The sequence below is a fragment of the Tachypleus tridentatus genome, chromosome 1 (genome assembly GCF_004210375.1).
Source record: "Tachypleus tridentatus isolate NWPU-2018 chromosome 1, ASM421037v1, whole genome shotgun sequence".
NCBI classification, from domain to species: domain Eukaryota; kingdom Metazoa; phylum Arthropoda; class Merostomata; order Xiphosura; family Limulidae; genus Tachypleus; species Tachypleus tridentatus.
Genome location: NC_134825.1, coordinates 18,671,249 through 19,217,135, shown reverse-complemented (window position 1 = coordinate 19,217,135; position 545,887 = coordinate 18,671,249). Strand labels below are relative to the sequence as shown.

At 34.1% G+C, this 545,887-nt stretch overlaps 2 protein-coding genes, 1 long non-coding RNA gene and 1 pseudogene across 7 annotated transcripts; 3 read left to right on the top strand and 1 right to left on the bottom strand.

Moving 5' to 3' along the window:
* Nucleotides 1-41,063: 41,063 nt before the first annotated feature.
* Nucleotides 41,064-52,747, top strand: LOC143244149 (uncharacterized; annotated as a pseudogene). Its single transcript, XR_013024924.1, has 3 exons — nucleotides 41,064-41,559; nucleotides 44,106-44,198; nucleotides 50,693-52,747. The product of XR_013024924.1 is annotated as an uncharacterized LOC143244149 (transcript).
* A 72,210-nt stretch (nucleotides 52,748-124,957) lies between these two features.
* Nucleotides 124,958-138,069, top strand: LOC143244142 (uncharacterized). The gene is made up of 7 exons (XM_076488329.1): nucleotides 124,958-125,089; nucleotides 128,804-128,894; nucleotides 131,885-132,043; nucleotides 132,508-132,658; nucleotides 133,544-133,755; nucleotides 136,468-136,754; nucleotides 137,442-138,069. The coding sequence occupies exons 1-7, from the start codon at nucleotides 125,052-125,054 to the stop codon at nucleotides 137,665-137,667; spliced, it is 1,164 nt and encodes a 387-aa protein (XP_076344444.1). The 5' UTR covers nucleotides 124,958-125,051; the 3' UTR covers nucleotides 137,668-138,069.
* A 66,361-nt stretch (nucleotides 138,070-204,430) lies between these two features.
* On the top strand, nucleotides 204,431-539,126 carry LOC143244137 (dipeptidyl peptidase 4-like). 4 transcript variants are annotated; one of them, XM_076488283.1, is made up of 22 exons: nucleotides 204,431-204,667; nucleotides 256,512-256,761; nucleotides 451,309-451,423; nucleotides 455,079-455,177; nucleotides 456,727-456,821; nucleotides 458,924-458,998; nucleotides 465,379-465,431; nucleotides 467,701-467,779; nucleotides 469,515-469,638; nucleotides 471,384-471,553; nucleotides 472,004-472,110; nucleotides 481,305-481,431; nucleotides 487,346-487,492; nucleotides 489,770-489,849; nucleotides 493,112-493,338; nucleotides 494,714-494,812; nucleotides 495,919-495,994; nucleotides 516,543-516,737; nucleotides 519,123-519,280; nucleotides 529,841-529,978; nucleotides 532,084-532,157; nucleotides 533,906-539,126. In XM_076488283.1, exons 2-22 carry the CDS (start codon nucleotides 256,663-256,665, stop codon nucleotides 534,056-534,058), a joined length of 2,490 nt encoding a protein of 829 aa, XP_076344398.1. In that variant the 5' UTR covers nucleotides 204,431-204,667; nucleotides 256,512-256,662; the 3' UTR covers nucleotides 534,059-539,126. The 4 variants fall into 4 exon arrangements, with proteins under 4 accessions (XP_076344398.1, XP_076344387.1, XP_076344412.1 ...); XM_076488272.1 differs by lacking the exons at nucleotides 204,431-204,667; nucleotides 256,512-256,761 and adding an exon at nucleotides 279,822-280,222; XM_076488297.1 differs by lacking the exons at nucleotides 204,431-204,667; nucleotides 256,512-256,761 and adding an exon at nucleotides 383,007-383,199.
* On the bottom strand, nucleotides 328,026-330,200 carry LOC143244111 (uncharacterized). The gene is made up of 2 exons (XR_013024904.1): nucleotides 329,820-330,200; nucleotides 328,026-328,563 (listed from the first exon to the last, which is right to left on the bottom strand). It is a non-coding gene; the product is annotated as an uncharacterized LOC143244111 (long non-coding RNA).
* Nucleotides 539,127-545,887: the final 6,761 nt, after the last annotated feature.

Sequence of the window (545,887 nt, the reverse complement as noted above, 5' to 3'; positions counted from 1 at the left end):
TCAGTTTAACAGATTTAGGTTAAAGCTAAACCCACATATTAACACCATTAATGCGATGAAAGCGTTAACTGTGAGAAAAAATGTTCAAAAATTATTTTATATATTAAACACTGACTAATAATGAAAACTAGTGTCAAAAGAAGAAGGGAATATAAGTTTATTTACTTTTTTATCATTAAACAAATTCTACCATATTGAAACTAACTGAGATTAAAGTAAAAACCCAAAAGTTTTCTCTCACGTGTCTAATCTAATTATTTTTTTTTAGCCAATGGAAAAGATCCCTGTCACGTGTCTAATCTAATTATTTTTTTAGCCAATAGAAAAGATCCCTGTCACGTGTCTAATCTATTTATTTTCTTAGCCAATAGAAAAGATCCCTGTCACGTGTCTAATCTATTTATTTTCTTAGCCAATAGAAAAGATCCCTGTCACGTGTCTAATCTATTTATTTTCTTAGCCAATAGAACAATTTTACAGTTTTTCTGATTAATATATATGTAAAAACATTAAAAAAAATTCTCAACCCAAACCAGCCGTTTTTACATATTTATTTCTCTACAAGTACAAGAAGGTTTTCTCGTCATCACTGATTAGTTTTTCTGATTGGTTTTTGTTCCATAGAGGACCAATTAAAATTGTTATCAAGATTATATAAAATCGAATTCTATTGTTCAACTGATCTGTATCTTTTCGAATGACTTTGTGTTATTGTTTCAAATACGAATGTACTAAAATCAAACACTTTCCAAAACCTCTAAGAAGATGTCCTTGAAAAATATGGGATTGTTTAGTTATATCATGACAACCTCTACTCAATATTGAACATTTTTTTACTAAAATTTAGATGCAAAATTAACTGTAAAAAATGAAATTTAAACAGGAACAACAAAAATAGATTCTAAAGGGGTATTTTTATCAGGTGATTGTTCAAGTTCAAAGAGAATGTTAAATAAGTGATTACTTAAGATAAAGGGGGAAAATGTTTTATATTATACACTAACTTATAAAAATGATTATGATTATATTAAGCCCTAATCGAATTTCAGAATTACTATCCTCCTTAAATGAAGCATCAATGTAAGGGAAACACATGAAGTGAACATCATAGTTACAGGGAATCATACTATGGTACTTCTTGGACAAATGACATTTGTGTTTCCTATATTTTCACGAGAGATGGCAGCAGTATCACGTGCTCACGAAGAGGATTGTCCAAATGATTATTTCAATACTCTTGTTTAAGACAAAGTCAAAACTGTATAATAAAGTGAGAACATTTATTATTAGCTCAACTTTATAGAACAAGTGAACTCTAATGTATTTCAACTTTGTAGTGTATTATAAGATAAAATTAACATTTAAAAGTATTATTAGCCGTAGCCCTAACCTATAATTTCAACTTGAGATGTGTTTATTTTCAGAAAAAGAAAATTGGATTGTTTATTATTCACTAAGTCTTTCAAGTAACACTAAGAACAACACAACAGTTAGTATTTTAAAAACACGGATTAAATAAAATCAAACAATTTTATTTTTCACATTCTAAACTATAATTCCAAATTTTTAATTATGTAAAGACACCATAATGAGACATCGCTTTAAATTACCCAAGGTACTTGAATTCCAATTGACAAATAATAAAATTCAATAAATACATAATAATTAAGAACTATGATCCTAATTTAAGTCCAATTAATTAATGATGGAGAAATTAAACCAAGTTATTAGTAATGAAATGGGTGTTAATTTGTAGCGACAGATTTTGAGTCTCAATTATAAATGTTATTTTATACTATAGACAATGGATAGAAACCATTTCCTCTCTTTTAAAAAAATTATCTCTCAGATACAATAACATGATATTTTGAGAAATCATTTTAAAAACTGATTTTTGTTCGCTTGTTTTTTTCCTTGTTAAGCACAAAGCTTTATCTTAGAACGGCTGGTATGGGTACTAACATTTTTTTTTGATAAGGAGAGAACAACATGGATTATTTGTGCTATGTACTCAACACGTGTGTATCAAAACGTGACACTGAAACACTGGGAGACAAAAACTAACAAACAGTTATGATTTTTGAAACATTTAATAGTTGGTAATTGTTTGTTTGTTTATTGAATTTCGCGCAAAGCTACACAAGGCTATCTGCGCTAGCCGTTCCTAATTTTGCTGAGTAAGACTAGATGGAAGGCAGCTTGCCATCACCACCCACCGTCAACTCTTGGGATACTATTTTACCCACAAATATTGGGATTTACCATCACATTATAACGTCCCCGCGGCTGAAAGGGCGAGCATTTCTGGTGCGACGGGGACTCTAACCCGCGACTCTCGGATTACGAGTCGAGTGCTTTAACCACATGGGCCCTACTGGCCCATGTGGTAATTGAAAACTGAAGTTTTTCCTTCTACATAGTAAAAGATAACCTACTTTTCTATTAAAAATAACATCAGTAAAAAAAGATCACAACAAGTACTGTCCACATATCAGTTTATATTCCATCATTTGTAAACACCTCATTTTACTATTTCTTTGAGTTAAAACGCCATTTTCTTACACATGAGTTCTATTTTTCTCCACTTTTCGTATGATATACACCTCAATTACACACTGATATATGCCTGCACATCTTTAATACAAAACTTAATATATTTATTGGGTTGTTCATATGGATATTCCTATCTATAAGTGCTTTGAAGAAGGTTGCTAAGCCTTTTAGTAATATTCAAAATTATTATCAAAAGCCGTACTTTTTTATTGATAAAAAGTTGTTTTATTTATTAATACACTCTTGACGTATTTCCTAAACTTTTCACAAAATAATACGTACGAAACGTATTGACGTGCATGGAAAAATACTCAAGGCTTTACAATTTTTAGGCCTTGCGAGAGATAGCTCTATAGTAATGGCAAAGTAAGCGTTAAAATACGTTTTCTTTAGCAGATTATACAACGACGCTCTTCGGTTCCTTTTCTTTGCTATAGAGAAAATCTTTTGAAATGTTCACGAACCTTCCAAGACCTTCATGAATAAAATAAATAAATAATCGTAATGAGATACGTGTATATATATGAATAATTTAAAGATATCAAGGACCCATTGCTCTATTTAGAACTCACCCATTCTTTAAGCTAAACTTTAAGACAAATATAAGCCATTCAAAGACATCTTTAATTTTTCAGATGTTCATAAAGCCTTCTCTTAAACTTTCTTAGATTGACTGCATCCACTATATTTAAAGGCAACCCATTTCAAAGACCAGCCATTCTGTTACAAAATAAATAAAGCTGTCTTAGATAAAGTGACTCTAGTCCGGCCAAAGTTTATATTTTTGTCCCCTGTCTCTAACATCTTCACCATTATGTATAAAACATGATGACGCACTAACATCATCACATCATTTAACAGTTTTAAACTCCTCAATCAGATCTTCTATAACTCTTTTTTTCTTCAAAATAAATTAATATCCTCGTGTAACAACCTCACTATCTCAGATAACATCACCATCTTTGTAGTTCTCCTCTGAGCTTTTTCCAACAACTCAATGTCTCTTTTGTAAGAAAAGGCATCTAATGCCGAACCCAATACTCCAAATGTGGCATAACCAGTACAATCAAGATGTGGTATCTTTAGACTCAATATTTCTGTAGATACATCCTACAGTTGTACTTGCTATACGACTAACAACAGCGAAGTGTTTAGATCATTCATTGGATTAATCAACCATTACACAAAAAACTCTTTCTTTCATCACTGTTACAACAGATTTCAGTCCTTAGTGAAATCCAGGCAAAGATGAGAAGATAAACTTGTTTAATATACAAGGATATGAAATTACTATTGTATTAGATATTATAATAACTCTGGAGATATAATAGTCTTTGAATGAAGTAAATAAATAATTACAAACTTCGGTGTACCTGAAGTAATACATATATATTGAACATATCATATGAATAGGTTCAATTCGGTAGCAGTTTACAGATTACAAAAATACAATATACAAATGTATATGACGCAGTTTAAATTTTGTTAATTGAAAATAAAACGAAAAATATATGTGTTTGGAAAAGACGTACATGTCAGTAGAAAATATGAGAACACCATTGTAAACAAACACGTAAACGTATTAACTGTTTTATGGGTTTATTCATATATAATTATGATGCAATGTGGTTAATGCGCTCGACTCATAATCTGAGGGTCGTAAGTTCCAATCCCTGTCACATCAACCATACTTGCCCTTTCAGCCGTGGGGGTGTTGTAATGTGACTGTTGGTAAAAGAGTAGCCCAAGAGTTGACGATTGGTGGTAATAACTAGCTGCTTTCCCTCTATTCTTACCCTGCTAAATTAGGGACGTCTAACCGAGATAGTTCTCGCGTAGCTTTGCACGAAATTGAAGAAAACAAACAACCCAAACAAGAAAACATACTTCCTGGTCGCATCACGCACTAAACAACCGAAAGAATAAAACAAGAACTAACTTATTTAGTTTTACCGAGTCAACTCTTTAATAAACACATATTGTTTTATACGGAATTCAACTTCAATTGCACGAACTACTTGTGCTATGCATTAGCTAAATATAACTTGAAGAGCACTTTTGTCAAGTACTTGCTCTGTTAAGTGACGTATTGTCAAGAACTAAAGCTACAATAAAAGAAAAATACGAATATTTTTAGACTAGTGTTGTTTTGTTTAGCCGCGGAGGAGGAATAAATTTATGTAAATAAGCCCAAGGTATGAAAAACGTAAAGCCAAGAAAAACCTCTTTGTTCAATCACATTCACTTATGTAGTCCTACGACTTAAGAATAAGCCCCCTGTGGCACGCTTGACCATTATTGTGACTAGATGTTATCGTTAGCACGATATATTGAATCATACGATAAACTGTCCACATTCTAACTTTTAACGGACAATAGACACAGAGATCTCAGAAGTTTCTTTATAAGTAATACCCTCCCCCCAGTGGCACAGCAGCATATCTGCGAACTTACAACACCAGAAATTAGGTTTTGATAGCCCATTGTGTAGCTTTGGGTTTAACTTTTTAAACAAACGAGAAAAAAATTATACTTTTGTTCAAATTGTCATTGGAACAGATAAATTCGAGTCAATACAAATATCAATTGTAAAGTAAAATTACAATTATTTTTATACAACATTATTAATTAATCTAAAAATTTAAGTGTGTATAATAATTGTAAAAAAAATTAAAATACCAAAATTAAAAAAAAAATTATATATTTCAAGAAACTGAGGTTTGTAGTATTTATATATATATACTGTATGATTATAAAATATTATTACAATATTGGAAAATATAATTAAACAAACAAACAAATTGGAACATAGTAATGAAATGTAGAGAATATAATAAAAAATGGAATATCAGCCATATTGAACTATTTGTTGAATTTAAAAACTATAACAATTCTCTAACTATCCCTATAAAACAAATAAAAATATTATTGTAAGCACAAATTCTTTGACAGTAAAACCGATATAAAAAACAACTGACTCATCGTGGGACTCGTGACGACGAGAAACCCACTTGGAGTAAAAATGTATTCTAAAGACGGCTGATATGGCTGTTACAACTTTCATTAAAATAAAGTACAGAATTATGTTTCAATCGTTTAGGTCATTTATAAATTAACAGAATTTGTCACTAACCGTTGCTAGGCACTTGCTTTACGGATGAGAGTTTGAACGGGTACGAGATTGTAGATGGCGTTTCAGTTAGATGTTAGGTTAATAATTAATATAGGTATAAAGGTGTTCCTTTCTATTGGTTTAATTTTGGTTTGAGTTTTTACATAAGTAGGTTTATGTTATGTTTATATTTGTTTCCCTACTTAGTATCTGAGTGTTTTTTTATGGTTATGTTGTATTTATATGATTTACAATGTTGACAAATGTGTGAAGGTGTTTTTTATATTATTTGAATGTGGTTTCCATTATCCTGCTTATTCTGTACTTTATTCTGTTTGTTTTGGAATTTCGCACAAAGCTACTCGAGGGCTATCTGTGCTAGCCGTCCCTAATTTAGCAGTGTAAGACTAGAGGGAAGGCAGCTAGTCATCACCACCCACCGCCAACTCTTGGGCTACTCTTTTACCAACGAATAGTGGGATTGACCGTCACATTATACACCCCCACGGCTGGGAGGGCGAGCATGTTTAGCGCAACGCGGGCTCGAACCCGCGACCCTCGGATTACGAGTCGCACGCCTTACGCGCTTGGCCATGCCAGGCCGTACTTTATTCTAATACAAGTCTTATTTAAAATACATAATTAATGGAGCTGCTCTGGAAAAAAATTAAAAAGTAAATAATATTCTAAATTAATTAAACAACAAAAATGTTACATTTGATGAACATTCCAATTATATGGAAAATCTCTCTAGGAATTTTTTCCATATTTAGTGCAAAGAAAATTTCAAGTAAGATTTGCTTTAAATGCTTAAACCAAGATCAGTTAGATAAGATACAGCATAAGAATTATATAACTTTAAATTAAATGCATTTATCAACTGATAAATGTAGATTTATAAATCTTACACATTCTCTAAAAAAACCAGAAAAGCTGCAGAAATGGAAAACCATAATAGTGATAACTTGTCTCCAATAACAACCTATTTAATTAATTGTTTGTTTGTTTTGAATTTCGCTCAAAGCTACTCGAGAGCTATCTGCGCTAGCCATTCCTAATTTAACAGCGTAAGACTAGAGAGAAGGCAGCTAGTCATCGCCACCCACCGCCAACTCTTGGGCTACTCTCTTACCAACGAATATTGAGATTGACCGTCACATTATGACGCCTCCACGGCTGAAAGGTCGAGCATGTTTGGCGCGACCGAGATTCGAACCCGCGACCCTCGGATTACGAGTCGAACGTCTTAACACGCTTGGCGATGCCGGGCCATTTAATTAATATGTCAATTAGAAAAAAAAATTATTTTTATCTGGGTATATGCTTCCTCTATACCAAAATGTAAATAACAATTACCCAGATATACCCAGATAAAATCGTCTTTTTTTCTAATTGACATATTAATTAAATAACAATTACCTTACTTTCAGTTACATCAAAACTTACTGAAAGGTAGTTAAAGAAAGATTTATATCATTTTCAAATTCAATAAATGCTTTCTCAAATTCTCAACAAAATAAAAATACAGGGGGCGCTCTAAATAATAAGGTTAATAGTTTAAATAATCATATTAATAATATTAAGAGCTTAAAATATACTCTTGCTTTAAGTGCCTTAAAAGCTTGTGATACTATTTCACAAACATTAGAAATAAATTGCATAAAAATACAATAAGAGGTAATGTTTATATTAGTTAAAATTATGCGTACCATAAACAATGGTTAAAATTTACAAATTATAAAGAATGAAATATAAATTAATTCAGTAGCCCCTCTAAAAAAAAAAGAAAGAACTTTCTGTTTAATTCTAAACTAACCCTGTAAAATAACCAAGACAAAAAGCTGAAAATAATACAATATATTACAACAACTGTAAAAATAAGAAATAAGCATAACTTAAAGTATCTTGGAATAACAATATATTTTAAATTCAACAATAAAATTCATATTATATAATTGTTGTTGTTTGATATTAAGTTAAAAGCTGGGTCTGGCAATGCCAGGTGGGTTAAGGCGTTCGAATCCACGTCACACTAAACATGCTCGTCCTTTCAGCTGTGGGGACGTTATAATGTGACGGTAAATCCCATTATTCGTTGGTAAAAGAGTGGGCTGTGGATGGTGATGACTAGCTGCCTTCCCTCTAGTCTTACATCACAAAAAAATAAAACAAATTAACAATTACAAAGCTGCACAATGGGCTATCTGGGCTCTGCCCATCACGGATATCGAAACCTGGTTTCCTGCGGTATAAGTCCGTAGACATACTACTGTGTCACTTGGGGCTCGTAGTGAATAATAAGAGAAATGTATAATATGGTGTGAATAAGATATTATCTCACAACAAATGTGCGTATCTCTTAATGAAACGTTTGTTTGTAGACAAGTATAAATTTAATCAACGGGCTATCTGTGTAGTGCCTATCACGGGTATCGAAACCTGGATTTTCAGTGTTATAAATCCGCACATTTACCGTTGTGCCACACATTTATTTCCCTGCTTTTATTCTATCCTAAAGTACAGTATAATCTATGGGGTAGGTGCCTATTTAACAAGTTTAAGTTATAGCACTGTTACAAAAAATATTCCATGGAGTGAGTTATGATAAGGGCCTGGCATGGCCTAGCGCGTTAAGGCGTGCGCTTCGTAATCTGAGGGTCGCAGGTTCGCGCCCGAGTCGCGACAAACATGCTCGCCATCCCAACCGTGGGGGCGTTATAATGTGACGGTCAATCCCACTATTCGTTGGTAAAAGAGTAGCCCAAGAGTTGGCGGTGGGTGGTGATGACTAGCTGCCTTCCCTCTAGTCTTACACTGCTAAATTAGGAACGGTTAGCGCAGATAGCCCTCGAGTAGCTTTGTGCGAAATTCCAAAACAAACAAACAAAGAGTTATGATAATAATAATATAAAATTACATTTTAAAACTCTAATATGTTACCGTTACATAAAATAAATATTAGTAAAATATGTTACCGTTACATAAAATAAATATTCGTAAACAATTAAGTAAATGTAGGAAGGATATATGGAGTTAGTATAATACAAAATTAATAAATTACCAACTGTTGAAGATCTCTTATATTTAGGGGTTTCTAAACTAAAAAATAATAATAAGGAAACGTGATTTCTAGCAATAATAATTCTCCAGAAATAAAGTAAGATAACTCTTTAATGGTTTTATATCTACGTATGTATGAAATCTTATTCGATAAAATATTTGGTTTATAATCTATATATTTTGTTGCTCTAGAAAAGTACTTGACGTTTCTACCCCAAAAGTTGAGTGAAAATCTTACAGTTGTAAATCCTACTGTAGTTAATAGAGGGCGCGACGAAAAGGAATTAATTATCGGATTTGTTTGTTTATTTCTTCGTTATTAAGAACAAAACCACTCAACGAACTATTTATTTTTAACCATAGCCAGAATTTTCGCCTTATAAACTTCCAGACTTACTGCTAAGAAGCAAATTATTATTTGACCTTAACAAGACTATATATTTGTGTATGTGCAAAATAAGTAGATAAACTGAATAAAACCATTGTAGGTTTCAGTGAACGTAAGAAGAAATATTCTTTAAAATATATGCTTTTGTCCTAATATTTCATGTGATAGTATTGGAGAATACACAACTTCAGGTAGCAACCAACACACGCACAAATATACATGTCCACAGAAAGATATGTAATTAATGCGATACAATCTATATAAAGATACGTAATTAATGCGATACAATCTATACAAAGATACGTAATTAATGCGATACAATCCATACAAAGATATGTAATTAATGCGATACAACGATGATATTAATGACTAAGAATTTGTTATTTCAAGCAGACGTTTCAGGTGATTAAGGCGCTCGACTCGTAATCTAAGGGTCACGGGTTCGAATCACCGTCGCACCAAACATGCCCGCCATTTTAGCCGTGGAGGCGATATAATGTGACGGTCAATCCCACTATTCGTTGGTAAAAAAGTAGCCCAAGAGTTGGCGGTGGTTGGTGGTGGTGACTAGCTGCCTTCCCTCTAGTCTTACACTGTGCTAGTGCTAAGCTGCCTAAAAAAATCAACAAACTCGTATTGCAAAGCCACATTGGGCTATTTGCCGAGCCCATCAAGGGGAATCGAACTCCTGATTTTAGCGTAGACTTACCGCTGTACCAGTGGGGCAACTATAGGTTTGTAAGAAGGTTTTTTGGTCTGATACGCTATTATCAATGGAAAACAGACGCTCTCCTTTCGTTTCTATTGGTCGTTAACTTTTAAACTGTAGATTTGATTAAATATTTCGAATAAACTAATTTCTCACTTGTTCAATAATTTTTCAACTTTTTTCTCCGTCTTAACATGCCCTACAATTCCATATTTAATAATGTTGGATGTTTCTCTGTCTAGACGATCTTTGAGTGTTTGTCCCTGATGTCTCTCTGATTTTCCTAAATGTTTGTTTTTAAAACTACATGATATTTTATAAATTACCTTTTGGTTTTAAGTCAGTTTGTTGGTTGTTACGTGAGAGTAAAGTGATTCAAGAGGGTTGGACTAGATATAAATCGGGCCTTAAATGCCTTTCAAAACTTCTGGATAACAAAATTTTATTCCTATAACAGAGTGGTTGGACTTTACAATTGGTTGGTTTCAGATGTGATAGGTTCATGGAGTTATTCTAAGGGAGTTTTAAGAAAACTGTGATAAACATTTGAATGAAAAGAATTGCCTTTTAGTTCTTGTGGTTAACTTAATCTAGTGGATACGATATTTTAGGCAGACAAAATGTGAATTGTTGTCCTTTAATCTTATGTCATACAGAAATGTGTGACGATATTGTTCTTCCTAGTTAAACTTTCAATCAGTTTGTTAACTTGTTTTTTTTTATTTCGCGCAAAGCTACTCGAGGGCTATCTGCGCTAGCCGTTCATAATTTAGCAGTGTAAGACTAGAGGGAAGGCAGTTAGCCATCACCATCCATCGCCAACTCTTTGGCTACTCTTTTACCAACGAATAGTGGGATTGACCGTCACATTATGACGCCCCACATGGCTGATGTGGCGAGCATGTTTGGTGCGAGAGGAGTCAAACTTCAACCCTCAGATTAGGAGTCCAGTGCTTTAACCATTTGGCCATGCCGGACCTTTAATCAGTTAAAAGATTTTATTGATTGTTCTGATCCAAAGATTTCTCCTCATATTTCAACGTTTTTGTCACATTTTAAACATTTCTGTTTATAATATTTAGCTGTTTAACTGTAATAAAGAGTCGTTAATTCTCACAATCATTCAGTCTCCTTACAGACCAACCAGTAGTTTTCAAGTCATATCAATCTATAACTATTGAAGGACTCATTTTGATGTGAATGAGAAAATTTCTAAGCACACTTTTAAGCTGAACTAGTTTATCAAGATGACCTAATGAAGATTTGGAGTCTTAGTTGTCCAACTAATATTCCAACAGGAGAACGAAATCTCATCTCCTTGGCTGCTCACTTATCTATTAACATGTTTCCTCTCATCCATATGTCAGTACCAACAATCTGCACGGTAATGTGTGTCATTTGACCCATGAAGATGCTTCAACACTGATATAAGACTAACTTTCTACATATGGAATCTACCGCTTCAAATTAAATTAAGTTGAAATACAAACCATTTCTTCATGGTTGTTGTTTATTCCAAGCTCAGACACCTTTATTTAGATAGATAATCTTAGATTTTCTTAGCATGAGAATGGAAGGACCTCATATGAAAGACAAAAAATGGCTTCAAAATGGCCACCACTTACACTTAGTCTCACAATATTTCAATCCAATAAATTGATCCAAAACCTTGTACCTCTTTCCTTGTTTGTAAACCGCTTTTTAACGTAGGAAAGTACGTTTTGTTACGTCATTGACCCTAATGGCGAGCTTTCGATTGTTTGTCTTGGCGTTGACGAAACTTCTAAATTCGTGCGTTAAGGGAAACATTATTTGCTTTGTTGGGTATTTAACAAGCACTTGTAATAATAGAACTCATGGCTTTTGTAAATGTATAAGGATTTGACATGGTAAATTAATGCTCTAAGTAAAATAAAAAAAAAATACAGATTTTCTCTCACTTTGTTACGAAGGTTTGCCTATCAAAGTTATTTTGTGAAATCTCCCACCAGGGTGTGTAGGTATGGATATTGAAATAGTTCCATTGTCGACTTTGAGTTGAAATCATAATCACAATTATGTCTTTAGAAATCGACGATCTTTTACAAAAGTTCCGTTTCACTTATACTTTAAAGTCTAATAGAAAAAATTAGCTATATTATGTACATAAGGTACATATATATATAAATATATACATAGTATGTTAATTATTTTATCAGTCTTAGCTCAAACAGCATTCTGAATACTGATAAAAATCCTTCGTTAGGTGTACATTTGTGGGCGGAGAATTTCATAGGTGGCCATATCCAAACAGTGACATATAAGTTTACCTTAAAGTGAACCCGGATCTTATTTTCTATCAAGTTTCTTTATTTTTATTTTGTTTTAAACAGACAACACCTCGTAACAAGAAGCGAGGAAATTTAACACCCCACCCCACAATAAGTGTCTACAACACTTAACATGCCGTGTCTGATAACTGCTAAGCATATAAAGTTTAGTTTGTGTGGCTGAATCCCCTCGTCTTTAAGAATACTAAATTGTACCTGTTGCAAATACAGAGGGCGTTGTTTCAGAACAATAAAATTTTATTGAATTTGGTACGGCCTTCTTTCTAATAGAGTTTATTGGGCGTATACCTTAATGATGTTACACAGCTTAGAAACCGAAACTAATGCCTTAGTGATGTCATTCAGCTCAGAAACCGAAACTGGTACTATTGCCGCCTGTTAATGTCATCATCTAAATACAAGTGACGAGTACGGTTGTGACAGTATGGTTGGTCTCCTGATTTAATGTCAGATTTACAACAACAAGAGAAACAATGTTAACCTATCAGAAGATGACTTATCTTCAAGAAACTCCAGTTATGAATGTCTAACAGTCGTGAAGAAAATTTTTACAAGATAAAAGTGTTATCTTTTCTGCACCGTTTTGCCCAGAAGACGTTTGGTATTGACTGCTTTTGTTCTTTGTTTCATCGCAATTAAGAACACAGCTACACGATGAGCTATCTTTGCCCTGCCCTTCACGGCTATCGAAATTCAGTTTCTAGCAGGCGTGCTGCTGTGCCACATTGATTGCCGTCCGAACGAAAACTAGGCCTGGCCTGGCCAGGTGGTTAAGGCACTGGGCTCATAACCCGAGGATCGCGGGTTCGAATCACCGTCACACCAAACATGCTCGTCCTTTCAGCCGTGGAGGTGTTATAAGTTACGATCAATCCCACAATTTGTTGATAAAAGAGTAACCCAGGGGTTGGCGGTAGGTGATGATGATTAGCTGCCCTCCCTATAGTCTTACACAGCTAAATTGAGGACGGCCAGTGCAGATAACCCTCGTGTAGCTTTGCGCGAAATTCAATAAACCAAACCAAACTGAACAAAAAGAATAAAACCGTAAGCAATATATGTGATCAAAGAAAAACTATGCCCTACAATAAACATGATTACCTCTCTTATAATAAACAACGTTGTCTATTTGTGTCAAAAGGGAGGCAGATAAATGTTCCAGAATATTTCCAGCTAGATCAATGTTTATTTACGTTTGTTTTAATGTACTGATATATTTATGAGTCTTTCTTCAGTAAAGAATTTTAATAACTGAAATATTTCAGCTAAAATTCATGTATTGAGCTTAATACCTTTTCCATGTTATTCTATATTAGTTATCTTGACCTGGAATGACTCATTAACCGCTGTTTTTTCATTTAATAACCTTTCAAAAAGATATCGCTCCACTAACATAACTGAAATTGTTTGTTTGGTGTGAATTTCGCACAGAGCTACACGAGGGCTATTTGCGCTAGTCGGCCCTAATTTAGCAATTTAAGACTAGGGGGAAGACAGCTAGTCATCACCACCCACCGCCAACTCTTGGGCTACTCTTTTACCAACGAATAGGAGAATTGACCATCATATTATAACATTCTTATGGCTGAAAGGGCGAGCATATTTGGTATGACGGGAACTCGAACCCGCGACCCTTAGATTACGAGTCAAGTGCCTTAACCACTTGCCCCCCCCCCAGTGGCTCAGCGGTATGTCTGTGGGCTTACAACGCTAAAAACCAGGTTTCGATACTCGTGATGGGCAGAGCACAGATAGCCTATTGTGTAGCTTTGTGCTTTATTCAAAACAACAACAACTTAACCACCTGGCGATGCCGGGTAGTAAGTACATTGTTAACATAAAGTGAGCTGAAGTAAATAGCACAAAAGTATCAGTTTTAGGACAGAAGTATCAGAGAAGTTACACATACGTGTGAATTTCGTTAATTATACAAAAACTACGTAATACACTTCCCGTAGTTCAGATTTCTATATGTAAATTTGTCGTTCAGTACGCGTGTTGTGCTCGACAAGCTATTTCTATTTGTAATGTTTAAAACAAATATTCTTTTAAAGCACCTTTCCATGTTGTCCAGCTCGTTGTATTAAGTTGTAATTCTGTTTAAGATATAGGCTTTGTGTTATAACTGTTGAAACTTAGCATTCTGTTGTGTTGTAAAGAAATATTTTATAAGTAATAAGCCAAGTGGCTAGATCTCTGGACTTGTAATCTGAGGGTTGTTGGTTCGAAACCCCATCATATCAAATATGCTCGCCCTTTCTGCCGTGAGAGTGTTATAATGGTACAATCAATCCCACTTTTCGTTGATAAAAGAGTAGCCCAAGAGTTGGCGGTGGGTGGTGATGACTAGCTGCCTTCTCTTTAGTCTTATACTGTTAAATTAGGGACGACTAACGCAAATATCCCTCGTGTAGCTTTTCGCGAAAATTCATAGTAAAACTGCATCAGTCTGATTAAAAAGGCCTGCGACGGTTCTATTGTCTTGAATTTTGTATATGTTCTACATTAATTCAAAAAACCAAATCAAACTAGTCTTACACTGCTAAATTAGGAAAGGCTAGGGCAAATAACTCTCGTGTATCTTTGCCCAAAATCCAAAACAATCAAACCTTTAAGCTGGATAATCCATTAGTGTGTATAAAAGTATTCAAACACAAACACGTCACCGAATAAAAAGTAATCAATGTTGTAGCTTCATGAACGTTTTCAAACAACTGGTGTTCAAAAGCTTTTGGTAACAGACTAGAAGATGCTGAAATTGTGCATTGAACTTCTAAGTGCTTAGTCATTAAATACATTGTGCCTCCAATGTCAATAACACTTTTACTCCGACCTGACCAATAAAATTCACTCTACCGTTGGCTAATGAAAGTAACCAAGAACTCGCGCTGAATCTAATATATAATTAAACGATCCGTATCAAGGCCAAGGAAAGTCAGGGACCTAGAGTAAAGCGTTTTTATTTTTTCTTCTTGATTTTCTATCAGCTGGTACCTAATAAAGGCGTCTTATGACAGAATTTTTTTTTTTTAATTAGAACCAATCACGACACTCTTTTTAATGCGAATAAGATCGTGAGTAGCCGGAACTTTCAAGTTGTTCACCTCATCTCCTAGTCATTGCCAGTACAGTTTTAAACAAGCATCTAGTGCAGAACATTTCTTTGCCCTTCACCTAAATATACTGAAGGATACTCCTCTGTTCCTTCTAATGACGTCATATGATTTCTCATTTAATTCGCTTATTATAAATAGTAATACCCAACGAAACTGACTGGTTGATTGCTCTAAAAGAGGGCAGAAGACCATTATACAGTTGTGTATTGTCCGTTAGTCAGTCAGTAGATAATAAAATGACATCATCTATTAGACGTTTAACTTTACAATTTGCACTGTCCTGACGTCAGTAAAACGAGAGCATGTCGTGAATCACGAGAAGAATTATGAACTCTGTAGGTTACAACACAGCATGATATATGAACTTCAAAGGAGGAAATAAAAATATTTGTTACTCTTAACTTTGGTTTTATTTACACTTGAAATAGGATAATTTCATGGACCTAACAGAAATACATCTGGTATAGTTACCATGTCAGAAGTACCAAGCATAGGCGAGTTAAAGCAATCAGCAACCCTCATAGAATTCACCACGATAAAGACAAACTTCATGTTCAACAACCACAACTATATACAAACAAATGGCTTAAGCATGGGCAACCCAGTATCACCAGTTCTAGCCAATATTTTTATGACACAAGTTGAAACACAAGCAATTAACACAGCATTACATCCACCACGATAACTGGTACAGGTATATAGATGACACGGTTGCGGGATTCACATCTACAGATCACACACTTAATTTTTTTCAATCACATTAACTCTATACATCCCAACATTAACTTCACATGTGAACGGGAAGAAAGCAATCAAATATCATTTCTTAACCTCATGATTACAAGAACTGATACATAATTTAAAACAGAAATCTACCGAAAAATCACCCATACTGGACTGTATATTCTTTGGGACTCAGCACATGAAACAAAACAAAAACGCAACATACTAAGAGACCAAATAAACACAGCCATAAAACTATGCTCACCAGATAAAATTAACGATGCATTAGACAAAATAAAACAATACTTCATCAACATCAATAAGTTTCCTCCTCAAACCGTATAAAACATTATACGCATACAACTAGACAGAAAGCAAAATCAACCAACAAAAGCAAATATATCTCACGAATCAAAAAAATCACGAAACCATATACTGCTGCATACCATGTACTCCCGACATCAGCAGAAAAATAACCAACATTTGGCAAAAACTAGTAACAAAATATGACATTCCAGTTAATACCAAATTTATTCAAAAACCAGGCACAAAACTGAGGTCTATACTATGTGTAAATTACACTAACAAATACCACACCAACATTATTTATAAAATACAATGTGATAACTGACACGACTTCTATATTGGAGAAACAAGTAGAAAAATGGAAACCAGATTTAAAGAACATAAAAAGTCACCTTCACACGTTTTCGAACACTGCAAGTCAAATAAACACAACATAACCATAGAAAACACTCAAATACTAAATAGAGAAACAAACATAAACAAACGCAAAATTAAAGAAGCCTTACTTATACAACAACTTAAGCCCAAGATAAACCAATACAAAGGAACACCTTTATACCTATATTAAAAAAATGATATAATAAAAAATAATAATAATAAAATAAATAATATAAAATTATATATTCAAACATCTAAGCACGCCCTCTACATCCCAACACTCAGTTACATAACCCCTTTCAAATATGTGGTCAGCTTCCGGTCGGTTACTTCTTTCTTTCTTTGTGAACCTGACTATGACCGAAGAAGGTCGAAACGTTGTTCGCTCTTCTACGTAAAATATTTTCTCAACCCAAACCAGCCGTTTCTACATATATATTTTTCTCTACAAGTAGGTTTTCTTGACATCACTGATTAAAGCAAATTTTGTGGACTGGTGGCATAGTATACACACGACATTAGCAATAAATAAATCAGACTTCACCCCCACATCTCAACAAAAACATGTTTTGGTCTCAATTCCCGCTCAATTGGCCTCAGTAATGGTACAAATAAATGTTTTATTTATAAGTTTAGTACACCAGTAAAATAATCAGTTAATCAAATAATCAATTAACTTTTTACTCTTTTTATCAGAAGAGAAAGATATGACAAATTCTATTGTGATGTTCAGTGGGTACAAATAAACTACGTTAGAAATTAAGTAATTTGGTTTAAAGTGCTGAAAGTTTATTCTACAATGAACTGCACTGTACAAATAATATGCACATAGAATAAAGTGATAAAAACCCTAATTATACACCAAGTGCTGTCGAAAGGTGGACCTTTCTTCTTCACAGGCAAACATATAATCACTTCGGAACTCTGCAGATTCCAACTTCGGTGTCCAAATAAAAACATAAACAATCAGTGATATCGAGAAAATCCGCTTGTAGAGAAAAAAATGTATAATAATAATAATAAAATAAATAATACACGTGTACACAATTATATATTCAAACATCTAAGCACGCCCTCTACATTCCGACAGTCAGCTACACAACCCCTTTCAAACATGTGGTCAGCTTCCGGTCAGTTACCTTTATCTTTCTTTGTGAACCTAACGATGACTGAAGCAGGTCGAAACGTTGTTTGCTTCTCTACGTTTAATAATTTCCTCAACCCAAAGAAGCCGTTTTTACAGATATAAAAACCTAATTAAACAGCTAAAGTACATTAATATAGTAACGATCGCATAGACAAAATTACAGTTGAGAAATAACAACAACAATACTGTACGTATTAAAGAATGTGTAAGTTAAACAAAGACTAACAATAATAATACTCTACATATTAAAGAATGTGTAATTTAAATAAAGACTAACAACAATAATACTGTACATATTAAAGAATGTGTAATTTAAATAAAGGCTAACAACAATAATACTGTACATATTAAAGAACGTGTAATTTAAATAAAGACTAACAACAATAATACTGTACATATTAAAGAATGTATAATTTAAATAAAGGCTAACAACAATAATACCCTACATATTAAAAATGTGTAATTTAAATAAAGACTAACAACAATAATACTGTACATATTAAAGAATGTGTAATTTAAATAAAGGCTAACAACAATAATACTGTACGTATTAAAGAATGTGTAATTTAAATAAAGGCTAACAACAATAATACCCTACATATTAAAAATGTGTAATTTAAATAAAGACTAACAACAATAATACTGTACATATTAAAGAATGTGTAATTTAAATAAAGGCTAACAACAATAATACTGTACGCATTAAAGAATGTGTAATTTAAATAAAGGCTAACAACAATAATACTGTACATATTAAAGAATATGTAATTTAAATGAGGCTGTATGTTATTCAAGACTGGAGAACTTTGTTTTATGAGAACAGTTTCTTTAATGAATAATTGTAGATCACAGAGTACTGGAATTTTATGAATTCCATGGCTTGTATAGCGGTAAATCTATGGATTTACAACCCTGAAATCAGGAATTCGGTTCACCTCGGTGGACTCAGCAGATAACCGGTTGTGGCTTTGCTACAAGAAAACATGTGCGCGCGCACGTAGAGAGTAAGTATAGAATTCACTGAACTTTTTACGTTGCGTTTTCATGAAATTTCCATACGTTCACTGGCTCTAACTTTCAGATGACGTTTGTTATAATATCTTTCTACTTTTTGGGTATTGCTTGTATATTTTAATATTTATATATACAAGAATGGATTACCCAACTTGAAATACACTGTCTATATGGCTTCTTCTATAACATCACTTTAGAACACAACACAGTATTACTTCTCGACGGTTACAAACATAACATCACGCGAATTCAGGACAACTTAAAACCACATTAATTACAACAGATATGTTCCATGTGCAACACTATATAACCATAAACATATACAAGATCTATATATATCTAGGCCTAATACATTGCCAGTACAAACCTATATAACCATAAACATATACAAGATCTATATATATCTAGGCCTGATACATTGCCAGTTTAATTTACTTCATTATATGATAGTGTACAAACCTATATAACCATAGACATATACAAGATCTATATATATATCTAGGCCTAATACATTGCCAGTTTAATTTACTTCATTATATGATAGTGTACAAACCTATATAACCATAAACATATACAAGATCTATATATATCTAGGCCTGATACATTGCCAGTTTAATTTACTTCATTTTATGATAGTGTACAAACCTATATAACCATAAACATATACAAGATCTATATATATCTAGGCCTAATACATTACCAGTTTAATTTACTTCATTATATGATAGTGTACAAACCTATATAACCATAAACATATACAAGATCTATATATATCTAGGCCTGATACATTGCCAGTTTAATTTACTTCATTATATGATAGTGTACAAACCTATATAACCATAAACATATACAAGATCTATATATATCTAGGCCTAATACATTGCCAGTTTAATTTACTTCATTATATGATAGTGTACAAACCTATTGGCTATCTGTCGTTTGATCCAGCGAGGAACCTATTTCTATGGTCATAAATGACGTCATTAAAGAAGAAATTGATTTAGTTTTCATGCTATCATTAGACAGCTGACCACATGAATTCAAACCTGTCCTTTATTATGTGACGTATACATAACGTATACATTACCGGTTTAATCTAAACCATTATGTATATTGTCTATATTATATGTATTTCAAGTATGTCGCAAAGCTTTAGAGGCTTTAACACTTACTAAACTTATTAGGTGCCTAAATGGCCTACTTCATAAATGTTTTATGTATCTAATTTCCCATTGTCTAGTTGTTGGATTACCAATACCATATCCATATCTTGAATTCCCCACACAATACTGTGAACGTTTTAAAATAATATTTATGATACGCTATACTTCTACACAAACAGATATAGGTGTTTAGGTACAACCCACCTACTAACTGATACATTTACATTTAGAAGCCTGATGTAGGGGACGATTTCAAACAATAGTTTATTACGTTATTTTTGTATAATTAACTGGCTTCATATGAACGTGTAACTTCTCTGGTAATTTCTCTAATAATTATTTTCTAAAACTATTACATTTGTACTGTTTACTTTAACTCATTTTAATATCATTTTATATTTACATTTCCAGTGTTAAATGCAATCATTAAAATGTATTTAATAAAAGTTTCAGTTAGACTATTACAGCGACATCTTTTGAAAGGTTATTAAATGAAAACGATATTAACATAAAAAAAAATGCTTCCCAGTGGTACAGCGGTACGTTCACGGACTTACAATGATAAATTTCAGGGTTTGAGTTTTCGTGGTAAACTCGGCAAATGTCTAATATGGCTTTGCTCTAAAACAAAAACATTGAGAAGCAACTGACTCATACCAGGTTAAGACCAAGACCAAGTGTGTTAAGGCGTTCGATTCGTAATCCGAGCGTCGCGGGTTCGAATCCCGATCGCACTAAACATGCTCGCCCCATTTTAGCCGTGGAGGCGTTATAATGTTACGGTCAATCCGACTATTCGTTGGTAAAAAGTAGCCCAAGAGTTGGCGGTGGATGGTGATGACTAGCTGCTTTCCCTCTATTCTTACACTACTGAATCAGAGACGGCAAGAGCAAGATAGCCATCGAGTAGCTTTGCGCGAAATTAAAAACAAAACAAAAAAAAAACAAACAGGTTTAGGTAGACATTAAGAAATAACCTGAAAAAGATATAGGTTTGGAAGAATGATGTAATTTAAAGCCTAAAGCACCAGCTTTAGCTATTAGTATTTCTTATTTCAGAAAGTATGTCAATACGTTATTCATGAATTAAGAAGTTTACCTAATGTCCAAATATTGTGACACAATACTTGTACGTTTAAAGTATGTTCAAATATCAATTATCAACAATTATACATGCATGTATGTACATATATTATTTCTTTGTACACAAACATTGTAACGGAAAACCGTTTCGAAATAAAAATATCTTTTCTCGCCTTGATTTTTATATAGTAAAGTGCAATAAGTAACAACACGTGATTTTGATTCTAAGAAGCAAGAAATGTTCACGAAAATTGACATAACGGGTTCTACAACTCACTACTTGGTAAGAAAGATAGTTTGTTTTTGAATTTCACGCAAAGCTACTCAATGGGTTATCTGTGCTCTGCCCACCACGGGTATCGAAACCCGGTTTGTAGCGTTGTAAGTCCGCAGACATACCGCTGAGCCACTGGGGGGCAAGACTAGAGGGAAGGCAGCTTGTCATCACCACCCACCGCCAATCTTGGGCTACTCTTTTACCAACGAATAGTTGGATTGACCGTCACATTATAACACCCCCACGGCTGAAAGGGCGAACATGTTTGGTGCGACCGTGGTAGGAAAACTTTTATTATAGCAGATTTTGTTTTGCAAACAACTAAACCTGTATTATCAATTTTTATGACAAGCCATCTTTTCCCTTTCACTCGAATCTATATTGTAAAATTTATTGCAAAAGAATGAAATCACATTTCTTCTAAAATCTGTAGATATTTGGTTATAAACTGCTGTAACTTTCCTCATGCGAATTAGTAACTTAGTTTGTTCTTAATATCACGTTCACGCTCACTGCTCTAGGGGAAATAAAATCAGGTGAAACGTAGTATCATTAGTCACGTTCAAAATATAGGGGGAAGAATGGGGGATATTTAAAGAGTGTTTACAACCTGGTAATTCCAAGTTCGTTATGAGTAATGCTTGACGGATAGTTAGACTTATCTGTAAGCTCGATTAGGATGTTCAACCCACTAGAATAACCAATAGTGTAATTCTAAAAACACACAGGTTCAACTTTCCGACTGAAGTGTGGCATTTATCAATTTATAACCTTTAGGTATTCTATTGTAACGTGACAAAAATAATAAAATTAGACAATAATACTAGATTGGTTGATTTAGTGTTTTATGACACAAAGCAGCTAAGCTATCTGTGCCAAACATCCAGTGAAAAGATAAAAGTAAATTCAGTAAAATTCATAAAAGGAAATTAAGGTAAAACAAATCAAAGTTAAAAAATAAATAAATAGCATAAAACCAAAGTTTACATCTAGTCTACAACGTAAAGAGAAAAAACTACAGTAATTCAAGTTGTAGAGGACTTTTTGTAGAATGACTAATAATCATAACTCGCCAGGAAGACAAACTGGTAAGTACAAAAACCACCGTCAGTCACCTGAAGTTGACCTTTCCAGTCCTGGTCGAGTTACTTACTGTTACGGCCAGTTTCTAATTTCAAATTGAACTATATGAACCGTGATTTTTAAAAGGAAGCCACATTAAAAAGGTGTAAAGTATATATTAAAAAACTCAGATGTTAGAATGGGCCGGGTTTATATCTCATGTCTTTAAGGGAAGGTCTATAAATAAATGAAATAACATATTTATCTTTACTCACTCAAGTAGCTTTCGTATAACATATTATATGTGTACTTATGGAGAACAACGGCCGTACGTCTTCAATACTGTTTATCACATAATAGTGACCGTACATCATCAGTGTGTACTGTTGGAGAACAACGGCCGTACGTCATCAGTAGCGTTTATCACACAAGAGTGACCGTACATAACACGTTCTATTGAACAACAACGGCTGTACGTCATCAATACAGTTATACAGAATAAAAGCGACCTCATATCATCGAAAAGACCTGATACACAACAGTGACCGTACATCCTCAACTCGGCTGTTAACCAGACAGTTTTAAAACTCTGTTATCCATAACTGAGAAATATAACGTTAGTGACTGATGGAACTATTACTTGCATGGAAATATGTGTGGGAAGTTTACAGAGTTTAGTGGTCTCATTTTTAACTGTATATATTTTGGTGGACCTTGGTGAATTTTTCATGTCCGTTGTTAACTGTCCTAACAAAACGAACTTCTCCATCATTTGCTTCCTATCTAAGACTAGCATGGCCTGGTGGTCAGGGAGATCGACTCGCAATCTGTGGATCACGGGTTCGAATCTACATTACACCATACACGATTGCCATTTTAGGCGTCGGTGCGTTATTATGCTATGATCAATCCCACTATTCGTCAGTAAAAGAGTAGCCCAACAGTTCGCGGTGGGTGGTGATGACTAGCTGCCTTCCCTCTAGTCTTACACTGCTAAATTAGGGACAACTAGCGAAAATAGTTATCGAGTAGCTTCGTGTGAAACAAGAAAAAAACGAAAAAAAACCTTCTATTGAAAAAAACCTGTTAACCCAACTAATTTTGGACCACATTCTTTTTTCATACTGAAGTGTTCTATTCATAAAGTGTCTTCAACTTGAAGTCATTTACACTATGATCCAACATCTGTTCCAAGTCTATCATTATAGACAATATTTCGTTTACATGCGACGGCTATATTTTTTCCAAGACCATTTCTCAACCATTTTCTTTTCGACTTATCCTTGTTTAAACTGGTTGAACATTTCCTTGTATACATGGTGCACGTGGCTGTCTTAGTCAGTGACGTCATAATTTATGTTGCGCAATAAAATCGTGATGTCATCGTTATTTTGTTCGAAGAAACGTTATTTTTAAACTTGTTTTCCTCAAACCTCACCAAATGAGGTAAATCATATGTAAATTAATCGCTTGTCCCTTCGATGAGTAACAGAAATATTAATATCCCGATTTGTTTTTAATACTGTTCCCCTGATTGTCCTCACTTAAACCAGCTTTTCTTAATCACCCGGCTCCACATAATCAGGTGGTTTGGAGGCTCGATTCGTAATCCGAGGATCGTGTGTTCGAGTCCCCGTCCTACAAAACATACTATCCATTTTAACTGTTGGAGCGTTACTATGTGATGGCCTATCTCACAATTCGTTGACAAAAGAGCAACCCAACAGTTTGGTGACGACTAGTTTCCTACCCTTTAGACTCACACTGCTAAACTAGGGACAGGTAGCATGGATAGCCCTGGTGTGGCTTTGTGTGAAACTTAAAAGAAAACAAAACCTAACCATCCGGTTGTTTTCACACTGAACTATCTATACTATCTTATTGAACTTTAATTTACTGCGCGTTGTCAGCTGATATCGACGGAGACAATAATAATGAGAGATACTTGCTTTAAGAGATATTTTAGTAGAGGGAAATTACTGTTGTTATTTCTGCTGAGAAAAGCTGTCGTCAGAGAAGTTATCTGACAAGTGACGTAAGTTTGTGAACTTATAGCCCTTTACGTCAGTTCAGATCAAGTGATAATTTTAGTTGGAATCCCACAAAAATCTTAAAATAAAATCAATGGACCATAGAGAAGGTTTTCACTTTATTACTTATAATTTATTTGTTTGAAATTAAACACAAAGCTATGCAATGGGTTATCTAAATTCTGCCAACCACGGGTATCGAAACGCGGTTTCTAAGGTTGATAATGTGCTGACACTGGTGGGTATTACTTAGAAGGAAATTTCTGCAATCTCTTTGTCCATTGTCTGTCACACATCAGAATATGGACAACCTATCTTATGATTTAACGTATCATGTTAACAATAACATCTAGACACAATAATGTACACAAACACTGTTAGCTGTAATAGCAGCCTCTCGCTTACGTTTGGTATTGACACAAACACTCGTTCTGCCTTTTAAGTGTCCTCTCAAAATTCTTCAAATGTCTGTAAGTTTTTTTAGTCTATTAAACTTTATTTTCTGTTGGTCGTCTAATTTGATAAAACAAGGAGTATTTTTATACGTGCACGAAGGAATTATTTTCACAAGACTGACACGAATGTAAATCAGTATATATTGCGCTTCTGATAAATTTACTGATTGGGTTTTCTAAATAAATCGAAATGTTCAGCTACAACAAGTTTACACAGAAATTTGATACATGTGGTATACAATAATCTGTTTACAGAAGGGTAAAACCGGTTGAATGTGATATACAATAATCTGTTTACAGAAGGGTAAAACCGGTTGAATGTGATATACAATAATCTGTTTACAGAAGGGTAAAACCGGTTGAATCTAACGTGATTCTTCACAACAACAGTTTTCGAACAGGTACACGTGCACAGGAACGTGACTCTTCACAACAACAGTTTTCGAACAGCTACACGTGTACAGGAATCACTTAGTATTATTACGCATGTTTGTATTTTAGCTGTTAAAAAAGTATAATGCAGCATACATCAAAGTTATTGAAAGACCTCTAATCAATCGTCTTCCATTATTTCAACGAGCTCATCCTAGGATTTTTAACATCAATCAATTAACGGTGGGATGAAATTCCAAGCTAGCATGTCAATGCTCCACTGAGGTCATACAGTTGTCCCTGTGAAAGAACTTAAAAACTGTATTATTTTTTAAACATATTATTCCTCACTAATTTTTGAATAATGCTTTATTATTCTAAAGCATCATAATCGCATTAACCGTCTCTAAACTTTATCGTTAAAAATGTCTTCGGTAGTTATTAAAGATATATAGGAAAATATGAAACATCTGATCATTTTGTCCAAACTCTGTTTTTATTTCATTGTAACTATAGATTCATATTTTCACAGTACTGTTCTAAGTAAGATAAAATGTTTAGACAGTTTTTATTCACAACACTAGAAGTTTTATCCCCACATAATACATTTTCTTCTTGATTTATAAATGAAGCTGCTACTTCCAGAAACTCTATAACACTTCCTGTAATATCCTTACCACACCATAAACGATTTCTTTATCTAGATTACTTCCATTCTTTAAGACCTCTTACCCTTACCTCCACAGGAGAAATCAATACTTTACCTATCATGTGTCTTACATATTCTATGCAGTATATCCAAAGATAGCCTTTACCTGGTGTTACTCTTACGTCTAGTTAAATCAATTTGTCTTGTACATTCATGAACAATCTTAGGTGCTCATTCTAATTATTAAAGTTCAGGCCACTGTCATCTAAATAACAATCTTAGGTGCTCATTCTAATTATTAAAGTGTAGACCACTGTCATCTAAATAACAATCTTAGGTGCTCATTCTAATTATTAAAGTGTAGATCACTGTCATCTAAGTAACAATCTTAGGTGCTCATTCTAATTATTAAAGTGCAGATCACTGTCATCTAAGAAACAATCTTAAGTGCTCATTCTATTTATTAAAGTGCAGGCCACTGTCATCTAAATAACAATCTTAGGTGCTCATTCTAATTATTAAAGTGTAGATCACTGTCACCTAAGTAACAATCTTAAGTGCTCATTCTAATTATTAAAGTGCAGGCCACTGTCATCTAAGAAACAGTCTTAGGTGCTCATTCTATTTACTAAAGTGCAGACCACTGTCATCTAAATAACAATCTTAGGTGCTCATTCTAATTATTAAAGTGCAGGCCACTGTCATCTAAATAACAATCTTAAGTGCTCATTCCAATTATTAAAGTGTAAGCCACTTTTATCTAAGTAACAGTCTTAGGTGCTCATTCTAATTATTAAAGTGCAGGCCACTGTCATCTAAATAACAATCTTAAGTGCTCATTCCAATTATTAAAGTGTGGGCCACTTTCATCTAAATAACAATCTTAGGTGCTCATTCTAATTATTAAAGTGTAGATCACTGTCATCTAAGTAACAATCTTAAGTGCTCATTCTAATTATTAAAGTGTAGGCCACTGTCATCTAAATAACAATCTTAGGTGCTCATTCTAATTATTAAAGTGTAGATCACTGTCACCTAAGTAACAATCTTAAGTGCTCATTCTAATTATTAAAGTGCAGGCCACTGTCATCTAAATAACAATCTTAGGTCTCATTCTAATTATTAAAGTTCAGGCCACTGTCATCTAAATAACAATCTTAACTGCTCATTCTAATTATTAAAGTGCAGGCCACTGTCATCTAAGTAACAGTCTTAGGTGCTCATTCTATTTATTAAAGTGCAGGCCACTTTCAACTAAATAACAATCTTAGGTGCTCATTCCAATTATTAAAGTGTAAGCCACTTTTATCTAAGTAACAGTCTTAGGTGCTCATTCTAAAGTATGGGCCACTTTCAGTGAAATACTAGAGAAAAGGCAGCAACTCATCACCACCCACCGCCAGCTCTTGGGCTACTCTTTAACCAACGAATAGTAAGATTGACAGTGATATTACAACGTTCCCAAAGCTAAAAGGGTGAGCATATTTGATAGGACGAGATATGAACCGGTGACTCTCAGAGCCTGCGTGAAGTACCCTAACCACCTGGCCATACCAGGCTCTAACACTAGATCCTCTAACCCTCATAATACGTTATACATTAACCTCTGAAATATTACTGAGCATTTAATAAATTCAAGTAATCCCATAAGGTGGAACATACTGTTTGTTCTTTATCTATTTTATATAACTCGACTTACCCCATCAGTCTTAGGTGCTCACACTACAGCCGATACATAAGGACTAGATTTCTTACCGTTTCATCCTTCTAACAAATTTTTCATTACCTGCTTTATGGCTTCCCAGAAATGGTATGTCACACTTGTTATAGGATCCTTTATCACAACATGTTTAATTATCCAGTATTCATAATCTTTTCAGTCTCACGTATTTTCTTTTGTTATTCAGGGGCAAATCCTTCCAATTTTTTAACATGTCTTGTCTGTACATAATGATCTCAGATAGTTTTCTGTTCAATCTCATTGCTACTAACCTATAAACAGGTCATAACAAGTTTCAGGTGCAACCCTAATGTTCTGCGACGTTAGTCGATACAACTTCTCCATTGCCATATATTTATAACAAAAGTAAATATATCTCATGAATCAAAAAATCACGAAACCATATACTGCTGCATACCATATATTCCCGACACCAGCAGAAAAACTAGTAACAAAATATGACATTCCAGTTAATATCAAATTTATTCAAAAACCAGGCACAAAACTGAGGTCAAAACTATGTAAAAACTACACTGACAAACACCACACCAACATTAGTTATAAAATACAATGTGATAACTGACACGACTTCTATATTGGAGAAACAAGTAGAAAAATGGAAACCAGATTTAAAGAACATAAAAAGTCATCTTCACACGTTTTCAAACACTGCAAGTCAAATAAACACAACATAATCATAGAAAACACTCATATACTAAATAAAGAAACAAACATAAACAAACGCAAAATTAAAGAAGCCTTACTTATACAACAACTTAAACCCAAAATAAACCAATATAAAGCAACACCTTTATACCTATATTAAAATACAATATAATAAATAATAATAAAAAATAAATAATATAAAATTGTATATTCAACATCTTAGCCCGCCCTCTACATTACACAACCCCTTTCAAACATGTGGTCAGCTTCCGGTCAGTTACCTCTCTCTTTCTTTGTGAACCTGACGATGACCGAATAAGGTCGAAACGTTGTTCACTCCTCTACGTAAAAATTTTTCTCAACCCAAACGAGCCGTTTTTACATATATACTTCAATCTACTGATCTGCCCAATCATAGGAAAGAAATCTATCCACCTTAACACTAATCTACTTCCATGTAGTGAGACCAGAACTGGAATCAGTTGACCCTCCTTCGATTGTCTTTCTTTGGCATTCTTTTCATAGCAAAGTTTTGTTTACTCTTACACTTCTAAATGTCTTAACGTGCTGTCTTCTGCCTCTTTTGTCTAAAGCTGGTCATATGTGCTAACACATTTCGTGACTTGACTTTACCTCTGGAACAATTTATTTTTAATACGTATATTTTAAATCAAAATCGTATTGTAGCTTTGAGAACTTCTGGATATGCAAGTAATGCAATACGAAATATTATACCTTGTAACATTACTCTCAGCATGGTTTTAATTGTCTCATATGCTTGAAGTCTATAATGTCATTTCGTCTTCTATAGCTCTTAGATTATTTTTGATTGAATCTAGTACTACGGCTCCAATCTATCGAGTAGCAGAATTAACCACACTATCGCAATATATTCATTCCTTTGTTCTGGTACCAATGGTAAATTAACCATTAAACCTTGACTCTTTCAAGCCTATCTTACCATATAGCTGTCGAAACGTTGTTCGCTCTTCTATGTAAAATATTTTCTCAACCCAAACGAGCCGTTTTTTCATATAAATTTCTCAACAAGTGGGTTTCTCGACATCACTGATTAATACGTTATACACTAGTACTGCCTGTCTATATTCCTTTAGGAATACGATTCAATTCTCTTCATTTACACTTCATCACTTCTTTTAGTTACTGCCTGCTCCTTTATCATCACTTTACTGTAGCAGTTATCCGACTTATCATCTTCTAAATATTCATCACTTCCTTTAGTTACTGCCTGCTCCTTTATCATCACTTTACTGTAGCACTTATCCGACTAATCATCTTCTAAATATTCATCACTTCGTTTAGTTACTGCCTGCTCCTTTATCATCACTTTACTGTAGCAGTTATCCGACTTATCATCTTCTAAATATTCATCACTTCTTTTAGTTACTGCCTGCTCCTTTATCATCACTTTACTGTAGCACTTATCCGACTTATCATCTTCTAAATATTCATCACTTCTTTTAGTTACTGCCTGCTCCTTTATCATCACTTTACTGTAGCACTTATCCGACTTATCATCTTCTAAATATTCATCACTTCTTTTAGTTACTGCCTGCTCTTTATCATCACTTTACTGTAGCAGTTATCCGACTAATCATCTTCTAAATATTCATCACTTCTTTTAGTTACTGCCTGCTCCTTTATCATCACTTTACTGTAGCAGTTATCCGACTTATCATCTTCTAAATATTCATCACTTCTTTTAGTTACTGCCTGCTCCTTTATCATCACTTTACTGTAGCAGTTATCCGACTAATCATCTTCTAAATATTCATCACTTCGTTTAGTTACTGCCTGCTCCTTTATCATCACTTTACTGTAGCACTTATCCGACTTATCATCTTCTAAATATTCATCACTTCTTTTAGTTACTGCCTGCTCCTTTATCATCACTTTACTGTAGCAGTTATCCGACTAATCATCTTCTAAATATTCATCACTTCGTTTAGTTACTGCCTGCTCCTTTATCATCACTTTACTGTAGCAGTTATCCGACTTATCATCTTCTAAATATTCATCACTTCTTTTAGTTACTGCCTGCTCTCTTTATCATCACTTTACTGTAGCACTTATCCGACTTATCATCTTCTAAATATTCATCACTTCTTTTAGTTACTGCCTGCTCCTTTATCATCACTTTACTGTAGCACTTATCCGACTTATCATCTCCTAAATATTCATCACTTCTTTTAGTTACTGCCTGCTCCTTTATCATCACTTTACTGTAGCACTTATCCGACTTATCATCTTCTAAATATTCATCACTTCTTTTAGTTACTGCCTGCTCCTTTATCATCACTTTACTAGTAGCGGTTATCCGACTTATCATCTTCTAAATATTCATCACTTCTGTTTAGTTACTGCCTGCTCTTTATCATCACTTTACTGTAGCACTTATCCGACTTATCATCTCCTAAATATTCATCACTTTTTTGGTTGCTGCCTGCTCTCTTTATCATCACTTTACTGTAGCACTTATCCGACTTATCATCTTCTAAATATTCATCACTTTTTTTTAGTTGCTGCCTGCTCTTTATCATCACTTTACTGTAGCACTTATCCGACTTATCATCTCCTAAATATTCATCACTTCTTTTAGTTACTGCCTGCTCCTTTATCATCACTTTACTGTAGCACTTATCCGACTTATCATCTTCTAAATATTCATCACTTCTTTTAGTTACTGCCTGCTCCTTTATCATCACTTTACTGTAGCAGTTATCCGACTAATCATCTTCTAAATATTCATCACTTCGTTTAGTTACTGCCTGCTCCTTTATCATCACTTTACTGTAGCAGTTATCCGACTTATCATCTTCTAAATATTCATCACTTCTTTTAGTTACTGCCTGCTCCTTTATCATCACTTTACTGTAGCACTTATCCGACTTATCATCTTCTAAATATTCATCACTTCTTTTAGTTACTGCCTGCTCCTTTATCATCACTTTACTGTAGCAGTTATCCGACTAATCATCTTCTAAATATTCATCACTTCTTTTAGTTACTGCCTGCTCCTTTATCATCACTTTACTGTAGCAGTTATCCGACTAATCATCTTCTAAATATTCATCACTTCGTTTAGTTACTGCCTGCTCCTTTATCATCACTTTACTGTAGCAGTTATCCGACTTATCATCTTCTAAATATTCATCACTTCTTTTAGTTACTGCCTGCACCTTTATCATCACTTTACTGTAGCAGTTATCCGACTAATCATCTTCTAAATATTCATCACTTCGTTTAGTTACTGCCTGCTCCTTTATCATCACTTTACTGTAGCACTTATCCGACTTATCATCTTCTAAATATTCATCACTTCTTTTAGTTACTGCCTGCTCCTTTATCATCACTTTACTGTAGCAGTTATCCGACTTATCATCTTCTAAATATTCATCACTTCCTTTAGTTACTGCCTGCTCCTTTATCATCACTTTACTGTAGCAGTTATCCGACTTATCATCTTCTAAATATTCATCACTTCTTTTAGTTACTGCCTGCTCTTTATCATCACTTTACTGTAGCAGTTATCCGACTAATCATCTTCTAAATATTCATCACTTCGTTTAGTTACTGCCTGCTCCTTTATCATCACTTTACTGTAGCAGTTATCCGACTAATCATCTTCTAAATATTCATCACTTCGTTTAGTTACTGCCTGCTCCTTTATCATCACTTTACTGTAGCACTTATCCGACATATCATCTTCTAAATATTCATCACTTCGTTTAGTTACTGCCTGCTCCTTTATCATCACTTTACTGTAGCACTTATCCGACTTATCATCTTCTAAATACTCATCACTTCGTTTAGTTACTGCCTGCTCCTTTATCATCACTTTACTGTAGCACTTATCCGACTTATCATCTTCTAAATACTCATCACTTGTTTAGTTACTGCCTGCTCCTTTATCATCATCACTTTACTGTAGTAACTTATCCGACTTATCATCTTCTAAATATTCATCACTTTTAGTTACTGCCTGCTCCTTTATCATCACTTTACTGTAGCACTTATCCGACTTATCATCTTCTAAATACTCATCACTTCGTTTAGTTACTGCCTGCTCCTTTATCATCACTTTACTGTAGCACTTATCCGACTTATCATCTTCTAAATATTCATCACTTCTTTTAGTTACTGCCTGCTCCTTTATCATCACTTTACTGTAGCACTTATCCGACTTATCATCTTCTAAATACTCATCACTTCGTTTAGTTACTGTCTGCTCCTTTATCATCACTTTACTGTAGCACTTATCCGACTTATCATCTTCTAAATATTCATCACTTCTTTTAGTTACTGCCTGCTCCTTTATCATCACTTTATTGTAGCACTTATCCGACTTATCATCTTCTAAATATTCATCACTTCTTTTAGTTACTGCCTGCTCCTTTATCATCACTTTACTGTAGCAGTTATCCGACTTATCATCTCCTAAATATTCATCACTTCTTGTTTAGTTACTGCTCTGCTCCTTTATCATCACTTTACTGTAGCACTTATCCGACTTATCATCTTCTAAATATTCATCACTTCTTTTTAGTTACTGCCTGCTCCTTTATCATCACTTTATTGTAGCACTTATCCGACTTTATCATCTTCTAAATATTCATCACTTCCTTTAGTTACTGCCTGCTCCTTTATCATCACTTTATTGTAGCACTTATCCGACTTATCATCTTCTAAATACTCATCACTTCGTTTAGTTACTGCCTGCTCCTTTATCATCACTTTACTGTAGCACTTATCCGACTTATCATCTTCTAAATACTCATCACTTCTTTTAGTTACTGCCTGCTCCTTTATCATCACTTTACTGTAGCACTTATCCGACTTATCATCTTCTAAATATTCATCACTTCTTTTAGTTACTGCCTGCTCCTTTATCATCACTTTACTGTAGCACTTATCCGACTTATCATCTTCTAAATATTCATCACTTCTTTTAGTTACTGCCTGCTCCTTTATCATCACTTTATTGTAGCACTTATCCGACTTATCATCTTCTAAATATTCATCACTTCTTTTAGTTACTGCCTGCTCCTTTATCATCACTTTACTGTAGCAGTTATCCGACTTATCATCTCCTAAATATTCATCACTTCGTTTAGTTACTGCCTGCTCCTTTATCATCACTTTACTGTAGCACTTATCCGACTTATCATCTTCTAAATATTCATCACTTCTTTTAGTTACTGCCTGCTCCTTTATCATCACTTTATTGTAGCACTTATCCGACTTATCATCTTCTAAATATTCATCACTTTGTTTAGTTACTGCCTGCTCCTTTATCATCACTTTATTGTAGCACTTATCCGACTTATCATCTTCTAAATACTCATCACTTCGTTTAGTTACTGCCTGCTCCTTTATCATCACTTTACTGTAGCACTTATCCGACTTATCATCTTCTAAATACTCATCACTTCTTTTAGTTACTGCCTGCTCCTTTATCATCACTTTACTGTAGCACTTATCCGACTTATCATCTTCTAAATATTCATCACTTCCTTTAGTTACTGCCTGCTCCTTTATCATCACTTTACTGTAGCACTTATCCGACTTATCATCTTCTAAATATTCATCACTTCTTTTAGTTACTGCCTGCTCCTTTATCATCACTTTACTGTAGCACTTATCCGAATTATCATCTTCTAAATATTCATCACTTCTTTTAGTTACTGCCTGCTCCTTTATCATCACTTTACTGTAGCAGTTATCCGACTTATCATCTTCTAAATATTCATCACTTCTTTTAGTTACTGCCTGCTCCTTTATCATCACTTTACTGTAGCAGTTATCCGACTTATCATCTTCTAAATACCATTTAAAGTTTACTATTTATTTTCACAGTGACTTATTTATTCTCTAACTTCTATTCCTGTTTCGAAATTAATTTGTTACCTAGTTACTGCGTTTACGTATTACCACTACTACTGATATATTTTGCAACTGGACGACATCTACCTCATGACATATAACTATTTAATCTTTCCGTCTGTGTTTAAAGCACTGTTAAGTTTAGTGTATCACCTGTGAGTTAGCTATCTATCACTAACTCTATTTTTTCTCCCAGAGTTCTCCATCCGCTAATATCCCTTAATTCGTTTATAACTTACCCATTTAACATTACTTCTTTTATATATTTATTTGAAATGTTCTCTGTCTTTAATACAACACATTATATTTTCCATTATCTCTTGTATACAATTTGTAAAGAAATTTAGTTATAAGCCTAACTTGTTCAGATATAAAACATTTTTGCGGAAATTTGTAATTTTTCCCTTACTTACATCAGGGAGCAATGATCTAGTTTTGTTTATTTGTGGTAAATAGTTCTACTGGCTTGAATTTCACTAACTTTTACCCTGGTGACGTCAATACTTTGGTTTGTTTTTAATTTCATGTAAAGTTACACGAGTGCTATCTGCGTTAGCCGTTCCTGATTTAGCAGTGTAAGACTAGAGGGAAGGTAGCTAGTCATCACCACTCACCACCAACTGTTGGGCTACTCTTTTACCAACGAATAATGGGATTGACTGTCACATTATAACGTTCTCACGGCTGAAAGAGCGTGCATGCTTGGCGTGAATTTGAGCTCACGATCCTAAGGTTGCGAGTCGAGGCCCTAACCACCTGGCCATGCCGAGCCTCTGATGTCACTGTCTCATGTGTATTTCCTGGATTGTTATCACATAATCATACCGTTAATAGTAATTTTGTCAAAAATTTGCTCTTGCAAAATCAAATCTACAGTCTTGTTTGTATCTTCACTACAGTTAGAGTCATCGATTTATTTAACTAGCAATTATCGTAGCTTTTGCAATGAGTGCAATCTCTTTAAATGTCTCATTTGATATTATTCTAACTCTGTGAATGTTCTACAATAAATCTATGGACTTAATTAAAACATCCCACTTCACTACACTACACTTTATCTTCCAGTCTTCTTGCTATGACAGTTCCAGGTGATACAGGAAACAATATTCTCACCATATCCTATGTTTTCCATTATTCTGTTCTCGCTGTGTTTTTCAGAAGCACAGAAAAATATATTTATATTGATTACACATGGAGTTGCACGTGTTTGCCTCTCTCGTGCAAGCTAACTTTATCAATAGATACCCAATTATTCCCTGTTCAGTACATTTATTTACCGCTTGACATTTTGTCAGTTATCTCCACTTGTCATCCATGATATAATTTATTTTCCGTTCTTAAACAACAAAACTCAGAATGTACAACCAGTAACAACTAACTGAATCTCTGCCAAAAGCAAAGTTAGATAATAAAACAGCACATTAAATGTATTCTCTTTCCTGATTTTGGTGTTTCATCCAGTTGAGTTCCGGTTTTTTATTGACGTGGTTCCATCTTCAAACTCTCCCTTCATTATCCCACGAAGAATTATCGTACGATATATCATACACAAATTAGACCACGTTTGAGGTTATATCAAATACACATTTTATGGTTTGTGGAAAATATCTTTAATTGAAAGGTAGCTTACGCTGTTAAATAATTTATTTAGTTTTCTAGTTTATAGTAAGTATCAAGGGAACTTGATGAAGATGACATTCAGGAAGTATCTGATCTTGGACTGAAGGTAATAGTTATAAATAGTTTTATGGTTAGTAGAGATGTGAAAACTAAACTTTGTTGCTCTAATGAACAGAACTATAGAGTACTCCAGTAAACATTCGGTGTCTTCTAATTTACTCGTCGTTGGGATAACGGAATTTAAAAGTACTATTTTTTAGGTCTTTAATATTCAAGCACCTTTACTTATGTAGCTGTCTTTGCATCTACTGACTACTTGTATGTTATTATCTTTACGACAGCTATAAATGTTTCAAAGGGCAAGTTATCCAATATGGCTTCATGTTTTTCAAGAGATTAGATTAGAACGTTGAAGAGACACTCAATTATTTGTATAATTCGCTAAATAATATTGTTCTAACATTGTTTATAGTGACGCTTTCCTTGTATTTGCTAACAATTACTTTACGTCACTGTCCTTACCACAACAACAGCAGTTTCACAGTATCAAAATTACTGGGAATATGATATCTTATTGCCTAAAGAATGTTCTACTAAAGGAACTAAAATGGAAAACAGAAGTTATTCTAATGTTCTATAAAACAAACCTACTGGGATAACCATATATAAGTAGCATGGTAGCAACTAGTCACTATTGTCACTAAATGTCCGGATAATGTGGTACTTTTCAAAATAACTTGCAAGTATTTCAGTTCAGCGTCAAAAGACAAGGTAAATCTGAGCCAGCCTTCCATTATTGAGAAGTACAAGAAAATAATAACCGTGAAACGTACAATGTAGAAGTCCTGAGCAAAAAGTGGTCATGACAAATATTACATTTTTCTGAATAATGATATTGTAAGTTCCTAGCTGCTTTATAGGCACACAGAGCGCAGATCTCTGTTTTAATATACTAGACAAATTATTCACTCACTTTTGACTGTCCCACAAAGAGAAGTAACCTGTTGTAAAAGCCAATACAGACAGAAAAAATACTGGCACGTACGACGCATACGTCTGGTATATCTCTCTTAAATGCTAGGTTGGTCCTAACACTAACTGTTTTGTGGAATATCATAGAAGCTGAAGATATACATTACTGAACAACTTTGTAGTATGCAGAAAATTCGCAAGTACCGCTTTATCTCTTGAAATATAAGTTACTTGTTACCTTTAGATATTCAACTTGTGTTGGTAAGCATAATTAAGCAGAAGTGATTTATAAAGTATATAAGTTGATTCCGTGTAGATACGTTGTATTGTTTTCTTAAACGTCAGTAATATATAATGGAACACATTTAATTGGCAAAATATTACTAAACATTTTTACATTAACTAAATAGTATATTTGAACTTGTTTTTCGTGTTCCACTATTAAATATACACGATTGTTGTTGTTGTTTTGAATTAAGCACAAAGCTACACAGTGGGCTATCTGTGCTCTGCCCACCACGGGTATCGAAACCCGGATTTTAGCGTGGTAAGTCCGCAGACATACCGCTGAGCCACTGGGGGGGCAAATATACACGAACTGTATGTTTTCGATGTACGAAACTAAATTAAAGGTACCGGAAAATGTATTTTTCTCTCACAAAAAGAAAACTTAAAAAAAAGATTTCAAAGTACATGACCTTTTCTTAACCTTTCAAACACATTTACTCGATCCCATGTATGACCCTCCCAAAGATCACGGTATGATATGTCACACATTTGAAATAACAACAAACAAGCTTACTGTTCTACTAAATCTTTTTTTTATTGATGAATTCAAACATATATACAAACAAAGTGTTTATCCAGCTTCGATTGAGGTTCAGTCCTTAATGTGCTGTTTGAGTCTCGATTCCTAGTGAACTGCTGTACCCCACTTCTGACACCAGTGATTAACAGCTTTCGCTACTTCGTTGCTCATATATGTGTGACGTGGTTTCACTGTGATGCACTTCATCACCCACACGTGAGTAACGCACAAAATGTGGTTAAATCCATGTCACACAAATGTGATTCACAGCACTTTAAATTTGTAAGGGACTATTTGAGTCTGGTTTATAAAGATTTTGTTATGGTTTTAAAATAATGTTTAGGTAAAAAATCACTTATTTGTATGCACATGCCACAATACAAAAAACGGCTGGTTGGTTGGTTTGGTGTTTGATGGTGCAACTAGAATATCTGCGCCATGTTATGTATGTATATCTATTATAAAACAAAGAGTTGAGTACTACATCGATGACAAAAATAATGTTTTGTTGTTTATTTCTCAACTGGGTTATTTATTAAAAAATAAAATATAACTCTTGTTAGCACAAAACAATGTGCTAATAAACGGATTTTCATAGAGACCCATGTTACAAGTTCCTTTTTTTTTAAATTAACAAAATCCACATTTATATCAAGTAACCCTAAATCTAGTAAAAATTAAAATTCGGTGCAAAAAAAAATGAAATTGGGTCAAAGCGAAATTTTACCTTGGGAGCGAATGTGTTGAAACGTTTTCATAATATTTTAATCATATTACATGTTTGTGTGATCATAGCGAATAACGTGATAAGTAAAAACAAAATCTCGGTAAAACCAGAGACATTTTGTGTCACAACTAATTTGAATAAAGACAAACTAAGTCCAGAAATTGGTACTGGATGGAAAACTTTTATGAAGTGAGAAATTGACACTTTATGATTTTAGTTAGTGTCGCAAGAAATGACAAGGCCCTGCACGGCCAGGTGGGTTAAGGCGTGCGGCTCGTAATCTGAAGGTCGCAGGTTCGCATCCATGTCGTACCAAACATGCTCGACTTTTCAGTCAACAATCAATCAATGATCTGCTGTGTAATATCGAGTAATGGATTAAGCGCAGCGTTATTGCATTATTCACATTACCGAATTAATTTAGGTTACTGCATGGAGTCCGTCACGGCCAGGTGGTTAAAGCACTCGACTCGTAATCTGAGGGTCGCGGGTTCGAATCCCCGTCACTCCAAACGTGCTCCTGCCTTCAGAAGTGGGGGCCTTATAATGTGACGGTCAATCTCACTATTCGTTGGTAAAAGAGTAGCTAAAGAGTTGGCGGTGGGGGCCTTCCCTCTGGTCTCACACTGCTAAATTAGGGACGGCTAGCGCAGATAGCCCTCGAGTAGCTTTGCGCGAAATTCAAAAAATGAAACAAGAAATAACAAACCGTGGAAACACGAGGAAATAAAAGGACCATTGTCAATATTCCACAAAGTGATTTTCTTTAATTGTGTATTTATGTAAGATTTAATGATTCACGTTCACCAAACTTCTGCTTGAAGAACTGGTTTAGATGTCTTGCTTTGATCATTCGCTATATACATTGTCTTACACTAAAAATACTACCTGAACATTTTCGTGAACATTTGAACAAACTTGAAATAAATTAAAAACAAAATATATTTAATTAATTTTTTAGTCGCTTTTGCGTTATCTCAGACGGATAAGATATCAAAACGAAAGAAAGTAAAGCTGTTTTATTTCATTTTTATCTTGAAACCACGTTTGATCACAAATTAATTAATTTTTATAGATAAAAGTAGATATAATGTATAAAACCTTGAAATTTTATTCTCATGAGTTGGCAAAACACTTAACATAGTTTCAGACAGTAGCATACTATGGATTCACTCTGAGTGCTTGTAGATGTGCGTATACATTATGTTTGTTTGTTTTTGAATTCTGCGCAAAGCTACAAGAGGGCTGTCTGCGCTAGCCGTCCCTAATTTAGCAGTGCAAGACTAGAGGGAAGGCAGCTAGTTATCACCACCCACCGCCAACTCTTGGGCTACTCTTTTACCAACGAATAGTGGGATTGACCGTCACATTATAACGCCCCCACGGCTGAAAGGGCAAACATGTTTGGTACGACGGGGATTCGAACCCGCGACCCTCAGATTACGAGTCGAAAACAGCAACAACAGCAGCAAAACAACAACAACACGTACAGTAATAAAGAACACCCACAGAAGTTTAATAGATTTTTTTTCACTACCAGTTATTGAGGTTAAGATTCACTGGTTCATTTATTCTGATCTTGATTTTGAATAGATAACTAATATTCATAGAAGTTTGCTAGTCTGTATTCTCAAGAATACTGGTATGAGTATTAATATTTTAATTCAAATAAAGTATAGAACAACATTAACAACGTTTACCTGAAAACGACCTAAGAAGGGTCGAAATGTTGTTCTGAACTTTATTCTAATTAAAGTTTTAGTACCCATACCAGCCGTCTTGAGAATACAGTTTTATTTCAAGTGGGTTTCTCGTCATCACGAGTTTGTTAATCTCTTTGTTATTGAGACTTGTGTCTTCCTAATGGAATAAATGGTAAGTCTACGGACTTACAACATAACAATCCGGGATTCTGGTACTCTTGCTTGACACGGCAGACAACCCAGTGTGGCTTTGTTCTGAAACAAAGAGACCTTATGATGAGGAATTTATTGAAATTGTAGTTTTGGGTAAAAATTTTCTGATTTAGTCTTATAACGGCGGTACTGTTTTTACAAATTATACTGGGCCTGGCATGGCCTAGCGCGTTAAGGCGTGCGCTTCGTAATCTGAGGGTCGCGGGTTCGCGCCCGAGTCGCGCCAAACATGCTCGCCCTCCCAGCCGTGGGGACGTTATAATGTCACGGTCAATCCCACTATTCGTTGGTAAAAGAGTAGCCCAAGAGTTGGCGGTGGGTGGTGATGATTAGCTGCCTTCCCTCTAGTCTTACACTGCTAAATTAGGGACGGCTAGCACAGATAGCCCTCGAGTAGCTTTGTGCGAAATTCCAAAAACCAGAACCAGAACAAATTATACTTATTATTTCACATATCAGTATTTAAATATCTAATTACTGATCTTCCATCTGGTGTCCTGAATTATTACACTCGATTCAACCAGGAATATTGGTGCTAAGTAAATTACGTCTATATTTTGTAGCAACCAAAAATTCACCCAAATTTTTTTTGATATATTTTATAAATACTTGTGTTTTGAATTTAATATTTTCCTCTTCGTCTAGTAAAGAAAACGATCTTTTCCGAATGTTCTCGATTTCAGTTCGTCAATTAAAATCTAGTGTAACGTAACAAAGAAAATTTGCGAATATTCTTACTGACATGCTGAGTCGCTTTCCTCTACCACGTGCACTCGAACAGTTGCTGTGGGAGGGGAGGGGGTGTTTTGAACCAACCTACCAGTTCTTGTACGTGTCCCCAGGCTGAACTGGGACGCCACAAGGTCGCGTGCTTTCACCAGGTGAGGCAGGTATTCGTTGACTGACGTAAGTATGAGTTTACCACTAATCTGTTCAGGTGGGGTAACACGTCACCGTCTTGCGCATTTCTTAGAAATTGCGAGACTCTACTAAACGAGAAGTTTTGCATTACATTGAATAAATACCGTGGGGCAGAAACGTTCGCGTCTTATATACTTGAGTGTTCGGGGCACGCGGACTTGGTTAATTAGATGACTACGCTTGACTTGTTAATAGTTAAAACAGTTGCACGTGCTCTCATTACTGCTAACAGCCCTGTGGTTCAGTTATGGTGGTCAGTATTCATTGTATAAGTTAACGAAAAACAAAGACTTAGACGAATCAATACTGCGTATATGCTGAGCTGTGTAACCCATAATTGCGAGTACAAAGCAAAAGAACCGATGAAGACTTTCACAGGTAAGCAAACTCTTTAGTTTTTGTAATTTTACTAACATTTAATCGAACAATAAATAGTCTTAAGTTAACCTGTTCCAATGTGTGTTTTTTATCATCATTGTTTTATATATATTATTGTTATTATGAGTACACGATGCTAGTTTAACAACAGATAACTGTCACTAGTAAAGATGTTATTGACACGGGCATTTTGAGAAGTTTATTGTTTATTGTTAACAAGGTAACGCACGAACTTTGATATCAGGTGTAAACAGTCAAATAACTTTGTTTGTAATTAAGCACAAAGCTACACAATAAACAATCTGTGCTTCGACACCACGGGTATTGAAACCTGGTTTCTAGTGTTCTACTTCCGCTGACATACCGTTGTACTTCCGGGGGGAAACATCCAAGTACTTGGCTAAATACTATTGATGGCTTACACTATTTTTAAAGTTACTTATTTTTACAGGGGTGGAAATTCATTTAAAAACACAGTAATAATACATCAGGATACCTACATTAACACTTCAGGATACCTATATTAACACTTCAGGATACCTGTATTAACACTTCAGGATACCTGTATTAAAACTTCAAGATACCTATAGTAACACTTCAGAATACCTATATTAACACTTCAGGATACCTGTAGTAACACTTCAGAATACCTATATTAACACTTCAGGATACCTATAGTAACACTTCAGAATACCTATATTAACACTTCAGGATACCTGTATTAACACTTCAGGTACCTGTATTAAGACTTCGAGATATCTATATTAAATTAATTAACGAATAAAAAGTAGTTACCTTTTTTTCTTTTTTAAAAACTAAAGGATGGTCCCTCGAAACTAATCGGGTTATGTTTTAAATCTTTAAATCACTTATACATTATTACACTGTTGTGTTATTCCTGTTGTTTTTTTTACACATTTTAATACATTTCACTGTTTCTGTTGTTTGTAGTTTTGTGAAAGAAGTTAGTTCACATTGTTAATTTACTATATGAGCATAGGGTGAAGAAGTTAGTTCACATTGTTAATTTACTATATGAGCATAGGGTGAAGAAGTTAGTTCACATTGTTAATTTACTATATGAGCATAGGGTGAAGAAGTTAGTTCATATTGTTAATTTACTATATGAGCATAGGGTGAAGAAGTTAGTTCACATTATTAATTTACTATATGAGCATAGGGTGAAGAAGTTAGTTCACATTGTTAATTTACTATATGAGCATAGGGTGAAGAAGTTAGTTCACATTGTTAATTTACTACATGAGCATAGGGTGAAGAAGTTAGTTCACATTGTTAATTTACTATATGAGCATAGGGTGAAGAAGTTAGTTCACATTGTTAATTTACTATATGAGCATAGGGTGAAGAAGTTAGTTCACATTGTTAATTTACTATATGAGCATAGGGTGAATCTGTATTTTCTGTTTGACCAAATATCATGAGATTTCGGTTCGAGGCAGTAACATCGCCTATAGCTTGGGTACAACCAAATGTATTCTGACTTTTATAAGTAAAATATAATCACAGTGTAATTAATTGGTTACATTTAACCACAACGTAATTAATTGGTTTCATTTGTTACTTGTTTTTGGTCTCAATATTTGACTTGTCCTGATTGGAAGCTAATATTAATAACAATCGAAAGTTCGGTTAGCTTGTTATTATTTTTATTCCTGTACTGATATTAAAACACTCATCAAAATGCATATAAAAAGAGTGGAAGTTCTTAGTTTATTGAAAGAACCTACATAACGTAACATATCGTAAAGTACTGGTTGTAGTCTGGTTACAACACACATAACGCAACATATCGTAAAGTACTGGTTGTAGTCTGGTTACAACACACATAACGCAACATATCGTAAAGTACTGGTTGTAGTCTGGTTACAACACACATAACGTAACATATCGTAAAGTACTGGTTGTAGTCTGGTTACAACACACATAACGTAACATATCGTAAAGTACTGGTTGTAGTCTGGTTACAACACACATAACGTAACGTAAAGTACAGATTGTGGTCTAGTAACAACATACATAACGTAAAATATTATAAAGTACAGGTTACAATCTAGTAACGACTTGTTTTCCTCTCTCACAAGATAAACTACCAAACCTTTACTATGTAGATCAATATTAGACACAGCTGGTTTTATCTTCCTTATGGCTGTTGTTAATGAGTATATTCCGTGTTATCTAAAGTATACAGAGAAGATAAAACCGATTACACCTAATACTGGTACACTACCTTATATACTGGTACACTACCTTATCACTCGTTCAAGTACCATACCATAATACTAGTTTTATTGATGATGCACGATATTCCAAGGTTTTTGTACAATATTCTAACCGAAAGTTGAAACAAAGGTCTACACTTATTTGTGTCGTTCTTTCATAGTTCATTGGTCAGTCTGAAAGTAGTGTTTTTGAATGAAATACTTATATTGTAATTCATTTGTCAGTCTGAACAAAGAGCTTGCGTGTACAGATTTCTTGTTTTGGCTTTAAATAATACTAAAGTAGTATATAACGTTCTGTTCTAGAATCAAGTGACGAGTCTGACCATACGGACGTCTCTCAAGGTCTGATTGAACAACAATCAAAGACAATGATCCACAGCTTTAGCGACATACGAAGTAGGTGGCTTAAGATTAGTGAAATTGTCTCTTTTTTATATTACATTTGCGTAGGTGTCTTGAGAGGTAGGTAAAGATGTGCATATAACAGTAAGTGCCTCTGTGTATTTAGGCCTGATTTTCCATCGAGAAGTTTACTTTTAAGATGTGAACACACATTTCATTTACACAAACTCATAAACTTTTCGAGTCGTACTTTTATTTTGAAACTCAGGCGCTTGAAATTACGTACAAATAGCAATAGGAATAGGGCAAAGTGCTCAACGAAGTGCTTTCCTAAGTTCGTCTGTTTCAAGACAACGGGCATAACTTCAACGAATGAATTTATATCGGAGAACAGAAGTTAACACAATAATTATTCTTAATAAGTAAGTAAGTTGTTTCATTCAAAATGCCTCGTTAAAAAAAAAATTGAGATGCACAATCATTCATTTAGGTATTTGGATGTGAAAGAATTAAAACCTTATTTCAACATCCGTAATCCGTTGATTGAAACAGAATATTTGCCAAGCAGGAGAAACGTGTGTGACAACGTTTCGTAAATACTGCATCGAGCACATAATTAGTAATAACTTGTGATGAAACGAAGTAAGTTGAAACCCATTCTGTAAGACCACTGGGCAGTAGTACTTAACCTCAACGATTAGAGTGCACTGAATTACCAGTCTAAGGCTTTCTCTCTGTGTTAGAGATACTTTCAGCTGCAATGTTATGTTTTTTATAACACATAAGAAACCCCCACCTAGAAAAATGATGTCATAAAAGAGCCCTTTGTACATGAGTGGTTAAACAAAGTAAGCAAATACTTATCTAATTCTAATATTACAACGTTTCAATGTAAACAGTTACATAAGCTCTCAACGAGTCATACCGATCAATAGGAATAGAAACTGGTGTGTAACGTTAATCATGATTTATTGTTTTTCATACCACTGAACAGACTATCTGCATGGTTTTTTTCTACAGTACCTCTTTACTTGCAGGATTAAATGTGTCATTTTTATAGATACCACCGTTACTGCTTTTAGCTGATAAGGATTTCAGCATATAGCATAACGCTTGCTATTTTAAGGGGCGTGGAGAGATCCAGGAACTTCGTACAGACATAATAACGTGACTGACTTTTCCTGGTAAGTCAGTGTTCGTGAAATTAGGTACTTTGGATTCTAGAGATCTAGAACGTCAAAGAACTGAGAAAACAAACAGAGCAAAGAATTGTGTTCAGTTGAAGAAGAAATACTTTGATGCTTAGTAACAGAGAACAACAAAAACGGTTATCAACTTATTTGGTAGTATTATAAACATAATGTGTCTCCCGCTGAGTCAGCGATAAAGTTAGTTACAACGCTAAAATACAAGGTTCGATTCTCCGCGGTGGACATAACACAGAAGCCTATTGTGTAGATTTCCAATAAACCGAAACAAATCCATTGTAATTTAAAGTTCATGGTTTTCGTCTCTTTTTATGTTAAAAGATTTGTTACACTTCTTTGGTCAGCGTATGCAGTTTAATTCCTACCTAACTACTTAAGCCTAGTGAAAACACGGATTAGAATTGCGAAACGAAAACAAGTTCCGTCTGAAAAACAAATCGTATAAATTAATAAAACGTTGCGTCACTAGACATTTTTTTTCGATGATTGCACTTTCTTTTTTTGCTTGTCGTGATACAACTGTGAATTTTTCTCTTGAGAAAGGTGACCATATATGTTATTTCTGTTCTATCAAACAGTATATGTAAGAATGATGTAACTGTTACGACAATATTTAACGTGTAAATATAATCTTTGTGACAACAGCATTTTCGGTCATTTTTTGCCACATGGTTAAGTTATTCATTGTGATATGTTTGTAGTTGTGTTTGCACGAAAATCAACAGGGTGTGTCAAAAGAATTGTTTGTATTTCAGAATTATATTATTAGATGTGCTTGTGCAGGGTCCCTGAAAGTGTTCTGTTTCAAGAATAAATAAAATGTTTATTTCTTGCTTTTGAAGATCGTGTGCCATGCTGTATTACAGCTGTACAGTGTGCATAACTATTCTCGTGATTCGTGGTCATGCACTCATTTCACTGACGTCGCGACAGTACTTTATGCGTTTGTTTATGCGTTCTTTATGTCACATCTTTTATTGTCTACTGACTCAGCGACAGACAACACACTACTGTATTGTGGTGCGAATGGTTAAAACAGGTGAACTCCTCTTTTTCAAAACATAGACTCTGTTGTAATAAGCATGACATATATACTAAGAGAGAACAGAAAAAAAAATGAAACGAACTACTTTGTCGAGTTTAAGAATAAGATTAGAAAGCAATTTTAGCTTCGTAACCGTATTTTACAGCGAGAACCCAGTGTGACCATAAAGAACATTTCTATTGTAAACGATTACATCTTAAAAACTAACTCTCCTGATGGAACAAAATTATAAGATTTTATCACCACCAGAAGCGACACCAGATGTTTTAGGACTAGAACTTTTATAAAATCAGTTGCACTCCATGGTCCATAACAAAGGTCATGTCACATTGAACAGAAATACATTAGCAAAACCTAAAGAGCTTATGAACATAAAATAATAAACACCGCTAGATTTAACTTTCCATGATATCAAAATACAATTGAGGTTCTAAGGGGTCTTTCGTAACACCCACCTCCCTCCCCTTGGTGAATCCCATGTCGAGAATCATAAATGTTATTTAAAAAATTGTTTTCAAATGTTTTGTTTTGTTTGTTTTTGGAACCGCGCTAGCCGTCCCTAATTTAGCGGTGTAAGACTAGATGGAAGGCAGCTAGTCGTCACAACCCACCGCCAACTGTTGGGCTACTTTTTTATCAACGAATAGTAGGATTGACCGCACATTATAACGCCCCCACGGATGAAAGGGCGACCATGTTTGATGCGACGGGGATTCGAACCCGCGACCGTCAGATTACGAGTCGAACGCCTTAACCCACGTGGCCATGCCGGGCCTTTCGAGTGTTTTAAATATTAAATTGTCGCAAAATGTGCTAAATAAGCTTTTCGTCCTTTTCAATCAACATGTCAGTTCTTACCATTAACACAGTGTTACCATAAACACCATCTGTTTTGGACAATATTCTGTTTCTTGAAATACATCTTACTGAAACTTATTACATCTTATTGTTGAAACAGAGAGACAAAAATTGAAGGTAATAAACCAATATAAAGGAACGCCTTTACACCTATATTAATAAAATAAATAAAATTATATATTCAAACATGTTACCGCAAACTTTATCAAATAAAAACTATGATTCAAACATGAATGTCAGCTTCCGGTCAGTGATATTTTCTTTGTGAACCTGACGATGATTATAAGGTCGAAACGTTGTTCGCTCTTCTTGTAGTCACCCCGTTTTTGCATATAAATTAAGTGTTGAGACACTGTTCGCTCAGCAAGTTTTGTTATTAGAATATGTTATGGTTCACCTGAGCGTGAAATCTTCGAACACGCACAGATATGTAGATAAAAGGGCGGATATATACAAATATTGATAAATACTCAGTAGTTCTTATTTTATTTTAAAATACGCATTTAAAATTAAAAATGTTACGAAAGCGTAAGTCATATCACTATTCATAAGTTTTTTTTTATCCTATAGGAGGTTAACTCTTTGTGCCGTTTTAAGATCTAAGGAAATACTGTTACAGTAACTCCCCCCCCCCGTTTTCACGTTGTTTAAATAAAATGTAGCCACCTTACGGAAGTATATGTGAAAGTCACAGATGTAATAACATTTTAAACATAATCTGCGAAGAGTTTAATGGCGCCAGACTTCCTGGACTATATCTTTGAGATTTAGTAACATCAGACACGTAACATCATATCTCTCGTGGTAGTTGTCCAACGTGTTCTAAAAGCAGAACTGGTGAACTGGGTGAGCAGCCTGGGTGCTCACGAGCTCGCTTTCTTACCTTTATTAGTTGTAGTTAAGACCTACTTGTGTCTTCACTTGATTCTGTATCTCCACCCTCGTTAACGTCTCTAGAGAGCTTCGTTTAAGCTTCCTAACACAGAGCAGCATGGGGTAAACTGGGCCTATAAACAAGGTAATTGTTCCCTGTTGGGATAGCGGTAAGCTTTCGGATTTACAACGCTAAAGTCATGGGTTCGATTCCCCTCGGTAGATAGCCCATTGTGGCTTTGCTATAAAAAGACAAACAAACACAAGGTAATTGATTCCGAAGCTCCAGTATCATGTGATCAAGATCTAAAGACAAGGTAATCAATTTCAAGTCTTCAGAATTGTTTGATCTGGACTTTCGGACAAGGCAGCAAATTGAAATCACCATCTAGATTTATAAACAACGTAACAGATTCCAAGTTTCCAGTATGGTGTAATCTAGATCTTCAAGCAAGGCAAAGTAGCCAATTATAAGCATGTTTTCATGCGTAATAAATTCGATGTATATTAGTTAACTGCTTATTATCATAAAATTCTCTTATTGGTCCGTACAGCGGAAGTTTGCTACTAAACGTTCTGCTTTTTTTTAAACTTTTCTAATCCTTATCAATTGTTTTGCTCGTTTTTAATGCTATCTGGATCAACACTGTTCGGAACAGGCGGTCTGATTTAAGTATTGTTCGACGAAAAGGAATTTTAGTGTCTGTAGATTTACCGTTAAGACCATGGGAATAGATGATCTTTGTTGTAGCTTTGTTTATTGATAGGTTAACTGACAAAGAAATGCCGTCATCTTCTGTTGCAGTCTGTAAAACAACTTTGCCACGTGCAACTTTTTCTAAATACGACGTATTCTCTAAAGACAAGAAGTTTTGAAGTTAATATAATATTCTGTTGAGGTTTGCTCTATAATGACTCTGTAAATGTCTTTACGTTGGACATGAAATCGAAAAACAAGTACATAATTTTTGTCACTAATTAATACAACCTACACACATATTTAATGTATTACTTGCCATCAATGACACTTTATTTTCGCTGCTTCAACATTTGCCTTAACTGGCAATACATCCATACTTTGTACTAAGTCACTTTCTTGAATATAAGTTCATAATAATTTCAAAAAATTACGAAAAAGGCTTCATCGAGTAATATTATTTTTTTGAACGATACATTGAAATAGATATTCAACTTAACCGCAGAATGAGCAAATTCGATTTATTAAAATCATTTTCCAGTGTTTTTTTGTTCACTGGAAACTTGGGATTTTTGTCCAGTTTCTTCTAATATCAGACTTCAATAAATGGAAAACAACTAAGTCGTAAAGTATTCTGTACTGACAGAACTCAAGATTTTGTTTAATATAAATGATCGAGTGTAACTTGTTATATTGATGAAATGATAATGCGTAAGTAAAAAGTGATAACTGATTTTAATGTTTATGTAGTGAGTAGTGTTTTTGTTTTGTTTTTGAATTTCGAACAACGATACACGAGGGCTATCTGCTCTAGCCATCTCTAATTTAACAATGCAAGTCATCACCACCTATCGCCAACTCTTGGGCTACTCTTTGACCAACGAATAGTGGGATTGAACATACCATTATAACTTCCCTCCCCACAGCTGGAATGGTGAGCATGTTTGGAATGACGGGGATTCGAACTCGCGACCCTCGGAATCGAGTCGCGTGCCTTAAGCACGTGGCCAGTGCCAGTGTACATGCCGGGGTCAGTGATTAGTGAGTTTCAATTATTTCGAAATTCCTGCCATTTAACTCGATGTTAAATTTGAACGAGCAGCGTGTGCATCTATCAAGTGTTTGTTTTTAATAGAAGTACATTATTATTCTCAAATTGCTTCTATTGTTTCTAGAATTTCGTTATTTACGGATGAAGAAATAAGTTATTTATTTCAATCTCCATGTTTCTATTTTAAGCCAAATTTTATTTATTATTTATCGCTGGTTTTGATCACAAAAATTAACTCTCTTATTTTATTATTCGAACGACAAAGTTCTGATGTGTTTTTATCAGTAAATATATTAAGTATTTTTATCAGATTTCACTTTATAAAGAATGGTTCTGTTTGGAAAGAACCGTCATCAATTCCCTGAGAACCCATTTAATTTCGCACTTTATAAATATTTTATTTAATCTTTGAGATGTACAGAGTATAATATTATGTAATTCGTTAAACACGGCCCGGCATGGCCAAGCGTGTTAAGGCGTTCGAATCCCGGTCGCGCCAATCGTGCCCGCCCTTTCAGCCGTGGGGGCGTTATAACGTGACGGTTAATCCCACTATTCTTTGGTAAAAGAGTAGCCCAAGAGTTGGCGGTGAGTGATGAGCCGCCTTCCCTCTAGTCTTACGCTGCTAAATTAGGGACGACTAGGGCAGATAGCCCTCGAGGATCTTTGCACGAAATTCAAAGAAACAAACAAACAAAACAAATCGTTAAACACTGATACAATGTAAACAAAAACATTACAATAGAAATGAAGATAAGAATTAGTTTGGAACAACGTAATGAAGTTGATAAAATATGTTATTTGTTTCTCTCATAGGTATGGACACGAATATCACTCTGTGGCAGTTTCTGTTAGAACTTTTACTGAGCAATCAGTACAACCACATCATAACATGGACAAATAACGAAGGCGAATTTAAACTGGTTAGTGCAGAGGAAGTGGCTCATATGTGGGGACTGAGAAAAAAACAAACTAAATATGAATTACGATAAACTAAGTCGGGCCCTTAGATATTATTATGATAAAAACATTATCAAAAAAGTGTTGGGACAGAAGTTCGTTTACCGTTTCGTATCTTTTCCTGAAATAGTCAAAAAAGAACACAGGGTCCCATTTCACGCAAAGTTAGAGACCATATCGAAAACAAGCGAACATGATTTCCATAATTCATACTTTGTTCCGTCTACAGTGTATACGTCGTCTACCTCTCGAGTTAAACGGAGTTACCAGCAAATCTTACCCTTGGACTTGAGAGAACATAGCGAAAACGCTCAGTCTACAAACAACGGATTAGAAGTTAACTGCACGAACTCATCTATTCACCAAAGGCAAACTTTATCGTCTGTGGTTCGAAAATCGTCGAGCCAGCAAAGAACCGGATCTGAAGAAACTGGGACGAAACGACTGGACGAGAAAAATGAAGTCTTGAAGATGGAACACAAAGAAAGTAGGCCATCTTTTGTGTCGCCTGCTAAACGCATAAAAAACTGAAGTTGATACGGATTCCCCGTCAACTGATTTTCTATCAACTAAATCTACTTCTCTGCCTGTATCTTCTACACGTGTTGTTCCATCAGTTACCAAAATTAAACGTAAGCCTCCGCCCATATCAACTATTCCGTGCAGCCCAGTAAGTAGCCCCAAATTGTTTGCAAGTGGGTTCCATTCCTTACAAACTCCTTTAATCACCTTCACGAGTCCGTTTTTGTCGCAAGGAAAAACACCTCTAATTTCTCTCCCACTTTGGAATCCTGTAAGTCCTATATTCTTAACAAGTCCCCACTACTCCCCAACAACAACAACTCACTTTCAATTCCCACCTCATGTTCCAAGTTTTGGACTTAGTCCATTTTCCCCTCTGACCCAAAATTACACCGACCCGAGTTTTGTTTTTGAACAAACAAAAGTAGTAACGTCACCAACGAAGTCCATTTCAGTAGAGCAGTGATTAATTTAAGCAACACCCCTTCTGTCACTCATCTTCCGGACATCTCTCCCAAGCAGCACAAGTTTTGTGCAATTGTGTAATTTAAGCAACACCCCTTCTGTCACTCATCTTCCGGACATCTCTCCCAAACAACACAAGTTTTGTGTAATTGTGTAAGGATTACAAATTATGAACCAGGATACTGCCGACGACGGATATATAGCTTATGAAATAAAACCATACTACGATTGTCGAATAGTATTTCATTTGTTTATTGTATACAGAAATAAGTGCCTATATATATGTCTACATAATCATAAGATAGAATATATATATATATCAGTACGCCAGAAAACAACAAAAGACGCAACATTTCATTAGATTCCCCACTGAGGTAAAGACATTTACAACTACAAACGAGTCTTGGTTCTCACAGCTGGTTCGAATAACAACCATCAACATCCATGGGAAGAATAAAATTATATACTGGTTTTCGTGAATAAACAGTACGGTTTAGAAACCAGTACGTCTTTCACTTGGAAACAAGCTCCAAAAATATTGATTAAAATAACAGTGTGGAAATTTTTATTTTTTTGTAAAAAAAACCTGAACAATCGACACGTTTTTGGTAATTATACGAGTGTGCTATGATAAAAATTAATACATACGTGTATATAACAGTTGACATATACAAGTAACATAACCAAAGGTATGTTTAGGCCTACCAAAGTCTGGTGGATTTGCATTAAGTTCTGTCTATTGTTGTATACGAAAATTATTTTGTATAGGAACATAATTCTTGAATACAGGGTTAAAACATATTCAATTGGAAGCTTTAGACGTGTTTGTTACGGAGAGTAACGGGTATTTTATTATGAAATATGGATCTTTAAATAGTTTTTGTATCACGTTTGAATAAAAGACTTTTTGTCTTTAAAAGACTATTAAACTGTTTGCTTCATATCGTGTAAGTACCATGAAATTAACAAGAGACGTTTAAACAATGTTAAAAGAACTATTTTGACAATACGAACCCACAAGACAAAGAAAGTTACACTGGAAGACAAGTTTTAGTTTGGGAACAAAATGTATCTGGTTTATCAGCCTCCCAACCTTATCCATAATGTAAATCTGTTATAATTAATGCAAAATTAACCCTACTTGACATTAGTGTGTGTGTGTTTAATTATAGCAAATCCACATCGAGCTATCTGCTGTGCCCACCGAAGGGAATCGAACCCCTGATTTTAGCGTTGTAAATCCGGAGACATACCGCTGTACTGGCGTGGGGCGACTCATTACTTTACCAGCGGGGGACGTGAACTAACAATTCGATTTTAAATATTCTTAACCAAAAAATGTTGAAATAAAAACGTCTTTATTTGAAATTTTATTTCTTTTATTTTAACTTTTAGTCCATACTGAAACTTCTTTCATCTTTTCTTTAAAACAGAATTAAATAATTCACTCATATAATTCAGCAGTAAGTCTGTAAACAGATAACGCTAAACATCAGATTTTCGATGACCCTAGCTCATTATTTTAACAAAAAAGAAAAATATTTATGCAAAAACGGCTCGTTTGGGTTGAGAAAATATTTTACGTAGAAGAGCGAAAAACGCTTCGACCTTCTTCGGTCATCGTCAGGTTCACAAAGAAAGAAAGAGGTAACTGACCGGAAGCTGACCACATGTTTGGAAGGGGTTGTGTAACTGAGTGTGGGGAATGTAGAGGGCGGTGTTATATGTTTGAATATATAATTTTATTATATTTAACATAGGTATAAAGGCGTTTCTTTATATTGGTTTATTTTGGGTTTAAGTTGTTGTATAAGTAAGGCTTCTTTAATTTTGCGTTTGTTTATGTTTGTTTCTTTATTTAGTATTTGAGTGTTTTCTATGGTTATGTTGTGTTTATATGACTTGCAGTGTTCGAAAATGTGTGAAGGTGACTTTTTATGTTCTTTGAATCTATTATTAAATATAATAAAATAAAATTATATATTCAAACATCTAACACCGCCCTCTACATTCCGACACTCAGTTACACAACCCCTTCCAAACATGTGGTCAGCTTCCGGTCAGTTACCTCTTTCTTTCTTTGTGAACCTGACGATGACCGAAGAAGGTCGAAATGTTGTTCGCTCTTCTACGTAAAATATTTTCTCAACCCAAACGAGCCGTTTCTACATATAAATTTCTCTACAATTGGGTTTTTTCGACATCAAAGAAAATTATTATATTTTATAAATAAAACTTTCTAAATTCTAGGTGTGATTAAACCTTATAAAACATTCATTGAATTACATTTTTTTTTTTATAAACATCAATCAACAGTCTACACCTCTGTATTTAGAGGAATAATAGCAAAATTCATGAGTAATTCTTATTACAGTTTCAAGTTTCACTGTGTCGGTATTTGGGTATTGATGTTAAATACCCAGGAGGGTCAGGTACATTTGACCTCTTCCTCCCTCCCGAACGATTATAGCGTCTATCTTTAGGGTTTTTTTTTTTTAATCTTTGGGCCAGAGTAAAAGTATAACATCATACTCAGGCCCATTTCAGGGCACAGTCCATGCATGGACAAACAAGAAGTTTTTTTTGTTTTTTTTCCTTTATTATTTCTCTTGTGTTTTTTTTTCTTCATTTTTTTTGTATTTTTCTCCTTTTTCTCCATAGAGAGAATGCTACTAGTACTCTATTACAGTACACAAAGTTATTGTTTGTTTTTGAATTTCGCGCAAAGCTACACGAGGGCTCTCTGCGCTAATCGTCTCGAATTAGCAGCTAGGAAAGCAGCTAGTCATCACCACCCACCGCCAACTCTTGGACTACTCTTTTACCAAAGAATAGTGGGATTGACCGTCACATTGTAACGCCCCCACGGCTAAAAGTGCGAGCATTTTTGATATTATTGGGATTCGAACCCGCGGATTACTAGTGGAGCGCCTTAACCATTTGGCCATGCCTGGCCCGCGTGGTTATTATTCAGAACTGTTGTCTTTGTTACATCGGTTGTTGCTTCAGTTTATTGTTCTAAAAAATGTTCAGTGTTTTATATGTTCCTCTTTCAAATTAACTTTATTTATAATAAAAGTTTTCTTATAACTACAGTCTAAGCTTTTCATACTCGGTTGTAGGCTATTTAATTTCTTATCTTCACAAGTACTATAAACGTTTATTATTCTTGCCCCGATGGGACAGCGGTAAGTTAAGTCTTTGGATTTATAAACCTAAAATCAGGATTTCAGTTCTCCTGGGTGAGGCCCGGCATGACCAAGCGTGTTAAGACGTGCGACTCGTAATCTGAGGGTCTGCGTTCGCATCCCCGTCGCGCCAAACATGCTCGCCCTTTCATCCGTGGGGGCATTATAATGTTACGATCAATCCCACTATTCGTTGGTACAAGAGTAGCCCAAGAGTTGGCGGTGGGTGGTGATGACTAGCTGCCTCCCCTCTAGTCTTACACTGCTAAATTAGGGACGGCTAGCACAGATAGCCCTCGAGTAGCTTTGTGCGAAATTCAAAACAAACAAACAAACCTGCGGAGTGTCTTCCATCTCACCACTCAGTGAGGAAACTCTTCGAGTGATCGAGAAATATTGTTTGAAAAGCTAGAACTTAAACAAAATTAGGCTTAAAATAAAGAAAAAAACAATTATGCGAAAAAACAACAGAAAAATTGAAATTCGACATACAAAGTGTATTAATAGACATTTTTACAAATTTCTTAGGTCGTGATCTTTATTTGTCTCTAATTCTGTTATCAAAACTTATCTATTGGATGCTAAATAAATAAACATGGAGAACGGCTTCCAAGAATTCTAACCTCTTACCCTTAGTGTCTACTTCAGTTTTCATCCTAATAGAAAGAACACTAGTGTCTTGTCGAATCTTATAATACAGTTGAGTTTCTGCACTTAAAATCACTTAAGCACAAAACTGCACGAGAGAATGGTGGTAAAATTATACTGTAGAAAGTATTAGGCACATATATATATATAAATGAAATTTGCCACCCACCCTGAAGTTTTTTTGAGTGTTCTTCAAACTCTTAATAGCCTGTAGGTCAATGTTATCATCTGATTCAACCTGAAATATATGTAAAAATAAATAAACTATTCTTACCATATAAACAAGCTTATTGTCGTACACAAAGTAATTGGTATTTATGTAAGTCCTTGTGGTTGTTGAATTTCACGTGAACTTATTCAGACTGCTAGCCATCCCTAATTTATATGTGATAGACTAGAGAAAAGGTCCCCAGGCGAAAACAACACCTATCACCACCTGGGGTATTATTTAACAAAGCAATGCGCGAATGATCGTCACATTATAAAATTAGCTACCAGAGAGTGCGTATAACAGCCCTTTCAATAACTCTGGAGTTTGAAACCACCTAAGCAAAAACTGTAATGAAAAAAATGAACGGTGAACACTTCAGAATAATGGACTCATTAAAAATGAATGGAAGCGAAGAAAAAGGAAACACATCTAATTCGTAACTTACAACTTAAGCTGAATAATCAACTATCTACGTGACTGCATCTCAAACTCTGATCAAGTCATCAAGTCTGAGATAGGCAGAAAATGAAACTTCATCAAATAAAGTTTTGGCTTCCACTGAATAAGAGGTCTCTTCAGTGAGGGTTTTGTTATAGCCTGGTGGTTAAGGCGCTCGATTCAAAACCTACGGGTCGAGGGTTCGAATCTTCGTCACCTAGCATGCTCGCTTTTTCAGCCGTCGGGCGTTGTAATGTGACGGTCAATCTCTGTATTCATTGGTAAAGAAGTAGCCCAAGAGTTGGTGGTGGGTGGTAATGACTAGCTGCCTTCCCTCTCGTCTTACGCTGATAAATTAGGGACGGCTAGCGCAGATAGCTCTCATGTAGCTTTGCGCGAATTAAAAAAAAACAAAACAAACAAAACAAATGTGGCGATATGTTAGATTCCAGCAAAGGTTGCGACGAATAAAGACTACTTGTTCTCTGCCCTCTAAAAACAGCTAAAAAACCGAGTTTCTAACAGATTCATACTTCGGTTTGAGGCGAGCTAGTTAAATTTGAACTCCAGGGCCAGAGAAACGAACCCTTGTTCCACTTTTGGCGGTGAAAGAAGTAGTTTCCACACTTTCAGTTCAAAACAAGACTTCTAGGAACAGGAAAAACAAAACAGCGAATAAGATAACAAGATAACTTCACGGATGATTATAAACAAAACAGCAAAGTACATGTTTAAAAGATGGCTTCTATCTTACGTAATTTTAACACTTTAATTACAAAGTACGTTTTTTATGCTAAATTACTGTTGTACGTCAACAAAAATGTTAAATTAAATTATTAATGTAACTCTATACAAAATAAGGGTCATAACGTATACTTTGTCCCCACTATATACAAAGGAGCAAAGATGATAAATCTTTGATAGGTCACTAATATTCTATCAAGTAAGTCTAGTCTGGGTTGCCTCGGGAAATCCTTAAACAAAGACACTAAACTACGACTAAGTTCTGACTTATACTTGTTGGCACTAGTAGCTTAAAAATAATAAATTAGTATCAATAAGAAAACAAAAAAAACGTAAATAATTAAATAGCCATACAGAACTTTGGAAAACACATATAAAAACACCGAAGAACATTACTCCAGCAAAATGATACTATAAACTTAGATCAGCAGACACACACATATATCAAAGTACAAGAAATGACAGAAACACCATTAGATTTGGAGACAGAAACATATACACAATGAATGAAAGACACACACACATGATTAATGATGGATTTGCTCTGGTCGCGCCAAATAAAATAAAACTGAAATTGATTGGTCAGAAGAACAAAGTAAAAATGAACACACAGCCACCCAAACATTCAATTATTACACAAATAATCGCAGTAAAACAATACAAATCAAAATTCTAAATGACAAACATCAAACGGATGAATCCTGGTGAACAGAACAGAAGTGAGTGATGTTCACAATCTTCTTAAACAACCGCCAGAGGGCGCCTTTAAACCAGGCCACAAATCAATACACCTACGTGATAACAAAACGAACAGATAGGCAACTGTAATTAATAGCATTCGCTCAGTAAAAACGTAGAAGCACTCTTGCAAAATAACAGAAAGTAGAACACAGAAAAAACAACACAAACATGATTAAGGTACACACAACTGAATCATAGATTATACAGAGTTTGATATCTAACGGTATCTATATGGTATGGAAGATTTATAGTGGAAGAACAAACAACAGTTGGACGTTATCGTAACGTAGTAGCAACTTACAAATCTCTCTCACAATGTGTGAGCTGTGGTGGCGAACATCACAACTCAATGTTCACCTCGGAAAATAAAAATAAATATACTACTGCAACTGTAAGAAACAGCATACAGCAAATTACAAGGAAAATCAGAAATATAAAGACAAGCTTCTATAATATTCATAACAATTAACACACTACAGTACTAAATATGCAGTACACCGCACAAAACCACACATATCAATGTTAAACAAATACGACATTACTACCAATACCAACAACACAGCCAGAAGCTATATGTAAATATGTAGTAACAGTTTGACAAGAATCAGGGAACAAGAAAAGAAACAAGATATTTCAGCCACCAGAGGGATCCACTGTGTCACCAGTGAATACAATGGTTTGGTTTGGTTTTTGGAATTTCGCACAAAGCTACTCGAGGGCTATCTGTGCTAGCCGTCCCTAATTTAGCAGTGTAAGACTAGAGGGAAGGCACCTAGTCATCACCACCCACCGCCAACTCTTGGGCTACTCTTTTACCAACGAATAGTGGGATTGACCGTTACATTATAACGCCCCCACGGCTGGGAGGGCGAGCATGTATGGCGCGACGCGGGCGCAAACCCGCGACCCTCGGATTACGAGTCGTACGCCTTACGCGCTTGGCCATGCCAGGCCGTGAATACAATAACTGACCGAACGAATAGCCCAAGAAAAGATATTGTACACGCACATAATATATCATAAAATTATCCTACAAATAAATAAAATAAATTAATAAAATAATATGCTAAAAGAAAACAACGCCCAACAACATTTTGGAACTTATATGTGAATATGAAAATCATGTAGTTGTATTGAACTACTTTTAACCTTAGCCAAACAACATGTTAACCGATCACATCAGACAACACACAGGAACTCATGATTACTGTTACAACATGTGACATCAAATAATGATCAGAAACAACACAATGTTTGTTTGTTTTGAATTTCGCACAAAGCTACTCGAGGGCTATCTGTGCTAGCCGTCCCTAATTTAGCAGTGTAAGACTAGAGGGAAGGCACCTAGTCATCACCACTCACCGCCAACTCTTGGGCTACTCTTTTACCAACGAATAGTGGGATTGACTGCAACATTATAACGCTCCCACGGCTGAAAGGGCGAGCATGTTTAGCGCGACGGGGATGCAAACCTACGACCCTCAGATTACGAGTCGCACGCCTTAACATGCTAGGCCATGCCGGGCCAACAACATAATGATAGGGCATATTTGACAAGCTCTTCAACATCAACGGATTATGGTAAAATTAGTGGATTATAAAGTATTTATGTTAAATATGTTTTTGATAACTTAATCCTGTGGAAAGTGGTCTAATTGTGGACTATAATGCGATTAAACTAAAGAGTGAATAGCGTTAAACACAAAATAAAATGGCTCTGAAGAAGGGGGGAGACTCAGTGTTTAAATATAATGTTAAAATCATGACTTTCTGAAGTTCTTACAGCATTTGTTAAGTGTAATTATGAATAAACCTTAAAGAGGGAAGAAGGGTCTAAAATGTATCCGATGTTCGCGAACACGACCAAACACATACCCAGTTCAGCAGTGACATTTAACGAGGACTTTCTGATATAAAACTATATACAATCTAAAATATTTTCTGACAAATATTTTTATCATTACAGTCACTTGCCTTAGATATGTCATTTATAATGTTGTGATTATTCAAGTTCACCCTGGAAAGGTAGATTTCTACTTCGGTTCTTTACTGACCAAAGACTCGCACAATATCAATTATAATTTTACAAGAATACACTTTAAAAATAACCGCAGACCTCAGAAGTCGACTGTCCAGTTTTATCTAGAAGTAGGTTTATACTGTTATAGCGAGGCAACTTTAGGCCTAACGTCAGCTTGGTGACTAGGTTTGTTATCGACCTCCAAATTCTTCTTCGTTGAACAACAAACTTCCCTCTAGCGGGTGTTCGTGCTTATTTGTGTTAAATTTACCACTTCAAGTTCATGTAATCGATCTATCCCGAGTTAATTATTGATCGCTACTGATGTTTCTCACTCACACGATCTTCAAAACCTCTCTACTAGGCCTAAGATCAGCTTTTTTTCGTCAATGTCATAAATATTGTCGATTAATTTAATCTGAATTTCAGATTTTGATGTTCTTCTCTAGGATAGTACATGATGTCTTGAGTAAACATATTTTTAGGGATAAATAATCCTTTTCTCTGTGATTACTATCCTCAAGCCGTTGTTTAAAGATTCTGCAAACTAGGCCCCTAATGGCATACCTGTACGTCTGCGGACTTACACCACTAAAAACCAGATTTCCATACGCGTAGTGGGCAGAGCACAAATAGCGCATCGTGTAACTTTGTGGTTAAATTCAAATAAACAAACTAATCTCAGTTTTTGTAAGACTTCACATCTTGCTGTATAATAGGTTTCCAGCTCAATTAATATGATAATGACAAATAATTTATTCAGATACAGCGACATCTATTGGTGATATAAAAAATAACTAAACTACAATGTCACAAAGTTCGATCAGTCAACAGAAGCTGATAAATGTATACCTTTCTCCAAACTTTAACGATTATCTCTGTATTTAAAGTATTTATGAGTGCAATCAAACTTAATCTAAATTAATATTCTACTGAGTCGCACAAGACTAGTTCCCACGATTGATAGCTTTGACTCTAAACAGAAAAACAACATACATAACTTGTTTTCAATTATCCTCTGATTTTGGTTCTTTCTATAACTAGTAGTTCTATTTACTTTTAGTTAAGGTCTAACCTATAAACAGAATTAGGTTATGTTATTCGTACATTTCATCAAGTAGAACACCGATTATATTTTGTTTGTTTGTTTTAAGTTAAGTACAAAGCTACACAATGGGCTATCACGAGTATGGAAACCCAGTTTCTAGGAGTGTAAGTACGCAGAGTTATTGCTGGACCCATGGGGTTGGGTCACCTGTTGTAAATACTATTCTTTCTTACAAAAACTTGTAATAATAAACCGTTCAAAAATTAACATTAAAACCGTTAGTGCACAAACAGTACTTGAAATACAAGGTGTGACACCGATGTTTGTTGCTTGAGCTAATACGGGAATATTATGTAAGTTTGTTTGTTTTGGAATTTCGCACAAAGCTACTCGAGGGCTATCTGTGCTAGCCGTCCCTAATTTAGCAGTGTAAGGCTAGAGGGAAGGCAGCTAGTCATCACCACCCACCGCCAACTCTTGGGTTATTCTTTTACCAACGAATAGTGGGATTGACCGTCACATTGTACGCCCCCACGGCTGTGAGGGCGAGCATGTTGAGCGCGACACGGGCGCGAACCCGCGACTCTCGGATTACGAGTCGCACGCCTTACGCGCTTGGCCATGCCAGGCCCTATTATGTAAATAAAACAGTATTTGAAGTATTGTGGAAGACGTTTTGTTACACTGACGAATCTCAAATTCCAGATATTCACATTTTTAGTTGGAAGAGTCACTGAAATAAACTAACTAGTCTCACCACAAGACGAGCAACATGTCAATACATTATCTACTCTGATTCAGTTTATTACGTTGGTTGTAGACTTAATTTCTCAAAAACAAGTATAAGCTGATTAAAAAACAACAACAACTGAAACTCGAGACATAAGAAGAAGAAAAACGAATAGAACGTTAATAATATAACAGTAATTTGAAACTTTATTAATGTGGATCTAATAATTTAAACAAAAACGTTGTTAAGACAGTTAAGCCACAGTCTTTGTGGATCGTCTTGAAACCATATCTAAGTTTTCTGTTCACGTTTTTAAGACAGTTAAGCCACAGTCTTTGTGGATCGTCTTGAAACCATATCTAAGTTTTCTGTTCACGTTTTTAAGACAGTTAAGCCATAGTCTTTGTGGATCGTCTTGAGACCATATCTAAATTTTCTGTTCACATTTTTAAAAAGTCAAGCCCCAGTATTTGTGGATCGTCTTGAAACCATATCTAAGTTTTCTGTTCACGTTTTTAAGACAGTTAAGCCACAGTCTTTGTGGATCGTCTTGAAACCATATCTAAGTTTTCTGTTCACGTTTTTAAAACAGTAAAGCCCCAGTATTTCTGGATCGTCTTGAAACCATATCTAAGTTTTTTGTTCACGTTTTTAAAACAGTAAAGCCCCAGTCTTTGTGGATCGTCTTGAAACTATAGCTAAGGTTTCTGTTCACCCCCCCCCCCCAAAAAAAAAATATTTTGAACAAGACAAAGCACACTTCGTCTCCTCAGTGCAGTGCTGTTTGATGAGAATTCTTCATTGTATCCTCTGCGACTGTGCCTTTGTAAGTATTCAAGTTTAGTGGCGGAGACATTGGAGGATAAGAAAAAGTAATCTTATTTAAGACCCGGCATGAGCAGATGGTTAGGGCGCTCGACTCGTAATCTGAGGGTCGTGGGTTCGAATCTTCGTCACACCAAACATGCTCGCCCTTTCAGCCCTGGGGGCGTCATAATGTGACGATCAATCACACTCTTAGTTGGTAAAAAAGTAACCCAAGAGTTGGCGGTGGGTGATCATGACAAGTTACCTTCCCTCTAGTCTTAATTTGTTTGTTTATGTAGAAGTAAACACAAAGCAACAAGATGGGCTATCTGTGCTCTGTCCACCATGGGTTTTTATCAGTGTGACTCTGCAGACATACCGCTGTGCCACTGGGGGAGGTGCTATAGTTTTATACTGTTAAATTAGAGACATCTAGCTTTGTGCGAAATTGAAAACAACAAACAAACTTATTTTTAAATAGGCATTGTTATAGAAGTTCGCCTTTTTATCTTTTATTCGGGTAACATTTAATTTAAGCTCTTGTCCGTGAATTAGTACATCAGAGAATGTTTGAAGTAGCAACTTTCTCTTTCCAACTTTCATGTTCTAATCTCATATTATCTTGTGGTTTTAACCTACATGGTCAACTTCAGTTTGATTTGAACTGACCGAAGTCTCTCCTGATAATGTAACAACATCTGGTAACAAAGAATTAAATTTCTTTAATTAAATTAAATTTCTTTTGTCAAGCTTAATCCTGTCATCAGTTAAAAATTATCGTTTTAAGACAACTAATGTAAACATTTCTACCATATCAGAATTTCCATGAAATATGTTCTTGTTACATCGTTACCTACAAAGCTGGAAACGTTATATTCAAATTCTCATTAATGAGCAAATCAACAAGTCACGTGACAATCACAGCCAATATTAAAGCGCGGTGGAACGAGATCTATAAGAACTATATTTTGGCGTTGTTTAGTATTTGGTAGGTGGTGTGACGCCGCCAAAAAAATAGATCGTTTGTGAAAGGGTACATATAATACCCCTTTCCACTGCAAAATGTTCATTCATTCAGATCATAAAGTATGTTGAGTTTAGGGATTTATAATATCCAAAACATGGGTACACAAGCAAAGGTGAGGTAATTTAAAGACGAGACAATCAAGAAAAACATGGTGTACACATACCGTGATGAGTGTGTTTGTTTCCGAATTTCGCGCAAGGCTACAACACGAGGGTTATCTGCACTACCCGTCCTTAATTTAGCAGCATAAGACGCGAGGGAATGCAGCTATTCATTACTACTCACTACCAACTACAGGGCTACTCTTTTACCAACGAATAGTGGGATTGACCGTAATAGTATAATGCCCCACAGCTAAAAGTGCGAGCATGTTTGGTGTGACAGATATTCGAATCTGTAATCTGAGTCGGGCGCCCTAACCACCTGGTCATGCCTCTGAGTAACGTGAGACATATTGTACAATCCTTCAACACATATGAACCCCACAATATAATTAAATAAATATCTTTATGTAGAAAGCAACATCAATCACTCGTGCACCAGCACTTCCACAGCATATTTGCTTAACTGTTGCACACCTCGTGCTATTCCATAAAATATATATATAAATAGCCATGGATTTCTGGTCAGCAATAATCTTGAAACAGGCACTGTAAAATATTTGTTCTCGTACACAGGTGAAACATAAAAAACTAATATGAGAGAGTGGAGCGCTTTGGAAATGACACCTTTATGACCTATTGTTAAGATAAACAGTCCTTTGATAAAGCATTACTGGATGTAGCAACATGTGCTGTAACGACGTAACGAAGCTCCAAACTCATTTCAATGTAATAAACTCAAGATTTATGGAAGTTTAAAGCATTAGGTTAGGTTGTTTTGGAATTTCGCACAAAGCTACTCGAGGGCTATCTGTGCTAGCCGTCCCTAATTTAGCAGTGTAAGACTAGAGGGAAGGCAGCTAATCATCACCACCCACCGCCCACTCTTGGGCTACTCTTTTACCAACGAATAGTGGGATTGACCGTCACATTATACGCCCCCACGGCTGGGAGGGCGCGAAACTGCGCCCTCGGATTACGAGTCGCACGCCGAACGCGCTTGGCCATGCCAGGCTCTCAAAGCATTAGGAGTGTGCTCAAAGCTCTAGGAAACTTTCACTTTTTATTAATTATATTCGAAGTTTAACTTCCTAATTTATATGTAATATTTTTCTGTTTTTTAAGGATGAAAGGTTATTTTTCAATATCACCTTAAACAGATGAGCAGAAATTATGTTTTACGACAAATTAAATACATCGATATATATTATGGTAGCGATACTATTGCCATCTATTAACAACTAACAGTGATACATTTTGATACAGAATTTTATGGGCGTACAGTCTTGAGTGAACAACAGCGATTTTAAAAAACTTTTCTGTAATGCTGTTAAATTAACTGTTTAAGCTAAAGAAACAAGATGTTTTTTTACTTTCATTTGTTTGGGATGGTAAATATTTTAGCAAAATACAACTTCAACACGAAAATAAATAACGCAAAATATCTTGAATTTGTAGCTGTTTATTTGGATGTATTATAAACGTTTTTTTTTCAATATCTGATATTTTGGTACAATAAATGTTATTACACATGGGTGAAATAGTATATGGTTAGGCTATTTTAGCGATATCAACGTGGTAATTGACAACAGTAAAATTGCTTCCAGCACTTGTTCCGAGTATAGCCCAGTATTAGTCGTACATAGAGTTTCAATCATAGGGTTCAGGGTTCGAGACGTAATTCCTGCCGAAAATGATCCATACTTTTAAACGTGCACACATTATGAAAGATCAGTACATTCCGTTGTTTGCTTGATAAAAGTGGGACAAAGCACTTGTGGCGGTTGGTGCTGTGATTAACTGCCTTCCATTTTGTCAGTAGCTCAAATTTGTGACGGCTTTTCCTGAACTAACTGTTTATATCCCTTGTGCATAAGTTACTGTTCAGACCGAAAATTCTAAGTATCCAGTGTTTAAAATGTTTATTGTTTGTTTCTTTGTTTTTTGAATTTCTCGCAAAGCTATATCAGGGCTATCTGCGCTAGCCGTCCCTAATTTAGTAATGTAAGACTAGAGGGAAGGCAGCTAGTCATTATCACCCACCGCCAACTCTTGGATTACTCTTTTACTAACGAATAGTGGGATTGTCCGTTACAATGTAATGCCCCACACGGCTGAAAAGGCGTGCGTATTTGGTGCAACGGGGATTCTAACCCGCGACTCTCAGATTACGATTTGAGCGCTTTAAGCACCTGGTCATGCCGGGCCCTAAAAATTGGGTTGGTTAAAATGAGTAAATAGTTATTATAGGTATGTGAATATATCCATAGGGATTACGCATACAAATTACTCTGAGTTATTTGAAATAAACAGTCTCTTAAAATAACAAGACAAATGGGCCTGAACTTTATAAAGAAATCGTGTTATTCAATGTATTTCTTGTCATTTAATTTCGCTTTATACATAATAAAAATTTAAAGCAGAAATACGATAAATCGGAGGTCATTTGAAATACTTGGAAAAAATTTTACACATTTGAATATCGTTGTATTTGACTATATTAACATTATAAGTTATGTGTGTGTGCGATTTTATTATAGCAAAGTCACATCGGGCTGTCTATTGAGTCCACCGAAGAGAACCGAACCCCTGATTTTAGCGTTGTAAGTCTGTAGACTTATCGATGTACCAGTGGGGGGGGGCTTATAACTTCTAATACATATACCCACCCTAAAAAAACACAAGTCCTCCTGTATAGGAATAAATACACGACAACCCTGAAAATCTCTTCATTTACTCTCTAAGTTTCACTTCTCAGTATGGAACAGTTAAGGCTCAATTCATCCTTGCTCTGATTGGCCTAAAATTGAAACTTTTAGAAACAAAGTTATTAGACTAGTAAGTTTACAAATTTGCAAGTGTAAGATATAAGGTTCAATTCTCTATGTGCTTGTACTCGAAAATAAATAACCAGTAACTTTTTTACTCTCATAAGTAGATTTTGTAGATGTTTATGAAAAACAGGTTTTAATATCGATCGTCAACCTCTTTAGACTTAAATGTAATATTGTTTGTTGTTGATTTTATGTCCTGCTTTCATGGGATCGAACACAGATAACAATCAGTTGTACGCTGGCGGATTGCTTTATTAGAATCCTTTTCAAACGTATAGTATGACACATACAGTGACATGGGTTACAGATGAATGTGGTATTCATGTTCATCACAAAGTTACCAACTGGAATAAGGTAGGCTATTGTTCTGGCTAAGAAAGATGAGTGAAGTTCCTGTCAAGCCCTTCTGATTAACACGTGAATGTAGTGAATTGCAACATTATCATTTTGGAAGAGAACTAGTCCATTAGGGTACGTATCCATTAAGATATTCCCCACACCTTTACACCAACTCAAGCAGCCTGTAATGTTGGAGCAAGAAAAGCACAGACAAGGACGAATGCGATATTGAACTCTGTATCTCATAAAATGTGTGTTTTTCTTACAGCAAAGCCACATCATGCTATCTGCTGAGCCCACCGAAGGGAACAGAACCCCTCATTTTAGTGTTGTAAGTCCGTAGACTTACCGCTGTACTAGAGGGGGGAGCTGTATCCCATAAAGTCATTAATTATCTACTGTTTACCTTATAAACAGTATTGAAATACTTTGTACCTGGATCTGATATAAACCGTCTTTCCTGTTAATGTTTGGCTACCTTATGTAATTTCTTACAACGTTATTTGGATGTAGGTAGTTTGGTATTTCTCATCAGAATATCATATTCAACCCAGTAAGCTAGATCCTATGTTCGGGCCTGGAATGGCCAAGCGCGTAAGGCGTGCGACTCGTAATCCGAGGGTCGCGGGTTCGCGCCCGCGTCGCGCAAGACATGTTGGCCCTCCCAGCCGTGGGGGCGTTATAATGTAACGGTCAATCCCACTATTCGTTGGTAAAAGAGTAGCCCAAGAGTTGGCGGTGGGTGGTGATGACTAGCTGCCTTCCCTCTAGTCTTACACTGCTAAATTAGGGACGGCTAGCACAGATAGCCCTCGAGTAGCTTTGTGCGAAATTCCGAAAACAAACAAGATCCTATGTTCAAAAAAATAAAAAAAAATAAAAGCTACTTTCAATTCGATGTATTTTATCATATTAATTGTGAATTACCAAACAACATTTATACTGTTTTTTATTAATAAAAATTAAATATTTTGGGTTCAGTGTTTTTTCTAAGGAAAAAGTAACCGCTAGAAATTATAAACAAAGATGAATGTTTACAAAATCAGTAAAATATTTATAAATATACTCAAAACACTTCACACAGGTTAGAAGCTGAATTCTAATTCTTAACAATTCCACAGTGTAACGTTAATACAACTTATCTTCAGGTGTTACCTATTTACCATAACTAATATCTCTTATATAAAAATATTAATTTATATTCTACTATGCAGATTTAAATTTTAACGTGACAAAAGTTATGCTATAAAACGTGTTCAGTCATAGCTCTAACTTCACCAACAATTTTTAGTTAACTTTAAAAGATTTACTCTCAACGTTCAGACTCAAGACCTTCTGAGATACATAAAAACAACTTGGTCCTTTAGAGCATGGCCAGGTATTTAAGGCACCCGACTCGTAATCTGAGGGTCGCGGGTTTGAATCCCCGTCACACCAAACATGCTCACCCTCTCAGCCGTGGGGGCGTTATAATATGATAGTCAATCCCACTATTCGTTGGTAATAGAGTACCCCAAGAGTTGGCGGTGGGTGGTGATGACTAGCTGCCTTCCCTCAAGTCTTATACTGCTAAATTAGGGACGACTAGCTCAGATAGCCATCGTGTAGCTTTGCGTGAAATTCAAACCAAACAGTTAGAGCTGTTGTCTCGTCTAAGGCAGTGTAAAACAGCCGTTAAGGTAAAAAAAACACACTTTTTTTTCTCAAGTAATAAGCCAATCAGATTTCATTAACATATTAAAACATATAAACACTTTGTCCAACGAGTAAGAGCGAAAACCTAGTTTTGTATGTATAAAATCACGCTGTATTTGTACGTTTATACACATGACTTAATTTCTATGACTTCTGAAACGTCACAGAACTTTTAAAACTGTGATTACCGTACGACTATGGTATAAAAAAGAAAACCACAACATGTACTGCTTAATGGACAATTTACTAAACCTTTCTAGCTTAAAAACCGTATAAAGGAACACTTAAAACAGTTAGCAAAATCTTTTAATATTCAAACTGAAACACCGTTTGATAAGCCAGTACATGTACTTCACTTAACTTTTAAAATTACACACGAGTTCTTATTCGAAATTGGCGAAGCAGTTAGGCTTAAGCTTCATGTCTCTTCGTGGCTTAATTCGTTTGGCGTTCCTAACTTAATTGTATACTTTACTTAAGTAGATACAGTTATAAACTATGCATTTTCTTAATTAAATTTGGTTAATCACTTAAGAGAAGTAAGGACAATTATCCAAATGTTGTAGTTAGTCCTAATGACATTAATATTGTCTTACCAAAATTCCGCCAGTAACGAACACTGTTTTTAGCTTATTTAAGGATAACTTTCATCACTAGATGTCACTAAGGTCAAAACAAATATTTAACATTTTTTCTAGAAAGTACCATGCTTTCAAAACAAAATTAATTAACAAGCGATCTTTAACACAAATTAGAATAAGTGGAAGGAAATTTTTTTAGGAACTATATCCGGCATTTATTTGTTGTTGTTTTTTCTGAAACATTTCGAAAATATGAAGTATTTCATTAAAATCCAGAGGTTTACGCCTATTAATAATTGGATAACATAATTGGAGGTTATTACTAGTTTTCGCCAGTATAATTAAATACCTTTTTTGCCCTAATTCAGGTAATAATCATATCATCGTTGTAGTACTTTATTTATGGACTACTTACCATTCTCAAACTTGTTGCGAAACCTGTAATTAACTGATAAAACAAGAAACCATAATCTCTTAGAGTTTGTTTTTTGTTCAGATGGAAACTAGGTAGATTTCAAATCTAACTAAAACTAAGTAGAATAATGTCCGAAGTGTGGCAGGTGTGGATGTGATTACGACGACACACCAGCTGCTCAAAAAGTTAGTCGTAAGAGAGGTCAGAGAAACTTTGGCAGAAGATGTGATGTCAGGCACGTGAAGAGAGATTTCTTTGTGAACAGATGTGACAAAATTACGGATATATCCGACGACTTACCCTCAAATGGAAATGAGAGCAGAAAGAGGATAATGATATAATATTAATTAATTAACCGATATTTTTTAAGTGACTGCAAAAATGTTACAAAGACAAGAAGGGTACTAAAATTAACGGCTGATTCATGGACACGTGTTGTCCACTTTGGTAGGGTGAAAACACCTTAAGGACTACTCGGATGAAAGAAATAACAGTAAAATGGCATATGGATCACGTTCTATACAACCATAAAATCCACTTTTAGAATTCCAGATTTACTATTGTGTTAGACTACAGACTTGGCATGGCCAGGTGGTTAAGGCACTTGACTCGTAATCCGAGGGTCGTGGGTTCGAATCCCGTGGCATCAAACAGGCTCGCCTTTTCAGCCGTGAGGTGTTATAATCTGATGATCAATCCCACTAAACGTTGGTAAAACAGTAGCCCAAGAGTTAGCGGTGGGTGGTAATGACTAGCTGTTTTCCCTCTAGTTTTACACTGCTAAATTAGGGACGGCTAGCGCCGATAATCCCCGTGTAGCTTTCCACAAAATTAATAACAAACAAACTGACACAATACTCCACTACCTACCAATATAGTCAGATATTGATTGTTAAATGAACCATTAAGTACCATATTATCCTTAATAGGGTCATGTGCGGCACTGTTGAATTTTCGATCAAATTTGAACAGTTTGTTTGTTCGTTGAAATTCGTGGAAAGATAATAAGAGGGCTGTATACACAAGATGTCCCTAACTTTGAATACAAATGCAGCTGGTCAACATTATCAAATGTAAATACTTGGTGAATTCTTGTCAAACACACCCACCGGATTTGTTTATTTTGTGACGGTAACAAAGCGCAAACTACAGAAAATCCCTAAATCCACAACCTGGCACGTTAACCTCTGGGTTGACATCTAAACATGCAGGTGGCAGACTCTTTCAGATGAACAAGTTTAATGAAGACTACATGCACTTATTGTTTTCGCGCTAAGCTACTCTAATGCTTCTTCATTTTGTAACCTCTTTCGTGACGCCATTTTGGATCGAAAGTGAAACAATATGTAAGTCAAATGCATGTATGTTGCTGACATCTAGCCTTGAAGTTAGGTATTATTGAGAACGAATTAACTCGTCCATGGCACTGTGTTACCGATCGGCTTGGACGAGTTATATCGTCTACGGCACTGAACAGGTTAAACCGAAAAATGATTGTACAAAACTAAACACAGTCCTGAGCGCGTACATTGTGTTATTCATTTCCAATTAAAACAGGAATCAAGGAAGATACGTCAAAATTTAATAACATTCAAACGCCCTTTCTATGTATATTTTCATGAGGAAACAGGGAGGTCAAAGTAGTGATAGAAGACCTGGAGGATAATGAAGAAGAAATAATGTGTGAACATCTTCTAGATTTAACAAAATGTTTTCTAAGAGTAAAAAATTTGAGAGCATTAAAACATAATTAGAACTACTTTTATCTACACTATTAATTTACGACATGTCTACGCATCAAAAGTAGGTAGGGAAAAGAAAAGTTGTGAAAGCTTGTTATGATACTTGTTATTTTGAGTTATGCTTTAATAGTAAATAAAAGTATTTTGTTAGTTAATTAATATATAGGAAATAAAAGTAGGTGACTGTTTGTTTTGGAATTTCGCACAAAGCTACTCGAGGGCTATCTGCGCTAGCCGTCCCTAATTTAGAAGTGTAAGACTAGAGGGAAGACAGCTAGTCATCACCATCCAAACTCTTGGGCTACTCTTTTACCAACGAATAGTGGGATTGAGTAACATTATAACGGCTGGGAGGGGGAGCATGTTTAGCGCGATGCGGGCGCGAACCCGCGACCCTTGGATTACGAGTCGCACGCCTTACGCGCTTGGCCATGCCAGGACAAGTAGGTGACTGTACAAGCGAATTTAGGATGCTAGCATAAAGCAGAACTAATAAAGGAGCTTAATTGGAACATCGTGTCTAATCGTGGTGGCATACCGATTAAATTAATCTATTTTACCCTATTATTTAAGATAAATAGTCGATGTTGTAAATAAAATAATCAAATAATAAAATTGCATTGTGTTTTTAATCCCTAATCTAAAAATTTGATTTCTAAACGACTTCACTAAATTTATAATAATTACATTTTACTCACTAAATCTAGCTCACACCATACCAATCGTTGTTCATGAATACTGATGATATAAATAGCACATAGGCTACAAATACGTCTCACGCATCCCAACCTGTCTGATGAGCCGTGTTATTAGGTGTAAGGCCTCATTGTTACTGGATTTGGCAGGTGTAGTGAGTTTGACGTACTATAACATAACCTTTTTGTTACTTTCGCTTATAAGTTCATATTCACGATGGCCAAACCAAATTTGTTTCACAAGAAAGAACACACAACATTCCCAAAGACTTTGTTATAACCGTTTTTTTTATTATTATTGAGGAATTCAGTGCCACATTTTGTTATTGTTTTAAAAATATAAATGGATTTAAAAAATCAAAAACGTAAGAAACATTATACATTTATGTACTTATATTGGTAATATAGGTTACGTGGGAAAATAATATGTGATTATAATATTTAAAAAAAACAATTACATTTTTTGTAACCATAAATCTGGCTGACCTCCCCTGCCAACAAGGAGCAGTTGAATGACTTGTATCGAATAGGAATACCTTACACGTTTATTAACATATTCCATTTGACGCCAGAATGGACATATTTCGATTCAGAAACGTACTAGATTGTCGTATATTCTTAAAAATCCCGCCTATCCATATGACGTGATAAGTTTGCAGCCAATAGTAATGGAGAATAATATCTAAAGCATTTTAACCAAATATTTTGTGGTACTGTTTGAGTAAGCTCCATTGACTTTCTTCCTTCCTCATTGGTTGTTTGCTTTCATCTGGTAATATGGGTAATATGAAAGGTAGTTTTGGCTGAACTCGTTCACTATGTTCGTTTCTGTTTTTTGAATTTCGCGCAAAGCTACACGAGGGCTATCTGCGCTAGCCGTCCCTAATTTAGCAGTGTAAAACTAAAGGGAAGGCAGCTAAGTCATCACCACCCACCGCCAACTCTTCGACTACTCTTTTACCAACGAATATATGTAATAGTAATTATATATATATATGCGAAAATCTGCCTTTGTAAAATATAAGATAAATTCACGCGTAAAATATTATGCCAACTCATAAAGTCAAAGTAGTAAAAGTTTTATCACATAATAAACATTCAATTGACGGTATAAATTGTTGTATGAAGTCAAAAGTAGTAAAAATTTTAACTCATACATAATATGATATCACTCTTTTTAGGGTGATTTAAACCTATAGTTATGTATCATGGCCGCCTGTCATGGTGGCCTAGCAATATGTTCTTTCATTCGTGGATGATCTAGCAACAGGCAGTACGTTCTGATTTGTAGAAGTGGACACTCGTTAAAATAATGAAAATTAAATGACGTGTTCGTGTTAATATGTTCTTAATAAACGTTAATCTGGATCTGATTGTAAAATTGAGAAAATAAGTAATTTAAAAAATATTGTGTCAAGAACTTCCAGTTGTATTTACGTTACTCAAAATCTTTAATCACTTGATTGATTAAAATATAGTAAGAAAATGTAAATAACTAATAAAGTAATACTGATAAACCTTAACCACTTCATTGTGCAAGTTTTAATTAAGATATTTTCCTTTTAGGACAATTTAACTGGTACGGAAATGTAATTAGGTTAATAAAAAGCATACTTTTATAACACAAAAATTATAATTGACTTAATTAATTAATGCTAAGCATCCTTTTACGGGATTTAATTTAATTAGAATCCAATTAATTACTAACGAATTGGAGTTAAGTGTCCTTTTTAGGACGAATTAATTATAAATGATTTAGTTAAGTATTGAATTAGTAACCAAAACTGATTAATTATAATTATAATTAACTAAAAATTAATACTGAATGTCCTTAAACACTTGATTGAGTGAGCTTTAATTAAGATATTGTCTTTTTATGAGTATTTAAATTTTAACAAAATATAATTAATTTAATGATGAGCATCTTTCTTTTGAACGAATTAATTATAATTGATTTAATTAACTAAATAATTAATAATTAATTGTATTTATGTTGAGACATGTATTGTATGAGTCATTGTATTGTGGTTGCCTAGAAACACGTTCTCCACTTCTATTCCTATCGTCTCCAGCTGGTACAGCAGTAAGTCTACGGATTTACAACGCTAACATTAGGGGTTCGATTGGACTCAGCAGATAGCTCAATGTCGCTTTGCTATAAGAAAACACACACTATTCCTGTTACGTAATCTTACATTATGGTCGCGTGTCATTGCGGTGTAACAACGCTTTCTCTAGTGGCCATTTTAAATAAACTATGACGTATTAAAAACTATGACGTATTTATCTTCCCCTTTCCTGAGGCAGCTGATCAGAGTGACGCCGTATTTTTAGGATGCAGGAGTAAGGGGATATCTAGTGTCAGCCTTCTGGTTACTTGTTCAAGATTTAATGTCACATAATTTTACATTATTTGTAGACTATTCGGCATATCTTGATTACGTTATGTTTGTTAAGAATTCCAAAAACATAGATTAAACTTACTGTTTAAGTGAAGCTGTGTTCACTCTTCCTTCTCAGTTACTTTTTACCAAAGGACCAACCTTGTTTGATATCACAGATCAAATTACATCGAGTTGAGGTGACGTTGTTCTGTCTTCCATCTTAGCTTAGCATCATTATTTTGAAGATTACTTTAATGCATTTCTCACTAATCTATTGTTTTCGTGTTTGTACGTTTGTGTTTATGTGAGAAAAACCGTATTCGAGGTGAAAGTGATAATCTTATTCAACTATATAACACTCTACAATAGAGGTCTTTGATACTCTTAAGCCATATGGTTGGTGGTTACTGTAATCAGATGGAGGTGTCAACTCACGCTCTACAATAGAGGTCTTTGATACTCTTAAGCCATATGGTGGGTGGTTACTGTAATCAGATGGAGGTGTCAACTCTCATTATAATAAAACTGTTTGCTATGCATTTCAATGACTGACTTAAAACTTAAATTTTAATCTAGGGAAAGTAATATCCTTTGGATTGGATGTATGTGTATGTGGTCGATCTAAAGCCAAAACTTCATTCTAATGGAAATGTATTCTTCTGTATTTTATTAGTTGGGTTAAAGCCAGTTTCATTTATTAATGTTATAAACTGGTTCTGCTGAGAAGACTGTGAAAGGAATTTGTTGCTGACTCCTTTATTAATTCTGAGGACTTTAAGGACTTATACTGATAAAGATGAGATGAACACAGGTGTAACTTTGTGCTTAATAATAAACAAACAAATCGTTATTTCTTAAAATAAATTACTGTTTGGGACTTTGAAGTGAAATACAATTTAATCCACATTTTATCATATAGATGTATGTAATGGCTTAAACAAATGAGCTTAAAATGCTATCAACAAAGACGTACAGCTAAGATACATATTTCAGAAAAAGATAAAATACAACAATTTGTATTTCTGGTAAATAAGTGTTCGGCGAAGCACCCTTTATATTATATTCATAAAGTAACACAGGCCTGCAAATTTAAACTTCATAAAAGTTGTTTTGGTTTTAATAACAGTATTTCTATAATTCAGTACAGTGATCGCAAAACAATATTAATTTTGTCGGGAAGAAGTAAAACTCTTACTTGTATCAAATTATTATTTCGCTTACCAGAATGAACAAATTTAACAAAAATACAAACTAATTGAAGAGCATTGATGTCTGACGATTGTGTATCTTCACTCATCCTGATTCGCTATGAAATCGTCGTCTTTTGATTTCAAAACTACGTGTCGTGGTCTTTATTTTATATATTGCGGGCCCGGCATGGCCAGGTGATTAAGGCACTCGAATCGTAATCTGAGGGTCACGGGTTTGCATCCCCGTCGCACCAAACATGCTCGCCCTTTCAGTCGTGCGGGCGTTATAATGTGACGGTCAATCCCACTATCCGTTGGTAAAAAAGTAACCCAAGAGTTGGCGGTGGGTGGTGATGACTAACTGCCTTCCCTCTAGTCTTACACTGTTAAATTAGGAACGGCTAGCGTAGATAGCCCTCGAGTAGCTTTGATAGAAATTCAAAAAATAAACAAACATATATTGCGTCTGGAGGATCTCGTTTCAATAACCAACAGTAATCATCCATCCTTCCCACATCCATGATTCCTTTATGAAACCTTTGTTTCATAATTGTTAATATGTGAGGACAGGAAGTATGAATAACACATTTTAGAATCCAACTCGAGCATGTTATCCACCATATTTCGGTAAGTTAGGTCCTTGTTGTCAATAACGTCTTAAAACCACAATCTATGCCTGTTTTTTAACTTACTCATTGTTCTTTCTAACTGTTTACCTGAAGTCAGATTCCTAATCCGAGGCTCAACAGATACAACAACCTCTTGTTGACAGAGCGACTAATAAAATACATAATGTGCACGTGCAAACAAATACTATCCAGAATGACACATAATGCGGCCTGTTACTTGTTTATATACTAGTGGTGTGTTTCTAGTGAGTTCTGAAACGTTGGATAAAACTCTATCTTCGCGATTCCTTTAGAGAAGTTTGTAACCAGTGGTTATTATCATTTTAAATTTTAAGCATAACAAAATGTGACCTGATTTCAGTGCAAATTATTTACTTTACTAAAGGCACGTCTGACGTTTCGTGTAAAATCTGGACGCGATGGAGAAAAATGGATATATTTTTTTCAAATTCGGCATAAAGGAATTATTGTGGAACATGTAAAAATATCAAGACAACAAAACCACCTTAGATCTGTGTGTCATGGTTAGTGGAACTATATGTGTAGCTGATAGCTTATTGACATGATCTCTGTATTATTTCTTTAAAACAAAAGAAACAAAAACATTTTTAAACTATTATGATTGAGATGGAGAGTCACTTCTGCTCATATCCAGATTTGATAGAGAGTAGTTTTTCTCTTTCATTAGCGAAATGACATGGTGGCAATTTCTTACCAAGTGGTTCTAGCATCCAACTATTTTCCATTCTTGTTTCCTTTGTAGGCCTTATTGTTTTTATCACATAATTGTTTGCTCATTCTTAAGTCTTATTCCCCAGACTTATTCTGTTTCATTTTAACATTTTTTCATTTAACAAGTATTTAGGTATTTTCCCACTGATTAATTTGCTAGTTATAATTTCGGTAGAAATGTGAAAATATTGGTTTTCACATTTAACGACCTTGTTCTTCTGATTAAGAGGTGGCATTTGATGAAACTAAGACTGATTGTGTACCATTCCTATGGGAGCATCGTCAGATGAAACTAAGACTGATTGTGTACCATTCCTATGGGAGCATCGTCAGATGAAACTAAGACTGATTGTGTACCATTCCTATGGGAGCATCGTCATAAGACGCAAGATCTGTTACTGAATTTGTTTTTATATAGTTATCGTACAATACTTTTATTGTATATATTGGTTAATTACACTTCATGAGGTTGTAATCACGTGCTTATTCAGGATGTGTGATTTTACAGGAGCGAGCCATAGCACCATAGACAGTGTAATTAGTATACATAAGTTTGGCACTGACAAATTTATGATCATTTGAATGTGCAATAAAACCTTAAATAAAATCATGGTTGGGAAGAATATATGTCACAGCTCTTTGTAAGAGAAACAGTAAGACTTCCAATGGATGCAGAGCCAAAGAGCAAAACATTCTAGAAAAGACGGATTTTATTGTTAACCATGGAAGTGGAAAACGAACCCAAAAGATCACGTAGACCAGAATTAGACACCAAATCTCCATGCTGAGTTAATTTAGAGGGCCAATGTATCTCAACAAATGAGGCTTAAGTTTACGGAAGAAACTATTCGATTCAAATGCCATTTGAATAAGAGTGTGTACCATTCCTGAGACAATAAGCAAGAATTTGAAATTGAGAGACAGAAGCTCACAAACTTTCAGCCACACCTCAAAACTAATGTCTTTTTTTTTTATACAAGAGACAGCCAAATAAGAATTATTTTTTTCTAAATATTACAAATCCCGGCAAGAACAAAATGTGAGGCTTAGTCTATTTATTCTATTCGCTACATGTCACTTAATTACACCGGTTTTGGGAAAGCCCATTCCTCGTTATTAGAAATGGACTACGATATATCAAGGACCAAGCTCAGGCTCCTTATAGTAATATTCATTTTCGTGTATATAGTATTTGATCTGCCTTCTTTTCGTCAGCACAACTAATATCTATTTATAGAGACATTTGAATAATTTTGAGTATTAAAGACACTGATGTTTTCTTGTAACCTCCTTGGCAAGCAAATTGTGTTGAATAAAATGTTTTATTAACTCGATCCCAAAACTGCACATCTCAGCAAAAAAGTAGATGCAGTGATGTTATCCTTTTACTTACCACATAGACTGAATGAGATTAGTTTTGTGAATTTCACTCCATATTTTTTTATCCACGAATAAATCGCGTCTTAAGTTTTTTTTTTGTACTTAAATTTAAAGAAATACCAATTAAAACAAAAATCCCATTTGACTATAAACCAGTCACTTTTTGTAAAGCTTACTTTTGTACTTTGGGCCTAATGAGGATTTGCGTAAGATTCATGGTTTGAGACTGTTACAGTGAAGACTGTGGTGTCAAGTAATATTACTTATTTTGACCATTTAACATAACTGTTGACAGAGGAAGTAGCTTCAGGAGCATCCTTGGACTCGAAGCATCAATCGTATGAAATGTGATTAACATAGTGATAATGTTTATAGAGTTTTATTATTAACAGTGGTTTCATTTTTACGCTTCAAGAATTTCTTTTTTTTTCAGTTTTGGGCATCAAACTGCCTTTATTATACAACGTATGTAGGTTTGCTGTTTCTTAAACACGCAATGCAGACCTACGTGGAATAAATTTGTTCTCTGTCTCAGTTATAAGTAGGAAAAAAGATAATTATCCAATTTTTTTCATTGATTTTCTCATAAGGTATCGGAGACAAGTCCAGGGTCTTTCTGAACCTAATGAAATTCTACTATAATCTACCAACGTCCAATCAGAGAGATATGAGATGATAAAAGAGGCAAACACCATTGAAGAATTGATTGATGAAAATAAACTGAAAGTAAGATCACTCAGATCAAAGAGGAAGAAGAAGATGACAAGCAGATGAAGGACTGATATTTTATTATTTGGTAACATTTATTTAACGTAATTAACAAAGAAAAATATAAAAGTTGTTCATTTCTGCGCATCTACTAGGAGTCTAGCCTGTAAACGACACATTTATTATTTTTTAAAGGGTATTTCTGTTTATCTCCAAGAAAAGGTTTATATCGACAAAGAAATTTTTATCCATTGAGAATACAATTAATCAAGCTTCGTTTCTATCGTGATTTCTTTTTCTGTCTGAAGATTTATTATTAAAGCCTTTGTTTATACATATAATGTGAGGTCATAAAAGGTTTAAAAGAACCACTAATAAATAACATATTTGAAAAACACTACAGACAGAATTTGAATATCAATGAATACAGTAGATTATAACATATGTACATCAGTTTAAGGTAGGGAAATTGATGATGTAAATACTTTGTTGCTTTGAGAAAAAAATGATTAGATGTAGCTCCTAATGATAAGAACAAACGATTTTAGTGTGAAGTTTAGACGACTTAGAAAGAAACCAAATAACTTTGATTTCTTATAGTGTCTTTGGACATTCTTTTTATTCCTAAAAATGTTTTAGCGTCACATCATATATGTTCGAAGACTGTGTTAATTTTCATCAGTGACAAGATTTATTAGGTGTGGAGTACAATAGCGACGGTAAAGTATTTCTTCAGAATGATTATTTATTGAATATTATTTTCCAGTTTTTGGTACTCAAACAAGACACATACATTAAATAAGTTTATATTTTGAAAACAAAGTATATTTATTAAATATAAGTGAATTTCGGTCAGAAGTGGACTATTATCTAGACTGATTGAACACCATTTTTGAAAAATTATATTTCAGCGCCATTTGTAGCGCCTTCCATCAGAGATAGTGACCACAGGAATCAGCAAAATAAGTTTCAAAATAAATATGTCAACTGAAGTAAAAAGAAATCGAAATTGACTAGATATATAAAAAAACAGGACCTTGTGATCTACAATAATGATATGAGACTATAAAGAAGAGAATGTATTTTAGTGTGTCATTCAAAAGTATGTTACAACAAATAAGATTATAGAAAAAAAACAAACCATTTTGTATGAATTTTCAAAACCGCTTCTAGATATTTTTGTAGTAAGTTTATGATACTTTCCATGCGACTTGTATAAACATTGCGCAAAGGAAAGAAATCAATGGATACAAATAAATCACTTTTATTTATTATTGTTATTATAGTGATACTTTGTTTGCAATCTGAGCTACGAGAACTTTGTCCAAAATAAGTGGATCAAATCTTGCTTTTGCTGCTACCTCAATAATTTTCGATAACTGAATTTATCCACCAATGAAAAGACAGCTTCTATTAGATCTTTTTTAATGGTTCTTGTTCTTAAAGTCAGCCTCTATTAGATCTTTTTTAATGGTTCTTGTTCTTAAAGTCAGGCCCTCTTTTAGATCTTTTTAATGGTTCTTGTTCTTAAAGTCAACCTCTATTATATCTTTTTTAATGGTTCTTGTTCTTAAAGTCAGCCTCTATTAGATCTTTTTAATGGTTCTTGTTCTTAAAGTCAGCCTCTATTAGATCTTTTTTAATGGTTCTTGTTCTTAAAGTCAACCGCCATTAGATCTTTTTTAATGGTTCTTGTTTTTAATTTCATCACCATTTTATATTTCATTTATAAAGTGTCCAAATTATTTGCGTACTGTTCTATATTGATGTCATATTCTATATTCGTGGATAATTACTGAGTACATGCCCAAGTCGTGACAAAGAAGGTAACATCTGATCGGACAATCACTCACTTATTCTGTTCTGTATAAGTTGTTTTGAGCATTTGTTTGTTCATACACACACCTGTTTTATATAAAAGGACGTGTTTTTGGTTAATTTTTTTAGAAATAGATCAATCCTTTGTTCGGACAATCTCTCAGTAATTGGTGTAGAGTTAGGCCTATTCATCCTGCCAGTATTTATAGAAAGTCAAATTGTACTACTGTCCAGAAATGATATGAAGCAAACGGATATTGTCATACGAGTAGGGTATTATCGTATTCAGAATCTTGAAACATCATCTGACTGCAGGAAACATTTTTCTAGAAATTTCTATGAGTAAGTGCTGAAAAACTCCTGTCCGAGATGACCATGTTTTGATCAAGTTAACACTTCGAGGCCGAAAGAAGTGTTTTAACACTTTATGAGAGGAATTACTTGAACACATTCATTACAGTGGACTGTGGATAGAATCATGTTTGGTCAAGCCAATATTAATTATAGTTAATCACGTCACCGTGTTGTTTTGTCACGACAGCATGTCAAGTTACAATTAGAACACTTACAGGTCAGTCCTAATTCTGGCTTGTTAAAACTAATAGTTGGAATCGTGTTTGTTGATTAGCTGGATAACCGATAAAGGAAGATTTTTTTCCCCACAGGGACCACATAGTACGTGTTTGGGTACCTATTCATTATGGTGGAAAGCTGCTATTTATATCTTCCAAGGAAACGTTAATGACGCCACCTGTAGACATCACATGCAGCCGATATTTCTTCCATACGCTAGGGCAAAGTTTGGCAATAACTATATGTTCTAAGACGATAATGTCACTGCCCACAATGCGTATATTATACAGAATTATCTGGACCAGAAAGATCTTACAAGGTTGCCTTGGCCACCAAAGTCTCTAGATTACAATCCCATTGCAAACCGTTAAACAAAACTGAAACAGAAAATTAATTACTGCAGCTGATCTGTAGCGTCTTCTAGAGCCAATATGTGTTGTTTGTTTGGTTTTTGAATTTTGCGCAAAGCTACTCGAGAGCTATCTGCGCTAGCCGTTCTTAATTTAGCAGTGTAAGGGAAGGCAGGTAGTCATCACCACCCACCGCTAACTCTTGGGTTACTCTTTTACCAATGAATTGTGGGATTGACCGTCACGTTATAACGCCCCCACGGCTGAAAGGGCGAGCATGTTGACGCAACCCTTAGATTACGAGTCGAATGTCTTAACCCACCTGGCCATGCCGGACCCAAGATGGGTTGAAATAGCGGTGGATTACATCAATAATTTCATTGACAGTATTCAACATCGCCTTGCAGAGGTTATTAGTGTAACAAGAGGACAAATGAAACACAGAATGTTTAATATGAACTGATATATGTTTACAGATACCACTGATAACAATCTGTTGCTTTATTTTGGTAAAGATTTGTTATGATAGGTGAAATGCTGGATTACATATCTTCCTATACATGTATGATAAAATTGTTTGCTGTCCTAATAAATCGTTCATGATTTCTATGTATAAATTACATATCTAAATGTTTAACATGCATTTGTCACTTTCAGAGCTCTAAGTGCATTTTTATTCCACCTTAATAAAAATGATCTTATTTTATATAAAATATATAAATAGATTGGCCAAGACTGTATTAAAGAAAACTTCTGTACTGGCATACTACACACCTCCAATTCAAGCTTTAATATATTTGAAGGTATTTTGCTTTAAGTAGATGGTATGATATTTTTTTTTGCATTCGTGTGTTTCTCTTGTTCACCATTCTAGTCTGTTTGTTTGTCTTTTCTAGAGTCTTTTCTTTCTAGGTTATGATTTTTGAATTGTAAAGGGTACACCTAAATTTATTATGTATTAGGATCCTTTTTCCCAAAGAACACCTTATATCTGATAATGTTTTACGAAAATTTCTTAGTTTTTAAATAAATGTCAAGCTTATTGTTTTATGGTTAAAGTGTATGGATGATTATTTTTTAAATGTTTTCTCTAATTGCTAAAATAAAGAAAATTTTGATTACTTGTGCAAAGTGAATATTAATTATAGTTTTTTATTATAGTAACTGATGTTTTTTTGGTTTTTTTTGTTACCAACACGAATTGTTAGTAAAACTTTAATCACTTGGTCCTTGGACTAATTTTGTAGTATCGCGAAATATATTTGTTCGTTTTATGATTTTTCACTTGACATTCTTCATATGAGGAAATCAAACGTAAGACCCTTTTTAGGGCGATTTAAATCTATAGACATGTAATGTGTATGTGGTAAAAATCTATGTGACTGTGATCACGTTATGATAAATAATTTATCATTTTATTAAGAAACACTTGATAATTGAAAAGTAAGTTTTATTTAATATATTGTACTTTTAGGATAGAGAATTAAATTAACTGATGAAATAATGTTAAGCATGCTTTTAAGGACGATTCAATTTATTATTAATTAACCAAAATGATGATACATGTATTTTATGAATCATGGATGCCTATCATGACAGTCTGGAACTACGTTCTCCACCATGCGGTACTATTATATGATCACCAATTATTCTCGCCTGTCTGATATGGAACTATAATTTCAGCCCCCCATAAATTAATTGCGCCCTCCTGTGAAACTTTGTTGAACTATAACATCGTCATTTTAGGTGACACTCCTCTCCCCCTCCCTTTGCAACATGTGGCGCCCTCTTGTGTTGCGTTTGAAGTGCCAACCTCACTACTCAGAAGATTACTATCATCGATGGTCAAGTTGATTTTTAGCTTATGTGACATATATATATATATATATATACATATGTTAACACCCATTCACATCATTTTCAAAATTTTGGTGATATTATCCTCAGTGCTGGATAAAAAAACAAAGGATAAAGGTAATTTTTTATACCCATGGATAGGTAATACAAAAATCTCAGATCTAATGATATTTTCATCAATTTCAAGAGAGCTGCAAAAGGAAAATATAAGTGTGTTACTTATTGCCCAATTTTAATTGTTTTAAAACTTGAGAACTGAAACCAATGGATGAGTAACCATTTGGACAAAAATATCCCTGATCATCCCATTTCACAATATGTTTTATATACTATTATTTTTTGCTATCTTTAGTTGAGCCATCTACATGGTTTGTAGCTTGAAATGATAATTGTTTCACTGATAAAGTTTATACTTTTAGAGCAGATGTTTGTGATGTGCTGAACAGCAACGGTTATCCCATCTTCTGGGCCAACAAGTTACGAAACTAAAGCCAATGAGAATGAATTCTTTAACGTGTCTTGAAAGTTTGGGACATCATAAAATTCTGAGGGTTTCTCAATGCAGTATTTGTTTTTTCTCATCTCATTTTCGTGTAATAATCTATCAAAGATTTTTAGACCACAGAGCACTTTGTATGCATAAATTATTTAACATATTAGTATTTAGGTCTGACTTTCACCAGTTTTTACATTCACCAGCTGGTCAATTGAAGTTAATTGTGTCACTCTGCACCAATCAGAGTACTAGTGTTTAATGTATTTACTACTAATTGTTCAGAACTCTTGTTACAGACCCTATTTACCCTAAATAAACAGGTGGGCTAGTAACCTATTTGAATAGTGCTATCACTGTTAAAGTTGATGTATATTGGCCAATAAAGTGTTAAGATAACCTCCCACCCTCAAGAAGGCTCCCATGTGCAGGTCTTTACGTCAGTCAGCCTTGTTTCTAACCAGTAACTATGCGTCTACATGTTATTTCGACTGTCATCAGAAATCTTAAAAACATAGTGAAGTGTCATCGTCACCTGATGACATGTTAAACATACCCAGTACAGCTTGAGTTCTAAGTTTTATTGACCATTGATACCATGTACCATAAATTAATCTCCTAATGATACCCACAACTAGTCCCTAGTTGGTTTAACACTGAAACTGATCTGAGGCTTGATGGTTTGTACATGTAATAAAGTTAATTATAACAAGAAATATGTTATTAATATAGTGTTAGTCCTGTGCTTGTGCGTGTGCTTTAATTCACAGTAACTGTTTGTAACTAAAACTATTCACTAGATCTTTACTGGACACACAGTAACACAAATCCATGCCTTTAACTGACCACATGGTAACGCCATATAACAAAATGAAATGCAAACAAACTCTGAACTTGAAATAAATTACGAAATTGTATTAAACCTAAAAGTCAACAGTGTAGCCACAGTAAACTTTTGACACATTTGTATTTAAGAGTGTAATTCGTAGTTGGTAACTGTTGTACCTGTACCTAATCATGTTAGAAATCAGTATCCATTTCAACAACTTGTAGACCATAAATAGGCTAAATATTTAGATGTTGTAATATTTCTTTTTGTCCTCTATTACTTGTCAATATTATTCTTTCTCTGTTTTCCTTTCTTCTACAGGTTTTATGTTTTTGCCAGTATATATTTGTATCATATACTAGTCCAACTAATTCTTACTATGATTAATTTCTCAGTTGTGGTCGGTCATTCTGGGATCTATAATGTCTCAACTTTGGTCGGTCATTCTGGGATCTATAATGTCTCAGCTTTGGTCGGTCATTCTGGGATCTATAATGTCTCAGTTGTGGTCGGTCATTCTGGAATCTATAATGTCTCAGCTTTGGTCGGTCATTCTGGGATCTATAATGTCTCAGTTGTGGTCGGTCATTCTGGGATCTATAATGTCTCAGCTTTGGTCGGTCATTCTGGGATCTATAATTTCTCAGTTGTGGTCGGTCATTCTGGAATCTATAATGTTTCTGTTTTGGTCGGTCATTCTGGGATCTATAATGTCTCAGTTGTGGTCGGTCATTCTGGGATCTATAATGTCTCAGTTGTGGTCGGTCATTCTGGGATGTATAATGTCTCAGTTGTGGTCGGTCATTCTGGGATGTATAATGTCTCAGTTTTGGTCGGTCATTCTGGGATCTATAATGTCTCAGCTTTGGTCGGTCATTCTGGGATCTATAATGTCTCAACTTTGGTCGGTCATTCTGGGATGTATAATGTCTCAGCTTTGGTCGGTCATTCTGGGATCTATAATTTCTCAGTTGTGGTCGGTCATTCTGGGATCTATAATGTCTCAGCTTTGGTCGGTCATTCTGGGATCTATAATGTCTCAGTTTTGGTCGGTCATTCTTCAGTTTAGACACTATTCCTAATCATTGAACATCATGTTCTCTGATTTTGTATGGTCTATTAAGGAAATAATGAAAGCATTACGAAGAAGCTTCTCGGTGAAATGAGATTTATGTCCTTTGTGGTCCATAGCAATACGACACCAGGTATTATTTTGCATCAAAGCAAAGCCTAATCCAGTTGCACTTTTGAGAGGCTGTAAAACTGGATCCAGTGCGACATCGATTTATTTATCTTCAATGAATAAAGTAAACTCACTCCTTAAAGTCGCAATGAATTATATATATTTACTGATATTTATGCCTCCTATTTGCATAATAAATTATTAAAGTTAAAAGAGAAATATTGTTTTGTTTTTTAATTTCGCGCTGTGCTACACTAGAGATATCTGGGCTAGTCGTCCCAAATTAAGCAGTGTAAGACTAAAAGGAAAACAACTAGTCATCACCACGCACCACCAACTCTTGGGACACTGTTTTACCAATGAATAGTGGGATTGGCCGTCACTTTATATCATTCCCACAGCTGAAAGAGTGAGCATGTTTGGTGCGACGGCGATTTGAGCCTACGACCCTGATATTGCGAGTAGAGCGTTCTGACCAACTGGCCATGCCGGGCCAAACGTGAAATGACGGCACTGTTCAAGGCTTGTAGCGAGTGCAAAATACTTCAAAACAGTTATGCATTTTTCACACTCTCACGTGAAACGTGCACTCAGTTGATGACGTAATTTTGGGAATTATTTTTGAAAGTAATTTTTAGAAGCAGCAAATACTTTTAGATTATTTGCTAGTGTGTTAAAAATTATTCCTTTTTAATCATTTAGATTTGTTTGTTTGTTTTGAATTTCGTGTAAAGCTACTCGAGGGCTATCTGCGCTAGCCGTCCCTAACTTAGGAGTGTAAGACTAGAGGGAAGACAGCTAGTCATCACCACCCACCGCTAAGTCTTAGGCTACTCTTTTACCAACGAATAGTGGGATTGGCCGTAACATTATAACGACCCCACGGCTGAGGGGGCGAGCATATTTGGTGCGACCGGGATTCGAACCCGCGACCCTCAGATTACGAGTCGAACGCCTTAACATGCTTGGCCATGCCGGGCCAATCATTCAGGTACTTATGCCTTTCACGTTACTTGATTTTAAAGTGACATTATAGATTTCATTAAAAATCGGATGCCATCCGTTAACATTGAAACAGAAAACTGTTAAGAGCACACTACTAAATCACTTCCAATACGTTCTTGTAATTTTAAGCTTCTTAAATATTAAATTAAAAAAATGCTTAAAACTCGAGCGCTTTAAGGTAGACAACTAGTCGGATGTGGTCTAATTTTGGATGTTTATTTTGTAATTCATTACACCGTTTATGTGTTATCCTGCATGAGGATAACATGAGAGCTCTTTTATCAGAAATGTAACCTCAACATTCTGGGCCTATGGTGACTACAAACGTCATCTCAAACCTGCCAGTTCACGTTTGTCGTATGGTTACTACCATTCTTCTTACTACCGTGTTTCTCCGATAATAAGACCTACCCGTAAAATAAGACCTAGTGTGATTTTTGGGGATAGTTTTAATATAAGCCCTACCCTTAAAATAAGCCCTAGTTAAGAGTGGCAGGAAGAGGAAAAAATAAAAAATAATAATTTATTAATTAGTTTAATAGTTAGTTAATTAGTTTGTTTAAGTATTAATCAGTTAGTTTAATAGTTTAATAATAGTTTATTTTAAATGGTTAGTTTAATAGTTTTACTTTGTAACTTCATTTTTTTAATATATCAAAATAAGACATCCCCCGAAAATAAGCCCTAGTGTCATATTTTGGAGTGAAAATTAATATAAGCCCTGTCTTATTTTCGGAGAAACACGGTAGTTATCATCAAAACTACCAGCACTTATGAAATATTTTTTTTACACAAACTAATAATCTAGTTTGAGCCAGAAACACGTGTTCTACAACCGTCGTGAAACAGCAGAATAAACAGAACCATGTTTACAGAGTTAATATTTACGTATCCAGATATTTCCTTGCTTCATGGTGATCCTTTGCAGACCAATAACCACAAGTAAACAAACTGGTTGTTTTGAACATGCGCAAACTGCAGCGAAAATAAAAATTTCTCCAGTCAAAGCTGTTTAGACTAAAATACCGTACTTTTGTAACTATAGTAACGCGATATAGTTGTTAGTTGCATGTCACATAACAAGATAATTTTTTCTTATTTAAAACACGACGAAATTAATTTTTTTAGTACAATATTTAACGTTATTAATGCTGACAGTAATATAAGTTACTTAGAAGTGAATGTATACTAACAATACACAACCTGTATTAATTCAAAATAATCAAACCATTCAGCAACCTAATAATAGAGGGGTTTATTTAGTTAAAGACGTAGCGTAATGATTAGCCAACTTCGAGGATTCGTGATTCGCGATCCGTTACCGTAAAATTACCCTCCATATTTTGGAGGTGCGTTAGAAGAGTTAGGAAAAAAGTTTCCAACATTCGATCGGACAAGAACTGGTAATAAGTGCAATTGACCACCTGCTCTCTCTCTCTCTGGTCTATTAATGGACAAACATGCCAAAATAGCTTTTGTGTAGCTTTGCGCGCAATTCAACAAACAAATCAAATACACTTCAAAAAGTGCAAATACTCCCAAAGTACAGTACGCTAATCACTAGGTTCTATAGTTCGGCACGCTGACCACTTGGCTACAGATAGTGGGCTCCATAATACGGCACATTAACCACTTGGCCCTGGAACCTGGGATCCATAATCGAGCATGCCCTTTACTCTGGACTTGAACTCTATAGTCCGGCGTGCTACCCACTTGGCCCTACTTGGCATTTTTAATGTGCAAGATTTATATTGGTGTGAGTTTTGATATAATGATAAAATAAATATTTTATTTTCTGAGCATCGTGGGTTAGTCGTAGCCTAGAAGCTACTATCTGGAGCTGTGATTCAACGAGTCCAAGTTTTGTGACATGATGGAAATGCATAACACGGTGCATTTTCAGTTGCGGGTGTATTAATAAAAATGACAATCCTTCACTTGAATTCGGAATTTTATATACAATACTTACGTTTGTTAGCTGCCCCTAGTGTAAAGGGTGTTCAAAAAATCCGGAACCACATATATTTTACAAAATTTTGTTTAACTTCCTGTCCTTGTGATTCTAAACAAGTTTAGATTAACTCATGCTTTGACAGCGCCAAAACTACTGACGTAAATGATATTAAAAAACAACACTTCAAATCCTCTATGGTTCTACACTGTTTAGACAACTTGTAGAGGTGAGGTAGCTAGTAGGATTTGGCACTATGTAAAACTATAGACTGTAACGTTTAACGGTAACGGGACACGAACCATGCATCTGTGATACACAGCCCAATACATTCATTAGTAAGCTATAGAAGTAACTATCCAGGGGCTATCTACAAATGATCATACTTAATTTTGAACTAGTATATAAGGGAAGAAAGGCAGCTAACAAACAGCACTCACTGTCAAATATTGATCTATTTTCGTCTGACCAAATAATGGAACTTGAATATCACACTTACAACGCATCCATATCAGAATGAAGAGACAGACAAATTTTAAGAAAGCTTACTTGTTTAACTTCAGATTAGGGTATTAATAAGTTTGAAGCTGACCCTCTGATGGTTTACTTGTAAAGGAAATTGTTGATTTTGCTAATACAGTCAATAAGGCTGATAATAAGTAAGTGTATACACTATCTCATATGAATCTAACAACGTTTGAACAGCTTACGTATCTAAATTCTAAAGATATCTTACAGAATAGTAATTAGTTTATTTACACGTTGAATGTGATTAACTCAAGTCTTGAATAGTGTTAATTTAACACTTCGAAGTAAATTCCAAGAACTATTTTCCAAACAAGTAACTGTATTCATTAATTGTGGAGTCGTTAACTTCAGAACAGTTTATCCCACTGTATATGTTGTAACTTCAGAACAGTTTATCCCACTGTATATGTTGTAACTTCAGAACAGTTTATCCCACTGTATATGTTGTAACTTCAGAACAGTTTATCCCACTGTATATGTTGTAACTTCAGAACAGTTTATCCCACTGTATATGTTGTAACTTCAGAACAGTTTATCCAACTGTATATGTTGTAACTTCAGAACAGTTTATCCCACTGTATATGTTGTAACTTCAGAACAGTTTATCCCACTGTATATGTTGTAACTTCAGAACAGTTTATCCCACTGTATATGTTGTAACTTCAGAACAGTTTATCCCACTGTATATGTTGTAACTTCAGAACAGTTTATCCCACTGTATATGTTGTAACTTCAGAACAGTTTATCCTACTGTATATGTTGTAACTTCAGAACAGTTTATCCCACTGTATATGTTGTAACTTCAGAACAGTTTATCCCACTGTATATGTTGAATTCAGACGTTTTTTCTCATCATAAATATAATTATTTTTTGTTCTTCTTGCTGTTTTTGTGCAAAACTTTACTCTGGGCTATTTGTACTCTACGAATGACGAAAAATCGAACCTCGGATTTTAACGTTGTACGCCTTATCACTGATTTTACCAGAAATCAAACTTCTAGTATACGTTAGATGCTCAACATCGAAATATATATCTGGGTTCTGTACGCAGTTTAATTAATTATATATTATATTTATTTTCTTCAAAAAATTCTCTAATCTTTTAATAGCTCTTTCAACACGGGGTCGTTCTTTAAGAAACAAAGAAACTCAAAACTCTTAGAAATATTATTAAAGACAAAAGGAGTGAAACTGTAAAAGCTGGGGCTAAGCTATACTATGTATCTCAAGACGGCTGATATGGGGATTAAAATGTTTTATTAAAATAAAGTATTTAATACCCTTACCAGCAGCCTTGAAATACATTTTTACTTCAAGTGGGTTTCTCGTCATCATGAACAAACTATATTATACACAGACGTTTTTTATACAATACGCCTTGAGCTGTTCAAAATGGGAAAACGTAAGACTAAAATATAAAATAATTCGGAAAATAAACTGGAAATTTAATATATACTAAAGAGAATGAATTCCCAGTCGACAAAGAAAAGAAACAAAATACAAAAATAATCCAGTTTCCTTGTTATTTCTTACACTAGTAAAACTTACTTTATATAAGAAACATTTTTCTTATCATAATCAAATTTCCAATGTATGGTTACATTTTTAATTTAATACCATATGATATGCTGTTTAAAATGTACAGCTGAACTTTGATGTTTTGTAATTTTGTTTTGTCAGTCGAGTGCTTACCACGCCATCTATATATTAGTAATAGTTCTGATGCTTGCAGTTACTATGCTTATATCAAATAAAGCTATCTTGTGTTTGGCTTTGGTGTTCACATGGAACATTTAATTCCAGTACAACCCACGATTTGATTTGTTAAAGTACTCTTATATGTAGAAAACATTTTATCGTAGAAGTGAACTATTATGCAAAGGCTCTGAGCCTATTGGGTCAATGAGAACCAAAATTTCTATCTGAAGACTCTGAACCATGAGGAATGTCCTAAGGCGGTTAAAATTGAACTTAACCATATTTTTTATTTTGTAAAGCCTGGTGGTTAATTACTCCCAGCCTAATGGGTCAATTTCGTACACAATTGTCAGATTAACGCTTTAGACAGTGTTTAATATTGTAAAGAGATTGAAGTTCACAGTATGAAAGTCACTGGACTGTTTCTCAAATAACAATAGTTTTCTCATGGTCAATGAGATGTACGGTGTCTAAGTGTGAGATCAACTTGTTGGTAGATGAAACGCAAACCACAAATATTGTTTAGGATTTTTTAATTTTATAATTTTTTTAAATGAGATAAGGCGTATGTCAACTTATAACTTTGAAATATATGATTGCTCTAGATGTTGAAATGAAGAATAACAATAGAAACAAAATCTGCCAGTGATTAGTAATCATCAACAGTTTTAAAATATAGGTGGCTGTGAGTATTAAAATTATAGGTGACTACGAGTATTAAAGAATATAGGTGGCTTTGAGTATTAAAAAATATATGTGGATATGAGTATTAAAGAATATAGGTGGCTTTGAGTATTAAAGAATATAGGTGACTTTGAGTATTAAAAATATATGTGGATATGAATATTAAAGAATATAGGTGGCTTTGAGTATTAAAAAATATATGTGGATATGAGTATTAAAGAATATAGGTGGCTTTGAGTATTAAAGAATATAGGTGGCTTTGAGTATTAAAGAATATATGTGGATATGAGTATTAAAGAATATAGGTGGCTTTGAGTATTAAAGAATATAGGTGACTTTGAGTATTAAAAATATATGTGGATATGAGTATTAAAGAATATAGGTGGCTATGAGTATTAAAGAATATAGGTGGCTATAAGTATTAAAGAATATAGGAGGCTACGAGTATTAAAGAATATAGGTGGATATGAGTATTAAAGAATATAGGTGGCTATGAGTATTAAAAGAATATAGGTGGCTATGAGTACACAAAGAACATAGGTGGCTATAAGTATTAAAGAATATAGGAGGCTACGAGTATTAAAAATATATGTGGATATGAGTATTAAAGAATATAGGTGACTTTGAGTATTAAAAAATATAGGTGGATATGAGTATTAAAGAATATAGGTGGCTATGAGTATTAAAGAATATAGGTGGCTATAAGTATTAAAGAATATAGGAGGCTACGAGTATTAAAGAATATAGGTGGATATGAGTATTAAAGAATATAGGTGGCTATGAGTATTAAAGAATATAGGTGGCTATGAGTATTAAAGAATATAGGTGGCTATAAGTATTAAAGAATATAGGAGGCTACGAGTATTAAAGAATATAGGTGGATATGAGTATTAAAGAATATAGGTGGCTATGAGTATTAAAGAATATAGGTGGCTATAAGTATTAAAGAATATAGGAGGCTACGAGTATTAAAGAATATAGGTGGATATGAGTATTAAATATAACTTACATTTTCATTCAGCTTGTTACTGTTATTATTTTCATCAAAGTTTTTTTTTTTTTCACCTTCAAGGATTAGAACTAACCTTAATTCTTCAAACCTAACTTACCCTCCTGGTATGTTATTAGGTTTACGACCGAAAATACTGTTAACAGGTAAAGATGATACCCGAATTATGAGGTCATGCACTCTAATCATTATAAATGTCTCGTAATCTGAGTGTCGCGGGTTCGAATCCCCGTAACACCAAACATGCTCGCCCTTTCAGCCGTGGGGGCGTTGGTAAAAGGGTAGCCCAAGATTTGCCGGTGGGCAGTGATGACTAGTTCCCTTTCCTCTAGTCTTACATTGCTAAATTAGGGACGGCTAGTGCAGACAGCCCTTGAGTAGCTTTGCGCGAAATTCAAAACAAACCAAACCTTTATAAATTTCTGTGTTTTTTTTCTCTTGGTTTTCACTAATGCATTGGTTTATATATTTTATTTATATATTTTAACTTCATTATTTCATAAGTTACGTTATTAGTTATGATATATAACATTAGTTTATTTTGGATATAAAGTTATTGTTAAAGACTCGTCCTTTTCATATTGAGTGAAACTAATTGGTATTTAATTAAAATTATTTAAGTTATGAACATGAAATAATAAGGAGTAAATTGCCCTTTATATCATACATATAATTATATATCATTTTATTAAAGCTGGGACAGTGGTAAGTCTACGGATTTACAACGCTAAAATCGCGGGTTCGATTTGTCTCGGTGGACACAGTAGATAGCCTCACGTAGCCTTGCTATAAGAAAACATACAAACAGTTACAAACGCTCTTTTATTAAAATATCCCACTGACCAGATTCCCATTGCATGCTAAAATAAATTACTGCGAAACGCTAGAGAAGTAAGTGGCATATATAGCTGAAGATACCACATCTCCAGTTTCGTATAATGTTGCAAACAGATCACGATATGTGTTTTTCTATATGCAGTTTATTTTTCTAGGGTAACTCACGTTTCACTCAAATAGAACGTGTTTCACGATTGAAGATTACTTCAAACATCATGACAAACACACAAAAAACATAAAAAAGATTTAGTTAAGAAACACTGAAACAACAAATGCAATGGGATATTTTGTGTTTCAAAATTACAGGAGATGGAATCACCAAGGCAACTCTGAAATAAATACACAACAATATGGACATCTTGAATCGAAGAAATGCATGACTTCGTGTTTGATTTTTATTAGACCAAATATCTCCATGCCAGCTAAAAACAAGATAACGAATTTGATGCAGTGTTTTGTTTTTTACCCAAGAGATAATTCATGCATTCACGCAATATTTTCATCTGCAAAAGATCCATAATTATGTTATAGAATTTAGGAAAACAACAAAAATAATTATACATTTCACAGAAACATAATTTATTAAGAACAATAGTTTCGTCAATAAAAACATCATCAGGTGGTGGTGAAACCGTGGTTGTTAATAAAGGAAGTATTTGTGAAAATTCTTTGTTTTTTTCACACTTGTGTAATTACAGAGTTTCATCACATACCGGTGGTTTTAAGTATAAACCAATTATCATACTCCTTCCTCTATACATCGTACATACTTAATATACTCCTTCCTCTATACATCATACATTCTTATCATACTGCTTCCTCTATACATCGTACATACTTAATATACTCCTCTATACACCGTACATACTTATCATACTCCTCTATACACCCTACATACTTATCATACTCCTCTATACACCGTACATACTTATCATACTCCTCTATACACCGTAATTCTTATCATACTCCTCTATACACCGTACATACTTATCATACTCCTCTATACACCGTACATACTTATCATACTCCTCTATACACCGTAATACTTATCATACTCCTCTATACACCGTAATTCTTATCATACTCCTCTATACACCGTACATACTTATCATACTCCTCTATACACCGTAATACTTATCATACTCCTCTATTTACCGTACATACTTATCATACTACTCTATACATTGTACACACTTATCATACTCCTCTATACACCGTACATAGTTATCATATTCTCTATACACCGTACATACTTTATTATATTCTCTATACACCGTAATTCTTATCATTCTCCTTTATACACCGTACATACTTATCATACTCCTCTATACACCGTACATACTTATCATACTCCTCTATACACCCTACATACTTATCATACTCCTCTATACACCGTACATACTTTATCATACTCCTCTATACACTGTACACTTATCATACTTTCTATACACCGTACATACTTATCATACTTCTCTATACAACGTACATACTTATCATACTTCTCTAGACACCGTACATACTTATCATACTTCTCTAGACACCGTACATACTTATTATACTCCTCTATACATCGTACATACTTAATATACTCCTCTATGCACCGTAATACTTATCATACTCCTCTATACACCGTACATACTTATCATACTCCTGTATACACCGTAATTCTTATCATTCTCCTTTATACACCGTACATACTTATCATACTCTTCTATACACCGTACATACTTTATCATACTCCTGTATACACCGTACATACTTATCATATCCTCTATACACCGTACATACTTATTATACTCCTCTATACACCGTACATACTTTATCATACTCCTCTATACACCGTACATAGTTATCATACTTCTCTATACACCGTACATACTTATCATACTTCTCTATACACCGTACATACTTATCATACTCCTCTATACACCCTACATACTTATCATACTCCTCTATACACCGTACATACTTATCATACTCCTCTATACACCGTAATTCTTATCATTCTCCTTTATACACCGTACATACTTATCATACTCTTCTATACACCGTACATACTTATCATACTCCTGTATACACCGTACATACTTATCATACTCTCTATACACCGTACATACTTATTATACTCTCTATACACCGTACATACTTATCATACTCCTCTATACACCGTACATACTTATCATATCCTCTATGCACCGTAATACTTATCATACTCCTCTATACACCGTACATACTTATCATACTCCTCTATACACCGTACATACTTATCATACTCCTCTATACACCGTACATACTTATCATACTCCTCTATACACCGTACATACTTATCATACTCCTCTATACACCCTACATACTTATCATACTCCTCTATACACCGTACATACTTATCATACTCCTCTATACATTGTACACACTTATCATACTCCTCTATACACCGTACATACTTATCATACTCCTGTATACACCGTACATACTTATCATACTCCTCTATACACCGTACATACTTATTATACTCCTCTATACACCGTACATACTTATCATACTCCTCTATACACCGTACATACTTATCATACTCCTCTATGCACCGTAATACTTATCATACTCCTCTATACACCGTACATACTTATCATACTCCTCTATACACCGTACATACTTATCATACTTCTCTAGACACCGTGCATACTTATTATACTCCTCTATACACCGTAATACTTATCATACTTCTCTAGACACCGTGCATACTTATTATACTCCTCTATACACCGTAATACTTATCATACTCCTCAATACACCGTACATATTTCTTTTTGTACATACATAAGATTATTAACTTTCACCTCACAAAATGGTATGTAATTGTACTATGTTTACTTCGCCACAGTGTACTCAACTGTATGCTTCGGAAGATGGTTTATTAACAACTAGTCTTACAGGAATGTTTTGTTTGTTTATAAAAAACCTACGTTATACCAGCATGAGGGTGAACCGGTTTAATTCTTATTTACACATTCTTAGTTTATTATCTGTAATATATGCTGTTGGGATTTTCTTTCCTTTATATACGTTGGTTCTTTTCCAACATTAATAAATATTTCATTTTTTTGCTATAGCGTTCACTTTCTTAACATAAGCTTCCTTATTAAAGATTTATTTTCGTTAATTGATGTGGTTATATTCAAATCAGCACGTTTTTCAAATTTCACAAAAGCTCCTTTTGAGATATATTGTAAGATTTATTTGCAGGATTATAATTATGAATAAAGGTAACAAAGCTAGACTGTTAGCCCTTGTCCTCATTGTACAAGAGCTTTCGTCTGTTTGAAACGATGCCTTGTTAATCCTATAAACATTGTATCTAGCTTCAAAACTGTCCGGCATGGCCAGGTGGGTTAAGGCATGCGATTCGTAATTCGAGGGTCGCTGGTTCACATCCCCATCGCATCAAACATGCTCGCCTTATCAGCCGTGGGGGCGTTATAATGTATAGGTCGATTCCACTATTCGTTGGTAAAAGAGTAGTCCAAGAGTTGGCGGTGGGTGGTGATGACTAGCTGCATTCCCTCTAGTCTTACATTGCAAAATTAGGGACGGCTAGCGCAGATAGTCCTCGAGTAACTTTGCACGAAATTCAGAAACAAACAAGTGAATGTCTGTCGGACCAATGATAAATCAAAGAATCTAAAGTCCTCAAATGTACGGTTGTTGATAGTGAAATATTTATCTATAGGTGTATCTTGATTCTACATTTTAAAATGATTTAAATGTTCTCGTGCTCGATCAATGCGAGTAGGTGGCATGTTTGTCCAGTGTATGAACTATTGCATCTTTATAAAGATACAATAGCTGATACTGTCTTATGTCGAAAGTTGTGATCTTTCCTCGTATGTATGTAGTGCTGTTTATGTGTAGGCAGGTAACACACTTGTTACCTGTGAGGCCTGAAGTATCATTTTATTTTTGTTTATGGTTACTGTGCCACAGGATTTCTTTTAGGTTTTTGTAATGTCTGTAAGAAATAATTGGTTAATCCTTGAAAAGAGATCTAGTGGTAGGGTCTTCATTAAATAATGTGTTGAGTGTAATATCTTTGATCTTTTTGTTGGTCTGATAGTTTGTTAACACAAGTGGAATACGATCAGTGTGTTATTTTATGGTTTGGTTAAGTGTTTGATCTTTGGTGCATGAGCTAGCTTTGGTGGCGACATCTAGGATGAGAGACACAGGACAGTATCTTTAAAAAATTTTTTCTTGTCTTTGGATTTAGATTTATAATTGTTTTCCTCACTACATAGTTGATTATACTCTTCGTTACTGGAAGATTCGAAACCTAGGTAAGTATGTAAATATCTGTTCTTTTGTACTGTATACCAGCGGTCAGATGATTGTCTTCAATGTATATGTTAATGTACTGAAAGTGGATTGTTGTGTCGGATATTTCCCAAAGTCCAGCATGGTCAGGTTGTTAAGGCGCTCAACTCGTAATCTGAGGGATGCGGCGGGGTCTTACCAAACTCTTCGGCTACTCTTTTACCAACGAATAGTGGGATTGAACGTCACATGTAACGTCCCCACGGCTGAAAGAGCGAGCATGTTTGGTGTGGCGGGATTCGAACCCGTGACCCTCAGATTACAAGTTCAACGCCTTAACCACCTGGCCATTCCAAGCCTAAGTTTTAGATAGATGTAACTCCTTGCTCTAAAATGTGACTTCACTTTTGTCTACTGGTTTTATAAAAAAACGTTCTCTGTTTGTTGTATGTAACAGTTGAAAGACAACTGTTCATTGTGAGGGATATATTTAGATTTAGTTTTCAGGTTTAAATCTAAACCATTTATTTCATTACTACACTTTCGAATGAAGTAATCAAGTGTGAGGAATATTTTGAAGAAAATTTACAAGAGGAATCATAGCGAGAAGTAATGTTAGAAGAATAGGTTTCCAATATTTAAGAAAAATGGATTTTCAGTCTTAAACCGCAATAAAAACGTTCGATATTTTCCATTGCGCAAAAGGCGTCGACATTGCTTTTGGTAGGGAGATAACTAAATCATTCATTAAGGATATTTTGTTAATTTGGCGACAGCTCGAAATCACTAGGAACTATGAGAATATGAATGGTTTCGTTTATTGTCTTTTAAAATAGTTTGATTTGTTTTGATCTTCGCGCAAAGGTAGACTAGGGCTAACTAGGCTAGCTATCCTTAATTTATTAATGATGTCAGAATTAACCGCCAACTCTTAGGCTACTCTTTTATCAACGAATAGTGGGATTGACTGTTGCTTTATAGCACTTCTACGATTTAAAGGGTAAGCATGTTCGGTGACGTGACTCTGACATTGCGAGTGAAGAGCCCCTTTCATAACAGAGTAAGTTAATTAATATCTAATGACACACATGCAGAGACATGTGTTCCACACTACTAATTTCCTATATTACAACAAATAACCTCACATATTTTTAGTTAATCTAGATGAATTCATACACACGACGAAAGTTAAATTTACTTTCTTAACTTCATTAACTGTTCACAAGATTTACTGGTAGGTTTATGAATAACTTAGCTTAATATATAATTTATATGGAAAATTCTGACACTGATAAACCTGTTGTCTTCCTCTTTTTAGCTGTATTGCTTATCACCACTGAACGTTTAATAATTGCACTTGACCACCCACGTTTTTGTTGGGTGCTTTTTCTTTTGCAGTTTGATGGAAAACTTAGGTTCATCTTGATAAAACGTGTAACGAACCGTTTGTTTAGAAACCAACTAATAAACTATCTTTCCTGGATGCAGCTGACATTCTGTGGAAAGTTGTTACTTTATCACTTCAGAATTAGATTATATTAACCCTGGATTAAAAAAGAAATTATTCATGTGGATATAGGACTTAATTAGATTTCTCAGCAGTGATTTGTATGCGTCTGTGCGCGAGCGCGTGCACACGAGAAAATTAAGCAACATACACAAAAGTACTGATGTTCTATTATAGCAAAGGAAGGGACCTTCCCTCTATTTCAAAATTGTATTTAATTTCGTAAACATACACACACAAAGAAACAAAGTTTATATCGTAATGCAGCCTCTTTGTCCACCATGTAAGCACAGTAACAAACCAAAATTAAACATGGAATGATTTCAAACATATTACTTAACTAATGCTAAGCTGCCAACCAGAATTAGCTGCTAAGGTGTATATTTTACATCAATGTTGAATCACACATTATGTTTGGTTTTGAATCACGTACAAAGCTACACGAGGGCTATCTGTGCTTGCCGTCTCTAAGTTAACAGTGTAAGACTAGAGGCAAGACAGCTAGTCATTATTACCCACCGTCAACTCTTGGGCTACTCTTTTACCAACGAATAGTAGGACTGACCGTAAAATTATAACTCCCCGAAAGCTAAAAGGGCGAGCATATTTGGCAGGACGAGATTTGAACCCGCTACCCTCAGATTGCGAGTAAGGCGCCCTAACCACCTGGCTATGCCGGGCTACACACATTCTATGAAGAAGTTTTAAAGAGCAAAAATGTATTATTGCACTAAATAGAGCTCTTTGCGGAATAATATTGTGTTGAAACCATTTCTAGAGCCACATACATCACGGAAAACCTAGGATTAACAGCTTCTTAATATAAAATAATCTTAAAAGTAAAGCCTTCAGTTTTCGTAAGCTTCAGAATGTGATAAAAATAAGTTTTTTTTCGTGTTGTATTAACCTGTTCAGTGCCGTAGACGAGATAATTCGTCCAAGCCGATCGGTAACATAGTGCCACAGACGAGTTAATTCGTTCTCAATAATACCTAACTTCAACGCTTTGTCAGCATCACACATACATTTGACTTACAGATTGTTTCACTTTCGATCCAAAATGGTGCCACGAAAAAAGTTACAAAATGAAGAAGCATTAGAGTTGTATTGTAGCAGCTGAAATACTTGGCTGTCAAAACGTTAAATCCCTACATGAAAATTTAGTAAGAGCTTAGAAATAGATGTCAGAACATGCACCACTAGCACACATCTGGATGTTGCAAAAGGATTGCAGTAAGTAAGCCAATCGTTACGACTATAAATGCAAGGTATCGGCACCCAAGATGTTGATTTTGCAGCAAAGAGTTGTGAAAATCGTGGCACAACTAATTCTTACTTTCTTATTTAGTTTCCATAAATATAAGGTGCTCATTAATTTTTGAACCACAGGGGGATTAATTTAATAAGAACCACACGAAATAAGTAACCGAGGGTTTTAGGTTTAATGAAGCTAAGCACTTCGAGTCTCTTTGTGGCTAACGGCACTATCAGTGAACTTTGACATTGGCATTATTTGCGGTTCAAAGAATTTCAAGGCAATTGTTGACCTCAGTCCGTGTACGTATCAACATCTTTAGGTTGATCGTAGCAGTTGTTTTGGATATTCAAAAGAGAAGTTTTTCTCTATCCAGTACCTTTGTCATATCAGCATTGCACACACACCTTTGTCATATAAACATTGCCCTTTACATAAGATCATCTAAACAATTGGGAAAATCTTCAACGTGCTGTATAGTCGCATGAGTTCAGTAATTTATGGACACTCATAATTATAGCTTTTGTATTAACAGTGCAGAAGAGGCCCGTATCCTGTAAGTAGAATCTTGTAATGTGCCCCGTATCATGTAAATACAATCTTGAAAGTGTCCCGTATCATGTAAATACAATCTTGAAAGTGTCCCGTATCGTGTAAATACAATCTTGAAAGTGTCCCGTATCGTGTCAGTTGAACCTTGTAATGTGTCCCGTATTTTGTCAGTAGAATCTTGTAATGTGTTCCGTGTCATGTCAGTAAAGATATCCAGAATCTTGTAATGTGTTCCGTGTCATGTCAGTAAAGATATCCAGAATCTGGTAAAGTGTCTGCACTTGTCATATTCTTCATATAATTTTATATACGTCTTGATTCATAGATACAAGTGATGGTCCTATCTTGCAGCTGTTTTGCTTTTGACATTTACTGTGAATGTTGTGTAACACCGTTTAGTTAGTACCTCTGGTTGTCACGATATTAATGTGGCTAAGAATGTTTAGTTAGTACCTCTGGTTATCATGATATTAATGTGGTTACTAATGTTTAGTTAGTACCTCTGTTTATCATGATGTTAATGTGGCTTCTAATGTTTAGTTAGTACCTCTGGTTATCATGATATTAATATAGCTACTAATGTTTAGTTAGTACCTCTGGTTATCATGATGTTAATGTAGCTACTAATGTTTAGTTAGTACCTCTGGTTATCATGATGTTAATGTGGTTACTAATGTTTAGTTAGTACCTCTGGTTATTATGATGTTAATGTGGTTACTAATGTTTAGTTAGTACCTCTGGTTATCATGATATCAATATAGCTACTAATGTTTAGTTAGTACCTCTGGTTATCATGATATCAATATAGCTACTAATGTTTAGTTAGTGCCTCTGGTTATCATGATATCAATATAGCTACTAATGTTTAGTTAGTACCTCTGGTTATCATGATGTTAATATAGCTACTAATGTTTTCTTAGTACCTCTGGTTATCATGATATTAATGTGGCTACTAATGTTTAGTTAGTACTTCTGGTTATCATGATATCAATATAGCTACTAATGTTTAGTTAGTACCTCTGGTTATCATGGTGTTAATATAGCTACTAATGTTTTGTTAGTACCTCTGGTTATCATGATGTTAATATAGCTACTAATGTTTTCTTAGTACCTCTGGTTATCATGATATTAATGTGGCTACTAATGTTTAGTTAGTACTTCTGGTTATCATGATATCAATATAGCTACTAATGTTTAGTTAGTACCTCTGGTTATCATGATATCAATATAGCTACTAATGTTTAGTTAGTGCCTCTGGTTATCATGATATCAATATAGCTACTAATGTTTAGTTAGTACCTCTGGTTATCATGATGTTAATATAACTACTAATGTTTAGTTATTACCTCTGGTTATCATGATATTTCTATATATATTAGATTTTAGTTGATCACCTGTCTTAATGTTGTCGATAAGCTCTAATCAAACAGTTTCAACTACTACTTGCTCAACTGTATATGTACACATTGTTATTAATTATTTACTCAACTGTATATGTACACATTGTTATTAATTATTTACTCAACTGTATATGTACACATTGTTATTAATTATTTGCTCAACTGTATATGTACACATTGTTATTAATTATTTGCTCAACTGTATATGTACACATTGTTATTAATTATTTGCTCAACTGTATATGTACACATTGTTATTAATTATTTGCTCAACTGTATATGTACACATTGTTATTAATTATTTGCTCAACTGTATATGTACACATTGTTATTAATTATTTGCTCAACTGTATATGTACACATTGTTATTAATTATTTGCTCAACTGTATATGTACACATTGTTATTAATTATTTGCTCAACTGTATATGTACACATTGTTATTAATTATTTGCTCAACTGTATATGTACACATTGTTATTAATTATTTGCTCAACTGTATATGTACACATTGTTATTAATTATTTGCTCAACTGTATATGTACACATTGTTATTAATTATTTGCTCAACTGTATATGTACACATTGTTATTAATTATTTGCTCAACTGTATATGTACACATTGTTATTAATTATTTGCTCAACTGTATATGTACACATTGTTATTAATTATTTGCTCAACTGTATATGTACACATTGTTATTATTTATTTGCTCAACTGTATATGTACACATTGTTATTAATTATTTGCTCAACTGTATATGTACACATTGTTATTAATTATTTACTCAACTGTATATGTACACATTGTTATTAATTATTTGCTCAACTGTATATGTACACATTGTTATTAATTATTTGCTCAACTGTATATGTACACATTGTTATTAATTATTTGCTCAACTGTATATGTACACATTGTTATTAATTATTTGCTCAACTGTATATGTACACATTGTTATTAATTATTTGCTCAACTGTATATGTACACATTGTTATTAATTATTTGCTCAACTGTATATGTACACATTGTTATTAATTATTTACTCAACTGTATATGTACACATTGTTATTAATTATTTACTCAACTGTATATGTACACATTGTTATTAATTATTTGCTCAACTGTATATGTACACATTGTTATTAATTATTTGCTCAACTGTATATGTACACATTGTTATTAATTATTTGCTCAACTGTATATGTACACATTGTTATTAATTATTTGCTCAACTGTATATGTACACATTGTTATTAATTATTTGCTCAACTGTATATGTACACATTGTTATTAATTATTTGCTCAACTGTATATGTACACATTGTTATTAATTATTTGCTCAACTGTATATGTACACATTGTTATTAATTATTTGCTCAACTGTATATGTACACATTGTTATTAATTATTTACTCAACTGTATATGTACACATTGTTATTAATTATTTGCTCAACTGTATACGTACACATTGTTATTAATTATTTGCTCAACTGTATACGTACACATTGTTATTAATGTTTTGCTCAACTGTATATGTACGCATTGTTATTAATTATTTACTCAACTGTATATGTACACATTGTTATTAATTATTTACTCAACTGTATATGTACACATTGTTATTAATTATTTGCTCAACTGTATATGTACACATTGTTATTAATTATTTACTCAACTGTATATGTACACATTGTTATTAATTATTTACTCAACTGTATATGTACACATTGTTATTAATTATTTACTCAACTGTATATGTACACATTGTTATTAATTATTTGCTGAACTGTATACGTACACATTGTTATTAATTATAATTGCTACTTTTATTTTAATTTCAAAAGTTATTTCTCTCTTACTTAAAGTGTTTTACCTTAGAGACACCATATTTTTATAAATCGTAAATGTAACATAATAACAAAACTCAGTGAAATGAACACTAGTAGAACCATTGACATTCAAATGCGTGAATATTTTTTCATTCACTATAAATATATTGATGAGATATCCCATTTCTTTGTAAAAAATATAGTTGTTTATTTAAATATTATAAAATAAAAGATATACCATAGACAAGCGTTTATTTTAATGGATCTTTCTTCAGGCTTGAAATATTATCAGATAAAATAGAAGCGTAATCTACAAAGACTGAATTTACAAAAGTTTACATTAAGACTTGGAATGAGTAAACAGACCTTCAGTAACTTGTGATTCCTGGAATAGATAAAAGAATGAATTTTTGATGACCATATGTAACAAAGTTTCAAAGAAAGGAAATCAACAAAAATCTTTATATATTTCACCTTGCACTACGGAATTATTTTAAAACTCTCAGAATATTATGGAAAACGAAAACGTGAAAAAAAATAATATATTTACTGATGCACTTGTGGAAGATTAAATTATAAATATTTTATTAGATGACCGATTATTGGAAAGCTAAATTTAAGGAACTTATGGTCTCACGTCTTTGTAACTTCGTAAAAATTATTTGCTTATTTTACAAAAACGTAACTGGTACCTCATTAGACGAACATAATCCTTAATTTTTTATGATCAATTTATAATTTCTTTTACTGACACCAAAAGCACTTCACGTCAAAGACAGTAGGTACATGGCAAACCAGAGAAAATATTGCTTGCCAAGATGTAATTATACGTGATTGTATCAATGAACGGTTAAAATTTTGCGATCTCTCTCCTCTGACCAATAACTTATTTTAGGCTTTATAGTTATTTTAATAATATGCAGTTTGTTCAGTTGAATATATGCACAAAACTACACGATGTGTGGTGCCGATCACGAGTACTAAAGCCTGTTTTTGTTTTTTTTTCCGATGTGAGCCCTCAGACTTTCCGGTAAGTCACTGGTGAGTAAACTCTGTTGGATATAGTGTCAGACAAGTTGTCATGGTCTAGTAGTCACTTTAGCGTTTTCAATATTATTTAGAATTGTTGAATTAATTGTGTGGATTTAGAACCAACTTAAATCTGTTCAACTCTCCAAACATCTTTATGAAATTCACATAGTTTAGAAGATTTTATTCTATTATCGCATTTTGTACACAAGAAAACTCGCTCTAAGCTGTTCCTATTTATCTATCTGGCCCGGCATGGCCAGGTGGCTAAGGCACTCGACTCGTAATTTGAGAGTCGTTGGTTGGTTCGAATTCCCGTCACATAAAACATGCTTGCCCTTTGAGCCGTTAGGACGTTATAAGGTGACGATCAATCCCACTATTCGTTGGTAAAAGAGCAGCATAAGAGTTGGCAATGGATGGTCATGACTAGCTTTGTTCCCTTTAGACTTACACCGCTAAATTGGAGAGAGCTTGCGCAGATAGTTCGTGCATAGCTTTGCACGAAATTAACAAACACTCACTTTATCTATCCTCCACAGAAACAGAGGTCAGTCTTTGGATTTAAAACGCTAGAAACCGGGTTGCGATACCCGTGGTGGGCACAACTCAAAGAAACCTTATGCTTCATTACAAATAAACTCATATTTATCTTTGAAAACGTAACTTTGTTTGACTCTTGAAATAGTTGAAATGTTATTTTAAATGTTTACAATTTTTTATCTTAAAACTTCTCTTGCATTTTAATACACCTGTAAATGAAGTTTATTGTTGGAATTTCGCGCAAAGCTAACGAGGGCTTTTCACTCCAGTAGTCCCTGATTTAAGACCAGAAGGAAAGGATTTCTCATCAACACCCACCGCCAACTCTTGAGCTACTCTTTTACCACCGAATAGTGAGATTGATCGTTACATTATTACGCCCCTTACGGCTGAAAGAGCGAGCATGTTTGGTGCGACGGGGATTCGAACGCACGATTCTCAGATTGCGTGTCAAGTGCTCTTAACCACCTAACTAGGCCAGGCTCATATCATCTTTGAAAGCCAATTTTGGTTTAATCTGTTGTTATTGTGGCATATAAATTTTGAACTCAACTTAATTTAATAAAATGTAGATTTTAGCACCATTCCAACAAGAAAGGGTTGGACGTAACCTAATGGTTGGTGCATTGGAGTGTATACCTCTTGACATTGAGGGTCGTGGGTTCGAATCTTTGTCACACTAAACATGCTCGCCCTTTCAGCCGGGGGGGTCATTATAATGTGAGGTGTAGCTATGCGCAAAACTTAAACCTCAAACAATAAGAATGCGGTTAAATTATAAATAAAATATTCAGTTATATAACACAATAAACTAGAATAGAGAACCATGTTTCGTCATAGATTAGTAAAAGGTTTATTTTACACTGTTTATGATAAATCAAAGTTAAAAATTTACAGTTTTTTCTTTCCAAAATATTAAATTTTAAACAAAATTTTTCAGGAATAGTTTCATTTAAAAATCGTCAAACAACGTATTAAGTTTCTATAATTTATGTTTATACAAAATTGGTTCATTTTTACAATATGATATTATACCTTATTCTCACTAATACACCCACTGATAATTTGGCAGGTATATTCTGCACAAAACAACGATTACTAGTAATATTACACACTACTTAATTTGTTTACTGGTTATAAAATTCCCCATATTTATGTACAGTAGTTTTCACCTTTTATGACGTCATGAGTGACGTTTTTAAATATGTTTTTACATTGAGCACTTCCCTCGATGGTAGAATCTACACTCATTGTTGAATCTAAATATGTTTGCCCAACTAACTTGTTTCATTATAGTATCTTGGTTTCGCTTTACCACTGGCTATATACAAGACATTCTTTTGTCTCATAATTGCAACAAAACAGTTGTTCTGTGGTTGGCACATGTTGTATTCTACAGTGTAACACAAATAAGAAAAGCTAAAGTAAACTTAAACCACGTCCTAAGACAGTCTGTTCCACATCCTGTATAAAAAAACAACAACAAATAGTCGTTTTCGCTCAGTATGGCCTTTTTCCTGCCAAAAAATATATTTTTGCCCCTTAGTCACACCATTAAATATCAAAAGAAGAAAGCAAAAAATACTATCATTTCCCTTAACCTTCTTACACTCGTCAATCAGATCCCCTCTAACTGTGTTTTTTCAAGATAAAAGCTCAGAGATCTTAACCTACGAGAGTAGGTTAACACTTCTCTCCACATATAGTCTTGGCAACTCTTTTTGGAATCCAATACGAAAAATTCAATGTTCTTCCTTGCTTAAGTAGCAGAATGCTGAGAAGATATCCCAGTGAACTATAGAATACAATCATAACTTGTTTAGACTTACATCTAATATTTTTGTAGATAAAAGCTTGTTTGTTTGATTTAAATTTCGCGCAAAGCTACTCGAGGGCTATCTGCGCTAGATGTCCCTAATTTGTAAGACCAGAGGGAAGGCAGCTAATCATCACCACCCACCGCCAACTCTTGGGCTACTCTTTTACCAACAAATAGTGGGATTGACCGTCACATTATAACGCTCCCACGGCTGGGAGGTCGAGCATGTTTTGGTGCGACCGGGATTCAAACCAGCGACCCTCGGATTACGAGGGTCATGCCGGGTCCTGTAACTATTTTAAAAATTCATAATTCGATCAAACAGTAGTTGATCCACGTCTAGGGATTCGAACCCGCGACCCTCGGATTATGAGTCGAACGCCTTAACACGCTTGGCCATGCCGGGCCCTAGATAAAAGCTAAAACAAATATTTGTTCTGCTATTAGCAACACCAAATTACTTAGATGGCTAAAAAGACTAATCACCCATGAAGTGAAGATATTTTGTTCGATATTACTGCGAAACTTTAAGAAATTAAATAATATTATCTTTAACTTGGTAATTAATCATTCTTTTTAAGGACTTATGTTTTAGTGCGCACGTTTACATATCAGAGTATTAAGACCATTTTGGTGAATATTTTCTAACAAAAGACTATTACCAACATCATTCTAAACCGTAAGAAAATTAAACTGCAATGTAAAAAAGTGACGTTCATTTTTGGTTTGGTTTCTGGCCAAGTCGCTCGTGTTCGTCGATTTATTTATAGAACATACCCAGAAAACATATGTGTGCTATAATCATGTTAATGGACCGAATGTACTGTGTTTTAAATTGGGCCAGTTAATCTAGTTAATAGTTAATCTGGTCAGCTACAAAATAAAAGGTCCAAGGTTAAGCTTTTTCAGCTATCGGGTGGATATAACCATAGTAGTTGATCCTGCTATTCGGTTATAAATAGTAATGCCGGCAGTGGATGCTTCTAATTGGTTTCCTCCTTTATAGTGGTCCCACAGAGGCATGCCACTGGACGTTGACCGCTAAAACCCGGACACAGATGACCCATTGTGTATCTTTGTGCTTAATAACAATCAAGGGAAGTTTTAAGAGGTGAACTTCTACATTAAAGGCTGTTTCTACTGGACCATAGGAGCCTCTGACCTGTTTGCTCTCCCATCCCCCAATGGCTCAGTGGTATACTTGTTGACTCACACCGCTAAACACCGAGTTTCGATACCCGTGCTGGACAGAGTACAGATAGCCCGTTGTGTAGATTTGGCTTAATTCTGAAACAAAAAAACTGACCAGTTAGCTTAATTCTGAAACAAAAAAACTGACTAGTTAATTTATTCCACGTGTCACGTAAAGTACGCATTAGGCTATGAATCACGTTTTACAAGTAATTCTTTGTGTTTCAACAGTCATTTCGGTCTTTTCTAGATCGTATATAAAGTACTATAACTAATCAAGACTTTTCCCAAATAACGTTTTTACTTTTACCTTCAGGTGACATTAAACTACAATTCTTTTGTTGTTGTTCCTTTAACAGTTTGACAATGGGTCATGTGAGCTGTTTCTGAAAAAAATGATCGAGCCTGGAATTTTAGCGTTATAATACTCCAGAACTTATCGCTGAACGACTCCACTTTAATTAGAGAAAGATTAACTCACCAGGTTTTTAAGAAACTAGTTTTTTTTTTTTTATTTGACCAGAGACTTATTCAGCAACCATCCAAACAACTCGAACACGTTCCCTGGGTAGACGTATTTATGTACTTTCATGATGAAGGAACGAACCTATGTTTACTATACTTGTGAACGTTCGTTTGCTGAAACGTTTGTCTAGCTCCAGAATTTCGGTCCGTTTTCTTTACTAAAAAAGATAAAACACTGTTTTAGATGGATCTTACGATAAACTTTTAGTTTAAATAAATATCTCATGTTTATCGTCTTGTTTTCACTACACTAAGAAAACATTAAAACTTAAATCATACAACGTAAACTCTATTTTATTCGGACTCATCTTTTGATTACAGATAGATTGAAAAGACACATTACCTCTAACATCAAATTACAGCAGGTCATAATACAGTTAAAAAAACCCTAATGACTTTTCGCATTGGAATAACACGTATAGTTCTATCCACCCGGTTAATAATAATGATGTCCTAAGGCATGCTCATTGTAGACAGAAATTTCGTGCAAACAGTAACGTATATTTTTAGTTCATCATGGGTTAAGTACGGATACAAACCACGAGATTTTTCGAACCTTTTGACTTTTGGAAGTTTAAGTAAGAAATGTTCGAAAATTATACATGTACACATGTAATAATTGTTATGTTATTGAGTAAGAAATCAGTTACAAGTTTTAATTATTTAATTTTTACACGAGTCGTCGAAAAACATGGAATTTATTGTGTTCACAATCTGAATGCAGAAAAATTCTAATCTCTTGAACTTAGAGCAAATGTATGCTGATTTAACTCTTGGCTTTGAATTATAAATAGTGTTTACTATTACATAAGTTTCACTCCCAATAACTCCCAATATAACTTCTTATTCTTACCTACATCGATTTATTCACTTAGCCCCGTCTCCCACTGGTACAACGGTAAATCTACGGATTTAAAACGCTAAAGTCAGGGGTTCGATTCCCCTCGATGGACTCAGCAGATAGCCCGATGTGGCTTTGCTATAAGAAAACATACATAAACTTAGCTCTAATCTGAAAGGAATTTTTTTAAAGAATAATAAACAGAATAGGCGATCGAACTAAACACTGATTCATTGTCAAGAGTGCTACTAGCTCAGCCTTGAACAGGCATGTGAGTCTGGTTTGGTTAACTTTTCGGTTGGTAAGTTTATGTCCACCTATCTGGCTTGGTTTGGCTACAGTTTTTATACTACATTTTTCTAATACAAAGCATACGAGTTTCCATCTAACAGACCTTTGTTTATATTAGATCAAATTGCTTTTTCCTAGTGTGAGAATGATGCATGATGTAGCTTATGAAACTTATAAACAGTTGTTGTTATGTAACGTTGTTCTTTGTACTCACAATCTGGAAGGTTGGCTGTGAGTACAGGTGGAAACCATTGTTCGTGTGAGTATTTAATATCATTCAGTGATCACCACCGGTGCTTTTTTCGTGGCAATATCAGTTTCGGTTTGAAATACTGACAAGTTTGTAGTGTACCCTATAACATGTCAACAGATATAAAAACTGTCTTATAGTATATTCTATATAAAATCACCAAATGTAAAAAAACTAACCTCGATTTGTAGTTAGCTATAATATTTATCAAAATTATTAGTTGAAAAAAATTCCCGTGTACATGGTATTCCAGCCCTAGTGTTTTGCCCCTTCAGTGGCACAGCGGGATGTCTTCGGGCTCACAACACTACAAAACGCGTTTCGATAGCTGTAACAGACAGATCACAGATATTTCGTGATGACGAGAAACTCAATTGAAGTAAAAATGTATCTCAGAACGGCTGTTATGGGTATTAACACTTTTGCTAATAAAGCAGAGAACAACGTTTCGACCTCCTTAGGTCATCTTCAGGTTAACAAAGAGAGCTTGCAACTAAACGTTAACCTGAAGATGATCTAAGATGGTCGAAACATTGTTGTTCTCTGCTTTGTTAGTAAAAGTGTTAAAACCCATAAGAACCGTCCTGAGAGACATATCACTGAAAACCCATTGTGTGGCTTTCTGTTTAACTACAAATAAACCCAAGCTATTTCACATGTCAATATTTCTTCATTTTTTTAACTTTACCTTTGACCCCTCACTGGAACACATGTATGGTAGTCTTATTCTTCCATTTTACTGGCAGACAGTTACTATTATCTTACCGCATATATTACAATCTACCTTAAAATATATGACCACACATGCATCACAGTAAAAATCGCGGTAAACACAAACAGTCATTTATTATCAAAAATAAAAAGTATTCTGTAAACTTGGATTTATACTAAAGTTAATAATAAAATTACAGATTTTAGAATTTCAAAGGTAATATTGCTTGGGTATAAACCTATAACTATATGTAATCTATAATAATATGAAACCAAACTACAAAGCAAACGGAAACTTAAGTCTTTATGATGCATTAAACTAAATGAGCTTAATTTACATCATTGGCTGATAAAATAAAGTTATATTGAAAAAAATACGAGGTTAAAAATGTCAGTAAATAAACAATATTTATAAAATATGTAACATGAAACTTAAAATATGTGGTATTATCTTTCAAGGCATCTAAGGGCTTTCGGGTGGAACAATTGTGAATAAGTTGGAATAACAACTGTCCAGATGGATTCGTTTCGCTGTACAGACATGAACGATGTGCTATGAAACGTAGAACAAGCCACACATGCACTAATGACTGGACCCAAACTACAAGACGTGCTCTCAAGAAGATTAGATTCTCGCAACAACAACAACAAAAAAAAACAACTGTTGGAAAATATTTTTTCATGTTTCATTGCAAACAGCGTGAATTAAAAGTCAAGATTATGTTTCTCTTACGTGGGCCTGGCATGGCCAAGCGCGTAAGGCGTGCGACTCGTAATCCGAGGGTCGCGGGTTCGCGCCCGCGTCGCTCTAAACATGCTCGCCCTTCCAGCCATGGGGGCGTATAATGTGATGGTCAATCCCACTATTCGTTGGTAAAAGAGTAGCCCAAGAGTTGGCGGTGGGTGGTGATGACTAGCTGCCTTCCCTCTAGTCTTACACTGCTAAATTAGGGACGGCTAGCACAGATAGCCCTCGAGTAGCTTTGTGCGAAATTCCAAAACAAACAAACAAACAATTCTCTTAGGTTAAGTTTAATATAAATGTGCGCCTTTTAAACGCTATATTTACAGAAGTACTTTCAAGAAATGCAAGGTTTAGAATATGAAGAAATACTCAAAATTGACAATGTATGAAGAAATATCTGTTTCGGTAGAAGTGTGTACGGTGACGATTCCTTTTAAAATATACCAATATTTCCCTACAAGAACAGTGACTAAAAGTAATCCATGTTTATCTTTTTTCTTTTGCAGTCTAAATGATAAGTTGTGATGACGAACAAAAAGTCTCACAGTTAGAGGCAGACAAGAAATAAATTCGAAGTGTTGATTTTTATTATCAAGGATTAATCTGATATCAGTTATAATTATATCAATTATTTTTTGCTTTGCTTAGAAACTCGCATAAAAAATTCGAAACATTAAACATTTCAGATTATTAATATCTACCTATCTTAAAACCAAACAAGCAAATGTTTAGCACTTTCTATCTGAAGAACACTTCTTGCAATACGATAGCTAAATGTCCAAGTTAGAGAACAGTAAAGCTCAGTCTTACCTCTTCGTAATTTGTCGGAAGGTGGACAATAAATGAGCTGTACTCGCCGCCTACGCATCTGCTTATAGCATAGTAACGTTAATAATGTGATAACTTTCCTAGATGTTAAGCTTCCCTGTTATAGCTGAAAATTCTTAGGGCGTTTAATGGCATATCGCGGTTGGAATCTCTCCATCTACAGTTTTGTATGCTAGTCACAAGATCATGTCTAGCCATGAACAAAGATACGCCTCAGAAGTGTGAAAATCTACTATTAAATGATAGTAAGTTTTTACACGATATTTGTTATGTTTGTTTATTTGAAGTTAAGCGCAAAGCTCAGAGAGAACGGGCTATCTGTGCTCTATCTACCGCGAAGGCACAACCACAGAGAGAAACAAAGTGTTTTGGTTAAATTATTACATATATATATAACTAACAACATGATACAACATGTTTTGTAAGACAGAGGTGATTTAATTGTTTCTCGAATCCTGAACCTTTCGACCTACAGGTCGAAACGTTGACCACTAGAATATGTCCCGGCTCTTTAACATATAGAAACCCTCTAATTTACAGTTATGATTTGTCAATTGTTTTCTGGTGTATACTGTAATAAATTATTGTTGGAAATTACTTGTTTTATGTAGAATGTTCCAAAGAAAAACTAACACAAGAAACGAAGAACAAATATTATAATTGTACACGATCTTTCTCAAATAATAAAAAACACAAAGCAACAAAAATATAACAATTCATTGTAATGTAAGCAAATTACAACTAGATGTCGCCTAGTACCAAAGCGTTAAGTTACGGACTTGTAACACTTAAGTTTGTGGTGGACACAACAGATAGTCCAACGAGACCTTGCTGTAAAACAAGCAAGACAATTACTAAGGTCTTGGAACATTTCATTTAGAAGGTTTATTAGTGACTATTTATCTGACATAAACTTGTTGTCGTTGTTTTTATTTGAGGAATATTAGTAAGAACAATAGCCCACCAGCCCAAATTTAAAGAGGACACCTGTTAGGATTAAAAGAGAAATGTGGTTAATTTTTAACTGAAACCATGAAATAAAGTCTCACTTATCAATTTTAGCTGTTTTAAACTATTACTCAGATGTCCATTTAAAGTTGAAAATAAAATAAAGGTCACCAAGTTAATGAAATAACATTTACTGGTCATTTTAAGTAAGAACTGTACATTAATATCTTTATTACTTTAGATATTTTGCTTTTACCCAAATTTATTTTACTTGTAATTCTGGTTTTTGTTACTTGGTTTAGTTATTTCTTAAATAGTTAGTTTAAAAAAGTACTTAAAGAAGAGTGGTTTCTTTTGTTTCGGTGATATCTGATAGTCTGCTGTAAACAAGTTACTGTATTCATGCACAAAAACAAGATTCGTTTTGTATTGTGCAAACACAGAGGTAGGTAACACCATTTGTGTACTTGCTGTGAAAAATCTATAATACGTAAGATATGTATTACACGTGCATCATAATTAGTTCACGCGACTACTAGCAACCTAACTGAGTTTCTGTACAGAATACGTATGTCTTTCAAGCTTGGAAGATCATTTTAGATAAGTAATATAATAAGGAAGCTTTACACCTTTCACTCGTAATATCCGACAGTAAACAGAGTAATTATATTACTACATTCTTAGGCTTACGGAGTGAGATATATGTGACTATCGTTATATCCTAGAATACTGACACAGTTAAAAAGGTATAACTGAAGGAGACTTCCTTTCAGTCCAAACTAAACTCCTGATTCGGTGAGAGCATCGAATAGCACTGAAGCATAAGTTGTATTTATATCTTAATATAACCTCAAGTCTTGGGATAACTGTAAGAAAAGATGAGGCAGTGCAGTTTTATAAGACGTCAATACTGATAGTCCAAAGTAATCTAAAACGGGAATAATGGACAGTTACTGATAAGTAATGCTGATGTTGTATCGAGTATTATTTAATGGATTATCATATTCGTCCACTCAGAATAGCTTATATTGAAGTAAGTATACTCAAAATTGTTATGAATTAAAGATATAATGTTATATTGGACAGAGATGCACCTAAAAACTAATTAAAAATCTGATGCTCAAGGCAAAACTAAATATCTGATTGCACTCTGTTTAGATGAATAGTTTATTTATCATCTAGTGAGACCTAGACATATAACGTGGTAACTGGGGGTGGGTATAAAATAGTATAATACGAACTTAGATATTTTAAAATGTTTTCAGAACGTATTTTATGTATAAATAGCTTAATAGCGTAATAATGTTTAATGACAATTACAAAACCTAAAAAATAAAACATAGAATTAATTGGAGTTTTAACGTATGATAAATTTTGTAGTTGGTTAAATAGAAATAAATCATTATAAATCATAATACAGCATCTACGACACAACATTTACAGTAAGAAAAACATTTGAAACTGCATATTAAATAAAAACAAAACAAAATAAATCATCTGAAAACTGTTTGTAATTCGGCTTTGAGAATTGTTGTCTATAACAATTATTGGTTTGACATTTGGGACATTTTTTGATAATATATAAACTTTTCTTTATTATAGCTAGTTATTCTGAGGTAGCAGTTATCAATCCTGTTCACGATCTAAAGGACGCCCCTCAGTGGGGACTTAACAAGTGAGTTGAGATAAAATGATGCTGTCTGAAGGTTACATAACTATTATACAATATGTCAATACCTAAGGGTCCCACAACTATTACATTACATAATATGCTGATACCTGAAGGTTACATAATTGTTACATAAGAGACACCAAAGGGCGCATAAGTGTTAAGGACATAGTTCCAAGACGTGGTATCAGAGGGCATGTTGCTAGAACATGTCATGCGACATCGTAGTTTGAATGTTTATCAAATTGTGTTTGCTGCTAAAGTCAAGAAGTGGCATTAGAAAGCGTGTTGGCAGACAGTTTGCGTGCGAACCACCAAAGGGTAATATAGATTAACGTATCATCAATTTTATAGTAACATTCTCCGTTATAGAAACACGATCCGCCTTTTTAAATGCATTTAATGTTTCACTTATAAAGCTAAACTGTACTTGGGATAAAACTTTTCACTACTGATAACTGTAAATAAAACATTATGTAAATTATATTAAATTATTTATATTAAGACTTTGACTGTTACTGACACCCTACATGATCTACAACCCCTCTGATGGTTCGATTGCGAACGTCTCATGTACTCACCTTACCAACATGACGCACCCTCTAGTGCCTATTACTTAACAATCATGTTACCCTCGGATGTATATACTACGCAATAGTTATGTAACTCTCATGAGGCATCCTTTGATCTCCAATCCTCACCTGACGACCCCCTCATTAAGGCAGTATCCTTGGGTGGTGAATAGTCTTAATAACTACTTGGAGCCTAGTGCCAGAAAATGCAACTATAACATAATAATTACCAATGGTTGATGTGTTTAAACTACTAGGAAAATGCAAGTTCTGACATATTATCGAACTTTACAAATTGACCCTTATCAACTCAGCATCAACCATAACAACTTCATTGTGGTTCACAGTCCAAGTTCTTTTTTTAAGACTCCAGTTAAAAAAATTTAATTCAATATAAAGCTTTGGAATTTCTTTCCTAGTAAAGCCATTTTACTTAAATTTGTATAAAATACAATCACAGCAAAATGAGTTTCAATAGAATTATATTTACCTCAGTTACTTTTATTAAATCATGTGTTCTCATGTCCACCTAGTCGTCGCCTTGGGCTACTGTTTCGAAAACACAAGACAATGGCACTTTGATTGGTGGAGTTATAGATATATTTTGGAAGACGCTGGCTCCTATCTTGAAAATCAAGTACGTAAAATTCTATAATTACAACATATCACCACAAAATGGTGTTTAAAATGAAAAATTATTTTAAAACTTGAATAACAGTACAATAGAACTTGATAAAATAGTAGAGTATTGTAATACATTTATTGTGATATAATTTATTATATTATTATAATATAAAAAGTTTGAGACTCTATATATTCTGTTCTTCGAAATTCCAAGTGTGCAAATACTTAATAGGTGTGTATTATTCTACCTCATGTATGTTATATGTATGTGGTTCCTTGATAAGACTGGAACTATTTCTGTTGATAGAATTACTCTACCAGTTAAATAAATTCGTTTGTTTTGTTTGTTTGTTTTAAATTTTGCGCAACGCTACACGAAGGCTATCTGCACTAGCCGTCTCTAACTTAGCAGTGTAAACCTAGAGGGAAAGCAGCTAGTCATTACAACCCACCGCCAACTCTTGAGATACACTTTTACCAGCGAATAATGTGAGTGACCGTCACTTTATAACAACTCTACGGTTGAGAGGACGAACATATTTGGTGTAACGACGATTCGAGCCCGTATTCCTCAGGTTACGAGCCGAGCGCCAACACCACCCACTGGTCGGTCGTGATAGTGTTCCAATAAGTCCCACACGATCCGCCTGTGAGGCATACTGTATTTTCTTTTTAAAGGGCTACTTATTGGCTAGGACACAGCGGATACATATACACTATTTCTAAAAAAGTAATTGTGAACTAGAGTAACCCTGGAATTTATCGGCAAAACAGACTTACGAGTAAACGTTTCAACCATCTAGCTTTGCCAGGCTAATATCTTCTCTGAAAGACAGATTTTGATTTAATATGTTATTATGATAAGATATAGATTTTAAACTCAAGTTAATTTATTTGGACGCAGATTTTAGCACTATTCCTATAACAAAAATGCTGGTGTAGCCTAGCGTTTACATTGAACTGTAGACCTAATATCACTAAACATGCTGCATACTTTCAATTATGTACGCGTGATAAGAGTGGCAGTCAATCTCAGAAGTTGGATCTTTAGGACAGAAAAAGCCCTTATGTTGACTGATGCTCGAGGTTAGCTGTCCTTCTTCTGCTCAGTAGTTTAAAATCAGGTAACACAATATTTGAAACATAATGTGCCTAACGTGGATGCTTAGCCAAGTTTCGTTTTAGGTGTTGGTTAGTTTCAAAATTACATTTCTTCCGACAAAATACTTCCGAGTCAATTTACAAAAATACAGTAAACAAGACTGTATCCGCGGTGGGTCATTGGTAAATTTAGGAACGTACAGCGTTGAAATTGGGAGCTCGATTCCCTGAGATTTAAAGAGCGCCTATTTGCATGGCTTTGCACTAAAACAATCACATAAAATACATCGTTTGTTTGTTTTTGAATTTCGCGCAAAGCTACACGAAGGCTATCTGCGCTAGCCGTTCCTAACTTTGCAGTGTAAGACTAGAAGGAAGGCAGCTAGTCATCACCACCCACCATCAACTGTTGGCTCACTCTTCCTCAAACGAATTGATGGTCACATCATAAAGCCCCCACAACTGAAAGAGCGTTTCTTCGCATTACGATTCGAGTGTCTTAACCACTTGGCCATGCCGGGCCACGCACAAAATACATGATTACAGCTCGATTTTTCGTTTCGTGATCGAACGCAATCTTCAGTAACGTACAAAACCTCATGAAAAAAATAGGATTTAAGAAAACTATTTAAACCTCGAATTACTAATAATTTTCTTAGGGACAACATTAGACGGTTGAACACATTTTGGTAAACTGTGTCTTTACCATAACAGTTATAGACCCATAATTTCGTTGGTTACGAAGTCCCTAATAACATTTGACTCGCACAAAAAGAAAAACAAATATGCTGAAAATATAACTTCCAGTTAATTAATCAATATTATGATTTTGACTTTTAAAACACTTATTAAAAATGTCTATATCTAATATTCTTTACCAATAGGCCTGATTAAAATATCGTGTTAAACATAAATGAAAGAAATCTGTGAATGATTTTGTATTTAGTTTGTCTGTTTTGAATTTCGTGCGAAGCTACTCGGGCCCGGCATGGCCAGATGGTTAAGGCGTTCCACTCGTAATCCGTGGGTTCGAATCCCCGTCACACCACACATACTCGCCCTTTCAGCAGTGGGGGCGATATAATGTGACGGCCAATCCCACTATTCGTTGAGAAAAGAGTAGCCCAAGAATTGGCGTTGGGTGGTGATGACTAGCTGCCTTCCCTCTAGTCTTATATTGCTAAATTATGGACAGCTAGCGCAGATAGCTCTCGAGTAGCTTTGCGCGAAATTCAAAACAAACAAAGAAACCTACACGAGAGCCATCTACGCTAACCCTCCTTTTCTCAAGAAGTAGTGGGATTGACTATCGTATTTTAATGCCCCCACACTTCAAATGGAGAGCATTTTTGTACGACGTGGATTCGAACCCGCAACTCTCAGATTACGAGTCGAACGCTATGGCCATCTGGCCATGCTGGTCTGACTTTGGGGTTAGAAGAAAGAGAAACATTATTAACAAAATTCCTCGAATATTGTAGACTTATCTTCTTTAAAGTTTTTAATAAATATATATTTAAGAGTTAACTCAAACTGACGAAACAAATCAACTAAATAAATTGACACTTTTAGTTATTACCATATATTTTACTTTCCTTTTACAAACACTAGCGACTTAAGTTTACCCAGAAGTATTGATAAAACAGTTGTGGCTCGCAGTCAACCACTCTTTTAGACTTATGCTTAGTTTGAAGATTGTGACGTGCCAAGTGTATTAAGGTAGCGAGTGCATAAGGTTTCAAGATTGAGTGCGTCCGTGAACAAACACAGAATAAATTATTTTTGGTACGTTGAAACTACATGAAAAACACTTTAGCTGACGTAACTCTTTTAAATTCTAATATCCACGTTGTAAACATCGAAGTAGTATTGGAAAAATAGCCTCAGTGTAGCGTGAACACAATCGAATACAAATGATGACGTTCTATGTAATTGAATATAACAGTTTAAATTTTGTATTTGTTGTTTGAGAAATCGATAAAAGAGTATTGAAGTTTTGTGGATTTTTCTTTCAATATGAACATATTTACATCTTTGTTGAAAGCAATGTGAAATAATATTGATGACCTCTGGAATAGTCCGTTTTTTACACTTAGTGCTAATATGTGTCACATACTTTTGAAATAATTTCAGATAAATGTTTAAACCATTTTATTATTTACTGACCCAATACGGGATTCCAGTAACAAAAATTTATACTAGCTATTGTATTCGTTCAACGTACAGGCAAGACACAGGATACTCCGGTAATAAAATAGGGAATCTGTTTCAGTACGTCGACTCTATCCAAGGGAACCTAAAATCACTTTCCAGGGTGGTTAACAATAGGTCTAGCAGTTCGCCAATTATGGTAGCTCGCACGTACTTTGGTCTAAGAGTGGATTATGTTAATAGCTTTACCTTTATATTTGATCAATACCAAAATATCATTTTGACAATTGAGTTATAACGAACAAAGTCTCAGTTGCAACACTGCTAACATAAGTTGCTTAAGATGAAACAAATAAAACTACTTGAATGTGACAGTTACTGATAAACAAAGTTTACTTTAGCAGTTAAGCTAACTTCCAAAGAGATAAAACAACACTGGCACTCGACGTTTCGCTTCACAGATTCTTCAGGAGCGTTAACTGAAACACAAATAGAAACTGACAGTACAAAGTTTCAGCCGGTTTAAGTGAATTTTAACCAAAGGCTTTCTACACTGTACATATTGTAATAATAACAAATAAATGATAAATTTATCATTTAAACAATTTTAAGCATCGCAAATTATTTCATCATAATTATCGTAGAATAATAAGTGATATTATATTTAATGTTCATCTTTTGTGTCCCTTTGTCCTTTTATGCGACTCGTAATCCGAGGGTCGCGGGTTCGAATCTCTGTCGCACCAAACATGATCGTCCTTTCAGCTTTCGGGGCGTTATAATGTGACGGTAAATCCCACTATTCGTTGGTAAATGAGTAGCCCAAGAGTTGTCAGTGGGTGGTGATGACTAGCTGCCTTCCCTCTCGTCTTACACTGCTAAATTAGGGACGGCTAGCCCAGATAGCCCTCGAGTAGCTTTGCGCAAAATTCAAAAAACAAACAAGCAATTCACGTTTACAATGTCTTTCAAACGAAAAAGAATCGATGGATTATCTCTACACTGTCGTTATACATACTAACTTAGGATAAAGAATCCAAGAGTTTATAAAAGACAAGATAAGGTTTTTTTCTCTTTCTCTTGTTATTAAAATTTTAATAAACGCATCAAACGCTAATTGCATATTTTGCTTTATGAAATATATTAATAATTCAATAATTTTATTAATTAAGTAGTTGCTTCTTTAAATTAAAAACCAAAAGTGTTTAGGAAAGGTGCAAATGTTGTCTATTTTTTGAGTGTGTATTTCACTACCCTTCTCGGAAAAGAATCATAAAACAAAATAGATTATGTACATAATTCAAAATTTTCATAATTGTGGCAGCCACCTATTGTTAATGGCTGCTAACACGTGCATAATGAATCACCTTTATAGTAACATATCTATAATAACAAAAGACTGTATATCAATGTGTGCAACCTCTATAGCTCCCAAAAGAAAAAAATCCTAGAAACATAAAGTTTTGCACACATATTAAGTGGGTCTTCAAGGTGTAAATCTGGGTATTACTAATTATGATTAAGAAAAAAAAATACATAAATATCTTGCCAGATGTTCTGACAAAAACCCACTATATACCCATAAACATTTTAACGAATGCATCTTAAAAAAAATTAAAATTCAACAAATAGACTGTATTTTCATGTTTTCTCTTTTAGAGCATATAATGTGAAACCTAAAATATTATTTTTTAACAAATATTTTATAATTTTTTTCGTCGACACTATAAATGCATTGAATTAAGAGATCAGAAGTAACTTATCATGTTATCACCACCCACCGCCAACTCTTGAGCTACTCTTTTACTAACGAATAGTTACTCGGATTACGAGTCGAACGCCTTAACACGCTTGGCCATGCCGGGCCTGAAATAAGTGAGTATAAAAGTACGGAATAAATAAGTTGTGTTTTTATAACAACAAAAGGAAGTATAATTAGAAACAATTCAATCTAAAAATGAAAACATATTGGATGAACTGTAACTAGTTTTTCGGTTTTTGAGCATTTTTTAAATACATAATTTATACATGGAATGTATTATGTATTTGTGGAATTAGAGAATCCATCTTTTGATTTATTATATTACTGGTGTTTACTTATAAAACTGTATTTGAAAGTGTTTGTTATAGATTATTTCCTTTGAAGTAACGAAAGCTGACGGTTAATAAAGGAGAGAAAACAAAGGAGTAAATCATTTCAGTGTTTTGTTATTCCGATCCAGAAGTTAGTTTTATTTGGTTTTTAGGTTATGTATATACCTATATTTATATATATGTATGTGGATAGGTGGACAGATTGCTAGACATGAATTTACTATTATTATCTTGAAGTATACTTTGTTAATTTTAATTTAAAATCATTTTCTGAAATTTTAAGATCACATTAACTTATTTCAAGTTTGTGATCAAGGAAGGAATTGATGGTTGAAATTAGAAATAAAATTCATTAACAACTAGGATGAATACTTTACGATAGTTTTCTAGAAAAACTCTTAGACCTTTTTACTGGATAAAATAAACAATAATATATTCATATTACTGCATGAAAAAATGAATAAATATCGAGCATTCTGTTTAATTACAGAAAGGAAATTTAAGCGCTGCCTAATTTTTAAAAATGGATTTTTTAATTTGTTCAATTTTAAAACTTTTTAAATTAATTATACAAAAATAAAGGTATATATGATTCATGCTATATTTAAATACTTTGCTAAACCATAAGGTATTCACTCCCCTTGATGAACAACACTTGGAATACGTGTTTAACTTTTATATCCATCCAGACAAAAGTTCAAATTTGAATCATCAAGTGATGTCACGTAATAAAATAATAAATAACCTGACCTGAATCAATGTCTTGTATCTCCATTTGTATTGGATATAAAGTACTGATAACAAAAGAAGAACTGAAGACAGTAAAAGTGGTGTTCGTTACTAATAATACAGAACTTTAGTACATTACTTTCGTGGCTAAATAAGGTGTTAACTGTTAAAACAATAACCGTTTAAGTTCACAAGAAAGCATTAAGTATCACATCTCAAATGTGTTAAATATATCTTACTTTATTATTAGAGACTTTTCAGTACTACAACATGTCTTACCTTATTATTAGCGACTATTTTGTACTACTATAAAAACGACTTTTCCATGATTGTACTGTTTAAAAGTACTGGAATAACTCGTAAGAGATACCAAACATGGCTCAGACCAGTATTTTATTGCATTTGTGGTAATGGAACAGTAAAATTAAAATAAGTAATTAAACTCAAATTTTGGTAAGAGGGCGTATTGCTACTTAGCATTAAAATTTTATTTTAATTCGTATCATATATATATATATATTTCAAATACAAAAAGATAACCTCATAAAACCATGAATTTAAAAGTTAAGCTTACTGTGAGATCAGGAATGGTCAAAAGATTACCATGCACGAACTGTGATTTCGAGGGTTCATGGTTCTCATTCCGTAGCTTAAAAAAAAACATCCTATACATTGGAGCCGTACAGTGCGTTATAGAAATGACAATAAAATCCAAATATTTAGACAGACAAGAGCTGCACAAGTCTTAGTGATTTATGCTTTCTACTAGCTGCCTTTAGTTTCATTATGAAATTAAGTCACATGGAAAAGGTATTCAAATTTTAAAAAAATTCCAGTATATACAATATTAACATGTTGCAAATTTTAGACCAAACTCTAGTATTCACAAGACAATAACATCGGAATTCTAAACTTTCGATATTTGGAGGAAAAATATTTTGAAGTGCTGAAACATTTTGGTATTGATAGGAACAATAGGTTGACATTTTCAGATCAACTTGAAACATTCACGATAATAATATGAACACTTTTCAGATCAACTTCCAACATCCATGAGAATAATATAAAAACGTTTTCAGATTCAGTTCCAATATTTACTAAAATAACATAAAAACTTTTCAGATCAACTTCCAACCTCCACGTGAAATATATAAGAACTATTTGAGATCATTGAGGCCCGGCATGGCCAGCTGAGTTAAGGTGTTCGACTCGTAATCTGAGGGTCACGGGTTCGAATCCCGGTCGAACATGCTCGTCCTTTCAGCCATGGGGGCGTTATAATGTGACACTCAATTCCACTTTTCCTTGGTAAAAGAGTGATGCCTTCCCTCTACTTTTACACTGCTACATTAGGGACAACTAGCGCAGATAGCCCTCGAGTACCTTTGCGCGAAATTCAAACAAACAAACAAACACATCAATGTCCAATATCCACGATAATAATATAAAAACTTCTTCAGATCATTCTATAATGTTCACAGAAAAAAAAATTCTGAATATTCTAAATCAGCTTCAACTACTCAGAAGAAGAATATGAGAGAAAGCGCTAGGCCCATGAATTCTGGAAACCGGTTCAACGTTATCCTTTATGAAGTGGCACAACAGAATGCTCCCCATTTACACAGCGGAATGTCTGAGGTATTACTACGACAGAAACTGGTTTTTGATAGCCATTGTGGGCAGTGCACAGATTACTCATTGTGTATCTTTGTGCTTAACTTTAAAACAAACAAATCTATAGCCTTACATTTTGAAGATAGTTCTTGTTTAGCTCTGCCAGAAATTCACAACAAAATAGATCGCCTTTCTACAGTTTAGAAACCTAACTTATCAGTAAAGTTCCCGCCAACACCAGGAATTTTGTGAGACATGTTTAAAGGTAGAAACAGACTAAATGAGTGCGATAGGTAAATATAATGCGAAAATTTTGTTTGTTTATTTATTTTGAATTTCAAACCTGCGATCTTTTGATTACGAGTCGAGTGCCCTAACAACCTGACCACTTGAGACCTTAAAATGCTGAAGTTCAGAGTTCGACATTTGCAGTGAGCACAACGTTGGTAGCCTATGGTGGATATTTGTGTGTAACAAAACACTATGAATCTCGTATTTCGAAAAGGATGAAGTTAAGTCAGCCCAAATAAATTAAATAACTAGTACCGAATGACAATAACGTGTTAGTTCAAATGAGTAATTAGAAAAGTAAAAAAAAAAAAAAAACGCTAGTAAAATCGATTTTTCTAATCAATATATAAGTATCTTTAAAATAAAATAAATACCATACTGATAAAAAATGACGATTATTTGAATATGAAAATAAACTGAACATAATTAACAAACGTATAATCGCATCGGTTGTTAGGTATTATAGGTCCGACATGGCCACGTGGTTACTGCAGTCGACTCGTAATCTAAAGGTTACAAGTTCTAATACCCACTATACCAAAAGTGCTCGTCCTTTCAGCCGTGGGAGCGTTATTAAGTTACGGTAAATCTCATTATTTGCTGGTTAAAGAATAGCCCAAGAGCGCTGGTTGGTTATGACTAACTGCCTTCCCTCTAGTCTTACACCGCTAAATTAGGGACGGCTATCCCAGATAGCCCTCGTGTAACTTTGCGCGAAATTAATAACAAACCAATAATTAGGTGTCATATCTTTAAAACTCAGATCTAATTACAACGAGAACAAACACAATAAGAAACTGGAAATCAATAAAAATATTTCTGTGCGTATAAGTTAATTGCATATTGATATGCTCAAGTAACAAGAATGGAAAATAACAAATGAATTCTTTAAAACATCAATTTATAGATACATCTTTATTTGAATATAAATGAAAATCGATATTTACAGACTGACGTGTTACAAATAAAGGGACAGTGACGAAGACTGAAGCTGAAGGATGGTTAATACATCTGAATTACATGGACGTTACGTGGTTTTATTATGTAATACAAAACAATATACGATTTTATTGACCGGATAAAATGACCAACCAGAGATGCTACTTATCTTTTAGTGTTTCTTATATTCAAATTATCCACCAGTGTCATCCTACCACTAAATTCCATTTAAGTACGGTTGGCCTACTTTTCAGCTTATTATTCATTCCAATACGACTGCATTTTCGTTCACTATAAGTTATTCGAACTTAAACAGACCAATTCGTATTTAAATTGAATTTACATAGATCTCTTATTCCATTCATATGATGAAATCAGGTTTCTCATTAGTCGATAGAAATAACTTCCAAAATTTAATCTTTCTAATATAGTCCTCTTGACCAATCAGCTCGCTAGTTATTTCCATGCTGTTTCAATAACATAGTTTCCACAGCGCTTCGAATCCTGATTTCGAAATAGGTTTCTTTAATCTTGGCCTGTTTCTATTGCACCTTCCCACCTCTTGGTTTCGATTAAGTCCTAGCCAATAGTGTCTTATCAACGACATTCGCTTCTAGATCTTTTTAATTAAATTTTTCCTAGGTCTTATAAAGGACATTATTTCTTAAGCCTGATTAATTACATAATACTAGCATCAACCTAGTATCTTAATAACACTAAAGTAGTAATACTTTGTATAGTTCTTATATTATTAATGTAATTTATAAATAACATTTTGTCCTAACCGTTTTTTAGTAACATTCTTTCCTTGGTCTGAATAACGCCAGTTTTCCTAGGTTATATTTTTTAATAACATTATATCCTAGGCTTAGTTATTTACACTTTATTCTATATCTTATAAGTAACATTGTTTCATAGCTGTTATTATTTAAATTCTTGCTTTTAATTATACGATTTACGTATTCATTTGATTGCTTATTTAATATTTTGCATTTTCATGAATACTAATTCTTAACACTATAATTGGAAGGCCCGGTATGGCCAAGCGTGTTAAGGCGTGCGACTCGTAATCTGAGGGTCACGGGTTCGAATCCCGGTCGCACCAAACATGCTCGCCCTTTCAACCGTGGGAGCGTTATAATGTTACGGTCAATACCACTATTCGTTGACAAAAGAGTAGCCCAACAGTTGGCGGTGGGTGGTGATGATTGGCTGCCTTCCCTCTAGTCTTACACTGCTAAATTAGGGACGGCTAGCACAGATAGCCCTCATGTAGCTTTGTGCGAAATTCAAAACAAATAGGTAAAATTAGAAATGTCATGTTATTGACTCCACAAGTAATAAAGCAACATGTGTTGTTTTCTTTTATCTCTGACGTCAGAAACCTTTGAGGTTATACCCTCGTAACCGTTTAATGAGTTTTCTCTGAAACATTAAGTCTGACAGTGCTTGAGGCTAATAACTAGGGTTTGAGTGTTTCCTGGAAATAAAATATAGTATTTTACATCGTCGATGTTCATTTAATAAACACGATTCGTTAAAAAGGTTTAAAATGTCCATTTTTATTATTTTTCATTTGTTCAATTATATTATTGAGTACTATTTGTTCAGTATATAGATTATGGATTTCAGAACTATCCATAATTCACTAAAGACGCACAAAATATCGTTAACGGTGAGAATACGCAACACATAGAATAATACATTATAATTATTCTATATAATATCATGACTTTATCTAAATTAAAGTGCTAATACCCATACCAGCCATCTTGAGAATACATTTTTACTTCAAGTGAGTTTCACGAATAATATAAGTGTATTTAATTATGTTCGTTTTTAATTTCGTTTCTTGTAAAAACTTTGTTCTGATCAGAAGATAATATCAATTACTAATTTAAAAAAGACCCGAAACTCTAACGCTTTCAAATAGTTGATTATTATTCTTCGAGAGAATAATAGTTAAATATTCGAAAGCGCTAGAGTTTTGGGGTCTTTTTAAAATTTCAGTTCACCTTTTCTATGTGTTCCTGTGCACTAACTGTTATTAGAATAAGTTACTAATGATATTTTTCCTGCACCTTATTAACGACATCCTTTCCTAGGCGTTAGGTTGATATTCCTTTAGGTGTTAGGGTGATATAATCGAAGTTCAGGCTAAGCATCGTATAAGTTAAAAAAATATATTTAGTTTGTAATTATAAACTACGTTAAAATTAAAAATGCATCATCGAGTTATAACGTGTTTAACATTTTAAAAACTAAACACGCGGTAATGAAATTCGTGTAATGAGTTTAAAGTCAATATAACAAAAGGTTCTGGAAATAAAACGTGATACCAACTTTCACTGTATTCCGAATATTCGTAAAGTCGACATTAGGGTTAAGAGTTTTATATAATTAAAAATGTCATCGCCAAGCGTCGTAGCATTCTGTATCAACTACAAACACTGTTATTATTTGTTTAACTCGTACTGATTTTGTGTGCTATGAATGTGATGTGAAAACGTGTGAAGAGGACTAAGGTAGAAATTGTGCATAATAACACTAAACAAACAATATTTATTGTAGGACTAATGTGATTGTTCGCTTAACGAACTATTGTATATGTCATAATAGATTAATGATTTATTGGAGTCGATTTTTTAATCATACCTTGGAAATCAGTTCTCCCTGAAACATGAAACAGTTATTTGACTACATAATGGTATAAACTACAGGTTACAACTGCAGTACGTCACGCCTACATTGACATTAAACATTCATTGTAAATATAGATATGAATACGTTAACGCCATGGAACCGAACTTGTGTGTTGGTGACAAAATTGACACGTGGGGTCGAATGTTAAAGCTCCTGGAATGTGGGGTAAGTTGCTATGGCACTTCGAATATTGTATTCTTAAATTGTGTTTTCCTTTTTTTACCAAATGGCTCATGAAAATCATTGTGACATTTAGGTAACTTAACAGAACATAAATTACCATATGTTACCCCCTTAACGAGAAAAGAAACGTTTATAATGTAATGTATAACTCACTTTGAATCAACTAAAACTGTTTTTCATAACCGATCTGTTGAATTATATACTTTAAAAAATGAATGAATTGATGTACTTTTGCGTTTTAAGTAATTATTCAGGGATATTAATGTCTGTTTAAAGTAACTTTCTTTCAGCTTCTAACTGTTCAGAATACTAATAATAATCAATAATACTTTATTGATCCAAAGAAATGTTACTCTTTAAAATATATGTAATATTAAAAAATCTAGACAGAAAACAGATACGCGAGAAGATTTTTAAATAGCTTTGCATCCAGAATATTCAATAAAAAAGTCGCACACCTTGAACCAACGTTATGCAGATTTTGAGGACATTTTTCTATGTTGCTATTGTACAAAATTTATTCAAAACTAAGATCTTAAATTTATGTCTTTCCAGAGATTTGATATTAGTTAAGATATCTTTAGGTTTAGAATAATAGTAAGAATGTTGATGACTTACTTAGGACTAAAATAATCAATGAAATATTTAAATATGAAAACCTAGAGGAAAATAATGCCATAAATTATGATAGATTTAAATAAACTGTCAAGTCTTTCAGAGTAAACGAATAATTTGCCGAGTATTCTAAAGAAAGTAAAAAATAGAGCTGTTATTTAACTCCAGATAACTGGCCCCCCAGTGACTCACAGATAAATCTGCAGACTTAGAACACTAACAATTGGGTTTCGATACCCGTGGTGTACAAATCACAGATAGTCCAACATAGAATTTTTGTGATTAACTACGAACAAACAATCCGAGATAACTGAAAGTTGTGCTCAGTATTTCAAAGGCCCAGTATGGCCAGGTGGCTAAGGCACTCGACTCGTAATCCGAGGGTCACGGATTCGAATCTCCGTCGCACCAAACAGGCTCGCCCTTTCAGCCGTGGGACGCTATAATGTGACGATCAATTCTACTATTCCTTTGTAAAAGGGTAATCCAAGAGTTTGCGGTGGGTGGTGATGACTAGCTGCCTTCCCTCTAGTCTTACACTGCTAAATTAGGGTCGGCTAGCGCAGATAACTCTCGTGTAGCTTTGCGCGAAATTCAAACCAAAGCAGTATTTTAAAATCGCATTAACTGGCTAAGATTCAATTTATTTATAAAAAAAAACAACTGGGTAGATTCAACCTGATGATGACCGAAGAAGGTCGAAACGTTGTTCGCTCCTCTACATAAAAATTTTCTCAACCCAAACCAGCCGTTTTTACATATATAATATGTGTATGTGTTCAAGGGGTTCGAACCCCCATACATTTTCATATTTATAGAATTCTTGAACATCTCTTTCTTTTCAGTATTGCTATCTTTGTGTATTTATGTTGCACTTTTACCATTTATTATGTTAAGAAAAAGAACAGAAGCACGGCTTCTGATCCTTTGTTACAAAGAGTTTTAATTTGAACCGTCCAAGTGATGGACGTTCAGGTGGTTAAGGCGTTCGACTCGTAATCTGAGTATCGCGGGTTTGCATCCCCGTCGCACCAAACATGCTCGCCTTTACAGCCGTGGGGGCGTTACAATGTGATGATCAATTCCACTATTCGTTAGTAAAAGAGTAGCTCAAGAGTTGGCGGTGGGTGGTGATGACTAGCTGCTTTTCTTACTCTGCTAAATTAGGGACGGGTAGCGCAGATAGCCCTTGTGTAGCTTTGCGCGAAATTCAAAACAAACCAAACCAAGTGATGGTTACTCCGGCTAGCATTCTAAAAGAAGTATTTAACATTTGTTACGTCTTTATTGTGGTGGTTGAATATTATAAGAGTTAATAAGTTTGTTTTTGTTTTTCGCACAAAGCTACTCGAGGGCTATCTGTGCTAGCCGTCCTTAAATTAGCAGTGTAAGACTAGAGGGAAGGCAGCTAGTCATCACTACCCACCGCCAACTCTTGGGTTACTTTTTTACCAACGAATAGTGAGATTGACCGTCACATTATAACCTCCCACGGCTGAAAGGGCGAGCATGTTTAGCGCGACGAGGATGCGAACCCGCGACCCTCAGATTACGAGTCGCACGTCTTAACACGCTTGGCCATGCCGGGCCCGAATTAATAAGTATGTGAAGGTAGAACAAGCTGCTATGTTCCTAGTTGTGTGTGTATGATTATGTAAGGCAACGTTTGAATAGTTTTTGTAGTTTTGAAAGTTGCTGGATAATGTAATTAATTAATTATAAATCGTGCTCTTAAACTTTAAGTTTAAATGATCAGTTTAAGTTGTTTCGTTTTATTCACATGAAATAATTCCTTATTTTCGGTTCGAACACCTTTTGTTTATATTGAAAAGTAATTTAACGTATTTAATAAAATACGCAATTTTTTTTTCTCATAAGTTCGTGAACTGAAATGAAATTTATTATTAAATCACTGAAAGAAAAAGAAAGTTAACCATAAACCGCTAATTTCTCTGTAGAAATAACAATAATGTACCATCGGATATTTACTCATGCACGTGTATAGGGTTTGTTTGAAGTATTAATCCAAAGGTACGTGAAGGCGTGTCTCTGCTCTATCCAACACATGTATCGAAACCCGGTTTCTAGTGCTATAAGTCTGCAGACATACCGCTATGCTTCTGGGGAGAGCGTGTATATGAAACACTTTTTCAGAACTCATAAAGTTACATGAAAGACTCGCATGTGTAGTATCCTTTGTGGTATGCATAAACTGTACTCACAACGAATTGTTTATCACATCCTTTAGTAATTACATTGTAACTTACCTGCCGCATTAAACTTTGATAAACCACTTACTAATAACAGATTACCACATAAACCACTTCGCAGTAACTGATGTTTCATCTCACTTACAGGGAACAGATATCGCTTTTGGGCCATTTTCTTCAAGACAAATACACGGCTACAAGGTCAACTTTACGGAATTTTTATACGTTGATGACACGTCAATTTTATTTGGAAACACTCGGGTTATACGTCAGAAGTTGAGGTACTTGAGTATCTTCAACTGGGAGGTGAGGGTGAAATATGTTTAAAACGAAATTCATGCGCCATAGTTACTAAAAAGTGGTGAATTAATATACTATCATGTTATACGGAAGGTTTTTAGAGCTTTACTTGTAATAAAGAATATATAAAAAATATTGTGCTTATAACCTAGATATACAGATATAGTTAACCCTAAATAGGATAAAGTTTTACCGGTTAATTATACTTTAGTTACTGGAAGTAACGAAGGCATTTAACATAATCTGATTAAACAGAAAATAACTTAAAAATCGCATAAAACCGTAAGACAGCCTTTAATCGAGAAAAGGTCTAAAAGCTTAGGATATCCTTTAGCCGAAAATTACATTGTTAAAAAAATGTTTTGAATATTGTTTTAAATGTATATGTATATCTAGAGTCAACAATAGTTTTATCTAGTCATAGCATAAAAAAAACACATCAAAATTGTATTTTCCGAATTCTAACCTAGGTATGGCTAAGCCTTTTACTGTCAATGCTTCTGGTAGCCGTCGTCTCTACTGTCATCACTAAAGTCCTTCAACAACAAAAGAGAATAACTGACAACAAGTTTCTGTTTCTAGAAAACCTTTGGCATGTTTCAGTAACCTTCTTGAATCAAGGTAAACATGGTTAACAGTACGGTTACATTCTGAATTCTATTACAAGGACATGTATTATGTTGTTGTTTTCGTCGTACATAGCTCCGAAATGAGTTAGATTCATCATGTCCATCGCAAAGAATCGAACCTTGGATTTTAACACTGTAAGTCTGTAAACCTATCGCTGACCCACCAGAGGGACACATCCATCTGGAACAAAGTTTCAAGCTTTATCAATGCCCTTACTTATTTTTACTGCATTTGTTCGGGATTAGTAACCAAACCAAAATGTGGGAATATTCCCGTGTCACTTTCACTCGAACATTCAAGTTTGAACAAATAGACTTCCTATATGTGTTACTTTGTCTGTGTATCTGTACAGTAAAAGTCAGGCTTAATCTTTAATGTATTTAGTCCTAGTGAAGGAAATACTAACTTACTATTCTCTGCTGCTGAAAAGAGTAGGAACTCCATGCTTATAGAGAGTTAAGCTGTTATGATGTAAAGACATTCAAAACAATCTCTAAACCCGTTACGAAGTGTTAAACAGGTTAGCCCTTTTTTTTTCTCTTCACCGTTGTTTAATGTCACTGTATTGAACTACAGCTGTTATAGGATAACAAGAGCTGACAGAGTGTAAAATAACGAAAAATAGATGTTTTTTTTATATTATGCATTTTCATCACTTATTATATTTATCGTATGAAAATATTTTCTTTCAAAGTAAATGCAATTTCACTTGTTCTGTATTGTCAACAACAATAACTAAAATCGTTTTTATTCCACTTCTACTAACGTCTACTCACTTTTAAAATAAAAATATTTATTTCATGTGTGTGTGTGTGTATATATATATATATATATACCTTTGTTTTTTTGATTATAATTAGTATTTGATATTTTCAGGTTCAACCCAAAAAGACCTACAATGTTTCTCCCATAGCGTGCTTTTAACCTACTGGTATCTAGCAGTCGTTGTTTTGTTATCTACTATCAGTGGTACAGTGATCCTTTCAGTTCTCGGAGAAAACAAAGAAATAGACCTGGAACTACTTTTGGATAAACCTGAGATTCAGTTAACTGTGCCTGCAAACACAACTATCATGTGGAATTTTAAGGTGTGTTTTAACGAGAACCCATTTTAATTCAACTTCTATATCAATGTTTCAAGTGTTTCTTCCGGTCACATTTATATTCTATATAACTCGTTAATCGCACAATTGTTGATGGAATCTATGGCCTTTTTTGTGACTTTTAAAATTATTTATGCACCAAATTACTTGTGAATTCACGAACTTTGTTGGTTAAACATAGTAACACAAACCACACAAAGGAACATATTACCGTTAGTTTAATACCACTACTAATCACTGCTTGGTTAACGTTTGTTTTATACATGGAAAGTAAGTTATGTTCTCCTAAATTATTCAGCTTATTTCATTCCACTGTGCGTTGCAACAATCCAAAACGTTACTTAATAAACTGTGATGAAAAAATATATAAACAAGTCATTAGTATTAGGAGAAGAGCTTAATATATTTACCTAACTTATTGTTAAGAGATATACGTCAATCTCGTAAATATACCACATAAATAAATGACATTTCTGTAGAACAAACTAGTTCTGGTTTAAAGACAGACTAAGTGACGATCTCTTCAAGGTTTTAGCAAGAGAACTCAAATCAATCGTTTTGAAATTAAAGTATAATTCATTCATAAGGGACTTTCACATCAACTAAAATTCAAACATTTATATATATATTGTATATTAAACTATTATAAAGATAATCATCATAATAAAGTGTGATAAAAGTATGTGTTTTGCACGAGAACATGATATGGAAGATATATAGGCTATTTTAAAGGAAAGTGGGTATATTCCCGTTTCTCCTGGACCATTTTATGAACTATTTGGGCAAAGTAATTTGAGCCTTTAACTCTATCAAAACTCATGTGTTTCTTTATGTTATTTATGAATTATAACTATTTTACAAAACTTAGGCTAACGAAACAGAAAAAAAACAAATAAAAATTTACTCTAACAATGTAATAGGTATTTACTTTATCTTTCATTCATGTTTTCCGTCTCTTTCCGGTGAATGACTTTTAATTAATCCAAAAGCCGGGAACTCAAGCAACCTCTTTATTTCTGTAACACGCCCACTTTTATGACGGTAAATTGGTTTACTACATCCGGATTATCACATCTGTGTATTTCAGTGAAATATCACCTGTGCTTCACTATCGACTTTTTTGTTGCTGAAGCGTTGTGCATTAATAATTTGCAGTGCAATTTTGCAATAGGCGTTACTACAGAACGTACGTTTTGTGTTCTCTGCTTCCGTGTTTTAAATACATGCACAGATATCTTTAAGTAAAGTTGGGCCCAATAATAACATTGTGTTTGAATTTTTCAAAAAAGGCTATGTTTGTGGTGGCCACTCATATTCTGCATCCAGTTTGGTAACTTACGATAATAGATAGCACTCAAAAACCTACTTTCTATCTTATCATTATTTACTTTGTGTTCATAACTGTACGTCGGATTTCAACTTGATACGCAGTTTTATTACACTGTCTAAATTAAAAGTTTGAAAACTAAAACAAGTGTGATGATTTTATTCTTATGTTGTGTGAATGGGGTTGTTTAGTTGATGAGTAACGCTATAATTGTTTGGTATGATTGTGTTAACCATAAAGCTACACAATGGACTACCCTGGTGCTCTGTCCACCACGGGTATCGAAACCAGATTATTAGTCACGCGAGCCTTATGAGTTACTGCTCAGCCAGCGGAGAACACATTATTTTACAAACATTCTTATTAATTTGTTTTATTTAAAACGTTGCTTTCGTTCGCATTCAATGAAATGTTAGAGTTAATCATAAAAAAAGCGTTACAATAATATTTTTCATATGTAAATGGTGTCTGATTAATAATTCTTTATATACATATACATACAGGCTCACCATGGCCAGGTGGGTTAAGGCGTGCGACTCGTAATCCGAGGATCGCGGGTTCGCATTCCCGTCGCCCCAGATATGCTCGCCCTTTCAGCCGTGAGGGCGTTATAATATAACGGTCAATCACACTAGTCGTTGGTTAAAAAGTAGCTCAAGGGTTGACGGTGATGACTAGCTGCTTTCCCTCTAGTCTTACACTGCTAAATTAGGGACGGCTAGTGCAGATAGCCATCGAGTAGCTTTGTGCGAAATTCAAAAACAAATAAACAAACAATATATATATATATATATGTGTAAGACCATAAGCAACTGTAGCAATAGAAAACACGATTTTATGTCATTCTAACTTTAAATAACACGTGCTCGGATAAGTGACAGGAACTAAATCTCCTTACTTTAGTGTTACAATTATCTGTTGCAGGTTTCCACCGATAAATCTCCTCAGTTTAGTGTTACAATTACCTGTTGCAGGTTTCCACCGATAAATCTCCTCACTTTAATGTTCTAATTATTTGTTGCAGCCTTCCACCCATAAATTTCTCACTTTAATGTTTTAATTATTTGTTGCAGCTTTCCACCGATAAATCTCCTCACTTTGGTGTTACAATTATCTGTTGCAGCTTTCCACCGATAAATCTCCTCACTTTAATGTTCTAATTATTTGTTGCAGCTTTCCACCGATAAATCTCATCACTTTAATGTTCTAATTATTTGTTGCAGCTTTCCACCGATAAATCTCCTCACTTTAATGTTCTAATTATTTGTTGCAGCTTTCCACCGATAAATCTCTTCACTTTAATGTTCTAATTATTTGTTGCAGCTTTCCACCGATAAATCTCAGTTTAGTGTTCTAATTATCTGTTACAGCTTTCCACCGATTACAGAATGAGAGATCTTTGGCTGAAAATGGAAAACAGCCCCGGCAGTATTTTCACTCACGAGGTTAGTGTTGACACTATTCTTGACAAAGTAGAACAAGGCACTCATGCATTTATGAGTTGGACGAAAGAAGTAGAGGCGTTGCTTGGACGTAGAGTCTCACAGGGAAAATCCTGCAAATTCCAAATGTCTAAAAGGAAATATTACCCGTGGCATTATTCAATGGCTGTTCGACAAAACCTCTCAAGAATATTTGTTGAAAATTTGAATAAAAAGTAAGCTTTTCTACATGTATAATACACTTTTTTAAAAAAAAATTATAAGTAAACATTAATGTAAAACTTTAAACTGTCTTGTAATATTATGTAGTTACAGGTAATTATTAGACTGTGCATGTACAAATAATTCAAACAGATCTTAGTCAAATATAAATAAAAAAAGCTATGTTACAATAATTCTTCTAGTCAAAAACCTCATACGTTTAGGCTTATCGGTAATGAATTCAGTTATTTTTCACCCACGTTCTGATTATGTTACATTGAAAAATAGTCCGTGTCGCGAAGTATTGTAAAACATTCCAGCTTATTAATGAAACGAATAATAATAATTCATAGCCTGCAAGAACATTAGTTATTTGTTCATCTAATAAATGCTATTCAATCACGTGTCGTATCGTGGTGACCTGTTTCGTATGAAGACATGTCCTCAAGTCAATGTGAGATAATCTTTTTGCTTGTAAAGGCTACTGCTAAATACGTCTAAACTTCTTATTTCCAAAATAATTATCACTGTAGTTATTTAGAAGATGTTTGTTTAAAGTGCCTCCTAAAGCATTCATGTGACAATATTTCTACTACGTTTAAAAGCTTTTACACTCAGTGAAAAATTAAATATTGAAACCATCTTCAAGAATTATACTTCTAATTTTACTAATGTATAGAATTATTGTTTCAATAATGTAGGATCGTGTGGTTGAGAAAATCGTATCTGGTTTCTATGTGGCTGAACTGGGAAATAAGGAACTCCACATTCTGTCTGACGAACGAGTCTCCTGGTGACAAAACCCTCAACTTTAGTGACGTTAGAAATTTCTTTTACATTTGGTGTTCTGGTATAGTTTGCGCTGTTGGAACTTTCGTAGTCGAGTATTTGATTAGCAAAATGTATCTAGTCAACAAGAATCGGTAATTAGGCTTAGACTGCAACCTGTCTTATGAGCTTTTTTTTTTCTATTCATTCATTATTAAGTTGTCCTTCTTACGTGAATAATTTAGTGCGATTGTTTATAGTAGCAGCATTTTAAAAATTACATACATATATGAGTAAAATCAATATTTGCCGGTTATATTTCTTCATTCTATAGCTGTTTTTATTTCGAGAATACAGTCTATATAATAGTATCTAAAGAATGTTTGGTTGGCGTGTAAGTGTTAACTAGTTAAACAAAGTTTACCTTTGTCAATAAAGCTATTTACCACACTGCTATCTGTGGGTTACATAAATAATTAATTTTTTAAATGCTTAAGATTAAAACTTACTAAGCATTGATACCTAAAGTTAATGACTATTTGAGGAAAAGTAGGTTTTATTCAAAAATTGAAAATAAATTATCTATTAATATCAATAATTTATAACTATTTTGCACAAACTTTTAATCATTTCATTTGTTACTACGTAAATTATAGTCAATTAATTTCATCAAATGTCTTTACAAGCTTATCTGTTTATGGATCTTGGTAGTTTCACTTATAGTTTCACACGTTGAGGAAGTTTCATTTAGTTTTGGTTTCAATAGTAGAACCACTTTTACCGGAAGAAAGATTCCGTTATCTGTGGATCAGAGAATACTGAAACCTGTATTATTACCAGTTTTGTCACGTGTATTGCATCAATGTAAGTAAATACTGGTACGATATAAATATTTCTATTGTAGGTTGATTTCTGACGATTGTGTTTTGTTCGTAAGATAATGTTCGTTCAATAAACGTAAGTAGTGTATATCTTCAGTCTGCACGTGGATGAAAAGAACTAGTGACAACTATTAAGTTTATTATTACATTTTGAAAACAGAAAAAGAAAATTAAACTATTTCAAACCTAGGTTTTTAGAGGTCAATAAAGTTTTAAATCGAATCGCGGTTTAAAAAATTGTTTTGTCTCCCTGTACTGCTCTCCGTGCTTACAAGTTAAATATCGGTGTTTGATTACCCGTGGTAAGTAGCTTGTTGTGTAAAAACCATAACTTACTGTACCTGAATCTGTCGATTAAACGTCTTCTTGCGCCTTGTTAGGCCTTTTAATTAAAGAATTATTTGAAATCCTCGTACCAATAGGATTATTAATTTGACATGAAAAATTATCCTAATTTTTCTCTTGAGATTAAATGAACATGTTCAGTAAACTCATAACTGGTAAGAGGTACTTTAAGTTATTCAACCATAAATTGTATTTAAAGGAGAAATTTAAATCTCTCACTTAGTATTCATATATGATGTGATATTTCTAGAGTGTGTATATTCTAATTGAAGCTGGCATAATGTATATTCAGCGTTTAAACAAAAAATAGAATCTACCCAGAACATTTTACAGAATATCACATAACAATGTGTAAGAACTAGCGTTTCACTGAAACTCAGCATCCTTTCTCTTGAGATCAAAATCAGATGTTAAACAAAAACCAGATGAGTATTGCTATATGGGTCGACAGCAATCATTTCCCATGAAATGTCTGACAAGTTTATTGCATTAAAACTTCCACGTGACACATTAATCCCAAGTCGCCACCTATCAAGTTAGCTATAAGAGCTCGTAAAATTCTTCTTGGTCGTTAAGATATGAGCTTAAATTAGCGTTCTTATATCTACTGAGAATACATACCTTGATACTCACTAGTCTCCTTGGGATCACTGGTGTGATGGATGAATGGAAGGATTTTGTTTTGTAACGTTTCCTGTTACATGTTATAAAACGTTCATACTTTTATTTTTAATTTTTTCCTGGTTGTTTTTTTTTTGTTTGTTTTTGGAATAAACAGACTTTAAATAATGTGACGGTCAATCCACTATTCGTTGGTAAAGAGTAGACCAACAGTTGGCGGTGTGTGGTGATGACTAGCTGCCTTTCCTCTCGTCTTACACTGCTAAATTAGGGACGCCTAGCGAAGATAGCCCTTTTGTAGCTTTGCGCGAAATTCAAACCAAACCTTTATTACAAACTTTCGCTGAGTTAACGATGTAGGATAAAGTAAATGGTATGTAACTCTTGCATCAAGTACATAATAACGTGTCTTCGCTTGTGCACTTTGACCCCGCTCGTTCACATAGGATTATAAACTAAACTACATCTAGATATTCATTTTGAAGACTTAAAAATACTCAATAGCACTTTGTATTTGAGTAATAATGTTTACCTAGATATTTTCATTTATATGAAAACAAAAACGTCTAGCTTGCAGCATGAGACAAACAAATTGGTTGAAACAAACAGTCCGCAATGACACAATCAGAATTTTACTATTTTTCTATAATGTGCAATAAGTATATATATCTTACACGTGTAAGGCAGTTTTGTTATTCTAGTAAAGAAAATAAAAGTCTCATAATCTGAGTGTATTTGAAAAACATTACCACATGTCATATTAATAATAATTGTATTCAATGTCCTATTTTTGTACTGAGAAGAGAAGCAAATATTCTTTATTCTGTTGATTTTAGGTGATGCAGTCTCTCCTTTTAAGAAAGACAAATAGTTCCAAACATGCAAGCGTAACGCATGAATTGTTAAAGCCATGCTTGTAATTACTTTTCCCAGTATTTGATTGGTCGTTGGTGAATGCCAAACTACAGAATGATATATCTACGATTTGCTCACTACTTGTTTGTTTTTTTAATTTCGCGCAAAGTTACTCGAGGGCTATCTGCACTAGCCGTCCCTAATTTAGCAATGTTAGACTAGAGGGAAGGCAGCTAGTCATCGCCACCAACCGCCAAATCTTGGACTACTCTTTACCAACAAATAGTGAGATTGACCGTCACATTATACCGTCCCCACGGTTGAAATGGCGAGCAAATTGGTGCGACGGGGATTCAAACCTGAGACCCTCAGATTACGAGTTCAACACCTTAATCCACCTGGCCATGCCGGGCCATCACTACTTGTCTTTTAGTGAAAATGGAGTCTCCAGATGGAGAAAATTCACTGCATTGTAATAATGAAAAAAATCATATAGCAAAGTCACATCGGGCTATCTGTTGAGTCCGGACAGAAAATGACCAAGAAATAAAATCATCAGATATAATGTAACAAATATATTTTGTTCATTGTCATAGAAACCAAAAAAGTCAAAAATAGTATAAGTGATTAATAACATATCAATCGCGTCTTTTTTATAGTAACTCTGTAGAAATAGGTTTGGCACGGGCAGGTGGGCTAAGGCGTTTGACTCGTAATCTGACGATCGCGGGTTCGAATCCCCGTCGCACCAAATATGCTCGCCCTTTAAGCCGTGGGGGCGTTATTATGTGACGGTCAATTCTACTATTCCTTAGTAAAAGAGTAGCTCAAGAGTTGGCGGTGAGGGGTCATGACTAGCTGCCTTCCCTCTAGTCTTACACTGTTAAATTAGGGACGGCTAGCGCAGATACCCCTCGAGTAGCTTTGTGCGAAGTTAAAAACAAACAAACTGTAGAAAGAAGGCCGGATAATGTATTCTTCTTACGTAATCAACACAAGTAAACTTATATATGGCAGGTTACAGGTCACTCTTGTTATTACATATAAAAAAATGTTTTGTTTTCAACAAATTTAGTCATTTGTTGAATTTAAGAATAACATTATTCAATTAATTAGAATTATGTAAAGTAAACAAGAATGTCATTTATCTTAGAAAATTCTTAATTTAAAAACAGAAATGTTGTAATATATATATATCTATTCACTCATTTATGTCACATTACAAACTATGTTACAGTACATTAACGTGCGCCCCTGTATACGATCATAATATGGTTTAAATAGCAATTTTATTCTGTTAGGCCAGTGGTTCCCAACCTTTTTTATGCCCCTCACCCCTAAAAAATTTCGATATATTCTCGCACCCCTCACAGTAATTATTTATTTAAGAATGAAGGTGAAGGTGGCCAAAACAAATGTTATCTCGCACCTCTGGTTGGGAACCACTGTGTTAGGCCATGTAGTTAGGGTGTTCGACTTGCAATTTGAGGATCGCGGGTTCAAAATCCCCTTGACACCAAACATGCTCACTTTCTCAGCGGTGGGAGCATTATTATGCGACGATCAATCCTACTATTCGTTTTTGCAAGAGAGCGTCCTCCTGAATTGGCGATGGGTTGTGATGACTACCTGCCTTCCCTCTAGTCTTACACTGCTAATCTAGGGACGGCTAGTGTAGAACTAGAGTTATCGACTAAGAAATCTCGCTTTTTAGATCCAAGACATGTGGCACATCCATAGCAGTTCTTTAAAAAAACCTGAAATATCGAAATAATGAAACGTTAAGTTTATTTTCCTTTACTGAAATCCCCCAGTGGAGCTTCGCTAAGTTTTCGGACTCACAATGATAAAATTAGGGTTTGATTTCCTCTCTGGACATAGCAGATAGTCCGATGTAGCTTAGATATAAGAAAACACACACTATTTTAGTGAAAGACAAGGGTCTGAAATTAAATGGGCTACATCTGCCTAGCCTCTTGTTTCATTACTCAGGTAATCATAAATTTATTCGAAATTCTCACATTTTATTTTTAAGGTAAAAGATTTTTGGATTTTTTTTTACATTAACATCTCTTCTATTAAGCATCCAAAACCTGCTAACTCTCACACTCGTTGGCCTTAATCGAAAATAAAACCAACTTGTCCCCCCCCAGTAACTCAACGGTACGTCTGCGGACTTACAACGCTAAAATCCGGGTTTCGATACCCGTGGTGGGCAGAGCACAGATAGCCTATTTTGTAGCTTTGTGCTTAATTAAAAAAAAACAAAACCAACTTATTGTTCAACAGGTTAGCAATAACTTACGTCTCTGTCTTTAGGTTAGAGACAGTTTGGTGATTCGAAAAATATCTGATAACAATTCTCGTTTCTCAAAATTATTCATTAAGATTAACTTGTATTTGGACTTAAGAGTTTTTAGGTTTACCATGTTATTTTATACGAGAAGAAAGCCATACCGGTTGACCCTATACACTTCTTCACACAACCAGAATAAGGAAATTTGTAGATTACCATCAACCGCTTATTTCTAGGGATGATTCGTACTTAGATTTTTGGTGGTTATGTAAAGCTTTTATAGTTACTTGCCATTGTCCCTAATTTTTCATCCACTGACCAGAGGGAAGACAACCTGTCAACAGCACCTTAGGACCCATCGTCCACGTTAATGGTTTGACTGTCACTCTTATAATGCACTCACGCTTTAAGCCGAGGGTTAAAAATTTGTGTATCTTTTATGGATTCGAAACCACTTTTCGTCACCTTCGAATTTTGAAACTTTCCAACAAGCCAACTTCTAGCAATAACTTTCTTAAATTGAAGAGAAAAAATTGTTTGACAACACAAATTGACATCTAACTGTCATTTGCACGGACTATATTCAGAACAAACTAAATGTAGCAGAGGAATCGAAACACGTTAAAAAGAGAAGGGATTGTAACGAACTTGAACAAGCTCGAAACACATACGAAAATTAAAATCTCTGGTGAAAATAAAAGGACCGTTCTTACATTTTAACACTAATGTACCTTAGAATAAGCGGTCGTACACTATATCACAGCTGCCTGCGCGGAGGAATACATAGGTTGCTCCACTATCCTTCCAGTGCTTCACGGCTTGTCTCCAGCGAAAGTAATGTTATTATTACAGAGTTATTACTTTATTTTCTGCACAGGTTACAAGACTTTGATATCACATTTGAATGATATAAAAACGTTCGGGTCGGCAGACTGGTATCTGAGATTACAAAATAAACAGTATAAGTTTGTGTTTTAATTTCGCTTAAAGCTGCACAAAGGCTGTCTGTGCTAGCAGTCCCTAGTTTAACAGTGTAAGGCTAGAGGAAAGGCAGCTAGTCATCACCAACCACCACCAACTCTTGGATCGCTCTTTTACCAACGGATAATGGGATTGACCGTCACCTTATAACGCCCCCACAGCTGAAAGAGTTGGAATGTTTTGTGTGACGAGGATTCGAACCCGCGACTCTCAGAATACGAGCCGACCATCCTAACCACCTGGTCATGCTAAGATTTACTTGTCTGTAGCTAAGCACAAACCTACACCATAGACTATCTGTTTTGTGGCCACCACGAGTATCAAAATCCGATATTTAGAGTTATAAACTCGCAAGACGTCACACACGAGTATCCTTTCTCTTACTTTGTACAAGCATCATAACTGGCTTTGGTGAAACTTTTCCTCACATTGTTCAAATGTTGCGTTTCATTCGATAACAAAAACTAACGAGGTTGGTTGCATCATTTCATTTTCGGTATAGTATCATTTTCGGTATAGTATCATTTTCGATATAGTATCATTTTCGGTATAAACATACTCGTTCCGTTTTGTGAGCAGAATGTTGTTTCTTCCATTTCCACATTTCCCAACCGTTCAATACGTGTACAAATTTGTTTACCAATTTTTTTCTTGTATTTAAGCAAATATCTGCACATTTGGCTACCTACGCTCTGCCCACAGCAAACATCATAACTCGGCGTTATCGAATCACAAATCCTCAGATTTAGCGCTGAGCCATAATGAGCAGTTTATCAAGAAGAAAAAAACCTTCGTGATTAGCATTGCACAATATGCACATTCAACAAATACAAGAAATATAACTTAGACAGAATTCTACTCTAATATTGCACCAAGGTAGTTCTTCACCTCATGGGTGTTTTTTCAACAATAAAAGTGTCCGGGAAGACGATATAGCTATATTTCTAAAGGTTGTTGTTAGTTTTTAACTAGCCATCCAAACATATAAACGACAGATACTTTCAGTTAAATAACATTCTTCATCCAACTTTGGAAAGTAAACAGTGACGATAGAGCTTTAAACGTTGCTTGCTAAATACCGAGCAAAAGTTAGGCTTAAAATTGCTTATAGTAATTAATTCTCATTTACGGAGTCCAGAAGTGTGTAAATGTGACGTTAGATGGCAGGTCATTCTTCTATTATATTTTTAAATTTTCAGGTGACATAACCATAAGAAATCTTGACCCTTTTTTGGTGTTGAAAGATAAACGATCCGGACCTGACTTATGACACATTTTCAGTTAAACAAGAGATAACCTTCTTCAGCTGTAAATTATTTAGATTAAAACAGGGGTCACCAAACCTCTTTCACAGGGGGCCAGATTACTTGGGGATTGTGAAGCGCGGGCCGCATGATCATTATGTTCAATACTCATAAGCGAGAACGAAAGTGCTCTGTAAAAGACTTAACATTAAGTTTATGATGGCATATTAGCCATGTGGTAGTATCATGCAATACACACATATAATAAAAAACAAACAGAAATAGAACCAAATTTTTATTTACCAAAAGGTTATCAAAGGTGACATTAGCAGACAGATAGTGTGTACATATCTGAATTTCACTAAGCCGCAAAAAAGTTAGTGAGATTTATGAAATTGGCGTTTGGCTTTCAAAATATCTTTAATGTTCGGTTCTGAATTGCTGCATCCAATCATTAGAATTGCTTTCAAATGTTCATCAGTCAACCTTGATCGAAGTACCGACTTCACATACTTTATTTTTGAAAATGTTTATTCACACAGATAAGTTGTTCCGAAGACTGATGCCATACCAGATGCGAACTGCTTCAGCTTTGGAAAATGATTTTCAGGTATGCAGCTGTAAAATTCAATAAGTAGCCCCTCTCTGTGTTTTGCTTTCAACAAGTCATTTCCTTGCAAATCGATGACCTCCAGCTGAAGTTCCACTGGCACGTCATCAATGACACAATCAAAAGGATTTTGAAAAAGGAAAATGTCACTTTCGATTCTGTCGAGATCCGAAAATCTCTCTAAAAATGCTTATTTAAATCACCAATAATATTTTTCTGAAACTCCAGTTGACATCTTCTATGATTCCAGCATGAAACTCATTGATACACTGAAAATAAGAGAGGTTTCCTCCTTCTAAATGTGCTTCAAACAATGACAGCTTTCTCCGAAATCCTTTAATGATTCTATAGAGATCACAGACAAGGTTATTCTTCCCCTAAAGTTTCAAGTTCAATTCATTCATGTGGGATGTGATGTCAACCAAAAATGACAACTTTGACAACCAGGTTGGATCCGACAGAAGTGGATCGGCTCTGTAGTTCTCGATAAGAAATATATCTATTTCTCTTCTCAGCTTATAAAAACGAGACAAGATTTTACCGAGCTGAGCCACCTCACCGCCGTGTGATAAGGCAAGTCACAGAAATTCGAATCAATTTTTTCAAGAAACGCTTTGAACTGGCTATGATTAAGTGCATGACCCCGAATAAAGTTCACTGCAGAAATGACTGGTTTCAGTACGCAAGAAATATCTAAGTCTTTTCCGCAGAGTGCTTGGTGATGTACGAACAGAGCGCTTGGGAGTTGGATATCTTCCAACTGTTTCCTGATCAGCCTCATCAGGCCCTTCTTTACTTCAGCCATGTTTTTTCCTCCATATACTGTTACACCTCTAAGCTGATTCCACTGAAGGTTATAGTCTTGCAAAGTTTTATGCACTTCCATGAAAATGTCTTCTTCAGTTGTTCTTCAGTGCATGCTGCAAACTGATGCGAACTCTTCCGTGTTCTGAAAGTCCATATTAACTCCACGAATGAACACGAGAAGTTGTGACGTACTCGAGAGATCAGTAGACTCATCCAGTGCCAGAGAATACCATAGGGAGTTTTTAGTTTTTTGGCGTATCTGTAATGCGATGTTCTCTCCAAGTTCTTCTGCTCTCCGTACAACTGGAGTTGCTGAAAGACTGATACTTTCAAAGAAACTGGCTTTTTCAGAACACAGCTCATTTGCTGCTTCCATCATACACTCTTCGATGAAGTTGCCTTCAGTAAAATGTTTTTCCCGCTCTGCCATCCTATGCACTATTTTGTAATTTCTACGAGTGACAGATTTATTTTCAGCAAACTTTCTCGTGAAGAGATTCATTTGAGATTCAAAAACACGTTTCATGGATTCAAATTTCTCAGAACGGAACTTTCCTGAAAATTTCAAATATGTTGATAGGTGTTTTGTTTCATAGTGACGCCGAAATTGTACTCTTTCAAAACGACAACACTTTCGGCGCATATCACACAAGTAGCTTTCTGGTTTTTTGTTTCCACAAAGAAGTACTTTTCTCCCCATTCTTCACGACACTCAGAGTCCACTTTTCTTCTTTTAAAAGCAGCCATAACGATGGGTGAAAAAAAAACAGGATCTGAAGATGAAAAACACAGAGCGCTGTGAGAAAAGTATTGTACTGGCCCAAGAACGCACAAACAAAATGTATTGAAACTTACGTTTGCCACGACACTTACCTCATAACGAGTTACGAAAAGCGCATAACCCGACTACTAAGAGAAATGAGCTTGCTGAAGCGGTAACCCTACCGCTGAATTTACAAGACGAGTCGATAGGACGAGGGTTAAGTCTGTACTTGTTTTCGAAATCCTAATGCTTTCATAGATACGTGCCTCGATATGAATAAATGGGCAGCAAGGACAAAAGAAGAATTTTCCTATTGGTTAAAAATGCGTGTGACAGCCTTGTTTTTTTTTATCATAATGTCTTGTGTTTGCCAGCTTAAAGCGACCATCGGTGTGATTTATTTTGTGATGACAGTCGGACATTTGATGAAATGTCACTTTTTATTTCCAAGCGGCTAGCTGCTGGCGGGCCGGACAAAATGACCTCGAAGGCTGTAGTTTGGTGACCCCTGGTTTAAAATAATCCTACGATGTAGTTAAACACAATTGATTATAAATTGTACTTTCGCATTTCGCCTCATAACCCTAGCTATTTAGTATTTTGCTTATTTTAGAAGTGTATTTTATTGCATCTATAATTTCTGGTCTGGAATAAATTATTAATACATATCTGCATATGTAAGTCAAAATTATAATAATTTTATAATTTCTTGGAGGACGAATGAGTCTTGTTAAATATGCATATAGTAAAGCATGAACGGTGGTAATTAATTCAACCAATATTAATAATTTATTATATGCCTAGTGTTTCCTTACGTTTGCGAATAAATTTTTTTCCCATTCAGAATGAACATTTTAATCACTGTTGAGACACCACACTTAAAAATCAGAAACTTAGTTTAGTTTAATACAGATAACTGAAATAAAATCGTAATTACAACTCTGTTTAGTTTAATACAGATAACTGAAATAAAATCGTACTTACAACTTAGTTTAGTTTAATACAGATAACTGAAATAAAATCGTAATTACAACTTAGTTTAGTTTAATACAGATAACTAAAATAAAATCGTAATTACAACTTTTCTATTAACATATTGTACTTCAAACAGATAGTTTCAGAGGCAGCATTTTAGTGACCTCGATTTGACCTTTATATCATGACATCACGTCATGTGACAGGCAACTCCTAAATATGCGTAAACAGCTTATGTCAACATAGTTTCTACATTCCACGTGCACTTCACAACAATGGGGAAAATCAGGACGTGATATATATGAATAATAAGAGATTAGTCATATACAAATTAACATAAACAAAGACTGTTCGAAAACACCTACCTTATTCACCACTATGTTTTGAGGAATAATCCACTTATACCTTAGTTGACAAGTCTGATGGATTCTACACATAAGGCAACGAGATATCCTAAATTGTAAGTAGGCTTAACTAATCCCATAATTAAACACGTAGAAGATTAATGGATTAATACGTCAACTATGTTGATAGACAAAAACACTTGAAGAGCTTCAAGAGATGAAATCTAGTTCAATGTGTTTAATTCCTAAAATACATTGATATCATCAAAACCTAACAGGTAAACACTTTGATATCATCAAAACCTAACAGGTAAACACTTTAATGTCATCAAAACCCAACAGGTAAACACTTTGATGTCATCAAAACCCAACAGGTAAACACTTTGATATCATCAAAACCCAACAGGTAAACACTTTGATATCATCAAAACCCAACAGGTAAACATTTTGATATCATCAAAACCCTAGAGGTAAACACTTTGATATCATCAAAACTCTAGAGGTAAACACTTTGATATCATCAAAACCCAAGAGGTAAACACTTTGATATCATCAAAACCCAAGAGGTAAACACTTTGATATCATCAAAACCCAAGAGGTGTCATCAATTTTATGGTTAATTTTTTACCAGCCAGTGTATAGCAACTCACAAAGAATACGCACATAATATTTCACAGTCGCGATACTCGTATGATAAAAACGTATAAAGTCTTTTGCTATAAAAACACAACACGAACCATAAAACATATATTTTAAAACTTAGCTTTAAAGAGCTAATTATTCTTATTGATACATTTTTACACTGAATAAATTAAATAACAGAATTCGATGTTGTTTGCTAGAATATGAAAACACTGATTAATATACGTATTTTATTGAGGAAAATTATTCCCCTCAAGCATTTATTTCAAATTAATATAAATATGTTTTTATGTATTCTCTCTTTTACTTAAACGATGTTCTTATAAAGCCAGAATAGAGAAACGCTAATGATAAGTTGATGTGAAAAGCAAGCTATATTTGTCGTTCAAAGTCTAGCCTTAAACCCTTGTAATAAAGGTGTCAGTTATTTTCGTTTTACACCTGTATCAGGTTACGTTTAATATGTTCACGGTTCTTCAGCTGATGAGTTTTCTCTTGATCGAATTTCATTAAGTAACATCGGTTGTTTCCATCAACAAAGAGAAACCCATACAACAACGTCTAGTTGTTCATTGGTATTTTGAATCAACTGTTCAGCAATGAAATATATAGAAAAAGTCAGGATATTAAATTGTTTAGTGCTAGATTTAACACGTGTAAGACTCTCCTCTCGCGTTGAGCAAATACCACAGTAACTACAGTGAACACGTTCAAGACACTTCTCTTTCGTTATAAAAATACCACACTTGACTACATACAGTTAGTATGCACAAATTCTTCTTCCTCGTGGAACAAATGGTTCAGTAAACGTATTCATGACTTAATAAAATCAGTTGACACCGAAGCTTTAAAATGCTCAGCAATTTGCTATAAAGTGAAAAGTTTGTTTGTTTGTTTTTGAATTTCGCGCAAAGCTATACGAGGGCTATCTGCGCTACCCGTCCCTAATTTAGCAGTGTAAGACTAAAGGATAGGCTGTTTGTTTTTTGTTTTGTTTTTTTAATTTCGCGCAAAGCTACACGAAGGCTATCTGTGCTAGACGTCCCTAATTTAACAGTATAAGACTAAAGGGAATGCAGATAGTCATCACCACCCACAGCCAACTCTTGGGCTACTCTTTTACCAACGAATAGTGGGATTGGCCGTAATTTATAACGTCCACACGGCTGAAAGAGAGAGCATTTTTTGCCTGGCAGGGATTCTAATCCGCGACCCTCGCATTACGAGTCGAGTGCCTCAGCCACCCGGCCATGTTGGGCCTAAAGTGAAAAACAACACGTGTTGGTGAAACATGTTTTTAAATTTTCACGACACGAGAAAAACAGGAAATTTCATTTATAGACTCAAGTAAATAAACATGACTACTTGTGTATCATAGAATGGTGCCACTTACAAAGTTGATTTCCAGAAATTTACTTCCGTGTCGCCAGGACCAAAGTCTATATTGAAAATCACTTTAGTTTTAGCAATTTTCTAACGATTCTCTTACATTCAGTTTATTTTTTAACTTATTTCTTTAATTATTTGCACATTGACCAACTCAATAATATATGAACAGTTGCCACATGTTCTACAACTGCCACGTCACTAGTGTTTTTAATTTATGACAAAAAATATATTTTAATTCGAAATTCAAAATTTCTACGTGTTTCTCCATTATAATATAAAGCACAACTACAATACATTGTAAATTGTATACATTCTACGTCTATCTTTACTTTAGTTTTGTCCCCCGCTGGTACAGTAGTAAGTCTACGGATTTGCAACGCTAAAATTAGGGGTTTAATTCCCTTCGGTGGACTCAGCAGATTGCCCGATGTGGCTTTGCTATAAGAAAACACAAATATTATTAATATTAATAATTAATATCAATTGTGGAGCAACTGTTACTTAACAAGTTTCATAAATACATTACCTATTTTGTGTTGACAATAATAGAACTTATATATGCAAAAACGGCTCATTTGGGTTAAGAAAATATTTTACATAGAAGAGCGAACAACGTTTCGACCTTCTTCGGTCATCGTCAGCCGTTTTTGCATATATATTTCTCTACATGTGGGTTTTATCGACATCACTGAATAATAGAACTTGTGGCAAATCAATTCTATTTTTTACCTTATGTATTGTCTGTAATTTCGCACATTTAGAAATTTATAATTTATTATACTGTTGTTTCTTTCATGAATCCTAACTATAATATTAAGTTCACAATCTATATCAATTGCTATGTATATCAAACAGTTTAGATCTAACATTAAATCTTCACCACATAAAGATACTTTAATGAGCTCATGAACAGATGATGAAAATGAAAATTTTTTTTATGATAATGGGTGGCACTACCTTGCACGTGACCTCATGGCAACTGACAATGGCTTTCTGTAAACATAAGTGGACAGAAAACCTCCTCTCTCTTTTTGCAGAAACATGTAAAAAATTAAAACAGTAACCTTTGAAATTAATTGTAACGTGAGACCGACAGAAAGATGTTTCTAGAAATTAGCATTTCATTGTACAGTACGTAAATTGTTCATGAATTTACTTAAAAAGAAATGTAATTTACCGTATTTCTCTGGATGATGGTGGAGCGCGTTCCACCGAAACATGTAGTCATTTCTTTTAGTTTTGTAATACTTTAACTTTACACAATACAATATTGTGCATGTTAAAGACTCTGGAGTCGTCAACTGATAATATTTTAAGTTTTGCTACTAATGTGTTTTACGACGACTTGGATGCAGGATATACACAGGATTTCAAGTTATAACTAGAAGTTAGGAAGTCATTAAGATGTCAAGTTGCAGAATTTTGGTCATCAGTTAACTCCTGTTTGGGTAACTGTGCCATATTACAAACAAAGACGACGTTTGGAAGACAGATCTACGATCAAAACACTATGTGGCATCGAAGTAGACAATGGAAGGTGAAAAAGAAAAATTCTGGATTTTCAACAAACGTAAAAGTCTACACAAAACACAATTTAACCAGGTACAGTGATGTTAAAAGTATTATGTTCTACATAACAGAAAAAGAGTAACACGTAATTTAGGAAATAATGTGATTAATTTTTTATTATTATTAAACAAACGCAGCTTAAACCTTTTAGAAATATTATTAAGGACAAAAATTGTGAAAATGCAAAAAGTGAGGCTAAACTCTACCATGTACATTTAATATTACCAACGAATTTATAGGTGTTTTTTTATATAAAAGAATACACTTTGAGCTGCTGGAAATGGGAAAACGTAACTAAAACATAAACTACTTTGGAAAAGAAATTGAAAAATTTAATTAGGAAAGATGCACGTTATGAAAGTAACTTACAAAGTACGATTAAAAAGGTTAGAATGAATTCTTTCATAAGTCTAGTATCTCTACTATTAACGATATTTTAGGCCATATTTACAATAACTTCTCACAAAGTTTGACCAGCTCAGGAAATTTAGATTAGTTATAAATGTATATAATGAACTGACAATGGGAAATGAGATCTGTATTAGTAGCATAATAATCAGACTAGACTTATTAAGCATTATAACTTTTAATGGAAGGTTTGTTTTGTTTTAATTTCGCGCAAAGCTCCTCGAGAGCTATCTGCGCTTGCTGTCCCTAATTTAGCAGTGTAAGACTGGATGGAAGACAGCTGGTCATCGCCACCCACCGCCAACTCTTGGCCTATTCTTTTACCAACGGATAGTGGAATTGACTGTAACATTATAACGCCCTTACGGCTGAAAAGGTGAACATATTTGGTGTAACGGGAATTCGAACCCGCGACCGTCGGATTACGAGTCGAACGCCTTAATACGCTTGGCCATGCGTGTTACTAAAATGTTTGTTTGTTTTTTTGAATTTCGCACAAAGCTACTGGAGGGCTATCTGTGCTAGCCGTCGCTAATTTAGTAGTGTAAGACTAGAGGGAAGGCAGTTAGTCATCACTACCCACAGCCAATTCTTGGGCTACTCTTTTACCAACGAATAGTGGGATTGATCGTCACATTATAACGCCCCCACGGCTGAAAGGGCGAGAATGTTTGGCGCGACGGAGATGTTACTAAAATACTACACTCACGGATCACACAAAAATTAGTTGTTAGCTCGAAGTACTATCGTAGATAGTAACGTCTGTATCACAGTGACTAATTAAAATCCATTAAATTAAATTAACAGAGTAAATTAGAGGATTCTAACACCTATGATAAATTGTTACACCACGTGTCAATTGCCAATAGTACAATTAAAATCTAATGTTTATCAAGGTAACTGTAGATCAGAACTTAAACCAATATCGTGTAATAAATAATTATAGTTATTATTAGAGTAAGTACGAATAGTAGCTTGTTTTATTTGTTTGAATTTCACTCAAAACTACACTAGAGATATCCGTGTTAGCCGTCCCTAATTCAGCAGTGTAAGACTAGAGTAAAGGTAGAAGGCAGCTAGTCACAAACACCCACCGCCAAATCTTTGGCTTCTCTTTTACCAATGCATAGTGGAACTTACAGTTACATAATAACGCCCTCACGGATAATAGAGCTCCCATGTTTGGTGATACTAGAACTGAAATGCGCAACCTTCATGTTGCGTGTCGAGCATCCTAACCATCTATCCAGCAATATATAATTAAGATAAAACGGCATATTGAAAATATTTTGAGGTGTCTCAGAAAAACCCAATCCGACTTGAACCAACTTTTGTTTCTTAACAAAATACCTGGTTTCAACAACGGAAGTAACAAAGTATATTTATCTATAGTTGAGTGGTAAATATGAGAAATTTCAAGAACGTTCAGTAATGATTATAATACTTAAAAAGGGAACTTAAAAGCACAGTGAATGTGAAAACTAAAGTACACAACTAAACCTAATGTAATCTAGTTAACAACGTAGTTTAGACCATATACTAAACTGTTCTACACTTTGTACGAAGTGAACAGAATGAGTGCTAAAAATAACGCTAAGTAAAACTACTGTTGATCAATACATTAATGTGTTTCATTATTACCTTGAACAGTTTCTAGGAAGATAAAATGTAAACTAGAAGGCCTTGAAAAGGCAATGACATTTATAAAACTATTAAACCTGTTTTTAGTAGCAAGCCATGACATTTTATAAAACTATTAAACCTGTAGTTAGTAGCATAAAGATTGTCGTTAAAGTTAAACGAGTTGTATCAGTGAGTTTTGTATTATGAAACAAGTTCTACTGTATCTAATAATATGCGATTGGAGCAGTGTAGCAACTTCTCTGTTATTAAAACTAGTACTGATTAGAAGATTGAAGTAACTCCTTTGTTATGAAGACTGGTACTGATTAGAAGGTTGTAGTAACCCTTTGTTATGAAGACTGGTATTGATTGAAAGATTGTAGTAACTCCTTTGTTATGAAGACTGGTACTGATTAGAAGATTATAGTAATCCCTTTGTTATGAAGACTGGTACTGATTAGAAGATTGTAGTAACTCCTTTGTTATGAAGACTGGTATTGATTAAAAGATTGTAGTAACCCCTTTGTTATTAAAACCTTTGTTTTGAAGACTGATACTGATTAGAAGATTGTAGTAACCCCTTTGTTATGAATACTGGTATTAATTAGAAGATTGTAGTAACACCTTTGTTATTAAGACTGGTATTAATCAGTGGATTGTAGTAACACCTTTGTTATTAAGACTGGTACTAATCAGAAGATTGTAGTAACACCTACCAACTGGAATTACTTTGATTTGTAGGATAACATGCTGACCAGGTTGCAAATTGTATTGAGTAAAGACAAAAAACAACAACAGTGAAAAACAGAATAATTTATTTAATGTAAAACTGGAGTAACTTTTATAATAAACGTTTGTGTTAACGTAAAATATCAGCTTATAAGAGTTAATAAAATATCTTAAAAATTGTTGATGAAAAAGTGATATTTAATTTTACAGAAACTTTCCTTAGTAATAAATTAATATTTATTTTAATAATTAGTTGTTTAAACGTTTGATATATGTTGTCTATTCTGTAAGAATTACAAACAATGAGTATTATTGGATAAGTTGTTCTATTCTGCCTACGTTGGATCCAATTAAGAGAGATGAGGAAAAACAAAAGTGTCGGAAACTGTTATTTTCACCCATTGTTAGGATTTGATAAATCTAATAATGTCAATGTGTGAATGCGTTTATTTGAATACCGAAATAAGGACTTCCGTGGCAATTCTCCAGTGGAACTTCCACCAGTTTCTACTGTCATAAAAGCGCTTTACTGTTGGGTTAGAGGAATTCTGTATTAAACAATCTCGAATTTATGGGACCTGGAAGTAACAGGACGATCAACTCTACTGTACAAATAAAAACATGGTACGTGTGAATACTATAAATCACTGATTATATTATCAAGTAGTTGTAATATTGTTATAAACTGACACTATAAACTTAACACTCCCATTATACTTAACAAACTATACTTTAACTAGTGCATGAACGCAATTAGAAACAGACATATTTATAGTCTTAGCCATGAACGTAATGTATTTCGAGTGCGAAAATCTTCATGACGCGTCATAAAAAATCAATAACTGACAACCAATCATAACATAACCATATAAGTATTTTTATATTGTAAATATCGGAACTGGTTTATTAATTCAATCCAGTTTAGGTGATAAATATGATTTTTCACTTACTTGAAATTTTATAATGAGTATCTTGCTCATTTGGAACCCTTTTAACAAAAACTTCACAACCAATTAGAAGACCCAGTTACGTTTTTGTTTCTCAAAGTTGATATAACAGCAGCGTATTTGTTGATCCGTTGTATGTACTCTCCATCAGCGTATTTGTTGATCCGTTGTATGTACTCTCCATCGTAATCTGCATAAATTCTTGTAAACAAATTATAAGATTTATTAGATGTGATTTAAAGCACTCGTTTCCTAAGTTAATCTACTCATAACGAATAAATTTGCTAGTCTTTTGTGATGATTCGTGCAAAACGAAACTGAAACTTAAATTCTAAAGTATCATCCATATAAATGACGTCCAATCCCATCACAGACCTTCTCTTAATTTAAATTAAAACTTAGAATTGTAAATCTCTTCACGCACAACATATAAGCCATCATGAATATTCTACTTGGAGTAGCATATGTTCGGTTCTCACGGTGAATAACAGGTACTATCCGTTTGGTCTGTTTATAATAAGGCCATTCCAAAACAGCTTTGAAGTCAGACTTCTCATGTGAAGCTGGTCTCTACTGTTACAATTTTTAAATCCTTGTCTTATGAACATCAGTTGAGTATTTTGAAACCAGTAAATTCACGTTTGCCCCCGCTAGTACAGCGCTATATCTACGGATTTACAACGCTAAAATCGGAGGTTCGATTCTCCTCGGTGGGCTCAAAAGATAGCCCGATGTGGCTTTGCTATAAGAAAACACACACCAATTCAAATTTGAGTGATTTTAAAAAAATATTTCCACAAAACATCTGTCAAGATGAACAGGCAAACTCTTCAGTTCTGTTTTTTTTAATTTTGGTGAAGGAATGAAAACTGGTTATTATAACGTTATAGGAGCCCTATTTTAGTTTAAAATTGGTATACGTCTTCAAAGGAGAAACTGTTAAAAGCATTGTGAATTTTATTACTACTGGTATAGAGTATGCAAAGAAAAAACTTTATATCTCACTGTTAATAATTAAAGAATTATATGCAATAGAACCATCATTATTTAGATCGTGACTGTACTATTCGGTCTGGTCTTTCGTAAAAGAGACTGATAAACAGACTACTCTATGTCTTCATCGCCACCAAACTTAATCAGTCAGTAATTACACACATTCTAAATTGCATTTAGTATGTTCGTGTTCATTCATAAATTACAGTCTTCGTTCAGTAACCTTCTCCCAGACTTCAATCAGAAGAGATTATGAAACTAATCGTTAAATGATGTAAACAAGGTTTATCGCTTCCCTGATTAGTAACTCTCCATTATTCTCTGAAAAACCTGATTAGTAACTCTCCATTATTCTCTGAAAAGGAGGTTTTTTGTTTTTTACATAATGGATATTTCTAAAGTATTTTTTAATTCCAACTATCAACTCTCCACGGAAACTCAATGATGGAAAGAGATGGTTCATTGGAATATCTTAAAAGAAAACTGCATTAACCTATTTTGATCTGTAAGTGCAGTTGTAAGAGAATATTCGTGGAAACTCGTGAAATATCTCGTAATTTTCGTTCAGTCTCATTTCCGGAGATGAACTTGTCACACATGGGTAAACTATGTCGTCATATTTAATACAAAGTGACATTTGATTACTTTTATTCAAAATTCTACCACTTGCAAGCCATCAAATAAGGTATACAAATTGCCTGAAAGGTTACATTGTGGACTTGAGAACATTGTGGACTTGAGAACATTGTGAGTTTCCAACCCAAAGTATGAAAAAAATAACACTTCAGATATCCGTTCTTGGATTTGAGAACATTGTAAATTTCCAACCTAATGTGTGAAAAAAATAACATTTCAGATATTCGTTCTTGGACTTGAGAACATTGTAAATTTCCAACCTAATGTGTAAAAAAATAACATTTCAGATATTCGTTCTTGGACTTGAGAACATTGTAAATTTCCAACCTAAAGTTTAAAAATATAACTCCAAATATCCGTTCTTGGACTTAGTGTGAAGTGTGAAGAAATAACACTTCAAATTTATCTCTCCCCTCTCTGAAAGTAAAGAACATAAAATACTCCTGATGTATGTTTCAGCGTTTTTATCAGACATAAACAACTATAATTTGTGTATATATAATTTGTTTGTTTGTTCTAAAGCTACACTTTGGATTGTCTATGCTCTATTCACTGCAGGCATCAAAATCAGATATTTAACGTCATAGCCTTGCTAAAATACAGTTAAGACAACGATAATTCTTAAGCTAGCTTATACACGTGTTCCATAAAGGAAAGTATGTGCAATTCTAATTTGAAACACTGGTTAGGGGTAAAAAACAGCAAGGATGTACAAACTAAATTCAGAACTACTTTATTTTCATTTTTAACGTCGAATCACAAAATCACAATGCTTTAAAAAGCGCTACATGTCCAAACACATCTCAGTTTATTTTCGATCATAAGAAAAACAAAGGGTCATAGAAGGATGTGGTAGTTTATAATTACAAGTGATTTCTTCACAAGATCTGTGGAGAAAATAGTCTATGGGATAAATAGTGAGAAAATAATCAGACAATGTTATTCAGGGCACAAATGGAAGATATAACTGACAGAGCAGGATATATAATAAGTAGGGGCTAGCATAGATTAAAGTTTTTTAGTGCACGTGAAGATAATGACGTGGGGAAAGATAAGTCAGAGGAGCTAATTAATAAGTACAAGGGGTTGATAAAAGCATTTAAAGTGAAGGATCATAATTTAGTTTTTGTCAGGGATACTGCCCAGGATAAAATGTTGGAATGAAATTACAGTAGGTCACTGTGGCTAAATGTTAGGCTTAGGTTACTATGTAAAGATTAGTAAATAGGCTAGTTGGACTTGTGTGATTAGTTCAGTTGAAGAAATGAGTTGTTTCTTAATAGATGGCTTGCATTTAAATGGGATGGAGAAAAGTTTATCACAATAAATGAGTACGAGTTATATGGACAGGTTTAACTGTTATTATTGTAATGCTAGAAGTACAAGAAGTAAAATGACTTTAGGGCACTGTCAGGAATGGAGGATTTGATATGATTGAAACAACTGAAATATGATTAAACAGAGATGAATTTTGATGACAGAAGTTTCTTTGAAATAGAAGGTTAAAGGTTACTTAATATGGATAGAGCAATAAAGAGAGGGGTAAGTGGCTTCAAATGTCAAATGTAAGTTACATCTAGTTGAAACTGAGAAGATTAAAGACAATAAGAAGTAGATCAGATCCTTTTGGGTTTCCATTAGTCGATATAATCTTTTGGTGGAAAATTATGATACAGATGAAATTAGTGAGAAACTTTAAAATGAGATTATGATTTCAGTTGTTATAGAAGACGTAGTTATGGGTGATTTTAATTTCAGACATATTGATTGGGAAATGCTGAAGTCAAACCGTGTAGGTGAAAAGTTTATGAACACTGTTCAGGATGGATTTCTTTACCAGTCAGTCAAGAAACCTACTTGAAACAATGTCCAGAAATAAATGTCAGAATTCTTATGACAACACTTAGAAACTGAATATTCAGTAACTTATCGTTGGTTCGTTGGTTCAATACAACTTTTGTCGCTTGAAAGGTGTCTTAGTTGTCTACTGTTTCAACTCTATTCAGAATAAGTTTTGCAACCCATGAGGCAGCATAGACGAGATGGATTTTCGTCTGATTTTCTTCTACGACTTCAAACTTGGACTAAAAGCTACTGAAACTACACGTAATGTCAAGCAGGCAATTTGGCCATAAATCTGTTACTGAACGGACAGTTCAGCGTTGGTTCCAAAGGTTTTGACATGAAAATGTAAGTCTTAAAGACCACAAAGGTCGCGGAAGGAAGCCATCCTTAGATGAAAACACATTAATGGAAGCAGTTGAGACAGATCCTGGCAGAACAGTACGTGAGCTTGCAGAAAAGCTAGGCACAAGCAAATCAAACATTACTGACCAACATTATAAGACCTGTCAAGGATAACGCTCCAAATATTAAACGAATTCGGAATCGAGTTTCTGCCTCATCCATGTTATTCCCCAGCCCTTTCCCCTACAGATTTTCATTTTTTCAAGTAGTTTGACAACTTTTTGAAAAATAAACACTTTCAAAACCAGGCAGCTGCAGAAAAAGCTTTCACGGAGTTCCAAGACTAAAGAAACTCTGATTTATACAACAGGGGCATAAACACCATCGTAACACGTTGTCGAAAGTGTGTTTAAGCAAATGGTGCTTACTTTGATTAAATCATGTTTTACAACACTGGTTTATACTCTTCTAAACTTTGCAGTTCAAAAATGACATTTGTTTCTGAACAACCTAATATTTTATATTTATCGTTGACTTCTAACATAGAAAGTGTTGAAAGGATGGAAATTGGGGAAAATTTGGGGCAAATGAATTTAAAGAAATGCTTGCTAGGTATGTGAAGGATAATGGCTGTTTTTAAAGTTAATTTACTTTAGAGTATGAAACAGCCGAGATGGACCAATAGTCACCATGTTGTCCCAAAACGTTATGTTATACAGATAACGCTACTTTCTCAAACATACGATATTGTGCAAACTTTTACACAACTGAATATCTTCATAATGTGCAAAATGAATTTCGTACAGATCAACGTGCAATGTTCTTCCTTATGTCTTTGTTTTAATAGCCCATAAATTTGTTCTGTTAAGACAAAATATTACCCTTGATTACACCACCGCTGAAGCTGGAACTTTGAAGCTATAACTGAAACACTTTTAGTAAAAGCATGGATGTTGTTGTCAAGGCAACACATTACGTCTAACAAGCATGTTTATGAGGTGCTACGAGGAATTATTATGCGTTTCATGTTACCTTCCATTATTGTGAGAATCTTGCAGAATTACTTTCATTACACGGAATCAAACTACAGTTCACTTGATGTTTTTAAGCATTGTGTATTATTCGATGTTCTTTCGGAAGTTACAAAATAAGAATCTGTACACTGTAAAATAGACAAAACCAAAGAAAACAAGTCCTGGTATTTGGAACAAGTGGTAACTACTTTAAGAATGGTTGGAGTCGTTTCTCTTTTTTTCATTTATACGATAAGTTGAAACGACAAAGAAAATTGAGCCACCCCGCTAGTGCAGCGATATGTCTTCGGATTGACAACGCTAAGATCAGAGGTTCAATTCCCCTCAGCGGGCTTAACAGACAGCCCGATGTGGCTTTGCTGTAAGAGAAAACATACACGCAAGAAAATCGATACATTGAATTGATAAAGTATTTCAAAATTAAGTAAGCATGCTTAAATAACGATAAATTAATTGCACACTGTCAAAAAATTTGATATCTTAAATAATAAATAAATACAGTGTATCATTACACAAGCCAGATGGTTTGGAATATAACATAAGTGTCAAGTAGACACTTTGTAGCTTGAAAACAGAAAAATAAGTTTTCCGGTAACGATATAATAAGGCCTAGCAGCAGAACAACAACGAGTGTATTACTAGTAGAAAGGCATTAATACACAGAATGATAAATAAATATAGTTGTTTTGAGAAATAGAAAACGAAACCTACAGCGACAATAAACAAACCTGCTGATTCTGAGAAATATATAGTAGGCTTAACGTGTAGTAACAATAAACAAACTGATTCTGCTAAGTTCTGAGAAATATATAGTAGGCTTAATGTGTAGTAACAATAAACAAACCTGCTGATTCTGAGAAATATATAGTAGGCTTAACGTGTAGTAACAATAATATTGAGAAATGACAAGTAGAGAGAGTAAAGACCAAGTAATAGATTAGTCCTTTATGAAATTTGCCAATTAATTCTGTTCTTCACTGAAATTACACGTTCTGAGGAAGAAAAAAAAAGTACAAATAATTTACCAGCTAGTTCGCAGAATAATTAATTGTGAAAACATAGTCACATGTTATTTAACCATCTAATATAGTTTAGGTTCTCAGTAGTGACTACAATACTTGTACATCAAAGCCTACACAGATAGCCTAGCTGCTTTGTGCCATAAAACACTAAATAAAAGCCTACAAATTACTCACGAGTTAGTTTAATATTTAATTGCAAGATCAAAGTTAGGAACGAGTGATAGGAACGAGGAATTTTCAACAGAAAAATGGATTTTAAATGAACGTGATATTGAGAGACTTAATTATTTTCCGATGTTATGAAATTATAGTATTTTATTTTAGTGAATTAAAATTTTCTGATTCTATGTTTTATTATGCCTATTTCAGTTACTTCCGAAAAGTGTATCGCGTTTTTCAGCCTTCCTGGTGCGTTCAAACTTTCCTTCTTGGTTGAGTTTAAGAACCTTGTGTAAAACTATGTCGTCTGCCACCAGATCCGACCCAGAACCCAGTAAAGTAATGCCATCTATATTTCGAATTTTTTAACCATTTCATCTGTTGCCATCTGTTTCTTCACTGACATATGTCGCCATACGTTCTGAGACTTGAAGTGACATCTATTCAGTAATAGATGAATATCATTCTTTGGTTTCAATGTCCTAGATGTATTTACCTTATACACCTTAGGATAATAGTTCTTTCCTACTCCCTAGCTTTCAATGTGTCAGATTTCTAATGTAGATTCTCCCTTCTTTACCACACGAACGTTCTTTCTAGATATCACCAAATATTGTAATAGAAATGGTGTCATAGACAAGACAGTCAATCCAACCTTCTATGACAACCTGCATACCAAATTAGAACTTACTTGCTAAACTAGAAACACGGGCGAGATGGATTCACTGTTACCTATTTATTTCAATATCCATATTTGTTTCTGTTAAATTTATATGGTTACAATTACATGTAATTTATACTGTTAAGTATGTATAGCGATATTCTTACCTATTCACTAAATTTGTAAACGCTTCTCGGGTGCAATAATCAACAATGTGTTTATATATGTAAATACCAGTATTGTTGCCTTAGCTGAAATTTCTAGACTCTTCTCTCAAGCTTATAACAATGGTCAAAACAACACGCGAATAGACAGTGTGTATTATTGGTTTGCTATAGTTGGTAAACTGTAAACCTCGAAAACTATAACTGTGATTAACGCTTATTAATCGGAAAACTACAGATATTTGACATGGAACGTTTATAGATTCCGAAAATTACAAACTCTTTAACTACAGCGGACTAGCATCGGAAGCTAGTATTCTTTGTAAAGACATTATATAGCTTCAGCGGTGAAAAATCAACGTGTGATCAGCAAAGAGCCAGCTAGCTTTCTCTTCAAGGGAATTGTACCTATATCAACTCAGAATTAATTAGCTCATTGTAAACCCTCGATAGGATATGAAAGAAGTTCCGGATTAGATAGAAGACTCAACACTGTTTCTAAATTTTTAAACTTATATGTATAAATCATTATTTGTAATAACCTGTGCCACTGGGGGCTGGTTATAACTTGTTATATTTGCCAATAAGATTGACACACACAGTTTTCTTTTTTAATATAAACATATTTTAATACACAAACAATAATACAGTAAGTTTGATAAGTATCGACGTTTAATTAACTTTTGATTCCAGATTACAATTTATTTCAGTTTCAGAATATTTAAAATCGTAATATGAAACATAATAAATTGGAAACTTGTTCGAAATAAATTGTAATGTGCAACATGGGTCAGAAGCAGCTGACACCATGTAAATCTCCATTGATTTATGTGTTTTCATGGAAAAATAAATGATATCCAAAACATTTAACGATAATTTTTTATTGAGAAAGCTCTTGAAATTGATGGTACCTACGGCCCAGTATATCTGATCCAGATTCTAATTGACAGTTGAGATATTATTCGAAATTTACTTTAACACGAGGATTACATATCCAGACAACAACATTATGTGGAATCCTTTCAGACGTCTCCTCCACCTCAGCCTTTACAGTATGAGAAATTCCTAACCTATACTATTGATTCCAGAGTTAAATGTCAGAAATTGTTTACGTGTACAAACTGCCAACGTATTCACTTTGTTCGTCGTTGCATTCAACTAGACTTATCTACAATACATGTCGACTAACTCATCTAACCCACTAATACAAATATCACAGGAGATTTTCACCCCAACGTAATAACGTTACTACAGTTCTTACAGCAGGTCCTACCAATCCTTTTAACTCGCTCACCACTAAAGACATTCTCTTTTCATGTTTCAGATTTTTCATTCTGATCAGGAATTTTTAGTTATCAACTTTCGAAACTATGCTTCCGAATCGTTATTAGTTTTTGAAGCTACCTATGACGGTATTAACCCTCACTTTCTTTTTATTCATTTATGGTATCCTGCTGAACCAAGTTATCAACACGTGGAAATTCTTATTTGTTAATATCCCTCCTTCATCACGAACCAACCACGTTTGAAGTCTCTTTCAGCAGCATCGTCTTTAATGAAACTTTTGTTGAACCAATTCAGTATTACAAGTTATGTGGACACACCCTTTGGTCCTACACTCCATAAATGTTACAACAGAAACATGTTGGTCCATCTAGGCTCTCCTCTTTTCTAAACTAAACGAAAACTATTAAACATATATAAATAATAAAGAAAAACCTCAAAGGCACGCCTTATCATTCACACAAATATAAGTATTTCACTTAAACACACTAAAATGTACTGAATTTCAAAGAATATTTTCCAAAGGTCGACAACCCTTTTAGAAAAATAAATTTTCCTTAACACAACACGATTTCTCTGCCACTAAAACATATTTGTGTCTCATAGTCTTACCATTGTTACTACTAAGTATGAAAAAAGATGGTGCTTTAAGTTTCCTGAACAATCTTCAACACCTCAGTCAAATCCCCTTAGCTATTCTTTATTCATTACAAAAAAAGTTTTAGAGATATAAACATCTCCTTCTTAGGCACCACTTTCGAAGCCCTCCGTAAAAGCCTTTCCAATAATTCAATATATTTCCTAAGATAAGTAGCCAACGAATGAATACAATATTTCAAATGTAGCCTAACCAGTGACTTATACAGTTAAAATTATAACATAGTTAAACTTGTATTCATTATTTCTGTAGATACAACTTAAAATCCTAACTGCTCTTCCACTTTTGTATTCAGTTTGCTATCTTATCCTCCACACTTAAAGAGACAATTTCTTACAAGCCTTTTATGTGTCACTTTTACAAACATGTATTTATGAAAATCCAAATACACCAAATGTACATTCATACCCTCAATTACATGAGAGTAAGTTCAAAGAATCTCAAAGAATTTGGAAGGCAAGGTTTTGTTTATCAAATAAAATTCTAAATTTTGTTAGTTAAATAAGTTTTCAAAACATTTTTATCCAGCTTTCCAAAAGTTTTTCACACTTCATAAAATATTATTATAACTTCTGGAACATTTGCAAACATCTCTTTTGAAAAAATAAATATATATCAGCCATCTTCCAATCCACTGAAACCTGTACATTGTTTAAGGGTTGACTAAAAGAGATATAAAGTGGCTCAAATATCAAATCCTTCAAAACCCTTGGAGAAATATTACCTTATAAATATTACAGAAGTCTTACCGTTCTCTAAACTTCTCATGTCTTCTTAAGAATATCAGAATTAATGCAATAATCTTGTTTGATCTTTTGTCCATCTATCTACTGTTCAAGATGAGGAATAGAACTTAAATGATCATTAGTAAAAGCTGAAGAAAATAGTAAAATATGATAACCTATCAATCTCATAATAATCAGATATGAACTATCTTCTATCGTCCCTCAAAGGCTCTACCTAATCCTAACGTTTTGTTCAACGTTAATGTGTTCGAAGATATCCTTACTGTTAATTTTTACATTGTCAGCCAACATTTTTCATACACCTTTTTCTGATGTTCTAATTTCCCACTTTATTAGTTTTCTTGATCTTCTATCATATTTTAAGTCTCATTTCTGAACAGTGAATTTAAATTTGAAAAGATTATGATATTTTTCTACAATGTTATTCCTTATAGTCTTTATGAACCATCCTAGATTTTAATTGGAGTTACCCTTCCCTGTTTATAATTGTCATGTTTATCTTGAATATTTAAAAGTTTAGTTTTTAATTTTCTACTTATGATCAGTGTCTCCAAATAACTCAAGTGTCCAATCGATAACAGATAATGTTTGTTGGATCTTTCAAAACAAAATTTTTTTTAAAATTTGTAACCAAAATATAATCATTTTTGATCCCTATATGAAAGAAAACATTAAACGTACTAACGCAACGATCACTTGCACATAGATGTTCCTCAATTTCCACGCTCTCAACAACTTCAACATTAGAATTTAACAACAGATCTAAAATAACGTTGTTTTCTAGAAGATTTCTTGACGAGATTGGTGAAGAAAACCGTCTTGAACAGTTTTCAACTTCATTCTTCATAGTTTGACTCAAGCATATCTCAGTCTCCATATTTGAAATTACAATCACCCATAATTATGACATCTTTATGATCTTAAATCGTAATTTCACTGTAGAGTTTCTCATTAATTTCAACGATGTCATCTGGTGTTATGTAAACATTTTCAATAGAAGACTTCTTTCTTTATATACATTAATTAACACCCAAATTGGTTCAACTGATCTCCAGAGACCTCTGGTCAAATACCATGTTTTTTAAAATAATTAAGGTTGTATTATTTAATGCTTTACCTTAAATGCCAACCAACGTTTTAAAAGATTAACGAACATTTATAAAGATCATTGTAGTAACGGAAACATGATAATGTTAACACATGGCGCTCCTTTCAGTTACAATCATACACAATCTATATTATCATAATAAGGACCCACTTGTGTCTGGTGGGTATAAAAGAATGTTATCTATTCTTTGTAATCATGGAATCATCGTGTTTTGATGGTTAAATAGGTGTACAACATAAAACATTTTGAGACCTCTAGGCCACATATTAAGACTGTCTTGGTAAGCAGTCAAACCTCTGTAAAATATCAACAAGCACACTGATAGAACATAATAAAGTTTTCTTGTAATCAGTCAAACCTCTGTAAAATATCAACAAGCACACTGATAGAACATAATAAAGTTTTCTTGTAATCAGTCAAACCTCTGTAAAATATCAACAAGCACACTGATAGAACATAATAAAGTTTTCTTGTAATCAGTGATGACGAGAAAACCCATTTGTTTGTTTGTTTTTGAATTTCGCACGAAGCTACTCGAGGGCTATCTGTGCTAGCCGTCCCTAATTTAGCAGTGTAAGACTAGAGGGAAGGCAGCTAGTCATCACCACCCACCGCCAACTCTTGGGCTACTCTTTTACCAGCGAATAGTGGGATTGATCGTAATATTATAACTCCCCACGGCTGAAAGGGCGAGCATGTTCGGCGCGACGGGGATGCGAACCCGCGACCCTCAGATTACGAGTCGCACGCCTTAACACGCTTGGCCATGCCGGGCCGTTCTGATTTGTAAACAAATATTTAATGTGTATGTTTGAAACATCATAAAGTGGTAACACGAGTCATGTACATATCATTATAAACTATGAATAACATATTTTACCAAAATACGTATTTTCTGTATATTAAAAAAGTTTCTCATTCTAGATCTTTCAATGTTATTGATCTTTTAATACCAGTTTAAGTTGGCTGGCTATTCGACTACGTGATGTCTCTTCATGACAGTGACCCTTTCTACGTTCTAAAATTCAAAGTAGGCCCAGCATGGCCAGGTGGTTAGGGAGTTCGTTTCGTAATTTAAGGATTGCGGGTCCGAATCTTCGTCACACCAAACATGCTCGCCCTTTCAGCAGTGGGTACGTTATAATGTTACGGTCAATCGCAGTATTCGTTGGTAAAGAGTAGCCCAAGAGTTGGCGGTGGGTGGTGATGACTAGCTGCCTTCCCTCTAGTTTTAAACTGTTAAATTAATGACGGCTAGCACAGATAGCCCTGGAGTAGCTTTGCGCGAATTTTAAAAATAAACAAATAAAACTCAAAGTTTATTAACACCATTTGAGTTGGGCTTCAGATAGTATTAGTGTGAGTGAAAAATATGTGTAATATGTTTGTTACAGATATTTTATTCATATAAAGTTCGCTTATAGGCTGTACTCTAAAACCATAAAGTTTTATGACTTTTTTGTTTGGTATGTTTATACTGCAAATGAATGTTCCATATAAAATAGTAAGATGGTGAATGTTGTTATTTTAACATAGTTTATATAACAGTAAAGTAATTCATTTGTCATAACTGTTTGTAGAAAATGATTTATTATATAACTTATGAAACATATGTTAAAATTAAAGCTATAAATGAAAACAGAACTACATCTAATTCGGGCTGGCATTAGAATATGTTTTAAACCAAATATTATAAGTGATAAAACATGTATTATTCGTATGTATGTGTGTATGTACATATAAGGTGAAACAGTTAGCTTGCATGTTAAAATATTATACATTATTCTAATATTTAAATAACTGTTATAATTAAACCTTCGACCTTTACAGAGCGATAACTGCAAAAAGTGTGTTATGCAAATTAAATACTGAAGTGAAAAGTATATATATATGTTGTTATAGCAAAACCACATTGGACTATCTGCTGTGCCCATCGAGGAGAAATGAAACCCTCGTTCTGGGTTTATAAGTTCGAAGACTTAATGCTGTCCCACAATGGGACTAAATGCGTAGTAAATCGAGGCTTAAGTCCTAAAAACACAGTAGGCAGCAGAACAATAATTTGTCTTTTTAAATGTTTGTAAAATAAAACATTATGTATCACAAATTTCCTTCAGAACAGGAGGTAATCTTAAAAATATGTGAACCATTGACTGTGCTATAATATTTCTCCCATTCAGATAATGGATAAACTAAGATAGTATGTGTGATAAGAGCTGATATATGTTATACAGTAGACTTACTTGTAACTTTTTAAACATATAATTAAATCTAGACTACAATGTTGATAATGTAATCACATGTGCAAATAGATAGACAATCGTAAGCTCATCATCCTATTAAACTATCCATTAATATCCACCATTAACCTTAGAAACGACTGACCATGTAGTGTCACACGCCCATAGGACCTTAGTAAGACACATGTAATATAATTAACATTTAGAAATGAAAACAATAAACATAAGTTGACACGAGTCGAGCCCCCGCTAGTACAGCGGTATGTCTCCGGATTTACAACGCTAAAATCAGGGTTCGATTCCCCTCGGTGGGCTGAGCAGATAGCCCGATGAGGCTTTGCTATAAGAAACACACACGTGACACGAGTCGAAATCTGTATATGAGAAGAGTAATATTGTCTCCTTATAGGAATAATATTCCTCTTCATAAAAAGTACATAATACTACTAGCAAGACCATCTGCCTATAGAAACGCTATTCTTTATAAGACCATCCGCCTGGTAACACCACCCACCTGTACAAACACTACCTTTATTAACTAAACCCATCTATAGATTTTTTGGCTTGGTATGTCTTGAATTTTGGGCAAAGCTAAATGAGGGTTATTTGCGCTACCCATCCATAAGTCAGCAGTGATACACCAATGGACAAGCGTCGAGTTAACAACATCCACCGCAAACCTTTTGACTACCCGTTTATCCAAAACAGTAGGATTGACCATCACATCCTTTCCACACAGGTTTACCGTCATAATTACTTATGTAAGTTAAAAATACCAAACTGCTTTGATTTACGTCAAGTTTATGACGACTCCTTGTCTGGTCACATAATGGGCCAATCAACACGTCTTATTGGACATGTTTATCTGAAATATTCTCGTACACAGGAATTACCTTCCCCTGTATGTCTTGATGTTAGTTTTCAAAGATGAACTCGTCCATTAACGGTTAGAACTAAATACTTACATAACGGATACTGTAGAATTTTATCCTGATGATGACATCAGGTATACCGAAACTAGTTGGCTGTGAGTTGTATTAAATGTCTTTACTTACTATTGTGAAAGAAAAATAAATGGTTTTGTATCTGTAAACAAGGAGTCCTAAAACTGTCAGTTTTTACTTGCCTGTTATTGGTTTTCTCTTTGTGAATATAAAGCTGTTTGTATTCAAACAGTACACTGAAAGAAACGCTAAAGAACTAAGGGTTTCAATAAGACTGTTTTGAATAAATTAAAGTCAACCCTTTTAGTGGTGAATGCACAGGGGGTCTGTGGATTTAAATTATTGAATATCGTGAAGACGTCATTACTCTAAAGAGGCAGAGATTGAGTTATCTCTGAGATATTGGACAACAATATTACCTCATGTACACAAGGCTGCTTCAAATAAAAACTTTAGTAATTCGTTGCCTTGGTAACAGTCCCTTGTGGTCTCTCCTGTTACGCCCCAAACGTTTATGGATACTCTAAATCTGTCAGGCGTACTTTTATATTGTTCTGCACGATTATAGATCAGGAAACCCGAACAGAATGAATAAATCGGTAGGAACTATAGCTTTATGACGCCAACATAAATCAGGAAAGACGAACGTCCTTTTCTCGTTTTTTTTTATTACTATGGTTCCTCTGGAATATGTTAGTGTCTACCATACGTGTATCTTGCCATCCAGCTACACATCTATCTATAATTCGCAAATGGTCGATGAATTTTGTATCCTATGGAAGTTGGAAGTCATAAATTCACTGGTTCTTTTTACCAACTATGTTTGTAATTATGACTAAACTATAACAAGTAGTCGAGTCGTATTTCTTACATTTTCTTCTTCGTTTCAGTTTCGCACGAACCTCGGGATAACTGTGCATTGCCTTTGTAATTTTGAATAGCCCCCAGTGGCACAACGGTATGTTTGCGGACTTAAAACGCTAGAAACCAGGGTTTGATGCTTGTGGTTGGTAGAGCACAGATAGTCTCTTTTTATTCAGATAATCAATTTATAATTTGTTTGTTTTTATATTAAAAACATAGCGCTGTGTCTACTGAGTGGAATAGAACTCTGGATACTAGAGGTATGAATCCTTAGACTTACCGCTATTTCACTGAAGTATCAAGTTATACCATCACTATATGAAAATAACCTTCGTTCGTTTTATGAGAAAAATTAGTACCTGTATTTTTAATGGTTATGGTTCAGAATATTAATCTTAGCTTTAATGTAATTAAATCTTGACATTTGCATAAATAAAATGTTTTGATTATTTTAGAATAATCTGTAAAACTACACGAGAACTATATAGGTAAAGCTGCTCTTAATTTTCATCTAGCAGACTAGTGGGAAGGTCACCTAATCAATGCCACCTACCTCCAACCTTGGGTTTCCTTTTCTATTTATTTGTTTTCTGACTGTCGTGCGAAACTACATCAGGGCTGTCTTCGCTAGCCGTTCCTAATTTACCAGAAATAAAGACTAGAGGGAAGGTAGTTAGTTATCAATACCGACAGCCAACTCATAAGCTACTTTTTTACCAACGAATAGTGTGATTGACCAACACATAATAACACCCTGACGTCTGAAAGGATGAGCATGTTTAGTGTGACGGGGATTAGAACCCGCGACCATCAGATTGCGAGTCGAGCACGCTACATTTTTTTATGTGGGTTTGAACGCTACTCTCGTGGCATACCCGCTGCTCTAAAAGTGCGGTTTGTTTGTTGTTTGTACTTATTGTTTGTAGCACTGGGTTAGAAGGAGCTTTGTATCATTAAGTCGTGCTCCGACTAAGGAAGCAAAGAAACTGTTTTAAATATTACAAAAAAAATGTTTTTAAAATGTCAGTTTTGCGATTCAACAATTGTTTACTGATTAACAAAAATTGTAGCTACACAAATGAAACTGGATTAGTCGAGAAAGTAAGTCCAACTTTTTCTGAAGTACAAGTTAGCTGGACATAGCCTTTGTGGTTAATATACCTTGACTGTAAATCTGAGTTCAAGTCTTGAGTCTCATTGTCACAGAAATACTTTCCGAACTTTGGGGCCATAGATGCGTAACAATACTCACTCTTAAAACCACTACATTTTAATTTGGCAAAAGAAAATCAATTTTTTGTCTGTATACTACAACGCGCTAAGCCACAGAAACGGCTACCTGCGATGGCCAAGCGTGGTAAGGCGTGCGACTCGTAATCTAAGGGTCGCGGGTTCGCATCCCCGTCGCGCCAAACATGCTAGCCCTTTCATCCGTGGGGGCGTTATAATATTACGGTCAATCCCACTATTCGTTTGTAAAAGAGTAGCCCAAGAGTTGGCGGTGGATGGTGATGACTAGCTGCCTTCCCTCTGGTCTTACACTGCTAAATTAGGGACGGCTAGCACAGATAGCCCTCGAGTAGCTTTGTGCGAAATTCAAAACAAACAAACAAACAAGCTACCTGTGAACTGTCCACCACTGTATCGAAACCTGGTTTCTAGTGTTGTAAGTTTACAGACTTACAACTGTGCGACTGAGGGCTATTCAAAATTAGAAAGGGCTATGCAAAGGTAGCCCTTGTTTGGGTTGCGTAAAATTATGAACTAAAGAAGAAAATCATGGAAACACGTCACGCCTGAAAAGATATAAACCCAAGTTTTAATAGAAAATTCCACCAGAGTGTTTCTGAAAGATCAGTATAAACTAAAAATTATTTTTAGTTTGTGCTTGTTCTTAAAAAATTCAAAAGACAAGAAAAAGAAAGTAGACTATTATCTTTTACCTTTGGTATGTGTTTTTAAATTCATATCTATAAATGTAATAACATATTACTGTTTCACATAAAATATTCTTCCTCCGATATCTCTTTCTCTATAGAAAAATCATTTGCTTTAAAAGTGTTTCTGTCTACTCATCCCACTCCTGACTATCGTGATACTTCGATTTTCTTACGGAATTTCACGTGAAATCTCAAGTGAAAGTTAACTATGAAAAGGTGGTAGCAGAAGCATGGAAGGTTAGCTTAATTAATGATGCTGAGAACGTAGCTTTATTAATATGTACTTAACTTAGTACTAGCTAATATGGAGATTTGAGGATTTTGTATTTCCCTAAAAATGTATTAATTACCAAACGAAAATGTGTTTCGAAGTTGTTTTAAAAAGATTCGTTTGAAATCATTTTCTTTGTCGTTTTGTAGTGTAAAGAAACCCCGTGGCTTCTGATGGAGGTGTTAAAAATGAAAACGTATGTCATTCTTTTATAAAGTATTCATTATTTCTTTCGGTTCACTGAACTTCTTCGCATCTTTTGCAATTTAATTCAGATTAAATGAAAACGCTAGTTGGTTGGAGCTTGCGATAAGCTCCCTTACTCTTATGGTTAATAAACAACTTTGAAGTGAAGATGTATCTTCCGTAGCATATTGGTTACAAAACACATACCTGCGAACATATTTACAGAGAAAAATGAAAATTAAACTAATACGCATACAGTGACCGCGTGTGTGTGTGTTTCTTTAGTAAAGTCACATCGGACTATCTGCTGTGTCCACAGTGACCGTGTGTGTGTTTCTTTTAGCAAAGTCACATCGGACTATCTGCTGTGTCCACAGTGACCGTGTGTGTGTTTCTTTTAGCAAAGTCACATCGGGCTATCTGCTGTGTCCTCAGTGACCGCGTGTATGTGTATTTCTTTTAGTAAAGTCACATCGGGCTATCTGTTGTTCTGTTGTATTCACGAAGAGAAATCGAACCCCTGATTTTAACGTTGTAAATCCGTAGTGGGGGACATGACTGTGTAGATAGTTAGATATTGGTGTTTTCAATATGAAAGAAACCTTATGCTTCACGAGAACTAATCGGTCATTTCAGAGACCTCAAAGACAGCGATTCTTAATTTTAAAATGTTCACCTGAAAGACCGCAATAATTCATCACTTATTTAAATACATTTATCTGACTAATAACATTGACCGAAAGTCTTGCAACACCCTCATAACTGATAGAGTGAAACGGTGTTCGCTGACCTTCAGACCTGTAACTTTCGCCTTAACAGTTCTGCCATGTCAGATTTTCGAATAGTTATTTAACACTAGTGATAACTCAAATACAGACTAATTTTTCACGCGACAACGGTTCACTAAGAAATTGTTGAAGGTGAGAGATTAGTGATAAGAATGTAAGTTACGCTTAATCCATTTAAGACTCATCCGAAGTACAATACTAACGGAAAAACTAGGTTACAAGTTCCGATCCGACGTGAAAATCAAATGTAATTATTATGCTAAACTTCCTTTGAACAATGCTATTCATTAAGTTATTAAAATTTCGCGCTGTCTTAGTTTCATCACACATGTCTCAAGTTGATTTAAACTTGTACACGAAGCTGGCTGCTATAATAAAAACAAATCCTATGATTGAAATCTGTTTTAATACCACATTGTTTTTTATTATGAGAGTATTGATTAGATAGTATCAATTCTTATAATTGATTAGGCATGTCGAATATTAAAACCGGATACCTGAACCCAAACCAAAATGTCGAATTAAGAACGAGACTTCAAGAAATGTGTGTCAAACTTTTAAAGAAAGAATTTTAACTAAGTTATTAACATTATAAAAAACACACATACACATAGACTGTAGAATGTTAGTTCAAACCATACAGTTGTTCTATAACTTATAAAAACAGACACACATATACAAAGACTGCAGAATCTTAGTTCAAATCACACAGAATTTCTATGACTTACTAACATTATAAAAACAAAAACACATACAAATTATGCCTGACACACAAACAAACATGGATTTCTATAGACATTAGGTTCAGCAACAATTTGATAAATGTTTCTTGTTACTACTCAGCGCGTCTGTGTCGTGACTACAAGAATTTATCGTTCGCTTCCTGTTAATGCATAAACGCGCCCTGAATTTCGGAGTGCGAGGCGCATCATAAGACGGACAGTCAACTCGCACCTTTTTTAATTAAATAAAAGTAGTTTAAGAGTTGGTGGCAGTCGGTGCTAATTTACTGAACGTCCATTTAATCTATAAGTTTAAAATTGGGCACTGATATGTACAAATTGCGCTTAGGTGGCTTGGAGCAAAATTTCGAAAATAAAGAATCATAGAGAAATCACACCAAGTCAGCAAGTTCTCATGTTTTGACGTGTTTGATTAATTAACATGCGTTGGAAAATTCATCATTTCAATATTGCACATTTTTCTCGCAATTATTCAAGACATAGGAAAACTTTTTAGTTTCACTTAACCAATACTATTAATAATAAATTCACTTGGAAACAACTCGTACTAACTTTTCCATCTAGTCTTTTATTAAAACCCGATGATGAGTCGTTCATACGAAGTCGACTGAAATCTAGTGGTTAGCGTGATTGTATTATAAAGCTGATGATACATGGTTCGTGACTCGTTACAACAAATATACGTTTACTTTTGGTTAGGCTGTAAGTATGACAGTCAAATACCGCTTTCTGATTAGACAAGAGCATCAAACATTAAGCACTGTGCATTACTGACTAGCTGCCTTCTCTATGATATATAACTTCAAAATTAGAGGCTTTTAAGCGAAGATAGCTCTTGCGTCGTTGTAAGTGAAAATTCTACAGTAAACAGTTGCTACTACCATAAACCATGTGTTAGTTATTGCTTGCTATTTCAGTATTAAGATCTAAAATGAATAAATTATTCTTAACACTGGATAATGAGGTAATAACTCGAATGTAATTCATAAACCTAATAATAGTAGGTGGAAACCTTGTTTTAGAAGAGGACTGTTTTTTTCACTTACAAAAGATACAAGTAAATACATTAACATGTGCAATAGCTCATTCGTTCGCTACACATTGTTTCTTGTGTAAATGACCCGAGAATGACTTGCTAGTCTGGTTGATGTTTCGTGTGAAAATGACGGAATGTTACATCATAGATGAGTAACTGAAACGTTGGTTGTATGTTGGTTCTAGTCACATTAAAGTTAGGGACAGTTTGTTTAACATAAGCCAAATATATGCAACTATCCGATATTTCAATCGAAGTCCAAATTCGAGCGCTGTAAGCTTGCAAACTTACCGTTCACCCACCAAGCTTGTAGCAAGCAAACCTGCTTGAGATATATTAGCCACCTACTGGTGTTTTATGAAAACATGAATACCCTCCTCAAAGTGTATGTTTTCTTATAGCAAAGGCATATCGGGCTATCTGCTGAGCCCACCGAGGGGAATCGAACCCCTGATTTTAGCGTTGTAAATTCGTAAACATACAGCTGTACTACCGGAAGGCTCTCTCCTCAAAAGTGTGTGTTTTCTTATAGCAAAGCCATATCGGGCTATCTGCTGAACCCACCGAGAGGAATCGAACCCTGATTTTAGCGTTGTAAATACGTAGACATACACCGCTGTGCTATCGGGAGCTCCCTCCTTAAAGAACGAGGAAAAGAAATTAATAAATTATTTAAAATACCTATCGCAATGTTAATTTTTCGTAAAACGTGTTATTATATTATAAAAAAAAATATGATTATTGTTATTCATTTGTTAGATAACAAACAAATATTATTTTGTTGAGCTTGAAAAATATTTTAGTCATTTGCAAAACACGACAAATATGAGAAGAAGTGATAAGTCATCAGTGGTGTATCTGTGGATTTATAAGACTAAAAATGGAGTTTGGATACTTATGGTAAGTACAGCACGAATGGCGACTAAGTAACATTGTGCTTAACCACAGAGAAAGAAATGGAAAACATTTCCTTCTTACAAGCAGAAATAAAAGCTTAAAATAACTACATCTGGAAAAGAAGAATGAAACAGGAAGTTTGTAACTTTCAAAATCAAAACGCTTTTTATAAAGAATTTAAAAAAGGAAATTTTCAAAAAAAACCACGAGCTTATCTTGAAAGGTTTATTCTTTATATTTCCCCTGTAGAGAGAAAATATCCTCTTGTTGAAGCCTTCGTAGATGATACAGCTGGGCTACAACAACCATATATAGAGAAAAACTCCTCTAGAAACTCCGATGTACAAACTGGACTTCCTATTGTTTGTTGGTATTCATATTTTCAATCTGACAGTTACATACATATGGACTAAATAGGACAAAATACCTGAGATTCAGATATAAGCGTCTGGATTTAATAATACTAAATAGAAGAAAATGAATCAATAAAAGCACCCATCGTCTCAAGGGCCTTCTTTGAACCAAATAACGAGATTAACTGTAGATATAACAACACACACAGCTTTATTTGCACGGTGTGTTAAATGGCATTAGGGCACGAGTCTTAGAACTATTAGTAATCAGCCAGGTATGCTAATCACTGGACCACACTTTTATCAATAATACTGTATGTATATATATATATGGATAGAGTTGTATTTGTTATTACAGTACTCTATCGCTAAAGTTGATAGTCAAATGCCACTGGCAACATATTTTTATTTACTGCATATTTCCAACCATTAACCAGACAGTGCTGCTACCTGGTGACTTCTTTTCCAGCTCCTTCTGAGTTAGCTTTGAATCAGTTAACAATCGACAGAGCACTTAAAAGAATAGAATGTTTTTCATTGAATAAAATACTCGTGTAATAGCAACAAATAATGCTACAACATTAAAAACAATTTGAAACAACGCCTCTATCAGCAAATTGAATGCTTCTTTGCGAAGGAGAGTCGTCTGACTCGAGAAGCCACTGTAGTGTATCTTCTGTAACAGTTAAAAAGATAATAGGTATGGATTTAACATACAAGAAATCACAGAATCAATTTTTTACCATCTTCTGGATATCTTACTATGCATACTGAAGATTGTAGAATATCCTTTGAAGAAATGTTTTAAAATACATATGCAGGGTTGAGCAAAAGTGCCTATACAGTTGTTTAGTTGAGAACATAGTTTGATTTCTAACGCCCTACTATGAAGCAAACAACAATTCAATTAGTTTCAATCGTTTTCGTAATTTTATCTTAGTATCAACCTTATAATTACGAATTTTCCAATCGAACTAATAACGATTACTTCACATTGTTCGTGAACTTATATTCTAGAGGGCGCTTGAATTTGAGCTTCTGATTTGTTAATGTCTTTTCCCATTCTCGATTTTTTTTTCATCTAGTATCTAATAAAAAGTTAATATTCCAGCAGAGGCGTAGCTAGGGTTTTCAGCGCCTCGTGACAAAATGTAAACCATAATTCCTAATTATGTAACATCAATTTGGCGCCCCCCACTCCCAATGCTGAGCCCAGGGACAGATGTATCCCCTTGCACCCCCTAGCTACGCCACTGTATTCCAGTATGGATTTGTTATCTATATAACAATGTACTTTTAGAAATAGAACAAGAACAGTATATTTTCACTATCTTTACCACATTTTTTCAATGTATAATTTATTCATCATCTTCGTATTGTATTTGGTTTGAGTAAAATATATTGTTTTAGCAATAGTTTCAAAATAAACCTGGTAATAACTCGTGGCGTGTATTGTAAATTTCTAACTTTAATTGCTATCCCTTTCTAAATAATTGCCATAACTTTGGTGTGTACAATTGCACGTTTCTAGCTTCGGTTAATGCTCTATAAAATAATTTATTCATGTTGGTGCATAAGAATGGATTGAAATGATCTATTAAAATTAAGGCCCGGCATGGCCAAGCGTGTTAAGGCGCTCGACTCGTAATCCGAGGATCGCGGGTTCGAATCCAGATCGCACCAAACATGCTCGCCCTTTCAGCCGCGGGGGCGTTATAATGTGACGATCAATCCCACTATTCGTTGGTAAAAGAGTAGCCCCAGAGTTGGCGGTGGGTGGTGATGACTAGCTGCCTTCCCTCTAGTCTTACACTGCTAAATTAGAGACGGCTAGCACAGATAGCCCTCGAGTAGCTTTGTGCGAAATTCAAATCAAATAAAATATTTTGTAGGAAAATATTTACCCAAAATGAACTAAAACTAGTAAACATTTTTCTGTAATTTTTCTGGTGCGAAATTCAAAAAACAAACAAATAATATATATATCAGAGAACATGTGAAAATAGAATACGACAGTATTCCTAATTTAGCGTAGAAACCTTGAGACAAATTCGTCAGACAAATATGAATAAATCTTTAATAAATCAGTAGATAAAATAAATAAGTGAAACATAATGAATGAATTTAAGGCGTAATTATGGTTACCTCTAATGAATATGAATTATGCACTGCAGGTATAACGTCATTTTTCATATAACACGTGTTTGTATGGAGAAAAAACTCGGATACGTGAAATTGCCTATACATTTTCCATAGAAGATAAAGTTATATATAACTTTGGTGACGCTCGTGCAAAAAAAAAGAAGCATGTCATATGAAACTAGAGGTAACACACGATAAACAATCCGAATAGCTAAGCAGATCACACATGGCCGAATTAATTTCAGTTTTAAGACAAGCCAGTCGTCGGAGTGGAAAATGAAGATAGGAAGAAGTGAACCGTTAAATGTTGGAGCCGAAAGTGGAGTATTATCCTGAACCATAACCAAACACCGGCGATAACGTGGCTGATAAAGCAGTTCACGTGCGCTTTCTTTTCCATCGAACTGTTCAAGTTTTTTAGAACCGACAGCCCTATTTCGAAGAACGCTGAAACAACAAAATGAAAACTCCATAGATAAGAACTTTTAGAGTGGAATAAGACAAGTTAATAAGATTCAAGATGTCAGATTAGGCTTCGTTAAACGTTAAAAATATTATTTAGATTGTTTATGTCAAATGCGAAAATTAATTTCCGTTATTTTCATGTAAAATTACTATAAATAGATCGCAGCTTCTTTTAATATAGACCATTTGGCATACGACTCGCACAACAATGGTGAGCCTCTCTTGTCCGCTAATGTGTGCAATTCTCAGAAACTGTACACCAGAGACTCGTTCTATTTCCTAGCAGTTTCTAATGGTACCACTTTTTATAAGTCTCGTTAAATATATTGATCTTTCCAGGAGATAACGAGCTACAAAAACGCTCCTGTTATACAAAAAACAATTTCCCTGGGTGGAATAAAGCGTCTAAATAAGATTTTTGTTTTCATATTCTTCAAACAAAGTGTAATGACAATCTCTTGTATCGACTGTATGCGAATTATCAGTGGAGCAATTACTTATACTAACCAGTTTGTTTGTTTGGTTTTGAATTTTGCGCAAAGCTGCTCGAGGCCTATCTGTGCTAACCGTCCCTAACTTCGCAGTGTAAAATTAGAGAGAATGCAACTAGTCATCACCACCCACCACCGCCTCTTGGTTACTCTTTTATTAGCGAATAGAGGGATTGACCGTCACATTATAACGCCCCCACGGCTGAAAAAGCAAGCACGTTTGATGGGAAGGGGATTCAAACCCTTGACCCTCTGATTACGAGTCGAGCGCCTTAACCACCTGGCTATGCAGGGCCGCATTCTAACTGGATTTCATCTAGAAATATCAGGCATTTTGTCTTTAACTAACAGAAGTACATTCAAAATGCTGCCAATGAAAACGAAATTCTTGTGAATATAAGTTTTCAGAATGAATAGCATATTTTATTGTTTTAAAAACTTACTAAAGCCGTAGACACTTTTTACAAGATACGTATGTGATTTCAACGTTTTCAAAATAAATGTTCAGCATGTATTTTGCTTCTTGTCGAACCATACGAGAAACACGATGCATGTTTTAAAATATAATTTTATTTACGTTTTTTCACACACACCATTTTATTAAGTCCTGAAATATGTATAGAGAAGAAAAAACATGAACTTTAATCGTTTAGTGTAACAGGTTACAAGTTTTGTTACTTAACGTAGTGTATAGTTACATTTAGTGTTATAGCTTGGTATAGGGTTTTAATGTTTATTATTTGAGTTTTGTTACTTAACGTAGTGTATAGTTACATTTAGTGTTATAGCTTGGTATAGGGTTTTAATGTTTATTATACGAGTTTTGTTGAGGAAAACCTATGAGATAACTGTTATCGCCCAAATAGACAAGTCAAAGCATTTATTTTACTTTGTTGAAATGTTTGTTGCGAAAGGTAAACTCCAGTCATAACTGATATACATTCTGTGGAATGTGTCTTAGACTGACATTTTATAGAATTCATACGTCATAGGTTAATTAATGTGAAGACTATATAATTCTTCTTGAGGTTCCATCTTAGAGAAATAAAACTCGATAACAACTTCAGCTGAGTTGGTTTTTTTTTTGGGGGGGGGACAAAGGGAGGAGGCTTGTAATCTAGTAATGTGATTATAATGTAAAAATTCATTAAGTTTCTAAGTTCTTCTGAAAGGCTTACGGTGTGCTTAATTGACAGCTAGGTACATGGATTCACGTGGAGTGGTGTAATGAACTATATACATTTGTGGTAGGGTGGAAGAGACATTTAAAACACTTGCTTTAATCTTCGTGTAATAAACTACAATTTATAACATTTATATATTCGATTACAAGGTAGTTTTCTTACTTCTCGTTTAACTGAGTCACTGGATAAAGAAATACGTTTTACAAATCTAAGGCGTCTTTCTCGCTCTAAATCTAAACAGTTGTTCCTAATTAAATGTTACATTTTACTTCAGAAACACTTGTTCGTTTAAAATCTTCTTCATATTACCAGTGTTATCAGCCAGTTATAACTCAAATAAGTTGGATGTCAGATTCAATACCTGCTTCGTAAAGGCTTGTTTGTATATAATAATAAGCTACATTCAGGCATCGAAGCCCGATTTTTAGTGATATACGTTTTCAGGATTTGAGCTACTGCAGTGTCGATTAACACAAGTACAAAATAAACAAACACGATAATCAATTATAACACATTATCCACTTTCTTCCTCATTAACAAACATTATTTTCTAATTATCACGTACCTAAGGGCCCGGCATGCCCTAGCGCGTTAAGGCGTGCGCTTCGTAATGTGAGGGGCGCGGGTTCGCGCTCGAGTCGCGCTAAAAAATTCCAAAAAAACTAAAAAAAACGTAACTAAGTGTAAACATTTTTACACACAAAAAAAACATTCATAATTTAAACCTCAGAACATTTGTCTTTAATATTTTAGGGAAACTTCCCTTACACATTTTTTTTTTGATCTAGTTTCCTTTAAATAAAACTTCCATTAAGTTTCAACATTGTTTGCTGAAGTTCCAACATTGCGTCTCTACAAAAGCATGGCTGTTGAATATACAAAAATTTAATTTTGCTCTTGTCATGTCATGTCGTGTCCAATTGGTTACCCAGTGAGAAGATGTGGGTCATGTAATATAAATTACAATGAAGATGTCATGTTCCACTTTCAAAGTGTGGGAAACAACCGACCAGGCGAACAAAATGAACGTTCTATGTTTTTCTCTCTTCGTTTCTTTAGAGTACACCACTCATAGAGAGCCAAAACGAAGGAGAGAAATTAGAATAACAAAACTCTACCACTTAAACAAACTTTGAGAACGAAGAGTTTTCTTTTCTTTGACTACATCACATTCTAAGTTTCTTTGTTTCAGAGCAAAGTCTTACTAAAGTATATTCTGTGCCCACAGCGGGAATCTAACCCATTATTTTATCACTTTAAATCTGTAGACCGGCTTCTAGCATTATTGTTTAACAGACTTTGCATGATTAATGTGAGGTGAAGTACAACAAAAAAAACAAACAAACAGACACCGTGCGAAATGTATTTATAGCTTGACCTCTTTGTTTTTAATCTACTAGTTATATCACATTTAAAAACTCGAAATCATGTTTAGCATCTATATTAAATATTTATTTATAATGAGTATATGACAGGTTGTCTGTATAAAACAACTTTCGCTGTTACGTTTACAAACATCTCACATATTTAGTGAGAGATTATACGGTGTATTTGTGTTTGTTTTATAGCAAAACTGTAATGGATTATCTCACTCTGGATTTTAGTGTTCAAAGTCCACGGACTTACAGCTATTCTACTGAGGAACACATTATACAGGGGCTGAACACGTTATATTAAAAAGAACTTGGAGCCCCATCACTTTGTTAGTATCCTGCCACAACGGTCGGTTGTGCTCTATCTAATGATTATGCATTTTAACAATAGCCCTATAGGTTACGTTTTTATTATAAAATACCAAATAATCTCTATTGTGATACATATCATTGTTACCAAATAACTTCTTCTGTGATATATACCAGTGTTACCAGATAACGTCTATTGTGATATATACTCTTCAAAAAAAGAAACGCAAAAGGCAAAATTTGAGACAAATTGTTAACAAGTTTATTCCGGGTAGTTCTGTATGACATGTGTGAAACTTTGCACATTCACTGCTGAACATCCAAAGTCTGCAAAGACGAAGTCCACGCTTACTAATTGAAGTTTAACGTCACTCAACGTCAATAACGAGTATGCCCCCCGTGAGCATCAATAACTTTTTGGCATCTCCTGCCCATGGAAGCGATGAGATGACGAATCACATCCTGTGGAATGGCTGTCCACTTAGCCTGCAAAGCTGCTGCAAGCTGAGGTAGAGTCTGCGGTTGAGGTTGTCGCCGTCGCAGACGTCGGTCCAACTCGTCCCAAAAATGTTTGATGTGGTTTAAATCTGGTGATCTGGAGGGCCAGGGAAGAACGTTGATGTTGTGGTGTCTCAAGAAGACAGTGGTGAGTCGGGCTGTGTGAGGACGGGCGTTGTCATTTTGAAAAACGTCGTTGACGTTCACCATGATGGGTTGCACATGGGGCCTAAGAATCTCGTCGACGGTTGCGTACGGTCTGATCGGAAATCCTACGCAGCCCTGGTATGGTTGAGGCAGTAGACATCGCAGTGGTGGTCCTATCCCGAAAGTGACGTAACCGGATGTAGCGATCTTGTGCGGGCGTGGTCACACGAGATCTGCCAGATCGTGGACGGTCACGAGTTGATCCATGTTGTTGGTGACGATTCCATAGCCTTGTGATGGTGCTTGGGTGGACATTCACAGCTCTGGCAACATCTGATCGAGATTCGCCTGCTTCCAAGCGACCAATGGCGTTGTTGCATTGTGCTTCAGTCAGTCTTGGCGTAACTGTATTGCGTGTCGGTAGCTTAACACTGAGCTATGGAAACCGAGAACCCGTCACTTTTATAGGGATTTTGCACATGTTGCACTTGCAGAACATGCAGATCTCTCAAACAAATTTATTGGACACGAATACGTTTTGGCAAAAATCCGTTGTTTTCCTCCATTTTCAAAGTGCACAACTTTTATTGTCATTTTGGTCTGACAATCAGTGCCTTAACACGTGTAACATCACATACTCTGAGCTTGTAACGTTGGTATATATACCAGTGTTACCAGATACCTTTTACAATGACATATAGCACTATTACTAGATCACCTCTACTGTGATATATATACCACTGTTACCAGGTGACCTTTACTGTAACATATACCGCTGTTACTAGATAACCTCTACTGTGGTACATACCATTGCTACCAGCTAACCTTCACCATGCTATTACCATTACAGCAAGATAACCTCTGCTGTGATACACACCACTGTTACCATATTACGTCTGCTGTGATATATACCAGTGTTACCAGATAATGCCTACTGTGATAAAAATATACCGTTTCTCATTCTTATTAACACTTTATAGTTAAATAACAGATTGGAGTTTATGATATTATTGTGTAATAATGTTAATTTTTCTGTTAAATTCAAGCAATACTTTGGAAATAAAAATATCTAATCTGACAAATCAGTCATTAACAGCTCAATGTATACTGGGGCCCGGCATGGCCAAGCGTGTTAAGGCGTGCGACTCGTAATCTGAGAGTCGCGGGTTCGCATCCCCGTCGCGCCAAACATGCTCGCCCTTTCAGCTTTTGGGGCGTTATATGTGACGGTCAATCTCACTATTCGTTGGTAAAAGAGTAGCCCAAGAGTTGGCGGTGGGTGGTGATGACTAGCTGCCTCCCCTCTAGTCTTACACTACTAAATTAGGGACGGCTAGTGCAGATAGCCCTCGAGTAGCTTTGTGCGATATTCAAAAAAAAAAACAAGCAAACATACACAAACAAAAGGTGCAACAGAACAAAGAGAATTTTCACGAACAGAACATTTAATGAACGCAAACAAAAATATTCACATATCTGTAATTTCGGTAAAATACGAATTGACTTTGTAATAAAAAATCTAATATAAAATGTATTCTGTTTCGAATATGTAAGACTCGAAATATTAAAGGTACATTGCATTGACAAACAAAATTCAAGTGAACATAAGAGCAGATGGAAGGAAATGGGGAACCCAAAAGATGCCAAAGTTATAAGAAAAACTCTTTTCTTAGCAACACTTAACCGTTTCCTTTAAGAACTGACTGTATAACTTCTTCCGGCATTTTTATTATTTCTGCTGACTTCAGGATATCTAAAGCCACATCGCTGAGAACCTTTCGTATATAATATAAGAAAGGAAAAGCCCAAATATAACGTTATAACAAGAGTTCCGTGTTTCCTGTGTCGTAAGTACCAATCGTAGGCCTAGCGGCAGTTCACTCTAGACTCATAAGTTGTTTTCGCGATCTTTAGACACCTTCTGCAAATATTTGGATTTTCTCTCTAAATCTACATAATAAAACAAACACTTAACGAATATTTAAACATATGCGTTATATAATGAATGATAACCCATAAAAGGTATTAATTGCGCTTATAAACTTAGAAAAAAGTAATGCTGGTAAGAAGTAAACAGATTCGTAGGTTAACAAAGTATTGATAAATTAATACTGAGGTTACTTGTATTTTATAGCATTCGTAGGTTAACAAAGTATTGACAAATTAATACTGAGGTTACTTGTATTTTATAGCATTCGTAGGTTAACAAAGTATTGACAAATTAATACTGAGGTTACTTGTATTTTATAGCATTCGTAGGTTAACAAAGTATTGACAAATTAATACTGAGGTTACTTGTATTTTATAGCATTCGTAGGTTAACAAAGTATTGACAAATTAATACTGAGGTTACTTGTATTTTATAGCATTCGTAGGTTAACAAAGTATTGACAAATTAATACTGAGGTTACTTGTATTTTATAGCATTCGTAGGTTAACAAAGTATTGACAAATTAATACTGAGGTTACTTGTATTTTATAGCATTCGTAGGTTAACAAAGTATTGACAAATTAATACTGAGGTTACTTGTATTTTATAGCAATGATGCATTAGTCATTAGACCTTCCATCATAACTGTGTTCTTTCTGTCGGTCATTATTTCGAGCTGTTATCTAACACGACAATTTACATTGCAAAAAACAAAAGTTTCCGAATGCAAGTGACGTCAATCATAGATTAAACATTTAAACAGAGTTTAAGAGATTCTCTGCTTGTACAGAGATGCTTCAGGGACCTTCAAGTTAAAATTCTGAAAGGGATTGCTGTGATATAAGGTTATCAAGTAATCTTAACTGTACCAGGAAATGTGTCTAGTTATATTTGAAATATTCTATTCTTAAACACTACATCGTTTAAAGCTCTCTTTAGGGGAATATACGTGAACTTTCTGGGATAGGGTGAGATGTATTCCTCCGGTTATAAGGCTCATCACGGCGGTATCATTCCTAGAATTTTCCTAGACCTAAATACTTTGATATATATAATCACCGATATATGTCATCATATTCTTAATATGCACGATGCTGTTAACATTAGTTAACAACAATAAATTTGTTTCAGAAATAAGAGTAGCAGTTCTGATACAGGAAGTTTCAGATAAATTTTTAATTTCTTCATAAAATCATATAAAAACAAATTATCAGTAAGCACTCACAATTATATGTATGTGTGTGTTTTAATTTGCTATAGTAACGTTAAAAAATTGTAAAATGGAATCATTAAATGACTATGTTATTTAGATACCAGAATGACCAGAAAAATTTCTAACAAAACTTGTTATAGGAAAATAGTTTTTGGATCAGATTTTTGGTAACGTTTACAACTTAATATTTCTCAATGAACAGCTGGAATATAATGAAGCATTGTAGAATAAAAATATTAAAAGACTACATATATATATGTCAGTGCTGATCTGAGAGTGTTGCTCTCAGAAAATTAATGTACTGGATAACATAATAAAACACTTTCGTCCTTTGAAGAAAAAATATTCAAAGTTAAAAAAAACGTTAAAAGGTATAAAAATTTATATCTAATTTAAAAGAATAAAATACATTTACATATATTAAGTCTGTAATTTGATGTCACACGCTCTTCTCTCTCCTGCATATATATATTAAATCTATCATTTACTATCACCCGCTCTTCTCTCTCCTGTATACATATTTTAAGTCTGTGATTTACTATCACTCGCTCTTCTTTCTCCTGCACATATATTTTAAGTCTGTGATTTATTATCATTCGTTCTTCTCTCTTCTGTACATATATTTTAAGTCTGTGATTTACTATCACTCGCTTTTCTCTCTTCTGTATATGTATATTAAGTATGTGATTCAATATCACTCGCTCTTCTTTCACTGGTATATATATTTTTAGTCTGTGATTTATTATCACTCGCTCTTTTCTGTTCTGTATATATGTTTTAAATATGTGATTTGCTATCATTCGCTCTTCTCTCTACAATATATACATTTTAAGTCTGTCATTTACTATCACTCGTTCTTTACTCTCATGTATATATATTTTAAATCTGTAATTTAATATCACTTGCTCTTCTCTCTCCTGTATTTATATTTTAAATCTATGATTTGCTATCACTCGCTCTTTTCTCTCCTCTATATATATTTTAAGTCTATTATTTGCTATCATTCGCTCTTCTCTCTCGTGTATATATAGTTTAGGTCTGTGATTGGCTATCTCTCGCTGTTTCTTCTCCTGTACATATATTTTAAGTCTGTGATTTGCTATAACCGACACTTCTCTCACCTGTACATACATTTTAAGTGTCTGATTAGCTATTACTCGGTCTTCTCTCTCCTGAATATCTATTTTAAATATGTGATTTGCTATCACTCTTTCTACTCTATCCTGTATATATATTTTAAGTCTATTATTTGCTATCACTCGCTCTTCTCTGTCGTGTATATATATTTTAAGTCTGTGATTTGTTATCACTCGATCTTTTCTCTCCTCTCTATATATTTTAAATTTTTGATTTTCTATCACTCGCTCTTTTCTCTTCTGTAAATATATTTTAAGTCTATGATCTGCTATTACTCGCTCTTCTCTCACCTGTACATACATTTTAAGTGTCTGATTAGCTATTACTCGGTCTTCTCTCTCCTGAATATCTATTTTAAATATGTGATTTGCTATCACTCTTTCTACTCTATCCTGTATATATATTTTAAGTCTATTATTTGCTATCACTCGCTCTTCTCTGTCGTGTATATATATTTTAAGTCTGTGATTTGCTATCACTCGCTCTTTTCTCTCCTGTATATATATTTTAAGTCTGTGATTTATTATCATTCGTTCTTCTCTCTTCTGTATATATATTTTAAGTCTGTGATTTACTATAACTCGTTCATCTATCTTCTGTATATGTATTTAATGTCTGTGGTTTACTATAACACACTCATTTTTCTCCTGTATATTATTTTAAGTCTGTGATTTGCTATCACTCGCTCTTCTTTCTTTTGTATATACAATTTAAGTCTGTGATTAACTGTCACCAACACTTCTGTCTCCTCCATATATATTTTAGGTTTGTGATTTACTTTCACCCGCTAATCTTTCTCATGTATATATAATTTATGTCTGTAATTTGCTATAACTCGCTCTCCTCTCTCCTCTACATATATTTTAAGTCTGTAATTTTCTACCACTCGTATTTCTCTCTTCTGTATATGTATATTAAGTATGTGATTCAATATCACTCGCTCTTCTTTCACCGGTATATATATTTCAAGTCTATTATTTGTTATCACTCGCTCTTCTTTCACCGGTATATATATTTCAAGTCTATTATTTGTTATCACTCGCTCTTCTCTCTTCGGAATATATATTTTAAATATTTGATTTGCTATCACTCGCTCTTCTCTCTTCTGTATATATATTTTAAATATTTGATTTGCTATCATTCGGTCTTCTATCTGCTGTATATATATTTTAAGTCTGTGATTTACTATAACTCGATCATCTTTCTCCTGTATATGTATTTAAAATCTCTGATTTATTATAACACACTCAAATTTCTCCTGTATATTTATTTTAAGTCTGTTATTTACTATCACCGAAACTTCTCTCTACTGCATGTATATTTTAGTTTGTGATTTGCTATCACTCGATCTTTTCTCTCCTGTATATATATTTTAAGTCTATGATTTGCAATCACTCGCTCTTCTATCTCCTGTATATACATTTTAAATCTGTGATTTACTATCACTTGCTCTTCTCTCTCCTGTATTTATATTTTAGTTTGTGATTTGCTATCACTCGCTCTTCTCACTCCTGAATATATATTTTAAATTTGTGATTAATTATTTACAATCACCCGCTCTTTTCTCTCATATATATATATTTTAATCTGTAACAGGCTATCACTCGCTCTTCTCTCTCCTCTCTATATATTTAAAGTCTGTTATTTACTATCACTCGTTCTCTCTCTTCCTCTATATATATTTTAAATCTTTGATTTATAATCACCCGCTCTTCTCTCTCCTCTATATATATTTCAAGTTTGTTATTTGCTATCAATCACTCTGCTCTATCCTGTGTTTATATTTTAAGTCTATTATTTGCTATCACTCGCTCTTCTCTCTCCTTAATATATATTTTAAATCTATGATTAATTATTTACTATCACCCGCTCTTTTCTCTCCTCTATATATATCTTAAATCTTTGATTTACTATCACCTGCTCTTCTGTTTCCTTTATATGTATTTTAAGTCTGTGATTTACTATCACTCGCTCTTCTTTCTCCTGTACATATATTTTAAGTCTGTGATTTATTATCACTCTCTCCTCTCTGTCCTGTATGTATTTTTTATGTCTAACAATCGCTATAACTCGCTCTTCTCTCTCATGTATATATATTTTCAGACTGTGACTTGTTATCACTCTCTCCTCTCTGTCCTGTATATATTTTTTATGTCTATCAATCGCTATAACTCGCTCTTCTCTCTCATGTATATATATTTTCAGTCTGTGATTTGCTATCCAGCGCTCTTCTCTCTCCTGTGTATATATTCTAAATCTGTTATTTGCTATCACTCGCTCTTCTTTCTCCTGTATGTATATTTGAAGTCTGTGATTTGCTATCCATCGCTCTTCTTTGTCCTGTATATATATTTTAATTCTATTATTTACTATCGCTCGCTCTTCTCTCTTCTGTATATATATTTTATATCTGTGATTATTTATTTACTATCACCCGCTCTTTTATCTCCTATCTATATATTTTAAGTATGTGATTCAATATCACTCGATCTTCTTTCGAGTGTATATATATTTCAAGTCTGTAATTTGCCATCATTCGCTCTTCTATCTCCTGTATATATATTTAAAGCCTGTGATTTACTATAACACGCTCATCTTTCTCATGTATATTTATTTTAAGTCTATGACTTGTTATCACTCTCTCCTCTTTGTCCCGTATATATATTTTATGTCTCTCGTTCGCTCTCACTCGCTCTCACTCGCTCTTCTCTCACCTGTATCTATATTTTCGGTCTGTGATTTGCTATCCATTGTTGTTCTCTCTCCCGTATATATATTCTAAATCTGTTATTTGCTATAACTTGCTCTTTTCTCTCCTATTTATATATTTTAAGTATGTGATTCAATATCACTCGCACTACTCTCTCCTGCATATCTATTTAAATATGTGATTTGCTATCACTCGCTCTTCTCTGTCGGGTATATATATTTCAGGTCTGTGAATTTCTATCTCTCGCTCTTCTCTCTCCTCTACATATATTTTCGGTCTGTGATTTGCTATCACTCGCTCTTATCTCTCCTGTATATATATTTTAGTTTGTGATTTGCAATCACTCGCTCTTCTCACTCCTGAATATATATTTTAAATTTATGATTAATTATTTACTATCACCCGTTCTTTTTTACCTCCTCTATATATATTTTAAGTCTGTGATTTTCTACCACTCGTATTTCTCTCTTCTATATATGTATATTAAGTATGTGAATCAATATCACTCGCGCTTTTTTCACCGGTATATATATTTTAAGCCTGTGATTTGCAATAACTCGCTCTTTTCTCTTCTGTATATATAGTTTAAATATGTGATTTGCTATCATTGGCTCTTATCTCTACAATATATACATTTTAAGTCTGTCATTTACTATCAGTCGTTCTTCTCTCTTCCTCTATATATATTTTAAATATTTGATTTACTATCACCTGCTCTTTTATACCTTTATATGTATTTTAATTCTGTGATTTACAATCATTCGCTCTTCTTTCTCCTGTATGTCTATGTTGAGTGTGTTATTTGCTCTCACTCGCTCATTTCTCTGCTCTATATATATTTTAAGTGTGTGGTTTGCTATCACTCGGTCTTCTCTCTCCTGCATATCTATTTTAAATATGTGATTTGCTATCACTCTCTCTACTCTATCCTGTATATATATTTTAGGTCTATTATTTGCTTTTACTCGCTCTTCTCTGTCGTGTATATATTTTCGGTCTCTGATTTGCTATCCCTCGCTTTTCTCTCTCCTGTATATATATTTTAGTTTGTGATTTGCTATCACTCGCTCTTCTCTCTCCTGTATATATAGTTTAAGTCTGTGATTTACTATCACCAACAATTCTCTCTCCTGTATATATATTTTAAGTCTGTAATTTTTTATCACTCGCTCTTCTCTCTCCTGCACATATATTTTAGGTCTGTGATTTTCTATCACTCGCTCTTCTTTCTCCTGTACATATATTTTAAGTCTGTGATTTATTATCACTCGCTCTTTTCTCTTCTGTATATTTATTTTAAATATATGATTTGCTATCATTCACTCTTCTCTCTACAATATATACATTTTAAGTCTGTCATTTACTATCACTTGCTCTTCTCTCTCCTGTATATATATTTTAAGTCTGTTATTTACTGTCACTCGTTCTCTCTCTTTTTCCAAATATATTTTAAGTCTTTGATTTATAATCACCCGCTGTTCTCTCTCCTCTATATATATTTGAAATCTGTGATTTGCTATCACTCGTTCTTCTCTCTTCCTAAATATATTTTAAATCTTTGATTTGCTATCACCCGCTCTTCTGTCTCCTGTGTATAGATTTTAAATATGTCATTTGCCATCATTCGCTCTTCTATCTCCTGTATATATATTTAAAGTCAGTGATTTACTATAACACGTTCATCTTTCTCCTGTATATTTATTTTAACTCTGTGACTTGTTATCACTCGCTCTTCTCTTTTTTGTATATATTTTCTAAATCTGTTATTTGCTATCACCAACAATTCTCTCTCCTGTATATATATTTTAAGTCTGTAATTTATTATCACTCGCTCTTCTCTCTCCTGCACATATATTTTAGGTCTGTGATTTTCTATCGCTCGCTCTTCTTTCTCCTGTATATATATTTAAAGTCAGTGATTTACTATAACACGCTCATCTTTCTCCTGTATATTTATTTTAAGTTTGTGACTTGTTATCACTCGCTCTTCTCCCTCCTATATATATATTCTAAATTTGTTATTTGTTATAACTCGCTCTTCTCTCTTTTGTATTTATATTTTAAGTCTATGATTTGCTAACACTCGCTCTTCTCTCTCCTCTATATATATTTAAAGTCTGTGATTTACTATAACACGCTCATTTTTCTTCTGTATATTTATTTTAAGCCTATTATTTGCAATCACTCGCTGTTCTCTCTTGTTTATATATATTTTCGGTTTGTGATTTGCTATCACTCACTCTTCTCTCTACAATATATACATTTTAAGTCTGTCATTTACTATCACTCGTTCTCTTTCTTCCTCCAAATATACTTTAAATCTTTGATTTATAATCACTCGCTCTTCTCTCTCCTCTATATATATTTAAAGTCTGTGATTTACTATAACACGCTCATTTTTCTTCTGTATATTTATTTTAAGCCTATTATTTGCAATCACTCGCTGTTCTCTCTTGTTTATATATATTTTCGGTTTGTGATTTGCTATCACTCACTCTTCTCTCTACAATATATACATTTTAAGTCTGTCATTTACTATCACTCGTTCTTTACTCTCATGTATATATATTTTAAATCTGTAATTTACTATCACTTGCTCTTCTCTCTCCTCTATATATATATTTTAAGTCTATTATTTGCTATCATTCGCTCTTCTCTCTCGTGTATATATAGTTTAGGTCTGTGATTGGCTATCTCTCGCTGTTTCTTCTCCTGTACATATATTTTAAGTCTGTGATTTGCTCTCACACGCTCTTCTCTCTCTTGTACATATATTTCAGGTCTGTGAATTTCTATCACTCGCTCTTCTCTCTCCTCTACATATATTTTCGGTCTGTGATTTGCTATCACTTGCTCTTATCTCTCCTGTATATATATTTTAGTTTGTGATTTGCAATCACTCGCTCTTCTCACTCCTGAATATATATTTTAAATTTATGATTAATTATTTACTATCGCCCGCTCTTTTTTACCTCCTCTATATATATTTTAAGTCTGTGATTTTCTACCACTCGTATTTCTCTCTTCTGTATATGTATATTAAGTATGTGATTCAATATCACTCGCTCTTCTTTCACCGGTATATATATTTTAAGCCTGTGATTTGCAATAACTCGCTCTTTTCTCTTCTGTATATATAGTTTAAATATGTGATTTGCTATCATTGGCTCTTATCTCTACAATATATACATTTTAAGTCTGTCATTTACTATCAGTCGTTCTTCTCTCTTCCTCTATATATATTTTAATTCTGTGATTTGCAATAATTCGCTCTTCTTTCTCTTGTATGTCTATGTTGAGTGTGTTATTTGCTCTCACTCGCTCATTTCTCTGCTCCATATATATTTTAAGTGTGTGGTTTGCTATCACTCGGTCTTCTCTCTCCTGCATATCGATTTTAAATATGTGATTTGCTATCACTCTCTCTACTCTATCCTGTATATATATTTTAAGTCTATTATTTGTTTTCACTCGCTCTTCTCTGTCGTGTATATATTTTCGGTCTCTGATTTGCTATCACTCGCTTTTCTCTCTCCTGTATATATAGTTTAAGTCTGTGATTTACTATCATCAACAATTCTCTCTCCTGTATATATATTTTAAGTCTGTAATTTATTATCACTCGCTCTTCTCTCTCCTGCACATATATTTTAAATATATGATTTGCTATCATTCACTCTTCTCTCTACAATATATAGATTTTAATTCTGTCATTTACTATCACTCGTTCTTTACTCTCCTGTATATATATTTTAAATCTGTGATTTACTATCACTTGTTCTTCTCTCTCCTGTATTTATATTTTAAGTCTATGATTTGCTATCACTCGCTCTTTTCTCTCCTCTCTATATATTTTAAGTCTGTTATTTACTGTCACTCGTTCTCTCTCTTCCTCCAAATATATTTTAAATCTTTGATTTGCTATCATCCGCTCTTCTGTCTGCTGTGTATAGATTTTAAATTTGTCATTTGCCATCATTCGCTCTTCTATCTCCTGTATATATATTTAAAGTCAGTGATTTACTATAACACGTTCATCTTTCTCCTGTATATTTATTTTAACTCTGTGACTTGTTATCACTCGCTCTTCTCTCTTTTGTATATATATTCTAAATCTGTTATTTGCTATCACTCGCTCTTCTCTCTCGTTTATTTGTATTTTATGTCTGTGATTTGATGTCCCTCGCTCTTTTCTCTCTTGTATATATATTTTAATATGTTATTTGCTATCATTCGCTCTTCTCTCTTCTGTATACATATTTTAAGTCTGTGATTTACATTCACTCGTTCTTCTCTCTTCCTCTCTATATATTTTCAGTGTGTTATTTGCTCTCACTCGCTCATTTCTCTGCTCTATATATATTTTAAGTGTGTGGTTTGCTATCATTCGGTCTTCTCTCTCCTGCATATCTATTTTAAATATGTGATTTGCTATCACTCTCTCTACTCTATCCTGTATATATATTTTAAGTCTATTATTTGCTTTCACTCGCTCTTCTCTGTCGTATATATATTTTAAGTCTGTAATTTATTATCACTCGCTCTTCTCTCTCCTGCACATATATTTTAGGTCTGTGATTTTCTATCACATGCTCTTCTTTCTCCTGTACATATATTTTAAGTCTGTGATTTATTATCACTCGCTCTTTTCTCTTCTGTATATCTATATTAAATATATGATTTGCTATCATTCACTCTTCTCTCTACAATATATACATTTTAAGTCTGTCATTTACTATCACTCGTTCTTTACTCTCCTGTATATATATTTTAAATCTGTGATTTACTATCACTTGCTCTTCTCTCTCCTGTATTTATATTTTAAGTCTATGATTTGCTATCACTCGCTCTTTTCTCTCCTCTCTATATATTTTAAGTCTGTTATTTACTGTCACTCGTTCTCTCTCTTCCTCCAAATATATTTTAAGTCTTTGATTTATAATCACCCGCTCTTCTCTCTCCTCTATATATATTTGAAGTCTGTGTTTTGCTATCAATCGCTCTTCTTTTTCCTCTGTGTCTATTTTAAGTCTGTTATTTGCTCTCATTCGCTCTTCTATCTCCTGTATATATATTTAATGTCAGTGATTTACTATAACACGATCATCTTTCTCCTGTATATTTATTTTAACTCTGTGACTTGTTATCACTCGCTCTTCTCTCTTTTGTATATATATTCTAAATCTGTTATTTGCTATCACTCGCTCTTCTCTCTAATGTATATATATTTACTATGTGAGTTGCTATCACTCGCTCTTCTCTCTCCTGTATATATAGTTTAAGTCTGTGATTTACTGTCACCAACAATTCTCTCTCCTGTATATATATTTTAAGTCTGTGATTTACTATCACTTGCTCTTCTCTCTCCTGTATTTATATTTTAAGTCTATGATTTGCTATCACTCGCTCTTCTCTCTCCTCTATATATATTTGAAGTCTGTGTTTTGCTATCAATCGCTCTTCTTTTTCCTGTGTGTCTGTTTTAAGTCTGTTATTTGCTCTCACTCGCTCTTCTCTCTTGTGTATATATACATATTTGAAATCTGTGATTTACTATCACCAACAATTCTCTCTCCTCTATATATATTTTAAGTCTGTCATTTACTATCACTCGCTCTTTTCTCTCCTCTCTATATATTTTAAATTTTTGATTTACTATCACTCGCTCTTCTTTCTCACGTACACATATTTTAAGTCTGTGATTTTCTACCACTCGTTTTTCTCTCTTCTGTATGTATATATTAAGTATGTGATTCAATATCAATCGCTCTTCTCTCTCCTGTATATATGTTTTAAGTCCGTGATTTACTATAACTCGATAATTTTTCTCCTGTAGATCTATTTAAAGACTGTGGTTTACTATGACACACTCAAATTTCTGCTGTATATTTATTTTAAGTCTGTGACTTGCTATTACTCGCTCTTTTCTCTCCTCTATATATATTTTAAGTCTGTGATTTACTATCACTCGTTCTCTCCCTTATTCTATACATATTTTAAGTCTGTGATTTACTATCACTCGTTCTCTCTCTTCCTCTAAATATATTTTAAATCTTTGATTTATAATCATCCGCTCTTCTCTATATATATTTAAAGTCTGTGATTTGCTATCAATCGCTCTTGTTTGTCCTGCATGTCTATATTAAGTGTGTTATTTGGTCTCACTCGCTTTTCTCTCTCTTGTATATATATTTTAAGTCTGTGATTTTCTACCACTCGTATGTCTCTCTTCTGTGCATATATATTAAGTATGTGATTCAATATCACTCCCTCTTTTTTCACCTGTATATATATTTTAAATCTTTGATTTATAATCACCCGCTCTTCTCTCTCCTGAATATATATTTTAAATCTATGATTAAGCATTTACTATCACCCGCTCTTTTCTCTCCTCTATATATATTTTAAATCTTTGATTTACTAGCACCTGTTCTTCTGTTTCCTTTATATGTATTTTAAGTCTGTGATTTGCTATCAATCGCTCTTCTTTTTCCTGTGTGTCTGTTTTAAGTCTGTTATTTGCTCTCACTTGCTCTTCTCTCTCGTGTATATATATATTTGAAGTTTGTGATTTGCTATCACTTGTTCTTCTCTCTTCCTCTATATATATTTTAAACCTTTGATTTGCTATCACCCGCTCTTCTGTTTCCTGTGTATAGATTTTAAATATGTGATTTGCTATCATTCGCTCTTCTCTCTCCTGTATATATATATTTTAAATATGTTATTTGCTATCACTCGCTCTTCTCTCTCCGGTATATATATTTTAAATATGTTATTTGCTATCACTCTGTCTTCTCTCTCCTGTATATATATTTTAAATATGTCATTCATTATCACTCGCTCGTCTCTCTCCTGTATATATATTTTAAATATGTTATTTGCTATCACTCGCTCTTTTCTCTCATGTGACCTAATATGTTTTCGTCATAAAAGTTTAGCCTTGTTAATCGCAGTACATTTTCAGTTCAGATTAACTGTTTTTGTAGCTTCACATTGAACAGTATATATTGAAGTATTGAGGTAAGAACAGGAGAACACTACGGTTTCTTTCAATCTGTGCTTGTGAATTAAAGATGTCCATTGAGGTTGTATAAGGTTCGTTAAAATTTTATGTTCAGTTGAAAACAAATCATTTAAATGTACAAAGAGCTTTGAAATGAACTTAATTTGTCTCAAAATAAATAGAAACTCGAACTTTTTTTATGTACAATTATGTATTCAGCTAAGGATCGTATAAGGTATTTAAAAGTATTTTAAAATTGTGTAAGATTATAATTGCATATTTTACTTTTAACTTTAAACAGTGAATTTCTGTGTATTTTCAACGTCAAAGGTATTTATTATTCTACTAAATCTGTGCACAAGAATGTTTATAGGATATATTGGTAATTAATTACCATTATTCATTACCGTGTGGAATTTCGAGTATAACATTTTAATGATATTGTAACAAAGTGACAGAGTTTGTCACAGGAAATATTGTTATTTCCTGATAAATCTAATGTTCTCTGAACAGATGAGAACATCAGTTGAAACACAATATTAATAACTATATCTGTGTGGTTTGTCTTTGAGTCTTAACTTTCACTTGCTTTAGACAAACACTTATTTTCCAGGAAATTCGCAGATGGTTTGTTATGTCGAGAACGGTTGTTTGTGTAGTTAAACGTGTTCCACCAACGGAATCATGCTTACCTTAACAGCTTGTAATCTCTTCGTGTTCCAGACTTTTCTAAAACAATCGTACTTTGTAACTTCACGAAAAATCTAGAGCAACTAATATAGAGAAGTACTTTAACTGCCACAGTGTATCTAGCACCCATTTCTGTCATTTTCGATGAATAATTTGCGAAAGCACGTTACAGCATGGCGTTGTATCGAGGTGAATGTATTTGTACAGGCGTAGTTTTGTTTGTGTAGTTATCGAAAGTAACTCGTGTTGTCACGAAACATCAGTCACGCCCTAATTAATCTCCCACACACACACTTATATACAGAAGCAAAATTTGTATTGAACTTTAAAAGAATTAATTATTTATTTTATAAAAATTATATCATCAGTGTGGAGCTTAAATTTGTAATAATTCCACGGTGTCTGTGTTATTATCTTCCAAATTATTTTTGAGTTCTCTTAAGTTTCCAAAATGTTGCTCCATGCAATTAAATAGTTTGGATTTCGCCATGGACGGGAACATCTAAGATATACACCAAACACTTAGTTTATAAATAAAATTACTCATATAATAAATGTAAGGTACGTTTTATAAAGTACCAGACATATGAAAAATTGTAAATAAAAATATGATATTTTATATTGTATTATAAACAAGAGTGAATCATCAACAGCTGCGCTACTTCAAATTCTTAGGATTAGAGTAGATTCATCTATGATACTTTCTTATATTTTTTTATTAGCTATGTTTTAGTACACCAGCTATATTAAGCGTGGTGATGGCGTATATCCGATTCAATTTCATTACATCTCTTCCAATCTACCATCAAATTGAAATCCTTTTAGGCAGATTTAAAGTAAATTAATAAGTGGGACCTTGAATGTGATCAAATACATCAATCAAAATTGTTTTCTCCCGCCCAAAGTCCAAAACTTTAATTAAATCTCAAATCGGTCAAGAGATGGCGGAGTTATGAGCTAAACGTTTGTACTCGAAGACAAACTCAGAGCCATTCAATGAACCATTTTGCCTCGGCTAAAAATCAGTGGAATATTTCATTATTATTAAAAGGGCTACCGAATTAGTCTGAAACACGAGAGTGAAGGTAATTATTTGTCTTATCTATCACAATTGAACAGTGGGATTTCATCGTCAGTTTTTATGGCAACAGGCTACGAGCCATGGACTCTCAGATTAACAAGCTGGTGCGTTAACCATTAGGCCATACCGGGTTTGCAAAAGAAATTAAGTGCACGTGTGCTCTTTTGTTTATTGCTGACGAAAACTAATAAACTTTCCAACAATATTTTAGTGTATTGACGAAGATTTATTGTATATTAAAAAAAAACCTTATTAGCTAACATTTCAAATATTAAACAAATGCTTCATCTTATTGTTATATGTTTTAAATAATTTATTTTTAGCGGATATTTTTATTAAACGTTCTGTATTAAAGTCACACATGCCACTTGCACATTAAAACACTGTTATGTATTCATTCATATTTTACTTATATCATTATTGTTTATCAAAGAAAACTATAAACATATATTAATTCAAAGATTAACTTGAACTGATAACGTTTTTGTTTATGTCAATGTTTTAGAAACTCAAAATAGTGTAAAATAGACTATATATAGAATATAATGTACGTGACTGATTAGGACAGTGGAATAATTTTACATAGCACAACGTAATTATTATTAGCTAGGAGTTAATAGGAATAGTAACACGATAATGATACACCTTACATAACAAACACTTTCACGAGTATATGAAATAAGCCATTGCAAGTTAATGATAGTGAGTGTTACAAACAGAGGTATCGCTACATGTTTATTTTACTTATACACGTTTCTACTACAGTTAACACTCGTCAAACTAAATTTTGAAGAACAGTTTAACTGTTTTTTACAAAGGGATTGAAACTTTTCTTGTTACATTATGAATCTTTCCTTCCTGTTATTCTTCGTGTTCTAAGAGTTCTAGGTTTCAAAACGAAAATGTGAACAAAATGTTGTTTCGTTCATGGCTAAAACACACACGAACATATCCATCAGTATTCTCCAAATCTGTATCTTTCTTTCTGGGTATTAAAAAAACTGTTTGAAATTTATCAAAACGAAGCTATAATAACAAATCATATAGGAATTTATGGTGTTTTCAATTCAGTAAGTTAGTGGACATTTTAGGCAGATAAAAAATCGATTTATTTTCGTATCGGGGCTAGCAAATACATAGAATCTGATAGGAATCACTAAGTGTTCGTATTAAAAGGAACATTGACGTGTACTGAAACTTAACCTACAGGGAATCGCTCAATATATTATAGCAAACCCGATTATTATACAGACGTAAGCAGTTTTAACTGGGACATTTCTAGGATTCTTTCGTGTTAAAATGACTAATAAAAAATAACAGTTATCTATAAAGGTGATATTGAACGAGTAAACCCCGAAACTTTATGGGACGTTATATTGACGATGTCACTATTATTTAATTTTATCATATTAATACAATGTGGATATGAGTTTCTAACATTGGAGTCACGACAGGGGCTGAAAGATCCCTTGAACATAAAAAAAAAAATTATTTATTTCTTTATTGAAGTTTGCGCAAAGCTATTACGGTTATCTCTGCTCGTCCACCCTGATTTTTAAGTGATAAATTCCTACCCATTTTCAAATATTGAGCTACTCTTGTTAGATCGATAAGTGGTATTTGACTGTTACTCTTATAGCGCATCAATGGCTTCAAAGTGCATAGTGCGATTATTTTATGGGTTTTTTTTCCATACCATCGAAACCCTTTTAGACGGTGGTTGGTTCTATCTCTAATTAAATTCATTTATTTCAGAACCAATCACGAGGTAAGAAGTGTAGTAGAAACCAGTAAAAATAAACTACAGCAGTCTAAACTTATCTGCAATGTTCACAGTTTCCTAATAATTCTCCAAAATGTTCGAGTGCGAAACGTCAACTATGGATTAACATTATTACTTTTTAACACTACAGAAAGTCCTCTCAATATTGTTAAACTCATGAGAATGTTTCTTCAGCAGAAAGTTTTTTACAGATTTCAATGTTCTGTCTCTAATCTCTGATACGTAGTGATTGATATTTAATGTTCCTTTCCATCAGTTTTGCTCCTATTATCCCACTCTATCTTTAAGACTTTTGACGAAGTTAAGAGTCTTCATTAAGGATTAGTTTCGACTTAATGGTGGGTATAAACATCAAACATAAACCACTGCTCGACTATTGGTAATATTTAAAAAATAGATAAACAATAGTTCTTTATATACAAAAAATAAAATATTTTTATAAACACTTTACTCACATAAGTCTGATAAGCACGAGAAGTCTTGGAATTCTTACTTACATTTAAATATTTAATACTTTCATGTCATAAACACTGGTAATATATAAATATATTACTGAGAAAAACAAGAGTGCTTATAACTGTAACAGTAGCTATTGGCTGCATAATATTGAAATCAAACAAACAAATATTTTTCACAAACCAAATAATAAGAATAATAAAAATACAAATGTATATTTTTATTATTCTTAATTTAATGTTCAATCTTAATGAATAACAATTGTATCAGTCTCAGCGTCGTATTGTGTTGGAACAGAATTAAATGACTAACAGTCGTATCAGTCTCAGCGCCATATTGTGTTGGAACAGAATTAAATGAATAACAGTCGTATCAGTCTCAGCGCCATATTGTGTTGGAACAGAATTAAATGAATAACAGTCGTATCAGTCTCAGCGCCATATTGTGTTGGAACAGAATTAAATGAATGTATAGGCAGAAGTGACATCCGAAATGTTCATTAAACGAAAAAAAAATTTCGAAAATCGTTTCTTAGATTATCTTAAATTTGTAAATTTTACACACAGTTGTTTTATAAATGGATTTCACTGTATTAACATTTAATCATTGTTGAGTGTTTTTAAATTATATATCTTTAGTTATTTTATTTTATATATATATATGTATATATATATACTTGTTTCTTTTCTACTTGTTTCTCCAATATAGAAGTCGTGGCAGTTATCACATTGTATTTTATAAATAATGTTGGTGTGGTGTTTGTCAGTGTAGTTTTTACATAGTATAGACCTCAGTTTTGTGCCTAGGTTTTGAATACATTTGGTATTTACTGGAATGTCATATTTTGTTACTAGTTTTTGCCAAATGTTGGTTATTTGTTTGCTGATGTCAGGAATATATGGTATGCAGCAGTATATGGTTTCGTGATTTTTTGATTCGTGAGATATATTTACTTTAGTTGGTTGATTTTGCTTTCTCTATATTTTGATCGTTACCTTTACACACTAGCCTCGCTAGCATTATTACCGCTACGTGGCGCCTTTTTCTGCAGACGTGACTTTTAGTGGCTCAGCAGTGAGTCTGAGGGCTTATGATGAAAAACAGGGTTTCGATTCACGTAGTTTGCACAGCAGGAGTTGCTTTTTGTATCACTTTGTGCCTAACAGCAAACAAATTTGCAGACAGTTTTAGTCCTAGCCTTTATGTTGCTGTTTTGACCTTGTGTTTTTCTAAGTGTATGATCTATGTAAACCTTTGAAGAAATGTACTTACGTCGATACATTATAGATGGATTAAAAAGATCGTGCTTTTGAGAAATGAAAGATGGTAGAACAAAATCTGGGAAACACTGATAAAGTTTATTTACTGTATTTTTAACAGGAAGATATTTTCCCCGAAACCTTTTAAAAACATGCAGGAGTTTTAGGTTTCATATTTTTCAAAAAAAATTCAAATTGTAGTTTTAAGTATATTAGTTTCTTTAGTTATTACAAATATTCTATACTAATCACAAGTTTCTGACACTAATACGACTGAAGTTTTATTTGTAATTAAGCACAAAGCTACACAATAAACTATGTGTGCTCTGCCCACCACGGGTATCGAAACCCAATTACTAGAATAGTAAGTCCGCAGACATGCCGCTGAGCCAGTGGGGTGAGTAACTGAAATTTTTAAATATAAATATATATATATATATTGGAGCGATATCCAGTCACTTAGATTTTAACTGGTTAAAAACATGTTTGATTGGAGCACTCAACTGCGAGTATTTTTTGTATATTTGCTAAAGATATGAAAACAAAGATGGATTTAGACTAAAAACTCAGGCTTGGCATGGCCAGATGGTTAAGGCGTACGACTCGTGATCTGAGAGTCGCTGGTTCGAATCCCCATCATACCAAACATGCTCGCCCTTTCAGTCTTGGAGGCGTTATAATGTTACGGTCAGTCCCACTATTCGTCAGTAAAAGAGTAGCCCAAGAGTTGCCTTCCCTCTAGTCTTACACTACTAAATTAGGGACGGCTAGCGCAGATAGCCCTCCTGTAGCTTTGCGCGAAATTCCAAAACAAACAAACAAACAAGATTAGAAACTGCGTTCGTGCTCACCATAAAGGCACTCTACCAAACTAAGCAACTCAATGTAGGTACATCAGGATGTTTAGCCTTTACTATGCTCATCGAACGAAAACATAGTCTTAGCTCACCGTATCATAATAGTCTGATTATGACATTTAAACCGTCAGCTTATAGAACTAAAGAAACGAATCAAATGCAGTCTCAAATGGGCTTAAAATCCGATAAATTAGCTTGTTAAAGAATCAAACTACAACGTAACTTAAACTTTAGCTCAATTTAAATGTTCACTATATTAAGAAAGTAAATATAACAATCATGTTGGATACTAGCATTTACAGCTTCATCGTAACTACCACAAGCTTATCAGGAAAGTGTTTAAGAGAAGTAATAAACATATTTAGGACCATAATAAAAATATGCTTCATTTTATTATTTATTACAAAACAGAAACGCGTAATTTAATGTACATATGATATTGGTTACATACGAAGAATTTTCACTATTTATTGATTTCAAATAATGTCTCACAAGAAACAGACCCCTCTAAACCAGAGGTACTGAAACTTGTTACGATGTCATGTTCATTTCACAACTTAAAAGACAAAAACACCTCTAAGCCAGTGAAGCAAAGCTGATTATACAATTGGCAATGCTAGAAAATACAAACACACCCACGACACCTAGGATAATGCGTCTAAGAAAATCTAGGATAAACAAAAACGTGTCCAAGGCATCAAGACATTGATTTCAGCAGATTAAACTTAATGTGAATTATAATATCATAAAAACTAATTTACCAAGACCTCTTAGATAAAGAGGAAAGATTGTGTTGTTTGATCTGAAGCATCGTAGACGAAGAAGAATGCGAGTTGTTTGATTCTGATAACAAATCATTGATTATTTGCTTTATATTTGAAATTCATAAGAAAAGCGTTTTGTTCCCGAACGAAGGATGTTTTCACGAAAGTCAGAAGATAGAAAAGCCGGTATTGAAGTATTCTGTTCAAACAGATAATAACATAGGAAACAGATACATTCTTTCTGATAGTCCTTGAGAAAAAAGAACAACACCCACCGACAAAAACTTGAATCAACAGAATGACATCATCTATAAGAACGTATACACAAAGTTATGTGGTACAAGATCCCTTTTGCGCACGTGGTCATGAGCACCAAAGAGCTGTCACAACTGTTGCTATGGCAATATTATCACGAGCTTCTTGGTTTGACATCTCCAAAATAATCACTCATGCTCCGTTGTTCGTTCGTCGAGCGTCGGCAGACAGCGTCACGCAAAGTTGGCTTGTGCAAACAACGACGGCTCGCGAGGCACGCTATTCATTCTCTAAAGAAATTACAACTGAGTTGCAAAACTTAAGTATGAATATTCTCAAATACAAGTATTCATAACTTCAGAGGTCGAAGAGCTTTCAATAAATTCATCGAATAGTAAACCGTACATCAGTTTTTTTTCCATTCCAATAAGTGATTCCAAGTCGGTCATGAGAAAACGTCTGGAAGGTAACGTCTTTAGCAATCATATCTTCAATTTTTAGCTTTAAAATTTTTCAAATATTTAGTAAAATTTATCGTCAAAGAGATTTGAATACTTAGTGAAAGAATACATTTTACAAATAAATGGGGCCTAGCATGGCCTAGCGCGTTAAGGCGTGCGCTTCGTAATCTGAGGGTCGCGGGTTCGCGCCCGAGTCGCGACAAACATGCTCGCCCTCCCAGCCGTGTGGGCGTTATAATGTGACGGTCAATCCCACCACTCGTTGGTAAAAGAGTAGCCCAAGAGTTGGCGGTGGGTGGTGATGACTAGCTGCCTTCCCTCTAGTCTTACACTACTAAATTAGGGACGGCTAGCACAGATAGCCCTCGAGGAGCTTTGTGCGAAATTCCAAAACAAACAAATACAAATAAATATAGCCTTGTTGCAACAGAAATGTTTTGTTATCCATTACTGTGGAAGAAACAGTTAATTGTTTATTTTGGACGCCAGTATAAAGCTTCTTTTTTCCAAGTGTGAGAGTTGTTATAGTTAAATAAGTGTTTCTTTATTTGTACCAGGTCATAGGTACGGTACAGTAAATATATCGTAGCGGAAATGTGTAATATTAAGTACAAAAACGAAATATCTTGAAACAATACGTACAAAGACATGAAATAATAGTTTAGTGCATAAAGTATAATGTAAGCATAATGGACTTGATTAACATGGAGTGAAGTAAAATATAACATGAAAGTAAGCATAATGGACTTGATTAATATGGAGTGAAGTAAAATATAACATGAAAGTAAGCATAATGGACTTGATTAATATGGGTGAAGTAAAATATAACATGAAAGTAAGCATAATGGACTTGATTAATATGGAGTGAAGTAAAATATAACATGAAAGTAAGCATAATGGACTTGATTAATATGGAGTGAAGTAAAATATAACATGAAAGTAAGCATAATGGACTTGATTAATATGGAGTGAAGTAAAATATAACATGAAAGTAAGCATAATGGACTTGATTAATATGGGTGAAGTAAAATATAACATGAAAGTAAGCATAATGGACTTGATTAATATGGAGTGAAGTAAAATATAACATGAAAGTAAGCATAATGGACTTGATTAATATGGAGTGAAGTAAAATATAACATGAAAGTAAGTATAATGGACTTGATTAATGTGGGGTGAAGTAAAATATAACATGAAAGTAAGCATAATGGACTTGATTAATATAGAGTGAAGTAAAATATAACATGAAAGTAAGTATAATGGACTTGATTAACATGGAGTGAAGTAAAATATAACATGAAAGTAAGTATAATGGACTTGATTAATGTGGAGTAAAGTAAAATATAACATGAAAGTAAGTATAATGGACTTGATTAATGTGGAGTGAAGTAAAATATAACATGAAAGTAAGCATAATGGACTTGATTAATATAGAGTGAAGTAAAATATAAAATGAAAGTAAGTATAATGGACTTGATTAACATGGAGTGAAGTAAAATATAACATGAAAGTAAGTATAATGGACTTGATTAATGTGGAGTGAAGTAAAATATAACATGAAAGTAAGTATAATGGACTTGATTAATGTGGAGTGAAGTAAAATATAACATGAAAGTAAGTATAATGGACTTGATTAATGTGGGGTGAAGTAAAATATAACATGAAAGTAAGCATAATGGACTTGATTAATATAGAGTGAAGTAAAATATAACATGAAAGTAAGTATAATGGACTTGATTAACATGGAGTGAAGTAAAATATAACATGAAAGTAAGTATAATGGACTTGATTAATGTGGAGTAAAGTAAAATATAACATGAAAGTAAGTATAATGGACTTGATTAATGTGGAGTGAAGTAAAATATAACATGAAAGTAAGCATAATGGACTTGATTAATATAGAGTGAAGTAAAATATAAAATGAAAGTAAGTATAATGGACTTGATTAACATGGAGTGAAGTAAAATATAACATGAAAGTAAGTATAATGGACTTGATTAATGTGGAGTGAAGTAAAATATAACATGAAAGTAAGTATAATGGACTTGATTAATGTGGAGTGAAGTAAAATATAACATGAAAGTAAGTATAATGGACTTGATTAATGTGGAGTGAAGTAAAATATAACATGAAAGTAAGCATAATGGACTTGATTAATATAGAGTGAAGTAAAATATAACATGAAAGTAAGTATAATGGACTTGATTAACATGGAGTGAAGTAAAATATAACATGAAAGTAAGTATAATGGACTTGATTAATGTGGAGTGAAGTAAAATATAACATGAAAGTAAGTATAATGGACTTGATTAATGTGGAGTGAAGTAAAATATAACATGAAAGTAAGTATAATGGACTTGATTAATGTGGAGTGAAGTAAAATATAACATGAAAGTAAGTATAATGGACTTGATTAACATGGAGTGAAGTAAATATAACATGAAAGTAAGTATAATGGACTTGATTAATGTGGAGTGAAGTAAAATATAACATGAAAGTAAGTATAATGGACTTGATTAACATGGAGTGAAGTAAAATATAACATGAAAGTAAGTATAATGGACTTGATTAATGTGGAGTGAAGTAAAATATAACATGAAAGTAAGTATAATGGACTTGATTAAAATGGAGTGAAGTAAAATATAACATGAAAGTAAGTATAATGGACTTGATTAATGTGGAGTGAAGTAAAATATAACATGAAAGTTAGTATAATGGACTTGATTAACATGGAATGAAGTAAAAGATAACATGAAAGTAAGTATAATGGACTTGATTAATATGGAGTGAAGTAAAATATAACATGAAAGTAAGGATAACGGACTTTACCATCATAAAGTGAAGTAAAATAGAAACATTAAACTAAGTAAAATTTACAGAATAAACATGGAGTGAAGTAAATTAGAAAAATGAAAATAAGCAAGATAAACAAAGTAAACATGGAGTGAAATAAAATAGACACACGAAGTAAACATAATGAACAGAATAAACATGGAGTGAAGTAAAATAGACACACGAAGTAAACATAATGAATATACGTATATAAGAAGACATTACGCATGACAATACAAATTAAGTACAATAAAGAAGACGAACACGAGACTTTATAGCACAGGGACATGATATAAGTAAAATAATACATAAGAGCAGTAAGTTTCTTTACAGTCGTAATTTGAAATAACATATAACTGAGCATAAATAACGTAAAAAAATACAATATTTACAACGAACGTGATGAACATATCGTATGAACCATAGAAAGAAAGATACTGATATAAACCATCAAATTAAGGCTTAATGACACTGAACAGCAGTGAGGTCGTTATAAAGTTAAGTTCAATCCCACTATTTTTTGGTAAAAGAGTAGCCCAAGAATTCGTTGTGGGTGAGTGGTGATGACTAGCTGCCTTCCCTCTAGTCTTACACTGCTAAATAAGGGACGGCTAGCGAAGATAGCCCTCGAGTAGCTTCGCGCGAAATTAAAAATCAACATCAAACAAACTGTTAGAACGCTACTAGAAATAAATACATTTGTAAACGGTATGATGCCTGGAGTGATTGTTAAAGAAAATACGCCTAAGGCTTACTCACACTGACAAGCTTCACAAAGTGGTGCTAGTGATAGTAAAAATGCCCCGAAAAGTCAAAGATTTTCCCTGTGTATCTGTTTTACCAACTCTGTAACAAAATATTCTGACAGGTTCTTAAATGAAAATGTTTCATATGTTGGTACACCACCAACACATGGATGGTTGTGTAAATCTTCAATTTAGAAGTGTTAGCTAGCCTAGCGGGATCTCATTTTTCATTGGTTATTCTTATTTTTCGCGCGCTCCATTTTAAACAAAACACAAATGACTGAAGAACATTGAAACACAACCGATCTTGTTTTGGTCGATAGTCACATCAAAGTCTCACAGAAAATAACAGATTTTAATAGGCACAATTTCATTGGGACATCTCCTAAAGCTTGCAAAGATTATTTAACAATCCAATATATGATTTTTATGTGCTATGGGCCACATACTGAAATACATTACAAAACATATTAAATTTACTAAACGAACTACTAGATCTGTTCGTTTAGTTCCTCATTCTATTAAGGTTTGTTTGTTTTGGAATTTCGCACAAAACTACTCGAGGGCTATCTGTGCTAGCCGTCCCTAATTTAGCAGTGTAAGACTAGAGGGAAGGCAGCTAGTCATCACCACCCACCGCCAACTCTTGGGCTACTCTTTTACCAACGAATAGTGGGATTGACCGTCACATTATACACCCCCACGGCTGGGAGGGCGAGCATGTTTAGGGCGACTCGGGCGCGAACCCGCGACCCTCGGATTACGAGTCGCACGCCTTACGCGCTCGGCTATGCCAGGCCTTAAGAAAATATCGCATTCAATTAAGGAAGAGATCATAAAAGAATCCAATAACGTGGCACAGAATAAGCGACAAATGTAATGATATGTTAAAAATCAGCACAAGTTTATAAATAAGATGAAACGAGTTTTAATAATAAATCATAGGTGGGTAAAGATAATAAAGATAATATCTTCTTTGATAAAAGAAGATATATTTTCTATTGAATCAGTTTCAGATATAACTGATAGAAACCAGATGTCAGAACATGTTAAGTTAGCGTCGTACAGCGAATTGTAAAGAAGTCAAGTATTATATTTTGTTAAGCCAGTTTTGCACGGATTGTATAGAAATCAGGTATTCATGTATGTTAAGCCCATGCAGTACAGGGCATTAGACAGAAGCTAGGTATCAGAACATATTCGACAGTGAATTGTATAGAAGCCAAGTATTAGACTTTTAAGCCAGTCTCTAACGGAGAGTTGTATGAAAGTCAGATAGTAACGTATGTTAAACCAGTGTCGAAAAATAAATTGAATGTAAGTTATATTTTTAAGCGTATTAAATCAGTGTTGTATGAAATGTTGTGTTGAAGCCAGATACTAAAACCTGTTAAGTAAGTGCAGTATAGAGCACTTTATAGATTTCAGATATTCAGGTTTGTTATTATAGCATCATACACAGTGATGCATAAGAACTGCTGTGTCTAACGAAAATCTCTATGAAGCGAGATATTATATTACATTAAAGCCAGGTATTACAGACAGGCATGGCATGGCCAGGTGGTTAAGGCGTTCGATTCGTAATCTAAGGGTCGCGAGTTTAAATCCCCGTCGCATCAAACATCCTTGCCTTTTAAGCCGTGAGGACGTTATAATGTGATGGTCAATCCCACTATTCGTTGGTAAAAAAGTAGCCTAAGAGTTGGCGGTGGGTGGTGATGCCTAGCTGCCTTCCCTCTAGTCTTAGACTGCTAAATTAGAGACGGTTATTGCAGATAGCCCTCATGTAGCTTTGCGCGAAATTCAAAAGCAAGGTAGTATAGAATGTTGTATAGAACCAGAGATAGCATTCTATAAGAGTACATTTGTATAAAATGCTGCATCAAGCCCAGTAATCATGATATAGTAATGTCATGTTTATTGTTGTTTAATAAGTATTACGTACAATTCATATAGAACTTAAATAATACAGCTGTTTAAGCAATGCTATATAAAAGTCATGTAATATGTTCTGTTAAGAATGGTCTACGGATGTTTTATGTTCTATTGAGACAGTGGCGTGTCCAGTACTATATAAAACTTAGCAATAACTTGTACTAAGTCATTGACTGGTAGTGTTTGGTATGTGATCATAATATTACAGTCTGGTATGACAGTTTCATATTATATAGAAACTTCAAATACGGTATTATTTTATGAGCGTATAATTACGGTCTGTAAAGGGAGTAATGTTTGAAGTGTTATCTAAAAATTAATTATTACCATTTCTGAAGGCAGTGTCATATAGAATTTTGATTCCAGAATGTATATATGTGTGAAGTTTAAGAGAAATGAAATAATAATAGTAATAATATATACAGTAATCAAAGGTTGTTCGTCCGTGTTCGAACCTAGGTACAAGAACTTTTAAAAGATAAGTTAAATTGTATCTTACTCTTTTATGTAAAGTCGCTGGAACGCAATATTGTATATATGTTATACAGCAACCAATCAATGTGTTTGGTTTGTCTTGAATTTCGGGCAAAGTTACACAAGGGCTATCTGCGCTAGCTATCCCTAATTTTGCAGTGTAAGGCTAGAGGGAAGGAAACTAGTCATCACCACCCACCGACAACTCTTGGGCCACTCTTTTACCAACGAATAGTGGGATTGGCAGTTACATTAGAACGCTCCCACGGCTGAAAGGGCGAGCATGTTTGGTGCGACAGGGATTCGAATCCGCGACCCTCAGATTACCAGTCGAGTGCCTTATCCACCCGGCCATGCCGGGCCTAATTAATACGTCTTTAGAAACATTAAAAAGTAACCGATTAATGAAACTACCTTTATCTTTAAGATACTTAGAAAAACGTCAACACAACGAAACGCTAACAGTGATGACAATAATTTAAAGGTAAAAGCATACAGTGCATGTTCTTTACAAAGTAATATACTGGGCCTTACCAGTTTCGGTGATCTTACTTTTTGTAATCTAACCACAAAATCTTGATATCTTATATGCTATAATAGCTTCTTAACTATTAAAAAACGTTATGAGTAAATACAAATGAAAAATATTAGTTTGACATTGGTAGATTTAATATGCTTAAAATATAAATAAAATTACGTGTAAGGAAGTTAATGTTAAAAAAGTAAAGGAGATTCTGTTGGAGTGATGTCACGAGACGTAATGAGATGTAATCAAAAGAAGTTTCTATTGAAATAATGTAATAAACCGTAATAAGCATCAGTGATAGGAAGTGCTTGTTCAGACGAAGTAAGTAGCTATATTTGGTAGTACATTGAGGAAGTGCATGTTAGACGGCGTTAGTTATAACTAACAGTAGACAGTGGAAGTTTATTCTGAAACGGCATAATGAGTTATGAAGTGTAGACAGTAGACTGATGAAAGTTCTGTTTAAATTAGACAGTAAGTTATAATTTTAGTAGACAATGGAGGTTTCTATTGAAAACAAGAAGTCAAAACCAGTGGTATATTGTGCGGGTTGCTGTTCAAACAACATAACATGTTTTAAATACTTCTATTGAATTACGTAACTTTTATGACGATTAGGATAGTGTGAAATTAAGTATCTGCTAAAGCGACATAAGTCGTAAAACATAATAGAGTGAAGAAAGTATTTGTTGTTGTGACTTAACAAGTTACAACGACTGAAAAGTTTCTGTTGGAATTATGTAAAAAGTTATAACGAGTGGAAAGTTTCTGTTGGAATTATGTAAAGAGTTATAACGAGTGGAAAGTTTCTGTTGGAATTATGTAAAGAGTTATAACGAGTGGAAAGTTTCTGTTGGAATTATGTAAAGAGTTATAACGAGTGGAAAGTTTCTGTTGGAATTATGTAAAGAGTTATAACGAGTGGAAAGTTTCTGTTGGAATTATGTAAAGAGTTATAACGAGTGGAAAGTTTCTGTTGGAATTATGTAAAGAGTTATAACGAGTGGAAAGTTTCTGCTGGAATTATGTAAAGAGTTATAACGAGTGGAAAGTTTCTGTCGGAATTATGTAAAGAGTTATAACGAGTGGAAAGTTTCTGTTGGAATTATGTAAAGAGTTATAACGAGTGGAAAGTTTCTGTTGGAATTATGTAAAAAGTTATAACGAGTGGAAAGTTTCTGTTGGAATTATGTAAAGAGTTATAACGAGTGGAAAGTTTCTGTTGGAATTATGTAAAAAGTTATAACGAGTGGAAAGTTTCTGTTGGAATTATGTAAAGAGTTATAACGAGTGGAAAGTTTCTGTCGGAATTATGTAAAGAGTTATAACGAGTGGAAAGTTTCTGTTGGAATTATGTAAAAAGTTATAACGAGTGGAAAGTTTCTGTTGGAATTATGTAAAAAGTTATAACGAGTGGAAAGTTTCTGTTGGAATTATGTAAAGAGTTATAACGAGTGGAAAGTTTCTGTTGGAATTATGTAAAGAGTTATAACGAGTGGAAAGTTTCTGTTGGAATTATGTAAAGAGTTATAACGAGTGGAAAGTTTCTGTCGGAATTATGTAAAGAGTTATAACGAGTGGAAAGTTTCTGTCGGAATTATGTAAAGAGTTATAACGAGTGGAAAGTTTCTGTTGGAATTATGTAAAGAGTTATAATGGGGGGAAAGTTTCTGTTGGAATGAAGTGAGAAGTTTACCATAAGCACATTTATTCGAGACATTTTCAATCTTTATTTAGGCCTAAATAATGAAAATAATTAATTAAATTTTTGTTTTATTTTAATTGTTTATTCATTTTTACATTGAGAAAAACAATTTGTTTAGATTATATTTTGATATAAAGTGTGTGTGTTTTCTTATAGTAAAGCCACGTCGGGCTATCTGATGAGCCCACCGAGGGGAATTGAACCTCTGATTTTGCGTTGTAAATCCGAAGACATACCGCTGTACTAGCGGGGGGCTTGATAAAAAGCAAGAATTTGTTTATAATATTTTTTATATATTAGTGAAGGTTTTTAGAAAAAAAATGAATTTTAATAAACGGATTTTAGAAGAACAAAACATGAGTTATTGAGAAAATGTCTTCACATCATTTAAATAGATATATTCAGACAAACTTAAGTTCAAACTGAAACTAGCTTTCCGTGATGACGAGAAACCTACTTGAAGTAAAAAAATTATCTCAGAACGGCTAGTATGGGTATTAACACTTTTACTAATAAAGCAGAGAACAAGGTTTCGGCCCTCTTAGGTCATCTTCAGGTAACAAAGAGAGAGTTTGCAACTTGCCTTTGCGTTACGGACGAGAGTATTAACGTGTAGGTGGCGTTGCAATTAGATGTTGGGTTATTAATTAGTATAGGTATAAAAGTTTATATTGGTTTAATTTTGGTTTTAGTTATTGTATAAGTATGTCTTCTTTCATTTTGCATTTATTTATATTTATTTCCCTACTTAGTAAAAGTGTTAATACCCATACCATGCGTCCTGATATACAATAAAACAAGCCTTGTCGGTATTACGTAGCCGGCCTCAAATACAATGAAACTAGGTTTGTCGGTATTACTTAATTTGCTTTTCTTAAAACTGCCTTTGAAAAACGCTAATAGTCAAATAAACGGAATCATATTATAAAGGCCAATCATGATCAGGTGGTTAAGGCGCTCGACTCGTCATCTTAATGTTGCGAGTTCGAATCCCCGTTGCTCCAAACATACTCGACCTTTCAGCCATCGGGGTGTTATAAAGTCACGGTCAATCCCATTATTTGTTAGTAAAAGAGTAGCCCAGGAGTTGGCGGTGGGTGGTGATGACTAGCTGCATTCCCTCTAGTCCTACACTTCAAAATTAGGGACGGCTAGCACATATAGCCCTCGTGTATCTTTAAGCGAAATTAAAAAAAAAACATATTAAAATGTTACCATTCACAAATAATAATCCGACATTGTGGATGTTTACCTAATGAAGTCGAAGATATGTGGAATAATCACAGTAATAAAATTACATGAAGAAGCTCTGACTACATTTTCCTCCGTTAAAGATAGAAGTTTATTATGTTTCTTTTTGGGTTAATATTCACTTATATTTTGAGTCTTGTGTTTCCAGGTTTGTATGGTATTTTGTTCATTCAATTTTTCTATTTGTCTGCTACAAAATCACACATGGTATTTTTAAAAGTGTGTTAGAAAATGGGTTTTCTTTTTTCCTTTTCTTTGTAGATTTTCCCTTGATAACTTTGAACAAGAATAGTTAATGAGTTATTTTAGTAATGGGTATCATAATCCATATTTATCGTTTTTTCTCAATCATATTAATATCCAACGCATTTGGATGTTATATTAGTACATATCCACGCAGTCACATTTATGGTTACTTCTACGTTCGTAAGAGTACTTTTAAGTTGGTGTTTCAGTTATAACTAAGCCTGGTAAGTATTGGGTTCAAACTTCAAGACATCACATTGGGACAGTCGAAAGTCTGCGGACTTAAACAATAAAATCCGGATTTTGATTCACCGCGGTGTCACAGCATATAACCCAATCTGTCTTTGTTTTTTAAAAAAATAAACCGTGTTTCAAAAAACAAGCACAGGAACCCAATATTTCTTTCAGATGCAAAATGATATTGGTAATGAATGAAACCAGTACACACTGCTAGTTTCATAAGGGTCTTTCTGTATACTGCATTACACCTGCGTTTATCCTGAAGCGTAGCCTGAAGGATTTTAAGCATGATTTTAATTATCACTGTTTTTACTCAGACGTAATCTCTTTACAAAAGGCCTGGCATGGCCAAGCGCGTAAGGCGTGCGACTCGTAATCCGAGGGTCGCGGGTTCGCGCCCGCGTCGCGCTAAACATGCTCGCCCTCCCAGCCGTGGGGGTGTATAATGTGACGGTTAATCCCACTATTCGTTGGTAAAAGAGTAGCCCAAGAGTTGCCGGTAGGTGGTGATGACTAGCTGCCTTCCCTCTAGTCTTACACTGCTAAATTAGGGTCGGCTAGCACAGATAGCCCTCGAGTAGCTTTGTGCGAAATTCCAAAACAAACAAACAAACAAACAAACAAATCTTTACTAAAATAATATATAACGAAGCAGGCGCTGGTAACATTCTTGACATGAAGAGAAGATATTTAAGAAAGACTGAATTTGTTTAAATACAAACACAAAACATTACACTTTTCTCGTTAAGAAATCACACTTTGGTAATAATTGTTCTATATTCACTATGTTGAAGTAACGCAATCGGATAGTAAAAAAATAAACACTATAGAAGAAATCTCGGTACGTAGAAACCTGAAGTACAATAATATGAAAAATAAATGAAAGCCAGAAACAGACACGTACGTCTTTATGGTAGAAATAAGATAAACGTTGAAGCTGATGGCTTCCATTGAAGTGAAGACAGGTTAAAAAAATTTTTTTCCACAGAAATTGAGGAATCTGAAAGGTCTAATAATCAAGGCTTAAAGCAATAAAAAATAAACAATATTCTAATTAGTACTTTATTACTTCTACGATAAAGATCTCTTCGGTGAAAGACATTTCATGGCTGGGTGGTTAAGGCGCTCGAGTTGAAAACTACCGGTCGAAAATTCTCACACCCATTTCACCAATCATGCTCGATCTTCCAGCCATGGGGACGTTATAATGTGACGATTAATTACACTTTTCGTGGTAAAAAAGTAGGCCAAGATCTGGGGGTGGATAGTGATAACTAGCTGTTGTCTTCCGTCTAATCTTCGACAGCTAAGTTAGGAACGGCTAACGTAAGTAGGCCTCGTGTAGCTTTGCGCGAAACACTAAACAAACTAAGCCAAAACTCTATATATTTTAGAACTAAACTCGTTGAATTGGCTCCTAAATATTTTAAAAAAAAAATACATATATGTTAAAGCAGAAATAAATAAAGGGCATATATGTTTAACAATCACTCCAGGCATCATACCGTTTACAAATGTATTTATTTCTAGTAGCGTACTAACAGTTTGTTTGATTTTTAATTTCGCGCGAAGCTACACGAGGGCTATCTTCGCTAGCCGTCCCTAATTTAGAAGTGTAAGACTAGGGGAAGGCAGCTAGTCATTACCACCCACCGCCATCTCTTGGGCTACTCTTTTACCAACGAATAGTGGAATTGACCGCACATTTTAACGCTCTTGCGGCTGAACCCGAGCATGTTTTGGTGCGACGGGGATTCGAACTCGCGACCCTCGGGTAAAAGACACAAGGGCTAGCTGCGCTAGCCGTCCCTAATTTAGCAGTGTAAGACTAGAGGGAAGACAGCTAGTCATCACTATCCACCGCCAACTCTTGGGCTACTCTTTTACCAACGAGCAGTAGAATTGACTGTCACTTTATAACGTCCTCACGGCTGAAAGGGCGAGCATGCTTTGGTGCGACGGGGATTCGAACCCGCGACTCTCAGATTACGAGTCGAGTACTTGAAAAGCAACCTGGCCATGCCGGGCGGATGTGAGCTGAATGTATTTTCATGTTTTTATTACTCTACGTTTATTCAAATACAGATAACTAAACATGATATTCTAAAAAATAAAGTTATTTTTATTTTGTTATTAGCAAAGGTTTAGGAAGTTCTGAGGATTAAGAAAGACAAGATGCCTTCGATTAGTTGACATAAACTATTACACAAAAAAGAACTGGGATTAAAAATTATAAGGTAAAAACCTTTCTACATACATAACCATATAATAATTTCTTTCTTTATTACCCTTACGACAAATTGAAAGGGGAGCGAATTCTGATTAGTCATAACAATTACAAATTGTTAAACCACGTAAGAATTACACTACGTCTCTACAATATCTCGTTGTGAAAAATCGTTGATTATGGTCATATAACCAATAAGTAGTAACTGTAGTGACATTTTCTTTCATGATAATAGTATATACATGTTTATGAATGTTTGTTGACACTGAATTTTTAATAAGATATAATTCAACAGAGAATTTTATAAGACACATAAACTAAAGGAAACATTGTTCCATAACGTGTGTCATCGGATAATTCTTAGCATTTCTTTTATACTCTGGATAGAACATTTGAAACCTAATTAATTAGCTATAAAAATAACTAAATATTAAAAAACTGGATAATTTCTGATGAAATTCACAAGAGCTTCTAGCTTTAAGCAATAAGAAAACCTCAGTACATTAAAACTTTGTAAACGGTAAGTTAAAGTGCATATGAATATGCAACTTTAGTTAGACGTAAGTAGAAATCCTATAGACTAGCAAGGAAGAACAAAGAGAAATTTTAGCCTAAGAAATGTAGCTACTATTTTAACTTTTACTTATCATGTGTTTTCGTGGTAAGCCTAAAACTTGTGTATATAAAACCTGATATTTTCTATTTTTATTATAACTCTTGTTCAAATTCTTTATAAATGAAAACACATGATACGTTAGCTTTTGTGTTGTAATTATGACAAAAATGCCTAAACAGGTTGTCCTTCTTTCATCTAAATATATAATTGTTTCTTCTGTCTGTGAAGATGTTGAGTGAAGAAACAGAAGTGTGAACTTTGTTTCTGTGTAGTGTTAGAAGTGTGAACCTTGTTTCTGTGTAGTGTTAGAAGTGTGAACCTTGTTTCTGTGTAGTGTTAGAAGTGTGAACCTTGTTTCTGTGTAGTGTTGGAAGTGTGAACCTTGTTTCTGTGTAGTGTTGGAAGTGTAAACCTTGTTTCTGTGTCGTGTTAGAAGTGTGAACCTTGTTTCTGTGTAGTGTTAGAAGTGTGAACCTTGTTTCTGTGTAGTGTTAGAAGTGTGAACCTTGTTTCTGTGTAGTGTTGGAAGTGTAAACCATGTTTCTGTGTCGTGTTAGAAGTGTGAACCTTGTTTCTGTGTAGTGTTAGAAGTGTGAACCTTGTTTCTGTGTAATGTTGGAAGTGTAAACCTTGTTTCTGTGTCGTGTTAGAAGTGTAAACCTTGTTTCTGTGTAGTGTTAGAAGTGTGAACCTTGTTTCTGTGTAGTGTTAGAAGTGTGAACCTTGTTTCTGTGTAGTGTTAGAAGTGTGAACATTGTTTCTGTGTAGTGTTGGAAGTGTAAACCTTGTTTCTGTGTAGTGTTAGAAGTGTGACCTTGTTTCTGTGTAGTGTTAGAAGTGTGAACCTTGTTTCTGTGTAGTGTTAGAAGTGTGAACCTTGTTTCTGTGTAGTGTTGGAAGTGTAAACCTTGTTTCTGTGTCGTGTTAGAAGTGTGAACCTTGTTTCTGTGTAGTGTTAGAAGTGTGAACCTTGTTTCTGTGTAGTTGCAGAAGTGTAAACATTATTTTTGTATAGTGTTAGAAGTGTGAACCTTGTTTTTGTGTAGTGTTAGAAGTGTGAACCTCATTTCTGTGTGGTTTCAGAAGTGTGAACATTGTTTCACTGTAGCGTCAGAAGTTTGAGCCTTGTTTTTGTGGCGTCAGAACAGTAAAAACTGTTTCTTTGTGAAACGTGAAAAGTGTAAACTTGTTTCTTTGTAAAGCGTAAGAAGTGTGAAACTTGTTTGTGTGCATAACGTGAGAACTGTGAACCCTGGTTTTGTGTAATATCACAAGTGTGAACCTTGTTTCTGTGGAGTGTTAGAAGTGTGAAACTTGTTTCTGTGCATAACGTCAGAACTGTGAAACCTGGTTTTGTGTAATATCACAAGTGTGAACCTTGTTTCTGTGGAGTGTTAGAAGTGTGAAACTTGTTTCTGTGCATAACGTCAGAACTGTAAACCTGGTTTTGTGTCGTATCAGAAGTGTGAACCTTGTTTCTGTGGAGTGTTAGAAGTGTGAAACTTGTTTCTGTGCATAACGTCAGAACTGTGAAACCTGGTTTTGTGTAATATCACAAGTGTGAACCTTGTTTCTGTGGAGTGTTAGAAGTGTGAAACTTGTTTCTGTGCATAACGTCAGAACTGTGAAACCTGGTTTTGTGTAATATCACAAGTGTGAACCTTGTTTCTGTGGAGTGTTAGAAGTGTGAAACTTGTTTCTCTGCATAACGTCAGAACTGTGAAACCTGGTTTTGTGTAATATCACAAGTGTGAACCTTGTTTCTGTGGAGTGTTAGAAGTGTGAAACTTGTTTCTGTGCATAACGTCAGAACTGTGAAACCTGGTTTTGTGTAATATCACAAGTGTGAACCTTGTTTCTGTGGAGTGTTAGAAGTGTGAAACTTGTTTCTGTGCATAACGTCAGAACTGTGAAACCTGGTTTTGTGTAATATCACAAGTGTGAACCTTGTTTCTGTGGAGTGTTAGAAGTGTGAAACTTGTTTCTCTGCATAACGTCAGAACTGTGAAACCTGGTTTTGTGTAATATCACAAGTGTGAACCTTGTTTCTGTGGAGTGTTAGAAGTGTGAAACTTGTTTCTCTGCATAACGTCAGAACTGTGAACCTTGGTTTTGTGTAATATCACAAGTGTGAACTTTGATTCTAAAGAAATTAAAGATTGTGATTTTTCGATTTTATCTTTCTTTTTTATTAGAGTCAAATGTCTCAAGACTGCTTGGTTCCAATGTCATTAAGACTTACGATTTTTATATAATCAAAGTTTAACTGAATTACAGTAAAATATATCAAATATTTAAAATTCTCAGAATATTAAAAACTTAGCATATCATTTTTTTAAATAATTAATGAAGTGATTAAAATGACGTCATTAATAGTTAATTAATGTTCAACCGAAACGACTCAAATAAACAGTCTTTAAGGTTGCTATGGTGATTAATATAATATATGTGTTACATAAGGGTGTTATTTATTCAGTAGAATTACCATTAATCTTTTACCTTCCACGAAGTAAAGGTATACAAAGCTGATAAACTACGATACATGTAAAACAGCACGAACTATAACCCCAGTGTGATTTATTATCCAACTTGCCTATTATATTTCTTTTCATGTGATACTGGAGCACTTTTATTCAATTACGTATAAAACAAACGAACTCATATTATATGTCCTCTTAAGGTGCAACTTCAAACATTTTCTCAATCTGTATATCCATACAGATATATCTGTGTTTAGATAGTTTTTTTAAAATCTTTGATTCGTACTTCATACCTTATGTAAATTCGTATGTTGTGTTTTGCACATTACGTAAACTTACGGACTATGTTTTGCACATTTTGTAAAGCCGCTGATCAATGTTTCACACATTCTGTAATTCGTTTTACACTTTTTACAGGACTTTAATCTGTAGTTTATACACTGTATAAGCTTTGGATCTGTGCCTCTTCCTCCAGTCGCAAAATGATATGTAGGCGAACTTACAACTCTGGAAACCGAGTTTTGATACCCGTGGTGAAAAGAGTAAAACTTGTCCATTGCACAGCCTCGTGCTTATCTACAAACAAACCTTAAATATATAATATTTATTCACGTTTAAGTCGTCTGTTTGACCCATTATCATTAAGATAAAATAATTAATGTGAATAATATTATGGCATGACGACAAGGGTATTAATTATCGGTACAATTCAGTGAACTAAGTGTTTACTAATTATATCACAGACTTATTTTCTTATTCAAACAAATTATATATTAGGCCTGAACGTCGCATATATTGTTTTCATACTACATTTATTTAAAAGAAAAGAAACACGTGATATCATAACCTTAAGTTTGTGGTTTAAGACATCTGTCAGTCTTATATCTGTGGTTTGTACATTTTGTCGGCCTTGCGCCTTGGATTCTACATGTGATAATGAATGCGTTGTTAACAATTCAGGCCATGCATTAGCTCGAAATTGAAGCTTCTACTAATCAAATCAAACTACAATTATTCTTACGTTAAGTACTTAATCATGATAGCGTCAGGTTGACTGTTAAGATAATCTAATCCTTTGTGTAAGAGTGACTTGAATGAGAAATGGCGTAACTTGTCTGGAAAGAAAATTCTTCATGGGATTTTTAGGGATTCCGCGTAATGTTCAACCTTTCTGTGTTAAAAAAAAAGGTGAAATAAAAACAAAACCATTTTTCTCTGTTTTTAAACATTATCGCGAATAAGCGTATTTGGGAAGTTAGATAAACAGTGAGTTTTTACAACTTTTCGAATTTATCCTATTTTATCAAGTTCGTAAAGAAAAATGACACATGCATTAAAACAATGTAAATGTATATAGAAAGAGAAAGATAGGTGGAAGAAATGCTACATGAATCTTGATCAATGAGATCATCTAATATAAGTTCATAGTGGAGTATAAGGTAGGGGAAAAGTAAACAAAATACAGTTTTATTAAGTGGTGTCATAGTAAAGTATAGAGTTATATAGTGTAGAACTATAGTTACATATAGTGTCGTACAATATAGAACTATAGAAAAGTGTACAGTTACACAGTGTAGAATTGTAGCGAAGTTTAGTGTCACACAATGTAGAACTATAGTGAAGTGTAGTGTTACACAATCTAGAACTATAGTGAAGTGTTGTGTTGCACAATGTAGAACTATAGTGAGATGTAGAGTTATACAGTACAGAACTAAAGCAAAATGTAGTGTTACACAATGTAGAACTACAGTGAGTGTAGTGTTACACAATGTAGAACTACAGTGAGTGTAGTGTTACACAATGTAGAACTATAGTGAGATGTAGAGTTATACAGTACAGAACTAAAGCAAAATGTAGTGTTACACAATGTAGAACTACAGTGAGTGTAGTGTTACACAATGTAGAACTACAGTGAGTGTAGTGTTACACAATGTAGAACTACAGTGAGTGTAGTGTTACACAGTGTAATGCCATAATGAGTGTGTGAAGGTAATTTTCCGAAATGCCATAATAATTGTGACGTCTTGTATTATTGTATTATTTTACTACTGCTGAAATATATTGAACTCATAATTCTATTTTCGCCTTCACCATATAATAATGACTCGTTACTATATAACGGTTTATTTCTCCTGGAAAAGGTAAATCTTCTCTATCAAAATAATTTCTTAAAATTTCACTAAACATTCTATAACTTAATACATGTACTGGGTGAATAAGTGGAAGTATTTTCTTCATAGTATGTATTTAAAGACAATAAAACATTAAAATAGGGCCAGTTGATTTGGTCCAACTTCCACCATCCCCCAGTGGCTCAGCAGTATGTCTGCGGACTTACAACATAAATCCGGGTTTCGATATCCGTGGTGGGCAGAGCACAGATAACCCATTGTGTAGCTTTGTGCTTAATTCAAAACAACCAACTTCCACCAACGTACGCAGGTCGAGTGGCGTCTACCACGACCAGTCTCATTCAAAATAATAGAAAAACAATCACTGACCCGTGGATCACTGTCAGTTCTTCAAGAAAAGCGAAGAGTAATGTATAAAGAGATCAATAGCACTGAAAGACTGACTACACGCATGACAATTAGTATAAGAACCAATACTGATGAAAAAATTGTGATTCGAGAGCATGTGCTCTATGGAACGACCACTGTCATCAATATCAGCACAACCCTAGAGGTGATTATGTCTATTAAATTCTCCCAAGATTAAAAATGTAAATCACAGTTATTCAATGAGAATATCAAGGTTTGACTAATCATAATTCTCTGCAGGAGAACAAACAATGATAATACGACCCAAGGAAACACAGATAGCTAAGGCCTCTAAGGAAGTATCAAGTGGCAAAGACAGGGCAGATACGTGCTGGTCGACCAGCAGTGCCACTCCTCCATGCACTGGTCCAGCACATAACCTGTTATTGTAGTATAAAGAAAAATGCTGAAAGCCACGCCATCTTTCTTTAGTAGAAGGACGCCTGTTGACTTTCATGGATCCTGCTCTGGATCGTGTGGGTAGGTGTCAGTCAGTAGAAGCGGAGTACAGAGACTGGGAGCATGAAGTAATAATCATTTTGCATCTCGGAGCTAAAGAAGATGGAGCCGAGCAGACGCCAGAAACCAGGTCCAAAAGAAATAAATCTCGGGAGCCACTGAAAGGAATACTGGGAACAAGGATAAGAGTAGACGTTGACTTGTCAACTCTTTTAACCACGTAGGGAAAAGGACTCTTCACATGGCTGAAAAATGACTCTGTTGGAGGCACAGAATTGTTTATCTGCACTCCTACAGTAGCAGCGTAATGTAGTCCAACAGCGTATGTCTGAAATGGAGTGAAATAGAATTACTTCCGAGTGTCAGCGTAAGAGATATTGTTTACAGTCTTCAAAAGTTACACCTCTTTTGCCTCCATTAACTTATGGCAAGAACGAAAACGGAATGTGTGGGAACCATTACATTTAACACAGTGAGTTTCCAGTTTGCACTCGTAGGTGTCGTGGTCTTTACCACTACAACGAGAACACGTCAAAGAACCTCGAGAGGCTTGCGAATATGTGACCGTAACTTACAGTTCAATAACTTGCCTTGATAGTGGTTGATCAACGTAGCAATGTTAACATCAAAATAGGAACATTTATAAACAGAATAATTCCGTTCTGACGAGTGCATCTCCTACTCGGGAATTTTCTTTAACTCCCTCTGTTGAGAAATTCAAAGTACCAGGAAAACTAGCACCGAAGGGTATATTCTCAATGACCTTTGAATTCTGGAGGAACTTGGTGTAGAAGTTTCTACCAAAGTGTTGCCATAGTACAGCTTCCTGACTGACTTGGATGAGGCAGCAAGCCCCTCTTATCCCTTTTGAACGAATAATGGAGACATCTGCACTAAAGACTTATAATGTTATGAATAAATGATGAGTAATCAAGGTACTGAATCTGACTGTGAAGATAACCGTGTAACAGAGTCGTTCATGCGTGGTTGTTTTCTTATTAGCTGTTGTTTTTTTACAATCTTATTTTATGATTTTGAAGGACTAGGGTATCTATAATAAATGGAGAAAAGTCCAATGTCTTCTGATCCCACCCACCATGAAGTCCTATGAGGGGATGCACTACAATGTCCAACAAGGATATGCTAGGGTTTCGTAAGCACTATACCCAAACTCCTGCGTCAGAGACAATGCCCAAAACACCCGTTGAGAATGTCGGACATTGGTACTCAGAGACCCTAGCTCTGACATAACCAGCTGACTGACACTGGAGGGAGCACCCCAAGGCCGCTCTTCATCAGGGATTCAAGGCTAATGTGATGTGTTCGGGTTAGACCCCTCAACCACCAGGATCCTCTCCTTCCTTTCTGAGTCGCCACGTACACTAACGCGTGAGTGGATGTTGAGATCCCAGAGGAGGTAACCTGAAAGTACAGTACCTAATCTGGAAGGTCCCCTCATCACGTACAGGGGTCCACCTCCAGGGTTTATTTGCTAAACTTGCTAGGTTTTTTTTATCATTTTCATTGTGATTTACCAGATTTTTACTGTTGTACTTTCCTGTTAGATAAGGACTTAAAGGTTACACCATGAAGACTTATTATGTAGATTGCGGTGTAAATGTCAGTGAATGGTTCTATAATATATCCGGATTTACTGAAATATTTATTAAGCACCTTCTTATACTTAAAAATACGATATAGTTGCAATATATTTTACGAAACACTGTCGATTGTTTAATACTGGACATAAATTGTAAATGTCCTTGCAAAAGTTAATTTTTGTAATTTGACGGCATATCGCACTAATTTCAATTTTTCTATTTGAATATGTTATGAGCATGAAGAAACTCAAAATAAATAGCTTACCTCAAAAAGTTGTGCTCGCGCACGCTTCATGCATATAAATAAGTAATAATACCCAGATGCACACCCTCATGATCCACTTAGTACGTGTGCAAAATTTCAGTTTCCTAGGCTATTTCCTCTTGGAATTATGGCGGTCACATACACACAGTCACACAGACTCGCCCTTTTATTATTATAAACGTAGTTTTATTTATTTATTTTTTGTTTCAGGCATAATAACTACCGCCATTGTTAGTTAAATATAGTTTATTTTTAAAGATATGCATTATTCAATATTAAGGTATGAATAATGAAGAATGTTCTTCACCTAGAATTAGAATACAAATAACTCTAAGCATGAATTAACTTTTTGTAAAATTAGTCTTGAACAATATAGAACAGAACCACCTACTAATATTACATGAAATAACTTTGTCATGGTTAGGAGACAACTGAGACAGGTTTAAAATGTGTCCTGATGACACAGGATGATCACCACCCACCGCTAATTCTTGGGCTACTCTTTCACCAACGAATAGTTAGATTGATTTTCACATTATAACGCCTCCACGGATGAAAGGGCAAGCATGTTTGGTGTGAGAGGGATTCGAACCCGCGACTCTCAGATTACGAGTCGAGCGCCTTAACCACCTGTTCACGTCGAGCCCACGTGCTATAAAACCACTTTTGAGTGGAACAATGATTTGTACGTAGAATATTAACGCGCAATAAATAAAACAATTGTTTGTTTTGAATTTCGCGCAAAGCTACAGGAGGGCTATCTACGCTAGCAGTCCATATTTAGTAGTGTAGGGCTTGAGGGACCGCAGTTAGCCATCACCACCTACCGGCATGATTTACTTCGTACGTTGTTTAAGACAAAACATTATATCACACTCTGATTTCTATTTGTATTACACGGACGCCTCGTACATTATATGAAACGATATACTCCTGACGTTACTAACACGTGGTGCCCAAAATATGCGCGTGTGTGTGTGTTTTCTTATAGCAAAGCCACACGGAGCTATCAGGGGAGCCCACCGAAGGGAATCGAACCCATAATTTTAGGGTTGTAAATCCGCAGAATTACCGCTGTACTAGCGGAGCGGGCCTGAAAATATGCACGTCATCGTTTATATATGTCAAACACTTTCGAATGGGGTGGATGGGTGGTGAGAGGAAGCACTAACTTCATTATGAGAAACTGAATATAACAGTTAACAGTTCTTGAAATGCAGTGAATATTGATTATTAATATATCTCATATTTCTTTGTATTTGCTTTGTTTTTATTTTTTGAGCGAACTCTTCAGATTATATAGAATAACCTATGAACTTCATCTAATGTTTATTGTACCATTATATATTTTACTTTTACAAACAAATGTTACCAATAATGTGTCAGTTCATTATTTTTTCACGCCCTTAAGTAACATATTATAAACACGAACAAAACAAACAAGAACACTGCTGTATTGAACCTCAACTTTGATTTTACTCAGTTTAGTTATTTATCTAACTGAGGTTTGCAGTAAGAACGAACATAATATTACCAAAATATATTTCTTTTACGTGTGTTTCATGCGTCAAATTAAAAAACAAATAACTGTAAGCCTACCCACCTTCAGACATAGTATTTTTATTCTGTGTGAAACTGTATAACTGAAAATTCCCGAATTGTAAACATTGTTGTCTACAAAAAAAAGTTCCTTAAACGTTAGCACTTTAAGCAGCAATTCATTGTATTCATTGTAACGTTGCAGGGGGGTGAAAGCAAAAATCAGCGCTTAAGAAATATGGCGCCAAAGTACTTATCTGTTAAGAACGTTTATCGTAGTTAAAAATTGTAATCTATTTCAGTGAAATCCATCAAGAAACTGGCATTAATCTCCGTATAACTCCTTCCTCAAAATGAATTTTATCTGTTATGTAAGACTGTTGACATTTCACGCCCGCAGTCTCAGGTATGGGATAATATTAAATGGAATGAAACGAATGTGGAATTTTATCTAACTTCGTAAGTGGAGTAAATATGATATTTAATAGGTATTTCTTTTATCCTCGCATTTCTTTAGCTAGGTGTCCTCACAGTTCCTGCAAGTCTATAATTTCACAAAACCTACACAAAAAGTAGTTCACACTTCGTCACTAAATTTTTAATTAAGTCCTTTGACTGAGTGACTGCGTGTCTCACAACTTCGGATCCCCTGATTTACACAACAGTTTCACGGCGTGACTTGAAATGAAATAACTGATAGGAACATATCGTGGAGGAAACTGACAATGTAAAGAATAATACGTAGCTCCACGTCGGCTCTCTCAGCCTTACTGGATAACGTCGTATAATGAGCACTAGAATCGAATGAAAGAAAGCTCCAAATTTCCAGTAAAATTTCTCCTGTTCAGATAAGTTGCATTATGTCCTCTCCAGTTTTCCGTCTCTCTACTCGTCTATCTATTTTTCGAAACTTGCTGGTCATCCTATATCGTGCTTTATTCCGAGTATGAAAACTAACATGAAATAATTACCTTAATTAAAGGGCTGAAATAAGGATCAGGTTTTAGGTAATATGACAGATCGTTTGATGCAAAACGATTTCAGTATCTCCTTAACAATCTACCTTATTAAGTTTTGTTATTGTTACTAAGTTACTTAATTGTTCTAATTGTAGGGTGTCAGAGACAGTCATGTGTTCATACAATTTCTTGACACTTTGTAGTTTCTACGAGGGCTGTTCAAAAAATACGCGGACTGACGTCATAAAACAGAATGTACTTTATTTAGAAGTTACAGGTCTGGGACTTCTTCAAAGTACTCTCCTCTCCAACGCACACACTTATCCCAACGGTGTTTCCACTTGTTGAAGCAGTCCTGGTACGCTTCTTTTGTAAGGTCCTCCAGCTCCTTCGTCGCATTTGCTTTAATCTCGGGAATCGTTTCAAATCTTCTTCCTTTCAAGGGTCTTTTGAGTTTGGGGAACAAGAAAAAATAGCAAGGAGCAAGGTCAGGTGAGTAGGGGGGTGGGGAAGAACAGTGATCGAGTGTTTGGCCAAAAACTCACAAGTTCTGAGGCACAAATTTCGCAGCAACGCAGTGCATCTTCAATTTTTCGGTCAAAATCTCGTAACAAGATCCAACTGATATCCCACACTCTTTAGCAAGCTCCCTGACAGTCAGACGTCAATTTGCCCGCACCAGGATGTTGATTTTGTCGACGTGTGGGTCGTCAGTTGACGTGGAAGGACGTCCAGGACGCTCATCATCTTCAATGAACTGTCGACCATCCTTAAATCGTTCATGCCACTTGAAACATGCCGTACGCTTCATAGCAACATCACCGTAAGCCATGTTAAGCATAGCAAAGCTTCAGTCGCAGATTTTCCAAGTTTAACACAAAATTTCACAGCAAGTCGTTGCTCCTTCAGGTCATTCATTCTGAAATCCGCCAAACGAAAAAATCGCACTTCACTTAAAACCGCGTAGCTAATACATAAATGAAGACATCTGCAATCGGGAAATGGCGTCGTAATCAGCTGATCTGTGCAAACCTAGCGACACCAAGCGGATTCCCCTGGAACCAACTGGAGCCGCGCAATTCAAACAGTTCGCGTATTTTTTGAACAGACCTCGAATGTTCTCTTATATAAACATTTTAAAATTAAACTTGAATGTCCGGAGATCGAAACTCGTTTTAGTGGAAACTCGTATTTTCTCTCTATATTTTATAAATTGGCTAACTGAAAATTAAAAGCAGTAAGTTTTCCTTAGTAACTTAAAATATTACGTGATCTAGAAACAGTAATTTCTTCTTAATAGCTCATGTCTGTATGTTTTCTTCCAGCAAAGCCACATCAGGCTATCTAATAGCTGTTAATGTTACGTGATGTAGGAACATTTAATAATTTGTAATTAGTGCACAATTATGAGATGACAACTGTATGAATAATTAAAGGTGTTTGTTTGCTTTGCAAATTGTCGGTTTTCATTCGTTCCTCTGCTCCCCGTGTTATAGCTGTGTGTCTGTGGGGTTATACTACTAGAAAACGGGATTAGATACCCGTAGGGGCAGAGCGCAGATAACCCTTTCTGTAGTTTTGTAATTAATACCATAAAACAATAATATAATTATTCTTCCAATTCAAAACTCACCTACTAATACATAACTGGTTCATTAGCTTGGCTTTTTTAACTCTATCTGTTATTTGTTGACTTCCTGGCTTGTTTTTCTTGACTCTGGGGCCAACGTTTACAAACAAGGAAGTCTCATCACTATCTACAAACGTTGTTGTTTTAAAATTCAGACTGAATAGATGTGGTTGTGTATGAATCGCCCGGAACGACACGCGGTCCTTGATGTTAAACTGATAAAACACAGAGAAGACAGTTACAGCAACTGCCTCCAACTCTTCAGATATTCTTGTCTGACCGAATAGTGAGATGTGACCATCGTTCTTACGTTGTGCACTCACGACCCCTAAATTCTGAGCGAATTTTTGCGGCAATGGGACATGTAAAATGAGCCTTTGCTAACTCTATACCAAGCCTAGCCAGATTGAAAACCTAAACTTTCACATTTATAATATTGTTGATTTTCGAGATCACGTTTCTATTGGTATTAAAGGATTTATTGTTAGTATTACTTTTTGTTTGCAATTTATGGATAATTGGTCTGTTTTTAATTTCGCGCAAAGTTACACGAGGGTTATCTGCGCTATCTGTTCCTAATTTAGCAGTGTAAGACCAGAGGAAAGGCAGCTAGTCATCACCACCCACCGCCAACTCTTGGGCTACTTTTTTACCAACGAATAGTGGGATTGACCGTCACATTATAGCGCCCACACGGCTGAAAGAGGGAGCATGTTTGGTGCGACGGGTTTCGAAGCCGCGACCCTAATGTTACGAGTCGAGTGTCTTAATCAACTGGCCATACCGGATCTTTTTTAATGGAGAAAAAAAGGTATTTCTTTTTACCCTGTCGCCAGATATATTTGTTTAATATATTGTAACCAAATCGTCTTTCAGTATAAACAGCACATAAACATTAATCAAAATAGTATTCTCTGTCAGCTCAAACGAAACCTGGCGGTCTTGAAACACTAAAAATGGGTTCAATTCCCACAGTGGGCCAGATGCGCTTGTGAGTATATTTTATCTTAAAAAATCCAATATCAAACCAAACTCATGACCATATACGAGTTCTCTAATCGCACGAAGCCTTTACAAGCAAGCATTATATAAAACAGCTGACGCCAGCATCTCAGTTAGATTTGTCTATCTCTCGTTAAAACGTGTCTATATTACTTTGAACCAATAACCGAAATGGCCAAACGAGTAATGGTTAAATCATTTATGAAGTGCATGCCTAAAATAACATTCAACTTGCCAGTAGTCTCCACCCATCATTTAATGTTTTACTATTAAGTGCCACTAAATAACGCTTTAAAGGAGTTTCCATGTAGTTCCACATTTTGTGTATAGAAGTGGACGGATATTCGTTAATATCATATATTGCAGACTACTTTTCCAATAAGGACGTTATTTTTAACGTTGGCAGTTGTTATAAAGCCCAAGCGGGTATAAATTATAATCATAAACTCATCTGCGGAAGAGCACAATCTATACTGAAACTTATATTAAACTAATTTGATTGTAACTTAACATAAAAAACATATCACAAATAATGCGTTACAAAACTAACTTTTTGTCATAATATATCTTCTTAGTTAAATAGTTCAACGAAAAAATATTCATTCGCAGAACGTATGGAAAAGAATAGAACAACTTCTTTATGACAAACGCTAATCCAGACCTTGTTATTGTGTCTCTTTTTTCCAAAATATCCGGTTATTTTCAGTGGTATCAGCGGTACCTATGATGGTACTGTAATGGCTCAAGATTTAATCAATATCTCTTTCGATATTGACTTGAGTGGGTAAAACTTGAAGCCTGAGAGTTCTCAACCATGATGGATCAGGTTAACCCGTGGCAGCACAGAGAACCCTCCAAAAATCTGTAATTCATACCAGGAAATCAGACGCGACTTTATAAAACAATCGTGTTTAGTGCAAATGGGAAAGTCATCTTTCACAAAGAATGTAATATGCGTGCGGAGAATCAGAGATAACTCACGTAGAGTAAAAGATGCTGAATCCGGCAAAATGATCATAGCAGTGATTGGATAGTGGATACGGAATAGCATTACTAACACTTTAACAAGATTTATTTACAGAATAGCTTAGGGATTTTTGTCTCTCTATTCTTTTTGTACTTTTCTCAATATATTCTTGTTATTTTTATGTGATTCCAACTATCTCAAGTAGTTTTGAAACCGTTAAGTTTTCGCCGAGTCGTTATTTTTTAACGAATTCGACAACAACAAAAAACACCTGAAATCTTCAGTTTGATAATTCTTAATGATGATAGTGACTCGCCCAATAGAGGGAGCCAAATTCAAACATTTTATTTCTTCACATACATTTGGTTGGATAACACCAAAATTAATGCTGAATGCGAGAAGCCGAAAGACAACAGCTCCGATGAGTGTTTTGCATTCAAGTTGTAAGGAATCCAGCGATTAAATATGATATCATTGAAGTAGTCTAGAGACGTAATGGGAAAAGCAAGGATGCCAGATTTAAACGATAAATCCTCTGTACTTAACACAGCGTGAAAGGTTGTATGATACTTAGTGAAAGACATCATCTGCTGTATCCAGTTTTTAAAAAGCAGAAAACCGATATATCGCAGTAGTTTAAATATCACCACAGGTGTTTTACTTCACTGCTGCCTAACAGTGCTACAAATACAAAGTATTTTAAACTGCACTCTAGACGAAATTATGTGAACCCATTAAGGAAAAGTAAGTGTAGCGAACTAACACAGCTGACACATAGAAAACAAGATTCTGATTAAGAATGGTTTATTTTGAATGTCTGTCAAAGTTACGCAGAAACTATCTGCACTAGTCGTCCTTAATTTAGCAGTTAGAGAATAAAGAAAAACAGATCGACAAGATAAAACAAAGAAGTTGTTACATTATTGTACGTCTAATCCATATAAATGGAAAAAAATATTTAAAAAAAAGAAATTAAAAGTGTAGTAATTGGTGTACCAAAAAGTGAGGAAACAAGGTAGGAATGGGTGTGTTAAAAATATATATATCTGTACAACCATTGGTCCGGCATGGCCTGGTGATTAGGTCGCTCGACTCGTAATCTGAGGGTTGCTTGTTCGAATCCATGTCACACTAAAGATGCTTGCCCTTTCAGCTGTGGGAGAGTTATAATGTGACGTTCAATCCCGCTATTCGTTGCTAAAAGAGTAGCCCAATAATTGGCTATGGGTGGTGATGACTAGCTGCCTTCCCTCTCAACTTTAACTGCTAAATTAGAGACGGCTAATGCACATCGCTCTCATGTGACTTTGTGCAAAATTCAAAAACAAACAACTAGCCAAAAGCACCCATTGTCACCTCTTTTACCAACAAAAAATGAGAGTGGCTGTCACTTTGAAAAGATGAACAAAATGTTTGGTGACGGGGATTCCAACTTGGAACCTTCAAATTGTGACTCGAGCACCTTAACCACCTGGTCACACGTCTAATGAAAAATATAATTAACGACTGCTTCTGTAGTTTTACTATATCACTAGAGTTATAATATTTTAAGTATCCATAAACTAAAATAAATCCTTCAAAACCATTTTCAAGAAAGTTGTTCGAATAGCGTAGATAAATAAGTACAACAGTCCATGGCGTAATGTAGTGTATCCAATAGCATGTTTTATATGTTTCATGTGCACGTAAATCATCTGTTACAGTAAATAAAACACAAAATCCACGACTAAAACATTTCTCGATATACATTCAGAACAAATAAAAACAAGTGGATATATCAAATTTCACTGTTCAAACTTTGTTGTTATTGTTCTAACATCAACCATATAATTCTTACAAAAACACGCCATACCACCATAACACATTGTCAGTGAATAATTGTTAACTGTTAAGTCTTCATAACACCTTAACTTCGTGAGAGCTGGAACTATCAGTGTTCTTCGGGGCCAAGATAACGTGAGCAACATTGCGGCTGCTAATGTTAGGTATGACAGAGCGGAAACTTCAATACAAGCATTCCTTACAGTGTGACAAATACAACGTTACCTGTAACAGTCAGAAAGCTTTAGTGGACTAGAAATGTCAAGTTTAACCTGCTAGGAGATATACTCACTATATGTTGCTCCAAGGCATGACGAAGATAAAAAAGTGATATCATGATATTTATTGTGTATTTATTCGTATTTTACAATACTGAATTTGTGAATCTTCTATTTGTTATCCCAATCACTTATGTCAATCGAAAAGTAAGGCAAACTGTTAAGTTATTTTTATAGCATACTCAGAACTTTTGATATTCTTGGGTTACAACTCCATACTATAAGTGCTCAAAAATCCCCCGAGGAGACAATTAAACGCTATCTTAGGATTGTTTGGGCTTACGGAATTTTGCACCGTAAGGCTAATGAACAGAACCACGGTACATTGTATACACGTACATATAAACATTACCATCATTTTGGTTGTTTCATAAGATTTCTTTATGTTCTAATTATAGACGAAGTATTTCTAAAGACAGAACGTAACCCGTGTTTAGATTATATCAAGCCATTTTCCATTACAGTAGCAAATCGGAAAGTTTAGCTATTAGCATAAACGCTATACTGAGAAAGAGAGTATAGTCGGTTGTGTGACTGTGCCTATTAGTTTTCCTTCATGAGTTCATCGGAATTTTGCCCTTTACTTACAGCAACTAAACAATAATGCGCTCAAGATATGTTCAGAAACATTTTTACAGGATGCACGTGCAGCAGTAATTTTAGTATAATCTAAGTAACAAAATGATTTTTTTTGGACGCTAACTCTCTCCGCTATGCATTATTAATGTCTGAAACTAAAACTTCTTGAAGAGAAATAATATATGTTGTGCATTACGTTAACAATCGCTAAACTTAAAATACATGGGAAGGTTATAATGTAGTGGTCGATCTCACTATTCATCGGTATAGAGTATTCCAAAGTTGGTAGTGGGTCGAGCTGAGTAGCTTCCTTCCGTACAGTAAAGTCCCTCCAGGGGCACAGAGTTGTGACTGCGGACTTACAATGCTAGAAACTGGGTTTCGATACCGGTTGAGGGAAGAACAGAGATAGTCTATTATGTAGCTTTGTGTCTAACTTCAAACAATACTAACAATAATAAGACATACGCAATACATAAGTATTAACATTTCATGAAAGTTCAGTAGGTTTATTTTTTAAATAACTACCGTTCAGGAAATCTAATTCTAATAAAATTACAAAACGTAAGATTAAATATTTGCATTGATGGGACTCACATTTCTACTTACGGCCTAACTGTTTCTATTTCAGTAGCCTGGAAAACTGAATCGAACTAATCTCTTGCAAATTGTATGAATTACCCGCTCATTTATAAGTAAGTACTTATCAGTGACAATCCATGCACAGAGAGAATAATCTATCTTAAGCTTATTAATTATAAAATAGATTTACAATATATGAAATAAAATAATGTATTATAACATTCATTAATATTATTATATCCTTTACTTAGGTACTTTGATTTCCTAAAAGACACAAAAAAAAAACAATAATTTATCGATGGCTAAATGTTAAGCCTATAATTTGTAAGAAACTGTACTTCTCAGCTTTAAGACTCGAAAGTATTAAACTGAACGTAATTATAATTGCCTGGGCTACATTTTATAACTTGCCTAGATTTAAGTTTTGAAAGAGAAACTAAAATAACACAAATAATTCATACAAAACCAATAATCTGACGTTAATAACTGTAAATGTACTGTTACAAATGAAATTTCAGTACAAACAAAAGTCTATATTCAATGAGGATGTGATTTCTAAGTTAGGCCTAAGCTGTTGACTGGTTGCTCTCTAACTTTGGTTTGTAGTTATAAATTAGAAATGGCTATTTCTTGATATTGGAGTTTTTGAACTAACCATTTAGCCCATGTATCACGTAGGATGCTTTTCTATATGAGTAGCAACGTAAAGTTTTCGTTGCTGTTTAATGTTATTCATTGAAATTGGGGAATTTTAAATGTTTCGTCAGACGTTTCTTGAGAATGCTAATAACATTTTGATTAAACAATTTTGAGTTCATAAAGCAAACAGTTTAGGCAAACTCATTAAACGAAAATAGGATCACGTATGTTGTACTCAACGCAGTCACGTAGCGATGCAAGCACTGAAAAGCTAATGCCAAATAATTCTTCTATACATACTGCAGTACGGTTCACTTAACATTCGTTTTACATAAAGAGGAACAATTTCAAATAGGTATAGAAATAACATGTTTCCTGTATACCAAGAATGCATTTGATAAAAAAAACAACAATGTGTTATGGATCACAAAATTGAAGGTTCAAGTCTCCAATATTCCAAATTAGGTCCTCTGAACTTTCATCCGTGGAAGCGTTATAAAAGTGACAGTCAATTCCACTATCTAGGGTTAACCTAGGTGTGAAATGAGATTCTACTGAAATTGAAAATATCAAATGGGTTATAATGTTATTTTCAATTTCAATAGAATCTTATACGACACATAGATTAAATAGCCAGTTCAGAGATCCCAAAGCTCAGACATAACCATTTCTAATTTAGAGCAATAAAACTATATAATTTAATTATAAATAGAAGTTTACCATAACAAGTTTAAAATACTTAGGATAAACAACTGTAGTTTTACACTACATTTGAAGTTATTCTAGAAAGTAGAAGAGGGTGACTTAGTCGTTTGTTTTTTTTTTTCTGATGGTTATAAGGTTGGTCAAACTGATCAACCATGTATGAAGTTAGAATACAGAAAATAACAAATAAAATATAAAATTTTACTTAAACAATGACATTGTTGATTATGTTAGGAATTATTTTCGTATATACTGAACTTATCAAATTCGGTTCAAAGTAAGAATTGTTTTTCTTTTTTACTGCGACATTCGTAAATATTTGTGTACTGTTTCATATTGATGTTACTGCTAACTTGCAAGGAGTGAAGGCCCGGCATGGCCAAGCGTGTTAAGGCGTGCACTCGTAATCTGAGGGTCGCGGGTTCGCATCCCCGTTGCACCAAACATGCTCACCGTAGGGGCGTTATAATGTGACGGTCAATCCCACTATGCGTTGGTAAAAGAGTAGCCCAAGAGTTGGCGGTGGGTGGTGATGACTAGTTGCCTTCCCTCTAGTCTTACGCTGCTAAATTTGAGACGGCTAGCGCAGATAGCCCTCGAGTAGCTTTGTGCGAAATTCAAAAAAAAAAGAAGCAAGGAGTGATTATTGAATAAATAATCGGACAAACATGTTAAAGTTGTCATCCTGGTATGTATAAGTTGTTTGGAGCATTCGTTCGTTCAAACACACATAGATACGTATAAAACAATGTGGTTTGGTACAATATTTTTTGAAACGGATCAACGCTCTCTTCACATAATTTCTCCATACTTGCCACGAACCATAAGTTATAGAGTGCCAAGTTATTCAACTGTCCAGTCCAGAAAAGGTATGAAGCAAAAGGACGTTGCCAGAATAGAAGGGTAATCCTGAAACGCCGTCGGACGACAGAAATATTTATTCCAGAAATCTCTACTGGAAGACACTGAAAAGTCACTCCCTGACGTGACTGTGTTTTCATCAGATTAACACGTTAAGGCCGAGAAAAGAGTGGTCTGGCAACATCTTACGACATTAACACATTCATTCAGGAAGAATAACGGAAAGAACACTGACCAAACACAGTTATGTTGCAAGAAGGACTATCTACAAATCCACATTAAACAAAACTCATCGCTCTCACCATATTACTTATGCAATACAGCGTGTCAGCTTACAGTTAAAACATTGGCAGCATGTCATCTTTACAGATTAGTCCAATTTTCAACTTGTTAAATTTAATGGTAAGGTTCGTGTTCATCGTTTCTTTAAAGTATAGATGAAGTAAAATTGTTTTTTCCTTCTAAACAACACACAGGAGGTGGCGCAATACATGTTTGGGCAGCTTTTCATCATGATATCATGATAAAATGTTGCTCTTTATATCTTACATTGAAATGTCAATGATGCCTCCTAAAGGTATCACGCGAAGGCGATTACTGTGCCATATGTTATGGCAAGGTTTGGCAATAACTTTGTATTCCAGAATGACAGTTCCACTGCCCACAGTGTACGTATTGTACAGCAAGACATTACAAGATCGCTATGGTCTGTGCAGTCTCCAAACTGTAATTATATTAAAAACTGTTGGACAGAACTGACTCAAAAAACTGCTAATCACGACCATATATCAGCCACTGTAGTTGAGTTGTAGCACATTTTAGTCACAATTATTTTCTTTCAACAAGTATGGAGATAATTTGACATAGGATGAGTATAATTCTCCTAGCATGAATTTTTATTTTGGAATTTAGAGAAATGCCATTTCTGTGTTTAATGTTGTAGTTTACTTGTTAGCTAGCAGGCGTAGAATGTCTTGAACATTTCAGGTTAACGTTAAGTTTTTCTCCTCCATTCAAAGCTAGAATGAAACGAGCGAATTGAAACATATTCGATGATGTAGTTAAGAGACAGAGTTATTTAACTATAGAAAGTTGAATCACTCAGTGTGTTATCTGTGTTTGTCGCGTTGATTGAATTACTTTGTACAAGTTAGCTGATTTTACTTTAATCCTAGTGATGTTATAAAAGTCTGAACATTACTTGTAACAAAGGCTCGCAACAAGTTACGACAGTGTGCAAGTGTTCGAGGTCGTAGAGAAATTAAATAAGAAAATATACATATTTATGGTGGTTTAGTAGACTGCATGTAGAATTATTTTCACCAGATAATTTTACGAACCAGCGAAAGAAAGATCCACGATTCAGCACAGCTTTTCATCTAACAATTATTCTTAGATTAATCAGAATGTGGTAAAAATTCAGTGTGAAATGATAAAAGGTAAATTAAGTTACGTATAATAAAAATTCAAGTCCGAGGAAACTAAACTCCAATTTGCAGAAAAAATAACGTCAGCCTTTGTTATTCGAGCTATAGAGAATCATTTATTCACACATTTTTATATTCATATATGTATCTTGTTTCCCGTTACTCCTCAGTTCTTATGACTATCTATAATTTTTAAAGGTGAGCTGACTGCTCATTTTATGAAAGTTTCACAAAATGGCGTATATAAAACACTCCTTTACTTTGATATCATAACGTACGAATAACGATTTAGTCTTTCAAGGCTGTCCTTACATACCCACAGTAAAACCTTAGCTTCACTTTATAGGAAGTCGCCAATTTCTCTCCTATAAAACGCTGTCCGCCCTCCAGCTTTACTGACAGCAACTCATTTCACAAGTCTGTCACCTGTAAAAAAAAAAAAAGCACCATTTTTACCAAGTCTGAGACTTGGGTCTCATCATCCTATTATCTTCACAAAAAAACACGAAAAAATCATAGATCGTTAACGTATTAGATCCCAGATGAATCTGTAAGGCTTAGATAATATCGATTTTTTAACCCTTTTCTTTATCAAGATAATAGAAGTTGAAAGATCGCAACTTATCCATGCAAGATAACCCTTTCATCACTGGGATCATTTTAGTATCTCTCATCTAAACTCTTTCCAATAAGTCAATATTCTTTCTGAGATAAGGACATCAAAACGGTACACAGTATTCCAAGTGATGGCTAACTAGTAATTTGAAAATAGAGATAATTAGTTTTTGGCCTACGATCGACGTGTGTATAAATACACCTTAAAATCTATAAACTTTCTACTAACAATAGAATGCTGTTTTTATTGTTTGAGTGACTATCCTACCCCACAACAATTTCCTTCAGTCACAATTGGAAGTTAGTTTCCATCTATATTAAACGTGTAATCCAAATTGTGTTAACCCTAGGGCAGGGCAGGCATGACCAAGCGTGTTAAGGCGTGCAACTCGTAATCTGAGAGTAACGGGTTCGCAACATGCTTGCTCTTTCAGCCGTGGGGGCGTTATAATGTGCCGGTCAATCCCACTATTCGTTGGTAAAAGAGTAGCCCAAGAGTTGGCGGTGGGCGGTGATGACTAGCTGCCTTCCCTCTAGTCTTACACTGCTAAATTATGGACGGCTGGCCCAGATAGCCCTCGAGTAGCTTTGTGTGAAATTCAAAACAAACAAACAAACCCTAGGGCATTACCTCATACTAGGTACAGCTATAAGTAATATTCCAATCCAAATTGTGATAATCCTAGGGCATTACTTCATACTAGGTATAACAAAATGTAATATTCCAAATATTTGTCGAACTTATAGATTGATACAAACCGTTCTATTATGTTACTCTCATTGAGTGGAGTCAGAAATACCCGCGAGTTCAATATAATCAGAAACGTTACTGATTCACTAATGATTCTCTTATCAGTATTATTGACTTAAGCAACGAAATGGAAAGGTTGAATCGAAGTATTCATTCTCAAGATACTACGTTTACTAAAAGGAACCAGTTTCACTATAATCATTTAATATCAACCAGTTACTTTATATTCCAGTAACTAGACTTTCTCCAATCCCTATCGATATGGTTTTCTCACCTAATTTTTTTTGTAAGGCACCTTATTAAAAGTAGTACAAAGATCAAAGTTGTTCAATTCCAACACTTTCTATCGTGCATATAAAAATTAACATACTTAGAAAAGATAACAGGTTAATAACATAAAACCAGTGCATCCACGTTGACTTATGATCACATTTCACTAAATGATTCTGTAAAGAATAGATTATCACACTCTAGTCTTTCTCACTAAAGAAGTAAGATTAATCTTTCTAAGGTGCGTCTTTATTTCCACTTTGACAATTTTACAATTTCAGGCACCTGTCCCAAAATAAACGATTGAGAATCGCATATATGTTTCTGAACTCTTGTAAAAAGTACAGAGTAAATATTATCTGGTCCTGATGCTTTATCTACTTCTTGATTTCTCAGCCTTTCTACTTACCAATAAGATATTAGTAATGGTAAATATTATCTGGCCCTGGTGTTTTACCTATTTTTTAATCTCTAAGTGTTTCTACTTACCACTAAGAGATTAGTAATTACATTATTCATGTCAATTTTAATATTCTCCATAGAATACTCACAGTCAAGAATAATGCCAGAGTCCCATCTTGTGAAAGCAGAATAGTTTGTTTGTTTGTTTGTTTTGGAATTTCGCTCAAAGCTACTCGAGGGCTATCTGTGCTAGTCGTCCCTAATTTAGCAGTGTAAGACTAGAGGGAAGGCAGCTAATCATCACCACCCACCGCCAACTCTTGGGCTACTCTTTTACCAACGAATAGTGGGATTGACTGTAACATTATAACGCCCCCACGGCTGGGAGGGCGAGCATGTTTGGCGCGACGCGGGCGTGAACCCGCGACCCTCGAATTACGAGTCGCACGCCTTACGCGCTAGGCCATGCCAGGCCTCAAAAGCAGACTAGAACATTTCATAGTTTTTATCAAACCTTTTGCATGCAATACTGGTTATGATAGTTTTGACATTTTAACATTATCAGCCATGTTTATTCTCATAAGCCCCTTTGAATTCTCTATTTCATTTATTCATTTTTACCAAATCCTTCATACAACAAACACTTATGTTTAATTAAAAACAGGTTATAGTTTCCTAAATCTATTTCACATTACATTATTTCAATTAATTAGAAATCTTGTCTTACGGCCTAAAATTAACTTTCTAAAAATTAGAAACTAAAAATTTATTTTACTTCTATCATTCAGCAAAAGATAACAAAATAATTTAACAATGAAAACTTTCCACTTACCTACCCCAGGAAAATTCACTACTTTAACCACATCCTCGTAAATGGTGAGCAATAAATCTAAACCGACGTCCCTATGGTTTGTTTTCTGGACATTTGATTTAAAAAAATAACTTAAATAATTTAAGTACTTTTTTTTCTCATTATTTAACTCGAAACAACCCGAATCAACGTGACTAAAATTAACGTTTGCCATATTATTTCATCAATATATTTGTTACTTGCAACCTTTATATCACTAAACAACTTTTCATTAACTTCGTCTTTCCAATCTCATGGTCTTTAACACTTCAAATTAAAATATTTCTGCCTTTGAAAAGATTCAAGATTCAACCTCTTGTCAGACAGTTTTTATGTCTTAGTTATAACAGTCTCTAGTTCATTCCTTATACATAATATCAAGATATTCTCTATTTATAAAGGTGTATCATATAACCTGGAATTTGAACTTTGTTTCTATTGTCAGTATTTTCCAAATTTAACTATGTTTTAATACTTACATTAACCATAGTCTTCCATTTCAACTATAGCCCTGAACTTATCAGCAGTAACTTTAGAATAATAATAACTACTTTTGTTCCTGAATATCCAACCGTCAGTTGACCTATTCCAAATTTTCTACGTTTCTTCATCACTATGTAAATTTAAATTATGATTGATTACTTCACTCAGAACTTTCTCAAACATCCGGTGAACTCGGCAGAACAAACAAATTCTCACACATCCTACTACCTAACCTGCTTAATTGGGAGCTTACCATACAATGCTAAAAATTGGGTTTCGATACCGGTGAAGAACAGAAGAAGAACATGGGAAGAACAGAAACAGTCTATTGTGTAACTTTGTGTCTAACTTTAAACAAACAACACTGACAATAATAAGACAAACGTTATACATAAATATTAATATTTCATCAAAATTCAGTAGGTTTCATTACTTTAGTTAAAACTGTCTTAAACATCCTACTACTTAACCTGCTCAGTTTAGAGCCTACCTGTAGTATATAATTCACCATTACTCTGGAAATTATCACATGAGTGTAGCCAACCCAGCTGTTTCTCTGAGAATATTCTTAATAATATTTTATTTAACTGTTACATCTTGATGATTAATTCATTCTTATGTCTAGCCAAGGGGGCACTTCCCAAAGCGCCGTACATATATACACTGCTGGCCAAAATCTTAAGGCCAATGAACATAAAGACAAAATATGCATTTTTCGTTGTTAGACTCAACCACTTATTTGAGCAGAGCTTCGAAAGATGAAAATAAGAAAAGGGAAAACAAAAATAAAAACCTTTTTAGCATTTAATAGGGAAAATGTGAACACTATGAAATTAGCCTAAATACTAGCTGGTCAAAAGTTTAAAACCATACTGAAACGAAACGTTAATCGGTAAACACGTAACGAAATTTAGTCATTTGTGTTCAAGCATTAGTATTGTCAACATCTTCCACTGACATCTCCCGTGTTACATTGGGTAAAAACATGGCAAAAGCTAAAACGTTTACAGAGTTTGAACGTGGCATAATTGTCGAGCTGCAAAAGCCAGGTCTCTCTCAACGTGCCATCGCTGGTGAGATTGGGCGTAGTAAAACTGCTGTTTCAAATATCTTAAAAGACCCTGAAAGATACGGAACGAGAATTTCAAGTGGTCGGCAAAAAAATATTTGGTCGGCGTTGAGCAGGAGGATTCAACGGGTTGTCCTGCAAGACATCAGCCGATCGTCGAACCAGATTAAGGTCCTTATGGACGCAGAATGCAGCTCAAGAACAATAAGACGGTATCTACGAGAAAAGCTTTAAAAACCGTAAACGTCTTCAAAGGCCACACCTCCTTCCACACCAAGAAACAGCTCGGTTAAACTTTGCTGAGAAGCGCTAAACATGGACGTAGAAAAGCGAAAGAAAGTTTTGTTCTCTGGTGAAAAAAATTTAATCTGGATGGTCCAGATGGTCAGCAGGACAACGTTGCAATCCACAATGCCCGTAGGACAAAGAACCTTTTCATGGCAAATAACGTGAGTCTTTTGGACCATCCAGCGTGTTCGCCCGAACTGAATCCCATTGAAAATGTTTGGGGGTGGATAGAAAGGGAAGTCTATAGAAATGAACGTCAATTCCAAACAGTGCATGATCATCGTGCAGCCATCTTCACCACTTGGAATAACATTCCAGCCAGCCTTTTGCAAACGCTTATAACGACCATGTCAAAGCGAATTTTTGAAGTTATTCCCAATGACGGCCGTGAACTCGCTACTGAGACCTCTTGTTGGGCAATTCCTACCCTGTTTAGGATTTCTTTTTGGTATAGTCTTAAACTTTTGACCAGCTGGTATTTAGGCTAATTTCATAGTGTTCACATTTTCCCTATTAAATGTTAAAAATTTTTTTTATTTTCCCTTTTCTTATTTTAATCTTTCAAAGCTCTACTCAAATAAGTGATTGAGTCTAACAACGCAAAGTGCATATTTTTTCTTTATGCTCATTGGCCTTACGATTTTGACCAGCAATGTATCTATCCCAAAACTTCTAAAAGTTGTTTTTTATATTTTTGCCTCATAGCGGTGCAGCACACTTATAACGCTAGAAGCCGGGTTTCGATACTCGTGGTATACAGAGCACAGGTAGCCCATAGTGTAGCTTTGTGTTTAATAACAATAACGAAACAAACTTTCAAAGTAACTATCCTGATTTACAAGTTCCTTTTGTTCGTCACCTTTTTACCAGAAACTAAAGTACACTTTATAATAACTTCTGGTTTGGGATCTGGCAGTTAAGTCCTGCTCCTCACTACAACTAATTCTAATAATATCATCAATACATAATGATCGGTAAACCTCTTCTTCAATTCATACGTCATCCTAAACAGCCAAGGATCTACATTTATTCATTCTATATTTCTAACTTTGTTATTACTATTCTCTTTTAAAAACCAGTGTTGTCAATCAGCATTTTCCAAATCAACCCCTATCATAACTTAATACTGTTCTTTTAAAATATGTTTGTTTCCTTTGTAGTTCAGCCCAAAGCTATCTGTGTTCTGCCCATCACGTGTGTTGAAACTCGGTTTCTAGTGTTGTAAGTCTGCAGGCATACTGAGAGGCCTTAAATTATGCTATTTATTTGCTACTCCTTATTCCTAATAGCACAATCTTAAAAAAAAAACACCTCAACTTATCCTCAGATAAGTACGTTTTGCATTTGTTGTGTGCTTTACCTTTCTGTGCCTTTTTTAAAAACATTTTTGATCGAGCTAAGATTTTCAAGCACAATTCAGTTCTGACATTCTATAAATTCTACCATATCTCCTTAATATTTAATCATATGGAAGTTTATTACTCTTTATTCTTTATTTTTGATATATTAACTATGGAGTAAATTACATTAAGTACACTATTATTAGGTGGATATATTAGATAATATAATATTTGTATTAGTGCAACATGTAACTATTTATACGTAACTCTCTGCTTATCTAAATAACATACTAACATTAAATTCTCAGAACCTAACAAAACAGAAACAGTAATTTCTATTCTTGAGGTAAATATTTTCCTTCTTACTTAGCTGATGCCAATAATTATTTATTTTATCTAATACTTCAATGTTATACTTCTGATACTAAAATGTTATGGCCAAGTATTACTATCACAAAACAACACTTTGTTAAGCCTAACGAACTTGTATTAAAACTAACGTCGTAACTTTAGGCTTAGGTCTGTTTTCAATAATAAAACATAAAAGTGTTAAATTGTAACAAATCCAACTAAAATAACTGATTCTAAACCTTAATAATAACAAAAAATATTTGAAGAAAAACGTTATAAAACTACGTCCGTTATTCTCAAAACCTCTCTCTTAAACACCTAACACAGTCATGTGTTCACAAGTGATAAGTTGTGAATCATCAAAAAGGTTAAAATTATGTGTAATCGTCGAAAAAGTAGAGTAAAAATCAAGGTATTTACTGTCTTCCCGGTTAAAATCGCAATCTATGTATAACGGAACTCTTCGTTTGGTCGTCATCGTAAGACTTACATAAAAACTTGTAGCGGTAAAGAAAAGGTAACAGCAGTTGACTAAATGACATGTCCTGCACACCTTATGGTTTTCCCAAACTCGTTAAGTCCATTTTTTTTTCAGGACAATCATTAATAACCGACACCCGACGAATTCTCGGTATATACCACCATGTTTTTTATCAGTTTCACGATTGTATCGGAAATAATAAAATAGAACAAAAACGAACCTTTCTAAAGAAATCAATACACCCGTTTCGTCCTTTATGTGCTTCGTGTTGGAGTTCTTCAGATACCAACTCGTCATATTAGAACCAGTGAAGTCAGCTAAACGACGACAAGTCTTCTTGAAATATTTCGCAGTTTCTTTGAGGCTGAACGTTTATGCCGTTCGAGTTTCTTTTATTTTTTTTCATGCTGACTGAATGAAGGTACTTCTGGCACGTTTTTCAACAATTATGTTCGAAACTTTTCCATTTAACTTTGGTCTATAGCGCGTATTAATGCCTTGTAGTTGTTTGCCTGTTTGATGTTACGCACAAAGCTACACAAAGTGCTATCTACGCTGTGCCCACCATGGGTATCAAACTTCAATTCTTAGCGTCATAAGCCCTCAGACTTACCGCTAAACCATTGGAGGCTGTATTGATGCACGAATAAAGAAAAAAACCTGAGAGATAATAAGTTTTCTGATTTCCTAAACATGTTGATTTATTACAACATCTTGGCTACCATACTTGTAGTGTCGAACTCACAGCCAGCGTCAATATTGCTGTTAACAGGTGAAACTAAACTGTATAGATTTTCAAGAGTTGGCGGTGGGTGGTGATGACTACCTGCCTTCCCTCTAGTTTTACACTGCTAAATTAGGGACGGCTAGCGCAGATAGCCCTCGTGTAGCTTTACGCAAAATTCAAAAACAAAAAAATCCACAGAATAAAAAAATATAACAAAATGTTTTTTTAAGTTTAATTTGTTTTGTTATTTTTAAATAACAAACATTTGTTGAGCATATAAGTAGATATACTATATTTATATATCAGTGTTAGTTTATATACAAGTATCTTATGTATAAGTTACGTTAATAAACTGAAAATAGATTGAGAAAAGATTGAGGCTCAAACTTCTGACACTATAGTGAAACAATGTTCACACTTCCAACACTTCACAGAAACAATGTTCACACTTCTAACACGACACAGAAACAAGGTTCACACTTCTAACACTTCACAGAAACAAGGTTCACACTTCTAACACTTCACAGAAACAATGTTCACACTTCCAACACTTCACAGAAACAAGGTTCACACTTCTAACACTTCACAGAAACAAGGTTCACACTTCTAACACTTCACAGAAACAAGGTTCACACTTCTAACACTTCACAGAAACAAGGTTTACAATTCTAACACGACACAGAAACAAGGTTCACACTTCTAACACTTCACAGAAACAATGTTCACACTTCTAACACTTCACAGAAACAATGTTCACACTTCTAACACGACACAGAAACAAGGTTCACACTTCTAACACTTCACAGAAACAAGGTTTACACTTCTAACACTTCACAGAAACAATGTTCACACTTCTAACACTTCACAGAAACAATGTTCACACTTCTAACACGACACAGAAACAAGGTTCACACTTCTAACACTTCACAGAAACAAGGTTCACACTTCTAACACTTCACAGAAACAAGGTTTACACTTCTAACACTTCACAGAAACAATGTTCACACTTCTAACACTTCACAGAAACAATGTTCACACTTCTAACACTTCACAGAAACAAGGTTCACACTTCTAACACTTCACAGAAACAAGGTTTACACTTCTAACACGACAGAGAAACAAGGTTCACACTTCTAACACGACACAGAGACAAAGTTCACACTTCTGTTTCTTCACTCAACATCTTCACAGACTGAAGAAACAATTATATATTTAGATGAAAGAAGGACAACCTGTTTAGATATTTTTGTCATAATTACAACATAAAAGCTAGCGTATCACTTATAAAGAATTTGAACAAGAGTTACAATAAAAATAGAAAATGTCAGGTTTTATATACACAAGTTTTAGGCTTACCATGAAAACACATGATAAGTAAAGGTTAAAATAATAACTACATTTCTTAGGCTAAAAATTTCTCTTTGTTCTTCCTTGATAGTCTATAGGATTTCTACTTACGTCTAAGTAAAGATGCATATTCATATGCACTTTAACTTACCGTTTACAAAGTTTTAATGTACTGAGGTTTTCTCATTGCTTAAAGCTAGAAGCGCTTATGAATTTCATCAGAAATAATCCAGTTTTTTAATATTCAGTTATTTTTATTGTAATTAATGAGGTTTTAAATGTTCTATCCAGAGTATAAAAGAAATGCTAAGAATTATCCGATGACACACGTTATAGTACAATATTTCCTTTAGTTTATGTGCCTTATAAAATTCTCTGTTGAATTATATCTTATTAAAAATTCAGCGTCAACAAACATTCATAAAAATGTATCTACTATTATCATGAAAGAAAATGTCACTACAGTTACTACTTATTGGTTATATGACCATAATCAACGATTTTTCACAACTAGATATTGTAGAGACGTAGTGTAATTCTTACGTGGTTTAACAATTTGTAATTGTTATGACTAATCAGAATTCCTCCCCTTTCAATTGGTCGTAAGGGTAATAAAGAAAGAAATTATTATATGGTTATGTATGTAGAAAGGTTTTTATCTTATAATTTTTAGTCCCAGTTCTTTTTTGTGTAATAGTTTATGTCAACTAATCGAAGGCATCTTGCCTTTCTAAATCCTCAGAACTTCCTAAACCTTTGCTAATAACACTATAAAAATAATTTTATTTTTTAGAATATCATGTTTAGTTATCTGTATTTGAATAAACGTAGAGTAATAAAAACATGAAAATACATTCATCTCCTAACCGGTCTCGTCATGGCCAGGTTCCCCATCGCTCCAAACATGCGCGCCCTTTCAGCCGTGGGGGCGCTATAAGTAACGGCCAATCCCACCATTCGTTGATGAAAGAGTAGCCCAAGAGTTGGCGGTGGGTGGTGATGACTACTTCTTTCTAGTCTTCCACTGCTAAATTAGAGTCAGCTAGCACAGATAGTTTTGTGTGAAATTCAAAAAAAAAAATATATAAATTACCTCCTAGTCACTCTTATTAATACAGAGCTCTAAAAGTATTAAATAATTTGATAAATTGCTCTAGTAAAACGTCTGTACGATAATTAACAAAACAAACACACAATGAATATTAGACATTTACTACAGATCTCACGTAAAACCATTAAGAAAATTAGCATTGTCGCGTTACGAAATGTCTCAGAGCAATCACTTACCTCAACTCTTCTAGGTCTAACCTAATTGTTACAAGGGAATTATTTTTACATGATATGCTTGAAGCCTCCAACTCTTATCTTTATAATTATCAAGTCATGTATAGCTAAACAATTTAACGAACAAGGAACGCAATAATCCATAAATCGTCTATATTATCATTGATAAATAACCTGTAGTTGCACAGCCGTAAGAAATAATCTTTAAAGGTACTGATGTGGAACTGGTAATAAAAATATTATGTTTTCTAATGTTGAAACAATTGATCAAAATAAACTAATGAAATAGAGATCAAAAAGCATCGAAATACGATCTGTAATAAATGAAGATTAACTATAGAAGTTCAGGATGACGTTTGGAAAAATATAATTATACTGAGAAGAGGTGTTGTATTGATTATAAGTATTCTGAGCCAACATTGTCTAAGACTGATTACTTTTGGTAGGTTTTAGTATTTCCAAATTGGGTAAATTATTATGTCATTTTATCTTGATGCTGTTTAAATATTCTAATAAAAAACCATTTGTTTCATCTTGATCCATACGTAATTTATCTAATCATCTCATCTTTCTCATCTTGACCACTTCATAAATAATCTAATGTCATCTTTCTCATCCTGACCACTACATAAATAATCTAATCATGTCATCTACCTCACCTTGACCACTACATAAATAATCTAATCATGTCATCTGTCTCATCCTGACCACTACATAAATAATATAATTATGCCATTTGTTTAATCCTGACCACTACATAAATAATATAATTATGTCATCTGTCTCATACTGACCACTACATAAACAATATAATTATGTCATGTGTCTCATCCTGACCACTACATAAATAATATAATTATGTCATCTGTCTCATACTGACCACTACATAAACAATATAATTATGTCATCTACCTCATCTTGACCACTACATAAATAATCTAATCATGTCATCTGTCTCATCTTGACCACTACATAAATAATCTAATCATGTCATCTACCTCATCTTGACCACTACATAAGTAATCTAGTCATGTCATCTGTCTTATCTTGACCACTACATAAATAATCTAATCATGTCATCTATCTCATCTTGACCACTACATAAATAATCTAATCATGTCATCTATCTCATCTTGACCACTACATAAATAATCTAATCATGTCATCTATCTCATCTTGACCACTACATAAGTAATCTAATCATGTCATCTGTCTCATCTTGACCACTACATAAATAATCTAATCCTGTCATCTACCTCATCTTGACCACTACATAAACAATATAATTATGTCACCTGTCTCATCTTCACCAGTACATAAATAATCTAATCATGTCATCTACCTCATCTTGACCACTACATAAATAATCTAATCATGTCATCTATCTCATCTTGACCACTACATAAATAATCTAATCATGTCATCTATCTCATCTTGACCACTACATAAATAATCTAATCATGTCATCTATCTCATCTTGACCACTACATAAATAATCTAATCATCTCATCGTTTTCATCTTTACCCCTACGTAAACGATCAAATCACCTAATGTTTCATATCGTATCTTTACATAAGTATTATATCAGTACATTTTGATTCTTAATCACATTACATTTCTCATTTTTATACCTAAGTAAATAATCAGTTATATTATCTTTATGCATACATCTCCTCTCTTAATTATAATTTTGCCATCGTATAACATACTTATGAAAGAAGTTTCCAATTATTTTACGATTAGTAGCCTGATAATGTAGATCCAGCAACTTAAAATCCTAACAAAAATTGTATGGAAGTTTGAATTAACGACGATAGCAGATAGAAATGTCAAAACCTTGTTTACATAACTATGTTTCAGAACATGACTTGACGACGATAGCAGATAGAAATATCAAAACCTTATTTACATGACTATGTTTCAGAACATGACCTGACGATGATAGCAGATAGAAATATGAAAACCTTATTTACATAACTATGTTTCAGAACATGACCTAACGATGATAGCAGATAGAAATATGAAAACCTTATTTACATGACTATGTTTCAGAACATGACCTGACAATGATAGCAGATAGAAATATGAAAACCTTATTTACATAACTATGTTTCAGAACATGACCTGACGATGATAGCAGATAGAAATATGAAAACCTTATTTACATAACTATGTTTCAGAACATGACTTGACGACGATAGCAGATAGAAATATGAAAACCTTTTTTACATAACTATGTTTTAGAACATGACCTGACGATGATAGCAAATAGAAATATCAAAACCTTATTTACATAACTATGTTTCAGAACATGACCTGACGACGATAGCAGATAGAAATATGAAAACCTTGTTTACATAACTATGTTTCAGAACATGACCTGACGACGATAGCAGATAGAAATATGAAAACCTTATTTACATAACTATGTTTCAGAACATGACCTGACGACGATAGCAGATAGAAATATCAAAACCTTATTTACATAACTATGTTTCAGAACATGACTTGACGATGATAGCAGATAGAAATATCAAAACCTTATTTACATAACTATGTTTCAGAACATGACTTGACTATGAAAGCAGATAGAAATATGAAAACCTTATTTACATAACTATGTTTCAGAACATGACCTGACGACGATAGCAGATAGAAATATCAAAACCTTATTTACATAACTATGTTTCAGAACATGACTTGACGATGATAGCAGATAGAAATATCAAAACCTTATTTACATAACTATGTTCCAGAACATGACTTGACGATGAATGCAGATAGAAATATGAAAACCTTATTTACATAACTATGTTTCAGAATATGACCTGACGACGATAGCAGATAGAAATATCAAAACCTTATTTACATGACTATGTTTCAGAACATGACTTGACGACGATAGCAGATAGAAATATCAAAACCTTATTTACACGACTATGTTTCAGAACATGACTTGACGACGATAGCAGATAGAAATATCAAAACCTTATTTACATAACTATGTTTCAGAACATGACCTGACGACGATAGCAGATAGAAATATCAAAACCTTATTTACATAACTATGTTTCAGAACATGACCTGACGACGATAGCAGATAGAAATATGAAAACCTTATTTACATAACTATGTTTCAGAACATGACCTGACGATGATAGCAGATAGAAATATGAAAACCTTATTTATATAACTATGTTTCAGAACATGATCTGACGACGATAGCAGATAGAAATATGAAAATCTTTTTTACATAACTATGTTTTAGAACATGACCTGACGATGATAGCAGATAGAAATATCAAAACCTTATTTACATAACTATGTTTCAGAACATGACTTGACGATGATAGCAGATAGAAATATGAAAACCTTTTTTACATAACTATGTTTTAGAACATGACCTGACGATGATAGCAGATAGAAATATCAAAACCTTATTTACATAACTATGTTTCAGAACATGACCTGACGACGATAGCAGATAGAAATATCAAAACCTTATTTACATAACTATGTTTCAGAACATGACCTGACGACGATAGCAGATAGAAATATGAAAACCTTATTTATATACCTATGTTTCAGAACATGACCTGACGACGATAGCAGATAGAAATATCAAAACCTTATTTACACGACTATGTTTCAGAACATGACTTGACGACGATAGCAGATAGAAATATCAAAACCTTATTTACATGACTATGTTTCAGAACATGACTTGACGATGATAGCAGATAGAAATATCAAAACCTTATTTACATAACTATGTTTCAGAACATGACCTGACGACGATAGCAGATAGAAATATGAAAACCTTATTTACATAACTATGTTTCAGAACATGACCTGACGACGATAGCAGATAGAAATATCAAAACCCTATTTACATGACTATGTTTCAGAACATGACCTGACGACGATAGCAGATAGAAATATCAAAACCTTATTTACATGACTATGTTTCAGAACATGACCCGACGACGATAGCAGATAGAAATATCAAAACCTTATTTACATGACTATGTTTCAAAACAGATTATCTTCTGATCTATTATGCTTCTGTTTCACTTTCTCCAATTGAGAGTTCTTTTTTCATGGTGTATCCTCCAAAAGTAACTCGGAAAGCGCTTTTCTCCACTGCTTTTGTCCAAAATAAGCAAATACAAACAGATAGTTAACAGAATGCGCGGCCTGTTCAGGCAGGTTGCACGTGACTACTTAACAGCTAGAGACGTTCATGACACACACACGTGCATAGCCATATATGTCAGTGAGGTCGGTTTTACATTCCGTATACACCTCTCTCACTCCATTTATACACGCAGGTTTTGTCTTACTTTTATTCATTTATTTTAAATGTACTGCACTCGCTTCTTCATGTGTACTTATTTAAATTAAAAATAAATCAAACAAACCATCCAAAGCCATTACCTTCTAAATGTTAATATTAACATAAGTCTGGTGTTACGGATTTATATCTATATAAATAGTGTAGAGAGAAAGAGAATTTGTTTATATATACATATAGACAGAGAACTAGAGAGAGAGTTTACAATAAACTACGGTAAGATCGAGCAAACTTTCAGGAAAACAGGAACACAGAAATAATCTTACGTTTAATCCATTACCAAAAAGCAGTTATAAATTAAAATCTAATTCACTTGTTCTATGTTTTGCACATCATTACATACATAAGTAAATCAGTTGATACTGTAGTGTATAAACATGTTTTTGTCAGTGTTTCTTTAATCCCAAGGAAGAAGAAAAATCTCCGAATATACATATTTTTTTAAATCTATTATATGTCTATTTTGGTAAGATTTTATAGTCTGTGCTTTCTGTTTTATACCTTGTGCTGGAACAACATGAGACAATTCGTCTCCATTGAAAGCCATACCAACTTACAAGTTTCGTATTGAGCTCGATAAAAGCAAAATTCCCTGGGGTGTGTTGATTTCCTTTCAGAGCGCTTTGGTTTTCAAAAGGGATCTCTGGAGAATTTCGGAATTAGGTGTATGTCACATGAATTATATCGATGCATTAGCTTTTCCAGGAACTGGATTCATGTTTGGGTTACTTTCCTTCCGACGACAACTGTGTTAAGTATTTTTATCTATTTATTTTGTGTCACACAAGACTGTCTCACATGAGAAGGGGTTTATCGCAGACTTTAATTGTATTATTTACGTTATAGGTTTCTGCTGTGTCTTAAGTTGTACGTGACGTAATTTCTCCTGACCTAAACTGTATCATATCTGTATATCTAACTGTAACAGGATATATATATATCAAGAAGGCTGATATGGGTGTTAAACCTGTTATTAAAATAAAGTATAAAACAGCGTTTCGTGACACAGATTGAATCTCAAGCGATCAATTCAGCTTTACACCCACCACTATAATGGTACAGGTATGTTGATGATACAATTGCTAGATTTACATCTACAGAACACATACTTAGTTTTTTCAATCACATTAATTCTATACACCTCAACATTTAGTTCATCTGTGAACATGAAAAAACTAACCAAATAGTATTTATTACCCTCAAGATTACAAGAACCGATACATAATTCAAAACAGAAATTCACAGAAAAATCACTCATACTGGACTATACATTTTCTGGGACCCAGCACATGAAACAAGATAGAAGCTGAACATATTAATAAACCAAATAAACACAGTCATGAAACTATGTTCACCTGTTAAAATTAACAATGAAATCAACAAAATAAAACAACACTTTATCAACATCAACAAATTTCCTCCAAAATCAATTAAAAATTTATACACATACACTTAGATCAACAATACGGTCAGCAACAATAAATCTCAAGATACAACAAGCTACAAAACTTTAAATTGTTGCATACCATACGTTCCCAACATCAGCGAAAAAATAACCAAAATTTGGAAAAACAAACTTATAACAAAACACAACATTCCAGCAAACACCAAATTTATTTATAAACCAGGTACACAACTAAAGTCCATACTATGTAAAAATTACACTGACAAACACCACACCAACATTATTTATAAAATACAATGTGATAACTGCCACGACTTTTATATTGGATAAACAAGCAGAAAAATGGAAACCAGATTTAAAGAACACAAAAACACACCTTCACACGTCTTTGAACACTGCAAATCAAATAAACACAACATAACAATAAAAAATACCCAGATACTAAGTAGGGAAACAAATATAAACAAACGCAAAACCAAAAAAGCCCCACTTATACAACACCTAAAACCAATATAAAGAAACACCTTCATACCTATACTAAGAAATAACCTAACATATACTGCAACGTCCCCTACAATCCCTTACCCGCCTATGCTCTTATACCTAAGACATGTACTCGGCAAAGGTCAGTTGAAAACTCTCTCTTTGTTAACCAGAAGATGACCTAGGAAGGCTGAAACGTTGTTCTCTGCTTTATTAGTAAAAGTGTTAACACTCGTACCAGCCGTTCTGAGATACATTTTCCCTTCAACTGAGTTTTCCGTCATCACGAATTATAACTGGATTATATTCAAGGGTGTTTGTCATTAAGTGTTTTTTTTATATAATTATTCTGAACTTAAGATACATTAAGTGATCGTGTTGTGAACATCAGTTGCATTATGTGTAAATATTTATTTTGTTTGAAAACTAGCACAAAGATACACAATCAACTATCTCTGCTCTGCCCACTACGTGTATCAAAACCCGGTTTCTAGAGATATAAGTCCAGAGACATACCGCTGTGCCACTCGAGGAGCAACTTTTTAATAATGTAATTGCATGTAGGTTTCTTTTGTGCTTTTGCCGTTTTCATCATATCACACGCGTGTATTAGTTTTAATTCAACTTAAAGCCTATCACGGGTAGTGCAGGTTTTTATGTATATCAGCCAAATCATGTGGATGAATTACTATCGTTTGAAATATATTTAGGTCACATGTTAAACAGTTTCAGTTTGTATTTCAAACTTATTATATGTTACGTAGTCTCTCTCTCTGTACTTCAATTTTATTACGTGTTAATTAGAAATTTTGGTTTGAATTTCACACAGAGCTACACGAAGGCTATCTGCGCTAGCCGTCCCTAATTTAACAGTATAATACTAGAGGGAAGGAAGCTAGTCATTGGCACCCAACGCCAACTCTTGGGCTACTCTTTTAGTGTAATGAGATTGACCGTCACTTTATAACGCCCCCACGGATGAAAGGACGAGCATGTTTGGTGTGATTCGAACCCACGATTCTCAGATTACGAGTCGAGTGCTTTAACCACTTGGTCATGTGTTATTAGCTGTTGTTCGTATAGTATATAAACTATAGCACAGTATCTTCACAGAGTTAAAACTTAACAACCAAAAAAGAAATGAAGCTAGCATGGGTTTTAAATAACTGTTCATGATATATTGGCATTCTAATAAAATACTTTAAACGTAGATAAGAAAATATGAAAGACTGTATTGCGTGTATAATAAATTTATGTATGACCTGGGTTTTAGGTATATATTTTTATTTAAAAAACAAAATGCTCACCGTAAAAAAAAAAAAAAAAAAAAACTTTTAAAAAGATATAAATTGAATTTTCGAATATTAAGTTGCACTTATACTTGTAAAAGGTAATTTTACAAGTAAAATTACAAGTAAAATTACAAGGTACTTGTAAAAGTCGAAGCCGATGATGTTCGATGAAAGTTATGTAACGTAACTCGAAAAGAAAACACAAGTAGAGAAATCTAAAACCTCTCTGAAACAGCCAACTTCGTTATCTTTAATCGATATACAGTAAAGATGCGATAGCTCTCCTGGAATGGCATTTTCAACAAAAACTCAAGCACGCACGCGCACAAAGACAAATGTCTTTGAGAGTAAAGGTCTCTCTCTGTCCACTCGGATATGCGAACATAAAAGTAATAAAACGAAAAAGGCAACTTTTTATACAGTGACAAAATAATTAACATTTTAGGTGTTTTTCTTCTGCGATTTGAAACAACTTAAGTATGAAATATGTTCCACGTCTGTCTGTTATTAACGTTTTATTAACTCGTGTAAGTAGAAAATTAAACACCAATTTAAGATAAGAAAAAATAAAAATGTGTGTGAAAATACCTCGCTAAGCGTAGGAACTGTAAGACATTTCCACGCACACACAAAATTAGGATTGGAAAGATATTGACAACAGCGCAAAAGAGAAACAAACAAATAAATAAACTGGAATGACCATTGACGTCACATCATCAAAAGGAGTTCTTTAGAAGTAACAAATGTATCTGTAGATGTTTTATTTTTATAATTTTTCTTTAAAAATAATATACAAGTTCAGGCTTAAAAAAACGATTAGTGTTAGCAAGTGCATGATCATTTTACTGAAGGAAATGTAAATAATTAACTTGAATGTTACTTATCACGCCTAGGTGTTTATAAAAAATAAACATTGTTATTTAGATTGTCATTTGGATAACGCCGCCACAGTTACCAGGACACCCATATTTTGAAGAGAGTCTTCAGTTTGTAAGATGTCTGACGGTGACGTCATAATGTGAAATGAGCACAGTCCCTCCTTGGCTGTGGTCTATTTTAAATGGCTAGGTAATCCATGGACCATTCACAAAACGGGTCAAAAAGACTGACAAGCGACGTAGGGCAGGCACAACCACAGGGAGAAATGGACGCATTACTTCTGGGACGAACAAAGGTCAGTATCAGTTTTCACCATATTTCAACTAGAAATAATCTAATAATGTTAAACCATATATATATATATATATATATTTTTATTTCTCGAAATAAGCCTGTTTTTTCTAATATATATAAACTAAGAAGTTGCGCTTTCAGTAGCGTCTTATTTACTAGAAGTGTCATAACAATTAAAAACAAATTTAGAATATTTAACTTTGTATATTGCGCTTAAACTAACAAAATATGATTTTAATATTTCTTCAGGTTTTTGTTAACAATCGTGTGATACAGTCAGCCAGTTAGAAAAGGCTTAAAAATACTTACCTTGAGAGTGATATAAATAACACTATTTCAGTTTCACAGATAATATTATAAACATATTTTAATGCCATTTGAAACATAGATGGCTTAGAGTTATAACTGAATGCAGTAGGAAAATCAGTTGCGGTTGTAGATATAAACTGTCAAGGAGAATGAAAATTATAAGTGTAATAAGATTCTTTCAAATCACAAAAGTGGCAATATAATACGATTTTTTTTTGTATATTGTTTTGTTATAATTGTTTCTAAGAAAATAATGGACTTGGTTTTACCGTTGGACCTGTTAAATCACGATCTGTATATACCATCTCGATGCGTATTTCGTCGGCGATGCCACACTGAATTTATTAAAGCAACTGCAATTATGATCCTATAATCTGATAGGTCACTGTATATTCACTATTAGTGAAACAACTGGACTGATGCCACTGAGTTATTAGTGGGTTATAAGCAGACATTCGTGATATCATAATAAAAGAAGCTGGGTAAGTGGTTAACACAGAACTAAGGAATCATATCTGTTCGTGTTAACACAAAAGAAATGTTCTAAGCTACACTTTTATGTTGTAATTTATTTGTTTCCCGGAGGCGTACCAAAGTAAAATAAACCTAAAACGTTGGAAAATTCTAAGATGACGTCATTTTTATTTGTGCATTCAAAACGCGATTGTGAATACCAGTTAATTGTAAATATTGTAGGGTTTTTCAAGATAGAGAGTTGAATTAATCAATTTTCCTCGCGAAATATTTAGATTTGTGTCTCTGTCGTGCTTATTAAGTCGATGTGTACAAATTGGTTTGTATTAAAGAAGTTTTAATGTCACTTGTAAGTAGGCTTAAAAGAAGTTACAACACAGTACAAATGTTTAAGTTTGTAGAATTGTTATAAAAGGAAATAAATTAATTTTAGATGTTTTATGTGAAATTTAAACTTACAGGCCTAGCCTGCCTATCTTTTTTTTTAAAGGACGAAGGGGTTAGTAGAAATTTACAAATTTAAATAAAATGTAATGAAATAATTAAAATTTTATAACTTACTCAATATCAGTAAAGGCTTGTTGTTTCCAGATGTAAGAAAAGCTAATAATAAAAAATTAAGAAAAAATGTCACTATTTTATACTTTAAAAATTAATTTATGAAGTGTCGATCTTTGTCACTCATAGACCTGCACTTCTTACAAAATTTTAATATATATACGTAACTGAGACAGTAAAAATATTACCAACTCGTATTATTAATTGTTAACATGTAAAATAAAGAAAAATAATTAACACTCAGTAACAGTCACCGTTAGGAAGCAGCAAGCACAATGTAACAAGCATGTATGACTAGATAGATTGTTAGGCCTAATGGAGTTGATGCGTAAAACTTTCTTTCTACGTACGTGTTACGCTGTGTGTAAATCTATGAGTGACAAAGATCGACACTTCATAAATTAATTTTTAAAGTATAAAATAGTGACATTTTTTCTTAATTTTTTATGGAAAGGGGAAATTGAACCATAAGTTTTTGTTGGATAAGGACGAATATTTTTCTTTAAATTATTTTAAACCAGGTCAGTTTTTCTTTTGGATGGTAAGTATATAATACAGTTTCAATGCTTCAAAGAAGCCAGTCTTTGTGGTCAGCATAGGCCTATATAAATTTTCGACAGAAATACAAGCTCTTCTCGTTAACACTTGAGTAGATTCAACACTTCTTCACCGAATATCATTTATACGGCATTTTTCACGTCAGTAGTCTTAGAAATTTATTCGGATCTCAAAGTAAGTGAAAGATGTCAGCGAATTTACAACACAAACTTTAAAGTCTTATAATCTATGACGATTCACGCGACACACAGCGGTTTAAAGAAAGAAATCTGAAAAAGGCTTAAAGTGCTAAGGTTTTAATACATATTTTTTATTCCTTTCTAACGTATTTAAATTTCCACGTGCCATAGACCGATAATTTACATGTTACAAGCACATGTAAAGTTTTTTTCTTTTGTACCACAAGAGACCTTTCAAATACATCTTTATCGAACAGAATACAACCAATCACATAGTAATTTGAAACTTCTATTTCAAGTAGACATACATATCTGTATATTGCCATTTCAATTAATTTACTAGACATTTGCCTTTATTCTAACGAGCATTAGTACTGCTTCGTTTAACCTCTGCGTTATTAGTGATAATACGATACCACATACACGTTAGGTTTAATAAGAAAGAAAGCTTAAACCTGAAAGGCCTATTAGCTTATTGACGATTTTAATGAACCATATTCATATTGCCACTTCCGCTAACAACCTTCATATTATCCAAAATAATGAATCAATAATTTATTACGCACGTCTTGTAAAGATTGATATACGAGGACTGATTTATTATTAAAATCGTTTTATTGAAAACGTACAGAGTAGAACAAAATATTAAAGATGTTGGATTCTGTTTATCTTAATACGTTTCCCTCTGAGTTTATTAGAAGTTGAAAGATGTTCTTTCAGATACGAACTTTATAATTTATTGAAGGAACTTGATCAGTATGGAAAGTAAATCGTCCTTCGGTGAGAATATATAATAAATTTTGTTCACACATAAGTTCACCACACTCTTTATGGTAAGACACACCTTTTGTTACAAAAGTAACTTTTGCAGACTAACTGCAATACAATAATTTTTGTCTCGTTAAAACATATTTTGACCGCTCTAGGTCACATACGTGTATATTGGCTTTTTAGCGACTCAGCTGTATGAAGATTTATAACGATACAAATCAAGTTTCGATACCTGCTGTGAATACATTACAGATTGGCTTAAGAACAAACAGGATATGTATATATATATATATATATCCTGCATATTACAATCTTGATTTTGTAAAGTTGTTGTTTCAACCGAATTTTATATGTAAAGACTTTTTTCTTTCTTGTTAAAAAAGCACAAAAATTGATTTTTGTATTCTGCCCCCACAGTATAGGTAGAACCATGAGATTTAATACAGTTAGCTTTCATGCTTATTTCTAAAGGCCCGGCATGGCCAAGCGTGTTAAGGCGTGCGACTCGTAATCTTAGGGTTGCGGGTTTGCATCCCGGTCGCGCCAAACATGCTCGCCCTTTCAGCCGTGGGGGCGTTATAATGTGACGGTCAATCCCACTATTCGTTGGTTAAAGAGTAGCCCAAGAGTTGGCGGTGGCTGGTGATGACTAGCTGCCTTCCCTCTAGTCTTACACTGCTAAATTAAGGACGGCTAGCACAGATAGCCCTCGTGTGGCTTTGTGCGAAATTCAAAAACAAAAAATTATTTCTGAATTATCGAAGTGCTTATTTGTGAAGAAGTCCAATTTTAAATTTGGTGTAGGAGAATTTTACAAGCGTATCCATTTCACGGTTTAATTACAAGCGGCTATTGCGAATTCCTACTGATAAATGTCAAATGCAAAGGAAAAAACCAATGATTAATTGAAACTAATTATTCCACATCGCCTTTAATTCGTGTCCACTTGCTCACAGTCGTTTTATTTTCTTTTACTTAAAAAAAAAGATTAAAAACTTTTGAAGGTGTGAGTAAATGTAGTAAATATTTCCATCATTCGTAACGGAAAACATTTCTTTTGCTCTCGAATTGTACGTCTAAACTTCATTCTCTGTGTCTTTCCTAGACTAAAGTTAGTGCAGCAAGAAAGATCAGTTTTTACCCTCATTTTTTACTTGTAGAAAATGGACAAGGTTCACTCGAATTTCAATTAGATAAAACTGTTTGGCAGTTAGTGTATCTTCGTGTTTTGTTGTTTTTTGAGAACAAGCCAAGTTTGAAGCAGACGTATTGCTATATATTTTATATCTGTTTATAAATTTCTTTATTTTGTTTATCTGTTTATTTATATAAGCCCAGGAACAATTCGTTCAAGATTGCCGTTATGGACCAAATGTAAATGTGATTTTTGTCTGCGTGAAACAAATATTATTTTATTTATAACCTCTTGTTATTAAATTTATCATTAACAAGTTTAACAGCTGCGTTTAACAACTTCTCATTTATCTGTGTATATAACGTATCTATTACATTACTAATAAGGTATTTGTATACACACACACACACACACATAATGCTCTCGTTTGTTGATATATACAAGTATTGCCATCTATTGACATTTTAACTAATCTTATATTTTTATGTTGATACGTGAAACCGCGTTGCTCGCTTATTAAAACACAATTATTTTGCTCAAATTTATCTTCTGTATAAAGTTATTATCAACATTTAATGGCAATGTGAAATAGCAGAAACTGTTTAACTATCCATTTGTTACAATAATTATTCTTTTCATTAAACTTTTATTCGAAAAAGGGTTCATTTATAAAACAAAATTATTTGTTAAACAAATAGATGGAGCTACTAGTGCACAGATAACTTGCTATTAAATGTTACCCAATTTTATTTTATTTTTGAAACAAAATATATAATACTATTAAAATCATGTATGTTCCTTGTTCGTGATATAGTTTTCTATTCACTAATACAGATACATAGTAGAAATAAGGAGGGCTGTTTGTGGAACTTTTTCAGCTTTTCAGTGATGTCGAGAAAACCCACTTGTAAAGAAAAATATATTTGTGAAAACGGCTCTTGGCCCAGCATGGCCAAGCGTGTTAAGGCGTTCGACTCCTAATTCGAGGGTCACGAGTTCGAATCCCGGTTGCACCAAACATGCTCGCCCTTTCAGCCGTGGTGGCATTATAAAGTGACGATCGATCCCACTATTCGTTGGTAAAAGAGTAGCCCAAGAGTTGGCGGTGGGTGGTGATGATCGGCTGCCTTCCCTCTAGTCTTACACTGCTAAATTAGGGACGGCTAGTGCAGATAGCCCTCGTGTACTTTGTGCGAAAGTTAAAAAAAAAAAGCTTCTTTCCTCAACTCAAACGAGTCGTTTTTATACACACAAGTAAGCTTTTATACTAGATAATTGTTTTGTTTGTTTTTAATTAAGCACAAAAGTACACGCTAGGCTTGTTACGTATTATAATTTATTCCGCACGAGTCTTCGATCTATTATTACGCATGTTACGTGTTATGATTTCAAACAGCCCGAAATTTGAAGTTTCAGGTTAAATGTCGATATGTATTGCATTTATAATATTTGTCAACAAGATTGATACAATTTTATTTATTAACACAAACCTAGTTTAGTACATCAAATAATCAATACAATTTATAATAACGGTTATTACAAATAGCTAATATAAATAATTACTTATATTCAAACTTTTACAAACTCGCAAACAATACTCAGTCTTCTATCTGGTATGAAACCTAATATTTTGTTGACGGTCCATGTCCAAGAGGAGTAGGTTTCTTTTAATACACAGATATATTTCACTTGACAGGAATGTTAACCAGCTCTATTCTTGTTTGGCTTAACGCGGTTTACAAGCTTACTTCTTTCTGTTGTTTCAGTAGAAATACTAATATCCAAAGATAATTATCTGAAGTTGAACGGTTCGTAATGTTCCTGGTCAAATTCTGTAGTTTTCCAATTAATAAGCGTTAATTACAATTATAGCTTTCGAAGCTTATAGCATATTGACTGTAGCTAACTAATAAATATTCTATTACTGTCTCTCGGCTAGCTTTTATACAAATCACACATGATTCCCGAACGTTTAACAATGTTCGAAGACACGCTACAATTTTCATAACCACATATTGTTGATTCTTGCTCTCGAGAATTTTCTACAGATTTAGAGAACAGGTGGGATTTGCGCAATACACATCCAGCAACATACGTCACATGTCTCAAACTGAAACAAACGTAGGTATTAAAATAAATGTATAACAGCAAACGTATTATACAATATAACAATACAGTATAATATAACCATATAATTTGAAATAATTTTGATATTTTACGACATGTTTAATTACAAGCCGAATAAACACAACATTTGTTATTTACAACAGAATTCTATTTCATGTAGCTCTTTGGAGCTGATAAATATAAATTGTTCTTATTTATTGCATGCAAAAGTGTATTTATTATAGTAGTCGTGATATCATTATTTTATCAAAACATAAGAAAAATATGTAAGGTTTTTGTTTGTTTTTGTGTGTTTTTTTAATTTCGCACAAAGCTACTCGAGGGCTATCTGTGCTAGCCGTCCCTAATTTAGCAGTGCAAGACTTACTTGCTAATCTTCTGAAGGCAGCTAGTCATCACCACCCACCGTCTACTCTTTTACCAACGAATAGTGGGATTGATCGTCACATTATAACGCCCCCACGGCTGAAAGGGCGAGCATGTTTGGCGCGACCGGGATGCGAACCCGTGACCCTCAGATTACGAGTCGCACGCCTTAACACGCTTGGCCATACCGGGCTAAAAATGTAAGGACAATATATTCAGATCAATATTAAATACAACTAAAACTCTCAACTATTTTTACTTGTCCCTAGAGGGTTGCGAGTTGCAAACCTTAGTTCACAAACTACATCAAAAATTGGATCCTGGAAAGTTTTTTTTTTAACTGAAATACCACACCCTCATATAACGATAATTATAATACAATGTTCTGCGTGTTAACGTGATACTTGTATGAATATTATTCAGGTTAAATTCTATTTTAGTCACACTTGTCAGTATACCTATGCCATTCGTGCATACAAGTACAAGAAGTAACCAATCACTCAGCGTGAGTGGCTTCCAAACGTAACTGCAATTTGTTCAAAACGCCCCTGCACGTGAAGAGTGCCTTCAATCACGGGAATGAATATATTGTATTTTCTCATCCATTTTATATTCAACATTCATATCCCTGCACAAAACCAAGTACAGCACAATGGCTAGCATATTCTGGTCGTCAGTTCTAGGACACATGGTTCTTGGCTCGTTGCTCCAAAAATGTATTCTACATTTTGTAAAACAGGTGTGCTCTAAGAGTGACACTCAAATTTCACTATTCGGTAATGCAAGGATTTGTGGTACGTGCGAATTTTATTCTAATCTATCAGCTCAAAATTGAAGACAGCAACTTAATGATTCTGTCTTTCAGATCGGTTAGCAAGAATTTTTTTTATATTTTTTTATTCAATAATTCATTAAATTTGATAAAGGATTGAAATATGACCTTAACTGAGACCTACAATGGCTTACGAACTTTTATGCTATTATGAAAAATACCCAACAAAATTTAAACCACTTTATTACTTATATTAATATTCATTATTAACTTTCGATCAGTGCAACGTACTTACATAGAACGAGCCAAAAACATAACATCAAAATAAATGAAGTTTCATATCCTGTTCTTACGGTTTTCTTTACATAAACTGTACGGTATTACATGGGTTAGGTATCCTCGCTTGTAAATGTGACATTTCAGTGTTAAAACATGTTAAGAGATGCCATTTGTTTGGAAGTGAGTACTTAACATAAACCAATGTTTTCTGATTTTTTGTCTCATTCTGGTAGTTATATAAAAGTTGAATTTAAAAATATTTTGGCAAACGTTTTAACAGTTTACAGTTTGACAAGTTACTGTAAGTTCCTGTTTTACAAGAGTAGATCGTTACAATTCAAACAACTAGAACTGTGATATATATGATGTATTATTACTTAGATTACATGTAAAGATCATATAAAGTTCCACATAACTTTTATCATTTAATGTGGATGCTTCAATATTTAAAATAACATTTTTTTTTTACAATTATGTCCATAGAAATTGAACAGTAAATATTATTGACTACTTAGTTCTGATAAAGGGCCCGGCATGGCCAAGCGTGTTATGGCGTGCGACTCGTAATCTGAGGGTCGCGGGTTCGCATCCCGGTCGCGCCAAACATACTCGCCCCTTTAGCCGTGGGGGCGTTATAGTGTGATGGTCAATCCTACTATTCGTTGGTAAAAGAGTAGCCCAAGAGTTGGCGGTAGGTGGTGATGACTAGCTGTCTTCCCTCTAGTTTTACACTGCTAAATTAGGAACAGCTAGCGCAGATAGCCCTCGTGTAGCTTTGCACGAAATTAAAAAAAGCAAACAAACAGTTCTGATGAAATTTTTTTATGTAATATTGGTTTCGAAATTTCGTACATTCTGCACTCAACAGTAAGAAGACTTGATGTCGCTCAACGCCCCCAGACTTATAATGCTATAAATCGAGTTTTGACACCTACTGTCGGCAGATTACAGGTAGCCCATTTCGTAGCCTTGCGTTTAACAGCAAAGTACACAAAGCGCGACATAAGCAGGTTACTCAAGAAGGTTATTATACGAAGTCAGTGGTTGTTCCATCTGTTAGGTCGTGTACAGCTTCACTGAATTGCAAGTGCTTATATATCACAGAAACGTCAATAATTTTATTAACTACGTATTCAGGTCGTGTAACATCTTTATTTTCTCATACATAGCATAATATTTTGGTCCATCGCGACTGTCATATACTCTATTTTGAATTAAGCACAAAGGTACACAATGGGCTATCTGTGCTCTGCCCACCACGGGTATCGAAACCCGGATTTTAGCATTGTAAGTCCGTAGGCATATCGCTGAGCCACTGGGGGTCATCATATACTCTACACCAAACTATTAAATAAAAGAAATTAAAATCAGCTGTTACATTTCATATATCTATCAAACTTTCTTTCAAACTCACTCAAAGTTACTGCCTCCATTACATTCCATAGGCCAATCACCCTATTTGAAAAATAAGATGTTCTTATGTGAAGACGGCTTCTACCTTACCTAAATATGTGTGTCCACTAGTTCTACACTTCTCACTGATAAATACTAAGTTAGAAGTACAATGTATCACTAAACTCTCTATATAAATTTCATATAGATCATTTTAAATCAAAACTATTTTATTATATGTGTTTCATAAAAGTAAAGTTTTCACCCTCATATTCCAAATGCGCTTATACACTATATGTCTGTCCAGCTGTTAACTGAAAGTTAATCTGTCATCCCGTCCGGATGTGTCACAATTAAGCAGTAGTTCGACACCTGATCCCATGTTTTGGCATTGGAAGGAGTTGACCTCAGCAAATCGTTTATTTCCGTGATCTATACGACGCGCTATAAAACATGTCCTCTGTCATATACTATATATATAAAACCCACCTATACCATACACTATACAACGTTTCTTATGAGACACTGTGTCCTATACGATAATTATGTTATATTCATGTGGCTTCTATGTTTTCGCTTCCACCACAGTGTTTTCAGAACCATATGTCATTCTTCGCTTACATTGAAGCAGTAGTGTATTATTATAATGAAATTTTAGAATCACACTGGATGTAGCACGTATAGTGTGGTTTCCATATTATTAGATGCTTTTGTTCAAGTTTGCGCGAAGCTACTCGAGGACTATCTGCACTAGCAGAAATAGACTATATGGAAGCAGCGAGTCAACATTGCCCGGAGTCAGCTTGTAGGTTACTGGAATAGTTGGATCGTACTGTCTCTTTCATAAAGTATCCACATCTCCAAAGTACGGTCTCTCTTTCATAAAGTATCCACGCATCCAAAGTACGGTCTCTCCTTCATAAAGTATCCACACTTCCAAAGTTCGGTCTCTCTTTCATAAAGTATCCACGCCTCCAAAGTACGGTCTCTCTTCCATAAGATATTCATGTCTCCAAACTACGGTATTACTTTTATAAGGTCGAAGGTTCGAATCCCTGTCACACCAAATATGCTTGTCCTTTCAGCCGTGGGGGCGTTATAATGTAACGGTCAGTCTCATTATTCGTTGGTAAAAGAGTAGCCTAAGAGTTAACGGTGGGTAGTGATGACTAGCTGTTTTCCGTGTCTTACTTTTCCAAATTAGGGGCAACTATCGCAGATAGCCTTTGTTTAGTTTTGCGCGAAATTCAAAACAAACCAAACTAATACTTTCATAAGGTATCAATGTCTCAAAACTACGGGCCCCCCCCGTTAGTACAGCGGTATGTCTACGAATTTACAACGCTAAAATCAGTGGTTCGATTCCCCTCGGTGGGCTCAGCAGATAGCCCGATGTGGCTTTGCTATAAGAAAAGATACACACAACACACTCAAAACTACGGTGACACTTTCATAAGGTATTCACGTCTTCAAAGTACGGAGCACGGTGTTTTGTTGTTGTGGTGGTGGTAACGGGACGAGAACATTGATATCTCGGGTTACTAATTACGAAACTCTCGCGTCACTCGTATCTCTTGAGGTTACAGTAGTCAACACATTGGCTACGTTCAGTGATATTACGATGACTCAATACAGCTTAATATTAGCTTGAATCAGCTGTAGCGTTAGATATTGTTATAAATTAGTCAACATAATGATCAGGGACCACAAGAGACCTGTAGGCCCATTAAGGCTGTCACAACCTCTTAGCTACGCTAAAACTATTAAACATATTAAAGTCAGCCCTTATCATTCATATAACTATCAAGGTTTTTTTTGAACTTACTCAAATTTATTACCTCCACAACGCCCCCCAGTGGCTCAGCGGTAACTTACTCAAATTTATTACCTCCACAACGCCCCCCAGTGGCTCAGCGGTAACTTACTTAAATTTATTACCTCCACAACGCCCCCCAGTGTCTACATTTACAAGGTAAATGATTGCCGATATGTATCCAGTTTATGGTATTTGCCAACAATACTGATACAGACAGTTTCTTTTTTAATACAAATATATATTTTATATAGAAATAACCATACAATCTACAGCAACAGTTATTACAAATAATAGATAATCTATATACAAAAGTTTTACAAGCTTACAAATGGCATTGAGTCTTCCACCTGTTCCGAAACTTCCTTGATGTCTTATCGAGTGTTCACGATGAGCGAATAAATTTTGAGTTGAAGTAGATACTGTTCACCTGTTCGGTGCTCTGAGCTTTTCTTTCTTCGCTGATCCCATTTACGTTTTTCACCACTAAATGGTTTATAATGTTTGAAATCTATAAACTTTCCTGATAAAATATCTGAAATTCTTAGCTAATAAGCGTCTATCGCAGGAATAGCTTCCACGGTTTATAGTGCACCAACTATCGCAAATCAATAATATATAGTCTCTTGATGCGTCGTGTTGGTTATATTTATAGACGTGAGGAGAGTTTCTAGAAATTTCAGCATGCACAACAATATTGACGATACACTAATATTTACGTACACACATATATTGTTGATTCTTACACTCGAGAATCTTCTACAACTTTAGTGAACAGGCGGGAACGTTGCCATAAAAATTTAACAGTATAAGTTATGTAGATTTGTAAATATAAATTTAACTTAAACAAACACCGATACTAAAACAGATATATGATACTAAATCAGTTACAATGTGTGCGTACTTATTGTTAAATATTAATCGGAAATAACAAAAGGAACAGCAAGTATCTCTTTTTAGTATATCAATATATATATACATGTATATATATGTAAATTTTATATATATATATATAAATGAGACCCGACAAGGGCAAGTGGGCACTCGATTCGTAATCTGAGGGTCGCGGATTTGAATCCTAGTCACACCAAACATGCCTACCTTTTCAACCGTGAGGGCGTTATTACGCGACGGTCAATCCCAGTATTCGTTGATAACAGAGTAGCCTAAGAGTTGGCGGTGGGTGGTGATGACTAGCTGCCTTCTCTCTACTCTTACACTGCTAAATTAGGGACGGCTAGCGCGTATAGATCTCGTGTAGCTTTGCGTTAAACTCAAACACAAATATATGTTTGTGTTTGTGTGTGTATATATATACGTTCGTATTGTTTCGTATTGATCGAAATATAAATTTAAATGGGTTATTTTTTGAAGTAACTTAATTATGCAGAATAGTTCTTCTCAGTACGAGTTTCTACGTTTCTGTATTACAAAACGTATAAGAATATTCAATGTTTTTTAGAGTGTACAATATACAACTCTTTCCACACTAATGAAATTTCGGCCGGCGGTGACAGAGGGTAGGTTCGTATATGGCTTAAGCATGCGTGAATCTAATCTTCCAAATTCTGTCGAAAATCCATGGATCATTTACCACTCTGTCTTCTATTAGGAGAAGATTAAAAACACCTTACGATTCTTTTTTTCCTCATGATGGATGAGAGAATAATGACGGTAGTGGGCTGCGAGGTAAATTTTTATTCTATAATAGTGCGTACAAACCTGATTTAATAAGAACTCTGCACGGGTCGCACCTCCATCGTCGAGGAATTATTTGTCTGTACATCATTCGAACTTTAATTTCTCGATATGCATTTTAATAGTGGTTATTTTATTTTTTTCGTCAGTTGATTATAGCGACACGATTTTCTTTGATAAATATATTCTTGGAATAAAGTTAACAAAAGCGTGTTATCTCACGTGCATAAGAATGAAAACCGAACCGTGTACTGAATAATATATTAATCAATGCCAGAATATAGAGCTTCATTGAGCGAGAAAACAACAGCATAACAAAGCTAGGATTCTGTGTATTCTTGGCTCGACTACATGTTAATAACTTCTTTCCTCTTCCCCAGTGGCTCACCAATAAGTCTGAAGGCTAAACACTAAAACCTGTGTTTTGGTACAAAGTTACGCAAGAAAGAAGCCGTCTTTGGATGGATAATTAGATACATTCTCCTAATGAAACGTCCGTAGGTTATTTATCAATTAGCTCTTCTCAAAGATTATGTGGACAGTTCTTCTTAGTGAAATATAAACTTATGACTACAGCTGTAGTGTGTTATTGGAAAGGCTAGAGGACACTGTTCTCAGCGTCATTCGTAATAAACTTCTTTTTGTTAAAACTATTTTATCATAACGTATTGACATGATTTCCGACAGGGTGTAATAAGTCAGCTGGTGGTGAACATTCTCGTTTTTATGGAAAGTTCAACTGAATGTTAAACAATGTGATTGTCGTTAATTACGTATGTGACGTGAGCACACTTAGTGATAATCCTTACTTAGGTAAGGGTATATGTGATGTAAACAGGCGTTACATAGTGGTGTGTGTTACTGAGGCTAAAATACTCTCTTATAGCTCATCTCTTCAATTTCAAGAAGTTTTCTAAACACGGTTTTCAGATAGTAGAGTTGAAACAAATTAAACGTGTAAGTTGTTGACATACAAGTTTCTCACATTGTACGAAATACAGGTTCATGTAAGTATTTATTAATGTGAATGACTCTAAGTTTGTGACTTTAAGGATTCGTGAGACAAAATATGGTAGTATTAACATTTTTATTTATCAAGAGATTGTTGAATATAGGAAACAGAATAGTAATCAAACTTACTCGAGTTGTTAAAACGGTCTGCTATCGAGGTTAATGTGCCAATATTGTGTATTTGTTTGATTTTTTTTAATTTCGAGTGCTATCTACGTTAGCATATGAAAGACTAACTGTTAAACGGATTTTCCAGAATATATTATTCGATAGATATTTAAACAACTTGCCAGAAAACATTTAAAACTGACTCTCTCATCAATATTCGTAAATGTATACATATAAAACTATCTAGTTTAGCAACAGCTGAGGTATTCTTCGCAATATGTCTTCAGAATATTACACTCGCAATAGTTAGTTAATAAACATTATTCTTACTTACCGTTTAAAATATTGTTTTCAAGTACAGTTAAACATTAACAGTGAGAAATAAATAAAACGGTGGAATCGTTTTAAACAGTTTTAAACAGCTAGAAACTTTAATAATTAAACAATTAACATAAATCAATGGCACCTTTTATTTCCAATTAAGATATAAAATATAATTCAAGGCCATTATTATCCCATGTTCAGACATATATTACTATAGAAACATTCAATTTCCGATTGTTAGAACATTAAACGGATAGATACCATGAAACATAATTACAGTATGTAATAACTAACCACCAAATTAACTTACAATTTGTTAATAGAAATAGTTGATGTACTGTTTATTTGTCACTGGGCCCCTTACGCCAAACATGCTCGTCCTTTCAGCCCGGGGGGGGGGCGTTATAATGTGACGGTCAATTCCACTATTCGTTGGTAAAAGAGTAGTCCAGGAGTTGATGGTGGGATGGTGGTGACTAGCTGCCTTCCCTCTAGTCTTACACTGCTAAATTAGGGACGGCTATCACAGATAGCCCTCGAGTAGTTTTGCGCGAAATTCAAAACAAACCAAAACCAAATACAATTGAAAGATGATTGTATGAATTAAAACGATTCTGGAAGGCTCTAACGCATTCAGTAGTTTTAGTCCTGCTGAAAGAAACAAAAATTAAAGTGGGTGCTACAATAAGGGGAGGAGGACAATTATATATTACCTACAATTCTCTCAATGGCAAAAATGTCCATCTGGCAATGTAATAAGAAATAACTTGAGTTAAAAAAGATAAATCATTTCGTGAAAAACATAATAACTGTAATCTGAAGTACTCTTCGGCAAGATTGAGGGCCCTGACATGGCCAGGTGGTGAGGGTCGTGGATTCAACTAGCAGTTCCATCAAATATGACTTTTCAGCTGTGGGGGCGGTATGATGTTACCGTCAATTCCACTATTCGTTGATAAAAGAGTAGCTCAAGAGTTGTCTGTTTGTTTGTTTTGAATTTCGCGCAACGTTACACGAGGGCCATCTGCGCTAGGGTTGTCTGTGGTTGATAACGAATAACTACCTTCCCTCTTGTCTTTCACTGCTAAAGTAGGAATGGTTAGCGCAGATAGTTCTCGTGCAGCTGTGCGCGAAATTCAAAACAAACCAACTTTAAAACTGAATTGTAAAAATCGGGTCAAATTAGTAAAGTGATCGCTGATGATTTGCTTTCTTTTTATTAAGTTTTGTTTCATTTCATTGTATACAACAATGTTTGTATAATCTTTATTAATAACGCGGTGTTTGTGGTTGTATTTTCTTACAGCAAAGCCACATCGAGCTATCTGTTGAGTCCACCGAGGAGAATCGAACTGCTAATTTTAGCGCTATAAATCCGTAGACTTACTACAGCTATTCCCTTTCATTATACTAATTATTAGTTATATACTATGAGATATGAATTTTGCGCCACGTTGGTCCTGAACAGAGTCCACAATTTTGGCTGTGAATGCGTCATAGGTGTGAACGTCAGTCCACTGAACATTGCGCAAAACCATTGTGACAATAGGCGTTACTGGCTGGATACATTCCCTTTTGACGATAATTGAAACTTTAGCATGGATATACCTAAATTTAACCCTTATGGTCATAAAGTACAGTTCAAGTTCCATGCAAACGTCTGCCTTCAATAAACGGCTTATTAGCTTATGCATAAAGCTAAAGGTAGTTGTTTGTATATTTCATCTTGCTTCTACCTGAAAATATATTTTACAAGGTGAATTTGATTACAATACTCTACTAAATGTCTGCCTTCATTAATTTATACGGTTTTCTTACCCGTAACACTTTAACTGACCAATCATATCTTTCCTTACGCCTTCGTGACAAGTGGATTACAATGATACGAGGTCCAGGAACACAATAAATTATAATTTGTAGTATACTCGAGAATTCGGCACTGTAGTTCATAGTTTCTTAACCGAGTGAATGATTCACCCAGGAGTTACTGAGATGAGCATCAGAGTGAATGAGTATTATTAATTATACAACGAAATCAACAGCAAAATATTCATGAGTTATTATTATTTATCCCAGTTGTAGTCTGATAAATACATTTATTTTTCCTTTGTGTTATGCTGTATTTATCCCAGTTGTAGTTTGATAAATACATTTATTTTTCGTTTGTTTTATGCTGTATTTATCCCAGTTGTAGTTTGATAAATACATTTATTTTTCGTTTGTTTTATGCTGTATTTATCCCAGTTGTAGTTTGATAAATACATTTATTTTTCGTTTGTTTTATGCTGTATTTATCCCAGTTGTAGTTTGATAAATACATTTATTTTTCGTTTGTTTTATGCTGTATTTATCCCAGTTGTAGTTTGATAAATACATTTATTTTTCGTTTGTTTTATGCTGTATTTATCCCAGTTGTAGTTTGATAAATACATTTATTTTTCGTTTGTTTTATGCTGTATTTATTCCAGTTGTAATTTGATCTATACTTTTACATCATAATAAATTATCTTAAATTTTAATTTAGTTTTTTTTTATCAATTTTTAAACTGGATGAGTGAGTTAGTGTAATAAACTTATAGAGGTGAATGATATTAGAAAAGGTTGAGAAATACTGGTTTAGTTTCACCGCAGACAAGTTTTCTATTTGAAGATCCCAGAGTTATACAGGAGTTTATTTAAACCGCAGGGTGCTTTTTAAGAAAAGCAGGGCATAGTTTTGTTGATATGTATCTATATGTATCACCACTAATAAGTATCTTGTCTAAACACATTTATAATTCGAATTTTTAGGCTTCACAAATTAATCGATTTTTAACTTGTTTAAAAAAAAAATATGTTCGACAACTTTCCTGGTGGTATTTGTCAGATCTCTATAGGTTTCACTATTGAGGAAAACACGCACACACTTTGAATTAATTGTAAACATGTTCACACAAAACAATCAGTGAAATAATTAGATAATATTAAACTTCATATTGCACCTTAGTGAGACATTATGCCCCAACCAGTGACTCAGCAGTAAACCTGAAGATTCGCAATCTTAAAAACCGTTTTATGATACTCACGGCGGGCACAGCATAGATAGCCCATTGTTAGTAGAAAATAATGAGTCAATTTAAATAGCTAAAGCTCAACCGCACGTGCGTTTCCTGGTGAGAAATAACTAACACTAAATCTTATAGCTCTACCAGTGGCTCAGCAGTAAATGTGAACGCTTACAGTGCTAAAAACCGAGTTTAGATACCCGTGGCTGCACACCACAGCTAGCTCATTGTTTAGTTATGTACTTAACACTGCTTTAAACATTGGACAGCTTCTACGGAACTCTCTAAGCAAAATTAAATGCGTCAAGCTTTGTTTTATGATGAGGGACTGTGTTTGTTTATAAAACAAACACTTTATAAATGCGCGCTATCCTATCTAATGTCAACAGTAAGAAGATGCTAAGAAAAAAGTGTGAAACGTGACTTTTCAAATAATCTTTTACGAATCCTAGTAAATAACCGAGACGGTTACACGTCACAAGTTCGATACATGAGAATCGTTTCCTATTGGCGAAGGAGTGTCTTCAAAATGAGCGTGTACTATATGGAGAATTTCCTTACATTTCTAGTCATGATTTAAATCGACAAGGATTGGACGTCGAAAATTATTTTGGAAGTCATTCTCGGATGATATCTTAAAGAGATCCACTAATATAGTCAGAAATGAACGAGGAAGCAGAACCGAACGCTGATATTAAAAAAGAAAAGTCCGAAACTGTCAAGTTCGTGTCCCTCGCTCTACCTAAAGTATGCGAAATTTCTTTGAGGATGATGTCTTTTTAAAGTTCATATAAATTTTTTCTTCAAGTTTATTCCACACAAAAAACGGTATTATTTTGTTTTTTGTCTGTTATAGAAGCCGTTAAGAAACTAACGAATTTCAACAGCTGTTGCGAAAGCTTTATGTTTTTACGCATAACGCTTTCCAATTACGTGAATACTCCAAGCTAACCCTAACACTATACTGTCTAATACCGAAAACAATACATGATTTTGTCGAGCGTTATTCTAATTCACCTCGATCGAGTTTAACCTCGGGAGTTCTTTTGTTTACAGAAGTTGTTACAATATAAACCTTAAGCTCAAACTGTGACCTTCAGAATTATTATTACATCCAAAGATCACATCTTGACCCCAAAAGCTGATGCTATTTCAAATAATTTTGCTTTATTTCTGATTATAAGCAGGCACTATTTAATGTTCCGAGTCGGTATTCTTTGAAGTGGCTCTTCTTTCTCATCCTTAGCAAACTTACACTTTTTCTTTGCGTTACAATTTCGGAGCAAAACAATCTGAGACAATCTGCAAATAGCTGTTCGTTACTGTGATTTGATAGACTAGAAGGAAAGCAGCTAATCAACAGCACCTACGACCAATTCTTGAGTTATTTGTTCTGAATGAACAGCAGGAATTCATCATCAATCTTACAGCACAACTACGACACTAGATGGCGATGCGTTGTGTGTGGCAACTGATTGCGAACCATGAACCATCAGATTCACAGATTCGAGCGCACTTCCCACTGGGTCAAGCCTCTACTTTTGAATTTGTATATTGAGAATATTTGTCAAAACATGCCCTCAAAAATTTATTTTCTTTATTTCGAACCTAATTTATAATACTGACTTATGTACAGCCTTGTGCCCTTTAACCTTAATGTTTTGCTCTTACAGACATGCCCTTTAACCTTAATGGTTTCTTCTTACAGACGTGATTTATTTTATATTGTATTAGCTGGAGCACCTGTTCGTTGGACGAGTGAAATAAAAATTCGTTTGTAACATAGGCTAGAAAACTGTTACTAATATTTTTAATACATTAAATATTTAATGTGCGATACAAATATACTAACTGAAAAGAAATACATTGTTCTCAAGAATTCTGTTAACACTGGTTCCACAGTTTATTGACGTTTACTTATGTAAATAATAATCCACGAATTACTTAAGATATTTTTAACAGCACATATAAGTATTCATGTAGAACGAAAGATAATTAGATAGCTGTAGTTTACTATTAGTTAAGAGAATATAAAATATGTACATTGTGAAGATAACACTGAGTCAATGTTTATAACATATTTAAGTTGGTACTAATTTCAATGCTAATGACGATTAACGCAGTAAATTACACCGTTACCTCTAAGTTAAACCATTACAAGAATATATGTTTTCTTGTTTTAGCACAAAGCTACACGGTATGCTATCTGAGCCTTGTCTAGAACAGAGAACTATGTAATCCCTAGATTAGCACTGTAAACTAACGAACTCACTGCTGACCGTTTGGTGAACTACAGAAATTGAAAGGCCAATTACAAAATAGTTGAATATTTATACGTTTGGGTCACTTGAATCATGACTAGCCCCGGCTATGTCAGCAGTAAGTTTACAGATTTGCTAAACTCCGAAATTGATCCTCAGCAATGACCATATTTCAGATTGTGTAGCTTTTGATCGAGAGAGTAAAACAAGAATGTCTTACAAATGTCAGGTCAAGTTTTTTTTTCTAAAAGCTCTGTGAAGAAAGTTATTGTTACGTAATATATCTCTCTTCAGTCCCCTAGTGGCACGACGGTATGTCTTTGGACTTACAACGCTAGAAACCGGGTTTCAATACTCGTGGTGAGCAGACCACAGATAGTCCGTTGTGTAGCTTTGTACTAAGTTACAAACTCTTTATTCACTGAATTTATAGAAGCTTGACCCAACCTTTGTGAATGTATTCCATAAACCAATAATGTAATTCTAATTTAAACACTGAACTTGATCATTTTGCACGCTTTAGAAGCTATGTTACAAATTTCCAGTTTACTTTTCTTTTGAGGAGGACTAATATAAGTAGTTATACTGACTGACACGTGGCGTATGTTAATTGGTGCATAATTGTGTAGGGTTAACGCACTAACCTTCATACGCTTTCATAAATAGATGTAAACGCATAAACACCTACAGTTTCTTGCAATTAAAACAATATATGCGTAACATATGTATATATTGTATAAATTGCAAACATATATTACTTCGTAAGTCAAATTATATCTTGTGTTTAAATATGTTATTCATATATTTAGAAAACTGTACATACAATAATTAGTTTAGTTTTAGGCTTTGTTTAAGCCTAATATTTACATGCAACTAAAGCAGTGTATATCATGATTAAATATATGTTTACGGATAATTCAAACACTTTATATGATTTAACAGTATATTTTACTAGCTTCAATTCCGAATGTACTTCATGTATAGTGTACGATCTTAAGTTATATGTGTATTTGATGTAATTACATACTTTATTAATTTAACTTGTATAGTTTTCTGATGTAAACATATTTTAATTTGTAACTCAAGCACTTTTCTAAATCCAAACGCATCGCAAAAAATATCAAGTAATTAATAATTCAATTCTATTTTAATAAGAGAAAACTTTTAAACCTTTCCAGACTTTTTTGTTATGTTAGTGATTCACTTCATAAGCTTCTACTTAACAAATGTTCACTTCATTAAATTAGCTAGACAACAAAGGAAGGGTAAACAATTACCAAACAAAGCACGTGTACACCTAATGATGCCGAGATAGAACTCATTAGAATAGATTATTGATGGGGGTAAAACAGGGAGACCTTTAACACATCTAAACATCCTGTGCCTCACGTATGACATCACTGAAGATATTCAAGCTGCAGTGTGATTTACAAAGTTAGTGTTAAATGTTCATATATATAAATATATCTGACTTATAAGCCCAGGCATGATTGTGTTCGAAAATAAAATGTGTCACGCATTTACGTTCTTTGTGCCCACAAGAAAAATAAAACAAACAAGTAATATTTATTGTTAATGTTTTGTAAATTCATAGAATGGGAATATATGAACAAAATAAGTTTATAAAAATACGTTTTATGGCTATTTTCTTTGATTACATTTCGTTAGACCGGTGTTTTCGGGACACGAATGTTCCTACTGGCAGCTCACTCGAGCAAGGTTTATTGGAACACATATATAAAACATCCTGACGTCCAGTATGTCATGATAAAGATAAAGAAATAGAAAAATGAACACACTTTGAAGTATCTGTCCGGAAAAGTGTTCCAGTAGAAGGAAAGGCCTGAACAAACAGGAAGATAAATGTACATCTTCTGATGATGGTACAAAGCTGAAACTGCTGGGTTAATTCTTTCTTGTTTTTTCCTGTTTTTGCATCGAGTGAACGGTTTCTACCTGTTTGTTCGCTGTGTTAACACCTTCCTTAGAGGTAACAGAAAGAAAAAAATAACAGTGCCGTGTTAATGAAGGTGTCTTCCGTGAACAAAGTTTGGTTTGAATTTCGCACAAAGCTACACGAGTGCTATCTGCGCTACCCGTCCCTAATTTAGCAGTGTAAGACTAGAGGGAAGGTAGCTAATCATCACCACCCACCTCCCAACTCTTGGGCTACTCTTTTACCAACGAATAGTGAGATTGACCGTCACATTATAGCGCCCCTACGGCTGGGAGGGCGAGCATGTTTGGTCAAAAGATTTATTTGTTTGTAGTTAAGCATAAACACTTACGATGGGCTATTCGTACTCTGCCCACCACGGGTATTGAAACTCGGTTTCTGGTGTTGTAAGTCCGCAGACGTACCGCTATACCACTGTTGAGCTTTAATATTTAGATAAATTTGTATTAAAGTAATATATCTGATTTCATTTCATAACTGAGTATTCATATTTTAATATCTATCTTGATCGGGCGCAACCCATGCTTATTGTGCCAGGCTGTGTGTTGGAAGGTCTTACATTCGAGACACTAAATATGCCTATCTCTTGCACATATGCCCACGTTATAAAATTGAGAGTCAAACTAATTATTCGATTTTAAAGAGGGTTATATTCCTTACTGTCGTCCTCTTAATAAGTATCTCAAAATAAATGACGGCTATGCCTTAACCATAATAGTTTCTGACTTATCCGTTTAAATCACAAGGTATCGTTCAAATGTGTAACATCATAACAAACAACCGTTTACCTGTTATTAACTCAAAAATCTTTATTTTGCTCATAAAAGTGCTTTTACAGTTTAGTTTTGGGCTATTTCTGGTAGAGTAATTAAGAACAAACAAAATTAAATATGTTACTGTTTATTTTGGCTAATTTAATGATAGATCCATTATCATAAATACCTGTTATTGAGTGAAGTATGAAAATGTACATGTCTTATATAAATCTAAATTATAAAATGTAAATAACAGGTACTTTGCGTCTCAGATTCGAACCCGTGAGAGCCTATCATGAAAATTAGTAAGATGGATCAATAGAAAGCAAATTATAGCTTCCAGAAAGCAGCCAGTATTCTTTATTAGAACAGAGCCGATTTTGTTTTGTTAGACGTAATTGATTTTCATTAAAAAAAGACATAGTATCGAATTTATTATACCGGCGACTTGTTCATTCGAAAACAAACAAACTGCAGTTAAAAAAGTTTTATTCACACAAAGTTTCAGCATAACAACCTTGTCTGCTTTCTTCACAAAGTTATCTATTGGGTTGAGGAATAATTCGTGAGCGTTTTATCAAGTTAAAAAATATATTCATAAATGAAACGCTTTCGCAAAATATTTCATGTCATTTGGTAGATAATTTTTTGCTCTAATAGATGGTGTGTTTGATTTTCATATGTCTTTAATTTTTGCTTTCATTTTCAGCTCATTAAATGGAATGTCAAGTGGACAAAATCGAGCATTTTCGACACCATCTGCTTTTCGCATTTAATTTCTTGCAATTTCGTTTAAAATAATGCATACTATATACCTAGGTATTACATGAAATAAAGTATCGTAATAAATGTTTTGGGTGTAATGTGTTCATGCATTGAAGTATTGTATAGTCTTGCATGTAATGCTTGAATGAAATTATTTAAAAACGCTCACGAATTATTCCTCAACCTAATATATATATATATTGAACTTCATATCGTAATGAACTTACCAACCAAGTCGTGTATTCACTACAGGTTATAAGTTTTTAAAATTTTCTTCACGTTGTCTCATAAACTTTACATATTAACAAAGAGGGCGTAGCATGCGTTTGCGCGTAAGAAGACTTCCGGTAGAAGAGACGTTGGTCAAGTTATTTAATTGAAGTCTGACTTCCCCGCCGAACTTCTAAGTCCTTTCAACGCGGTACATTTTGCAGGCGTAGCCCACGCCCATATCTGGCTAGTGAGAGACGTCGCGGTAATCTTCGTATGACCTTAAGGACCGTTTCATAAATGCGCCGGTGACAGTTGCCAAGTCTTCGATTCTTGGTTCAGCCTTCGTTAAACGCTTACTGCATGTCATTACTGGAGCTGAACGGAAGCTGAGGCGAGAGTCTGCTGGGTGCCAGCCGACAGAAAACTTTAGTTACTCGGCCGAGCTTGTTGCTTTTCCAGAGTGAGCTCCGAAGATGAATTATAGCAGTGGGGGTGTTCAATCCTTTTCCGCTAAAGTCGTCTCATCCTCCGGGTTAACAAGACAGAGCAAGAGAGAAAAGAAGACGGAAACGTCGTTCACAGAGCAGATAGTGGTAGGTCTGGTTTTATAACAAGTTGTAGAGTTGAGGGTTGTAGCGAAAAATAATTCTTGGGAACAAGAGAAGAATAGAAAATATGTAGAAAGATGGCGTTGCAACATGGGAGTTTTCACACTGTGCTGAATTTCTATTTAAGAAATACTTTTAACTTCTTTCTTTACGAAAGAACTTATTTAAGTTCTACGAACAAGGCTTGTAACTTGGTAACAAAATAATTTCGGTCTGTCCTTATTATAAGAAATACTGTTTTTTTTCCTCGTAGCTCGTTCATTCACTTAGAATACGAAGAACTAGTTGCAAACCTAATCAGTTTATCTCTTCTTTAAATTATGTGCTGTTGTATTACAGTTCATAGTTTATCAGAGTTATATAAACTATTTCCGTAATTAAAAAACAACTAAGTCTAACTTATCGAAATGAGGACAGTTCATACTTTATGTAACATAAATCATTGTTTATTCACTGCTTGGATGAAACTTAAGCATAAAAAATCATCATTCATTTCTCTTTTTACGCGTTTTTTAATAACTGGAAAAGTTGCTGAAAATACATAATATGCTTTAAGATATCCTGATGTATTCCGGTATGTGAAAAAATGTTTTACTGTATATCAACTACTGTTTGTTATATTTTTTTATATCTGATAAAGTTACTTCTTTGCAACGCAATGCCCTTCCCAGGCACAAACACATTGTTTAATATCACAATACGTAACTTCGGATGCTTCTATAGGCTTTTGGTGATATTCGATATCATGATGTGTTGACTGTCCAGATGTGTTACTAATATAGAATGTTGTGTCTTTCCGTGACGTTAACATGACGTTCACAATCCAGATGTGTTACTGACATGAAATGCGGTGTCTTTCCGTGGTGTTAGCATGGTGTTCCATGTCCAGATATAATACTAACAGGGAAGGTGCGATCTTTCAGTGTCTTTCCATTATTATTCGGTAACAACTAAGACTAGAACTAGAAAAACTAGGGTAGTACAGGTAATGGTGTTTATAGAGTACAACAGGTGTCAAATTTAGGTTATTTGTTTGGGAATATAAGCTGTCTTATGAGGTTTAGAAATATTTATAACACTTCGCTATTGTAGCCTACTTATATCATAATTTAACATCTTCAAAGTAAGTTTAGCATCTCATCTAATTTGGGGCAAGCATTGTCACAAAACATAACAACTCAGAACATTTAGAATCCATTGCAGTATATTTTATGTATATCACTGCTAGTAATATTTTAAGCCTCAATCCAAATAACATTTCATAAGGTTTGACTAGCTTAAGAGATCAAGGTTGTATATTGAACCTGTAATGAAAAATAACCACGATACTACAAAAATATAAACAAAATGTAACAAACAGAAGATTATGAATAGAGACAAAATTACTTAGAAGGATCCAACGTTTAATTAAAAGAACTCTAGGGATATGCTTAGAGTAACAGGTTAGCCAATTTGACCTGTGGGATACATTCCAAGTTGAGGCCTAAATATACACTAGAAATGATGTGTAACAAATAAGGCCAGTCAGCACGATGTTCAAAATCAATTTATTACACTTTCAAAGTGGTGTAAGATTTGAAAAATCAGAAATAAACAGATTGATAACTAGGATAAAAAGGAGACCGAGGAAATAGGAGAACATAACAAATTAAGTAATAGTTCTAAAGATAAGTCCATGCGATTTAAAGATAAATATAGTAGATTGAAAAATAAACCTAGTTACTGTTATTTTAATATTGGGTGTACTTGGAACAAAACAGATGAAATTAGCGAGCAACCTGAAATCAAGGACTATGATATAAAGTCAACTATTAAAATCTAGTTACATTTGGAGAATACTGATAATAGGAATTGTTTTAGAATTTCCGGGGGGAGTGTAAATTATATGATAGTGATAAATATTTTGGCCTGGCATGGCCTAGCGCGTTAAGGCGTGCGCTTCGTAATCTGAGGGTCGCGGGTTTGCGCCCGAGTCGCACCAAAACATGCTCGCCCTCCCAGCCGTGGGGTCGTTATATTGTGACGGTCAATCCCACTTTTCGTTGGTAAAAGAGTAGCCCAAGAGTTGGCGGTGGGTGGTGATGACCAGCTGCCTTCCCTCTAGTCTTACACTACTAAATTAGGGATGGCTCGGTGCAGTGGGCTAACAACCTACTCACTTAAATTCCTGTTCATGAAACCGCAAGTGATTGCGGCCCTATGTTCCTTGATGGAATCGAGTGGTAGATGATGATGATGATAAATATTTTAAAAGAGGAGCTGAACCGGTTTTTTGTACCAAGATAAGCTTCACCCTGCGATAATCTGAATATGAAGATAAATGGTTGTCAAGAGATTCAATCTACATGTATTACAATCAGTGGCTTCAAGGATAAAAATGTTCCAACTGGTAATTGTTACGTGCCACTTGATCAGAGAAATGAAAACATTTTGAGGTTGGTACTAATAATGATACTGATGCAATTATCGTGGGACTTGTAGTTTCGTAGTGTATAAAGTGAAGTAATGAGAGAGAAAAATGTTTTTGGAAGTAACTCAGGATGTTTTTCTATCCCAACTGCTCATGAAGTCAACCAGCGGGATGTCATCTTAGATTTATTGTTAACCACTAATGAGGGCGTGTTTGAAAGAGTTGAAGTGGGAAAACACTGACGGAAGTAAGATTATTATATAATTAGCTTCGATGTTTGGCTACGTGTTGAATAAAAGAAGTATTTTAGTTCCTAATTTAAAAAACAAAATAGCTCATGACACAGGATTTATCATTAGTGATTTGGAATAATAAGTTTAACAAGTTGTGTGGACAGGAATGTCTAAACGTAAATTGATATAAATTCAACCCTAGCCTTTTCGTAGAAAGAGGAAACTATCTATACAATGCAAAATCCAATCCAATTAGATTAATAAAACATGAAGGAAAAAAAATCACTGATTGATAATCTAAATTGAAGGACTTCGTATTGGCAGTTAGTCTAAGTAATGAAGAAGTTCGTTTGCTTGTAGCTAAGTGCAAAGCCACCCAAAGGTTTCATTACGGGTATCGAAACCCGGTTTCTAGCGTAGTAAGGCCGCATACGTGTCGCTGTGGCAACGGGGGGGGGAGAAATTAATAGGAAAGTGAGGAAAAATAAGTTAGCAAAAATCAAAAGGAATTATGGGAAACAGCTGTCTGATAACGTTAACACTAAAAACAAGAATGTTTTAAGGAAGCTAAAAATTAAAGCAATCTGACTGTACAAATAACAAATGCGTCTTTGAAAGATTGTAATGGCAAAATCTTTAAAACTATTAGATTTGTTAACTACTATATTGTTCTGTTTTATTAGAGAAGGTGTTAACAATATTTCTGAGAAGGAGCAGTTTAGAGGAAATATTAGAATCAACTTGAGTTGGTAAGTTGTTAATCAGTTGCTGGTTTGTTTGTTTGTTTTGTTTTTGAATTTCGCACAAATCTACTCGAGGGCTATCTGTGCTAGCCGTCCCTAATTTAGCAGTGTAAGGCTAGAGTGAAGGCAGCTAGTCATCACCGACCACCGCCAACTCTTGGGCTACTCTTTTACCAACGAATAGTGGGTTTGATTGTCACTTTATAACGCCCCCACGGCTGAAAGGGCGACCAGGTTTGGTGCGACGGGGATGCGAACCCACGACCTTCAAATTACGAGTCGCACGCCTTAACACGCTTGGCCATGCCGGGCCCAGTTGCTGGTAGGTGAAAAGATTTAGAGATTGGGAACAAACCACCAGGACCAGGCAGAAGTGTTTCTATGGTTTATAAATGAGGTCAAAGATGTGATATTTGAGTGTTTACCCTTACTTTTAGTTGACCAATAGAGATCACCTGAGAATTAGACGGTCATTGTAACTGTTATAACAAAATTCTGAAAGTCTAGTGAAAAACTTTGTAAAATTATTCAGCGAACATATTTATTTTTGTATTTATTACAGAGACGTATTGTCTGATTAACATATAAATACCTTGAATATTTTAATTGTTTCCTGGTTAATGTATAGGGTGTAGAGTTGGTGTACTTTTATTACAGAGACGTATTGTCTGATTAACATATAAATACCTTGAATATTTTAATTGTTTCCTGGTTAATGTATAGGGTGTGGAGTTGGTGTACTTTTATTACAGAGACGTATTGTCTGATTAACATATAAATACCTTGAATATTTTAATTGTTTCCTGGTTAATGTATAGGGTGTAGAGTTGGTGTACTTTTATTTCTCAAAAATATTTTGTCAAAGTACTTCACAGAAGAATATCTAAGAAAATCACATCAATGGATGTAAGGGAAAGACTTGGTTATTGTATTGTTGGGAGACTGAATTAGAGTCAGAAAAGGGTTCTTATTAGCGTGATCAAGTCGTATTAGTCAGTTGGTACTAGTGTTGTGCCTCAGAGGTTGGTGATTGACCCTATTTACATTTATGATAAAGATAAGTCACATTTATTAAACTGATAAATTTTACTGATCACATTAAAGTCAGTAATACTTTATCAAGGATTCTCAGGTGTTAAAAAGTTGCATTGATCCGTTCGTAAATTGCGCATGAAACTAGTAACTAATATTCAAGAAATGAAAATGCAGAATAATAAATTTGGTTATAATAGCTCGGATCACATGTTTAATACAGATGGAATCTCAGTTTAGCAGTATGACTGAAGAAAATAACTCATCTAAGAAACGGTATGTGTTTGTGTTTTCTTATAGCAAAGCCACGTCGAGCTATCTACTGAGCCCACCGAGGGGAATCAAACCGCTGATTTTGCGTTGTAAATCCGAAGACATGCCGCTGTACTAGCGGGGGGCTCCAAGAAACGGTATCAAAATATTAGCAATGGTTTATAAGATGCTACTAAGACTATTTCAGGGATATAATAGTTTCATTGTAGGAATAGTTGAAATTCGTAAGTTATTTCCTCTCCATAAAATATTAACAGTTGATATTATTGAAGTTTTATGAGATTATCCAAAGGGATCCATAGGATAAAGGGCTGAACTCCACTTAAGACAATATCGTTTTCTTTTAACATAAATTATTGTTAAAATAAATTAAGAATATTCAACGTTTTAAAATGGACAATTGTTTTAATGTATAAGTTAAAGGTAAAATATTCCATTCAAAACTTTATATGTTTCGGTGGGGAAAGCTCCACCATCGTCAGGAGATCAGAAGAAACACACGAAATGATAATTTTTTTAAATTTTTATACCAGCACGTGCACGTGTATAATTTGCATATTATACAGTGCTACCAACAAAGTGGGTTTACAAAAATTCTCTTCTGTGACACCAGGGCCTAGATCTCTAGTCAATATCATTTTCTGTTTAATACTTTTAAGAGATTCTCAAAAACTAGAAGTGAATTAAATTCAAGATAATCTCTTGAAGTTATTAAACATAAAATTATATTGAATATAGATCTAAGTCCTGGTTTTACAGAAATAAATTATTGTAAATCTATTCTATAGATGAGACTTATAATATGCAAGTTATACCCGTTTAGTTGCTAGTATTAAAAATAAAAGACAAAAACCTTTGTTTGCAATTAAGCACAAAGCTATACAATGGATTATCTGTGCTCTGCTCACTACGGGTATCGAAACCCACTTTCTAGCGGTGTGAGTCCGCAGGCACACCGTTGTTACACTGGCAACAAAAAATGAAACTATTGTACGAACTTTAAACGCTGTATGTTCTTACTTATTTGATATGACATGTATCTTTCGTCTTTTCTGTTTTCAATTTCGCACAAAGCGACACGAGGGCTATCTGCGCTAGCACTTCCTAATTGATACTAGATGGAAGGCAGTTAATTATCACTGGAGCCCGGCGTGGCCAAGCGTGGTAAAGTGTGCGACTCGTAATCTGAGGGTCGCGGGTTCGCATCCCCGTCGCGCCAAACATGCTCGCCCTTTCAGCCATGGGGGCGTTATGTTACGGTCAATCCCACTATTCGTTGGTAAAAGAGTAGCCCAAGAGTTGGCGGTGGGTGGTCATGACTAGCTGCCTTCCGTCTAGTCTTACACTGCTAAATTATGGACGGCTAGCACAGATAGCCCTCGAGTAGCTTTGTGCGAAATTCAAAAACAAAACATAATTATCACCACCTACTCTTCCACCAACAAATGGTGGGATTGACCGTCACATAATAACGACACCAAAGATGACGTTTGAGATAATGGGGTTCGAACCCGCGACTCTCAGATTATAAGTCAAGCGTCCTAACCACCTGGCCATGTAGGCCTATGAAAAATATATGCACAAGAAAATTCACAGAACATAATGAAGGAATGAATGGCTTATGGAATGAGCTGACATCAGCAATGTTAAGGCAATCACCTTACAATAGTTCAACAAGAGATATCGATTAATTAGTGAAAAATAAAAATTGGTTTATGTTTTTCCTGATTTGATATGCAAAGACAACCATACATGATAAAAATGATCCTTGTTATACGTAACATTATGTTAGCGCTGATTTCATATCGTAACGAATTATTTCTCAATTTACCACTACAAGGGGAAACACTATATTTTATAAACGTGATCTTTGTTTTATCTCACACTTCCTTTGGTAGTTATTTAAGAGCTAAACCTAAGAATGTAAGCTATCTTAAGAAGACATTTTGTTGAACACATGCTGTTTCAAAGTTTTGTTTTAAACATCACTAATGGATTTAGAATTTTAAAGCACAGAAGCCTGTTTTTTTCAGTTCACACACGCTTCAGGCGACTACTTGTTTATAGAACTGATTAATGTAGAGCACATATGTGAATTTAAACTGTACCTGTAAGACCTCTTTTCTGTATATCAATTATAGTGTGAAAATACAAGTGATACGCAGCGTACTTTAGTCGTATTTCACTCTTATTCAAACTATTACTGCTCCGTATTAGTGTAGTTTGTATGACACACACCTTCACTCACACTTCTGATCAAAGTGTTATTGGTTTGGTTTATTACCGTGGCTTACGGTACAAAACCCTTCTTCAGACTATTATTGCTTAGTTACTGTATTTAACTATAGAACTTCCACCTTCAAATTATTATTAGTTTATTATCGTAATGTAGTATACCACCTCCTTCAAACTAGTATCAGTTAGTAATGATAGTTTTCTACCTTACAACATCGTTAAAACTAGTATCAGTTAGTAATGATAGTTTTCTACCTTACAACATCGTTAAAACTAGTATCAGTTAGTTATGATAGTTTTCTATACTACAACGTCTTTCAATCTGTTACATAACCCAGCGAATTTAAACTTCTTAAAGGTTGGTTTAGTTTCAAGAATGGGTTTTCCATAATTCAGCTACGCATATTTCGAAAATAATATTCGTTTTCTTCCATCATGTAAGAATTCCTTTAACAACAGGGAAGAAAAAAATTGTTTACTTAGATCAAATTATTATTTCGTTTACCATAATGAACATTTTTTGTTATTATCTTTGGGTTGTATAACAGTCAATGAGACTCCTACTTCTCAATTGGTCCAGATAAATCTATAACCAGTGGCTGTTTACATTTAAACATAACAAAATGTGACCTCATTTCAATGAACTTGATTCATTTATGTAAAAGTTAATATGACCTTTTGTGGAAAAACCTGTATGTATCTACTCCAAATATGGAAAACTAAACAACGCTGATATTATGTAAGTTAGATTTTAAAATAAAATTAGAGTATAGTCAGTTGCATAGGTATTTAACCCCTTTGCTACGATAATCCTAAATCACTTCAAGTGAAAAAGATTAGCTCGAAAGATCACAAAATTGGTGTAATGGCCTTTGTCTGTGTTTAATCAAAGGAAAACCCATTTAATATGTAGAGACAACTGTATGTGATAAAAATGATCCCTTGTTATACGTAGCATTATGTTACAAGAAAATATCAAAGTTACTGATTGTTTCTTAGAGTACAGTGAAGTCCATCATTAAAATGTGAAATGTGCTTCATGCCACCCAGTCAGGCAATACGAGAAGTGGTTAGGGGCGCTACTGTAAACCCAACAATGACAATGAAAGACTTGCAAAGTTTCAAGTCTGAGACAAGAGTCAATGTTCATACATAGAAAAATATCCACGTCCCTACACAAAACTGGTCTATGTGGGCGAGTGGTAAGTCAAAACCATCCCAACTGTGGAGAATGATGATTGCACCATTATGTCACGGGGATGCTACTAATCGGCAGAGATTTGGAAGCTTGTCAGGTTTAAAGAGAAGATGGATGGTGCAAAATGTTCGATAATCCTAGAAGAAAACCTGTTTAATCAGCCAAGGATCTAAAAGGGTCGAGACTTTACACTTCAAGAGAACAATGATACGAAGCACAAGGCTAAAGCCACAATCGAATGGTTTCAAAAGCAGGAAGTGAATATCCTGGATGGTCCAGTCAAAGTTCTGACTTAAATCGAATTTAAAGTTCATGGCGAGAATTGAAGATTGCAGTTCATCAATGATCCCTAACGAATGCATCAGAATTGAGGATTGCAGTCCATCAATGATCCCTAACGAATGCATCAGAATTGAGGATTGCAGTCCATCAATGATCCCTAACGAACGCATCAGAATTGAAGATTGCAGTCCATCAATGATCCCTAACGAACTCATTAGAATTGAAGATTGAAGTCCATCAATGATCCCTAACGAACTCATCAGAATTGAAGATTGAAGTCCATCAATGATCCCTAACGAACACATCAGAATTGAAGATTGAAGTCCATCAATGATCCCTAACGAACTCATCAGAATTGAAGCAATGTTAGCAGTAAAAATGAACACAATTTACACCATCCTATTATACAAGGCTGGTAGAGATCTATCCAAAAAATGACTCATAGTAGTGATTGCTGAGATGCTTTAGAGGTTTCATACTTATGTAGTCAGGAAGTTTGAATTTATGTATTTTTATTTGCAGGTTTTGCTGACACTTAACATCCTTCACACACATAACAACGTTAAGTTTACTTATTAGAGTTTTGAATAAAAACAAGTTCATTACAAATATTGTTTATGTTATTTTTATTTTATCGAAATGTGATAGTATTCATTAAAAAAAGAATAGTTTTGCAAGGCACTGTATATAGCATTCATCTTGAAACTATTGTGGTCTACTGTGGCAGTTTAGTTGTCTGTTAGTTACTGTGGAATGTATTATGCAACGCCCTCTTTCAAAGTATTATTGGTTTATTACAGAAGTTTACCACACAACACCATACTGAGTTTATTATTGTGCTTTAGTGATGTCATATGGTCATCGAAACTGTTGCTGGGTTACTATTTTATAAGGTTTTTATATATCACCTTTTCTCAATCTATTTTCAGTTTATTAACGTAACTTATACACAAAGTACTTTTATATAAACTAGCACTGATATATAAATATAGTATATCTTCCTATATGCTCAACAAATGCTTGAAATTTAAAAATAACAAAACAAATTAAACTTAAAAAACATTTTCTTATATTTTTTTTATTCTGTGGGTGGGTTTGATTGTTTTTTTAATTTTGCGCAAAGGTACACGAGGGCTATCTGCGCTAGCCGTCCCTAATTTAGCAGTGTAAAACTAGAGGGGAGGCAGCTAGTCATCACCACCCACCGCCAACTCTTGGGTTACTCTTTTACCAAAAAAATAGTGGGATTGACCGTCACATAATAACACCCCCACGGCTGAAAGAGCGAGCATGTTTGGTGCGACGGGGATTTGAACCCGCGACCCTCAAAATACGAGTCAAACGCCTTAACCCACCTGGCCATGCAGGGCCTATTCTGTTTGAAATATTCAAAAATTGAAAACTTTGTAAAATACCTTTTCAAATATTTGCACCATATAGAGCTTGATAACTAGAAAATTTAGAGTTAAAAACCTTCAATTTATCTTGTTATTAACACCATTAGACATTATTCAAACAAAGGTTACACCGTTTCAGTGTTATAATTGGACATTTCCTAACTCACTGATTTTATTTCTGAATGCCTTTTAAATTATCATGATCTTCAAATGAAAAAAAAAGAAAAACTCGAACAATTTCACAGACTGATTTTCCATAAATGCCTTTTAAGTTTGTAAAAAAGACAACAGCTTGTCGTAATAGTTATTTGATTGTCACAAACATAAATCTCGTACTACGACGTTCGTGTCTACTCTTTCATTTCCTATGTTCTCGTTGCGGTCGACGATGTATGGAGTTCACACTTAGCTGTCTTTCTACACCTTTGAAAACATGAATCTCTGTCTAATGACTTCTATCTCATTTAACAGTGTTTCTTACTTGTAGTGTGATGATACTGACTTTACGACATTACTTGCTAAAGAAACTCCCCACTTTTGGAATCTGAAATACATCATGAATTTAATTGTTTCACAACACTTGTATATAAATCGCAGATACCCTGGTCAGAGGCGTGTACGGAGAGACAGCTCAAAAACCTTTTTATTTTTATTTCGCGCAAAGCTACGCAAAAGCTATCTTCGTTAGTCATCCCTAATTTAACAGTGTAAGACTAGAGGGAAGGGAGGTAGTCATCACCACTCACCGCCAACTCTTGGGCTACTCTTTTACCAACGAATAGTGGAATTGACCGTCACATTATAACGCCTCCACTGCTGAAAAGGCGAGCATGTTTGGTACGACCGGGATTCCAACCCGCGACCCTCGGATTACGAGTCTAACGCCTTAACACACTTGGCCATGCCGGGCCAAGCCTAAAGCTATCCAATTATTTTCCATTCTCTGGAGGTTGTTAGTGAGGTCGCAGTAACAATAAGTGCTACAATTCGTTCTCTAAAAGTGAGTGGATATAATATTATACATGATAAACGATAAATGATTTTCAGTCAAAAGTAAATCTAAGATTTATTTGTTTGTTGATATTGTCGTTTTGAAGTTAAACACAAAGCTACACAATGGACTATCATCTATGCTCTGCCCACTACCGGTTTCGAAACTCGGACTCCAGCGTTGCTTGTTGAAGTTCGCATAAACTACTCGAGTGGTGTCTTTGCTACTCGTACATAAATTAAAAGTGACAGATGAAAGGAATGCAATTAGTCATCACCACCTTCCGCCAACTCTTCGGTTACTTTTTGCCAAATAATAGTGGGATTAATCGTGCATTATAAAGCTCCATGAATGAAATAGCGCCATAACCACATGGCTACACCAATATTCTCTGTTTAATAAACGTTTTATTACAAATAGAATATTGTTTGTCAGCAGAGTCCATTCTCCTCAACAGTAAGTCTGATAGCTAACAGCACTAAAATCCGGATTTCGATACTCGTGATGGGCGCAGTATAGATAGCCCATTATACATCTTTGCACTTAACAAAAAGCAAACAAACTGACAATGTAATGTTTTGTCCATTATAATAAGGATTTTTAAAAATATTTTCCAACGTCATTGGTTACCAATCCATAAAGGAAAATAATTACCGTAAACGGAAGACGAGAATGCAGATATATTACGTCAAAGAAGGGTATACAGAGAAGTCAAAGCCTACTTCTATTGTTTTTCAGATTCCTAATTAGCTTGTTCAGTTCGTTAACACTGGTTTGATTTTCGATAAAATTTGTGGTCTGTTGTATAATATGTTACAGTGTTACGCTGGACAACACAAATATTACAGTGCCCCAAATCTTACACACTAGTCCATTAACTTTCTTACCGAGGTCCAGCCTAGTGCTTACTAATTAAATGTTGCTCGACCATATGTTTCTGTTTGCGATATTACTGACAGCAAGGTATACCTTACATTCATGAAAATCAATCAAAATGGAAGAATTTGACGAATCATTTCCAGAATGACTTAAAATATGATTTATTATAACACTCAGGCATTTCAGCACCCATAATTAGAAGCAAATAGGTAGCCAGCTTACCTTCCTTCTCAATATGAAGGACTTTATATGTACTCTGTCCTTTTCTCAAACATCGAAGATGATACAATAAATGAAAGATATTTTTAGTGTCTCGCCTCTTGAGAAATATGCCAAAGACTATTGCAAAAACAGCATATTAAAGAGTCGTGTAGGTACAGCCATTAATGCGTGCTGGTCCAGATAACAAATTTATGTTGAATATTATTTAACACATGAAAACTACTACACCTTTTTACGATTTCTGCACCAAAACAAGAGTATTATGATGAAAATTCGAGAAAGACAGAAATACAGTAGAAGCAATTATATTTTGTTGAAAACAGAACAAACATTTCTCTCAGGTCACTGGGATGGCATGACCAGCAAAGCATCGAATGAGCAAAAATCCATTGTACTAGATCTCTTTATCAAGAAAAACAATGAACTTTGACATTATTTAGAAATAGCAATCAAAAGTGGCTAATGTACTTCAAAGACGTTGTAAAATGAAACAGTTCATGCTTTTGTTACCACATAACAGAGAAGATCTCTAAAGCTCTACAAGAAGATAAAACTTTCTTGATAACAAGAGATGGATTATGTCTGTTATGTATGTGACGCAGACATCTACTCAAGAGATTAGGCTTCCTTCTTTTGAACCTCACAACTGGAGCAGCAATGGCACTAATTATTCTCCTAAGTTTCAATACACACAAGCACTGCTCGTAAACAAACATATGGCTAAGAGCTTGTGTGGAAGCACGAATCAAGGAGGTGGTGTCAAACGTTAAACATATCTGTTTTAAAAACCATATTCTTAAGTTGTGCATTGTAACAGCATGTTAAACTTGAATCATCAAAGATATGATGGTTCTCTTTTATGAAGTATTCTTATTCTTCAGTTTATCCAAAAAGAAGCAACAGTTCTTTTAGAAAGTTCGTCAAATTTGTGGGTCATAAACAAGGAGAGAGCTAAAATCCTGTAGGGGACAAGATGGGATGATGTGCTCTCTTGGATGCTATACTGGACCTGATTAAATATGACAGCATCGAAAGAAACCAAGACTGGACTTAGGATAGAGATACCAGAGTACATCCAAGGCTATTTCAAGTTCATACAATCATCAGGTCAAATTGTGGCATTAGTATTCGTCAAACACTCCTTAGGACAATTAAGCCAAAGAAACATCTGTATGTGTTTTGACCATATATGCGTCATTTCCATTCTAATTTCTGAAGCCGGGTTAATGTCTAATAAATATTAATTCCAATAACTATCGCAATGTAAGTTACTGGTTTCTAATACTTCGTTTATATATAGGAAGCACTGACTTTAAAAATTACTCATTTTTAATGGTTGGTTTAACAAATACTTGGTACATGTACAGCACATATTGTCTCAAACAATTATCCATTTCTAACGTTTGGTTTATGTATAACAAGCATTGACTCAAACAGTTAGATATTTATAATTATTGTTTCATGAATAGCAGGTATTGACTGAATTTGAGTTTATAAAGCTTGCTTTGCATGGTTCATGTATATCTTAGTTTTATAACAAAACAGTGTGATACTATTCTTGCTTATATCTAGTGTATTCTGTAGCATTAATTTGAAACTAATAACCAGCTGACAAGTTACCTAAGGTAAGACTTTTTTATGTATTAAAAAAGAAACTATTAAAACTCATATCCTTCCATTCGCAAGCTTGGTAATATTAATGTTCCTTTTTAAACTGTCAAAAGTGACACACCCAATATTGAAGTTACTGCGTCTATTTAAAGATAAAAAAATAAACTAAAAGTTAACCATTGTTCAAACCTCGTGGAACATTTACGTAACTTCACGCGATTTTCTTAGTTTTGTGGCCCGAATAAGGAAACATTAATCCTCACGCGATAGTTTGAGACTCTAACTGCGTAAATTACTTGTCTAGCTGTACGAAGGACAAAACTCCTGAGCTTATCTGATTATTATTCTGATATCGCTGAATGGTTTGATACGACTAGTTTCTTAGATATGTAATATATTACAAACAAGATAACAGCCGGGGTGTTTAAAATTCTCCATTTGATCTCTTTGATACATGTTCTACTCATGAAATGTTTGTTTTTTGCCGCTAGAGTTCTATAAAATATTTGTAATTTTTAACAATAATTATGGAAGATCCTTCCTTTCAATTAGTAATTATTTCTTTTCTAAACTTTACGTATTTTCGGACTCTGAATCTTTCACAAAGCTTTCACCAGCTATGAATTACACACTGAAGGATTAGATAAATTAAAACTAAATGCTTGTTTGATCGATTTCACAAATATGGTATGTTTCTAATATTGAAGAACTACACAAAGATGATGGATATCTCTAGGTTATTGAAGTGAATGACTGAAGGAGAAACAGGTTTGTGTAGCTAAGCACAAAGATAACCATGGGCTATCTGTGCTTTGGTTATTAATGTCGAAAACCGGTTTCTGACCGTCACATCACCGTTCTGCCAGAAGATGGCTCTTATAAAGGAACGTACAGTCTGATAAGCTAATCAGAGGCCTGCGCTCAACCCAACATTAAATGATTTCTATAATTTTTGTAAACAAGATAGAATAAATATCCAAACAATATCATGTGAGAAGGAAGCGTTGGAAGAAAAGCAAACTGGTGTGAAAGCTGGACGAGACACAGTAATAGAATATTTTTTGGTAGTTACTGTTAGTATATTATAAACCTCGAAAGCTATAATTTTGATAAACGTTTACTAATCGGAAAAGTACAGACATTTGACCAAGAATGATTAAAGATTTCGAACATTACAAATGTCAGTAAATTAACTTCGGATGTTAGTATTTTTACGAGGACATTAAATATCTTCATCGGTTAAATGTCTGCTTGTAAGCGGTCTGAGGCCAACCAAGAAAAGACAGCAAGCTAGCTTAAGCAAGGTGTTACACAATCAACTAACTCATAATTAATTTTTGCTCGTGGACCTGAACTATCGACAAAATATTCAATTTCAGAACAGACAGAAGTCTTACTATAGTTTGTAAGTTTAAAAAAAAACTCTTGTATATAAACCAATAATTGTGATAACCGTTATTTTAAATTGTATTGTTGTTTGTATATTAAACTATATTTGTGTTAAGAAAGAAAACTCTGTGTATCAATCGTGTTTGCAGATAGCATAAATTTGATACATATTAATATTTAATTAACTTCTATATTAAAATTAAAAGTTCTGGCTATTTGAAATCATAATACCTAACGTACATAACATAATAAACTACTCGTCCAATATAAATTATTATACGTAATAGGCGTTTCATAGAAAATGTGTTTACTGCGGATATCTACAGAGAGCTACACGATGGGGGGTGAGGGAGGGAGTATCCCACTCATCGTGTAGGGGTGGGCAACTTATTTTTCTTAGTAGCCACAACTGAAAACAACGTTGGCCACACGATTAAGAAAAATTGAAAGATGTTAGTTTAATCCAAATATCTGCACTTCAACTAACCTTCAAAATGAAAACTGATGAGGGTTTTAATCAACAAATTTCGTAAAGTTTGGCTTAATATCTATACTCAATGAGCATCTTAGATCTGTATCTAGACTTGAGAAAATCTAGCGTAAAAATGTTGACTCACACATCCATGTGGATCCAAACATGGAAAATAATTTTGAAATTTCTATCTTTAAATTAGGAAAACTCTCATTTATCAGAATAGTGAGCCACATTTTCTGATAGATCATTTTTACTTACCTTTTGTGTGTTCTACAATTTGCAGGGTAAGCATCTCGTCTTGAAATCCACACTTATCCAAAGACAAAAAAGATGTAATTTCCTTACTGAAAGTTCCTAAGTCAAATTGAAATGGATCACCAAAAATTCAAATGTCAGTTTCAAATTTTTAAATTCGGAGAAACGTGATTCACATTTTTGAGATGGATTTATGACCCAGTTTACATAGAAATCATAGTCCTTATTATATTCTAGAAAACTATTCAACCTTGCAAAATGTGTCAAATCATTCTTTTGTAATTGTTCCGCAAGGTGATTTAGCTTTAATTGAAATTCATGAATAGACTGTGATTGCTCGCTTATTATTTTACCTCTTTCCTGAAGCTTCGTATTTAAATTATTCAAGTGAGCCATCATGTGGCACAGAAAGTGCAAATCACATTGCCATGACAAAGTTTCAATTTCAGGGAAATTTTCAATCTTACCTTTTCCAACAAGATACTCTTATATTTGAGGAAATAAGGAAGTAAATCGTTCCAAGACGTTTCCTCTACTTAACCATCTTACATTTGCAAAATCAATAAGATCATCAAATGTAGTCACTACTTTTCTTCAAAGACTCAACAAACTGTCCATAGATGGCAAAGCTTCCACTTCTGATATAATTCACAATTTTTACAACAATTTCCACCAAATTTTTCATTTCATCACTTTTATACATCTGAACACATAAATTTTCCTGATGCAAAATACAATGGAAAGATGGCAGCGTGGACTTTACATTATTTTCAGTTAAATTCTGCTTCAAAAGAGAAACAAGTCCTAATTACCCCCCAGTCATGGCGGGAACACCGTCTGTTGTGAAAGAAACCAGTTTTTTTAAAATCCAGATTGAATTTTTTGACATTTTAAAAAAAATTTTGAGGGATGTTTTTCCCACATGTTCGATCTCGTAATCCACAAAGGCCAAGCATTTCTACCCTCACTTGAAGATCTGAAGTTACATATCGAACCCAAAATAACAACTGTGCAGTGTCACTGACATCTGTTGACTCATCTAGTGCTAAAGAAAATTACAAACAGTCTTTAGTTGTTCAAGCAACAGATTTTCTGTCTTTCACTAACTCCAACACTCTGTGGACAATTGTTCTTCGACTTAATTGCAATTGTTTTTTACCTTTTGAAGAATATCATCTTTTATTTTTGAATCATAATTCTCTAACAGAGTTTCAATGACCACAATTAATATTTCTTTTACCAGTTCAGCATCAGAAAATGATTTCTTTTTTGAACTAGAATCTAAGCTACTTTATAGCGAGCTAACGTAACTAGTTCTATCGATGATAAAAATCTTTTTAGGTTTTCCTTTCGTTCATGATGTTGTGCTTTCAGACGGCTAATTTCATTCACACCATTTTTGCTATCAACTGGAAATTTTACATCAAATTCGTTGTGAAAATTATTAAGTGTTGCTTAAGATTGTATACTTTATTATTCATAATAACTTTACTACATAAAACACACATTGGTTTATTATTTGCTTCAATCACTACAAATTTCAACCCCCAACTTTCATTAATTTCTCGTTTTACATTTTTCCAGTCACGTTCTATTTTCTTTTCGTCAGTAATACCAGAATCAATTATATTGTCTTTATTTTCTGAGTGTTCACCATCATCTGGATTCTTTATTTTTCAAATTATCCACTTATCCATATTATGGGATTGAAAACAAAATATATTTAACCACTTGAAATTTGCACAATAAAAATATGTTTGGAAGTGTATGGAAAACAACGCACACTCGATAACAAAGATTTGAACCAGATGGACGTCACAAAATGGGTGGGGTCTGTAGCAGTGATGAAGCGCGCGACATTAGCGATGACGTGAGGCAATGCAGTTGCTGATCGCCAAATTTGCGGTAAAAAATAAATGATGGGAAAAGTTGATTCCTAAGCTCTAGCTGACCACAACTGTGCTATCTGTTCTGACCGTGGGCCATGAAGTTGCCCACCCGTGATCTAGAGGAACAATGATTAGTCAACAGCACCCATCATTAACTCTATGAAAACTCTGATTGAATAGCTAGATTTAACCGTAATTCTTAAAAGAAACGTATGATTTTGTAGTAATAGGCCGCGAACCATGGATATTTGGATTTATAATCCTAGTACACTAATCTTAAAATACGATTGGGCCATTCACAGAATGATTTTGTGAAGCTAATAAGAATAATGTTTGTATACTAGTTGTTACAGGATATAATTAATTAATAATTTTTTTTTAAAATATTTGGTTTATTTTTGAATTTCGCGCAAAGCTGCACGAGAGCTACCTCCACTAGCAGTCACTAATTTAACAGTGTAAGACTAGAGGGAAGGCAGCTAGTCATCACCACCCACCGCCAACTCTTGGGCTACTCTTTTACCAACGAATAGTGAGATTAACCATCACATTATAACGTCCCCACTGCTGAAAAAGCGAGGATGTTGGGTGTGATGGGGATTCGAACCCGTGACCCTCAGATTACGAGACGAGTGTCTTAATCCACCTGGTCATGTCGAGCCGTTTTGAGAATAAAATCTCCAAACACAAAATCATCCGTTGTAACAACATAGCAGTTTGAAAACAGCTGTACGTGATTTTTATTTTACGATGAAATTGACCTGGTGGTCAACACCTACCGCCAATTCTTAGGCTACTATCTATCAACAAACAGGGGGTCGGTTGACACTTTATAATGCACCTATCGCTGAAAGGGCGATTATGTTCAGTAACTGGGGCGAATCCGTCACCCACAGAACACAAATCGAGTGTACTGACCACGAGGCCATACCACGCCCAAAATCTTAATTGAATACATTTATGCAGGAAGTAAAAACAGAGGCAAAATCATCTATATATATATATATATAATATTATAAATATAATAAGTATCCATAAGCGGTGATTTTACTTTGTGAAAATGTATACTTATCTCAGTATTTGCAACCCGGAATACGTAATAGTTTCCTTTAGTTTCAGAAGAATAAAGTGGTAAAAGAAAGATTTTAAATTATACACTTTTTTCAGTCGTAGCTGAATATATTCTGAGTAATAAAAGGCTAAATTTTTAATGGACCCTTTTGCACCTTGCACGTGAGCTTCCGAATAACACTTTTGCTAATCCGGTTTATTAGGCTTAACTTTCTTTATCAGCGTTTTAACATTCGGCATAAGAAACAACTACAGAAAGAACACACGAGTAACTTAACTAAGAACGTGTTTACAAGAAAGCGTTTTCGACGATAGCACGAAGAAAATGGAAGCTTGCGAAATGAATAATATTTCGTTAATTTTCAACACGGCACTTTTAGTTCAACAGTCTCACGTCACACATCATGAGGCCCGGCATAGCCAGGTGGGTAAAGGCGTTCGATTCGTAATCCTAGAGTCGCGGGTTCGAATTCCGGTCGCACCAAACATGCTCGCCCTTTTAGCCGCGGGGGCGTTATAATGTGACGGTCAATCCCCTTATTCGTTAATAAAAGAGTAGCCCAAGTGTTGGCGATGGGTGGTGATGACTAGCTGCCTTTCCTCTAGTCTTACACTGCTAAATTAGGAACGGCTAGCACAGATAGCCCTCTAGTAGCTTTGCGCGAAATTCAAAAACAAACAAACAAAACAAATCATGTGCTGAAAAAATAACACGCAGTGCCGATAGGTAAAAATAACACACATTTTTAAAACAGCACGTGCAGTGCCAGCAGGCAAAAACAACAACAATAATATATTAGCCTTTATGTGCTGTGTCTCAGATCACGTTCTCTATACTCATAATATGATAAAAGTGCGTAAATATTTTATCGTTGATGAGTTTTTATAGCGAGTTGGTGAAAGTCAATTCAGCCAGTAAGCTTTATAGGTATTCTAGGTTCCAACAGGCTGCAATATAAGTCGCGTATGAACTTTTACAGGATATCTGTTGAGCCCTAACAAATAGTATCAGGGATTCAGGAGGGACATAAAGACGCCAGCAGGGCTGTGTAATGAACATTTAATATCTGGAATGTGTTCTAGATTAATCCTTTTGATTTTGACTGATTTTGCTTGTGAAATAGACACAGGAGAAATGTTCGATGCTGTTTTGTTTATTTTAATTGTAGTGCATATTGGAGAGATAGACGTTTTCACAGTAAACTCAGAAGAGTGTGTGTGTGTTTTCTTGTAGCAAAATCACAGAGGGCTATCTGCTGTGTCCACTGAGGGGAATCGAACCTCTGATTTTACCAGCGAAGGGTAGGAGGTGGAACTCACAAGAAAACTACTTTTGTATTTCACATAATTTATATAAACTTTTTTTTACTTCAGCCAACGTTTCGACCTTACGGCTTCATCAGGTTTAGTAGTACAAAAATTATTTTACTACTAATCCTGAAGAAACCGCAACGTCAAAACTTTATTTATTACTATTATCATCTGGAAAGTAAAGATTGTTTCTTTCTAACTTCAGAAATTTAGGTAGTTTATATTATAACAGTGACGTCATAGCAACCTATGAATGATTACTTCCTGCACTTATTAACATTTTCCGTAAGCCTAAAAAGGGCAATCTGGTGATATTAAGGATTGTATGAATTTTGTTGTTGTTACATTGTAAAAACTAATTTTTCGGCTTCATATTTTATGTCAAGAGTAAAGCAAAATTCAAATTATATTGCTAAAAGTAAATACATTTGCGTGCAAAAAGGATTTCGTTAAATTCTGTTCTTCTCACACATGTGCAGTGCACTGTAACAAACATGTCACATTCTTGCGTCCCATGAAAACACGCACTCTGCCTACGAACTTTTTTTTTCAGTTATCCTACGGAAAAAAAAAACAACTGTCTCCCGCTGGTACAGAAATAAGTCTTCGGATTTATAACGCCAAAACCAGGGATTCGATTCCCCTCGATGGACTCAGCATATAGCCCAATGTGGCTTTGCTATAAGATAGACACACACCAACACGCAAAGAAACAACTGTAATATTCATAGAGCTTACACTGTTTGATAGCTCTACAAAGGTCGAATACTTTTTTATTAAAACCATTTTGGTCCATCACCACGTCGTTACAGTCCATGTCGCCACGTCCGGTCACGTTCTATCTGACGATCGTGCCTCGCAGTATAATTTCTATTGCAAAAGTCTCCGATACATATCTGTCACTACCAAAGCACAGTACTCCTCCCTAAGTGTTTTTCATAATCCATCTAGTGTACAGTGGTGACGGTTTTTTCACTGTTCATTACAGCAGTCTGATTACAAAGAAATTTACAAGAGCTGCATCTAGCTACTTGATCAGTATGTCTTTGTATGGAATACCACGAATACTTGTTTCACTCTCCACCTACCAGGTGTAAGCTGAAGCTAAAGAGGAAATATGACAGGACCCTTATATTGGTAAAACTACATTTTTTTGGTGGAGATATTTATTTATTATGTCGCGCGGGTTTTACCACTCTCTTTTTCATTCGTGAATTCATACGCCTCACTAGGCTAAGATTTCCCTTGCCATGGAAAATTTAAATCTCCGGCCTGAACATGTTATTGTGATCTGAGTAGATGAGTATTTCGTGCGGAAAAGGACTGCTACATATCCTAACCCCAAAAAGCCATCAATCGTTGATAATATTATACTAAGTAAGTAAGGTCAAAGTTTCACTGCGATTTTATACCAACTTGCTTCACGTCACTTGGTGATTTATATATGACGTACTCAGTTGTTTTCTTTTCATTTCGTGATACACTATGGCTTTCTGTAATAGCGATGATCCTCAATGTAGATAAAGACATTATAGATCATTTTGGTATAAGGAGTGGGAAAAACTAAAAGGAATCAGACATATTTTGAACATTGTTTGATTATTGTCCTTTTCGTAATATCCGCCTCACAGTCGTTCACATTTGTTTGGGTCAGACAATATAATGTACCCAACTTTTCTGATGGACACCTTTGCATTATACCATTTGTTTCATCTAAATGGACAGCTTTGCATTATCCCATTTGTTTCATCTAAATGGACAGCTTTGCATTATCCCATTTGATTCATCTAAATGGACAGCTTTGCATTATCCCATTTGTTTCACCTAAATAGACAGCTTTGCATTATCCCATTTGTTTCATCTAAATGGATAGCTTTCCATTATCCCATTTGTTTCATCTAAATGGACAGCTTTGCATTATCCCATTTGTTTCATCTAAATAAACAGCTTTGCACTATCCCACTTGTTTCATATAAATGGACAGCTTTACGTTATCCCATTTGTTTAATCTAAACGTTCAATTCAATTAGACTGATTGTTATATTAAACAAATAACACAAAGAGCTCAGTAGCCAATTAAAAATATAATTTGACCTAAGCACTGACCAGGTAAGAGGGAAGGACTGCCACAGCCCGTAAAATTAACAAGAGTTAGTTATCTATAAGCTTACTAATAACCTCCACTGATTTAGTAACTGTTTGCATAGTGAAAGACGGTCTATGGTGGTATATATTATTTTTTAATGAAGGTTGCACCGTAGAGTTAAAGTGTTTGGTTTTAGAAGGTGCAAAGAGACGGTTAATCATTTGTATTTGAAGCTGCGCAGTTGAAAAAATTATTTTTAAACTGGAGCCTTTACGATAATAGTACAATATTATTTTCGAAGGTTGTAGTACTTATATAAATTACTTGTTTACTGGAAGCGTTACCATGGCAATAAATCATTGGTTTAACGAGAACGTGGTAAAAAGTTGGTACTGAAAGCAAGACCTTGATTCCAAGTAATTATTTGTAGGAAGGTGCAACACGGTGCTAAGTTATTAAATGTTTTATTATTTCTATATTGCAGAGTACGACATAATGTTAGAACGTTTATTTACTGACAACTGGAACATAACAATTAGTCATTTTTCTATTTAATATTATACATGGTGATAAGTCATTTTTATATTGAATCTTGCAGCGTTTTAATAAGTCACTTTTGTATTGAAAATTGCAACGTAGTGATAAGTCACTTTTGTATTGAATATTGCAATGTGGTGATAAGTCACTTTTGTATTGAATATTGCAACGTAGTGATAAGTCATTTGTCTATTGAATATTGCAACGTAGTGATAAGTCATTTGTCTATTGAATATTGCAACATAGTGATAAGTTATTTGTCTATTGAATATTGCAACGTAGTGATAAGTCATTTGTTTATTGAATATTGCAACATAGTGATAAGTCATTTGTCTATTGAATATTGCAACGTAGTGATAAGTCATTTTTTGTACTGAATGCAATGAAGGTTTTTGAAATAAACTGGTGTTGCACTTAAGAGAGCTTCTAAAATATTTACCGAAATTAAATACATCTCCACTTGACACGAGTTTAATTGCAAGTTCGGTATATGTTTTTGAAAGATTAATTAGCTCTAGAAAGTTTTCTAAACAAAGCCACAGTGAACACGCTGTAAGAACAAGAATGTGTCACGCTTAACGAGCCATGAAAGCATGCGCAACTTTAGTTAACGAGAATTTTTACCGCTACTTTTGTTCTATTAACTAAGCCTTTTTGCACTTGGAAAACGAAATTTTTATACGCTCCTTGCACCAATCTGTACAAGAGGATTTCCAAACTTTAATAAGAAAAATTCTTATTAAATTATATTATATTAAATTAATTCGAATATAATCATTAATGCGAACTGAAATATATATATATATATATATACTAAAAATAGAGTTTCGATGGACAGAGTACATCCGATTGTGTGACCTGGCAACAATTAAACCAGAAAATAAATAGATGCTACCAAGTTAACAGTAAAGTCGTTATTTCTAATAATATTTCTTATGTTAAAAATTCCGATATATTCATGGAAGTTTGACAATTTCTCTCATAAGTACAGGGGCCCGGCATGACCTAGTGTGTTAAGGCGTTCGACTCGTAATCTGAAGGTCGCGGGTTCGAATCCCTGTCGCACCAAACATGCTCGCCCTTTCAGCCGTGGGGGCGTTATAATGTGACGGTCAATCCCACTATTCGTTGGTAAAAGAGTAGCCCAAGAGTTGGCGGTGGGTGGTGATGACTAGCTGCATTCTCTCTAGTCTTACACTGCAAAATTAGAGATGGCTAGCACAGATAGCCCTCGAGTAGCTTTGCGCGAAATTCAAAAAAACAAACATCATAAGTACAGATACATAGATTATTTGGATAAACACATATATAGAGCTTAATTCTGTGTCGTTTCTTAGTCTCAGTATGATTGTAAGGTTATGTATATATTTACGAGTTTTTTTCATAACTTGTTTTTCGCCACACAGATTTTTAAAGACGATTTACATATCACAAGCCAGATTTGGTTTGTTTTGAATTTCGCGCAAAGCGACTCGAAGGCTATCTGCGCTACCAGTCTCTAATTTAGCAGTGTAAGACTAGAGCACCCACCCTCCGCCATCTTTTAGGATACTATTTTACCAATGAATAGTGGGATTTATCGTCACATTATAACGCCTCCACGGCTGAAAGGACGTGTATGATTGGTGTGACGGGGATTCGAACCCACGACCCTCATATTACGAGTCGAGTGCCTTAACCACCTAGCCATGGCGGGCTACGCAAGCCAGAAAAAATACACTTTGTTTTTAAGATATCTTTAACAAAGTATATAGTACGGTTGTTGAATCTCCTGAGTAGTGTATCCGGCTCAAACTAGTTTAGACGAAACATACGTATTCGATCCATGTTGAAACCTTCATCTGTGGCAAAAGGATTCAAATTCACCAAGAATGTAAGGAGCTTGAGATATTGAATTATACAGAAAGCTGGGAAAATATATAATAAAATTACTGTGTAGAAACATTACATGAGGACATGGAACAATCATAACTACAGTCGTAGTTTCTTAAGTTGCCGTTTTTGTATGCCCTATATGCTTAAAGTCAGGTTTTGATTTCACACGTACTCAGTGAAAAACGCGTTTTCGATTCTCTCTTTTTTATTTTTTTGAACACGGAACCTTTGTAGTGCACGAGAAATGATTTTGGAAATATTTGAGTTGATACTTTGGGTGCATTTCTTCACTGGGTTTTATTGTCATAAGCTCATGGTATGTTACTGGTTCAAGTCTCTTATCGACACCTGGCATATACTCTAGAAGCCTTTCGAGCGGAGATACTCAAGAAAACCATTGAGGCAAATGTCTCAGAGATAAGGTAGATTAAAAAATACGTCGATAATCTAAAACGTTAGGATTCTGGTGAACTTGTAAAACTCTTTATCTCTCAGTGGATTTCCAGCTGGAAAATCACTCTGTTTGTTATATATGTACATATTAATATTTCTCTTAAGATCGTTTGTAATAAATATCAATTAAAACAAATTATTTTAAATTTACGCTCCACGTGTTTTTTAACCATCTGAGTTTTTTTTAAGGTATATGGTTTGTTTGCGACATTGTACTTCTAGAAATCAGGTTTCAATACCCGTGGGGGGCAGAGCACGGATAGCCCTTTTTGAAGCTTAGCTTAATAACTACAAACAAACTAGGCTTAGTAAGTAATAGTTTTCTACATATATCCTATCATTCGAAATATTTTATCAAATTCTGAATTTAAATTCTGGGAAAACATAAACCAACACACCAGTAAGAATGGATAAGATAGCATCACGAATAATCAGATGCTTCAGTTAGGTTTTTCTGATCTGTTATGATAGACTTTTGTTTTCAAAAAGCCCCATAAATGAACATTTGAAGGAGTTGAATAGGGCGAACGAGGAGGCAATATCATAACATTGGTCCTCCCCTACCAAGATGGCGAACGTTTTTGTTTAAAAGTGTTATTAATAAAGTACTTTTTTCTACGAAGTTTTAGGACAACGTTTCGAACTGCTTGAGTAGATTTCATCAGGTATGTAGTTGAAGCCATTTAATGTTTGTTATTTCACAAGAACTGGTTCACAACGAATTTTCAGTTCTTGCTTAAAATAAGTTCAACAGTTCTAAATGTCGTCCAAGACACATGCAGTCCATTAAAAAGGCCTATCAAGTATTCTATCTTCTGTGTAAACCTTCTTTCAAGCAAGACGAGCAGTTATACTTATTTAAGTAGTCTTAAAATGTCTTCAACTTTGAAATGTAATTATTTATATATAGTCCACAAAGGCAAAGGAGTCGAAATACAATCTTTATGTTGAAATAACTGTATTATATAAAAGGAAGATTTGGAAACAACCGTTTATTGGATTGTTATTGTGAATTAATCACAAAGATACTCAACGGGCTATCTGTGCTCTGCCTACCACGGGTATCGAAACCCGGTTTTTAGCGTTGTAAGTCCGCAGACATACCGCTGAGCCACTGTGGTCCTGTTTATTGGACTCAAAAAAAGAAGCTTTGTCTACGTAGGTAAAGCTGCAAATGTAGAAAAATAACAAATTTAAGATGAGGGATACTTAGAAAGTTGTGAGTGTTTGTACCTAAATCTTCTACAAGAAACACCTTTAATATCAGTGTCAGATAAAACAATTAACATGAAGTCTGTAATAGAATTAATTCATTATAATCACACTTCAGAATCAAACTTTTTAACACTATGCGAAATGCTATTATATTAAATTACTAGTACAAAATTATTGTGGCTGCAGCTAAATGACTTCTGGGATTGAGTGAAATGCGTCCTCAAAACTAAATATGGTGGGCGTAATGGGAATGAAGTACTGTTATTAATTTTTGTTCTCGGATAACGAATGTAATACTTAAAAATTCTGTAAGCCTAATAACATTTGTTTAATGGCAAGTTTAATTGAGTATAATCAAGGTTCTTCAGTAAAGGGTTTTAAACCGAAATAGTAACCAATCTAATAAATGACTTCTTTGAAAAGCTTTCCAACCACTAGTGTACATATATGTTTGTTATATCTCAGCATGTCTGATGAGCTCTAGAACTGAAAGAAATGTGTCGTTATCAACGAATATGGTGGATATAGTGCGTTTGAAATACTAATATACGCTTTCATTCTTGTAAAAAAAAACAAAGAGACCGCATGACGAGTAAAGTGCCTGAAATACGAGAAACATCATGTTATTATCTTATGAAAATACTCAACGTAACATATTACAAAGTTAACTCAGACTTAGAGCAGCGAAGTAATCTTCATGAGGGTTAAAAATGTGATGAGTTAAATGAATATATATGTAAGTTGATAAAAACTTTTAATTTCTAACGTGACTAATTTTAAATAAAAAATGAAAATACAGCAACACCTATCTTTAGCTTTCAAATTAAATATTACACCGAATACTAACACTATTATATAACTACATATTACACCGAATACTAACACTATTACATAACTAAATATTACACCGAATACTAACACTATTATATAACTAAATATTATACCGAATACTAACACTATTATATAACTAAATATTACACCGAATACTAACACTATTATATAACTAAATATTACACCGAATACTAACACTGTTATATAACTAAATATTATACCAAATACTAACACTATTATATAATTAAATATTACACCGAAAACTAACAATATTTTATAACTAAATATTATACCAAATACTAACACTATTATATAACTAAATATTACACCGAATACTAACACTATTATATAACTAAATATTACACCGAATACTAACACTATTATATAACTAAATATTACACCGAATACTAACACTATTATATAACTAAATATTACACCGAATACTAACACTATTATATAACTAAATATTACACCGAATACTAACACTATTATATAACTAAATATTACACCGAATACTAACACTATTATATAACTAAATATTACATCGAATACTAACACTATTATATAACTAAATATTACACCGGATACTAACACTATTACATAACTAAATATTACACCGAATACTAACACTATTATGTAACTAAATATTACACCGAATACTAACACTATTATATAACTAAATATTACACCGAATACTAACACTATTACATAACTAAATATTACACCGAATACTAACACTATTACATAACTAAATATTACACCGAATACTAACACTATTATATGGCTATTTTTATAAAATAAAATAAAATGAGCCTTATCACAGAAATCTGTAATATAATTATTAAACACCTATTCCGTTGTACATAATACTGAATTATAAATTAGGCGAAATGTCATAATATAAGTGACATACCTAAATTAATTCACGTTATGGTGAATTAAAAGGACTCAAAATCCATAGTTACAAGAAACACACAACCTTTACAAGATGACTTACTGTGTTTCTTTGATTCACTGACTCAAGCTGTGATCTAAGCAATAAATGGGTAAAAACTGTAATCAAAGTGTGGGTCGAATTAAACATGCACTAGGTTCCTGTATCACAGATTATATTGTTAATTTTATCTCAAAAAAATATGTAATATAATTATTAAACAGGTAGTCCGCTGTATATAATACTGAATAGTAAATTAGGGTCAATGTTATGATATCAACTACATACTTAAAATAATTTAAGTTATTAACATAGTGAGTCAAAAACGACCCCGAACCTCATAATTACAACATTAATTAAGTTTACTTATAACTGTTATTAAAATTATTAACTGAAGAGTCCGGTACAATAAGCGAGTGTAATTGTCTGGAAGATAGAATATGTAACTTTTCAGTGCATTTCACATGCTTGAGAATAAATGGCGAAAAAATATTTATTGCAACTTACCGAAAAAACCTAATATCGTACCTCTAGCGAGACAAATTACAAAATTAATTACGTTAGAAATATGTCGTCTTTTTTTTTTTTTTTCATTAATCTAAGCATCACAACACTATAATTCCGGTGTTACGGGTAGACATATTAGGAAACATTTTACGAGCTTTTACAATATACTGTTTCGCGCATCTTTCAGAAAGTTTCCACTGCACATTTTACGTTACTTTTATTATTCATAATATAGTAGACTGAAAATCCTTTATTATGTGTATTTAGGACTCTCGATACACTGAAAATCTATTTTGATTACGTGGAATGTTCTTTAAACTCTTTATAAACTTTAAAGTTCATCTTCCAACCGTTGTTGGCTCAGTAACGTCTCCCATGAAACGTAGCTCACATTATAATAATTATAATTTTTTTATGGGATCCAAGGTCTAATCTCCGATGTAAACTTCTTAAGACAGCTTTGTTCCTGCCGTAGAAAATGACCCGAACCATCAGAACTGTTTTACCCTGTTTTTACGATGAGGCTGTGCCTTATGAAGGCTTTCAATCTCCTTAACTCACACAGTATTCAGGCAACAAATGGTGTAATGGCTGAAAAATGTATTCACGCAGTATTTTGGCAGCGAAAAGCGCAACAGCTTAAAATGTACTCACAAAGTATTTAGGCAGCAAATAGTGTAATGGCTGAAAAAATGTGAAAACGTGTAAGCAAAAAAGAAGCAAAACTTCGTTTTAAAATGTTATATAAAAACATACTGTCATGCAGTTACGTACTAAGCACTAGATTGTACTTCACCGGTAGCCCTACAGAGTGTGTTTTAAGTGAATAGTTATTTCACTAATATGTGATCCTTCATTACGTTCAGCATTGTTTTGATGCAGGTGAAGCTAGGTATATATATGTCAAAATGCTTCAGTTGATTTCGTTAGTTTACTGCAGAAATGAATAAAAACTCTACAATCCGAGCGCTTTTTAAACTTAATTCCAAATTTGTCCTCAAAGAAGAAAGGTCCACCTTTCGAAAGCTGGTTCAAAGGCTTTTGTTCATTTCTATTGACACTTCTTGGACCTACGTGTCCTTCTAACATCATGAAGACGTGGCAACAGTGTGTAACTAGTGGGTGAAGGCTATGAATACACAAATGTATTTTATTTATATTAGGCATAATAACAGTTTGTAACTAGTAGGTGGCCTGGTGGGTTAAGGCGTTTGAGCCGTAATCCGAGGGTCTCGGGTTCGAATCCCCGTCGCATCAAACATGCTCGCCCTTTCAGCCGTGGGGGCGTTATAATGTTACGGTCAATCCCACTATTCGTTGGTAAAAGAGTAGCTCAAGAGTTGGCTGTGGGTGGTCATGACTAGCTGCCTTCCCTCTAGTCTTACACTGCTAAATTAGGGACGGCTAGCACAGATAGCCCTCGAGTAGCTTTGTGCGAAATTCAAAAACAAGCAAACAAAACAAACTAATAGGCAAAAGCTGAAAAGATATAGTTTTCAGTAATTTAATGTAAGTATGACAACCGAAACTACTTATGCCATAGTTTAGAATGTGAACATTTTTGTCAGTTTATTCTACGGAGAACAACAGTTTCCAACTACGAGGTAAAGTTACTTTTCATTGTTCTTCAAATTTTGGAAACATTCTAAAGATCTGGAAAAGGAAATAATTCGAATTATCCTGGAAAAATGAATATCTGAGTCATTTCACAATTCCTGGAGAAGTGAAAGTAAGAATGTATGTGAGTGAAATCCATTTCCATGTAACGGGAACCATACTCTCCGGATCTCATATTTTTATAAAACAGTGCACTGCCCTGATCATAAGGGTAGGATTTAACCTGATAGGAAAAAACAAACAAGCCAGTATTGTTGTTTTCTTGTGATAAAAGTATCTTAAGAAACGACAGGCCAATGATGAAGTCACAAGAACTAGAGTCTTGGTAAATTTCATAATAAAAGTAAACACTCGTAACGAAACAGTTAAACCTGTAAACTGGATTCAAATATAACGATTTCCATAATGTTTGTTGGTTGAGGAATTTCGCGTAAAGTTACACGAGAGCTATCTGCGTTAGCCGTCCCTAATTTAGCAGTGTATGACGAGAGGGAAGACAGCTAGTCATCACCACTCACCGCCAACTCTTGGGCTACTCTTTTACCAACGAATAGTGGGATTGACTGTCACATTATAATGCCCCCACGACTGAAAAAGCGAGGATGTTGGGTGTGATGGGGATTCGAACCCGTGACCCTTATATTACGAGTCGAGTGCACTAACCACATGTGAAACTTCACTGTAAAAATAATGTTGATCACTAGTAGAGACAATTTCTTTAAAAAGTCATAATTACTCATACGTATATTCCATTGCATTTTTGTCAAATAATGACAAAAAATAGCGCATAAAATGTTAAAACCGAAGAATTCCTGTTATATATAATGAATGGTGTGTGAACCAAAGGTACCGCGTGTTACCTGCTTTTTATGTCACAGTTAATGTTTTAAAACCTGTGTTTAACTGCTGTACAAGAAGAAATACTCGTGCTCTTAAAATATAGCAAATGATATTATAACAGGAATTTTGTGTGGATGAAATACTCGTGATATTATAATATCTGAGTTATTATCAGCATAGGTATTTTGTGTATGAAATAGTCATGCGATATCAAGACTTCTTTAGATACAAAACCCATATTATACTGTCATTATCAGATCAACACAACATAATGTGGACCACAGTCAAACTAAAAAGATATCACGAAGACATATTGAAGAAACGTCATATATGGTTTATCTGTAAAATAGGATATACAGGATATATCTACATAAAAAATAAACACCAACAAATTATTATATACAAAACAATATAAGAATTATCAGATTGTCTTCTGAACAATAAAGTATAAATATTATAAAGAAACTGACTAGACAATAAATCATGTATAGATTCTAAGGATATGATAATGACAATAAGACCATATAAATGTTTTTGATACGAATACACCTGAAAAGCCATAATCTCATATTCGTTCTAACTGGATTATCAAGACTAGGTTGTTGTTTTTTTGTTTTGGAATTTCGCGCAAAGCTTCACGAGGGCTATCTGCGCTAGCCATCCTGCATTTAATAGTGTAAGGGAAGGCAACTAGTCATCACTACCTACTGCCAACTCTTGGGTTACTCTTTTATCATCAAATAGTGGGATTGACCGTCACATTATAACGCCCCACGGCTGAAAGGGCTAGCATGTTTGGTGCGACGGAGACTAAGACGAGGTATAGTCAAAGTACTGAGACAATAATAGAGAATAGATATACTGTATACATTTTTATAGAATAGATATACTCTATATATTTTTCATGGATAAAAAGCGAGACGAAATTGGATATCTTAATAAAGAAGAGGCTATGCGAAATGGAGATACGCATATTTAAACATTTTTTAATAATAAGTTTTAGCTTTTACCATTAAAAAAAGATTTTAGTGATCGAAAGTCGTACCTGTTCTGAAGAATAATATTCCTTGTAATAAAATAACGTTGAATCAGTAAGTTAAGTGTAAACAAAACTATCAAAATTCGAACAACATTTAATCATCGGTGTCTGTATATGTATTATTGACGTATGAGTTGCTGATATGTTCTTCTTGCTTTCAATGAAAACAATTTGAAAACTATTTACTTGCACATGAGTGTCTTATCCAACGACCCCATCTCTCATAATCAACTGATTCAATTTTTTTTCCAAAAAACATTTAACCCTAATAGTCTCTAATAACGTTTGACAGAACAGAAGAAATAGAAAAAAAACACAAGTAACTACAAGATGTCCTTTTCAGCCCTTCCACGTGTTCACAACGTCATACCAAGTCACATTTTTTTTCTTTACCTTCTATCAACTTCTCTCCTTGCTTGAAAACTGTCTTACAGCAAAACTCTTGCCAAGTTGAAGAAGCAAGATACAATAGGATAGCTAGCCCTTATCCTTCGAAATCCTGTACCAGGTTTATACGTCATTCTAGTTAAGATTGGACACGAAATTAATGCCGTTAACTTCGTAGAAGATATTAATTCGCGAAAGCCTGAGGATTTGCGCTATAACGGGGTTCCATACCTTCGACACAAGCGAATTAGACGGATTTATGGCCATGTCTCTGGTCGGACATAAAATTAGATAGTGGGAAACAGTTCCTTCTCTTCTTTTCTCATGCACGTGAGGTCTGTGCTCTTAAACCTTCGGCTTTCTTTTATCCTGGTAAATCAGTAACTTTTGTTTTGGCATGTAATTATCTGTCTTTATTTACTCGTACATCAATTGGTAACAGTGGGAGTCACGTGATAACAAATTCACATAAAACAATCAGGTTGGGGTAAAAATAAAACCTAGTAATTTCTGTAAACACACCTCTCGCTTTGTAATGATAAAATAAAGAATTATTCCTCAAACTAGATGGCGTTATAACATACCTCTCTCTTACGAGACCACACTAAAACACAGAAATACAACGCCCCTTTGATGGAAATAAAATGTGGAATTATTTCTATAGCTATAAGGCTATAAAACATAGAATTATTCCTATAGCTAAATTTCATTAGAACATCCAAATATACCTCTCGCTTAATGACACTAAACCATAGAAATATAATTCTTGCTGGGTTACGATAAAATGGTCCGGCATGGCCAAGCTCGTTAAGGCGTGCGACTCTGAGGGTCGCGGGTTCGCATCCCCGTCGCGCCAAACATGCTCGCTCTTTCAGCCGTGGGAGCGTTATAATATGACGGTCAATCCCACTATTCGTTGGTAAAAGAGTAGCCCAAGAGTTGGCGGTGGGTGTTGATGACTAGGGAAGCTGCCTTTCCTCTAGTCTTACACTACAAAATTAGGGATGGCTAGCACAGATAGCCTTCGAGTCGCTTTGTGCGAAATTCAAAAACAAACAAACAAGTTACGATAAAATACGAAATTATTCCCACAATTAACTGTGAATAGAATTATTCATCTAGCTAGATTACACTAGAACATTCATACCAATAGATTTGCGTAAAAAATAAAACCTTGGAATTTGTGTAAACACACCTCTCGCTTAGTAACGATAAAATAAAATACTATTTCTCTATCTATATGGTATCATAACATACAACTCTCCCAACATGACAATAAAACATCGAAATGCTATAGCTATATGCAAGTAAAACATAGCACATTAAACAAAACAAAAACAGTTAATTTCAGGGCTGACGAGTAGGTGTTTATGTTACATCTATTGGTTACAAAAAAAATGTATGTATATGTATATCTACACCAAAAGTGAGAACTTTGACTTTTTCACTTAGAATATGTCAAGTTCTCTTTCTTCTTTCAGCAGCATAGTCAAACGTATTAAGGCGTTCGACTCGTAATCCGAGGATCGTGGGTTCGAATCCCAGTCGCACCGAACATGCTCGCCCTTTCAGCCGTGGGGTCATTATAATGTGACAGTCAATCTTACTATTCGTTGGTAAAAGAGTAGCCCAAGAGTTAGCGGTGGGTGGTGATGACTAGCTGCCTTTCCTCTAGTCTTACACTGCTAAATTAGAGACGGCTAGCGCAGATAGCCCTCGAACAGCTTTTCGCGAAATTCAAAACAAACAAACAAAAGCAAATCTTTCAGCAGATTTTTGCAAGTACCTAGCAAAGTTTTTAGTGAAACATTTCCCAGACCCCCAGTGGCATAGCGATAAATCTGCGGACTGTCACCAATAGCAACCGGGTTATGATACCCGTGGAGGGCAGAGCACCGATAGCCCATTGTGTAGCTTTGTACTTAATTCCATACAAACAAACAAGTCCGCCCGCTGGTACATAGGTAAGTCTACGGATTTACAATGCTACAATCAGGGGGTTGATTCCACTCGGTGGACTCAGCAAATAACCTTACGTGACTTTGCTGCAAGAAAACACACAAAAGTATTTTTCAGAATGCCTTGAATATCTTACTTCTAATTTCATGCATTAAAATATATAGAAATTAGCGGTAACTTGTTGGTTTCTGTCAAAGTAACTAATAACTATTTGTGTTTACACCAATATTAAATATAATTAGTTCTTACAGTAAAAGTGAATATAATTAAACGTTTGGAGACGACTTCAAAGGGTAATGAATAAAACGAGGCAATTGAACGATTCACAAATACATCCTTTATCAATGGTTTCACTTGTAATTATGGAACTTCACCAAGTACCGACGATTTCAAATATTAATTAATGAAGAAAGCTTTATAATTAACCTACAACGTTTCGATTAGCTTATGTCGTCTTTTTTAATTTTCTAAAAGGTAGGTGTGTTTGTGTGTATTTTTCTTATAGCAAAGCCACATCGGGCTATTTGCTGAGCCCACCGAGGGGAATCGAACCCACTCCAAAAGGTAGATTCTTCATCATCGTGGCCCGACATGGCCAGGTGGTTAGGGCGCTCGACTCGTTATCAGAGGGTCGCAGGCTCGAATCCCCGTCATACCAAATGTGCTCGCCCTTTCAGTCGTAGGGGGGAAGTAACGTAATGGCCAATCCCACTATTCGTTGGTAAAAAGGTAGCCCAAGTGTTGGCGGTGTTTGATGATGACTATCTGCCTTCCCTTCAACCTTACACTGCTAAATTAGGGACGGCTAGCGCAGATAGTTCTCGTGTAGCTTTACGCAAAATTCAAAACAAACAAACAAATCCTATACATTAAAATTAATTACCATTAACAGTTGTAATAGAAGTAACCTTATGTTGATTACTTGTTCCAATAATTCCAATCTGCGATCTAATTAATGAAAAATGGAAATCAATTAAAACAATTCACGTTCGTCTTGGAATTAACAGTTTAACGGAATGATTTTCTTTAAGAAGTACCAATGTTTTGCAAAAGCTCTTCTAACGAGAGTAGATAAATTATAGCCTCAGAGTGGTTTCGAAATATGTCCGTTGAAGATAAAGTTCATAAGATTAGTACGAAGACAACGAATATGATATTTCTTTTCAAAGGAATTTAAAATCACTAATCATAAATTTTTCACATTCAGTGTTTTTCATTCATGTTTTACCTCCCATTGCTCACGGTAAGTGTACTTAAAACGGGCAGAATCTGAGGTTAGATGCCAGTAGTGGACACAGCAGTTAACCACACGTGATGTTGCTTCAAGAAAACAAATAACTCAGGTTTCATTCTCTTTTAAGACCTTAATTATATCTAATGGAATTTCTTTGAGTGGTATTTCCTGAGTAGAAGCTTAATAGATTTTTTTTTTCTGTTTGACACGTATTCACTTAGACACAAATCATATAATTCATTCAACACCAGAAATGACAAATCAATACTTAACTTTCAAACTCGATACACAAAAGGCTTCAACTGTGCATATAATTTCGAAACATATATAGTTTTAAAACCTTAAACAAACAAAGAAACGATGCAATGCACCTATATAGTCAAGAATACAAACTTTGGATTGTAATACATGAGTATTGAAGGCTCTAACATGCCCATTTATGTATCCCGCAAAGTGTTTTTCAGGCTGATAATGCCTTATCTATCATGTTGTTCGTTGTATGTTCTTGTAACTAATTGTGGAGGGATCTTCGTAAAAATTGATATGGAGGTTCATTAGGCCCATGCGACGGTAGGTACAAATTTTCAGTCTTGCATTTTGTGAGTTTGATAGGTGTTTTTTACCACTACGTCGCCCCCTATTGATGGATTTTTGATAGAAATTTGGCACGAAAGTATGTTAGATCCAGATTTTTTTTATTTTTTTTTTTACAATTATATATCTTAAGATAACCTTTCATTAATCATGAAATTACGTAACTTCCGCCCAGGCGACAGGTAATCCAATTAGTATAGAAATATCTTCAGTGAGAAACATACCAACTTGCACAAATTCACATTCGGCCGATCTTTCTAGTGAACACTTCAAAGCATTCTAACATTATAGACGAATTAAATACATTTTAACAAGTGTTTGACTAAGATAATTTTACTGAAAAACACTTTAAACTTAGTTGGAACAATTAACACAAGGGGTTAAGTTAGTTTAGGTACATATAAGGTTTAGTCTGGCATGGACAGGTGGTTAAGGCACTCGACCCGTACTCTGAGGGCGCGGGTTCGAATCCATGTCGCATTATAACATGCTCGCCATTTCAGAAGTGAGTACGTTATAAAGTAATGGTCAATTCCACTATTCGTTGGTAAAAGAGTAGCCCAAGAGTTAGCTGTGATGACTAGCTGCCATCTCTCTTGTCTTACACTGCTAAATTAGGGAGGGCTAGTGCAAATAACTCTGTGTAACCTTTGGTTACTGAGAAATCTATATTTTTTTCTTTTTCAACTTCTTACCGACAATGATTTGAATGAATAATAACTATTTATTTCTTTAATTTATAAATTGTTTTCGTTCTAAAATAATTCTTCAGTACCGCTAAATATGTATTCATTGTCTTCGATGTCTATATAGGTCCGGTACGGCCAGGTGGTTAAGGCACTCGGCTTCTAATCTGAGGGTCGCGGGTTCGAATACCCGTCACACCAAACACGCTCGCCGTAGGGAGGAAATAATGTAACGGTCAATCCCACTATTCGTTGGTAAAAGAGTAGCCCAATGGTTGGCAGTGGGTGGTAATGACTAACCGCCTAGTCTCTAGTCTAATAGCGCAAATAATCCTCACGAAGCTTTGCGCGAAATTCAAAAACAAAAAAAAAAAGTCTTCAATGTATTTTAATATTGTTTTCGAAGTTTTTAATATTTTCTCAACACCTTTACCATGTTTTCAATGCCTTTAATATACGTTCTATAATTTTAATGTCTTATCGTACCTTAAATGTTTTTTCAATGTATTTATCTGACAAGATTACACATATATGTATGATAACATTATACTTGTAATTTTCTGACGTATATTACATCAAATCTTTAAGTACCCGTGAGAAATAAATACTTTTATTCCTTAAATTTAACCTTATCAACTACGTTTCCGTCTCGAATACAATTTAGTCAGATACAAACCATTATTAAAATTAATGTACTAAAAAGTACATATTTTCCACTACACACTGAAGCTGTCGTCCAACGTGAAACACCAGTTACATCGAATTACAATTTATTAAACTATTTTTATTATTAAATATACGTATGATACATTGGCATGACTTTAAAAAATCACGGTCTCATTAAAAAAAAAAAAAAACTCTAATTAACTCCCCAACCAATTAATTACTTAATGAACTTTAGTTACTAACACTGATTAAAATTTCGTGTTAGTACTAATTTAGGCTAAATATAAAATTAAAATACACATTAAACTTCAAATATTTCGCGAATGTCGTAATATCCGCATTTTTCTCCGAAAACAACAACAACAAAATATTATGATTATCCTTCCACTCAATAATTTATCATCCTTTAACGTGCTTTTTGGAGCATTAATCCAGTTAAGATCCTTTTTCAATTTCAGGCGCATGCGCAGAAACAGATAAAATGTTAGGCCTATTTCTATCTTCCTGGTATATCTTTATTTTCTTCTTTTTTTACTTGATAAACGTAGAGAAAATGTAACAACGACTTTAATATTGTTTCTTGCATGTACGTTAGCGTTGCTTGCTCTAAACTTTGGTAAATATTATACATATTTTAGAATATCCCTACTCTGACAGCAAGTTTCATCTCCAGAAAGAACTTCCTAAGAAATTATGAATGGGTTGTTAAGTGTGTCCAAATAGCTTGCTTCTTGCGCAAAGGGAAAATGCGTTTCGCTTTCAGAACGTCATATGTGACATAATCCGATCCTCTTTGCTAACAGAACATGTCTATTACCATGCTCCTGCTAAAGGTATTTATTAATACCATGGGAATACCCCCACGGTGAGAAACATCCTAGTGTGATGAATAAAGTAGGAAAAAGAACACTGTACCTTTATACGTTCATGAACAGCTAATATAATCTAATATGGCATGCACGTGTGAGTGCATATATATATATATATATATTTATGTCACTTTATAAGTCTGGTTACCCTTACGAAATGTGAGTTTGTTTGTTGTTATTGTTTTTCTGTTCAAAGAAACTTTGAAAATATTTTAATTCTATCTTCTTTGTTTGTTGCTCAGACTTATTTTAGCGCAAAGCTACACATTAGACTATCTGCACTCGGTCCTCCTTGGGAGAAACTGCCCCTTGGTGGAAAAGCGATACGTTTACGGACTTACAACTTTAAAATCAGGAGTTCGATTATCCGTGGTTAACACAGCAGATACCTTAGTGTGACTTTGCTAAAAATTAACCAATCTTGAAGAAGTGAACCCCATATTTTAGCGTTGCACTTACGTAAACTTTCCCTCTATTTGAAGGGGGTTGTGTAACTGAGTGTAGGAATGTAGAGGGCGTGCTTAGATGTTGGGTATATTTATTAATATAGGTATAAAGGTGTTCCTTTGTATTGGTTTATTTTGGGCTTGAGTTGTTGTATAAGTAAGGCTTCTTTAATTTTGCGTTTGTTTATGTTTATTTCTTTATTTAGTATTTGGGAGTTTTGTATACCTATATTAATAAATGTAGCCAACATCTAAGCACGCCCTCTACATTCCTACATTCAGTTACACAACTGTCTTCAAACATGTGGTTAGCTATCGGTCAGTTACCTCTTTCTTTCTTCTAGCTGCCTTCCCTCTAGTCTTACACTGCTAAATTAGGGACGGATAACGCAGATAGCCCTCGTGTAGCTTTGTGCGAAATTCAAAAAACAAACAAACAATGGACACAACGGCTGTTTTTTATTTTCTGTATCTTATTTTTTAACGCGTATGAAGCGTCAATCACTTCGTCTCAGTTTTATTAAGTAATAAATTATCAACATGGACTAAAACAAAAAGTAATAATTGCCTCTGCAAACTTACATTTCAATCAAGTATTAGTAACGTAAGTTCATTCTATGAATAAGTAAGTAACATGCAATCAACATTCGAAGAGTATTTCGTCTTCTTTTGTTCTGTTCGTCTGTTTATTTTTATTGTGTTCGTCGTTTTTGCTATATGATTTATCACAAGCGATGGCCAAGCATTCCACAAAGTAAAACAAGGTTTGTTTAGCTATCCAACCTGCATCTTGACGATACATATGTGTCAGATGGCACAGAATAGTAGTGATGAAATCTGTTGCTCTTCAGAAAGTGACAATTCTTTCACATAAGAAGGAAGTAAAGTTATGTGTCTCATTTATAAAGGCTGTAAAATAAGCTGCTTTATAATAAAAAAAACACACTTTATTTACATCCATTTTAATCGCTTTCTCATAGAAACCGAACACGAGTTTGATCTACACTCTAAAATCAAACACGTTTAGACCACAAGTATATCAGTAATGATGAGAAAATATTCCTGAAGCATGTTAGCTAAGCACGTTCATTTGTGATAGGTGGATTGTTTGTTTTTGGAATTTCGCACAAAGCTACTCGAGGGCTATCTGTGCTAGCCGTCCCTAATTTAGCAGTGTAAGACTAGAGGGAAGGCAGCTAGTCATCACCACCCACCGCCAACTCTTGGGCTACTCTTTTACCAACGAATAGTGGGATTGACCGTCACATTATACACCCCACGGCTGGGAGGGCGAGCATGTTTAGCGCGACGCGGGCTCGAACCCGCGACCCTCAGATTACGAGTCGCACGCCTTACGCGCTTGGCCATGCCAGGCCGTGATAGGTGGAAACAGTTAGGTAAAACCAATAAAATATATGCAGTCTATTATTAATACATGTTTTACCATTATACCTGAAATTATAATATTTCGTTTCTAATTTCTTCAACTGAAATAAACTATAATCCTTAAGTCTTGTGTATATTTCATGACCCATGTTTTAAAATCACAAAAAGTGCGTCATTATTATATTTTTATGCATATATATATATTTATATATATTATATCTTTATAGCTATGGTCGTTATCCGATCATTCTTAGTAACGAGTGTCTTTCACAATTTAGACTTTCCTAACTATTTGTCTTTGATGACTTCCAGTCCGAAAGCAGATAACAAACTCGCCGAAACATCGTGTCCTCTTGTTTGTCTCACAACTATTTTATCAAGACACGTGCCAATTTTTCGTGCGGCCAAAACAACCTGCAGGACACAGCGTACAGATGTGACCTTCTGGACATTCACATCGATAGCAAAATTTAAGACGATTCAGTAAGAAACACTGAGATATAACATCTCCAATTTCTTACTATTTTTTCTTATTCGCATCAAAATTAAAGAAACTTTACTTGGTAGAAAAATATATTTAACCTTTAAGTTTTTTTGTTAAACTTGGTACACTGATGGATATCTACAACCTATAATTAAGATCATCGTTTGAAGTAAATCAGAGTCACCTGTGCAAGATTCTTTAAGAAAACCCGCTCACATGTGATGAAAATATGTGTGCAAGACTACGTAAAACGTCACGTGAGCTATCGGTCTAACATTTCTGCTACATCTTCATCTAGGAGTAAAAATGAACCGTTTTTAGTTTTTGTCATTCGGAATACAAACGGTTGATTTAGTGCAGTAAAATTATAAGATAAAAGGACGTACAAATGCATACGTTAGGCCAAGAAAACTAGATTAGCAGTTTCTATCTCAAACTTCCAAAAGAATCATACGAGTGGACGGTTATTATTGATTATTCATTGCCAACTTTTCAGCATAAATTTATCAAACTTTATGAAATTATCCTAATTAAAGAGTGTTTGGCGTTACGCGATATTAGCTTAAGCAATTGTCGTAAATAAAGAAGATTGATACAGCTGTACCGATTGCATGGAGTAGATGACAAGAAACTGTTAATCTAGATTTTATAGCGTTACTATAAAGGAAGCTACTTGCACTGTTTTAAAGAGTAATAACTACCATCTCATATTTTAAATAACCTGGTTGGTTCTATAAAGTAAAAGTCTGTTTCAAATAATAGGGTTGCGATCCTAAAGCTAATGTTGGTTACTATCGACTGTAACTTTCTCACTTTGCTGTAGTTGTTGATGTGTGTTGACAAAACATTCATGATATATAATTAAAAAAAACTCTCAGATGTAAAGAAGTGCAGCTAAAAAGATATTGCGAATGTCAGTTAAATGAATGAAATCAAAATTGACGGTCAGACATTTAAAACATTGATAAATATGTTGCAGCAAATATCCATTCATTAGTTAGGTAGGTCGCGTATTTTGTTTTGCCCACAAGTATGCCCCAAGTTCAACAAAAAAACGGGGTCATTTTTGGTCGCAATTTTTCACACCTAAGTGTTTTTTATTCGATTGAGATTTACTTGTCATCTCGTACAGAACTACAAACCCAGTAAAAGAAATTTAAGCTAAATCCTACAGAACAACAGACTCAGCTTAGACAACATAACTATAGACCCAGTGATAGAAAATCTAAGTAAGATCGTAAAGAGATGTCAGTCCTATGAAAGAAATTGAAGTCAAGTCCCTACTACATTTATTTCGCTCACGAAATAAAAACCGGGAAGGTAAAATGAAATTCACACGTCACAGTTGAATGACGCAATGTGAAAAAAAAACAAACTAAAACCAGAAGTTGAAACTAAACTCAATCATCAACATTAAATTTTACAATGAAAACACCTAAGGTTGAAACATCAGAGATTGAAATGAAACTCACAACACTAAATCTTGCAATTACTGGTCCTCTTCGTGCTTCGATTTTCATATTTTACGATTTAATAAAATTTTTGAATAAGAGTTCCAGAATTTGTAAAATTAATGTGTTCTTTATATCTTAATAGTTAATTAGAGGCTCAGAACATCCTTGAAATATTGAATGGGAAAAATGTTAATAGTGTTAAACAGGAAAAATGAACAGGTTTCTTCTTAAATTACAGAATTTTAGTTTAATACGTTCGTGTTTATGTATCCATTTAACATTATACGTAAATTGAAAGCGACCATAAGTTAAAAACTATTTTTTAGGGAAAGGAGAGATAAGACGGCCACTTTAACTTTGAATACTGTCTTTACTGATTAAGATGAGATAAAACAAAAAGTTTCAAAATTAACTTTTCTCATCAAACAGTGAATTTCTAATTAAAACAAAAATGAACCATGTCCAATTTTATATATTGAAAAAATACACTTTGGTTTTTTTCTGGACTTTTTACCTGAAAGAAAATATAAAAAGACTTCTATCTAATTTGTAACAAATGTTGCACAGAGGTAACTAAAATTTTCATTTAAATGGTCTTGGCATGAATCAGGAAGGCCGAGCGTCACGCGCATTATTTAGAACAATGATGAAAAGCAAATGAGAACTAATTATGAATAAACAATTTTCGTGGATGCCAAAATGAGGTAAGAAGGTAGTTCCCTAACTTATATGATGCTAAAGCAATCATATGTTATAAAACATAAAGAAATGTTTCTTTCAAGGCATATTTGGATGGTTATAATTTCTCACTGTTTGAAATCAACGAAGTGAAATCTTCTGAAATGCCTTTGTTTGAATAGCTATGAAAAATTCAAAATATTGACCTAAGATCAAAGTTATTCAAAAATAAAAACTGGAGGGCCCGGCATGGCCAAATGCATTAAGGCGTTGGACTCGTAATTCGAGGGTCGCGGGTTCGAATCCAGGTCGCACCAAACATGCTCTCCCTTTCAGCCGTGGGGGCGTTATAACGTGGCGGTCAATCCCACTATTCGTTGGTAAAAGAGTAGCCCAAGAGTTGGCGGTGGGCGGTGATGACTAGCTGCCTTCCCTCTTGTTTTACACTGCAAAATTAGGGACGGCTAGCACAGATAGCCCTCGAGTAGCTTTGTGCGAAATTCAAGAACAAACAAACAAACTTTACTTAGGTTAGTTAGTTCGGTTGTTCCCCCCCACCCCCCACCCTAACGACATCTTCCTTGGCTAGCCTCACACCCGTGTAAGTTAACTTCTTCCGGCGAGGGTATATTTCATGTCTCCTTGGAGACATAATAACGTCCAAAACTTCTTGTCTTTGCGCGTTACTTTTAAAGAAATAACGCGAGATTAGGATTTTCAAGAATGTTTCAGCACGTTTTCGTAAACAAGCGTTGTTCATTGCTACTGTCAAACATTCTCTTCAAATTTCGAGAAGAGACGGAACTTGGGCAATGCGTAGTCAACAATACACGTCACAGGCAAAAACTATAGAGAAATAATAGTAGGTATTGTAATAAATGTGTAACAGTAAATCCGTTAAAATGTACTTCTGCAATTAATAATAAACATTAATGTAATGTAATTTGGTTTATAAGTTACTAAAAGTACGCTTTCTTATACGACTATTTGTTTTCATTACAACAATAAACTCGTCACTATAAATTAATAAGGTTTAACGGCCGCACTGCTAAGCCTAACGTTTCTCAACTGGTTAGTTACATAAACTGTCTATTCATTTTGATAAAACTGAAGTGGAGCGAATTACAACCGCTTCCCTTCGTCTTTTCTATTGATATTTGATTTCACAGTAAAATTTTTTTTAAGTATATTATATATTCGTCTTTCCATCTTCTTTCTCTCTTGCCGTATTTTGACGTTTGTTTTTATTTCGCTCTACAATTCGTCTAGAAGTAGAAAAAATCATAGATGTTGTACGCATCACTGGAATATAACGCGGTTTTTAGCATTATAAACCTTCTAAAGTAACGCTGAGCTATTTGGGTAGGTGGCGAAAGTCTACTTGGAACAATTCCTAAATAGAAAATCGAATAAATTCCAATAAGAACAGATTTCTCTGTTTATAATTTTTACATTACATCATAACAAATATAATCAAACGTGACTGTCAAAGAGAGATTGTGATTAGAGTTATTCGTGTCGGTTTTAATATTTTGTTGGTATGTCTACCCTTTAAACAAATTTTGAACTAATTCAGTTTTTTGATTAAACTTAAGATAAAGCTGTTAATACACGGAGGAATATGAGTGTTTGAACTTCAAAAGTTTGTATGGTGTTACGTACGGTATGCGCGAAAATAAATAGTCCAACATTTATTACGATGTTTTATGATGAGTAGTGCATGGTTATATTCCTGAACCAAAAGACATAACTAAACAATTTTTTTACTTTCACACAATAAAAATACACCTAAGTCAAACACATCTTTAAAAACTTCTTACTTTCACACAGTAAAAATACACCTAAGTCAAACACATCTTTAAAAACTTCTTACTTTCACACAGTAAAAATACGCCTAAATCAAACACATCTTTAAAAAACTTTTTACTTTCACACAGTAAAAATACACCTAAGTCAAACACATCTTTAAAAACTTCTTACTTTCAAAAATTCTTACTTTCACACAGTCAAACACATCTTTAAAAATACACCTAAGTCAAACACATCTTTAAAAACTTCTTACTTTCACACAGTAAAAATACACCTAAGTCAAACACATCATTAAAAACTTCTTACTTTCACACAGTAAAAATACGCCTAAATCAAACACATCTTTAAAAACTTCTTACTTTCACACAGTAAAAATACGCCTAAATCAAACACATCTTTAAAAAACTTCTTACTTTCACACAGTAAAAATACGCCTAAATCAAACACATCTTTAAAAACTTCTTACTTTCACACAGTAAAAATACACCTAAGTCAAACACATCTTTAAAAACTTCTTACTTTCACACAGTAAAAATACACCTAAGTCAAACACATCTTTAAAAACTTCTTACTTTCACACAGTAAAAATACGCCTAAATCAAACACATCTTTAAAAACTTCTTACTTTCACACAGTAAAAATACACCTAAGTCAAACACATCTTTAAAAACTTATTACTGTTTCGTTAAAATTTGAGGTTTTCAATTCCAATAATTTTACTCTCAGCATTTTACTGTACGTGCAATGTGGAACGTACGAACACATTTATATAGGGTACACATCAACAAATTGTCTAAAGTCTACTTTCCTATCTCTAAATCTGCCTATCAAATGACACAGGTTTATCTGAAACGTTTTATATATTTTCCCTCCTACCTTAACTTCAGCTATTATGTGTTAGAAGTTGACCTTGAGAAGTATGGAAGCAAGCGGTAATTTTACGATCTTACAAAGTTAAAATTAGTGGCTCGATTTCCCTAAAAGAAACAAAAAAGCTATGTTTTGTTAAATAATCCAATTTTTACGTTGCCTGGTCACTAGGATTGTGACTCAAAATCTATGGGTCGCGAAATCCAATCACGTCAGCCATGGAGCCGATGTAATTTCGACAACCAATACTGCGAGAACAAGTATAACACAAATTTGTGTTCCTGGATAGTATGTGTTATTTACTAATTGTTTATGTTGTAAAAGTACAGAAAATATCCATTATATCCTTCAAACTTTTCTTTTGTGACCTGGATAATGAAATTTAGAAATTATTCTATTTTCTATGTAAAAACGGACAAATTTGCACATTTTCACTTACATAAGGTCTGAATAAAACAACACATGAATCAAGATTTACATGTATTTATAGTAAAGTTAAACAAAAATGTTTAGAAGTGAGTGGTTTTTCGAGATTTGCGACTGTAATGTAAATCACTTTCACGTATGAGCCCCCAAATATAGTCTCCCATCATGTTTTTGTTATACGCTCCCAGGTCACAAAAGCAAAGTTTGAAGAGAAAAATAGGTCTTTTCTATTTACAATAGGCATAAGCACTTGGTAAATAACACTTTCTGCCCAGGAACAAGAAAAAGTAAAAATTTTATTTCATAGTGTAACCGTTAGTAAAAACTGTTCCACACCACATTGATAGTGTTGAGTCTGTTTAGTCTATTGCTTCAAAATTTATGGACGAAATTCAACAAACAAATGAAACCCTAGTACAGTATTTTGTTATAAGCTGAACAACAAAAAGTAAGATTTTGTTGGAAGCTTAATTTCCAATCAAAATTACTTTCAAGGGACTATTATGTACTACAATAACTTATGTGCTTGAATGCGACGAATTAAGGTGTCCATACCTGATACAAGACTGTGTTATAAGTTCAAAGGTGATAAAAATAGGGGTTTGTACCCAAAACAAGATTGGGTTATAATCTGAAATCCGATGAAGATCTGAACCTCAAGAGAGACTGTGTTATGTTTAAGTCTGATGAAAATTATTTCCAAGGGATATGTTTGTATTACATGACTACTTTAAGCTTGACCCCATGAATTAGGATCTGCATCTAATGCAAGAATGTGTTATAAGTTGAAGCCCGACAAAGATAAAGATTTATAACTTCTATAAGGCGAAGAAAAAGGACCACGTCTATTACAAGGTTTCAAGCTGAAACCCGACAAAAATACGGTAGTACATTAATCTGCGTGTGATTTATTCATGACAACATATCTGCACCATGAGAATGGAGAAAAATAAAGTTCTTCTTGACAGGAAACGACAGCGAAACGGGAAAGTCGTGACCTCAACTGGAAGTCTACATTGACACAGAATAAACATTTCACAATATTGGGGATGCACATCGCGTAATAAAAAGGTTTTTCCAGTATCATATAAGCAAGTGTTCCAATATAGTATGATAATGGATTTGTTTCTACGCAAGACTATATTATAAGCTGAAAACAGTCAAAACAATTGTCGTGTATTTGCGATGGTTTGTTTATTAATTGATATTCTTAGACCGCTATCGATATATGTTTTTAAGCATAAGTCTTGATTTAACATTTTTAAACGTTTTAATCCGGTTTTTAACTTATTTAATTGGATTCATCTGTTAGATTAATCCGCTCATCTAAATGTAAAGTCCTAATTCTTTACTTTTTTACGATTATTCTTTCTCCATTTCATCATATTAAAGCTTCAGCTTGATGGTAAAATATAACCATTGTGCAAGCGATTTTTATAAACCATTTTGTTAAAGCAAATCCATTTTCATTCTGAGCAGCCATCATTATTGTCATGGCTACTCTAAAACGAACTATAGATTCCAAAAATAAGGACATATTAGATTGAAAGATATGAGATAAATCTAATCTTTCCCCTTACTTTCTTTCCATCAGTATAAACTATGTTTGATGTGATTACGTCTTTGCAATAAAGAGAGCTTTAGAAACTGATAACGTAGACACACCTTTATCTTCTTAAAAAGTGTATTAAAAGGTAAAATAGCAGTTCGATCGAACAGAGGTGTTATTCTTAGAGAGTAGACGGTTCCGTCTGTTAAGTTATCCATGTTCTTAATTATAAAAAAAAATTTTCCGCTATAAAACTTGAATAAGAAATAACCCCAAAAATTATAGACTGTGTAATAAATATTTTAAGCTTCCTGGGAGACTGCAGATACACATAAATATTGTTCATATTTTCTCACATAACGGAGGGTTTTGAAACTTTCATATTGTATAAAGTTACCAAAATGCTGTTTATATTCCTATAAAGTAAGAAAAGTAGATAAAACTGAACATATTGAATAGAATACACTTCAACTTATTTATTTTAAATATATCAATACATCAGAGTCAATATAACTTAACTGTGCATTTATACCATCATGAGAAAAATGGTAAAAAATGCTAACAAGTAGTAGTAAATGTTCTAATTTGAGGATTACAGTTGATATAGATTAGAGTCAATGATTAATTAATTGAGTTTTATGATAAACGAGTCGTAACATATTATGTTATAGCATACATTGTTCATAGTTAACGAACATTCGTACTATATTAAAGGAAGATAGTACCCAATGCTGTATTAAGTGACTGATAAACGTTTCAAAATTGTCAGTTTCTCGAATTATTTACGGTTTTCTGAGCAATATATAAGAGTGATAATAATTTTCAAAACTTAATATCGTCTTCATTGACTCACTAAGTTATTTATTCTATTTTCTACTATGTGTCAGTTACTCATGACCTGCAGATAGTTTTCACATTTTTCTTTTGCAAAGAAGCATGTTCATGGACTTTTCAATGACTTGAGAAGAGTTCCGAACTCGCCGCACGTTCTACATCTATCTTAGAAGAAAATTAGTTTGAATATAGATTTTCAGTTTAAAAAACATTCCACATAAATTTGAAAAAAATTAGCCCAAACAGCTCTATACCATTCATACTACTGTTCCAATTTACGGATCACACATTCTGCCCAAAATAATCGGCTAAGAAGAGAGATGCTAGATTTTTATATCTATGTTCTAATTGTACAAAAACTTAACTAGTGTAATTAAACTTTTCGTTTGTTTGTTTAGAATGAAGCGCAAGGATATACAATGGGATATCTGGGCGCTGCCCATCATGGGTATTGAAACCCAGTTGTTAGTGATGAGAGTCCGCAGACATTCTGCTGTGCCATTGCGGGGTATTAAAATAGTCCCTGCTGGTACAAATATTTTAGTAGTACAAATAATCTAATAACTCAAATAATCTAATAGTAAAAATATTCTAGTAGCTCCAATAATCTAGAAGTACAAATGTTTCAGCTATAATTACTTGGGAGAAGTCACTCAAATAAAGCCATGAACGAAAGGAGTTTCAGAAGTTACCTAAAGGTGTCTGATACGTGTTTGATAACAAAAAAAAAAACCTGAAACAATTCATTTCGTCTACCTTTTAATCTAATTGATTATGTTTATGTGATCTGCAGTGTTCATAAACATGTGAAGGTTTTTTTTTGTGCGTGTTTTTGATTGGTTTGTTTTGAATTTCGTGCCAAGCCGCTCGAGGACTGTCTGCGCTAGCAGTCCCTAATTTAGCAGTGTAATACTAGAGGAAAGACAGCTAGTCATCACCACCCACCGCCAACTCTTGGGCTACTCTTTTACCAACGAATTTTGGGATTGATTATCAGTTATAACGCCCTCATGGCTGAAAGGGTGAGCAAGTTTGGTGTGACAGGGATTCGAACCCGTGACCCTCAGATTACGAGTCGAGTGTGTTTTTTTAATCTGGTGTAGAAGTTGTTGCATATTGGAGAAACAAGGCGAAAGATGAAAACCAAATTGAAAAACAAAAAAATGTATATAATATAATATAATATAATATAATATAATATAATATAATATAATATAATATAATATAATATAATATAATATAATATAATATATAACAGCTTCACACATTTTTTAACACTGCAAATCAAATAAACAACATCGACATAGAAAACACCCAGATACGAAATAGGATAGAATACATAAACAAACAAAATCAGAGAAGCCCTACTTATACAACAACTCCAAACAAAATTAAACAAATATAAAGAAACACCTTTGTACCTATACTAATAGGCATTATCACCGTTAGGGGTCTGCTGATGTCACAGCGCAATGATGTGGGTGCTATTCATAGCGAGCGCACGTGGATCCAGAATGTACGAGCAAACAAACCGACTGTTTAGCTGGCGGGATGACACACGCAAAGCAGTTTTTGAGAATGCAACTGTTGGAAGAGGATGTTCCAGGACGTTCAATACTCAGCTGAAAATCTTTTTTCCCATCGTGTACAACCCGCCACACTGAGTAAGAATTAAAAAGGTGAACGTCGATAAACTAATGTATATTTATTGTTCAATATTGTATGACATCAAATTAATTGCTATCTAAAGCACGACTCGACTGCCTTTTATTTCTAAATTACTTTCAATTGAATAGGGTGAGAGATTGTGTAGCAGCCGAGAAAGACGCAGAGATAGATAAATTCCTTGTAGCTCTGCTGGTGTTGTTACTGGGAATGCTTGCCCGGTTTTTCCAGTCCGTTTCGCGCATGCGCACTGGCACATTACATAGTGACCTAAAAATAGCACAAATACACAACCATGATAAGGCCTATTAAATAAACTAACATATATTGCAACGCCCCCTACAATCCCGTACATGTTTACGAGGGTCCAGCTGCGGTCGGTTGTAAACTCTCTTTGTTAACCTGTAGATGACCGAAAAAGATCGAAACGTTGTTTTAATTCCAATACCAGCCGTCTCGAGAATACGTGTTTGTACGTTTGTAAAGTTCTTGTATGTAAACCATCATTTGTAATAACTATTTGTGATAACCGTTATTGTAAATTGTGTTATTTATATGGTTGTATATTGAATATATTTGTGTTAAAAATAAGGAAATTGTGTGTATTAATCTTGTTGGCAAATAACTAAATGTTAATATGTGTTACATTTATGTTAACTACTAAGCTCAAATTCAAATTTACCGTTGTTTATAATAGTAATACGTTAATATAAAAAAAATATAATAAATCGTAGACTCATCCGAAATAAAATTATAATACGTAACAATATATATATATATTATTTATAATGTATGAATATATTAAATGTCTTTATTTTTGCTTTTCTTTATCCTGACAGGGTGTTTTATTAGTTGGAACTGTTTTAACCATACTTTGTTTGATATGATTATGTTTACTTGATTTACATTTGTATATATATTAATCTATTATGACTGAAAAAAATTAAACATGAGAAAGGTCCATAGAATCAGATAGAATCAGCTATACGATTCTGCAGCACATAGTAAAGCGCACGAGTGCAGGGAACTGTTCCTTTAAGCCAATCAAATGCGCGTCTCTTTTTCTACACCTAAACGTCACAGAAGAGAAATGAAGTGAGACTGTGAGTGTATGTGGCGGCCTCTAGAATTCGACGTTATATAGAAGAAAATATTAATATTCATTTGGAGAGTGTTATTAAAATATTTTAGACGCATTTAGTAATATATTAGCGTTCATTTAATTTTAAAGCTACTGTTGCACCATACTCAAAATTGTCTTTTTAACAATTGTTCGTATTTTTAGGCTTAAAGAAGTCTGATTTTACATTATACTTATTAAGAACATTTTATAATGAGTTTATCATATAGATGAAAAAAGAAAACAAAACAAATAAAAAAGAATTTATTAATTAATAAAATAATCCTGTAAGACAAACTGCCATTAATCAAGAATCATACTATATTACAAATATGAGCGTGAATAATTTTAATTAAATATTGCTTAAGTACTCTACGTATATATGATATTTTTTTACGCATAATAACAATAATATCTCATTAAAGTCTGCCAGCTTAAACAATCTAAGTTAGCCCTAAGTCTGAAAATGCAATTACAAACGTCATAGGTGTAACTAGAAATTTAATACGTAAAAAAACTCACTATAAATTGAAACTGACTAGGTGATTTACAAAAACACACCAGAGTCGTTTGCTGTTTATATTCACATAAGGTATCAATGTACGATACGTTATAAAACGTTTGAGTTTCATACATTTTAACAATGCATATCAAACGTCACAGACTGATGGAATATTTTTAATTAAAAGTCATGCTGAGCAGACTTCCTTGCTTGTTGAAGTTTAAGGTATAAAAATGTAATTTATATTTTTCTCTTTCTTATAATCTTCTTACGTTCACTTGAAGTGAATATTAATTTTTTCAAATATTTTGTAGTAAAATTCAAATATTTTAAAACTTGATTTAAAATTTTGAGATTTCGATGACAATGTAACTGAAATAAAACCCGTTCGAAAGATGGTCCTGTCGTCTTCTGAGACAAAATGGGAGTTGTGATGTAATCGAATTAATGATATATATACGGAGGGGGCCTGGCATGGCCAGGTGGTTAACGCACTCGACTCGTAATCCGAGGGTGACGGGTTCGAATTCCCGTCACACCAAGCATGCTTGCTCTTGCAGCCATGGGGGCGTTATAATATGACCTGTCAATCCCACTATTAGTTGCTAAAGAGTAGCCCGAGAGTTGGTGGTGGGTGGTGATGACTAGCTCCCTTCCCTCTAGTCTTACACTGCTAAATTAGGGACGGCTAGCGCAGATAGTCCTCGAGTAGCTTTGGGCGAAATTCAAATAACAAAAACAAGCAAAATATATTGAGGGAGTTTAGTGACACAATGAAGGTAATCCGATTTTCCAGGAAATGATTGTTACTCTACATACATTGTAGACTCTGTAAGCGTCTCATTTCCGGTACGATGTAGCCGATGGAGAGAGTGTATGTGAAAGGGTGTTAGAAAGTTTTTAATTTAATAATGGCTAAATACTTATAGTCATGTTTTTGGGATAAAAAATATGCTCAGATGAAACAAAGTACAGAAAACATGTAAAACAAGCCATGTTACATGGTTTCATCTCTGTCAGAAAAACAGTTTTATTCTTTGCTTATTTTTTAATGTAATCTGAAAGCTGAATTTTTTGAAACTTACTATTTGTTTAAGATAATTTTTAATATCTGTTTTTATAAATTAATTAGTATATCTTCTCAATCAGTCTCTAGGCGTCACCTTCATTTTACTCAAATAACTGAGTATAGTTTTAAATGTACATATATTTAGGCATTTCTAAATTAAATTATCTCTAATACATTTTTTTACATACACTTTCGCCATCGACTAGATTGTACCGGAAATGAGACGCTTACAAAAGTATACAGAAAAATAAATATTTCCTGGAAAACCGGATCACTTTCATAGTGCCATTAAATTCCATCTATACATATCACTCGTTCGATTACATCACCAATCCCATTTTGTTCCTCAAAAGGTCCATCTTTTGAAAGTGCTAGAGTTATAGGGTTTTTATTTCATTTCTATCAAGACTTCTTGAATCTGCATGTTTTCTAACATCAAATGATGGATGACAACGTAAATTAATGACCAAGGCGTTGTAGTTAACATCACTGCCAACAGATGGCAAAGGTAATGTTTTAAATCATTATCATTTAAGATCGTCGCCAACAGATGGCAGGGCATAAATAAGTGCCCGAAATTTAATTTTCCGAATATTTAAATTTGTCCGTGTGTTTCTATCTGCTTGTTCCTTTTTCTTGTTTGTAGTTCTGTTATTTCACTTCTCTGAATTTTGAATCGCAGAGTGTACTCTTAAGTACATGGTTCACTCTGACATTGTTTTTTAATCACTTCATACTGTGATAGTAATAAGCGTTGGACACAAGAAAAACAAAGAATAACACTTGGAGGTAACACTACATGTGAAGTGCAATTAGTGCGAGCAAATGTTTTGTAACATGTCTGAGTATAACTTGATCATTAGGTTGTACACCTAAGAATCGAAGAGTCTAGGGTTATGACCCTCAATGGCACGGTAGTATGCATCTCGACTTACAATGATAAAAACCCGAATTCCGATACACGTGACTCTGTTGTAAAAGTGACAGTAGATTCAACTATTCAATTAATCAAAACTGAATAGTGACTTTACTTGTACTCTATAGATCTCTGACCTGGTTGTTTAATCAATGTGTTCGGTAAAACACTTTTTAAGTTGAAAACTTCCATTGTGTTTAAATTGTTTTGAATTTCGCACAAAGCTACTCGAGGGCTATCTGCGCTAGCCGTCCCTAATTTAGCAATGTAAGACTAGAGGGAAGGCAGCTAATCATCACCACCCACCGCCAACTCTTGGGCTACGCTTTTACCAACGAATAGTGGGATTGACCGTAACATTATAACGCCCCCACCGCTGAAAGGGCGGGCATGTTTGGCGCGACCGTGATTCCATCCCGCGACCCTCGGATTACGAGTCGAACGCCTTAACACGCTTGGCCATGCCGGGCCTTTTGTTTAAATAATATGCTTTGTTAGATGATCGTAAATTACATAGTTAAATTAAATAATCCACGTTTTGATGCTCAAAGATTAGCATATTTCCAGCCAATTCTAACCAACGAAAGTAGAATCCAGTGTGGCGTATAATTTGATAATAAAATGCACTATAAATGTATTTTTTTAAACGCAACAATATTGTAACGTATGAACACTAAATGTCAATTAATAGTATGTGACACATACACTTACATTACTCCCTAAACTGTAAAACTACTTCTAATGGAGTGTAAAATTCAGATGATTCTTCGAGTCACTTTGGTATTTCACTTTCTATTATTAAAAAATCATACACTGAGAAATTGGGGTTATTCAGGTCGTTCTTTAGAAAAACGAAACTTTTAAGTCATTAATACTTGTACGAATATTGAATTTGACTTCGAGTTTTGAAGTTTAACTTATATAAAATGGATTTTTTAATAACACGACATAAGTATAATCGACGTTCACTGCAACATATACCCCTCCCGCCTAGCACAAATTCGCTATAAATCGAATTTCGATATTGATGGTGGCAGAGCACAGATAGCCCGTTGTATAGCTTTGTACTTAACTACAAAACAAACAAACTGTAACGCATATAAATTTGGAATTACTTCTTAAAAAGTTATTATATTATTAAGTCTGGCTCGGCATGGCCAGGTGGTTAGGGCGCTTGACTCCGTAATCTGAAGGTCACTAGTTCCAATCCTCGTCACACCAACCATGCTTGCACTTTCAGCCGTGGGGGCGTTATAATGTTACGTTCAATCCTACTATTCGTTGTTAAAATTAGTATCCCAAGAGTTGGCGGTGGGTAGTGATTACTAACGGCCTTCCCTCTAGCTTTACATAGTTAAATTAGATACGGCTAGCTGAGATGGTCCTCGTGTAGATGTCGCGATGTTCAAAAAAACAAACAATTATTAAGTTTCCATCTGGTAAAAGTGCCTAAAAATCAAGTGATTTTATTTACAAGACATAATGAACATAAAACAAGATCCCCCTAAACCGTATATGAACGGAACACTTCTACAGACCTCTACTTCAGCAGAATTTCTAGGTTTAACCCACGATACGAAGCTAACTTGGGTTAAACATACAAATAATATAATTGCCAGAATTTGGAAACGCGTAAATTATGCAAGGAGTCTAACCGGTAAAAACTAAGGAACTTCACTGGACAATAAATCACAATCTATGAAACATACATAAGAACTATCATAGAATATGCATGTACAGCTTATGTAAATATAGCTCAAAAACACATAAACAAAACACAGCAAATACAAAACTCGATTATTACTACAGCATACAAGTGTCCCCGAATCACCTCATCAAAATTCATTAACAAACATTCAAAACATTTCCGATCGATCGACTCATGCATAGTTCTCTAAATTACTTTCACAAAATTGTCAAAAAAAATTATTATGTGAACTTAATCGATACTACATACACGATAAAAATATACCTCAGTACCTCTCTCAGGTTAATATCGGTTTGAAATAAAAAGAACGTATTCAGGCTACTGATTACTAGACTACAAAACTCATGTTAATTTAACCCTTATATCTTTGCGCCTTATAACAATAATAAATAAATAAAAATTACTATTAAGTAAAGAAGTAGAACATAAATAGACATTCCGTCTGAGCTGCAGGTGGTTTCAACATTATACCGGAAACAAATTGACCAAAATCCAAATAAAGTAGTGCCATCTAGTGAGCAGAATACACACTAGAGATGGATTCTTAAGCGTCAGTCATTGATCAAACACTAGTTATTACAACATCTAGTTTTGATTTGTAAGGGAATACATTTTTTCATCTTTTTTATTTCGGACAAATCTGGTTAAGTCTCCTTTTCTAAACTGGTTAACTTATTATACGTTAACCACAATTTGGTTGTTTCTCGTTGCGATAAAACAATAACAATAAATTCTGAATTATTGTAGGAATTTCTTCACGCACAGTTATCTAGGCTCAAAATGTGCTTCTACAACTGAAGAAAACATGTCGTTCTCAGACGTGAACATGTTTACAGGAATGTTTATTTGTTTCAAGTTCCTTGGCCTCAAGCCACAAGATAATTCTGGTTATGTACTTTCTTTGACAAACATGGAGCGAGAGCTGTAACCAATTTAAACTTTACATTTTAATACATAACGTACTAAGTGCGTAATGAATACCAAAGCGTAATATTAAAGAGTTAGTAGAAATATTTTAGTCAAAACTTTGGAAATCCATTGAAATCCTACTCAATTATTAAATTAAATTCAGCAGCTTTATTTTGTTGTAACGTGTGTTTTTCTTATAGTAAAGCCACACCATCTGCTGATCCCTCCGAAGGGAATCGAACGCCGGCTTGTAGAGTTGTAAGTTCGTAGACACAGCGCTGTACTAGCGGGGAGTGCTATGCCACTAGGGGGCTAACTGGATCAGATTTTTCTGGAAGGACAAAGCATTTCGTTAATAATCCAACTTGCAGGAAAAATCACCAACACGTTAAGATTAGTGTAATCTTCAAATTATCTTTGATTGTTTGTTTTGAATTTCGCCCAAAGCTACTCGAGGGCTATCTGCGCTAGTCGTCCCTAAGTTAGCAGTATAAGACTAGAGGGAAAGCAGCTAGTCATCACCACCAACCGCCAACTCTTGGGCTACTCTTTTACCAACGAATAATGGGATTGGTCGTCACATTATAACGCTCCCACGGCTGAAAAGGCGAGCATATTCGGTGTGACGGGGATTCGAACCCGCGACCCTCAGATTACAAATCAAGTTTCTTAACCCACCTGGCCATGTAGGACCTTATGTAAAAAGAAAGAATAACATTAATTTTACACTGCATATCCAAATCGTTGACAAATTATAATAAATCGTATTTTTGAAAGAGAGAGAAAAAATTATAATTTTGTTAATCTTAATATTTCTGATAAAGAAAGTTATTTTATCTTTCACATTTTATGGACGTCCCTCTTCAAAGAGTAGTGTACAAACAAATGCCATGTAGAGTATCATACATGTACAGTTTCTCTGGTAGAGTACAATTTGTAACAGTGTAAAGGCCTTAAAATCTAATATTACTATACTAATACACCTACTTATATTAAAGGATTTAATGAGAAAAAAATTAATTAAATATTTTGAATTATTTTATCATGATTAAAAAAATATATAAATTTGAAAATACTGATTTTAAAAAATACACAATAAATGTTAGGAAAAATAATTGAAACTATTTATTTGGTCATTTTATATTTTATACAGGTGGAATAATGTAGTTGTGTCACCTTCACCATGTAACACCTGCTACTGTGTGAACCTATTTAGAACCAATAAAGTTCTTAATAGTAACATGAAAGCTGTATTACTAACTTTGGTTAGGCTCACTGTGTTAATATCTTAAAATCTTGGTATTTGTGTCCAAGCGTCATATTCCGGGGCGAAATACTAATTTCAAGATGGCGCGGCATGGCCAAGCGTGTTAAGGCGTGCAACTAGTAATCTGAAGGTCGCGAGTTCGCATCCCCGTCGCTCGCCCTTTCAGCCGTGGGGGCGTTATAATGTTATGATCAATCCCACTATTCGTTGGTAAAAGAGTAGCCCAAGAGTTGGCAGTGGGTGGTGATGACTAACTGCCTTCCCTCTAGTCTTACACTGCTAAATTAGGGACGGCTAGCACAGATAGACCTCGAGTGGCTTTGTGCGAAATTCAACAAACAAACTAATTACAAGAACAGTTTTTCTCTGTTCCCGATTTAAATGTTGTATTATATTTTTTTTCTCATTATTGTTTTTATTTTATTTATTTATAATTTGTGAGTAAGCACCTTCTCACATCTGGCTAGAAACAGCGAAAGGTGGTAAAGATGTGGTTAGAATCACCCACATCTGCAGATTTAACTGGAAAGACGGTATACTTTCAATCCAATTTGTATCTTGCTTCCGTCGGTGCCTCACTAAAAGCAGGGCACATCACATAATGCCCTGTACTATGATTTTTGCTGCTCGGTTGGATGTGTTTTTTTTATTGCTTTATCTCTCCATAAAATTACATTCAATTTTACATATGCATGAGGTTCAGAAAACACGTGGGTTCTAAAAGTCTTGATAGAAATGACTCGAGAACCTTCGAAAAGGTTTTTATTCATTTCTAGTTGTATATATAACTGACTAAGACAGCGAATGTGTAGTTTGGTTAAACCAGGCTCTCCAATAATTTCAGATATGTTCAAATGTTGTTGAATAACAGATTCTAAACCTCGTTGGTGAATATTAAAGAGAGATGCTACTTACAACGATAATACATACGCAGGTGAATGCCATTCATGACTACATAGGTTTTTGACAATTTGTTTTCGGCATGTATTGTCTTTGTGAGTTTTGAGGTTACCTTTTAAGATGTATGTATATATACTCCCTACGTCTTGTCACTATGGTAACAAAATCAGGGAAGTTTATACATTCTCCATTTTTGTAAATTAATGAACTTACGCTCTATAAATTTATGTATTCCGTTTCTGTTCTTGTTTTATACAGTAGTGATGAAACTGCGCCACATTCTGTAGGTTTCAATACGTAATTTTTTGTTACTGTAGTGATGAAACTACGGTATTTGCATTAGGTTTCAATATTTCATTTTTTTGTTACTATAGTGATGAAACTACGGTAGTTTCTGTAGGTTTCAATATTCCATTTTTTTTACTTAGTGATGAAACTACGGCAGTTCCTGTAGATTTCAATATTTCATTTTTTACTGTAGTGATGAAACTACGGTAGTTTCTGTAGGTTTCAATATTTCATTTTTTACTGTAGTGATGAAACTACGGCAGTTTCTGTAGGTTTCAATATTCCATTTTTTCTTACTGTACATAATAAAGTTGACAATTTTCTCTGTAGTTGTATATTCTCTTTATGTGATTGTAATAACGAAGTCAAGACAGTTTTTTGGTCCTGAAGCGAAATTTGTGTTTTTGTTTATCCAAAGAATGTCATCCTGCTTTTGTTTTATCACTTTTTAGCTTCTTAAACTCAAAATTATTTCAATATATTTTTGAAACAATTCCATTTCAGTCCCTCCTAGTGACTCCTAGCGGAAATAGTGCAAACTGGCGACGTTTGAAGTCGGGATAAAGTTTTCGTTGTGGGCAGAGCTCACATTGCCCATTATATAGCTCGACAAAAATCAATTATAAATCGTTTTGTGCTTTCCAGGAAAGACTAACGAGCGATCATGTGGACAAATGTAACTTTTAAAAAGACAATAAACGAGTGGGTTTCGGATGGAAATTTGGTAACAAATAATTCTTTGTATCTTCTTACATGTTCCTTGTAGCAATGTGGCAGCATTATAGTTAAATTCTCTCTTCTGTTACTTATAAGCTAAGTTAAAAATAATGGTTGTGGTTTGGTATTGGTTATTTACAAGCAAAGTCACATGAGGTTATTTGCTTTGTCCTCCGTGCGGAATCGAACCCCGAAACGAAAGATTTTAAATCCTGGAAACAATAATAGTCGTGAGAGCCCATTATTGTAATTTCCTGCATTTCAACAGGTTTTTATTCGGCGTAAACAACTTTCGCCATAACATTTTCCTCAGCAATAAGATTTGCTGAGATGAATAATGGAGTGCACGAGTCGTTGAGCCGTAATTAAGATGAAATTTGAAAAGTCTTTAACCGCATTGGAGAAGTCCCAGAGTCATGGTTATAACCTAATTTGAAATATATTTTGCCTCATAAGCGAATGCAAAAGCCTCAAACTTTATTAGAAACTTAATTTATAGTTTGTTTATTTACATAAGGGATTTAGAAAGTGTAACACTGTAATTCAAACTGATTAAAAATTTTAACAGAATGAACTCCCAATGCTATGGGCCCCCCGCTAGTACAGCGGTATGTCTTCGGATTTACAACGCTAAAATCAGGGGTTCGATTCCTCTCGGTGGGCTCAGCAGATACTCTGATGTGGGTTTGCAATAAGAAAAAAACACAAAACACCCCAATGCTATGGTTAAAAAGTTCATATAAATATTTATTAAAAAGCTACAAAATTACTAATTAGAACTTGTTTAACCACAGGAGGTTATACAAAGTTTACAATTCTGTGTTTAACCCAATAAGGAAATTCACCAGAGCAAATATGTCAGTTAAACTTAATTTAAAATATGTTTAACTACCAAATTAGTCCCAATGCTATAGTTAAGAATCCAAAATTTCTTTAACTGCAGAAGGTGGTGCTCATGACTCAGTGCTGCAATTAAAACTTTAATTTGAAATTTGTTTAACGGCAAAACTCCCAATATTGTAGATAAAAGTTAATTTAAAATAATTTTAAGAACATAAGTGATGCACAGTTACCAATGGTTTAATTAAAACTTAATTTAAAAGCTTTTTGGAACCATATAAGGAGATACAAAAGTACCGATGCTTTAGTTAAAACTTTGTTTAGAAGCTTTTTGGAACCATATAAGGAGATACAAAAGTACCGATGCTTTAGTTAAAACTTTGTTTAGAAGCTTTGTGGAACCATATAAGGAGATACAAAAGTACCGATGCTTTAGTTAAAACTTTGTTTAGAAGCTTTTATTGAACCATATAAGGTGATACAAAAGTACCGATGCTTTAGTTAAAACTTAATTTAGAAGTTTTTATTGAACCATATAAGGAGATACAAAAGTACCGATGCTTTAGATAAAACTTAGTTTAAAAGCTTTTATTGAACCATATAAGGAGATACAAAAGTACCGAGCTTTAGTTTAGAAGCTTTTATTGAACCATATAAGGAGATACAAAAGTACCGATGCTTTAGTTAAAACTTAGTTTAAAAGCTTTTATTGAACCATATAAGGAGATGCACATGAACTATTGCTTTATTTCAAACACAGTTCAAAATTTATTTAAATATGTAGGAGAGATGCACAATAAAAATTTAAATTAAAATATTGACGGCTGCTTTGTTTTTGAATTTCTCGCAAAGCTACACGAGAACTATTTGCACTAGCCTTCTCTAATTTAGCAGTGTAAGACTAAAGGGAAAGCAGCTAGTCATCACCACCCACCGCCAACTCTTGGGCTACTCTTTCACCAACGAATAGTGAGATTGACCGTCACTTTATAACGCCTCCATGGCTAGATGAGCGAAATATCGACGAGGTCCACAGTGTGATGAATTATTCCATTAAGAAACTTTTAAATGGCTTTTTGTGGATTTAATGTCCTGGTTTCGTTTTTATGCGTTGTGATTTCTGAAAACTAAAATATTACATGTAAAAGCATTTTAGTGTTTCCATAATTGAAAGAAAAAGATAAATTGATTTTGTGACAAGAATAGTCTTATAAACATAAAGCATTTCCGGTTCTGGTAATTGCAAGTTTCTTCAATATTTATTTTTGCCCCATTTACAATCCCAAACACGTTAGTCTTAGGCCACCAGGTGGTTAGGGCAATTACTAGCAATCTGAGAGTTGCAGGTTCGAATCTCCACCACACCAAACATGCTCACCCTTTCAGCCGTGGGGGTGTTATAATATAATGGTCAATCCCACTATTCGTTGATAAAAGAATAGCCCAATAGTTGGGGATGGGCGGTGATGACTAGCTGCCTTTACTCTAGTCTTACTCTGCTAAAGCAGGGACAACTAGCGCAGATAGCCCTCGTGTGGCTTTGCGCGAAATTAAAAAAACAAACAAACATTTTGTGCTTGGTTTTATCTAAAGAAATTACGTTATTTTTCCTTTACTGTGCTTCCGAAATAACCAAAGGAAGTCCAAGAAGTATACTACCTTAGAATTACTTGAGGGAATCTTGCTGCCTTCGGAAGAAACATTCTTCGCTTCCACTTTGTCTATTTGACTAAACTTAATCACTACGCAACTTATTTTCAAAATCTTACCGCTACAAGAAATGTATTTACTACAAAGAACATTAAATTAGAGTTGTAATATACCTTACTTAAGCTCCGTGCACTTGATGTCGAAAATTTACATATATTTTACTATATAGACGACATTGTTAGACGAGGAAACAAACAAAAAACTTTAGCAAATTACGTGATACATTCTTTAAAAAGAAAAATATTTGTTTGAGTTTTGTTCATTTTCTTTGTTTAAATTTGCTTCTCGACGTAGTTTGTTTGAAATCCATAAAGAAAGGTGCATTTTGGGAATTTCTCTCTGAAAATCGTCATTCGATATGTGTGGTTTCCATGGCACAGATAGTCCATAGTGTAGTCCACTGTGGTCTGTCAGTGTGTTTAAAATATTTGTGTTATTTCCATGGTATTTTAATAACGAATGTGGTATACGCAAGTATAACATTTAACGATGTTGTATCTGGTTTGTTTGTTTTGTTTTGAATTTCTCGCAAATTTACACTAGGACTACCTGCGCTATCCATCCCTAATTTAGCAATGTAAGACCAGAGAAAAGGTAGCTAGTCATCACCATCCACCCCCAACTTTTAGGCTACTTTTTTACCAACAAATAGAGGAACTGACCGCACACTATAACCCCACCACGGCTGAAAAGGCAAGCATGTTTAGTGAGATGCGGATTCAAACCCGCCACCCTCGGATTACGAGTCGTATTACAGTTTGGTTTGTATTTCGCGCATAGCTACACGAGGGCTATCTGCGCTAGCCATCCATAATTTAGCTATGTAAGACTAGAGGGAAGGCAGCTAGTCAGCACCACCCACCGCCAACTCTTGGGCTACTCTTTTATCGTCGAATTGTGGGAGTGTCCGTCACGTTATAACGATCTCATGGCTGAAAGGGCGAGTATGTTTGCTGTAACGGGGATTCTAACCCGCGACCCTCAGATTACAAGTCGAGCTTTCAAACCACTTGGCCATGCCTGGCCGCTTTCCAGTGAGCTTGCAGAGGGATAGAAGAGATAGAAAATTGCTGCTACTTGTTATTATTTCAAATGTGACTCGGCCCAACATGGCCAGGTGGATAAGGCCCTCGACTCGTAATCTGAGGGTCGCGGGTTCGAATTTCCGTCGCACTAAACATGATCGCCTTTTCAGCTGTGGAAGCGTTATAATGTTACGGTCAATTCCGCTATTCATTGGTAAAAGAGTAGTCCAAAAGTTGGCGGTGGATGATGATGACCAGCTGCCTTCTCTCTAGTCTTACACTGCTAAATTAGGGACGGCTAGAGCAAATAGCCGTCGTGAAGCTTTGCGCGAAATTCAAAACAAACCAAATGTGACTCACCTTTAATTTTCTGTACACTGAATATATGAGAAGCAATTTTTATTTTATGATATGCGAAAAAACAAATTAAAGAAAGATTGTCCTTCAACAGTGTAATTTATTATTCCTAAAAAAAGAGGAAGGTTATTTGTTATATTCAACATATATTTTTATGCGTAACTGAAACATTTCTTGAAAGTACGATAGCACACGAAATACAGTTAGCACAAAGCATTGATATTACAGAATATTTTAACGCTGTAAAAGATGGTAAAGGTACAAATCCCTTTCCTATTATTTTCATCTTGGTTGGTGTTAAGAGTGATTTTGGAGTCGCTGAACTCCTGTGGTCAGAGGGCCTAGTATCCTTCAATATCTCTCTAAGTTTTTACTTTCCAGTCCATCTATGTTACAAAATTTTGGGCAGGGTTTGATCATATTGGGTTTGTAGCTGTGTTCTATATCCATCCCAGTTTGAGGAAAGTTTGTTTTTTAACTTTTTAAATAAGAATTTTATATCCTAAGCATCATTCAAGAATCAGCGAGTTAGATTCAATACACTAAATTTAACGAAGTCTTAAAAATTACACTTTCTTTTATGAGAATATTCACTATAATTTCTTTAAATACGTAAACATGTGTAAACATTTAACAGTGAATAGGAAAACATCTAATGGAGCAGGTTACAAACATTGTCGAAAATATTTAAAAATCCCTCACGAGAAAGAGATTTGCTGCATTATAAGAATTATGATATGTTTGTCCTTTTACTATTCGTTATGAAATATATAAAATAATATACCTTTAACGTGTTTATAATACTGACAGATTGAAAACACCCGATTAAGGTCGGTTCGAAAGATAGCTACATTTTTAACGTCAGTAAAACTGTGAATCAAGGTTTAGTTTAGTCACTGGTCTTCAAGTACTGTAGGTAGTTTTAAGATACAAGCTCTGTATATGAAATAAAAGAACAAAGTATCCAACCAGAATATCTGTAGGGCAAAGTATCCAACCAGAATATCTGTAGAACAAAGTATCCAACCAGAATATCTATAGAACAAAGTACCTAACCAGAATATTAGGAGAACAAAGTATCCAACCAGAATATCTGTAGAACAAAGTACCTAACCAGAATATTAGTAGAACAAAGTATCTAACCAGAATATCTGTAGAACAAAGTATCTAACCAAAATATCTGTAGAACAAAGTGTACCTAACCAGAATATCTGTAGGACAAAGTACCTAACCAGAATATCTGTAGGACAAAGTATCTAACCAGAATATCTGTAGAACAAAGTACCTAACCAGAATATTAGTAGAACAAAGTGTACCTAACCAGAATATCTGTAGAACAAAGTACCTAACCAGAATATTAGTAGAACAAAGTGTACCTAACCAGAATATCTGTAGCACGAAGTACCTAACCAGAATATCTGTAGAACAAAGTATCCAACCAGAATATCTGTAGAACAAAGTACCTAACCAGAATATTAGGAGAACAAAGTATCCAACCAGAATATCTGTAGAACAAAGTATCCAACCAGAATATCTGTAGAACAAAGTATCCAACCAGAATATCTGTAGAACAAAGTACCTAACCAGAATATTAGGAGAACAAAGTATCCAACCAGAATATCTGTAGAACAAAGTACCTAACCAGAATATTAGTAGAACAAAGTATCTAACCAGAATATCTGTAGAACAAAGTATCTAACCAGAATATCTGTAGAACAAAGTGTACCTAACCAGAATATCTGTAGAACAAAGTATCTAACCAGAATATCCGTAGAAAAAAGTATCTAACCAGAATGTCTGTAGGACAAAGTATCTAACCAGAATATATGTAGGACAAAGTATCTAACCAGAATATCTGTAGGACAAAGTATATAACCAGAATATCTGTAGGACAAAGTATCTAACCAGAATATCTGTAGGACAAAGTATCTAACCAGAATATCTGTAGGACAAAGTATCTGACCAGAATATCTGTAGGACAAAGGACCTAACCAGAATATCTGTAGGACAAAGTATCTAACCAGAATATCTGTAGAACAAAGTACCTAACCAGAATATCTACAGAACAAAGTATTTATCCCTGATATCTGAAAAGGTGAATAACTTATTAATAGGATTGTTTTTGATATTTCAGGATGTTAGCTTCCATTTGAGAAGAATGAAGATATTTGTAGCAGAGTTTCCAAGGTCATGTTTATTACCTCTGAAGATTCTGTGATAAGTGTTATTAAAAACTACAAATAAGTCGTAACTCTGCTAGGTTTTAGAATGTAATACGAGTTATAAACAATATAAACCAGAAGTCAAAAAGATATTGTTAAGGGTTATGAGAAATTAAAAATGAGTTATTGTCATAAAGCAAACATAAATACATTTTTTACGAAGATAACTTTGAACCATGTAGGAACTAAACCAACAATGCAATCTGTAAAATATTGGTTTATTGCTTAATTTACATAAACATTAAAATTGAATTATTAATTATGCACTTAAGCATGAATTTTATGTTCACTAATAAATTGTATATTTGGATGTTCATCGAGTACAAAATAAAATCCATTAAAATAATTGATTCTCAGAAGTATGCCACTAGATATAACAGTTTAAAACTATCACTTCTTCAAACCCTGTTTTTTACGTTGAGGTAAAAACAAATTAACCTGAATAACCTCGTGTTGCAATTCTAATCCCTTCAGCGCATTACGCCCCCTAGTGGCTCACCGGCATATCTGCGGACTTACAACGCTAAACACCGGATTTCGATACCCGTGGTGGGCAGAGCACAGATAGCCCATTGTGTAGCTTTGTGCTTAATTCAAACCAACAACAACAATGACTCATTATTTAGCCTTTAAATATAAAATTTATTTTCTGTAATTGTAGAAGGCGCCACATCCAAAATGAAAGTAAGTTAACAAACCATAAACTATTGTTTACTTAATATCAAAAAGCTACAAGTTTTGCTAGGACTTTGAAAGCTTCCTCTAATTCTAAATTATTTAGTTGCATATTCTTAGCGACCTTTTACATCAAACATAACTGTATTCACAAGTTTGAACCCAAAACTATAATTGACCATGAATTATTTACTGGAATATCCTCGAAAAAAAAAAACCTGACGAACTTATAATATCGATATTACAAATTTCTATTAGAATTATTACAAGTTCGAAGTATGCAATTCATTTCATCTCGTGGTGACTATCTTGACCCAGCTGGGTCTGTTTTCGAGCTTAAATCTTTGCGTTATTCAATTCGAATGTTTGTCTCTCAATCTACGGTCACAGGGGGAACTTGAACAAAACATTCTTGAAAACTAAAAATACCAAGAAAAATATAGAAATCGAGTAAATATTTTAAAATATGAACCTCGAGATGTGCAGTCGATAAAACAAACTGCAAATTTTCTTCATAAATATTCTTGTCTTGTGCACGACATATTTACACATTTTTAGTGTTACAATTCTAGATTATAAAATATTCTACACATCCATCACATCTTTTCCTCGCGTGAAGACCAGAAGAATTCTAATCTTGCTATTTCCGCGAATGTTTGTGCTTTAATACAACCTAAAAGCACAAACTTCAGTATTACTTTTCTTTGTTAAGAATGTTCATTTTCATTTCATTTTCCTTTTTAGATTTATTAAATTTTATTAAATATGGCATTCATAATTTTTAGAACTATTATTATGTTGTGAAGATTATTTTGTGTTTTTTTCTGGAATATTAATGGGATTACAGATAATATTGTTAACAGCGAAGGCACACAACCAATCTAATCGCTGTGAGATATAGTTTTCTGGTTATGGATTTATGACTTTACATAATCATAGCCAGTTTTATGCACAGAATGTTCTCCACTAATACGTATTTTACTTTAAAGTATTTTTTTTTTTGATAAGAATAACTTGTTTTTCTCAGGAGTTGTGGAGAGCACATTTCAAAAACATAATTCTTTGTAGAGGTAACTCAAAATAATTTATTTAGTTCAAAATTTGATAAAGACAGTTTTTTTTCTGATTGAAGTAACGTACCTTGAGAGTTATTGTTGTCTCTAATGGACTATACACTCAGTGGTGGCCATGAAATATGAATACAAAACACACTAAAATGCTGAGCATAGCCAGGTGATTAGGGCCTCGACTTCCAAACTTATAATCATGAGTTCAAATTCACGCCAAACATGCTTGTCCTTTCAGCCGTGGGGGCTTTATAATGTAACGGTCAATCTCATTATTTATTGGTAAAAGAGTAGCCTAAGAGTTGGCGGTGGGTGGTGATGAGTAGCTGCCTTCTTTCTGGTCTTATACTGCTAAATTAGGTACGGCTAGCGCAGATAATTCTCGTGTAGTTTTGCGCGCAATTCCAAAAACAAACAAAAAAACTCACTAAAATATTACATATATAGCTTGTATCATGAAACTTTTGAGGAAGGTGTCGGTTTTAACTAATCAGTGTGAGGTGTAACACAATCGCTTGTTTTGTGCTTAAGGCTCACCCATATACAAGTCTTGAATAAATGCGCTTAACGCCACCACTACGTAACTCTTAAAACAGTCTTTGAACATTTAAGCTTCAATCAAACTACACTACCCATTTGTTTAGTTTCATATAGCTGTCAACAGAGGGCTTTAAAGGTTTATTATGCTTTGTGTGTTTTTTTTCTTATAGCAATGCCACAATGGGCTATTGGCTGAGCCCACAGACGGGAATCGAATCCCTGATTTTAGCGTTTAAATCCGTAGACTTACCGCTGTACTAGCGAGGGTCATTATACTTTGATCTCAAAGCACTTACTAAAGTAACAAAAATTAAGCCCACTCATGTTCTGTCGCTGTTATGACGAGTGAAAACTGAACTTTATTGTCAGTTTAATTCCAGCATGATGTGTGACCTTTCCTGTGACTGAAAAACATTGACAGGATTCTATTTAATCTTTTCAAATGCCTATGTAAAATTGTGAGACATGCGATGTGTATATTTTGAAGCAATATTGTTCTATAAATTGACATTTCATTATCCATCATATACTTCGTAAATTAAGAAGATGTAATATTTTCCTGCTCATACGATCCCTTTTATAAGTAATAACCTTGCCCTATCTAAAATTCATACCTACTCTCTATTCTATTTGTGCAATTCTTTTCCATTGTAGAAGCTCTTTTCTTATTTGTTTAACAACAACATTTTCCTATGAGGTTGATTTGTCCTTATATCCTAAATAAGCATGGGATTTCTTTCTTCACAATCTAATTTCGTTTTCTTTTAATTCCGCGCAAAAATACACGAGGGCTATCTGCGATAGCTGTCCCTAATTTTGCAGGATGGAAGATGGAAGGAAACTAGTCATCACCATCCACCGCCAACTCTTGGGCTACTCTTTTACTAACCAACAGTGGGATTGACGGTACATCATAAAGTCCCCTAGGCTGAAAGGGCGAGCATGGTTGGTGTAACGGGTATTCAAACTCGCGACCTTCAGATGACGAGTCGAATGCCTTAATCACCTGGCCAGGCCAGGGCCTCACCATCTGTCTTTTTAGAAGATTCACTTTTTTCTGGACATAAACTGGCACCTTATAAAGAATGCAAACTTCTTTCACGGTTTGCTAATAGTCTATAGTTTCTGGGATGGACTTTTTTGTTATTTCTGAGCATCCACTCTTTCTAGTTTTGATGCATTTTTATACTTAAGACATATGTCTCAATATTTTTTGTTAAATCAAAAGAATGCACTTTTTCAAGACATATATTCAACAAACAATGAAGTTAAGCCTATCTAAGATGTCAGACTTTCCTTAAATATGTTTAGAAGAAATTTGAGCTACTAATACACGCACGTGCAGAGTACTGGTATTTTTAATCTATGTTAACATAGACTAGAGGGTAAGATCAGAAATATCTTAAAGTCTGGTATCTCTAACTTTGAACTACAGACGACCAGAGGTAAATCGACCAATCAGCTACTCTCGCCATCAAACAAGCTTTCTTCAGTTTTGAATCAATAAAAAATTGCTGCTACCATTATAATCTACTCAGAAATAAAAGTGCAGACCATGTTCAACATTATGGAGACGCGAACCATGAATCTTCCAATATACAACCAGCATTCTAACGTCTGGTTCGTGAGTGGATTCTATTTGTTCACAGCTTTTTCTTCAGTTCACTTTCAGATTTCAGACTACACCTGCACTGAAATGTGTCTTCAAAGTCAAATATTTTTTGGGTCAATCTTAACTTTATCTGTAAATAAGGGCACGGCACGGCCAGGTGGTCAATGCACTCAACTCGTAACCTGAGGGTCGCGGGTTCGAATCCCCGTCGCACTATACATGCTCATCCTTTCAGTCGTAGGGACCTTATAAGTGACAGTCAATCCTACTATTCGTTGGTAAAAGAATAGCCCAAGAGTTGGCGGTGGGTGGTGATGACTAGCTGCCTTCCCTCTAGTTTTACACTGCTAAATTAGGGACGGCTAGAACAAATAGCCTTCGTGTAGCTTTGCGCAAAATTCAAAAAACAAAACCAAACAAGCTATAAATAAGAGACGATTACAAAGTCATCTACAAAACATCGGTGGCTTCCACAGCCAGTTACTCATTGTAAATCTCTTATTTGAGTTTAAAGTCTTACTGTTTACGTTTGCTGTTTAAATTTATTTGACTATTTTTAATCTAATAGTTTCTAAAGTTATTTAAACATATATAATCTGTTTATCTATATTTTGTGTAGCTAATACTCTGGTTCTAATAATAATAACGATCACATTTCAAAGACGATCAAACAGCTTGCTGAACGAATAGTTACTTAGCAACCAAAAGATGCATCCACAGTATTTAACTAGTCTGTTCTATGTACAGACATTAAGCTATCCTGTTCTTAACTTTTGTCAAATGAAGCATACTATTTTATATAAAGACTTACTGTCTTTAGTGAGGTAAATAATGTCTGGTGAATGATACCATCAGGCTAGCAATTTTACATATAATTTTAAGGTTGAAGAAACTCCGATGATTTTCATATCGTTCTTAAAAGTGGATCCTCCTGTCGCTGAGAGGTAAATCTAAAGAATAATATCACAAAAAAATCAGATTTTGATACACGTGTTCGGCACAGCACAGATAGCCATATGTGTTGGTTTGCGTTTAGCAACAAACAGGCTAAATGGTGAAAAAAAAAACATATTGTTAAAAATGACTGAGATATGTTATAGTCACTAATAATGAAAACAATACATGAAATGGACCATGAATGATATTCGGATTTTATCATTGTTTTAACACTCAAGAAAAATCTATTCGTTAAGAGTAAGTTGGTGCATTTGTTGGATATTCATATTGTTCAAAACTGAATCACTGAATAAGAAAAGAGATTCTTGGAATGAATTCATGGTACGATTTATTTAACATTGCCATTAGAAAAACTGTAACATGTATAATATTTGTTATTTACAAGTTTAGCCTTTTCTTTAAAGGATAAACAAGTTCATCAGCGGTAACTGGAAGGTATAAAAAATATCTTATTACTCTAACACAATAAGGTTTTGGTTATTAAATAGCTGAGTTCGAACCAATCATCTTTAAAAGACATCAACTTTAAAATGATGTCTGGTACCGACAGTAACTTGTAGAATAAAACTCGTATACATCTGTAAAACAATGACATCTTTGGATGTTAACTGGATAAGAATGGCTGTTATACATCCTTGAAACAATAACACCTTTGGATGTCAGTTTGGTAAAAATAGCTTATATGCATTCTTAAAACAATAACACCTGTGGATGTCAGTTTGGTAAAAATAGCTTATATGCATTCTTAAAACAATAACACCTGTGGATGTCAGTTTGGTAAAAATAAGTGGAATACGTCTTCTGGATATTAAACGGTAAATAAGAATTGATATATATCTTCAACTCGATACCACTTTTAGACATTAGGTAGTAAATCAGGATCCTTTAGATGTCACTGACCTGCAATGTTTTCGTTGTCTCTTCACAAAACGTAATATGTACTTTTACATAAGTGGCCCGGCATGACCAGGTGGATAAGGCGTTCGACTCGTAATCTGAGAGTTGTGGGCTCGATTCCTCGTCGCACCAAACATGCTCGCCCTTTCAGCCGTGGGGGCGTTATAATGTGACGACCAATCCCATTATTCGTTGGTAAAATATCTCAAGAGTTGGCGGTGGGTGGTGATGACTAGCTGCCTTTCTCTTAGTCTTGCACTGCTAAATTAGGAACGGCTAGCGCAGATAGCCCTCGAGTACCCTTTGAGCGAAATTCCAAAACCAACAAACAAACTTTTACGTAAACGAATCATTTTCATTGAAATCGGATCACATTTTGTTATGTTTAAAATGTTGACAACCACTGCCTATAAATTTCTCTAGACCAATCGCGACATGAGAGTCTTATCGATCGTTCTAGAACCAACAAGAAACTCACCATTAGTATATAAACGGTTAACAGGCCATATATAGTGTCATGTCTGGATAGTATTTGTTTGTGTGTGCATTTTGAGATTTTTTCCCCTTCAATATTATTCATTCGTCGCTATGGCAACAATAGATCGTGTAAATGACTCAAACAAATTCTGTTATATACTTATGGTAAATTTGATCTAAATAAGAGTTTTTACTTTCCGATTTGTAAAAACTCCTTACGCGATAGAAAACAAATGAATATTATCATTTTCAAAATCTACGACTCCACAGCAGTACGTCTGCGGACTTACAGCGCTAAAAACCGGGTTTCGATACCCGTGATAGGCAGATCACAAATAACCTTTTGTGTAACTTTGTGTTTAATTACAAACAACAATAAAATCTACGTCGTAGATTTATTGTTTTATTTTTTTGTTTATGAATTTTGCGCAAAGCTACATGAAGGCTATCTTCGCTAGCCTCCCTAATTTAGCAGCGTAAGACTAACGGGAAGGAGCTAGTCATCACTACCCACCGCCGTCTCTTGGGATACTCTTTTACCAACGAATAGTGGGATTGACCATCACATTATAACGCCCCCACGGCTAAAAGGGCGAGCATGTTTGGTGTTACGGGGATTCGATTCCGCGACCCTCAGACTGCAAGTCGAGTACCTTATCCACCTGGCCATCCGTTTTATTGAAAAGCCGTTATTAGACCAAAACAATTTGTATGAAATTTAAATTCGCTGGCCTGTGTAGTAATTATGTAAATCAGAATTGATATACATCGCCAATAAGATGTCCCTTTGGATATTAGATATGTAAATCGGAACAAGCATATATATTTTCAACATAAAGACTTCTTTGGATGTTAACATGTAAATCAACGTGTAAGTAGCTTCAATACGAATAACATTTCCAAACTAGCACAATCAAGGTAACTGAATTGTATCTTCAGAATATTCAGCTAAAACTCACCAAACTACACTTAATGCGTAATTTTAATTTCAGGATTTATTTCGTGCTCGCAATAACACAGTGGTTTTAGTTCTAAGATCTCACAGCGTTGTGACTTCATTCTGTTATTTAACATCCTTTTATATAGAAATTGCTCTCAACACTGGCTTTAGTTAAATCATAAAATAATTTGAACGAAAAATTAGGTTACATTCAAAGTGTCTTCCTATATATTTGACCTAATGAAGTTTCAGTTTCGCAGGCTTGTAGTCGTTCTGTAGTGAAACCGCTGCAGTCTTATATGCATCTTGAAACCTCATAAGCTACTTTAGATTTTCATAAATATTTTGTGGCTTTGTATCTATTTTATCTAAGAACAAAAATAAAAGCGACCTCCTGATTGGTTTAAAAACACACAACTAATACATGGCAGGTAAACTTTAAGAACAAGTTAATTCAAGTGTTGTTGTTTCTTTAATACAGATCATGTAGCAAAACCATGATTACAGATAGTATAGGATAGTCATATTTTGGTTCTTTAATAGACTAATTGGGTTAAAACCCCAAATACAAATAGTTAGGAACATATAAATTGGTTCTTTAACAAATGAATAGGGGTAAAACAACAGTTACTGATAATTTCTGAGCATCACATTCTGGTTCTTTAGTAAATAATTCGGGGGTAAAACCATAGTTACAGATAGTTTATGAGCATCATATTCTGGATTTTTTAATAAATAAATGGGGTAACCCACAGTTACAGATAGTTTATGAGCATCATATTCTGGTTCTTTAATAAATAAATGGGAGTAAACCCACAGTTACAGATAGTTTATGAGCATCATATTCTGGTTCTTTAATAAATAAATGTGGTAAAACCACAGTGACAGATAGTTTAAGAACATCATATCTGGGTGTGTCAAATTCTTCATAAAAATGTAAATAAGTATACATACGCGAAATTTTATGAGCAACTTATCTTATAATGCAGTATTTTAGTAATTATCATTAAAACAAGCTACTTATCTGGATCAGAATTTAAAGGCAACACTAATTAGTATAGCTAATTTACGATATTTTTCTAATTAGAATGCTTTGGTTCATCAGTTGAATAGCCTAGCTGTTAAAGACTTTGTAGGCCTCAATTTCAATAACATTTCCCTATGCTGGTTGCTTACGAGACTTAGGCTAACTCTAAGTTACATATTCATCTTTGCAAAATAATACAGGTTATATAAATAAACGTGTATATATATTGAATAACTAAAAGGCAATAAATACGTTATATATGTTAGACAAGTAATAGATATACGTATTAAACAAGTAATACATGTATACAGAAATATGTATTAAACAATTTAACTAACATTGTAAATTGAATAAATACAACGAATAATTTGACACGATATATTCATCTACAACATATTTCGATCACGGTTATTTTTTCAAATTTTGTTTGTTTTCAACAATATATGAATCACCTTCTGATCACACTATAAAACTTCAGTTCGAATACTAAGCAAGTTAGGGGTAGGAGATAAGGATTTGACAGCTTCAATTGTATTTTTTGCTGACATTCCAGTTATGTGTTCAACAATAGAAGATCGAATATTGCAGATTTTAGCACCGTCTCTTACATTTTCAAAAGATCTCTTTAAGTGCTTCGGGTGAAATTGAGTTACCTTTTTTCTGTCACGTGCTGTGCTCAATCAACGAATAGGGGATCAGCATAAATGTTCAGATTTTAAAAAATGCAATTTCAAAACTTTGATCTTAGCTCTCATTCTCGCCGTAGGTCATATTTTACTGCCATATCACAGGATAAGTAATAAGAATATTTTAATAAAAGGTTTTTTTTAAAAAAACTGTTTTATAACTTCCACCAGTCTTTTGCATTTCCATCAGTGTAGCTTGTCATGAAAACATTATTGTATCGCTGATCTGATCTCGCTTAAACTATATTTGGAAACTCATCTTAACAGAAACTGAAGTCGATTCCTTATTAATCTGATTTTAAAGAGTTTCTCTTAGAAATTAAGTATTTTCTCGCCTCTTAAACTGTTCCCCAGTGGCTCAGTGATATGCTTCATGGCTTATATGTCTAACGTTTGCGTTTAATCCATGCAACGGATACTTGGTGTGTCTTTTCTATAAATCTAACTCTGCGTGAACTTGTAAAGACAAACAATCTCTGAAATTTATAAATCTTAATTTGTCCCTGACTTATAATGTTCAGAAATGATAGGAATATGAATGATTATGTAGCAAAATAATTAATTAATTGCTACCAAAGAAACACAACGTCTTTTAACTATTCTCACTACTATACAGTAGTGCGTTGTCTGTCAGACAGTACTCTAAACATTAAAATGACGTCACAAAATGGACGCTTAACGTTGCAATTTGTACTGTCGCGACGTTAGTAAAACCACTAATAAGTGGTTGAGTCTAACAACGCAAAATGCATATTTTTTTCCTTTATGTTCATTGGCCTTAAGATTTTGGCCAGCGGTGTATATGTCCCCTGGTGTTGGCAGCGGTAAATGTACGGGCTTATAACGCTAAAAGCACTGTCAAAACGATGTAATGTCTCGCCTACAAAATATATCTTTCTGTTTATAAAATGTTGTGTGTTAATTTATTAAGGTATTCCCATAATATGTTTCCCTACCTACGTGTATTCTTCCCTCTTATACTCCCCCTTCCTCGGCCCGGCATGATCAGGTGGGTTAAGACTTTCGACTCGTAATTCAAGGATCGCGGGTTCGAATCCCCGTCGCACCAAACATGCTCGCTCCTTCAGCCGTGGGGGCGTTATAATGTTACGGTCAATCCCACTATTCGTTGGCAAAAAAGTTGGCAGTGAGTAGTGATGACTAGCTGCCTTCACTCTAGCTAAATTAGGGACGGCTATCGCAGATAGCCCTCGAGTAGCTTTGCACGAAATTAAAAAAAAAAAAAAAAAAAACCCGCTTTCTCCTAATCCACATACACAGTCGGAATCTTCCATTTGCATTCGCGTTTTTAGTAGATGTTGCATAGAACATGGATAAATAACCATGGCTTAGACCATTTTTGCTCTCATTACACTGAATTGAAAAGAAATAAACATTTCTAAGTTTAAAATGTTTTCATTTTTATTACCACTTTAAGACATACTGAACATTTCATGTCGTTTTATTTCCTTGTCGACAGCGAGAATTGTGAAGAATAACACAGCATAGAGAACAAATACGTAAAAACTTCAACTCTGAGATTAGTAAAATTTCCTGCCTTTATTACATCACATTTTTCTTCTTGACAGCATTTCTCAGAAAAGGAATATCGAGCACATTATAGGCCATACAGAAAACTCTATAAATCAGCATAATTGCAGTGTTATTGCAATGTTGTGTGGGCAACCCAGACAACTGGTATAATCCCTTTATTAACATCTACTGTTACGCTGCTCATTGGAACCGTATAAACTCTACACTAGTTGCACTATAGAGCTACACGTATTCTCACAATAACTTTCACTTGTCGACATTGAGCTTGCAGTACTTTGTACAGTAAAGAAATGGTGGGTTTATGTTGTACCGACGCAAAGAACTACACTTACTTCTTAATAAAATAACTCAATTAAAGTTAACGTGTTTATAAGTATAGTTTTATTTCCATTAAATACAACAAATTCGCCTTTTTAAAATTTTATTTCATACAAACAGTTTGATATATTCAATTCCACCTACAAGATGCCTCCATTTCTTGTTATTAATTTGTTTTCTTAAGATGCATGTTTCTTTGTATTAATCCTTAATATTTGATATGCAGTTCTTTTGTTATTCAACTCTAACCACTTAAGTTACAATATTTTTCCTTCTAGAATCATTCAGCTATTGTGAAAGTCAGTTATATGTATATTCCTAATAATCCAAGTCCTTGAATGTCACAAATTTCTTAATGTCAAGACCAGTATCTGGTTATTACAGAATTCATGGTTTGTACCGTTACCTACTTAAACCTTTTCGTTTTCATGCCTTGTGTGAGTTATTTCCTAAGAGATGTGTTTAACTCGTTATGGGTCTTAGGTAATATTGGACAACCTCTGATAGGTTTGGAAGAATTACCTGTTAAATGATAATCGCTCATCAGTTTTTTATCAAACTACCCAGAACTTTCCACTGTTATAATTCACTGAGATAAATTGCATTCAGGCCATTCCAAAGTCTCTGATAATATGGGTCATTCTTCTGGATATCAGACGAGATTGAAGATGACATATGGAAGAAACAATGAAAAGTTGCCCATTTTGGTATTACTGATACCACTATTGTAGACATTTATAATGTGATATATTCATGGTGACTTTCAACACCCCACAGCACCCATGTTGGATCGGCCTCCTAGCAGCACCGAATGGTAAGACTTGGGTGACAGGTGAGCATGCCACTATTCAGTGTGACAGTCACAAGCCTTTTCATAAATACAAGAAAATGTGTATGTCGTAGCTCAATAATAACGTTGAGTTTGAGCAGCCATACACACTAGCACCATTTATATATTAATACATCATTCAAAGTAACATGAGAGAAGACCTATCTTTAGCCAGAAAGTAGGTGATATGGTTGACCAATAAGCTAAATCAACATAGTTTCTTGCTAATATTAACTCTATCGCCACAGATGGCAACTGAAATTAATAGTGGATGATTTTTTTTTATCAAGACAATTATCAGAAATAAGTAAAGTAAAATTTATGTCATCACATTCTCGTAACAGAATTGTGTATCAAGACTTAAAATGCCCCCAAGCAGTTTTTACCAGATAGTGCAAGCTGCTTATCTAGGATGATCCAATACTTGATTCGATAGTATATCTACTCTCCAATCACACCTGTATCTGAAATTTCATTGCAATAGAACTTGTTACAAGAATAACTCAAAGAAGTTAATGACACTACTAATTAAAACGTAGCTATACAAACTGTAGAAGCTTTGTCATCTTCATCATAAGTGGAAATGCAGTTTAACTCCAGATAACCAAAAAAGACATTTTTCCAATACAGTAGGAGAACTTACTAGAATATCTAGCATGACTACTTAGAACAAATTAGATACTATTTTTAATTGAAGTTATGACAGTGAAAGATTAAATGTAGACTTCAGTCAAGTTCAAAGAGTAGAGAAAACCTGTTGTGATTCTGTTAGTGAGATAACCACAAATTGAAAGAGTAGAGTAAACCTGTAGTGATTCTGCTAGTGAGATAACCACAAATTGAAAGAGTAGAGAAAACCTGTAGTGATTCTGTTAGTGAGATAACCACAAATTGAAAGAGTAGAGTAAACCTGTAGTGATTCTGGTAGTGAGATAACCACAAATTGAAAGAGTAGAGTAAACCTGTAGTGATTCTGCTAGTGAGATAACCACAAATGACATCCTGCCAGAAGTAACACTGGCATAGAATGCAATCAACACAAACACAATAACCTAATTTAATACAGTCTAGATGAATGTATAAGTGATAAGGTTATTCTAGGTGTGCTACTATTGTTGTTCAAGGATGCACATTGGTAGACTTTTGGCCCCAGCCAAAAAGGAGACAAATGAGAGACTTTGGTTAAAGGAGAAGACGTTTCTTAAAACGAAGACTTAGTTGCATTCTCCCTGTTCATACATGGAAGACATGCTTCAGTCACGTACAGGGAACACATGCTCAGTCACGTACAGGGAACACATGCTTCAGTCACGTACAGGGAACACATGCTCAGTCACGTACAGGGAACACATGCTTCAGTCACGTACAGGGAACACATGTTTCAGTCACGTACATGGAACACATGCTTCAGTCACGTACAGGGAACACATGCTTCAGTCACGTACAAGGAACACATGCTTCAGTCACGTACAGGGAACACATGCTTCAGTCACGTACATGGAACACATGCTCCAGTCATGTACAGGGAACACATGCTTCAGTCACGTATAGGGAACACATTATTCAGTCACGTACAGGGAACACATGCTTCAGTCACGTACAGGGAACACATGCTTCAGTCACGTACAGGGAACACATGCTTCAGTCACGTACATGGAACACATGCTTCAGTCATGTACAGGGAACACATGCTTCAGTCACGTATAAGGAATACATGCTTCAGTCACGTACAGGGAACACATGCTTCAGTCACGTATAAGGAACACATGCTTCAGTCACGTACAGGGAACACATGCTTTAGTCACGTACATGGAACACATGCTTCAGTCACGTACATGGAACACATGCTTCAGTCACGTATAAGGAATACATGCTTCAGTCACGTACAGGGAACACATGCTTCAGTCACGTACATGGAACACATGCTTCAGTCACGTACAGGGAACACATGATTCAGTCACGTACAGGGAACACATGCTTCAGTCAGACTAACCAAATTATTCTTTATAGAAATGTGCTAATATGTTTACTATATTAAGATCTTTGATTATAAAAGTGTAGTCATCTGTCTTTCCCACTGGTGTTTTATTTAGTTTACCATGTAAATGGCCAAGAATAGCTTGGAATGTGTGTGTGAGGTGTAGCTACTAGCTCCTAGAAGTTTATTTGATCTCGTGGTGCAACAGACATTGCCCCGTAAACCAAAACCTGAAATCAAACATTAGCTTCATAAATTCATGATAGGCTTTCATTAAATTAAAAAGCTAGAATCCTATCATTGCTGATGTATGGAAGTGCATGTACAGATAACGAGAATCTTAATCAACACTATTCAAGTACAGAAGCCCACCTTTATGCAAAATCAGATTTTTCCCATTATAGATAGCAAGTGTAAAAAAATATAACTTTCTCACAGTCTTCTTTAACTTGATGATTATGAGAGAAACACAAAAGGACATTGTTTTCTGAGTCCGCCTAAGGGTAAAGGTTGTATTAGATATTTACTTTCATCTTGCTTGACCATCTGGATATTCTGGATACTAGCATAATATAGTTGGAGGATCTAACACACATTGGTACTCGGATTGGATAACTCGTCATCTTCTATATTTTAAAAGATGGCACACTTGGTTTAGTCCTTGATTGGTCATACTTTCTACGTACTTTAGTAAAAGTTAACAAGGCTGAACAAGAGAAGATTAGAGAATCACGTAACAGATGAGTTTTTTAGTTTGTCAGGGAACAAAAACATAGTTTCGTAGAGTCTGGTCTCTTCTTTCAATCAGATGTGAAGCCAAATCCATTTAGTCAACAGTTGAGTTGCCCTCATAGAGAAGATCTTGCATCTTATCTGTTAGAGAGATGCTAAAAGAGACAACATTATAGAAACAAAGTGTTGGCTCATATTCAGTGCAATCATGAATTTTATAAACACCTCAAAGCCAGTTTACCGTTTTGAAAAGATGCCACCTAGCAACCAAAAAACAAGACTCAAAAACGACAAAGTCATCTTCTGCCACTACATCTGGACAACAGTTTGAAATTGACGAGCAGATCGTCATTTTTTCAATAGTTCTGTTCCTTATTCTATCACTGGCTGATTTTGCAGAATCTCAACAATATGAAGAGGGCGCTCTATGAAAATTCCAATAGAACTAAAATCAGTGGTACTCGGGTACCAATAACACAAAATGTGTCTAACGAATTGCAATAAAACAAACAAAAAACACAAAGACATTTCCAAAAACGTCATTTATTAACGACCATGGTTTCGCCCATAAACAAATGAATTTTTTTACGATAGATAAAATAGTCTTGTTTGTATATCAGTTCTGTATTTATGGAGTGTCACCAAGTACCACCAGATTGAAGTATCACTTATCTAAGACATTAATCATTTTTTTAGTACTGAATTGAGTTGGGTTTTCTTAAACTTGTAGTCAAGAAGAGTATGTCGACTGAAACAGAGTATTGTATAGATTTCGTGGGTTGAGACAAGGGTCTACATATAATCTGATAATATTAATTTAACAAGTTTATATTAAACAGCATAGAGCAGGAGTTTGTACACAAATGTTTTAACTATGTTTAGAAAAATCATGAAAATGTTATTTGATGAGTTTTAACTGTGTGTGTGTGTGTTTTACATCATTAAACCATCTACTATGTCCATTAGGGAGAAATCCAACCCCTGACTTTAACGTTGTAAATCTGTTGTAGTCCCCACTGGGGGATTTAGTGTTTGAAATAAAAATCATGTTTTCATAAACACCTTTAATCTAACAGTATGACTACTTTATGACTATTTTATTTCAGTTGCGGACATTGAGACACGAGTATTAATTCCTTATATTTATTTCAACGTATGTCGCAATATTTTCTTTCATTCGATGTCAGTCTTCGTTCAGTTGTTTATGTATTGCTTACAATAAAAAGATACATCCAGACGATTTTTTCCACCATTTTATTTGTGAAAGAGAAGTCTTATTATCTATATTACGTTTCGTTTACTTTCAATATGTCTCAGTATATTTTGTAAACGTTCCTTAAAACTCAGTTTTCCAGCGCAAAATCCCCTTTTTCTACTGAACACTTTGTTCCACATAGAACACTGTGTCTAGAGCTTATAAAATTTTATCATAAATTGATACATTCTTGAGTGCCAGCACGAGCTTAGTACCATATCTACATAGACGATGTCCAGACAAAAAATAATGAAAAGACTTTTGAAAGCTTAAAAGAAAAAGAACGCAAGTGTTCCTAGTTCAATTGAAAAATTCTACTTTTATGAGTATTTATGCTCAATAAATGTCCGTGTTGTGTCATCTAAACTTTTATGTTATTCTTAAATAACTTTGCTAATGTAGTCAGTTAACTACAGTTGCCTTGTTGCTTGCATTAAAGGTAAACAACAGAAACGGCTATATTTCTATCATGAAGAAGTTTCACATGTGTAGAACAGAAAATAAATCAAACTTGACCTAGAGCAGCCCCTAGCGGTATGTCTCCGAACTTATAACTCTAGGAATCAGGTTCCGATACCCCTGTGTGTTTAAAATCAAATAAACAATCTAGAATCGTCTGAATTATTTTTATTAGAATATCATATTAAAGCCGATACGTGTGAGTTGTTCCACGCTCTTTAAATATCAATGTGACTAGGTCTAATTTGTGTATTTTAAATGCACAAACACGTTGGTTTGACTAGCAAAATTACGCACATGTATTAACTCTAACGCGATAAGGCCTAATTCAATAATAAACGAACTGCACTGTTTCGACCATTCAGTCCTGGTTTAAAGCTTGGTTATTGATCGAGAGACTTTCCTTTATCAACACTTCCTGTTCCTCATTTGTTTGACGAGAACCTCAGTTTCCTCCAATAAACACATTCGTAACACTACCACGTGCAAACTTCTTAATGCTCAAAAATGACATGAATCTTAAAGTAGCATATTCTTACATGCGGACTGTTAACCACGTTGTGTTGGGACCAGTATGAATTTAAAACATTTAATAAATTGTGTTCACATACCGCATTAGAAGTTAAGAATTTAAATTCCACGCAAAGCCAATCAGAGAACAGGAACTGAGTACAAAGAAAAAAAGTCCATTATTCTATAAACTTAAATTGGAATTAAAAGGACATAACAACGTAGTTTATATATTTTTTTCCGCTCTCATTTTTATATTATGTATACGTATACGTAATGGAGTATGACAAATGAAATGGCCTTACACTTACTTTACTTCATTAAATAGAGAAACGTATATTAAATCATGATATTTATTAGCAAATAAAACCATTCTACAGTAAAATACCACATTACCCTTCAATTTTATAACTTTTGTATTGTGCGGCCGATAAAGGCACTTCTTCAAATGCTATTTGATATATTTGAGGATTTATTTTCATATTACGCTCATACAGACAAATATTACGACTTGTTGCAACTCCCAAATTATTATATATTATATAGGCCTATACAATAAAGTGATAAATTGTTCCCCCATGGCTTGAAAGGGGTGAAAAGAAAATTTCTAGTGAGATACAAATAAATTTTGATAATAAATAAAAGACATAGCCCAAATAGCTACTTGCGATAATCATGTTTGTGCTCAAAATGATAAAAAATATTTGTATCTCCGACGTCTACCAATAGTTTGAGTGCGGTGCTTCTCCATACTGGATACTTGGGGGAATCCATAGTTACGTCATCAGTGCTTGTCAGCCAATCAGCGCTCGCGTAGATGAGTATTTTTCGTTTTCTAAGCGGCATAGAAACACCAATGCGATCGTTCACAAGTGGAAAAAAAAGAGGCTTCGTTCACCAGATTATCTTGTTTCTGGCAAATCTAAAAGGACTAAAACTGTGAATCAAAAATTTAGGAAAGGGTATAGTGCAAAATATCTGGTCATTGGATCAAAAGTCAGTGACAGTCATACGTTTTGTACAGTTTGTCACATCGATTTTTCTGTGTCACATGGTGGGATAAACGATTGTTCCAGACATACAAAATCGGCATCTTGCCAACAAAAGGCTGAGGCGAAGACAAAAACGATGCAGATAACAACATTTATGAGTAAGAATTCAGAATATGTAACCATAAATGCAGAAGTGATGTTCACGCAATTCATCATTGCTCATAATTTACTCCTAGCTGTAGCCGATCATGCAGGACATCTATTCAGAAAAATGTTCCCAGACTCTAATATAGCGAAAAAATATGACTGTGCTAGAACCAAAACTACAGCCATTGTACAAATGTTGGGTTCTGAAGATGACAAAATGATTTCAAGCATACTTACTAACAGTGTTTACAGTTTAGCCACAGATAGATCCACAGGCATGGATGACTCAAAGCTGTATCCAGTGGTTGTACGATATCTTGACCCTTTGCTTGGAAAAATTGTTTGTTCTCTTTTGACAATGGTGGAATGGAAAGAAGCTTCAACGGGAGAGAATATTTTCAAGCTTTTGGACCACAAACTGACAATGAGGAAAATTCCATGAGAAAACTGTCTTCGTGTTTCTTCAGACAATGCCTCAGTTATGTCTGGTATAGGTAAAGGTATGATGGAACACATCTCAAGACGACAGCCTAGCATTTACTTCATGGGCTGTGTCTGTCACCTCATGAATATTGCTGCCCAGAAAGCTTCCAGAGAACTGCCCTGCCCAGTTTTTGATATACTGATAGATATCTACTATTTTTTTTGGACAAATGTGCTAGCAGAAAACAACATTTCAAAGGGTTTCAAGGATTGTATGACAAAGAAACAAGAAAAATTCTACAACTTGTTAACACGAGATGGCTATCACTTGGGGTGTGCCTCAACAGAATATTGGACATGTGGAAACCATTGAAGAATTATTTTCACTGTGAAAAGGAAAAACTAGATTCAAAAGAATCTATACGTGCAGCTCAGTCAAGCAGCAAGACTTTAACAGTCAGGATATTTTCTCAGCCACACAGGGACACAGTCAAGACATCCTCTCAGCCACACAGGGACACAAGACAGCAGTTTCCAAAAGCAGACAAAGAAACATTTGATATAACTCAATATATGTTTAGACAGTCTGACCTTGAACTAAAGAAGAGACAACCAATGAAAGAAGAGAAGAAAACGAAAGCTAGCAAGGAAGTAACTAAGAAAAGTTATGCGCAGAGCAAGTTAGATAAGTTAACAGTTTTCTTGGACAACAAAATGAACTTGTTATTTTGTCTTTTTCTTCAGTCTGCAATTCCTCTATTTGAGCAAACCAATTTGATATTGCAAAGAGAAGAACCTTGCACACACATTATGCATAGAACTCTGATTACACAAGTTAAAAATATACTTGTCAGATACATCAACCAAAATATCTTGAAGGCAACATTACTGAACTTGACTACAACAATGAATCCTTACACAAATCTGATGAGGCAGTTTCTATTGGAAATGCTGCCAAAGAATACATTGTTAAATATGAAAAGGACCTGGACCTGATCAGCTTCTACACCAGTGTCAAGAAATACTATATTGCAGCTACAAATTACATGATGAAACATTTCCCTCTAAATGATGAACTTCTGATTCACGCAGAGGTTGCTGATCCAAAACTGAAAGTCAGCAAAGATTTCTCTTCTCTACGATTCTTCACAGACAGGTATCCTGTCCTTGTCAATACACATGAGCACGACACTATTGACAAGTTGGAAGGGCAATATTTGAACTATCAAATTGATACTTTCTCAGAAACTGTCCTTCAGTTGAATGTTGACAAGTTTTGGGTTCAGCTGTCTACAGTTAAGGATGGAAACCAGAAGTATGACATTCTGTATAGGGTTATGCTTGGAATTCTTACAATCTTCCATTCTAATGCTGACAGTGAAAGGATATTTAGTTTAGTGACTAAAAACAAAAGCAAGTTCAGACCAAACTTGAGCACCTCAGTTTTGAGCAGCATTTTCACACACAAGATGTGAATGCAGTCAAATGGACAATGTTATTATAACTCCCAACCATCCAGAGACATTCTCATGAAAGCAAAGGCTGCAACAGCTGCAAAACTATTACAATAAGTGTCATAAACATGATATAAACTAGTCCTTACACAAAGGCTTTTTATGCTTACTGTTTGTGCATGTTCGATGTTGTTTTACCAGTTTGTTACTCTGAACTAAATATAAGACATAATTTCAAAAGAATTTATTTTAATTTATTTATTAAATACACAAAACACAGTCATAAATGAGCAATCTATAGCAGTAATAAATAATAATAATATAATAATAAACAGCTTAGAGACATTGGTCAGGCCTAGTAGCCGCAAATGATAAAGGGCTCTGTCTACAGTCATTACGCTCAGTCATTTGAAATAGTTGGCATCTCTGATATTGTGCCAACTGGTTACAACGCTAGACCAACTTTTCCCACACAGTAATGTTATATATTTCTATAAATGTTGCTTATTGTTGTTGAGGGTTAGTGGTGTACCTTTAAATAAAACTTAAAGTATCTTTAATGTGCATGGTATTTTCTTATGGCTTTTGTAAAGTATCTCTGATGTGCATCAGTATTTTGACACGGCTTTTGTAATGTATCTCTAATGTGCATTAGTATTTTGACATGGCTTTTGTAATGTATCTCTAATGTGCATTAGTATTTACACATGGCTTTTGTAATGTATCTCTAATGTGCATTAGTATTTACACATGGCTTTTGTAATGTATCTCTGATGTGCATTAGTATTTACACATGGCTTTTGTAATGTATCTCTAATGTGCATTAGTATTTACACATGGCTTTTGTAATGTATCTCTAATGTGCATCAGTATTTACACATGGCTTTTGTAATGTATCTCTAATGTACATCAGTATTTACACATGGTTTTTTTTGTAATGTATCTCTAATGTGCATCAGTATTTACACATGGCTTTTTTGTAATGTATCTCTAATGTACATCAGTATTTACACATGGCTTTTTGTAATGTATCTCTAATGTGCATCAGTATTTACACATGGCTTTTGTAATGTATCTCTAATGTGCATCAGTATTTACACATGGTTTTTTTGTAATGTATCTCTAATGTGCATCAGTATTTACACATGGCTTTTGTAATGTATCTCTAATGTGCATTAGTATTTACACATGGCTTTTGTAATGTATCTCTAATGTGCATTAGTATTTACACATGGCTTTTGTAATGTATCTCTAATGTGCATCAGTATTTACACATGGCTTTTGTAATGTATCTCTAATGTGCATCAGTATTTACACATGGCTTTTGTAATGTATCTCTGATGTGCATTAGTATTTACACATGGCTTTTGTAATGTATCTCTAATGTGCATCAGTATTTACACATGGCTTTTGTAATGTATCTCTAATGTGCATCAGTATTTACACATGGCTTCTTTGTAATGTATCTCTAATGTGCATCAGTATTTACACATGGCTTTTGTAATGTATCTCTAATGTGCATCAGTATTTACACACATGGCTTTTTTGTAATGTATCTCTAATGTGCATCAGTATTTACACATGGCTTTTGTAATGTATCTCTAATGTGCATCAGTATTTACACATGGCTTTTGTAATGTATCTCTAATGTGCATCAGTATTTACACATGGCTTTTGTAATGTATCTCTAATGTGCATCAGTATTTACACATGGATTTTTTGTAATGCATCTCTAATGTGCATCAGTATTTACATTATGGCTTTTTGTAATGTATCTCTAATGTGCATTAGTATTTACACATGGCTTTTGTAATGTATCTCTAATGTGCATCAGTATTTACACATGGCTTTTGTAATGTATCTCTAAAAGTGCATCAGTATTTACACATGGCTTTTGTAATGTATCTCTAATGTGCATCAGTATTTACACATGGCGTTTTTTGTAATGTATCTCTAATGTGCATCAGTATTTACACATGGCTTTTTTGTAATGTATCTCTAATGTGCATCAGTATTTACACATGGCTATTTTTGTAATGTATCTCTAATGTGCATCAGTATTTACACATGGCTTTTTTTGTAATGTATCTCTAATGTGCATTAGTATTTACACATGGCTTTTGTAATGTATCTCTAATGTGCATTAGTATTTACACATTTTTTTGTAATGTATCTCTAATGTGCATTAGTATTTACACATGGCTTTTGTAATGTATCTCTAATGTGCATTAGTATTTACACATATGGCTTTGTAATGTATCTCTAATGTGCATCAGTATTTTACACATGGCTTTTGTAATGTATCTCTGATGTGCATTAGTATTTACACATGGCTTTTGTAATGTATCTCTGATGTGCATTAGTATTTACACATGGCTTTTTTGTAATGTATCTCTAATGTGCATCAGTATTTACATGGCTTTTGTAATGTATCTCTAATGTGCATCAGTATTTACACATGGCTTTTGTAATGTATCTCTAATGTGCATCAGTATTTACACATGGCTTTTTTGTAATGTATCTCTAATGTGCATCAGTATTTACACACATGGCTTTTGTAATGTATCTCTAATGTGCATCAGTATTTACACATGGCTTTTGTAATGTATCTCTAATGTGCATCAGTATTTACACATGGCTTTTGTAATGTATCTCTAATGTGCATTAGTATTTACACATGGCTTTTGTAATGTATCTCTAATGTGCATTAGTATTTACATGGCTTTTTGTAATGTATCTCTAATGTGCATTAGTATTTACACATGGCTTTTGTAATGTATCTCTAATGTGCATTAGTATTTACACATGGCTTTTGTAATGTATCTCTAATGTGCATTAGTATTTACACATGGCTTTTGTGTTACATTTAATCTCAAATTTCTTTCCTTTTCTTCTTTATTGAACAGAGTTTTGTTAGTTGTCGTTATTTGATATTAAGCACAAAGATAACTATCTGTGCTCTGCCCACTACGGGTATCGAAACCCGGTTTTTAGCAGTATAAATCCGTAAACGTACCACTGTGCCACGGAAGGGGAGGGTGAGTTTTACTATAATTGTCCTGTTTGCTAACAGATTAGAGATGAATTTATGGTCTTGCAACTATAAAATCCGAGGTTTGATTCCTCATGTAGACCAAGCGCAGATAGCCTCTTATCGAGCCTTGAGATAAAACTAAAAATCAGCTCAGCATTGTTGTAGCCTAACAATAATTGTGGGATCGACATTTAACAATAAATCATTCACATGTATTTTTTATACGCACAATGTTAACTATACAACACTACTAGTTTCGTATCTATCTACATACTAATCTTTAGATCTGAGTGAATCGAAATCTTCCCAACAGCTGGAACATTCAGCTTCCTAGACGTTTTGTTTTTATCAAACATTTATCTTGGCTCAGTCTAGGGTTTCTCTTTAGTGAGAATATATAGTCAGTAGATCGGTCACATAAACTTGCTGATTCAATAAAAACTTTCTCTTTCGGTGAAACACTCTCTTTAATAGAAAAATTTAATTCACGTGGGAGACCTCGTTCATTAAAAGCTCCTGTCCATATCTAATACTCTTTACATCTAAAGAAAAAACCAATTCAAATAAATTGTTCTTTTCGATTAAAAGCTATAACTGGTGTATAATAATCCACAAATAAATATAACTTACAATAATTCATAAAGCCCAAACCTTAATATATATCGCATTAAAAACTAACGTGTAACGTTTATATTATTGTATTTTCTTTCGTTAACTATTGCAAGTTCTATACAATTTCATTGTATAGTTTGCTTTGAATTTCGCGCAAAGCTACACGAGGGATGTCTGCGCTAGCCGTCCCTAGTTTAGCAGGGTAAGACAAGAGAGAAGGCAGCTGGTCATCACCACCCACCGCCAACTTTTTGGGCTATTCTTTTACCAACGAATAGTGGGATTGACCGTGACGTTATAACGCCCACACAGGTGAAAGAGCGAGCATGTTTGGTGCGGCGGGGATTCGAATCCCGGACCCTCGTTCTGTAGTATAGCATAATCTTATTATTTAGATTCGCTTCTGGCAATACCGTTTTTGTATTTACTATTGTTGGTATTTAATGGTTTATTAAATTCACTTGGCAATGTATTCATACTAATATCTGAATATATCATACAACTTGTTCCCATTCTTAGGGTTAGACTTTATTAATTTCGTGGGGACGAATGATATATAACTTTAATAGTATGGTTATACACGCAACATATAATAAATTCTATACCTTCTCTACTGGATCGCCCTGTTTAATGTGTAATTTCTAGCTTACAATTTGCTAAAACAATGGTGTCACTATATATATATAGATACATCCATCTTTTGTTTACTTTTTGTTGTTTTTTTCCGCTACTGCTATTGCGTGTCAGAAACTATTTAGTTTTGATTCCAGATTTATTAACCTTACACAGTCGAGAGCAAGAAATCGATTCTGAGACTTCGTTCGCCATTGTTAGGGAGATTTATGTAGACATTTCTGTACAGTTGTCACGGTTTACTGTGACAGAACAACAGTGTAATCCTCTTTGTATGAGACTTATGTTCTTGTGTGCTTAGTAGTACCTGCAGTTTCTTTCTGTGTAAAACTACTTTCACTTAACTTTTTCCTGACTAGTCTGCACAGTTTATATATACGGCGATCTCTAAGTAACTTATATCAGACTACATAGTGTATGCTAAACTTCACTTAGCTGTTATCAGACTAGTCTACGTAGTGTATGCTAAACTTCACTTAGCTGTTATCAGACTAGTCTACGTAGTGTATGCTAAACTTCACTTAGCTGTTATCAGACTAGTCTACGTAGTGTATGCTAAACTTCACTTAGCTGTTATCAGACTAGACTACGTAGTGTATGCTAAACTTCACTTAGCTGTTATCAGACTAGACTACGTAGTGTATGCTAAACTTCACTTAGCTGTTATCAGACTAGTCTACGTAGTGTATGCTAAACTTCACTTAGCTGTTATCAGACTAGACTACGTAGTGTATGCTAAACTTCACTTAGCTGTTATCAGACTAGACTACGTAGTGTATGCTAAACTTCACTTAGCTGTTATCAGACTAGACTACGTAGTGTATGCTAAACTTCACTTAGCTGTTATCAGACTAGTCTACGTAGTGTATGCTAAACTTCACTTAGCTGTTATCAGACTAGTCTAAGTAGTGTATGCTAAACTTCACTTAGCTGTTATCAGACTAGTCTTAGTATCATATAGTAACCTTAATTTGATTTATTCAGACTTCTCCTCACAGTGATACGGTATTCTTTATCTAACTTTCAATTTCAACTTTGTACATCCCAAATCATAGTTACAAGTGTTCCATTGGACTTTTATTTTGTTACAGGTATAGTTTCATTTTACTGACTAACTACGCTAATTGGGAGTGGTCTCTGACTTTAATAGTCAGAAGTAGTTTATGGATGCATCTGATAATTAGCGCCTAAAGTCTGTAATGGAATGTTTAACTGATCAACTGACCTGGTCAGTCAACTTTGGCACTGATGAAAGCAGCTATATTCCGTAGTTATTGAAAATAGCCTCTGTGCAGAAGCAAAGGTATAAGGTCTCGGTTTCCCATCATTTATTGCACAATGAAAAAATTCATAGCAACTTAAGTCTTTTGACCACTTTTCTGTTTGTTTCTTTTGTTTTGTGAATTTCGCGCAAAGCTACTCGAGGGCTATTTGCGCTAGCCGCCCTAATTTAGCAGTGTAAGGCCAGAGGGAAGGCAGCTAGTCATTACCACCCACCGCCAACTCTTGGGCTACTGTTTTTACCAACGAATAGTGGGATTGATCGTAACATTATAATGCCCACGGCTGAAAGGGCGGGCACGTTTGACGCGACCAGGTTTAACCCGCGGCCCTCGAATTACAGAGTCTAACGCCTTAACACACTAGGCCATGCCTGGCCCCTGGCTTAGTTAATAAGCACTTTAAAAGAAACGAAGCTGTGTTTAAAGCAATGTTCTAGATTTATTTGTTTTATTCTAAAAGAATGCTTTGCTACTGGGAAAATGTTTATTAACAAAGTCAACATGGAAGGTAATTAAAAAGTGAGAAACTAAAATCTATAAATAGAGATAAAAGGAAGTAAGCAAACAAAGCTAGAGATTTATTTCTGAAACTACGAAATGCGAATTTATACGAAATCTCATGTAAAAATCCACGTGGTTTTGTAAAAAGTTGCTTTAAAAGATACGAAGCTTTAATTCAAAGAGATGTTTTACACGTGTTTGTTTTAATTAAAAAGACTGTTTTTCTACTGGTGAAATGTTACGTGCGTTTAGTGTTGATTGTGTCTTACCCTCGGCACATATTTAGTGTTGATTGTGTCTTACCCTCGACACATATTTAGTGTTGATTGTGTCTTACCCTCGGCACATATTTAGTGTTGATTGTGTCTTACCCTCGGCACATATTTAGTGTTGATTGTGTCTTACCCTCAGCACATATTTAGTGTTGATTGTGTCTTACCCTCAGCACATATTTAGTGTTGATTGTGTCTTACCCTCGGCACATATTTAGTGTTGATTGTGTCTTACCCTCGGCACATATTTAGTGTTGATTGTGTCTTACCCTCGGCACATATTTAGTGTTGATTGTGTCTTACCCTCAGCACATATTTAGTGTTGATTGTGTCTTACCCTCGGCACATATTTAGTGTTGATTGTGTCTTACCCTCGGCACATATTTAGTGTTGATTGTGTCTTACCCTCGGCACATATTTAGTGTTGATTGTGTCTTACCCTCGGCACATATTTAGTGTTGATTGTGTCTTACCCTCGGCACATATTTAGTGTTGATTGTGTCTTACCCTCGGCACATATTTAGTGTTGATTGTGTCTTACCCTCGGCACATATTTAGTGTTGATTGTGTCTTACCCTCGGCACATATTTAGTGTTGATTGTGTCTTACCCTCGGCACATATTTAGTGTTGATTGTGTCTTACCCTCGGCACATATTTAGTGTTGATTGTGTCTTACCCTCGGCACATATTTAGTGTTGATTGTGTCTTACCCTCGGCACATACTTGCCCTATTCTGTGCATTGAAAAAAAAAGCCAACATTTAAGATAATTAAAAACTGAGAGTTTAAAATTCACAAATAAGAATCACAAAACGTAAGTAAACTAAGCTGTTGATCTATTGCTTACTATCTACTCAAGGTACAAGTCCCTATAAAAATTGCTGAAATAATGCCTACTTTAACGAGTGATCGCACATAAATTTTACAAAATATTGAGAAAGTAGTTTTAGTGTTAATTTGACCTCTTTAATTTCTGTCATGCTGTGAAATTCTTTAAGTCCTTCACTTCCCACCATAAAAAAATCCGGGGTTTCCCTAGAGTGCATTTTCTAGCGCAATAATTGTAAACAGCCTCGTGAAAGGTTCTCAGTTTTGCTGCTATTGCTTGTCGTTACTCGAGTTGTGACGACGAGAAACCCACTTGAACTAAAATTTTATCTCACGATAGCTTTATTAACCCTAAGAAAGTCGAAACGTTGTTCTCTACTTTATATATCCATATCAGCAGTCTTGAGATACATTGTTACTCCAGCTGCCATTGTTCATCGTTACTTGAGTTTGCTGTCTCTAAGTGAAATTTCGAGACTATATTGAAGCAAGGTTTTAACAGTGGGCGATTACCATAGTATATTTTCCTGGTTAGACGATAGTGGTGATTTGTTTTACTGTTTCCTATACTTAGCTGAAATCGTAAGTTGGTATTCACTGTTTATTACTACATCATATAGTACTGTTTTATATAGTTAATCCTATTTTCAACTAGTTGATGTTAAAGTAGAGGTTGCAATGTTATTAATCATTTGCAATTTTCGCTAAGTGTGTCGCTGTTGTATATTTGACATACACTACCTGTGTCGTCTTATTCTAACAAACACGTGTACAGCAAGCTTTGGAAGAACATACGTATGTGTCATGTAGTCCTAACAATGTAAGCATTTAACTGGATATGCTTACATTGCATTAAGCTTTGTTGTATTATCTTAGAATATACATTATTAAGTTTTAAAGAAATCGCTTTGTTTCAGCTCGGTTTTTGTTGCATTACTCTGTGGCACTGATGGAAGCCGTTCTTTAAAGTGAGCCTTTGGGAAATCTTTATACAGAGTAAAGAGTATACTTTTGTATCTTGTTTGTTGTAACTGTGTACCGGTACATGTGTTTATTCTTCGCTGTACATTTGTTATTTATATTCGCTAAGTTCAATGTGGTGTTTGGGTGGGAAAAAAAGCTAATGCAGCAGTAAATTGATAAAAAACATGTAACATTCAACTGAATGCATTTGCACGTATGCAGCTTAAAATGTATTCACTATAAATGAGCACACACAAAAAACTTAGTAAACAAGGCTAGTAAAAATTATTAATTTAAAAAGTGAGAATATGGGTCGTCAAAAAGTACAGAGACAAGTTGAATCAAGTGCATAGTTTATATTTTCGAATCTACAGCTAAAAACTCTAAAAAGAAAGTAAACAAATAAGTCTGAAATTAATGTCTACATTATTTTCTCAAGCTATAAATCCTTAATTTGACTCTATGTCTACAGTACTTGTAAGTTTTATTGGTATAAGAATTAGGAACTTATAGCATGAGAAAATAATCTAAATACTATTTTCAAGTTTGTTTATTTAACTTTTTTTTAAATTCCCACTTGTAGGTTTGAAAATATAATCTCTATTTCGTCTTTTTAAATTAGCCATTCTTACTAATCGTGTTGCAACATTCGAACTTGGAGTATCTGTAGGAGAGACCCAGTTTTAAAATCTCATATTCAGTCTTTTAACCTCGACTTATATCCATTGGGGTTCTTCATGCTAATGTGTATCCTACTGTTATGAAGGTAACTTTCACACATGTACTTAAGCCTAGGTCACTGAGAAAATCTCTGTTAGATATTTGTGTTACTTAGCATTAATTTTGAAGAGTTTAGGTTTCTTAGCTCAATGACCTATATTGTCAACAGTACTAATCTCATGTATTCTCTTCACAACTTTCGTATGGTTCTTACTAAAACAAATATCACATGAAGTAGGTTTCAACAAGCATTTCTGTTCTGGAAGCCATGATTGAAGCGCCACACTAGTACTGGGAACAGTATGACTGTCAACGTTTTCCTAACTTCTTCTTTATAAATATACTATATTATCCATGGACTTCTATGTATTTGTTATACAGGATGGTATTGGATTTCTACTCTTACATTATAATTCCTTTGGTCAGCTTACACTCTGACTCTGTCTCCTTATATGTTACATTAAATGTTGCATTGAAAACAAAATGCAGTTTTGTCAATTATTCTACTGATTATATCACATAAAGTGTTTGATTTGAAATTGGTAGAATTATCAAATTGTTGCATGTTTGTTTTTTTCAGTTTTGGGTCGGATGTTTTACCTTTAAAGATTTAGTTTATCGATAAATAAATAATATAATTTGGCCTACATGGTTATTTATGATAATCAGCTTAATTAACTAAGATAACTTTACGGGTATTCTGGTATAATTATTTCCAGATATAAATATATCTGATTGTTTAGCAACAGGACATGAAATAAATAAGAGGTTCTCATCCAGTGTTAAGTAGCCTTGGTAAAAGCACTACCAAAATATGGAATCGGTAAAGGTGTAAAACATTCTTAAGTGTAGGAACTAAAATATTTAGATGTTCATAAGTAGAATACAATTACTAAAAACCTACATTCTTTTTCATGGTTTACAAAATGTATCCATCACAATCTGGTTGAAAACAGTTCCTCAGGTTTAAGTAACTGATATCTTTATACATAAGTAAATTTTTTGTTAATTAAAGCCGATAAACGGGAGCCTCTGTTGGACACATTCTCTTCATACATTACTTATGAAACCTAAAGGTAAACATTTCCCCATGAGTTTTAAGGATTTAAGGGAACACATATTGCCACTACAACTAATCGCATATTTTAATTTTTCATTCAGCAAATCATCACTGTTTTAATCTTCGTCTCAAGTGAAATCATTTAGTGAACTTAAACTTCAGCAGCTGAACGATTAAGTTAGAGAATGAAATAAAGCTGATGGGAGTTATCAAAGAAGGTAAAATAAAGCTGATGGGAGTTATCAAAGGTAAAATAAAGCTGATGGGAGTTATCAAAGAAGGTAAAATAAAGCTGATGGGAGTTATCAAAGGTAAAATAAAGCTGATGGGAGTTACCAAAGAAGGTAAAATAAAACTGATAGGAGTTATCAAAGGTAAAATAAAGCTGATGGGAGTTACCAAAGAAGGTAAAATAAAGCTGATAGAAGTTATCAAAGAAGGTAAAATAAAGCTGATAGGAGTTATTAAAGGTAAAATAAAGCTGATAGGAGTTATTAAAGGTAAAATAAAGCTGATAGGAATTATCAAAGGTAAAATAAAGCTGATAGGGGTTATTAAAGATAAAATAAAGCTGATAGGAGTTATCAAAGGTAAAATAAAGCTGATAGGACTTATCAAAGAAGGTAAAATAAAGCTGATAGGACTTATGAAAGAAGGTAAAATAAAGCTGATAGGACTTATCAAAGAATGTAAAATAAAGCTGATAGGACTTATCAAAGAAGATAAAATAAAGCTGATAGGACTTATCAAAGAAGGTAAAACAAAGCTGATAGGACTTATGAAAGAAGGAAAAATAAAGCTGATAGGAGTTATCAATGAAGGTAAAATAAAGCTGATAGGAGTTATCAAAGAAGGTAAACTAAAGCTGATAGGACTTATCAAAGAAGGTAAATTAAAGTTGATAGGACTTATGAAAGAAGGTAAAATAAAGCTGATAGGAGTTATCAAAGAAGGTAAAACGAGAAAATCTAATTGTAATTATCAATCGTGAAACACTATTACCTGTATAAGTTAAAACGTCTTAGAATGTTTAACATATCTAGCTAGCTTTATTACAATACTGCTATTCCAGAAATTTATTTGCATTGTTAGAGAGATTTAAGACGAACCTAATTTTCCTAAGATGGTCGAACCTCGTGAGATATTTTAGGTTGACAGCCTAAATTTTCTTTAACAGCGAGAGTATCCAACTGAAGAAAAAAGTTCATTCTAATACTCACCAGTAAAAGTGAAAGCAAATGATATTGAATTAGTTTTTACTTATTGTTTTAAGTTTACCTATGGAGATGGCTAACTCTGAGGGGAAGTCAATATTAATATAACTAGGAACTAGGTGTGTGGAAGTCACTACAGGCACCTGAAAAAAATTCACACGATTGTGAAAATACGTTTCACGCTATTATATTATAAATGACAACCTTACAAATCATTCTTCGTAGAATCAAGAGTGAATGTGATGATAACATAATGAAATTACTGTACTGACCAACACTTCACACATCAAACAACAACAACTGTTGTTATCCTAGCAACACTTCACACATCAAACAACAACTGTTGTTATCCTAGCAACACTTCACACATCAAACAACAACAACTGTTGTTATCCTAGCAACACTTCACACATCAAACAACAACAACGGTTGTTATCCCAGCAACACTTCACACATCAAACAACAACAACTGTTGTTATCCTAGCAACACTTCACACATCAAACAACAACAACTGTTGTTATCCCAGCAATGCTTTTCTTCTTCTGTATAAAAGTTATGGAGTTAAAATTGATTTAGAATAAATCAAATGAGTTTTTTCCCCTGATTGTTATTGTTTTTGCATCTCATATCAACGAGTCAATATGCGAATAAAAATAAACTTCCTATCGAATTCTCAAGACGGCTGGTACGGGTATTAAGACTTTAATTGAAATAAAATACAGTCAACGTTTCGACTTTCCTAAGTCATCTTTGGATTAACAAATACCATACCTATACCAGCTGTCTTCAGTATCCATTTAGGCCCGGCATGACCAAGCGTGTTAAGGCGTGTGACTCGTAATCTGAGGGTCGCGGGTTCGCATCCCGGTCGCACCAAACATGCTCGCCCTTCAGCTGTGGGGGCGTTATAATGTGGCGGTCAATCCCACTATTCGTTGGTAAAAGAGTAGCCCAAGAGTTGGCGGTGGGTGGTGATGACTAGCTGCCTTCCCTCTAGTCTTATACTGTTAAATTAGGGACGGCTAGCCACAGATAGCCCTCGAGTTGCTTTGTGCGAAATTCAAAAACAAACAATCAGTGTACATTTTTACTTCAAGTGTTCTTTGCGTCATCACGAAACTTCTTATTGTTTACGCCTACGTCAACAACTCGCAGACCATGAGAACATTTTAGTCTACAATGGATAATTTCGATTCGTTCAGCAGTTCAAAATAACTTCGGTTTTTGACTCCGCACAAAAAATGTAAATTAAAAACGTTTGTGTCAGTTTTCAAGACATTATACGTAAAAAAAAAAAACGAAATGTAATTCAAAAGTACAAATCTTAATAACGTTAAAATAGAGTTACATATCAAGTTAGCTAACCTGTTATATTAATAATACTTAATACATAAAAATATAAGATTTGTTTTTAATTAGGGGATTTAAAGCTACGTATAAATCCTGAAAACGTACTGTTTTCAGTCAAAATCATTTTTAACAGATGCTATGAAATCCAGAGAGAAGCACAGACACGTAAATAAGGTATATATCACGTCTCTTAATTAACATAGATAGAGTCGTGTTTATCTTTCGTGCCTGACTAAAATGTTCAACAACACGTTGTTGATGTTCTGCGTTAAGTAAAACATTCACGTTATGTGCGATTGTTACGTGTTACTCTAACTCCACTGTGTGATTCTTACTCCAATTCTTACTCTATTCACGTTATGTGCGATTGTTACGTGTTACTCTAACTCCACTGTGTGATTCTTACTCCAATTCTTACTCCATTCACGTTATGTGCGATTGTTACGTGTTATTCTAACTCCACTGTGTGATTCTTACTCCAGTTCTTACTCCATTCACGTTATGTGCGATTGTTACGTGTTACTCTAACTCCACTGTGTGATTCTTACTCCAATGACACTAAAAAACGTTCCCCGACAAAACCATTACTAGTTCACATTGCACATATGAGAGAATTCATAGTTAAAACGTAATGACACTATAAGTATCAGTTGATAGCACATTTGACTAGCCGGAATCATCTAATAACAACATATTTAGAGTTCCTATTTCAGTATTGCTGTTTTTATATGACATCCAGTTTTCACATAACAACATACACAGTATTATGTAACAACAGATTTAGGTGTAATGCCGAAGTACAGCTTATAATCATGTAACACTACATCCAGTTGTCATATAACAACATACACAGTATTATGTAACAACAGATTTAGGTGTAATGCCGAAGTACAGTTTATAATCATGTAACACTACATCCAGTTGTCATATAACAACATACACAGTATTATGTAACAACAGATTTAGGTGTAATGCCGAAATACAGCTTATAATCATGTAACACTACATCCAGTTGTCATATAACAACATATACAGTATTATGTAACAACAGATTTAGGTGTAATGCCGAAGTACAGTTTATAATCATGTAACACTACATCCAGTTGTCACATAACAACATACACAGTATTATGTAACAACAGATTTAGGTGTAATGCCGAAGTACAGTTTATAATCATGTAACACTACATCCAGTTGTCACATAACAACATACACAGTATTATGTAACAACAGATTTAGGTGTAATGCCGAAGTACAGTTTATAATCATGTAACACTACATCCAGTTGTCACATAACAACATACACAGTATTATGTAACAACAGATTTAGGTGTAATGCCGAAGTACAGTTTATAATCATGTAATACTACATCCAGTTGTCATATAACAACATACACAGTATTATGTAACAACAGATTTAGGTGTAATGCCGAAGTACAGTTTATAATCATGTAACACTACATCCAGTTGTCACATAACAACATACACAGTATTATGTAACAACAGATTTAGGTGTAATGCCGAAGTACAGTTTATAATCATGTAACACTACATCCAGTTGTCACATAACAACATACACAGTATTATGTAACAACAGATTTAGGTGTAATGCCGAAATACAGTTTATAATCATGTAACACTACATCCAGTTGTCATATAACAGAATATGCAAAGCCACGTAACAGCAAATACAGATACGATGTTACGGTACACGTTAGAATCATATAACGCTGTAATAAAATGTATATAAAAATATGCAGCGTCACGTAACAGCACATTCGGGCATAATGCCATATTACACCTTAAAATGATGTAACATTACAACCAAGTGCATTATGACAACATACACAGTTTAACGTAACAACACCTCCAGATATAATGTTACAGTACGGTAATGTAACTCTACATCCCATCGTTATGTAACAGTTCACTTAGGTAAAATGTGCTTGACATTCTGTAGCATTCAACGTCCAGAACGTGCAACGTTGTACTTTCGAGTCTGAAAACTATCAGCACTTCCGCAAGATTCACAAAAGTGTTCTGTTTCAAGAGTAAATAAAAACCAAAATTGAGAAATGGCAGATATTTTCATTTCTTGCTGTTGAAGTTCACGTGTCATGCTAGCCTAAAAAGTGCACAATTCTTCTCGTGATTCATGGTACATGCACGTTTCACTTACATCACGACAGTACAAACTCTAACGTTAAAAATACCTTATGTGACATTATTTTATCGTCTACTGACTGAATGACAGACAGTACACTATTGTACAATGGTGCGAATGGTTAAAACAGATGCCCCTCCCCAAAATGGCTTTCAGCCCTCTTTCGGGGAAATAATCAAATGTATTTTGACTATATTAATTATATTCTCGAAATGAATTTGCTAATCGTTTCGCTGTTTATACACAGTTGTAGTCTAACAATATATTCACGCAATATATTACAAATAATAGCCATACCTCTCTTCTGTCGCTTTAAAAATAAATGTTATTAATATTTTATAAGCTATAACTAGGAAACAGCCCATATTAAACTATTAAACTAACTTAACACAACTAATATATTTACAACTGAACAATCATTTGTTTCCTTGTTAATGAGCGCCTTACATCATCCATACTGACCTACTCCACGTTAGAAAGCAGACTTTCATACTGGGTCGAAAGACAGCCAAGGAAAGCAATCGATTCCCATTTCTAGGCCAGGTCTTGTCCGTCTGATGAGATGTACACAAGGAATTTAGCCCCAAGTGTTTATTCGCGATCCGTTGTAACGTTCACAACTATCGATGTAAGGTTTTCCAGCGAAGGACCTGAAACATTGCTACAAATTAGACCCTGTTTTATGTTTCATAGGATATTCGGAACGCTCAATAACTAAGAGACATGTTTTGAAATGGCTTATCTGGAGTATATTAAAGGTAGATAAATCCAGCAGATTGGTTCGCTTGATCTCCCAAAATTTACACGTTGTAGTTAATTTATCAAATCGTTCAACTAATTCACTCAGGTATATGAAGACTAAGCATAGACGTCAGGCTTTAAGCGCAATTTGCGCAATTTCTATTCGTGATATTAATATTGCTTTCAACGGGATAAAGTAAGAACTAAAACAACGCAATGAGTATAACATTCAGGGTTATTAACCATCGCTGAATTGTAACTAGTAGAAAACTAGCCTAATAGTAGTTTCCTGTAGTTTTCGATAAAACAATATAACTTATTCACTCAATTAAGTAAACTATTATGTGAATTACGTTTACAACAACTGTTCTTTACGTTAAATTAACGGCGTTAATCAATAAGTTTCTATTAACTAAATGGAGCCATTTAATACATCAAATTATATAGATGGATAGTTACCCAATGTACTTCCGTTGGGTCTCAAAGTGTTCTGTTTAAAGAGGAAATAAACACAAAATTAAGTGTAACAAGTATTTTTATTTATTGATTTTGAAGCTCATATATCATGTTGCTTTGTAGCCTATAGTGAGCATAATTCTTCTCGTGATTCATGACAAGCGCACGTTTTATTAATGTCACGATGCAACGTTAAGCGTCCTTTATGTGACGTCATTTTTTTTTGCTTACTGTCTGACAGACAACACACTACTGTAAAGTGGTGTGAGTGGTTAGTTAAAACAGGCGACCTTTCCATTATGTACTGAACGTACGTAAGATCCTTTGAGAGCATGAAGACACGCCTAGATTAACATATAATGTATTCCTATATAATCCATAAGCGAACTTATTAGACAAATGGATACAAACAAACTTGTACATGTGTTCACTCATCATTCGAAGGATAATGGTAGTTTTACTGTATTTGAATTACGCACTTCTCACTAAATGTTCTGTAAGGTATAAATACACACTTTACAAAGTGTTATAGCCACTTCTAGACATTGAAAACTTCCGATATTCGGGTTGAATGTGAGATATAAACGTCGATATGCTCTCAGCGACGCGTTAAACTGTATTTTGAAGTACTAATGCTAACTTTAGATGCTGGTTTCTTGTCGCTGTTAACAATTACCCCGTTAATGTTTTCATATCTTTCTGACTTTCACTAAATTTGTAGCTACTCAAGTCTTATTTTCTGTGTTGTTTTCTTACTTTCACTTTTATTTCAAAGTTTCATCATGGTAGGAATTTCATTTTCTGTTGTATTGAGTGCCGAATTGTGAATTCCAGGATCCAGTGTTCGCGTCCCGTTTAATACGAAATTGCGCTACGCCTTGAGTACATTATAAAACTGACGATCAAATCCCCCACTTTCAATCTCTCAAGTTTCGACCATCAGCGCCCCTCTCTACGTTATTTATATCAACGATTTTATCTTACTAGATGAAATAAACACACGCACAAACCTCCACGTTTGTGGGTGTTCTTTCAGCATCATGCTCCAATTAAAGCCCAATCCGAGTGCAATTCCTGTCCCACCATACATGCTCGCTCTTTCAGTTATAAGCATTTTATAATTCGTCGGTCAATCCCACTATTCGTTGGTAAAAGAGTAGTCCAAGAGTTGGCGGTCGGTGGTGATCACTAACTGTTTTTTTCTCTAATTTTTCACCGTTAAGTTTGGGACAGCTAACGCAGTTTGTCCTCGTGTAGCTTTGCACGAAGTTCTAAAAACAAGCATTCCTGATCCACTATAACAACACGAAACGCCAAACCTGAACAGAACTCATATAGACAGCACGTGTTTAACGTCAATGCATCACGTAAAGGTTTCGTCGTCACCGCACTCGTAGTTATGACATCACCAAATCACACGTCACATTAACGTTCGAAAGTAATCAAATTGCATAACATTTTAAGGTTCGACAAACACCCAAGCAAAACACATTAAAGCTTTGACAAAAACAGACAGTGTAACATATTAAATTTTTGGCGTCATCACACGAAACGGCACATTAGAATTTTGACATAATCATTTTGAATAACACATAGTAGTTGCGTATCACAATACCGCATAACACATTAGGTTTTGGTTTTATTAAAACATGTTCAATATTTTATATCCACACTACTTGCTACGACTGTTTCTATTACATGGTGAATGTTCTAGAAATCGTTTAGATACCGTTGCTATGGAAATATTAACACAATATTGTAAATTTTATTAACACTACTTGCGATTTTCTCCTATCCTTTGTTTCTTCTGGTAACTTCTTTTTTAAATAAGCTACTTTAATAAGATACACATTTTCCATAAACTACAGAATCAACAGAAACACATGGATACGTCCACGTCTATTCTACTACTCTTTTAAAACCTGAAGTAAAGAGCCCACCAAAATCTCTCCCCCCTCCAAACACATTAGTGACTCTCAGCTCTCTACTTAAGAATTTTGTCACGATCGCTAGCGACAGTCGTTGAAGCGACTCCTGGCTGGTTCGACCCTACAGTCGGTGAAGTGTAGACATAGTATAGATTGGATCGCGACCCAGCCCGCGTGAGCATTAGCTACAGAGGCTGTGCGATCAGTAGATTCGCTTGTTTCTGCTCTGAGACACCCGAGAGAAAACGCCATTATACTCAACCTATGGCAGACTCTTACCCGGCCTATGAAGATGAGGTAAAACCAACGTGGCTTTTCGTTCGTCTCAAATAGGATGTAGATTTTCTATTTCTTCTTTCTTAGAATTTGTGAGAGTTTTAACTTTAAAATATTGTATTATTTGTTTATTTCTTTTGCATTGTCATTTACTAATACAAAGAGTTCATTATTTCTTATTATATTGAGTTTTAAACACACAAAAACCGACAGTTTTTTGGCACGATGAAAGATAAAGTGTTTATTATAGATTATAGCAGATTAGATTTGGTAATACAGTTACCGTCAACAGGAGAAGTGTCTACAGTGTAGACGCTGCAAACTATCTCTTATCTTTAATAAATTCTTTATCTTTCATTGTGCCAAAAAAAAAAACACGTCGGTTTTTGTATTTTGTTTTGCTCGTAATGAAATGCTCGTGTTTGAAGTTCTTTTCAAATTCAAACATTCTATGACGGTTATACAGTCCTTTCTCACTCATATGCACACACATTCGGGTTCTATCCAACCCGTTTAGATTATCTCTCAAGACCTTCATTGTCAATCTTGACTTTACTTTTATAACTTTCTGCAAAAATGATACAATAAGAAAGTTCCAATAAAGCTTTATTTTCCTCGACTCCAACTGCTGCTGAGTAATTAATATAACACAGATGTCGCCAGTACTGACATCTGTCGTCCTAACTATACCATCTTCATGTCCTCATCTCGTGTCTCTCACTTCACTAGGTTTCACCACTTGCTTGTTGTCTGTTCGTAAGTTGAACGAGTCTGATAAATATAAAACGTTAAAAACAGTTTCAGTTGTGAGAAATCATTACGAAATATTCTCTATTGTACTTTAAGTATGAGTACCATGTAATGTAAGTCAGGTGTTCATATTTAAGTATCAGTACCATCAGTTGGATGTTCATATTTAAGTATCAGCACCATGTAAAGTATGTCAACTGTTCATATTTAAGTATCAGCACCATGTAAAGTAAGTCAGCTGTTCATATTTAAGTATGAGTACCATGTAAAGTAAGTCAACTGTTCATATTTAAGTATCAGTACCATCAGTTGGATGTTCATATTTAAGTATCAGCACCATGTAAAGTATGTCAACTGTTCATATTTAAGTATCAGCACCATGTAAAGTAAGTCAGCTGTTCATATTTAAGTATCAGTACCATCAGTTGGATGTTCATATTTAAGTATCAGTACCATCAGTTGGATGTTCATATTTAAGTATGAGTACCATGTAAAGTAAGTCAACTGTTCATATTTAAGTATCAGTACCGTCAGTTGGATGTTCATATTTAAGTATCAGTACCATCAGTTGGATGTTCATATTTAAGTATGAGTACCATGTAAAGTATGTTGTATGTTGATATTTAAGAATCAGAACCATGTAAAGTATGTCAGCTGTTCATAGTTAAGTATCAGTACCATCAGTTGGATGTTCATATTTAAGTATCAGCACCATGTAAAGTATGTCAACTGTTCATATTTAAGTATCAGCACCATGTAAAGTAAGTCAGCTGTTCATATTTAAGTATCAGTACCATGTAATGTAAGTCAGCTGTTCATATTTAAGTATGAGTACCATGTAAAGTAAGTCAGCTGTTCATATTTAAGTATCAGTACCATGTAATGTAAGTCAGCTGTTCATATTTAAGTATGAGTACCATGTAAAGTAAGTCAACTGTTCATATTTAAGTATCATGTAAAGTATGTCAGCTGTTCATAGTTAAGTATCAGTACCATCAGTTGGATGTTCATATTTAAGTATGAGTACCATGTAATGTAAGTCAGCTGTTCATATTTAAGTATCAGTACCATCAGTTGGATGTTCATATTTAAGTATCAGCACCATGTAAAGTAAGTCAGCTGTTCATATTTAAGTATCAGTACCATCAGTTGGATGTTCATATTTAAGTATGAGTACCATGTAATGTAAGTCAGCTGTTCATATTTAAGTATCAGTACCATCAGTTGGATGTTCATATTTAAGTATCAGCACCATGTAAAGTAAGTCAACTGTTCATATTTAAGTATCAGTACCATCAGTTGGATGTTCATATTTAAGTATCAGTACCATCAGTTGGATGTTCATATTTAAGTATGAGTACCATGTAAAGTAAGTCAACTGTTCATATTTAAGTATCAGTACCGTCAGTTGGATGTTCATATTTAAGTATCAGTACCATCAGTTGGATGTTCATATTTAAGTATGAGTACCATGTAAAGTATGTTGTATGTTGATATTTAAGAATCAGAACCATGTAAAGTATGTCAGCTGTTCATAGTTAAGTATCAGTACCATCAGTTGGATGTTCATATTCAAGTATCAGTACCATATAAAGTATGTTGTCTGTTGATACTTAAGTATCAGTACCATGTAAAGTATGTTGTATGTTGATATTTAAGAATCAGAACCATGTAAAGTATGTTGGCTGTTGATATTCAAGTATCAGTACCATGTAAAGTATGTTGGCTGTTGATATTCAAGTATCAGTACCATGTAAAGTATGTTGGCTGTTGATATTCAAGTATCAGTACCATGTAAAGTATGTTGGCTGTTGATATTCAAGTATCAGTACAATGTATAGTATGTTGGCTGGTCACATTTTAGTATCGGTAACAAGTAAATTATGTTGGCTGTTCTGTTCATATTTACGTATCAGTACCATGTATAGTATGTTGACTGTTTTTATTTAAGTATCAGTACCATGTAAAAAATGTCAGTTGTTCATATTCAAGTGTCAGTACCATGTAAATTAGTATGTTGGCTGTTCATATTCAAGTATCAGTACCATGTAAAGTAATACGATATTCATACTTAGTATCAGTGCCATGTAAAGTATGTTGGTTGTGCATACTTAAATATCAGAACCATGTAAAGTAATATGGCTGTTCATATATTAGTCGTCTTAAGTATTAATATCGTGTTGTTACGTTAACTATTAAATCACACGGTTTCCTATGGATTACGAGAACGTGTAATAAGACAACAAGTACCAACAATTATTCATTTCGTTTTTAAACTCAAGTGTCTCATACGAGAAACATGATGTAGGTTTTGAAAATGCAAATAGTTTTTTTATGTGGATAAAGAGAAACGTACAACCTTTTGTACAGTGAAGAAATACATGTGGAAGTTGTAGTGTGAAAATGATCTAAGAAAGTCGATACGTTGTTCTCTACTTTATTTTAAATTAAAGTGCTAATACCCATACCCGTCGTCTTGACACGTTTTTACTTCAAGTCGGTTTCTCGTCGTCACGAATCACGGAAAAACTACTGTATTTTGATTCTTTAGTAAATAACTCTGTAGTAAATGTTCCTAGTGGGTTCAAAAGACAACAGAATCGTTCGTTAATTTTCGTTATCAAACAATTCGCACTCGCTTTACTGTTTATTTTGTTGTTTAAGTTAATCCTATGATGCTATATGACTTTTATATTTTCGCGTACAAACCGTTTCAACTAAATCATTCGGGTTTTCTAAATCCAGTAATTTCGAATGTAGCGATACGATAGGTGAGTCTCCAGAGTACCACAGAGCATCGCTTTTTAAGGTTATGTCTCAGTGACATTGTTAGAATTTAATAACCATATCGGTACGTATATACGCTACAGTTTTTTTTATTACATTAAAGTTTTATTTCAAAACAATCAGTTTTAAAAGCACGCATATTCACGTGAAATTTTTTTCTAATCAGTTTCTTTGGGTCTTCTAGTTTATTGTATTGTTAAGGTTGGTCTTACTCTTTAAATAATACAAATAAAACATTTTTTTTTTCAAAACGTCATCCTTGAAGCAATTACTTTCATTAAGCTATTTTCTCCTTTGACCACCTCATGTTTCTAGACAAGAGTTCTTTCACTTGAACATTTGGGCATTGTCCAAACTTTTGACATAAAGCCACGATCTCTTCGGTAGATTCTATAATATTTGTGTAAGGAAGCACGCTATGCTAATATAATAATACGTAGGTAAACAACAGTTTATAAGCATAATGGGCCCGGCATGGCTAAGCGTGTTAAGGCATGCGACTCGTAATCGGAGGGTCGCAGGTTCGCATCCCCGTCGCGCCAAACATGCTCGCCCTTTCAGCCATGGAGGCGTTATAATGTGCCGGTCAATCCCACTATTCGTTGGTAAAAGAGTAGCCCAAGAGTTGGCGGTGGGTGGTGATGACTAGCTGCCTTCCCTCTAGTCTTACACTACTAAATTAGGGACGGCTAGCACAGATAGCCCTTGAGTAGCTTTGTGCGAAATTCAAAAACAAACAAACAAACAATAAGCATAATGAAGTGATTTTTTTTTAGGGGTAGAACATATTACGTGTTTCGACAGACCACTATTTTTTCGAAACATGTAACATGTCAACTCAAAGTATATATCACTTCGTTATATTAAACATGTAACATGTCAACTCAAAGTATATATCACTTCGTTATGTTAAACATGTAACATGTCAACTCAAAGTATATATCACTTCGTTATGTTAAACATGTAACATGTCAACTCAAAAAGTATATATCACTTCGTTATGTTAAACATGTAACATGTCAACTCAAAGTATATATCACTTCGTTATGTTAAACATGTAACATGTCAACTCAAAGTATATATCACTTCGTTATGTTAAACATGTAACATGTCAACTCAAAGTATATATCACTTCGTTATGTTAAACATGTAACATGTCAACTCAAAGTATATATCACTTCGTTATGTTAAACATGTAACATGTCAACTCAAAGTATATATCACTTCGTTATGTTAAACATGTAACATGTCAACTCAAAGTATATATCACTTCGTTATGTTAAACATGTAACATGTCAACTCAAAGTATATATCACTTCGTTATGTTAAACATGTAACATGTCAACTCAAAGTATATATCACTTCGTTATGTTAAACATGTAACATGTCAACTCAAAGTATATATCACTTCGTTATGTTAAACATGTAACATGTCAACTCAAAGTATATATCACTTCGTTATGTTAAACATGTAACATGTCAACTCAAAGTATATATCACTTCGTTATGTTAAACATGTAACATGTCAACTCAAAGTATATATCACTTCGTTATGTTAAACATGTAACATGTCAACTCAAAGTATATATCACTTCGTTATGTTAAACATGTAACATGTCAACTCAAAGTATATATCACTTCGTTATGTTAAACATGTAACATGTCAACTCAAAGTATATATCACTTCGTTATGCTTATAAGTCGTTGTTTACCAACTTATAAAATTTTAAGAATGTTGGAGTTTGGGTGAATTATGAAAACATCACTTGCTAAATAATTGTTCATTCGGTTTTCCATTAAACAAAAATTGTAATAGATTGAGAACTATTTTTTCTAAGCGTAGTCGGCATCGTGACGACGTTCATGTAGAATAAATAATCAATTAATTGTCGTTCATTGAAGGAAAGACGTATGATACCAAGTTACAATACACGAGTGACGGCACGGAGAAACAGCAACATACGGTTATGGCTCACAGATGAGACATTCGATTGTTAATGGGATCTGTGTCCTTTTTAAACTGTGTTTAGCGCCTGTTCACACTGGATCTTTTCTCCAGACTCAGTGTGGTGTGGTTTGTTTAGAGAAGTGTGAAAAATATAGCTCAATTGGCAAACGAACCGAAGGAGTTCACCAGCGAAAAGTGATCTCAGTTCGCGTGGCAAAAGGAGCTACGTTTGTTTCGCTTCGAACCTTGAGTGCCAATGTTGACAGGTTTTGGTGTAAACACAAGGAAGTGGGCCAGGAAAACGAAATCTAGTTCATTTCCAAACAAACTCGGTACGTTTGTACATAAGTCAATTATGAATAACTGATGCATTCATCAAAACGAACGAACTGGCTTGGAGCCGTTTGAAATAAAACCAATGTAAATACTGACTTTGTTAGGCATAAAAACAGAATATGAAAGTTATAATCCAACGTTGGTTGAGCCTCTTTGAATAATTTAAGTTTTACCGCAAATATTACAACTATCTTGTAACAAATGTTCCAAATGATTATTGTCTAACATTTTTTTCTATCGAACTCGTGTTTTTTATTTGCTCTTAAGTTAAAACATCATGTTCAATGTTTTTTATGTTTTGTCTATAAGTCAACACATGACAGACGAAACATTTATTATTTTAGTGAAGACTAAAAAAAAGAGCTTGCGTCTTCATACAAACGTAGCTGACTCAGTAGAAAACCTAACGACTGACGTTTCTTTGCCTTCAAGCTAAGCCCAGCTATCTCAGTAGAAAATCTAACAATTAACTAACGTTTCTTTGCCTTGAAACTAAACTTAACTGTATCAATAAAAAAGCCTAGAGATAACTAACGTTTCCTTGATTTAAAACTAAGCCTAACTGTCTTAGTAGAAAACCTAAGGATTAACTGACCCTCATTTGCCTTAAAACTAAGCCTAACTGTCTTAGTAGAAAACCTAAGGATTAACTGACATTCAGTTGCCTTAAAACTAAGCCTAACTGTCTCAATAGAAAACCTAAGGATTAACTGACCTTCATTTGCCTTAAAACTAAGCCTAACTGTCTCAGTAGAAAACTTAAGGATTAACTGACATTCATTTGCCTTAATACTAAGCCTAACTGTCTCAGTAGTAAACCTAAGGATTAACTGACCTTCATTTGCCTTAAAACTAAGCCTAACTGTCTCAATAGAAAACCTAGCGGTTAACTGACCTTCATTTACCTTAAAACTAAACCTGTCTCAGTATAAAACCTAACGATTAACTGACCTTTCTTTGTTTTAAAACTAAGCCTAACTGTATCAGTAGAAAACCAAAAGATTGACTGACGTTTCTTCCCCTTAAAACTATATCGGCTCTAGTCTCTCCTTAAAAGCTGAGCCTGGTTACATTTAATAATATCTGCTTGTTACACTATATTCTACTTTAGGCAAGTGATACTACTTTTAGATAATAATGTCTATTAGCAGCAACACAATTTTTTTTAGTTAGACAAGCAGATCTATAAAGAACCATGTCTGTTCTAACAGCGAACCCCCAAGTGGCACAGCGGTACGTATGCGGACTTAACAACGCTAGGAACCAGGTTTAAATACCTATAGTGTGCAGTGCGCAGATAGCCCATTATGTAGCTTTGTGCTTACTTACAAACACAACTAAGAGCGAATTCTATACTAATGCAAAAATCACCTCATCTGTATATATATATATATATACAAGATCTAAGTATCTGTCTGTTAAATGTAGAAAGTATATGTAGAGATATACAGCAAAATTATTATTTTAAAGAGTACGTTGGAGGAAGTCATTCGTTTTTTGCAATTCTATAATTTCATATCGATATCAACTTCGATCGATTTGTCTTCGTATGTGCAGTAAGGTCAATCTGATATAAAAATTATTAAAGATAAAAATGTTTTTTTCGTGAAGAATTCCACGAAAAAAAATGGGATCTTCTCCATTGAGTAATTGTAAGAAATGTTTCAAAGGTAAGAGCATGAACGAGAAAAACAAACATAAAAAGAGGAATATGTTTGAGTATATGTGTGTTGTTATTCAGTTTATATACGTGTTTTGCTGTTCTTTTCATAATGATATTATATTCATACATGATTTTATTGTGTCTTGTGAAATAAGTTAGTTTTAATTTAAATGAGTATTTCCCCTTTCACAAGACTTATAGGAATTTAAATTGTCAAAAAAACTTTCAATTCCGTAGGAATTTTTCCTTGCCTTCAGTAAAATGACAAGGAACAGTGGCATTCAGCAAAAGAAAAACCAGTGGCTACTTAACGAATCTGAGGGTTATAATGTGTTGGATGCAACTATTGCATCAAAAACCACAGTGTTTTACCAACAATACATTGCATACCATATCCTTTGCTTAAAAAAATAAACGCAATGTATCTTTTTTTACTGAAATAATACGTGAAATGAGAAAAGACGGTTGTAAACGGCCAACTAGACAATCATATTGTTTACACGCTCTGACACCAGGGAATGGGTGTACTGCATATTGGCATTTATTTATCCCAATTTACGCTCGGCATGGCAAGGTGGGTTAAGACGTCCGACTCATAATTTGAGGGGCGCGGGTTCGAATCTCCGTCGCACCAAACATGCTCGCCCTTTTAGCCATGGGGATGTTATTTAGTGACGGTCAATCCCACTATTCGTTGGTAAAAGAGTAGCCAAAGAGTTGGTGGTGAGTGGTGATGACTAGTTGCCTTCCCTCTGGTCTTACACTGCTAAATTAGGGACGGCTAGCGCAGATAGCCCTCGTGTAGCTTTGTGCAAAGTTCAAAAATAAAACAAACCGATGTGTTAATGCTGAAAATTGTACGTATGTTTTCCTACGAGCTCGAATTTTTTTAACCTTTGTTCAGTCTTTGGTTGTATTTGTTTCCAGGATCGATCGAGTGATTATTTTTACTACAAACGATCTAATTTAAGTATGTTCTGGAAGTAATATCTTTGTATCATTTGACAGTGATACCATTGTGGCTGTGACTTTTAACATTGATACTTTTGTAGTTTTCTGGCAGTGATACCATTGTGATTGTGTCTTCTGGTACTGATACCTTTGTGTCTTCTGACGTTCATACCTTTGTGGTTTTGTCTTCTTTACGCCTTCGATAGTGATACCTTTGTGTCATTGACAGTGATATCATGATGTCTTCTGAAGTGATATCATTGTGGTTGTATCTCCTAACTGCAAAACTGTTGTAATCTTGCTGTAGTTGCACAGTTCATTTTACAACCTGATGTGGAGTCTCTGGTGAGTGTTTAAGGAACAGAACATCATATGCTGTTACCTTACAGTGTTTTCATTAGTCGAAGTTGTAGTCTATGTTAATACTTGTAGAAACAGAAAACCATTTGTTTTTTAATAAATCTGATACTGTGTTAAGAAGACATCAGATGATTAACGTGTACATAATGTTAAACTAATTACAGATACGTATATCTTAACTAACGATATTAAACCACAACTTGCATTAACTTTTTCATGTAAGAAAATCGTTTACCCGAAAAGTTCTTTTTATCCTTATAAAGCCTTTAACCAACTAATTATCAGATTATGTCATTTATGTCGTCTTCCTGTCTTCAATTAGTTGGTTTACACTTACATTCTTATTCTCTCATTCTGTGATCTGTACAGCACCATTATCCCTCACAATAATATGTTCTGCGTAACGAACTTACCATGTGTCTTTATTACAACCTCGTGATACCCGAAACCTCGTGAGACCCGAGTTTCTTGTTGTCTTTCTCTATTAGGAAGAGTTTCTACGTTGTCGTATGGACCCTTGGCAACTAGTTAGTTAAAGTTTGGAGTTTTAATATAGTGAACTTTTACAGTAGATTATTTTGTACACTGAACGTTTTATTAACTTATCAGAGTTTGAGAAGACAAACTTATCTTCTTTACTGAGTTTGTTTAAATAAGTCGTGACTGTTTACAGAAACTTTACTATTCATGAATCTTTGTTATCAAGACAGACATGACGAGAGAAAACAAGTTTCCCAAGACTAGATATGGAGTGATAGATAGATAGGATTTCATCAGCGGGCGGTTGGATAAATAAATAGGGAAACGATTTTATTATGGTTAAATGTATAATAGAATCTTCTTTCCATCCTACTTAGTAAGCAAATATTTACTGTGCGTGGTCTGGTGATTTTATATGTTGTCAGAAATTCAAGTTTCCTCCTGCAGTCTTCACGTGGTACTTAACTTCCTAACAATTAGCTTACTCCACTTTACTCAAAAATCTGTTACGTTATAAATTTCTGGCAACTTTCCAATAACACTGGTATAGTCTTCCAGAACCTTCCTCGCTTTTATACCTTGAGCAACGCACACACACAAACATTCCAAAAGTGAGCTTGAAGTTTTCAATATTTTCCATCATTACGTACGTAACGCACTTTAAGTACTTAAAATTTTATATATTTACCTAATATAAATGAAGGTACAGGCTGGTAAGTAGCAATACGGTTAGTGCAAGCTAGGGCTCAGGTATGTATTAATACTCCTTCGTTCCTATATACTGCTTCGGAGTTATTTCACCTTCCCTGCCATGTTTAACATTCATCTCTCGGAAGAAGAAATCGCAATTATATTTAAGGCCACATTCGTCAAAGAGATAAGCTTGAAAATGCATTCACAATTTCCTTGTTTCTTGCATAACTTTGCAAAAAATAATAATAAATAAGGGTTATTACCAGATAGCCCTCCCTAATTATCTATTAATACATGAAAAAGAAGGCAACTAATGGTCAGCATCCCACAGTGTCACTTTATGACCTAATTACAGCCGAGAATTGCAGAAAAAAAAGAGAAGATTTTGAGGCAACGGGTCGCAAACCTTGAACTCTCAGATTGACTTCCGGGCACGATAGTTACTAAGCTATGCCCAGTTATTTAAGCAGTGTTTTCTCTGATCAGTCCAACTAGCCCAGTGGTATAGATCATAACCCAGTGAAAATTTACATGAGCTTAAAGCTTTATATTCAAAAACGATTTCAAGTTTCACTCTCAAACGTAGGGTGCATTGATTCATCGCGTTCTTTGAATTAGCAGTTAGCAAACCAAAAACGCGAATCTGTTACTATGTTTTTAGGTAATCCCGTTTGTTTTCCGATAATTTTCGCAGTTTTGCTTTTTTAAAATTCAGAAGTTTGCGCTCAGTATAAGAAGGTCAGATGCCAATAACTTCTACACGAGAACACTCGTTTCATTACACTAACTCGAAGAGCTCTCTCGTCACTTAACTGCAAATGATCGATAAAAGAAAACGGTGAACCAGTATGTTTTCTTATTTCTTATATCTTAAGCAGCGCTTTTTATAGGTCGTAATTGCAAATACTGAACAGTCTAAAAGAAAAAAACAACTTTTCATTTATTTCGTTGTTATATTACTTGAGAAACTAATGGAAAATATGTAAATTTTTAACCAATACTCTGTAATAGTGTGTGTGGGAGACTTGAAAAAGTTACATTTTTGGTAGCCATCTATGGTGCGTTAAAACATAAACTACTAAATATTTTTGTATGCATCATAATACAGTTTATTAATTGTTTGTTTGAAGTTAAGCACAAAGCTACACAATGGGCTATCTGTGCTATACCCACTACGAGTATCGAAAGCCAGTTTCTAGCATTATAAGCCCGCAAACATACTGCTGTTCCACTGATGAAACTTTTTGTTCTCATTATCAGTGGTTTATGCGATTACCTAAGTTTGTTAACTAGCAACTGTTACTTATTAGATGCTAATTACGTAGGGGATTCAATGCCCGTGGTGAGCAGAGCACAAATATCTCATTGTGTAGCTTTGTTCTTAGCTTCAAACAGACAAAATACTAATTACTAAATATTTTTGTCCTGAGTTTCGGATGCCAGTCTTCTGCTGTATTCTGGAAAGTTCTGAGAAGAACCTTTTCTCTGTTGGTAGTGGCCAAGATTCGATCCTCGATTTATTCGATGGAAGCTAGTTCCTTACAACGGAAATTTTTGCAATAAAAATTACGGTCGTCAGATAGAGAACGACCGGAGACGCTGTCATGGACTCCAACGATGTGGTGGACTTCAGAATTGTTTGGATGTCTACCAAAGTGGTGACATAAAGAATCTCTGGATTTCATTATGGAAGGGAGAGAGTGGTCTTATTTGTGAATTTTAATTAATATTAATTTCCGATCAGAGCAGGTTATGTACACAAAGCTAAATTAAAAATCAACCTGGCAATTAGTGTAGTTAACTAAATATAATTTTCTTACGTTCCTGAAGTAAAAATTAAAATGCACTGTTTCACCCTTTGAGTGCCCTCGCTATTAATTATATTTTCAACCGTAATCCCACTAACATCTAAAGAGGCTCAGCCATATTAGGAAATTCAGAATACTCTTAAATACACGTGTTCAGCTAACAATGTAAAACTGTATCTCTATTAAAAAATATAATAATACAATTACAATATGATAAGTAATAACATTCGATAAATTAAACAGTCTAGCCAAAACATTTAATAAAAGTAACAATAAATAAGTAGTAAAGCATATTTCTCTGGTTGTAGGTATGTGTTTTGGCTAACCTTGGTTTTACACTTAATAAACTTTCTACAGATTATCTTAACCGTCGTTTACTTAAAATATGTTACGGTGTGTCTCTGGCGTTAGGGCAGACGCTTCTATTTGTTTGTTTTGGAATTTCGCGCAAAGCTACACGAGGTCTATATGCGCTAGCCGTCCCTACTTTAGCAGTGTAAGAGTAAAGTGAAGGAAGCTAGTCGTCACCACCCATCGCCAACTCTTGAGCTACTCTTTTATCGCCGAATAGTGGGATTGAGCGTAACATTATAACGCCCCCACGGCTGAATGGGCGAGCATATATGGTAGCTTGTATTAATGTGATACTTTTTTAAAATGCTATAAAGAATAGTGGCTTGTATTAATGTGATACGTTTTAAAATGCTATAAAGAATAGTGGCTTGTATTAATGTGATACGTTTTAAAATGCTATAAAGAATAGTTCCTTGTATTAACGTGATACGTAATAAAATGATATAAATAACAGTGACATGTGATAATTTGATACGTAATACAATGGTATAAATGACAGGGAATATAAAGAAAAAATAGAAGGTTGCGGGTTCGAATCCCTTCAAATTACGAGTCGAACGGCTTAACCCACTTGGCCATGCCAGGCCTCGGGAGCTTCTTGTTAGAAGAATCAACAAATAATTAAGGTATCTATACGCATATTTCTTTAGCACGTACAGTTGTTAATATAATGTTTGGATATAGATGGTATCTTGGTAGTTATGTTTTGTGTTGTATGTGTTTTTTTCATAACAAAGCCACATCGGGCTATCTGCTAAGCCCACCGAGGGGAATCGAGTCCCTGATTTTAGCGTTGGAAATCCCTAGATTTACCGCTGTACTAGCGAGGGGCATTTTTTGTTGTATTATCTATGTTCTAACGTAGTCTGTTAACGTTATTTTATTTCTATATGATAATAATCTAACTCTATCTTGAAACATAGATTTTATTAGTTTTCTGAGTTATTTTGTGATATGCTAACACGCTCAGTCAACCCGGTACAGGCCCGGCACGGCCAGGTGGTTAAGGCACTAGACTCGTAATCTGAGGGTCGCGGGTTCGAATCCCATCACAACAAACAAGCTCGCCCTTTCAGCCGTGGGGCATTATAATGTGACGGTAACTCCCACTGTTTGTTGGTAAAAGAGTAGCCCATGAGTTGGCAGTGGATGGTGATGACTAGCTGCTTTCCCTCTCGCCTTACAATGTCAAATTAGGAATGGCTTGCGCAGATAGCTCTCGTGTAGCTTTGCGCGAAATTAAGAAAATAAACAAACAAATCAACCCGGTATAGAATTAAACAAAGCAAAGTATATATCTCTTGGACACACTCGTAGAGTTGATTGAAGACCTAAATGTGGAAACCTCCGTCGAGTGTATGATGTTCCAGTTCTTTATTAAAGAAACTCGGTATAGACTTGTGGTCACTGTCAGCATAAAAACGGTCCTTCTCAGGACTTCAAGAGTCACGTCAATTAACCAAACCTTTGACACATTAATAACATTTCTTTTGCAAAGAGTTCATACAAAACAACTTAGTTTATAGCACATTGCTTAATAATTTTTGATATAATTTTCATCTAAGACATATTGATGACTGTTTTTACAAGTTTATCTGACATTTAGTTTGCTTATTTTATTGTTATTAGGCATAAAGCAACGGTCCGGCATGGCCAGGTGATTAGGGCTCTCGACTTGTAGCCTGAAGTTCCAGGGTTTGAATCCCTGTTACACCAAACATGCTCGGCCTTTCAGCAGGGAGGGCGTTATAACGTGACTCTCAATCCCACTATTTGTTGGTAAAAAGAACAGCCCAAGGGTTGGTAGTGATGACCAGCTGCCTTCCCTCTAATCTTACACCATAAAATTAGGGATAGCTAGCGCATATAGCCCTCGTGTAGCTCCGTGCGAAATTCAGCAAACAAATAAAAAACATTAAGCTAATGTAATGATGAGTTATCTGTGCTATATCCACCACACATACCAAAACCCAACTTTTAATGTTACAACTTTACCAAACTGGGCTACTGAGGAGGGGCGACTTCAGTCTACGTCACATTAATGACACCTTTTTTTTGCTGCTATTGGTTTAACATTTCGTTTCTGGACTTGTTATTGGTTTGGTTTCTTTTGAATTTCGCGCAAAGCTACACTAGGGCTATCTGCGTTAGCTGTCCCTAATTCAGCAGTGTAAGACTGGAGGAAAGGCAGCTAGTCATCAACACTCACCGCCAACTCTTGGGCTACTCTTTTACCAACGAATAATGGGATTGACCGTCACGTTATGACGCCCCCACGACTAAAAGAGCGAGCATGTTTGGTGTGACGGGGATTCGAATCCGCGACTCTCGGATTACGACTCGAGTGTCTTAATCACCTCGCCATGCCAGGTCGACTTGTTATTTATTAATATGTCCACCATAAGGCTATTATACCTTCTACATGTTTTTGTATTGAGTGTATTATAAAGTTATATAAGGTGAGGTTATTAAACGACCTATATAAACGCTGTGACGATGGTGTCGTGTTTATTAAATGAACTTTCGATAGATCCTGCCTCCAGGAACTCTAGTTTAATCTTTTCGTCTTTCTATCATTTTTATTCCCAAGTGTTCTTGAAGACCAACTACTTCAGCACGAGCTTGTTGTGGAAATTGTAACGTGATTTGTATTCCCTTACATGACGAGATAGTTGCCCGGATGTAGAGATATTAGCTCTACCAGTGCATGTAAATAAGCTCGTGAAATACTTACTTATCGCTTTAGATGAACAAACGCTTCAGTGGCTGACTTTTATTATATTATTTTACACAAGCTAGAAGCTTTAATGATTTAACAAAGTTATTTTTACTTCAGTAATATTTTGTTTAAAACGTCACTTTCAGCACATAATGAAGTTACAAGATGAGTCGTTTTACTATTTATGTCTCAAAATGAGGAAGGTGCCATTTGTTATTTGGAGCCTTGAGGTGATGTTCAAGTCACGTATATTAACATATATCCTCTAAAACGTTATACACTTTATCTTTTGATTTCAACACGTGTACAATGTTACCTCCGTAGTTTGTTTGTTTTAAGTTTCGCGCAAAGCTATACGAGGGCTATCTTTGCTAGCCATCCCTAATTTTGCAGCGTAAGACTAAAGAAAAAATAGATAGTGATCAACACCCACAGCCAACTCTTGGGATACTTTTTTACCAACGAATAGTGGAACTGACTGAACGTTATAAAGCCCTACTGGCTGAGAGGTCGAGCATGTTTGGTATGACAGGGATTCGAACCCATGACCCTCAGGTTACGAGTAGAGCGATCCTAACCAACTGTTCATGTCTGGTCACCTCAATATTAGGTCAGTTTTACAACGAAAAACTTCTACTTGCTGTTCGTTAAAATTCATAAAAAAAGAACTGATTGTTGTAATTAGAGTGCTTTATCGGCTTATAGCATGTTCACCTATAACAAGTGTAGTAATTAAAATTCCATTCTAACAAAGAGTAGTTTACTACACAAAATAACTATCGATTATTGACCGAAAACTAATTGTCTTGTTTCGTTTGTATTCTCTGCTTATTTTCTTAATACTCGCAGTTTTAGATCTGTCGTAGTTACAGAATGGGAATATGAGAGCAAACTATTATATTTCTCATGTTTTCATGGTTTTGAAAGCACATTCTCACGTAACTTGACCCTGCCGGCGACTGAAAATGTAAAAAATACATTAAAAGCAATTGATTCATTTTTCAGTAAACGTAATTTAATAATAAAAAAAAAAAAAAGAAACGAACGCAATAATATGAAGCATTTATTAAGCATTTCGTAATCTTCAAAATTCCATCTTCAATAAACTAGAGGTACAATAGATAATTGTAATTAATTCAACAGAAATGCGTTATAATTTGTAATATATAAGAAGTTGGCAATTTGAATACAAAAAAGCGAACTAGGGAAAATAAAAATTTTGTACTGCAAACGAAATAGTTAAATTAAAATATATTTCAATCATGTTGATAATATTTATAATTTAGAGACAGTGGAAGAGTTTTTATTTATTTATAAGAAGAATTTTTATTTATCACGTTCTCAGTCGTGTGCCCTCTAGTGGCACAACAGTACCATGTTTATCAGTTGAGCGAATTTTAAGTTTGGAAAGATAAATAGGATGCCCTGATTTTTTATTATGGAAGAAGATAGAGGAGGTGGGAGGGTTTGATTTTTTTCCTAGTTTTTAATAGATGTGTTAATGTGTTTAAATGCTCACAACATTTAGTTTCACCAATCTTTATAGTTTTAGTACGTGTATGGTGAGATGTGACCAATAGACAGTCAGCACACGATATTTGTGGCGGGAAAAAATTTTAGTCAAACATGAGGCTTAAAAATATATTTCAGGTCAACATGGAGGTAGTAGGTGTTATATAATTTTTTAAGCACTTCGTGATAAGGGAACACTGTATTCCAAGATACCGTAAACAGGTGGATAAAGATGACTTGACAAATATATTAATTGAGAGTAAACAATTTTCTCCAAGAAGTGCTTAGGGTAACGGTTTCGAAAAATAATGCTTTGTATGGAAGAAATGGCAATATAGGAAAGGGTATGGTTGTATCTAGTAGACAGATAATAATATGTTTGAAAGAGAAGGGTTATAAAGCTATGAAACTGAATTTAAAGTCCAATAAATGTGTTTTTCAACAGACAAAAGTTTTAAAGCCGTTAACAAAAAAAATCTAAAATTAGATGTAGTTTTTCATCTTAATTTCATGAGTGAAGTGTATAGAAGAGTATTTTAAACTAACGGCCTACCACTAGTACAGCGGTATGTCTACGGATTTACAACACTAAAATCAGGGGTTCGATTCCCCTCGGTGGTCTCAGCAGATAGCCCGATGTGGCTTTGCTATAATAAAACACATAAACTCACACTTAAACTAAGATACTCATGGTGGAAGATAAGGAACGAATCATCAACGTATCTGCAGAGAAAAGGTTCGTCAATCCAGTTCTGTTCTTGGTGGAAAAAGGAATATGTTCGTAAAATACGTCATCTGCTCATATAGAGTATTGTTAAAGAGGAGAAGAAAATCTTTAGTAGAAAGCCCAAGTAAAGTATTAACAGTAATATTCTTAGCAAAGAAATTAGAGAATGCAATATTATTTTTAACCAATATTTCCCTGGATAAGGCTTTTTAAAATGCTGCATTATTTCCTCTACAGTATTATAAAGATACCACACCGAAACTTCTTTAAATATTGCAATGTTTTTGTTACAATGTTATAAGAAGCGATACCGACACTTTTTAAATGCTCCAATGTTCCCTGTAAAATGTTATAGAAACCATACCGAAATCTGTTGACGTTTTGTATCATTTGGAAACGATTCCAGCAGACACATCATAAACATCTTTGTTAAATCAGTGATGTGTTTGAAGTTATAATCAAAAAACGTTTTGTCAAATTTCTTGTTTGGCATATATCACAGCACCGTCAAACTGTGACATTATAAGTTGGCACTTTTCTAAAATTAACTTCGTTTACAGAATGAATCCGTGTGTTTTATGAAACGAAAAACAATTTATAAAGAGTTCAGTGTATTTAAAACAAATCTTTTATATTACTTTTTTTTTGCTATTCATAAAGTTTACCAACGTATCAACTTTAATAAAACCTGTAGTACTTCTATTGGTCATTAGCTATGACGTGTCAACTTCAATAAGTGCTAATGTACATCCTTAATTAGATAATTTTGCAATTACATTAAATAAGGGGAAAGCAATGATATTCATTTTCGTCATGAAAAGGATATCATCTCTTGTTTGTTTGTTTGGGAATTTCGCAGAAAGCTACTCGAGGGCTATCTGTGCTAGCCGTCCCTAATTTAGCAGTGTAAGACTAGAGGGAAGGCAGCTTCATCACCACCCACCGCCAACTCTTGGGCTACTCTTTTACCAACGAATAGTGGGATTGACCGTCACATTATACCATGGGAGGGCGAGCATGGTTAGCGCGACGCGGGCACGAACCCGCGACCCTCGGTTTACGAGTCGCACGCATTACGCGCTAGGCCATGACCATCTCTTGATATTTTGAAGCTTACTAATCACGTGATAGCTCTTTAAGAACAATAGAATCTTAATCAAACACAGCTGTCTGGTAATATATAAAGTACTTTAGCTATATAATATACATAATATATGTTTCATTTTCCCGTCATATCGTGCAATTGCGAGAATAGAAATGTTAACGTTGGACAAGAGGAGATCATCTGGTAACGAACATTTTAACGTTACTTACATTCTTGTTTTAAGCCCATAAGTTGAAAGATGGAGCACCGTATTACGTATTGGCTATACATTTCCTCGAGGTTGAAATGACATGCTCTAAACCGTAACTGCATTAGATCTTGTTTGTTGAATAATCTCCACTGCTTTCTGATGCGTTTCGTTTTTCTTTGGTACGTCTAATATTCAAGATAAGCTACTAGGAACCGCCGCTTAAGACAGATATTTTAGTATGTTTGATTCTAGTCTTGTTCAATTACGCTGATGCGAGCTGTACTATTAGCGCCGCCTGATGATTATTTTTCGAATTCGGTGCTCCATCCCACAATACATGGATTGTGAAGACACTGTTGGGTCTTACTTTCTGGGACCAAGTCGATAGTTTCCACACATACATTTGGTCATCTTAATATCCAGATTTTTTTCTACGATGAGTGTTTGCTATAAGGACCACCTAAAGTACATTGTAGCAAACCCACTACCTTGAAAGATCTGCAATGCAGCATATGATGTTAAGTTAGATGTTGAAATTTATTATTTATCTATGGATCAAATTATCTCACTAATGTAAGAAACAGTAGATGTGAACGGCTAGCACATCGAACAACACGTCAGCATGTTGGTGGTAATTACATCTCAGAATCAAATAAACCACCTTTTAATTACGTCCTCAGTTCATCTAACATATACAATAGTTTTGTAATAATTGGATATCAAGTTATGTACCATAGAATAGGCTAGTAAACGTTTTGCAATAACAATGTACTTATTTATTTACAATTTTAAAAAATATACTACGTGAAAATCTTGCCCTGAAACGACATATATTTCGGTGTCTATAACGCCATCTTCAGGAATAACGCAAAAGGCTTAGTTTGGGCTTATACACTCACTTAGTTACTCACATGTTAACAATATCATCTATGCTTACATTATTTATAATTACAACACATCTGTCTAGTACTTTATTATTTGTAGACCTGAACCAGCTTGCTTGTTTAATACGATATCTTTGTTATTGTAGCTTTTCTCTCTCTGATATTTAAGTCCAGATAGCGTTTTGGTATGTAAATAATTATTGGGTAGATAAGTTTCAACCATGTTCTTACTCTCATTACCAAACGTAGTGTTATAAATATTACATAGGTGGACAGACATTTTAAAGCAAGTCTCTGTTTCTAATTTAATTATTATTATATATTGTGTGAGATATTAACGTTCTATGATATTTCTTTTAATTGTAACTAGATGCTTTATACAAGTGTCAATTTTAAATTATTTAACCATGTTATTAGCGATAGGTAAAGACTATTTTATTTTTGGTAAAGGCAATGCTATCATTGTAATGAACACAAATGAGTACATCCAAACAAATGAACATCTTATCAGATACAAACAAATTTAAACTAATACACACAAAAATACACAAATCAACTGAACAAAATACTACTACAAATGGGGAAGGAGCCAACATAATATCAGAAAGTTTTTATTTTTTACTTATGTAAAACCAACTCACGCACACCACAACTATACGCCACCATCAAATCTCACAAACCCGATTGTCCGCTTCGACCCATAATGTCGTCCTATGAATTATTTAACTACAACCTTGATAAATGCACAGAGGGCATTTTCTAAATATGTAACATCAGCCGACTCGTTTTTCAAAGATTCTTTTAACTTTAAATCTATTCTTAATCAACTAAATCATAAAGTCTTAATGGCTGTGTTCTTGGATATAAAGTTCTAAAGCTATCTTGCAGGCTTCAGTTGTTGAAACTTCTGTAAAAAGAGAGATTACATCAAAACTGACACGGGATTCCCCATACTCAGGTCATTCTACTGTAACCAACATTTCCATGACACAGATTGAATCTCAAGCGATCAATTCAGCCTTACACCCACCACTATACTGGTACAGGTATGTTGATGATACAATTGCTGGATTCACATCTACAGAACACACACTTGGTTTTCAATCATGTTAACTCGATACAACCCAAGATTAAGTTCACTTGTGAACAGAAGAAAACTGACCAAATAGCATTTATTACCCTCAAGATCACTAGAACTGATACACAATTCTAAACAGAAATCCACAGAAAAATCATCCATACTCAATTACACATTCCATGGGACTGAGCACATGAAACAAAACAAAAACTAAACGTATTAATAAACCAAATAAACACAACCACAAAACTATGTTCACCAGATAAGATTAACGATGAAATCAACAAAATAAAACAACACTTCATCAACATCAATAAGTTTCCTACAAAAACCGTAGAAAAAATTACTCTCGCACACCGAGACCAACAACAAACAAACAACAATAAATCCCAAGATACAACAAATTACAAAACCTTACACTGCTGCATACCATATTTTTCCGATATCAGAGAAAAAATAACCAACATTTGGAAAAACTTATAACAAAACACAACATTCCAGTAAACACCAAATTTATTTAAAAACCAGGTACAAAACTAAAGTCCATACTATGTAAAAACTACACTGACAAACACAACACCAACATAGTTTATAAAATACAATGTGATAACTGCCACAACTTCTATATTGGAGAAACAAGTAGAAAATGGAAACCAGATTCAAAGAACATAAAAAAAAATCTTCACACGTTTTTGAACACTGCAAGTCCAATAAACACTATATAACCATAGTAAACATCCATATACTAAGTAGTGAAACAACTCAAACTAAAATTATACCAATATGAAGAAACACCTTTATGCCTATATTAATTAATAACCAAACATATATTGCAACGTTTTATATAATCCCGTACACACTCGTTCCTAAAAGATGGGCCGACAACTGTCAGTTGCAAACTCTTTGTTAACCTGAAGATGACCTAAGACGGTCGAAACGTTGTTCTGTATTTAATTTTAATACCTACACTAGCCGTCTTTAGAATACATGTTTACTTCAAATGGGTTTCTCGTCATCGTGAATTACCATCTTTCTTTGTTATTTGTTATTACCGATGGTTGGATATCTATAGTTAACTTTATGTGATGGAGGCATTCAGTAAATTATCATTAATAGGTGTGCATGTACCTTGGATATTTGAATTATGTAACGCTACGCAGACAGCAGTCCTCGAAATAGGCCTAATGTAACGTTTTCGTACGACACGTAAAGTGTACTAAGCTCCAATTACACTTTAAACGTGTTTCACAAAATCCACCAACTATTAAAAGTTTTAGGGTCTTCGAATTTACGACGCTAAAACCAGGAGTTTGATTTCCTTCCGTGGATACAGCAGGTTAGCCCGATATGGATTTGCAGATTAGCCTGATAAGGATTTGCAGATAACCCGATATGGATTTGCAGATAGCCCGATATGTATTTGCTATAACAAAAAACAAACACAAATGTTTTAGGTCCAGACGTAAAATTTGCAATCACTTTTATACATTCATTTTTGTTTTGAAAATAATGAATTTGCCTGTTGTTAAACATAAAACTACAGAAGGGGCTTAAATGCTTTGCCCACCCTTAATTTTAGTATTGTCAGCCTTCATAATTACCGCTGACTCACCGAGAATAAGATGACGAAATTTGTAAAATTGTAATCACCTCACTTTGATGGTAACATTGTTACCAAACCCCATTTCTAAAGACAATTATTTTTCCTTCACAAACGCGCCATTCCTCCCAGAAATGTCTTGTTTTATGTCATTTTCTTTTAACACTCAATAACTAAATTAAGGTTCTGAGCGTATATTACATCAGAAGTATATTTATCAGAGCAACTGGATAAACATTGATTATCCAATTAAGAATGATTGGACTGGATTTAACGCTCGAACTAATAAATTAAATCAATAATTTGGATTTATATGGGTAATTAATTTCATATGTAATTTGCTTTACGTCTACTGTATTTCACATCTACTTTGTTTCACACTACAGAAATTGTGTTACCGTTATTAGTGTCTGCTAATATTCTTGATTGCTTCTAGATGGACAACATTACAAGTCATCCTTCCTGGGCCAAAAACACTATAAATAGGGTTTCGATGCACATAGTGGGCAGAGCACATACAGCCCACTATGTAGCTTAGTTTGTTTCTTTGATTTCTCCAGTGGTTCAGTTGTATGTCTGGGGACTTACAGGGCCTGGCATGGCCTAGCGCGTAAGGCGTGCGACTCGTAATCCGAGGGTCGCGGGTTCGCGCCCGCGTTGCGCCAAACATGCTCGCTCTTTCAGCTGTGGGGGCGATATAATGTGACGGTCAATTCCACTATTCGTTGGTAAAAGAGTAGCCCAAGCTGCCTTCCCTCTAGTCTTACACTGCTAAATTAGGGACGGCTAGCACAGATAGCCCTCGAGCAGCTTTGTGCAAAAAAAAAACAAACAAACAAACAAGCGGACTTACAATGCTAAAAACCGGATTTCAATATTCGTGGTTGTAACAACGTAGACAGTCAATTGTGTAGCTTTGTGTTTAACTTCAAGCAAACAAACAAAACTGGGATGAAATAAATTGTATATCACGTAGGTTTTATGAAAAAATGTTCTACACTTTCTGTACTTCTATTTCGTGGTAAGGCCCGGCATGGCCAAGCGTGTTAAGGCGTGCGACTCGTAATCTGAGGGTCGCGGGATCGCATCCCGGTCGCGCCAAACATGCTCGCCCTTTCAGCCGTGTGGGCGTTATAATGTGACGGTCAATCCCACCACTCGTTGGTAAAAGAGTAGCCTAAGAGTTGGCGGTGGGTGGTGATGACTAGCTGCCTTCCCTCTAGTCTTACACTGCTAAATTAGGGACGGCTAGCGCAGATAGCCCTCGAGTAGCTTTGTGCGAAATTCCAAAACAAACCAAACTATTTCGTGGTGACATCTAACGGGCACTTTATAACTTTTTCAGTTAAATACTAAAATAAGTATAAAATCATCGTTTGCCAGAAATGTTCCACTTCTTACAATCTAATTAAAAGCTTTGATCTTTGTTTCCAGATTTCAATGTAAACAACGCAATACAAATTGTTGCATTTTGTTCTGCCATTCAAAGGTTCTTACTTTTAAAACAAAGACTCTCAGGTTTCCTCTGATTTCGTTTTGTTGTTAAATAACACAGGATATGAGTGGAGTAAAACATTGTTGGTGAAGCCAAAGAAGCACCTTGGGTTATTTGTTTTCTGCCCACCACGAATATCGAAACTCGGTTTCTATGTGGGTATAAGTCCACAGACATCCGGCTGTGCCACTAAAAGTAGAGGGGAAAAAAAAGATCCATTTTTAAAAACAATCAAACACGAAATCTAGCATCTAACTGTAAAGTTAATAAAAGTTTAACTTTCTACCCGAAAACACTTACAAGTTTGATCGTTAGAAAAACACATTTGCTATTTGTTAACCCTGCGTCAATCTTCTGTGGTCTTCACCTACCTCAAACATTTTGTAAATATTAAAGACGACAGATGGCAGCACATATTTGTTTGTTTTCCTCGATAGTATCATTATTCGATTAGTTTGTGTTAAATTATTACACTTGCTTTAAGTGGTAAAAATAAACAAATTGTAATATTCAACGTTCATTGATTGATTAATAAAGGGAAATATTTGGAGTGTTAGTGTCTTTTGTGTCCCAAACTTTATGTAACAAAATGTGATAACTTTGATTACTCCAATATTAACAAAATTAACTTAAATTTTGTCATACGGGATTGCATTAGTTTATTTTCAAGTCGTTTAATAAAGAAGAATGGTCAGACATAAGTACAGTTTTACAGTTCACTGTAGCTTGAATGAAACACGTTTTGAAACAATACTTTTAGAGATCAAGGAAAACTGAACAGGTGAAATGTACTATTTAAATGTGCGCATTTCTTTCATCAACTGAAACGGTCAACTAATGATGATAAACATACAATTTTATATAATTAAGGTACAAACAATTTATCATATATTTATAGCATGTCATATTGCGAAATTTAAAGATAATGCATGACTGCATTGATGTGCCTGATGCTAAATCTTTCATATAAAGCATGAACGTCATTCCATCGAGTTATATACAATAAATATTTGCCACTAGAGTGCAGAAACATCGTTATCATAAAAAAAAAGAAACTGAGTCGTTTCGCAAGATGTCTCTCCAGTTCGAGTCATATATTATATCAATAAAACAAATATTACCCCATGAGATATAAAGCCATGGCCTACTAGTGTAAGAAAACAGAGAATCACCTACCTGAGAGGCTCGGTATGGCCAGGCGGTTTGAGGGTAGCAGATTCGAATCTCCATCGCACTAAGCATGCTCTCCCTTTCAATCGTGGGGACGTTATTATGTGACGGCCAATCCCACTATTGTTTGGTAAAAAGAGTAGCTCAAGGGTTGGTGGTGATGACTAGCTGTTTTCCCACCACTCTTGCACTGTTAAATTAGGGACGACTGGCGCAGATATACCTCGTGCAGCTTTGTGCAAAATTCAAAAACAAATAAACCTACCTGAGAGGAGAAATTTGGTTCAAACAGAGAACACTGCACATGAAGTCACTGGTTTAGTTTGAATTTTCTCGCAAAGCTACACGAGGGCTATCTGCATTAGCCATCCCTAATTTAGCAGTGTAAGAATAGAGGGAAGTCAACTGGTCATCACCATCCACCGCCAACTCTTGGGTTACTCTTTTACCAACGAATAGTGGAATTTACCATCACATTATAATGTTACTACGGCTGCAAAGGTGAGCATGTTCCAGGTGACGGGGAGTCGAACCCGCGACCCTGAAATTACGAGTCAACTGCCTCAACCACCGGGCAATGTTGGGCATAACATCAGTGTAGTAAAATGTTTTTTTCTGTAGATACCTCGTTCAAAAATTAAATATATTTCACACAAGCTCCCCACTAGTCCCCATTACCCCTCACGGACATCGAATATATCGGATTTTTTTTTTATTCAAGAAGCTAACATCTTCCTACTCAATTATCAGTTATTGTTTGTTGTCTATATTCTACTGTAACTGACCTTTTACGAGTTATACTGATTTAGTTGTTAAGAACGCGGTATTCACTTAGGGGAATCAAACTTTGGAATTTAACGTGAGAACTTTAATGTTTATCGTTAAGCCACCAAGGGAAATCAGAAGTATGTACAAAGTGCTTACAGGAAAACAGTGGTTAATTAACGTAACATAGCGTAACATAATTATCAAACAGGGATATGATATGAGCCATCCAGTAATTATTTAACTGCTTTAGTTATACTGGCACTGGATCTGAGCCATCCCGTGATTATTTAACTGCTTTAGTTACACTGGCACTGGATCTGAGCCACCCCGTAATTATTTAACTGCTTTAGTTACATTGGCACTGGATCTGAGCCATCCCGTGATTATTTATCTGCTTCAGTTACACTGGCACTGGATCTGAGCCATCCCGTAATTAATTAACTGCTTTAGTTACATTGGCACTGGATTTGAGCCATCCCGTAATTATTTAACTGCTTCAGTTACACTGGCATTGGATCTGAGCCATCCCGTAATTATTTAACTGCTTTAGTTACACTGGCACTGGATCTGAGCCATCCCGTGATAATTTAACTGCTTTAGTTACACTGGTACTGGATCTGAGCCATCCCGTAATTATTTAACTGCTTTAGTTACACTGGCACATTCAATCAATAACATAAATAACAACAACTTGGAAGTTTGTTTGTTTTTGTTGTTGAATTTCGCGCAAAGCTACATGAGGGCAATCTGCGCCCTCTTACTTTACTGTGTTATTGTGCACTTTATAAGTTGTTGTTATAAGTGGTGTGGAAATGCCGCAAAAAACTGTACAAAAGCTTTATGTGCATGGTCGTTCCTAAGTTTCATCTAATACAATTGACAAAAAAAGCAGATAGATTTCAAAATTCATCGTCAACTCTTGAGATACGCTTAATTTACCAAAATAGTGTGATTTGTTTGGTTTATTTTTGAAATTCGCGTAAAGCTACACGAGGGCTATCTGCGCTAGCCATCCCTAATTTAGCAGCGTAAGACTAGAGGGAAGGCAACTAGTCGTCACCACCCACCGCCAACTCTTGGGCTACTGTTTTACTAGCGAATAATGGGATTAAACATTATAACGCCCCCGCGACTGAAAGGGCGAGCATGTTTGGTGTGACGAGAATTTGAACCCACGACCCTGAGATTATGAGTCGGGTAACTTAACCACCTGGCCATGATGGGCCTACAACTTGGAAGATCATTTATTTTTCGTAGTCTTTATCTATGATATAATTACGGTTGTCATTTCTTTGATCAATTTTTTTATGTATGAAACCGGCAACCAATAATTATGGTGTTTTCTCACGTAACTGAATACTTTGATTGATTCATAAGCTGATGTACTATAAGAGACTTCTTCTCAGATTTCATGTAGTCTGATTCGAATGACTAAATACTTACGTTGAAAATAAACTGGTATCGTATTCGATAGACTTCTTCATTTAATCATATAAAGCTGAGCTCGGACGGCTGGTAAGCTGGATTTTTCCTCTTGTTTTGAAACGTCTAATTTGATGAAATTGTGTTGAAGATTTCTACTTCCAATCAAAATTAGAACCAGTCACTGAGGAGGTTTATTTCTTGAATTTCGCATCAAACTATGTGAGGGCTGTCTGCGCTAGCCATTCCTAATAACTAGAGAAAAGACAACTACTGAACACCATTCACCGCCAACACTATTTGGTAACTTACTCTGTACCAATGAATATTGGGACTGATAGTCACCTTATAATGACCCCCACAGCGGGCTATCATGTTCGGTAACAGGTTTCGATCCCACTGCTCGTAAACTGCAATTCGATCGCTCTAACCACTAGGCCCCTTTAAGGATAGAATTTACTTGTTGGTAGGCGTAAAGCAAACAAATTTCTTTATAGTTTCATTTTAAAGGTTATTTTACTAATACGTACTGGTTATTTTGATAAAATGTATTATTTTTATTGGAAATTATTAGAAAGCCGAGAACCTCTAATAAGATAAAAACGAAATTGATTAATAAGTGATATCCTTCGTAAGTACATTTTAATGAAATTGTAAATATGAAATTCTTAAGTATACATTAAAATTATAGTTTCTTCCATCCTGTAAACCTTCTGATCTCCAAAACAGTGGTATACCAAGTGATAAATCGGAGATCGAATCTTTATCGGGGTAGATTATTTATTTTTATTTAATTAAAATTAATATATGTTCATTTCAAAGTTACATAAAGGTTACCTGGTCTAGTCACCTCTAATTGTGAACTGATTGGTTGGTTGGTTTGAATTAAACACGAACCTACACAATGGACTAGCCCTGGCATGGACAGGTGGGCTAGGGTGTTTGTCTCGTAATCTGAGGGGCGCGGGTTCGAATCCCGCTCGCATCAAACAAGTTCGCCCTTTCAGTCGTGGAAGCGTTATAATGTGTTGGTTAATCCCACAATTTTTGGTAAAAGAGTAGCCCAAGAGTTGGCGGTGGGTGATGATGACTAGTTGCCTTCCCTTTACTCTTACACTGCTAAATTAGGGACGGCTAGCGCAGGTAGCCCTTGAGTAGTTTTGCGCGAAATTCAAAAACAAACAAACAGAACGGGTTACCTGTGTTCTACCCATCACGGGTATCGAAACTCGGTTTTTAGCGTTGTAAGTACGCTGAACCACTGTGAGCTTAAGGACAGAAATAATCCGTATGATGCGATGTGAATATGGACAAAGCAGTGGACAAAATCACTCGGGTAAATTAAGATACTTTTTATTTTTCAAGTTAATCATTTCTTTAAAAAATAAATCTCTAAAAGTATAAGATTCTAAAAAGATAAAAATATATTATATGTATCAGATCAGGTAAAACACCTAGTGTAAGGTTTAAAATTTAATGACATGTCAAAGAAACGTATTTTGCGTTTCTTGTATTGTTTTGAGAAAACTTTGTTAATTCGTCAATATAGTCAAGTTTTACGTCTTTATTTTGCTCTTGTATTGAAACGCAAAATAAACACACATTTCATAACAAAAGATCTTTCAAAATAAACTTAAGGTAAACACACATTTTATAACAAAGTTGCTTTTAAAAGAAATAAAAATCCTAAAGTTCAGCTGCATACAAAACTCAGTGCGTGTGTTTTCGTATAGCAAAACCACATGAGACTATTTGCAGAGACCACCGAGGGGAATCGCGCCCCCTGGTTTTAGCGTGTGTAAATCCGTAGACTTACCGCTATACTAGCGGGGTACAACTCAGTGGGAAGACGAAACAAGATGTGAAGATTGTGGTGTTAAAGGTGTTTCATTTATTTCGATTTAGCTCTAAGTTTTCTAATATTTGTACGTCACAAGAAATCGAATCTCGGATTTTATTATCGTAAGAGACCGTAAACCTTTCGCTGTTCCACTGGATAACATAATGTTAAAGGGAAATGTAATGCAAAGTAATGGAAACTTCCAGAAACTTTACCACGTGAATTATTTTTCAAGCAAGAGAGCGTAAAGTGTTTCATTGATCCAGAGGTTGTGAGGAGACGAACATAAAGGTATCTGAAAAGTTGAATAACAAATGCATTAGAACAAAACTTTTGTAAACTCACTTATAAAAACAGAAGTTGGTTAAAGATAGGATTTTGTTCTATTGTGCATTAGCCAGGTAGTTAAGGCGCTCGATTGCTAATCTGAGGGTCGCGGGTTCGAATCTCGGTCGTGCCAAACATTCTCGCCCTTTCAGCCGTGGGGGCGTTATAATGTGACGGGCAATTCCATTATTCGTTGGTAAAAGAGTAGCCTAAGAGTTGACGGTGGGTGGTGATGACTACCTGCCTTCCCTCTAGCCTAACACTGCGAAATTAGGGACGGCTAGCGCAGATAGCCCTCGAGTAGCTTTGCGCTAAATTAAAAAATAAACAAACCTGTTGTGCCTACACTATAGATTTGCTAAAATAAAATGCACTATATAGATTTACTAAAATAAAGGATTCTACAATAAAAACAGTTCTCAGCCAAAGACTCTAAATATAACATTGGTCCTTCTCTCACATCTTCAAAGGATCAGTTGCATTGATCATCTTCACTGGGATCTTGAATCCTTTTCGGGATACGTGTGGAGCCTCTACCCGTCCCCCTGCTCTCTGGCGCTAAGATTCTGATCCGTTTGAGTTGGCACAGTTAAGTTAAAATGTTAAACATCACATATATGAGGGTTCTGTACTTGTGTGAAATCCCTCTCGTGATTCCAGACAAAATTGTAGATAATCAGAAACTTCCATTATTACCCTTTAGTTTATTTCGTAACAACATAACCAAACATTTATTATAACATTGGTAGCAGATTATGGTTGATGATGTTGCTATATCTACTGATATTGAAATATCTTATATCATCATACTTATTTATAGTTATTTATTACAGCTTCACATGATTTGGAGGATACAATGGGATATTTGGCTTAATTTATAACTGACTTAATCTTATGAAGCGCACAACAATCTATTCGTCTCAAGAAGCATCTAACGTCTCTGGGCACAATTAGTGATTAATTTTTCGAAAACGAACAGGTTGTCCTTGTTTGTTTGAGAGCTGTGAGCTGATACATTTACCAAATATAATGAAATTCTAAAGCATTTTGTGAACTAAAAAAAATAAATAAATAAACTTCCCAAAAGTTAGTGCTATATATTTACGAGTAAGAAGCAAACTTAACTAAGTTGTTCGACTTTTCGGTAAACCATTAGAGACATTGTAGATCATTTTAAGAAAACGTATTTAATCTTCTTAAAATAAGAAAAAATAACATTTAATGTAAAAGAATAATACACTCAGTTGAATAATTCCATTGTAACCATGGTAAATTCAAACATAAAACACGACGAAACTTTGAATACGATGAAAGTATAAAATTCTTAGAATAAGTTTTGTAAAAACAGGTATGCTGCGCCATAGTACTCGGCATGAACAGGTGATTAGGGTGTACGACTCACAAGCTAAGGGCCGCGGGATTGAGTCCCCGTCACTTCAAACATGTTCGATGTGGCATTATTAAATTACGGCAAGTCCTACTATTCGTTGGTAAAAGAGCAGCCCAAGAGTTGGCGGTGGGTGGTGATGACTAGCTGTCATCCCTCTAGCCTTACACTGCTAAATTAGGGACGGCTAGTGCAGGTAGCCCTCGTGTAACTTAGCGCGAAATTAAAAACAAACAAACAAACGAATACTACAGAATAAATGATGCCTCATAAACCAAGAGTTTTCTCTTGATGTTTTATGTACATTATATCATTTTTATTGAATACAACAAGTCAGTCTCTTCATTATGGTAATGTTTTATCCTTTTTATACACCCGTTTTAGGTACAAAGAAAGTTAATATTTGCTATTCTCCTTAAATCTAGATACAGTGGATTTAATATTCATATAGTATTTATATTTATGGCAAAAATGCCAAGGCTATTTACCTAATTATGAACTACTAATTACAGTGAATATAGCCAATTAGTAGTTTCTTTGTTTGTTTGGAATTAAGCACAAAACTACACAATGGACTATCTGTGCTCTGCCCATCACTGGTATCGAAATCCACTTTCTAGCGGTGTGAATCTGCAGACATACCGCTGAGGGAACCAGATAATAGTACCTTAGCAAGTACGATTGATATTAAGGGATCTACTATTACTTTTATTACTCACACCAGCTTAAATAAAGGAATATTTCGAAGAACCACATACGAATTTAAAACATTCTTGCCAACTCCAAAATCCAAAACGCTGCCATAGGGCTAATCACTACCATTTTTTAAATATTAGATTTAAAATAACGTGCGTTTCGACATTATCAAAAATTATGTTACATTTATAAACGGGATAAAAAAATCTCACACTATACCTGATATACTAGTGCTTTATAAGGTAGCACAACGGATGTGATATATCAGAATGTTTGCTGTGGTCTATAGATTGCGAATCCACGAGATGCCAAACTGACATTAGTCAAAAAGACTAAAAATTTAAGATGGCCACCGAAATAGATATTTATGTATATATATTACATTTATGATTGTAGGAGTTTACTTTATCCACTTAGTCATGCAGTATTATGTTTAAAATGGTTATAAATACTTATTAACCCACAAAATAAAATTCACTATTGACCAAACCTATAAAACTGCGTTAAAATGAAGCTGAAAAGGCGATAAACAATGTGTTAAACCAGTTTCTCCATTGTTGTATTTCTTCGTACAATAATATTATAAAACAACGTGTTAAACCAGTTTCTCCACTGTTGTATTTCTTCGTACAATAATATTATAAAACAACGTGTTAAACCAGTTTCTCCATTGTTGTATTTCTTCGTACAATAATATTATAAAACAACGTGTTAAACCAGTTTCTCCATTGTTGTATTTCTTCGTACAATAATATTATAAAACAACGTGTTAAACCAGTTTCTCCATTGTTGTATTTCTTCGTACAATAATATTATAAAACAACGTGTTAAACCAGTTTCTCCACTGTTGTATTTCTTCGTACAATAATATTATAAAACAACGTGTTAAACCAGTTTCTCCATTGTTGTATTTCTTCGTACAATAATATTATAAAACAACGTGTTAAACCAGTTTCTCCATTGTTGTATTTCTTCGTACAATAATATTATAAAACAACGTGTTAAACCAGTTTCTCCATTGTTGTATTTCTTCGTACAATAATATTATAAAACAACGTGTTAAACCAGTTTCTCCACTGTTGTATTTCTTCGTACAATAATATTATAAAACAACGTGTTAAACCAGTTTCTCCACTGTTGTATTTCTTCGTACAATAATATTATAAAACAACGTGTTAAACCAGTTTCTCCACTGTTGTATTTCTTCGTACAATAATATTATAAAACAACGTGTTAAACCAGTTTCTCCACTGTTGTATTTCTTCGTACAATAATATTATAAAACAACGTGTTAAACCAGTTTCTCCATTGTTGTATTTCTTCGTACAATAATATTATAAAACAACGTGTTAAACCAGTTTCTCCATTGTTGTATTTCTTCGTACAATAATATTATAAAACAACGTGTTAATCCAATTTTTCCGTTCTTGTATTTTTTTTGTAAAATAATATTTTTAATGAACACTTTTACTTATGTACTTTAATTTTTCGAATAAAATAAATAAACACAGTTTGTGTAAAAATACTAAATATAAATGTTTTACACAGTTGTTCCTCCTAACACAACTGACATCATTTCACAAAATGCATAATAAACACTGCACATCCTCGCTTCGTTGGAAAATAAAAATGATACTGCTTACCCAAAGATCAGCAAGGTACATACTGGCCGATTAGTCTAACTTGAATCATCATGAAATTCAGAAAAAAAAGTTATTGAGCTTTTGTTTATAAGCTGTTACTAATACCATTTGAAGTAATACGGTTTTATATTTTACATTGGACTTCCTAGCTAATTCTTTTATTGTATTTTTATAAATGTGTGGACTACATTATTGGTGAACTGAATTAACACGCAAGGTAGGAGATGATTTAATTAAGTTTCATGGGTTTATAAATCATAGAAGACTTTCTTGTAAGGGTTAAATAGAAATCAAATTACCCTTGACTGTAAGAATAAACAGACGCATGTTTTGGTCTGAAAGCTTCAGTAAGAAACAAAATCTCATTTTATTTGAGAAATGACCAGATAGACTAATAACTTCTCTAACGGAATTAATTCGTGAATCATTTCCTTCGTGGTGTCATAGAAGTTGTAGATCAACATACTAAACTTTATATTATGTAAAACTTAAAGTTAAGCAAGTCAGTGTAAGTCTCTATAGCAGTGGAGAAAAAAAAAACCCGAGGGGAAAACCCATTTACAAGGTCTGCAGTTTAAACATTTGACTTGGAAAATAACTGTTTTATTTGCGGTGAATCACGCGCAGCAGATTGTGATAAAATAATGGTAAGTTTTAGTTGGTCAATAGATGCAACAGCCATTGATTCTGATACTTCAGTCTGTTAACCAGCGCAATGATAGCTTTGTTCTAAATAAGCATCTGAGTCCGTCATGTAGTAATCTTATAACTTCTTCATCACAGACAGAGTGCACGTCTTTCGCGTAACATCGATTTCTACATAGAGCAAAGCGTTGTCACTTCTATATATAATTATATTGCTAACAAGTTGAAAGCAAAACATCAATATTGGATATTGACGTATTTTTAACTATCATCTCAACAAGACGATTCATAGCGATACCCATTAAGGCAAGTATTGAATATGATAAAATATACAAAGTTTCTTATTTAAATAAACTCTTGAGCGAAGTTTGGCTGTAGTTACCTTTCGTATATCAGAATAATTATTTCAGATATGGTATCATCTAGTGATGTAGCCATAAGAGAGGGAGAGCTGAAAACCAATGAAAAGGCCATACAACAGGCTTAAAATACATCCTGTAAAGAAACGGAATCTAATATTATATATAAAGTGGTTAATATTATAAAAAAACTGAATTTGTGAAAATGCGAAGAAGCTCAAGTATACCTGATGAAGCGCCTCTAGTGTCTCAGAAGACAACTATGAGTCGTCTCCTGTACACTTTAACATAACATAATATTTAGAAACAACAAATATTGATCTAATACGCTGTTCTATCTAATAAAATAAATTAATCTGTTTTACAATATTTGAAAGACTGCTCTTAACGTTCGTACATTTATTAAGCCTCGACTAAAACTTACTTCCTTTATCACATCAGGAGGGAACTCATTGCAAAGACCAACTACCCTGTTAGAAAATAAAACTAAACTTAGAGCTAAGTTTAAAAAGGATGATGGGTCAGCACAATAAGTTTCTAAGTTCTACCATCCTCAGAGCTAAGTTTAAAAAGGATGATGGGTCAGCACTATAAGTCTCTAAGTTCTACCATCCTCAGAGCTAAGTTTAAAAAGGATGATGGGTCAGCACTATAAGTCTCTAAGTTCTACCATCCTCAGAGCTAAGTTTAAAAAGGATGATGGGTCAGCACTATAAGTCTCTAAGTTCTACCATCTTCAGAGCTAAGTTTAAAAGGATGATGGGTCAGCACTATAAGTTTCTAAGTTATACCATCCTCAGAGCTAAGTTTAAAAGGATGATGGGTCAGCACAATAAGTTTCCTTTACAGTCTTAAACACTTCAATCAGAATTCTCTCTCACTCTTTTATTTTTTTAAAAGACAACAATCATGATTAATGAAATCGTCTTGTTTAGTCTTATTTCTATCTACCAACTGTTCAAGATGAGAAATACTACTTAAATCTTCATTAGTAAAAACTGAAGATAAAACAGAATGTAACAACCCAGCCATCTCATAATCATCAGATGAGAGCTGTTATTTGTCATCCCTCAAATTCTCTACTCCCATCCTAGCATCTTTCACCCTTAGAGTATTTAAATAAATCCTTACTGTTAATATTCATGTTTTCAATCAACCTTTTTATGAACATCCTATTTTCATTTTGGACCAACTCTCTTGATCTTATTATAATCTTCCACGTCTGTCATAAGACCAGTAAAATTAAATTTCTGAAATTTGTAACTTCACTCCTTATACCCTTTGTGAGCCAACCTGATTTTTACTAGGAGTTACTCTTTTCTTAAATATCGTATCTTGAATATTTAAGTATTTTTTTAATTCCTAAGGTTAATAAGTATCTCCACATAGTTCAGTTTTACAATTCACAACAAATAATTCTTGTCTCGTCTCTTCAAAATTTGCTTTTTTTGAAATTTGTAATGAAAATATCATTATTCCTTATTCCTATACGTAGCACAACATTGAACCTATTAGAGCAATGATCACTTGCACCCAGATGTTCATCAATTTCCACCCTCTCAATCATTTTTTATTATAAATTAACATTAAATGCAAAAAATCATTGTTTCTAGAAGGTTCCTTATCAAATGGTAGAAAACTATATTGAAGAGTTTCCAAAACACTTTCTTTCTCATGGTTTAACTCTAATATTTTCCAATCTGTATGTCTGAAATTAAAATTACCCATAATTATGGGTAAAAGCTGAAACCTTAATCGCAGTGTAAGATTTCTCATTAATTTCATCACTGTCATCTGGTAGTTTGTAGAAATTCCCATTAAAGGCCTTTTCATGTTATGTCCATTAACAAAAATATAAATGGATCCAATATCCTCAACATCTACGAGATGTAACTCATATAAAACCATTTCTTTCCCTTTCTTTAGGTCCTATGAACCTTCTCTTCAATCCAGACTTTTGCAACTTTATTCACAATATCCTACCAAACTTTGATCGTCATCTCACCTGGGTTTGTGTCTTTCTTCTTTGGTGGGCTTTGTTCTTTGATAACCGGTTGTCTTCAATTCCTCCATTTGGCCATCGTATCCAGAAACAACTGGTTGAACTGGGTCTGTCATCATTGGATGATGTTGCTGAATATGATTATCAGCCTTCCTCATCCCTCATTAACACTCTGTTCTATGGATCATCAGAAGAAGACGAACACTCCCTTTTGAAAGTGCCATCGTCTCTTTGCCGAACATCTTTAGAACAGTTCTTCTGTTCCATTTTATATGGATGGTTCCAAATCAGTTGACTCTAAAGGCTCTACAGTGGTATGTTGTAGCTCAGTGGCTGTTCACGTGATTCCCTCAACAGTGTTTATATTCACTGCCGAGTTGTATGCCATTTCTCTTGCCTTGAATCACATAGCAACTGATCAGTTCTCTATCTGCACTATTTACACTGACCCTCTTCGCTCTTTACTGCTTCTGGAATCGTTTAATGTGAGTTCTCATCTTGTTCTTTTGAACATTCAGAAAGAAGTGGCCCAATGTTCTCTGTCATTCGTTTTTATTCAGTTTTCTGGTTACTTGGCCACATCAGTATTCGTAAGAACGAGCTTATTGACACTGCAAATAATTTCATCTGATCTAGCATTATCACAATTGTACCTGTATATGGACTAAGGTCCTATGATCAAGACACGGCTTTGCAACAGCTGGTAGTGGATTTGGAGTGACCAAGTTCATATAAGATTTTCCTAATCAAACCATAGATTGTTCTTTAGCTACCTAGTTATCGGAAAAAGGAAGCTGTCTGATGTATGCTGTCCATTGTCCACAGTTTATTTTACTCGTAGTTTTTGTTTTATATCTTGTACTGACCCACCAATGTATGATTTTTGTGACACTTAGATCTGAAGTACCTACATTTTAATTTCGAGGCACCATTTTATACATGCCTTTGAAAAAGGTTAACTTTGATGTTTTACAGTTTCATTAACGATGGTAGTTTGCAAAAGGTAATGAAATTGATTTGTGCTTTAAATCCCCAAACAACCAATTATCCCTCTCTATCACTATAACCTGTAACCATGTATTTCAAAGAAAATTACTGTCATCAAAATTGTCTACTTTCAATCACGTTTTAGTTATTCCCATTATACCAAAGTGTTCTGTTCCTACCAGTCCTCTAGAATCATCTATTCTATTTCTTATATTTCTAGCATTGCAACAGTAACAATTAGTCCTAATCTTAGAACTTCTTCTGCACTAGCTAAACTTTTCTGTTTTATTGTTTCTGTATTTCATTTCTACTGGCATTCACCTCTGTCTAGTCCCAGTTGAAAACAGTGATTCATTGCAAACGAGTCAGCCTCTGCCCTATTTAAAGTTAAACCATCTGTTCCAAAAACTTTCTTTTTCCATTAAACTGATTCATATGCTCAACCATTTTATCTGCTCATCGTTGCACATTAACTTAAGCTACTAATACGTGTGAGTGTGTGTTAATGTGGTGTATGTAAACTAGACACACTGTTTTTCAAGACTATTTTCATTCTTCGACTCGTTACCTTCCTTTCATCGTTTGCCCCCCGAAAGAAAAATCGTATTTTCCAGATAAATTTTGTTATATCTTCTGTTGACTCTCTTACGTTGAAAATGTTTGGAATTCAGGCGACTATTTTATACGCCATATTGAATTTCTCTGTTATCGTGCGGGTTCGTAATATAAAAGATATGATAAACATTTCAATAGGTCCCATTTGAAGAAGCAATGCATAAATATCTATATATTTCCAAGATATGAGACTTGACTTTCTATTACTCAACCAGCTATCCAATGGCCACCAACTAACATTAATCTACTCATTTCAGCCAATGAGTAAAGGGATTTTTGATAATAGAACTTTCTTATCGTTCTGAGTGTCGGTTGTATTTTTACATAATCATCTGAGAATAATTTACCTGTTTTGCACCAAGTTTTCTTACTAATTCCGCCTCATTTGTTATTTAGACTTATCTGTGTTGTTCTATTTCCACCTTAGCGATCGGCGGTCTGCTGGTAAGAATCTTATTACCGAACAGTTTAGAGACGTATATGTAAATCATGTTGGCCATATAAGACTTTTTCATATATTGGTGGGCTGGACATGGCTCGGTGGTTAAGGCCCTCGATTCTTAATCGGAGGGTCACGGGTTCGTGTCCCTGTCACACTAAATGTGCTCGACCTTTCAGCCGTGGGGACGTTATGGTGACAGTCAATCCCACTATTCATTGGTAAAAGAGTAGCCCAAGGGTTGGCGATGAGTGGTAATGACTAGGTGTCTTCCCTCTAGTCTTACAATCGTAGGGATGTTATAATGTAATGGCCAATCCTGCTGTTCGTTGGTAAAAAGAGTAGCTCAAGAATTGACTAACTTTTTCTTTCAGTCTTTTACTTCAAAATTAAAAACAGACAATGCAGATAGCCCTCGAGTAGCTTTGTGCGAAATTCCACAAACAAACAAACATCTGCATTCTACCAGCAGCTACTGACGCCCTCTTACATCCCTGAGTTCATCTAATGTTCTAATTATAGGATAAAATGCTGGAATGTTGAAACTAGAATAAGAAAACATTCACAATTAGGTCATTCAACAGATGTTCAGTGTAATTCTCGAGACTTACAAGAAATCTATTAAATAACAATGGCTGGTGTAATTCGTAACATTTTAAGATGATACAAAATGTAGTAATATCCAAACATATCAACTTTTTCAGTAATTTTGTTTCATCTTTAAATTGCATTTATCTTTCTGCTACCAATACATGATTGTTTTTTTGCTTGTTTTGAAATTTCGCGCAAAGCTTGGCGAAAGCTATCTGCGTTAGACGTCCCTAATTTAGCAGTGTAAGACCAGAGGGAAGACAGCTAGCCATCACCACCTACCGCCACCTCTTGGGCTACTCTTTTACCAATGAATAGTGGGATTGACCGTCACCATAACGTCCCCTCGGCTGAAAGAACGAGCATGTTTAGTGTGACGGGGACTCGAACCCTCGACCCTCAACTTAAGAATCGAGTGCCTTAACCACCTAGCCATACTCAGCCCACCAATATATGAAAAAGTCTTATATGGCCAACATGATTTACGTATACATCTCTAAACTGTTTTGAACTATACATGTGTGGGTAAAACTATCTAATGATCAAGGGTTAAAACATACCCTTGTTATTAAAACATTAGCTTAACGTGTTACACCACTATTGGTAATCAAAAGGCTATAAAATGTACGTCGCCTCCGGTTAACTGGTCCTAAACTCTAGAGCTCACACGCCAATTGTATTGGGTTTGCTCATTTTGGTGTTTTCTATTTTGAAAATTTACGCATCTTTATGTTCGCTTACTCATTTCTAAATAAATTAACTGCTTTATAAGACTTTGTTCTGGACTGTTCTTCCTTTACTTTTATAAACTTATTTTTGCCTCACTTGTAATGTAAATGCATTGTATCTTTCCGTATTGTCATCTTTGATTTCTAAGTTCGAAACTTGTTGCCATTACTATGTATGTGAGCATATTTATTTTTAAATATTAGATATACACTTCAATTGAATAAATAAAATCATGTGAAAGATTTGAAAGATGAAATGATAATATAATAGAAGGGTTATGACTACTGTTGTTAGACATCATGAAAATGGAAGTGATAATATAATGAGCCGGATATAACTATTGTTGTGAGACAGCGTTATAATATAATTAATATTTTAGTTAACAGGGTTGTAACTATTGTTGTGAGACATCGTTACAATATAATTATATTTTAGTTAACAGGGTTGTAACTATTGTTGTGAGACATCGTTGTAATGGAAATGATAATATAATAACAGAGTATAACTATAGTTTTAAGACATCGTTAAGATGGAAGTGATAAGACTATCAATATCACTGGGCCACAGCCATTGTTTTCAGACGTCGTGAAAAAATCAAGGAACAGTAAGAAATAGGTATTTTTATACATGATAAAGAATTGGAAGTAACAAAACAACTCTGGCAGGATATAACTTGTTTGTTTTTAAAAAATGGAGAAAAATAAAGATAATTTTGCTTTAACTACAGTGAAACGTAACTAATGGTTTCGAAAACCCAGACTTAATAGCGTAGCTAGAACAGAACAAAATTGTTATTTTCAGAGACCTAAATTGGACATGGTTATATTAGTGCAACGGAAAATATTTTTAGTATCCTTTAATTATTTGATGGCCCGGCATGGCCAAGTGTGTTAAGGCGTTCGACTCGTACTCCGAGGGTCCCGGGTTCGAATCCCGGTCGCACCAAACATGCTCGCCCTTTCAGCCGTGTGGGGGCGTTATAATGTTACGGTCAATCCCACCATTCGTTGGTAATAAGAGTAGCCCAAGAGTTGGCGGTGGGTGGTGATGACTAGCTGCCTTCCCTCTAGTCTTGCACTGCTAAATTAGAGACGGCTAGCGCAGATAGCCCTCGAGTAGCTTCGCGCGAAATTCAAAAACAAAACAAACAATTATTTTATAATAATCAAAACATTATTTTAGACTCACTTTACATTTAAGGACACCTGTAGATGGAAATTTCAAAATAACTCTACGTGTGTGAAATCCTTACATCGACACTCAAATCTTAATTTCGTATTATATGCCCATATTTACGCGGTTTTCAAATAAATATTTTGACTGCAGAGAGCAGTGGAACGTCACCTAGTGAGTTTTTCAGTGCCACGCCTTCAACTCTTTGCTACTCAGCGTAAGGATGGCGTTAGCGAACGCGTTCAAACGATAACATTTCATGTACATCAGACGAATACACACAACACTTTGGAAAACAAGAGGAAAAGTCCAGATTTTCTCGTCCTCTACTAATATTATAGTTAATATAATCTTTATCAATATTCATAAATAATGGTAAACACTTAGGGGTTTGGATAACAAAACTTAAGAGTTAAAGAAAACCTATATCCAGAATTCAAGTTAGTTAGAAAGAAGCGTTTTCGCGAAGCGGTAATGGCAAGCCCGGAGGAACAGAAACCGTCCAGTGGACAAACAAGCCAATCTCCCGCGGTGGTGTCCGAGGTGGTATGTACAAAGTTTCTTCATGAAAAAAATTCCAGTAATTCACCACGAATCAATTATAGAAATTATATAACAAAATTGATGCTTTGTAATACAGTATCAATATGTTCGTTACTGATATTATAAGAAAATGAATTAACTTAATGTATACTCGTTAGAAGCACAAATATGAACCCACTGAAACTTACAAACGAAATGTACAAACAAAAAACGAGAAATAGAAGAAAACAAAAGCTGATATAACATTGCTAAAATATTCAGGGAAAACTTCTATAGAGAAATGAGACAGTTATTTGACATACGTGATTTACTAATAATGTATTTCTTTGTTCTTGTTTTGAGGTTACTCTTTTGTTTTTTACTTACGTTTCAATTATTATAAGTATAGATAATTTAAATTGTTTATATCTCTATTTTAACATGATTAGAAACGTCAAATAAAATTCATTCAACGTTCTTTTCTTACAAGTGTGTGCTTTTGTTTCTTATAACAATGCCACATCGGGATATCTGCTGAATCCAGCGAGGGGAATAGAACCCCTGATTTTAGCGTTGTAAATCTGTAGACTTACCACTATACCAGTGGGGACTCTCTTCTTGGTAGCTAAGAAAATAACATTAAATATTATAAGCTGCATGAGGTGATAAATAAATATATGTAACAGATAAGGGTATGGTTACAAAGATTGAAATAACCGTCGCTTAAAGATATCCAAGAAACGGTTTTAAAGTGTTCATTCACTTAAGTCACTTGGAGTAAGATGGATTCCTATTGAACGTATCTTTCTGATTGGCAGGCACCCAGGTGGCTTGAGAATTTAAAACGTTACAATCTATGGTTTGGTTCTCCGCAGTGGAAATAAATCAAATAGCTCACGATGTAAGTTTGGATTAAAATACACGGTAAAGAAACAGTAAAACAAAGCTGTACATCCACAGAAGTACTTAGCTATTTAAATTCTCCAAATACAAAAAAAGAGAAACACGGGTGAGGACGTCTGCTTCTTTGTAACTTAAGAAAGAAATATGAAAACGTTTATGAGAAGTACAATAAACTGGACTTGAAAGCCAAATCTCTTAAACTCGTTACTCGTATATTTACGTTGCTTTTATATCGTAAGTTTTAATTTGAAATTTCCGTGGTTCAAGAAGCTTTTCAACATGTTATTTAGTTAAGAAAGTGTCCCCATATTTCATATCTCATACTGCTATGGATTACAAATGTGTATCGAAATACCAGTACGATAGCGCACATATTAGAGAACACAACTTAATTTCATCATTGTTAATTACTGGGCCTATTTTACTTTCGCTGTGCAATGGAATGTTTTCGGTGAATAGACAAACGAATCGTTCCTCTTTGATCTGCCACGATAAGGTTTCTAAAATGAGAAGCATTTGTCTGAACGTAATTGTAAACTGTTAACATTTTAAATTATATAGATTACAAAGCGATTTCTCTTCTTTCATAGAATACATTGTTCAGAATGGAAACCCAGAATGTTTTAAAATTTATGAAAAGTAGAACTGTATACTACTTTTTAAAAAGCAGGCTTTGTTTTGTAAGATCGACTTTTATGTGTTTGTTACATTGTGTTATACGTGTTAATAATATGTCATCATATAATTATTATGAATGTTACAATATTATTAATAATTGTGTACATAAAATTTGGTATTGTTTCTTGCATTCTGTTTTCATAGCTCGACCACTTCCAAATTTTATTAAATTACAAACTCTTGAGTTCCAGATGATTCTCGTGTTCAGCTATTGCTTCATTACCTTCACGTTTTATCAGCAAATGTAAGGTTTCACTCATTATCGTATCCTTATTTTCTTTTAGAATAAAATATTATATTCATAACATTTATTAGTAAAAAAAAATACAAATCCAATATTAGACTCCACAAATTTGTTTAAATTTTTCATTAAACCGTATCAATTTCTACTCCCCGTCGCGCCAAACATGCTCGCCATTTCAGCCGTAGGGGCGTTATAATGTGACGGTCAATCCCACTATTCGTTGCTAAACGAGTAGCCCAATAGTTGGTCGGTGGGTGGTGATGACTAGTTGCCTTCCCTCTAGTCTTACACTGCTAAATTAGGGACGGCTAGCACAGATAGCCCTCGAGTAGCTTTGTGCGAAATTCAGAAAACAAACAATCAATTTCTACAACCTTCATATCACTAGATTATTTGAAAAAGGTAAAACTTCGATGACTAATGCATATCGATCTTCAGAACTATGTGTTCTCCTGTTCTTCACCAATCGATTAAGAGCTATGACTACAAACACGTGATATCTGATTAAAACATTTCATTACTTCCAAGATAAAAATCGCCATGTTTACTAAACCCCAAGAGCAGCTACAATCAGTAAATAAAATTCTTAACAACTTCACCAGTAAAAAAATTGTTTTTAATACCCGTGTTTACCACACAGTTCTTAGCTTTAAACACCAATATAATGTGTTCTTATAAGGATAACCCTTACCAAACTACCTAGATAAGTCGTAGTCCTTGTTCATCACTTCAGTGGGTGATCCACTAGTAGTTTGTCAGAAAATGTTAGGCTCACTTGTTTACTTATTTTACTTGGTATCTCGGCATGGCCAGTTAATTAAGGTGCTCGACTGACAATCTGAGAGTCGCGGGTTCGAATTCCCATCACACCAAACATGCTCGCCCTTTCAACCGTGTGAACGTTATAATGTGACTGTCAATCCAACTATTCGTTGGTAAAAGAATATCCCAAGAGCTGGCGTTGGGTGATGATGAAAACTGCTTTCCATCTAGTTTTACACTGCTAAAATAGGTACGGCTAGCGAAGATAGCTCTCGTGTAGCTTTGCGCGAAATTCAAAAATCAAACCAAACTACACTTGTTAAAAGACATTAGTATTAGGCCTATGATATACTTAATCCAAACTACACTTGTTAAAAGACATTAGACTATTAGTATTACTTGTTAAAGACATTAGTTATATACTTAATCCAAACTACACTTGTTAAAAGACATTAGTATTAGGCCTATGATATACTTAATCCAAACTACACTTGTTAAAAGACATTAGTATTAGGCCTATTATATACTTAATTAAACACCACGTTCTATGTCTAGCAATTCATGGATTTTCAAGAATTAAACGACTGTATAATTAATAGTATTCCAACCAAGCTGTATTTGTCATATTCATTGCCTACGACGCATTTCAAATAATCCAAAGCTCATCAGGCCAAGTGTGATGAAATAAAAATATCATTGGTTAGAGAACTACTTATATAAGTCATTTGTTACAACAATACTTATTATAGTGTGGATACATTTTACAAGATTATCTATCATACAAGGTTAATGTCAGTCAGGAACAGACTCAATATATTTAACCTTAGACTCTGAATTCGACTGCTTCAATCTCGCTAGCAAAGGAATAGATCGTAAAACTAAAATTAGACTAAATGACTGTATAACTAATGTTGTTTCCTATCGAGTGGGCCCCCGGCGAGACAGGAGTAAGTCTACGAATTTACAACACTTAAATCAGGGGTTCGACACCCATCGGTGGACACAACAAACAACTTGAACGCGTGCACACACACCTATCCTATTTTTTTAACCTGAAGATGACTTATGAAGGTCGAAACGTTGTTCTCTATTTTATTAGTAAAAGTGTTAATATCCATACTAGCCGTTCTGAGATACATTTTCAAGGCATTTTATGGTGTTATTGGCGCAAACGTGCTTTATATTGACTATGATAAAACCTACACACTAGATATGTGAAGAAGAAACACTGTCATTGGCCAATATTCAGTTCTCCACGTTACACAGCCGTACAATTGCAGCTATAATAAATACATTTAATATTCCAAAAACTGTTTTATCTCGAAGTCTAACTCTTTTCACTACGATATATGTCCAGCTTATCGATCTTTGATTAATTTGTGTTTAGGGCTACAGATGAGTAATGGAATTCTCTGAAACTAGTATAACCCAATAACACACGTTGATAAAAGTGTAGATTGAACTGGAGCTTAAGATTAAACACTTCTGGGAAACATTAAGATTTTATTATTACTATATTATAATGTTCATGAAAATTCTTCTAAAGTAAAGCTACTTTTGCTCAGGGTCGTCGTCCCACGTTGACTTGTTAGAATAACGCTCTACGTGATTGTGACATCCGCGACATTCTACGTTCTTAACAATAAGTGTTCTTTAACCTATTTCTTACAAATTTCGTTAGTTGAAACCATACTAATCATATCCAAGTACGTCAATCAGTCAAAGATCTCACACTTCTTTCACCTTTTTCTGCCATTTTGATCAAATTCTAACGGTTTTTTTTTTTGGAATTACCTTTCTTTCTAATCACTTTAACTCCAGCAATGAGACAGACAACTAGGACTAGGGGTAAAACGTAACATTCTCCCAGTATATATTGATTAACACTGAGAACAGGTCTTCTATGGTTAAATTACATCTACAAAAGGCAATTGACTTTCATTGAAATATTGAGATAAACAGGGGAAGAATTCGTTTTCTAACTGAGATTTATCTGCAAGCGATAAACCGACGAGTATAAAAGTTTAATACCAAATTAACGTTCAACGACCGTTTTAATTCCACGAAAGTTGTATGTTTTGACAATTCTAATACCAAATTATCGTTCAACGACCGTTTTAATTCCACGAAAGTTGTATGTTTTGACAATTCTAATACCAAATTATCGTTCAACGACCGTTTTAATTCCATGAAAGTTGTATGTTTTGACAATTCTAATACCAAATTATCGTTCAACGACCGTTTTAATTCCACGAAAGTTGTATGTTTTGACAATTCTAATACCAAATTATCGTTCAACGACCGTTTTAATTCCACGAAAGTTGTATGTTTTGACAATTCTAATACCAAATTATCGTTCAACGACCGTTTTAATTCCACGAAAGTTGTATGTTTTGACAATTCTAATACCAAATTATCGTTCAACGACCGTTTTAATTCCACGAAAGTTGTATGTTTTGACAATTCTAATACCAAATTATCGTTCAACGACCGTTTTAATTCCACGAAAGTTGTATGTTTGACAATTCTAATACCAAATTATCGTTCAACGACCGTTTTAATTCCACGAAAGTTGTATGTTTTGACAATTCTAATACCAAATTATCGTTCAACGACCGTTTTAATTCCACGAAAGTTGTATGTTTTGACAATTCTAATACCAAATTATCGTTCAACGACCGTTTTAATTCCACGAAAGTTGTATGTTTTGACAATTCTAATACCAAATTATCGTTCAACGACCGTTTTAATTCCACGAAAGTTGTATGTTTGACAATTCTAATACCAAATTATCGTTCAACGACCGTTTTAATTCCACGAAAGTTGTATGTTTTGACAATTCTAATACCAAATTATCGTTCAACGACCGTTTTAATTCCACGAAAGTTGTATGTTTTGACAATTCTAATACCAAATTATCGTTCAACGACCGTTTTAATTCCACGAAAGTTGTATGTTTTGACAATTCTAATACCAAATTATCGTTGAATGACTGTTTTCGTTTCGCAAAAGTTTAATCGACCGACAATTTTAATTCCAAATTATCATTGATAAACGGTTTCAGTCCCGCAGAAGTTGTATCATTCGACAGTTTGACGTTAAATTATCGTTGAAAGACAGTTTTAGTGCGTTTCGTTGTTTGCGAGACATCGTGACGACCGAAACTAATTTTTGCACGGTAGCCTCCGGATTTAAAGGTTGTGACCGAACTGACAGTCGATTTAGGCTAGAAGAAAACAGTTTATTCAGCATCTATCGATAAATTTGAGGATAAAGTAATTTCTTACTTATCGTATATTTCCTTTAATTTCAGCCTCCCTGGTGGCTTAGCGGTGAACCTTTATGTTTTTAACATTGAAAACCAGGTTTCGCTGCCCTCAATTGGTACAGCACAAATAGCCCATTTTGTAGCTTTGCGCTTAACACCAAAAAGAGACATTTATTTAAAAAGCGTGTTTTATAAGTAATCATGACCAAATATTAAAATTATTACACAAACAAACATCACTTACAAATATATATCCACACAACACTATGATTCAGAACTCGGTAAACGTATAGTTTTACCGTATGACTAGGGATACACTCGACACTTTTACGAGAACTATTTTTTCCTATACAGTCACATTACACACTCAGTATTAAAATAAGACACGTTTATCTGAACGAACCAATGACAGTAGGGCACAGTGGTTCACCATGGTATGCTTACAAAGAAGTTCCTTAATAAAAAATAAATAGAAAAAACCATAAAGCTTTAAAACTAGAAGGCATTCCTTGTATTATTGATATGAGTTCGTTTATGAAGCAAAATTTGAAGGTTCTTTATCTTGGACTAAATATATATGGATGTATGTATATATACAAGATGTGGCAAACACAGCTATACCATTGTTTAATTTAGAATGTAGTTTAATTTCTGACTGTTATTGTGAAACAGAAAATAATTAAATTAGATTCAAATGTCTTTATTAATATTTTATTTGGTACTCACCGTATAAAACCAGCAATGCAATGGCTTTTTCTCCACCCTGTGTATTTCAACGTATCCGTACATAGATAAAATTGATTCTGAACTGTAAGGAACTTTCAATGATACTAAGCATGACCAAGTGCCTTGAAACGGGGTTTCAAATAAAATCTCTTGCTGCACGTGCATGATGTATTTATTCAATAGTGACTTACTTTTGCTCCCGGCGGCATTACTCAACCCTCCACCCACTTTATAGAAGATGAAGTGTTTTTCTCTGTCATATTAGGTTGCCATAGCGACGGTTGCTAGGGATATTTTTTTCCGTTACAATTGTGTATGTTTTATCGTCTGGTAATTATTGTTAAAGTTAAATGAATTACTTTTTATACCGCAGGGAAATTAGACATTATCTCATATTGGTTGTTTCACAATTTTCTTTGAAATTCTTTCAACATCTTAATAAGTATCATATTAGAGTTTCATTGAAAAGGATTATAAAGGTATTAAAGAATGTTTTTTAAAATTTTTCAGTTACTTGCCTCATGTATTTATCAGCTCTTCGTTTGAATACATCTGTGGTTCTCTTCGTTACGTAAACAAAACTAGACACTTAAGCTAAACTGAATGTGCAACTTTCACATCTATAAACAAAGTGAATTTTTCTAATTTTTATATCTTAGATAATTTAAATATATCAGTACTGTTAACATTTTACACAACATGTGAAGTTTTTCTTATCATTAAAACAATACTGTTAACTCTGTACGCAGAACAACAATTGTCTTTAATCATCAAACAATACTGTAGACAACATATCAAACAATACTGTAGACAACACATGAAATGTTTCTTATTATTATCTCGTACCATGAACAACATTAGGCAACACACCAAACGTTCTTATAATTAAAACAGTACAATTAACACTTCACACAACATATAAAACATGTTTTATATAATTAAAACAGTACTTTTAACACCATAGAAATCACATTAAACATGTTTATTATCATTAAAACAGTACTGTTAGCACAATACAAATCATATCAAACGTGTTTATTATCATTAAAACAGTACTTTTAACACTATACAAATCATAACACACGTGTTTATTATCATTAAAACAGTACTGTTAGCACAATACAAATCACATCAAACGAATTTATGACATATAGTTAAAAGTGCACCTAGCAGCAAAATTTTGTAAATAATTTATTTCAAATAGGCTATGAAACACAACCTGCAGGCTTTCTTTTATTAGTTAAAAGTGCACCTAGCAGCAAAATTTTGTAAATAATTTCTTTCAAATAGGCTATGAAACACAACCTGCAGGCTTTCTTTTTATTAGAAAAATAAGTTTGTATTTAATCGTTTTTATAAATTCCATTTCGTAAAATATAGTAAGGACATAGAATTATACACATCTTAAGATGCTTATATTATGCGTCGTAATATGCAGTCTGATGTGTGCTCCTTAACTTTTATTTAAATAAACAAATATAGGTGGCAGTGGTGTTGTTAGGAAAAAAAACAACGACACTCTGACCTAGGGTTTAAAAGTTAATTGTTTAAGCTTCATAAGCTAAATAATCGAACCCTAAGTTTCGGCTTTATGAGCTCTCAAATCTTATTGTTGAGCCACTGAAGGTCATATATCTTATTTGTTACTTAACTCGAAAATACTCCTTAAACTGTCTTGTTCTGTGTATGCTTATCGCAATGATCGATCCCTGAATTTCTGTCTTGATAAGTCATCGATTTCCCTGAGAGAAATTTTAAAAAATTCCAAACGGCTAAATAACTATTCACCTCTCATATCAAACGTTGAATTGAGAAATCAAAAAATGTTCATTAAAAAATTCTGTATTTATCTTTGATTAATTCATGGATTATTCCGTATAGAATACGAAGCATATCTTACTTTTCTGTAATGAGTTAGGCTTGATTTGAATTTCGTGCAAAGCTACACGAGAGCTGTCTACGTTAGCCGTCCCTAATTTAGAAGTGTAAGACTAGAGGGAAGGCAGCTAGTCATCACTACCCACTGTCAACTCTTCAGCCACTGTTTTACCAATGAATAATGGGATTAACCGTCGAATTATAACGCCTCCACGACTGAGCATGTTTGGTGCGACGGGGAGTCGAACCCGCCACCCTCGGATGAGGAGTCGAGCGCCTTAACTACACGGCTGAATGTTAAGTCAGAGAGTAGAAACTGTGCATGTGGTTTTGTATTCTTTTTAGAGCTCAGCTAACTTTCAGTAGTTATTTTGATTTTCTTTCATTGTTCCCAGTTTAATTTATATTCAATAAACGTTATTATCCTTTATACATATATGAAATATATATGCTGAAAATGAAGATAAACTCACGATTTTCAGGGATAATATAAACCTGAAGAGGCGATAGGGGGATTTTTATTGATAAGATTCATAAATAGCGAATATAAGCGCAGAAGTTTTGAAAAAAAAAGTATTAATTCAAATAAATTACAAAATCCACTCCTCGTTTGAAAAATATTTACGTCTAAATTTAGTTTCCTATTACTGCCACATTCATTTTATAGCTTCATATTTCGTCATCTTATCTCTTTAACGCCTCAGGTTGTAGAGTGTGCCAACGTAAAGAAATTCGTTTTTTTTTATATCATTACTTGTTTGAGAAAACGCGTCCTCCATGTGCAACATTAGTGTGGCTTGTAGCATCCGATTACTACCAGGAGATGAATGCTGCCTTATGGGGTTTTGTGAGCGGTAAGTTAAGAGATGTTCCATTATTCTGTAACACTTACAATTTAAATTTTAAATGCTTTATAAAACAACAAAAAATACGAAATGCTAACCCTTATGTCAAGAGAAATTTCGTTAATATGCAAAACATTTATAGCGTTAAAGTCTATGTATGCAAAACGTGGCAAAAACAAAATCACACTGTACTTTAAAATCTTCTGGGACAATTAATATCACACACTCGCCATGATTAAAAGAAATTAATATCACACACTCACCATGATTAAGAGAGATTAATACCACACACTCGCCATGATTAAGAGAGATTAATACCACACACTCGCCATGATTAAGAGAGATTAATACCACACAGTCGCCATGATTAAGAGAGATTAATACCAAACAGTCGCCATGATTAAGAAAGATTAATACCACACACTCGCCATGATTAAGAGAGATTAATACCACACACTCGCCATGTTTAAGAGATATTAATACCACACACTAGCCATGATTAAGAGAGATTAATACCACACAGTCGCCATGATTGATTAATATCACACAGTCGCCATGATTAAGAAATATTAATACCACACACTCGCCATGATTAAGAGAGATTAATACCACACACTCGCCATGTTTAAGAGATATTAATACCACACAGTCGCCATGATTAAGAGAGATTAATATCACACAGTCGCCATGATTAAGAAATATTAATACCACACACTCGCCATGATTAAGAGAGATTAACACTACACAGTCGCCATGATTAAGAGAGATTAACACCACACAGTCGCCATGATTAAGAGAGATTAACACTACACAGTCGCCATGATTAAGAGAGATTAACACCACACAGTCGCCATGATTAAGAGAGAAGTGTGTAATGACTTTTTATTGTTAGAAGTTACATTTTTAAGAATATTGCAATTTTCTTGTTTTCAACGCTTCTAGCAAAACGCATTTCACAACACTGTTGACATATTATTAAAACTTTCAGCAATATACACCATTTTGTATTATAATAATGAGATAATCGAATATCTCAACAGATTTTAACGCAAAACCATATGTGCTCTATCCAGTCTATCACTAGAAATCGAAGCCTAGATTTCAGGGTTGTGAGTTAAGAATGTCTTACGATCCACTGGGGATATAACTAAATTAGTTTTACGTATTCGACAAATTCAACAAATACAAAGTTCTTTTGTTTGTTTGTTTTGAACACCTTATTTTCAAAATGTTGTTATTGGTTACTTGTATGTGTAGTCTTACTCTGTTATATAGGAAATCTCAGGTTCTTTGGACATGTTTTTGGTGTGTTGTTTTTTTCAAACAAATGTCTACCTCTTTTATCGTATGAATGTCAAACATGACCATAGTATAAAATCTAAACATAAATATTTATGGGCCTTTGGTTTCTTTGGAACTGTTTAAGAATCCCTGTTTTCGTGTAATAAATATTTTTCTGTACTCACCTATATGTAATCGTTCTAAAGTGACCGTCTGTGTTTATATACAACACCTAAGATATTCTTAAGTTCACTAACGGACCAGAAGTAACTGTACACCCTCACAAGACCAAAATACGATTCCCTTTGTTGATCCAACAAATGTTCTAGCTACCAAATCAGGTCATTTCAGTGAAAAACGTATTTCCCATGTATGAAAAATTACTTATATCCAAAAAAAAATCATTTTTTAAAACTAAACGATTTACCTTACTAAGTTAAGAAAGTTTGTTTGTTTGTTTTTGAATTTCGAACAAAGCTACTCGAGGGCTATCTGTGCTAGCCGTCCCTAATTTTGCAGTGTAAGACTAGAGGGAAGGCAGCTAGTCATCACCACCCACCGACCAACTATTGGGCTACTCTTTTAGCAACGAATAGTGGGATTGACCGTCACATTATAATGCCCCCACGGCTGAAAGGGCGAGCATGTTGGCGCGACCGGGATGCGAACCCGCAACCCTCGGATTTGAGCCTGTTAAGAAAGAGAAGGCTCTAAATACTGGTGGTTAGGGCGCTTCATGGCCTGGTGGTTGAGGGTCGCAGCTTTTTACCAAACATGCTCGCCCTTTCAGCCGGGGAACGTTATAATTTCTAAACAGTAAAAGAGAGCCCAAAAAAGTACCATACTTTCCAAGAACCTGATATCAAAGTTGTGTATGTTCTACTAAACTAGTTCAAAATGTCCATCTTTTGCAGTATGTTACATTGTGTATCAACCGTATTTGTATCGATTTAAATACTAAAAAAAAAATTATCATTTATCTGAGTTTCACATAGAGTACATCGTCCGCATATCGGCGTAGCAGTTTCAGAACTGTTATATTTTTCTGTACGTATTGCATAGTACATACGTACATCGACGTAACTGTTTCAAAATGTTTATTTTTCAAATCATTTATCTAAGCTATTCATCTTCATCAATTTTATCGTAACCATTTCAAAATATTTGTTTTCCGTATATGTTACATAGCGTATCAGTGGTATGATTTGACATATCAGTTTTAAGATACTTATTTTACGCACTTCTTGCGTAGCTCTCAATGAGATATATCTAGACGTAACAATTTCAAAATAGCCGCTTAAATTTAGTAACGTGAACATTTATAACAAAGTGCCCCTTATTTCCAACAAATGTTTTTTTTTTTCAACCGTATTCATCTTTCCTCCAACAACTAGATAATAAAACACGTAAAATAGAAAAATGAATATTTTCCGTTTTTTCCTGGTGAAGACATTAACATATAAATCACAGAAAGTGACAGTTCCTGTTGCCGATGTTTTTTATCTAATGTAAATATGAAGGCTATTGGTAACCCGTAAAGCCAGTATTGCGGAAATTCGACAGATGGAAAGTGCCGACATACAAACACCTAAGTCGCGTTACATAACGAAAGTTGATATATGTTACTGAAAATTGTCATATTTTAATAAGTAAAAAAAGAAAAAAAAATGATCACCAATGAATTGAATTTTTATGTATTTATAGGTTTTCACGGAATATCTTTTATAAAGGTGTTCAATGTGTTAGGTAATAGCTTTCTTACCATTTGCGGAATTATAATTTATATCAGGAACATTTAAGAATGTGTTATAACCTCTTGTGACAATTCACGTGAACAAACTCACTAAACCTAATGGGATTATCATTGTATTTTCATATCTAGAGGATGGCTTTTTAAACTAGAGCCCTTCGCTAGTTCCAAACTTCACTGGTTAGAAGAGAAATGAAAATATATAAAAATTTGGCAAGTTTGTAAACTTATCATTGGTTTGCATATCTTTATTGACCGTGCAGTTAGTTATACATTATTCTATTTTTTAATAGTATCAAAGTACATATTGCTAATATCAACAATAAACATGCCAGACACAGATCGTCATATGGTGGTATGCTCTAGTTAAAAGGAAACCAGCAAATTATATGATGTTGTAATGTTTCCTAGTGTTGTATGGCCTGGTAGAGACTGGTGGATAGGGTTTTACTCTCAATGTAAAAATCGTGGTTTCAAATCCCGTCCCGTAACATGTTCACCCTTTCTGCTGGGGGAACGTTATCATGTGATGGTCAATCACAGTTTCCGTTGACAATGAATACTCCAAGAGTTACACCCTTGTGCAAATGAATTGAAACAAGACGGAAAATTACGATTTTTTTTTCAATTTTTTGCGTTTTATTTCTGAGAATCCAAAAATTACTCACAAATTAATACATGATATGACCACCTTTATTTTTCAGAAGATCATTAATCCGCTTTGGCATCGAGTCCACGAGTTGACTGCAATCTTTACTAATTTTTGGATCGCGGTACCACACCTCAATTATGGCCTCAATTAGCTTATCTCTCGTAGTACAGTCTTTTTCCGAAGTCTTTCTTTACAAATCGTCCAACGATTTTCAATAGAATTTAAGTCCGGAGAGTTTCCAGGCCAGTCCAGCACCTTTATTCGCGTTGTAGTCATAAAATTCTTCACAAGTTTCAATGTGTGGCACGGAGCCAGATGTTGCTGAAAAATTCCAGATCCATCTGGAAATCTCTTTTTCAATTCTGGAACGACTCTTCTCTGCAAAAATTCGATGTACTGTGGTCCTCGCATCATACCTTATACTATATGTAAGCCTCCAACGCCATAGTAGCTGAGAAAGTCCCAAAACATCTTTTTCAAGGGTCGTTTTACGAACTGATTGATATGAGATTCTCGAAGTTTCTCACCTGTAGATCTGCGAAAATGCAGACTTCTTTGACCCTGTACGAATAAATGAGTCTCATCACTGAATAACACCTTCCTCCATTGTTCTTGCGTCCAGTTCTTGTATTTCAGATCCCATTAATACCATTTTTCTTCATTGAGTTGTTAAGAAGTTGTTTATTGACTGGTCTCCTTGCCCTTCTAACGCAATTTCGAATGGCGTAATATTCCTCATAATTTCGTCATATATCCCACAAATAGATCGACCGTACTGCATAACACAGCTAATGATGTCGTCTGTGAAAAAAAAAACGACTATTAAAAGAAATCAGCGGGTTCAGCGAGCCTACACCGGTCGCCATGTTGAAAATATTGTAAAATCACCATTTGTTTCAATTAATTTGCACAAGGGTGTAGTGGTAGGTGGCGTTGACGAGCTACTTTCTTTCTAGTCTGTCTCTTTAAAATTGTAGACAGACTAACGAAGGTAGTAATTGGTCCCTAAGTAGCTTTACGCAACATTTAAAACAAATAATATTATGTTTGAAGGCTTTTCTGTAAAACAAATAACACAAAGTCAGGTACACTCAAGTGTTTGTTTTTATAGCAAAGCCGCGCTGAACTGTCTACGGATTTGCAAACCTAAAATCTAGCGTTCGATTTTGAGCGACAACGACAACGAAAATCTTTCATTTCTTTAATTTCAATATATTACAATAATTCTCAGTTTTCGGTTGACCTTACTATTTAAATGCATCCACGTGCGCACTTCAACGGACGTAAATAAAAGACGATTGTAAATGTACTTTAGTATGTGTTTTGAACAACATATTCTTGAAGTTTTTATGAATGTTTAACGTTATGTCGTAAAATAACATCATATGTTTATTTATTATTTATCATATTCAGTGCAGCATAGTTTAATCTTTACTAAACTTAAGCGAAAAAAACAAACAATTTACACAAGTTAATGTTAATTTATCTCCTTATTGAATATAGGTCGAACTTAATAAAGAGGATTTACAGAATTTTGTCTCTGCGATTACAATTTTTTGTATCATGTTAGAAATTCTGTGAATATATATATATATATAAGTAAAAGTTCGATTGTAATAAAGATTTTAATTCGACCGCAAATGTTTTGCAGATTTCTGCTGGTTTTCACATGTTATAGAAGTTCTACATAGCTAACGATAGGCCTAACTGCTCAAATAATGTTAAACAGTCAGTTACTTCGCAAAATTTAAACTAAGAAATTGAATTAACTGACTAAGTAATAGAATAACACAGTTGCTAATTAAATCATTGGTCAATAATTAACAGTAGACTTTCAGTAAAAATCTAGTCATTAAACTATACGTTCATCGTATAATTTTTAAAACCATCTTGAGGAAAAGTAATAAATTTAAACAGTGTCCTTCCTAGTAACCATTGTCCATGTTTTTTTCATCAACTTTTCCTTGATCAAGTTTTTAATTTCCATTATATTTTCTAATATTATCAAACCATCAGAATATCTGCCAACCTCCCCTCAAATTTAATAATGAACCTAAAATAAGAAACACTAAGAAACATCATATAACAACAGTGATTTTCAACAATAACAATATCAAATTGCCGTGTGACGTTTTTCTACCACAATATCTGCATTACATCAGTATACAGTGGTATTTTCGAGCACGATACTTTTACTAAGACTAAACCTTTTTTATAAAAATCACATTAACTGAAGATGCTAATTTTCCCATTCTTCTTAACTTGTCCATTACGTATTCAAAACCAGAGATGTCTGACAACAGCATTTTCCTCACCAAGTTCAACTCTATTGATCTCTAACACTTCACCAGTTTTCTGAGTTTAAAATGTGACTTGTAAAGTATTATACTGAATATATTGATACTTTGTAAGTGAATCTTTAGTCTATTTTCGTTTAGCCCAGGTGCGCGTTCTGGTGTTGAACGTAGGGCTTCTGAAAGACTTTGATGTTTTTATCAGTTTAACGAGATTTGAAGGTACAACTGTTCTCATCAAGGTTACAATGGTTGGAAGTGCGACTGTGTAGCTACTTCACTGTTGTTATCATTCATAAATACAGTAGTATCTATAATGCAAATAGGACGGATACACAATAGAAACTAGCTACTCGTATGAACCTTTAACAACCAAATAGTTAGTCTTGAAACAATATTTAAGAGGCACCCTTACGTGGTAAACAAACCACGTACAAAATTACAAGTCATAGAACCACTTGGAAACGTCAACAAAAAACTGACAAATTTACAAAGTTCTCAATCTCACTGACTGACAGACATTGTTGAACGTTTTTAGCTCTGTAACAAACAGATTTGTCACGGTTATACGATCACCAAATAGAACAATAGCACAGGGTCCATGTGCTTCTAGAGGAAGTGGTTAATTAAACTAATTAATTACTTTATTAAACTTTAATATATGCACACAATCACAACACACTACATTATTCAAAAGGCATTTTACACTTTAATGTGTGCCATCACGTGTACACCCTAACTGATGATATACGTACAGGATATCAACACGAATAAATGATGCATAAGATGACGTCATCTGCAAAAGAGAAAAAAAATAACAAATGGAAAAAAAAAAGTTTTAGAAAATTTAAAGAGTAGGAATGGATGCACCAAAAAGTGATTAAACAAGGTAGGAAGGGGTATGGTCTAATAAAATTTTCTCTGTACAAACTCACAAAGGGACGTGTCCAGCATTAGGTCCACGCCTACTTAAGTTTTCTGTGTTCAACTTATACAGCTCATAGGTACACACAAACGTGTGTCTATGATTCTTTTCATTTTGCATATACGGTCATTCGACTCGTAATCTAATGGTCGCGGCTTCGAATTCCTCACATCAAACATGTTCGTCCTTTCAGCCGTGGGGGCGTTATAATGTTACGATCAATACCATTCTTCGTTGGTTAAAGAGTATCCCAGGAATTGACGGTGGATGGCAATGACTAGCTGCCTTCCCTCTAGTATTATACTGCTAAATTAGGGACGGCTAGCACAGATAGCCCTCGAGTAGCTTTGTGCGAAATTCCCAAACAATCCTATGTAGTTGTGTGTGTGTTTCTGTTTTTCTTGTAGCAAAGCCACATCGGGCTATCGACTGAGCCCACCGAGGGGAATCGAACCCCTGATGTTAGCGTTGTAAATCCGGAGACATAACGCTGTACTAGCGGTTAGCATATGCAGTTGCAAAAGAAAGTACAAGTTGTGAAGGAAGAAACATACAAGATACTAGTCCACACAGATAACTTGTTCTTCCTATCCTATATTCGTTGAACCAGATGACCTAACCTTATGAAACTTAGCTATGCTTATCATACAATGATACAGGTTTCCTGGTATTGAATTAATGGAGGCAATACATGTACTGTAAAGTCCGTTTTTCGACACCAGAAGAATAAGTGAAGTAGGCATGGACATGCCCCTTGTACTGTTTAGTTCGGTTTGAATTTCACGCAAAGCTACACGAGGTCAATCTCTACTATCCGTCCCTAATTTAGCAGTGTAAGTATAGAGGGAAGGGAACTAGTCATCACCACCAACTTCCAGATCTTGGGCTTTTCTTTTAGCAACGAATAGTTGGATGAGTCGTCACTTAAAAACAACCCCGCGGCTAAAAGGACCAGTATGTGTGTTGTTACGGGGATACGAACCCACGACCCTGAGATTGCGAATCAATTGCCTGGTCATGCAGTGCCGATGGTTGTAAGGAAACTTTTTAACATACTCATTCCTACCTTGTTTCCCCAATTTTTGGTGCACCAATTCCTAAACTTTCATTTTTTTCCTTTTTTAATGGCCCGGCACGGCTAGATGATTAAGGCACTGGACTCGTAATCTGAGGGTCGCGGGCTCGAATCCCCATCACGCCAAGCATGCTTGCCCTTTCAACCGTGAGGGCGTTATTATGTGACGGTCAATCCCACTATTCGTTGGTAAAAGAGTAGCCCAAGAGTTGGCGATGGGTGGTGATGACTAGCTGCCTTCCCTCTAGTCTTACACTGCTAAGTTAGGGACAGATAGCACTTGAGTAGCTTTGCTCGAAATTTAAAACAAACAAACCTATCTAATTAAAATCTTTCTAGCCAATAAAGTTTAACTGACGTTAAACTTCCATTTAAAATCGTTCTTTCTATTCAATACCGTTAAATGACATTAGGCTTCTATCCAACAGTAATCCTTTTATCCAAAAACAGTTAACTGACTTTATATTTATATCGGTACCCGCTTACTGTGAACTCCTAGAAGAATTAAACCATTAAAGATCAATGTTATTCGAGTAAAGACGATAACTTAAGTGGTTTGATTGAATTTCGCTCAAAGCTACCCAACGACTCTCTGCGCTAGCCGTCCCTAATTTAGCAGTGTAAGACAAGAGGGAAGGCAGCTAGTCATCACCACTCACCGCCAACTCTTGGGCTACTCCTTTACCAACGAATAATGGATTGACACTTACATTATAACGCTCCCACGGCTGAAAGGGCAAGCATGTTTGGTGTGACGGGGATTCGAACCCGCGACCCTTGGCTTACGATTCGAACGCTTTATTCACCTGGCCGATTACTTTAGTATCAAGTCATTTTTTAGATTTTCTATCTCGGATAAAACTCTACTACCTGGAATAATTCGTGTGTTTACCCTTAATACTTCACAATAGAATTGTATTATATAATATAATCCATTTAATAAGATAGAAGTCGCATTTATTGGTTTTGGAAATGTAGATTTAAAATAATAATGAAAACGATCTACAGTTATAAGTACATAATGATAACAGGTTTTCTGAGGATCAAAGTCAAAATTAGTCATTTAACAAATTTGTTCACAGTTGTTTCCAAAATGTTGTACTTGAAAACGTTTTGTTAAATACTATTGATTGAAAAGCTATTGAACTGTATTTATTAGAAGGTAACTGTCATGAAAACATAAAAAACGAATATAAATAATTATTCAACAAGTTCTTTGCTGTATATACGAGGGCTGTTCAAAAAAATACGCGGACTGACGTCATAAAACAAAATGTACTTTATTTAGAAGTTACAGGTCTGGGACTCCTTCAAAGTACTCTCCTCCCCAACGCACACACTTATCCCAACGGTGTTTCCACTTGTTGAAACAGTCCTGGTACGCTTCTTTTGTAATGTCCTCCAGCTCCTTCGTCTCATTTGCCTTAATCTCGGGATTAATCTTCTTCCTTTCAAGGGTCTTTTGAGTTTGGGGAACAAGAAAAAATCGTAAGGAGCAAGGTTCGGTGAGTAGGGGTGGGTGGGGAAGAACAGTGATCGAGTGTTTGGCCAAAAACTCACGAGTTCTGAGGGCTGAATTTAGCAGCAACGCAGTGCATCTTCAATTTTTCGGTCAAAATCTCGTAACAAGATCCGACTGATATCCCACACTCTTCAGCAAGCTCCCCTGACAGTCAGACGTCGATTTGCCCGCACCAGGGTGTTGATTGTGTCGACGTGTGGGTCGTCAGTTGACGTGGAAGGACGTCCAGGACGCTCATCATCTTTAATGGACTGTCGACCATCCTTAAAACGTTCATGTTACTTGAAACATGCCGTACGCTTCATAGCAACATCACCGTAAGCCGTGTTAAGCATAGCAAAAGTTTCAGTCGCAGATTTTCCAAGTTTAACACAAAATTTCACAGCAAGTCGTTGCTCCTTCAGGTCATTCATCCTGAAATCCGCCAAACGAAAAAAATCGCACTTCACTTAAAACCGCGTAGCTAATACACAAATAAAGATATCTGCAATCGGGAAATGGCGTCGTAATCAGCTGATCTGTGCGAACCTAGCGACACCAAGCGGATTCCCCTGGAACCAACTGGAGTCGCGCAATTCAAACAGCATACACTAACACAGAAAAAGCCGAGATATTTAAAAAAACACCTAGAAAACACGTTCAAAACACATCATGAACCAGACATGAACAGATACTTTTATAATACAGTCACAAACTATATTGATCAAAACAGAAGCATTTTTACACCTAAATTTCCAGTCAACACTATTACACACCAAGAAAAAACAAAAGACTGGAGCACTCATCAACTGGTAAAACATATCACTGTAACAGAAGTCGTAACTGCTATTAACAACACAAAAAACAAAGCCCCTGGAGAAGATGGTATTCAAGCTATCCTCCTAAAACAAGGCACTCAGAGATTATATGAACACCTAACAGCGTTATTTAATCTCTCACTATCAGCTGGATATATCCCCGTTTCTTGGAAGGAAGCAATAATATTAATGTTCCAGAAAGAAGGAAAGCCAGCGAATAAACCAAACAACTACCGCCCGATTAGCTTAACCAGTGTATTGGCAAAGTATTAGAGAGGATAATTAGTAATCCTCTGTCAGTTTACTTAGAAGAAAATTCAAAATTACCAGAAATTCAAAACGGATTTCGAAAACCGCCAAACTACAGACCACCTGATTCGACTTACAGAATCAATTACCGACAGCTTCAACAAAAAGAATGCACTGTAGCTTGCTTCCTCGACATTGAGAAAGCATTTGACACAGTGTGGCATAACGGCTTACGACATAGATTGCTTGAAATGGCATTACCCCAGGAAACTATTCGCTGGCTGTCCAACTTCCTGGATAACAGAATGTATAAAGTAAATGTAAATGGGGCCCACTCAGGGTCCTTTTCACCCGAAGCAGGAGTCCCGCAGGGAGGGGTTGTTAGCCCTATATTATTTATCATGTACGTGAGTAATATGCCTCTGTCGGACCTAAATTTAGGTTATGCATCACAGTTCGCTGACGATGTAGCAGTCTGGAAAAGTGCCCCCACTCCGTCAATAGCAGCAACGAACCTACAACCAGTCCTAAATAACATCGAAGAATGCTGCCAGAAATACAGAATCAAATTTAATATTCCAAAAACCCAAGTCACAGTATTCAGCAGACTGAATAAGCTGAAAAAAGATCCACCAAAACTCTATATGAATGGATCACTTTTACTGACTGCTACTTCTGCTAAATTTCTAGGTCTAACCTATGACTCAAAATTAACGTGGCTACCACATATTAAAATGTACTGATACGAATCTGGAAAAGAGCAAACTATGCAAGAAGTCTTTCAGGTAAAATCCAAGGAACATCACCAGACAACATACTTAAAATCTACAAAACGTACATTAGACCAACAATAGAATATGCATCACCTGCCTGGATTAACATAGCACCCACACATGTACAGAAACTTCAACGTATACAAAATTCTGTACTAACTTCAGCATACAAAGTACCACGTAGCACCTCAACCACATTCATGCACAAGTATGCAAACATAGATACAATAGCTGAAAGACTCTTGCATAATTCTCTAAAATATTTCAATAAGAATTGGCACAAAAATGACTTAATGTGTGATCTCGACAGATATCACGTACATGATGTAAATGGTCCTAAATACCTCTCCCCTTTTAACATATATTTAAGAAATGTAACATAAGCTGGCCACTATGCACTAGACACTTAGTCCTTGTTTATTTTTATTTTTATAATTATTATTTTCTTTTTTAATCATTATTATTATTTTTTTTCTTCTCTTTTTGAATTATTATTCAAGTATTGAATAATAATAATTATTATTACTTTCTTTTTTTGTGTGTGTGTTTGTGCTACTACAAGTAGTAGTAGCATTCTCTCAATCGAGAAAAAGGAGAAAAATACAACAAAAATATATATATATATATGAAAATACAAAAAAAAAATTAAATGAAAAAAAAACACAAAAAACTTCTTGTTCGTCCATGCATGGACTGAGCCCTGAAATGGACCTGAGTATGATGTTATACTTTTACTCTGGCCAAAAGCTTTAAAAAAAAAACCTAAAGACAGACGCTAAAATCGTTCGGGAGGGAGGAAGAGGTCAAATGTACCTGACCCTCCTGGGTATTTAACAACATCAATACCCAAATACCCACACAGTCAAACAGCCCTCATAAAATTACCAGTTTTGTTTCTATAATTGTATATTTATGTATCAGTAAATCTGTGATTAAGTAATTACCGTCGGACAAAGAGAAAGGTTTAGTCCCACAGAAATTATTTAATCAGATATTTACTGATAAATAAATATAATTGTATAGTTGTTAAAATTTATAATTGTATATTTATTTAACAGTAAATCTGTGATTAAATAATTTCTGTGGGACTACTAAGGGAAGGGTTTAGTCAATAAATGTTATCAGTATTACATAAATTGACGAACTGTTTTCGACCGGGTAGAAATAATTAGGTAACATAAAGTAAGGGTTGCTACAAACTGTAGTAACAGATGGGTATTGTTTCACATGGAAATCTTCAGTAATCACAAGAATACTGGACCACCAAAACTAATATTTTGTTATGGCAACAAAACGAAGAATCTCACAGAATGTAATTATGTTTGAAGTATTCGATAGGAAACATAGCCGTGGATGAAATGTCTTATTTTTTGATGTAGACTTCAAGCAGGCGTTTGAAAAACAGAACCACACCTTGTAAAAGTATAGTGTTACAGATCGATATAAAGTGTATTCCTATGGTTATGTGAGACACGTTCCATCGTTAAGGGTGATAAAATGTCTCCTCAGATTGCTATTTGGCGGTATTAAACTACTCTCAGATAATTTTGTCGTTTGCTTAGTTTTTTAATAAGTAATTACGGTAAAAATTAATTATCAATAAGAAATAGTAACTAATTAATAATTAGTATTTAATGATCGTATAGTGTATCAGAAAAGGAGCTCCTAATCCGGAAAGCACAAACATTATGGGTTTCTTTTATATTCTAGTTGGTTTCCAATATCATGAAATTGATAGTATATTGTATTTCACAAAGGTTTCTTACCTTCATTATTTCAATAGTTTTGGTAGAGGTTCTGCTTTTATATGCTTTATATACGTCAAGGTTGGGTTTATAAAGAAAACCGTTTCCAGTTCACATAAAAGAAGGCTTGGCATGGCCAGGTGGTTAAGGCACTCGACTCGTAATCGGAGGGTCACGAGTTCGAATTCACGTCACATCAAACATGCTCACCCTTACAGCCGTGGGTGCGTTATAATGTGACGTTCAATCCTGTTATTTCTTGATAAAAATGTAGCCCAAGAGTTGGCGATGGATGGTGATGACTAGTTGCCTTCCCTCTAGTCGAACACTGCTAAATTAGGGACGGGGCTAGCACAGATATCGCTCAAGTAGCTTTTGCGTGAAATTCAAAACAAACCAAACCAGCCATAAAAAAAAATTCGCGTTCTTAATCTTCAACGTTACAAAATGACTAAAGTTTAAAGTTTAGTTATCGGTACACGTGGTAAATGGAGAATGTTATCACGAAATTTTCTTAGCTTCTATGTACGTATATTAAACTTTGTACACTCACACCAAGCCATTTCAATAGGTTCAAAGTCCAGTTAAGTGTTAAATGTTATATCATATTTTCTCGGTATGACCAGTTTCATTTGTAAAGTATTATTAATTTGTGTCTCAGTGTTTAAGAATGTCCACATTATTATTATTTAATATTCTATCGCTCTAGTTGCTGACGTCATATTTCATACACGTTGCTATTCTTACTAATAATTAAAAATATATACACGTTTGAGGGTAAGTGTGAATTCTGTAGGATATGGTACACTCATCCGTCTATTTGTTTGGATTCTTCACAACTTTCGGTACCTAAAAGGTTTCTATTCGGTATCCCCCTAGTGGCACAGCTGTATGCCTGTTAACTTATAACGCTAGAAACCGTGTTGCGATTCCCTCTTGGCGGGAAGAGTTTGTTTTTGGAATTTCGCACAAGGCTACTCGAGGGCTATTTGCGCTAGCCGTCCCTAATTTAGCAGTGTAAGGCTAGAGGGAAGGCAGCTAGTCATCACCACCCACCGCCAACTCTTGGGCTACTCTTTTACCAACGAATAGTGGGATTGACCGTCACATTATACACCCCGACGGCTGGGAGGGCAAGCATGTTTAGCGCGACGCGGGCGCGAACTCGCGACCCTCGGATTACGAGTCGCACGCCTTACGCGCTTGGCCATGCCAGACCTAAACTCAGTGGAAGTGCTTGAGTTCAGCAAACAATTAATATTTTGTTTTAATAACTACAGACAATCTTTCAGGTATTGTTGTAACATATTTAATTATTGTTTTAATAACTACAGTCAATCTTTCAGGTATTGTTGTAACATATTTAATTATTGTTTTAATAACTACAGTCAATCTTTCAGGTATTGTTGTAACATATTTAATTATTGTTTTAATAACTACAGTCAATCTTTCAGGTATTGTTGTAACATATTTAATTATTGTTTTAATAACTACAGACAATCTTTCAGGTATTGTTGTAACATATTTAATCATTGTTTTAATAACTACAGACAATCTTTTAGGTATTGTTGTAACATATTTAATCATTGTTTTAATAACTACAGACAATCTTTCAGGTATTGTTGTAACATATTTAATCATTGTTTTAATAACAACAGACAATCTTTCAGGTATTGTTGTAACATATTTAATTATTGTTTTAATAACTACAGACAATCTTTCAGGTATTGTTGTAACATATTTAATCATTGTTTTAATAACTACAGACAATCTTTTAGGTATTGTTGTAACATATTTAATCATTGTTTTAATAACTACAGACAATCTTTCAGGTATTGTTGTAACATATTTAATCATTGTTTTAATAACAACAGACAATCTTTCAGGTATTGTTGTAACATATTTAGTCATTGTTTTAATAACTACAGACAATCTTTTAGGTATTGTTGAAACATATTTAATCAGTGTTCTTGAGACTTAATTCCAAATGTCTCTAATAGACTCCCATAATCTATCTTTGGAAGTAACTTTTGATTTGTTAAGTTTTTGATCTAACAAATCCCAGATATGCTCAATTTGGTTGAGGTCGGGGATCTGTGGGGGCCATTGCATCATTTGAATGATTGTAGCAGAGTCTTTCTTAGCTAGTCAACTTCTGTATAAGTTAGATGAGTGTTGGGGTCATTATATTTTTGGTAGTAGAATCATTTACCAATAATACGCAAACCACTGGGTACACGATGATGAATCAGTATCTGATGGTACTTACGCTGGTACAATTTTCAATCTATTTTGCAAATACCTTCTTTTGTCTCAGCATAAAAACTCTCCCAAACCATTACAATGCCTCCACATGCTCCATGTTAGGTGTTACAGTGAGGTAAGTGTCTTTCACCTTTCTTCCGACGGAAGTACAACTTATGCTTTAAGTCAAATACACTGCTGGCCAAAATCTTATGGCCAATGAGCATAAAGAAAAAATGTGCATTTTGTGTTGTTAGACTCAACCACTTATTTGAGTAGAGCTTCGAAAGATGACAATAAGAAAAGGGAAAATAAAAATAAAAAACTGTTTTAGCATTTAATAGGGAAAATGTGAACACTATGAAATTAGTCTAAACACGAGCTGGTGAACAGTTTAAGACAATACCAGAAAGAAGTCTTAAACAAGGTAGGAAATGCCCAACAAGAAGTCTTAGTAGTGAGTTGCACGGCCGTCATTGCGAATAACTTTAAACATTCGTTTTGACATGGTCAATATAAGCGTTTGCAGAAGGCTGGCTGGAATGTTATTCTAAGTGGTGAAGATGGCTTCACGAAGATCATGCACTGTTTAGAATTGACGTTTATTTCTATAGACTTTTCTTGCCATCCACCCCAAACATTTTCAATGCAGCTCAGTTTGGGCGAACACGCTAGATGGTCCAAAAGAATCACGTTATTTGCCATGAAAAGGTTCTTTGTCCTGCGGGAATGGGAATTGCAACGTTATCCTGTTGAAAGACCCAGTCATTTCCACACAAGCGAGGGCCTTTAGTCAATAAGGATCCTCTTTCCAACATGCCAATGTAGACAGCTGCTGTTTGACGCCCCTGTATAACCTGAAGCTCCATTGTTCCATGGAAGGAGAAAGCACCCCAGATCATGGTGGAACCTCCTCCACTGTGTCGTGTCGAAAATGTATCCTTATCATGCCAGTAACATTGGAAGCCATCTGCACCATCTTGGTTAAATTTTTCTTATCAGAGAACTAAATCTTCGTCCACTTTTCTACATCCCATGTTTGATGCTTCTCAGCAAAGTTTAACCGAGTTGTTTCGTGGTGTGGAAGGAGGCGTAGCCTTTGAAGACTTTTACGGTTTTTAAAGCCTTTCTCTCGTAGATGTCTTCTTAAAATTCTTGAGCTGCATTCTGCGTCCGTAAGGGCCTTAATTTGGTTCGACGATCAGCTGGTGTTTTGCCGGGCAACCCATCGAATCCTCCTGCTCAACGCCGGAGAAAGTTTCTTGGTCCAACCACTTGAAATTCTCGTTCCGTATCCCTCAGGATCTTTTAAGAAATTTGCAACATCAGTTTTACTACGCCCAATCTCACCAGCGATGGCACGTTGAGAGAAACCTTGCTTTTGCAGCTCGACAATTCTGCCACGTTCAAACTCTGTCAACGTTTTAGCCTTTGCCATGTTTTTACCTAATGTAACACAAGAGATGTCAGTGGGAGATGTTGACAACGCTAATGTTTGAACACAAGTAACCAAATCTCGTTACGTGTTTTCGATTAACGCTTCGTTTCAGTATGGTCTTAAACTTTTGACCAGCTAGTATTTAGGCTAATTTCATAGTGTTCACATTTTCCATATTAAATGCTAAAACAGTTTTTTATTTTTATTTTCCCTTTTCTTATTTTCATCTTTCGAACTATACTTAAATAAGTGGTTAAGTCTAACAACGCAAAATGCATATGTTTTCGTTATGTTCATTGGCCATAAGAATTTGGCCAGCAGTGTACTTGAAACTTGGCCTCATTTGTCTATTTCACGATTTTCTAATCATCAACTGTCCAGTTTTGTATTTTTAGCAAATTTCAGTATTTTGACAATATTTATGGATCAAAGTTTAACTTTTTGTTTTTTTAACTGCTACATGACCATATATTTCATTTTTGTTCACTCTTCTTGACACTGTTTATCTGGACACTTTTCTGTTATTTTGTACATGGTCGTTTACCTCATGTTTCAGATCAGTGGTAGTCTTCCTCCTGGCCTGAAGGCTGCATAAACAAAGATACTTAACATCAGAATCATGTAGTTTAGGTGTCCTGCCTCTTCATTGTCCATTTTCAAATTTGCTTGTCTTAATCTAACAATCTAGGGTGTACTGGACAGTATTTGGTGAGTATTTCAAGTCTTCAGTAATTTGTTGGAGAGTCCCATCCAGCATCACATAAAACTTTAATGCACACTCTCTATTCTGTTGACAATTATCTATGTTTTTTGTGTCATGTCATGACAACAAAATTTAATATATACAGTGTTAAACACTGTTTTTTAGAAGGTGTATTTGTGGAGTGATATTAAACTGATTTATTCTAGTATATACTGTACCATATTATAGCTCCTTACTAACGTTTTTCTCTATGATTAAGACACTGCATTGGGTACCATGACTGTTATTTCATACCCTAAATTTGATCAGTATGTTCATTCAATCAGAACCCTTACGACATACCCTTGGTACAAGTATGTGGTAATTCTAAAGAATGATAAGTATTCTCACCCTGACTCATTCAGTTGTCAGCAGGGATCAGTGAAAAATTACCACAGTGTTGAAGTTTACATTCCGTAATGACATAAAGAAATTAGCGACATAAAATTGAAAGAATTAGAAAATATTCTATTATCGTAACACTTTGGCAGAGTTCTCGTTAATATTGAACTCGAGTCTATAATCTACAGACAGTAAACTTAGATGTGTCTAATGCCTTTCACACTAACTATATCTTATTTCAGGAGCTGGTGTCTTCAGGACAGGACGAAAGAGACTGGCGCGGGATCGGGATCGCCCTCTTGGTGATAATCCTCGTTTCTGCTCTTATTGTGACAGCCATTTTTTTACTCAGTCCAGGTGATCCATTTCTGTTTCAGTTCTTGTAACCAGGCTCTATATCAGTATACATATCCCATCAAACGTATGTTAAACGTTAAGGTACCTGTGATTATTTTCAATTGATCTTCAACTTGCTGGAAGGAAAACCTTTAAAACAACACATTAAAATACATCCAGGATTGAAACTCTGGATCTCAAACAGAGATAGAAAAAACTGAAAGCTCGACTGTGAAAATTTCGATTAAACCTTAAACTTACTATTTTATGCTATGAAAGTAAACGTGTGTATTATAATATATTTAAAGGCCCTGATGTTTTGTGTAATGAAAATGGGAATATTTAGAATAGAATAGAATCTGCAATGTTAAAAATCTAAAATGTGTCTTAGTAGAAAAAGTACTTGAGAAAATAGGACTCTTAGAAAATTTCGTTTGTGTTTGTTGTTCTTATGCACAAAGCTACACAATAGACTGTCTGTTCTGTGTCCACCACGCAGGACGTGTGTTATTAACAAGAGTGATAGTTTAGCGATTTTCGACCTTCTTTATCTTCAACTGTGGAAATTCAAATTATCATACATTTCCATTGGATGAGCTCTAACGGATTCCTACTTCACTTGCCATATTTTAAGCCAATCCATTAAGAAATACCTGAGACATAACATCTCCAATTTTGATCGAGTTTTTTTTTTTTTCTTTTCCTTCGCACCAAAACTACAGAAAGTTTATTTGATAGAAAAACATAGTTAACTTTTATGTAATTTCATTTACATTTGATACACTGATAGATCTTTTCAGTCAACAACTATGAGTCTCCGTTGGAGTAAATATAAGTCACATGTGTAAAGTTATTCAACAGAAACCGCTCAAATTTGACCAAAAGTTTGGTGTACGTGAGCTATCGGTCAAACACTTTTACTATAGTTTCACCTCAAGAGTAAAATGGGCTGGTTCTAGTTTTTTTAGCTAATTTAGAGCAGTTAAACTATAAGGTGAAAAAATGTGAATATACGTAAGTACTGGTTAGGTCAAACAACTAAATTAGCAGTTTCTATCTCAAATTTCCAAAAGAATCGTACGAGTGCACGGTTATTATTGATTATTATTATTATTATTGATTATTCATTGCCAACTTTTCAGCATAAATTTACTACATTTTATGAAATTATCGAATTAAGAAGCTTTTAGTGTCATGTGATATTAGCTTAATTAACTAAAATAAACTATTAAGCTTGATATAGCTGTAGCGACTGCATGGAAGTGATGACAAGAAACTGTTAATCTAAATTCCATGGCGTTACTATAAAGGAAGTTATTAATAATTTTAAAGAGAGAAAAGTGTCACTTTCTTATTTGCTGTAATTTGTTGGTGCGTATTGACGAACAGTCACGATATCTAATGAAAAACATCTTTGGTAATGTTTTATTTTCCTTTCACGGGGAATATAATTGAGATTTCTTCTCCTGTAAAATGGTAGGAAAATGTTAGCTCTTAAGTAAAGTGGATATTTTACTTTTACAATTAAAAATTAACAATCAAGTTTCACTAAATTACTTTATTGATTAAAAAAAAACGTCTACACCCACCTCAATTCTAAAGACGCTTACAGTCTACTATGACTCATAATTTTCGTGGTGGAACGTTTCTAGTTTCATAAATCATAAACAAAAAAGTTTCCAAGGGTCGTTTGACAGGACGCTAGAATAGATGTTATATACACATAACCATTATAAGAGGCCTGATGGAACGTCTTTGGTTCTTTGGTATTCTGACCCAAGCTGTATTGATGAGCCTTAAATAGGCGAAAATGCGGTCTACAACAGAGGGTTCAGCCAATCAAAGAATGCGTTAAGCCTATACGGCGCAGTTTCTCATTTCAATTTCACCTGTGGGGAAAACTAAAGACAACTTTAACAGACACACACACACACATCGATATATACAAAACCATTCAGTTAGTATTCACCACAATCATATCACAAAAACCACACGAAGAATCATTCATTGATGTTCGCCACCACAGGAACACAGAAACCACACGAAGAATGATATAACTTGATATTTAGAATGATAGTTAACAGATTTTATTTTCACAAAAATTCTGTTTTCTTCCGTAAGGAGTTGTTTTCAACTTGTGAAAATGTAATGCTCTTAAGGATGAAAGCTTCGCAATAAGTAAGTGATATATCGATTTCGAAGTTTATAGTAATTAATCTATGACGTAAAGCTGTAAAAAAAAACTAAGGTATTTCTTACTTTTATAAAAATGCCTCGCATAGCCAGGTGATTAAGACACTCGACTTATAAACCGAGGGTCGCAAGTTCGAATCCCCGTCACACCAAACATGCTCGCCCTTTCAGCCGTGGGGGCATTATAATGTGACGGTCAATCCCACTATTCGTTGACAAAAGAGTAGCCCAAGAATTGGCGGTGAGTGATGATGAATAGCTGCCTTCCCTCTAGACTTACACTGCTAAATTAGGGACGGCTAGCGCAGATAGCCCTCGTGTAACTTTGCGCGAAATACAAACCAAACCTTTTGTATAAAAACAAAATATTTTTTTTTCCATTCGAATGAATCTCTTAACTACAGGAAAAACGAAATTCTCTAAAGGCAGCCAGAAAGTAAACAATTAATGTCTAGAAATGTGATACCCACAATAAAAACACACAACTTTCCAATTTAGTGTCTTGTGTATAAAATAAAAGTATCAAGTTGTTTCAAATATTGTCTCTACTTATTTCAAACATAAAAATCAAAAATTAAACCCTTTCCTTTTCTGAGCAAATCTCTTTAAAAGTTTAATTCTTTCATTAATTTCAACTTTTAAAACAACTTGCAACAAAAATATCAAAAGTCAATTCACTATCATTATTTCAGTTACAAAATAGCAGAAAAATTATTTTTTGTTCAAATGTTAATTTTTATACCTATTATTTCTTTTCGTAACATTTAGTCCTTGTCGCTTTTAAATTATAATGAAACGTGATTTGCTAATTAGAGCCAAATTGAAAAAGGCAGTGAAAAAAAATTATCCTCGAAGATGTTTGGTTTGGTTTGTTTTGAATTTCGCGCAGAGCTACACGAGAGCTATCTGCGCTAGCTGTTTCTAACTTAGCAGTGTAAGACTAGAAGGAAGGCAGCTAGTCATCACCACCCACCGCCAACTCTTGGGCTACTCTTTTACAACGAATAGTGTGATTGGCCGTCACATTATAACGCCCCCACAACTGAAAGGGCAAACATGTTTGGTGTGAGGGGGATTCGGACCCGTCACCCTCGGATTACCCTCGAAGATGTTTCAAACATATTCCATGATATTTTGTGAGAAGATTCCTCAATCTTCCTTGAATTTTAATTTCAACTTTGGTGAAGGTGTATTTAGTAAATACAAAAAAACAACAAATAAAAAGGTAGAAATTTTGTCCACGAATATTTCTTAAACAGGTTTCCATTATATTGTAATTTACGATCAACGACAATTTACAATAAGCTGAACCAACTGTTACGATATTTTGTACAATACGTCGTACAAATAGTGAAAATATTATGTACAATAATTCGTACCAGTAATAACGACATTATGTACAATAAGTTGTGTCAGTAATAGAGATCTTACGTGAAATTAGTTGTGTCAATGGTAAAGACATTTTGTACAATGTTTTTCACAGGTTACCAAGGGTCTCGAGTGAAAGGTCCACGACTTAACTTAATAGAAGTTTTAGATGGGAGTTTGACACCCAGAAAATTTAATGGCACGTGGATGTCTGGTAAATATTGTGTTTTTAATTTTTAAGTTTATATGAATTATGTAATAAATACATAGCAAATTTAAATGCTTTAAGAATACAATTCTCGACAAGTTTAAAAAAGTATAAAAAATTATATTTCGTTTCAGAAAAAAAGAAATCGCTTTAAGTCACTCTACGAATTCTTTTTTTATTTGTTTCTAACAGAGCTGTTATTGGTCAATATTTGCTGGAATATTCTCGTAGCAGAACAGAACTACAGAAATATTAACAAATCAAACATGATTTATGAAACGTTAAATGAATCAAACATTTCAGTACATTTATTTTAATCTACTGAAAATAAATTGTGTATGTTTTCAAGCACAGCCTGGAACACGTTTAAATGACAAAGGAACTGATTAAAACACATGCATATTATAAAAAAAAAAACGAAACAACACAAGAAAGTTCGAGAAACGAGAATTATAAAACCTGGCATTGTATTATAACCGCTTTCTCAAACAAACTTTAAATACTATAAAATAGATATGTAGGAAGTCAAGAGAAAACTTTTTGTTTTGGGGGGAAGATTCTGAAAGGTAACACAGAATATTATGGTTTCAAAACCAAAACATGAATATCTTAAAAATTAAGCCTTTTTCCTGCAATGAAAACGCGAAAACACATTTCAATTCTCTTTTACTGTTACTGTCACGAGCCTACCAATCATTAATGTTTCTTTTCCTTCGCTTGTTATATCTGGTTACAACTGCTATGTTTATTAACTTACAAATCAACAAAGACCCTGTGCTCACCAGTTAACTGGACAATTTCTCACTTTAATTCAATATGTCGGAGAATGCACCTACTTAATACTTTTGTGAGAGAATATACCTACTTAATACTATTGTGAGAGAATATACCTACTTAATACTTTTGTGAGATAATATACCTACTTAATACTATTGTGAGAGAATACACCTACTTAATACTATTGTGAGAGAATATACCTACTTAATACTATTGTGAGAGAATATACCTACTTAATACTATTGTGAGAGAATATACCTACTTAATACTATTGTGAGAGAATATACCTACTTAATACTATTGTGAGAGAATACACCTACTTAATACTATTGTGAGAGAATACACCTACTTAATACTATTGTGAGAGAATACACCTACTTAATACTATTGTGAAAGAATATACCTACTTAATACTATTGTGAGAGAATACACCTACTTAATACTATTGTGAGAGAATAGTTTAAATAGAAACTTAAAACTCGATTAATTGCATAGAGAATATTATAAACGACATTACTTTTAAAAAATCACTAAGCAACACAGCTGAGTTACAAATGTCATTTCCATCTATTGACCTTTATAAGCATTGGAAACTGATGACTGATGATTTGAAATTAAAACGACCTGTAATAATATTAACTGTTTACCTTATTATTTCACCTCAGCAAGGTTTTAGTTTTTTATTTTAAAACAATACTTCCTTTCAAACATTGTAAACTTCGATGTTTCATTTAGAATTTCAAAATATTTGTTGTTGTTTTCTTTTTTTACATTTCAGAAAAAGAATTTATTTTCCGAGATTCTGATGGACATCTCATTTTATACAACGCAGAAAGCGTAAATAAGACACTACTCATGTCAAACACAACTTTTGTAAGTTATAAGTAATCTTTAGGTAAATTCTTGAGTGGAATAAATATTAAAATCTCGATTCCCTGACTTTAATACTAGTAGAAACAAATCAAAATGTATGGATTGACTTATATATATATTAATACAACAAAAATAATTATGTCTTACTTTTGTACTTGTTTATATGTTACTTCGAAACAATTTATGTCTTCAAGTGCGAAACTTGTATCATTTTGGAAACACAACGATAATTTGTGAGTGGGGTAGATGAGTGGTAAACCAATAGTTCAACGTCTTAAACAGTATCTGCGCATGCGCTTAGTTTTCTCAAAGATTTATAGTTATTTTCCGACCGCGCCTTGTCCGCAGCAAGATATTTATGTGTGTATCCTATATTAGCTCCGTTAGTAATAAAGGAACATTCGTAATGGTTGTCCAATTCTCAAATTGGCGAATTAGAGCTCGTGTATATTTGATAGTGTGTATTTACACTTAAATATGGGCGGATTTGATGCGGCTAACCCTAAAAGGGTCCCTAACTTCCTGACTTAAGACTCGCAACTGACGAAGCAATACTGCTGGTAATTAGGCTTAACGGATTATAATATGCTTATAAAGAAACAGAAGTTCATGGTGTAAACTGCATTCAATAGAAGAATGAGTTACATCGATGCATGGTTTATTAATGGCCTTGCTGTCACAAGGGTTTACTTTCATACTTAAAACTCAATACATCTAAAAACGAATTCGAATTGTGAACAAGTATGTGAATATATAAAATAAAGACATCTGTTTTGATTACAATGTGTCATAAAATATGTTGTACTACCGATTATTTTATGAATTCTATGTTGTCTTTGTACCAAATAAATAAAGCAGTCTTAGTCGACTTTATTTTATTCAGTTCCACAAGGTTAGAAAATTAATAAATCAGAGTGGTGCGTGTATGATAATCATATATATATAGTTTTCTTTGACTTGTCACTTGTTAGGGTTATGTCATGACATACAACCATATATATAGTTTTCTTTGACTTGTGACTAGTAAGGTTTATGCCATTACATATAATCATATATATAGTTTTCATTGACTTGTGACTAGTAAGATTTATGCCATGACATACAACCATATATATAGTTTTCTTTGACTTGTCACTAGTTATGGTTATGTCATGACATACAACCATATATATAGTTTTCTTTGACTTGTGACTGGTAAGGTTTATGCCATTACATATAATCATATATATAGTTTTCTTTCACTTGTCACTAGTTAGGGTTATGCCATGACATACAACCATATATATAGCTTTCTTTGACTTGTCACTAGTTAGGGTTATGCCATGACATATAATCATATATATAGTTTTCCTTGACTTGTCACTAGTTTGTCATGGCAAATATACTGATAAACAAAAAACTTGTACCTTTCTCCTGAAAAATGAGAAAATATTTTGTACTAAACACTTTATCGTTTACCTCACAGACCTTGACAACAACATTACAACAAAAGTGAAACTGTTTTCACCATTGTACTGTGTTGGCTAGAAATCAAGACTAAAATATTAACTGGTTCATTAAATTATTAACAGTCTTGGATAATACAGAAATTGAAAGTAAACACAACATGTAATGATTTACAATACATATTTAAAAACGAGACTTTCCTCAGTTTAAAAATTTTTTAGAATACAATAGAGAATTTACCCAGTAACTTACTGTATAAATATAAAAGACCTTGAAACTTGGAACAGTTTCTTACACTTTACATATTTGGACAACTTACTACCGCTCAGTGGGACAGTGACGAAGTGAGATTTCGAATGGTGTTTTGTGTACAAAACTGTGTTAAGTCTTAAGATTTTTCGATTAGTAAATTATTAAGAAATGTTTCATTGTGTGTTTAGACTAGAGTCGGTCTGATCTTTAATTATTTATTGTGTATCATTAAACATTGTTTCTTCATTTTATATCTGTGTTGTTTAAAATTTATAAGTGTCGTTTTAACCAAGATATCAGCAGTCTGGTTGTTACATTTGATCGTGTTTTTCTACTTCGGAACCTTCTCCAGTTTCAGTGTTGTATGAAATATGGATAATCTGAGATATGGTTTCTCTTCACAGAGACTTTACGATGTCCATACCTACAGCTTATCAGCAGACAGAAAATACGTTTTATTTGCTTATGCCATTAGAAAGGTAAGAGATAAAGTGTTCTCCTTTCTGTTGAAATACAGGATTGTATAAAATTATCTTTTCTATTTTAAATAATTAAATATCTAAGGAAATACAACTCAAGCAGTTATTATTGTCATTTTTGCTTTCCCTCCAGTGTAAACGTGGACATATCGTAGCAAACACGGACTGAAATCGAATGTCTGTTAATCATGCTGTGAGTTACTGATAGTTTTTACGTGATCTAACTTATCTCAGATTCATTATATTACGTACGTTACAAATTACGATTTCAAATAACCGGAAACTTGAATTTGAATTTATAAGTTAATTAAATGTAGATATTTATCAAACTTGTTATATTTGCCGACAAGATTGATACATGCAGTTTTCTTTCTTATCACAAATATATTTTAATATTCAAACAACAATACAATTTATAACAACGGTTATAACAAATTGTTATTGCCACTAACGGTTTATATATAAGAGTTTTACAAACTTACAAACAATACTAAATCTTCTACCTGGTTTGGAACTGAATATTTTATAGACGGTTTACGATGAGCGAATTAATTCTGTGTTGATACACAGGTGCTCTTATTTGGAGGGAAGCTAGGTATCTTCACTCGTTAATATCAATTGTCCTTGTAGAAATACTATAATCAAAAACTGAGTATTTATTGATAGTCCAGGTTCATGACGAGGAAATTAATTCTTATTTGATATTTTTACACCTCTTTTCTTGGTTGGCTTCACACCCTTTACAGGATGATTTTTTTACTGATTGAGGTATTTAATATCCTCGTGAAAATACTAATTTCCGAAGTTAATCCATATAAGTTTGTGATTTTCGAAATCTATAAACGTTTCTGGTCAAGTATCTGTAATTTTCCTATTAGTAAGCATTTATCACAGTTATAGCTTCCTAAGCTTATGGTATACTTACTGTAGCAACCAAAAAATATTCTGTTGTTGTCACTCGGCGCGTCAGTTTATATACCCATTAGGCGAGATCCTCAAAAGTTCAACAATATTCGAAGACACGCTAGCGTTTCCTCAAAACATATATTGTTGATTCTTGCTCTCAAGATTCTTCTACAAATTTAGTGAACAGGTAGAACTTGCGCAATACATATCCAACAATGTACCTCACATGCATCAAACTGAAACAAACGTATGTATAAACATATAACAGTAAATCCGTTACATAGGTTACATGTAGAATTCTGCTGACATGTCAGTATAAATTGTTTGACTTTGGCTACAAAATGTTGAAAACTGCATGGTTGTATTTATTTAGTTATTTATTTATGAAACTTTAACGTAAGAAAGATGATTGTGGACCACTTTGTGCATGATTTTATCAGACGTAGCAAAAGTATTCTTTCCAAATAAGAAAGAGTTGTGTAAGATTTTCTTTCGCTTGAATTATATATACATATATATAACCATATTCCTTCTATGTTTCGGCGAGTACGATAAAAAATTATTGACTTTTATATATTAACAAAACGTTATGTTCGAAAAGAAATAGAAATTATTCAATTTCGATCACATTTTATTACACTATCAGCCCCCCAGTGACAAGGCAATGTACCTACGGACTTATAACGATAGAAACTGGGTTTCGATACCTGTAATGGGCAGAGCACAGATATCTCATTGTGCAGCTTTGTGCTTAAACCACAAACAAACTTATGTATTAGAAATAATAATTCCTTTGCTTCAATTTACAAGTCGTGGCTAAAAGCTTGTTGTTGTTTTCAGTTCTCACAAAATTAAAGTCCTAAATATCATTCTATCATTTTACAAATTCACGGGTGAATAATTTAAGCTAAACTAAATAAAGGCGATTGATTGGTTAATTCCAGCCTACCGTGCACCGTTAGTACAGATTATAACGAATAACAGCTCGGCTAGTTTGAATTTTAATTCCAATCGAATTTAGAATAAAATTACTTTATCTCCCTTAAAGAAAAAATATTTTAATGAGATGTAAGTTTTCATGAATGTCAACCGAATATATATCTACAGAAAGGTTTATGAAAATAAATTCGGTGTCTATCTCTAAGTAGCTATAAATTCGTGGCCTGATGATTAACATGTTAGGCTATATATGTGTAAAAACGGCTCGTTTGAGTTGAGAAAATATTTTACGTAAAGGAGCGAATAACGTTTCGACATTTGTCGGTCATCGTCAGGTTCACAAAGAAAGAAAGAAGAAACTGACCGGAAGCTGACCACATATTTGAAAGGGGTTGTGTGGCACTGAGTGTCGGAATATAGAGGGGGTGTTTAGATGTTTGAATATATAATTTTATATTATTTATTTTATTATTATTATTCATGATATTATTTTTATATGTAAAAACGGCTCGTTTGGGTTGAGAAAATATTTTACGTAGAGGAGCGAACAACGTTTCGACCTAAAGCTCGGAAGGTCCAAGAGTCGAGCACAAGATTAACTTATGAGTATGTTCTGCTCTTGGAGCTGAGGACATGTTACTTTAATATCTTAATTTAATGCAAAAACTTTAAGATTGTTTTAGTCTAGGTTTTCTCGAGTGTGTTTTACTAATATTTAACTCTTACCTAATACTGTATTAAAATGCTTAATGTTCAAACAAGCATGATTTTCATGTAAATTTTAGTACTTTCTAATTATTAAAGTGTCTCAAAATACAGGAAATGTAGCCTAAAAAAATCCTAAATTATAGCAATATGTCTCATTTATAAAACATATGACTGTTTTGTTTACTTATTTTAATGGCTGTATGCCTTTTAAATTCTGAACTTTATAACAATCTACAAACTGAGTTATAACGCTAGATCTCATGGTTTGATCCCAGCAACGGATATATAAAATGCAAAAATGTTCTAAATATTCTGAAGAACTTAAATTTTCATTTGTTGTAAAAACTCTTTCGTTACTAAAACATAAAGTGATAAACTAGCATAGGTTTAATAGTAAAACATCTGTTTAATATTAATTTATTTTGAAGCCTCTCGATGCAAATAAAAATTTCAAATAACTTCTTTATTTTATTTTCTCCACCGTAAAAGTTTTATGGGTAATAAATCTAAGCCTATATTCGTGCTACTTTCAAGTACAGATGCTTTTCTTCCAGACGTATTGTTTCTATTTTTGTGCGAAGTGATAAATTTTCCATTGCGTCGTAAAAGTACACACTATGACAGACTGAAACTGGTCTTTCTCGTATTGCAAGCTCTATTCAATATATTTACGTTAAGACATTCAAATCGTTATTCACCTAATCAAAATAAAATATACAAAGCTGTTTTAGCTAGAAAAATACGGTGCTGAAGTTGTTATTATTTGCATTTTTAATATTATATTATGAAATATTTTGGAGAAGATTTCAAAACCACTGGCTTTTCTTTGCTTTGGTCACGGTATTATGGTGGATCTTTTAGGGGCATAATTTTAAAAATATTACAAATAAGCATGAAATTCTGCATAATAATACATCCATGTATACTTGACATATTCTAATATGAAACTCAAATCGTTGTGATGTCAGGTGACCATGGCAAGACTGTTTGTTTGTTTGTTTTTGAATTTCACACAAAGCCACTCGATGGCTATCGGCGCTAGCCGTCCCTAATTTAGCAGTGTTCGACTAGAGGGAAGGCAACTAGTCATCACCATCCATCGCCAACTCTTGGGCTACTTTTTTACCAACATATAATAGGATTGACCGTCATAACGCCTCTACGGATGAAAGGACGAGCGTGTTTGGTGCGACGGGGATTTGAATCCGCGACCCTCGGATTACGAGTCGAACGCCTTAACTCACCTGGCCATGCCGGACCCGTGGCAAGAAGATAGATAGCTTTAATTATTGTAACAAACAAAATAACAATATTATCTCTTTCTGTCACTTGCTGTTGGCCCGGCATGTCCAGGTGGGATAAGGCGTTCGACTCGTATTCTGAGAGTCGCGGGTTTGCATCCCCGTCGCACCAAACATGCTCGCCTTTTCAGCCGTTATAATGTGACGGTCAATCCCACTATTCGTAGGTAAAAGAGTAGTCCAAGAGTTGGCGGTGAGTGGTGATGACTAGCTGCTTTACCTCTAGTCTTACACTGCTAAATTAGGGACGGCTAGCGCAGATAGCCCTCGTGTAGCTTTGCGCGAAATTAAAAACAAACAAACAAACACTTGCTGTCGTTACTGACTTACTCTATCACTGATTTAGATGTCATACACAGTCTATCCCTTGGTGATGGCATGGCTCTCATAACCAAAGGAACGCGGGAGACAGTACGGGATTTCAGTTTATTATCACCTTTATTCCACTGGTCATAAACATTTGCATCACATTGTATTGAAGTATTCTCCAGATATCGTTTTTCACAGCAGATGGGTACAGATCATGTGGAGATTGAACAGAGATAAATTTACGTCCATACAGATACGTTCCCGTAAAGAAGCAAGTTATGCATATAATACTAGATGTGGTTTAACTAAATCATGATTGGAACATTTGATGTTTTGGTTATTTCTATTTCAAAAGATTCTGCTTCAAATATATGGATATATTCTGGTGTAGAAAAGTGTATCTTATCTTATATTCGAACGTTTTAAGCTGCAAAGTAACAAAAAACTAGAACATTTCTTATGTTTAAAACCTTTACTCTTGAGAATATTCAGCTAAAACAATGCACCATTGAACAGTAAGTCAAGTGTGGCTTCTACCAAACTAGATATACTTAGGGAAATGTTGCACACATGAGGCTCCAGATACAAAATCCTGAAGACGCTATCAAGCTGGACATAATTAAGAAATGTTCTACACAAGCAGCTCCAGATACCAAGTCCTGAAGATGTTACCAAGCTGGACATATCTGATGAAATTTTCTACACAAGCAGTTCCAGATATTAAGTCCTGAAGATGTTACCAAGCTAAATATATTTTATGAAATTTTCTACATTAGCAGCTTCGGATATCAAGTCCTGGAGATGTTACACCAAGCTGAATATATTTTATGAAAGTTTCTACATAAACATCTCCGGATACCAAGTCCTGAAGATGCTGCCAAGCTGGACACATTTGGCGAAATGTTCTACATAAACAGCTCCAGATACCAAGTCCTGAAGATGCTGCCAAGCTGGACATATTTGGTGAAATGTTCTACATAAACAACTCCAGATACCAAGTCCTGAAGATGCTGCCAAGCTGGACACATTTGGTGAAATGTGGTATATAAACAGCTCCAGATACCAAGTCCTGAAGATGCTGCCAAGCTGGACACATTTGGTGAAATGTTCTATATAAACACAGATACCAAGTCCTGAAGATTGGCTGGACACATTTGGTGAAATGTGGTATATAAACAGCTCCAGATACCAAGTCCTGAAGATGCTGCCAAGCTGGACACATTTGGTGAAATGTTCTATATAAACAGCTCCAGATACCAAGTCCTGAAGATGCTGCCAAGCTGGACACATTTGGTGAAATGTGGTATATAAACAGCTCCAGATACTAAGTCCTGAAGATCGTGAATGGGAAAATGATGATGTCAAAAGGAGCAGCATGAGAAAATTCAGAAGACACTTTGTGAGTGCAAGTGGTTCACACCTGGTCATAACGACACAATACTCTGTACATGTGCAAGAAAATGCTATGCGTCTGTAATAAAAATGTTTACAGTAATAATTCTGAACTGAATGTATTATAGTTAAGTATAAACATAAATAATAATCAAGTTAAGTCTACGAGTCTCGTATGTCAGCTATGATCGCAACATACATCATGTATTTTCCTAACCATGAGTTGCAATTATGGTGCATTTCTATTGAAAAGTTCTTTATTTTATATAGTGTATTTTATTATATAAACACGAACGAAATTCGTACAAAAGAGATATTTTACAATGCTTTGAGAAACTGTTTTATATAATCAAACGTGAGCGCATTGTTTTATATGATTGCAATAAGAGACAAAGAAAAATGTAATGCTATGGTTTATTGCTTCATCTCGATATGATTGTACAAGTTCACAATTAGAATTAACTTCCTCTATGGAACTTCACAGTCAACACAATTTTATTATATTATGTCTCCCTGTGGCCACAAGGGGCGCTGAAGTTTGGGTTCCATATCTAAGAAAGTTCATTACATATTGTGGATCAATACAGAAAACCTTACATTTTTATGTAAAAGTGGCCATCTCCACTATAAAGCTCACTTTACGCCTCTTTATGTTTCAGTTAAACTTTCGCTGTCGGATTTCGTCGTGAAATACAGAGAAAACGGAAAGTTCTAGCCTCCAGCTCAGACATATGATACTGTGATTATATTTAAGAATATAAAAAGAAATAATACATCATTTAGTAGTTTTAAAGGTTAACTTCAGCCTTTCCTTTTTCTTTCCAGAGATTTAGATATTCATATACAGCGAAATACAAGTATTTTGACATCCGAAACTAGTAAGTTTTATTCCTACGATACCTACTAATTCGTTTGTTGTTTTAAACATTATTTGTAATGAGCATGTTTTTAAACAGTACAGTTGTTTATTATTACGTTAAATAATATTGTAATAGAATTAAAGTTGAAACTTAATTGAACGGATGACAACCGCTTTTTATTGAAACACAGGTAGAGAGAACGACGTTTCGAAAGTCTTCCTCCTTTCGTCATCAAACGTCGAAACGTTGTCCTGTATACTTCAGTTTCTATAACAAGCAGTTGCCGTCCACTCAAACATGTTTCTTCATGAATATTCTGTTTAAACAATTTATTAAAGGAAAATAGTTGTCCGTAAATATCCTCATGTTAGGCGAGTTGATCTTTCTAAATTAAGCACTGACTAGAAAGACTGAGTACTTCAGGTCTTTACTTTATTACACCAAGATCTGTATTATACACACGTCTTTTAAATACTATACACACACCTTCTTGGCACAAACTAAATCTTACACCATCAAATATAGGTTATGCATTGCCCTTCCTAAGGCTAACACATGTTGAACATCCGGTTTACGTGACGTCGACATCTGTGCCTATATATATTTCGTTATACTCATTAAACCTAACCCTTTATTCTCTTGAAAAATAACAGTGCTAGCTATTCGATATCGTTCGAGTTTAAAATCTCGTTTGAGAACCATCAGTGCCTCAGGTGTTCCTATCAACTTTGGTCCTGATAAAGTTATTTCTAATAACAACTTCATTCCCTTAGCGAGATGTGTAAACTGGTCCCTGCAAAAGATATTAACTTCTGTTTACATCCGACTAAACTCTCATATGCTTATTGTTTTGATTTTTTTTTATCAAGCTCGCGGGTCGTTCAATAGTTTTTCTGTCTACCGTTCTCCCAATCTTGAGCCACCATACTCTGAGAATCTAAAAAAACACCTCTGTACAGTACACACTCTCCTACTATAACTCCTACAGATCTACATCTCCTCTTACCCCTCACTCCAGGCCCGGCATGGCCAAGTGGTTAAAGCATTCAACTTGTAATCTGAGGGTCAGGGATTCGAATCCTCCTCACACCAAACATGCCGTGGGAGAGTTATAATGTGACGGTTAATCCCACTCTTCGTTAGTAAAAAGAGTAGCTCAAGAGTTGATCGTGGGTGGTGATGACTAGCTGCCTTCTCTCTAAATTCCCTGCTGAATTAGCACAGATAGTCCTCGTGTAGCTTTGCGAAAAAGTAAAAACAAACAGAATAAATCTTCTCCCCTTTCCGATTTTGGAAGTAGTTATGACGTCATTATTAGTACACTTCCTCTTGTCTTCATAGATAGAAAGGAAAACATACTACCAATACCAACTCTAACTTACCTAATTCCTCCTAACTTAAACAACTTGACAAGGACGTGTTTAACAACTGTTCAACCATAAAGGAAAGTTTAGTACATCCTTCAAAAACCTGAATAATGTTATTCAAACAACCTTTATTCAAAGTTATCCCTGTACATTATACCTTCCTGAGGAATACTAAATGTGTGACTGAACCTAAGTGCCCCATCTATTAATACCTTCCTTAGCAATATCAAACGGATGATTATACCTAAATGTCTTGTCTATTTATACCTTCCGTAGCAATACTAAACGTATGACTGAACCTAAGTGCCCCATCTATTAATACCTTCCTGAGCAATACTAAATGTGTGACTGAACCTAAATGCCCCGTGCACTTACATCTTTCTTTTTAGGTAATCCGAATTTAAAACTTACTAAACTCACCAAACTGTCCTCATGTTTGGCTTAGATACACCATTAGAAGAGTATTTATTCCAAAGTAGCCTCCTTGTATTTAGTACTTAACGAAAACTTGATACCTGAAATATTTTTTTCACCTCTCTATTTTCGATTTCTATATTAACCCAGAAAGGTCAACACCAGTTGTTCAATGTATATTTCAACCTACCCCATCCACAAGTGAGGGATATAACTATCAATTTTAGTAACAAAGATAAAAATAGATGTAAAACTAGTTTGAAGATAAGAGATAATGACTATGACTGTAATCACAATAAAGAAGTTCGAGCCAATGTTAATTAATTTATTTGTATTATGGATACATCATTATGATAATATAAATAATGACTGACGGAGAAACAGTGTTGCGATCATTGAAGAACCGGCAGAACGTGATCATGACAAGATGATGGTGGAAGATATGGTAAATGTTATTATCATGGTAATGTGAATCAGATAATGTGTTTTTCAATCCCTTCTTTCAGTCAAACTTCACCATTGTTACCCAGCGAAGAAGAAGAAGAACTACAGTATGTCTCTTGGGGACCGACTGGTAATCAGCTGGTATGCATATTTCAGTAACTGTTAAATGTGTGACGTAATAAAATGAGGGAAAAGATAATGATTTCAACTATTTATTTAAAATTGCTATGCACGTGATGTAGTGTTCTCCATTGTAGTTAATTTATAATGAGTTTCAGTTTTATAGAAACAAATCAATGGTACTTCGTTTTGTAGCGACGTGGCCCGGGCGTTGCTGAGTGATTAGTGTGCCAGGTTATGCATCCCTGGGTCCAAGGTTCGCGTCCCATTGTCTCAAAATTCTTCTTCCCACTTTGGGACCGTGGATACACTACAAGAGTGGTTGTTAAATACTACTATTTGATAAAAACAAAAGTAGTCCAAGAGTTGGCGGCGGGTATTGCTGACTAGTTGCTTTCCTCTAGTTTGTCAGTTCACAATCATGGACAGCTAATAAAGATAACCCATAACCCTTATCTAGTTTTTCGCAAGTATCCTAAAGAAATTGAAGTCATATAATTAGAAAATACCATTAAAATACAAAAACAATATTAAAAATTAAATGTATAGTCAAATTTGGCAGAATTAATATTTTCCTGCCTTTTCAAATCACTTCCTTGTATTATCACCTATTATCACGCTCCATCTGCATTTGTTAAAGATATAACTTCAGCAATACAGTAGTGGCTTCACCAGGGATACCATCTTCTGATGTGTTGGATTATACAATATAACAGGTGTTATTCATTTAACACTCTCAAACTGGATCCTGCAGAAGTATATGTACTAAACTATAGATCCAATACTTTAACCAAACGTCTACTTTGGTTTGTTTTATCGAGATAATCGTTGGATTATTTATTCTGAAAATCCGACAGTCTATCTAAGAAATAACTCAGGCCTTAAATCGTAACATTTCGCCATACCAAACATCGTGCCTAAGTGGTTTGACAAAAGATACCAAACGTGTGATATGTAAAACTGTAATATTTATAACGTCATCATCAAAGTGTGCGTTATTTGGTTTACATCTTTTACTATTTTTATTTTGTATATTTCCTTGTAAGCTGTCATTAATGAAGCGTGATACTTGTCAATTAGAAACTTATAGTAGTATTGAAGTTTAAAATCAAATATTTGTCTGTATCTGGTTTTAACTTCTATAACAATTTCAATCACTAATAATCCAATCGCGGCTAGAGATTGGAGCACGTTTCTGCCACGTTCACAATAAGTGAAATTAATGTTAAAGTAGGTTTCAAAATTACGAATGGATTACTTTGTGGTTAAACTTAATAAGATGACATTTCAAGGCACTTGACGAAATTACATATTAATGAGTCGAAAGGATCTTTTGAACCACCATTTCATACTTTAAAAAAGTATAAACTGGTATTTGAATTTGACGAAAAGACTTTGATCAAATAGTTACTACGTATATGCGAAAAATATGCCACTTCAGCCTAACTTGTCAAAACTTCAAAATTTTTAAAATAATTTCAATATTCAGTTTAAGTTGTAAAATCACCACAAAGTACCATTTTTCTATAACTCTGTCATTTCTCTTAGTTTCTAGGAAAAAAATATCAAAATCGTATCAAATAGTGACTAATAAAAATACCTTATAGGGTTGAAGCAAAACAACAAAACTCAAAGTGACTTAATATGATTTATAAATACTCTAAACGAACTGCACATAGCGCCTTCTAGAACGTTTTATTACATAAAATTGTATATTATATTAAGATTCAATTTTGTTTTCATTGCTATGTTCCAGGTTTATGTACGAAACAACGACATTTATTACATGGCATACGTTGGAGATATTCCTCCAAAACGTATAACTAGAAACGGAGTAGACAAAGTGATTTTTAATGGCATTCCAGACTGGGTTTATGAAGGTATTTAAATTTACTACATTTAACTAAATGTGTTATTTTAACAATATGATGTCCTTCTTTTTAAAATTGATCTTTATATGTCTGTTTTCTGAACATTTAAAACTGCATGATTTTAACTTTACAATCATTCGTATTTCGTTTCACAACTGTCGCGCCAAACATGCTCGCCTTTTCAGCTGTTGGGAATTATAATGTGACGGTCAATCCCATTATTCGTGAGTAAAAGAGTAACCCAAGAGTTGGCGGTGGGTGGTGATGACTAGCTGCCTTTCCTCTAGTCTTACACTGCTAAATTTGGGACGGCTAGTGCAGATAGCCCACGTGTAGCTTTGCGCAAAATTCAAAGACAAGCAATCACTTAGGACAAACAGTTTTAAAATATAATGACGTAGTGTTTTTATTAGTTTTGTACACCAGGTTATTGTTGAGGTTCCTGGTTACGTCCTTTCGAAGCCCAAATTAACATACACATTTTCTGTGAAACGTTAACGTTGTTGGTACTTTGTTAATCGCCATACTAGATTAGAGTCTTTCCAAAGATGTATAGAAATTTTAACTCGTGTTTTGACAGAATTTCACTTTCTTCAACACTAGTTTCGTTCTGCATTTACTCACTAATTAAGTTTTACATTATGACAAGTTACAGTTTTACACTATAGAAAATTATTCTTCAGAACACATAAAACGTTTCAGTTACTGAGAGTTATCGCATCAGTGATTGAAACGTCTTACCTGTTGTAAAGTATAATCTTTCTCATGTAACACCTGTAATGCATAATAAAATAATGAACGTCTTACCTGTTGTAAAGTATAATCTTTCTCATGTAACACCTGTAATGCATAATAAAATAATGAACGTCTTACCTGTTGTAAAGTATAATCTTTCTCATGTAACACCTGTAATGCATAATAAAATAATGAACGTCTTACCTATTGTAAAGTATAATCTTTCTCATGTAACACCTGTAATGCATAATAAAATAATGAACGTCTTACCTGTTGTAAAGTATAATCTTTCTCATGTAACACCTGTAATGCATAATAAAATAATGAACGTCTTACCTGTTGTAAAGTATAATCTTTCTCATGTAACACCTGTAATGCATAATAAAATAATGAACGTCTTACCTGTTGTAAAGTATAATCTTTCTCAGGTAACACCTGTAATGCATAATAAAATAATGAACGTCTTACCTGTTGTAAAGTATAACCTTTCTCATGTAACACCTGTAATGCATAATAAAATAATGAACGTCTTACCTGTTGTGAAGTATAATCTTTCTCATGTAACACCTGTAATGCATAATAAAATAATGAACGTCTTACCTGTTGTGAAGTATAATCTTTCTCATGTAACACCTGTAATGCATAATAAAATAATGAACGTCTTACCTGTTGTAAAGTATAATCTTTCTCATGTAACACCTGTAATGCATAATAAAATAATGTTGTCTCCTTCTTACTTATTAACCCCAAAATCGTTTAACACCTAAGATTGGTGTTATCAGATAATATGATTCCAAAATGTCAAAAGGCAAATATGCTCACTGATGTAACTAGTGTTGTGGAAACTTTTCCCAAAATTTTAGCCCCCCGCTAATACAGCGGTATGTCTCCGGACTTACAACGCTAAAATCAGGGGTTCGATTCCCCTCGGTGGGCTGAGAAGATAGCCCAATGTGGCTTTGCTATAAGAAAAACACACCCAACATTTTAATCTTTCTATTTTTTTTTTATCCTTATAGAAGAAATACTAGGCAAACGTAACCCCATCTGGTGGTCAGAAGATGGTACAAGATTGTGTTTCGCCTCTTTTGATGATAGTGGTGTATCGGAAGTACGTTATCCTTGGTATGGAGATTACATGGAAGAAAATAACATTTACCCGAATCTGGTTAATATAAGATATCCAAAGGTAAACGATCTATGTCAGATTTTGTTTGAAAGTCAAGTTACCACAGTAGTTCGATATCATCTGATTCTGATGACATCAACATAAATCAGTTTAAAGAAAGTAAAATATTTTGAATGACATAAAAATGTCAATGAATTAAAGCTCTGTCTGGCTACTTTGGTTAAACGGTGTACAAAATATAGACGTCCATCAACAGAAACTAACTACCTTATGTATTTTAAAAATAGTCTAACAGAGTGAACTGTTTTGTTATCTGTGGGAATGCATTCATTCCTTCTGGGATATGATTTAAGTATAATATTATTTTTAAGGACGTCGTGCAGCTAAATTGTTTACCATAGTTTAAATTTGCTTATATGTTTGTTTATCTAAGATTTAAAGTTGTTTTCTTTACGCTGTTAATGAATACGAATAAGGTTCGGTAATCACATCTAATAGAATTCCTTTTAGCCTGGCACAGAAAATCCAATCGCAACCCTATGGATTGCTGACGTCACTTTTACGTCAAGTATCCCCGCTCCGAGAAGAGTTCGTCCACCCAAGCAAATACAAGAACGGTAAAACAAGAAGTGATTTATATACTGGCTCGAACAACTTATACAAATTTATCTCTAATGTTTTTATTTATTATTCATAACATGTAACGTAATCTCCTCAAACTTTAACGCAGAACCTACTCTTACTTTGCTGTCTTATTGTTAAATAATGTATATACATCAGTCCTTTTTGTTCTTCATTTGGAACAGTGCCAATAATTTTGTAACCCTTTCTGAGTGATTGTATAGTTGTTTTAAATAACCTGAAGGATGAACAATGATTTCTCATAAGTAAAACATGGATTCGTAACTTAACTTTTCAGTAACTTAATTCGAAAAGTTTAGGAAGATAATGAAGTTATTCTACCTCCAACCAACCAGTAGAATTGATTCTACTACTTTCCTTTAAATTCACAAGACTGATCAGTCTCTTTCTTAAGAAATGAAACACAATATGTGGTGGGAGTGCCATTCGATTCTGTGTCGACACTAGTGCACTCGGCCCAGCATGGTCAAGCGCGTTAAGGCGTGCGACTCGTAATCCGAGGGTCGCAGGTTCGCATCCCCGTCGCGCCAAATATGCTCGCCCTTTCAGCCGTGGGGGCGTTATAATGTGACGGTCAATCCCACTATTCGTTGGTAAAAGAGTTACCCAAGAGTTGACGGTGGGTGGTGATGACTAGCTGCCTTCCCTCTAGTCTTACACTGCTAAATTAGGGACGGCTAGCACAGATAGCCTTCGAGTAGCTTTGTGCGAAATTCAAAAATCAAACAAACAAACTAGTGCACTTAGCCCACCTAGCTAACCTTACCGTTGGTCATACAGCAATCTCAGTAAATCTCATTAGAGAACTGATCTTCACTGAGTAATAAATGAAAGCACTTTAATTAATTAATTAATTACTCTTCTGTTTACTTTTCCTATATAAAAAACCAATAAATATTTCATTGGTGTATCAAAATAATTTATAACGTGACGAATATACCAGTAAGGAGATAATTATACCAATAGTTTCTAATGTAATTAATCCATTAACATAGTTTGTAATGTTACGAATGTATCGTTATAACGTGTTATGCTTTATGAATGTGCTATTATAGTTTGTAACACATAGCTGGTGTATTAGTGCAGTTTTTAATGTATCAACATACACTTGTCAGTATTTCAAGTGTTCGGGCATGTTTTGTTATATCTTAAACAGAAAGGACGTATTATGTAGTAATCTATTCTTAGCAGTTTCTGCTCGACGTTTATATCGTTCTGACATATAAACATTTAAAAGACTAAAGAAACATCTCACGAACTTTACAGGGATTTTAGAATAAGAGTAACAAGCTCACACTTTAAACTTTCATGTCTTATAATGAACAGTTTATACTGTAGACTCAGTTAGAGTATAATAAAGTTGTTTTATAATGAACGGTTTATAATGTAGACACAGTATACAGCGTAATAAAGTTGTTTTATAATGAACAGTTTATACTGTAGACTCAGTATACAGCGTAATAAAGTTGTTTTATAATGAACAGTTTATAATGTAGACTCAGTATAGAGTATAATAAAGTTGTTTTATAATGAACGGTTTATAATGTAGACTCAGTATACAGCGTAATAAAGTTGTTTTATAATGAACAGTTTATACTGTAGACTCAGTATACAGCGTAATAAAGTTGTTTTATAAAGAACAGTTTATACTGTAGACTCAGTATACAGCGTAATAAAGTTGTTTTATAATGAACAGTTTATACTGTAGACTCAGTATAGAGTATAATAAAGTTGTTTTATAATGAACGGTTTATAATGTAGACTCAGTATACAGCGTAATAAAGTTGTTTTATAATGAACAGTTTATACTGTAGACTCAGTACAGAGTGTAATAAAGTTGTTTTATAATAAACAGTTTATACTGTAGACTCAGTATACAGCGTAATAAAGTTGTTTTATAAAGAACAGTTTATACTGTAGACTCAGTATAGAGTATAATAAAGTTGTTTTATAATGAACAGTTTATACTGTAGACTCAGTACAGAGTGTAATAAAGTTGTTTTATAATAAACAGTTTATACTGTAGATTCAGTACAGAGTGTCATAAAGTTGTTTTATAATAAACAGTTTATACTGTAGATTCAGTATAGAGTGTAATAAAGTTGTCATTTAACGTTATTAACTCTTTACCGACTCTTCAATTCTGATGTAGTGAGACCTAAATCAATAGATTAAGTTATAGGACATTCATCTAAGAAATACTTTAGTCTGGCTATCTCTGCGATCTAAAGTTTTGAATATTGAGAAGCTGCAGTGCTTTGCTTTATACATATGTCCTTGTTTCTGGAACCACGACAAGTACAGAATACTCAACAAAATACACGCAAACATCACCACAAGTTGTTATAATTATTCAGATACAGATACACGATTAAAGATTATAGAAAACTGTACATTTAACTTTGAATTAGGAAGATTCTTTATGTGTATCAAGTAAATAGAACAAAGAAAACTGTTATTTTAATATTTGTTATTTCTTATACAATGCTGATACAAATTAGGGTTCACAAGTTATTTGTCATTAAAACTTTTATTTGAAACTATGGATGTATTTTACTGTATTATGTCTGTCCAAACTATTAGTTTTAATAATTTTTTTGTAACTACGGATGTATTTTACTGTATTATGTCTGTCCTAACTATTAGTTTTAATAATTATTTTTTGAAACTATTGATGTATTTTACTGTATTATGTCTGTCCGAACTATTAGTTTTAATAATTTATTTTTAAAGTTTGGCGAAGCTAGTACTCCTCGTATTGTTCTGAACTTACTGTAACATGAAGATAAACAATGAGCCTTAAATGCAGGTAAAATGTACAGCAGTTGACTCACAAAACGTTAAGGATAAGCTTACGCATTTGTCTTACATCAGAAATTAATGTATTTAACTTTAAAGCCTACACAAACCCTTACAACTTCGGCCGGTAGGGCATCTCTGCAACCAATAGCCGTCAGTTAATTAGTAACGTGAAACAGTGTCGAAGGTCATTAACAGCTGGGTGTTGAAAGCGGGTAACAGAAAGCACCACCTACCACCTCGATTTTAGCCGCTACCTCTTCCTAGTAAGTCATGCTGAGCAGGGGTTTTAAGTAAATACATAGTAAACACAAAAACGTTGGTGAGGTAATAAGTTATAATGTAATAATATGTTAAATAAAGCATGTGAAAGTTATGATTTTTGTCTTTGTCGTGATATAAAGACTGTTCAATGTATATAAACTGCTTAAAATATTAAAGGACCAAGTACATATTTCAGTATATTTTTATCATAACTAAATATATGCATGAAAAACATATCCTTTCGTCCACAAGTGTAATTTTAAGCTTTCGAGTGAAATTTCAAGCAACCGAAACGAAACTCACCTTACTCAGGGATAATACAACTCAAGGTTCCCTGTATAAGGCTGTTACGTGAAACTATGCATTCCTCACTAATTATTGAAACAAACACCAACATGGATCTTTTGTGGCTAGTTTTGTCAGTGTGTACTTTCATCTTGTGTTCCCAAGCAGTCAGGCGCCACCTGACAGAGAACGAGATGGCCAGGACAGTCCAGATGCTGGAGGCTGGCCAGACCCAAAGGATGATGGCACAGCGCGTCGGTGTGCCATCAATCGACTTTGGCGACGCTACCAGGAGACGAACTATTATGGCAGGAGACCAAGTCAAGGATATCATCGCTGTACATCAGCCAGAGAGGACCTCTATATCGTGACTACCACTCGGCGGGACAGGTTAGCTACGGCTCAGTCACTGCGAGGTGACCTTCAGCATTCCACTGAAATTCGTACGTCGACCCAAACAGTTTGCAATCGTCTACAAGAAGAACGCCTTAGGGCTAGATGGTCTGCAAGAGGAGTTATTTTGACAGCACGGAATCCGTGCAGCCAGGTTGGAGTTTGTTCGTCAGTACCTGGACTGGGAATTTCGTCAATGGGCCACCGTGCTGTAGACAGACGAGAGCAGGTTCACTGTGCCTCGTGATGATGGATATGTGAAAGTGTGGAGATGCCAAGGAGAGCGATTTTCCGCCTGTAACATTGTGCAACTCGACGTTTATGGAGGAGGTTCTATAATGGTCTGGGCAGGCATATGCTTGGGTGGCCGCACGGACTTACTCACACTCGACAGGGGTGCTCTGAACGTACGACGATATAGAGACAAAATTCTGAAACCCATTGTGAGGCCTTTTGTCGGTGCTGTCGGCAATAAGTTCATTCTCATACAGGTAAACGCGCGAGCCCACGTCACTAGACTGTGTATGGACTTCCTTGACGAGAAAGGAATAGAGACTTTTGAGTGGCCTGCCAGATCTCCAGTTTTAAATCAGATGGAACATTGGATTTAAACTGATTCGTAGTGTGCCAAATCGGTGTCAGGAGTGTGTCACAGCCAGTGGAGGTCACACTAGATATTGAATGTTTCAAACATTTCTTGAATAAACAATGTAAACTGTGTAAAGTATTGTTTCATATGGGATATCAGTTTTAGTGATATTGGTCATTTTTAAAAATTTTATTTCTCCATGTTTTACCGTTCATCACTCATTAAAAAATGGATACAGATGGAACTGAAATGAGGCAAATTACCTGAAAGACTAAAAATATTATCACATCTGGAACACTGAGATAAATTATATAAGAAAACATACTTGTTCCTTTAATTTTTTGAGCAGTTTATTATTCATTTATTGATTTCCTAGGTGAATATTTTGTGATTGTTTAGTTTTGTTTATAACAAGAGACTTAAAAGCGATTATTTTAAAGTAAATGTTACGAGAAGTTTAGTTATGCAAATCGGTAAGAGTCGAACGTTGTGTTTGTAACTTACTGATTTTGAGATTATCGAACGTCGCGTGAAATTTATTGATGTCGAGGATATAGCGAACAGACGATTAAGTAATAAGCATATAAATAGTGCGAGATTAGCTGAAAATGTAAACAGGCAGACGAAGGCAGAGAAGACAACAAACGGAGTTAAATGCAAGGTTAATCGTCGTAAGTGTGGAAGGCCTAATGGTTGTTATCTGTTAGAATGAAATTAACAGTGTTGAAGGAGATAAAAAGAATGGTTTATTTCGTCAAAGAAAGTGTTCTAATGTAATTGAACTTGCCTGTGTGGACTATGGTAAAAAGTAGATGAATATTTGGTATAGGCTTGTATGCGAAAAATAGACGTTTATTGTAAGTAGGCATAAGAGTGAAAAAGGGGCAAACGATTTTAGAAGTATGGGATACAAACGTAGTAATTCCACGAAATGTTAGTGAACTAACCATACTTCAATATTTTAGTGACCGTAATAGAAATAAAATAGTTTGGCTTGTTTACTGATGGTCTAAAGTAACTGAATAGGCCTGAATAGACTTGTGACAAGAAGAATATAAAAATATAGTGTTTATAATATGCCTTTGATCATGTAAAGTGTAACGAATTTGTCGTGCGTACATGTAAGTAGTTCTATATATATATATATTGTTTTAAAAACAAGTGGATTGAGTGCTATTCGTTTATTTTTTTGAATTCACCACTAACAAATTACAGACACCTAAAGCAGAAACATCATGAGTCCAACAGCATAACCCATATTATTCAATCTAGTTACTAAATACTACTAATATATATAACATTAAGAAGAATACGCTCGTTAGTTTGACAGTGTTATGTATCATATAGGTTCTTAATTATAAGTTACAATAGCTTGTGGATAAAGACAATGTTTAGCGTACTACTACTTATAGCAAGATGTGCCTTTGCTATAAGAAAAACAAACACGCACACATTACTATTTATAAGTTACAGTAGTTTATTGAAAAAGATAATATTCGTCATATTATATGATAAATCATAAGTTACAGTATCTCACAGCACATTGAGCCTATTTAGCTGTTTAAAACAAAGAACTGATAGCTTATAACAAAAAACATAAAACCACTGATTATTCATTACTACCACTGAATCGACAACTAAACCCGCTTTATGAAAGGAGTAATACATTTGTGTTATAAACGAACACAGCCTAGCTAGGATCAAAATTATTCTTTGGTTGATTGTTTGTTACTGAAGTAATTAATCTTATCTGCTGCGAGTGCAGACAGATACGAAACAATAGAGCGATGTGTTCTTACGAATCACAATTAATATTCTATTGTGAAACGTGATGAGATCCAGGGTTAAAAGAACGAGTGCTATTGGTTGTTATTGTAAACCTTTGGAATTAATAACACTGGTCAACAAAATTTTTGTTGCATTTATATCAAACAATTGGTATTACATAATTTCTTGCCCTGATTTCAGATCTGACGTTAGTTTTTCCTCAGTGCTCTACCTTTTTTTGCAATCAAGGTATTTGAAAATCTCAAAATTTCGTCATCATCACATTGACGTCGTAGTCTATCATGAAAAATATGTGATAAAATATGTTATAAAACTCTTTAATATAGCTGGGCAATAAAAAAGAAAATGCAAGATAGTATAAATGTATTCAAGTTATTTATATTAATTCAATTTATTTATATAAAACTGATTAGTAGATAAGACATTTGCTACTATGAGGAGGGAAAGCTCAATTGCAGTCTACTCAGGCATGAATTTCCGCTTGTAGCTCTTACGTTTGTGGACTGTCTCAGGGCATTCTCGTTTAATGCTCCAGCAGTAATCTGCCATCATATGTTTGTCCCATCTCCCTTGGTAACGCTCTTCCATGGTCTTGAGGTCCTGATGGAACCTGCTCGCCTTGCTCGTCACTTATAGCTCCTGGGTTCTCAGGGAATCTATCAAGATGACTGTACAGGTAATGGAGTTTGACACTCATGTTACATCCAAGGTCGCGAAAAGCTGACAACATATTCGTTACAAGGGTTTCATAGTTGTCAGCTTTTTTTTATTACCGAGAAAGTTTGCCATCACCGCCACAAATGAAAGCCATGCAGTCCTTTCCTTGTCGTTCATCTTTCTGGCAAATTCTTGATCACGCACAAGTGCACGAATCTGTGGTCCATCAAAAACACCTGTCTTGATCTTCTCGAAGGACAAACCAGGGAGCACAGAAAATATGTGTTGGAAGCATTCACCGTCAGTATTCAACGCCTTCATAAACTTTATATGCAAAACGGCTCGTTTGGGTTGAGAAAATATTTTACACAAACTGTTTCATCAAGCCCAGCATGATATGGAGAGGAGGAAATATGATCTTTTCCTCAAATGACAGACAATTGGATCGTTGACAATATTTGGCATACCTGCCTTCAGAGTCTCACGTATGGGCCACTCCTTCTGGTTCCAGTGCTTTTCTCGAGCTCGGCTGTCCCACATGCAAAGATAGCAGGGTACTTTGTAAATCCTCTTTGTTGACCAAGGAGGAAAGTAACCATTTTGAGGTCCACACAAATTGTCCAGTTGTGCTCGTGGTATTTTAGTAGGTCAGTCACAGTCTTAATGACATTATATTCCTCTCGTAAATACACAGAGTGTCCAATTGGAACAGCTGCATAGACATTGTCATTATGAAGTAGAACGCACTTCAAACTTTGCTTAGAACAATCTAGAAATAATCGCCAGTCATTTGGATGGTATACTGGCATCCCTAATTCCTGGAGAAGACCTGAGATATTATGACAATAAACAAACATATTCTCCTCTGTAAAATATGGCACAAAAGCCTGCTCCCGATTTCGGAAGTATGACACTTTAGTTGTATGGCTCAGCTGATTCTTTTCTTGCATCCTGGAAGCTAACACTTCAGCTGCATTTTGGAGAGACCCAAATCACGCACAAGGTCATTCAACTCTGGCTGGCTAAACTGTTGAGGAGTTAATGACTGTGGGGTCTCATAAGAAGGATCGCCAGATTCTGAAAGTATTTCTTGAGTTTCATCAGCAGTCTCTTGCTCTTGGTCACTACCCACATCTTCAGATGGAAGAAATCCTTTAAAAACTGGGATTGGGAGCTCATCAGAGTGCAGAGTAGGTCGGATTGCTGAGGGATACTAGGATATGAGATTTTGTGTCTGTTTTCTTGCCAATGCCCTTTGTATTGACCAGACAAAATAGCAGTCAGTTGTGTGGTCCATCGGTTTTCGCCAGGTCATGGGAATTCCGAAAGGTAAACCCTTACGTTTCCCTTTTGTCCAGTCACGCAGCATTTCCTCGCAGTTATGACACACAATATGTGGGCCCATTTCTTGTCTTGGTCACCAAGAGCAAGTCCAAAGTACGCTTTATAAGCACGCCTCAGAAATGATGTTATATTACGCCTTTGATGAATAAGCGTGAAGCATCCACAAATATAACAGAAAGCGTCCGGCTTGTTCTCACATTGACGTCTCCTTGTAGCCATGATCAGATCTGAAACAAAATCTAAACAATTTTAATATCTCTGTTGATAACATAAACGTGTAAGTAATTAACACGTTTCCTGCGATGGGACCCACCGGTGTCCCACTATTGTCTTACCTTTAACTAAGTTGCAGGCAAGAGACAAGTGTAACGACAACCTCACGTTATCATAGCTCATGCAGCACTGAAGCTGACAGATGTACAAGAGCATCGCAGCAGTTGCCGGTTTGCCAATATAGGCATCGCAGGAAACGTGTTAATTTGACCACAAACGGCTAGAATGAAAAACTTAAAATTGCATTAAAACTAGAGCATGTAGAGCTGAACCGTTTTCATATTTGAATTTAGCAGGTCACAAAGGGTAAGAATAAGTAAAAAAATCTTATGCAACTGAGATTTCGAAAAAATTTGTTGACCTGTGTAATTGTTATAGGTATATGTTTATAGGAAATCCATTTGTATCATTATATACGAAATATTCTATTTTATTCACTTGTGTTAAAATATAAAATATAATAAAAATAGTAATGTTTATTAGCTGTGTACCGAATTAAATGCAATGATTATTGGTAAGTAGAGAATTGTTTATAACGACATATCTTATTCACGTGGCACTACCGTAAATATTGTATTTTTCTGCTTAGAACCACGTGTCTTAATGCTTCTGCTTAGACTGACATTATTCATAATAAAATTTAAATATTTACGAAGTGTCTGTAACACTGTGAAAATAACGTGATAGAAAAGGGTGTGTTTGACATTTTATTGAGTTTCTCTTTTCACAAGAAACTGTTATATCTTTTTGCTGATAAACTTTCATTATTTTCTCTAGAGAACATTATTTCACTCAAGTTACCTGGATTGATCGAACTCGGTTGGCTATAATCTGGTTACGTCGCACCCAAAATTTCTCTGTTGTCAGTGTATGCCACGAAAGAAATGGATGGGCATGTGATACAGTAAGATAAACTAGTATAGTTTAATATGGGCATAATACAGTAAGTAAGACAAACTTGTATAGTTTAATATGGGCATAATACAGTGAGTAAGACAAACTTGTATAGTTTAATATGGGCATAATACAGTGAGTAAGATAAACTTATATAATTTAATATGAACATAATACAGTGAGTAAGACAAACTTGTATAGTTTAATATGGGCATAATACAGTGAGTAAGACAAACTTGTATAGTTTAATATGGGCATAATACAGTGAGTAAGATAAACTTATATAATTTAATATGAACATAATACAGTGAGTAAGATAAACTTATATAGTTTAATATGGGCATAATACAGTGAGTAAGATAAACTTGTATAGTTTAATATGAACATAATACAGTAAGATAAACTAGTATAGTTTAATATGGGCATAATACAGTGAGTAAGATAAACTTGTATAGTTTAATATGGGCATAATACAGTGAGTAAGATAAAGTAGTATAGTTTAATATGGGCATAATACAGTGAGTAAGATAAACTTATATAATTTAATATGAACATAATACAGTGAGTAAGATAAACTTATATAGTTTAATATGGGCATAATACAGTGAGTAAGATAAACTTGTATAGTTTAATATGAACATAATACAGTAAGATAAACTAGTATAGTTTAATATGGGCATAATACAGTAAGTAAGACAAACTTGTATAGTTTAATATGGGCATAATACAGTGAGTAAGACAAACTTGTATAGTTTAATATGGGCATAATACAGTGAGTAAGATAAACTTATATAATTTAATATGAACATAATACAGTGAGTAAGACAAACTTGTATAGTTTAATATGGGCATAATACAGTGAGTAAGACAAACTTGTATAGTTTAATATGGGCATAATACAGTGAGTAAGATAAACTTATATAATTTAATATGAACATAATACAGTGAGTAAGATAAACTTATATAGTTTAATATGGGCATAATACAGTGAGTAAGATAAACTTGTATAGTTTAATATGAACATAATACAGTAAGATAAACTAGTATAGTTTAATATGGGCATAATACAGTGAGTAAGATAAACTTGTATAGTTTAATATGGGCATAATACAGTGAGTAAGATAAACTAGTATAGTTTAAAATGGGCATAATACAGTGAGTAAGATAAACTTATATAGTTTAATATGGGCATAATACAGTGAGTAAGATAAACTAGTATAGTTTAATATGGGCATAATACAGTGAGTAAGATAAACTTGTATAGTTTAATATATGCATAATACAGTGAGTAAGATAAACTAGTATAGTTTAATATGAACATAATACAGTGAGTAAGATAAACTAGTATAGTTTAATATGAACATAATACAGTGAGTAAGATAAACTAGTATAGTTTAATATGGGCATAATACAGTGAGTAAGATAAACTTGTATAGTTTAATATATGCATAATACAGTGAGTAAGATAAACTAGTATAGTTTAATATGGGCATAATACAGTGAGTAAAATAAACTTGTATAGTTTAATATATGCATAATACAGTGAGTAAGATAAACTAGTATAGTTTAATATGGGCATAATACAGTGAGTAAAATAAACTAGTATAGTTTAATATGGGCATAATACAGTGAGTAAAATAAACTAGTATAGTTTAATATGGGCATAATACAGTGAGTAAAATAAACTAGTATAGTTTAATATGGGCATAATACAGTGAGTAAAATAAACTAGTATAGTTTAATATGAACATAATACAGTAAGACAAACTTGTATAGTTTAATATATGCATAATACAGTGAGTAAGACAAACTTGTATAGTTTAATATGGGCATAATACAGTGAGTAAGATAAACTAGTATAGTTTAATATGGGCATAATACAGTGAGTAAGATAAACTTATATAATTTAATATGAACATAATACAGTGAGTAAGACAAACTTGTATAGTTTAATATGGGCATAATACAGTGAGTAAGATAAACTTATATAATTTAATATGAACATAATACAGTAAGACAAACTTGTATAGTTTAATATATGCATAATACAGTGAGTAAAATAAACTAGTATAGTTTAATATGGGCATAATACAGTGAGTAAGATAAACTTATATAATTTAATATGAACATAATACAGTGAGTAAGACAAACTTGTATAGTTTAATATGGGCATAATACAGTGAGTAAGACAAACTTGTATAGTTTAATATGGGCATAATACAGTGAGTAAGATAAACTTTTTTTTGTCAAAATCTTCACTATTTTGTACCGTTCAATATTCCAACAATATATTAAAATTTATACATGACGTTAAACCATTAACGACATATACTGAAATACTTTATTTATGAAAGACAAAATGTTTATATTCTCTCCAAACGGCTTGAAACTCGTATAGTTATTTGTTGTTCAATGCCATCAATGTGACTCCAAGAAGACAACCTTCACTAACGTCTGGTTTAAAGTCTGTGAAGTGCTGGTTAGGTCCGGCTTCATGCTATGTGATTATTACATTACTGCAGCCGTAAGATTACAAGATAAATGTCAATCAAGTGTGACAAAATAGAATAGGAACAAAGATTTGTGAGATTGAGTTCAACAGCTAGGACTAATGTTTAATTCAAGAGACAACTGAAATTAGTCTTACCTTCTCTGACTGAAATTTAACTCGAGAAACGGATAAAGTTGGTTTTAACAACTAGAATTAACGTTTAACCCAAGAGACAGATAAAGTTGGTTTTTAAGCTAGGGTTAACGTTTAACCCAAGAGACAGATAAAGTTTATTTTAACTACTAGAATTAACGTTTAACTCAAAAGACAGATGAAGTTGATTTTTAACAGTTAGGATTAACGTTTAACCCGTGAGACAGATAAAGCTGGTTTTAACAGCTAAGATTAACGCTTAACCCAAGAAACAGATATAGTTGGTTTTAAACGCTAGGATTAACATTTCACTGAAGAGACAGATAACGTTTGTTTTAACAGCTAGGATTAACATTTAACCCAAGAGACAGGTAAAGCTGGTTTAAACAGCTAGGATTAACGTTTAACCCAAGAGACAGGTAAAGCTGGTTAAAATAGCTAGGATTAATGTTTAACCCAAGAGACAGGTAAAGCTGGTTTAAACAGCTAGGATTAACGTTTAACCCAAGAGACAGGTAAAGCTGGTTTAAACAGCTAGGATTAACGTTTAACCCAAGAGACAGGTAAAGCTGGTTAAAACAGCTAGGATTAACGTTTAACCCAAGAGACAGGTAAAGTTGGTTTAAACAGCTAGGATTAACGTTTAACCCAAGAGACAGGTAAAGCTGGTTTAAACAGCTAGGATTAACGTTTAACCCAAGAGACAGGTTAAGCTGGTTAAAACAGCTAGGATTAACGTTTAACCCATGAGACAGGTAAAGCTGGTTTAAACAGCTAGGATTAACGTTTAACCCAAGAGACAGGTAAAGCTGGTTAAAACAGCTAGGATTAATGTTTAACCCAAGAGACAGGTAAAGCTGGTTTAAACAGCTAGGATTAACGTTTAACCCAAGAGACAGGTAAAGCTGGTTTAAACAGCTAGGATTAACGTTTAACCCAAGAGACAGGTAAAGTTGGTTTAAACAGCTAGGATTAACGTTTAACCTAAAGGACAGGTAAAGCTGGTTTAAACAGTTAGGATTAATGTTTAACCCAAGAGACAGGTAAAGCTGGTTTAAACAGCTAGGATTAACGTTTAACCCAAGAGAAGGTAAAGTTGGTTTAAACAGATAGGGTTAAGGTTTAACCCAAGAGACAGGTGAAGGTTGTTTAAACAGCTAGGATTAACGTTTAACCCAAGAGACAGGTAAAGCTGGTTTAAACAGCTAGGATTAACGTTTAACCCAAGAGACAGGTAAAGCTGGTTTAAACAGCTAGGATTAACGTTTAACCCAAGAGACAGGTAAAGCTGGTTTAAACAGCTAGGATTAACGTTTAACCCAAGAGACAGGTAAAGTTGGTTTAAACAGCTAGGATTAACGTTTAACCTAAAGGACAGGTAAAGCTGGTTTAAACAGTTAGGATTAATGTTTAACCCAAGAGACAGGTAAAGCTGGTTTAAACAGCTAGGATTAACGTTTAACCCAAGAGAAGGTAAAGTTGGTTTAAACAGATAGGGTTAAGGTTTAACCCAAGAGACAGGTGAAGGTTGTTTAAACAGCTAGGATTAACGTTTAACCCAAGAGACAGGTAAAGCTGGTTTAAACAGCTAGGATTAACGTTTAACCCAAGAGACAGGTAAAGCTGGTTTAAACAGCTAGGATTAACGTTTAACCCAAGAGGCAGGTAAAGCTGGTTTAAACAGCTAGGATTAACGTTTAACCCAAGAGACAGGTAAAGCTGGTTAAAACAGCTAGGATTAATGTTTAACCCAAGAGACAGGTAAAGCTGGTTTAAACAGCTAGGATTAATGTTTAACCCAAGAGACAGGTAAAGTTGGTTTAAACAGCTAGGATTAACGTTTAACCTAAAGGACAGGTAAAGCTGGTTTAAACAGTTAGGATTAATGTTTAACCCAAGAGACAGGTAAAGCTGGTTTAAACAGCTAGGATTAACGTTTAACCCAAGAGAAGGTAAAGTTGGTTTAAACAGCTAGGATTAACGTTTAACCCAAGAGACAGGTAAAGCTGGTTTAAACAGCTAGGATTAACGTTTAACCCAAGAGACAGGTAAAGCTGGTTTAAACAGCTAGGATTAACGTTTAACTCGAGAGACAGGTAAAGCTGGTTTAAACAGATAGGGTTAAGGTTTAACCCAAGAGACAGGTGAAGGTTGTTTAAACAGCTAGGATTAACGTTTAACCCAAGAAACAGATAAAGTTGGTTGTAACAGCTAGGATTAACGTTTAAATCAAGAGATGGATAAAGTTGGTTTTAAAAGCTAGGATTAACGTTTTACTCCAGAGACAGATAAAGCTGGTTTTAAAAACTAGATTATCAGTTAATTAACTCAATTTAAAACTTCAACTGCTTCTTTGTGGTTTCAGGTCGATCGAAATTAATCACTCAGTTTGGAAACTGTAATGACTGTACATAAAGACTGAATAATTTTAAAGACGCGTGTGATGATAAATACAGGTATAATCATTAAATTCATGTTTAACATGATCACTAATTGTGCTACTGTCAATGCGCGTAGAACAACTGTGACTGTACATAACCAAGCCTAGTTGTATTACTATCAAATGATTATTGCAATGTGTAATATTAATGATGTGTAAATAGCTAAATGTTAATTGTTATCCATTTAAACATAAATTATCTGTATAACTACCAATTCTTATACACTAGTACAGCTGAAATCCTACTGTACAATACAATATAATAACTCAAACTATCCAGAACCATTAGTGTACAACATTCTACAGATGTGATATATTTAAGTCAAATCCCTCTGTCATTATTAGTAATTGTATAACCCCCAATAGAATATAATCATCAATACCCCCTAAAATCACCAGATGTCTAACATTTAACATATAAAAAAAACAACTAAAATGACGTATATCAAATCATCAAGACAAAATGAGAGTGTACAGGGTAGCCCGTAAGTACCTACCCATCCATATATCTTATGTATCCAGTGTATCTGTGTACTGTCCCTCATTCTCGCTGCATAATATTATGCGACGCCAGTTCTGTGAGACATATTCAAGTGTAATTGAACTTACATCGGCCATATTTCTCTGAAAGAAAAAGAAAGAAATTTATAATACATGCGTAATTGAATGAAACATAACAACATATGGATGGGTAGGAACTTACGGGCCACCCTGTACATTACTTAGCGACTGAAGAACATTCCACACAGGTGAGGGGTGATGGGTAGAGCCTGGACAAAGCCAGTACATATTGATTGGTGTGTGGAAGTAAAATGAACGTATTCTGTTTCTTCCTCACAGAACTTAGAAGAAACAAGTAAAACTGGGTGGATAGACATGTATGATCCCCCCATTTTTACAGCTGATAAGAAATATTATTTTCTCCGACTTCCTGTAATGGTTGAAAAGTTCGGGAGTTTCAGACATATTGCAATGATCAGTGTAAATGTAAGTAGATGTTTTTTTAACAGATTATTATATACGTTCTAAATATTTCAGACACGGAGAACATCTTAGTAAATTATTTTATGAGAAGTGGCACTTGAAATGATACTAATGTCATTTATTGCTGTTGGTTTATTTCTATGAAAATATTATTTTAAATGAATATTATTCTTTTCATATTCGTTCAGATGTGTTATTAAAAATTATTGCATGGCTGAAAGGGGGGCGTGAAAATGTGACGGTCAATCCCACTATTCGTTGGTAAAAGAGTAGCCCAAGTGTTGGCATGTTTGGTGCGACCAGGATTAGAACCTGCGACCCTCGGATTACGAGTCGAACGCCTTAACACGCTTGGCCATGCCGGGCCCATGTACGTACCAAAGACAGGAATAAAATCTAAAGGTTTAACTTACATCCATGATGCTAGTTTTACTTCGATGATTTAGTTTTCTGAAACCTTTCTATAGTTCAATAACGAATCTACCGTCTGTAGTGTCATTTGTACTTGATACGTTGAAATTAGTCAGAACTGAAATAAATTGGTTGAGCGTTTTGTTTTTTACTACATAATATCAAGAGGAAGATATTAAGAGGTTGGAGTCAAATTAAAACAATCTTGTGACATCATCAGCTGGTTACAGGCTGTCGCCTTGTCTGGTCATACTCTAGAGGACCACCGTGCATCTTGACAATAATTCTGTATTTTATATTATATTGCAAAAGGCTTCTTCGTAAGTCATTTCATGTCCAAATCGTATCAATCCTTCCTGGTTCCTCCATAATCTATCTAGTGTACGAGCCCGACGATTTCAACAGTCCAATCGCCCAGAAATCCATAGAAACTGCATCTGGCTACTTGACCGATATATGTTCATGCGAAACATCACGTTCTCATTTAGTTTTCAAATTTTCGAGGTATACGATGGTTTAATATGAGATACGACTGGAAGCCTTACTCAGTGAGCCAATACCTTGTTGACCTCGTTTACAGATGAAAATCCTTCTTAGTTATATGGCATACTTTTATCTAGGACGCGTGGGTGGCTTTTGCGACTGAACTTATGCGTTCATAGATTCACACCTTTTACTAGACGTCGTGCTTTGTTTACCATGGCTGTTGCACGTCCATTTGTGGATGGTTCTGGTTCCCCAAGATGATCCATATTTCTTTCTTTTACAGTATCATTAAGAACAAAAGATATCTTCTTTGTAGTATGAACGTATGAATATTTTACGTCGAAACCTACTACTGCGCACTGTTCTCAAAAGCGGTCAGTTTTCGTAGCCATCACTCTAACTGCAAAGCGCCATATACTTCGCCACGTGGATCTGATTCACATGTTCCACTGAGTCTACACTTCAGTGTTACATGACTTACGTGTTAATTTATTTAATTCAATATACTCAACCCTCTGTTTGAGCTAACAAGATTCCTAGCTGACCTGTCTCTAACCTGTCACTCTTTGCAACTAACTATATGTAAACTAACTATATTCTAGTTTTTAATCAGAAATAAATTGAAACGAAACAAACATGGTTATGCCTTTTTCACCGTAATAAGTGTCAACCGTTACAACGTGTGAATTTTGCAATATTAGACGTTGTTAGTATCTCTTAGTGACGTATTTGTAAATCTCGAAGGCTAATATTCTGTTATCGTATTTTGCAAAAGTAGTTTTCTTAGCTGTAGGTTATCTGAACATCCGATAATTATACATATATTAAATTTTTCAATTTATTTTAAACACTATAATCTAAAGAAACGGTCCGAAGGTCGCGGGTTCGAATCCCCGTCAACCAAATGTGCTCGCCCTTTCAGCCGTGGGAGCGTTATAATATGACAGTCAGTCCCATTATTAGCTTTTAAAAGAGTAGCCCAAGAGTTCGCTGTGGGTGGTGATGACTAGCTGCCTTCTCTCTAGTCTTACATTGCTAACTTAGGGACGGCTAGCGCAGATACCCTAGTGTAGCTTTACGTAAAATTCAAAACAAGCCAAACCAATCTAAGGAAATTATAAACATTTATCTTCGATTGCAGATGATCAGAAAATTTATGGTACAACCGCCGAAACATTTTGTTAGCAGCGCGTTTGTGCATAGTTTAAATGTTTGATGTATGGTAGACTTATAGGTTGTGAGTTCATGTTATTTACTGTTTGATCGTAACGTTGCTTGTATGTATAACACATTTGTCGTCATTACAGGTTGCACCGTATACTCAGAAACCATTAGCTTATTAAACTGCTGTATTTGTGGTTAATGTTTTTGTTCATATTTTAGGACAAGCGTAAAAGGTTTCTCACTGAAGGAGCATATGACGTCATCCAGGTTATGGCTCATCGCCCTGAAGCCCGTAAAGTGTAAGCGTTCAGTTATTATGTGATATACGTATATTTTGTAATTGTGTTTGATATTTGTTTTCAGGAAATAAAAGAATTAAGATGTTTTATCATCGGACTCATTTGTCTTCAAGTATTGTTAAAATTTTAGACTCATAAACAAGTTACTCATTTTTTTAGCCGCTGCATAACGGCTCATAAAATGGCTCTGAATTTTTTCCAAGTACAAACTTGTTGCTCATAACCGCATCTCTTGACCGATTATTGAAGATTCCCTCTTTATTTTAACTGTGAGATAATATTCTAGCATTTTATGACGTCACAGGTAAACATTTACGTATGATTATTTTTGAATATATCTTTCGTGGCTATAGTTATGGTAATTACATAGCTACACGTTAATTCGTTTACATCTTTATTGTATCTCAAATACTTGTACCCGATCTGTTTTGATGGTAACAACTGAGCTTTCTCAATTTTATCGTATCTCTCGTTGTGGGATTATTCTATTAACAAAAGGTTTTATTGTTTTCAATTTTTGTCATAAGAAAACGCTATACGTTTTCAAAGGTAAACTTTCTAAGCTTTATACAAGTTTGAAGATGATAAAACACTGAGAAAATTTTTCAAATATTCTTTCAGTTAACGGACTTCTTGTATAAACAATCGCTTTTTACCAACAGTTGCTCTGCGGAGGGTCGCTGCTCCTACAGCCACATTGTCACAAACACACACAAAAAGCTGACAGAATTTGAATATGAAAATCGTAATAGTTTCTGGTGTTTTAGTGGTTCAGAGTTTCGGGAGGCAGCAAATCAGTTCTTCGTATCGAAACACGCTGATCCAAATAATGTGCGTTAAATAAAACGTGCAGTTGGTTCTTGTAGCTCTGGTTCTTTATGAACATCACATCACGCTACAGCAAGTATTAAATATGTCTTTCAAGCGTAGAGTATACCAATGATAAAGCATGGTCAAGTGGTTAGGGTGTTCAACTCGCAATCTGATGGTCGCGAGTTCAAATCTCCATCACACCAACCATCTTCGCTCTTTCAGCCATAAAGACATTATAATGTTACAGTCAATCTCACTATTCATTTATATACGATTACAGGAGTGCTTTCACTCACTGGTTTAAACATTAGATTTATTAGTGAATTAAAGTCGGATCATTTTTCACTGTTAGAGTAGCCTGCACCAGACGAGACAAAGTTTTTAAAAATACTGAAAGTTTTATTCAAATGTAATCCACAAATTTTACCAGAAGTTCATGTTCACCTCAAACATGTGTAACTCGAACTGAGATCCGGTGACTGTGTGAACAAAAGAAGACATATTAGTGACTGTGGTGTTTTTTAATAGCATCGTACGATCTGAACGTGATGACCCGGCATGGCCAGGTGGTTAACACACTCGACTCGCAATCTGAGGGTCCCGCGTTCGAACACCCGTCACACCAAACTATACTCGCTCCTTTCAAGCATTGAAGCGTTTATAATGTTACAGTCAATCCCAACTATTCGTTGGTAAAAGAGTAGCCCAAGAGTTGGCGGTGGGCGGTGATGACTTATCTCCCTTCCCTCTAGTCTTACACTGCTAAATTAGGGATGTCTTTGCGCGGAATTCAAAAGAAATAAACCAAGAAAAAGAAACAGTAGTATATACTACAACACATACTGGATATATTAAGTGATTCGTTATAATAAATTCTGGATAATGCTTTAAATATCAACAAGATTTCATCAGTTCCTTTTCCATAGAACATTCTATTTTAATGATATATTATTCTTGAAAAACATCAGAATAATCAGGTATAATACTGACATAGAAGAAATTCCTGTCCAAATGTTTTGATCCTATAATTTTCTTTTAAAACATTTTCTTAGTTATTCTAACAAAGACTCCTGTAACTTCTCAAAATAACCACAATAATTTAGATTACATTTGCTCTATTACTGGAAATACTTGCATCATTAACGACATCTGCTTCGATAGTTAGAGAAGTCCCTCAGTGTTCTAAAACGAAGCATCATAAAACAATGTGGTCTACTCAGCTTTAGTAGTTTATCTAGAAAACAACTCATTTGTTTACTATGACTAAACAATTGCGACAACATATGAAACACGTAAAGTGTTAAATGAATCTCATTTGCGTAACTTCCAATACAAGGTTTAATAAATAGTAACTACACCTGATTTTGCTACTGTTTCTTTATAACCTTCTTTTGATTAATTCTTAGGACTGTTTTATGTTGGGCTTCGATCTATATTAGTATGAAATATTTGCGTATTTTGTATGTACTCGTGGGACAGCTTTTCTTGTGTTTTGGTAAGTCCCTAATTTAGCAGTGTAAGACTAGAAGGAAGGCAGCTATTCATCACCACCCAACGCCAACTCTTTTACCAAGGAAATGTGGGATTTACCGTCATATTATAACGCCCTCACGGCTGAAAGAGCGAGCATGTTTGGTGATATGGGGAGTCGAACCCGCGACCCTTAGATTACGAGTTGACTGTCTTAACCACCTGGCCATGCCGGGCCTTCTGTTAGAGCTGTGGACAAGATGTGACAATGTTTCATTGTTACAGACCATTATAACTGAATGTCTGCACAAGTTTATATAATATGCTCAAAATGTTTGCCCTTCGATCAATAGAGCACTGAATATGTTTAAGCCACATCACCTCTAGATGTTCGTAAATGTTCAGTGGCATTAATTTAAAAAAAAAATGTAAAGAAACACAAAATCGATTCGTCTTTTTTCAAACTTATAACGACAATCAACTTTTCAAAAATCCTTATATGAAAATCGTTATATGAAAATATATCGTGTATGTAAGTTTATTTTTCCTCAGAATAATAATCTCTGAGAAGACATTAATTGCTAAGGTATTCTACTCTTATAATATTTTGTGTATTAAAATGATGACCCGTCAGATGAAGTTAATAAATGAGACTGAAATTTTCTATACGGACTGAATTCAGCTGTGGTGCAAAGTTCTCGACAATTAGTTTGATTGCAGTTCATATACTTTCAAGTGACCAAACCGTATCATACGAATTAACTTACTAATGTAAAATAATGCATTTTCTGAAAAAACACAAATTGTTATTTAATTAATTTACTCATTGTATGATAATCTATGATTACACTTGCATACAATCATAGTATTTCCTGTTTAGGATAAATATTTAACACTATATGATAATTATCTATTCTAAGGAAAGAAATCCGGTGCTAATTATGTGTTTTGAGCTATTTTTATGTATTTTCATATTTAGATACTACATCAGCACCTTGAAAAATAAATCAGGACAAAGACACCTGTTTAGCATCACAGATCTTACTTCACCAAATCGTTCAAAAGAATGTCTCACGTGTAATATTGGAGACAGATGTTTGTTCAACAGCGCCACCTTCAGTCCTGGAGCAAAGTTTTATATTTTGGAGTGTTTGGGTCCAGGAATACCCAAATTTGAGCTTAGAGCTGTCGATGGAAACAAACTGCGTACGTATGTTTATGCATTCTTGTTGATATAGGACGTTCAGCATTAAGTCACATCTGAGATGTAAATAATTCTACGGTTATTGGATAAGATTTTGCACATTACACTTATTTTAGGTTAAATCCTGCGTTTCGTTTTTGCCCAAACAAGAAATAGATGAAATAAAAACTAACCACCTTTAACCATTGTTGTGGAAATTCAACAAACTTTTTTTATTTTGTAATACTCTATCCTGAAGGCATTGACAGGTCGGGGTAACTGAGTTAACTCACTTATCAATACTCCATCTGGCAAAACCTGGCGGAAGTAAAAGTGTTTTGGGACATTGTCCCCCAGAAAACCTATTTAAATTTGAATTGCAACATTGGTTTACTTTGAAACAGCAAGAACAGATATATGGTGAAAATCGGTGAAAAGGCATGAGCAAAATTAATGTGAAATTAAACAATATAATGACCAAGTTAAATTATATTCCAGTACTTACCTTATCACCAGATGGCCAAGTGTTTGTTTTGTTTGTTTGTTTTGAATTTCGCACAAAGCTACTCGAGGGCTATCTGTGCTAGCCGTCCCCAATTTAGCAGTGTAAGACTAAAGGGAAGGCAGCTATTCATCGCCACCCACCGCCAACTCTTGGGCTACTCTTTTACCAACGAATAGTGGGATTGACCGTAACTTTATAACGCCCCCACGGCTAAAAGGGCGAGCATGTTTGGCGCGACGGGGATGCGAACCTACGACCCTTCGATTACGAGTCGTACGCTTTAACGCGCTTGGCCATCAATATTAATGTAAAGAAACTCAAAATAGAAATATTATTTATATCCGTTCTCGGATAGTACTAACTACTGGTGGTTTTTTACCTGTTTGTTTGAATTATTTTAGATCTAGAAACACTTTTTTTTCCAGGATAATTATCCACTCCTATTAATTTATAAAAAACGTTTCTTGCGTACATTCTGTGGTTACATAATAAACTCTCTGCTTGATAATTTCACCAGTACAAACGCAGAATACAAAAATTAAAAACTATTTAACAGAAGTCACTTGACCGCACCATGACCTTCTTGTTTTGATATGTGTGTTTCAAATTTGATATTTCTTATTCGTTTTTGTTGTTCTTGTAGCAAGAAGTATATCTCCGCTCTATCCACCGCGGGTATCGAAACCCAGATTTTAGAGTTATAAGTCCATAAATTTACCCTTGGCCCATGTATTTTTACATTTATATATATATAACTTATATTTAAAGAGGCAGATAGTTATTTTGTATTTTTGTAACTTGGAAATTAGGATAAATATATATTTTTACGATTTTTTTAAAATGTTTAGATTATTTGCAATTTCAATAATGTTTTTCTTTTTTATTAATTTCAGTTTATCTCTTGGATAATAACAGCGCCTTCCAAACTTTATACCAGAAGAGGGCGCTTCCACAAGTTCGTACATTCCATGTTCCACTAGAAAGTGGATTTAGTAAGTAGACAGGAAAGTATAAACCTAATATCAGTAGATTTAACAAGGGAGTTTATAGTAAAGTATACATTCAAACTTTTACAAATGTTAGATACAGTAATTAGTCTTAAATATGAATAAATGTAATCTTTAATCAGTTTACACTATGAAACGATGGATTTAATAGGCAGCTCTAATCAACAACAGAAGTTAGGTTTAGTAAATAGGTATAAATACATGTTTAGTTACGTTTCGTAAGCTGATGTAGATTTTGATTAATTTGTGTTTAGTTGAGTTGTATTTACTCCGTTTCGTTTCTTTCGAATATTCGTACAAAACTACATAATGTCTAGCTGCGCTAGCCGTCCCTAATTTTGTATATAGAAACTAAACGGAAAGCAGCTAGTCAACAGCATCCACCGCCAACTTTGAGGCTACTGTAGTCAAGTAGTGTGATTTGACTGTCACTCCAGTAATGCGCCTATCAAAATACAGATTGCAATATTGCAACAACAGAACGCGAAACTCTCAGTGCTATAGTCCTACTATAACTACTAGGTAACTACAGTGACTACTAGGCCACTTTCTGCCCACTTGTGTGTAGAAAGTAGATGTAGTTACCAGTCAAAGTCGTGTTTATAATTTAAAGTATATATACGTACTAATGGAATTCATTTTCATAAAGCCGATATAAATGCCATTGAAATTCATGTCTATAAAGTAGTGAACTTTGTGTTTAAAAAGTAGGTGTACAGGCTATTTGAAGTCGATATTTATGTTAGTGGAAAATATATTTCGTAAGTTGGTTTAAACACCACTTTCTTTGTAAATAGTAAGAAGCTATATGTTAGTGACTAGCTGCCCTTCCCTCTAATCTTACACTGCTAAATTAGGGACGGCTAGCACAGATAGCCCTCTAGTAGCTTTGTGCGAAATTCAAAAACAAACAATTTCTTACGGATGAAAATGAGCAATTTGTGTACATTTCTTTGAGCAGCTAAATGCAAGGGTTTTGATAGTAAAATATTGTTTTAAATTAGGAAATATTTTCAAAAGATTCACTGACTGTCAACTGTCTTATTTTCAATAATAGGTAATCTTATTTGTTTACTAATTTTTTTCCTCAGTTGCAAACGTTAGACTTCTTTTAACCCCTGGTTTACGAGATGATGACGTCACACAGTACCCAATGGTAGTGTACGTGTAAGTTTACGTTTACTTTATTTATTTTCAAAAGAGTGATTTATAATTTTTTCTCAAAACAAAGATTCGCTATTATAAAGATTCGATGTTCGATGCTCTTTTTTTTACCAGCTTCAGCTTAATTCCCTATTTTTATTGGTTGTTTGAAATGTGATGTTCATCAGAACTAGTCGATCTTTCTTCGCTTGTGTGGATAAAGTTAGGGAGGAAGATATTTTTCTTAAATAATCATAAGTTTTAAAACGTTATATAAAAGTGGTTTACTCAGGAAGCAAAAATATTTCTCTTCCGAGTTAAATAAATTTATTTACGATGACTAGAACAGCGAAAGTCAATAAGCACTTACCAACATTATTAAACATCAGAAGTCACGTTTTAAAACAATATTATGCTGAGTATTAATACTTTCCTATAAGATGACCCAGGTCGTGGGGCTGCCTATTGTTTCAGTTTTCATCGTAATAAGAGGAACTGATAGATATATAATTAGTATGGGATTGCTAAAAGTCCAGTTTCATTGGTCATCTTTCTCGCGAAAACAGTCATTAGTTACGTAGTGTTTCTGCGGGCTTCTGAACTTTTGTTAGTTATAAATTTTTATTTATTATCTTTATACCAGGAAACATGCTCAACTTCAACACATTGATTTTGAGTCGGAAGATGCTTTTTCGTATCCGTAGTATTCATTGTGCTGGTGAAGAGGTGCTTCCGAATTTTCGGAGCGCATAGTTTTCAACCTCTTGCTATTCTAAAGGTGTCTATGCTCGAGTTATTATTCTTCCATGGGAAAAGAATGGAGGTTCTTCGAAATCTTGTGTCCTTTGACATCGCTTAACAAACTCGCTGAATGTCACTTCTAGTTGTTCTATTATTGTTTCGACAAACACAAAAAACATTGTTGTGTAGTTCGACATGATGATACTGAAATATTGAACAAAATTCTAAATAAATTATTTAAAATTAAACTTGAATTTGACATTATATTTTCATCAATATTCATTGCACAATAAAAACACTGAAAAGCCTTGACTACACATAATGCCAGATGCATTATACTTTTTCCATCAAATGCAGGCCTTACGTTTAAGCCTAATTTTATTGTAATTATTTTCTAGTTTGTTTTATTTGTAACTTCGTACTAAACAATAAAAACGTACAATGCACAAATACATTTTATAACGAACATAATGATTTATGGTATCAATGTTTTTTGTTGACTGAACATTGAACGCAATTTATAATAAATATTTATCATCAATATTGAAACTGTTTATTTGTTTTGTTCGTTTTCTTATAGCAAAGCCACATTGGGCTATCTGTTGTGTCGATCGCAAGGAATCGAATCCAGAATTTTAGCATTGTAAGTCCATAGACTTACCGTTGTCTCACCGGGGACACTCTTGAATGGATTTTATGTCTTACAACATCTGGGTTTGTCCATAACAATATGAACAGAGGACTTTAGAAATTTTTGTTTCACACATCTAAGTAATCATGTGATGGTTTGCTCAATACTTATAACGCTTTTGTATGACAGTTATTTTTATATATTCTATAATTTTTTTTTTTACAAATACACGTACAAAAAAATTTAACATGGGTGTACCTCATGAATCACAAAGAACTTCCGCTTTCTTATCATTCTGTTTCAGTTCCACGCTGACTCGGTGCAAAAATTGAGATGCATGTTGCTTATATAAATTTAAATATCGTTTCTACATTTTCAGCTAACCTCAAACTTTACCCATCCATTATTTTCACCTGGTGTATTCTTACTATTTTTGCAAAATTAAAAAAAAGATTTAACTTTTCAACAACAACAAAAAACAAACTCGAAGTCTCATAATATTGATATGTTTAAAAGCGAATTTCGATGATAAATGTTGATTTTTTTTTTGCCCTGACATCCTATTCTCAGGTTTATGTGCTTTTGATTTGTCTCTTGAACTCAGTAATTGTTTTTCAGACATATAATATTTTGTTTCTTAGTTTTAAAAGCGAATCTCAAAGTTGAATGTTGAATCTTTTTGCCTTAACATTCCATTCTCAGGTTTATCTGCTTTTGATTTGTTTCTTTAATTCATTGGTTGTTCTTCACATGTATAATATTTTGTTTATTAGTTTTTAAAGTTGTCGTTCACAGCTAGAGAATCCCATTGGTTATTTAATAATGTTTTTGGTCGAATTAATAATATTAGTGTGGGATAAAAGCTTTCGTCTCCGGGAGATAATATATTTTGAACTTATTAAGAAAACAGCTGTATAAAACCTTGCTAGTTTTAAGCGTTATTATCTTAGATGGTTTATTCATAACACCATTTGTTAATCTTTGTTGATTTGAATTAAGCACACAACTACACAATGGGCTATCTGTACTCTACCCACCACGGGTATCAAAACCTGGTTTTTAGTCGAAGAAAAAAAGTTGTAGAACCTTAGAAAAGTTTCAAGACCAAAACTACAAACACGAAACTTACATGAGATGTGGATATAAACCGAAGTTACCTTTTGTTTTTGTAAAATGAGTTTCTGAGTTTCTTATTTCCAGGGATAAATTATCCGTTGTTGTTTACTTTATCCACAAACACGTGGTTGTCTTTGTAATAAAGAATAAAACCTGAGTAATTAAGGTTAGTGACAAATTGATGATGACTTTCTTGTTCCTCGTGAAACTATATTTTAAATACGGTATTTAAAAACGTCAGTGTCCTCACATGTCATTAACTGGATATTAAATTATCGTCTGTTTTACAGCATAATATGAATCCATACTCTACGAAGCCATATCACCTTATCATAACACTTATAATAAATGTCTATAAGATGGCCCATCTTGTTTGTTTTTGTTTTGTTTGTTTGCTTTAGAATTTCGCACAAAGCTACTCGAGGGCTATCTGTGCTAGCCGTCCCTAATTTAGCAGTTTAAGACTAGAGGGAAGGCAGCTAGTCATCACCACTCACCGCCAACTCTTGGGCTACTCTTTTACCAACGAATAGTTGGATTGATCGTAACATTATAACGCCCCCACGGCTGAAAGGACGAGCATGTTTGGCGCGACGGGGATGCGAACCCGCGACCCTCAGATGACGAATCGCACGCCTTAACACGCTTGGCCATGCCGGACCAGGCCCATATTGTCTTTGGAATTATTTTATTCATAGTCAAGGATTCTCAGTCTAACGGCCATGTTCGCCCTTTCAGCCGCACGGCGTTATAATGTCACGGTCAATCTCACTATTCGTTTGTAAAAGAGTAGCCCACGAGTTGGCGGTGGGTGGTGATGACTAGCTGCCTTCCCTCCAGTCTTACACTGCTAAATTAGGGACGGCTAGCGCAGATAGCCCTCGTGCAGCTTTGCGCGAAACGGAAAATTGGACTTAGTGCGGCAAACATTTATTTGTTTAACTCAGAATCCATTTACACGAGCATTTAAATCACACATCGCAAACTATTCATATGGAAATAACAGTACATTTACAGAAGTACAATTGAGCTACTTTTCATTAACTGAGTATTAAAAAAATAGAAACTTCTTTTTCTGAATTATTTATTTACTATCTCATGACCAATATTATATTTTGCTTTTAAATATCATAGCCTACATCGAATATCCTTCACACTCGGAGCTCTTACAGGAGTCGTACACACACAGTGATCATACTTAACTCCAAGTCAGAGATTTATTATGATTTATTTATGCCACAGCAGGATTATAGAATGAAAACTTACAACCTTAATAAACCTAGTAATATTTGAGCTAATGCTGTTCGTAGTTGTTTTCATTCATTTTTTCTTTGCTAACAAATACACTACTATTCATTAACAATGGTATTTCGCTTGGTAATACACCAATATTATCTTTGTTAACATACAGAATATTACTTAATAACAATTGTTGTTATTCTCTAATACACCAACATTATCTCTGTTAACGTATAGAATATTACTTAATAACAGCTGTTGTTATCCTCTAATACACCAACATCATCTCTGTTAACATATAGAGTATTACGTAATTACAATTGTTGTTATCCTCTAATACACCAACATTATCTCTGTTAACATATAGAATATTACTTAAGAACAATTGTTGTTATCCTCTAATACACCAACATTATCTCTGTTAACATATAGAATATTACTTAAGAACAGCTGTTGTTATCCTCTAATACACCAACATTATCTCTGTTAACATATAGAATATTACTTGATAACAATTGTTGTTATCCTCTAATACACCAACATTATCTCTGTTAACATATAGAGTATTACTTAAGAACAGCTGTTGTTATCCTCTAATACACCAACATTATCTCTGTTAACATATAGAATATTACTTAAGAACAATTGTTGTTATCCTCTAATACACCAACATTATCTCTGTTAACATATAGAATATTACTTAAGAACAATTGTTGTTATCCTCTAATACACCAACATTATCTCTGTTAACATATAGAATATTACTTAAGAACAATTGTTGTTATCCTCTAATACACCAACATTATCTCTGTTAACATATAGAGTATTACTTAAGAACAATTGTTGTTATCCTTTAATTCACCAACATTATCTCTGTTAACATATAGAGTATTACTTAAGAACAGCTGTTGTTATCCTCTAATACACCAACATCATCTCTGTTAACATATAGAATATTACTTAATAACAATTGTTGTTATCCTCTAATACACCAACATCATCTCTGTTAACATATAGAGTATTACTTAAGAACAGCTGTTGTTATCCTCTAATACACCAACATCATCTCTGTTAACATATAGAGTATTACTTAAGAACAGCTGTTGTTATCCTCTAATACACCAACATCATCTCTGTTAACATATAGAGTATTACTTAAGAACAGCTGTTGTTATCCTCTAATACACCAACATTATCTCTGTTAACATATAGAATATTACTTGATAACAATTGTTGTTATCCTCTAATACACCAACATTATCTCTGTTAACATATAGAGTATTACTTAAGAACAGCTGTTGTTATCCTCTAATACACCAACATCATCTCTGATAACATATAGAGTATTACTTAAGAACAGCTGTTGTTATCCTCTAATACACCAACATCATCTCTGTTAACATATAGAGTATTACTTAAGAACAGCTGTTGTTATCCTCTAATACACCAACATTATCTCTGTTAACATATAGAATATTACTTAAGAACAGCTGTTGTTATCCTCTAATACACCAACATCATCTCTGTTAACATATAGAATATTACTTGATAACAATTGTTGTTATCCTCTAATACACCAACATCATCTCTGTTAACATATAGAATATTACTTGATAACAATTGTTGTTATCCTCTAATACACCAACATCATCTCTGTTAACATATAGAGTATTACTTAAGAACAATTGTTGTTATCCTCTAATACACCAACATTATCTCTGTTAACATATAGAATATTACTTAAGAACAGCTGTTGTTATCCTCTAATACACCAACATCATCTCTGTTAACATATAGAATATTACTTGATAACAATTGTTGTTATCCTCTAATACACCAACATCATCTCTGTTAACATATAGAATATTACTTGATAACAATTGTTGTTATCCTCTAATACACCAACATCATCTCTGTTAACATATAGAGTATTACTTAAGAACAATTGTTGTTATCCTCTAATACACCAACATTATCTCTGTTAACATATAGAATATTACTTAAGAACAGCTGTTGTTAACCTCTAATACACCAACATTATCTCTGTTAACATATAGAATATTACTTAAGAACAATTGTTGTTATCCTCTAATACACCAACATTATCTCTGTTAACATATAGAATATTACTTAAGAACAACTGTTGTTATCCTCTAATACACCAACATCATCTCTGTTAACATATAGAGTATTACTTGATAACAATTGTTGTTATCCTTTAATTCACCAACATTATATGTTAACATATAGAATATTACTTAATAACAGCTGTTGTTATCCTCTAATACACCAACATTATCTCTGTTAACATATAGAATATTACTTAATAACAATTGTTGTTATCCTCTAATACACCAACATTATCTCTGTTAACATATAGAATATTACTTAAGAACAGCTGTTGTTATCCTCTAATACACCAACATTATCTCTGTTAACATATAGAATATTACTTAATAACAATTGTTGTTATCCTCTAATACACCAACATTATCTCTGTTAACATATAGAATATTACTTAAGAACGCAGCTGTTGTTATCCTCTAATACACCAACATTATCTCTGTTAACATATAGAATATTACTTAATAACAATTGTTGTTATCCTCTAATACACCAACATTATCTCTGTTAACATATAGAATATTACTTAAGAACAATTGTTGTTATCCTCTAATACACCAACATTATCTCTGTTAACATATAGAATATTACTTAAGAACAGCTGTTGTTATCCTCTAATACACCAACATTATCTCTGTTAACATATAGAATATTACTTAAGAACAATTGTTGTTATCCTCTAATACACCAACATTATCTCTGTTAACATATAGAATATTACTTAAGAACAATTGTTGTTATCCTCTAATACACCAACATTATCTCTGTTAACATATAGAATATTACTTAAGAACAGGCTGTTGTTATCCTCTAATACACCAACATTATCTCTGTTAACATATAGAATATTACTTAAGAACAATCTGTTGTTATCCTCTAATACACCAACATTATCTCTGTTAACATATAGAATATTACTTAAGAACAATTGTTGTTATCCTCTAATACACCAACATTATCTCTGTTAACATATAGAATATTACTTAAGAACAGCTGTTGTTATCCTCTAATACACCAACATTATCTCTGTTAACATATATAGAATATTACTTAAGAACAATTGTTGTTATCCTCTAATACACCAACATTATCTCTGTTAACATATAGAATATTACTTAAGAACAATTGTTGTTATCCTCTAATACACCAACATTATCTCTGTTAACATATAGAGTATTACAGAACAATTGTTGTTATCCTCTAATACACCAACATTATCTCTGTTAACATATTGTTGTTGTTATCCTCTAATACACCAACATTATCTCTGTTAACATATAGAATATTACTTAAGAACAGCTGTTGTTATCCTCTAATACACCAACATTATCTCTGTTAACATATAGAATATTACTTAAGAACAATTGTTGTTATCCTCTAATACACCAACATTATCTCTGTTAACATATAGAATATTACTTAATAACAGCTGTTGTTATCCTCTAATACACCAACATTATCTCTGTTAACATATAGAATATTACTTAAGAACAATTGTTGTTATCCTCTAATACACCAACATTATCTCTGTTAACATATAGAATATTACTTAAGAACAATTGTTGTTATCCTCTAATACACCAACATTATCTCTGTTAACATATAGAATATTACTTAAGAACAATTGTTGTTATCCTCTAATACACCAACATTATCTCTGTTAACATATAGAGTATTACTTAAGAACAATTGTTGTTATCCTCTAATACACCAACATTATCTCTGTTAACATATAGAATATTACTTAAGAACAATTGTTGTTATCCTCTAATACACCAACATTATCTCTGTTAACATATAGAATATTACTTAAGAACAATTGTTGTTATCCTCTAATACACCAACATTATCTCTGTTAACATATAGAATATTACTTAAGAACAGCTGTTGTTATCCTCTAATACACCAACATTATCTCTGTTAACATATAGAATATTACTTAAGAACAATTGTTGTTATCCTCTAATACACCAACATTATCTCTGTTAACATATAGAATATTACTTAAGAACAATTGTTGTTATCCTCTAATACACCAACATTATCTCTGTTAACATATAGAGTATTACTTATTATCTCTGAACAATTGTTGTTATCCTCTAATACACCAACATTATCTCTGTTAACATATAGAATATTACTTAAGAACAATTGTTGTTATCCTCTAATACACCAACATTATCTCTGTTAACATATAGAATATTACTTAAGAACAATTGTTGTTATCCTCTAATACACCAACATTATCTCTGTTAACATATAGAATATTACTTAAGAACAGCTGTTGTTATCCTCTAATACACCAACATTATCTCTGTTAACATATAGAATATTACTTAAGAACAATTGTTGTTATCCTCTAATACACCAACATTATCTCTGTTAACATATAGAATATTACTTAAGAACAGCTGTTGTTATCCTCTAATACACCAACATTATCTCTGTTAACATATAGAATATTACTTAAGAACAATTGTTGTTATCCTCTAATACACCAACATTATCTCTGTTAACATATAGAATATTACTTAAGAACAATTGTTGTTATCCTCTAATACACCAACATTATCTCTGTTAACATATAGAATATTACTTAAGAACAATTGTTGTTATCCTCTAATACACCAACATTATCTCTGTTAACATATAGAATATTACTTAAGAACAATTGTTGTTATCCTCTAATACACCAACATTATCTCTGTTAACATATAGAATATTACTTAAGAACAATTGTTGTTATCCTCTAATACACCAACATTATCTCTGTTAACATATAGAATATTACTTAAGAACAATTGTTGTTATCCTCTAATACACCAACATTATCTCTGTTAACATATAGAATATTACTTAAGAACAATTGTTGTTATCCTCTAATACACCAACATTATCTCTGTTAACATATAGAATATTACTTAAGAACAATTGTTGTTATCCTCTAATACACCAACATTATCTCTGTTAACATATAGAATATTACTTAAGAACAATTGTTGTTATCCTCTAATACACCAACATTATCTCTGTTAACATATACAATTGTTGTTATCCTCTAATACACCAACATTATATTACTTAAGAACAATTGTTGTTATCCTCTAATACACCAACATTATCTCTGTTAACATATAGAATATTACTTAAGAACAATTGTTGTTATCCTCTAATACACCAACATTATCTCTGTTAACATATAGAATATTACTTAAGAACAATTGTTGTTATCCTCTAATACACCAACATTATCTCTGTTAACATATAGAATATTACTTAAGAACAGCTGTTGTTATCCTCTAATACACCAACATTATCTCTGTTAACATATAGAATATTACTTAAGAACAATTGTTGTTATCCTCTAATACACCAACATTATCTCTGTTAACATATAGAATATTACTTAAGAACAATTGTTGTTATCCTCTAATACACCAACATTATCTCTGTTAACATATAGAATATTACTTAAGAACAATTGTTGTTATCCTCTAATACACCAACATTATCTCTGTTAACATATAGAATATTACTTAAGAACAATTGTTGTTATCCTCTAATACACCAACATTATCTCTGTTAACATATAGAATATTACTTAAGAACAATTGTTGTTTCCTCTAATACACCAACATTATCTCTAATACACCAACATTATCTCTGTTAACATATAGAATATTACTTAAGAACAATTGTTGTTATCCTCTAATACACCAACATTATCTCTGTTAACATATAGAATATTACTTAAGAACAATTGTTGTTATCCTCTAATACACCAACATTATCTCTGTTAACATATAGAATATTACTTAAGAACAATTGTTGTTATCCTCTAATACACCAACATTATCTCTGTTAACATATAGAATATTACTTAAGAACAATTGTTGTTATCCTCTAATACACCAACATTATCTCTGTTAACATATAGAATATTACTTAAGAACAGCTGTTGTTATCCTCTAATACACCAACATTATCTCTGTTAACATATAGAATATTACTTAAGAACAATTGTTGTTATCCTCTAATACACCAACATTATCTCTGTTAACATATAGAATATTACTTAAGAACAGCTGTTGTTATCCTCTAATACACCAACATTATCTCTGTTAACATATAGAATATTACTTAAGAACAATTGTTGTTATCCTCTAATACACCAACATTATCTCTGTTAACATATAGAATATTACTTAAGAACAATTGTTGTTATCCTCTAATACACCAACATTATCTCTGTTAACATATAGAGTATTACTTAAGAACAATTGTTGTTATCCTCTAATACACCAACATTATCTCTGTTAACATATAGAATATTACTTAAGAACAATTGTTGTTATCCTCTAATACACCAACATTATCTCTGTTAACATATAGAATATTACTTAAGAACAATTGTTGTTATCCTCTAATACACCAACATTATCTCTGTTAACATATAGAATATTACTTAAGAACAATTGTTGTTATCCTCTAATACACCAACATTATCTCTGTTAACATATAGAGTATTACTTAAGAACAATTGTTGTTATCCTCTAATACACCAACATTATCTCTGTTAACATATAGAGTATTACTTAAGAACAATTGTTGTTATCCTCTAATACACCAACATTATCTCTGTTAACATATAGAATATTACTTAAGAACAATTGTTGTTATCCTCTAATACACCAACATTATCTCTGTTAACATATAGAATATTACTTAAGAACAATTGTTGTTATCCTCTAATACACCAACATTATCTCTGTTAACATATAGAGTATTACTTAAGAACAATTGTTGTTATCCTCTAATACACCAACATTATCTCTGTTAACATATAGAATATTACTTAAGAACAATTGTTGTTATCCTCTAATACACCAACATTATCTCTGTTAACATATAGAGTATTACTTAAGAACAATTGTTGTTATCCTCTAATACACCAACATTATCTCTGTTAACATATAGAGTATTACTTAAGAACAATTGTTGTTATCCTCTAATACACCAACATTATCTCTGTTAACATATAGAGTATTACTTAAGAACAATTGTTGTTATCCTCTAATACACCAACATTATCTCTGTTAACATATAGAGTATTACTTAAGAACAATTGTTGTTATCCTCTAATACACCAACATTATCTCTGTTAACATATAGATTACTTATTACTTAAGAACAATTGTTGTTATCCTCTAATACACCAACATTATCTCTGTTAACATATAGAATATTACTTAAGAACAATTGTTGTTATCCTCTAATACACCAACATTATCTCTGTTAACATATAGATATTACTTAAGAACAATTGTTGTTATCCTCTAATACACCAACATTATCTCTGTTAACATATAGAGTATTACTTAAGAACAATTGTTGTTATCCTCTAATACACCAACATTATCTCTGTTAACATATAGAATATTACTTAAGAACAATTGTTGTTATCCTCTAATACACCAACATTATCTCTGTTAACATATAGAGTATTACTTAAGAACAATTGTTGTTATCCTCTAATACACCAACATTATCTCTGTTAACATATAGAATATTACTTAAGAACAATTGTTGTTATCCTCTAATACACCAACATTATCTCTGTTAACATATAGAATATTACTTAAGAACAATTGTTGTTATCCTCTAATACACCAACATTATCTCTGTTAACATATAGAATATTACTTAAGAACAATTGTTGTTATCCTCTAATACACCAACATTATCTCTGTTAACATATAGAATATTACTTAAGAACAGCTGTTGTTATCCTCTAATACACCAACATTATCTCTGTTAACATATAGAATATTACTTAAGAACAATTGTTGTTATCCTCTAATACACCAACATTATCTCTGTTAACTGAATATTACTTAACTAATACACCAACATTATCTCTGTTAACATATATATTACTTAAGAACAATTGTTGTTATCCTCTAATACACCAACATTATCTCTGTTAACATATAGAATATTACTTAAGAACAATTGTTGTTATCCTCTAATACACCAACATTATCTCTGTTAACATATAGAATATTACTTAAGAACAGCTGTTGTTATCCTCTAATACACCAACATTATCTCTGTTAACATATAGAATATTACTTAAGAACAATTGTTGTTATCCTCTAATACACCAACATTATCTCTGTTAACATATAGAATATTACTTAAGAACAATTGTTGTTATCCTCTAATACACCAACATTATCTCTGTTAACATATAGAATATTACTTAAGAACAGCTGTTGTTATCCTCTAATACACCAACATTATCTCTGTTAACATATAGAATAATAAGAATTGCTGTTGTTATCCTCTAATACACAACATTATCTCTGTTAACATATAGAATATTACTTAAGAACAGCTGTTGTTATCCTCTAATACACCAACATTATCTCTGTTAACATATAGAATATTACTTAAGAACAATTGTTGTTATCCTCTAATACACCAACATTATCTCTGTTAACATATAGAATATTACTTAAGAACAATTGTTGTTATCCTCTAATACACCAACATTATCTCTGTTAACATATAGAATATTACTTAAGAACAATTGTTGTTATCCTCTAATACACCAACATTATCTCTGTTAACATATAGAATATTACTTAAGAACAATTGTTGTTATCCTCTAATACACCAACATTATCTCTGTTAACATATAGAATATTACTTAAGAACAATTGTTGTTATCCTCTAATACACCAACATTATCTCTGTTAACATATAGAATATTACTTAAGAACAATTGTTGTTATCCTCTAATACACCAACATTATCTCTGTTAACATATAGAATATTACTTAAGAACAATTGTTGTTATCCTCTAATACACCAACATTATCTCTGTTAACATATAGAATATTACTTAAGAACAATTGTTGTTATCCTCTAATACACCAACATTATCTCTGTTAACATATAGAATATTACTTAAGAACAATTGTTGTTATCCTCTAATACACCAACATTATCTCTGTTAACATATAGAGTATTACTTAAGAACAATTGTTGTTATCCTCTAATACACCAACATTATCTCTGTTAACATATAGAGTATTACTTAAGAACAATTGTTGTTATCCTCTAATACACCAACATTATCTCTGTTAACATATAGAATATTACTTAAGAACAATTGTTGTTATCCTCTAATACACCAACATTATCTCTGTTAACATATAGAATATTACTTAAGAACAATTGTTGTTATCCTCTAATACACCAACATTATCTCTGTTAACATATAGAGTATTACTTAAGAACAATTGTTGTTATCCTCTAATACACCAACATTATCTCTGTTAACATATAGAGTATTACTTAAGAACAATTGTTGTTATCCTCTAATACACCAACATTATCTCTGTTAACATATAGAGTATTACTTAAGAACAATTGTTGTTATCCTCTAATACACCAACATTATCTCTGTTAACATATAGAGTATTACTTAAGAACAATTGTTGTTATCCTCTAATACACCAACATTATCTCTGTTAACATATAGAATATTACTTAAGAACAATTGTTGTTATCCTCTAATACACCAACATTATCTCTGTTAACATATAGAATATTACTTAAGAACAATTGTTGTTATCCTCTAATACACCAACATTATCTCTGTTAACATATAGAATATTACTTAAGAACAATTGTTGTTATCCTCTAATACACCAACATTATCTCTGTTAACATATAGAATATTACTTAAGAACAATTGTTGTTATCCTCTAATACACCAACATTATCTCTGTTAACATATAGAATATTACTTAAGAACAATTGTTGTTATCCTCTAATACACCAACATTATCTCTGTTAACATATAGAATATTACTTAAGAACAATTGTTGTTATCCTCTAATACACCAACATTATCTCTGTTAACATATAGAATATTACTTAAGAACAATTGTTGTTATCCTCTAATACACCAACATTATCTCTGTTAACATATAGAATATTACTTAAGAACAATTGTTGTTATCCTCTAATACACCAACATTATCTCTGTTAACATATAGAATATTACTTAAGAACAATTGTTGTTATCCTCTAATACACCAACATTATCTCTGTTAACATATAGAATATTACTTAAGAACAATTGTTGTTATCCTCTAATACACCAACATTATCTCTGTTAACATATAGAATATTACTTAAGAACAATTGTTGTTATCCTCTAATACACCAACATTATCTCTGTTAACATATAGAATATTACTTAAGAACAATTGTTGTTATCCTCTAATACACCAACATTATCTCTGTTAACATATAGAATATTACTTAAGAACAGCTGTTGTTATCCTCTAATACACCAACATTATCTCTGTTAACATATAGAATATTACTTAAGAACAGCTGTTGTTATCCTCTAATACACCAACATTATCTCTGTTAACATATAGAATATTACTTAAGAACAATTGTTGTTATCCTCTAATACACCAACATTATCTCTGTTAACATATAGAATATTACTTAAGAACAATTGTTGTTATCCTCTAATACACCAACATTATCTCTGTTAACATATAGAATATTACTTAAGAACAATTGTTGTTATCCTCTAATACACCAACATTATCTCTGTTAACATATAGAATATTACTTAAGAACAATTGTTGTTATCCTCTAATACACCAACATTATCTCTGTTAACATATAGAATATTACTTAAGAACAATTGTTGTTATCCTCTAATACACCAACATTATCTCTGTTAACATATAGAATATTACTTAAGAACAATTGTTGTTATCCTCTAATACACCAACATTATCTCTGTTAACATATAGAATATTACTTAAGAACAGCTGTTGTTATCCTCTAATACACCAACATTATCTCTGTTAACATATAGAATATTACTTAAGAACAATTGTTGTTATCCTCTAATACACCAACATTATCTCTGTTAACATATAGAATATTACTTAAGAACAATTGTTGTTATCCTCTAATACACCAACATTATCTCTGTTAACATATAGAATATTACTTAAGAACAGCTGTTGTTATCCTCTAATACACCAACATTATCTCTGTTAACATATAGAATATTACTTAAGAACAATTGTTGTTATCCTCTAATACACCAACATTATCTCTGTTAACATATAGAATATTACTTAAGAACAGCTGTTGTTATCCTCTAATACACCAACATTATCTCTGTTAACATATAGAATATTACTTAAGAACAGCTGTTGTTATCCTCTAATACACCAACATTATCTCTGTTAACATATAGAATATTACTTAAGAACAATTGTTGTTATCCTCTAATACACCAACATTATCTCTGTTAACATATAGAATATTACTTAAGAACAATTGTTGTTATCCTCTAATACACCAACATTATCTCTGTTAACATATAGAATATTACTTAAGAACAATTGTTGTTATCCTCTAATACACCAACATTATCTCTGTTAACATATAGAATATTACTTAAGAACAATTGTTGTTATCCTCTAATACACCAACATTATCTCTGTTAACATATAGAATATTACTTAAGAACAATTGTTGTTATCCTCTAATACACCAACATTATCTCTGTTAACATATAGAATATTACTTAAGAACAGCTGTTGTTATCCTCTAATACACCAACATTATCTCTGTTAACATATAGAATATTACTTAAGAACAATTGTTGTTATCCTCTAATACACCAACATTATCTCTGTTAACATATAGAATATTACTTAAGAACAATTGTTGTTATCCTCTAATACACCAACATTATCTCTGTTAACATATAGAATATTACTTAAGAACAATTGTTGTTATCCTCTAATACACCAACATTATCTCTGTTAACATATAGAATATTACTTAAGAACAATTGTTGTTATCCTCTAATACACCAACATTATCTCTGTTAACATATAGAATATTACTTAAGAACAGCTGTTGTTATCCTCTAATACACCAACATTATCTCAACATATTATCTAAGAACAATTGTTGTTAACATATCTCTGTTAACATATAGAATATTACTTAAGAACAATTGTTGTTATCCTCTAATACACCAACATTATCTCTGTTAACATATAGAATATTACTTAAGAACAGCTGTTGTTATCCTCTAATACACCAACATTATCTCTGTTAACATATAGAATATTACTTAATAACAGCTGTTGTTATCCTCTAATACACCAACATTATCTCTGTTAACATATAGAATATTACTTAAGAACAATTGTTGTTATCCTCTAATACACCAACATTATCTCTGTTAACATATAGAATATTACTTAAGAACAATTGTTGTTATCCTCTAATACACCAACATTATCTCTGTTAACATATAGAATATTACTTAAGAACAATTGTTGTTATCCTCTAATACACCAACATTATCTCTGTTAACATATAGAATATTACTTAAGAACAATTGTTGTTATCCTCTAATACACCAACATTATCTCTGTTAACATATAGAATATTACTTAATAACAATTGTTGTTATCCTCTAATACACCAACATTATCTCTGTTAACATATAGAATATTACTTAAGAACAATTGTTGTTATCCTCTAATACACCAACATTATCTCTGTTAACATATAGAATATTACTTAAGAACAATTGTTGTTATCCTCTAATACACCAACATTATCTCTGTTAACATATAGAATATTACTTAAGAACAATTGTTGTTATCCTCTAATACACCAACATTATCTCTGTTAACATATAGAATATTACTTAAGAACAATTGTTGTTATCCTCTAATACACCAACATTATCTCTGTTAACATATAGAATATTACTTAAGAACAATTGTTGTTATCCTCTAATACACCAACATTATCTCTGTTAACATATAGAATATTACTTAAGAACAATTGTTGTTATCCTCTAATACACCAACATTATCTCTGTTAACATATAGAATATTACTTAAGAACAGCTGTTGTTATCCTCTAATACACCAACATTATCTCTGTTAACATATAGAATATTACTTAAGAACAATTGTTGTTATCCTCTAATACACCAACATTATCTCTGTTAACATATAGAATATTACTTAAGAACAATTGTTGTTATCCTCTAATACACCAACATTATCTCTGTTAACATATAGAATATTACTTAAGAACAATTGTTGTTATCCTCTAATACACCAACATTATCTCTGTTAACATATAGAATATTACTTAAGAACAATTGTTGTTATCCTCTAATACACCAACATTATCTCTGTTAACATATAGAATATTACTTAAGAACAATTGTTGTTATCCTCTAATACACCAACATTATCTCTGTTAACAGCTGTTGTTATCCTCTAATATTATCTCTGTTAACATATAGAATATTACTTAAGAACAATTGTTGTTATCCTCTAATACACCAACATTATCTCTGTTAACATATAGAGAGTATTACTTAAGAACAATTGTTGTTATCCTCTAATACACCAACATTATCTCTGTTAACATATAGAGTATTACTTAAGAACAATTGTTGTTATCCTCTAATACACCAACATTATCTCTGTTAACATATAGAGTATTACTTAAGAACAATTGTTGTTATCCTCTAATACACCAACATTATCTCTGTTAACATATAGAATATTACTTAAGAACAATTGTTGTTATCCTCTAATACACCAACATTATCTCTGTTAACATATAGAATATTACTTAAGAACAATTGTTGTTATCCTCTAATACACCAACATTATCTCTGTTAACATATAGAGTATTACTTAAGAACAATTGTTGTTATCCTCTAATACACCAACATTATCTCTGTTAACATATAGAGTATTACTTAAGAACAATTGTTGTTATCCTCTAATACACCAACATTATCTCTGTTAACATATAGAATATTACTTAAGAACAGCTGTTGTTATCCTCTAATACACCAACATTATCTCTGTTAACATATAGAATATTACTTAAGAACAATTGTTGTTATCCTCTAATACACCAACATTATCTCTGTTAACATATAGAGTATTACTTAAGAACAATTGTTGTTATCCTCTAATACACCAACATTATCTCTGTTAACATATAGAATATTACTTAAGAACAATTGTTGTTATCCTCTAATACACCAACATTATCTCTGTTAACATATAGAATATTACTTAAGAACAATTGTTGTTATCCTCTAATACACCAACATTATCTCTGTTAACATATAGAATATTACTTAAGAACAATTGTTGTTATCCTCTAATACACCAACATTATCTCTGTTAACATATAGAGTATTACTTAAGAACAATTGTTGTTATCCTCTAATACACCAACATTATCTCTGTTAACATATAGAGTATTACTTAAGAACAGCTGTTGTTATCCTCTAATACACCAACATTATCTCTGTTAACATATAGAATATTACTTAAGAACAATTGTTGTTATCCTCTAATACACCAACATTATCTCTGTTAACATATAGAATATTACTTAAGAACAGCTGTTGTTATCCTCTAATACACCAACATTATCTCTGTTAACATATAGAGTATTACTTAAGAACAATTGTTGTTATCCTCTAATACACCAACATTATCTCTGTTAACATATAGAGTATTACTTAAGAACAATTGTTGTTATCCTCTAATACACCAACATTATCTCTGTTAACATATAGAATATTACTTAAGAACAATTGTTGTTATCCTCTAATACACCAACATTATCTCTGTTAACATATAGAGTATTACTTAAGAACAATTGTTGTTATCCTCTAATACACCAACATTATCTCTGTTAACATATAGAATATTACTTAAGAACAATTGTTGTTATCCTCTAATACACCAACATTATCTCTGTTAACATATAGAGTATTACTTAAGAACAGCTGTTGTTATCCTCTAATACACCAACATTATCTCTGTTAACATATAGAATATTACTTAAGAACAATTGTTGTTATCCTCTAATACACCAACATTATCTCTGTTAACATATAGAATATTACTTAAGAACAATTGTTGTTATCCTCTAATACACCAACATTATCTCTGTTAACATATAGAATATTACTTAAGAACAATTGTTGTTATCCTCTAATACACCAACATTATCTCTGTTAACATATAGAATATTACTTAAGAACAATTGTTGTTATCCTCTAATACACCAACATTATCTCTGTTAACATATAGAATATTACTTAAGAACAGCTGTTGTTAACCTCTAATACACCAACATTATCTCTGTTAACATATAGAATATTACTTAAGAACAATTGTTGTTATCCTCTAATACACCAACATTATCTCTGTTAACATATAGAATATTACTTAAGAACAATTGTTGTTATCCTCTAATACACCAACATTATCTCTGTTAACATATAGAGTATTACTTAAGAACAATTGTTGTTATCCTCTAATACACCAACATTATCTCTGTTAACATATAGAGTATTACTTAAGAACAATTGTTGTTATCCTCTAATACACCAACATTATCTCTGTTAACATATAGAATATTACTTAAGAACAATTGTTGTTATCCTCTAATACACCAACATTATCTCTGTTAACATATAGAATATTACTTAAGAACAACTGTTGTTATCCTCTAATACACCAACATCATCTCTGTTAACATATAGAGTATTACTTAAGAACAATTGTTGTTATCCTCTAATACACCAACATTATCTCTGTTAACATATAGAATGCTACCTACAGTTATAGTTCATCCGGCAGTATCTAACATACATATAAAAAAGCCGGATTTCGTTTGATGACGGTCCTTCGTCTCTTTTGCTTAGATTCGAGCTTCAAAATACAGAAAAAGTATTTTAATGTATGTGGCACATCAGCTTACAGGGGCAAAAACTAACTTAACTCTATAGGTCACGTGGGGTTACAGAAAGAAAAAAACGACTTACTACATAGGTCACACTGGGTAAGAAAGTCGAAAACGGCTTGCTACATAGGTTACATAGATAAAACATTCTTAACCAGATAGGTCACATGAGCTTTGTAGATCCGTGAAACCACTTACTACTGAGCCGATAGAGTAACACAACTAAAATTTCAACTGGGTCATTATGCGACAAGGTGTAGGTGATAAGATTATGTTAGTAAGTTCTTGTACTTTTACTGTCTGAAGTTTATTACTGCCCCGCCTATAAACCGATCTAATATAATATAAAAGCCACTTGTCAGTATGTGTTCTGTGGGGGAGTAAGGCTCATCATATTATGGGTCATTCGTTGGGTTTCAATTTTTTTTTCTTTGAGAGTGTACTTCAATGTGTGATTGTTTCTCTTGGGGTTAGAAAAATTCCAATTTCTTTTACGTGTTTGGTAAAAATAATATGATTGTATTCATATTATTTAACCTCTTTCTCCTATTATTACACAAAGATTTTTTGTTAGCCTGTAGAATGTTGGTTAATAAAAGTGTCCTTTCTTCTAGAGTAATATAAGTTATTCCTGTGCTAGCATATAGAACCTTACGTATAACTGTGGCCTTTCTCCTGCTGATACACTAGCATCTTGCTGCGAATATTGAAAACCGCAGTCAATATGAACGTATCTTTTTACACATATATCTGTTTGGTGTCCTTTTCATTTGTTGTTGTTTTTTCATGCCGAGATATCATATTTCTCTCTTCACCTGTTACTAAACTCTCTTATTCTCCAATGTGGTGAAGCGACGGTGCACCAGGCCATCAGCTCGTTACTGAAAGGTTTGAAGTCCACTGGGGTACGTATCTGGCCAGTAGAAAGAACTTCATCTATGCCATGATAGATGGACGAGGTAGCGGTAACCGAGGCGACCAAATATTACATCAGATATACAAAAAACTGGGCAGCGTTGAAATAGAAGACCAGATAACTGTATCCAGGTTAGTCCTTAATATGTTTTAATAGTGACACTGTTTTTGTGTCGTGTTGAGAATTTAGTTTCTATCAATCTAGTTTTTGAAAAACTTTAGTTGCATGTTATTATGAACACGAAGTCGACATTTCTAATCTTGTTTACTTTACATCTTATGTTAATTAACATTTATATGTTATGCTTCAGGTTTGAATATTCGGTGATTTCTATCAGCTTAGCATTGCAATTTGTACTGTCTCGACGTCAGTAAAACGTGCGCATGCCATGAATCACGAGAAGAACTATGCATTTTATAGATTACGCACAGCATGACATATGAATTTCAAATGAAATAAATACAAATATTTGTTACTATTAGTGTTGCTTTTACTTACTGTTCAATCAAAACATTTTTAGATACACTGCAAAGAACAAATATTTTGTTTTATTTGTTTCTGTTTATTTAGTGAGGGATAAAAAACCAAATAAAAAGTTAAAAATTTAAAATAATTTGTGGAAAAGATTAAGAAGTTAATTTAGAAAAGGGAGATCTGCTTGTATCATTTAAGTGACCTTAAGTAGAAATCATTGAAGACTTCAATAAACTTTTAACCATGTAAATATTAAATGTTGCTTTCAACCATTATAGAAGTACCGACCATATGAACTCGCTTCTATTGTTAACAAAGGTACCTTTAGAACATTGTTTACCGATCCTGTTTGAATTTGAATTTCGCGCAAAGCTACACGAGGGCTATCTATGTTAGCCGTCCCTAATTTAATAGTGTAAGACTAGAGTGAAGGCAGCTAGTCATCACCACCCACCGCCAACTGTTGAGCAACTCTTGTTATCAACTAATAGTAGGATTGACCATCACGTGATAACGCCCTCACGGCTGAAAGGACGAGCATGTTTGGTGTGACGGGGAACCGAACCCGCGACCCTCGGATTATGAGTCGAGTTCCTTAACCACCTGGCCATGCCGGGCCTTACCGATCCTACCGAAACGTGTAACATTCGATTTTCTGAATGCATAGAATATTCTTGCCCAGCAAAATCTTACGTTTCTACACGCTTTAGACAATTTTATCTTAAAGGTGACACTAAAACATTAAAGTTTCTCTAGAATGACTCGTGTTCTTAGGTTAAAACACAGAAACTAAGTTTATATTTTCTCATAATGAAATAAAGGAATCTCGTTCGGATAATATTTTGGGCTAACTTCTAAACTGAAACCATTTTTTGTTTTAAAAGTTATAAAAGTAGCTAAAATAATATAAAAAACATGTTTAACTTTGAAGATAAGTATAGATTATGATTACTCTAACATCAACTTCTGATCTTGAACAGGAATATAAAATGCGAACATTTATTGCGTATTTCCTTTAATCAAGTAGTATCCAATGTGAACATTTATTGTATGTTTCCGTTAATAAGGAATATCCAATCTGAACATTTTTTGTGTATTTCCGTTAATCAAGTAATATCCTATCTGAACATTTATTATGTATTTCCAGTAATCAAGTAATATCCAATGTGAACATTTATTGTATGTTTCCGTTAATAAGGAATATCCAATCTGAACATTTATTGTGTATTTCCGTTAATCAAGTAATATCCAATCTGAACATTTATTGTGTATTTCCGTTAATCAAGTTATATCCTATCTGAACATTTATTGTGTATTTCCGTTAATCAAGTAATATCCAATGTGAACATTTATTGTATGTTTCCGTTAATAAGTAATATGCAATCCAAACTGAACATTTATTGTGTATTTCCGTTAATCAAATGCTATCCAATGTGAACATTTTTTGTGTATTTCCGTTAATCAAATGCTATCCAATGTGAACATTTATTGTGTATTTCCATTAATCAAATGCTATCCAATGTGAACATTTATTGTGTATTTCCGTTAATCAAATGCTATCCAATGTGAACATTTATTGTGTATTTCCGTTAATCAAATGCTATCCAATGTGAACATTTATTGTATTTACCAGCTTGAAATTGGATACTACTTGATTAAAGGAAACATTGTTTGTTTAGAATTAAGCACAAAACTACACAATGGGCTATCTGTGCTCTGCTCACCACGGGTATCGAAACCCGGTTTTTAGCAGTGTGAGTCCGCAGATATTCCGCTGTGCCACTCAGGAGCGTTTGTAAATTTATAACCCTGAAATATGATTGTAGGACATCAACAGCACTTTTATGACACTGCCTCTTCAGGGTAGAGGTAAAAACAAAGTAAGAAACAAATCCACGTCGTTGTAGAGTGATGGTTGATCATCGTGCAAAGCGTCACCAAACAAAGCACGTTTATAGAAATGTGTATGACTTCAAATGATTAATTTTTCAGTGTCATTTAACTGTCTAATACTTTTCTTATAATAATTATTTTCTCTTCAGATACCTGAAGAACGACTTGCCATTTATTGACCCTGACAAAATCGCCATCTGGGGCTGGTCTTACGGCGGCTACGCTGCAGCGATGACCTTAGCCACAGACACCAACGTTTTCAAGTGTGGCATATCCGTTGCTCCCGTTACATGTTGGCGTTACTACGGTAGAGTTTTAAAACTGTTTTAAAAATATAATTTATTATGTTTGTGTGACACTGAAACTGACTGGACACAGACGTAAGTGTAAAATATGTGTTATATTGTAGAGAAGGTGCAATAATGTAATAGAAAACTTTGTTTCGAATTAAGCCCAAAGCTACGCAATGGGCTATCTGTGTCCTGCCCACCAACAAATATTTCATCTCTCTGTTTTGGTGGTCCATGTTATTCCAACAGCTGTTCCTGTCCTTCTCAAACACTTCTTGCACTAAAACATATCACAAACGAGGAGTTTCCGACTGTTTTCATGGCCCAACATGACCAGGTGGTTAAAGGCATTTCACTCGTAATTCGATGGTTGCAGGTTCGAATCCCCGTCACACCAAATATGCTCGCCCTTTCAGCCATGGAGGCGATATAAGTGACGGTTAATCCCACGTTTCGTTGGTAAAGGAGTAGTCCAATCGGCAGTGAGTGGTGATGACTAGCTGCCTTCCCTATAGTCTTACACTGCTAAATTAGAGACGGCTAGCGCAGATAGCCCTCGTGTATTTTTGTGCGAAATTAAAAAACAAACTGTTCTCATTATTTTGTTTTACGATAAGGAAATTTATTTCGCGTAAATGATTTATTGACTGCTGGTAAATGAATGTGGCATTATTCGGTTTTTGTGAGTGTTACTGATTGATCTAACATTAATACTCTGATCTTTGGTTTGTTTCGAATTTCTCGCAAAGCTACTCGAGGGCTATCTGCACTAGCCGTCCCTAATTTAAATTCATTATAACGCTCCCCACGGCTGAAAGAGCGAGCATGTTTGGGGCGACCGGGATTCGAACCCGCGACCCTCAGATTACGACTCGAACGCCTTAACCCAACTGGCCATGCTGCACCTGATCTTTTGTACTTAACGGGTAACGCTAATGATTTATCAGTCGTAAAATACCATAAACTCCCTATGTATTTAATATATTTAAAGACCGTATTAAAGCTATAATTGTTCAGTAACTTTTCAACTTTTGTATATTTTCTTTGTTTGGTTAATTGGTTTTGAATTTTGCGCAAAGCTTCACGAGGGCTATCTGCGCTAGCCGTCCCAAATTTAACTGTGTAAGAGGAGAAGGAAGGCAGCTAGTCATCACCACCCACCGCCAACTCTTGGACTACTCTTTTACTAACGAATAGTGGGATTGACCGTCACATTATAACGCCCCCACGGCTGAAAGGGCGAGAATGTTTGGTGTGGCGGAGATTCGAATCAGGAACTCTCAGATTACCAGTCGAATGCCTTAACCACTTGGCCACGCTGAGCCAAAAGCTTCAAACTTTTTATGTCACGTTTTTATTGATTTTATTTAAAGAATTCTTGTTCTTATATTTTAGTTCAAACTAAAGTTTTGAAATATGTTATTTTTCTCAGCATTTATACTGGCTTTTTATTTATATATTTATTTGAAAATCACGTTTATAACTAGAAAATTCTACGAAATGAGTATATTGGTTGAATTATCATGAATATATTTGCTAGTCAGCCGTAACTAGGATTTGTTTGTAATTAAGCACAAAGCTAAACAATGGGCTATCTGTGCTGCGCCCACCACAAGTATCGAAACCCGATTCCTAACATTAAAACTCCACATACTTGCCGCTGTGCCACTAGGGAACCTCAAAAATACGGTTTGTTTGTAATTAAGCAAAAAGCTAAACGATGGGTTATTTGTGCTCTGCTCACTTTGGGTATCGAAACCCGAATTCTAGTGTCACAAATGTTTAGGAGGAATCTTTTGTTCCGTATCAACAATGACGTACATTTAAAATTAAGTTTAGCTCTCTACTTAATACACGTATTCTCTTGTTTCATTGTGAAGGCTCCCTTTGGGTGGGGACATCATCTAACATTGGCAGTTTCATCAGATTCACTCTGCTGGTGTTGGCAGATGCTTGAAGAACTGAATGTTATTTTATTTGGGGACCAAAATAATCTACTTGACAACGAGAACGGATAAACCGATAGCCCAACAATGAACGTTGTAACTTATCTATTCGATCTCTTACAAGTGAATTTAATTATGGAAACTTTTTAAATGTTCTGTTGTGGTGTATGTTCGGAGGTGATAGATTTTATGATGTTGTTGGTGGAATTTTATTTCTAACTTATCTAGTTTGTGATTCCTCCTTTTACTTATTTATATATTTAGGTTTTATGATATTTGATAATTAGTACAGTGTGGTTAACATAATTAGTTTTAGGGTATTTAACAGTGTAATACGGTTACTGTCTTCATTAATCTTGCTGTAACCGTCATTCCTTAAGACTAAATTATAATTTTACGTTAAATTCGAGTTTACTGATAGCTGACAGAAAATGTATTACTGGCGTTTCTGCTTCAAGTCATTAAATTCCAGATTTAACTTTAATTTATTAATGAGGACGTTTTCTGTAAGTGAAGGAGATGCTGGTGTTGGTGATATAAGTATATAATGTTACTCTCTCGCTGATTTCCTTCTTATGCTTAGAATATAGAACAAAAACGTTCTATAGCAGATTTACTAAAAGGAAAAAAAAAGATATAATAATCATATTTTACAGCTTTTCGAAACTGAAAGAGGGTTTATCTTACAGCTAAAAGAGATAAACCGTTATATCTCTTTTTTACAATTTTCGAAGTTGAGAGAGGGTTCCATCTTAAAGCTAAATAAAAATAAACTGTTACATCTCGAGGTTTTAATTAATGTATAGCTGTAAAATAACGGCCAAGTATTTTTCAATTTAGAATAAGAATTAGCAAAGTAAGATATAATAAACATTATCAAAAACTGGACAGTTTTCTTGAATAATATTACATATAAGTGTAGATAAGAATTTCGATAAAAAAAGAATAATGATTTATTAACTAATGAATTTAGAAGTTTTTATTTGTTTGATTTTATACTCCATAAAACATGCATTGAATTGGAGTGTAATAATATGTCAAACAGAACAGCTTCGTAAATCATGCTATAATGTAACTCTTGCTTGAATGATAATGGAAAAACATTTTTATTACGCAATGTGCAACCCCCAACTTCGCGAAATTTTTATCCTGTGTGCATGTAGATATGCAATAGATGTCATGATTTTCCCATTTCGCCTCCGTTCCATGTAACGGAGAACTTTATTTTTCTTCATTCTTAGGCTGCAGATATGACATCATAAATACGCCACACGTGGATATTATGTACTGGCACCATTATATAAATATTGGTTTGGTTTGTTTTGAATTTCGCGCAAAGTTACATGAGGGCTATCTGCGCTAGCCGTCCCTAATTTAGCAGTGTAAGGCTAGATAGAAGGCATTTAGTCATCACCACCCGCCGCTAACTCTTGGGTTACTTTTTCTCAATGAATAGTGGGATTGATCGTCATGTTATAACGCCCCCACGGCTGAAAGAGCGAGCATGTTAGGTGTGACAAGGATTCGAATCCGCGATCCTCAGACCACGAGTTGAGCGCCTTAACCACCTAGCCACGCCGGACCCTATATAAATATAATAGTACTGTATGTTGTAAATACATGTAGGGTGTAGATGGATATTCACTAACAATGGTATGGAGGTTCATTAGGACCATGGGGAAATCCACACACCTTTGAATTTTATAGTTTTTACGACTGTTTTTGTGGGGGGATTTTACCACAACTTCGCACCTGTATGGATCTTCACCAAATCTGACATGAAAGTTTATTGGGTTCATAAAGAAATACATTCAAATTTACGGTTTCACATTTTGTATTTTTTTTATCATCACATATAAATAAAGGAAACAGCTTTTCATGTCCTGTGATGACCTTTCATTGATCATGAATTCACATAACTTCCGTCCAGGGTACGGGTACCCCAGCTAGTGTAAAGAAACTTAGTAAATTACAGGATAAAAATAGATATCTCAAGAAAAATCTGGCTAGGGTAATACATAATTTGTTAGACTGTAACCTGATACAAATAGAAAAATTGTTAGTAAGAGCTTAAAGTTCTCAGTTACACCTCGCTCTTTTAACAGTGGGGGCGTTATAATGTGACGGTCGATCCCACTATTCGTTGGTAAAAGAGTAGCCCAAGGATTGACGGTGGGTGGTGATGACTAACTGCCTTTCATCTAGTCTTACACTACTAAATTAGGGACGGCTAGCGCAGATAGCTCTCGTGTAGCTTTGCGCTAAATTAAAACAAACTACTTCGTAAAGTTTGAAAAAGTTTTACCGCATTAAAATCGCTTTCAATATATAGTAATAATCGTAGGACTTTTAACAATGTTATCAAAAAAGTATTAGGCGTATCTTTAACAAGTTATTTTCACACAAAGGTAATTTAAATGTACCAAGAGACGAAATGAAGCACTTGAAAATTTAAGTAAACAGAAAGAGGTGTTTGTTCGTTGTTTTTTTTGTGAAAAAAAGAGAATGATTGGGTATTGATAATTTAAAACGAAAGCTATTTTACAAAAAAAAAAGAAACCAAGAAACTTTCACGAATTAAATTAAAACTTAAATGAAGAAATAGATGATCAAGTAAAAAAAATATTTATTGAAATTATAAAAGGTGGCGTTGTCGATGAAAAGATAAATTAAACCAATAAGTTTCCGTTGTAAAAGTTCGCATGGTTTATCAAAATTGATAAGAATGTACCGTTGTAAAAGTTCGCATGGTTTATCAAAATTGATAAGAATGTACGGTTGTAAAAGTTCGCATGGTTTATTAAAATTGATCCGAATGGCTACCCTATCAATCCCATAATTTATGACATCAGAACTTTCAGCCAATGGTTATCTGGTGTTTTGGGATCTTGTAAGTCTCTTCTTAAGAACAGACTTATTGTAAGCAACTATCTTGTCTTCCACAAATTTAAGAAAGACTTGGTTATTGGGATCTGAAGCTGAGTTTAATACAAAATCGTTGTATACTACTACATGGTTACATAAAATTCAGTGATGTCGAGAAAACCCACTTGTAGAGAAAATATATATATGTAAAAACGGCTCGTTTGGGTTGAGAACATTTTGTATGTAGAGGAGCGAACAATGCTTCGACCTTCTTCGGTCATCGTCAGGCTCATTCTACGTAAAAAAAATTCTCAACCCAAACGAGCCGTTTTTACACATGTATAAAATAATTCAGTTAAGTACAGATTTAGATTGAGTTTGTTCTAGATTTAATCAATGAAGTTTACAACTCTGAAATTATATTTTAAATTTAATAACCGACAGAGCAGCAATAGGATAGAATCTGTCACCTACTTTAACTAATTTATTTTTGTGTTCATGAAAATTGAAGTACCACAGATAAGAAAATTACACTTTTATTTCTGGAGAAAAGGAGTATATAAACCAGTGATTGTAGCTTGTTTCATAAAGAAAGTTTGAATATGAAAATAGTTCTATTAAAAATGATTTTCAGATATCAATTATTAATATGTAATTCTTAGGCAATTCTTAGTTAAAAAATTAACTAACCACAACTGTCTGCTTGTTTCATTTTCAAATCTGTATTGAAAATTAAAAGTTTTTGTTTGTTTGTTTTTTACGAAGTAAGAGATCGAATTGATAAATTACACCATAATTTTGTTTTCATTAAAATCTACACAATGCATACGATTCTAACTTCCATTTACACATATTATAGTTTCGTTCTTTTTTTGAAATCTTACACATTTGCGTAAGAGTTCTGTTTCAGTTTTCTTCATTAGAGCTCGAGATGAATAGTCGTCTACAACATCCGTTTAGGTGTTTAGTGTCAAGTAATGACTATCTTATCTTATCCCTAAAAATATTGTGTTTTATGGCAAATTTCAAATCACATTCATTAAATCAATGCAAAGTATTCCTAACATTAAATTTATCAGATAATTTCCTGAACACTAAAGATCGTTTTCTGTCTGATAATCCAAATATTTTTTTTATCTTATGAATGAACATTGAAACTATAAATGAGTATTTCAATTTTTGGCATGTGGGGGCCACTATCTGAATTTACCAGTTTTATACTGTATAAAATTTATTTCATTAGAGTAAAGAAATCAGTAATATACCGTACTGGCCCTATTATAAAGCGATATCGAATATAAGACTATCTCCATTCTGAGAAACAATTGGAAAGAAAACATTGAGTGTCACAACGTCCTTTTCTAGATACACAAAATCAGTACTACAACTGAACAGCCTGCAAGTGAATTAGTTGCAAGTATTAGCGATTATCTCCAGCGAACATCTAATGTGCATGCTTAGATGGATGCTACCTGTCCATTCAGGAATGTGACAGGCTAGAGTAAGGGAAAGGGACCTATGTGCGGCCATGATTTTACAGCCTAATTATTAATTGAAAAAAAATCGTCTTATAATCGGGTCAATACGATATAGTTACCTCTCCACATCTTGTGTTAAAAATGTCAGCGACAAAAATGTATTTAAATATTTTAGCGAGACAAATGTTTTTCTGTTATTATGCTGCCACACTAAGAATCATGTCATCCAAAGAAGCAAAAAATGTTACTTTTCTGCTTTTATTTTGACGAGTCTTTAAACTATGCTATAATTCAGCAGTTCTAAAAAAATGAATAACTATTGCACATTAAACACCTCATATTTTTGATAGAGCCGTGAGCAAATTCAACAAAATGAATGTTGACTAAAAATTACAATTAAAATCAACACTTACTAAAAATGATAAGAAAATAAACGTGTATTTATCATATATTTATCGTATCAACTTGTTTGACAATTTAAAACACGTAACAAAAATCCTATTATCATTTACAGATCATAAAATTGTATTCGCAAAATAGGTTGTATGAGTATTAACACTTGAATTAAAATAAAGTACAGAACGACGTTTAGACCTTCTTATGTCATCTTCAGGTTAACCTTTTAACACCCATACCATCGGTCTTGGGAATCCATTTTTATTTCAAGTGGGTGGCCCGGAATGGCCAAACGTGTTAAGGCGTGCGACTCGTAATCTGAGGGTCGCGGGTTCGCATCCCGGTCGCGCCAAACATGCTCGCCCTTTCAGCCGTGGGGCGTTATAATGTGACGGTCAATCCCACTATTCGTTGGTAAAAGAGTAGCCCAAGAGTTGGCGGTGGGTGGTGATGACTAGTTGCCTTCCCTCTAGTCTTACACTGCTAAATTAGGGACGGCCAGCACAGATAGCCCTCGAGTAGCTTTATGCGAAATTCCAAAACAAACAATTCAAGTGGGTTTCTTGTCATCACGAAAGGCAACAAAATTAGTCAAATGTTAAATAAATATTATGAAGAAAGCAGACATCTATAAAGTTCAATATGAATGAGGTCAAGCATACATTGGTTAAACTAGAAGAAACTTAAGATTTAGATTAAATGAACTTAAGAAAAATGTTATAAACGAAATTAAAACTCCGCATAAGTGAGAAAAAAAATGGTTATTTTGGTCCAACCAAATAATATGAATGTTAGAAATATTATAGAAATAATGCAACACGACAAAAACAACTTTTGATGACAAGGATGAAACTTCCACCACTAACCAAGACTGACTGTTCTGAAACCTGAGGTGCAACAACATCAACAGATATCATTTTTGCCACCAAGTCTACACAGACCAAGCCACACGCAAGAAGAAATTCCAAACAAGCTCAACCACATCTGCTGCCAAACTTCAGCAAACGAATTTCCTCGGTGACTCTGCCCCAACATGCCTATACCCATCTGTCCCACACTACCTGAATGCCTCTATCACCTTGACTCAACCTACTAATTAACTTCTAGCGTGAGCTATCCTGTTGCTATCATAAGAGTATAAACATTGTCATTGTAATGGGGAAAAATATATAGTACATTTAGACGGTTTTACAGTACTGGATGAATGAACGATTTTTATGTTTTACATACAAGCTCAGTTCATTTATTCATCGTGACTTGTTTGTTTGTTTGATTGTTTGTTTTGGAATTTCGCACAAAGCTACTCGAGGGCTATCTGTGCTAGCCGTCCCTAATTTAGCAGTGTAAGACTAGAGGGAAGGCAGCTAGTCATCACCACCAACCGCCAACTCTTGGGCTACTCTTTTACCAACAAATAGTGGGATTGACCGTTACATTATAACGCCCCCACGGCTGAAAGGGCGAGCATGTTTGGCGCGACCGGGATGCGAACACACGACCCTCAGACTACGAGTCGCACGCCTTAACACGCTTGGCCATGCTGGGCCCTCCATCGTGACTTTCAGAGTTAAAAGACATCATGGACTGCTCCACGCGTTACCTACAGGATACGTACAGAAATTAAAGAAAAATTGTCAGAACTGAAGATGATTTCATTATATGTATTTATAAATGTTCTTTAAATGCACCAGAAGGTAATATTCTTACCGATTACATAGAAAACGGAAATTTATTAAACACCTTATTGAAAAAATTGATAGTCGAGAAAGCTTCGGTTAAACAGAAAAGAAATTCGCTTATAGAAAAAAGAAGGTTTGTGTCATGACTTGGAGCTCCCACACTTTCATTACTTAGTGCCTTGACAGATGGAGCTCCCACACTTTCATTACTTAGTGACAGAATGTGCTATCGGAAAACCTGTTGGAATTTAAACATAGCGAACGCACAAAATGAAGGATTATTGTTTTTGAATAACAGCCTAATGCTTATAAAAGACCAATGAATGAAATATTAAACTCCATATATTACGTAATCTTTATGATCGTTCAAAATGACACTTTACCCATTAGAGTCAAACGAAACTGTCTGCTCATAAAGAATTAAATATCGTTGACAATGTCCCTTAGAACTATGAAAAGAAAGCTGGATGGAAAATCACTAATATATATTATTCAAGTTAAAGTCCAAGATGGAGTCGTGACTACCGAAACTTTAAAAACAACTCATAAAAGACTTGTTTCTAAACCAAACTTTTATACGACTAAGACCAATATAAAAATATGGCAACGATCAACCAGCCTCGTTTGGATAAGAGAAAGTCATCATAACACTTCACTTTTATCATCTGTAACACCAGAGTATTTCATTATCTCCATCCAGCCATCTGTGACACACATTACGATTACCAGGTGGAAAATGGCTTATCATATTATTTTGGAAGCCAGTGATACTAGGACCGTGGATTGTAGGGCGTATTAAGCAGTCTGTTCCATTTAACTATCCCATTTATGGAGAAAAGAACCTTAGTTGTAGGAAAACAACAAAATTGTTCGGTCTGGCATAAATTCATCAGATGTCATAAAGAAAAATTTGTTTTAGAAAACAACAATCAATGCTAAATGGCTCAACTTGTCAAGATGTTCGACTCTTCAATTTAATATTTTAAAAAAATACCTAATGTCTCTGTGTTCAAAAATATTAAGCCAAGAAGCAGAGGATATTTACTTCATACTTTTACAACAAATAATTATGAACCTCCTTCTTCAGTGCACAAAGTCTGAACTAAATATTTATTTCTCTCACAGAGACTGTGATGGAGAAGAGTCAGTGGAGCGAGTGTTATACTTTGGCTTCAGTGGCTGATAGAGGACCTGACCCACTGAATTTGATATATCAGGATCAGGAGATGAGTACTCTGATCTGACACAATCATATCTTTATGTAAAATTAAAAATTCTCAAACTAGATGAAACAGGCATAAAAAAACGAAGGTAGCTTTTCTCCTGTTAGTTTCAACCGTTTATTCATTCTCAATTTTACCAACTGTTTGTGTACCTGAACAACAAGCTCACTTCTTGGTCTTAAAACCTTTATGTAGAAACTTTACTTTAAAAATACAATCACACAAAAATGTAACCAAGAACACTTCAAATAGTGCAATCATCGCTACTAATTACTGGTGCGATTTCCTATGTACTTCACGTAGAACAAGTTACTTTACCCAGTTATTATGGCCAGTTTTTCATACTGAACTGTTAGAGGAAAAAGCATAAAACTGTTTAGTATGGTGGAATATGTAGATCCCAGAGATAAAGAGGTCTGTAATCACAAATTGGTGAATTAAGGGTTCAAGCAAATGGATTGTGATAGATTCTTTATATCTGTGAGTTTCGTGGTTGTTACGAAGAATTCTTTTACAGATATTTCATTGCTACTTACAAAATAAGCTGACTAAAATGCATGCAAGAGTTAATGAAGCTTTTGAAGGAATATCCAAACATTAAACATCTTTTGTTTCAAGGCAATAAAAAAACTGTTATGCCACAATGTAAATACACATACATTAGAAATCATCACGTTTTTCATTCATAAAGTGGGAAAATTGCCATATCTGCTTTGAAAATTCTACTTCAAAACCTGACTACAATCTCCTTAAAGAGGGCTTCATGCTGAATCAAAGGAAACAACAAAAAATCTTCCCAACTGCCAAGAGTTTCAGTTTAATTTGGTGATAGTTGCTGAGCCCGCTATTTTATACATGTTGTTCTCAAATAATCCAACTTTGGCGTTTCGCTAAGCAGTAATTTGGAAACTTGTAATTTTACTGTCGCGTTTCCCTAACAAACAGTAAGGAACTCAACATAAGGTGCAGTGTGTTCATTCTGTATTTCAGATTCTGTGTATACTGAGCGATACATGCAGTCTCCTTCTCCTGATCAGAACTTCCTGGCTTACGAAAAGTCAAGCTTAGTGAAGAAGGCAGCCAATCTCAAAGGAAAGAAATTCTTACTAATACATGGTTCAAACGATGGTAAGCTGTTCATATAATTTACCTGGGAGTTTTATTCTAATCTGTGTGCCTTAACAACTTTAACATTTCGGTCAATTACCTTCACAAGGTTCATAGGACAGACACTATGGTGTTCATGTATATGTGTTTTTAGTTATTAAGTAGAAGTATATGTCAGGAACTTAGAACAAAGTGGTTAATTAAAATGTGTGTGACACTGTCTCTTGAGTCGTACTTGCTAATGGAGCAACTTGTGTTTCTGACTGAACAGAAAGTCAGTTCATCTGGAAGAAAAATTTAAAACAAACTCACCTTACTTTATTAAGTAAAAAAAATTTAAAACAAACTCACCTTACTTTATTAAGTAAAAAAAATTTAAAACAAACTCACGATACTTTATTAAGTAAGAAAAATTTAAAACAAACTCACGATACTTTATTAAGTAACAAAAACTTTAAACAAACTCACGATACTTTATTAAGCAAGAAAAATTTAAAACAAACTCACGATACTGTATTAAGTAAGAAAAATTTAAAACAAACTCACGTAAGTAAAAAAATTTTAAACAAACTCACGATACTTTATTAAGTAAGAAAAATTTTAAACAAACTCACGATACTTTATTAAGTAAGAAAAATTTTAAACAAACTCACGATACTTTATTAAGTAAGAAAAATTTTAAACAAACTCACGATACTTTATTAAGTAAGAAATATTTAAAACAAACTCACGATACTTTATTAAGTAAGAAAAAATTTAAACAAACTCACGATACTTTATTAAGTACTTTAAACAAAAGATACTTTATTAAGCAAGAAAAATTTAAAACAAACTCACGATACTGTATTAAGTAAGAAAAATTTAAAACAAACTCACGATACTTTATTAAGTAAAAAAAATTTTAAACAAACTCACGATACTTTATTAAGTAAGAAAAATTTTAAACAAACTCACGATACTTTATTAAGTAAGAAAAATTTTAAACAAACTCGCGATACTTTATTAAGTAAGAAACATTTTAAACAAACTCACGATACTTTATTAAGTAAGAAAAATTTTAAACAAACTCACGATACTTTATTAAGAAAGAAAAATTTTAAACAAACTCGCGATACTTTATTAAGTAAGAAACATTTTAAACAAACTCGCGATACTTTATTAAGTAAGAAACATTTTAAACAAACTCGCGATACTTTATTAAGTAAGAAACATTTTAAACAAACTCACGATACTTTATTAAGTAAGAAACATTTTAAACAAACTCACGATACTTTATTAAGTATATTAATGTTGATTTGTAGTAAGTGAGTTGTTGCTCTTCTTTTAAGATGTAAAAATGATCAATCAGTGTTCAAAGTTTGGAGCACAAGTAGCAAGTACGAATGATCAGTTATTGTTAGTATTCAAAGTTTGGAGCACAAATAGTGTTCAAATTTTGGAGCACAAATAGCAGGTAAGAAAGATTATTTATTGTTAGTGTTCAAAGTTTGGAGCACAAATAGCAGGTAAGCATGATCACTTATTTGTAACAAAAAAAAAAACAGTAGGTACGAATAAGCAGTTATTGTTAGTATTAAGTTTTAAGCATATGAAAGGCAGGCTATTTAAATTTGGGAATATAAGTATTATGTAAGAATTATCAGTAATTGTTGCTGTTTAAGTATAAAGGATATTGCCGTGTTAAGTTCTTAAAATGCTTGAATTAAATATGTTGCTTGAAATCTTTGAAATTCAGTTAAGAGTTGGAGAGTTTTTGACGTTTTTAAGCCATTTTAAAAGTTTTAGTGTTAAGTACACGGGAAAAGGCGACAACTTCCTGTTATAAAAATAACACAAGTGTAAAGGGGATGATGTTTGTTTTTACATTCACAGCAATAAGCATAATAGTGTACAGTGCTTTAAATGTGGGTTTGATCTCTGGAATGTACACAGTGCAAAATGTAACTCAATTTTTACCTACAGTTAATTTCATATAATGTCAATTTTAATGAGTTTATGTCGAGTTTATTGCTACATAAAAACAATACTATTAAACATAAAAAAATGAAATGAAAAGTTAATTATTTTACCACTATCGTAATAAATGTTTTACGGAAAGCTTGTAATTAATAGTAAATATTTCTTAGACAAGGTTCACCTTCAGCAATCCATGATATTGATTAAAGCATTGACTGACGCAGGAGTTCTTTTCCAAACTCAAGTAAGTCACATTTTCTTGTTATTACCAAAGGTTCCGTTCAATTATGTTTAAAATATAATTTCGGAGCATTAACGTTTTGATTACTGTCCAATATAATAAACTTTTGGTGAATAAAAACATTGTCTCATAATTATATTTCATGGTTCAGTATTAGTTCGATAAGCCTAGTGGCTTTCCATCCCTTATATCACAAGTATAAAACAAACAGATATTTAGAAGTTACAATTTAGCAGTTTAATATGGGACATGGTGATGGTTATGTTTCTTCAAAGTTTATTTTGACACAGCGTCTTTTATTTTTATTTTATTTTACTTCACCCAGTTTTAACTGATTTTACCGATTCTAAAGTATAAAAACAATACTGGATTCATTTCTATGAATATCTTTTTTATACATAGGCCTAATTATTCGTTATTCAAGTTATTGGTGGATAATGTTCTGTTAAAACAATTATCTCAAAATTAAGTTCTAGAAAGTTCTGCCATACTCTAGAACTATAATTTAGAAAGTTGGGATGATACATCATCAAGTTCAAAATAACATCATAAAGGATTATACAAATAAACGCTTGTTTCAAGAATAAAATCATTGATATTAATTTCGAGTATAACTGAAGTGTTATTGAATATAATATCAATATGGTCTATATAAAACATCTTGAAATGTTTGTCAGACTTGAGAGGATATGATATTCGTGGATATATAATTTCACAGGTTGTAAAACATATTCCAACAAATGTGGCAAACATAAATGCTATAAAAATAACTGAAAATAACATTTTACCACTGAAGCATAATATTAGTTGTTCTTTTCATGAATCATTTGTAAGTGGTCACGTTTATCCATCACTTAACTTCACGTTACTTTTGTTTGAGATAAAATTACTTAAGCAACGACATATCAGCTGACATGGCCTCATACTTTCAGGTCATTTAAGGTCAAGACAAGTACAAATTTCTTACTTTTATAACTGGTGATCTTAAATTAGTATTGGTATTAAATCAGTATATCTTAAATCAATATTGGGCTAAGCGTGGCTTAGATGTTTGCATGTCGAACTGAAAATCTGAGTTTTAGCTCGAGCCATGATACACTGTTCCATACGTTCTGCACTTTCATTTATGATGACGTTATAACCACAACAGTTAACCAAAATACTTGGTTATTACTGTAGAATGTAGTCGAAGAGTGCTACTAAATGGCTGCTTTCTATCCGATAAAAATTTCTAAATTAGGAACACCTATGTTTGAACTAGAAGCCTGCAACCATTCCATTCGTAATATATGTGGTGTAAAATATAATGATAAATAAAAATATTGAATATTTTCTGTCAATTTCAGTTAGGGCGTAGATTGACTATGGTTAGAACTCTGTTAGAAGATTTGTTAATACCACAAAAAAATTCCCTTAACTTATGTAGTTAGAGCGTTAGAAGAGTGACACTTAGCTTGGATATTTAGAAGTAAGGTACTGCTGACCACTGGTCAGGAGTTCAAAATTAGTGACAGCGGCAGATAACCTTATCAGATTTGCCATAAATAGCAATACACAAAAACGTTTGGTAAAATATAGCTTCGATGCAGCTATAAATACTCTTATTCCAGAGATACTCTGGATCCCAAAGTTTTTTTTCATATTTTTTTCATACTAGGGTATCTATTAACTCGAGAAACTTTTTCGATTCATATATTCTGCATATACAAGCATTATATTATGATAAACTTCTTAATCTTGGTTTCTTATAGATCTATCCAGACGAAGACCACAAATTGGCTAATGTCCCCTTGCATTTTTACCAGACTATGGAAGCTTTCTTTGACCAGTGTTTCAATATTCCTCGCAAAGGTGACATAGGACTCCAAAAAACGAGCAAAAAAGTTTTTATAGGCGGAAGGTAGTGGCAGTTTGAAATTACGTTTCATTTACGTTCACTATTTCCTGATTCTTTTGTCTACTTTTCTTTCTATTTCACTTCAGAGAAGCTGGTTCAAAACCTTTGTTGAAATATACTACTTATCTTCAACTACGCCACTGAAGGAACAACTCTGTTTTATTTACGTTTGGTAAATAATTAGCTTCGTAAACGTACCGCTAGGGTACTAGGCTGCTAATGTGCCAAATAGTGTATCAGGGAAATACAGGATTCCAATTTTGAACACCAGACTTTAAGACTTTTAACTGTTGTAATGATACCATAGTTTATATAAAGAGAGAGAAAGAGTTCAAGATATTATCTATTTCCAGAATTCCCTATTCTGAAAAAAAAGATTGTAGCAAGAAGAGATCTCTAAAGAGATATAATATCCCTAATATAAATTTACTACAATTACTCCAGACAATCGAAATTAACGAATTTCTTTTTAAAAAACAGATCTGATCAAAATAACTCTATTTTATCACGTCATTTAATGACGTAAAAACAGATATTTATAAATATTAATGTACGAAGTAAGTGTTAAAATTAAATTCAATAAAAATAATTTTGAATTATGTTTTAAAAATTGAGTGGTACCATGATATATATATTTTTGTCGTCTACCATAATAAAATGAATCTATTACGTGCAGTATCCGAGTAGAAACTGTTAATACTTATCATAATGTGTGTTTAAATTAATTTTCCCAAGCTTACAATTTTTAAATAAAAGGATGAAATAAATCATGTAGCTCGAATTATTGGTTTAACGACAACGATTTATCGACTTTTCACCCCTTTTGCTTACTAATTATTATAGGTATAAAATGATAAACACGAACTTTTAGGATCCGCAGCTTGCGTATTAAAACATGAGAAACTGTTCAATAAACTGAAGTGTCAATGCTGGATAACAGCAGCCCCCGCTAGTACAGCGGTATGTCTCCGGATTTACAACGCTAAAATCAGGGGTTCGATTCCCCGCGGTGGGCTGAGCAGATAGCCCGATGTGGCTTTGCTATAAGAAAAAGAAACACGCATGGATAACAGTTCCTGAGCACATCGGGAGTCTGCAGTAATTTTAAGTTGATCTCGACTGTCGTTTATGCGTTATGTTATTTATTGTTCAAAAAATATGTTAATATTATTTCGATGAAATTTGAGACAACCTATTGAGTGAGAAATACACATGTGACAGGATTAATGAATCAATAGTTTGTTTAGCAACAGACTTGTTAATAGCAATTAGGCCTAACTCCTTAATATTATACTTCTATTTGACTACCACTTTGTTAGAATAATTTATTTAACTGCTATGAGGGATACGTAACATAAATTTATAATGTTTACATTATAATTTTAAATACATTTACTATCATTTTGTAACGGTCTCTAAGTAATAGAACCAGGTGTAGCTTTAGAGTAAGCGTGCCGCACTGCGAATCTGAAGATTCGTGGTTCTCCTCCCATTGTTCCACCATATGGAACCGTGGTTATGTTATAAGAATGAAGACCAAGTCTCACTAAAGTAGGTCAGCAGTTGGCACCCTCCTTCTAGTATATCTAGATATTTGTGAAAATTAGTGTGTGTTTCCTTACAGCAAAGCCACATAAGGCTATCTGCTGAGCCCACCGAGTGGAATCGAACCCCTGATTTTGGCGTTGTAAATCCGGAGACTTACCGCTTTACTAGCGGGGGACCTGAAAATTACAAACGGCTAATTCAACTAATTTTACGAGAATCTCCCAAACAGACAATAACTCCAAGCAATCGCCTCGTCAGTGTGTAGTTGGATTAAAATTTCAATTAACGTTATTGTTTAAAGTTTTTTTTTGTATTTTAATAAAACTAGAAGTCATAACACTGATTGATTTACTCCTACATGTCATGAAAGTAACCAAACTGAAACAATAAATGTACTTGCACAGTTGAGCTGGACAATTTTGACTCACTTTCTAAATGAAGAAATTAGGCTGGATTTGTTTGTTTGTTCTGAATCTCGCGTAAAGCTACATGAGGGCTATCTGCGCTAGTTGTCCATAATTTAGCAATATAAGACTAGAGGGGAAGGCAGATAGTCGTCACTATCCACCGTTAACTCTTGACCTACTATTTTTCCAACGAATAGAAAGATTGGCCGTCACGTTATAACGCCCACATGGCTGAAAGAGCGACCATGATTGATGTGACGTGGATTCGAACTCGCGACTCTCTGGTTAAGAGTCAAGCGCCCTAACCACCTGGCTATGCTAGTTCAGACTGTATTTAATCAGTTGACACAAGAGCTAGTTTCATATTTCTGTTATCCTCGTTTTCTAAACAAATAAGAAACTTCCCTTTGTTACTTATTAATTTTAATGTTTTTTCTGTTGCACTTATGTATCGAAGAAAAACACAAGCACACAGCTAACTAGCCCACCAACCCAATAGATCTTGAAATTTCAATCACTTTAGTTTAATACATTTCTTTATAACTGGCTAAATACTTTCATTATTTAATAACCTCAGGGTTTGCATCCCCGTCGCGTCAAACATGCTCGCCCTTTCAGCCGGGGGGCCTTATAATGTACGGTCAATCCCACTATTCGTCGGTAAAAGAGTAGCCCAAGAGTTGGCGGTGGGTGGTGATGACTAGCTGCATTCCCTCTAGTATTACACTGCTAAATTAAGGACGGCTAGCACAGATAGCCCTCGAGTAGCTTTGTGCGAAATTCTAAAACAAACAAAACAATCATAACCTGATGTATGTTTAAAGTATTTTTATTTATATCTATTGAACAACGTAAAACTTTTCAAAACTGTTTAATTTAACACACAACTACTTATCTTAATTACCTTTTGAATTTCCAAGTTCTCATGTAATTAGTTTTACAGCAGGCCTATTCTGTTTACAACGTGCTGAAGTGTCTCGAATAGCTTTACCTTTCACATTGCATCCTATGAAAACAACCTCCCTTAAAATATAATTGTGATTTACGAGCAGTTAAGCTTGAATGTCCAAACTCCTATATATAAATATGTCTTTGAATACGTAAGGTGCTTTAGATATGAATTATTTTACATTCGCTATTGTATTTACTTTTTGTATGTTAGGTCTCTTTTATTACAACTACTAGCATCCTATTAGTGTTTCATATACACAACTATATAAAAGTAGCTTTTGTTTCTATGGAAACTCTTTAACACGTTTATAAATAAAAAAAACTGACAATTAGCTAAAGAAACTATAGCCTTACAAACAACACTTCGTAACCATGATAGTGCGTGACTAATTTATTTCAGCAACAAAAATAATATTGGTTTCAATGACGTGTGTTTTCATTAGTGTCGAATTTAATTATAATTAACATTGATTATTCATACAGATATAATAACGATGATACGTTAGAGCGTTTACCTATTAAACTGAGAGGGCGTTCAGTATCTTTCACGTGGTAGATGGAATGCGGTTAATGAATAATTGTTCCTACAATCGCAAGTTCAGTAGATTTTGTATCAACGTTTTTTGTTTTAATTTGGCGCAAAGCTACTCGAGGGCTATCTGTGCTAGCCGTCCCTAATTTAGCAGTGTAAGACTAGAGGGAAGGCAGACTAGTCATCAACACCCACCGACAACTCTTGGGCTACTCTTTAACCGACGAATAGTGGGATTAACCATCGTATTATAACGCCCCCACGGCTGAAAAGGCGAGCATGTTTGGTGCGACGGGGATTACGAGTCGCAAGCCTTAACACACCTGGCCATGCTGGACCACTGATATTTTGTATCAAAGGTAATTATTTGGGTGAGAAAAACCGGAGGTATTATGAGATTATATCGTTTAGCGAAATATACCTATGATCCCTCACAAAATTATACCAGTTCATGATAACGTTATTTGAAGAACAAAGAAAGAAACTCTGGTAGACCACAGTTTGACTAAAACTATAATAAAAACTTCTGAAACCCATATTTCACTTCATATATTAAAGTAATAGATTTTATAATGCTCATTTTAATATCCTTGAAAAGGTAAACTTCAAGCTTTTTAAAAATTGCTCTATATGTTGAACTGAAACCTGATATAATTATCAATGAACAATGCATGTAAGTGGTTTCAACTAAGTTAAAAATATACATTCCTAAGGGTGAATGTTTTTCCTGAAAGTAGTTGAACCTCATGATGAGGTTAATTACCAAGTTGATAACGTTTCAAGCTCTTCAGTCTAATGATTACAATTACGTGAAACGTCATATCAGTATTGCGATTGCCTAAAGTAGGTAACTTAATTCTGAAAGAGAAAAAATGTTATTTTTACTGTGGTAGTGTCTGCTTCTCAGACTTCAACAATGACAAATTAGGCCATCATACATAGTCTGGTTGTTTTTATTTTCTGTTACTAGGAATGCTGAAAGTTAGTTATGAAAATTATGCCTAAATTATAAATGGTTAAAATGATTTATTAATTAATATTTTCAGAACTTCAGCAAATAATTTCGTTCAAATAACTACTGTATTACTTTCTCAGTGTTTGTAAACTTCGTAATGAAAATGTGTTTCAATTTATAAGTGCATGTTTGTGTATGTATGTATGTATATATGTTCTAGTAACACTTAAATACGATTACTATGGAAAACTTTGGTGAATTATAAAACATTATTTAGGTATGGTGAATCAACATTTTTTAAAACATTATTTAGGTAGTCAGAGATAAAATAAAACATGTGAATATTTATTACCTATATACTTCCTTAAACAGAAGCTAAGCCTAAAAATAAACAGTGAAAACATTTTAAGATTATAAACTAGTTTTATAAAACTAAAGTTATCACAAATAGATAAGTTTACAATAACTAGAAATAAGCTAACTAAAAAAAACGTAGTTTCGATCATGTGTCGGATGAAGTTCAAGTATTGAACTGGTGTAAAATGTATATTTTATTTCATTAATTTATAAAGAGTTTATACTGTAGTGATACGTAAAACAGATTAGTTATACTATATCACAAAGGGTATTTCAGTAGAAAATTATATACATATATATTATGTATAAACTGATGTTTTCAATAAATTTCTATGACAATTTACGATTTTTCATGTTTTTCTTACTTTTTATTTCAAGTCAATTATTCCATAATTGCATCATGGGTTCTCGTTCTTAACTTGGATGTAGGCCTATATTGTTAAAACGTCATTCATACGTCAGCTTTATTTTAAGCCTAGCACTCCACTCTAGCAAAATAATTTTTCCTAAGTGTATAAGTAAATTTGTTTGTTTTGCTTTTAATTTCGCTCAAAGCTACTCAACGGCTATCTGCGCTAACCGTCCTTAATTTAGCAGTGAAAAACTAAAATGAAAGCAGCTAGTTATGATAATCACCTACTGCCAACTCTTGGGCTACTTTTTTTACCAACGAATAGTAGGGTTGGCCGTCACAATACAACGCTGCCACGGCTTAAAGGGCAAGCATGTTTGATGGGACGGGGATTCGAACCCGTGACCCTCATATTGGAAGTTCTAACCAGCTGGCCATGCCAGGCCGTATACAAATAAGTAGCTTTATAAAACAAATAGTTCTATGTAGTCATGACGCAATAACAAAGCTTGCAAATGTTCACATAATCATGCAGTTTAATTAAGAATAAGGAATAGCTCAAAACATATAAGCTTAAACAATTCTGAGTATAAATGTAAGTGGATTGAATGGAACAGAAATAAATCGAAATATCTTCATATTACGACACACGTCACGTAATATTTCAGACATTTTATTAATTCTAAGCTAAATACGATATACAGAGTTGCCCCAAAGCTAGAGAACTCAGACAACCGAGGTGACGGTTTACGACTTAGAATCATAATTATGAACAAATTTATAGTAATCAAAGCTGTGTCGATTAATGAATTTACATTATTATAGGTAAATATTAATACAAAAAGATTTCAAGTAATTAAACGTACAAGAAAAACGTTTGTGTCCATTAAGCGATTTAATACAACATTACAGGGACATTAATGTAGTCATTTCCAGTTATTAAAGTGGTGAAAATAGATTCAGTATTGTGAAGGTGAACTGACTTACCATAACAATACTGGGACACTAATATAAACGAATTCCAAGAAACTTAGACTGTAAGAGACAGTTACAATTACTGACGTTCCGTAATAGTAGCTGCAATACTTCAACAGGTTATCTTATGGGTTATTTCTCTTACAAATTATGCTCTAGCTGAAGCGTTACTTGTCAGTAAGTTTATCTGTCTTCAGTTAATAGAAATATATATATATATATTGTTTTTATGTTGTTCTATAGTTGAGTATGTTTTTCTTTAAGCATTTAGTAAAAATTATGCAAAGTCCGATTCACGTAATGCAAATGAATTTAACATACTCTTTCGATAAAGTTTGCTACGTGCCACATTTCCTAGTAGGCCTAACCTCACAAACAACACTGCAATCAAAATTCCGAAACGAATAATGGTACGCCTAACTTGCATATAAATTTACTTATAGACTAACTAACTTACTAAATTGATCACTGACAATTGGCCGCAATAACTCAGTAAAATATAGTAAACAAATATTTTATATTTCAGTGTCTGTAATGGTTTGGTGACGTGAAGTGAGCAAACATTAATATTGTACTATCAAAAATATGGCTAAAATTATATATATATATTAATGTGCGACTATACTTTCTTATCTACTGAAATCTTTACACATTAAAAATTCACAAGCTATAAATAAAACTTTTCATATAATATTCGTTTACCGCTTTTTATTCATGGTTTTCCAAATGATATGAATTGTATACAGGTTGACTTCTCACTAACGTGAGTAACAGTACCTTAAATGATCATTTCATATAAAACGTTTTTTGTTATCTCTGAAAGATGATATATACAAATATGTTTGTGTACGTGGTATGTAGGTATACCATGTGTTTCTTGACTTCTTATTTTAATGTACAAATTTCCAGTTTTCGTATGACAAGTGGTCCAAATATTCGTTATGTTCATTTCATTCTCGCTGTCTCTCTCTTTTTCTTTAGTTGTTCCCTTGAAATAATTAACACGTCGCGAACACACAATAAACTACCTCATCAGCAGACATCACAATGTCATATTCACTATCGAATATCGACATAACCGCCTAATGACTTCCATTTTTAGACCTCTTTACTCATGGTAAAAATTGTAATTTTTTTAATGGAATGTGAATTTTTACATAAGAAGACTTTGTATTTGTGCTTTGATAGTTGCACATTGTTGTCTTTTAAGAAAAATCTGGTTAAAATATTGGTCCGTTAAGCGTATAAGGTAAGCAGTAAACATAGTATTTTCATTTATTTTTACAAACAGAGAGTTAATACTATTGTTAAGATAAATCAAATCATTTAAAACTGTTTGCCCGTCCCCAACCCCATTGGCACAGCGGCACGTCTGCGGACGAACAACACTAGAATTCGGATTTCGACGTTCGTGGAGGGCAGAGCAAAGATAGCCCATTGTGTAGCTTTGTGCTTAATTACAAACAACAACAACAATAAAACGTTTTTAAACAACAAAAGTCCCTCTTCACCATGTAACTGAACTATTGTTAACGACAAAATTCTTCATTCTACCATATAAAGGAAAACGTACTATTCTGAAGAGAAATCAGTTAATTAACCTATGTTATACAGCACACCCTCAGATAACATTGTGATGAGTTGTTAAGCCTGGATACAGATTAGAGTATATTTCAAGGTATAAAGGTCAAATACTTATATTCAACACTCCTACTATGGTATGTGAATATAAATATCCTAAATCATTTTTAGGTGATACCTGGTTCCACCACTAGGTGGTTAACAGTTAGTATACAAGAACGTGCTGATTTAAGATCCTCGTCGTGTTCAAGATTTCAAAAACAGGTGATGAATGAATATAATAAACCAATAAGTAGGAGACAACTTATAAATATTGTTAGAGCCAATAGTGGACAGAAACTGCAAATTTGTTTGTTTGTTTTGAATTTCGCGCAAAGTCACACCAAGGCTATCTTCGCTAACCGTCCCTAATTTAGCAGTATAAGACTTGAGGAAGGTAACTAGCCATCACCACCCACCGCCAACTCTTGAGCTACTCTTTTACCAACGAATAGTGGGATTGACCGTCACATTATAACGCCCCCAAGACTGAAAGGGCGAGCAAGTTTGGTGCAACCGGGATGAAACTGCAAATAGAGAAAGTCTGTTGCAATAGAGTGAAGACAAAAGTGAGTGAGTAAAACAGTGTGGTTTTTACTTGAACTCGTAACCGTTTTATCGTGGGAATCGCATTAACATGAATATAGTCAAAAGTAGTATCCTTCAATCATAGATAAAATGATATCTCGAGATTACAGCGTGCCCTATGATAAATGAGAATGACAATAACATGGTTAACATTGGTCACCATGAATAAATCCGATATTTCCTATTAAGTAAGAAATGTTAGATTTAAGTATTTTGGGATAGCTCTTGGTAGAGTCAACATACTTGTTTCTGATTTTAAGCAAATTGCTTGGCAGAAAAGCATATCGTATGTGTGTGCATTTTTCGTATAGCAAAGCCACATAAGACTATGTACCGTGTATACCGAGGGGAATCGAACCCTTGATTTTAGCGTTGTCCCAAAGAGGGACAAAACATCTCGAGGAAAGAAATTGAGTTAAATCAAACAACTTGCCAGTACAGTGAAAAGCAACCATCCAATGTCTGACGCAAGTACCCAGTGTGTTTTTAGTGATAAATAAAGACAGTTTTCATTGCATATTACCCGTTATATCCAGACTGTTTATTTCCAAGCTTAAACTCATTCATTTTAGTGAAGTTCAGTATTAGTTCGGGTTCGTCGCTTAATGCTTATGTTTTACTGGTTGGTTTGGACTTCGCGCAAAGCTACACTGGGGTTATCTGCGCTAGCCGTCCCTAATTTAGCAGTGAAAGACAAGAGGAAAGGCAGCTAGTCATCACCATCCACCGCCAACTAAGGGGCTACTATTTTACCCACGAATAGTGGGATTTGCCGTCACATTATAACGCTCCAACGGCTGAAAGGGCAAGCATGTTTGGAGTGACGGGGATTTGAACCCGCAACCATTAAATTACGAGTCGAGTACTTTAACCACCTGGCCAAGCCGGGTTTAAGTTGTACCGAGAATATCATATACGCATATTTATGTATGTGGGTGATACTCATGCAATATGTAGTTCTACTTTGTTTTAAGCTCCAGATAAAACGTATGAAACTGTACGTTGAACCTTATCGTGTAACTGAGTTCTAGTGTTCTATGTGTTGTTTAATTATACGTGATGCACTGAATTCTTTTAACGGTGTCTTTTATATAAAGTGGGTATGTCGAAGGGAATCTTATGGTGTTAATGTAAGTCAATAAGATGATGCTAACAAAAACTTATGAACGTATTTGTGAGGCGTCACGAGAGAAACAGAAATAACAGTTCACTTATCTAATGTAACCCAGACCAAAACAGTTCAAGTAATTAATTACATCTATATCCTCTTGACCACTTTATATCTGTCGTATCCTAGCTATCCTTAGAAACTTTGGCGATAGGCTTTGTGGAAAGTGTATGTAACAGATGCAGTGTAGGTGGCACTCTATTTTATTCGATTTTTGTTGTTGTTGTTATACAATGGGCTATCTGTGCTCTGCCCACCACGGGTATCGAAACCCGATTTTTAGCGTAGTAAGTCCGCAGACAAACCGCTGAGCCACTGGGGGGGGGCTATTCGATTTTTACTTTCACTCACACATTCTTATAAATTCAATAAATCAACAGCACTTGAGGCTACAGAAATGATTTATACGGTGTTCATAACTTCATCTCAAGTACTATATACATATTTCAACTATGAATTTAATGAATTTTAACATATGACTGTTGAATAACTATAAGCCCTTATTTACTAGCATTTAATAATATGCTGAATTACGTTTTACAACCACAAAACTCTCCAAGTAGCAGTAATTTGTAACGTAGCGTCATCTAGTACCAATAATGAGAAATCCTTATTTAACTATTCGCATAAAACTCGCACGTAATTTAAATGTATTTTAGGATTGCTAAAATCTGTGCTCTTGTTTTGGAATTTTTCGAGATATAGCTAATATATTTCAGTATTGGTTATAAAATAAAATAAACAGATATCTGAATAGCTGTGCTTCGCTCAAACAAAAATGCAATAGAAATGATAGCAGATGTCTTAAATTTTTAGACATGACTGTTGCCAGCATTAACACTAGTGAAGTCATGACACAAAATGTAGTAATGAGGTTGAAATAAAAAACTAGTTTCTCCAGAGTTTTAATTTTTATTCATTTCAAAGAAATGGAGGAGTATTTGTTTGTTTGTTTGGGAATTTCGCACAAAGCTACTCGAGGGCTATCTGTGCTAGCCGTCCCTAATTTAGCAGTGTAAGACTAGAGAGAAGGCAGCTAGTCATCACCACCCACCGCCAAAATTTGGGCTACTCTTTTACCAACGAATAGTGGGATTAACCGTCACATTATAACGCCCCCACGGCTGAAAGGGCGAGCATATTTGGCGCGACCGGAATGCGAACCCGCGACCCTCAGATTACTAGTCGCACGCCTTAACACGCTTGGCCATCCCGGGCCTTTGTGGAAGAAAGGACAAGAAATAATGACTTTAATGAATCATAGCACCATCCAACAAGATAACATTTTCTAGAAAAATACCAGTGCTTCCACAGCTTTAGTGCTACCACTATCCAATAACTTTCTTTGTCGAATATCGTAAAGCTGGGAAGAGTCCACTTATGCAACCTACTTAGCAGCCGGTAAGGGAAGTAGGTTAGTAATAGTGAAAATTCTCTTGTTATTAACTTTGTTTCTGTTTTACTGAATTTCGCTTCAGAATCTACTGCAGTTCAGATATGATGTTCATGCACTTTTTTTATCTGAAAGTAATGAACCAAACTATCCGTTCATGAAGTATCATTAGACTGTGTTCCAGTATTCAAATCAAAGTAATTATTTTTGTTCTCCCTAAATAAGGTTGACAGCAAATCACAACGAAAAATACACCTTCGCTAATCAACTCAAGCCAGTTGAATGTAGCAATTGTTAATTTGTGTAAGTCAACTTAATATAACAATGGTTTATTTATGTAGTTCAATTAACTGTAATATTGGTTGATCTGCGTAATTTAATTGGATGTAGCAGTGGTTGATCTACATAAGCCAACTGTTTGTTTGTTTTTGCATTTCGCGCAAAGCTACTCGAGGGCTGTCTGCGCTAGCCGTCCCTAATTTAGCAGTGTAAGACCAGAAGGAAGGCAGCTAGTTATCACCACGGCTGGGAGGGCGAGCATGTTTGGTGTGACTGGGATTCGACCCGCGACCCTCGGATTACGAGTCGAACGTCTTAACACGCTTGGTCATGCTGGGCCGCATAAGCTAACTGTATTTAACAGTTGCTTGTCTATGTTTCAACTGAATCCAACATTGGTTGATCTACGTACTTCAACTGAATGTAACAGTGTTAGATCTGTGTTGTTGAATTGAATTTAACCGTGGTGAATATATATAAGTAGTTGCTGTTGTTTTGAATTAAGCACAAAGCCACACAATTTGTGCTCTGCCCACCAGGGGGTATCGAAACCCAGTTTTTAGCGTTGTAAGTTCACAGACATACCCCTGTGACACCAGGGGGCGTATGCAAGTGAATTGAAGGCAATAGTGATTAATCTTCGTGAACCAATCGAATACAACATTTGTAAATCTGTCGCTCACTTCAAATTAACTGAAATTTTCAGTCCAT

Excerpts from the sequence above, each read along its gene's own strand:
- LOC143244137 (XM_076488272.1), top strand. The coding sequence starts at position 280,103 with ATGAATTATAGCAGTGGGGGTGTTCAATCCTTTTCCGCTAAAGTCGTC. Across the intron at positions 471,554-472,003 it reads TTAATATAAGATATCCAAAG|CCTGGCACAGAAAATCCAAT; the intron begins GTAAACGATCTA and ends AATTCCTTTTAG. Across the intron at positions 495,995-516,542 it reads TACCCAATGGTAGTGTACGT|CGACGGTGCACCAGGCCATC; the intron begins GTAAGTTTACGT and ends AATGTGGTGAAG.
- LOC143244142 (XM_076488329.1), top strand. The coding sequence starts at position 125,052 with ATGTTTAAAGGTAGAAACAGACTAAATGAGTGCGATAG. Across the intron at positions 132,044-132,507 it reads TGAGTATCTTCAACTGGGAG|GTATGGCTAAGCCTTTTACT; the intron begins GTGAGGGTGAAA and ends ATTCTAACCTAG. Across the intron at positions 132,659-133,543 it reads AGTAACCTTCTTGAATCAAG|GTTCAACCCAAAAAGACCTA; the intron begins GTAAACATGGTT and ends TGATATTTTCAG.